At 38.0% G+C, this 508,118-nt stretch overlaps 2 protein-coding genes and 2 non-coding genes across 4 annotated transcripts; 2 read left to right on the top strand and 2 right to left on the bottom strand.

Annotated features, from left to right (window-relative positions):
* Positions 1-6,192: 6,192 nt before the first annotated feature.
* Positions 6,193-462,008, bottom strand: LOC122399111 (neurexin-1). The gene is made up of 25 exons (XM_043399529.1): positions 461,735-462,008; positions 428,490-428,543; positions 298,259-298,406; positions 283,266-283,325; positions 256,213-256,356; positions 241,840-242,000; positions 218,069-218,095; positions 195,163-195,321; positions 183,007-183,159; positions 114,404-114,511; positions 111,166-111,358; positions 102,806-102,997; positions 101,044-101,187; positions 100,423-100,640; positions 88,149-88,257; positions 72,096-72,418; positions 70,300-70,591; positions 63,767-64,060; positions 61,660-61,838; positions 58,298-58,469; positions 22,160-22,401; positions 21,601-21,718; positions 17,021-17,194; positions 11,927-12,086; positions 6,193-8,629 (listed from the first exon to the last, which is right to left on the bottom strand). The coding sequence occupies exons 1-25, from the start codon at positions 461,885-461,887 to the stop codon at positions 8,209-8,211; spliced, it is 4,398 nt and encodes a 1,465-aa protein (XP_043255464.1). The 5' UTR covers positions 461,888-462,008; the 3' UTR covers positions 6,193-8,208.
* Positions 20,731-20,836, bottom strand: LOC122399274. Its single transcript, XR_006259259.1, has one exon. It is a non-coding gene; the product is annotated as a U6atac minor spliceosomal RNA (small nuclear RNA).
* On the top strand, positions 66,648-67,750 carry LOC122399119. Its single transcript, XM_043399542.1, has 2 exons — positions 66,648-67,285; positions 67,609-67,750. Exons 1-2 carry the CDS (start codon positions 66,831-66,833, stop codon positions 67,613-67,615), a joined length of 462 nt encoding a protein of 153 aa, XP_043255477.1. The 5' UTR covers positions 66,648-66,830; the 3' UTR covers positions 67,616-67,750.
* Positions 101,720-101,801, top strand: Trnas-cga. The gene has a single exon. It is a non-coding gene; the product is annotated as a tRNA-Ser (tRNA).
* Positions 462,009-508,118: the final 46,110 nt, after the last annotated feature.

The following is a 508,118-nucleotide window of genomic DNA, read 5'->3' on the forward strand; positions in this document are numbered from 1 at the left end:
TCAATTTATCGAGAAGTCTCGCGTTTCGATCGATTATGGTCTCTCCCCTCCTCTATTTCTATCTGGGCCATTTTCGTGCCAGGAAAAATTTCACCTCGAGGAACACGTCAAGTTGGGCAAGTTCAATAAATTCGTTTAAAGTCGTACAATTTATTACACGGATGAAAATTTAATAGATTAGTGCGATAGAAATAAAGGAAGCCATTTTCGACTCAAGAAACGTACAAGAAACTTCACGTTCCAAACCGTGGAATCTTTCGTACGTTTTCTGGGTTTGAAATTAACGAATAATCGTTGCTTTGATGTTTTAAATTCGTTTTAAGGTTCCGTCTGCGTCGGAACAGCGAAGCTCGAATGATAGAAAAAACGATGAAGGTTTTTGTTCTTCAGTCGGAGTCTGGTGATCAGTCGTAAACGATTGCACGGTAAAAATCGCGATGCGAGTAGAAAAACAGCTTTACGCTGCTCCAAAGGGTTAAGCGTTCGAGTTAAGCGAGAAAAGCGCGGCGAGAGGCCACTTGCACTCGGTGGAACATTTTTCTTTTTGCTAATTTGGCTAATAGGACCAATCGTTGCAACGAGCCTCCACTAGTTCGCGAGAAAGTTTGAGTCTTAGTAATTAAATTGGACACGAAGATCGTAGACGAAGTTTACGTTACTTGAACCTTCAGACATCGTGGAGTTATCGTACGAGAAGAGAAGAGTACTTTTTGTTGCACCACAAACGATAAATCTCGATGATCTATTTAAGAAATTTTGAAGTCGTATCCAGTTTCAATGGACTTTATATGGAAATAAATTGTTCATCGAAAACAGAAAAATCCTTAATTCGTATCTTTATCACTAAATATTATTGACTCATTACGTTACTGAATATAATATTCATAATACAGTGTATTGTATTCGTTTTCGAGATATAAGTACTTACGTTTTAGGGATAAACTGCCACATAAACACACACTTGCACTTGATTTTAAACTATCCATCTGTTGGCTTTAATAATTCTACGAATACGAAATTGCATACTTTTTATGTATTTTATATGTTTAATGATATTCTAACTTTCGAAAAAAAATATCTTCTCTATGTTTTTAAATTAATCGTAAAGAATTGACTGTGACAAGTATCATATGTATCGTTTCGTTTATTACGTTCCATCGGTAAATAATCCTTGTATGGTATAAAAGCAGTGTATTAAACAGTACAGGTCCGCGAATAATAAAAAATCCGTGCAGAAATACAAGTATACAGGTCGTACAACGTTTTCTTTTATTTGAGCGGTTGCGCGCGCAGCTGTCCAGCATTTAAACAGCGCGCCAACGTTTCAACTGTTTATATCTCAAAAACGAAGCTTCGAATTGCAAAGTGACAAAGAACTTTTCGATCTCTATTGGGCGCGGGAATTCCTTAGAATTTCAGAATATCTTTTACAAGTATGCTTCAATATTTCAATAATCAACTGTAACGATAAAAGATATTTCTTCGAAAGTGTTCATCGAGATCTATCGTTCGAGGTACGATCAACTAAAGAAGCGCGTTTCTACTTTTGTTCCTCGTCTTCATAGATCCTGTTCCTCCGTTTCGTAAAAATCGATAAGCTTTGAGAATAAAACTGAACCTCATCGTTTGCACGATTTTAATTTCGCTTCGTTCCTCGTTCCTGTACAAAACGTTTGATTCCACCGAGCTTCAGGATACCAGGTTCGGGGAACGCTGTTTCTATAGAAGAGTTTCGCGAGCATTTTACAAAGTATTTTCGAAAGTCTGTAACAATCGGACGTTTTTCTTCTCGGTTTCGATAGGTCGTCGAGACGAGGACTCTCTCCGCTGAACGTCGTTCTCTCATTCTCTCTCATTCATTCACACGCGGTTCTCCGTCGTGCCAACGACGAGTTTACTCGTTTTAGGAATGCACGCCCGAGAGCTTGAAAAATCACTGGGAATTAGCGCAGGAACCGAGCATCGTTCGACCGTAAATTAAATCTAGAGTCCTTTTCGAACAACTTCCTCCTACTTCCTCGTCGCTGAAAAGCATTTTCATTATTGCTTATTTATACGAGCCCCTCCGACGAGGTATTCGCTTTCGAGAAATGTTTTCAGCCGAGTGTCGGAGTCTTTCCTCGAATGAAGCCCACCAATCAGTCGATTCGACGAATTTCCAAGATTTTATTACGGATCTTAATTACGAGAATCAACCGCGAAAAAAGTTGTACCTTAACTAATGCTACCATTTTACGAGGTCACCATGTTGTCCGCCAATTACGAGGGGGAAATCACGGAATATATTGTCAGCTATTTTAACGACTCTTGTTCATTTCGTTCGAGCAAAGGAATTGACTTGTATAATATTTTGACATGTTATTCAGGTACTGCAGCGTTAAAATTCATTGCTGATTCTATTCTAGGGACGTCGAGTAACTTAACGATAGATTTGAGATTCGAGACAAGAAAACGTAACTGACCTGACGCAGGTACACCGTAAATATGGTTGCATTAGTCTCGAAACACAAAGCTTGATACGAAAATATAGATTTTCGTATTTTGGGGGGAAGCTTCATGTGGGTGCAAGCTGGTAGAAAGCTTCCAAGGGGATTTCTAAGGTAGAAGACGACAGAGCTCGATAGAAAATGGGTGTTCGCGATATCCTGTACTCGGCGCCCGTACAATTAACCCTTTGGAGCCCTTGGAAAGTCCAATTTCTTGGTTCTTGCGAGTACGAAACTTCATTCTCGAAGAAAACTTTATTCAGATGGATCATTCATGGGGTGGGCACAAGTACATGGAGATATACAAGCCAAATGACTACGAAGTATCACAGAAACGTTCAAGAAATACCAAACGAATGTTAAATAAGATGCACGGAGGTAAAACACGTCTGAAAAAAATGTTGCCTCTCTAACTGTCGCTTTTTTGGACCTACTGGATGAACGTAACCTATCTCTCTCCTATTTTAATGTATTCGTATAAAAGTTCCTGTTGCAATTTGGAAATAAAGCTAATGAAACAAACAGTCGTTCGCGTAACTGTAACAAATATTTGCTTCGAAGTTCGAGAAAATTTTTAAAGTAGAAAGATGATTTTGAAGTGGTCATAAGAAAAAGAAACTAATTATACCGCCTTGTGATCCCTTCGAAACCATTTTTCCGTCACCACTGACATTTTTTTCCAATCTCAATCGGATTCATTGTTACAGTTGTGCGAATGATCTTGTATAATTCATGGAATTTAATATATATGTAATTTGAATTATTTTACACAAGTCAACAGGGATCTATACTCTCTTGGGGAGGCATGTTAAAATTGGAGCAGGATAGATTGCAGTTCTTCTGAAGTCACAATTATTTTATCGTGAACGTAACGATTTATCGTACAACGAGACTTTGTGACAAAGTGTAACGAGTATTTTACTTATAATGCTAAAAATGGTAGAACAAAATGGTACATAGTATCATCGATTAATTTGTTACACAATATTTAAAAAAATTCTGTTTACCAAATTCGAATTCCAGGATTAGTTCCACTTCCAATTCCACTCGTTAACAAACGTTTCACGTGTCGATGCAACGAGTTTCAATTTTTTTACATCGTTAAAAATAGTTGCGTAACTTTTCCGCACGACGAATCGTTTTCGTCCGCGACTCGAGCTCTGCGACAGTTAGAGCGTCACCACCGGTGTGGAAAGACGATTACAGAAACACCGAACAAGTAAAAAAAGACTCAACAGACCGTCGAGGCGGGTAAATCGAAAGGTGTGACGGACGTCAAAGGGTTAAACGCCGGTGAAACGTCGCTCGATTCGTTTTGGCAATAATTGCATTCACACCCTGTCAAAACACGCGCTCCGTCCGTTCGACAGTGTCCTTCGGGTGCTCAAACATTTACTTTTGCCGCTGTCGTTGTTTCACGTTCGAACAAAACAACGCGGACACTCACACTTACATACATACACGTACACGCACGTTCTTCCACGCTGTTAATAAAATCTATATAATTTAATAAACAATTTACACGCATAACATAATCGATGAATATCGTATATGTATATATATATATATATATACTTATATATATATATATTTTTCTTCTATACAACAATAAGTTCATTAATCGCTAGATAGGATCGTTCGCATTGATACTTTCGTTCGTACGCTTTAGTTCCAACACTTTCTCGCTCCCGTGTATATACTGGACTATGACAACGTTTAAACAAAAAGCGCGCGCGCGACCCTCGAGACACGGATCCTCTCGACCCTTTCGTCGATCGTTATTTTCGTCTAAAGCAACGTCTATCGAGGTCGAATTTTTTCAACGTGATCTAAAGAAGGATCATGCACGTGAATGTTATATAGTACATAATAAATCTGTCATATACAATAAGTATAATACACGTCTAACAGTACGGCAACAAGGAAGAAATTTGATTTCCAAGACTACGCGCGTTCGCGATTAAGAGTCACCACCGTTGGGGCTGCACCGTGTCTCGAGGGTTCGATCTCGAACGTGTATACTTGGTGGAACAAATACAGCGATCACGTGAAAAGGACGCCAAGACGGCAGCACTCTCGATCGAGGGGCGCCAACGATTCGGGGCCCCGATTCTGGAGGGATTTCTCTCGAACGCTAGAACTTTAAGGGTGCGTCTTTCTAGCCCAGAACGCCAGAACCAGGCGTTCCTCGTGCATTTTTTTGGACAACAGTCTCCTCGAACTTTGCACATTTATTTATACACGTTACAAGAAAATATAGATTTCCGTTGTGAAATATTATAATATTTGAACCGAAGAAGGGATTCGGCGAGAAGGAAACACGAGACTCTGGTGTCCCTGGTTTTTGAAATTCTATCGATTCAAATCGAAAATATTATTAACAACGAGGGGGGAAATATTGAACAATTTTTAACACTAAACCTACCAGTTTTTAATTTTTGGTTTAGAATTTATAATATACAATGTTATTTTAGTGTCGTTTAATTTCACGACTTTTCTTATTGTATAATGTACGCACAATGAATTTTTCAATATTCATTTTTATTTGTTTGTTTTCTGAGAAAGATATGAAGTCTTGAACGATTTATAGTTTTTTGTAAAAAATCGGATAAAATTTGGTATCAAATTCTGGTCAGCTTAAATGTATAGCAAAGATGAAAGGAGAGAATTTTTAATTTCACACGAGGAGTTTGTTACTCTGCAATTAGCAGGATATTAAAAATAGTCAAATTTTAGACGCCATATTTTTTTTTCATAATTGAACCGCTGTTAGAAGCGGTAGGACCTTTAAAATGGCTTTTGGTTCATGGCGATCCGACTTTCCGTTTTCGAGATATCGTAATTTAAATGTAAACCTAATTTTTAAAATACTAAAAACTTTGGATGCGTGCAGTTCCGAAACTACTAGTGTTTTATTAATAATTGAACCACCGTCAGAGGCGGCAAACCTTCATCTTTAAAATGGCTTTTGGTTTTTGTCGATCGGACTTTCCGTTTTCGAGATATCGTAATTTATGTAAAAGTTAATTTTTAAAATTTCGCTGTCTCTCGCTTCCCCGTGTTAGAAAAGGCTATTAACGCGTATTAAAAATACTAAAACTTTAGACACGTACAGTTCCGAAACTATTAGTGTTTTATTAATTATTGAGGTATTGTTAGAAGCGGTGAAGCTTCCCCTTTAAAATGGTTTTTGGATTTTGTCGATCGGACTTTCCGTTTTCGAGATATCGTAATTTATGTAAAAGTGTATTTTTCTTAATTTGACTATCTCTGTCTCCGTCTGACGCGTCGCGTCGTACCTCTTTGTCGCACGTGAGTCGTGACCGAGTGACCTAGTTTCGCGTAGTATTTCCAAGAATTTACTACGCACTGTTTACTATTTTCACGCGCGCGAGTTCATTGATTATCAATGAACGTAAACAAAGGCTTCGGACCGTCGTATCTCCGAAACTAGCCACCGCATCGACTTGAAATTAAAATCGCTATATCTCCGGAACTAATAAAGCTATCGGCTTGTTCGACCGCTCATTTTAAAGGGAATTTCATCCTCTATCCGATGACCATATCAACTATTACTATTTCTGTTGTCTTCTATGTTTATTTTGCAATTTACTTTGACGCTATGCACCCAAAGAAGTTTCAGCGATAAAACTGAATTATAAATCGATTATTTAATTAAAAATAAATTTTAATTTATATCCTGGATGTTTACGAAATTATTAGGCAGCATTTTTTCGTAAATAATGGTTTCCTCTGAAACTAACTAGAAAAAAGAAAGACCATTTGGCCGGTCATGGCAGGAATAGATATGTATGGATTGTCGGTAGGTTTAGTGTTAAACGACGACTCTTTAAAGAGATATAGAATTCCACTAAAGAAATTTCGATGATTTTGTAATCTTGTAAAAGGTGACTTTGAGAAAGAAGTTTTGTCGATCGTAAAGTTTGCCTTTTGGAATCAAACATTCTCCTTCCGTATCGCTTTTCTTTCGCATCTTTTTGAAGTTTCCAATACGAAGAGTCTGTTTCGACAAACGGATTGCAAAAGTTCGAGAACTCGGCGAAGTCACGGAACTTTAAACCGAGCTCTCCAAAGGCGTTTTTCTTGAAACAACATTTTTCAAAGCGACGCGTATCGATTTGTTCGAAACTTAACTTTGGCTTGAAACTATCGTATCAACTAGGATCCACATTTATGCGCTGGAAACTTCTACACCTATCGCATAATGAAAGCGTAAATTTCGCAATTTTGATTATTTTTTAAGAATCCTAGATCACACGATAGATCAATCTGAATTGTTTTTATCGGTTGACAATTGGTTACGAACTTCCTTTACAGCATATGATTCGAGAATTAACAATTATTGATACTTGGAAAAATTTATACAAGTACTCGAAGTGTATACAAAATAAGAACCGAAAGGTCTAATACTTTCCTCCAACTAATACGCAATGAAAGTCTAAATTTGTGCCGTCTATTTTGGAACCATAAAGATCGGGCGATACTTGCAATTTTCATTAGAAAAGTATTGGACATATTTACTTCAAACTTTGTATATATATTTATGTATTCCCAAGTTATAGAAATTTTCGTAAGTACAAATAATTGACTTTGTTCAAGTCCACGTTTGGCGCGATAACTTTCATTCCAGTCGTCTTAAACGTAACGGCCATAAAGATATTCATTATAAATATAGCTATCCTTCGAACTAAAACAAACAAGAGAACTCGATATTTGAAAAACGTGCACCACGTACGATAAAAAACTTCGTTTCTCCATCAAATTACGTTGCTTCTCCAACCCGGCGATAAAAAGCATTTCCAGATATCGAGTTCGTTTCAGTTCAAACGATAGAGGGGGCATTTTGGTTTGAAAAATGCCATTTCGAGAGAAACGATTTTCAATCTTTTCCAGCGTAAACTTTTCAAGATTGAAAACCTTTAAAAGGAGACCAACGAGTATTATTTATCATCGAACCAGTCAAGGCATCCCTTAAAGTTTGTACATAGAGCATATAGAGTATTTTTTAAATATCGTCCCTTTAAGAAAATATATAAAGGAAGGAGTGAATTTTGTGTCTTCAAACTAGGTAAACCCTAACAGCAAAGCAGTACGAATCGCTGTTGCGCGCGGGGGAACCTATTTAGCGGTCCGTATCGGGCAAGAACCTATTCGTTCCACCAACCGTAAACGTTCGAGCGTCGCTCTGACGAAGTAATAACGCGGATGCTTCGACTCCGTCGGCGCTCAGAGACGTTTCCCGGATCAGCGATTATCGTTCGATCGTTCGTTTCTGCGTTCCCATCACCGTCTCGGTATCGTTTCACGCGATCAGTCTTGGCTCCGTCCGTCCTCGGATGCGCGACGACGTCTAAGAGCATCGATGGAACCTTCCTCTCGTTGTCTTCCGCTCCGTGGACGCGCGCGGCTCGAATCGCTGGGATTCACCGATCACGACGTATCGAACAGTTCGTGATCCATCGACACCGCGTTCCTCGACCACTGTGTGTGTCTCTAACCCGCGGGGGGGGAACACCGTTCTTACATCCACCGATTAGAAACCGAAAGAAACGATGCTCCGTTCAGCACCAACGAATAATCTAAAAAGAGGCTCACTCGTCCCTCGAGTTCGACTCGTATCTGGACACCTGGCACGAGAGATTCAAGCACGTGTGCAGTTTAAAGCGGACGCGTACGGGACGATCTCGAATACGTGCCGTCTCTACACGTACCACTCTTTGATGTCTATCAGTTCCCGTTTCTTGTTGATTTTGCTGCCGTTCGCGCCGTTTTTCAGTGCCCCGTTGAACGGCTGACCGGAGCCAGCCGCCCCCAGCAACGCCGCGTTCGGGTCCTGGCAGAAGGTCTTCGTCTCGTCGACCTTGTAGCTCGTCTCCGGGCGGTTCTTGAATTTTAGGATTATGAGGATGATCAGGACGATCGCGATCAACGCCGCGGCTATGATGCCGATTATCAACGCCGCGTTCTCCGCCGCCTCTGACGTTATCCTGTTCTTGTTGTTGTTCTTCGGCGGCGTCGGCATAGGCGGGTAGATCGGGGGCGGTGGTGGTCGTGGTGGGTCTGTCATCTCTGTGGTGGTGGTTTGGGTCGTCACGGTCGTCGATCTCTGCGTCACGATGCTACTGCAACGGTCAAAACACGATTGTCTTAGAATTTGTTACATTGATGCAAAGGTAAACATATGGTGGGCGAGAGAATCGAATGCAAAGCCTTCAGTTCCATATACAGGGTGTTCTGCCACCCCTGGGAAAAATTTTAAAATCAAGAATCAAGAATATCAATTTCTTGACTGAGGCATCGTTAAAAAGTTATTAAAAAATTAGATTAAAAAATTTCGAATCATTCTGTAAAAATTATTTTCAGTCGCAGGGGTCGAATACAATCATTTTTGGTGGATACACATACCCACGAAATCCTACCCACTTTCTAGAAAAAAATTCGAAAAGGTGTGAAATTTTTCGACAAAATTAAAACATTTCGAATCGTTCTAAAAAAATTATTTTCAATTGCAGGGATCGATTACAATCATTTTTGGTGAATACATATACCCCCGAAATCCTACCCACTTTCTAGAAAAAAATTCGAGAATGTGTGAAATTTTTCGACAAAATTAAAACATTTCGAATCGTTCTAAAAAAATTATTTTCAGTTGCAGGGATCGATTACAATCATTTTTAGTGAATAGACATACCCCCGAATTCCTGCGCATTTTTGAGAGAAAAATTCAATACTGGCGGAACTTTAAATTTTACTAACTTTTTAACGAAGCCTCCATGAACAAATTGGTATTCTTGATTTTCGTCCTATTTTAGCCTCTAGAATCTCCAATTAAAATTTTTCCGAGGGTTGAAACGGGGAAAATAATTTAAATGATTTTTGCTAATAAAGGTTTAGTAATAGATTAGTTTATCTAGTTTATTTTGTCGTGTTGATGCAAAGGCAAACATATGGTGGACATAATTATGATTTCAAAGGGGTTATTTTATTAAACGAAACGGGGAAAATAATCTAAATGATTTGTACGAGTAAAGGTTATTTAATAGATTAGTCTATCTAGCAATGTTTGCTTTTTTGAATCCAATGAGTGTAACAAAGTTGACAAGATGTTGTAGTGATTAATAAATAATAAAAAGAAGGTCAAATTAACAGTAGTTTAAAAAACAAATTCATAAATACGAGATACTTTTACTCCCTTAAATATTTGAATATATTAGTATACTTTACATGGTGTCCCAATGTTTTAATTACCAAATGTTGTTAGTATATTTCACAGGACTAAAAGAAAAGGAGAAAAGAATGTTATATAAACGTGGCTCGTTGAATAAAATCGACTACAAGTTATAAAAGAATAATTTTCCTACTTCGTTTGTTATTAAAATGTTTTTATTCGGAGTCATTACTTTGCATTCAATAGTCGTATTTAGTACGGCGACAATATCGAGAATATCGATCAGGTCTTTTCAAAGCTGAACGTTTGAAAAGTCACGTAGCGAAATAATATTAAAATAATAATGTTCGAAATATGAATCGTTGAAATTTGTGTTTCGTGGAATAGTTGAGAGCTTCGAGTATGTTGGGATGAAAAGCGAGAAAATTAGAAAATAATTTCCATCGAAATCCCGTAAAACGTTTAGAGAGTTTTGTTGGGAATTATCGACAACAGCGAAATAATGGAATAAAAATGTTCAAAAGGTAAATAGCCTTTCGGTTGTTTGATTAATGTTTGAAATTGTAATGTTGGATCAATTTTGCAAGTTAGTTCAGCGAATCGACTGAATCGGTTAGGACGGTTAACTAACCAAACCACTAAATCCAATTTGACTGCTTAATCACAGTTTGGTTATCCACAACCCCTTGCACAACCCCTGGACAGGTGCATAATTTATCTTCGATTTTAGTATCGATATGCGAAAATCTAAATACTTGCTATCACTTTTCAAAATATTTGTTTTCGTACAACGTATTAACTTACAACGATTCGACACAGATTTCATCGATCGAAAAGGCTGTTTGTTTAGTCTGTTTTCATTCAAAATAATGAAATATTAATAATCAGTGATCAACAGAGTTATTACCAGAAATTACGTTTGCATTTTTAGCGTTCTCGAGTAATAAATGTTGTGAAAGTGCTTTTCCATTTCATTCGAAATTCATATTTTCATTGTACTTTTTATAACTGAAGCGTAGGCTATAGAGTATCGATAAAACGCATCTAACTCTGTTAAAAACAAACTGCATCCTTGTTTTAAATGGAACTCTATAATCTTGGTTGGGCTATTCGATACAATTTTGTAATCTCTACAAGAAAATGTTAGAGTATTTATGCCCTAAACCTAATAGTTCAAGAGTTATAATTTAATGTTTTCTAAACTAGTTTGGTGTACTTTACAGTCGTATCTAGCTCTAGAATAAGTGCTTAAACGGTCTTCCATTGGATTCTAAACATTTTTGCATTCATTTCTCTACGATATTTAACACTTTTCATATGTTTATTTCTATAATTGTCGATATTTCTAAATCTTGAATGCCTTGAACACACATCTTTCGTCTTCTAAAACTGATTTTGACCCTTTTTGGTTTACAAAAGGAGCCACAGTCTAATAGAAGTACGAAGGGAATGGTTGTTTCAAACGAGGATATATTTCTTTGTACAACATTGCAGTACCACAACTATTTTGATTATATTTGATAAATAAAATAAACATATCTACTCTCTCACCATTTATGAATGAGACTAGTATTTACAAACATTTTGATGCCTAATAGTATACGAGAATGGCTCGATAAAAATGAACAGAAACACAATTCGAAGCGTCGTGACCCTTGAACTACCAGATCTAACCCATAAGAATTATCTCTTATCTCGATACTTGATCCTAGAGATTAAAAAACTGCATACCATAAAAATGATCTATTCTGTTTAAAAGAATGCAGTTACATTTGTTAAATACATTCAGTTTGCCTTAATAATCTCCATGTAATTTTGCCTCTTGATATCTTGACCCCTTGCATACGATTTAATTCCAAATAATACTTCAAAATTGAATTTCGTTCGTGTACAGAATGGCTACGAAAAAGGATCCGTATACCTCGTGGTACACAAAAATGTAAAGCTCGATTAGCCTCGCGATTCTGAAAGTTGAGATCAAGAACTCGCGAACCCGGACTCGTCATTCCACGGCAAGGGGTTGAAGATACGACTGTTTTACCTGTACATAGCCACACGGTCGAGAAACACTTTGTACAGAGACGCGAAAAACTCATGGCCCCGGGAAGACACGTTGCACGTAACGCGCGATAAAAACATGAATTGCCACTCGTTCCAACCCTCCCCGCGGTCGAGTGGTCCTCGGAACGTCAGGTCGACGACTAGTTTTGGTATCGCCGCGGGGGTGTCCGAGCGAAACTGACAAACTCACCTGGCGTGGCTGGTCTCGACGTCTGTGGTTGACACATTGTACTGGCCGGAGACGGTGACGGTGTCCCGGGTCGATGTCGACGGCGAGCCTGGAGACGTTTGCGTGCTGATGTGGCTGGTCGTGTACTCGTGGGCTGTCGTGTACGTCACCGAGCTGGAATCTGCTCGGGAAATGGAATGGAGAAGCGTCAGCCGGCTGGTGCAATTACGTGTATCCGATTGGCCCGAGAGGGATGGGGTAGTAACGTGCTACCGACAATATTTACGCGTGCGTAGGCCGGCGATATTCACGCGTGCGTGGGCAGCCACGTTGCGAGGACAACCGGAGGGAGTCGTGTTACGGTGCTCCCAGGGACGTACGTTTAATCGCCCGATGGAAATTGCCGTCTCGTTCCTCGAAGGATGATCGATTTTTTTTTTTTCGCGACTGGAATTTCGCCACCCCTCCAGGAATTTAATACGAAATAGGTTTCGAGACCAACGATTTCCCAATCGGTAATTCATTTCAACCCCTCTTAAAAAAGTACTTTTGATTGTCGTGGCTATTATACTTGTCACATTTGTATTTGGCAGTGATTTACGAATCGCCCCCCAGTTTCGGTTTTGTGGTATTTGATACGAGATGGTTTTTGAGACCAACGATTTCCCAATCGGTGATTTGTTTCAACCCCCTTGGAAAACTCTTAAAAAAATACTTTTGATTGTCGTGGCTATTATATTTGGCAGTGATTTACGAGTCGCCCCCCAGCTTCGGTTTTGTGGAATTTAATACGAGATAGTTTTCGAGACCAACGATTCCCCAATCGGTAATTTGTTTTAACCCCTTTGGAAAACTCTTAGAAAAATACTTTGAATTATCGTGGCTATTACATTTGTCACGTTTATATTTGGCAGTGATTTACGTACAAGTTGCCATAGAGAGTTGCTCGACGCGTTGAAACGATGAGAATTTATTATGAAAATTCTTGTTCGATTCATGGTCAACAGAATCGACAGAACTCTGTTGGTTCAGTTGTCGATCGCCATATTTCAATGTGTCAACGTAACACAAGGAGCGAGGAGAATAGTGCTGAATATCGTTGAGCAGATCGAAACTGGCTCTGATTCTGCCAGAACAATTAGAATTACCAACGAAGCTCATTTTTGGATTTAAGGTTTTGTTAAGATGAAGAACCTCTGTGTCTAAAACCTCTGTTTTCCGTAGACAATATGGCGCCATTATGCTTTCACTGGAGCCATCGTTTTATTGAGATCGAAGTTCAATGATCTAACTGTCGATTGAACCTTTTCTAACTTAACCACGTTAAGTTTCTTATCTGTTCCAACGAACCACGTTTATTGACGACGGTCCATACTGAAGAAACATATTTTGTAATCGAAATAGTCAAAGCAAAGGTGATTTGCTCGCTCACTGTGCATTCTTTAACAGCTGTATTATTAACCCTCCATTGCACTATGTGCTCGATTGGAAATCCGATAAAAGCAATCCATGAAAAGTTCACTGAGAACGTTCTATAAGACACGTTTCCTTATCGAGACATTTAACCTCTCGCCGTACGATTTAATTATAAGTAATATTTCAAATGTATATTATTTAATTTCATAAAGATTCAGACTTGTCATTGTACAGAAAGAAGATCTGTCAATAATCGTTTTTTTTTAAAAAAAACTTTCTTACAGAAAGTATAAAATCATTTTTTTTTAAATTGTAACATAATTTGTCAAATTAAAAATAACTATATATTCCTATTTAATATCTATCTCAATAATATTTAAATCTTTCTGAGATATCGCGTATAAATTTTCGATAGTTTCAATTGTTCAACGTTTGAAAAAGTGCTTGATTGATAATATTCCAATCGAAGAAAACGAAGGGTTGAATAAACATCGACAAATAAATCGACGAGCTCGATCAAATCAGTACACGAATTGCAAAACACAAGGTACGGGAGTTATCGCGACGAATCGCACGAGCCTCGTTTCGCGTCGTTCAAGATCGATCCTCAGTTGTTCCAGTTAAACTGTGTCGACTGGGTAAGTTCATTAGTCGCTGAGGATTTGTCGATCAAAGAACCCGGTGTCCTTAAAATACATCATCGAACCGTCTACCTTTTAAAAGTCAAACGAATTCGAAATGGAAAAACGATGTTCTTCGTATACAGGGTATTTCAGAACCACAAATCGAGACTCGACTAAATCGATAGGGCATACAAAACCAAACGAAAGTCTCAACTATAAAATAATTATTGTCGGAGATATTCTATTCTTTGGAACTTCTATTCTTCGGTTGTTTCGTTTTGTTTAACTCCAAGTACTTTCCAGTGGGCTGTGAAGTTATTATTACTCTTACTTGCAGTAATTTACTTATGGTACATATCAGACCTGGTATTAGCTCCATGCATCGAAACGAATGGCCATTAGTTTGAAACATGGCCTACTTTAAACATACCTATTACGAAGCCATCAATAATGGGGTTGATACTTTGAACTCTCGAGATATCAGTGATTCTACTTATATAATCGCATGTACGGAACATTTATCTTGCTATGTTTATACTTCAGATATTCTGTTTGTATTTTTAGTGTTCTATTTCCCAGTTAAGTCTCTATAGTTCATCCTTAAATTTTGAAACAACTAAAAAAATTTAATAAAGATCTTATGTATAAATATATAATTTTGAAAATATCTTCCCATTGGCTATACCAGAAATCACGCCATACACTTTATCGAATATACATCTTGAATCGTTATACCTTTAAAATACGTTTACAAAGAGCGATACGACCAAGAGGATTCGATTCTACGTGAAAAAGTGAATCGAAAACGTAGAATAAATCTTTTTCGTGCTGTACTCTATTTTCGAGAAAATCGTGTTTGAATCTGTTCGGTGCGCGTGCACGATTTATTAAAACTCGATTCAACGAGCACAATAATTATTTCTACATTAACTAGAAATTAGCTCGAGTAACTCGATGCACAAGAATATAAAACTAGTGAATCTCGTAGAAGGAATATATTAAATTTTGATTTATTTTTTTTACGTAGAATCGCTTTGTTTTCGGTCGTATCACTTACCTAGTGCATCTTAAATCCCACGATACGGTTATCTTTGTTGCACCCGTCCCTTTCGAACCGACAGCCAGAGGTTCGGGGGCACGCGAAAAGGCGTTCCTCAAGGTCGACCCTGCGAGGAAGGCGCAAAAGGAGATTTCGTAACCGGTCGGGGAAGCTCCTGGGGCGTCTCTATTCGTCGTGCGGCGCGGAATTACTTTAACCGCGATGAACGGAGGCCGAGCAAACGATGGGGAGGGCAACCCTATTCTGCGGTGAAGAGCGACGTACTGAAAGAAGTCGCATCCCCGTCGCGCCGATGAGGGTAGCGCTATTTTCGTGACGGTCAACTTAACCGGTGGCAGTCGGGATTGGCGGAGCTTTCGCCGCACGAAGTTGAGGGATATGCAGATGAAGAGGACGCCCACGGGCCAAGTATTTCCGTAACGAGACTCTCCTGCCTTCCTTCCATTTGCATTTCGAAGATCATCGCATAGATCGTCATTATCGAAAAAATTCCCTCCCAAGAAATCGTCTTTGAAAAAATATATTATCTGCACGCCAATTTTCCTGGAATCTTTCTCGTGATTCGAAAAGAGTTTTTTCTAAAGTTCGAAACTAATTTTTTTTTCTAGCATATGTTATTTGCAATTTCTTTGTTACCCTAAGTAAGTGAAGATTCATTTTACTTGTTAGAGACAGTAATATTGTCTCGTTCGAAACTTTTTTTTTTTTATCCTAATTTTGATATGTGTAAGTGAAGATTCATTTGACTTGTTATAGACACTAATATTGTCTCTTTCGAAACTGGTGTTTCATGGCAAATTGGTTTGGAATTTCGATAGGACGAGAGAAAATTGCATCAGCGGAATTGAATATCTTTTTTCAGCGCAGTTACACGGTTAACCGTGTCCTCGGATGTAATTGAAGTCTTACTTCAGCAGATACGGCTCATCAAAGCCCATTCACGAGATACGACTCGCCACGTATTATTAACTCCAGTATTTCAGGTTCTATATTCGTGTAAAATTCTATTAAAAAGCGTCGCGTCCGGGGATTTCATTTAGTTAGCAATTTTCATTCTCAAAATGGACACGCGCATGTCGCCCACGGTTTTTTTTATAAGCTAACCAGAGTCACTTAATTGCGTCGAAACTCCTGGAAACTCTCTGGTCGGGGCAAGTATTTTTCTATTAAATATTTCAGCTTCTATTTGGACTTCAATAAAAATTTAATAAAAATGAAATCTAAAATACTTTGAGAGGTGGTATATTAATCGCGTTTCTACCAAAGAGGATCTAGATAGATTGATAAAAACTGTAACTTTTTATATCGCATATCTAATATTTTGTTACTAAATATTTCAACTTCTATTTGGACTTCGATAAAAATTTAATCAAGAGAAATCTTAAATAGCTTGATAAGTGGTCGAACGAGAACATTTATTATAGCTTTATATCAACCGCGTTTCTACCGAAGAGGATCTAGATAGATTGATAAAAAAAATTGTCCGTAAATCACCAACCACTTAGAAAATGCAGATTAAAGTGCACCTTTTAGATCGCCGAGATACATCTAATTTTATTATTTTCACGAAACTAAGAAACACATTTTTCTGATAAATAAAACTAGCAAAGAAAATGCAATAAATCTCATTTTAATTTGCACTTTCGAGCCAAGAAAACAAGACAAGAATCCCCAGTTGAATCTCGAGTTTTCGCGGATCGATTCGACTCGATCGAGAGACGTCTTTAAAAATCTCGGATTCCTTTTCGTATTGAAAGATACTGAAATTTTTTTTTCGATTTCGTCCTTTGGTAAACGTTTCGATATTATGCAAGTCTTGGAAATACTCCACCGGCGCGAGGAGCGAGCATGCACTAGTCACTAGGAAGTGAACGAGAGGAAACCGTGCACGGAAGATCAATACCAGGGCGTCGCGTGTTCACGGGGCGAACTCGAGTGAAAATCGAGTGTCCTGAGCCAGCGGGGGGTTGAGTGAAAAATTAAAATAAAAGGAGGGAAAAACAGGAGAAAACGGACCGGTGGCCGACGTGACGAAGATCTCCTCGGTGGTGACTGGCTCCCCGGATCCTTCCTCGCAGTCCTCCTCGTCGTCGCACGAAGGACGTTCCTGGATCTTCTCCTTGTGGTGCTTCGGCCTGAACGTCGTCGGCGACCTCGTTGGCGCGACGTAAACCGGCGTTATTATGTCGTCTGCGAACAAACAGTCGGTTCCGTCATTACCAGCGAAAACTGCACGGTGGAAAGAAACGCCGACTAATGTCTATTTAATGTTGCTCTGAATCAAGATATCCAGTTAAGTACTTCTGCTATCGTTTAGCCATTTATTCTCAGAACTGGAAAGCTCGTTCCGCGAAACGTGCAACGTCATCTATTTTTTAAATACGAAACAAAATCTACTGTAAATTAATCTATGTAAATTGATGATACTCTTCTTATCGAATTTTTATAAGATCCTAGCTATGTATGATATTATAGATTTTCATAGGAAGAGAGCTTTCAAATTATTTTTGCTTGCAGCTTGCAGCTTTGTTCCAAATTTTGAAAAATTCATTAGCAAGTGGATCCATGCAATAATCCAGAAACCATTTAATTCAACATGAGATATGAATGAAATATAGTTTTGAGAAATGGCGATTGACAGAAGAAGAACTCCAGTTTCGTTAAGAAAAATGTTCGACCAAAACACTCAAGCACATCTTTAATAAATCTTTAATAAATACTCAAGCATTTCGAAAATTGTTAGACTACTCTTAAAATGGGAGGTAAAAATATCGTACTCCAATAACTTTGTCCCTTTACCCAATTAATTAATTCCCGAAAAGTGGCCAATAATTTCTTTTTTGAGAGACGGAATGAAATTCGTGTAATGTAGGTTTAAATAAATTTGAATACAGAGAGGATCGTGATTATTGAAATTGCGTTCCACAGTGTTGTATTCGAGGCTCGCATAATTTTCGCGCGATCGCCCCAGCGTTTGCGTCATCGGGGGTATGTAACGCGAAATGAAAATGCGGTTATTGCGAGAACTATCGAAAGCCCGGGGAGAAACGGTAATGGCGATAGAATGCACGTGTGATTGGGAACGTTTTGTTCGCGGGCAGCGATACCCGTTTTCCTTTGAACTCAATCTCGCCGACAATTTCGTTGATTTTCAATTTTGTTCGAATCATTTTTGGCACGTCGGTTTGTCGCTGAATCTATGTCGAATAAAACCGTTGATTTCCACGGATCGTATTGATTTTGCTATTTTTACATTGGGAATATTGCATTACTCTAGTTTCGTTGTACCGGAAGCCAATATGAATTGGAATTTTTAAATACTGCCTTTATTTGCGATCTTATGGACTTTATTTTAACTGTGGAAAGGAAATATTGTGTTATTGGATCATAAAATTTTACGTTTTTAAAATTATTTTCGCCTTTTTCGTTACTGAGACAATTACAGAATTTCAGAATTTCTTTTATTACAGGAGTTAAAAAAGGAAAAGTTTATGAATTAATAACTGATAAAATAGACTAGTATTTGCTGAAAACGTTCGATAAAAATGCTTGTAACGACTAACGAGATTACGTCATAATCTAATTTAAAGCTAAACGTACAGACTTATAAGCAATTAGCCATGTAAGTTCATTGACAGGCATTTAATATGGAACAAGGGACCAAACTAGATTAAGAATTAATCCTGTTATAAAATTGTTTACATTTTACTGCAACAGTTGCATCCGAATAATGGTTAATACTGTTCAGAAATTTAATTCCAATAGAACGTCACGTCAATTGAATTCCAATTATGAATTGCAATTATATGTTAATTAACTTTTCGATTAAACGAACGCTACGAATAAGTCACTATACATTGTATTTGTAATTCGTTGCTTGTTAACTCTAAACTAAGATTAACTGTGAAAGTTTTATGTAATTATAAAATGGTGCATTTCGTCCATAAAAAAACATTAACCATCTTCGATTTACATTTGAACGAAATGAATCTCGTTAGTCATTATTTTCTTCACACGAAAACAGAAAAACATCTATGAAAGATCTCGCGTGTAAAAATACACGATCGGTCGCGATCAACCAGAACGCCGAATGTATTACACAAGCCGTGCGTGATTTAAAACAATTAAGCCCGTTATCTGAACAGTTTCGTGACTGTATTATACATACAGCAGAACGACCAGCGTGTCGTTCTTATCTGAAATGTGTACTGGAGGGAATTAAACAATTTTTTTTCGCGTAGATATCAACACAGCTTTACGAAAATTACTTGCAAGTGATATAAACAGCGAAACAGAGATGCAAACAAATATTTCCATACGATGATAAATGCAAAATGTAAATACAGAGTTCTGCGTGCGGGAATCCCCTGGTCACGTTTATCGAGTGCGCACGTCGAACGCGCATGGGCGTTCGCCGCACGCTATGCACTGCTCGATGTCTATAGCATTCTGTGAGAGCTTTGGTCGATCGTTCATATGCTCGAGAAAATAAAAAAACATAAACGATGCAGCGAGCACAGATAACTGCAACGACTCTCGATGATAACGAACTAAATATATCGTTGAAGAAAGTTTCCTCGTGCAAAAAAAAAAATATTTTCCCGTTCGATCATCGTTCTTGACGCTTCGTCTTACGTTCGTCTCGTCGTGGGCGTGTATTTTCATCGTCGAAATGTCACGGTACTGAAATAGCCAGCTCCCCACGGGCGACAAAGTCGCTTAATCGCGCGTCTGTATATTAAAGGGATGGTATTAATTCAGTTTTTAGTCAGCCGGAGAAGATTTTCGAACCGGCCGGCAAACATCGCGAGGAGGTCGACGGGAAAGAGAAAGGTGGGGGGGTCAGGATCCTAAATATGCAAATGAATCGAAGATACAACCGAGCAAACATGAAGACGAAAAGGTAGCATGCCATGCGATATGCGAACCCGATCGTGCGTATGTTCTCCTCTGTCCTACGTCGCGCCACTCTCGACACGAAACGCTGTTAACGATAATAATCGATACGACTATCGATTAAAAATAAAAGTTCGAGCAAATCTGTATGCAACGGTGCCTTACGCAAATTAAATCGCGTAAAAATCCATCAATTTTGAACCATCGTTCTCTTTGCCCAACTACGGTCCTGAAAAAATCACCTGCAAATTCCTACCCCCCCTTTTTAAAATAAAATATTTTACAATATGCAAAAAGTATACAAAATCATTATAAACAGTGATATCTTTTACCATTGGAATGAATTAAATTGTATTTATTGTTTTTATAAAATATCTATTGAAGGTTTGTATTAATAATAAATGTTTTTTAACTATATATAAAATTGACCCGACGAAATCCAATGCCCGAATATACATTTGCCCTCGAGGTAATTATAATTCTCGTTTAATTCCAGTTTTCGTGTCACGAAAGAAAATTAACAGGTTCCCTTTTGGCCCGTAACGATTGAACAACTGGGAGATATTTAATTATTTACGCAGTCGTTATGTTATTGTTTATAATTCAAAGCATGAAATTGTTTAATTTGTCAGATTAAAAATGGGATTTTAAGGTTTGAAACGTTGTTACTGAATCTGTATACGTATTTACGTATCACATTTTGGACAATTCGCAGCATTACGTGAATTAATAATAAATTAACTTCATTTTACATTGAAAATCAATGTTTAACGCGTAACGAAATGCAAGAATAATCAAGCTCCGAATAATGGTTTTCATCGAATGAGAGAAAAAAAAATGTGGTAAGAGCCGCCAAAGGCGACAGTGCCTTACCATTTTATGTGTGTTCCATCCTTGTCTAGGGGAGTGCTAAACGTCTCTCCTTTCATACTACACAGTAACGTAGCGCGTTCCGCGCCGTTATATACGAACCGACTAGTGGTGCGACCACTTGCGAGAAAACGCTTCCTCGAAAATAACTCGAATACGATTAATCCAATCTAAACACCACCAATACATTTTTTTACTCCACATGTCATAATCTATCCCATCATATACTTTTTTTACTCGATTCGTTGGAATTAAAAATCTTTCTATATATGTATATACAGCGGTACGTTATTCTCGATGCAAACGTACAGGCAGCGATTTATCATGAACGAATAAATAAAAGACAAAGAATACAATTTTTTCGTACGAAGCTTCGTTTTTGAGAAAATCAAGTTTGAAAATGCATCAGGCACACGATCGATAGAACACGAACTTGGCTGGCGCGTCTGTTCACTTCTGAAGGTTTCTACTTCTATCGACGTCCAAGTATAATTCTATGAAACATGATTTAACCGAAACTTCTGTTATACTTTGTTTCTACTTCTGTGATCTCTGTCGTGAGCATACCCAATACATTTTTAAACTCGATTTATGAATACATTCAGAAACATTTGGCAACCGTATGGTAAACGATTCGTGTTCATTGATTTTCTTCTTTACACGAGACGTCATGCGGTAAATTCGAAACGTGAAAAATTGGCCAGACAATAACGTGCACATAAATTCTCCACGCGTGGCGGATGCTAGATGAAATGCGTATAAGAAATTCCCCCGCGAGGAAACGTGCAGAAGGAATTACTTACGCCCACGGAAACGTTACTTACACTTACCGGAACCAGACTCAAAGATTGGAGTGCATTCTTCGTCCTCGTCGTCGGCGGTGCAGCCACTTCCGGCCCCGGAAAATATGAGGTCGTCCATGACGCCTGGAAAACCGGACGCTGGTGTCTGCGAAGGAATAAAAAGAAATGAATATTTATCACGATGAAACGACGTTTCGGACGAAATTCGTGATCGTCGAAATAAAATAGAGAAAAATTGCAAAATTCAATTAACACGTTAGTTGCTACGATGTACTGAAATATTATTTACAATTAAGGAACTCTGATACTCGTAAAATTGTAAATGACGCTGTTTTACTTTTTATTCGAAAGAAAATTTCATTTCATTCGGTCTTTTTATTAGTAAAGATCTTCTTTGACACTGAAAAGCCTTTCATTCGATAATTCTTGCCCTCAGTACCGAAGAGACAATTCAATTGGAAAGTATTTTTCGCTGCGAAGAGAAAGTGTTTTCTAAAATCAGAGTATGATAGTCAACATTCAGCTCTTGTACTCATTTCTCTGCATTCTTGGTAATACCATCGAATATTTGTACAACTCGGTTCACCTGTTGCATCCTTTGCAAGGGGGCTGCACGGTCCAACAGACTCCCAGCAGGTAACAACTGGACGTCCCCTTTCGAAGTGATTCTTCCATCCTTCGAGGCGGCTAGCTCCAAAATTCGGGCACCGTTCACGACCAGGCCGGCGATTACGCCCAGAAATGGCCTCTCCACTCTCGCTTTCTCGCTGTTCCACCGACCACCGACTTCGATCGTCGACTGGCTGTTGAACACCGTTAGCTGGTGACCTGTTGACGACGATAAAAATTATTAAAAGTGTCAAAATGTCTAGAAACACTAGCATCACATCGGTTGACACCGTGTTCTTCACCGACGAATTACGATGATGATATCTATTTGTTCATCAATTGTACATTGTTATTGCAAAGTCGTGATTTAACATCCGTTATGGAATCGGGATATTGTATACATTGGCCAAAAAAGCTCCCCTCGTTCGCAGGTATAATTTCAGATATATTTTATTTAGATCCTACAACACCAACTCTTCCTTTAACATTTATTAATAATAGTATTCCTTACATCACAGAACTTTTTGACATCACAATACTTATAACTTAAGACTATTAGTTGGCTCAACAATCCAAAATAAAAAATATTGACCTAAAACTGCAAGCACATCTTCTCTGTACGTGTATAACGCAAGAAATTATAATATCCTTGATAGGAAGAAAAATTAAGTTACTAAAATACGAAGATGTTCGTGTTCATGTTCATGTTCATTTAATTTAACGATGCTTAGACTAGCTAACGTTTTTCTTTCACATCGCTTGGTTCTCAGGTTACCCTTTTCTTTATGTTATAATACACGAAGATGATCGTTTCAGCGGTTGACAAATGTTTTAGTTTGACCGCTGACCAGGCGAACAGAAGTCGGTGGGTCTGGCATGGGCAGCCAATGACCACTGTCCCAATGTATACCTTCGAGGAAGATGGGAGCGAAGGTATATAGCATCCCAAGTCTCCTACTCCTTGGGATGGGTTTGCTTCGATTCCTTTCCCTTTGTAGGGTCTAAATTTGGTTGGTTTTGAGAGCAGGCAAACATGATCCGCGTGGAACTCCGTAGGGCTCGAACTGCCCTTCGTGAGATGAAGCAGGCTCGTTGGATTACGTGCAGGCAACCGCACGCGCGATAAGGATACCTTCTTCGTCGGCTCGAAGCCCCATTGTACACAAATGTCGGATGAAAATCGATCATCTTCTTGCAAGCAGAAATAACAACATCAGAACGATTTCGAATCCTGGCTTCTTGAGTCACTCGATTAAATAAACTATTATGCACCATTTTATTATCGATGTCCGTCGTTTTCAAAAATGTGTACCAGTTCTGATGCAGTATTTTGTGTTCTTACTCGTTCGAGCGAAGAAACACTTATTTCTTCGAATCTGTTAAGGAACGAGAACACCGTTGCACGATCGATCTTTCCGGATATGTATACCTATTAACCAGGGACACCGACCAGGCCAGCATGGGCGTCCCGGAGGTCCCGTGTTCGTTAACTCGATTCAGATTGAATTATGGTTTATTAGGGTTCGTAGGCAAATAATTTCCCTCTTACAAAGGCCCTTATACATTTTAATAATTTCTATCTGCTTATTCCTCTCATTTCTCTGTATTTTCCTAATCACGATTAATTGGGAAACAACATAGTATAAATAAAAAAAAATTTATCCAAATTTTCTACTACTATTTTAATTTTGTGTCTACGTCTCTGTTTTACAGAGTTTAATTTGTAGTTCCTCACTGACCTATCCAGTCTCGAGTTATCGCGTTTCTCATACGTCCTCGCTTTTCTCTCGATAGCTCGAACCGGGCAAATCGATCGGCAGAGATCGATAATGCGGCTATTTTTTTATTAGGCGACTAGAAACCGAGGGACGGGATGCGACCGGAATCGGGTACGTTCGATCGCGGTTTCGCTCACGTGACCAGCCATGGGCGAGTTAAATATCACCTGGTAATAGGAAAGCAACAAGAACGAGGTGTCTAGCTGAAGGGATACCAGGAGGCATTGTTGCAAGTCGGGGATAATAAATAAAGAAGATGGTCAGGCAGTTAAGAAACTTGCGCTCAATTGTGTCAGTCAACAGTCAAGTTTCCTGAGAACGGGGCCTAGAAAACAGTTATACTCGACCTGGTTAAAATATGTCGGAGTAGAGACAGCTTGTAGAAAAACCAGACAGCAGAAATAATAGAAGATAACAAGAATAGAGACGTTTGGTGGGGTATAGATTGCGAAGAAGGCTGGTTAAAATGGAAAAACAGGCGTAACATATGGAGAAAATCAGGGTTGAAAGAAGATTGCGTCGTTAGCTGACTTTACGAATGAGATTGCAAGAAAAAGTAACACAACCACAATTTAATAAAACGTAAATATAATTAGAAATGGATACATCACAAAAACAGGCAAGCTGATCAAGTCAGGAAAGATCTAGGAAAATTTAGGTTAGCAAGTGACAAAATATTGATAACAGAGATTTAGATACAGACCATCAGGATAAATGAAACAGTGATATTTGTCTTGATGAGATCTGTTGGGCAATAAATTCAGATAAGAAGAAATCAGCACGAGGTTAAGATGAAATTGATTACAAAATATTATCAGAATGTCAAAGCATACTCTTGCTTAATAAGTCTTGCTTATAAACAAAGATTGAGTTGCATGAATAGGAAGGTCTGATCTTATTAGAAAACCCAGGAAGAAACCCGTTAAGGCCAATCAGTCCAGCAGTTCTTTATTTGGATGTTTAGAGTCCCACATTAGATTCTATCGCATCGATTATCCATATTACATTTTGTTCTTACGATTGCACAAATACTTCAGGATTGTTTTCATCGCATTCCGTTCCTTTTTGCTTACACTGCACCGTTCGCGTAGGGTCGGCTGGACAATAATTTTGGCGAGTCGAGAAAAAATGGGCCTGGCTGACAGGTTTATCAGGCTTACAGAAGCTACCAAGAGGACGATGGCTCGTTGCTGTTTTAGGCACCGCAGCAATGGCCTCTCCAGATCCACGAACAGCTCAGACAGATACCTCGAGACTCGGTGAAAATTCAAACGATCCTCAACATTCTTAACAGAGGTTTAATTGTTAAGATAAGTAATATATTGGATTATGAAGCAAGAAATAAGAAATCAATTATTGCGAATAGTAACGAAGTTGCAACTTATTAAATCCGTAATTGATTATCACCAACATCTGTCAACTTTCCTGTCGTTCATTTTCTTTTGGCTTTATTATCGAATCTTACATTTTACGACTCTAACCTTCCCATCTTTCATATTCCAGGGCTCACACACGTTGCTGACTATCGCCAACATGGACGCCATCTTGATAAACATACAGGAGGCTCCCTTTTTAACCTCCAGGGTTAAAATTTCACTCTTGCTATCAAACAATGACTCAAACGAGCATTATTTTATTATTATTCATTATATACTATTTATTCACTCCTTTTTTATCCACAAAAACACATTTACACGACTCATTTACAAAATCTTCTCGAGTTCCAGCAAGTTTAGTTTTTTATTTATAAGGTGCATAATTGCTAACATACAGGACTTTCGCACCACTTATCAGGTTTACAGTTTTCTCACATCGTATAACAAACTTTTTCAACATTTCTACAAGCCTTATGAAAAACATTTTTTATTGCTCAGTTTTCCTATTTCTGTCTTTTAAGTTATTTCTCCTCGCTCTCTGCTTCTATTCTTAACTCTGTATTTTGGACGATCACAATTTTAACTATATAAAAAATCACAATTATCAATACTTTCTCCGGTCAAATCTCCGGGTTGAGCGACTCATCTTTAGTTTGATTTCTCTTCTCGTTCATTTGCCCACCACATTGCTTATACTATTTTTTACAGCGTTCTCAGGTACTCCCGAGCATCGCGAGTTCCAACGACGACGCTTTTTTTCTTCGGGCACCGGCACTTGCTGACCAGGCATAGTGAATCTATCAGCGTAGCATAAAAATAAAGTTGGTCGTTCGTCGGTCCGCCGTGACGCGGAACGCCAGCAGGGACGCATGTGTTGGCGCAGCACGCGCTCCATTTTGTCGCACGTGTTGACTAGCGAGTGATTTCCCTGGTCAATTACGACGGAACCCAAACGCTAGCGAAATTGCCGACCGCCTGGCAGGTGTTCCCAGAAGATAAGCGTGTCATTCACGCCGCATTCCGATCTGAAGAAGTCCAATAAACTGTATCACTTTACTAGGAGAGCAGGAGAGCCGTGGGTGCGTCCGGGTTCCCCCGTTACAACCGAACGCCGAGAATTTAGGCAGCCACACCTCTTCGTCGAGTGCCTGATTCACAGAATCCCTCACCGAGCGATACGTTGAGTCTCGTGCTTTTTAATTGCACCTTTGTCCTCCAATCATCGAGCAACGGGACCAGTAACGAACGTAAAGATTTATTACCGTACAACTGAACGTATTTATTATATTTTTTCAGTGTTTATTGCACGTTTCTGGGTATAGTTTAACAATATAAACAATGGATTTTTATATATTTTTATTAGTATTATTGTTGAAATTATTTTGTCTTCCGTGGAAAAGTGAGTTGACATAAATTGGGATTACTTTCTAATAATATGTTAATATCAGTGAAAGTGTAATTTCTCTCCGATCGAGCGACGACTTAGTACTTGTGGATCGTAAGAATTCGATGATCGGTTCGAATCGACGTATGTAGCAGTCGAACGTGTGAAATCACGGTTGTTCGACGTTTTGTAGCAATTAGCTCTTGCACGACATAATCTAAATTAATAAGTAAACTGATAGGGGAGTATAGAGGGCACGGAGGTGGTCAACCCGAAAGTGGGTTAAGGCGTTTCGTCGCTTAGACAAGTGGCGCATTCGGCTAAAATGGATCAGGAGACAAGAATCGGAACGTGCGGACTGGGCCGCCTAATCTTTCGGCGCTGCCTTGCGTGAATTCCTGAACCGACGTTTCTCGATAAGGATCCTGTTAACCCTATCCACACAATGCCTCACGAATTAGTATCAAAGATAATATAATAAAAAACAGAAAAGCGGTACAAATTCCCACAACGAAGATCGCAGAGTTTCGACGAAACAAGATTTACCGTTCGGGAAAGAATTTATCTTCGCGAGAGAGATTAGGAAATGCTCGTTGACGCCAGTTAGCTCGATAACTGATATCGATCAACCGTCATGGAGTGTCCGAACGATAAAAAGCGACACGCGTCGCGATAACAGGATTACAAAGCACGCGAAGTGCGTTTAGGTGCCCCGTTCACGTCTCGTGCGTACAAAACGTTGCTACTCCCATCGCCTGGGAATCATCGATGTTTCCCACACCCAGCGTACGACGCCGTGGCATTCCTGGTTCCCACCGTAAAAGCGGTGTGAAACCAGACGGTTCCCAAACGTAGTCCGTGGGACCGATGCCCGCGTAGTAACCCGCGTTACGATTTCGATTATTTGCCCCCTTTCGTTTGCCATCGCGTCGCATAACAGGAACTGTCGCTTTGCTCGCCGGTAGATAAGAATCCAAACGATAAACGTGTTCTGGGAACGAGTTACGAGACGCTTATGCAAACCTCGTGCCCATTAGGGCAACTGTCTCGGTAATCGGTTAAAAAACGATAATACACTGGTACGATACTCGATGATTTTAGAGACCTTATTTATTTACAATGTGTGCTTTAACGACGGTATCGTATAACGACACTGTCTCGAATAACAAATTGTACCTATAAGCAGATAATCGATAAAGATAGCAAGCTTCGATGGCTTCAATGGCATTATGGGATCGAAGTACATACGAATTAATGTATTATTATATCGCGGATTACCACGAATTATAAATTGTGCAAGTAAATAATCGATCAAGTTGCCGATAGCTTAAACGGAACTCTCGAATTAAAAGATTAATGAATGTATTACTATACGACTTGTAAATTATGTGAGTAAATAATATATAGGTGTCGTTTATATCTGCAACGTGACTCTGCAACCTTGTAATATCGATCTAGTATTGTTTCTAAAAGATATTGGTAAATACAGGTATTATTATATATATATAGATACAAGAATATTAATATTTGCTCTATCTATTAATTGAATGATTACGTTCGAGTGCGGCTTATAACACAATTTAATATCATCATTAGTTTTGTACGATTCCTGGTATAGATTTTCTCGAAATTCTGATAGTCGATCGATTGAACAATGATAAGTATCCAATACAGGAAATATCGATGCAAAACGATGCAATTGCAATTCCACTTGATAGACGCAACGATGAACTCACGGAAAATTTAAAATCAGAAGGAAACAGATCTTGTTATGCCATTCAACTTTTTCCTGTATCATTTTTTTCTATCCTCAACGTCATAAGAAGTACGATCTATACAAATTGCACAAAGATAGATCAAAATGGCGTCATACATAAAATAAATTTACTCGTCAGAAAGGTCATTCTATATTAATGACATCGTATCATTGCATTCGTGCTAGTTTATCACCAAAGTAATCGTAGCAAGCGTCGAGCAGCGGAGTATAGGGAACGAGCAAGAGATACGATAGCATCGCTATAGCCGCAGGTCGTAGACTCGTCTGGTGGCTTCCGAATGACCTTGAGAATTGAAGGCTGTTCCTAGTGCGAGCGCGACTGGTTTAGGAGAACTACTACTTCGACGTGTTTGCCTGGTACTTCTAAACACGTCGCTTAGATCAACCCTAACCTCTCTTACGTTCTATACACGCGTACCGTGCACGTGGAACGTTGAATGGTCTCGATACCAAACTTCCGTTCAAAACTCTATTTTTTTTTCCATCCACAAAGCAAAGTTAAAACTATTAAAACGTCGATCGAAGACTATTATTTACTCTATCATAAATTGTTAAAAAATTACCGATTGTGGTCTGGGTTCGTTGGTCATTAAAAGCATTTCTAGGTGAATTACAAAATAAGAAGTTCAAAGTAACATCGCTACCTTGTTTTTTAAATTAAAATCATTGGTACTCCTCTTTCGTTTTCCATTTTAAATAGAAAGGTTAAACGTTTCGAAACGAGCAGAGTAACGATTATTTTATTATCATAGTCGAAGAGACGCGTTCGGGATCGAGGAGGTTAACAGACGATTCCCACGCCAGGGAATAGAGGGGCCATAAAATCGAAATCGGATTCAACTCGACTCCGTGGCACGGGAGATCTTCGCGGTCGGGGGATTTCAAAAACGTGAGAAGTCTACACGGCCGTGCTCGAACAGTTTGGGCATTCGATACGCATAACCGCGACTTTCCCATGGCACGCTTTCTCATGGCGGGGGCACAAAAAATAATGAGATTTCGGCGGTTCGTGGAGCCGCTGTGAGAACGAACCGTGAGAAGATGTTAAACTTGGGGCTGAATTCGGTACTTCTTGTAACAGGTTACTAGCAGAAGGACGTTAGTCGTCGAATCGGTCCTTCGAGTTCCTTAAGGGGGTAACCTGGTCTAAACATGGGAAAAACAACAACATTTTTCCGATCCTAAAAAAGGAAAACTGTTTAAGGTATCGGTTTCAACGCTTGCGTAACAGTTTCGAACGAACGTTTACGCAATCGTCGTAAATGTACCGCGACGAGGTGAAAGCGCAGAGGATTTCGACGTCGGGAAAATGGCTGGGTGTCTTGTCTGCACGCCATAAACTTTATTGCGGGCCCAATCGATCCCAGCGTCCGGCGCCATCGCGCGAAGCAAAACATCTGGCTCGCAGACGTCGACCTACGGGTCATTAGACGACTGGTTTTCTGCACTTTTCCACGTATGCATTTTACTTATACTCGATGGCCGTGCAACACAATTTTATTGAGGTCTTCAATCGTGACAATTAACACTAGGTTTACGGACACTCGTAGCACCTATTTTTATTGGTATTCGCTGTGTTGTTATAGATTTTATTTTTTCTTAATAAGTTGTATCACTACATTACCCATGGTTGTGTTTATTAAAAATCAAAAATTTGTAAGAAAAATAGGATGTAGATCGAGAAATTTTTAGGCGAAATTGAAAAGTTTCACATCGTTCTAGAAAAATTATTTTTAGTTGCAGGGGCCAATTACAATCATTTTTGGTGAATACACATACATCCGAAATCCCACTCATTTTCGAGAAAAAAATTGAAGAAGGTATCCAAATTTTTCGGCGAAAAAAAAAATTTCAAATCATTCTGGAAAAATTATTTTCGATTGCAGGGGTCGATTACAATCATTTTTGGTGAATACACATACATCCGAAATCCCACTCATTTTCGAGAAAAAAATTGAAGAAGGTATCCAAATTTTTCGGCGAAAAAAAAAATTTCAAATCATTCTGGAAAAATTATTTTCGATTGCCGGGGGCGATTACAATCATTTTTGGTGAATAGACATACCCCCGAAGTGCTAAGCACTTTCGAGAAAAAAATTCGAATAGGTGCCTAAAATTTTTGGTGAAAAAAAAAATTTCAAATCATTCTAGAAAAATTATTTTCGATTGCAGGGGTCAATTACAATTATTTTTGGTCAATAGACATACCCTCGAATTCCTACTCATTTTCGAGAAAAAAAATTCTGTTTTGAAAATATAATGTGTGAGAAGTGTTTCTCTCATAACTCTTGAACAGGTTGAAGGATTTTAGTGTTTCAAAATCCAATGAACGCGTATTTTGACGAAGAATATTTAGAAATCCTAAAAATGTTGGAAAAGTTCTTTCTTAACCCCGTAAAGTGAGAAAACCCCCATATAAATGGTCCAATTCCTCGTTTTTATCACTTCATGTAGGTATAGTTCAATTATCCGGCATATTTGATTTTCCAGCCCCGAGTATGCCGTATAATAATAATTTTACTATATATTCATATCGTTACATGAATTAAATTCAACATAAATTGCTGACAAATAATATTTATGAGTTCTGTAACATCAGATTTAGAATCTGAATGAGTCAAATTGACGCGTTACGTAAAACCTAGTGTTAAGAACAACCCGAAAGTGCGCCTCCCTCAAATTCGTTGGACCAACGGTTGATTTTCCTGTATAGAGAATCTATCACACCTGTTCGATTCTATTATTTCTAACTGAAGTAACACGTGGACGAGAGTGACGTGGTTATGAACCTGACGAACGACAAAGGCTGGTTTAAACTTTAAATCAAATTAACTTTCGCCCAATATCGCATCGAGCGTTACCTCCTTCGAGGTCCATCGAGCGAGGATGGTGGTGCACGGGGTGGATGGACACAGGTTTCAACCAGCTTTGCTCGTCTGGTCTCCTAGTGAATCTGGGAATCCGTTTCCCCCGAAGTCGCGCGGATTCTCACGATCATGGGAACGCTGCGTCTCTCCGGCGGTCGGGAACCGCTGGGAACTGGTGTCCCGTGGGAAGCTTTCGGCGACAGCTAATCGTAAGATCGCGAACGAGGAGGAGGAGCACGGGGGCAGACATCGGCTGAACTCTTTCGTCGGGCTGAACGCCTACTACCGAACCAGATCGCTCTGCTGCTTCCAGGGACGGACTGTCTCACGCCTTCGGGGCAGCCTGTGGGAACGCGTCGGGTTCCTCGGGAACTGTTCTCGAATTCGTGGGAAAATATGTGAAACGCGCGCTCGACGACGTGGAAATCGTCCTACGACATTCGCGTCACGCGTCGAGCGTGATCGTCTTGTCGCGCCGCGAGTTCTTCGGGCCGAAGGACGTTAGAAGCCAACGAAGATGGGGCGAAAAGATCCTTGGACGCTCATCCAAGTCTATATTATACCTTAAAATAGCCTGTTGTCTCGTAGTTGGTTCATCAATGCAAGATTTCTGGGATTGATACAATTGGTTGTCCTCCACTGTTAAATCGAGTATTGCTTGAATGTCTAGGTTCAGATTTGTAGGTCCAGAAATCAGAACTTGGCCTTAGTAATGAAATAATTATCAAATAGCTGCTTTAAATTGGTGATACAGATGGTCAAATGCTTTCGAATGCATTCTAGCCCTATTTTTTAAACTACAAACGCTCGTCTCTTTGCTTATCCCTACGCAAGACCCTTCACCGAATTCATGATGCAGGGTTTCCCATCGATCAGCCTCAAAATCCCCGGCCGGCGGTGTCGTCCAATTACGCGCGGAGGATTTCCTGGGCGATAAGAGCGAAACTTTACGAGCGCGTATTCGATTCCCCGAAGGGGTCGAAGACGGGCACGATGATCTTCGACACCGTAGGGGGGGTTAAACGATTCGAAATCCTCTATTAGGTGACGCGGGTCAACGTGGAAAGGGGGAGCGACGGGGGCGGACCTAAAACGAGAAGAAAACGAGCGGGCCAGATAAGGCGGTATCCTCGAACGAGGTCGCACGCCGGGCACCAGAGGATGAGCCTCGCTTCTGAAGCCAATTAAATCGTTCCCACGGGATCGGCACCGTGGGAGAGTCTGTCCAGGAACGCGAGAACCGGGGTCCCGGGACGGTCAGGACGCCATGCGACTTTAGGAAGTCGTTGTCGTCGAAGGGCGATGATCGTCGCGCGAGTGCGACGCTCTCTCCTTCGTTTTTGTTGTATTTTTTCTCCCCCGTTTTGCGTCCCGTCCCTTTTTGTACGTTGGGTTTCACGGACACGCGCTGCCACGGAGAGGGAGGCGTCAGAAGCGTAAACCGTGCTCGCGTGAGAACCCGGCGAGGACTCGTGGGAAAACGGCGGACGCGCGTGGCGCTTGGCGCATCAGGATCGCATGAGGCCGCAGGAACCTCGAAACCCCGAACGCGCCGCCGCCACTCGAGCCACCCCCGCGCGGGGTTACCTCTTCGTCGATCGACCCCTTGTCCAACAACGACGAGATCTGCCTGGGAAAATGACCGGTTGCTATCGCCACCGACTCTTGGAACTGGCTTTCCGGCTAGTCTCAGCTCGCAGCGAAGCAAAATCATGGCGGTAATCAACGGTCGTGTATATTAAACAAATTTTTGCGAGATTCGTTCGCGATGACAGGCTGCAAATTATTAAAATGTAGGAACTGTGTATGCGTTTGGACCGGGGAAACGTTATCGTTGGCATCGATGAGCGAAGTGTTTAGGTTTAGGCTGAAATTGCGTTCGAATGTCTGTTAAAGGGGTTCTGTAAAAGGGGTTCTCTTTTGTGTTAAATAGTTATAGTAATATTAAATAATATAGGTCACATAGTTACGTTTAAAGTGTCAGAATATGACCACCGCCAGTTAAACATCCCTGACATTCACACAAAAACGACCAATGTTTACCAATGTAATTAGTTAAATATTCTTTCGTCTTTTCCATCGACGAAAGCTCAGGGGCAAGGGATTGACTAGGAGTAAATAGGGCTATTGGTCAAACATCAACAGAGGTCGGTTTACGACCTGACCCCGGAGGCGAGATTTGGGGCACGTGCATTGTGTTTGCAATGCTGGTTTGCAGACTATTCAAACGTAGGCGTGGTTAGGGCATTGCCAGCAGGAAACGCCGACCATCCGGACATTAAGAACCCTGCTTTATTGTCAACCATCTTGTTTTATGGTGGACTCTGCTTCTAACGAAGCGAACAAGCACGGATTCGCCATTGTTAACCGAAGCATTTATTACTTTTACTTGTTACTAGCACTTCTACTTGTTAGTTGGCTTTCAATTTTATTGTATATTTAAATAACAGTTTACCAATGTTCTCGATGAAAAATATTTGTTTATTATTACCGTAAAAGATTTTAAAAGTAAAAGACTCCTGGACAAAATATTGGAGAACCTCCATACCACGACGTTGCGTAACATTTATTGACATCTGAAAACGAAGTTACAGTATCAATTATACAAACGGTAACAACATCGAAGGGTCAGAGTTCTGGGCAGCCATTTTCCCCAGAGATTAAAAAGGGGGAATGGAATGCACGACGAGTTTTCGAGGACGCGTAGTTCGCAGCTGACCGAAGGTGTAACATGCGTTATTCGCGGCGCGCCTTATTTCAACGGAGACGACAACGACACCGCCTCCCGAGATAATCTTTGCTTCGAAGGTCTACGAGGTGGAGAACCAAGGGGGAGGGGGGGGAAAAAAAATGTCGAACCGTTAAATCCTTGGCATCCTCCCTCGACCGGTCGGCCGTGGAAAAAATTTCACTCTTGTTAACCGTCTGCCGAGTCGAGTCACGGCGTGAGAACGTGCCTTCGAAGGGACACCAACGCTGAATATTTCCAGCAGGGTTGTATGGCCACAAAGAAGGTAATATTCTTTCTTAAGGGTTTCTAGCGTGAGAAGTTTGTGTGCCGATGTCTCTGAATATAGAGAAGGTCTTTAACGTCGAACGCTCTCGGTTGCTTTTGTCCCGGGAAGACGCCGAAGTCTTAAGAACGAAGATAAATGGTTGAGCTTCGAGTTACTAGGGTCAAAATGTTGAATAGGGTAAAAAATGGGAATAAATCCGTGTATCGAAGATTAGGTCAAGTAACTTGTCCCACATTTATAACAGAAGATCATAAACGACGAGAAATTCCTCTGTCGAAATTAGGTAAGGGTTTTGGGCATATCGCCCACTAAAGTGTCCCATAAAACTGTCTGGAGAAAGAATTGTCTGGTTCGAAGAAGAAAACATATACAGTTCATAGATTATTTTCTTTCTTTAAGAACTCTATCTAGAATCCACTATCTATATTAGCTGAACAAATTCATGAATACTTTTGGGGTGATAGCGTTGAACGTCCTACACTGTATAGAATCCAATTTCATACCTGATCGATAGCTTTTCCATTCTTGAAAATACCCTCTGTAAACAACTTTCGTAGGAGAACATGAAATCGACGAAAGTTATTCACCTAGAGAGAGAATTAATTTGAAAACTCTCATTTCACCATTAGAACGTGCGTGAAAGTTTCGTGGATTGTACCGACGTCTTGTTTCCATAGCATATTTGGGACGGGAAAAATGATCAGACGGAAAGGGTTAAGGATTGAAGACACTTGATCTCGTTTTGGATCAGGGGAACATACCATCAAGTTTCTTAAACTTTTCCGGGACATTCCGAGTCCAGGTCTATAAACGAGGGTCGTCCCTTAAGGATTTAGCGGTTTCACGGGCAATTTAGCACTCCATTCATCTTAATATCTTATGTCAACAGACGTGCCAGGCTAGTATAAAGTCTTTGACAGTAGTTGCTCGAGAAACTTGAGGTTTTAAAGTGAACAAAATGTTAAAGAATGCAATAGTTTAATTTTTTCGACTACTTTCATATGGAAATTTCATTGTACTCCTGTTGTTAGTAGAATTTCTAGTCACCTCTTCGAAGGTGTCTTTGAACATTTTATTGCTTCTTCTTACACAATGTACTCGATAGAACACAGTTTCTAAAATGTAAAAAAGTTGAATACGAAGTACCCTGTTCCCACGTCGTACGCAAGAATTCATTGCTGGTCGTTCGAAGTTATTTATTTGTATACAAGGGAGCCAACATCCTAATATGCAAAACAGGTTTCTCAATGTGAACACCTGTTCCCTTCACAATGGGACTGCACTTGCTTGGAAATGTAAACAGAAAACCGGTTTGAGTTAAACACGTTCTACCCGCTGGTGCCGGAGTTCAAGGGGTTGAGGGACATCTCGCTGCTTCGTTGGTCGCGAAGAATAGGGGATCATGTGCCTGCAGGTTGACACTAGATGTTTGGAGCACCCTTTTCAATGCCGAGGACTCTGTGCAGTAAAAGGCACTATACCCTGTGTAGCGGTCCCCTGTCCATTTAAGGAAATGAGTTTAGTAAACAGAATTCGTAGGGTAGCATGACGTATTTAGAAGTTCCTCGCTCCGAATGCGCCATTTAATACATGTTTTCACATATTCCACTTGGAAATAATCTGTTAATCCTCGAGTGACAGCAATGGAGATACTTCATCGATCTGGCCAAAATTATTCTCATTATTTAATTAGTTTACTATGCATCTACTTATGATATTTGAAGGCTTGAGGAACATTTGACTTTTTGATTTGATACGACTTAATTTTGTTAACAAAATTAGTTCTCGAGGAGGGATGTTAAAGAAAAAAAAAATGGATGACTAGGATACAAAAATGGGTTTAACGTACGAATGTTAGATTAAGTAATTTCCATTGCTTGGTCTCGCAGTCAACGTGGTAATAAGATACGAATAAGTCCAAAATGCAGGATATTTTCCCTCGAAGAAAAAAGTATAATACGAGCAGATAGATCGGAAAGACAGAGCCTCACTATTGCCAGCGTCGTCAGAATAGGAGACCATGGCGCGGAGGGTCGTTGGAAGTCGGATCACTTTACAAGGGTTTGACAAGGGTCCATTCTACCCCCGTAATTTGTGGTTTCACGCCCATTCAAGGAAATGAACTTCGTAAACAGTTGTTACAGGACGCCATAAGGAACTTGGAGGTACAATTCGAAGCAACGGTGTAAAGTGGGAAATATATACCCCGATATTTTTGTCAAACATTAAAATTAGATCCTATTTTAAAAGAATCTCCCTTCAAAACATGCTGCAACAAATAAATCAATAAATGTAATATCAAGAAGTTAGAAATTAAATACATAATATCAAAAACGCCAATGTTAATTTAATATCAAGAATTGATTTGTTAGTACCTTATAAACATATTTTAATGATAAAATATTACTCACAGTTTAGTTAAAAAATGTGAATTAATAGGGCTTACAGTAATGTGTAATATAAAATAATATTTATGTATATACATAGTTTGTTTCGGATTCTATCGTGGCAATGAGAGAAACAGAATTCGAAGTTTAATTGGTTTTCTATTTAGAGCGTCCCGTCAGCTTGAAAGGGTTAAGGAAAGCCTCACTATCCTCGGTTCTCCGAGACTAGGAGAACATGCATACATGGAACTCGGTTTAAGATGTTTAAACATCTGTCGCAGGTAGATACACACCTACCTACAGCCGACCTTCCCCTTTATGGCTTCGTCCCTGCTTGACCCTCGGGTGGAAAGAAACCAATTTGGTAAACAAGCCTGCTAGGGTACTATGAAACACTTGGAGTTGTGCTCTGGTTCGAACTGATCCTGCCACTGAAGTTAAGGATAAATATCCTCGAAGACTCCGCTTTCCAAATATACGTAACAATTACGTACAATTATTACTTGCATTAACCTGTTAAGTCTGTGAGACTTAATTTTATAGTCATCGTTGCATGTAGTCCTCGGAAAGAAGTGCCATGCCTTAAGTTATAGCAAAGTTATCGAGATCGAGCAGTCTGTTTTTCTGTTGCGCGATTTTTTTGGAGAAATAGATTTTGCATGTGGGATCGAGGCATTTTATATTTTGAATTGAGACCAAATAATGGAACTATCACGTCTAACATAGACTCTAACCAATTAGAAAGAATACCAGAATTGGTACGATATAAAACTTCCAGAATTATTAATTAGAAACAACAGTCAGTTAATTTAGCGCTAGCTTTGAGTAGGAAACTGACTGTAGGAGTCTGGTTACATGATTTCATACATGTTAGGTGCGTGTGTTATGGAAAGAGTAGCTAAGAGAATCTCACTACCTAGATACGCTTCAAGACTAGGAGATCATATGATTCAGAGTCCTAGATATCGAGCGCGTCATAGACGACACATTCCAGACAAACACACTCTATCGGGGAACGTATAAATAATAGCAATATAATATCTGAAGTTCTAGTTCAATTTCATCTATCATGAAATACAAAATAATATTTCGTATTCTACTGTAACCATTCCCCGAATAAATTACAATAATGTTCTCATTGAATTATTAACGAGAATAAAACGCATTGAAAGGTTTGACGATAATTATGTCGATTAAAACGCGCAGTGGTTGCCGCCACAATTTTTCAGAGCATTTTTCAGCGGATATCTGACGAACTCCATCGACCAGAATATCATGAGACGAAGGAACTGCATGGCTCGAGTAAACGTCGGAGGCATTTAATTAAAAATTTATCCTTCGATCTCTACTTAATTTTTTGTACGAGTTATTAAGAGATCTTCGTCATCGAGCGAACGCAATTCATTCCGACACGAGCATTCTAAATATAAATTAACAGTAGATTTCGTATCCGGGTGTTAGGAAGGATTAGGAAGCGCTGAAAATTCGACGCGGATCTCTAACCTTAAATATGTCGCTCTAAACATTCCTTTGCGCGTCACGAAATTGTCGACGCACTTTTGTAATTTCATATATAAAGCGAACAAATACAATCGCTATGTGGTGGATACATGTAATTACACTTGCTTTCCGGTGGAAGACATTTACATAGGTGTTTATAATTTGCATAAATGTACATTTTCATGTAAACACGATAACGTTGCTCACAATCTTCGCTACGGTTTCTGGCGCCATTGAAAGCCCGTAGAACGTAAAATAGGAATAAAATGCTTGTAAATTAAGATGATTGCCCATCACTAATTAGTTCCTTTTTTACCTCTATATAGATATTTTAAAATAGTTTTCCTTGTTGGAATATTCAAATATTCGTTCTCTGCCCATCATGTGTGCAGACAGACTGCAATGAAACGACTCCATTTTGACAACCGCGACTCCGTTGGCTTGCTTTCCTAATTTTTTTGACCCATCTGAGTAGAATATAACTCCTCATGTCCATATTAATCCATACTTTTTCATTATCTTCTTGTGTAGCACTCCCCCAATTATTGCCCCCTGTTTCAGTTTTCAGTGTTTGTTTGCATTCAGCTCTGTGACACCAATTGTACTTTTTTCTTACATCATTTAGTCACTTTACATCCAGTACTATTACACCACATTCTTATAAAAACCTCACATAGTCATATAAAGATTATCCATAAAATTATCAGTATCGCCCCCTGCAGCAAGACATGTTCATTACATTTAACGATGCCTACAGTAGCTAACGCTTTTCTTTCACATCGCCTGAACCTGCAAGACGGCAGTATCAGCCACAGAAAAGGTTAATTTTCGACGACTGCTTATCAGGCTCCCATGAGATCCACGAGACTTCTCGTGCCGCGAGTATCCGTCGACTTTGGTCGCTCGTCCTTCGGAAACCTCCATCCGTAACCACGCGTACCCTCTTTACATTCAACTTCGCGCGGTGCGTTGTACGAGAAAGTCACTGGCGTGCCTGCCCGTAAGCGCAAATCGACCTTCCGAGTTTCTCGATCCGCGAAAGGGTTAAACTCGTCGAGAAATCTGGTACCATTTCGATCAGGGAAATATGCGGGTCTAGGAAGTCGCTGCACTCGCAGTCGGGTTCCCGGCTCCTTACCTGGAAGGTGGGGTTACCCAGCCTGTGACAGGTTCGTTGCCCCGCCCCGCGATCCGGGTGGGATTTTGATCGAGGCTCACCTGCGGTCCTCAACTTCCTCCACCGCCAACCCCGACGATTCTTTCCGACCGACCGCGTCGAAACTCGTTCTCGAGCAGGTATACGCAGACTCCGTGGGAGTGGCAATCGTTAAATTTCGATGGTTTGTGTAACACCATGGCGGTGTCTTGGCCGAGAATTTACTTTCAACCTGCGCCATGAGGCACTGGCGGCCCAGGGCTCCATGTTCCTCCCCCACAATTCGCGCACTTTGCTTTCTTTTCTCATCTTCCGTGTTCCCTTTCATCAGAGTTGAAGCACTTTCGCACTGCTGACACCATTTTTGCAGATGGCTGTATTTTAAGCTCGCGAAACATTGCTTTACGTTGTCCGATTGCTCAAAGATAACCAATTTTTGAAAGGGGGAGGCTTTCACCTTTAAATTTTACTAAAATTAGGTCTTTAACCCTTTCTTTTAATTACTCCAATGACGCTACGTTTTGCTCTGGTACTATTTCTTCTAATTCCTCCACTTGGTCGTCCCAATCTCCTATTATCCCAATCTCTTTTGAGTTCTCCTGGGCACTGTCACCTTAAAAACTTCTTTCTTTTCGCATCTCCTATTCATTCCCAGCTCCTTCCTCGCGATTTCTCGGGTTTCCGGAATTTTTTTCATTTTCGTATGCCACTATTCTGTTTATCCTGATCTCTAGTTGCGCCAACGTGCACTGGCGTCCACCACAATTTGCACGCTTGTCTAATTTGTAGATTCTTCTAAAAAGTTTATTATAAAAATCACACATGTTAATACTTCCTCGCCTGATTCCCGCACCAGCGATGATGATCGGTGTCATCGACAGCTAAAAGTCAATATTTTATAGCGCTGGGACCAGGGAAGTAGGCGATCTCAGGAAGTTGTCGTGGGCCTTCTTCGGGGATCTCGAGGTCCCCGAAAAAGAAGGAGTTCCTGTTCCCCAGATTGTCAGTTTCAGTTTCGCCACTATACACTCTCTACTCAATGACCCGTGGTCTTTTCCGTAATTGACAAAACTTGGTGCTCTTGTACAGTTTTCATAGAAGTTAAAGCATTTAATGCATTTTTTTGACTCTGCCTTCCAGTGATTTTTAAAATGACCGCATTTCAGGCAGTTCAAATATTGTTTTAATCCTCTCACGTATGGTTAAACACCTAAACTCACACTTCCGTCGAACATACTCTTTTACTTCCAGCATTCTGAGGTCTCTGCTGGCCTCTGCTGACCACTGCTGACCACTGATGACCACTCCTCATATTTTTGACAATGTATAACGATTACTACGGGCTACTGCCAACCTCTCCCAGCCTCTACTGGCTTTTACTGGCTTCTGCTTGCCTCTGCTGACCACCGCTTATATCTCTGACAACGTATAACGATTACTACTGACTTCTGTCAGCCACCGCTGACCTCTGCTGACCACTGATGACCACTTCTGACACTTCTGACAATGTATAAGGATTAATACTTGCTACTGCTTGCCCCTGCTGGCCTCTGCTGACCACTCCTGCTACTACTGACAGTGTATAATGATTACTACTGGGCTTCTTCTTGCTTCTGCCAACCTCTGCTGGCCCCTGCTGACCACTACGGACAACAGCAGAGGATTCCTGACAACTTCTGATAACATATATATGTATTAAAGCTCTGTATCATGTAAATCTATAGCAATAAATGATATAATTTCAAAGAATTCTATGTGTTCTCATCATTTTTACCTTTCCTTTACTCTCCGAATCATTCCTTTAGTTATAAGATCCGTACAACCTCTTCCCATATCATGTCCTCTTGACAACAAAGTCTAAAATGGACCCAAAACCAGCACCACCATACTTATGGTCGATAAGGGATACTTATTCATTTATTCAGTAAACGTTAGCTCCCGTACTAACTGCCAAATTCAAAAATTAACTTTAAAATTTTTTTTTCTGTAACCGTCACTCTCGTACCTGCTGGCAAAATCGAGAATTCATTTTTTTCGTCAAAAAATTTTTGCTCGAAAGTTTCGCCGATTTCCCGATTCTGTTTTTAAATTTTTTTTTCTGTAACCGTCACTCTCGAACCTGCTGGCAAAATCGAGAATTCATTTTTTTCGTCAAAAAATTTTTGCTCGAAAATTTCGCCGATTTCCCGATTCTGTTTTTAAATTTTTTTTTCTGTAACCGTCACTCTCGTACCTGCTGGCAAAATCGAGAATTCATTTTTTTCGTCAAAAAATTTTTGCTCGAAAGTTTCGCCGATTTCCCAGTTCTGTTTTTAAATTTTTTTTTCTGTAACCGTCACTCTCGTAAATCGGCGAAATTTTCGGGCAAAAATTTTTTGACGAAAACAATGAATTTTCGATTTTGCCAGCAGGTACGAGAGTGACGGTTACAGAAAAAAAATTTTAAAGTTAATTTTTGACTTTGGCAGCAAGTACGAGAGCTGGACACTTTGGGAATCCAATTTTAACCGGAAAAACGGTCTCTTAAAAGTAAGGCAATGATTTGGAGAGGAAAAAAGAGGTAAAAATGATGAGAACACATAGAATTCTTTAAAATTATATCATTTATTGCCATAGATTTACATTATACAAAGCTTTAATACATATATATCACGTCAGCAATGGTCAGCAGTGGTCAGCAGTGGTCAGCAGGGGCCCCCAAGGGGCAGCAAAGGCTATTGGAGGCAAACTGAGGCTAGCAGAGACCAGCAGGGGCAAGCAGTAGCAAGTAGTAATCGTTATACGTTGTCAGAAGTATCAGGAGTGGTCATCAGTGGTCAGCAGAGGCCAGCAGAGACAAACAGTAGCCAGTAGTAATCGTTATACGTAGCCAGAGGTATCAGGAGTGGTCAGCAGCGGTCATCAGAAGCCAGCAGGAGCCCCCAAGGGGCAACAAAGGCCAGTGGAGGCAAACTGAGGCTTGCAGAGACCAGCAGGGGCAAGCAGTAGCAAGTAGTAATCGTTATACGTTGTCAGAAGTATCAGGAATGATCATCAGTGGTCAGCAGAGGCCAGCAGAGACAAACAGTAGCCAGTAGTAATCGTTATACGTAGCCAGAGGTATCAGGAGTGGTCAGCAGTGGTCAGGAGAGACCAGCAGGGGCCCCCAAGGGGCAGCAAAGGCCAGTGGAGGCGAACTGAGGCTTACAGAGACCAGCAGGGGCAAGCAGTAGCAAGTAGTAATCGTTATACGTTGTCAGAAGTATCAGGAGTGGTCATCAGTGGTCAGCAGAGGCCAGCAGAGACAAACAGTAGCCAGTAGTAATCGTTATACGTAGCCAGAGGTATCAGGAGTGGTCAGCAGCGGTCATCAGAAGCCAGCAGGAGCCCCCAAGGGGCAACAAAGGCCAGTGGAGGCAAACTGAGGCTTGCAGAGACCAGCAGGGGCAAGCAGTAGCAAGTAGTAATCGTTATACGTTGTCAGAAGTATCAGGAATGATCATCAGTGGTCAGCAGAGGTCAGCAGAGGCCAGCAGAGGCATGCAGCCTAACCCGGCGAAATTCAATTTTCTTGAGCGATGCTAAGTTGCGAAAAGTTGTGATGCTACCATGTGAATAAAACCGTATGAGTAAAATCAGTGAAATTTGAAAAAATCCACTTTTTAGAAAATATTTAATATTATCAAAACTAACAAGATTTTGATAACAAACCTGTAACGAGGATTTCTATGATTTCAAAGGGGGATTCTTACAAATATACAACAAAATTAAAAGCTAGTCTGTGGAAAAGGTATTGATACCTCTCCTGCACATAATGCGTTAAAGTTTATTTTGTCTATTTGTGTAATTCTCTTGAAGAAGCACTTAGTTAATTATGTAAGCGGAACATTAAGAATATTACCAATTTACTGCTACAGTTACATTCTAACGATCAATGTATTAATAAAAAGAGATATTAAATTTATCCACGGTTTTGTAAAAATTCTTTTTCCTTGCTGCTCCTAATATCTTCTCGTGCCTCGCTTTAGCTTCACAATGAGAAGCAGAGAGTTTGTACTATTTTTTGAAAAATAATATATTTTCAAGTCGATTTGGATTAAATAACATTTACTATTCGCAGTTCCAAAATACCAGTGCCTTTAATCAAGCGTCGCAGAGCGTACCTTGACATAATTCTTCCCGTTATTCGCTATGCGTTCGAAAGACGGTGAAATTGCATCGTTGCAGTTTCGAATTTCGCGTCGATCTCCTCTCTGGTCATAGTGCTCCGATGAACGTGAGAAGAACGTCGACTCGACCCGTGTATTTTCGTTCTCACGCTACCCCGGGAGCGTGACAGTCTTCGGGAATGATTTGTCCGGAGCCGACGAACGCATTCCGTCCTTTATTGGCCCCGACATTCCTGGCGTTTGTCGGACGACAAGGGAGCACGTGCCGTGCAGAAAAAAACGAACATCAAAAGATCCCGGCGGCCCGTTTCGATCGCTGCATCATGATCTTGAATTTCAGCTTACTTTCTCGCCGCGCATGGTTCTCCGATAATCGTGAGAAGGAACGCTACGTCTGTGGAATCTCGGGAACAAGCTCGCGATCCCCCTTGCATTCCTGGACACGCCATCGGCGCCATCGCGCAATTTTTTAATCGTCCCGACACCCAAGACGGAAGACATCCTTCTCTGGATAAAAATTCTCGAACGAATAAGAGACGCAAAAATAAATCGCGGATTTTCAATCAAAATTTTAATCGGTTCTGTTAGGAAGTCATTTTTAAATTATTATCGTTTAAGTGTTATTCGAAATTCTTAGCTGATTTAAATTAGTTTGTAATAATGATATGAGAAATATTCTTTTTTTAATATGAAAGTACTATTCTTCTTCTTCTTCGTTATTTTTAATATTTATCGAAGATATGCTTGATGCTTCCACTCGATGAATCCTTTCAAGATGGTAGTAGAGTCGGAAAACCAAGCACATTGCTAATCTTCGAATTACAATTAGCGAAGTTGCTGAAGAATTCATGAAGAAGACATCTAAAACATAACACAAGGCACTACCAGGAAGTTAATTCCAGGAATGTTTCGAAGCCTGGACAAACAACATAAATATGAGTAAAGACACGCTTTTTCAAACGAACGAGAATTGCATCAAATTTTCGACCAAAGCCTCGTACTTCTGGGGCATTGAAAAATTGTGGAACCGACTTTGCATTAGGTCTGCCCAATCTCTTCTCGAACGATCGATTAATCGCTGATGCATCTAGTGCATCGTCGTCCGCGAGAGGAACGCTCTTTTTTCCTTATGTTCCTCTATCGTATACGGGAAGAACGCACGGACCACGGAACCGTCGTTCTCACGGCTCGTGGGAATCGGCCACGCAGAACAGATCCACGGCTGGATCCTCCAGCAACGATCTTTTTCCACCCAGAACCCCGCCGGAATATTCATACAGATTCCTGTTCGCCACGTGTGACACGGAAAATGCTCACGTTCCTGGAGAAACGCGGCCGAACTAACGAGCGTGTTTTTCATACGGCATTTTTCATGCTCGGGCGACAAAGGGTCGCGTTTCAACGAAGATGATCGCGAGCGCGGTTCAGGTTCGGGCTCAACGGAGAGGAAACAACAGTGAAAAGCTGTGAATACCGAGAATTTCAGAGGCCACACACCGTCAAGGAATTCGTTGAGAAAAAAAGAGGAGCCAGATGTCCTTACGAAGATTACCAGCATGGAGGACCTCTACCTGAAAGACAGCCATGAGATGCAAAGAAAGACAACGACGAGCGTGAGAATCCAGGTTCGAAGGGCAGCCACGTTTTCTCAGGGATAGCAAGCGTCCAGGAAGCTAGAGGAGATATTTCGAATGCTGGTGTCCGCATTTTCCATACCATTCGATCGATCATACTCGAAAAGTTTTAAATAATAAACATACAAACGCGTTGCAAATATTTTATGAATTAATTTGGATTGGAAGAATGTCGTGTATCAAAACGGACACCTATCGACTGCTAAAACAAGCTGGGGGTCGCAAACAGACGTAGACAAGGTCTGATCAATTTTAGCTTATCAGAACAGCCTAGCTTATGTATTTGTACAGTTTGCAATCCGCCAATTTCCATGCAGTTACCACGAACGATTCTATTCGAACGACCTCCGCCACCCCCAGGTTCATCCACCCACGCGCCCGGCGTCCTTTGCTCCCGCACCACCTCGACGAAGAAGCTTCCTTCCTTCGAATGGTTCCCTAGTAACCCTGAGAAGAAACGATCTCTCCTCGGAGCCGTTTTCTCACGGGGCTCGTCCTCGAGTTCCCACGAGCCGCCCCGTGGCATCCTGACTGCTCTTTAACAAACTTCGTCTTTTCGAGAAGAACGAGTCAGTGAAAAAAAGAAGGAAACTTCGGAGAAGAGCCAACGGATAAAGGGGACACGGAGGTGTTCCTCCCGAGGACCCCGCCAGGGACTTTCCCGTCGGCTGGTCCCGGGGTTCGAAAGTCCCGTAGCAAAAATTCTGACCTGGTACCACAGAAGAAGAAATTCTAATGGTCTTCTACAATAGCGAATGTATTTCATTGAAATTTATTTATGAAGCAGAGCTCATGGATACCTACGAAAATATATTGAAAAACATTTTCGTGAAGCGTCAAACGAATTTTTAAGAAAAATCGACAGGGTAGGTGTTGAAATTTTTGGAGAAAATTAAAATGTTTCAAATCATTCTGGAAAAATTATTTTTGGTTACGGGGGTTAATTACAATCATTTTTGGTGAATAGACATACCCCCGAAATCCCACGCACTTCCGAGAAAAAAATTCAGTAAATGGACAAATTTTTCGTCGAAATTAAAAAATTTCAAATCATTGTGAAAAAATTATTTACGATTGCGGGGGATAATTACAATCATTTTTGGTCAATAGACATATTCTCGAAATCCTAATCATTTTCGAGAAAAAAATTCCTTACGGAAAATACTGTGTCTGACCAAAAACGATTCCTCTGAAATTTCGTGTGTATGATTAGAGGACTGTAATGTTTCGAAATGCAAACAATGCGTATGTACATTCCGTAAAAAACAGTAAACTTTCTGCAATTTTATTTTCTGTCTCACTTACGTTCATTTCTAAACCTGTTAGTAACGAGTGACACGAAAATGGTAATGGGGTTTCGAGACTCCATAAAAATGGGTCGAATAAAAAGAAGTTAGGTCTGCTCGTATACCTCGTCCGTGGTCGTATCACCCCCGGATGGGTTTCACAGAGCATCGTCCGCCTCGCGGTGGCGTCGGCGTCTTGCCTATCGGGAATTATCGACGAGCGGTGTCGGGACGCGAAATTCCTCGGCGGGTTCAAAAGGTCTTCGCCTATACGCGGCTCGCCGGGGAAAGATAGGCGCCGAGGACGAAAGGTTCGAACCCTCCCACGACCCCTGCGGGCCTACGGGTTTGTCCGACCAGCCGGTTCCTTCTTCGGGCCGAGCGTGAGAACGATCTTCGCCCACGGTCAAATTCAACCACCGCGGGTATTAGGGCCCTAAGCGACGCCAGGAACGAACCTGAGGATTCGGATGAAAAGACAAAATGGTTCCTGCGAACGATCGCCATTACGGCGGCCCTTGCTTCGCTCAACAGGCACCGCATTAGTAGACTCAAGCTACAAAAGATGAGGAATGGGAATTCTTTTAGTAACTATTTGTGGTGCCAAGAGTTTTGCTGGATTTAGAATCCTTGAAATTACAGGATGGACACAACAGGATCGAAGAGTTATCCTTACAATTTCTTTGTACCATCTAGAAATGCCTTTGAATTTCCTCTGGGTTAGATAGAGTGAATACATTTTCCTAAACATCCCTTAAAGAAAGTCTTCATATGAATCGTCGGAGCTTAATAACCGCAGGAGTTTATTTGTCTCGTGTCATTTCAAACTTATCGTTCGTCTCTAATTTTTCAGGGTGCAACTCCCCCAGAGTTAGGAAATGGTTGTAGAAGTTTAATAAATCGTAAGTTACGATGATTTATGTTTTCGGTAAATTTTCTATTTCATAAATCTACCCTTTCCCTTTCCACATATAAGTGCTCAAACCGGACGACGCCCCTGTCCGCCTAATCTTCCGACAATTTGATCGTTTCCCTGCAGAGCAAAAGGGCATCGGTCGCTCCATACATATTCATGAACCGCGCAGCCATTCGAGGGACTATTATTCCGGTTCTATTAGAATGCATAGAAAGTTCCCGCGGAGACGTAAGGCGCCACCCCTTTGGGCGAACAACTGAATAGAGTTCCCTAATTAGTGGCCAGGGGAGTATGGGACTCGAAGAAGCATTTTCAAATGGTGGGGCGTGGCCGGGAAATAGCCTTCTAATGTCCGACCCATTAGAATCATTTTCCCGGATAATAGTAATGGTCTCCCATAAACCGAAACCCTCCCTGGCGTCGTTAAATTTCCCGGAGTTCGAAACTGCTCGTTAAGAATGGTTCGGGACCAAGTTCGATCGTTCGCCGGACAGCATCGTAAATCAAGAGTCGTGTAAACGTCGACGCTTTCGCGTGGGCGCGACGTTTAGCACTTTGCTGTGTAGCAAGACCCTTCGAGGAAAAAAAGGGTCGTCGGAGGCGGTACGAAAGCATTGAAATTTCTAGTTCGAGTGATCTACTTTGGTAACAAGGGATTACGAACGGGGAGGAAGTAAAATGGGTCGGGGTGTCCTGGTTACCAGGACACTCGTATCTGGGCTTTACGTTGGAGATTAGGGTAGAGAAAGAGACTCTGTGAAATATTTGTAACCACAAATGTAATGGCGTTATAAGGAGCTCGTACACCCTTCATAAGCATAAATTGCAAAGACAATTATAGATCACTAAGCAGAAGCTGCATCAAGGCTCAACTAGAAAGGTTCATAAATAAAGCTCTATAAGAGTCACACGTGAAAACTCGAGGAATGGTCAGATTAGAGCCAGGACTATCGATATAAGATTCAACGAAGAAGAAGAAAATGAAAGAAATAATTTAAAATGATCTTCCAACGATCGAAAAATTAAATAAAGAAATCTGACGATCACAGCGTACCCACGTGCTGTTCGAGTTATTCCAGGACTAGAGGAACATCAAGGATAAGGGGTTGTTCTTCAGGAGTTGCGACAGGGGTGCAGCGATAGAAGAATTTTGTGAATTCTAAGCCTGGTTTATTGTTTTTAGAGATTATTTCTGCTTCTATTTCTCTCCCTGTGTTGAGATCTATTTTTACGAACCCTTCTGTTTCATTTGTTTCTCTAGTTAGAATTTTATCCCCTTCTGTTTGTTTTTTAAGAGATTTTTATGAAAAATTTCGCGCGATTCTCGACTTTTATCTTTACTTTGTTCCCAGACATTGTTGGGTTTTTTTTTATGATAATTGGAGATTACTAGGTTTGTATTTTCTAAGAATTCTGTAAATAGGGTTAGGGTACGGTCGATATGGAAAAAGGTCTCCGCTGTGACCTTTTTTATCAGAGTTTCAGCCGCCGTAGGAGGGTTTCATAGGGCACCCACGTTGATGAAAACTAAATACTTCCTACAAACGGTTTTATATACCATTCGTAACTCCTTCGTTAAATATATTCGTTATTTCTTACAAACAGAATTTTCAGTAATAAAACTGAACATTATTACTTGATGAAATCATACAAGCCTGACAAATATTTCGTCCAATTCCATAGACACTATTTTGAACAAAACATTTATCGAAGAAAGAATGTTACTCGTAGTGTAAAGACTGCTTCAAAATTCCGTTCGTTTCCAGATGTGTTTTTAAATATATTTATTAACACGTTGCACCATCACTCGTGTGCACGTTTATCGAGCTATCAAAGAATTTATTCAGTTGGATGAACTATATTCAAACATTGAATGTTCGCATCTGTTCAAACAAAAGCTACAATTTTGTTTACATTCCAGTCATGTATGTACAAGTTAAAAAAGAAGATTGTGTTAACGTCGAGGAAACTCGGAAATGTCATTCCATCAGTCAATAGCGAACCAATATGACGATTTCCTGTCAGTGCAAAAGAGAAGAAACAATTTCCAACGAATGTTATATTGCAAAATAACCATCGTCGTGTCGGATTATACGCCGAGAGCCGCAAAAATGGCGCGGAAAAAAGTCACCCGTCAGCCAGGAGCCCGAACGAGCAAACAGCATCTGGCGCGTCGGGATTACACGTGTGTAGCACGCATGAGAGAGAGTATGTGACTTGGGGACACGCAGCCTTCCACATATGAAGCAGAGAAACAGGAAGCTCGAAGAGGAAGTCTTTCTGCACGACATGGATCGTCGCCACGATGTGTGGAAAAGGGGGTGATGGCACGGGTTTCGAGTGGTAGGCACGCTTCGAGTTTACTGCGTCACGTGGGAAAAGGGCCGTGGTTTCTAAGCTTCTTCGAATTTCTAGGGAACAAGGTACCAGGATCACGAGGAACGGTCCTTCCTTTGCACGCCGCGTTTAGGGCACGATTACATTTCTCCATCGATTTTAAATATTTACTTTTAACCCACAAACGTCCAACAGGCGTATTCGACGGAAACAAAAGCTTGTACCTTTCCATCGATTGGATTAGCTCAGATAATATTTATTGAGTGTCACATACTCCTACTCTTCCTCTCTCTTTTTTTCAGCTTTTACAATCCAAATATCACATGGTTTATTGTCTCAAATTATAATGATTTGTCCTGATCCTAGAGATTAGTCTTATTCTGGCGTTATTTCTACCCTTAAATCAAACGAACCATAGTTTGCATCCAATCCTTTCAGGATCGTTCCATTTTGGAAATATAGGTCCCTCCATGGTTGGTAAACCATTTCGTCACTGACAATCTGAGAATATCACTTTTCCCCCTCCCTAATACTGTCTAAGTTTTTAGAGCTAATTGCAATTGCTTCTACAAGAGAAATTGAATATCCTTGTTCTCTACCCTATTATCTTCTTTCATTAAAACCCTATTCCACGTTATTTCGTCGTCTCTCAACCTGTTCCTTTGATTAGAAAAACATCGACAAACGAAGTTTGTCTTAAGGGGTTCAACATGATCTAGAAAGCTACCAGGGGAACAAGGTTATTCAAGAGTTCTTCGAGTCGAATCATTTATGCTGGATGGGACAAAATTGGAGCTGATGTCTGATGTCTGGGTGTCGAGAAGGGGTTAAATACGATAAATAATCGAGTTCTAGTCTATTAAGGTGCTAGAAATCCATTTCAGAAGAGTTTCTATCGGGAGGTTCTCTTATGGTTTTCATGTTACGTCATTTTAATTTACATATATAATTATACACGTAAAGATGACGTGTTTATTCGAAGCTTTTGTTCTAAAATTCTACGCTATTCGATGCATTAGATTTGTGATCAGTTTAAACGGGTTGAGATATGGTGTTTCGAAGATATCGAACTTCGAGACATTGAATAATATTTGTTAAAATTAATATCAACTTAAGCTTCTGCCGGTTCCAGGCGTTCACATTCACTTATGCGTGTGTGCTTAACGGGATTCCAGCTTGAAGCAGGTCAGAACACGAACAAAAGCTATGTGGCTTCGTGTACCAGAACACCATGAACGCGGAGGAAGGTGCATCATGGTCACCATGAAAACCTTACCACTTCCCACCGGCGTTCTAGATTCTCCCTTACTTGGTAACCTCGTCGTGTGGTACGAGGCCCACGCGCGCCATTCGAATAATTATGAACCTCGTGAAACGGTGTTAATTATCCCGGACTAAAAGGGTTAAGGGTCCACGTCGAAGGTCGTACCACTTAGGGGCAAGGGAAGCATGAGCCAACAGGAGCGGAGCCCATCTTTTTCGATGGGGGCCATCGAAATTCTTTCACCACGCCCAGGAAGCATGATTACGATTTAGTATGGCCGTTCTGGTTCCATTTTACATTTTCTCACGGAACAGCCCCTCTTCGATAGTAATCGTACCGTAAATTTGACATACTTTGTTGTCAGGATTCTTCGTAATTAATTTAAGGAAATTCTAATGAACGATTTGCAGAAAGTAAGCTTTTGCTATAAATGAAATAGATCAATTGAACGCTTGGTCACTGAGGGTTGATATTAACATACAAATATTTTTGTTATTAATTAAATATAATTAAGTTCCTGTATACGGTATATTTAAACACTGAATATTCTTTCGAAAGAATTTTCTGTTATACTTGGTAAAATTGGAGTAATAGAAAGTGTAATGATTTTGACAATTTAAATGAGATTTGTGCCTATGTAAGATTAAGTTGGCTTCTAATTTTCAAATAAAATATCATGATTCTGAAAATTCTTACAGAAAATGGTGGGAAAAGCTGATCATGGTTGAGATGTAACGAGCAGAGGACGAATACACTTTGCCGTGGTTGTCTCGTCGCTCACGAATTTACGATTGATACGAGTTGAACGAACTACGCATAATTCGATAAATTTAGCTACCAGGCTAATATGGTTGGCGTGGAGCATGCCCCTCCTTGATGCCTTTTATGCAAGCAAATTTATTCTAATTAAATCAAATTAGATGCATCCCCCCCCCCCTTTTCTGCGTCTCTTTCTCTTTTTTCTCTCCCTTCATCGTACACTATGTTTCACTTTCTCTACACCAGAACGTTGCAATGCCATTACTCGTTATTATTCATCCGTCTGCATCGAAAATTCTGAACCTGTTTTCGGTATCATGGGAAGGTCCATTTTGCGATCAACGTGCGTAGACAGTATCAAATGAAATTACTCTTATTCAAATCTAACAATAAATTCGTATACTAAAACGTTACGTTATTTCAGTAAAATATCAGCAACTTTTTGTCTGTACAACAGACCTGAAATTTATTTAAATCTTTCAAGTTTTGAAGAATTTGTTTTATAACCTTTGCTATAGCATTAGTAGAACACATATTCCACAAACGTTTGTCTTTTTATAGCAGACTATATTACAAGCTGAATTCACAACAAAATTAAATCTCGTAGAGTTTTGAGAATTTTTCTTATTATTCTTTGTTTTTATTTTATCTAGATGTTATAGTCGATGTGACTATTATTCGTTGAAAGTAGAGATCTAGCAAAAATCTGTGATAAATATTTTCGAAGAACATATACGTAATTTTCGCGGATGTGAATTTAATAATTGATTCTATTAAATTTACACGCTTTTGCGTTCGCATTTATTAGGCACGTTTCATTTATAATTTACTCGTGGGAATGGAAAAGCCGGTGCCATTACGAAAGTGTGCATTAATAATGCTAAATTATTCTGAAACAGAATAATGAAATGGGGTGTTGCACGCACCTCGGGGATTTCAATGCGCGCACCGGAAAATGCAGTTCTGTGCGTGAATGCAAAACATACACACATACAGAAAATGCTCGTGAAACCTAAAATTATTCATTGTAAATTACATTTCCTCGAAAAATATGCGCTGGTTCCATTTTCAATCAGCTCTTTCACCGATAGATCAAATTTCAAAACGAGAATTTCATCTCTAACAATTCATAAAATTTTAAATTATACGAACAACTGGAACCATTACAATGCGTACAATTTTTTAACAATTCATAAAAGGAATTACTTGAAATTGTAACGTTTTTTGTATGCAAATAAAATAATTTTATTGCTCGATAATATTTTACTTTCTACATTATGCAAGTTACCCGTTACGTTGTAAAATAAAGTCCAAACAATTTTCAGCGTATTCCATTTTCCCCTATTCCTTGCGATTCGGGACTGGCCCGAATGCCAGGCGGCTCTTATGGTGGAGAAACACCATAGACGTCACCACAAGTCCCAAGATACCATGATCGCGGAGGAAGCGTCATCGTAGTGCCCATAGGGATTGGGGGGACTTTGCGTTCAAGTATGTCCAGGGAATAATTACTTTGTTCGCCTTTTATCCGCGCACTAAGCGATTACACGATGTAACCTGTGTGTACCTAATCAAGCGGATTAACATCTTACAACGTATTAGGATATTAGAATGACGAGTAGCGAAGGAAATTTTCGTGTAGACCGCCTTCGAACGTTCTACTTTTCGGGGATGCTCCATTAGGGGACCATGACAGCCAAGAAACGGAAAAATTTCAAAGGGTATTTGCAAAGGTCAGATTCAGATTCAGATTTGCTTTCACTCTGGGTCCTTAGAACCCTACGTCAGGTACCATTACACCAATTTTCCATTCTACATGTTTTGTTAACACACCCTATTTTAACACTTGTTTATTTGATGGTTGTGGTTCCATTTTTTGATGAACTTTCATCAGGAAATTATGGAACAACGGAACAGAGGATGCACGCTAACAAAGGGGAGCCTCGTTAGAATTTATTTACTATGTTTGCTTTGTCCAAAGGGGGCTTTCGACAGGTGCCCGGACGATTATTCGAACGAAAAGTGTCCGGGAAAATTGTTCAACGACCGCTTCCGATAGAACGAGCTTTGCGTTGTTTGTCTTTCGAGCAGGGGCTCAGAATCAAGGCGAAAGTCGCCGGAGTTCAGGCTGGAAATACGGAAAATTGCGGAAAATCGGCAGACGGAAAGTCACTGACCGGGAATGTATAAACGGTGGAAAACTTCAACGATTTTCCGTCGATGCGAGTATTAATTCACCCGTTTCTGGAAACGAGGATTTTCCCCGTTCGTAACGCGAGGAAAACCTGCAATAAATTACGTCTTCGAACACTGTATTGTTCTTTGGCGTGCGTTCTGGCAAGGACCATTTTTCGTGGACATTTTCACAATGGTATACATGTATTTATTCGCATCTTGTTTATTTTTCCATCCGGGGAACATACTACGGTCGCGGTCACTGCAATTCTAAGAGGATTCTTTCAGAAATCTATCGGTTACGCTATTTGCAAGAATAGGCGAACATGGAAAGCGAGAGATCTCGTACAGCGAATTTCCCGGCGGAAAAGCGTCGGAATATTGTTCGTGAACTGTCGAGAAGAAAATTTCTAAACACTGAAGCCTAGTGCATGAGTTCATTCAATGATTAAACGCGCTCGAATGCGTTGTTGGGATTCAATTATGGATTAAAGGAAATTGTTGATTAGTGTTTTTAATCGAGACTTGATAAACCAAGATTACAATAAAAGTAGACTGGAACAGAGAATTTGGAACCTAACCTAATTCACTCGATTCATTGACGACACCAAAAATAGAAGAGAAAGAATCCTAATGATCAGTATAAAATGAACTTCTAACAGTGAACAATTTCTCATACGAATCACAGAAAATTTGAGCAAGTAATTTTTTAATCGATAAAGAAATTCGTCGAATTATCCTGATTAGTTATTGGGTTTATTGGATTGATTTCCACCGCCTTCGACAAATTTTTTAATTCTGTTGTAGGAACACGTTCTTCTAGCGAGCGATTCGTGGCGCTTAATTGCCCCTGGAAAATTTAGAACGCCCAAAGAAACGACCGAGCAGAGGATCACGGAGAAATTAAGAGGGAAATGACCGCTTAATGGGCATGCCAATTATCTCCGACTCGGCTATCGGGGCCGCAGTAAAATGCTGGAGGTGGACTTTTCCTAATAAGTCTCCACTCGTCTTCAATTAGTCAAACTTGAGTGGAGTGAAATTTCAGCTATTATGCAGAACTCATAAATAGATTTAAATTACTGTAAAATATACTGGGGGGCTCCAGCTAAAATTAAAGGCGCTGCTATCGATTACGTTATCGACAAATATGGATAATTTTTACGTGTGTTTATTCTAATCGAGCCAATTTATGCAAAAATATTGTAACGTTTATCCTGAATATGAATAATGGTCAACAGTCGTCGATGACGTTAATTAACGAACATAGTTTGGTGATTTATTTATAGGGGTGTGCATGTTCAATGCTCATGAAAATTTATTTATACAATTTACTGCTCTTAGAGATATAGGAATTAGAAAAATATATCATTTTTTTTTACCAGGGATTATTTTTTATACATATTGTTCTATTTTATTTTAGTTTTACTAATATTGTCGCATTAATGAAGCGAATGATCGTTCCATTCGCGTTAAAAATGAAAGGGACGTCCCGAAGTACAAGTTATTAGGATTCTATGCCGCTTCTAAGCGTCGAAGCCCTTACGTACCTACGAGATCTCGCGATAAGGTCGGTGACATTCGAGTAGACTCGTGAGAGGAAATCAGAAATGTCGGGAAGTGTCTCGATCGAAATTCGAATGGGTTAATTGGATTCTCGGGCGCGTTGGCGCGTAACCTAATTAGAATCTAATTGGATAAACGCGTCGCGAGCTTTGATACGATCGCGGGCAACGGGGAGGGAAACGAACTTAAACGCTCGAAATATCAGAGCATCAGAAGTACGAGAAATTGGAAAAAACCTTGCGTTAGAAAAAAAAAAAAGTGAAAGCCAATTAGCTGTCCTTCTAATACCAGGGAGCCAGGAAAACTGAGGAGACGGGCGACCCTATGGAAATTTTGGAACTTGAAATATGATTTCCAGCCACGTGAGAAAGCACCGTTTGAAGAACAGTCGCGAGCACAGATTCAGAAGAGAATTGAAAAGAAGTCGATCGTTAACGACGACGAATGGAATAGGCTGTTAGGAATGTTGCGTGGTAACGATCAAATCGCTGAAATTTGGCGACAGTGATTCGCGAGGGGGCGCGTGAAAAACCCACAAGTCAATTAACGCGCCCACGAGGGCCAGGGAAACAGAAAACCCTCGAAGGAACATTTCTGAAGGTACTTTGAAGGAATCATGGCCGATTCGTTTCTTCGAATGGCTGCAATCCTTGTACCAAAAAATCGACGTGCCAGATAGAGTCAATTTTTTCTCACCCTTCGAGGCACAGTGTTAAATAAATCTGTTATTCTTCGTAGGATAGGTTCTTTCCAAATAGTTGACACGTATTGTTTATCAGTTATTTGCAATTATTTCCTCAGATAAATATTTCGATAAGATTTCAAAGGTGTTGCATATATCTTTAATATTTTTATTGCATATATTGTCGTAAGTGATGAGAAGTGATTCGTATCGTCCACGTGTTTGATTCGATGACATTAGAAACACTTTTCGTGGAACAGCTTAATGAACTCTTGTATTGCGTAACTGATTTGAATAGTAATGTCGCAATTCATTAAACAGGCGTCATACGAAATCAGTCTAAGCGTAAAAGTAAACGCCCAAAATGATTTATTATCAGGAATCTAATATTACCGTTTATTATCATTTCATTTTTCGCGAAGTCGAGTGAACCGACTAAATTAAAGCATGCTAATAGTCAGTTGGCGCTTTTTTCGAGTTTTCTTTAGTAAGAACAAATGAGAATAATGACTGAACTATGTCAAACAAGACTTATAATCATTTTTCTCCTGCCTTACTTTACTACTTCCATACTTCATACTTCCCTAATTTCTTACCCTCGCGTTTATAACCTGGTGTCCACTTTTTTCTCAACTTCTATTTCTAGCTTTTCATTCCTCCTAACTCTCTGTGCCTTTCTTCTCATACCGTAATATTAAATAAATTTTTCCTACCTCCATAAATCTTTCAAGTTCGTGTACCTCTAATTCTATAAAAATATTCTCGTAGCTAACCCAGACCTAACCAAACTTTTAATAATTTTTTCAAGCTTATTGTGCATAATAAGTATTGCATTCATTGTAAAAGAAGGTATTACAAGATTGAAAAGGTCGAAATTCCACAGGGATTTCACAAGTTTGCGCGACAAAAAAGTGAAAGCCAATTATCGTGTCTTCAAGAAGCTGGGTAACAGAAATATCGTAGAGGTATTTTTCAAAAGTGTCCATGGGGCCCGTCTTTCAGGCCTAAGAATCCAGTACTTTATTGAATTCCTGTTCCTTTCAATATTGTAAAAAGATCGATGTAGTAACCTTGACGATTGATTGAAAATATTAAAAAATTCGATGTTTCAGTTTGTCTAGAAAACCTTAGTTTAAACCATCCATTTCTGAGCTAATTCGATGAATATCCGTGGGCATTGCCAGGCTCAATAATCTGGCAGCGAGTAGCAGCTTTCAATCATTCTCGTGGAATCGTAATGAATTTCCCACGAGAATGACGACCAACCAGTGTTCATGCATCCGTGAAAACGCTGCCCAACACGTGGGATTGTTCGACCAACCAATGGGGGTCCGGTTTCTCACGACTCTGGGACCCACCGTACCAGGGAACGTTATAAATGGGACCGAGGGACCGTTTTACCAGTCAGTCGCTCTCGAGCGCTTACAGCTTCGATGGTCATTTATTTCGCCATTTCGTATCGCGTATCGTAACGTCATAAGATGAGAATGTAACACGTAACAGAAAAGAGTACTTAGATTTGGGCCTGTTTCTCAGTTTCGTGTTCTAAGAACAGTGTGGCACGCGTGTGGAGACTACAAAGTGCAGAGTTTTACATATCGTACAATTTTGCCATGTCTATCAAAACAACAATAACCTATCCTTCGATATAGTTACAATTTATTGGGAATTAACATTTTATTACAAAATAAAAAACACTTACCTAAATGTAGTTTCTTTAAGATCACTTTTTTTTTTATTTTCAAGCTTTTTAATACTTTTTTTAATGCAATTGCATGCTTTCATTATTTACACACGAATGAAAGTTTGCAGTTCCATGAGAAGAGCATTAATAATCTAGAAAATTAAAAAAGAAAAAAATAATCCCAAGAGTAAAAGAATTTGTCAGATTTTTCTTTTAAAGTCACTCAAATTGAATTGTAGACTTTTTCTGTATCTCAAAGCTATTTCATATCATAACTTTAATATTTCCATTTGTATTTATAATTTCTAAGATCCCCTTTGGGGAACTTGCGTATACGTCACTGACACACCTTGCGTTCGATTGCAATTTACAAACGGTCGATACAAGATAAGCCGGTAATAATAAATTAAAAGGGGACTTACCGGCCGGATGATTGGACTGAAGATTGTAATCGTCGACTTGTAACGTGCCGTTCGCTCCTATTCTGGTGAATCTTACGACGTGGTATTGGTTGTCGTTCACTTTCACGCCAATCTCGCCAATCGGGTGGTCGTTCGTGCCCATGTTGTAAATGGCGAAAATGTTACCTTCCACCTGGAAATTACCAAATATTCCTTACAGACTCTGTGAATATTCCACGGAATACTTTTATTCCAGTGTTTCTCAAAATGTGGGCCACGAACGTGTCATTTAATAGATTAAAAACTTTTCCATCATCATCAGTTGAATCAACGAAACAGAAAAAATGGGAAATAAACAGCTTTCATTAGATATTTTGTTTGTAATAAGATATTACTAACTGAAAATCAAGTGATAAGTTTATTCGATAAAATAAATACTTAATTATTGAAGAAGACCAAAGTATTTTATTTTTGTATACTGCTTTAGTAAATAATGTATAAAAAGTTTCGAATAATAATATAGAATCGTTTAAATCCTGTTTTGTTGTATATTAAAAACATTATAATGTAATTCTACATCAGTGGTTTCGTTAAAAATGCTCTTTTAACGAGGAAATTCGAAGAAATGTGAAGTTTGAGAAACACTGTTATATTTTATACTTATTGATAGTAATATTCTAAGTGTTGCAATGTATGATTTAAATCTATAGAGGCTTTAATAGAGATTTTATCATTGGAGGGGTCCCTTAAACCTATTTGCTAAAACGCTTTAAAGGTTTTATCAACAAAGATTTTCTAAATTTCTATATAATGATAAATGTTTGTTTTCCCCCAATTGTTTTGATTTTCAGTTCAATGTATGCATTCATTAATAGTTTCTACAGCCTTTCTGAATCATCTCTTAGCAAATAGTGGTGTCTAATACTTTGCTAATTCATGTTTAATTCATGTATATATTTCATATTAGAGATACGAGCAGAAAATAAACAGGATAAATTTGTGTGTTATCACCTTCCGAATGTAAACTAAAATTTTTATGTGATTGACATCGAAGAGTTGCAGCATTTAATACTCAGCTTTCTCTAAACAATAATTCCTTATATCGTTTCTGGTGATTCAAGCCTGTAATTATTCATCAGTCTAAACATAAATATATCTTAAAATATATTGAACTATTTCCTCGTTAGATTAAACTAATATTCTTCTGTACACATGTATCGTGTTTTAGATATCCATGTTACGAGTGTTTTCTTTTAAAGTAGCAACGTAAGTGCTTTGAACACGGTTTCCAGGAACCAGAAGAATTACGATGACTTCAAGTACGATACTTTATCAACCGTGACGCGATTGTTATTTGTTATCTTCCACCGCACTCGAAACCAATGTCGTTACATTTGTTCAGATAACAATTTAAATTTTTAGACATTGTTTTCGCAGATAAATCGAACGCCATATAGTAGCGAATAATCAAGAACAGTCAAAATGCAATTTGCTTCGACAAATTGAAAACAGTATTTCTTGTTCAGTTTCTCTTGCACGCGAGACCGCATTTAACGAGCCACAATTCGAAATCAACATTACGTGGTACAATTTTCATTCGTGCAGAGCCTTTTTTTCAACCGAAATAATTCCAATTAAAAATTCGTTGAAAATAATACTACATGGGATAAAATATATTTAAATGTATTACACGTCAATATTTTATTTAATTATAGCAATTTGCGGAGAAAAATTGCCGCTCGTATAATTATTATACGACTGAACAAATTTATAATAATTACAAATTCCCTTTTTTAATCGAGCCATATTTGTTGCGATACTTTTACACGTTTCTTCAGCCATTTAGAAACAATTCGTAAAACGTGTTTTTTTCATTTTTTTCTCATTCTTTCTCATCTTAATAATTTCGCAATTTTGTTGACATTGTAATTTTCCAACCACAACAACATTATACGATTGACTCACTTTTATCTATTTCTTTATCACAGGGCTTTACTTATTTTTTCGCAAATAAAGGTCTTAGTATTATTAGTCAAACATTTCTTCGTCTTCTAGCAGTCGAAATACTGATCGAAGTAATAAGCGTGGTAAATTATACTTTTATCCAGCTGCTTATGTTTACGTTACTTCTCGTAACTTCTGCGTAATGTTTCTTTGGAATTTGAACTCCTTATACACACATTCCGGAGATGGTTTGTGATACGGGGTGTCCAAAAAGGTTGGGACTAAATTATTAGATGAAAAAAGTTCATATAAACTTACGTCCAAAAATGTTTCATTGAAAAGATATGAGAGTTCAAAGATTTACGAGCAAAATTCGACTTAAAATTCGTAATCAATAATAAACCTAACATAAACCTAACATCTAATAAACATTTTGTCAACAATGCATGTTCTCTTCAGACGAGCAGAAGATCAATTTTGGGAATGTATTTAAAATTCACTATTATTTCCAATACAGATGGAATATTCGAAAGAGTTTAACAATCATTAATTCGACGAATTCTGCATTCTTGCAGAGGGAGGAATTTTCGAAGATTTCTTATAACTATCACAATAAATCATAAATATTTATTTGACCTCAGTAACACGTAGTATAAGTTTGGTCCAAACCTTTTTGGACACCTTGTATGTATAGAGTACAAAATGATGTACATTTTCTTTCTCAAAATATACAGAATGTCTTATATTTTTGTTCAATACTGCAAATTCTGTTACAAGTATTGGACTATTACGAAATAGTAAATAACATTATCATTTCGAGTCAATCAGAATTTTTCTGTACTCTTGTTTTAATAGCCACTTTTTGCAGAGATGCTTGTAAGGTATTATTGCCAGGGTTTTTCAGCCAAAAAAATTCGTATAAGTTATCTTGTAGGATATGTTCTCTCTGACACAATTTATAATAAAGTGGATTCAAATTTGGTTGAAATTAATTACGATATATTGCTCCATAACCAATCTTAAGTTATTTTTAATCCCTAAGATGGACTTTAGATCTATTTTTGCCTTTGGAAAAAAGACAGGCTTAGAAGGTTTTATTACTTCTTCTAGCATATCTTTTTTATACCCTTTTTAACATTCCTTTCGCAGAAATGAAGACGTGTCATACTTTAATGGAACACTTCCTTCAAAATAGTCATTGTACCTGTACATGTACCATATTAATTACTTATTTATACAAGTGTACACTTGAAAGTGTCCATAGAATCTAATGTCAAATAAATAATAAATTTGTTTTCAATTTTCTCACTTTAGGGATCGTTTCTCATCGCCCCTTTTTCCCCCTGGATCTGTGCCCCAGGTTATCGAAATTTTATCGTTGTAAAAATGCAACGAATCGTTCGTTAACCAGGATTTAAACACTTGTTGCTATTACTAACAATTTCGATTTCAAGATGGTCGTCGCTATCGGCAGATTCTATTCTGAGCAGCACAGCATCGCTGACGGTGGTGACGAAGCCCAGGGCTACAGTGTCCCTCTTCATTTCCGGTCGTCGGTCTGGGGGGAAAGTGTACGTGATGAGTCCTCTTCCGGCTCCAAATTCATAAGATACCGCTTCTGTAACAAAATCGTCACACGTTTTCGATAAGATTAACAACGACAACAGTCCACAAAAAAACTCAAAACATTTTGAAACATTATACAAAAGAATTGCTTATCCATAACGCTAATCTATCTCTCGTTGGTGCTACAACGTGGTTTAAGGGGGTAAATATCACCCCTTGAGAAGAACGTAACTCTCATTTTCATTGTTGAAATTGAAATAATGAAAGAAATTTATTGCAGTAGTTGTACGCTTGGATTTTCAGTTTCAAAATGTCGAGCAATTTATATTGTTCGTTTATCGCGGTGTAAATCTTGGCGATTTGATACGCGCCAAACGATATGGGGCAAGTGCGTTAGTATTAATTGTTATAATTACGATTTTCAATCGTGCATACTGGGCAACGTTAGATGGCGGAGATTTGTTTATCGGCGATCTTGTAATTACCGTGATTATTTTCTCGTTTTCTCCATTCGAACGAAACGAAAGTTGAACGTAGCGGAATATGATATATTAATAAATTAATGCCATCTTTATCATCGTTGTCAGTAATCTATTAAATAGTACAATTAAAATTTTATATTATTTATTCGAAAACTACTATGTACCCAATTTATTTTCAGAGGTGTAATTATGTATATGTTTTGAACCCCTGTATTTACTTTGTTGAACAATTTGTACTTATACTATGCAATTTTCTTCATTTTGTTTTCATTCATAATAATCAGTAAGTTCTTATCTCAAAATTTACATTTCATATACAGTAAAATTGTATCCATTAAAAATCTAGTAATGTTTCTTAAATATATTTCTTATAGCAAAACTTAAATTTCATATCGAGTGAAATTGTTTCCGTTAAAACTCTAATAATACTGTTTCTTAAGTGTATTGCAATTTAAAAATATATTTCGACGCATGAAGGTATGTTTTTAAAGCTACAGCGTGGCCAGCACTCAACGCGAGTGCTCTAGATTCGACTAATCAGATTATAGTGCAGCTCGTAAAATAGGCAAATTTATTTCGTCTCGTCACGCGGCGTGGAACAGTAAAGTCTTGGGAAAAGTACTTCACGCTTTCGTACGGTACATAAATAAATACATACTATTTTAAAAACAAATCCTTAATGGAATAATAAAACTGTGAAATTTTCTAATGTATTAACAAACTCAATACGCTGTTAACCGACGCTCATACTTGTTTCTAAAAACGTATTACAGAAATATACTGTATTTGGCCATAATTACAATTATACAAGCGTATTTCCCTACTGTATCGATATAACAACGTCGCGCAAATACTTCTCTAAATTGGCGTAAAAATCCCATCATTGGGATAAATTGTAAATATCGTTTTTCATTGCTCTGCTCCACTGTGATAGAATGTAAATAACGGTAGACAATAATCGATAATATTTGCTCGTAATTAGCGAATGTGGAGTAGCGTTGCCCGCCCAATATGTTTGCTAGGCCTCGGTTCAATAGATTTTTAATTTGAAAATAGTCCCACAATCAGATTATTCATCAATTGCTAAATTAAGATCCTCGAAACTACATTCTACAGAATCATAACAGGCTTTAGAATACACATTTCTAGAATGTGAAAAATTTGATAATGCGACTCAGAAATTAAAATTAAAATGTCAGAAAATGCAACATTAATTAATTTGTACAGCAATAATAAGTCGACTACGATTCTACGATCTCTTCCAGAGATCTCAATCATGATAGAGAGGGTTTATTCTTTAGAGAGATACAAATCTAAGAAATTTATACCGGCCACGTTCAATTATAGAGATTCCAGGGAAGCAAGAGCGCAAGGTAATCGACCAATATTTTGTGGCCTTTCGCGTAATTGCGGTTTCAGTCTGTGGAAGCAGCCAGCAGTGATTGGGGCCACGAAATGGAAATGGTCAAACGTTCAACTATTGAATATTCATCTTTACCGTCGTTGCACGTCGGGCCAGAGAAACTGGTCATGTCGCAGTCACAGGTGTAACTGTTCCATTGTTGCACGCACGTGCCGTGATTCGAGCACAGGTCGTGCGTGCACTTTTTCCCGGAATGAAGTTTCGCGTACATGTCGCAGCCAGATTCCACCAGAGAGCTGGGAACAACCGCGTCGGAGATCAGGTTCGTGCTTTCCCCGCTGAGATCCAACGACGCGAGACACCCCTCGAACCCGTGTCTGCTGAGTATCTGCTTCGGTAGTTGGCTGTACTGCGTCTTCTCCACGCCACCTGAAACGACGGAACGCGTTATCACTATACATTCTTTTCAAATCTAATTTCCAAATTTTTATATTCGTTCGTCCATTCATATGCCATCGAAAAACTAATTCAGTTTTTCCCTCATCTACGACAATTACTTATCTGTAATTTCAAATATGGAATCTGAAATCTGAAATCCGTCGATAAATTCTAGCATAAGAGCAAATTTTTCGGGGCTAGTTTAAATGCTCGTGGTGCTTCACAGAATTTGTAACGGATTTTAGGGGACGGCGGGGGCGCGGATAGTAAGAACAAAGCGGTAAGTAACGAGGGCGGTTCAAAAATTGCCGCGTACCGATGTCGTTGGGTAAAAAATGGCACTCGTGACGCGTAGTGGATTCGAAATTCCGTCATACGAGTTCGACGAGCGTGGAGGACCGCACGTTCGACTGATCGCGTTGCTTTTCGCTGCCATAAATTCAAACCGCCCCGTTCAGCCGGGCGGCCTGTAGCGCCGGGAGGGTGAAAATTATTTCGGGCTGCCTGCATCCGCCCCCCCTCGCCGCGTTATACCGCGCGCGCGTGCAGAGACTTTAAAAACGACGCCCCCGTCGTTCGACCGAGCAATATTTCCTGACGCTGTCATTCGATCGACCAAGGTCTGGTTTTCTCCATTGGCGTCAGTTCATAGCGCCCAGCCGATATAACAATTCTTGATTCTCCAACCCTCTGTCCAATTTAACCCTTCGATGGACTACGGGGTTCATTTTTATTTCAGAGCCTCTGTTCTGCTCTTCGATAAATAGCAATGATAAAAAAAAGAATGTAGAAAATCGATACGAAGCCTTCACCAGATGTAACTTTAACATTGCTTCTCGTGGAATTTAATTGCATAATATAGTCTGTGACGTAACTGTCGAGAAGTCAGGAGGAAAGAAGCAACACGAAGTGTTGTTTTCGATTGCAATTCATAACTGATTTAATCCTGATTTGTTGAGCATACGTTCAAGAAACTTAAATAAATATACTCTTCTATCGAGAGCGGTAATCGATCTTTCTTTGAGAGATATGTTCTATTCCTTAACGACGTTACGACATCAACGGTAATTAAATTTCTTGTATTGATTCTTTTATGCTTCACCTTTTTTCGATTCCAATAAAAATATAAAGCATTGTTCGGAAGCTACAATAGGATATAAAGCGATAAAGCCATATCTGACGGAGTTGATTTTTACGAGTGAAACTTCCTTATTACATATCGTTTTTACGTTATCGACCTCGTTAAAAACAGTTCTACTCCTGAAGAGGTTCTAAAGTCTACTTCCTTGTGTGCGACGATTTCTTTGCTGAACGCTTATTTTCACGCGCAGAACTATTTTTTTATCTTTATAAAACGGCACGTCTACAACGACCGCGATAAACATTTATTTATTATCCGGTATTATACAGGGGATTCACGCTACTACTAGCTGGCTAATTAGAAAAAATGTAAGAGAAAAAAATTTTACAGTTCCTTGTGATCAATAGGGCAGTGTGATCTTCAATTTTTTAAACGGTCATCCGAATGCGTTTGTTGATACCAATTCATAGAAGATCGGGAATGAGGAAAGATTTTCACTATTTCATAACATTGTATTTATTAATGTTATTTCCTTGTATGATTAGGTTTCCTGTTATAACAATGTTTACACTTCGATAGTGCAAAGTTTATCCTTCGATAAAACTCACTGGCGAAAATAAATATTCTACGTCATCTCGTATGGGTAGTACTTGTCATAAATTTGTTATTTAAGGCGTGACCGATTACTCAGACCCGAGAGTCGGCCAGAATTACATTAATCGTCTAAGTAAATCATTCGATACGAACTTGTATTTATATTTTAACGTCTTGATACATCGCTTTAACTTATGCGTCATCGGATCCTGATTCTGATCTTGATGTATACATCACGGATCCCCTCGTTCGAGTAAATAATTTACTTCACGCGTAATATCTTGCATGGAATATGCCTCGTTTCTTCGATTTACTGCAGTTTTGGAAACATAATATTCCGAGATGCTTGAGAGGTCAGAAAACAGGGGACCTTGCATTTTTATTTCAAACGACGAACGGACGCGCGTCGCCCTTTGTCGGAATTAATCAAATCTCACGTTCCACGCTTACTGGGAATACATTGTGTGCCATGACAAGAGACCCACTATCGATCTATGGCTCCAGTGATCCGATAAACCGAATCATCTCCTTGGCTAACACTTACAGTTATGATGTTGACGTTTCCTCGGGCTTCACGCCTCTCGAAATTGTATCGAACAGGCGCCATGTTCAACGCAACGCGCGTTTTCGTACGCCGATTAAAATTTCTTTCATGCTCGTGGCATCCCCAAAATTTTAAGGTGCATTCTTTTTTCCCCCAAACAGGTGAAATGTCTAGTACTTTCCCGGCGCGCTTATCACTCGGTGATCTCTTTTATCAGTCGTTCGTCGCGGCGTCGCGTCGGTTGCGTCGTTTTAATCACCGTGAAATCAAAATGCGGAAACCGCGGGGGGGTGGGGGTCGAGGCAAGGTGATAGAACGTTGCTTATAAATCTAATCTCGTTCTCAGGAGAGTACTGTGGATAAAGGCCGGATGCGCGGTTCGAAACGGCTGTCTGAAGTCGCGGAACGGACAATCGTTCGAAGGAATCGAGCAGTCTGTTGTTTAAGATCCGTCCATCGCGGTCGCCACGTTCAGGCGGTGACCAGTACACGGTACTCGGAATTTGTGCACCGATTATCCGATCGATCTACCGCCGAGAGCCATGAGAAACGCGTCGATAACGATTCCACGTTTGCTCTGGGCCCTCGTTCTTATCGCGGGGTTCGCGGAGACGTTATCGGCAGTGGCTCGGGACAGAGGAGCGTATCCCCGATCGCCGAAATTCGAAGACGATAAACTGATCCGCGACGGTTTCCAAGTTTATATAAGGAACAGATCGTGGTTCGACGTGCTGTCGATGCTTCGAAACCGAGATATGGAGAAGGACGAGAAAAAGTTCGGCAAACTGTGCGATTACAACGAGAACAAGATGAAGGACGACGAGACGTCCGGTAACACGATCGACGAGGACGCGAAAGACTCGGAGAACGAGGCGAAGACGTTGCCGAGCGACAAGAAACCGCCGAGTCTCACCTCCAGAACCATCATCGAGGTTCCCGTTTTCCCGTGTCCCGAAGGACAAAGACTCGACAAGAACGGCGTGTGCAGAGAAATTATGTAAATCTTTTTGGTTAATCTCGATTTTTCGTTTATGAGTTCGAACAATTAAACTTTTATTATTAGAACGCTAAATAATTAAATTGCAGTTTCTTTATCGTGGGCGAACAATGAATAAATTTATAAGTTGCTTCTGATTGTTTTGATAGAACTTTCCTGTTTAATATTCTTTTCTTACAGTCGGTTGCTTATCGGTTAATTACGCACTTCTATTTACATTTAAACCGCGAAAAGCGACGATCGAAGAGCGCGAATTAATTGACTCCGTGCAAAAAACTTCTTCCGTTAAGTTTCAGCTAAAAATTTCTTCTGTTAAATTTCAGCAACTAGCAAGGAACCGGGAAATATCCACGTTCCATCAGACTGACGGAGGCGCGGGGCTTTCGTACGATCGGCGTCGCGCCTCGAGAAACATCCAATCGTTAAGTTAGTACTTCTTTTTTACAATAAACGATTTTTAAAAGATACGTAGTCTTTTTTCCACCTCCTGCGAACTCTTCCCACGCCTGTCGCCAATTTAGTTGTTTATGTAATTCGACGCGTAGCAAGGCAGTTTTCGAAAGGAATGTTATCTGGTGACATAAGCGTCGCCTCTATCACGGTTATTTACACAGCACCTTCTATCTGATGGATGATTTCATTTTTGCGTTGTTGTTTCGTAATAGACGAGTTTTGCAAATTCTAGAGCAGCTGGCGATCGAGCTGCAAAGGACAGATGTTAGGATAAAGGTCTCTTTCGGTCTAAAACTCAAAATGCACAGCCGCTCCGTGTCTCAAAAAAAATTTGTAAAACATTATAAAGGGTCTAATTTTATTGCAAAAGCATTTAAAAAATTATTTTTGAGTTTAACCCTTTGCCCTAGAAGCCTTTTTCGCTCGGGCGAACCAGCAACTCAACACTACTTAGAGGTGGAAACGTATGTATTCTGGAGTCGTCATATTATACAGGGTGTTCGGCCAACACTGGGAAAAAATTTTAATAGGAGATTCTAGAGGCCAAAATAAGACGAAAATGAAGAATATCAGTTTCTTGACTGGGGCCTCGTTAAAAAGTTATTAACAATTAAATTAAAAAATTTCAAACCGCTCTGGAAAAATTATATTCGGTTGCGGGGGCCAATTACAATAATTTTTGGTGAATACACATATCTCCGGAATCCTACCCACTTTTGAGAAAAAAATTCGAGAAGGTGTGAAATTTTTCAACGGGGAAAAAAAATTTCAAATTGTTCTGGAAAAATTATTTTCGGTTGTGGGAGTCAATCACAATCATTTTTGATGAATAGACACACTCTCGAAATCCTGCGCGTTTTCGAGAAAAAAATTCAGTACGGGCTCCACTTTAAACGATAATAACTCTTTAACAAAGCCTCATCATATTTTGAATTGATTATTTATTAAAAAATCATTGAAAATCAAATACTTATACTTTATGCTACGTGACCTACATAAAACTGTGATCAAACAATGCTTATTCTTATGTGTAAATATTGTTTGTAGAAGAGAAACTTGTTTCTATGTTTTTTATCATATTTTATAATTATGTTATTTATATGATTTGCAATAAATATTGAAATGCAATTGCCATTACTTTATTCTTTCTTTATTTCGTAATATGCTGCTTTTTGAATTTTATAAATATCATTCTTAGTTTGGTTTTTATGAGCTTTTTCTCTAACCATAACAAACTCGTCAAATTGGCTCGGTATTCTTCGCATAGGCACCCGTTTTTCGCTCGGCACTAAAAGGGTTAAATCGAACTTTTACAAATAAATGTAATTACACTCGGTTTGTTTAGTCGTTTCTTTAGTCGAGTTTTACATAAGTTTCTAACAAATAATATTGACGAGTTTTGTAACTTTAAGTATGAAGCGTTTAGAGTTTCCTTGTTTTCAGATGCTTCTGTAGATTTGCAATGTCAGGGAATTCTCGATCGGCTTATCGCGCGATGCCCTCGATTGCTCAATCGCGCGACTACATTCATATAAGAGCCGAACGAACGCATGGCGGTTGTTTCGAGTTAAACCATAGAGAGTTAGAAATCTGTATACCAATTGCTCGATCAATTTTCCACGCGACATCATGAGCTCGTTCATAAATGTTTTACTCGTTTTTATCGCGATGTTCTCTTTGTGTGCAATAATTCAAGGAGCCTATATACCCGCCAATCTTACTGAACGTCTATGTCCCGAAGGACACATACATGTCTATCCCTGGATTTGCAGAAAAGTTTACTAGACATTCGGTTAATTTCCTGGACAATTCTTTCCTATCTTGGAAAAAGGTAAGGTGGCTATATAGTGTAAATATATTTATATTTATTGTGTAATAATGACAAAAGAAATGAATATTGTTTAACATAAAAAAAAAATGAAGTTGCTATAATATCTAGTGTTCCCTTTCAGGATCACCGAAAAGAAATGAGGAACATTAAACAAAAGATCACATTGTTTTATCTTGTTAGTAAACGTGGTATTGCATCAAAGTAAGAAAATAAATCGTGATAATAGTAAAAATGAAGAGATTCGAGAAATTGTTGTGAAGAACTTTCGAGATGGTAAAAGCTATCGAGAAATTGCAAAAATTATTGTTTGAAGTATCAGCACTGTTCAATACATTATCAAACACTATAGCGAAGAAAATAGAATTACAAATAAATAAGAAATTCTCAGTCTCTATCGAGATATAATTGAACATTATAAAGAACATTATAATGGACTATTTGGACATATCCCACGTAATATTATTAAGTCCATGTACACTTGCAGAGAAATCTTCACAACAAAAAGAAGACATTCCACCGCTCGTCTAATACGAATTTCTTCCGCGAGAGCTTCGCTAATAAAAATTCACTATTTTCGATACCGGTGAGGAAGCATCGATTCAACCGATACGCAAGAATTCCGAGGGTCGATGGCATAGAAAGGGACCACGAGCGTTTAAAAACCACTGATTCGGAGTATCCATAATTTTGCTGACGCCGATCAACTGCTGAAGAAAACCATTCTACTCACCGATGTACAAGATCCCGTCGAGATCGAGATTCTCGTTGCTCCCTTGGCTATTGACAGCGGTGACATGATCGTCGACGGCGAGCGTGTGCCTTTTGGGCGCTGGTCTTCCGATGCTGACAGCGTGCCATTTGCCGTCGTTCAGGCTCGACCTCGAGGTGTCCCTGACCTTGACCGGTCCGTCACCCAGGTCGAACACGTAGTGGATGTGCCCCTTCACCAGCTCCACGGCGATGAAGTCGCGTTCCCGGCCGGCGTTGAACAGTATCAAACCGTTCTCCTCCCGCGTTTTGAACTGCAAAACGAGATACGATGTTTCAGCGGGAAAAAAGGAAACATGTAATTCATCGGTAAAAAAATTATTCCAACTCTACAGCGTCCAACTAGAAAAATATCCCGATCTGTACGATTTGTAAAACGAGTGTCGCTCTTTTGCTAATATCACGACAACACCTTGTACGTTTCTTCTTAAAAAGAATAAAACAATATGTCTTTCAAGTATCGGTAAAAATTTATAAACCACGTAACATCGAAACAACTTTACCGTAATTATTTGTTTTAATTTGGTCAGAATCTGTGTAGACTATTGCATTATGAAATTATTAATCCTTTGTCACCTCTGAAGGGTCCAGCAGAGATATTATTGTTTTAAAGTGATTATACAGAGTGAGAATGTAGAAACAAGATATGTTTACTTGGGTATTTGCTATCTATTTCGTAAGAAAGCGTGTTTTAGTAGTAGGTGGTCGAAAAAAGTCTCCGAGTGGAAAGGGTTAAATAATTTAATGTGGAAACTAGCAAATTGGGAGGGACGCGATTGCACGACCACTGAAAATTATTTGGACAAAATATCACCGACGACCCCGATTCCTGCCGTCTACTTCCGGCGTCGCGGTCGCGTTTTAATCATCCTGATTTTCGCATCGCCGATTTCATCATCTCTCCTTCGCGCTGACCGCAGGGAACGTTTACACAAGGGTGCACAATGAACCACCGCGCGATAGCCCGTAACGAGTACGTTTGATTACGAAAACCGATCGTGTTTTCCCGCTGTATCAAAGGGCGCGTGCCCCCCCCCCGTCCGGAACCCTTGATGAAAGACAGCGGAAAAAGCAGAGAGACCCGTCAATTACGGGTCGGGCGTAATTACGAAGGTGATGACCAAGAGGAGCTTGTCTGTCACTCGCCACGGAAGAACGAGGCATGATTGGGTTTTTACGTGGAACACCGTGACACGTGCCACGATTAATCCGGAGTTTCCGCATCGAATCGAGGACTGGTCGACGGTACGGGGGGTCTAATTGGGGTAACCTTTTGCGGGGACGCGTCACCGTTGACATTCCATTTCTTTTGCGGCGGCCCCGAATTTTCGAATAACGTCCAACGCGAATCTACCGAGGAAGATCTCTCTAGGTAATTTTCTGGCTGCTTCGAAATTCCGGGGGAGGGATTCGATCCGCCATTTTAACAGTTAAAGTTACTTCTATCGAGCAAGAATTTATTCGAGTTCTTTTTGGGACACGACATTTAAACTCTACTCGATAGTCGAAAGTATAGGCTCTAAAGAAATTGGTGAAGATGATATAGGCACTGAATAAAATTAGTTTGGAAGACGCGTCGAGCAGTAATGAGACTGTTTTGTTAAAAATAGGAAATAAATGAAGAATGTAGTAGCTTTTCTAAGGCTTTTCAGAATTTCCTTTCCAACGTCGACTGATCTCAACGCAAGTTTCGTTAAAATACAAAATTACAATTCGATACGTCGAAAATGAAGATCGATCATCGAAGGAACACGTTACCTGGAAGTATATGTTCGTTTCCACGTATGCTTTCAGCACAGGTAACCCGACGAACGTTTGTTTCGAGGTGAAGGTCACCGGATAGTGAACCGGATGGTTCCTTTTTCCAAATTTCCCCGTGATCCTGATGATCGGTATGACGCCTTGATGGGAAGCCTGATGATTTCCGGAGCTCCTCGCTATTTCTAAGTAGGGGTAACCGTTGAACCAGATTTGCTGCAGCTGGCCCACAAAGTGTGGTATTTCCTCCCCCGCGTGCAGGTAGCCGCCCACGTGCAACGTGCGGAATTCCAGGATGCCTTGCTTACCGAGCTGCGTTTCCACTGTCGAACAAAAGGCGAACTTAACGTTAATGAGAAAAATTGCACCTTGAATCTTTTTAAAAACGTCAGTAAAACATTTTTAGTAATTCAATGCACACCAAGAAATAAGTTTGATGTTTCGCTATTCGATAAATCAAAGAATTGAGATATTGAGTTTCAGCGTCGTTGACGAACTTCATAATTTATTTTACCGACAATATTAATTCTTGAATACATAAACAGTAAGTAATTCTCGACGTTTAGAAAACAATTCTCAAGCAACGATTGTTTTAAAAACTGTACAAAATACAAAATCTGCGATCTCGTTTCCTTTCGTCACAGAAACAGAAAGCGTGCAATAAAGCAAAGAATAATTCTAAATACACAGCCACGTGGCCACCAGCGGGAATAAAAGTTTCGCGGCAGCTGTCACGCTAAAATGTTCGTCTCGTTAAATATTTTCCGCCGTTTTCCGTGCGTGCACCGTGCCCGGGGAACATTATCCGATCGTTTCGTAAAATTCCCGCCGCGCGAAACTTTCCGATTTGCAATTCATTATTTTTACTCGCCTCCCCCGCGAAGCTTCTATAGACTCGGGACTCGACTACGTCGACGCAACGGCGCTCTAAATAAGAATAAAACGAGATTAAGACAAAGTCATTAATAAGAATTGTCCCGCGGCGGGCGCGGACGAGTGTACTTACGAAACTCGAACGAAGCCCGGCCGGAAGTTACACGGAAACTATTTTAATTATTAGCCAGACCCGGGATTGTCCCTTACCCGCTGCCGCGGGGACAATGAGGACTCGATATCGGCGCATTGTTCCTCGCGAGAATCTTAACGGACGCGATGCTTTTAAGCTTAATTGTGCCCCCTCCTCCCGCACAATGAGCCAAACTTTGTAAATTAGTAGCGCGATGTAAATATCGACAGGCTAATATAATACCGAGTTATCTCTAAAAGGGATTTTAACGCGCCTGGATTTCTTATTAAAAATTCTAAAACATAAAATAACGTGGTATATCTCTAGCCTGCAACTTGGATCATTGTCTTCCTATTTGTTAACCCAAATAACGAGGCTTAGACGCAATTATGGAAGTATCCAATCAAACGAGGGGCCCTGTTTGCATGGTATACCTTCGCCAAAGAACTGGTTTCTCGAACAAACATCGACAATTCGATAAAAAGTCCTATTTACACAGGATATTTGCACCGTTCGCTACCCAACTTTGCTACCTGTTGTTCGACCATTCGATTACTCTCGTTGTTAAGTGCACACCCGTTTGTCAACCTGCTGCGGTAAGAACATAAGGACGCCGTGCACTCAGCCGTACGGTAATTATAGCGAGATCGATGCCACTGAGAACCATGGAACCGAAGACCCGGAGCTTGTGGCGATGCTAAGGCGGTCAAGCAATTTAGGGTATTGCCGCGTAACTCAATATTGCTGGTACTCGCCATCGATTAATAGGCTGATCCTAGGACTGGGCCAGTGGGTTGTAGGTGTCTCAATTTATCGAGGGGACACGATGCTTTGCCCTGAACCTGCCTCTGCTTGACAATACGTGGTCGTTTCACCCTTCAGTCGCTGAGAGAGCATTACCGCGTTGTAATTTCTTTAGATATTTTTGGTCACTCGACGTTTCTCGACTCTCCGTTCCCAACTTTTGTTTTCACAAATTATAACCAACCTCGACCAAAATTCAGCTACTTAAATTCCGCCAAATTCATCAAAATTCGTTCCCCAAACTTGCTCGATTCAGCGCGTTTCACGGAACGTAATTCCCCCACTCGAGAACTTTTCTCATACGGTCGAAGAAAAGTGCTCGAAAACCGACTAATATCCGCGCTGTCGGGCAAATTTTCCGAACCGTCAAAATTCAAACGATCGATTCGCCGATAATCTAAACACGAATCCACTCACGCGATAACTATTGCAAACGTCTCGATCATCGATCGTCGAGTCTTGATCTGCTCGTCGTTAACAGTATTTTAAAATATAAAAAATTGAATTTGTGACCACATACCAATCGCTATTCAGTATACACAGTCGTCCATGTTGAGTTTAATAATCTTTCAGTATAGAAGTGAGTCATATTGAAAATTTTGTAATCAGACTTTTAATTTTCGACCCCGGAAACGCTTATATATCAATTTTAAAGCAATAATTTTTTGTTATAAAAATTGAAGATTAGGAGGCTGGTTTCCGTGGTACCAGAAACCCTTACACGACGCTTATCACGCGAATGAACATTCCTGAAAATTCTTTCGAGTTTTGGCCGGGGTTTTGGTATTCCGTCCCAGCGCGGGATGCACACGAAATGCAATTACGGGTGGGCGTGCCATACACCGACGCACGGCGTCGGTTATCGGTTATAGGCAGCGATACACCGCTGTCCTAGATATACTCCGATGCATTATGGCCAGGTTTACAAGAGATTGGATACAACGCAACGCATTGAAACTTTATGCCTACCCTGTACGGGTCGATTGGATTTTCCGAGCCGGCAAACTATGACCGATAAACAGTAGCAGGCTGTCCAGACGATAATTCCGAGTCACTTTTAATTATTATATCGATTAAGCAGCATTACCGACGGTTACATCGTTTCATTTTACTTTTCCTATAGTTTCGACTCGTTGTACGAATATTGCTTTTACGTTGCGGTTTAATTTACAATATCGCCTCGATGCAAATATTTCTGAAACATTCTGGCAAGTTTAAAGTTGCTGTACAGGCGTTCCGTTTGAATTTTTTAATCCTCTGGCTCATATTTTTCGATATCGTTGGTCTTTGTTTGCAACATCCTTTAATGCTTCCCGAAGGAAACAATCGAGCGGTTTTAAGTTCACCAAACAAGCTGACTACGAAACTGGCCCCCCGTGTCCTATCCAACGATTCGGAAAAACGTCATCGAGGGATTTCTTACGCCCTTCCGCCATGTTTGAGCAAGTTTTTAAATTAAATTTTAAGCGTATCATTTATCAAACTTTCAGATTTAATATCGAGGGTGTGCGTTTCGTCGATAAATTGGGGCTCGATCATTATTTTATACGATAGTGTGTCACACATTTATGGACCATCGTTGCGACGACTGGAGTTTCACGATTGATGCACAAATTTACATTTCCAGTATCGACGAACAATATTGTTGGAGAAAATATATGATTAGACTGTTTTTGTCGTTGGGGCCATTGACGAAATTCCATACGATATTTGTAATTTATTATTAAGTTATTCTTATATTTCTACTTTTTTATGTCGACCTAAAGGTGGTTTCAATGAGACGTGTAATCATTAACAAAATAAATTTAAATCTTCATTCGATCGAAAATAAATATGATTAGAGTTGTTAGTTCCGAAGTTATATTCGTTTTGACTAGATCGAAATGCAGCGAGGATTGTTTTTCAAAAATTTAAGCGATCATTCATTCGATTAAGGCAATTACAAAATAGCTGTTCCTCTATTTCTGTTTCAAGCGGAAAATCGATATCGCTGATTTTTTAAAATCATTTTCTCCGCGCGACGTTTCGATTTCATAGCGTGTTGATAATTTTTAAACGCGTCACGCTACCTGCACCATATTTCGACGCGAAATATCAAAACCCGCCAGAATTTCGAGCCGAATTTTACCGAATAATCAAATTCAACAGAAAACTTGTTCAGCTTTTTATTTCGACGCGAGTAATAGTAATTTGCGCGTGGATTTTATCGACGACGCGTTCGTTTAACGCAATACGCGAAACTTCATTGATGCAATTTCGCTTGTTTCCCGTGCGATTGGTTTCCAGCACTTCCCGAATCGGTCTGAAAACATTTTTTAAACAAAACATACTATTCTCCGGATACAAATCGAACGAACTTTTTAAACAATTTCTCATGTAAATCACTCATCAATTTATTTAGAGATAATACGAAGCATTCTAAAGTTTTTTACAATTGTTAAAATTTTCAAAACTGTGACTTTTCGAGCATTCGTTGAAAGAAACAGGGTGTCCAAGGGTGTAAAATATCACACATTTCGCTTTGTTTTAACGCTTTAATAGATCGTCATGGAGCTAAGAAACTGAATTTCGACGAGATTAAACAAATAAGTGGGAGTAATTTTTCGATATCACATATTTCGCTTTTTTTAAACCCTTTGATAGATCATCAAGGAACTAAGAAACTGAATTTCGACGAGATTAAACAAATAAGTGGGAGTAATTTTTCAATATCACACATTTCACTTTTTTTAACCCTTTAATAGATCGTCAAGGAGCTAAGAAACTGAATTTCGACGAGATTAAACAAATAAGTGGGAGTAATTTTTCGATATCACACATTTCGCTTTTTTTTAACCCTTTAATAGATCGCCAAGGAACTAAGAAACTGAATTTCGACGAGATTAAACAAATAAGTGGGAGTAATTTTTCGATGTCACACATTTCGCTTTTTTTTAACCCTTTAATAGTTGAAGGAGCTAAGAAACTGAATTTCGATAAGATTAAACAAATAAGTGGGAGTAGTTTTTCGATATCACACATTTCGCTTTTTTTTTAACCCTTTAATAGTTGAAGGAGCTAAGAAACTGAATTTCGATAAGATTAAACAAATAAGTGGGAGTAATTTGTCGATCGTCTGGAAAAATTTTATAGGCAAAGTAAGGCTCGAAGCGGACGTTTCCTTCGACGAAGGCGAGGGAATCCCGTCGAAGAAAATATACTCCCGTGGAATCTGAATAATTCCGAGTATTCTTCGCGAATGCCGTATTCAGGAGACGTCAGGTTCCCCGGGAAAAAGAGGGGCGCGCTTCCTGTCGCGGTGCTTCCGGGCCGATTATTTATGAAAAAGGACACGCCGCTGCACTTCTCCGCCGAGGCAGAAGGCACACGGACGAACCGAGCGTTGGGGAACGACAAATGGCGCGAGCGAAATAAAAATGGCACGGGGAGGTTTCGACGACGTTAGGAATTCTCGGTGCATCGCCGGTGCATGACTCTTCTTCCGTCGATCGATCCCGCGATTTCGAATGCGCCTTTTTCGAGCGGACGCTCGCAAACGACAGCCCCAGAATGCATTCCGTGGAATCGACCGCGATAAAGAGACGCATTTACGCGCTCGACGATTTGTAATTCGGCCGTGGACCGCGCCGGGGGAATTTTACTTTCCCATCAAAATATTATAAAACGAGTTTTTAACGTTGAAATGAAAATGTAATAGGAACCATTTTCGCGTAATTAATTATCGGAGAATTTATTATTTTATGAATGGTCGATGAAGGTTTGAAACAATCGATTTGGATCTCTTATTTTTGAGAGCGTCGTTCGTTTCACGGTGTCGACAACTATAATGGTTGCTAAGCAACAAGTATGATTTGAAAATTCCCTGCAATAATCGAGGTTCCACTGTATTTCTGCTACTGCAATACGCTACTTCCACAAAGTATTCTGTCCGAGGCCAATAAAACACTCGACGAAGCTCTCTAGACTAAACTATGCCATGAAAATTGCTCTTACAACCGTTAACCCTGTTTGCAGCGACGTAAGCATAAAAAGATAAAATTATAAGAAATATCGAACCGTTAATACTGATTTAGTTCCTCAAATTTAGATTTATATTCTACACGTTTTGTTCTTTTTTTATTTAACTGGAACCATGTTAATTTTCTGTGTCTTCATGGTCCAAGGTTTCTCTTTGACTTTTTCAATATATTTCATACTTTAGATTTATATTCTACATGTATATAAACTCGTGGATCTAAATCAGTATTAACAGTTCGATATTTAAGGTGCACCATAAATTCCGAAACATACATGAAAACATAAAAAATTAACATGGTTCTAGTTAAATAAAACAAAAGTTTTTCATATATATATTTCATACTTCAGATTTATACTCTACACGTTTTGTTTTTTTCTGTGTAGAATATAAATTTGAGGAACTAAATCAGTATTAACAGTTCGATATTTAAGGTGCACCATAAATTCCGAAACATACATGAAAACATAAAAAATTAACATGGTTCTAGTTAAATAAAACAACAAATTTTCCATATATATATTTCATACTTCAGATTTATACTCTACACGTTTTGTTTTTTTCTGTGTAGAATATAAATTTGAGGAACTAAATCAGTATTAACAGTTCGATATTTAAGGTACACCATAAATTCCGAAACATACATGAAAACATAAAAAATTAACATGGTTCTAGTTAAATAAAACAACAAATTTTCCATATATATATTTCATACTTCAGATTTATACTCTACACGTTTTGTTTTTTTCTGTGTAGAATATAAATTTGAGGAACTAAATCAGTATTAACAGTTCGATATTTAAGGTACACCATAAATTCCGAAACACACACGAAAACACGAAAAATTGATCCCAGTTAAATATAAAAAATAAAAGCAAAACGTGTGCAATATAAATCTAAGTTCGTGGACCTGAATCAGTACTACTGACACACTTTTTTTATCGACGTTTCCGGTTAATCGACGTAACTTCTTACCCGCGAGAGAAGTATTCTTCGCGTGTCTCTCGCGGGAAGCATAAGAATAGGGCGCTGATCCGACCAACTCTCTTCGCGACTCGAGCTCAAAAACTTATAGGGAGTTTCACGCCCCACCCCCCTCCCCCCACCGTAGTAGCTCACCTTCCGCAATTTTCTTCGGTCGCGGAGAGTCTGAACGCGCCCGGGTTAAATTACAAATTTCCCCGGCACGGTCGCGGGATGAAATCACAAATTCCAAATGCACCCATCGCGACGGGGGGGCGAGGGGGAGGGGGGGGGGCCAGCCCAGTGACGCGGCTGTTTGCATTCAGGCGACGATCCTTTGAATCGGGACGCTCTTATGAATGCTAATTGAAGATTTTCCAGGACAACTCGTTGCTCCGGGGCTTTGGTTGCTCGTCGATGCGCCAACAACCCTGTCGGATACGTCGAAAAGTTCCGGTATCGTCGTCCGAGAATTCTATCGTGACGCGTGGCGCGCGGAAATAATGAGAAAAATTCGTGTAAAAGCGTGCCTATCTTCCCCAATCGCCATTTTTTAACTCCCAGAATACGCGATTGCTTGTTTTCATTAGCATTGGAGATCTCTTGGATAATTTTCCTAGGATTTTTTGAAAATTTAAGCAAGATACCAGTGTCTCCTAAAGTTTGTTTTCGTGGAACAAACTCGTAATTCTTAAAGTTTTTAATGTCAATATATACCTAAAACAATCATCCGTTGATCTCTAAGCGAATCTAGAGTGAATTTGCTCCCCTCCGATGATTTTGCCTCCGTTTCGGGATCGTAACCGTAAACCCATGTTTCGTCGCTGTTAATATGCAATTTATGAAGTTTGGGTCGTTTACAGCTCTTTGTGCAAGAGCTGTATAAACTTCTCGACGATAGCTCTTTCGTTCGTTAGCAAGCAATTTCGGCATGAATTAAGCTGACAATCTTTCTTGTGCCCGGAGTAGTTAAAATTGACTGACACGACCCGTGTGCAATTATTTGTTGCAATTCAGAAATAAAATGCAGGATATACAATGGATGCAGAAGATTGCGAGAAGACGTTACTCAATAGGGAATTAAAGATCGCGTGCATTCTGCATTTTATGGCTATTATTTCCATCTTACGTAACAACGTAAGTACTGCTTCCTCTCGATACAACATCGTGTTCTTTACTGCATCGACGAGTATAATTCTTTTATATCGTGTGTCAGAGTGTCCATAACTATAGGTGTTCTGTTAGTTTCTGCTATTAAAAAAAATCTATCTCCGACACGATGAAAAGCTCGTGAAATATAAATTATTATCGTGCACGTAAACCATATTATCCGTAAATATGTTACGGTAACGCGAAACAAACGAGGATATTTTGGTTATTTAATTGGTTTGTTGTCTGCTGATACCTGTTACAGTGATACGGGCTGACCCAATTTTATGATATATCTTGTACAGGCAAATTTACATGCAGCGTGAACAATTGATGGAACAGGCGAATGGTAACGTATATCGCGCCAAATCAAGTTTCAAATTTGTTTTTCAATCCATTTCGAGGGTCGAATACGGTAACTCAATTTCCGAAAAATTCGACCGCTGTCTCTATGCGTCATTTTTGAATACACGAATCGTTTTCGGTAATGGTGACTGAGCAATTTCAATTTTTACAGTTACTTGTTTCTTCTGTAAAGAACATCCTTCTCTACATGTTATTACAAAGTCAAATTTTAAGAGCGAAGAGTCGATACTTTCTTACAATTAGACTACGAATTATTATATTTAGGGATCGAAACAACCCTCTACAAAGCTCCGTAATCCACTTATAATATAAAATTTGTTTTAAGGTTAACACTAATACCAAGACGACACCAGCTATCAAAAAGTGACGAACAGAGGGAATAATTTTTTTACCCGACAAAAATGATTTTCCAGGTCTCCGTGGCACCTTGATATTTCATCGGAAATTAATTCGAATGCGACTCGCTAATGCACATCGAACACCGGGTAACGAAAAGTGACCGCGAAGTTACTTTACCGCGAGCCTGTCGATAATTCACAAGCGTCGAGCTTAATACTTCCAACGCTGTCAAACTGTAAATTATTATCGAAAATATCGGCCATCCGGAGCCGTTTTCGTTGTACTTTCCACGCGAATTTTCCGCCAAGCTTAGGGAGTATTTGAATAATTAAGGTAAGCCGTTGCGAAAGTTTTGCAAGTTCGACGACGACGCTCGGCCCGGGAGGGCTCGAAATTAAAAATTTCTCGCGGCAATTTTTCACGCAACTTTTCGCGCCCGCCATTGTCCCCGTAGCTGCAATATGTAAATTGATGCGGGACAAACTGCCTCGTGGAACGTTGCCTTTTTTAAACGTCGCTTCTTTCTCTCGAGTAATTCAACAAGTTGTTGGAACAGGAACGAAATTATTATTATCGAATAATATATTTTACCGGGCCCTGATTATTCTTTGGTAAATGTTAGGGATTATATTTCACGCAAACAAAGAGGTCACGAGCCATCTGCATCCAGCAGTGACGTTGATACTAAACAGTTGACCAATAAAACGCAGAAATTTGATATATTATATTGTTTATTAAATAAATAGTATTACTATATTACTCATGGGTGTGTTTATTAAAAATCAGAAACAAATTTTTAAGAAAAATTAATGGAAGGTAGCTGTCGATTCTTCGGCGAAAAAAAAAATTTCATATCGTTCTGGAAAAATTATTTTTAGCTGCAGGGGTCCATTACAATCAGTTTTGGTCATTAGACATTCTCCCGAATTCCTACGCACTTTTGAGAAAATAATTTGAGAAGGTGTGAAATTTTTCGACAAAATTAAAACATTTCAAATCGTTCTGGAAAAATTATTTTTAGCTGCATGGGACCATTACAATCATTTTTGGTTATCAGATATACTCCCGAATTCCTACGCACTTTCGAGAAAAAAATTCAAATAGGTGCCTACATTTTTCGACGAAAATGAAAAATTTCAAATCGATCTGGAAAAATTATTCCTAGTTGCAGGGGCCCATTACAATCATTTTTGGTCATTAGACATACTCCCGAATTCCTACGCACTTTCGAGAAAAAAATTCGAATATGTGCCTAAATTTTTCGGCGAAAATGAAAAATTTCAAATCGTTCTAAAAAAATTATTTTCGGTTGCGAGGGTCAATTGCAATCATTTTTGGTGAATACACTTACCCCCAAATTCCTACTCATTCTCGAGAAAAAAATTCCTTACTGAAAATACAATGACCAAACCCGATTCCTCTGCGCATGTGTATCTTTAAAACATAATTTCTGCACGGATTGAAGGATTCTAATGTTTCAAAATGCAAACAACGCGTATTATAGTGAGGAATATGTAGAAATTCCAAAAATATTCGGAAAGTAGATCCTTAACCCCGTAAAGTGAGATAAACCCCGTAAAAGTGGTCCAATTTTCAAACGGCCATAGCTCCTACAATAGTGAATCAATTTCATAGTATCTCTTGATATTTTTAGAGATAAAACCGAAATTTAATACGAATTACGCGAACGTTGTAGCGTTAAAATAATTGATCGAATTTGTTTTGTTTAAATTTTAATTTCGTAACATGGAAGACGGGGGCGCGTACCCCTCTGTCCCTGCTTCGTGACGGTTCTTTTCGCTGATATTCCGCGTCACTTCCGTCCCACATGCGAGTCTCGCGTTTTTATAAAACGCCCTTCCTGTTATACACGTCACTGAATCTCCAACGCGGGAATATTAGAGGTTTTCTAATTGTTTAACGCGTCACGCGGCAACGACGTCATTATAATCGCACGAAACATCCGTCCTTACGACACGTTTGTTCCCGTATTTCTCGGAGAAAACGCTGGATTTCGAGAGGACAAACATTTGCGGAGGAAATTATTCCGTCCCATGGAGGCTCAATGGCGTCGCCTCATTAAGTTGATATTTATTAAAGACAAGTACTCGAAAATGAAAAGGAGAGCAATATTCGACGTTGAAAATATATTGAATAGTTTTAATGAAAGAATGTTAATGCTCGTGGAAAATGTGAGCGTTTCCTTACGACTGTGTCAGCTTTGCCTCGTCACACGGTAGACTAGGTTTCTCCGATCCTAATGGCGCGATATGCATAAATAAAATCAGAAATGTCACTATCGTTGCACGCGAGGATTTCTTTAAATACGTGCTCGTTCGTTTAACACTGTTTCTAACGTGGTTTTACGCGCGCCTCTTAACACCTTTGCATTTGAAATAACTCTCGAAATAATTTTTAATGTGATTCAAACGTTTATGGGGTTTCTAAACCGAATCACACATTTTTAGAATTCCTGTCCATTTGTTTCTCTATTCGTTTCGTTACGAGTACACCAGGGAACAGAATATATTTTTTACTCGATAGGAATAAACAAAAAATCTAGTTTTCTAATCGCAAACGATCCATATCCAAACGCATAAGAAAAACGAAAATATTTTAACGTTCGAAAGTTTTATTCGCACGGTTCGTCGATGGAGAACTGATCATCCCAGAAACGCTTGATTTAAGCGGCCCCTCGCACAGGCAACCCGCGGTGCTTCATAATAGAAATGGAAACGTCGATAATTTCCAGGAAATATGATACACTCGCGGTGATATAAGAGAAGAGGAAAATTATTTTCCAGACGAGGGCGGTCCCTGTTACTAAACGAAAGTCCCGTGCGCCGTTACAAGCTCTACATAAATCTTGTCGGGCGGAGTGATTCGCGGCGGCGTGCACCGCTGATAAATCTCGACGTGGAAATTGATTATCGAAGGCGAATTTTCCATGGTATTTATACGCCCGTGAGAAATTCGATCGAACGCTTGGAGCTTTCCCTTCGTCGTTTCCGGCTCGTTTCTCCGTATCTCGCGTTTTTTTTTGTCAACCCTTATTAATCGAATCGCGTCAGTTCGCGGGACAGCGCGATGCCCGGCGAGATATTATAGCCGGGTCGAATTTAATTGGTCGTTCAAGGCCACTTCCGCCGACTGTAAATCATTCCAAAGTACCGTCGAACAACAGGTTAGTCGAATGTGTAAGGCAGTTCAGGATGAACGCAGTCGATAAAGCATTAGACGGTTGTAAATTATGGGTTCAAACAACGTCGTTGATAACGAGAATCGAGCGTGAATATGAGAAACTGCTGGTAAAATAAGATTATTGGACGACGTCGATATATTAGATCTTACTATTGAGTCATATGGTTACCCTTCAAGGTATACTATACATCTCATTCTTTAATTTTGTCTCAGTCTTCCACTTAATATTATTCTTCTTATTAACCCTTTCTAAACTGGACTGTAAGATTAACGTTTACTATAAAATAATAGATATTTTAAAATGTTAATCTTTTAAAATCTTCCACGACAATTAGTCCGTCATAATTACAAATTGGAAGGAATGACAACATTTGCCTCAGTATCGTTTAAACGTAACGTTCTCTTAAAAATTCATAAAATTCCTTTCCTTTTCGCTCGAACGGCGAAATATTGTTTTCTCTTTTTGGCTTACTTCCGTTCCCCATTTAGTATTCCTTCTCTTATTTCGTGCTCTTAGATTTACTTTCGAGTTTTTATTCTTTCCAGTTTCCTTTACTTCTCCGCTCCTTCGTATTTCTTCCTCCGCCAGCGTATTGTCCTTCCATCCCTCCGGAAGCTCGAACGAGGAATTCCTGCCGGAATTGCGGCCCTCGCCTCGGCTGTTGCCCGGATATTTATGCTAAATAGGGATTTTGAAATACGATATTGTACCAAAGCCTGGCACTGCGGAGGAGCTGCGCCCCGGGCACGATCGAAAGCGATGTTCAGGGGTTGAATTTGCAGCACGTTAAAAAGGAAATAACGGGTCGGTGAAATTAGCATCGCTGATACTCTCGTTCCGCGTACTTATTCAACATTAAACGAAAGTTCATTCGATCTTTATCAGACGCGGGGTTAAATATTTTTACAACTCGTTTCAGTCCGGCTGCAATTTCAACCCTTCGCGTAAAAAATATCTAAAATAATTTGCATCATTCCAGGCTATTAAATGCGAGGCTTTTTAAGCAAATTTAAACACATTTTAAACACAGGAAATATTTAAAATTTCACGTCCTTTGTACCTGTTATTTATGTTTCGTAATTAATATCATTACTGTAGATATTTTTCCACCGCAAGGGGGACCGAAATTTCTGCCAAATACTTTATTAAGTGGATACTAAAACGAGTTTTATATCCTGGGACAAAATGGCGTTGAAGAAAAGTTTTCTTCTTCATGGAAATTATCTGTGACACCTTATTCGTTGGAACTAAACTTCAGCGACGATAATTAAGTAGCGTAGCCTGCATAAGCAGACGTGGCGTGTTTGTACAAAGAAACGTGACTCTCTCCCTCATCCCTTAATCATTTTGTTAATTCAATTGTTTTCGCCGCGCAGGGGCTAATCAAAACTGATTACCTGCAAAATGCAAAGTCGAGCGGTAAAATGATACATCGCGGATGGAAACGCGAGGCTTCGGTGTTCCGTGTCTGTTTTAATTAACATCAATTAGAATTAATATCGTGTGTACGCAATTAAATGCGGAATTTCAGGCAAGTCGACGGCAACAACTGTACCCGCCGACAGGAATTCATTAAATCGCGTTTCGCGTCGACCGATCGTCGTCGTTCGACCAGAAACTCTTCTCCTCCTTTCGAGATTGACTTCTATCGGACGACCATTCGAGACGATTCGGGCGTAAAAGAAAGGCACGAGGATTGGTGAGGGGAAACGGAATCTATTCTCGATTTTGATCGATCGATCTCCGCGTCCCCTTCGAGGTTTCAACGCACGATTTTTCGAGGCTTGGATTCCAAGAATAAACGAAATCAAGATGTCCTCGAAAAGCAATATCACCGTGCAAGTGCACGCTCCTGCATTGTTTATACGTTACGTAGCTTTCGTGCGGAGTTACGAAACGATCTTGATACAGTAATTCCCGGTTTTACGCGGAAGTTGTACGTTTCTCGTTATATTGACGAACGCGACGCTTCGACAAGTTTTGTTTTCCTGTTTAATGGGAAAAACCTGGCGGCGAAAAGTCCCGATAAAACGGGGATACGCGAGGCCGGGGGGCCCCGGTCGTAAATTTCCAGGATTTCGTTACAAAGTGTACACGATGCAGACGGAACGAGAAGCGTTTGGAAACAAGAGGGCAGGTAAGGAGCCCGGTAGAATTCTAGGAGTAAATTGTGTGTCGGTAGCAGACGTAAAACAGTTGATTGCTTTCGAAACGTTGCGTCGACGACGATCGCGTAGGGTAAATAGCAGCGGCGTTGTAGTTGCATTTCGAGTCGAGTGTCTATTACAAGCAATGAGAGGCAATCCGATTAGTTTCGAGGCGATGAGGAACGTTCGATAGATTGAAACAGAGGCTCCGCTGTTACAAGGCACTCGCTTCTTATTTCGCTCTCGAACGAAACGTTTTCACGAACGCGAACGAGGAAGAGCAATTTCGCAACTCGAGCAATTGCATTTCTTTCGTTTCAACTAAAACATTCGACAATTCAGCCGTCTGCTTTGTTTAATTCATTCCCAATAATTTCCTGGAATTTATTACGAGTCACGTAGTAAACGGTAACCCCGATAATAAATTGTTTAGAAACAAACGGATATCGAGGACAGCAGAATGTTGCTCAGTTTCCGTTATTTCCAAACAAAAATCTATTTCAAAACTGTTGTTTAGTCCCAGCAGGAACTCCTGTGTTACAGTCGGCAAATAAAAAAGAAAAAACAACGCCCAGTCGAAAATAGCTCCGAAAAACGGAAAAAGTTGGCTGGAAAACGTTCACGAAATAACTTCCACCCGTCGACGAAAAATCACCACGATTTTTTAACAGGGTCCCAACGTTCGAGGTCGCCCCGTTTCCGAACTTCAAGAATATGTCGCTCGCGAGGGAAATTGTACGCTCCGACGCAGCTGCGAAACAGTTGATTGGTTTCGGACTGTCGGCGTCAGAACTGGCGACGCACGAATTTCTGATTGCTTTTGTTCGTGCAATTTTGCTTAGGTCGCGATCCTCCTCGAATTCTCTTTCCCTGCCGTATTCCTTCGAATTAAACTAAAAATCCAAGTTCCACACGGCATATGCCACTGCCAGCAGTTTTTAAATTATTTTACATTACTTTTCGTAGAGCTTGTGGCCTTTAAAACTTAATTCGTATTTGCGTAACTTTGTTTTATACGAATTTTATATTAAGTATTTCTCGATTGTTTTAAAAGAAAATCTTTGCAGAAGTTCATTTATTTACGGGGAAAAACCCTTTAGTACAGAAGATGTAATATGTAAGGAACAACAAATGTGGATTATACACAGTAGATATAATTATTTTAGCAAAATAATTAATTTAATTTGCCCGATAGTCTACGAGTTAAGTGGACGTTGCCCATTTCAATATGGCCGCCGTGTCGGTAAGGTATCGACACGCATGCGCGATTATCGAGATTCGAAAACGACGTTGTGGTCGTACAGGTTCGAAAAACTCTTTAGTACAAAAGATGTACTATGTAAGAAACAATAAATATAGATTACACATAGTAGATATTATCGTTTATAAAGTTTTAGCAAAATAATTAATTTAATTTGCTAGATACTCGACGAGTTAAGTGGACGTTGGTCATTTCAATATGGCCGCCGCGTCGGTGATGTATCGACACGCATGCGCGATTATCGAGATTCGAAAACGACGTTGCGGTCGAACGGGTTCGAATTCGAGCGCGAACGAGCCTCTTTTTGTATTCGTACCTCGTGTCGTAGAACTAAAAGCGCGAACGAGATCAACGACGCGTGACTCGATGACTCGAAAGAACGAACTGTGGAATGGCGTCGATGGACAGGAGGAAGCCTGACGGGAATTGTCGACGGTTACGTTCCGTTGCGACGTGGACTATTGAATATTTATGGCACCAATTTCACAAAATCTACGATTGGAAGACTACGGTCTATTTTTACTAAATTTAATCGTGAAAAGAGTATTCTAAGTTTATCTTCATGTTTTTCAATGTTAAAAATTTACAAGTTTTATATAATCGATGTCCTTTAATGGAATTCTTTTTATAAACTTCAGCATGCAAATGCAGAGCTAATACGTTCTTTGCCTTTTACGCTGCAATATCGATTAAAATTTACTGCCCGTACATCCAGAAAATATGTTTCCTCTGCTTTACATTTTAAGTCGATATTTTCTATGATTCTACAAAAATTGTTTATTTCTTTTGTCGAGCATTTACCTTTTACGGGGGCCTCGTCGTCGATCCGGAATTTGATAGCATTCGCTTTTCTGGAAAATCTCAGCGTATGCCACATATCATCGTTCAGACCTTGTCCAGCCACCAAGATCTGAAACAAGAAATTAAATATAACGATTAAATCGCATAATTCTTACAATCTTTAACACATTTTGACCAATGATCTTTAAAAAAAGTGTAACTCAGGTATTGTTCGAGGTTCTTTGCAACCACTTATAACAGCCTAAGCCTACGTTATGACGGTTCCCAAGCAGGTGTTGCTGCGCGTTCGAAGGGACGAATGCCAAAATTACGTCAAAATCAACGTTAATGCCGTGTACAACGTTAATTGCAGAGCATTGGGGGGATCAATCGAACCGAAACGCCGTGTTAAACGCGTTAGGATCATCGATGTTCCGTCTAATATCGCGCAACCGTAGAAATCTCCGGGCGTTGAATTTCGGGGGAACGCGATGGAACGTCGGGACAGAATTTCTGGTTCGGTTTTACGCTCAACGGCCGCCTCGAAATGAGATTGATTGCGTATTGCAGGATGCAACCGGCTCGCCGTCGACTCAAACGCCGAGGAAATTTGCGCCGCGGCGCAATGAAAACGCCTCGGGCGGAAACGCGCCGATTGAATTACGTCGCGCGGATGCAATAATGGATACTTGAGCGCGAGCAATTAGCGCAAAGCGACCGCTGCCAGTGCTTGCCATTAGGGAAACACAACGAGGCCAGTTTCGAGACCAAGCTTTAATGAAGACAGGCCCTGTCAGCGAACCGAAGTTACAAGAGGACCTGCTCGATCGCACGCGAATTACAGACTATTCAAAGAAAATCGACCATTTTCTAGTAGAGTGTCGCAAATGTTAGCGTTCCACGCAGCTTATGGGACAGATTACAAATTTTATTTGTAAACACAGGAAGCTTCATTAACACCAGAAGTGGTCAAAATCACCCATTCGTAATTTCTAATAAAAATTCTAAAAAATAAACATTTATTTCCAGTACATTATACATTTCTTCGAGCATCGTTTTAATTTCTTTGGTACAAATAAATACACCATAGCTATTGGTAGTTCTAGTGTTAAGCTAGATCCTTGTATCTCGTATGTTGCATCTTTACATTTAGAATAATTTGTCAATAATTTGTCAGAAATTAAACGTGACTCGATCACAGTAAAATAAATATATCATTTTTTTCCTTAAAAAAGAAATATTTTTCCTCGAGTGAATCGCTGATTTTATCGAAGTTTGTAAACACGAAACAGGTAGAAACAGTTGATATAAATATTCAAACATTTACAACGATGCCCTTTCGGATAAAAAGTTACAGTGCAGTTAAAATTGTTTTACATCGAACCGCGTAGGAAGCAACGCGCGTTAATTCGAGTTCGAGTTTAAATATTCGTTACTAAATACCCATTAGTGGTAATCCACTTTTTGACTCGCGCGTTCTCATAACGTCGAAAGCCCGAAATATATGCACCAGTTCTGAGTAACGGCACTCGCGTGGCGGTATCGATGCATCTAGGCGCACCTATAGTTAACCATTCCGGGAGTATAGCGCCGTCGATAAACTAACAACACACGGTGCTTCTCGTTTGGTTAAACCACCATAAATCCGGGCAACTCGTCACTATCTCCTAACTGGTTTGGTCCACGCTGCCATGCGTGATATTCATCTATCACGTGGCATCTGACACACGTTTGTCACCTGACGTCACCTTTGCACCACCAACATCGCTCGCGTTCCCCCCTCCGCGAAACGTAAGTGTTATTTCCGACCGTTTGCATCACGAGTGTTCAATCACCGTCGAAAACTCCCCGTCGAGAAAGTTATTTTTCACAACTTTCCAATAAAATCGTACAACAGCGGTCCAACTCGTCGCCCCGTATTCACCCTATCGTAGGATTTGCGGGATACAACTTTCCACTTTTTGTATGAATATATTTCCAACGCTCTTCTTGCAACGTTCCTTCTACAATCGCTGTTCGACTTGAACTAAACTCTCGCCCAAAGGACCGTGCACGCTAATCCACTCTAAAACACGAACCATTCACGCGGAACGACGCCCTAGGCTTCATTTTGACCCAAACACGTGTCATTCACACCCTAGTACAGTTCACTCTTGTTACTTAACACACGCTTATTATATAACAATATCTTACACTATCTGCATTCAAAATAAATACTAGAAAATCTAATGAAATTGTATAGAATCATCATAATGATAATATTGCATAAAAGTTAGGTAAATATTAGTAACTACGAGTCATAAATCCATTTCGTTGTGTTGAAACATTTACAATCAAATAGACATTAGATGATTCCCTTTGCAATATTTTTCCATCTCTCACCAAACTCGAGATTCAGTAATGATTCTTAAAATGAACGCTTCAGGGTCAGCCTGTTCACTTTACGTACAGCGGAGGTGAAATTCGACACCAGTTTTCGCGCTTCACTGGTTCCGAGGGGGGCAGAAACGTTCAACTTACGAATCACGCGTTCATTTAACGAATCATTTCCGGTATGACGTATTATTCTATAAAATGTCTAAATTGGGTTTCTGAGGTCAGTAACGCAATTCCCGGGGACGTCGAAGCCCCGAGTCCGCTGAAAGGAGAACTCATAGGTTTTCCCTGTCGTCGATTTTTATCAAACAGGAAGGAGATCGAGCGCGAGACCTCGTCGGCTCGCCTGGCTCGCTTTGAATACCAGAAGACTTCGCGTGGAAATCCGATGTGGAGCCAACCCAGGTGGGTGGGGGAGGGTGAGAAAACGTTCGCGGGGGCGAGCCAGGTGACGCGAGAAAGCACTCTTACCGCGGGTGAAGTGAAATTACATAGAAAGTCTATCAGTAGACGGATATTACGGTCCCCCGGGGTAACTTTATCGCCGACTCACGCTCGGATAATCGCGCGTCTCTGTCCGCCGCCTACAAATCAATCTGGCAATTAAGGGACGTTTTGTCGCGGTGCTCGAGCTCGATCGAGCTTTATCGAATTCATCGGGGGCGCAGCGAGGCGTCGCCGCGCAGGAAATCGCAGCTGCATAAAGCGTTCAATCGTAGCGTGGCGTGTGATAGCATTATCGATTGTCAGACGGCGCGCGTCTTTTTGCTGCGTTCGTGCGATAAGCTGCTCGCTGGCGCGACGCGTTTATCGATGATATCGTTGCAAATTTGCGCGGAAGTCGCCTCGATGGCGATGACCAAACGCTATTGCGCTTCTTCTATACGATATTAACATAACCGTTGTTTCGATATTAGGGTCGCTATAATTTTTTTTGGGATGCATCGTAATTTATCGTGCAATGTTTTACACTAGATCTACCGCAACTGGTCAAACGATCGTTTTTAAAATATTATTTTAGCGCTATTTAACTTCACAGCTTAATATACCAAGAATGAATTTTACAATATTCACATCTATTTGTTTGTTTTCTGAGAAAAATATGTAATCTGTCTTGCCTATCACGACTGGTCTGCTCGGTTGCATGATTTATATTTTTTTGTAAAAAACTGGACATGAAATTCTGGTTAGCTTTCGATGTAAATAGGAAATATATGTATAGCATAGACGAAAGGAGTGGATCTTCAGTTTCCACTGTCTTAGAACAGTCTAACAACGCGTATTAAAAATACTGAAACTTTAGACGCGTGTAATTCCGAAACTACTAGTGCTTTATCCAAAATTAAGCGACTGTTAGAAGCGGTGAAGCTTCCCCTTTAAAACGGTTTTTGGTTTTTGTCGATCGGACTTTCCGTTTCGGAGATATCGCGATTTATGTAAAAGCTAATTTTTCTTAATTCGACTATTCCTGTCTTCGTCTGACGCGTCGCGTCGGACCTCTTTCTCGCACGTTGACCCACTGACCGAGTGACCGAGTGACGTCACGTTTACTATTTACTACGGTCACGTGCGGTCAACGGCCTTGACAAGGCCGTAGTAAACAAACGCTTCGGACCCTCATATCTCCGAAACTAGTCACCGCATCGACTTGAAACTAAAATCGCTATATCTCCGGAACTAATAAAGCTATCCACTTGTACAAACGCTCATTTTAAAGGGCATTTCATCCCCTATCCGATGACTGTATCAACTATTCTAATTTATGCTGTTTTCCATGTTTATTTTGAAGTTTACTTTGACTCCATGCACCCAATGAAGTTTCAACAATTCTTATTGATTCTACGACCTGTTTTAATAAAATTTATTTAATTGAAAATTCATTTAAATTTAAATACAGAATGCTTGCATAATCACTAGTCAGTACCTTTTCTTAAATGATTCATTTTTCTATAACTAACTATGGTACCGACTTGGAATAAAAACCAATACTTTTAAATGAAAATAGGATAAAAGATAATTGTCCATCGTGATATATTTCGAGTTGGAACTAACCCAACGAACATTCAATTTCGAGTTTCTTGCGAAACAAAATTAATTTTACATTTTCGATGCGGTTATTACGTGGAGGATCTTTTATTAAATTTTGAAATTTACAACTTTACCTATGGGCGTGCATTACGAGCTGTAGAGAAACGGATCGTCGAGATTGAATTAAATTTTTACTGCAAGTTAAACAATACGTGGTTTATATTCGGATTCGCGTATATCGCGTCGGTCGATTTTGAATAAATTCAATTAGTCGGATAGCGATTCTGCTTGCATCAATGCATAATTTGATAGAGACGAAAGCTTTAGTTTTCTCGGAAATATCCGGCAATTGATTTATGGCGTTTTAATTAATTAAATATAGCGATACCGTTCGCGTATACAATACGATTTGATCGATACCGTTGCAATTAATCAATAAAGCAGTTTGCGAAAGTGAACTTAATACGATTATTTAACGTGTGCCCGGCTAACGGAGTTAATTAAATGTTCTTCGATCAAAATTAACGTTTAACATCGTGCGATTCGTCAAAAACGTACAATACGATTCGCGTTTAATTTGTTTATACGGCGGTGTGTAACGCTGTTAAACGAAAAAATAGACAAATATTTTGATCTACAACACTGACTTTACGCTGCCCACGTTTTACTGGGCATTCTGTTGTTATTCGCCCTATAATTACCCCTTTTATCTTTTAAAATGGTTTTTAGAAGCATTTACGTTATCCAAATAAAATAAAGTTCGATTTAATATAACTTCACATTGAATTTATTTTTGCATCGTTATAAATTTTTACTTTAAAAAAGTTCGACATAAATACATCGCTATGAAATAAATTGCTTTAAAAGAATACTCAAACTATCATCAATAAATTATGTTATCTGTTTTAATTTAACGTAACTCGATTCAGCAAGTAATTCTTTTTATCCTGAATTGAAATTTAAATAACAGTTTATGAATTGTACTCCCTTAAATGGTTGGAAAAAAATTGGAGATTATAATTACTGTAATTGCGAAAATGTAATTACTATAAATGTTCGCCAGTCGTGTTGGAAATTCTTAATCAGTTACGTTTCAATTAGAGCCTACTGGTTATACGATACACTCGATTCAATTAGAACGTAGCGTTAATTACTGTAATATTATAAGGTAACGAATTCTATTAATTATTAGGTGCGCTGTTTTTTATTTGGGGAACGAAAATCCACTGCAAAAGGAAATGAATTTTGATTATTGAATCGTAACAACGATATTGAATGTCAATCAGAACGACAGTGATCTGTTTATTATCTAGATAATAGGGTCACGTAATTAACTTGTACGACTCCATATACATATATCATTTCTGATTCGTGTACACACGTGCACGCGTATGTAATTGGGATAATGGAAGATCAGTTCGTGATTCGATCTGTTTACACCACTAACTTGTTCATATTGTTTCAAACTGCGTTCAATATTCAGTGCTATCTCAATCCATGCTGTTTAGAACACATGAATGTGCATTGCATGCAAATTCACACTAACCCCGTACACAGAAATTTTATTAAACGTTAATTGGCAATGTTGTCTGGCGGCTGTGAATAATTATACGACAAGGGAGCAATTTACCTTAAATTAGTTTCATTCTAACATCGAATCGATGTAACAGGAGCTACTAAAACCTTTGTGTTTTCGAGGTTTAAATAATAGAACTGGCTAAAAACTAGGGCTGGAATAATTCATCGAATTGCTTCACTGGTTTAAATATTTTGGTATTCGCAGCACGAGCTTCGAACTGATCTGATCAATTTTTCGTAAAATTGGAAATGTATGCCATGTTTAAAAAATCATAGCCCCCCCAAATCCAAACAATAGGTCTTACTAGGTGTTCGACATTGCAAAGTATCTGAGAATATAAAAAGTTTTCTTAAAAAGTGAGATCAATATTTCATCCAATTTCCAAGTTTTTACTTCTTCAAATGTGACTAATAATTCAATCATAACTTTATTATCTTATTCCATAAATAAATTCAATTTTTCCATTCTTTATTGTTTATAATCGCTACTGTTATCCCATTCGAATGGACGAGATCGATGTCTTCTGTGATTTTTCAGAATCATCGCGACAATTTTGCCCGATTTCAGGTGTCTCCCTGTCTAATTCGATCCAACCAAAGCATTCCAATTTCCCTCCGAAAATCTTGAACCCCACCTCCCGATGCTCGCCTCTTCCCAGTAATCCCGAGGACCACGATAGAGCATTTCAATTAAAATTTGCTCCGACTCGTCAAATATTTACGATTCTCCGATCAATTTCAGATTGACCGGTCCCTGCGCCTCCGTCCCTGTGTACACGCTATTTGCATTTCTCCTGTCATCGCGAAGATCCCACGAGCCCCGCGTTCCCCCTCGAAATCAACATCCCGTACAGAGCGATAAACAAAACCCCCAAAAATATAGGAAACCACACGGGGGGGGAGAAAAGCGAAAAAATCATTGGTCTTCGCGGTACAAATTACCGCGGTTCGCCGAAACCCACCCCTTCCGCCCTCCTGGAAAACTGATTTCCCGTGGAAATTTCTTTGTGACCGGGGCGAATATTTAAATAGCGAATTTTAATTAAAGTTTGCCCCGGCTCGTCAAATATTTACGATCCTCCGATCAATTTCCGGACTCGCTTCTTCCTCCCTCGCGCTCGCCCCCGCCACCCAAACAGCTCTCGAACCTTCTTTTTTTTTCTGTCCCCCCTTCTCACTCGTTCGTCGCGCGACATCGTCCCTATACATTTATTTTTCCTTCGCGGCGTGGAGCTCGACGTTTCATCCGCGAGGAACAAACGGAGCGGCAGTAACGTCCCGAGAACCGCCGGAAATAATTCTCACCGCGAGAAAAACGGTCGCGTTTGTTTCATCCCCTCCCCCAACCACCCGTTCGTTTCTCTTTTTTCCACCCTCCTCGAGGATCGTTCCCGTTACCCCGTCGAATTTCTTCTGGATCGACGCGACTCGAAGCAATTCGAGAATGAACGCGATAAGGCTCGCGAACGTTTAGGTCGTTCGATCGTGAAAGGCGACGGGAACGAACGATCGCTTCGAAAGGCGACGATTTTCATCGACACAGCGCGGAATACCAGTTTTATGAAGTATTGGGGAGCGTCGAGGGACTTTATCGTTAAACACGGGGCACAGGATTTTATTCCCCATCGACCGGGGTTGGGCTGTTAGGAGAGATACTGTCATCGAAACGAAGATAAAGAAAAACTGATCCGACGAATCCGATCGGGATTTTCTAGCTGACGTTACGTTTACGAGCTTCCGGGAAAGCGGTTGAAAGCTTGGATAGTTTAATTAGTGTTCGAGAAATTTCGTTTATTTATTTACGGGAAGAAAGTAATTCGATTTTGGGCGTCTCATTGAAAACACCGAAGATGATTTGATATGGTGAAACTCCTGTATGAAAGTACTTTATGTGCTATGGTGTACAGTTTATCTAATTCGAAGTAGATTGAAACTAAATCAATTTTTTAATTATTTTCTCACGCTTCTTCTGATGTAAACAGATTTTCAAGAGAAACTCGTCCTACTGAAAATTATTATTATCCCTTTCTACGAAATTTCGATCGAACGTTTTATCGTTGAATTAACGTGTCCTTAAAGCTTGGAAAATTTTGGAAATTCAGTTTGGGGGAACTTTCTGTAGGGAAGAAATTTAGGTAGCAACAGTTTTTCTATTTTGTCTATTTATGTGCTATGGTGCACAGTTTATTTAATTCTAAATAGATTGAAACATCGAAATTTTGGAAGAATTAATTTTTTAAACCTCTGAGTGCTACCATTTTTATATTCTCATACTTTTTCTGATGTAAACAGATTTTCAAGAGAAACTTATCCTACCAAAAATTATTATTATCCCTTTTTACGAAATTTCGATCGATCGTTTTATCGTTGAATCAACGCGTCCTTAAAGCTTGGAAAATTTTAGAAATTCAGTTTTGAGTGAACTTGCTGTATAGGTGGAAGAATAGATTTAGGTGTCAACAGTTTTTGGACCCATGAAAATCGCATAGTTGGTCCTCGTGGTGTCCTGCATCGATCGTTCTCCCTGGGGCCAAATGAATTTCTGAACGCACCCTCTAAGCCCTCCCTCTTCGTTTACCCTCGACCATTCCGAGTATTTCACCCGAATGTAGCGGGCAGGTATGTATGTGTAACCAATTTTGCAATCACGATGCTTCCAGTCGACCGCCCAATAAATCGCTGAGCGATTTCGAGAGTGGATCGGCGATTCGTTCATTAGTCGGTGCATAATGCAAATTCGTTAATTCTCGCCCACGCCTTTCAGCGCTCTCCCTTACCTTTCCCCACCTCCTCCTCGTCCTTTAATTACAGCTGTTCCTGTACGTTGCTCGTCAAATACGAACGACCAGTATTTATCGTTATTATAGTCACTTTGAGAACGTCGCGATAAAATTAATAATTCGTCGAATAGGAAATAATATATTCCTCTGGAGAAGAATTTTATTTTTAAGGTTTCACCAATTTCTCTGCAATTTCATTTTAGAAATCAAACTAAATATATTTGAATACCTTCAATGTTTAAAATAACAGAAAGGCCATTTTTAAATAGTTACTTTGTGTATAGAAGAGATTTAAAGAATATTAATGAATGAATTTTACAAACTATTGTCAAATTATACTTCTCTCCTGTCCAGAATAAATTTTGTAAACGACACGTTTTACCATGCTGTTTAAAATAATAAAAATATTGAGGTGGCGCGTTTCTATCGGGCCACTCTGTATGTAGCAGATGTCTGTAGGTAATTTCGCTGGCCGTTAATTAATTCGACCCATTTAATTGGCACATGACGTTCTCTTACTGACCCAATTTTCGTTTCCACGAGTTTACCAAACGGACAGTTTCAAATTTATTTGTACATACACCGACACCGCTCGTATCTAATTTGATTTATTCAAACGATAAGATTTATTACGAAACTATCTGTTCAATTTACATCGTTATTAATGTATTCGTATCTTCAATTAATATTTACATAAGAACTTCTTCATGTTTATCTATAGCTTAATTTGATAATATAATTTTCGCTATAATTTTCTTCCACTTTTTACTCGTTAAGTTCACTGAAGTTCTACTGTACACACTGTTAATTTTTAATAAATTATAGTTTGTTCTCACAGTATTTTACGATGACTCTAAAACCTTGACACGTCAAAAATAATATAAGTTTACTGTTAAAACAAATATTGTCTCTTCTTGAAGCGGGCTGTGCGATAACAGCACAAATTCAGTCCAGCGAGCATTGGGCTTCGATATGCAAATGATAAACCACCATTTTAGGGCAGGATGTCAACAGCAGACATAACTAATTCCTGGATTATAATTATATCGTACGAATTTGTGTCAGTGACAGAATAATCGTGAATTTGACAAAATCTTTCACAGAAGTAGCAATTTTTCGTCAAACATAATATCTGTTGTTAAATAGCTCTTTAATATACAATGGAGAAGGTCGTTCGATTTTCCATGAACTAATTGATAGATTCATTACCATATCAATTATACCGTTTAATTATGGAGACCGTGTAGAAGCCACGATTGAAACATAAACGTAAATTACAGCCTCCTCTAATCGTCGTTGTAGTCCAGAGTTCCACGTTTCTACCTAAAATGGGTGTGTGCTTGCAACTGTATTCTAGAGCTTGGCTGTCACGAATCAATTAACTCAGATTAACTATTAAATATCCCCTTAAAAAAATCTTCTACAAACTCTACATTTATTTTGGGACAATTTTATAATTCAGATCGTAGTTGAAAATGAATAAATAACGAGTTATCCATTTTCTATTAGCTATTCGACATTTTTACCTAGATGAGAAATTTTCATCTCTAATCCTCAGAGGAGAACGAGTGAGATGCAGCTAGGTGGGTGGGGGATAACTCCACAACAATTAACGAAGCAGAAACCGCGACAATTAGCGAGACAACGCTGCATTGTAAACAGAAGATTGGATCCAGCCATTCGAACTAATAATAACAAATCTGTCTCTTGTTTCTCACCTTGCAATTTTAGAGTTTTTGTAAAATGCAACAAATTCAAAATTAACGCAAGAATCCAGTTGACTTTGACCTTGACAGCTTCTTTGATTAATTTTCTTCTAATCGAAGACGATTTAACTCGCGGAGTATTATAATGTTGGACGTGTAATAGAGAAATGTTCGTGTAACGAAAATGTACCGTACAATAACAGTAGTAGAAGGGTGCAGAGACGGGGATACAAACAGAAGGAATAACGATGGGACGACTGTCATAACGAGGAGAATTGTGAAATGTTATTTTAGACATGCAGTGCTTCTCAAATTTCTCAACGTTAAAAATCAGTCGAAACTTTTTATGAAATGTTTCCATTAATATTCGGTATATAAAAATATTTCTATAAGTTCGCGAATCCTTAAAAAATTTTGATCGATGAATCTAGTATTCGGAAAATATTGTTCCATAAGTGTATCAATTTTGATGTATCCAACAATGTTCAAGATTGAACGCGCTGGTTTCCTAATCAAATTAAGCTGCAGGCGCAATTTGCTTATTGTGTCGACTTCGTACCGAGAAACGCGTGTCGTTCGCTGTTACAATTAGAACATTCAAATATTGAGGGACACTGTGATAGGAAATAACTTCTGCAACTCGCGGGGAACGTTCTACGGTGCATAGTGTTGTTCCAGCATACATAACCTGTTCTTATTCGTGGCTGCAGTTTGCACAAGGCTTAACCGTACATCGAAACGGAGCATTGGATCTTGTCAAAATGAAGCGTGCAGGCAGCCGTATCGATCAAATAACGAACGTTTCTGGATTTTTAAAAACCAATATCTCGATTCTACATCGACAGTAATTTATTCACAAATTTTTCAATCGACGAAACACAGGTTTCGAGTTTGAAAAAAAATTTTATATAAAAACCAAGAAAATAGCAAGCGTAAAATTCGACGTTCTATGCATGTTTCAAAGAAATTCGGTAAAATGATTTTACTCGAAATTTTTGCGCGGACTGTATCGTATTTCAATTTCACCGAAATTCCTGACATCGAGCGCAAAAAGTAATCGATTTCGCGTGAAATAAACCATGGCTAAAAATAAAATGAGACCCGTATATGCCTCGCTAAAAAAAACTATTAACTTTTTATTTGCAAGTTTTGAGGCGCGCAAATAAATATTTATTCGTTATGTAAACGATAACTGTTATTTCAAAGCTTATTTGGAGTATCCACTATCTCAAATAAAATTGATACTTCGGTTATTTCCGAATAAAGTTACGGGAAATAAACGTTTTTTAAATCAGTTATTTCTTCCTTTTTTTTCAAACGGAAAGCCAGTCTTCCCGCGCATAAAATAGGATGTCGATGACATAATACAAATATTTGCATACCGGATTGTACGCTACAGAAATGGAAATTTACGTCGAAATAAAAGTATCCCGGGTGAAGTCTGTTTATACGGGAAACGATCGGGGTGATCAGATTTTATGGTTCACCCCCGTGTACATCGAGACAATGTTTCGCGTGCTTTCCATGGGAATTTTCCGTCAAAGAACTTGAATCTCGAGGTCCGCCATGAATTATGAATACGCGAGGCTCCATCGACGCCGTCTATTTTCGTTCGATTTGAATTTTTACAGGCAATTTATTCTGCCGCGGAAGAACGAACCGAACGTATCGATGAATTATGATGGCGTCAGGGATGCCCAAGGTCGCTCGAATTTTCACGGAAACCGGCATCAACATTCTTAAATTAAATCTTGCAAACGTTGCTTGCTTTTTAAAATTGAGAGTTGTTCCTGTGTCCACGAAATTTAATGAAAATCGAAGACTCACCTTTTCTTTGTCCCCGATGTGGATCAGACTTTTCGCTTTGCCTTCGTCGAGGTAGATCTGCAGTCGATCTGGACTATTTTCTAGACTCGTTGATAAGAGAAGTCCACGTGGCCTCGTCGTCTTGAAACGCACTATCACCTCCTCAGTTTGCGTTTTCGAGTCCTCTGGCATGAGCGCTGTCATCTGTTGCGTTCCATTCAGGTGCAACGTTGACGCGTCTGAGAAGAAAAAAACACCAAATTTTAAATCATACAAGTCTTATGTAAATCATTTCAATTGCAATTACAAATTCGTAACCACGTAAATTGATATTACAAAAAAATTTTGATTCTTTCGATACGATTGACCATACTATTAGTAATCCATATTAAATTATTGCACGTTTCTATTACAATATTAACATTATCACCGGTAATTGGGTTATTTTAATACCATAATAATACATATGTTGCTCTGCGTTCGAAGTTAATTATTCGTTAAATATTGAAACGCGTTGGTAAATAAATTTAACGTCAAACCCTAAAACGGAATGCCGCGATACGATGCGGGAAATTCTGTGAAATGTACAGGTCTTCTATAATATTCCGTAAAATATATATTATTAGGAAAATTCCGTCTCACCTTTACCGCAGGTAGGGCCAGTGAAGGGTGTTCCGGTACAATCGCAGTGAAACCTATTCCACCCCTCGAGACAATGGCCGCCGTGCATGCAAGGCCGTGAAGGACAGTGGGATGGTTGGGAATGACAAGCTGGCCTCACAGCGCCTGCAAAATTGTCCAGGGGAACAAAATTACGTAGACAGTGACAAGTGTTTGCAGTTCTAGGACCGAATTCTTGTTTTCTTTACGAAACATTCCTGACCCTAAAGACCAGAAGAGGGATTAAAGGCTACCGGAATAATTAAATTATCGTTAATTCTCGTTTATTCGACGATCTTCATAATGAGACGACAAATCATATTTAAACAGGTGTAATTAATGTAAATGATTTGGGTCGGAATAATTTTTCTGCTGTTTCATTCTAAAATAATTGTTTAAAAATATTTTTCTACCATTAATTTAATTAGAAGATAAAATAATTAATTATATTTAAATGACCTGAGTTTCAATATGTTAAAAATAATATTTTCAGCGAAGATTAAAAAGTCGTTGAAAACTAAAGAGATTTGTTTTTTCTTGTAATTATTTATGGAACGAGATGATTAACGATACATTTTATTGATTTAAAAAATAATAATGTTATGAAAAAGTAGCGTAGGTTGGTTGAAGTACTTGTTAGAGTAACGTTCTCCCACAAGCTGTGGTGTCCGAGTGGTTAAGGAGTCAGACTCGAAATCTGATGGGCTATGCCCGCACAGGTTCGAATCCTGTCCGCAGCGAAATACTTTTTTTTCGTCGAAAACGATTTTTTTCGCATTAATATTTAATCCTCGTGTTATTTAAATATATTCTATATTAAAAAATAATTTTTCGTTCAAAAATTAATGAATAAACATTAACATTATCGTGGTTGCTATATACGTGTATGTATGATAAGGTAAAGTTTCACGTCACCTGCACATTTTTCCTAATCCATAATTTTCATTTTATTTTTCATTCGTGCAACACATTGAAAATGCATTTGTTTATACAAATCGAACAAAAGAGTCGCGTGCACAGGTAACGAAGTATTCTTCGCGTGCCAATTAATGGTCGGTGAATGATAGTATGAAAATTGACATAATAAATTAACTAAGCTATTGTACCGTGACTAGTAAACATGGCATGTATCTCGAATGACGTAGATTGGAAGAATATAGTAAATATGCTGCTCGTATCATATAGAACTATGTACGATGGATCAATATTTCGTAGATAGATCGTATAACATAGTGCATCGCATGATTATCAACGTGCCACTGTCGTACGTATAAGAAAATTACATAGCTCGCGAGTATGAAGAAAAATGTATCTTGTAAATATAATTTTACACGGCATAATTAAATTTGATGTTGACGGGAGGAACGTTCGAGATTAAATTTTTTAATTAAACTACTTCCTAATTAAAAAATTTTCACATCGATTCTCACGAATAGCACTCGTACGCGAGATTATAATTTTTACAGCCTGAACTAAAAATGAAAGAATACGAATACGAAATTTTGTCGACACAAAAGTAATATATGTTGTAAATAAATTAAAATTTCGATGATATAAATTTACAAAGATCAAGAAGAATCACGTTGTTTTAACGCAAGATAATACATAATCTACAAAATTTGAAACTGGATAATCACAGTATGGTTACGGTAATGAAATTAATTTTTAAAGTTTAATAGAATAGAATCAGTTTTTGAAGGGTAATGTAAATTTTAATGATGTGGAATGTTGAATATTCGCTTACCAGAGTCCTGTTGCTGTGCATATCCAGCTATGTCAATCGGTTGACTGTTTATGACAAGATCTCTCAAACAGCCGACGTAACCTTGCCTCAAGGCACCTGTCCACAATACTGGAGGCACTGTTAGGGGTGCAAATGGTGCTCCTACGCCGCCAATATATAATAATCCATCCAAATCTAATTGCGAGGAATCACCTGGAAAATAAAATTCATTTCTCCGTTAATCGCAACGTCAACAAAAATATATTTTACTACAGAAATCTGAATTTTCGAGAAAAACGTAACTTTAATCATTTTTGGGCAACTTGAGGGGGCTCGTGGTGAAACAAAGGACAACCCATGACGTACCCCCAATTGTAATATTTATTAGAGGTTACTGTATCATAGCTATTATGACTTCACTGTTAAAAAACTATTCTCCACGCGTTGAAATTAAACGAGACGTTGCACATTCTCAGAATCAACTCACGTTTCGTATCTAGAGTACGAATCGCATAAAGGGACGCACCTTTGCTTCTCGTTCACGGGGGAACCTTTTTCAAGCGCCATTTAAAGAATTAAACGAACATGATGTTGCATTTCGAGGCTGGAAGTGTTAATAAATTGCTGCCTGTGGCGTCGAATCGACACAAGCGTATCAAGAACTAACTTTCGAGCCACTTTTATGGAAAACCACTCTCGACAATAAAAATTTCAACGCTGCGTCCAAATACCAGGAACGTATTTACGAATTTACATTCGAGATGCAAAATACTTGATTTTATATTTCGATAAATATTTTTATCTTGCGACCAGGGTTGAAACGTATTCAGATTCGAATCTTTTAATTTATATTTATATTCTTCTCAGACCACCCATCCCGTCCGCGCGCGCTCCATTTTATTTCGTTGCATATTTGGACGCCGGAAGTGCGCCCGGTCCGTGAAATAAGTGCTCAAACTATCGCTAATTATTCGGCCTGACGCTCAGAGACCGTTGATGAGGCCCGTAATTCAACGTTAATTAAAAAGTCGCGGGAGTCGCTTAAAGTCTATTATCCTGTGCAATTTTTTTCGTTCTTTTTTTTCGGTACAAAACTAAATTTCCCTCTCGTGAAACGAGGATGCGTGGAGTGGCGGAAGAGGACGAGGGGGAAGTTCAGTGGCGGCGCTCGAATTGCCCTCGTGCGTTCCGGGATGACGTGCCTGATGAAAATAATAGTCCCTCTTGGGGAGACCCTTTCCCGCTGGCGTGCCTAATTGTCCAGTAATCTTTTTGCGAGTACCTGCGTTATTTCAAAGGTAAGAGATATTACGATGGTTACGGTGGCGCGCGTGGCGAGCCACGGGAAACGTTGAAACACGATTGTTCGGCGTTGTTTCGACGATCCTCGAGAAAAAGGCCATCGAAAACTTCTTCTTAAAACACGATTTACAGACTCCAACAAGTAGAAATTAACCTCAGAAAATTCGACTGTTCTCCAATTTCAAACTAGGGCAGCTTTCGTGGAAATAAATTTGTTAAGTACAAAACGAATTGGATTGTTAGGTGTTTATATAGTTTCTTCGACTCCGTTTCCATCGAGCAGCGAATTCAATAGTTTACAAACAGGTCATTTTCGAGTTACGCGGAACCGTATTCTTCTCGAAGAATAAGATTTGCACGAGGGAATTCTATTTTACAAGATGGACAGAGGGATGAATGGAAGATACCACGAATGAACAGGAATACTGAGGGACGTGGAACTCGGGAAGAAAAGAGATTATAGACGATGAAGGAGACCCAGGGCTCCCACTCTGAAAATTGTTACCGCCGACAAGCGTATAAAAGCTCGGCGAAATGCTTGATTTCCTGGGAGCGTCGGGGTCGGTAACCATAATTTTCCAGATAAAATTTACGCCTGGAAACTTTATTCAACGCGGTATCGTGGCTAGTAATCGTTGCATTAGCGTCGATCTTCGTTAATTAGATGTCTGACCCCGGGGGTACGAAATACGTTACGCTTCCCACAAAATTCTGGTCTTTACATTGCACGAACGCGCAATCCAAGGATGAACTTTCAGAAAATCTCTAACTAACGATTTTTTGCGAATTTTAAAGTCCTCTCGTTGTTTCAGCAAATAGGATTCTCATTAATATCCGTCCATATTTATGCAAATTCATAAATAACCAACAACCCTCGACAATACCAATTTACAATTTGGATTAAACTCTCACATATTTTTTTAAACATTAATAAATACATTTTGATTATTTTGTTTTTACCTCCTATCAATGTTTACGCACAATCAAATTATATTCTATGTTTATGATAAACATATCTGTACACACTCGGTAAAAAATTCTTTTGTAAAATTGTTATTTCTGTAAAATTCGATCGTTTCGTTGTTATGTAATCGTGCAAAATTCAGTGTAGCGACGTGATCAGCAATTATTAAAGCAATTATTCCGGAAAATGGGCCTTTACTTCGAAATTTGCTGATCCAGCCAGGAGCATTTCCGACGAAGCGCGAACGCAGTGCTCCCGGTGCATCGCGGTGCATCGTTTCCCTGCACCTGACGCTTATTTACATGGATTTGCAGTATTATAATGCGCACGAGTCCGCGACAGTTTGACAGTTGAACATTTCCGTCTAGATTCGACACATTAATAACACGCATATTCCTTTAACAGTTCGACGACGTTGCGTCTGTAAAATAATTACGAATGCAACGTACTCGACGTTGTATAAAACAATCGTTATATATATATATATATTCTCCAATTAAAAATACATTAAATTTCAGCAATTCTGTCCAGCGATATATTTTTAAAACATCGCGAAAGTATTTCAGTTATTAATAGCTCAAATGCTTTCCCCAACGACCGAAAATTTGTCCTCGATTGGGCAAACTATGAAACACGAAATTCCAGTTATTTTATAACCACGTGACATATTCGGATGATTAAATCTTGCATGAAAGGAAATTTGTACAATAACGTGGAAGGGAGGCTCTCTTGTGTAGCAGAAATAACTCTGATAATAACATTAATTCCAATAATTATTTCATTTGCGAATGTCATCGCGTCGAAAATTAATTTTAAAAACGAGAAATAACTCCTTTTACGCGTGGACTTAATCAAAGAACAAAAATCCGATCGTTATATTCTATTTAATTTCTTTGTGGTGGTTATTCGGAAATTATTTTAAAAACATTCGCTAAATTTATAAAGTAATTACCTGTTCGGTAATTTAATATTCCGTTCATGAATAGAATAATTACTTAAATTTCCTAATTAATTTATCAATTCCTGAATTATTATGCATAATGTACTATTTCCAGTATGAATACATTTATCGCACAAATAGTCATAAACGATTTCCTCGTAATTCATGTAAATGATTTCTGCTATCAAGTTATTTTATGTGGATTATTTTCAAAATTTTTACTTGATCATCAAAAACAACTTACAGTCTTTTTACGCAAACAGGAATTATTTGAGCACGTATACGATGATGACTCTTAAAACGAACACGTGATTCGTAAGTTGAACATTTTTATCTTTCCTTGGAACCAGCGAAGCGTGCAAACTGGTGTCGAATTTCGCTATCGGTGTACGTAAAATGAACAGGCCAACCGCGGAGCGTTCATCTTAAGAATCATTACACTTTTTGGCCGCGTGTATACACGTTCTTTGGGGCGAAAGGGTTAACGTTATTCTACCTAAAACAGAAGTACGGTACTTTGGGATTAATATCACGAAACGTCCCGTAGCAAAGCGAAGGAACCGGCAACGCGCCGACCGACGAACGTAAACCAAATGGGTTCGTATAATTGCTTCAGATTTATCCTAAAATCCGCTGATCTAGCTTGAAACAGACCGCCGTTGCGGTGTGCTTTGGCGCGTAATTCGCTTCGCGGCGAAATATCGTGAACCGTGTACAAATTTACGCGGGGATCGCGCGCGCGGCGGTTTCGATCGATCGTCGGTATAATGCCGCTGTAATAATGTTTGCTCGCAGTCCCGTTGACTGACCGTATCTTTTTCGGGACTGAAAAAATTAGCCGGGCCAATTAATCATCGGATCGCCGCGGGCCACGGAAATTGCACGAACGTCGACAACGAGATCGTCAAACATTTCGCGACTTTCCAGCAGTGGTTCACGAAACAACAAAAAAATTAATTTCTATCTCGATGGAAGTCGATTACCATCGAATCTCGAAGAAATAAGTTACCAAGAATGTTTGCTTTAAATTATTTTATTAGAGATTAATTTAATTCTGGTTTGAATCAACGATCACGCGGTCGCCAGAATCTTATTTTCGGCCATAATTGGGTAGAGAAAGGAGAAAGAAACGGCTAATTTGTTGGCAAATGGAATGAAATTTTCGTGGAACCGAGCCACCGCGGCGGCCATATCCTTTCGTACGTTTCACATTTTAATTTTCAGTCTGCGTGCATTTTCATAGCGAGCTCGGAAAGGCAGCGAAATTACGTTCCCAGGGAACCTCAACCTGGTTTTACAAATTCGAGACAAAGTTTTTAGTTCTCAAAAAATGTGCCTTTATACGCAGCACTTTCTGGCACAAACGATTATAACATATAGTTATTTATAATTACGATCGATATTCAGCAATAGGAGTTTAAATTAAAATTTGAGGGGGGCCAGTTTTAATTTAATTGTTTACGGTATAATTTTAACGTTTTCGAAATAGAACGAACGAGAACTGATTGCAGAGTCTTGGATCAGGCTAGGATCAAACTTTTTTTGCGTGTTACTGGCGCAGTTGGCTCGCAGGAAACGTTCACACTCCAAGAATTTGCGCAAACTCGTCCCACTGAGGTGGCGAAGCACAGTTTTCAGGCTAAAATTGTTCAAGGGTCAGATTTCAAAGGCGAGTTTCGCAGCCAAATTAACTGGCCGTGTAATGCGGGCGACCACGAAGGGATACGTGAAAGTTTTGACAGAAGGGTGTGTAAGCACACAATTTGAACGTAGTTGTAAACTTTTTCTGGGCAATGACGACAGAGACGCATTTATAACAACAAAAATTATTAATACTTTTTTGCAAGTATCCATGAGCTCTATTTCCAGACTAAATTTCATTGAAATATATTCACTATTGTAGGAGTTATGGTCGTTTGAAATTTCGACCACTTTTATGGGGTTTTTGTAATTTTACAGGGTTAAGCAACAACTTACAGAATATTGTTAGAATCTCTACATATTCTTCACTAAAATACGCGTTGTTTGCATTTTGAAACATTAAAATCCTCCAATCCGTTCAGGAGTTATGATGTTTTGAAGATACGCATGAAATATTAATAGAACATTCCTTCCTTGTCAGACATTATATTCTCGGTTAAGAATTTTTTTCTCGAAAATGCGTGGGAATTCAGGGGTATATGTATTAACCAAAAATGATTGTAATGGACCCCTGCAACCAAAAATAATTTTTTCAGAACGATTTGAAATTTTTTTTTTCACCGAAAATTTAAGCATTTACAGGAATTTTTTTCTCGAAAGTGCTTAGGATTTCGTGGGTATGTGTAATGATAAAAAATGATTGTAATTGACCCCTGCAACCGAAAGTAATTTTGTTAGAACGATTTGAAATTTTTTTTGATCGTCGAAAAATTTAGACACCTACCCCCTGTCGATTTTTCTTAAAAATTCGTTTTTCATTTATAATAAATTTGTTTGATGCTGTACGGAAATGTTGTCTAGTACTTTTTTGTAGGTATCCATGAGCTTTATTTCCAGACCAAATTTTATTGAAATCCATTTACTATTATAGGAGTTATGGTTCTTTGAAAATTAAACCACTTTTATGGGGCTTTTGTCACTTTCACAGGGTCAAGGAACAACTTTTTTAATATTGTTAGAATTTCTACATATTCTTCATTAAAATACGCATTATTTGCATTTTGAAACATTAAAATCCTTCAATCCGTTCAGAAGTTATGACGTTTTAAAGATACGCATGAAATTTCAGTGAAACATATCAATGGTATGGTCAGACATTATATTTTCGGTAATGAATTTTTTTCTCGAAAATGTGTAGGAATTCGGGGATATGTCTATTCACCAAAAGTGATTGTAATTGTCCCCCGCAACCGAAAATAATTTTTCCAGAATGATTCGAAATTTTCAGCACCTATCCCCAGTCGATTTTTCTTAAAAATTTATTTATAACAAATTGCTTCAAAGGCAAAGAAAAATCATGGAATTAAAAATATTTATAATATTAAAGATTAGAGTATTTATCATATCACCGATGTAACAACAGCATAATAAAGTCTGCGCACAAAATGACACGACCATAAATCACGAGATACGTCCCCTGCACAGTGGCGTATGAAAGTTTCCGGCTAGTTGCTCTCCCAACTTTCCTTTTGAGAGGGAAAACAATGACGAATGTTGAATAACACGGAATTAAAGTATAACGAGCTACAAGATACAAGTACCATGTAACCGGAACATTTATCTCGTTTTCAAGGCAAAACTTCTCCGCAAAAATCCTAGAAAAATAATTATCTGCACAATTTTGCACGCCGTTGTATATAAGTTTGAATAAAAATAATAATCCACCAGTCTCTAGCGTTTCTCTTTTATATTTGAAACTTAAAAATGCCCGCTTCGTAAACTCGAGGAATTTTCGAAACTCGATAAAATCTTTTTGCCGCGAGCAAATGCACCCTAAACCGTGGCGGCACGGTTACGTCGATGTCCATTGGTTTTCTGATAAAATAAGGTGTTAAACATGTAACATTCGCGATACGAGTATTTCCTGGACTATCGTAAATCGAAGTATCGTAAATGGCCGGCGGATAAAAGGCGACGCCGGAAATCGTTTGACGTTAGAATTTAATGCCGCGAGATTTGCACGCTGGCCACGTACCGGAAGTAGGACGGAATCCGAAAAGAGGACACGGGAAGAGAAAATGCGATTTCTTCCGCGCACTCGACCGCCATTATTTGATCTGGACGACGAGGAAGTGTATAAAACGATTTCTGTTTATTTATCCCTTTTAATAGAGCCATAATCTATTATCTCAAGTGACTGGGTTATTTTAATACTGTAAGTTGATCACGTTCGAAGTTAATTTAAGATAGAATACGATTTCTTTAATGTACTCGAGCGCCATTATTTAATCTGGACGACGAGGAAGTATATAAAACGGTTTCTGTTTATTTATCCGTTTTAATAAAGGCATAATCTATACCCGACGCCGCCCTTTCCGTTCTCCGCCGAGCATCGATTTCAAAAACTCGCGAATAAGTTCGAGATTGCCTGCGTAGAGTTCTGATTGACTTCGTAGATCCTCGTGGAGATCGCGAATATCTTTCAAATGGCGAGAGTCGAGTGTGCATTATCGTTCCGGAAAGTTCTCGACACGCGTGTCGACGAGAAGTTCTGGAAGTTCGATATCGAACGGTGAAGTTGCCCGGAAAGGTAATACAGAAGGCAACGAGGAAATAAATTTCGCGTTTAAATTTAATTTTCGGGGGGTGTCGAGGCATTATCGTAGGTCGTTCGGGGGAAAAACGACCACGGGGGCACAAAGAACTCTTTGCGACTAATTCGTGCTTTGATACCATTCGGACCGTTTATGAAACGTTTCTTTTTATCGCCGGCAACTGAAAAAGAGATTTAAGCGGCTCCTTTTCAGCGAAACTCTATGCGCATTCGAAGAGTTAATTCACGAATTGCTTTATACGCAGTTTTTCACCGGTTGTTAATATTCTCGAACGTTGAATGTTAAATGTATCGTCCCCGGCTGTAAATAACGCGGGGGAGAATTGTTATGGTTGTTTCGACAAAAAGCCAATGGCGAGCACGGTATTAAACGCGCTTTTATCGCGTCGAGCGTGAAAGGGACGGGGTAACGAAGAGTCCAAGTGGTAATAAAACTACAGGAATGTATTAAAAATAGAGGAGAGGAAGATTTATTACGTCCCACGCACGAAACGGTTAGCTGCACCTGCAGATAAGTGTCCTCGAGTGTGTAACTGTGAATTATGAGTGGCTTGCTCTCCTCGACCCGGTGCAATTTTTCCTCCTTCATCGTTTACGACGCCCAGCAAAACGGGATTCAGAACTATGCTCGCGCGATTTAATGGCCGGACACGACACGCGATTACAAGAAAATCGATGTAAAATCGAAAGAAGTTGCACCCTATATAAAGTTTTATATAGGTTTTATAAGGATTTATATATATAGTATATTCTTTGGTGAACACTTTAGTGCACCCAAATATGGAGACTGCTTAAGCAATTATGAAAAAGAACTTTAAATTTCTTGGTGATACAAGGAAAGTAATATACTGATTTGAAAATATATACCTATCTACAAGTGACTGCTTGTTTCAATTTAATTAACACTTGTTATTACGTACCTGGTGTACGAAATTCGACAGTCCAGCCATCGACAGTGACGCGTCCCTCTCTTTCGACGCGTCGAAGGGCCACGTCGTGCCACGTGCCATCGTCGACCCTCTTCTTCGAGGACTTCACCTTCTCGTGGCCGCTCCCGAGGTCGGCGTGAAGATACAGATGGCCGCGAAAAATTTCGAACGCGAACAGATCTTGCTGCAAGAAGAAAAAATAGCCAACGTCAGCGTCTGCATTATTGCAACGCGTTGCTCGTCTGTGGGCAGAACTTGGAGATTGGAGTATTATTCTTACGAATATAAGAATCTTGTAAAGAATCGTAGGATTTGGAACAAACAACTTTCGACTTTTGATACAAATATATTCCAACTACTTTCTTCACAAAAATCCTAAATATTCTAAGGAATTTTTTTCTCGAAAATGCGTAGGAATTCGGGGATATGTCTATTAACCAAAAATGATTGTAATTGACCCTGGCAACTAAAGATAATTTTTGAAAATATTTAATGAATTTTCACTGAACGTAAATTGACGGGTAGAGCGAATCGAAATAATTTCTGCAATATCTCGCGAATAATAGTTACGCGGCGCGGTGTGTATTTATAAAACGGGCAACAGATACGAACACGAGCCTGGGAAGTATTTCTTGGGCGGAATACGGTGATTCCGCTAATGAGCAATCCGCACGAACTCTCGGTATCCGCGTTGCAACAAGTCCAGGGCTTTCACGAGGGGAGCCCGGTTTTCGCAACTTTCCGATTTATTTCGCGCCGTTTCGTGCCACGCGGTCGTGATTATTCGCGATTTTAACGCTCCCTTGCTTTATACGTTGAAATATAATTGTGGGAATTACGCGGCGGTATTGTTAAATCGAGATAACTGCACGCTGGAAACGAAAAGCGACTCGAGTGGTGAAAATGCATTCTCTCGTCTCCCGTGTTCCAGAAACTGTTCAGATCGATCCCCGAAAGCATCAACTTTAGTATGTTCCTACCGTCCAGCGTAACGAATAACTAAGGTTTTAATGGAAGCATTTTGTTACCATTAAAACTTCGTGTGTATCTATAATCCAGTTATATTAAATTGTATGATATAAATCTATACAATTTATAATCCAGTTTTATCCCACACTAGTCATATAATCGATAGAAATAGATAAAACATTTTTGGGTGCATGGAGTAAAAGTAAATATGAAAATAAACATAGAAGTCAGCATAAATTATAATAGTTGATACAGTCATCGGATAGAGGATGAAATGACCTTTAAAATGAGCGTTTGTACAAGTCCATAGCTTTATTAGTTCCGGAGATATGAGGATTTTAGTTTCAAGTCGATGCGGTGGCTAGTTCCGGAGATACGAGGCTTCGAAGTTTTGTTTACGTTTCATTCGGATCAATGAACTCGCGCGCGCGACAATAGTAAACAGTGCGTAGTAAATTCTTGGAAATACTACGACTTCCGCGTCACGCGACTGTCTCGACTCACGTGCGACAAAGAGGTACAACGCGACGCGCCAGACGAAGACAGTGATAGTCCAAATTAAAAAAATACACTTTTCTTTACACGACGATATCTCGAAAACGGGTAGTCGGATCGTCAAAAACCAAAAGCCATTTTACAGGGGAAGCTTCACCGCTTCTAACAGTCGCTTAATTTTGGATAAAGCACTAGTAGTTTCGGAACTGTACGCGTCTAAAGTTTTAGTATTTTTAATACACATTAATGGGCTTTTCTGTTCTATGATACTGGAAATTGAAGATTCTATTATTTTCTATTAACATCGACTAATTCAAATCAGAGCCTCTTGATAAATTTCATTTATCACAGGTGAAACAAACCTGAAACTGGATTTTTATATAAAGTGTCATTTGCCTGCATAACACTTTGCTTATTTAAAACTTCAATAAATTACATAAATAAAATTTCATCTGGTCTCGACAAAACTAGTAAGAATTTCTTTATAATTCTAGAAAGGTTATTGCAAATAATAAAAAATAATTATAAATTTATTTCTCTTTAGTACATAACACAGTAAAATATTGTGTATGCTTTGTCATACCAGTAAAATACTCATTTAAAGCACAAAAATCCAATAATATAGTAAATGTAGATTACGAAACAATAGACAATTAAAACACACACACACACCACGTGAATGATAATGGAACAAACACAATGACTCAAATAATCATGTTACATTTCGACTCCAAAACTAAAAAACTACAAGAGGCGAAACCAAAGCAAGAGGACTGTTTAAAAAAATTGCTCGCCACAGTGTTAAACTATAACTTTCCACTAAAAACGCTTCTCTCCGTTCGCTGGCATCCACCGCGTTGCTCGACATTTTGTTTCGAGTATCGCGACGCTCTTTTCCAACACGCTATTTCTCCGGTCTTCGATTGATCGGTTTTTCTCCTTTTTCCCGAAGTTCCACGGGCACTCCGCGTTCCCCCTGTTTCTCCGTCAAACGGTTTTCCACTTTTCCTTATACCCCCATCCGCCGTGCAATCTCCTTCTGATTATTCGACTCGATCGATCCCACCGTGGGAGGTGGCTTTTAATGGAAATAACGCGAAAACGTTTCTCGGCGACTAATCGAAACGATCGCGTCGACGCGGAACACTTCGAAAAACGAACAACCAACGAATCACGAAATTTTCAAGAGAGCAATTAATGAAGTTCATTATCCTTCTATTGCTTAATATTCGTCGAACAATTTTTTGTATCCTCGATATTCTTCATTTCATTCGTGTTCATTGTGCTCAAAAATTAAAAAGAAAATCATTTGATAACTGATATAGATCACGAAAACATTTCACAATCTATATAATAAAAGTTCTATAGAATTTATATTTTAATGAAAAAGAAATAAAGGAAAAACATTACACAGATGCTAAGTTATGATTTTCTTCAGAAACACCCATATACTCGAAATGATCGCCACGATACTTTAGGCACTTCCTCTAAATCAAAGAATTTTTCCAACAAAAGTTACACAGCAATCACTTGACAAGAAATTAGCAAAACAATTTTTATTTAAGAAAAAATCAAGGTCACTTCGATTTCTTTAACAAGTTTTTGTGCATCAATTGACGCATCTTTGTATTCTCTTTAAAAAAGTGTAAGAGATCTTAGGTCGAAAATTGACTAGTTTAGAAGCTATTTCCATTTACGCGGCACACTGTGCGTTGGTGACAATTTCTTACCAAGTTTAAAGTACGATTGTATGGAAAATACGTACCCTGGAGTGGGCTCCGCTGCGACTGTACATGATCAGTCCGTTGGGCTCGTTGGTACGAATTTTGAAGGATATGGTCCCGGACTTGGCCGCCTTCCAGGGTGGCAGGACCTGAAACAAACGAGACAGTCCACTCTTAATACGTCGCTCCATGGCCGCTGCCGTTACTTCTGAACAGAAAGAAAAAGAGAAACGGAAGGAAGAACGAAATCCCTCGACGTCCACCCGGAGAAGAATGGCGGCGGCGGACAGCGTCGGGGCGACCCGTCGTGTTCGGAATCCAAAATTTCCCTGCTGCCCGTCGGTGAGCAGTCCATTCATCATGCACGATGGCTTAAATAATCACGTGTCCCGTGTTCGTGGAATTTTTACTTCAATTTCGAGGCGGAACCGGGCGCTCCTGCAACGGACGCGGCTGAGTGATTTACGTACGCCGTTTCGGGATCGAGAAATTCCGGGGTGCTCGATGTTAATCCTATCGCGGCGAATTCCCGTTTCCCGCTCGAAGGGAGAAGAAAGCAAAGAGAGAAAAAAAATAAAAAAAGAAACGGAAGAAGTAGAAGCCCGCGACTCCGCGAAGGAAAGTAGGCGGTGGATGGCGAGACGAGAACGTTGACAAAATGTATTTGCGTGTGTCGAGTCCCCGCCGTTGGGGATTTCGGAAGTTTTTGCCATTGCCTCTCTTTCGTACTCTCTCTCTCTCTCTCTCTCTTTTTCTCGTGTCACACCGAAAATGGAGATGCTTCGTCGGGGGAGAGGGCCTCGAGTGCTGCTCGAATTCGCGAGACCGGTGGAAATGTTTAACGGAGGATGTCTGGGCAAGATACACGCAAACTCGTGTGAAATGTGGGTGAGGATCGGGTGGACTCGTTGAGAGAATCGTGAGAACTTTCGATGCGTGTGATAACTGTGACCAACCCCAAAATTTTCAATTTTATATATACAGCAAGTATACCTAGCAATTCAGTTGATTTTCATTAATGAATCTTGAAATGTGAGGTAAATGGCGTTTGGAAATTTAGAATTTATACATAATGTAATGGGCAAATGGATTTATGTGAATATAGACACATGGAAACTCGTGTGAAATATGAGTGAGGATCGGGTGGATTATAGAATCAAAAATCTAATACGAAGTAAGAAAAATCGACTAATTGAAGTTCTTGAGAATAACGAAGGTCCTGCACGTTGCTAAATTATTGTTATAACTTAATTCAACTGTATTCTTAGCACATGAAACAAGAATAAATCAGCTTTCTGTAATTCTTCCCTTTTTTATACAATCTATCCTTCTTTAGCAAAATATCGTTTCCTAACACAATTTACACTTTGTTTTTCGTTATTTTAACAGCGACACATAAATGTTTAAGTCATTATTTAGCAAACGATACAACCAGAATTCATAAATAAAGAAACACATCTCTAGAATAAAAAGTACTATAGTTTATCCTCTCAAGTGGGCATCGAACGTTATTCTCGATAGCAAAACTCTCCAATGTGCATTACTTTCGATAGCAAACTCCCCAGCGAACATCGAACATCGAACATCGAACATCGAACATCGAACATTAAGAATGGCGACCTACTAAAACCGCGTCCCTACGGTCAACTAAGTCGCGTTTCCAGGCTGGCGCTTTTAAATAAAAAGGATTTTGCACCCTCCGTTTAACATCTCGACGAAATTATCGGACATCTGTTCCATCGACGAGAGCGACGCGAACGCGCGACACGTTTTTACAGTGGCATTCGCGGAGCCACGAGAAAGAGAAACGAATAATGCCGGGGGAAGGAAACCGAGCGACCGCCATTGGACCCATTTTGTTTGATGCGGATTCATAACGGCCAGACGCGAGCTGCATTATTCAAGAAGCACCCCTGACCTTATAACGTACCTAGACTTTAATAATAGCCACGCTACTTTCGACTATCGGGGCTCTAATACTCTGGACGAGTTGTCTTTGGAATATTGAACGTCCCCTCTGCAACTGTTGCTGCTGCCCAGCGACGTGTCTAGACACTTTGGCACCCTGGACCAACCGGGACCCACGAGAGGAATTTTACAAAATTTAATTTGGGGGTTGTTTACTCGATAAAATGTGAATGCAGGTCTTTGTACAATATGGACAGGGAATTTTCACGGAAAAATATGTCAAAAAGGAAACTTCGTTTACAAGAAAATCAACCAATTTTTAGGTTCATTTATCTCGAGTATTTTATTTGTTAATTACAGCAAGAGTTTGCTATTTTAAATAATTGTCAAACTCGAAAACATAAAAGTTCATTATTAGAAAGAGAAGAATCACAAATTTGAACCGTAATAAACTGAGATTTCACGGATATTTCAATCCATCCGTGATCCTTTTTTAATACCGTCGCAATCTCGATTTAAAACCGAAATTACACTTTCCATTCCAGTAAACTTCACCCGCCATTATCCGGTTTGCTCGGGAGCAACGTAACAAGAACGATAAATGAGCCTTAATGTATTCCAAGGGGAGCACTAAATGCTAAGGCGCGAAACTTGCAGTTTGCATTTCGACTTTTTCATACCGCGGCTTGTTCATTACGCTCGCGGACGACACCATGGGAGAAACTTTACATAGAACAATATTGTCTCAAGGAACGTAAACAGCTATTTCTTGTTACGCTTTCGTGCGTTAGAGGGACTTCCACCGTAGTACAGCATAGATTGCATCGCGTGACTATTCTATTTATCACTAAAAACTGTAGCCAAAATAAAAATGGAGAAATAGATACCACAATTTCGTGTCTTTATTCCTTGGAACGGACACGGACACGGACACGGACACGGACACGGACGTCGCGGGTTCTTTGTCCAGCGGACGCCATAAGCATTCAAAATTTCCTGCCGGAAAACAGACTCTTTTGTTTCTGTGAACCGATTGTCCCTCGAAGCAGAAGGACCTGTAATTTCGGATTCAAAGCGGTTCGGCGGGGAACCGTGGCCCGTGGTACGCGAAGTGTAATTGCGGTTCCATGACAGTCGGGCCAATTTTCGTGATGAAGAGCCAGGTCGAAAACTCACGGTAACGAGGCTCATTATTTATACTTCCTGCCTTTGTTTCCCTTAAATTTGCCAACCCTGCCCCGGCTACGGCATCAACTTGGCGCCTTCGTTCCTGTTCGTCGAAACATCGTTTCCAGCATCGCACTGATACGCGTTCTGATCGCAATTAGTCGCGAAATTTTCGAACTCGCGTCGCATGTTTTGAATTTCTCGCTCAGAGTTGCGAAGCCTCGCTGGTAATTAGTTTCCTCACAACTACGGTATCGTTCGAAACGACAATAGTAACCTGATTCGGTGGCTAAACTTCTTTTTTTCTCATCAAAATTGATAATTTCGTGGTCATAACACTTCGTTCGTTCGATTTGATTAAATTTTTTTTTAATCGAGTAATTGAGTCCTTTTAGATTGTATTGTATTTTTAACTAGTTTTATGCTTTGAAAATATGAATAAAATTTACGAATCGTAAATTATAATTATAATAAAAAAATATTAAAACTGAATAGTGTTAGTGGAATTATTAATATCCTTTTCATCATTTTTATATCTACAAATAATTTGACTAATAATAAAGGGATATAATTTATCATTTATTCAACTATGACAATAACTATTATTCATACCTAGACAATTGTGATTATACACCCACCAATTAAAAAATTCAAATGCAATTACTTGAAGTTATAAAATAATCTAAAATTCCCATAAATGTAAAATTTCAAAACAGAAACTGAATTTCGTGAATACACGTGGCCAATAATCAATAATTTTCATTAACAATCCGATGGTTAAACATTAAAAACACAATTTAATTTGCCTAGTTTGAGTGTTGTAAATGTACTCAGCAAAATTATTATTTTATTCAACGTTCGAAACGTTTTGTTAATTTTCATGACTTTGCCCAACATTATGCTAATATTCTTAACTGTCGCGCAGTTGCGAGTAGGTACTGAAAATAGCTTGTTCATCTTCTTGTTGCTCCTCCATTACTTTGTTCAATCTCTGTGCATACAAAATCATCCCCAGCGTAGAAACTCAAAGGTTTATGTAAGAAAATTGCTCCGATAATTCGATCTACCGAGAAAAGTTAACGAGATGAAGCGACTAAGAGCATATTAGACGCTGGCAACGTAAGTTTCTATATGCAGACCACCGTGTATTGATTTTTCGAATAGCAACAGTCTTAAAGCAGTCCTCCCTGGAAAGGGAAAATATTTTTCAACAAAGATTCACGTAAAACCTTGATTTGCATCTTTTGTATATTGGAAGAATATTAAAGTTCTTTTTCTGTTTCAAAACTCGATAAATTATTCAAAACGATTTTTATTTTTTAATTCACTCGATAAAAGAGTATCTCTAATATCGAATTATTGGATCCAATTTTTAGTTACGAGTTTATCTCATTGAAAGAAAGAATTTACCGTGTTTTTTTGGGAAAATTATTCTCTCCTCGATAAATTATACAAATCGATTCTTATTTTTCGATAAAAGAGCCTCTCTAATATCGAATTATTGGTTACAAGTTTATCTCATTGAAAGAAAGAATTTTCCGTGTTTCTTTGGGAAAATAATTTTCTCTAGTTTCAAACCTCGATAAATTATACAAAACAATTCCTATTTTTCGATAAAAGAACCTCTGTAATATCGAATTATTAGATCCAATTTTTAGTTACGAGTTTATCTCATTGAAAGAAAGAATTTACCATGTTTCTTTGGGAAAATTATTCTCTCCTCGATAAATTATACAAAACTATTCTTATTTTTCGATAAAAGAGCTTCTCTAATATCGAATTATTAGATCCAATTTTTAGTTACGAGTTTATCTCATTGAAAGAAAGAATTTACCGTGTTTCTTTGGGAAAATTATTCTCTTCTCGATAAATTATAGAAAACAATTCTTATTTTTCGATAAAAGAGTCTCTCTAATATCGAATTATTAGATCCAATTTTTAATTACGAGTTTATCTCATTGAAAGAAAGAATTTACCGTGTTTCTTTGGGAAAATTATTCTCTTCTCGATAAATTATAGAAAACAATTCTTATTTTTCGATAAAAGAACCTCTCTAATATCGAATTATTAGATCCAATTTTTAATTACGAGTTTATCTCATTGAAAGAAAGAATTTACCGTGTTTCTTTGAGAAAATTAATCGCGACACTCGTTTCTAAACTGTATCATGGATCATGACTGTTTGCCTATTGCAAAACGATCTCTCGACGTTTAATTCCCTTCCGTTTTCGAAAGGGCTCGAGGAACAAAATTCCCGCGATAACCAACAGAGAAGAAGAAATCGACGCGGACGATTAAACCGCGTGGATATCGGAGCGATTAAAAAGACGGGAAACGGTGAAGGTAAACGCGATCGAAAGTGAAAAAGAGACCCCGACGAACAAAATATTCCAAGCGTCGAGTACAGCGGTTGCTGGATCGTCCATTAACCGGCGAACGAAATCGATCGTTTACCGCCGTTTTCGAGCGTTATCCCGAAACAGGGGCGAATGGACAATCGCACCGAGGCGGAAATGGAAATCGAAGATCACCGAACGAGAATGCATCCGAATCCCAGCGTCTGCGTTGCTCTCGCGGGAAAAACTGCGGTTAACGATTTCGTGAATTCGTAACATCGAGGTCCACGAGGCGCGACGACAGAGTTTCGAGTTAATCGACGCTTGGGAAGTTCGTTCGTTCGACGACCGATTCGGTACTTGTCCGACGCGTCCGCCCAATGCTCGACGTTTCTACTTAATTTTAGGCGAGAGCATCAATTGTTCTTGCTGTACTATTCGTTTCGAAAATCAAATATAGTATACATTAATTGTGGTATTTAATTCCATAAACTCGTTCCAAACAAGACACGTAAACATTTTTTAGTTATTCTGACAGGTGTAGAAAGACTCGTTTCAATAATTAAATATAATATACATTAATTATAATTTAATTCTCTAAACTCTTTCCAAGGAAGATTTGTTTCAAAAATTAAATATAATATACATCAGTTGTAACTTAATTCCCTAAACTCTTTTCAAACAAGATATGAAAATATTTTAATAATTTTGGCAGGTGTAGAAAGGTTTTGTCCACTAAAGTGGTGAAGTGAATAAACTGTTGGACGAAGAATACGAATGGCTTGAAAATTTTGCAGACCCACCGAGATTACGTTTGTTCTCGTTCGACGTCAGTCGCGGTCTCATAAACATGCCAAAGTTCCCTCAGAAACCGAAGCAAACGCGATCGAGTCTGTCCCCCGATAAAATCAATCTGGCAGAGTTTTTGATGCGAGTGGTTCGCAAAGAAACGCGGCTGATCCGGGAAACCGAGAGAGGAAAGGAGATACGGGGAGACAAAGCGAATTGTTCTTCCATTTCCCGTGCCGGGGAAATTCTAGGATGAAGGATCGAGGCTCGGTGTGTCGCTGGAAGGGCCGTGGATAAGAAAAGGAGGACGAGGAAGCGTGAAACTCGAGAACGAGTCCCTATCGTTAACGCGAATACTCCCCTCGCTTTGGTAATGAGCTCGTTATCTCCCTCGAAACGCTTATTAATTGCTTACCTTGTTAATTAGGAGAAAAATGTTCCACCAAAGAGGCTTTTCCCTACTTTGCCTTTGTTCCTATTTAACAGCCGTCACGGTCAACCCGTTGAAACCTATTTCCCGTGACGACTGACGGGTCGCGCGGCCGAAAACTTCGCGCGTTTGTAATTAAAATCAACGTCAACGATTATGACGAGTGCAGATATCGATGTTCTCGTTACTTACGACTATCGTCATGAACTTTATTTTCTCGCGTCGAAGACGAATCGAGCACGGATTAAATTTCATTTCGTAAACGTGTGAACGATACCGTAAAAATATGTAGCAATTTTATTGTTACCTTTCGAGCGATGGTTTCATTTTTCAATTACACAGAAAGGAAAGAAAAATCTATAGCTTATTCTGTCGATAAAATAATGTCTCTTTCCAGGTTAAAATAAAAAGACTAAATATAAAATTGAACGTGGCCGGGAGCTTCCCTTAAAGCAAACATTTCCGATACTCGGTTCTAAAAATACAAATTCAGAATAGAAATAGAAATGTCCGAGAATAAAATTGCACGTGACAAGTCTCACTTACGTCTCAACACCGGAACTACCAACACAGTCAAAATGACACATTCGTAATTTTTAATAAAATTTGTAAAACTCGACTGAATTCTCGAAAATTTACAGTAATTTTCTATAAGAGAGTAAATAAATTCTGTAAATAAATGCAGTATAATTGTTGGTAATTTCAGCGTTAATGCACGTCCTAATTATAAATAGAAATACGTTCTCTGAGAATAAAATTGCACATGACAAGTCTCACTTACATCTTAACCAACACAGTCAAAATGACACATTCGTAATTTTTAATAAAGCTTGTAAAAAATTTACTCGACTGAATTCTCGAAAATTTGCAGTAAGTTTCTTTGAAGAAAGTAAATAAATATGGTACAATTGTTGGTAATTCCAGCGTTAATGTACGTCCGAATTATGAATAAAAATTCGTTCTCTGAGAATAAAATTGCACATGACAAGTCTCACTTACATCTTAACCAACACAGTCAAAATGACTCATTCGTAATTTTTAATAAAATTTGTAAAAAATTTACTCGACTGAATTCTTGAAAATTTACAGTAAGCTTCTTTGAACAGAGTCAATAAATACAGTATAATTCTTGGTAGTTCCTAATTATAAATAAAAATAGTTGTAGAAGAAAATTGATCGCGAGTTTGAGGGAACGTGTGATTAAAAATGGATTAAACGCCGGGAGTAAGAAGTATATCAGAGAAGGGGAACGTTTACATCATCGTTGGAAAGCAAATCCCATCGGGCCGGACGCGAAACCATTTTTGCGAGTCCTCGAGGACCGCCGCGATGAATCATAGAACTCGTTCCAGGGTGAAGTCTCTCGAATTAGCTGGGAATGAGAAATCTCGTTTAGACGAGGTAGCTATTCTCTTCCTCTGTTCCCGGCCCCTCCCCGCCCGACAATTCCTGCCCTCCGCACTCGACCCGCCCTTCTCCGTTTTCCCCGCAGAAATTCGTCTGGAAAGTCTGATCCGCAAAGTGGTGCTTCGTCGTGGCACGGGAGGAGGATATTTCATACCGAAACTCGGTCTTTCGCCCCCGCGCCCTTCGACGTTTCAGCCTCTAACCCTTCCTCTTTTCGACCCTTCGACACCACTTCGGGAGAACCGTCTCCCATTCCCCGTCGAAATTGCCAACGGAAACGGAAACGGAAGCCGCCCGGAGACGATCAATTAGAAAAGTTAAATTACTTGGCGAAATAAATTATTTACTAATCCGTGGACTCGACCCGTCTAATCCTCCACGACGTGTACCAAACCACGAAATTCGACGTACCCCTTGCACCACGGTCGCGACAAGTCAACACTGTGGAAAATGTATGGAAAATTTGGAGAAACAATGCCTCAGCGACGAATTTTCCAACTGTAGTAGCTGTTTCCTGCGTTGGTCAAAATTGGAATTTAGTTTGAAATTAATAGATTGCAAAATGGGGTACAGTTTTCTTGAGTTGCACCACTTCGTTGAAAAAACAAATGCCAGAACATCGAATAAAAAATTTAATCTCTGAGAGTCAGTTTTTGTACTAATGAATAATGAATTTTTAACGATCACATCTAAAATAGTATGAATTTAATACACACACATGTTGATATGTATGTTGACTGGTTCTGAAGTTTGACAAATGGTCATTTCACAATTTGTCTACTTTACGTAGACGGTTCATAAGAATTACTTACTATTAAACTGGGGATCTTGCAAATTCATATTTTTGTTAATAGAATTAATGATATGGAAGCTTTGTAAATCCCTAAATATAATAATTCGTATTTTTAAGTATTTCTTATATTTTTGCATATTAAGTACATTCTATAGTTTAATAAAATATATGATTCATTTGAGTTACAATATATCGAGTCATGGATTTGTCGAGGATTATAAAACATTAATGTCGACGGTGCACTCCGACGTTCAGAGGAATCAAAAGGCAAGAAACATTTGTCAAGAGGATGTTAAACATCGATAAACAATGCGACATCCACGGTAAATATTTTCAGGCGTGCACAAACCCCGGCATTATCTTTCGACCTCTTTCGCGAACGAGTTCGAAAGCTGCAATTTCTGCGGAGATTCCGGCTAATTAAAGTTGCAAAAGCGCGACTCGCGGCAACGACTGTTAACGTTTGGGTACTTCAGAGAATTTTCAGAAAATTGCAGCTTGAAATGCTCCGAATGGTCCACGTAAATTATAAAACTGGAACGTTCCCGACCGGGCAATCCCGAACAAGAAACCCCGCAAAATTCACGCTCCCGTCGTTTCGAATTCGCAGACGCGCGACCAAAATAGCGGGGCATGCGGTTTGGAACGAAAACGTTTCGAACGTCTTTTACGGTTGGCGGAAACAAGAACGGCACCCGTTGCGGGAATATGTAAATCGCTGTTTGTCCGAGAGAGGCTTATCAACCGGTAACCGGGCACAGAAAATTCCGCGGTATTTACATTAAAATGTGCATTAAAATTTCCACGTTTCGAGATATGCAAATTAAACGGTGACCCGCGAATTCCGTGGCACAATGGGCGCCCTTATCGGCGCATCATCGGCCAAAAGTTTCGGCGCAATCGGCGCAAAAATCGCAAAATTGTACGCCCGCTGGAAACCGGTGGGAAAATTAGGCGACCGTCTGTGCCCCGTGCGCTGCACTGAGTTATGCAATTGGGGCGTGTCGTATCTTCCTTGGTCGAAGATAAATGAAAGCAGCCCAGGAAACAGCCGAATGATATAAAACGAGGTTTGTCTTCCACGGGATCTCATTAACGCTTATCTTGTAATTGCGACTCTTAACGCGCGAGACCGTATCTTATCGCGTGAAAACGTTTGATCTTTCCTCTTGTTCTCTCTCTACCAATTTACCACTCTGTACCCTTTGTTTTGATATCTAATTTACTTTTTTTAGTCCTATTATATTATTTACTTTTACTTTATTTTTTATCTTGAACGATAAAAATTTGCAAACGTCCACGCGGTCGTTGAAACGCGAAACGAACGGACGTGTCGAAATTGGTGAACTTCCTCTGGATAAACTACTCTAATTAGTGTAGAAGACCGAACACGCCGAACGTAATCAGACCCTTTTAATCACCGCGAGGTCCGAGTCGCCACGGACGTGTTTGATGTTCAATTTCTTCAGAGACCGAAACCGAGGATGGTTATGGGACTTCTTTGCTAATGGCTTCGCCACAGGATTCGTGGAAAACCGCAAGGACCTCTGACTGGTGGACACGCTTAATCCGTGAAAGGGATGTTGGGAGACACATCGAAAAATTCGTTTAACCTGGGACTGGGTAAAATTACTTCGAAGTAATGTGTATGTTCGACTCTGGGGGACCTGGGGTTTGGTATTTGGTCGATGCAATAATATTTTCTGGTCGTCAGATTAACGTTAATATAAATTATACTTCGTGTAAGATGGATCCACAACATCTTCCTAATTCTATTATAAATAAGTAAATTCATATTAATACAATTTATAATTTGTGTGTTGTAGGATACATTATTACGTTTTAAAATCATCCTGTAATAATATTTTCTATTCATCAGATTAATTTTGATATGAATTATTCATTCTTTCAAGATGGATCTATAACATCTTCCTAATTCTATTATAAATGAGTAAATTTATATACCTAATGACACAATTTATAATTTGTGTATCGTAGAATACATTATTAAGTTTTAAAATCATTCTGTAATAATATTTTCTATTCGTCAGATTAATTTTGATATAAATTATACTTCTTTCAAGATGGATCTATGACATTTTCCTAACCTTAATTCTATTATGAATAAGTGAATTTCTATTAATACAATTTATAATTTGTGTATTGTAGGATACATTACTAAGCTTTAAAATCATCCCCTAATAATATTTTATATTCCTCAAATTAATTTTGATATAAATTATACTTCTTCCAAGATGGTTCTATGACATTTTCCCAACCCTAATTCCATTACGAATAAGTGAATTTATATACCTACTAATACAATTTAAAATCATTTGTAATTATTTAAATTTCATATATTATACAAAATCACAATATTGTAAAGTCTCGACAAACCCAAAAGTTTATCAAAATTGATGAGATCGAACAACAGTAAAGTATAAATTAATTCCCTGCATCGAAAGTCACAGTTAACGGAACGAAATAATTTCCGCGATGACTTAATAACAGTTAGGGGTCTCTGTTCGCGAATTACCCCGGTTCTCGAGGAAACGTTAAAACGACCACGACAAATAAACAAACGCGAAAACATCGTCGAAGTCCGCGCAGCAAAAGTCGCGGGAACACCGTCCCCTGTTTACGAAGTTAAGTACTGTTATAAACAGTCTCGTTAAAACAGGGCGGCGCGCGTCGGAGGGCCGCGAAACTTTTAAAACACCGTTTTCTCCGTATTATACTTAAACGAATATTTCGCGATTCGCCGGCGGACTAATTGTTTGCGACGTCGTTTGTTTCACGGAATTTTAATAGCTCGCGAGACGAAGCTCGTTCGTAGTTCCCCTCACGTTTGACGCCGCTCCACTCGTTGTTGCTATTTATTAGCGTCCCCTCCCCTCTCCCTCCTTCGGCGATCCAAATTTTCCGTCGTAATTCCGTATATTATATCGACCGAGCACTCGTTAAATATTCATGTAACGTTTCCGTTGAATATCCATCGAGCCATCTATACGGTGATCCCCGGGACGTTCACCTGGCGAATATCCGCGCGACATTATAGCAAGAACATGTCCCATGCTGCGTGGGATTTCACGTAGAACGTATTGACGGGGATTACAGACGCTACCGACATTATTGCGCGAGTGGATGTCTTCGGCCTGGGGCGTTCCATCTTCCAGGGAAATTTAATGGAAGTAATTCGAGCGAAGTCGATTCTTCACGCGCACGTGGAGGCTTCGATTGTGTACGATTATTAGATATTTCATGTTTGTTCGTCTCATTAGAGAGTAGTGTCTCGATCCTCTAAGAGAGCATTTTTTATTTACAATCAAGGGTTGATTTTTCGAATATAAATAGAAAATATTACGTTCTTGAGATTGTATTCGAACATTTGTCGTACATTGATATTATTTGTAAAAAGAATTTTATATGAAAAGAAGAACTCCCTCTGCGAGTTTAAACTAATAATTGTTAAATACATGTCAACATAACTATTTGAAAATTTATGTAATCCTCCATTAGTTCATTATTTTTCAAATGTTTTAAAGGAAAGTTGATTTCCAATTACCAATTTGGTAAAAATCAAAGTTAAATAAAATAATTTAGTTGAGATTGAGACTTCTCTTAAGGGTTGATGTCACTAATGTGAATCCTTTTAGAATCCAAAAATCTTTGAGGGAAAATAATTTGTGAAAGTGACCATAGTCAAGAAACACGACTGTAAGAAAGCGATTTTTCGAAGAATCGAAGAAAACCAATACTGCTCACTCAAGGTTCTAATTAAGGAAATTTTCTAAACAAACGATTCGAAGTAATTGTTAGAACTATCACTGAAAAGAGGGTTGCATGATGGGTTTGAAATTGAATTATTTCTTTTAAAGAATCGTGTGTACCAACATCGAGAAAGAACCCAACGACCAAGTTTGCAGTATCAATTAATATAATCTCAGTGTGGCGGTGGCTGAATTTCTATACGAGATCAGTTTCATTTCGTAGGACGTGGGCGAGTAGTTGCGCAACTCGTGGGAGATTCAAGCTATGCTGCCGCGGGTCGTAAGTTAGTTATGTTGCGAGGTAAGGGAACGCAAGGGACTGTACGTGTTAGGAGCCAAGGTTAGGTAGGACATCCTGCTCCTTGGAGGATCCGTTCTACCGAGGATTCAAGCCGAAACCGCATTCCCCGCGATCCCTTGGCGAATCGGTTACTGTCAGACCCCAACGTCCTCCGCAAGCAAAGAAATTAATCTCCATTTAAAGTTTCCTGTCTGGAAACGTCGGTTTTCCTCTCCTGCGCGCCCTTCCGGTTCGATCAGTTCCCATAATTCGATAATTCAGAGACGGGAACTCGGTTAACCGCCTCGAGGAACAACCCATCGTATTTTGAAAGAATTAAAAACAGAATGCTGAGAAAGAACGAGTCAAATTGGAATAATATAAAAACAATAAAGAGGGACTGTTTTTACCTATTATTGTTTTTCAACAGTAGAAACATTTGGATTTATCATTTCTAGAAAATATTAATAGCTTCCAAAACAGTAGACACTCCTAAAGGGAAAACGGAATTTCATTTCCACCGTTCTCCGCCGTTAATATAAAATAATATCAGAGAGAAGCATTGGAGTCCCGATTAAATTAAAAACAATATTAAACAAACTACGTTTCACCAAATACATTATCCAATATCTAATAAGCACTCTAAAATTAAAATTTTCAAAATGCACGAGGGAAGGTAATAAAATTACCCGTGATCGATCATTTTCAATTTCCTGTACAGCCCCCGGATTCGGAATAAACTCCGTATCGGATTCTCGCGCGACGTTCCGAGGCAGAAATAAAATCCTTTTAGCGTCTTTTTTTAACTTCGACACCTCGAGACGTTATTTTCGAAACCGATGGAATCTTTTCCGAGCTGGCGTGAAAAATTTACATCGCCCCGAGGGGAACCGGGTCTTGTGTAGATCGCGATCGCGGGGGATTATGTGCCCGCAAGTTAAATTACGTTACTCGAGCCACGAGAGTATCTGCTGAATAGAGACGTGTCAGAATGTCGTTAGTATCAGGGGGCTGACGGCTGCCATGAGCGATCTGCTTCTTGGAGAACTACGGAATTAAGGTCGACGGGATGTATATGTATATCGGATGACTATTAGTTTCACCGAAAGGTGTCCGTATAAATTAGCGAACGCGAATTTACAGATAAATCGAAACCAATTGCTGATCGAGCGATCCGATGTCTCGCTGATGCAGGGCTTCTAATAGAAGCAAATTGATCAGCCGAACGATTGAAAATCTGCGGTCACTAATCATGCCACGGGCATTGGTAACGTGAAATAGATACTAATCACAAAACATAAATTAACGTACGTGCCATTTGATTCCCTCACAGCGTTGCTACGTCCACGAAATGTTGACATATTTCTTCAAGTATATTCTTTAAGAATACACCGTGTAAAAAAATTTTAAATTATTCCCGTCCACGTTTCGATCTTACTTTTAATAAAAATTCTGTATTTAAAAACAACGAACTAGCTTTCAATATTTTGAATTTTTTCATAAGAATATTCTATGGATAGAGTCGATATTTATGACTTTATATATTGAATTTTAATTTACCGACGAGAAAAATAATTTTGTTGATGGGTGGATCATGGTTGTAATGGCGACCCTAAACGTCTAAAGGACAAATCCTCTTCTTAACTCTCGCACGATGCACCTTTGTGCGGCTATCAACGTGCTTGCCTGTACCTGCATTTGCCTAGAGCTGTCGAAGCAAAGTTCCCCCGAGTTGCAGAACCGCAAGTTGCCTCGTGCAAATTGCAAGTTTCGTGCTTGATGTGCAATGTTATAGGTCGATGCATAACCGCAAGGAACTATGTCACGACCCATAACGTGGTCTTTTGTCAAAAGTAGCCAGGCCGTGGCGCACGAAACTTATCTTCGCTTAACGGTTTCTCGAAGGAACAGTGAAATCTCGCGTTCGAGTGATAATTTTCCAAAACGAGACAATTTTTTAGAAGCCTCAATTTATTTACGATGCCATTAAAATTGGAAATACTGATCAGAGTGGTAAAGTTATTTCTGGTGAAAAATGGACTCTGATAAATTTCATTGAACGAATATTTGGACTAAATAAAATGGAATTCTAATTATAGTCATAGGAAGCAATTAAAATTTGTTTTTTTCGTAAGATTATGATTTAATATTTTATATAGCACGAGCCATGATATAGTGAAATGGGTTCGTATACCATTGAGAGTCACTTTTATTATCTTCCATAACTCTGGCAGTTAACGTCTTAATAACGTAATAATAGCTGTAACGAACATAAAATGAGTACTCACCTGGTGCTGTCAATATCTTATCGCTATATTACTTTTGCATAGCTGCTATCTTCGAAATCGAGAATATTTAGATGGACATTGAAAGAATAATACTTTCCAACTATTAATATACACACTGAATTGCTATTCTATGTGGCAAGTAACATAATTTTCACCAAAGTTTTAGCCCAACTCCAAGTAAAACTTTCAACTAAATTTTACAGAAAATTTGCAGAAAACAAATGTTCAAGTCTTGTTACAATTAACGGATCAATTTCTTTACTTTAGAATTTAAACAACCCTAACAAGGAAGTGTTCAAAATTATTTCTGTATACTTTCAAACTTGAACTAATAATAATGCTCATATTATAAAACTACTATTTCACCGTTAGTAAAAAGAAACACAGTCAAGAACTAAATCACTTTAACCTCCAAAAAATTTGATAATATTGGTCCCAACTTTTATTGTAATATATCAAAAATAAACTTGGATTCCTTTCCTTGTAAACACAAGTCGTCCCACGAGTAATGCAGCTTCATTCAATAATTAAATTGACGATGAAAGATTAAATCAATGGAAATAATTGACATGCAAAGAAAAAAGAAAGTAAAAACTAAAATTCTATCGTACATTGTCTTTGTTAGAAAAGACAGGTATTTGTGACTCCTCACGAGTAATGCAGCTTCTTCAGTATGAATTCAATGATTAAATTGATGCTGAACAAATACTAAATCAATGAAAATAATTTACATGCAAAAAAAAAGAAAATACAGCTTCATTAACATGAACTCAATTAAATCAATGAAAATAATTAATGTGCCAACAAAATAAATAGAAACTAAAATTCTATCGTATATTATCTCCCTTAGAAAAGATAGATATCTGTGAATGCTTTACATTGGACCAAGTTTGACAGAGTTTGAACCGGTTTGAGTGAAAGCTGCCTAGCAGGACGACCCCGACTGTGTTTCAGCGACCTACGTCGTCGAGTTCTCTGAATCTTAATTGTAGCAAACTGCCCGGAGCAAAAGAAATTTCCACCCATCCTACTGTCACTCTCTAGCAAGATGTTTCCCCCGCGTGCCAACTACCACCGACTACGGGGCACTGTCGGGTTCGTTGCACCGGGAACTTGGCACGCTGGTAGCCGAGTAATCGAGAAATATATATTCAAAGTTATTTCGTGTTTTCTTACCCAGAGCCCCACCGTGCTGCAGCTGCGCAAGAGTTACGATATTGGTGTCGTGGTTACGCGAAGGCATTGGGTACACACTCGTACAACCTCGAGCCCCGTAGACGAGAATTTAGAGAGAGCTTATTCCGCCAGGTGAGAGAAACAAAAAGGGGGTAGGGAGGTGGGGCGTACGTCTCTGTGTTACGTGTGACTCGTGTATGTATATAGGGTATTGGGGGGTACGTGTGTGTTCTTTCTGTGTAACGTGAAACGATCGTGAGACGAGCTGAACTGATCCTGTTAGCGGAACGTTGGGCCGGAAGTCCAAATTTCTTTGATGGTCTAGCGCTGGTCGCCGATGGACGGATAACCTTATGCACTCCTCCCTTTTGCCACGGAAAACGATGGTGATCCAGCGACGTTTTAGCCTCCCGCGATCTTGGCAAATCGGTTATTCTCGGTGCAACGGAACTCGACGTTAAAAAAATCTTTCGTCGAATGAAAACCGAGAACTTTCAACTCTGGTCAACTTGTTTCATTTCGTTTCTAAAATTATTGTTTACGAACTATTTGCTACAAACGAATTTATAGTAAAATTTAGGAGAACTTTTAATCACTGAATTTCAACCCTTCGTGGATGGGAAACTCGATCGAGTTGAGAAATATTCTTCTAAACATTCTAAGTTTTCTAGTCATTTTAAAATTTTAATGAGAGATTGTACAGGTCAACATAGGAAATCAAGAATACCAATTTGTTGAAAAAATTATTAACAAAATTATTGTTACAAGTTATTAATAAAATTTGTCCACCTACACGAATTTTTTCCTCGAAAGTGCGTAGGAATTCGGTGGTATGTGTATTCACCAAAAATTATTGTAATGGACCTCTGCAACCAAAAATAATTTTTTCAGAACGATTTGAAATTTTTTTTTTCACCGAAAATTTAATCATTTCCAGGAATTTTTTTCTCGAAAGTGCATAGGATTTCGGGGGTATGTCTATTGACCAAAAATGATTGAAATGGACCCCTGCAACTGAAAATAATTTTTTTAGAACGATTTGAAAGTTTTTAATTTTGTAGACAAATTTCAGTGAAACATGTCAACGCATGGTCAGACATTTTCGGTAAAGAATTTTTATCTCGAAAGCGCGTAGGATTTCGGTGGTATGTGTATTCACCAAAAATGATTGTAATTGATCCCCGCAACCGAAAATAATTTTTCCAGAATGATTTGAAATTTTTTATTTAATTTTTTAATAACTTTTTAACGAAGTTTCAATCAACGAGTTGGTATTCTTGATTTTCGTTTTATTTTGGCCTCTAGAATCTCCCATTAAAATTTTTCCCAGAGCTGGTCGAACTTAGCTAGTTTCGAGTGTAAAATATTTTTCTGATTTTCGAAATTTTCGATACTGTCAACGTCCCTGTTTCAGCATTGTTTTCACGAGCAAACCGATCGTCGTAATGAAGGCAGCCGTCACGGTGACGGGCATGGTTAGTCCGTTTTCGTCCTGAAAGAACAATTATACGTAGATTTTGTTGCGACAACATGCAGGCGGTGCGATTCGTTCCGTTCCTCTTTCCTCATGCATATCAGTGCTCGAGCTAAAGGCAATTATCAGACGTTCATTAGTCGCTCATTCCACGAGGCAACAGAAGATGATTCGATGACATGAATATCTATTATTGAGAACACGCGATCGCGACTTTACACGCGTCGTCAACGAGCAATCGAACAAAAATTTAATTTCACTCGTCGAGCAACGATGTTCACACGATCGAGAGTGACAACTCTTTCGAGGCGAATTCATTTTTACGCGATGATCGATCGACAAAGTTGCAACGATTCTGCGGGTTCGTGAAACTTCGCGTTCGTTAAAGTTCGACGTGTTAAAAGACAAATGATCCACGATGCGTACAGAGATGAATGAATCGTGACGAGATGAGTGACAGTGATGACAATACCGAGAGGAGCGAAGATTATTGCGTGCATGTGCAGTGACCAGTGGTGTACCTATAGAGGCTAGCTTTAAGATCGTGATCAAGATCCCCACGCGTGAACTATATACAAATCGTGACAGACTTCCTACCCATTCACAAGAAAGCTTGCGGGGGGAAACGATGAGAAATCGGCACGACTGTTCCACGGAAACTCGAGTCTTTCGTTTTTATTCAATTTTTATTCCCGATAAAATATTATATATCTCGTCCCGTGTACGGTTTTATTACGATCCGCGGATGGAGAACCGGTAATCGTCGGGTTACGCCGGGAAAAGAGAATTCTGATGGTATTATTAAAATATAGAGAGTCGAAAAAATTCGATCAAAACTTCTCCAGTGGAGAAATTCCCATCGGTTCCGGGTTACCCGGCGTTAACGCAAACCCCGGTTGCTCTTGCTTGATCATTCAAACCATCGAGGAGCACGGTGGATCGCGGACCGTAATCGAAAAACTGGATGGCAGTTCGAGAACTCGTCTCGAAACTTTTCATCGTCGTGCCGATTTCCCCCCGTTCCCGGTCCGCGTCGCGCGTTTCTTTCGACAAAGATAAAGAAAAGAAACGAACAGAAAGGTGGAGAGTAGAGCAGGGTACGTGAGTGGTTCGAGAAGAAAAGTTGGTGCTCTGGTGATCGCTCCTCGCTAAAAAGCTAAGTTTCGCGTGAGAGTTAGCCAATTTCTATATATATACAGGTCGTTTAACTACAGGTGGGCCTGTCTTTCGGGGACGATGCCAAAATACGACGACAATCGACCGTAGAAATTCTATTTTATTCTCAAAACATTCAGAATGAACGAATGATACATAAATTCGCGATAAATTAAACGTTATATTAAGCAAAATTGATTTCAAAATTATACTAAATTCCAAGAGAATAATATACTCGACCATGTTTTAAGCTCTCGAACGATAAAAAATAATTTAATTCTTATTTAAAAGAATTTCAAAAATAAATCTACATATAGAGAAGAATTTAAAAATTCTGTGATAAATTGAACGTAATATTAAGCAAATCTGATTTCAATAATGAGAATAGATAAATAGACATTATTTAATCTTGTAATGCACCATCAAAAATGAAACGAGTGACTATATTTAAAATCATTAAAAATTTCAAGAGAATAATATACTCGACCATGTTTTAAACCTCGAACGATAAAAAATAATTTAATTCTGATTTAAAAGAATCTCAAAAATAATTCTATATATAGAGAAGAATCGAATAAAAATTCTGCGATAAATTGAACATAATATTAAGTAAATCTGATTTAAATAATGAAAATAGATAAATATACATTATTTAGCCTTGTAATGCACCCTCAAAAATGAAACGTGTGACTATATTTAAAATCATCAAAAATTCCAAGACTATGTTTTAAGCCCTCGAACGATGAAAAATAATTTAATTGTGCTTTAAAAAAATCTCAAAAATTCTATAGAGAGGAATGAAAATTCCTTTAATTTCCAGAGAACATGATCAAATCCCCGAACGTAATTCTCGATTTTCGCCGTATCTTGGCAAGAGATTTCCCATCGGTAGATGAACACCCTGTATAAGTAGAGTAATTATATAGGTGCGTATCAAGTGGCCGGGCCAATCAGCGAGAAAGAGAGCGCGCTTACAGACACGAGCTCTCTGTTGCGCTTCATTCGCTTGTAATTCTTTTTTTGCTCATTTTTTGATAAATTTTTTTTTTTGATTGTTTTGAAAGCGTTGGATACTGAGGCTTACCAAGTGGGACTCTGGGCTGGTGAAGGTGACCACGGCGCCGTGAAGTCGCCTTGCACTTATCGTCGCCGCAGCCTTCTTAACACCCGGTCGTATAGGTCCAATTTGCGTGTGTGTCGCAGCCCGATTTTCGACCACGACGGCGCGCAATAGACAGTAACATTGAGAACTGATTTTAGAAATTTTGTCCACGGCTACGGTCCGCGCGAGTCAACGACTCCATCGGTCTTTGGAACGCTCTACCGATCCTCTGAGCCCGATTATTGCGATTACGATTCGTATTCTTAAGCTCGATCTGACGTTTTGGCTCGGCTGTTAGTTCGCTCGGAACGAGAGGGAGGGACACTGGAACGGATTTCGACAAAACGTCGCGCGAAAGTGATTGAGAATTGCGAGGGAACACGCGTAGGGGGTTCGCGTTCATTCGCTATACTCTCGTGATATCTGAACGGTGTCCTGAAAATGAAGGTTGATTAGTCGACGCTGTATCTGCTGATGTCCTCAGGTTGCTGCTTTCTGGAGGCCTGTTGAAATTACGTGATCGTTACGTTAATTTTTACGACTTAATTTTGGCTGGGTATCTGAAAATAGGACAAAGGGATTCTCTGAGCGCCGCGAAAGGGAGTCGATAATTTACTATCGAATTAGGAAAATAGAAATTCAGTTGCAACATGTATTATATACTGAGAACTATAGGTATGGATATTCATTCGAGTTCGTTTTTTTTCTGGAGGAATTGATTATCTATGAATTAAGTAAAAATCTCAGTAAATTCATTCTTCTGAAATTTATTTCTATCAGTTTCTATTATTCTATCTATTTCCATCAGTCTTCATTTTTATTTGCTAACTTCTGAGTTATCTATGAATTTACATATACTAAATTTTGTGAGTTTAAGCTTCTTCTGAGATGTAAAGCAAACTAGAGGCCAAAATATGAAACATGTAAACCATTTTTGACCCTGTTAATGATTCTAAACTTTCGACCAACGGTGCAAATATTTCCTCGAATCTAAACTACTACCTTTGTAAAAATTTACAGAGTGAAACTCCACGGTCTTATTTCCCCCGTGCTAACGGATATAAAAATCTAGAATGAAGTTTCACCGGATCGTGTATTTAAACGTAATCAAATACGACGCGGAAGGAAGCGGGAGTGCTGAAATTGTCTTTCCGAATAACCGATAAAAATTTTATATTCAATCGTAAACCAACTTCATCTCTTGGTTCGCGCTCGTCTGGATATCGGTTTAAAGTATCCGTTATCGCGTTCTAATTCATAAACAAATTTACGAGCGAGACGTAAATGCAATCTAATTAACGAATTAATCTAAAATTTTTGCTTCTTCGTAAACGAAACAACAATGTATGATAAAGAATACTCTAAACACTCATTTACAACAATTTTGGCCACCGTTTAAAATCAGAAAAAATTGAGAAAAAAATACAATAAAAACCAAAGATCTCTCACAAGCTTCTCAAGCATAATTGCGTGATGCCTATCGATTTGTTCGAGAATAAAGTTTGTTCAACTCTGGAAAGAAGCCAACGCAGCGAACTACAACACAGTCAGTGGCGAAACTCAGAAAATATTCGTTGTCTCGCAACATTCTTCATTATCGTGCAATAAAGTCAACGAAATCTTCGTTCTGGATAATCGATCGTTCTCCGTATCGATGCACATCGTTCGATCCTGGTCCACGCGCGACGGAAGCACGAAACAATGGCAGTTAATGCCGCGAGACTGTCACTCTTGCAATTACGGGCGGGTCGCGGGATCGAGAAGAGGGAAATTCGCGAATTCCATGATGTCTCGAATTTATTGGACCGATTATTTCCAAGCACCGGCGCGAACTCGCGTCTGATTATCGGTCGACATTTACGCTGTTCTAAGCGGCTTACAATATCCGACATATGTAGGCACGTCGAACGACGAATAAATTCTCGCGACTTTATGGCGGCGAAACGATCGCCGCGTCCTCGAATACAGTTTCATTGAATTCGCGGGCGTTAATTCTTAATTAACAACGTGCCCCAGATTTATCGTCCCTGTGTTTAATATTCCGTAAACTTTTATTCCGGAACCTGTTTCTGTCGTGGCCCGCCAATTTACAGTAATATTGAAAAACGATACATCATGACTGGTTTATGGATTTATTATTTCAGAATTGGAAAATTGTAAGAAGGTTGATTTTCATTCATATTTATACTGTTCTAAAGTCTCATGGCTATTTGTGTCAAATTTTATTCAGACTTCCATTAAAAATAGTTGGTTAATTCCAATTTTATAAGAACGAGAATAAGATATTTAAAAATATATTAACAATGGTAAAAATTAATTTTACGTCCTGGATATTTAATTCTTGATTCATGGATTTATTATTTGAGAATTGGAAAATCGCAAAAAGGTTGATTTTCATTTATATTTTCACTGTCTTAAAGAGTCTCATGGCTATTTGCATCAAATTTTATTCAGATTTTGATGAAAAATAGTTGGTTAATTTCAACTTTGTAACAACGAGAATAAGATATTTAAAAATATATCAACAATGGTAAAAATTAATATTACGTCGTGGATATTTAATTCTTGATTCATGGATTTATTATTTGAGAATTGAAAAATCGCAAGAGAATTGATTTTCATTCATATTTACACTGTCTTAAAGAGTCTCATAACTATTTGCATGAAACCTTATTCAGACTTCCATTAAAAATAGTTGGTTAATTCCAATTTTATAAGAATGAAAATAATATATTTAAAAATATATTAACAATGATAAAAATTAATTTTACGTCCTGGATATTTAATTCTTGATTCATGGATTTATTATTTGAGAATTGGAAAATCGCAAAAAGGTTGATTTTCATTTATATTTTCACTGTCTTAAAGAGTCTCATGGCTATTTGCATCAAATTTTATTCAGATTTCGATTTAAAATAGTTGGTTAAATTCAATTTTATAAGAACGAGAACAAGATATTTAAAAATATATCAGCAATGGTAAAAATGAATGTTACATTTAATTCTTTATTCAGAACGAATATAATTTCGTAGCTTTAAACGAAATAAAACGTAATAAAGCAGGTAATCAATGGTTAACACGCGTTAGAGCGGCGAAGTTTATTCGCCGAGACGGAGGTTGGGTTTTATATATCAACGAATTTAAAAAAAAAATTCCGAAGCTGATTAAAAGCGAATTATACAGCCATTATGTCGCGGTCCGCGCGGCTGGCTTTAATATTATCATGTTAATGCAACGTCCGAGGATTTTAATACTTATTGTGCCCCGGCTATGCATAATGTCACATTGAACTAACCACCGTGCAAACTTTCGACATGGAAAACATTGGCTGATAATGTTTTTCTACGGCGCTGCGGTCGCGCGATAATGCGAAATGCAAAATACACCTCGATAAATGGCACGGAAGAGTTTTCGCGCAATTATCACTGACGGAAGAAAAATTACGCGAGTTTTGGTGAATGAACGAAAATTGTAAATAATCTCTGACGGATACGCGGGAACGTGTAATTGCAGTTCGCGATATATTAAATTGGATTTCGGTAACCGATATGCTGCTCGAATATAACGCGATCGCGGAACGCTGGAATTTATCGTAAATCTTTTAAGTCCTGGAATAAAAGTTCGATATGATATTTTTATGCGAAATATTTATAATGCTGTTTAAAACATTACTGTGCTAAATCTATCGTTTTCTAGTTTATTACGGGATAAATTCACCGAATTTAGGTTAAATATCAACTGTTAGAAAGAATGAAAGAAGCTGTAATTTTAAAATTTATACGATCGAGGTGAACGAATTCAATCGAAAGGATAATGAAACTTACCAGTCATTCAAAGAAAATTCTTAGCAAATATTCGTCTATAATTAGCAAAATATCGCGACGATAAAAATGAAAATAATGATATACTTTCCCAACTCGAATAACATAATTTCTCGATTACCGATATAAATACTCGGATAAAATTAAACAGTCTGCTTAGTAAGTGCGATTAGGGGCGCATATCGCGTGCTACGTATCGCGCGGCGCGCTCTATCGTCGCAGGGGAGAAAAAAAGAGGAAATTCTCGGGGAATATGAAATTGTTTTTCCACCGGTAAAAACTCCAGGCATAAATCAAGTAGCAGGGAATAACGGGGACGAAGATGAATGCTCGTCGATCATCGACGCCCCCGACGATAAATCAAACGCCGACGACGCATTAAAACGCGAGGAATTACGAATACGCGCGTGGGCAGCGGCGCGTGGCATTATACGCGCCGGTCGAAATCGAATTACCGCGCAAAATAATACACACACGCAGCTACGAATCATCGTGATCGATATTAATACGCGAGTGTCCGGCGCGACGCGGGAGACGGTCGGGAGACCGTTTGACAATGGAATCGAATCATAAACCCGGTCCCGTTCCCGGCATTAAAGTGAATTAATGTTTCGACGAGATTGCCCTATAATGCCCCGACGCTCGTGTGTCGTCTATAGGAATTTAATAGCGGATCAAAAAATAATAGTGACAGGACCCGGGGTGCATGCACGTCGGTGGAAAATGGAACGACTCACGGCAACGCCGTGGAATGATAGTTAATTCGAAACGACATGGAAGGCTGTTCCGCCGCCGACGTTGATTGAATAAACCATTTTCTCGTAATGGCCGAACCCCGAATGGAAAATATCAGATTTCACGGGGCATTTTTACCTCTTTTTATTATCAGACGTATCAGCCGTGTTCCAAAAGTTCAGCGCTTTCGTTATTTGTATGGAAGAACGTGTCTGGTTTGTCGGGGAAGATTGTAATTAAAACTGAGATCGACGATGTTGGAAAAAATTAGTAGTTAGTTATTTAAACATTTTCTATAATTGTAATTTTGTTTTATGGATATTGGGGAAAAATATAAGAAAGTGTGTTTATGAATAATACATGTTTTAGAAGTGCAGATCGAAAATTCAAGGTCAGTTTGAAAATTATAAAACATATTTGTCAACACATAATATTTATCGAAATCAATTGTTATCTACTGGTCTCAAATATTTAACGTGTTATCTCTATTGCTCAATTACTATTACTATTAATATTACTATTTCACGAGAATTGTTAGCTCTTTTGATTTCATTATTTATATGAAAGATCGTGTCTGTTTTGTCGCGCTAAAATTACTATAGAAAGTACGTATTTCGTCCAGACAGATTATAATTAAAACTGAAATTGACGATGTTGGGAAAAATCAAAAGCTAGACATTTGAATATTTTCTATAATTGTAATTTTGTTCACTTTCATGAATATTGGGGAAAAATATAAGAAAGTGTGTTTATAAATAATACATGTTTTGAAAGTGAAGATTGAAAATTCAAGGTCAGCTTGAAAATTATAAAACATATTTACTAAAAGATAATATTTATCGAAATCAATTGTTCTGGTCTCGTACCAAAAATTTAGCGTGTTATCCCTATTGCTCAATCAATATTACTATTTCTATGCAAAGTACTATTATTATTACTATTAATATTACTATTTCACGAGAATTCTTAGCTCTTTTGATTTCGTTATTTATATGAAAGAACGTGTCTGTTTGTCGCGCTAAAATTACTATAGAAAGTACGTATTTCGTTCAGAAAGATTATAATTAAAACTGAAATTGACGATGTTGGGAAAAATCATAAGCTAGACATTTGAATATTTTCTATAATTGTAATTTTGTTCACTTTCATGAGTATTGGGGGGAAAATATAAGAAAGTGTATTTATAAATAATACATGTTTTGAAAGTGAAGATTGAAAATTCAAGGTCAGCTTGGAAATTATAAAACATATTTGTCAACAGATAATATTTATCGAAATCAATTGTTGCCGACTCGTCTCAAATATTTAACGTGTTATCGCTATAGCATAATTAATATTACTACAGCCGGAATATTATCCCCATATTGTTGACTAGATATTCAATGCCTAATATTGGAAGGAACAACAAAGCTATACTATTGCATCAACTTGATCAAATTTACCTTTGAACGCGGTATTGCGTAATTCGGAAGCCAAATGGCGATGTTAGATAACGCGAAACGAGCAATGGCGACGAATCGCTGTTTTATAAGAAAAATTTCATCCATGTTTGGGTTTTAGAACCCCTACAGTACAATTTCACTCTCATAATAAATGTAAAACGATGATAAATAGAGTTAAAAACCTTTTAAAAAGCAATTTCTGTATAGAACGTAGCTTGAAGGAATATTAATAAACGAAGTACTCGATAGAAGCAAATGGAAGTGCAAAAATGTTTTTCGAAACTTTAGTTAGCTAACTCGACGGGGAAATATGCTAATTTCTGTCTTTTTATGATTCTTTATTCGAGAAGATCATGTTTTTGGTGGAAGGAACTGTCCAGTAGAATTACAGAAACTCATTTTAACCAGGAAAGTATGGCATTCAGAGTTTAGAGGAACGATCGATAGTTTTGCTGTCAAGGGATCGTTTAACACGGCCATTAATTGCTACGTAATGGCTCCAAATATTTACCGTCCGAAGGAATTTAATTGGCGGTCGCATATAGGAATGCGTTTCATTATTATCGCTTTGTATAATTAACGATTAGTTAATAACATTTAAGCAATTAAATCTTCGTGCGTCGATCGCGTTCATTGACACAGGGGCTGCTTGCAAACGCGAAATAATTTAGTAGAATTCCTCAACGTGTACGATTAATCTTTCTATCCCAGCTATTTAAACAGCGATTTTAATTCAAAATACATTGAAACGTTCCTACATTCATATTACAAAAGAAAATTATTACAACTTTGAATTAAAAATAATTTCATGCATTGAAAATTTACTCTGACAACGTATTTACCTTTCTCGAAACTTTTCACTGTTTTACAATAACTTTTTGAAGTTTCTTTGTTAACCTCTTCATAATTCATTACTGGCTGTAATTCACAACAATCTTTAACGTATATTTCACACTCAAATGTTGAAACAGATTGCACAAATAATACAAGTGTCCACAATTTCTCAAATGTGAGAATAAAAAGGTAATATATTAATTTAGTTTATAAATGTAGTAAACTCGAGTGTTTTTAATAAAATTATTCTCCTTTTTATATAGATTAAATTCAAGAAAGTAAAAAGACTAATAGAATAAAATGTTAATGCTGTATATAAGCAATTGTATAATATTCTGTATTCATTCCTGAAGAGATTAATGATATAATCAGCGAATCTCGAAAGGGGCCAGATAATCACCTATTTTGCAATTCAAAGTTCCAGAATATTTCCGGCCGAAATTATTCACCGAATCCAGCTATTTCTGGATTCGGTCGAAATCAAGTGATCCATTTTGTGCGTTCCGTTTGCATCGGAATTCTATTCCGCCGTAGCATTTTCCGGAAAGACTCCGCTGTTTGAGAGAGATAGATAGAGAGGCAGACGAAGTCCTGTAACGAATTGCTGTTGATTCTATAGTGCTTCTTGAGCAATAAGGTCCCATTGCGAATGAATTAGCGTCATCAAGATAGTAAAGTCTCTTTAGAGTGAATTCAGGCTAGCAATTTAGCGAGCTACATTGTCGAGCACGTCCCCGACGAATAAATCCCCCGAGATCCTCCGTAGGATAACTTTCACTTCGTCTTTTATAAGATTTTATAGGATACTTTTGTAAGATAAATTTAAAGAGATAAGTAACAGAAACGATCCTCCTCTATTTCACAAAAGAGATAACCGGAAACTTATGATTCAAAATTAGACTGGCTAGGATAACTAATTAGGCGATACTAAATTTCTAGTGTACGTCGAGCACCTCTTAAATATCTTCGTTTATATAATTTCCAAATTCTTTGCACACAGTTTCTGGATCCATTAGCGTGGAATATTGATCTATGAACATATAATCCCCGTCAAGAATGAAAAACCAAAGTATTTTTCTACTCTCATTCATTTAATTACAAAATAGTAAAATTTTAATCACAGTTATTTCGTCGAGTTGGTCGCTAGTTTACAGCAAGCATATTGGTAAATCCGATGAATAAATATTTCCTGTGTTTCGCGGACCATGTTAAAATTAAATTCCGAGGCAAACTTCGTGTTTGTTTAACGAAGAGCGCTCTAAATTCCAATAGACGGGATCATCCATTGATAACGAAATTGCGTTGTTCGTGAAAGTGCAAGTTTTTTACTATTGTAATTCCATTTGTAGTACATGCTTTCTGGAAACTAGGAATAGTATCGAATCATTGCTCGAAATAAAAAAAAAAAATGAAAACATCTGTGTTCAACTATGTTACGTTACGAACAACCATTCTCTACATTTGTGTTTTCATAAAAATCTCTCGTTGTTTCCCACATTGTTTTCAAAATGAATAATTATGCATCAAACGTAATAAAACTGAACTGTTAAAAATATTGTTGAGTGAGGGATGTACGAATTTTCGCTAACGAATTGAATTATAGTCGAACGTTAAAAATTGATTTCCGTTCGGCAGCTCGTGCCAGAGACGGGGAAAATTTCTATCTAAATAAAAAATTTCATGCAACAAATAAACGATATCGTATATTTACTCTATTACTCGTGAAATAAAACCGAAAACTTAAATTATGGAATGAAATATTTCGAGATCAACGAATGTAGATTAGTTAAATTTACGATTAAATAAACGCCACGACAGCCTATATTTTTTTTATTATTTACACGTATCGTACAAATAAAATTTACTGTCTGTGGTTCGTGTAAATAAAAAATCGTTTCAATAAAAAATCCTACAAGTCATGTTAGGTATTTCGTAACATACTGTATGTTCACTGAACGAAATAAAATTTTATGGAAATGTTATTGAAAAAAGAATATGTTTTAAAAAATATAAGTTTGTTTAATAATGTCGAGTGACTGAGGTAAAATTTTTTCAGTTGTTTCTTTTGCAAAAAATGAAAACTCGGAGCTTCTGTCACGTGTTTACGTGTTCTCCATTTGACGAAAATTCGTAAGTTCGACAAAGGGGGTGGAAGCTGTAGAAGTATCGAGATCGACGGTGTCGAGAATCTTAGAAGCATCGTGTCTGCGCATCTTCTCGGAGTATTAAGGACCGTGTCATAAATATGAAAGTGCACGCATGGAGCTTGAACATTCGTGAAACTTTGATCCGACACCTGTGTATCTTCGTTACTTCCAATCCCATCAATCTTTGTCAACTGGTTTAACGAATCCCATCTACGTGCATAGTACAATTCGAGAAGAAATTTGAAATTGCCTCACCTTTGCTTTTAATATCGTGGATCTACGAAAAAATGTCTCAGAAAATGATCTCAAGATATTCTTTCAAAGGAAGAACGTAAATACTAATAAAATTTAAAAAGTACTGAGTGTTCGATCTTTAAATTTTTTTATTTTCAAATTATTCAAAAAAGGTACCCAAAATCCCTGAAAAACAGAGACAAAATTATATCGATGGTAAAATAAAATAACGGAATAAAACGCAGAAATATTTGATTAAATTATTTGCCCCGAATCTACGAAAAACAATTTTTATTGGATGCTACACGAACGCCACCGATGAAAATATTTCCGTATGTATTATGTACCAATGTGTTTGGAATACCGATTTTTTCATTAACGAATTCCAACGTTTCAGTATTTTGTTTGTTATTCCATTTTCGATGGTTAATACCCGAAAAGCAATTTGTATTTGGATGAAAGTTGTCCCGTTGAAAGGTGTATTTTTAGTTCACTTAAATTGTATAATAATGTAATAAATAATAATCATGTAACTCGAATAAAATATAATTGAATTATTACACTCGTTCGCAAGCTTGAGATAATAAATATAAATTTCTATAAGCGACGAAGTAAACTGAGTTATCGTATCAGTCGAGTCCGTGCAAATACTCGAACCTCCTACTATCTCGTTCCGCGAGATACTCTACGATCTCTCAGCTACGTGATTGTAATATTTCACGTAAAATTTATCAAGTTGTGTGTACACTTCTTTCTCTCTGGAATCATAATATTTTACTTTTTACGTCGGTGGAGGAAAATTTTATTTATTTATTCAAATTTCATTGAACGAGTATTATATCTATCCCTACGAATTTACGAGCCGGGAACGAAGGGTCAGATAAAATAAATGATTACGACTTTATTGCTCTTCCGTTTCGTGAATCGAATATCGCAAGAAGGAAATGAATATTGGATCCCTTTTATCCATTGTAATTTACAGTGTCAAATTATTGAATGATTTCGAATAATGCGTCATTGTAGAGTCAGATTGTCGATAAATTCGAACGATTTCATATTTAATTAGCAATGCTTTGATCAATTTTGGTATTACGTGTAAATCATCATTAACGAATGAATATACTTTTGTTACATTTTTCATTCTAATAATTACTATAATAAATAATTTAATAATGGTCGAAAACGTTTTGATGGTTAAACAAATATAAAAAATAGGAAAAGTACTAAGTTTAGATTTTAAATTACATTTCACAACCATATTCCAGAAATCACGTGAGACTTGCTTCTTAGGATAACTCGAAGCTTCCTTGATTTCGTGACTGATAGTGACGGGATTATGCGAAACGCGTGCATAGAAATATGAGCAGATATACTATACATATATGCATATTGCATGCGCCGACTTCACCTTTTATGGGAATTTAATTGCGCTAAACTTTATCCATAGGAAGCAAAATTTCATTTTAAAAGGCGAGAACACCTCCAGTATATAAATACCATAATTCGTAACGAATAACGAACAAGAGTAGATCGTAATAAAAGAGTAAACAATAATTTTGTTATTTCAATTCTGAGTGTTTGGTTCCCCATTGCGTGTTTTTTTTTGCTACTCCGTACGGATATCCAATTATTATTTCGTATTCGGTTTCGTGTTTTCGCGAATCCGTCGATTTCCACAAAAAGCGAAAAAGGAAACGAAAGCCCGCGAAAACAAATTTTAATGCGCATTTCCGATTTATGAATTTCGAGAATGAAATCCGATTAATTATGAAATTAACGAATATGTCGAGTGCGCGATCTCGAATCTGATATTTATAAAATTCGACCCAGCATGTTCGTACATTTCGCGTAGAATTTCTACATCTGCTTTACAGTGTCGAAACTTTTCCCCGAAAGCAAACGAACATTGATTTTAATTAATATCGCTTCATTCCAACAAAATGAAACATATTTTTCGCGCACTGGCGCGCACAAAGTGCCCCTCGACGAGCAGCGGAAATGATATTTCAATGGAACGGAATAAAATACATTTTTCTAATTGTATCGTCTCGAACAGAAAGAATGTTGTTTCGCGATTCGATTTATGCACTTTTTGCGCACGCAATCACTTCATTCGCGGCGATATCACTTATCCGCGGGACACATTGTATAGCAAACTCGATTCCACGACCGTTTCCCAACCATTCGCCCGAAATTCTCACCACGACTTGAAGTTCACAATTACGAGTTCGAATCGAGGCACAGTTGGGATCTGAAGAGAATGGTCCCGAGGGGCAACCGTGAGTTAAATGGAATGCTACTCGACTCCGTCTGTAGACTACGTTTCCTTATGGTTTGGTAGTCGTGTGTTGGGTAAGGCGTTCTAATCTTAAACTTAGACCGATCGATGACAGTTCAAAAACAGTGACACAAATTGTGCGAATTTTTCATCATTTAGAATTACAAAAATGGCAAAAATGGTCTGTAACAAAAAGTCTACTACAATATTGCTTCTTTTCATAAATATAACACTCATCTATAAAAATATTGAACTTAGAGAAAACATTGACAAGAATAAAACTTAACCTCTTAAGGGACGATTTTTTTTTTTATTTGTCTATTTATTATTAACAGTAACTATAATTATAAAAAAACTAAACGTCCACATATGAGACCAAGGGCGTGAAGAAGTTAAAGAACTATTTTATTTTCACGAAAGTATCTGTTGATATTAATTACAAAATATCTGTCACCAACCGTGTTGAGATTTCGTTGCGTGTATCCGTGACGCAGATCGACGCAATAAGCGAGGGAATAGCGTACCGTGCTAAATCGCTGGGCCATAATCATTTATCAAAAGCGTTCCCGTCGGAACAGCACTCTTTAAATTCCCATTTTATCAATTAGACGAGGAGTGACGCGGCCCGTAAAACGGTTGAACAAGATCGAATGGTGTGCCGCTATCGTTTATACAATATTTCGCGGCACGTAAGTAAGTACGTCACGAGCTCGGGCCACGGACTCGTTCGTTACGTAACAGCTGCAGCCTGATAATGAATGTGAAATACAGACGCGCTGAGTTACGAGCCTGTTATTGCATGCCCGCAAAATGGTGGCCGGACTTGGAGGGTGTTCGGCGAAACACTTCACGCGAACTGCGGGAAAGATGGCCGCAAGCTCGGCGAAACGACTCGAAATAACGTATCGTCGAACGATATGATCGATGTCCTACTTAACACCAACGGAAACACGAATTACCGCTTTCTCGCGTTACGACAATCTCGGACGATTATCAATTCCGACGCACGAAACATTTTTTTAATTTGTCTTTTTGCTGGTCTCGCGAAAAACATCGATCTTATGTCAGGTTCCGTGTTTGATATTATTTGTTAGCGATTTTGGGGTATTTAAATATTGCTACGATCTTAATGAAATTGACAATATAGCGGGGTTCGATAAAAATACGATTTTGTCGTTGTTTATACCTTGGAGCTTAAGTTAAAATAATCCTACTATACATTTTCCCAAGTTAAAATAATCTTGCTATACATCTTCCCAACTTATGGATTTGCTATTAAATTGAAGTGTTTGGTGTTTGGAGAATTTGATTCGATAGAATAGATCTCCCTTTTTCGTATATGTTTTCTAAACATTTATAATAAACATATAATTACAGTTACATCTTCGTTATGTTCCTCAAGTGATAGCAAACAGAATGTGAAGGAGGATTTGCATGTTTAATATTATTTGTTACCAATTTAGGTTGAATTTAAATATTATTACGATCCTAATTGAAAGAAAAACCCACTGCCCACCCTTTAGAGCTCAACTTAAAATAATCTTGCTATACATTTCCTCAACTTATGAATTTTAAATTGTTCCAAAGTGTCTAATGTTTGAAGAAGTTGTCTCGATAGAATAGACCTCCCCGATAATTTTAGTACAAATTTTGTCCTACATGTTTTCCAAACATTCACAGTTACATCTTCGTTTCTTGGGCGATTGCAAACAGAATGCGAGGGGGGACCACGAAACCCTTGTGTCTGTTAATTAGAATGCCCAATCTATTTACGAACTCTGATATATCGTAGTATTCGCGAGTCTCGAGACGGTCGCTAGAAAAGAGAACAATAGCCCACTTTGGAGTCATCCCTAACCATACCTCCAGGCACTTCTCTGGGCATGAATTCCTTATCACACTTACGGCCTACAGCCATTCCAGAATCTACAATCCACATCCTATAATCTTCCATCTACAGATAAATTACTTTAAACAGAATCTCTGCTCGACATCTCATCGTTAATGCTAGTTTCTTCGAACCTCTATCGTAGTTATTATTTTATTAAATCGAAAGATAACTTCAGTCGATCTCTGATTGTATTCCACGCAGCCAAGAGTGAAAGAAAGCCAGAAATATTCCCCCCTCCCCTCCCCCTGGAATGAATACGCTTCGTAACTCGAAACTTTAATGCCGTACGTACTCTCACGGTTAGCTTTACAGGGTTAACGCCTGTCAGACGTCGGTTCTCCATAAAATACGTTTCAGGTGGAAATCACGAACGGGGATCAGCGTTGTACATCGCTGGAACGACGGACGCGGCCGTTACTCAACGAGGTTAACCCTTAACAGCCACCCTTATATTTCTTTCCGAGCGTCTCACGCTTCCGTCCCTTTCCGCGATGTTCTTGGGCGGTCAAGAAGAAATCTCAGCCAGCCGGCAGATATACGGCCCCGCTGAATAAAATACCACCGTCGAGCTATGAACAGTATCTCCAGAATGAATCTGCAGACACGAGACAACAGGGCTGTTCCGTGCGAGTGTCGGTGAACAATAGCGGAAACAACGCTCCGTTCCCGAGGTGTACAGCCCTTTTTTTGGATGTTGCTATCCACCCCCCCTTCCCATTCTGTAAACAGACTTCTCTTTACGGTATACGCAATTAACAGACCCGACTTTTGTTGCGATATCAAACGCGAATCGTCGAAACTACGAGAAATTGCTAATTCAAACCACCCCCATTTTAAGGCTAACCTTTTAAAGGAAAATTTGGTCTACGAAGAATTTTTATCTTTGCAATTTTCAAAATTATTTTTGTTTCCCCTTCAGACTGAATTTTAGTCGTTCGTGGTACAATTTTTCTTTGCAATTAAGAAAAATACGAACCCATTCGATGTTGTTCGTTTCTTTTACACGAATTCGTGACCACATTTATGACAAAATCTGAGGGTTAATTTTATTTTTTTAACACTTTTTCATTAAAATATTTCCTTTGGAACGATTTAATTGATATAACTTATTAAGTACGCGATCGAGAAACGCCACGGATGCTTTCCACGTTAAACGAACGTTCGAAAAGATGTGGAGCAGTGAAGGAAGAACGGGAAACTGAGGAATTGCAAAGTAGATCTTTCCGCTTCGTTTTCCTAGCTCGTTGGAACGAGGCAACGCCTTTTAAGAAAACTGAGGTCAGTCATTTGGCACTCGAGCAGTGTTCCTTTCGTTTCGCAGAACCGGCAATCGAGATTCGTCATAAGACCCAAACGTGTCCGTGCTCTTAATTAACGCTACCGACTTCTTTATTCCTTCGCGTTGTTCCTTTAATTAACTCGCGTACCGACCATTTCAGATGCAAGCTTAATTGCGCGGAATAAAATTATAAAATATAATTCACCTTCGAGTTTATGCACGTCGCGCGTTTTCCCGCTCTTTTTCATCTAACCCCGGACAACATGTTTAATTGATCGTGGACAAACATTTATTCGTTGCGGACTTTCTGAAAAAATCATTCTACGATTGAAAATTATTTCAACAAACAGATCATTGATAAAATTTTATCGAATCTTTCGAAGAGTCGCGTTGAATTTCATTCGACGGAGTACAACTGCACGCACAAACGTTGTTACATCGTTATGGCTGCAAACGTCAAACTTTGACAGTGGTAAATAGCGACAAAGTTATTGAATTACAGCCTCCAGTCCGTTGTGTCGCAAATGTTGAATTCTCGTTAGCGAGTTCAATAATTTTTAAAACATACGATAGACAGCGATTTCAAACTGAATTTTCTGGGTCTTTTTTATGAAAGAGAATAACGTAACTGAAATAGTCGCGATCGACCATACATTAAATTCAATCTTTATTTGAAATTCATTCTTTAGTTAATAATTAATGGTATTACGAGAAACTGATTTAACCAAACACTACTCTTATGGATGGTTAATATACCGCCTCCCAATTACAATATTCTGAAATTTCACAAACTAAACAAGCACAATCCAATCGGAACAGTTAATATCCACGACTTACGCAGGTATTATTCCCTGTAAACTGTTTGTCGAAAGAGAGGAAATACAATCGAGTATTGACAATATTGTTCCGCGTGCATAATATTGCCTATTTTGTAAATGTGCATAAACGGGTATCCAAATATGTCGTTTTATCGCGAGTCGTAAACGTGTTTGTTTTAAGAATATCATATTAATACGCGTTCTGGGAATATTGCTCCACCGGTAGAATAATAAAATAATTCTCTAACCATATTTGCTCCAAATAATTTTAATCTTCTCTGTTCCAAAGACGACTAAAAATCTCTGTTTATTCGCTAGACTGGCTGTGAGATTTCCTCTTCATGCAACGACAGAAACGGAGATCGAAAATAGAAAGAAGAAAAAAGAAAGAAATCACATTGATAATACTAATTTAATTTCCTGTACGGTTCATCGGTTTCGTAGCAAATAAATTAAATTACTTTCTGTCGTTCGATTCTACTTTGAATCCCGTTAAATATAGTTTCCCCGCGAGTTGTCCGCCCATCCGTGGAATTATGTATTTCACGAAATCTCGTTCTGGAAAACGATACGGCGGGGAAGAACTCGACCAGCGACTTGATTTCGAGACCGCGTGTATAATACAGCTAACGTCATTACCTGAGCGTAAATTTCGTGGGTACGAGCTACTGACGGAGGCAACGATACACGGAAATATGTTGCGTGAAATAGACGCCGGCACGCGAACTATGCCATTCGACGTACGCCGCGTTTAAACCGATTTAATTTTGAGTTCCACGAACGGCGCACGGAGCAACGAAGCATCCGAGGATTTCGGTATTTCGCGTGGAAACACTGGAGAATTGTCGCCGTGGTATTTCCTCCGTGTTTCAGCTTCATAAGGGCGTAAATACTAGCAGCCTGATAGGCAAGACAAGAGGAGGCGCAAGTGAAGCGCAGACACTGTATACCAAGAGTTGAAGACACCATTTTGTTCCTCTCAATGTTCAATTTGATCCCACTACTCTTTCCAACGTTTCATTGACAAATTGGGTCTTATCTACAACATCTGACTTTTATCATTTTTATCAATTTCAATTTGCAATATTTTTCCCCCCATTTCAACATATTTTCAAATTAAAAACATCAGATTTCTATTTATAGTAATTTAGACTCTATTGTGTTAAGTTTGTTAATATTAACAAATTAGAATTCTCATCACAAGTGTTCGTGGATGTGTATTTTTGCTTCACAATTAATATACTTTTAAACTGTAAGTCTCAGTTTTCAGATTGGGTCTTACCTGTAACACCTGTGACAGCAGTCATTTTTATCAATTTCAATTTGCAGTATTTTTCTTCTATTTCAACATATTTTTGAATTGAAAGCATCTAATTTCTATTTATAATAATTTAGACTCTGTTGTGCTAAGCTTGTTAATATTAATAAATTAGAATTCTCATCCCAAGTGTTCGTGGATATGTATTTTTGCTTCACAATTACCATACTTCTAAACTATAAGTCTCAGTTGTCCAATCATAATAATAATCTTTATTGTACCGAACTTTTCATTTTATTTTTTTTTTTGGAAAATTTAGAGCTTTCATACTGGTCTAACATTTTCGATATTATATATTGTATTTCCACTGTTTGTATTATTATTACGAGCGTCGTAAAGCTGTTAGTTATCAATTAAATGGGTTCAGATTGGATTCATGTTAGACTTGCTCTAGATTTGGTTTACGTTTATGTATGTACGTAGAATTGATGCATTATATTAACTAGTTATAACATAAACCAACGCAAATCAAACTGAAATCCATTTAATCGTTTCCTGAAGATTAAATCTAACTCAAACTTATCCAAAACCTCCAAAATACAATATCTTTAGAACTATAGTCGAGTGATTATGTGCACGGGTGAGTAATTCCAAAGTTTGTGCACACATGGTGTTGCCTGTTGCAAGAGAACGTAGTATCTTTTTTCACGAACGAGGACCTGGGGTCAAAAAACTCATAAGGTTAATCTCTATGTGCTCTGTTCTTTTAGTCATAAAAGCCTCGTTCAAAACTCAGACATCGCTTTGACAACGCCTCCTTGTGAATATGCAAAGAAACAGACTAAAGGAAGAGCAAACAGGGGTAGACAGCTAGAAGGAAGTAGAATGGCGGATCCAAGGAGACGGGAGAGGCGACGGGTAGCGGAAACAAAGGGACACGTAGGAATAGCAAACGTTTGCTATACCGACGCTTCGCGAATTACCGTAATCCTGACTCGCGAGAGCCCGGGTTGTGGATTGCGGGGACCCAGGCCAAGAAATATATGTACATACTATCCTGTTTACGAACCGCGCTATTTCGCTGCACCGTCCTATTAAAAACCGTGCGTGTTAATTGAAAGCGCGATATAATTACGCATTAACTGCTGGGAAAATTAACGTAACCTTCTCCTCTATGGGAGAAGCGGGAAAAGTGCGGAACGGAAGGGAGAATTGAAAGCGCGCGTAGGAACGTTTAAAAATGTTCCATTTATGGAATTTTTTAATTTGCTACGCGAGAAAAGTTAAAGAGAAAGAACACGCGGTGATTGTAATTAAATTGAACATGTCGTGGTCGTAATATTTTAATTAACAGTCTGATAACACGTATTGAAGATACTGAAACTTCACATGCGTGCAGTTCCGGTAGATGCTCGTATTTTTTTTATAATTGAGTCACTGTTGGAAGCGAAAAAGCTTCCTTTTTAACATGGGATTTGGTTTATGTGGATACGACTTTTCGTTTTCGAGATATCGTAATTTAAATGAAAGGGTGATTTTTAAAATTCCACTCTCCGTCTTAGAAAAGTCTATTAAAAATACTGAAACTTTAGACGCGTGTAATTCCGAAACTATCAGTGCTTTATCCCAAATTAAGCGACTGTTAGAAGCGGTGAAGCCTCCCCTGTAAAATGGCTTTTGAATTTTGATGATCAGACTTCCCGTTTCGGAGATATCGTAATTTATGTAAAAGGTAATTTTTCTTAATTCGACTATCGCTCTCTTCGTCTGACGCGTCGCGCTGGACCTCTCTCTCTGTCACGTGACTCGTGACCGAGTGGCTGAGTGACCTAGTTTCTCCAAGCACGTGCAGTCAATGACCTCGTTACGTCATCAATGAAACGTAAACAAACGATACGGACCCTCGTATCTCCGAAACTAGCCACCGCATCGACTTGAAATTAAAGTTGCCATATCTCTGGAACTAATAAAGCTATCGACTCGTTCGAACGCTCATTTTAAAGGGCATTTCATCCTCTACCTAATGACCATATCACCTACTATAATTTTGGCTATCTTCTATGTTTATTTTGCAATTTACTTTGACTCTATGCACCAAAAGAAGTTTTATGAAAACTGGATTACTTTGTTTAATTGAAAATCTAAATTTCTATACAGTTTATGTAATTACTAGCCAGAACTAATCACGCTATCGATTTGAAACAAATTTCACGTTAAGCTAGTTTTATTTCCATTTCATATCGAGCAGATTACGAGCCCAAACAATTAAATCCGGCGTGAATAAAATTGAAAATATTAAAATAAACTATAAATCCCTTTATCGTTGGAATTTGATTTTATATTCGATCTGAATATTATTTTGCGTAGTTTCGGTTCGTTTCAACGGTCGTGTGAAATCTGTAAGTACCGCGTGTTATGAAATACGCTCCGCAGAGGAAATTATACAGTCTTACAGGCTGGGGTTTCGCGTTGCGACGCGAAATAAATGCTTCCTACCAGAAAAGAGGAGGCTGCATCAATCCACCGGCGATCGATAATTTCCATTAGAGGGCGCAACGGCGATGTAGCCTCGCGAATTTAAAAAATCGTTAGTTCTGCCGGCGGCGGGTGATCCTTTCCGGTGATTTATAATAATTAAGCGTGCCACGTTTGTATTTATAGCCGCGTTTCACTGCACGCGCCGTCGTTTCGACGGTTTCTGCGGGATTAGCGGCTGGACATATTCAGAAATTAATCGAGATATACGGCGGCCCCTTTTGCGATACGACTTTCTCGGTTTGGGTCGTTTCGCGTCGATTATACCTGTGGCATTGACTCGTCGTTAAACGAATCTCTTCTACTCTAAACCAATAATTCTCAAGCTATGAAAATCGTTGAGTGGGCCACTCCGGGGTCACTATTTCAATTTTTTCGTTTCTCGAAAAATATTATGGGGATAAAAAACGGATGTAGACCATCGTGTCGATCGTAAAAGAATGCGAAAATTTTCCTCTTTCAACTCTAATTCTCTCTCGCGAGAGAGGCATTAGCTAATAATAGCGTGACCACGCTGTTCACCCAAGATGCGTGCCGGACGCTTTAAGTATATTTTAAGCACAGCCATTAGTTCCATTAGAAGGCGAAACGTACATTCAGAGCATAATAATTAAGTTCTAAAACCGTGGTCGTAAAACAGTAAGGGTGCGCTTGTAACCATAAAACGAAATAAAATTTTATTCCTCACGCCCGGAAATAAAAAAAACACCCACGTAATAGGCAAATTATTCCGTGGAAGTACCCATAGCGAAAATAACCGATCATTTGGCTCCGTGTCGTAGCATTTGCTTGTAAAATACAGTACGTGCGACCAGATTTTCAAACAATAATTTACAGATGATTACCATTGTTAAGAAAATGCTATTTGCTTGCAAAGTACGATTAATAAGCTTTTTCTTGGACACGAGTTTCCACGTTTCACCGATTGCAAGGCAATAACTGTTAATCGTCGAGCTTTCACGCCCATTATAGCGTTTGTTCGATAGATTATAATCTCCGATACACGCATTAATCGCGTCCCAATTTTCCATATAATCAGTGTTTCTGCATATTCTTTGGAATTCTTCTTCGAATCCTCCCTGCGTCGAAACAAAGCTCCTCGATCGATTCCCCGGCGAAATTATAATACTATTAACACCTAAGAACACGTTTCCTCGATCGACGGTTCACGTAGCGCCTCCGTAAATAAAATACGGCAATTTCCGATAATCCAATTAGGCAGAGACGCGGGAATTACCGCAAAACCCCTTCCTCGAATCAACTCTTGTTCGAGGCGCCTTAACTCCTCCGCCCCCGTCGCGACGAGCTCGTTCGTTTCCTCAAATCCTGTTTCCGTCCTTTCCGCTGTCGTTCCCCATCTACCCTTCCATCTTCCTGGAAACTCGAAAGAGAAACATTCGAGTCGATCTTTCCTATCGCGTGCCCATAACGAAACGTCCCACGGGTAATAAAGTTTCAATAAAAACGAAAAACGATCGATCGTTTGGGCAAAGAAACGCGAGACAATTATTTCTCTATGGTTCGAGATGTGGTCATTTCATAATTTATGTGTTGATGAGGTCGGGACTCGGAATAATAAACTCTGACACACTTGACGAACAAATAGAAATTTATCAAATTGCTTGACCATAACGCAACTGTCCTACGGGTAATAAAATTTCAATAAAAACGAAAAACGATCGATCGTTTGGGCAAAGAAACCGTCAGAAACACAATTATTTTTCTATGGTTCGAGCTATGATTGATTTTATAATTTATGTGTTGATGAGGTCAGGATACGAAATAATAAACTCTGACACACTTAACGAACAAATTAGAAATTTATCAAATATGCTGTATACAGAAACGATACGTTACACATGCAATGACATAATGGACGACGATCGTGGCGATGTAATTGAACAATATGACGAGCTCAAAATCATGGTGTTTGTCTCAACAGGCTATGATCTTTTGGACAGTGCCTCAAAATATATCGACTGAACGAAATTAATTAATTTAGAAGTCTCACAGTCATGTGATTTTGCAGAAACTGAATGGAGTTTTAGAAACGATTTCAAAGAATCAATGAGACCGACAGAGTATCCGATTGCACCTAAATTCTCGAACGGGACTCGCTCTTGCGAAATGCAACGCGATTATAGTTCTGGTCAGAAGGTATACCGTTATCGTTTCGTGATTACGGCAATAATGCTGGAATTTCGCTCGACGGCTAGGAATTTGTACGGCAAAATTGCACCGCCGATTTGCGGTTTAATTCTACGGAAAAGTGGGAGGTCTAACGAGGCCTTTGATTATCGTCGAGGAAGGCTGCCGCCGATTTCGGATTGTCGTTAGGCCGCGTCTTAATTGAAGCCTAATCGTAACGATTCGAAAGAACACGGGACACGTTGATCGTTGCAATCATGGTTTCGTAAACTCGAGAAAAATTTTGGCGAACTTCAAACTCCCCATTGGGGAGGTATAAATCTCCCAACGTTATCGATTTCGAACTCCTTCGTCAAATTAGAATAGAATACGTATCAAATAAAATTGATATTGTGCATTACGAATTAAGAATTACTGAATTCTCTGTTACATATTAATTTTGCAATCTCTGTGTTCATTTCTGCAGCTTCTGTTTCGAATAAAACTATGCAAGCTTCTTTCCCAAGTTTAATATAGAATCGGTATTAAGAGAAATTGATATCGTGCATTGGGTATTAAAAATTACTGAATTCTCTGTTACATATTAATTTTGCAATTTCTGTGTCTTCTGTTTCCAATAAAATTATACAAGCTTCTTTCTAATAGTAAATTTAAAATAGAATACTTATTAAATAAAATTGATATTGTGCATTGCAAATCCTCTACTACGTATTAATTTTGCAATTTCCGTATTTATTTTTGCAGCTTCTGTTTCTAATAAAATTAAGTTTCTTTCGCAAATTAACCCTTATCTATTAATAGTAATAAAATCGGTATTAGGAGAAATTGATATCGTGCATTGCTAATGAAAAATGACTAAATCCTCTACTACATATTAATTTTGCAATTTCTGTATTTTTTTCTGCTTCTACTGTTTCTAATAATGATTAACAATCATCTATTTTCGTCTCAGAGTTTCTGGAACCACCCAAAAGAGGAAAAAGGTACGTGACGACGTGGAAACAGCCGAGTTTAATACGTTGACGAATATTATTTGTATATCGTAAACTAGATGGGCAGCCAGAATCGAAATAAAGAGAAAAAGCGCATTACGCTCGTGGTAAAGTTCACGAGTGGCCAGCAACACTGCGTCTGGTCGCAAACTTTCGTTCGCAACACTTTTTGCGAGTAATTATAACGTACCGGGGTCGGGAGTAAGTAGTTGGTTGCCCCTGAAATTTGAACTGTCGGGGACGAGGTAATAACGCGGCAACTAGTTCCCCGCTTGTTTCTGGCTAGTTTTCTACTTTAAATGAAATTAACTGGCGCTCCGCGGTACTTCGACTGTCGTGCGCGCCTGCGGGGGCTAAAAGGCGATAAGTACGAATGAAAAACGCGAAATTCTGGCGTATTCAATTCGAACGAACGCGCTGTGTTACCTTTCCAACGTATTAGTGTTTGTCGCGTGGAAATTTCGACTGAAATTCGCCCCCGTAACGTTAATGAATTTACGCTGTAGTTATTGTACTTCATTTAGCCAAAATGAAACGAAATTGTCGTCGCTTGGAATCATTTTGCATTTTCTATTTTATAAATCTCTTGCTAAACCCTTAAGGAAGCAGAGAAAAATGTATAATTTTTACGATATACAGGGTGTTCGACCAACCCTCGGAAAAATTTTAATGGAAGATTCTAGAGGTCGAAATAAGACGAAAATGAAGGATACTAATTTGTTGATTGAGGCTTCGTTAAAAAGTTATTAACATTTAAATTTCCGCCAATACTGAATTTTTTTCTAGAAAGTGGGTAGGATTTCGGAGGTATGTGTGTTCACCAAAATTGATTGTAATTGTCCCTCGCAATCGAAAATAATTTTTCCAGAACTATTTCAAATTCTTTTTTTCGTGGAAAAATTTCATTTTTAATAAATTTGTTTGACGTCCTGTGGAAATTTTGTTTAGTACTTTTTTGTAGGTATCCATGAGTTTTACTTCCATACTAAATTTCGTTGAAATACGTTCACTATTGTAGAAGTTATGGCCGTTTGAAAATTGGACACCTTTTATGGGGTTTTTGTCACTTTACGGGGCCAAGGGACAACTTTTCAAATTTTTTTAAAATTTCTACATATTCTTGACTAAAATACGCGTAGTTTGCCGCTTGAAACATTAAAATCCTCCAATCCGTTCAGAAGTTATGATATTTTAAACATACGCATGAAATTTCAGTGAAACATATCAACGGTATGGTCAGCCATTATTGTATTTTCGGTAAAGAATTTTTATCTCGAAAGCGCGTAGGATTTCGGTGGTATGTGTATTCACCAAAAATGATTGTAATTGATCCCCGCAGCCGAAAATAATTTTTCCAGAATGATTTGAAATTTTTTATTTAATTTTTTAATAACTTTTTAACAAAGCCTCAATCAATAAATTGATATACCTGATTTTCGTCTTATCTTGGCCTCTAGAATCTACCATTAAAATTTCTCCCAGGGGAACGCCCTGTATATCCAATATTATTCAGACGTTTCTGTTTTAAGTGTCCCTTTTTGTTCAAATTATAATAGTCAAACTATTCTTGGAGTATAGCTAACGCGCTGATCGTTTTAATACATATTGGAGTATCTGGAACGGTTTTGTCTCGTCGACAGTGTTCGCGAGACACGTTCGATCCACAAAAGTATAACAGTACACAGTCGCCGTGAAAATTCGGATGTATGAAATAAGTGAAAGGGCAAGACAAACAATTGTCACGGGCCCCGGGTGTGACGGGAAATATTTACTCGAGCATTGATTCGCTGTAAACACGCCTATGTTTTTTAACCTAGTAGTCAACCAGCCCGTGACGAATTCGAAACATTCGGGGGAAAAAAACTCTGCCCCTCGCGACCGATGTTCGATCGTGACGAACACACGAATCCGGGCAGAAATTTAATACAAACTCGAGTATAATCGGAACGGCTGCGTTCCGTAGATACGAGCACCGTTGATTTACGAATAGACGGCGCGGACAAAATTCCGTGGACAAACATAACAGGGCCAAAAAGTCGTGACGTAGGTGATCTCGTCGAACCGTTCGCCAGACCGTGAAATTAGCGAGGTTCCGGAATCTATCGCGCTTAAATCATCAGATTTCCTATAAAAAATTGCCCGATACAGCTTCCGCGATTCTTCTCGATCGCCGTTGGAGCCCAACGCGAAAGAACATATGACAAATCACGCGTTTCGTACTGCAAAGTTTTTCCAAATAAGAACGAGACACTAATTACATTATTTATTGGCTCCCTTTAAGGAAATGTAATTATCAAGAGTAACAAGACAAAATCGTAAATCTCATTTGTTGTGATAGAGTAGAGCAGGTAATCGATCGCTATCTACTGAATCACTTATCGATCATAGATCTGACAGTAATGTAACACGCTTCGTACAGCTAATTGTCTTCTCATTACTTGTAAAACCTCAATCTTTAAAAATAATTGTACACAGAATTATGAAATAATGAAAATTTGTGATCTGAGAGGAAAATTCTAAATAGTTTATAGAACTTATCAGCGCATTATCGTTGAAACGTGAAGACGTTAATTAACAGGGGAACCAAAACACGATTTCGCGAGACTAATGGAGTTCTCGAATTTCGACTCAATAAGCTCGAAAATAAAATTACAAACTCGGTCATCGATCGGCGGCGCCATACGAAACGCAGATAGACTCCGACTTCCGATTTCCTTCTGCTCGGCTGACGTTCGTTAGTCAGATAATAAACACGTGAGACAACGAGCGTTGCCGCACGTCAGTGTACGAAACGAGCGTACACGGAAAATCCGGTAGATAAATCAGCAGACTACCGAGAGGAAGTGGACAGGGGACATCGTAAAAAATCAGCTGCGCCAGTTTTTCGGTTCGCGTTTGTTTCTGGCGATTTTTTAGAGACCCGCGGTCGGCTCGAATTTCAATTTACGTTACGAACAATTTTCAACCAGAAACTCGTGCTCGTTATCTCGTAAATTCTCGATCGATTCGGTCGGTTCTTTTTACACAAAAAGGTGGATCGATGTTGCATAATTTTGGATGAGTTTTAAATCTCGAGTTCCTCCAGACCTTGACAACTTTGCAAATTTTTGGTAATATCTGGAATGAATAAAATAAAATTATTTATTATTTATTTATTTTTTTTTTCTTATAATCTGTAGTGAAAATTTTGGTCTATTTACTATTGACAGTAACTATAATTATAAAAAACTAAACATCCACCAAGGGCGTGAAGAGGATAAAGTCCCAATCAGTTTTCACTAGTTTTCCTAATTTTTGCACGAATATCAGAGCATAAACGACGCGAAAGTCGAAGTTACATTTTTGTGTTAAATTTCTCCAAAGTTTAAAATAATGACGACGCACATCGTCGTTGGTATTAATGCATCAGCCGTCTATTAAATCCGCAATTATTTGACGAATCCGCTATTTATCGTCGCGCGTAATATTTGCGCGACGGCCGCCCGTGTAAATCTCCGTCTGCGAATCGAATTATCATCTGATTACCTAGACCATTTATTGTAATTCGAACGGAATGGAAGCGTAAATTTGTCCACGCGTGCGCGTATTTATACGGGCAAAGTCGACTACGAAATTATGCGCTTCAATTTTACTATTGAATTATTTATCACTGGAACCGGAAACCACGGGAGAGAAGACGTCGCTCGAACTTTCCCTCGACCTGAAACCACTGATAATCGAACGCGTTTTGCATTTTCTATAAAATTTTAAATCCACTTTCGCGATTTTCGACGCCCGGGATATTCAAACACCGAATACGATTTGGAAGCTCAAAATATTGAAAAATTCGTTTCGTTTCGTCTTACATCGAAAAATGAATTGTATCGCAATAGCAGATGGCGCTGCATACTCAGAAAATGGCGCTGAGCATTCCCCAAAAAGAACAGTTTTTCAATCACACGTTTCGTTATGCCTTTTTCAAGTTTTATAAATAAGCTTACTCTATGTGTTTAAATCATTCAGTTTTACCATCTTAACCCAAAAAGTTGTATTAACCTTCTTCATTTCTATCGATACTTTGAACAACAAAATATAATTCCCAACGTAAAGCATGAAGTATGAGGTTCGATCGAGCAATTTTCCGTGTAAAATCACACGTTTTGGGGGCACGGTGTGTGAAATTAGGCACATGTCTCTCGATCGGAGAGGAAGGAGCTCGTGTAGGAGCTAACGAGCCGAAACGAGCGGGAATTTTCGAAAATTAAGATAAACGCTTAAAGCCGAGCGCGATCGGACGACAATGGGATTTGTTCGAAGGGTAAAAAGGTTAGTCCGGCAAATGAACGGAACGCGAACATTAAATCGGTAATGCGATAATGGGAATCCGGTGCAATGGGAGCAATTCGGAATATAACGAGTTTCAATTAGGCCGTTTCGGAACGCAAATGACAACGAGCTGACCCGCGCTTACGAATATGCAAATACGGAGGGGTTCTGCGCGGCTACGAAAATATTCCGTGGCCCCGAAATTGTTTAACCAGCGATATTAATAACGGCCTGTACGATAATACGCGTAATTGATCGTAACGCGTGAATTATGGACGGTCACAAGGAGACCCGTAGGCGAATTAATTTTATAAAATCGCCGTACTCTTCTCGAAAAGCACCACCCTTTTATTAATATTGCAGCTTTGTCGCGTGCAATTCGATTTTCCTTCGGTTCTCGAGCGAGCTTCTTTGTCCGTAAACTCTTTTCTCCGGAATTGACGCGGTAATCGTGTAACGTGATTTGTGCAGAGAGAATTTATTATCCTTCGAGTATAGAATTTGGAAACTGAAATTTGTAATTTTTTTTATACTTTTTGTAGAACTAGTATGTACAATGAGGATTAAATAAAGTTACGATTTTAGTTTTGAATTCTGTTTCATGTTGAAAGAAATTTTATTGTACCGAGTAAAAATTTTAATTTGTATTTCCTCAAAATGTTAAATTGTATTTTTGAATTAAATGATCCAGGGGAGCTAATTTTATAGTTCGAAACAAAAGAAATCGGGCGGAAAAATGGCGAACAATGTGAAAAATATTATAATAGAGCTATTTTGTAAAACGTTTCAAATAATTACCTCTAAACAATTTAATTATTTTTTTGGGGACAAATATTTTCGTCAATAGTGGCTGCAAAACAATATAAAATAATCATTTCTGGAAACTTTATATAAGGAATTACAAGTAGCATAAAAGTTCAAGAAAACAATTGCAAACATCTCCTTAAAATTTAAATTTGACTCGTTTTTAAAAATATTCATATAGATTTAAATAGTGCAAATATTATAACATTACATAGTTCTTGAACGAGTTTTATCATTTCAATGTAAACTCAGAGATAACATTTATCAATGAATTTCCGAATCAAGGAAAGTATAATAGAAAGCAGTTAATAAAATGAGCAGGGTCAGTTGCCCCGATATGGAACACGTTTCTAATTTGGACCACTGCAATATTAAAGCAATTATTGCAATATTGCTATTGGCGTTGAATGCAATCGACTACGATTGGCTTGCATATGCCCGAATTTCAAAGCAACATGTGTTCGTGAAAGAATATCGAAGAAAATATCGCAGCCTGAGTTTTTCCAGGTGATCTTCGACCTAATATTATAAATAATAAAATAAGTGCATCAGCTTTGTGTTAGCTTGATTACTTCTTTAAATATAAATATAAATATAGTATTCCATATTACAAGCACTGCATTTCCTAATATGGAAAATCAGGACCTTAGTAAGAAAAGTAAATATTTCCTAAACCGTTTTTATATTTTAAATTTGACTCTTACCAGTCGAAAAAGGATAAAATTTCCTATAAATTCATAATATTTAAGTATTTGAAAAACTATTCCATATCGAGGCAACACTGGCCCTAATCTACGAATACGAATTAAAATACGAATTAAACTCGTCGAGAGTAATCAACCGAGCCCGATCGCGCCGGAAAAACGCAGACGGGAAAACGAAGATTATTTTAATCGGCGCTCTTCGGGCCAGCAATTACCGAAGTATCGTTCGCGAAAATCTCATTGTAGTTTCATTCAAATTTCGCCGGCAGCAGTCGCGATAGCCGGGGTCGAAGAATAAGCCGTTTACAGCGAGTTCGCTGGTGAAAATGTCCACGTTGCCCCATTATTTCCACGATCGTGTTTTCGGATTGCATTGTAGTTTCCGGAATTCATCCGGAACGAGGCTGGGGAGGGGGTGGGAAAAAAACCCGTCGATATTCGAGCCCGCGACTACTCGCGAATAACGAAATGGACACGCGGAAGGTCTCCGCGTACAGTGGGGGGTGGAGGGGGGGGGGGGGCGATAATTAGTTTTTGCGCGATCGCGAAATTCCCCGAAGGACCTTTCGACCCGCTGGCCAATTCTCCCTGCTGCGGTAAATACTCGATATTGCGCGTCGGCCAAAGGGTGTCGCGGTTTAATTGAACCCGTCTCTCGCGCGTCGAAAGAGCTCGCGAGGCTACAGGCTGTTTCACATCGCGCGCTTTCCGCCTCAGTCGCGAAAGAAACACCGTAAATTTTACAGCGAAACCTCTGAGAAATGCTCACGTGCACGTCAGAGGGTAAATATATCCGACAAATATAATAGAATCGTTTTTAACAGGTTGACTGTCAGACTAAACCACTCAAATTGTCCACGAAAATGGAACTTTGTTCTTAGACAATTCGGAAACTAGCATAGACGTAATTTGTAATTTGTCATAGAGCTAATTTTTAAAATCTTGTTAAAATTCGAGAGTCATATTTAGATCTATTTTCCTTAACATTTAAACCCTTGACGAATGATTTAATTTCAAATAATTTGTCGAACGTATACTATTCAATTTTGTTTAAATTTGTTGGTACAAGGAATGGTCACGAAAAAAAAATAGATTTGTTTTATGAATACCCTGTAAGTGTGAAAATGTGTTGATTGTTATGTGTAAGACTTGATGACGAGTGAGTAGCCTCATCATTGTAAAACTTGTAACGAGTTAGACTCGTTATTGTATGCCAAGGGGTTAATCTTGAGAATTCAATTTTTTAGTTTTTTAGGGAATAATAATGTGTTGAACAGTTTACGTTTACGAATAGAAAGAGAAACAACGGAATGTGTCACGATATGGCAACGTCGCGGCCAGTTCTGCGTCGCGATTGGGTCCCCACTTTCGTCGCTGTCCAGTGCCCGCCTCCCAGAGCTCGACTTAAAATAATCCTACTATACATCTTCCCAACTTCATGGATTTTTTACTAGAAAACTTGAAGTGTTCAATGTTAGAAAAAATTGATTCGATAGAATTGCATTCTAACTACATTCATCCTCATTTAAGGGAAAATATCAATTTTGGAGAGACACTTTTAATAATATTAAAATAATCCTATCATACATCTTCCCAACTTCATGGATTCTTTATTAGAAAACTTGAAGTGTTCGATGTTAGAAAAAATTGATTCCATAGACCTACATTCTAACTACATTCATCCTCATTTAAGGAATAATATCAATTTTGGAGAAACACTTCCCATTCCGATCGCCTGTCAACGATCAATCAAAATATCGAATATCTGTTAAAGCTCCGATCGAAATCGAAGACTCTTAATTAGAAGGTTTCGGGCGCGTTTCCGTAATTACATGGTTTTTAACGACCGGCTAATTAGTAAGGGCGCGTTAATTACGCTCATACTCAAAAATTTCCAACGACTACAATAATTATCATTGCTAGACCGCCGGTTCGTGTTAATTAAAATTCGGCTTGTTCGCGTTGATTGTTCAACCGCGGCAGGCCGTCTAGGAAATATCGAGGTCCGTCGAAAATAACCCTCGTGGGCGGAGGTGTCTCGGTGCTCGAGGAAATCTCGACTCGAGCGCGACGTTTTCGAGCGGATTAACCGTTCGCGAAATTTTCACGTCGTTTTGTCCCACCCACGGTCGATCTTCTTCCTCCTCGTCTACGGAACGCGTAGCTGCGCGCTCCTTTTTCCGCCTTATTTCTTTTTAACGCGGTCCAATTAGTTGCGTTTACCGGCGAATACTCCGTAACCTGAGCGAATAGTAATTACTATCGTTGCAACTTCCACCGATAACGACAGCAATTTTTGCTCGCTTCTCCAACGCCATTTTGTTCGTCAAGTGCGAACTCGACGGTGTAATTATCGACCTTAACGACGTACCGTAACGATCGCATTATTCAATTAATTAATCGTACCCCCTCAACCGTTGAAAAGGATGGAAATTCCTTCGAACTTAATATCGACGTTTCATTTGCGATGGCTCTGTACGGAAATGCTATTAGCTATTAGAAAGTACAGTTTTCGAGCGACAGAATCGAGTTACAAATTTACCAAAAATGAAAACAAATAATGTTCTTTCCTCGACTCGAATTATTTGCTTTGAGGAAAACGCAAGCGACTGTTGTTGAAACATTTTGTTCCGTTCGTGACAAGCAAACCTGATCGTTATTCGATAACGGAAGCTTCCCAAATATTAGCAACAATATTGTTTTTTTCGAATCGAGTACCGAGATATCCTTTCCCCGAGAAAATAAGCTCCCGGAAATCACGAATAGATTACAGAATCGAGTTACAATGAAAATATCGCGCTGCAATTATTGATCGAGCCAGAAACATCGAACGAAGGCTATTGTACCAAGAGCAACAAAGCGGCAAACGTTTTCTCGACAAATCCAATTTATTTCAATGTTATTCCTCCCCGCGACGCGGTTATTTGCTCGTTCCGCCAATTTCGTTGCTGTTACACCGAAATATCGACGCTAACGCGACGGACCGCTTTCGATCGGACAATTGGGTTGATTAATCGGAGGATCGATGGCTATCAAAAATGTCAACGAGCACTCTTCCCGTTGCTCGTCCCAATAATATCGTTTTAGGAATTTCGTTGCATTTGTATCAAGGTGATGAATAAATTCGAAGGTGCACAGTGTTCGAAAAATTATATTTTGGTGCATAAATCCTTAAGAACAAGATTTTATTTAACAATTTTTGTATTATTTTGTGTCAAATGAAAATTATTTAATTGAAGAAAAAAACGAATTGTGTTTATTATGAGAACATTAAGAAAGCAGCTAATCTGATAACTGCTATTCCAAAAACTTACGATAACTGCATACTAAAATTGGTTTCTTTTTGATTACCTGTATTTACAATCATAATTCCTGTGCTACATAGAGTAGAAAATAAAATGATTGTAATATTATTATTTATTTTCAAGAAGAACAGGATCGTCGAGTTTCTGAGTAAAAATTAACCCAATTAAACAATTTCTAGGGATAAACAATGTTTCAAAGGAAGATCCTCAAGGATTTAGAAACTTACTAAAGCAAAGTGATTGGAGATGGTAAAAAATTGGACTATTTCGCGTCTAAATCGACGTTTTCGAACACTGTGCACCGCGGCCATTAGGGTTGCAGTGGAGGATAACTCGACTAGGAATGGCAAGGATGGTGCCTAGCTAGGTTAATCAGGACTAGAACGACGCCATAAGTCTTGGCAGGGGATGTTGGCAAGGTGAGTATTACGTACTCCCTTCCGAATTCAAAGATTGTCAAGGTGCTTAGTCCCCCAGTCCCCTGAGCTAGTCGATGAGGCTGAATCATAGTGGTGGTAATGGCTGCCCCATATCACAGGTTAGAACTTTGGCTTGCTGAGTGAGTTGCAGTTAATCAACTCTAGTATGGCTCGTGCAGGGACAGTCGAGATTTAGAAAGGCTTCGCACCGACCAGTATGGATATAGTACTAGAAGTTCATACTATAAATATAGATGCACTGATTGGATATATTCCAACCTTCATACCCAAGAGGGTTGCTACCCGATAGGTTTAAAAGCCTCTTTAACAGTGCAACTACCAAAGCAGTCAAAATGATCCATTAGTAATTTTTAATAAATCTTGCGTTTACTCGACTGAATTTTTGAAAATTTATAAATGAGAAAATGAATAGACGTCTGTCTCCATTGCATTATACATTTTCTCACGTATCTATCGTTCTAATTTCTTTGGCTAAGTACACACTGAACGTGCAAAATCAAAAAGTTGACTTTCGAGAGAAAATTAGAATTGGGTTAGATCAATGACCAATGATGAATCATCTTTTTAAATCTAATTATACGTTCGTACGATTTTTCTAGAATTACATTTGCAGGATTTTTAAATCCCCTGATGGATAAACGCGAAGTCACATTTTAATTTTCATAAAAGTACCCGGAGTGGATCGGAGCAAAATAAAAGAAATTTTTTATATTTTCATAAAAATCAGTATTCAGGGTACTCACATCACAGACTCATATTGAAAAATCTATACTGATTATTAATTTAAAATCTGTAAATTCTGAAAAATACGTTTATCATTTCAGATAAATGGCTTCCTTTGGAATCAATCATACGTATTCGCGATATCGAAATACACCAGCCATTATTTTTCTCCGCGGATCGACCGACTTTATCTTTCTTGAGGAAGCCTCGCTAGGTCGACGCCGCTCTATAGACTCCCGTTTTGAAAGGAGATCATACTAAAGAACCAAGGTTCCATCTCCAGTCACAATTGACTTTAAACTTTCAGTTTGCTAGCTTTTACAGAGCTTTAAAAACTCCTCGGCGTAGTTGACTCGTTGCAAGTTTTAACAGGAGAAAGAATTTCAAGGATATAAAATATTTCCTTCGTCGCTCGAATACGTACATAAGATACTCTGAAAGAACCAACGTTCCCTTTTTAAAAAATGACTCGACGTTTCATTTCCTATCCTCGAGAGTGTTCATCCTCGTTCGAGTACACGATTTCACATCAATTACAATAACGAGTTTCCCTCTCGATTGGTTTAGTTCTATCGCGGTCTATTTATTCGCTATTATAATATCGTTTCGAAACACATCCACCACTCGAAGGGAATAACGATTCCTTTCCGAGAGGGTCACCAGAGTCCATCCTTAAGTTTCATCTGATCGTTCCTTATTTATAACCCGGCGGGGGACCGCCATAAAAGCGTCGTGGCGGACCGGAAGTATGATGCAATTACGGAGATGTCATGCAGCCGGGGCCTGAAAATACGGCGTTTACCCTGTTCAATTCGGTGGTCGAAACTCGGTTTATAGATATTTTATGAGCCGTGCAGGGACTGCCTCGTGATTTCATTGGCGCGTACATCACCGCGCCGAAATTACGTCGATCGTACGGGTTTCCACCCCCGAAATCGCTCGAAAATTCATTCCGGCCATAACGATTTCCCTTCCGGGGCCAAAAAAACATTGTTGTTACGAAGCAATGGTTGACAAAAATTCTGTGCACCTATAGGCAATTAACTTTCTTGTATGTGAGAAAGTTAACAGTTATTGTAATTTGTAATTGGACCTACGAGACTGTAGAAAACTATTAAAGTCAAAATAATAACAATTATTTGGTATTACAGTAATGGACAAGTCACGAATTTGTCTATTATTTATTTGGAATTCGATAAACTCGATCAAAAAGGAATTTCTACGTTCACTTTGAATTTATAATTGGACCTACGGGACTGTAGAAAGCTATTAACGTCAAAATAATAATAATTATATAGACGAGTCACGAATTTGTGTATTATTTATTTGCATCAGCTAAAAGGAATTTGTAAAAAACTATTAACGTCAAAATAATAAAAATTATTTGGTATTACAGTAATCGACAAGTCACGAATTTGTCTATTATTTATTTCTAATTCGATAAACTCGAACAAAGAGGGATTTGTACGTTCCCGTTCGGTTTAATCTAAGATCGAGACGAGAAATAACGAATCGAGCACTTCCACGGAGTTCCCGGAACAAAAATCGATCGATGAAACTTCAATCGAATCGTTCTTCCCATCGACGAGCCCGAAAACACCGAGCCAGACGCGAGCCAGGATGCGTTTTAATTATCGGTAACTACTTGCCGTCCGATCGGGGACAAAGAACGACGGGGAACAAGAAAAATACTTGAACTTTCCTAGCTGGACGAGGTTTGGACAACGCTCGGAGACTTTCAAGACGAGGGGACGTTTCCTTTTCGCTGATTATTTCGTTGATTGTGTCGCTCTTATGCCCGGCGAGAAACTTTAATTCCGACAAAGAATATCCACGAAGCGTGTGAACGAGCAAACTCCTAGAAAATTTAAAAAATTTATTACAAGAAAAATCTCCCCTCGTTTAATAATTCTCATGACTCTCGTGATATTTACTTCTGTTTTTTAAAATTTATACCAGAGGCTTTTCTAACGCGTTTCGCGCGAAGCAGATGCTAAAGTGCGCCAACGAAAAATTTTTCCAGGCCCGTCGAAGTATTCGCGCGGGAGTTTTCAATTAAGTTGGATGTTCGGAAATGCTGTCGAAAGTTCCCGCGCACGACCGGATCGTACAAAGGGTTGCACGGCGGTCGAATTATCGGATTCTGAACACGCGCGAAAATCGAGCCGCCGCGAACATTCCCGAGCTTTCTAAATGCTAGCCGCTGCGAGCAACACGCTTAAACATTCCAGTCGTTTAATCTCGCGGCAACCGCGAAAAGTAACAGACGAAAAAGAGCCGTTGCTCGTCTGGGAATGAACCATTCGACGAGTAAACAGGAATCAACTCGAACGCCGGAACGTAACGCGTTCGTAAAATCGATGCGATCGGCGAGGGTGGCGAGCTTTTAACCCTGCAACACTCGATCTCGTCTCCTACGCTCCGTGTCGATTTTAATTTGTTCAAACTATTTTTCGTCTGTTTACACGCGCATCGAGGGAACAAATTTTTGTTTAATAGTCGGAGCTGTTCGAAAACGAGTCGCGGTTGAGCACCATTTTCTATGTTGTATTGGTCGGAATTGGATGATGTATCGTTGGGGGTGTTTCTATTATTTATTTATTAGTAGAGAAAGAGATACAAGTGTAGAAGATAGTTACCTAACAAAGATAAACAGAAAGACAAAGTAAAATGTTAGGAAGTGTGAGACCGACTGTGAATAGTTACAAGGAGATGTCAAGTAAAGGACATTTAAATGATAGAATTGAATGGTTAAAAACATCGATCAAACCATGTGCAGTATCCACAAATAATTCATAACGACGTAGGATTCTGGAAGAAACATTAAATTAAAGATCAAAATTTATACCTGTAAAATAGATATTTGTTTGGTTTTTGATTAAGAGCATATTGATATGAGAATTACGATTCTAAGGATAAATAGTTAGCCCTAGTGCAACGTTTAGATTTTACTAAATAACAATAATAATAGTACACGAACTTGTAAAAATAAACGGTGATAAATGAATATTTACCAGAAAACCAAGTCGTAGATTACCTGATCGAGCAAGCGTGGTGCAAATTAGGATCGATGGACTTCTTCCAGAGCCACTAGATCTATTCTCAGGCAACCGATTCTCCCACCATCAGGATCCTCACTACGTTAAGCGCTCGACGAGCCTTGGTCCCAGCTCAGCTCTCTCCGCGCAAACGCACAGAGGGGGAAGAGTTTCTGCGCTTGCGCGGACGGGAGAGCAGTGGAGGCGGCCATATTTGCTTCGCGAGCCGTCAGGCGATCAACTCTGATGTAAATCGTAATTTTACTTTTTTCTTTTCAGGACAACAGGCATATGTATTTGCAAACGATCATGAAAGTTAATTTGGAAAATTGACCAAATCGTTGATCAATGTTATATTAACACTACGGCTGTTTTTGAAATTTCGTTTAGAATTTCTAACACACAATATTATTTTAGCGCCATTTAACTTCGCTTCTCTTATAGTATTCGTACAATGAATTTTACATTATTCACATCTATTCTTATTGTTTGTTTTCTGAGAAAAATATGTAGTCTTGCCTATCACGACCGGTCTGATTTATATTTTTGTGTAAAAAACTCGACAAAATTTGACTAAACGTCTTTATTTAGAGGTATATTCGTTATATTCTGTACTAAATTTTCATATCTGTGTTTATAATTTTACATATGCATTCTCGAGACTCCTATGTATCTTTACTTACAGTCTTATTTTGGAAACCTAACGTACATTCTATTCGTTAACGATGTAGATTGGAAACGATCGAATGCTTTCGTGAGGTACTGTGTGTGTATTTTGAAATTTTGAAGGAAAGAAACCAGGGAACGAAACAATCTTTAATTTATGGAGGACCAGATCGTTAATCGTACGGGAGCCCGGTGAAATGGTTTCTCTAAATTCTTCGACCGCCGTGAAGTGACTGCGACGGAGTATATCGAGCTTAGTTTCCTGAAGGAAATTACCCGAGGTCGTGGATGCGGTTTACCGAAAATTACGCGACAGCTCATCACGCGTTATGGCTGTCCTGCTCGTTCCACGGAGCGAAGGCTCGCGGAAATGACCGCCAAGACGCTTCGGTATCTTCGTCGCGTAAACACGAAACGCGCGAATTAGAAACCTTCGTTTTAGTATACGTTTGGCAGGTTACCTTGCTGATCGTTCAACTTCTCAAAGGAAACGGAAACGAACAGAAGCATCGTGTATCAGAGCAGTGGTCTTTAATCTTTCGACAGCCCAACGAAGCTCGATCCTTTTCCAGAATAAGAATATTTGCTATTTTCGTTCGAATTTTATTAATTAGCATCATTTCGTTCCCGATATGCCAATCAACAGTGACGTCGACATTCTCTGTTCTCACCTAAATTATATTTTAAATGCACGTGTTCTCAGTCACACACTTTTACCTCGTCCCATTCTGATCGATTCTCGCTAAAATTAATTTTCCTGTATTTCCTTTTTCGCCAAAAGGTTCGTATAAATAAAACAAATTAAATTAAACAATGATCTATGATCTTCAGCCGTCGTTCTGAAAGCAATTCTTCCGAAATAACGGTACTTTGAATGCAAACGCTCCCATGCATCCACGTTTAATCAATAATTAAATAATTAATAATTATTCCTCGATATCCTCCGCGCAACAATGCCATTGTGACGAACGATTTCAATTTTATTTATACGCTCATCGTGAATCAACAATAATCTTCGATCTTAAGCATCATATTTTTAATGGATCTTCATTTTATTTTTTTATTAATTAATATTCCAATTTTATCTGAATACTTTTCAACGTTTTATCTAGCGAAGAAATTTCTTTACTCTTTTTTATGAAGAAAATTTAGCAATTGTCTATCGATGAATATTAAATTACAATTTATATTGTAATTTTATAATAAAAAAAAATATTACTATTTAATATTTATTATATTTTTTATATTACTATGTAATCGATCTGCTGTAACGACTGTAATAACTGTAATATGTAACTAATATATTACGATTGTTATCGATTAACTATTCAACGCACGAAACACGGTTGACAAACTTTTCCATAGAGCTCGAAAATACTGTCGCTGGAACTAGCTGCTGACAAAACTTCTTAAGTTCCGCGGACGAGTTGGAAGTAAGGAGAGTTCGGTAGCCGGAGTCAACTTTATAATTCATGACATAATTTTTTGCAGCTTGTTAAAGTTACGCCACCGGAACGCGGGCCCCGTAGCCGAGAGTTCAATTATGAAAGTCATAACTTTACATCGCTTATCACGGACGTGAATATAATTCCGCGATACATAAAACGCGTTATGCGTCTCTGTTATTAATGGACACGATTTTCGGTGCGAATTCGGTGCACTGAAATAAGGAAAAAATTCGGAACTATGAAAAGGAGCAACTGATGAGGCTGATCTTGATTTCTTCAAATTATAAAAGATACAAATATTCGACGAAGTTAATCATAGCCGTTCGATGCATAATCGAATATTTTTTTTATTTTTCCTTATTAATATAACTCATTTAATAATATGAAAGCTCTAGGAGAGTGAAGGGTTAAAAATTTTACCCGAGAGACGTTCGTTCTTGATAAAGTATCGAAACCCTCCCTCCAACCGGACATTCTACTTAATTCACGAGTTTTAGAAATTAATTCGATGGTTTCTCTGTCCGAGAAAATTGAAATGCAATTTTTAACTCTTTGCTCTCAGTCTTTATTAATATAATTAATTTATTAATATTGAAATGGAATTTTTAACCCTTTGCTCTCCCGAGAGTCTTTATTAATATAATTAATTTATTAATATAAAGACTCCGGGAGAGTGAAGGGCTGAAAATTGCATTTCAATTTTCTCGAACAGAGAAACCATCGAGTTAATTTCGATTATTGAGATACGTAATAAACTCGCGAAATAAGTGGAATGTCCAGCTGGAGGGAGGGTTTCGATACTTTATCGAGAACGAGGTTCTTTCAGGGTACCTTCGATTTCGATACAAAGCTCAAACGTTCGCGTAGGAAGCAGCCAGCAGCTTGGAGAGCAATTGCGCGAAGAAAGGTACGGGAAACGAGGTGGAATCCAATTGGAAACAGCATTATCCTTGACGAATGAGGCGACGCGTGATGATTTTCCGAAATGACCGCCGTTCCGAGCGGTTAAATTTCCGTGCAGGTGCACGCCGCATAGCGCTCGATAATGGTGGCGCATCGCAAATTTACAAAACAAGCCCGGCTAAATGACAAACGCTAATGCGAAACGATGCCTCAATTAAATGGCCCTATGCAAATCGCATTTTCCTACCGCGGACGTTGCGTGTCCCGTACTTATGCGTACGTTCCACCGGAACAACGTATGAATTCACGTCCGCGATCGCCAACGAATGGATATGCAGATTTCCTTAATTAATCGAATGACGAACCTTCGAATTCTGTTCCTCGCACGAATCGAACCGTTTTCTAATGACAGCTGCCATTTCTGGCTTCTTCGACTCTGCAAACACGAGCTCATCCATTTTTTAGATTTCTTACCCCGAAATCTCTAAACACACGTATATTTCAACTAAATGTTTACCTTAGGAAAAGATTAATATCAACAGTAAGAAATGTAATTTAATGAAAATTAAGTTTGATTTATTCTGGATTCACGATGTAAAAAAAAATATTTATTTATTATTAAACACACGTATTCTGAAACTAAATGTTAGTTACCTTAGAGAACGATTAATATCAACAATAGGAAACGTAATTTAATGAAAATTGAGTTTGATTTATTCTGGGTCCGTTTCAACCCACACACAATTCTTTTATTAGCTTCAACGACCTAATGAAAAAGTATTTATACATAAATCTCACACAGAATGAATAGTTAGCGTATTTGATATCGTACGCGGCAAAAATCCGGCACAAAAGGGCAGAAATAAACAGGAGAATGATTTTCAAAGCACTTTCTATGACGGTGAAAAGTTACTCTTGTCGTCGTATTATGTAATTTATGTAAACTCGTTCTTGACAAGATTCCCTTGAAAAGTAACACAGATATTCAGGTACTCCCTTTTGACCGCTTCCACCAGCGAAATTCTCTCCCAGGAATAGTTTTATCTCGGTGAAACGAAACGCGGCAAACTAGATTCGCGTTTAAAGCAATTCTCGTGTACAAAGTATTTCCCCGGTTTCATTTTCAAAGACATCTTTTTTGCACGGTACATTCTCGCAGCATTGCGAGAGAACAGTTAAGTGATATTACCCAAAGATCCTCTAAGGTAAAGAGCAACGTGTTTATTTTCACTTTAATAATCTCAAGTTTTGTTTAAATAATATACGTTGGCTATTCGTCTCGTTCGATAAGTGTAACGACAATTTTAATAGTGTTTATGTACAATTACTAACGATGAAATTGAAGTTAATATAAAATATATAGCTATGAATTTACCAAATGATAAAATTTTCTCGATTTAGGGTGCATTTTAATTTTACAGTCGGCTGGCAATGCCAGGAAAACCATGTATCGTTTTTCTTTTCACTCGTGGATTTTCGTTCCAGTGATTTCAATTTCGATATTGGGGGATGCTGGATTAGTTTTTCGGATCGTCTGTGTAATCCCTTTAAAACTCCCGATCGTTTCACACCATTAATAGTCCATTAATTGATATAATCCTTTCAGGGAAAGAGATTGGAGAGTTCAAGTACATGACACATATTCCACCAGAAATATTAATTTTTATATTTTCTGGAATATTAATACTCAGAATTGTTACATAATATAATTTGATGTTAATTCTAGTATTTTTTTTTGAGTTACACGTTCAAAATATTATTTTCCATCGCAGTATACATATAAATAAAGAAATAAAGAATTACATTAAAAAATAACAATAAAGTAGAAGCTTTTAAATTCAAGAACAAGAATTGTAATAATTTACTATATCCTATACTTGGACTCAAGAATATCAATTTATCATTTCGACCACAATTAAATAATTTATTTATATCACGTATAAATTGTAGAATTTTTTAAAATAACAATGTTAAATAGTTCTAAAAATATCTCAACTCCGAAAAAAAGGTTTTGTAGCAAGTTCTATTACTACACTGTATCTGTAAGGTCACTAATTGACTATTCCGTTTTTGGTGGACCATCGTCATGCTGTTTCCATCCTATCAGCATGCTTTCAGACAAAGAGAAATCCAACAATTACAAGCGAAAATTCCTTTCACGATCCAGAAATAACTTCGATGCCCCAACCTACTCCGGAGGACGACAAAGGTTACGAAAGCTTTCACTTTGTTTCCCTTCAAAACATTCACACCGTGTTAATTGATAGCAGAAGTGCGTTCAACCCTCGTTGCAGCCTCGAACCAAGGGTGTCGACGTTCGCAGGAATTCTCGATATTATGAGAAGGGCTTCCGAAGCATGAAGCTCAGATGTATAGTTCCAAGGACTACTATAAGGGTTCAATGACTTTAGCTATGTCTTAATATATTTAAGAAAGCCTCAAAAATATATTACACTAGCTGATCTTTCATAAAATATCAATGATCGTCGAAATTCTTATAATTCACAAATGGTGATGTGTTTAAAAAAAAAACAATTTTTCATATTCACCATTGATAACAGATTAATTTCAATCATATAATACTTTATTCTACATAGAAGAAATAGCAGTTCCAAGTAGGTTAAGAATGAAAACAATTTTGTGCCATGGAGCAATATTAAAGAATTGCTGAGAGGAATATTTTCTGAAATTAGTAACCTTCCACCATCGATACAAGATTAAATTTGACTCACATGATATTTTATTCTACATAGAAGAAGTGGCAGTTTCAAATAGGACGAAAATGAAAACAATTTTTCTACGGAGCAATATTCAAAAATTGCTGATGGGAATATTTTCTGAAATCAGTGACCCTTCACCATCGATACAAGATTAATTTCAGCCACAAAAATATATTATACTAGATAATTAATCTCTCATAAAATATGTCTTAAAAAAAAACAATTTCATGTTATTATAGAGAAATGTTAAAAAATTGCTTTCTAAAGAATATTTTCCTAAATCACACAAGATTAATTTCACTCGTATAATACTCTATTCTACATATAAGAAATAGACGTTCCAAGTAGGATAAAAATGAAAACAATTTTGTTAGATATATACCAATATTATTATAGCAATATACCAATATTAGACATAGAGCAATATCAAGGCATCATTGATGGGAATATTTTCTGAAATTAATAGCCCTTGACCATCGATACAAGATTCATTTTACTCGTGTAACACTTCATTCCACACAGAAGAAGTGGCAGTTCCAAGTAGGATAAAAATGAAAACAATTTTATATCATGGAGCAATATTAACACTAGAACTACCAATAATTATGCTGTATTTATTTGTACCAAAGGGATTAAAACGATAGACACTTAACGAAATGTATAATACAATTATTCATTCTCTTATGGAAACCTACGTTACATGTTCAAAAATCGAGTCGAGTAAATATTTTACAATTCTTATTAAAAGTCACGAATGGGTCATTTTGGCCCAGTTTGGTAGTTCTACTGTCAAAGAATCGCTCATGAAATATTTGTTAAAATCAATAACCCTTCACAACACTATTCATCACAGAAGTAGCTCCGAAATAGCAGTTCAATGAGAATGAAAACAATTTTGTGTAAGAAGAAAAACATCAAAGGACCGCCGATGCGAATGGTTTTCGACGTCTTCCAGCGAGGCGAGTCACTTATTTCCGACGTCACGAATCGTATTTTCCGTCGTATCAATCGTGGCATATGTGCGTCAACGAGCACACGCGAGACGCGTGATCCGCTTAGAGAGATGACGCCGCGTTTTCGCGTCACGCAGGATTTGCAGGTTACGCGAACCGTTCGGACGAATAACGTATGCGTTGTCGCCTAGGTGCACACGTGCAACGACACGGAACCACGGCCTCAGGATGCGCCGGACTTTTGGCACTTTACCGAATGTATTCAGGCCGTCGCGAAATTCAATTTGCGCGTCTCGACCTTTTCACGGAATATTTTATTACCCGTCTTATACCGAAACTCAGCGCGAAAGGGTCATAGCGGACGCTCTGAACGAAGTCTGGACCGTTATCGCGGATGAGAATGGCATTGTTGGCAATTATTTTCTCCCTACTGGACTCTTTTCCCTTATTATCCATTGTCGAAAGAATTGCGGGACTCTGAGTCGATTTCAATCATAAGAAATAGTTTTACTGGGGAAAATTGTATACTATTGTGTCACTATCAATTGTTCACATCCCTTAAAAGTATGTAAACTTATTTAAAATTTTTTTTAGTTTAACGTGAAAAATAGTATTAAATGTCTCTTGACAAATGATTTTATCTGTTTCTTATTTCTTTACGTTTCTTGTTTCTTTTACAACGTAGAGTTAAGCATTCACTGCTCGTTCGAAGATTTCAAAGAAAATTCAGTTTCTTATATCGTATAAGATAGCGAAAGAATTTTGTTTCACTGCGGGGGAGTTTCATTGAAATCGTAGAACATTTTCTAAATACTATTTTCATTCCCTAAAGTTTCGTGTATGCGGTTCAGCAGTCACTATAAAGTAATTGAATAACGAGAATGGCATCGATACAGAGGAACCAACACTCCGCAATTAAGTTAACTGAAATTCATTTACTCGTATCAGTATTCACGCTGAATTTATATTCAAATTAATTCGTACGTTGTGTACACCTCTAAAACAAAAAATTTAAATACATTGGACATTTCGATCACCGCGACCGTTAATCGGTTCCGAATTATTACTGAAACGTAAACAATTCCCATCAAATGTTCTCGCAATTTCGAGAAATCGAATCTTTGATGTAGAAGGTCTTTATGATTTCTGTTATTGTTCTAAATCATAAATAGAATAATTTCAATAGCGGTTTAAAGAGCTTCTTATTTATTTATGTTTAGAAAACATAATGCGTTTTATTACAACAGTATTTCATGTATGGAAAGCTTGTGCAGAAATAGAGTGCATTCGACTCTTAATGGACCAAGCAGGAAAATAAATGTTGGTCTTAACGTAGTATCCAAATGGCTTTATTAATAAATTATAGTAAAACTCGGACGAAGTGCTGGCTTCGAAATCTCGAGTAATCTTCAAACGAAACTGCTAATCGTAATAATGTTCTTGTTGAAAGAAATTATTTCTTGTAATATTTTAGAAGTGTGAGACATATTTATACGTTTAACTTAAGGGTTTACTTTAAGGGTTTAACCCTTGACGTACGATTTAATATAATTTTTCAAAACGTATACTATTTAATTTTGTTTAAATTTGCTGCTGCAAGGAATGGCTACGAAATAGAATAGATTGTTTTACGTATACTTAGAGATTGTACAAATGTGAGATTTTAATATACAGGGTGTTTGGCCAACCCTGGGAAAAATTTTAATGGGAGATTCTAGAGGTCAAAATAAAACGAAAATCAAGAATACCAATTTGCTGATTGAGGCTTCATTAAAAAGTTATTAACGTTTAAAGTTCCATATCGACCGGAAAATTTTTCATCGAAATTAAAAAATTTCAAATCATTCTGAAAAAATTATTATTGGCTGCGGAGGTCAATTACAATAACTTTCGGTGAATAGACATACCCTCGAAATCCTGCGCACTTTCGAGAAAAAAATTCATTACCGAAAATATAATGTCTGACCATACCATTGATATGTTTCACTGAAATTTCATGCGTACCTTTAAAACATCATAACTTCCGAACGGATTGAAGGATTTTAATATTTCAAAATTCAAATAACGCGTATTTTAGTGAAGGATATGTAGAAATTCTAACAATATTGAAAAAGTTGTTCCTTGACCCCGTAAAGTCAGAAAAACCCCATAAAAATGGTCCAATTTTCAAACAGTCATAACCCCTGTAATAGTGAATATATTTAAATGAAACTTTTTTCTGAAGTAAAGCTCATTGGTACCTACAAAAAAGTATTGGACAACTTTTCTATAGGCCATCAAACAAAATTACTAAAAATAAAAACGAATTTTTAAGAAAAATCGACAAGGGGGAAAAATTCTTTGACGAAAAAGAAAATTTCAAATCGTTACGGAAAAATTATTTTCGGTTGCAGGGGTCCATTACAATCACTTTTGGTGAATAGACATACACCCGAAATCCCACGCAGTTCTGAGAAAAAAATTCGTGTAGGTGGACAAATTTTATTAATAACTTTTTAACGAAGCCTCAATCAACAAATTGGCATTCTTAATTTTCATCTTATTTTGGCCTCTAGAATCTCTGAAATTTTTCGCAGGGATGGTCGAACACCCTGTATGAGGTTTGATAACGACCGAGTAGCTTCATCATTGTGAAACTTCATATCAAGAACTTTTTAAGAATCAGTGACAATAATTGTATGCCAAAGGCTTAATAGATGGACAATTTCGATCGCTAGATAATAAATGGACATTTTTTAACGATTCAACCTATACAAACTGCACTTTCTTCGATAGTTAAACACCGAAGATTTGAGAACCGTTCTGTTCATCGTTTCGCCACTGACTATCGGAGGCATTAGGTGGGATCATCATCGAGCAATGACGCTGTAGCCAAGTCGATATTGGACGCACCATTCGGCAACCCGTTGGCCGTATAAAGTGTACCGATGGTGACCATAATCCAGGAACGGTCACGCTCGTAAACAAGGGCCGACAAGAGGACTGCGAAATGTGCTTTGAGGGAACATATATCCGGCCCGCCTGGCAACCCTAGCCCCATTCTAGTTCGCACTCTGCGCCCTTTTGACCTGACCGTGTCCACCTTTGCGTCAGGATAGACAGGGTAACAAGGATTTGCAATGGTAACGACGACGTTTCGGCGGCCCCTAAAAGCGCGGTTCGCCGATAGTCGCGCGGACCGTTTCAGTGTTTCTCAAATATTTTCATTGAAATCCTCCGTACACCAAAGTGGACGACCACGAAAGTTGACGTCCATAATTTTGAACGAGATGGACTTTCATCCATCTTAAAGTTTCAGACTCGAGACGAGAAAAATACAGTTCTGGTCTGTGAGATTTATTATTCGTCGACTTTATTTTTTGAAATAGTATTTCAAACTTTAAACGATCTTTGGGAAATTGTGATTAAAAATAAATTTATTTTTATGTCTCTTCTTTTGATATGCTTTCGTTCCTTTTATCGTTCTATTATTAACGAATTTAATTCCGCGAAGGGCCCGAAGCAACGTTGACAAATTGCTCTTGTTACAAAACAATGAAAAACCTTTGAACAATTATTATTATGCGTGTACTAATATATGAAATATATTTTACGTACATTTTTCGTAATAATGAGTAACGAACGGATAGAATTCGCAGCCCGGTAATAAGCAACGAACATGGGAATGAATTTTGTTTTCGCTAATGAAAATTAAAACTTTGTCATATCTGTTTGCTTTCGTAACTAACGAACGCGTCGCATATCTTTATTAATATAGATCTAAAGCCAGTGACAAACAAGTAAATTGAATTAAAATTGTTGTTTTTGAAATAAGGATACGGCCATTTTAAACTGACAATTATTCAACAGGCGGATGTAGAATTTCATTCTCAATTATAAAATTGTTTCAAAATAGACCGAGAACTTTATGTATATTAGTATATTAAAAATATCAAATTAATCGCAAAGTTCGTTGGTTGTAAAGGCAATACAAATTATGGTAATTCGTCCTGAATTCACTGGGGAACTCATTAATAAGCCTTTCCTACAGTCGTCCCCATAATTAGAAACAGTAGAAGAGGAGCCTTTGAATCCTCTATTTAGCATAATACAATATTTTGATAAATTTCAAGTGCCAAAGTTTCCGAACCTTAAACCTCTTCCGAAAGTTCCACGTTTCTTAAAATGTTGGCGCCTATATCGAACGCGGGAATTAAACAACGTTTAAATATCAAACGTCTCGAAGCATGGAACTCTGAAATATCCAAATATTCTAAGAAGTTTTCTCGAACATTAGAATTTCATGGAGGAAACGGTATATTATGTATTTAAAAAACATTTAAATGCTAAGTATCCGAAACTTTGGAACTCCGAATGCTGTGGCGGAGGTATTTCATTAAAATATTTGAGGAACACTATGATAATCCATACAAAGTTGGACCAAACATTGAACTGGAGCTGTTCAAATATCAAAATTAAATTGAATCTAAAATTTGAATATTTATTAAAAGTATTACTATATGTGACTCTGTACAAATTATTTTAACACACAAAGTAAATACTAGAATATCCTCGATGTGATATTGTTCGAAATTACTGTTCTTCGTAACGAAAGTTTAAAATAAAAAGTCTTATTAAATTTTTGATGCATTCCGTTGGTCGGTTGTTTACTAATTTTTTTACCAACTCTATAAATAACGAGTAATATATTATTGAACTGAACTTCGATTTTTGTAACTATCAATTTTAAAATAATAAGTAATTTACAGATTTATATATAGTGTAAATGAATAATATTTAAATTTTCACAGAAGAAGCTAGTAAACTCTGAATGTACTTTTTAAGCAATTCCTCAGCATCCAACTATTATGATGGGCCATATTCAAAGAAATAATATAAAAAAAAATAAGTAATTATAAATAGTGTTTGTCCATTTGTGAATCGAAGTCTAGCTATGGTAAACAATTGAATAATACTTAAATTTTCATCAAAAAAGCTAGTAAACTGAATGTACATTTTAAGCAATTGCCTCCAACTATTATGACCTGCCATATTCAAAGAAATAATTAAACAAAAAGTAAGTAACTTATAAATAGTGTTTGTCCATTTGTGAATCGAAGTCTAGCTATGGTAAACACTTGAATAGTACTTAAATTTTCACCAAAACAGCTAGTAAACTGAATGTACATTTTAAGCAATTGCCTCCAACTATTATGACCTGCCATATTCAAAGAAATAATTAAACAAAAAGTAAGTAACTTATAAATAGTGTTTGTCCATTTGTGAATCGAAGTCTAGCTATGGTAAACAATTGAATAATACTTAAATTTTCACCAAAAAAGCTGGTAAACTGAATGTACATTTTAAGCAATTGCCTCCAACTATTATGACCTGCCATATTCAAAGAAATAATTTAAAAAAAAATAAGTAACTTATAAATAGTGTTTGTCCATTTGTGAATCGAAGTCTAGCTATGGTAAACAATTGAATAATACTTAAATTTTCACCAAAAAAGCTAGTAAACTGAATGTACATTTTAAGCAATTGCCTCCAACTATTATGACCTGCCATATTCAAAGAAATAATTTAAAAAAAAATAAGTAACTTATAAATAGTGTTTGTCCATTTGTGAATCGAAGTCTAGCTATGGTAAACAATTGAATAATACTTGAATTTTCACCAAAAAAGCTAGTAAACTGAATGTACATTTTAAGCAATTGCCTCCAACTATTATGACCTGCCATATTCAAAGAAATAATTTAAAAAAAAATAAGTAACTTATAAATAGTGTTTGTCCATTTGTGAATCGAAGTCTAGCTATGGTAAACACTTGAATAATACTTAAATTTTCACCAAAACAGCTAGTAAACTGAATGTACATTTTAAGCAATTGTCTCCAACTATTATGACCTGCCATATTCAAAGAAATACACTAATCCTTCGAGGTTCAAAGAACTACAGTAGTCTTTGTAGTAAAAATAGTCTAGCACAAAGGGTGGAAACGTGTCTGATTTATCAATATCGTGGAAGGGGAGAGGAGGGAAGTAATATCCTGAAGGTTCGTCGCGATCAAACGGATGTCAAGTTCAGCGGCGGCTACAGGCTATTCGCGGCGTTCGTGGCGGGTTTCCTATTTTTCATAATGGAATAATATAGCGAGTATACTCACGAGATGAGAGTCCCTTGTGGTGAAAGTGATTGGGTCCGAGGCTCTTGGCTCCGGACAGTGGAAATCTATTTTGCCCCAAGCGGCCGCCCCGGCGGCTCCGCTTCTGGTCGCCTCGATCAGATCCATTTTCACCCCCTCCGCCACGAATTCGACCTGAAAAAAGGGGACGGAAAAAAACATTTTCATTACTTCTTCGATCCACGCCCGCCGCGTATCTCGATCCCGTCGAAACGATACGCGGCCCGATTTACTCCGTTAAACATCACAGCGAGGAAAACGGAAACCGATATTAACGCATTTTCCCGACGTTAATGCATCGCTGGAATTTTCTGTGCGTGTGCAATTACTTTTAAAAGGCCGTGATTACTTTTTCAAATTAATGTACATTTAAACGAGATTCTCTTTTATTTGGATCTCCGAGCAAGTAGCTTTATTGAAATTGATGATATTCAAACGCAAAAGAATTCCTTTGCGAGTATAAATTAAAATTTGAGCAAATATTTTTATACGAATAATAGATTTGCGATTATTTCGTTGATTCGAGGAAAAATTTTAGGGTATTAATAATTTGCGGATTTGCAACTGGCTTAAGGCGAATCGAATGTGCGTTAGGTATTAATTCGACGTGGGTCTTGGTTGGTGGTTGGATCTGAATTGGATATTAATTAGGTCTGAGTTAGATCTGGGTTACGATGAATTACGCGTTAATTAAGTGTGGATTAAATCTCGTTAAATACGAATACGTCAAGATAAAGTAATTAAATCATTGGTAAATATAATTACGTTAATTAGTGGGATGGAATCATTAATGATCGAATCAAACTGTTTAATTGGTTGATCGCTGCAAGCCAAGTATACATATTATCGCAGCTAAAGGTGATTATTCTTTTCTTGTTGATATTTTCGATATTCTTTGTAATAAATGATGAAACATTGATACTAGAGTTAGTATAATATTTTAATTCATTTTTAAGAGAAATTAATCCCTGAATTCAAATTTTGAGGACCATGTATATTCTTTTTTTTATTATTCCAACTATATACTATAAAAGTAAAATAGTAAATATATATAATTTCACCTTTTGATAACAGAACAATACAAATGTATAATTTATAATTGCTTGCCACCATGGTTTAAGAAAATTAAACAAAATACATAAGCAAATTTTAATAATTAATGGAAGATATATGTACAAAAATCTCGAAGGAGTTTACAAAAAGCTTACTTACGAAGTTTTTAAACTAAATATTTGATGTTGAATATGATTATTTTAATGAATAAAGCCCAATTTGTATCAATATCGAAACAACGTAGAAAAACTCGACAGTTCAGTAGAAATAAAATTGTTCAGCCGTAAACATTCCGCAACAACCGTAACTTCAGCTGCAAAAGTATTACAAATAATGAGAGTAATGATAATAACAACGGCAGCGACGTAATAATTAAGTATAAACGCGAAACGATTCGATGGCTTCGCGGATTTTTATTTATATTTAAATCGCACGGCCGGCGAACAGGAGCAATTGAAAGATAAATCCAGAAACACGATTATTAACGCGCGCATTAACATAGTAATTACATATTAGCAAAGATTTATATCTTTTATCGATCCCAGGCAATCGCGATTTACCCCACACGGGGGAGGCGGGCATTATTTATCCAGGCCGTTAAAATCGCGACCGGTTAAAATTCGGGAGTATTTTTCAAGGTGATTTACGATCGTTCGTTTTTACCGCCTCGCATAAATAGTATAACGAACTCAATTAACCGATCGATTACTTATTAGCCGGACATAAATATACCAGCGGGCGTTGCTAATTATTCGTAATTGTTATCGATCGTGCAGCAAACACGTTGTAAAATATTTATCAGAATTAAGTACTTCTAGTTTGATAAATAATTCAGTTTTCATATTTTTAAATAATTCCACGTTAAATTTGTTTTTAGACGATGCTCGAAGTCACATTAGCTGTCAGTAGCAACTATACAAATATGGAAGAATTAATTTAAAAAATGTTTTATTAGCAATTATGAGACTCCTATTCGTCCGTTTAATTTTACGTAATATTTCGAAACTTCGAGCAGGTTACGAATATTCTGCAAGGAACTTTGTGTTCATTTTATAAAATTCAATACTGTAGCGCACTAAATTATGGAGAATGGGCAAATAAAAAATAACTGCAGTCCAGCTACATTGTTAACAAGGAAACTTTGGCTCTCACGACGCTAAGGAACTTTTTAATAATTTTACAGCGAGCTGGATCGTAGGAGATGTATATTCATTGCATGACATTTTCAAGGGACAGATTAAACGACGTTATCGTTTTTTAAATGTAACATACACGATCATCTTGTTTCTCTAATTAAAATGAAAATCAATTCTTGATGAAAAGATTTTAACAATGCGATCCATGTTCTTTAACAGTCATTTATCATTCTTTTCTTTCAAGGAGAACCAAACTCAAGGACTAAAAATTTGGAATGAAATATTAACAGATAGAGTTTAATATTAATATAGAATCGTTTCGAGGGGTTGTTTAGGACAACCTATGTTATCTCACTATAATTCTCATGTTTATTCGATACACCTTCAATTGGACACACACACACACATACAGAGTTAAGTTAAATGTAAAAATTTTTGATAAATTACCGTAATTTTCTGTAAGGCATTTTTTCAAGTTTCTATGATATTAATATTTCTGGTAGTAATAAATGCACTATAATTGCCCGTAGTTTTAGTGTTAAATACTAAAAAAAGAAGCTTGAAATATAACCTGAATCCTCTGGTACCTTAAAATTCAAAAAATTCTTGAAATTACCACAATTCTAACGCGGGAGTTTCAAGTTATTTTTTCCTGATTCGAATTAGGTAAAGTATAATTTAATTTCGCCATTTTCATCCTCATCGTGTTTGGAACTGCTATTTCTTCCGTGTATGTAGAGTGTTATACGAGTCAAATTGAAGGGTTACTGATTTCAGAAAATATTCTTCAACACTAGGACTACCAAACTGGTCAAAATTCGTAATTTCTAATAAAAATTATTACAAATCTACTAGACTGGATTTCCACAAATTTACCACGATAAAAGAATGAAGTACCATTTATTTCGTTTTAATTTCTTTGGTACAAATAAACACACATTGTTGGTAGTTCTAGTGTCCAATATCCAAAGTTTAATATCCAGGTTTCTCCAACGATCCAGGAACAAGAAAGAAAGCAACCAACGACCCCGTGCGCCGTTTTGACTCGAACTCGAAATGAATAAACAGTTCCCCGTCAGTCATGGCTTTCCGATTCCGCGGATTCAAGCAGAATCCAATAAACTCTCCTCAGCCGTTCGCAAGAGGAGCGTTACTACCGGGGCAAATCCTCTTTACGGGAACAATACGAGCCAGGTCTGAGAAACGGAGGCTGAAAAACCGTCGGAAGCAACGCGACCTAATAAATCAACTGCTCCTTAGCTGCCGTATAATACCGGAGCTATTTACACGATCGAAGCAGACGGTATTATTTGTCGGATGAGACCCTCCGCTGAACGTCCTATTGGACTTTCGACGATTGCACAAAGTGGACGTTTTCGAGCAGGGACGCGTCGCCATAATGGTTCGCGGCGATCAAAGCGGCCCCCTAAGTCTTCATTAAGATTTCCGGGGAGGGGCCAACCTCCCATCCACCGTCGACTGTTCATACACGAAGTTTGGCGAGCATTACCAAACGGGAGGCTGGAACGATATCGAGCGGAACTGGTCCCCGACGCCCGGAAGCTACGGCTGGATCCATCAAAACCTCGGAAACCGCGGGAGACAGTGTTGTTTCAGTGCCGGGCTGGGTCTTGTTTAAATTCCGGGACGGAACGTTGTAACCGACCGCGGATTCCAGTGTAATCGACGACGTTCGGGACCGAAATTCAGCAGTCGGGAACTCCGTTCTTGCGGGATTTGTCGCGCGCGGGACGCCAACTTCCCGCGAACCAACGGAATACGGGGGTCTTCGATTATTTACGTAACCGGAAGTTTCGTAATATTTGCCCTCGAATTGCTTCGAATGGCGGAAGGGAGACGTATTTAACAATTTTAACGAACCCTTCTACCGCGATACGATATTCCAGTTTTCCAGATATGGACGAATGTGTGCAAATATGAATGGTAGAACGGAGATTCATGTATCAAGTTTATGGAATGATTTTGTATTTGAACTTTCGAACCATGAGTTCGTTTTATATTATATAGGAGTAATTGTAATACTGGACTGTAATAATATTAGAGTAATATTAGATTATAATGCTGGAAAATTGAATCTATTACGATAGGAAGACCTGATTTTACAGGAAGAAATTAACGAAATTGTTTGATTTTATTGTATTAAGGAATAATTATGATTTCTTATGGAAGATTCGTTCATATTGAAAATGTTGTTTTATAGAATTTATGTAAAATTTACCTTGGAATTGCTTCGAATGGTAGAAGGAAACCATATTTAACAATTTTAACGAACCTTCTATTGTGATACGATATTCCAGTTTTCAGATATGGATAAATGTATGCAAATATGAATGGTAGAACGGAGATTCATGTATCAAGTTTATGAAATGATTTTGTATTTGATCTTTCGAACCATGAGTTCGTTTTATATTATATAGGAGTAACTGTAATACTGGACTGTAATAATATTAGAGTAATATTAGATTGTAATGCTGGAAAATTGAATCTATTACGATAGGAAGACCTGATTTTACAGGAAGAAATTAACGAAATTGTTTGATTTTATTGTTTTAAGGAATAATTATGATTTCTTATGGAAGATTCGTTCATATTGAAAATGTTGTTTTATAGAATTTATGTAAAATTTGCCCTGGAATTGCTTCGAATGGTAGAAGGAAACCATATTTAGCAATTATAACGAACCTTCTATTGTGATACGATATTCCAGTTTTCCAGATATGGATGAATGTATGCAAATATGAATGGTAGAACGGAGATTCATGTATCAAGTTTATGAAATGATTTTGTATTTGATCTTTCGAACCATGAGTTCGTTTTATATTATATAGGAGTAATTGTAATACTGGAGTGTAATAATATTAGAGTAATATTAGATTATAATGCTGGAAAATTGAATCTATTACGATAGGAAGACCTGATTTTATAGGAAGAAATTAACGATATTGTTTGATTTTATTGTTTTAAGGAATAATTCTGATTTCTTATGGAAGATTCGTTTATATTGAAAATGTTGTTTTCTAGAATTTATGTAATATTTGCCCTGGAATTGCTTCGAATGGTAGAAGGAAACCATATTTAGCAATTATAACGAACCTTGTATTGTGATACGATATTCCAGTTTTCCAGATATGGATGAATGTATGCAAATATGAATGGTAGAACGGAGATTCATGTATCAAGTTTATGAAATGATTTTGTATTTGATCTTTCGAACCATGAGTTCGTTTTATATTATATAGGAGTAACTGTAATACTGGACTGTAATAATATTAGAGTAATATTAGATTATAATGCTGGAAAATTGAATCTATTACGATAGGAAGACCTGATTTTATAGGAAGAAATTAACGATATTGTTTGATTTTATTGTTTTAAGGAATAATTCTGATTTCTTATGGAAGATTCGTTTATATTGAAAATGTTGTTTTCTAGAATTTATGTAATATTTGCCCTGGAATTGCTTCGAATGGTAGAAGGAAACCATATTTAACAATTATAACGAACCTTCTATTGTGATACGATATTCCAGTTTTCCAGATATGGATGAATGTATGCAAATATGAATGGTAGAACGGAGATTCATGTATCAAGTTTATGAAATGATTTTGTATTTGATCTTTCGAACCATGAGTTCGTTTTATATTATATAGGAGTAATTGTAATACTGGAGTGTAATAATATTAGAGTAATATTAGATTATAATGCTGGAAAATTGAATCTATTACGATAGGAAGACCTGATTTTATAGGAAGAAATTAACGATATTGTTTGATTTTATTGTTTTAAGGAATAATTCTGATTTCTTATGGAAGATTCGTTTATATTGAAAATGTTGTTTTCTAGAATTTATGTAATATTTGCCCTGGAATTGCTTCGAATGGTAGAAGGAAACCATATTTAGCAATTATAACGAACCTTGTATTGTGATACGATATTCCAGTTTTCCAGATATGGATGAATGTATGCAAATATGAATGGTAGAACGGAGATTCATGTATCAAGTTTATGAAATGATTTTGTATTTGATCTTTCGAACCATGAGTTCGTTTTATATTATATAGGAGTAACTGTAATACTGGACTGTAATAATATTAGAGTAATATTAGATTATAATGCTGGAAAATTGAATCTATTACGATAGGAAGACCTGATTTTATAGGAAGAAATTAACGATATTGTTTGATTTTATTGTTTTAAGGAATAATTCTGATTTCTTATGGAAGATTCGTTTATATTGAAAATGTTGTTTTCTAGAATTTATGTAATATTTGCCCTGGAATTGCTTCGAATGGTAGAAGGAAACCATATTTAACAATTATAACGAACCTTCTATTGTGATACGATATTCCAGTTTTCCAGATGTGGATGAATGTACGTAAATATGAATGGTCGTTTACGAAATGCTTGAAGAATGTTTGGTTTGAATTTTTGAATCATGAATTCGTTTTATATTAGACTGACCAAGCTGTAAAATTGAATCTATTATAATAGGAAGACCTGGGCTCCAAAAATTATTTGATTTCATTCTTTCGAGGAATAATTATGATTTTTTATGGAAGACTCATTTATATTGAAAACGTTGTTGTATATCTATATAATATTTGACCTGGAATTGCTTCGAATGGTAGAAGGAACACGTATTTAACAATTTTAACGAAGCTTCTACTGTGATACGATCTTTAAATATGAATGGTAAATGTGAATGCTTGTTTATGAAAACGAAATGCTTGGAGAACGTTTGGTCCGAATTTTTGAACCATGAATTCGTTCTACATTAAACTGTAATGCTGGAAAATTGAATCTATTATGATAGGAAGACCTGACCTCGCAGGAAAAAATTAATCAAGAGTAAATAATAGCGAAATTATTTGATTTTATCGTTTTAAGGAATAGTTATTTTCGTTCATATTGAAAATGTTGTTTTATAGTATTTGTGTACGAATAGAGCCCTTACGTGGATAAATTCGTACCAATAACATCTGATGTTTGTATCGACGAAGTCCAATTGTTCAGAGATCCGACGAAGAGTATAGATTACCCGATGTCTCTATGGTTAAACAAATATTCTACGGAAAGAATGACAGAAGCCGAATTTCCCTCGAGGTTTGGCAATAGGTCGAAAATCTGGCGGTACTCGCGCAAAATGAAACTTTCGCCATTGTTCGAAAAAACCGCGTACACTGTCGCCTAAAAGTTCGAGGCATCCTTCGATCTTTCAAACGAACATTTTACAAAAACTAACGTCAATTATAAATTAGATAAGATGGAAATTATAATTCGTGGACGAAAAATTCAGAGTCTCGAATCAAAATTTATTACGAAAATTATAATATACATTCGAGTAGTATTAGTCATTTACCAAACAGTATCGAATAATTTGAATAATAATTGATTTCTGGAAGAATTTCGAAAGTTTTGGAATTTTTCCAAAAGAATATTTACAACCCTCTAAAGCTTCTAATATTCATTGGTAAAATTGTCAACGGTACAAACGAGTATAAAAAATGAAGATCGAGGCTCGAAAGTTTTGAGTGTCAGTGTACGCTGTTTTCTTCGGGACCAGTATCGAACCAATTCTTTATTTCGCGGGGGGGGGGGAGGAAAGGTTGCGGGGAGAAAGAGGGTATGCCATTTAAATTTTCTTGACAAATGCACGCGCGTATTTTAATATTTCACTTTTTCCCTCGCGATATTTTTCATTATCATGCTCCGGTACTTTTGAATCCACGTTAACTGGGACTCGAAATACACAGAAACGTGCATTTCAATATTTCACCTCGAGAATCTCGACGTAATACACTGTCGAAAACATTAGAAATAACGTACCTATCTTATTATCGTTTATTACAGTTTATTTTGGAAACAGCTTCTAACTGCACTTTGTTTTCTTCACACGCTTCTACACTTTATTCCTTTCTCCACATATTTTTACATTATTTTCACTGTGCATTAAAAACGACACCTAGAAAATATTCATTCGATCGTATATAATTTAATTTTTTTGATATTCTATTTATCTTTCGGTATGATTCGTACAATATTTTTCTTTTGTAATTTCAACTTGTAAAAGTGTCGCTAGAGACAGTTGACAACATCTCTTGTGTATACAATACACGAAGGAATCTGTTGACTATTGAATTACTTATTTATTAAATATTGAATAAACTATTTTTTGATCATTTTCTGGGGTTATGTTTATCTTTCACCGAACGAAAACTAATTTCTAGTAAAAAAGTGTCGCTAGAGACAGTTGCCAACATCTCGCGCGTCTACAATACACAAAATGGTTTTGGTAGTTTTCATTTATAAATCTGAGGTTACCTAAACTATTTTTTTATAATTTTCTTGGATTTTATTTATTTTTCATCGAACAAAAACAAATTTCTAACACGACAGTGTGTTGGAGCCAGTTGTCAACACCTCGTACGTCCACACTACATGAAAAAATCAAGTAATTATCATTCATCGACCCAGTATCCTATCATCTGGGGTTACCCAAACTATTGTTTGCCCAAATTGATAATTTTCTCAAATTCTATTTATCTTTAACGTTACAAAAGCAAATTTCTAGCACGAAAGTGTGTCTAGAGCCAGTTGTCAACACCTCGTGTGCCCACACTACATGAAAAAATCAAGTAATTATCATTCATCGACCTAGTATCCTATCAGCTGAGGCTACCCAAACTATTGTTTGCCCAAATTGATAATTTTCTCAAATTCTATTTATCTTTCACCTTACAAAGACAAATTTCTAGCACTATAGTGTGTCTAGAAACAGTTGTCAACACCTCGTGCGTCCACACTACACGAAAAAATCCGGTAATTTCCATTCATCGAACCAGTATCCTATAATCTGAGGCTACCCAAACTATTATTTGCCTAAATTGATAATTTGCTCAGTTTTTGGAGGCTGGTCTACGAGAAGTCGCGACGGTTCCAGAGTGGGACTCATAATAATGCAGTTCCCGCAATCTCCGACAAAACTCGCGGCAAGTAATCGGTGTGAAAGGAAGCCCGCGGCGATTTCTATTTGCATATTACGCGAGTCCACGTCGGTACGCCCTTAAAGCTACTTAAGGGGCGATATCCAGAGGAACTATGGCCGCCGTTAACCCCTCGCATCGGACTTTTACTTTACGCGTCGTTATTGCGACCAGTTTATTGCATCGTTCGTTTCTTTGTTACGAGTTCCCGACGGCGGCGATGCTACCCCTCGCTCTCCCGTCGCTTTTTCGCGGCGAGACTTCGCGAAGAAAGTTGCCCCCATGAATATTTCATCGCGTCGCAATGACCGCCGCCGCGCCCGTTACGCTCGGAACTTCCGCTTGGATATTTTCATTTTTAACGAAACTGGCCAACCCCTCCCGGAACTGGATGCAGAGTCAGACGAACGCACGACGGTGGCAAATTTATTAAGGGAACCGGGACAACGGGCTTCCTACGGTGATCGTTGAATGATTAAACCCGATAAAACTATTTTACAAACTGAGATTCTGTTAACAATACTTTTCGTGTAAATATTCTATAGGCAGGGAGAGAATAAACATCTCGAAATAATCGCCCTACGTCTTGGAATGTTTAATCGTAGCATTTAAAATTTATTTACTGTGTATTTAAACAGATATTCCACTTTGGGTACTGTTTTTCATTAAATATGTTAAGAGGGAGGATTCTATGTTAAAAAATAGTGGAATGTACATTTTTTATATGGTGTTTTAATTAAATTTGAAAATTTTTTCGATACGCGAGCGTTTCAGTACGATTTGCTTGCCACGTCTGACTATTTCTCGATATTTCTACTTGCAAAGATATTTAAATCATTTTAACTCGCATGCATTTGGTTAATTTTTATAAAAATCATTAATTTGTCGATCACTGAATCACTGAAAGTGACGTTGCTTAGATTATATAAATTCTACGGTATGTTTTAGGTCCCGTCTGACCATATTCGCTATATTTCTACTTGAAATCGTTACTTGCACTACAAAAATACCAAGAAATTTTAATATCTTACTAGCTGTATGCCTCAGAAAATATTATTTTATGATTACTGACTCACAAAAAAATACAGTCTAAATGTATTAACAATAATAATTAGAATAAAAAGAAATTAATTCATGTCGTTTTATTTACTCGACCACGATTCAAACTAATTTCTTTATTCAATTAAAGCAAACACTGAGCAACTGGGAGCATTTATGTCCCGTTTGCGTAGGGTATTTGGCTCCAGAAGGACAAGAACGTGTTATCTTTTAATGAAACGAGGCGTCGCGAGATAAAACAACGAGCAGTAGACGCTACGATGCGACCGTGATAACGATAACAAATTAAAACCGTAGAAGCGCAATTTGCTCAACCTTGTATTCTTCTTAGTTTTCAAGTCGTTCTTTAATTAATCTTTACTGAAACATTAAACAGCGCAGTAATATTCGTTACTTTTTTAAAACCACGTCTGACCGTTTTCTCCTCTAATTAAGAGCAGAGATCTACGATGAATGAAAACGTAAACGTTTTAAGCGACAGTTTCCGTTTTCCAACGTATGGACGTTTCGCGTGCAATTGAATTTCCTTTAAATCTGTTCACGAAAGGCCGGGCGAGATTCGCTGGAAAAACGATCAGCATAATGTAAAGTAATGCTCCATCGGAACTTGTTTCCCGTTTGTTTATAACGTTGTAACGTTGGAAGATCCCAGAGAAAAGATAATTTAATTAGTTTTCGTGTTACGTTATCCTTCGAGGAGCCCCGTGGAAACTTATAATACTTCGGTTTTAATTTAAAATTAAGCAAAAGTTCCATCCTCTCCGGTTTCTTATATACCTTCTCCCATTTGCTTTTTAAATGCGCGAGACGTTAAAATAAATTTCGCAGAACTCCCGGCGAAGATTTTACGGCGAAACGAATTATTCGAGGGGCACAAAAATATTGTAAATTCCTAAACGGAATTCCTAAAGCTTCCGCTGGAAACTTTGATTAAAAAATATTACGAGAACCGCGTAGCAGTCTCGCTACACGATCAGAAAATATTGGCGTACGCGAAAGGCAACGTTAAATCGAATCGAATTTTCTGTGAAAACTGTAAACTTTACAAAATTGGGAATAAAAAATAAATCACTTGATTTGTGGTTCGCCCAGGTAAACGTTATTTGTGGCTTCGTTGGGCAAAAAGTGACCAGAACGCGGACAAAATATGAAATTGATCTTTGATTATTATATTAAGGTTTCTGTGATCGCTGATTACGAATCTAATGTCAAATTAAGGTACGAATTAACCGTTCATTGATGAGAAATATTTTCAATGTGAAATAATGGATTTTTTAATTCGTTATTAGTAGTTTGAGATATTATTGCACAACATAATAACTATGTAGAACAGGTATTGTCTAATGCATAAAGTATATATAAAAGACACATTTACATATATAGATATTTTTCAATATAGTATAAAAAGTGTTCAAGAATTTACACATTAAAGGCAGACTAAATAATTTCTCATTTTCTTGCAAATCATTTGAATTAATAAAAGCTGACATGAAACTATGATTCAACTATGAAGTTTGTACTTAGGTTTCCTTGTTAATTTTTATGATTACTTGTACCTTGCAACTAATGATATAGCAATTCCATTCACAATAATCGACCCATAAAGAATAATCGTTACTTTGAAAAATGCCATTTTCTTCGCGTTTTAGACGTTTTTTGCACACTATGCGTCGTATCAACGCGATAAAATGTTTCTCAAAGGTCGATGAAAGACTTTGTTCTCTTTAAGCAAGCATCCTCGGACTCTGGAGCTATCGTGACATCAGCCAGCACGGTTCTTTAAGCACTTTGCATGGTCCGCGTCGCTAAGTCCCGATCGTCCTAACCCGGGGGCCGTTTCGAATAAGTCGCAAAGTGGATCACATCGATCCTGAAACGGATCTCACCTTTCTGAGGCATCCAACGAAGTTGTTGATCCCTTTGGCACCCTGCAGGGATCTCGCGTCGGCGCCTCCACCCACCAACAGTCGATCGCTCGCCAAATGTGTGAACGAGCCCGCAGTGTGTCCGTGTTCCGCGTAAATCCCATCGACGATGGCGGAGAGCTGCAACACAGCCCATGGGGTAGGGCAAAGTTCGTGAGGGCTTTCCGAAAAGTTACGCTTACCCCCTTCCCGTGTCCCCGACAACGGCGGCTTAAAAGCGTCGTCTGGAACCCCCGATTTCAGATTAAAGTGCAGCCAAGTCGTCCCGAGACGAAGACACGGCTCGACGCGGAGGATTAAGCCTCCTCCTCGACGGCCATCTTTACGATTCACGCGTGCTCCTTCGTTTTTGCGAACACTCGCGAAATTCGTAACCAATTCATCGCCTCGGGACACGTGGATTCCAGAATGACGCTTCTTTTCCGTATCTTTTGGCGTAGAAATTAATTCGGTGACTTTCAACAATTTTTTTTTTAAGGGAACTGTGTTTTAATGATGACTTTGATCCGTCGTTCTCTGGCGAAAGAAAGATGGCTCTTTTGATGTAACTTGAGAGGGTATAGATAATAAAGTAGAAACAGAGGAATTAATTTCTACACCCAATACATTTATAATATATATTTATAATACTATTATAAGTATGGTGGAATGTTTCGTTCGCTAATAATCAGGTCAAACTGACATTATCGTTATAATAGTGCTGCAGTAGAATCTCAAATAAATGCATATTCGAATGGAGTACTTGAGCTCGTTTTCGTCGAGAAAATTATTGCTTTATCACTGGAACTACCAAAGTAGTCAAAGTGATCTAATTTCTAATAAAACTGGTAAAAAATTTACTCTACTGGATTTTTGATGAATATGACTGACAATATGGATTTGATGTATAGACACTTATTTGCAATATTACACCTATTTACTTATTTGCACTTTGGTACAAATAAACATACTATAACTGTCCTGTTCTAGTGTAAAATAGTGACGAATCAAGAAGTCATCGATCTCGAAAGGGCCTCGATCAACGATGTATTTAGCTAATAAATTGCTACCAAACAACAAGAACTCAATATTCTGGAAAAATATGAAAAGTTGCTAATAAACGATATCTTTTCTAAATCAAGGGACCATATACCATAATAATCGTCACCATGGTGCACCGTACAATGGACCACGAGCGAATAACGCGGGCAAAAGCGCCAAGGATCGTGAATAATTACGCCGGGAATTTAATTTCCCGTTAAGGAAGGATAATCTTGTTCGCTGGACGGGGACAAACAGACTGCGAGGAAAAACGATAGCGACCGTTGTTCCGCGTCACGGTCTAGATCTTTTTCCTTGTTAATTAACGATCGCTGATAGCGGAAAAAAGGGACGACAGTTTCGGACGAGACTCCCACGGAATTTCGCTTTGTCGTAGCACGGGATGTCGAAGGGGGAGGGGGAGAAGGTTGCGTCTTTGTCGGAGGCGTGCTAAGCTAATCGGCGGAAAAACAGATTCGCGCGAAAAACGAAATTCGCCACGCCCCGGGATGATCGAGGAGGGAAAATGGGAAAAGTTGAGATCGCCGTGGGAGGCCATCTGTTTCATCCGTTTGTTCGGGCGACTTTATTGAATCGCGATGCAGCGGAAACAATCCGATGAATCTCGACGAGTCGTACTGCAGACGTCTGTCTTTCTTCCGACGTTCGATCGGATTTGCTCAGCCCGTCTGGCGTGTCCATACGGGTGCAAGAGTTTTCATAAATCTCGCAAAGTTGCTATTATTAATGCGAGACATTGCGATTTCCTTGCGATTCTTGGATGTTTGGTTCCTGTTTATGGGACAGGAAAAGGATATTTCGCTTCACTGTCGCTCATAAATCTGTATGAAACAAATTTGTCAGAGCAATTATTCTTAAACAAATTTGTCAGAGCAACTATTCTTAATTATCTTGGTTGCTAGATAAACCTTTTGTTTCGAACCATTCCCAAAAAACCTTCAAAGTTTCCTTGTCATAGCGACTATAAATTAATCTAAGTTTTATTTTTACACAATATTTAGAACTATCTAGGTTGCCACCAGTGGGAAAAATATTAATGGGAGATTCTAGAGGCCGAAATAAGACGAAAATCAAGAATATCAATTTCTTGACTGAGGCTTAATTAAAACCTTATTAAAAGATTAAATTAAAAAATTTCAAATCATTCTGGAAAAATTCTTCTCGGTTGCAGGGGTTGATCACAATCAATTTTGATGAATACACATACCCCCGAAATCCTACCCACTTTCGAGAAAAAAATTTGAGTTGGTGTTGAAATTTTTCGGCGAAAAAACAATTTTTCAAATCGTACTAAAAAAAATTATATTTAGTTAGAGAGGTCAATTACAATCATTTTTAGTCATTACACATACCCTCAAAATCCTACCCACTTTCGAGAAAAAAATTCGAGAAGGTGTTGAAATTTTTCGGCGAAAAAAAAATTTTTCAAATCGTACTAAAAAAATTATATTTAGTTAGAAGGGTCAATTACAATCATTTTTTATCATTACACATATCCCTGAATTCCTACGCATTTTCGAGAAAAAAATTCCTCACCGAAAATAATATCTGACCATATCATTGATATGTTTCACTGAAATTTCATGCGAATCTTTAAAACGTCATAACTCCTGAACGGATTGGGCGATTTTAATGTTTCAAAGTGGAAACAACGCGTATTTTAGCGGAGAATATGTAGAAATTCTAACAATATTGAAAAAGTAGTTCCTTCACCCCGTAAAATGAGAAAAACCCCATAAAAATGGTCCAATTTTCTAACGGCCATAATTCCTTCAATAGTGAATATATTTCAATGAAATTTTTTTCTGAAGTAGAGCTCATGGGTACCTATAAAAAAGTATAACACAACTTTTCTGTAGAGCGTCAAACAAAATTACTAAAAATGAAAAACTAATTTTTAAGTGAAATCGACAAGGGGTAGGAAAAAGGGTTCTGGAAAATTATATTGTATACAAGTTAATCATTTATCTCTTTCACTTTAAGTTTTCTTATAAACTGCATGTTGTATAAATAATAATTTTACAGTATATATCAATGTAATTATTTGAAATTAGTTCATAGTTTCTTAAATGTTTTAAAGGATTTACTAATTTTATAAGAATCATTATTAATTAATGTAATTCAGTTGTAACTGATTTAAGGGTTAGAGTGAAAGAATTAAATGAATAACCCTGTATATTATGTTATATTTCTCGTACCACAGCGCGTGAGACTCCTCCAAAATAAATTTCAACCCTCCCACAGTGAAATTTAAATTTATTTATCAAAAACCAGAACTGGACCATTCCGAAAGGTACAAGCAGCCCGATATAAAATGTACCCCGATTCGGTAGGGCGAGGTTTAAAGGGCTAAAATCGGCTTACGTACGAATAAACTTCCATTCGAACGCGCGCCTGACCCATCATCATCGAAATAAGATTTCCCCGTTGGGCGAGCCTAGCTTTTGAAACGTTCCCAGAGAAATCGAGCAATTCCTTTTCAACGATTTCCGGGCGGCATCGAGGAGGTTTCGTACACCCACGGATGGAAGAAATCGAACACGTGCCGGACGATGTTACGCGCAGCCCTACAACGCGATATCTTCGAGCCCGGCCGGGGAACAAAGTGCCTGGGAAAAGCCCTCCATCGAAGGCACAATATCCGGCATCGGCCGCGGGGATGGGTAAACATCGTAATGCACCTCTCTAACTTGCCAGTCGAAGTACCTTCGACTGCGAAAAGGGTCCCGCGAGCCCCTTAACGAACCGCTCCACCTTAATTTTATCACGGCGGAGTTCCCGCAGCCCTCGTCTAAGATCTGTTTGCTCGCGAAGAAACATCCGAGATAAGTCCGCGGGAATTATGAAGAGATTGCTCCGGCTGCGGTCCAAGGAAAAGCATCCTTCGCTGGAGAGCAGACTAATTACGAGAACGAAAACCACCGATGGTAGGTGGGGGGAGGGAGGGGGGAAACGGCTGGGCTGAAGACCTGGCAAAGTCCTTTCGACCCTGGGCTCCGTCGAGGAGACTTCGAACGGGGGTTCGGCCTCCCCCGGCGAAAAGGGAAGCCGAAAAAGGAACCGGGATAACCGGAAGATAACGACTATCGACGCCTTCCCGTGAACTCGTAATGGACCACTCGACGCCATTCGCCGCCGGAACAGCCCCTCCGTCTAAATGCTGAATTTTATGGGGTCGTTGCCAGTGACGGGGCCAACGATAATCTTTCGCGGTCAGTGGTAAATGATTTCGCGAATCGAGGCCGCCGTTTTCTCTCGAAACCAAGCATTCTGAGGCGGAATTTGTTCTGTGTAAGCTGTACGGTGTTTTTATATTTTTTTAAATATTGCAGGGAAGCGTGAGGTTTTTTTAAAGCCACTTGGAGAATTTTTTGTGAATAAACTGTAACACCTTTTGCAGTCAAATTTACAAGGTTTATTTGTACGTGTTTTGGGGAAATTTTGAAATTGTTTGGGCGAAAGAAAGTTGAAATTGGTGGCCCTGTGTATTTTCGAATATAATCGGTTTTAATTTTTGACGGTATAGTAGAGTCTTGCGGTATTTTTATATTTTTAAAAATATTGTAGGGAAGTGTGAGGTTTTTTTAAAGTCACTTGGAGAATTTTTTGTGAATAAATTGTAACACCTTTTGCAGTCAAATTTACAAGGTTTTTTTATATATGTTTCGGGGACATTTTAAAATTTGTTGGACTGAAGATAGTTGAAATTAGAACCACTTCCATTTTCGAACATAATTGCTTTCAATCTTCTACGATATAGTAGAGTCTTTTTGACTCATTTTTGTGTTTTTATAGCAATAAAAGTAGGCGAAAATATAGTTTAGCGGAACTATTTTCTTGTAGTTTTTGAAGACCAATAATAAGGTGTTAAATTTTAAACTAATTTACTATTTCTCGAGTAAAAAATATTCGGAAAAAGCTATAGAAATAACACAAACGTATACAAGAGTCTAAAAGAAATGTAAAAACTAAAAATTTTGGGTCGATTCTGGTACGAACTATAGTCATACGTGCACCTAAATTTCAAACCAATTGGTCAAGTAGATTTTGAGGTATCATGGACACTGCTCTGGGAAACACAGTTTCGAGAAAAATGCTTTTAAAGTTTTGTATCCCAACGTTGACAATCACCTCCATGAAACAGCCATAACTTCATTAATTTTAGAAATTCAGACATATACAACAATCATGATTCTACTCAAGTGTCATCAAAGCCTTATATATTAAAAATAACACATTTTCACACTCACATGGTATTCATAAAACAAATCTATTCTTGCACGAACAAATTTAAATAAAATTGAACAGTACACCTTTGAAAAACTATTTGGAATCAAATCGTACAAGTGGTTAAGAAAATACAAAAAGCAGTAATTCTGTAATATACAAAATTTTACCTCAAATTGATCCACTTTCAAATATCAAATATTTCAAACCAGTCACACGATCATCGATTTCAATTTTTTTGTTTGATTACTTCGTTTATACAGTCTCTAATTAATTCTATAATTGTCGTTAAATAGAAAAATTGGTACTCGACGAACAAAAGAGTAAATTCGTTTAAACGCGTCGATCGAAATACCAATTTCACTCGGTGGATTTCAATTCTCGAACATATTTGTATCTTCGATGTTTTTTTTTCTTCAAATTATATCGTAGAGAATTTCGATTTCCATCCCCGCGATTCAACGAATTCCCGGCCATTGTAACGCATTTAAACGGATCGATTGGCTTAATTAAAAACTTCCACATCGGCTTTTTTTTTACTCGAACCAGGATCGCGTGGGTTCTGGGTTGCTATCGCTCACCCACCCACGACGATTAACCTTTAATCACTTCTCTGCCCACGAAAGACAATCGCCCACGTGGCTGAAACGTATTTCTAGCGGAGATTAAACTGTACTAACGAATTCAGATTATTAACAAACTCCACAATCGACTGTATTAATTCCAAACAATTTTAAAAATTAAAATGTAGCATAACGTGACACTGGTAGCGAACAATCAAAATACAATATCTCCCAGCAACTTTTACACTGATCAGAAAAATTCTAGCAAAGAGATTCGCGTTTCAAACACCAAAAATTTAAGGGAGGAACAGCGTTAAAATTTAGAGTTTCCTTTTTTATTTTTTTCCTAAAGAATTACAAGTTCTATTGTATTAGGCTTTTTGGGGCATGAAGAGGGGCCCTTACAGTGTAGGAAAATATTTTTTTAGTCCATTTTTTATTATACTTTATTAAATAGGAATTAAGTTTTTTAATCTTATCCCAGAAATCTTTTTTTTGGAAAATTTTTTTTTATAAAAATCTTTGGTCCTTCAAAATGGTACAGATTCTTAAATTTTCCATATTGTTTGTTTAAAACCAGCTTCAAGAAAATTTTTTTCTGATCTCTATGATAGATGCTATACTGTACACCGAATTATGGTTAACATCGAGAAGACTTAACTACTATTAACTAAAATACAACATAAAATGAACTAAAAAGAATACAATCATACAGTGTAAGGATCTCCCTTCATGCTCATAAAAGTCTAACGCGATAGAACTTTTAATTTCTCGCGAAGAAAATAAAAAACCTTTAAATTTCAACTCCCTCACACGAGGATCCCCCCTTAAATGTTTCTGTTTTTACTTTCAACCGTGCTTCGTAATTCTTTCACGCTTCTTCCCCCGCCTCGCAGAAAGGACTGCTCGGTCTGAAACTTTGCAGAACGGAATTCGAGAACTCGATCCAAGAGATCCGGCTCCCCAGGCTGTTGCTCGTAACGTGATCTTACAACGCGTCGCGATAACGTTCATCCGTCGCGCGAAATTCGACAAATGGTAATTCCGCTCGCGAACGCGTTGCCCGTTGTCGCGAATTTCACGGGAACTTCCCAAGGAAAACGGAGACGGTGTCTCGTCGTGCCGAGCGGGGACTCCCCCGCGTGGATGTTAAGTAGAATGTCAAAGTTTATTCTGCAGCTCGATCGAAATTCGTTGTTCTTCGCTGTATTGCGACTCGGTTGCTCCAGGGTCGCGACTATCAAACTTCTGCACAATTAAAACTTACGCACGCCGCAATCAGGCCGGAGCGTACAGCGGCGGATCTTGTCTCGCGAAACTTCCCGAATATCGTTGTACCGGAGTGAAGATCTTCGAAGCAACGGAGTTCGAGAGATTGGCGCGATCAGCGAGTTTATTCCTCTCATAGTTACTTGTTTCGCTTACGTTTCTCGAAACTATTCGAACGAATAACGATTAAAACGAAAACTCAAAGCCATTCAAGTCGATCGAAACAAATTTTATTATTTTGGTATCCTCGTAGATTTAAATACGTTTCATCTTCCTTTAAGTTTAACCCCTTAACGCTCATATTTTTCGGGTGAACCGAGAATGATCAGTTTTCTTTATTGGATTTGTTTCTAAGCTATATAAATATGCTGTTTTTCTTGTTACAATGTCGTATCTAATATACAGATGATTTGAAGGAAAATATTGCCATTCCTCAAACCGTTAGATTGAAGAAATATCGTTTTTCAAAGCAGTCAGACTCAGGCATGAGCGTTAAGAGGTTAATGTATCTTTATCGGCAGAATCATGACTAGACTGCGGATGTTTATGCATTTATGGGAAATTTTAATCCTCAAAAAACTACAGAACGCATTTAATATGCAAAAATATAAGAAATACTTAAAGTAAGATACGAATTATTATATTTAGGGGTTGAAACAGCCCTCTGCGAAGCTTCCGTTTCATTAATTCTATTAATAAAAATGTGAATTTGCATAAAGATCCGCAGTCTAATCATGACATATGTTAACTTGCAAAAGAATTTACCTAACATAGAGAAATTCTAAAGATTGTTGGAGAAAATTCGAGCAATTTTTATTTCGCGTCTATCGAAACAAATTTTATTATTTTGGTATCCTCCTAGATTTAAATACCTCACATCTTCCTTTAAGTTAAATGTACCATTATGAACAGTATTATAAAATATGTTAACTTGTAGAAAAATTTAGCTAACATCGACTAATTACAAAGAATGTTGGAGAAATTACGAGGAATTTTTTTCGAAGAACTCATAATAATTTCCAGTTTTTCGCTGGAGGCTTTGGTGGCCGTTTTCCGGCCGAATATTCTCAAAATTCAAATAGTTGTTTTGTGTAGGGTGTTCTCAAAATTGCATACACGCGTTGCCGCGCGTAATTTCCGCGTTGTTGTTCCGTTATCTCGCGTCAAAGAGAAACGATTTATCACGCGGACGATGTACCGCGTCGTTATGTATTCCACAGCGGAATTTATATCAAGTGTCTCTCGTTGAGCGCAGCCAAACAACTGACTTTTCCAACTAAGCGCAGATTATTGTATAAATTCACCACTGCGCGTGCATGCACTCGAAATTTCATGAAATCTCCCCGTTGGAAACGGAATGGAAAGTGGGATTGCCGGCGACTCTTTGTCGTTCGTCAGATTGCGCATAATTGCTGGGGGCGATTTTTTGTTTCAGCTTACCGTGAAACGTATCGCCGAAATGCAAATGCCTAGCGATGTTAAATTAGCGAAATTACACGGGACGGGGACCGTCCAACGAAATTTCATAACAATGGCACACTAGTTGCAACGCGATTTAGGGTGTCGAGGGTATAAAATATTCTATTTTTACGTGACCCAGACATTTATATTTCGAGGACCACTTTCATAAACGAAGCTTCTGTATATAATAGACGAAATATTCTTTAAAAATTAATTTAAAATATAATTTACTATATTTTTCATAATCTTGTGAACAAAAATAAAGAAAAGACTACTAAATTCACGCTAGTTGCAATGCAATTTAGGGTGTCCAGCATTTTCTAAAATATACTATTTTTAGGCCAGCGAGAAATTTATATTTTGAGAATTATTTTTGTAAATGAAATGTAAATTCTTTAAAAAAAACAATTACTATATTCCTCATGATCTTGTAAAAAAAAAATTAAGAAAAGTCTACTAAATTCAAATGTTTCGTGATATGAGATTCTTAGCATTAAAAAAAAACTGATGAATTATTCGAACTACTGTTAGTTAATGAAATATAATCAAAGAAGTTTATAAATTAATTAAACGAAATCTATGTAGGAGTAGCTTATCAAAAATGGAAAGTATCATAAAACTAAATTAATCTTATTCCTCTTAGGTAGTTTCTAATTGTCAAAAAATAAAAATTAAAAAAAAAATGTAAGGTGTAGGACTATAATTGCACTAAAAATTCTCGTGAAAGGTGAAGTATTTTTCGTTCGTAATTTCTATAACCCATGAAGAAGAAAATGGTGATGACAGGCAAATTTATTTAATCATTTCCCCCGTATTTAAACCGATATTCCACTTTGTGTATTATTTTCTATTAAACGTGTTAAAAGGGATGATTCTATGTTGAAAAATAGTGGAATATACATTTTTTATATAGAGCTCTAATTAAATTTGAAAATTTATTCGATACTCGAGCGTTTCAATAGGATTTGCTTCACGCGTCTGACCATTGCTCGATATTTCTACTTGCAAAGATAATCAAATCGTATTTGCTTGCATATATATGGTCAATTTTGATAAAAATCATTGATTTATCGATCACTGAGTTACTGAAAGTGACGTTGCTTAGATTATATAAATTCTACGGTACGTTGCAGGTTGTGGCTGACCATATTCGCTATATTTCTACTTGAAATCGTTACTTGTATCGTACTACAAAAAATACCAAGGTGAAATTTTAATATCTTACTAGCTGTATGCCACAGAAAATATTATTCTTTGATTATTGACTTACAAAAAATACACTATAATTGTATCAACAATAATAATAAACATAAATAAATTCAACTTAAAACATTTCTACTTGCAATGGTTACTTAAATCATATCACAAAAATACCAAAGTTAAATTTTAATATCTTACTAGCTGTATGGCTCAGAAAATATTATTTTTCCAATATTGACCCACAAAAAATAAAAGTTCAAGGTCCAATTTTAATATTTTACTAGCTGCATAAAAATGAAAATACAACACACAGGACTATAATCACACAAAAAATTCTTGTTACAAGTGTTTTTTGTTCATGATGTCCATACTCGCGCGAAGAAAATGGCGACGACAGAAATCGTTGAAGGTGGATTCTTCCGAGGAGTTCACGAGTTCGAATAATTTTCTCAACTTCCGCAGAACCGATGAAAATCGCGGCCGGGACGCGCGCCAGGATCAACGACCCGAAACTGCAGTGAAAGTCCTCGAGTCCTCCGCGACCCACATTTTACGACGCCGTCAGAAAATGCGGGACACGGATCCTCGACTTTTTCAACGCGTTTTTTATCCGCAGGGCTCTCGCAGTCGCTGTCTCGATGGGGGAGGAAGTGGCTTGAGAAAATTTTTCCCGGGCTTTGCTCGCTATCCAGCTCGTTTACGAAACCTGTTCTCATGGCTGCCCGGGGCCCACGTGGCGGACCAGCCAACTAGAAAAAGCTGCACACACACACACACACGTGGCTCGATACACTATTTAATTTTCAAACCTATCCAGCCAATCAACATTCGATCGTTTAAAATGTGTCTTGGGGCTCTTTTTGTGTCTTAAAATTCACTTCCCTTAACGTTTCAACTTGGAGAATTCATTTTTGCAGTTACATAGTGGAAAGTCCTCTCATTTATGTAATGAACAAAATTAAGGATACATATTATAAAAACAAATAGTCGAAATATTTAAAATAATTTATTTAGAGTATGTAATATCTAGCAACTTGCTTTTTAATGAATAATCTTAAACGAGTCAAGTGAATTTTCTCGAAGATCGAATAAAGTTTCCTTGAAAATGAATCAATTTAACCACGAATTTTTAATTACCTCTTTCTTGTTTCCTTGCTTAGTCTACACAGTGTTTTCGTTATAGAGAATGTATTAGAAAGGAAGAATGTAACTGTCAATGGAACGAAATTTATTTAAGAGATGCTGCAACCGAAAAGTAATAGACAATTAGGAATTGGTACGTGGAATTTTTGGAGTCTGTTTAAATTATAGAGAAACGAGGATTCGTTTGAAGAGACATTTATCGCCGCTAATCTGTTTTCCTATTTTCGCGTATAAAAGAGACGTTGGTCGTTCCGTCTCCTAAAATCACTCCGCGCAAGCATCGACGTCGTTCAATTTAAATTTCACTTAGGGACCGACACGCAAGTATTTTCGGTAAACTTCGAATCCTCTTACAGTCGATGTCGAACAAGATAAGAGTCGACTGTGAGCCGTTATTGCGTGTACGTTTCAAGCTAACGTCAGCTTCCACGAGTCACGTTAACTTTCGGGAAATCTTACTCGACGTGGAAATCGCGTTAAGCAATTTTCGCCGGGGAACCGTGGCGAACGACGTTTCCCCGGCAACTTTTTACTCCGCTGGAAACACGAAAGCGCGGCCCTGTCATCGCGTGCCTGGTAATTCTATTTCGACGTACTTCCATACGGATTGTGTGCTTACGTTTCGTATTGCATCAATATTTATAGCGTTTTACGGCCGGATCCCCCTTGTGTCGTGCAATTTCGGAACGCTCGCAACAGTAATCGATATCGCAAACGTCATCTACTAGTCACAGACGAGGAATACTTCTGTCAGAATTAAATTTTTGTCGAGCTTAGTTTCGCAGTGAACGATTCGACCCATTTGCGTCCTCGCTCTAAATGTGAAGCTTGCTTTGTAAATCGGAGATGCTTGAAAAGTTTAAAAAATTAGATATTTTTCAAAATTGGAATCATTGTATGTGGTGTAAATAAATTTAAAAGAGATACTAGAGTTTTGTAATTAATGTGATAATCAACGTAAACATGGAAAGTTCGATCTTTTTTGTAGTTTTTGAATATTCCATTTTTGGTGACAAGTAACAGTTATTGCGTGGGGATTATTTTCCTCAAAATGTGAAGCTTGTTTTATAAATCAGAGATTTTTCGAAAATCTTTAAAAAATTAGACATATTTCTTAATATTTTCATTTTCTTATATAAACTTAAAATAAATACTAAAATTTTGTAATCAATGTAAACATGGAAAGCTCGATCTTTTTTATAGTTTTTGAATATTCTGCTCTAAATGTGAACCTTGTTTTATAAATCAGAGATGCTTGACTGAAAATTTTTAGAACATTACACATATTTTAAAATAGAATCATTTTATACGATGTAAATAAACTTAAAATAGATACTAAAATTTTTTAATTGGTGTGATAATCAACACAAACATGGAAAGTTCGATCTTTTTTATAGTTTTTAAATATTCCGCTCTAAATCTGAAGCTTGCTTTATAAATCAGAGATTTCTCGAAAATCTTTCAAAAATTAGACATATTTCAAAATAAAATAATTTTATATGATGAAAATAAACTTAAAATTTTGTAATCAGTGTTATAATCAACGTAAACATGGAAAGTTCGATCTTTTCTATAGTTTTTGAATATTCCACTCTAAATATGAAGCTTGCTTTATAAATCAAAGATGCTCGACTAAAAATCTTTAAAAAATTACACATATTTCAAAATAGAATTATTTTATATGATGAAAATAAACTTAAAATTTTGTAATCAGTGTTATAATCAACGTAAACATGGAAAGTTCGATCTTTTTTATAGTTTTTGAATATTCCACTCTAAATGTGAAGCTTGTTTTATAAATCAGAGATGCTCGACCGAAAATCTTTATAAAATTACACAAATATTTCAAAATAAAATCATTGTATATGATATAAATAAACTTAAAATTGATATCAAAATTTTTTAATCAGTATAATATTCAACACAAACATAAAAAGCTCGATCATTTGTATAGTTTTTGAATCTGCCATTTTTGTTAATAACAGTTATTGCGTTCTGATTATACCACTTAAATCTGCAAATGGGGTTAAATAAACCATAGTATACCGCAACAGAAAATTTAATTTCCATAAGAACACCGGTCGAGTTTTTCATTCATAATTAAATCGATGCGCCAAGCATCGTTCAATTTTCCTCCCTTTAAACGAGTCGCGATCACAAAGGACCGATATTCCCCAGAAAATGCAAGCTCCCCTCTTTCCATAATCGACACGGACACTCCGGGTTCGAGAAAAAATCCTCGACTTTTCTCTCCGTTGGTTGGCGCGAAGAAATATCGGCCACCAGTCGAGTTAATCGCGTTAAACAATTTTCCAGGACGCGGGTGGGGGGCGGTCGCCGCAGGATCCGAGGTCCGATTCCGTTTGGCGGACTCCTGAATACGAATTAGCGGCCTCCCGAATCGAAACTCCGCTGGCTCGATGGAAAGCAGACAGAAGAGGTTGCAGAGGGGAGGGGGGGGGGGGCGAAAACGTACGGGTTTGCGGACGAAGTAAATTACTGCGTGGGGGTTCCAGCAGCGGAGCAGTTTACTTGTTTCATTAATTCTGACCCTTTCCGTTCCCCGCTCACGGTCTCTGGTTTCCTTCTTATTCGTTACGTTTTCCTCTTATTACCATGTCGACTTTTTCCGAACTTTGTCTCCCCCGTTCGCCTTTAACGTTCTTTCATTTGTTCTCGCGCTACTTGCAGCGTTACTTATCCACCCATCTATTCCCGACTTCCATTTTCAATTTTCTTGCCACGTTGTTTGCTAGGGTCAAAATTATATAGGATGTTCGGCCCCTGGTAAAAATTTTAATGGGAGATTCTAGATCAATTTCTTGGCTGAGGCTTAATTAAAAACTTATTAAAAAATTAAATTACAAAAATTTCAAATCATTGTGAAAAAATTATTTTTGGCTGCGGAGATCAATTACAATAATTTTTGGAGAATGCATGTATTCTTTAAATCCTAACCATTTGCGAGAAAAAAATTGAGCAAGTGGACAAATTTTTCGACGAAATTCAAAAATTTCAAATCGTTATGAAAAAATTATTTTTGGCTACAAGGATCAATTACAATGATTTTTGGTGAATAGACATACCTCGGAATTCCTAGCCATTTTCGAGCAAAACAATCCTTTCTGAGAATATAATTTCTGGCCAGAAATGGTACCCCGAAATTTCATGCGAATCTTTAAAATGTTCTAACTTCTGAACGGATTGGAGGATTTTAATTTTTCAAAACGCAAACAACGCGTATTTTAGCGGAGAATATGTGGGAATTCTAACAATATTGAAAAAGTTGTTCCTTCACCCCGTAAAGCGAGAAAACCCCCATAAAAATGGTCCAATTTTCAAACGGCCATAATTCCTGCAATAGTGAATATATTTCAATGAAATTTTAGGAGAAAGTAGTGCTCATGGGTGCCTACAAAACAGTATTAGACAACTTTTCTGTAGAGCGTCACACAAATTAAAAAAAAAAATCGACAGGGTGCCCCCATATGTTCGAATTTTGTACTACAACTTGAAGCAATATTTTAAATATATAATGGAATTTTATGAAAAATTGTGAACCTCTTTCGACAACCCCCTTTCCTTTGACACAGCTATTACATCGTTGATACAAAACTTGTTCGACTTTTTATTAAAACGTAGTTCAAAGCTTTCCCATTAAAACGTTGACATTTTCAAAGTGTTTACTAATAAGCCCTGGAGATTGTTGCATGCCATATAAGCTTCAATTTTATTATATACCAACAAAAATAAACACGATCAAGAAAATTTCATTCACTGTAGATTCCAAACTCCCACCATTGACACAATATCAATTCGTCTCAAATTTCTCCGAATTTTTTATGTTAATTTAAAATTCCAGAAATGCCCTGCACCGACAAATTTCGTTTGTTTTCCATTAAATCAAACATTTTATGCTCGTCGATGTCGGAATATCGAACGACGAATCGTAACATAATACCATTCGTGTGCATATTTATGTAAACGCCATAACTTCGTCCCTCCGCCGAGTCGGTCGGTTTCTTCCTCGCCATTAGTCCGTTTCCCCGCTCTCGTTCGTCTTCATTTTCCATTTTATTTGCCCGTCTTCGCCACCGTTTCTCTTCCGGCTTTGATGTCCCGCGTTTCTAGTTTCCCCCGGTGTCACCGGCAGCCTCTTTCGCCCCGTACCGGTTCCCAATTTCCGTGTGTCGTCTCCTCTCTCGTTAATATGGCGAGCGTTGCGGCCACCTTCGGTAACCGCGTCGCGTTTTCGGCCGCGACCGCGATAAACGCGTCGCTGCTCGTAAAAGTGGAGCAGAAATTCGCGGTGGCTCCTGGCTGGGGAGGATGAAATCTCTCGCCTTCCTGCCTACGCTCGTTCCCGCGAACTGCCTGGATCGAGATTATTCGTTCGCGAACACGAACAATATGGCGGAATATATCGCCAAACTTCGCCTCAAATATCCCGGAACGGAAACTTTTAGCTATATCGTTTTTTTTTCGCAAAATTGAGCTGATTTACTTCTGGGAGTCAGTTTGTTGTTAAACTTTAATTTAGAGGAGCAATAATAACTTTCAGGTCACGTGCTAATACATCGACATTTTACCAAATAATTTTAGCTTTTCGAATTTTAATTGAATTATTTTACATAGTACACCATCGAACACTTTATGGCCTCTACAACCCCTATAATCGTATGCTCATTGACGCTAATACTGCACATGGTTTGATCCATGTTTTCGACCATTCGATTCTATCATTTAAATGTCTCTTACTTGGTATCTCCTTGTAATTATTGTCAGTCTCATACTTCATAAAATTCAATTTTGCTTTTCTTGTATACTTGTATCTCTGAAATATCAAAGTAAATGCCTTGAAAGTTTATATTTAAGAAAGAAATTCGACCCACAGAGGGTGACTGCGATTTCCCAGCGACGAAAAAAGTTTTCAAAATTCTCAAAAGCGTATTTATCATTGGTACCTGAATTTGCCTCCGTGCCCGCCATTTACGCGGTTTCTCCACTTACAAGATCCACGAGAGAACGGTTGAATAAATTCGAGCGACCGTGCGCGCCATTGAGCGAACGTTCTTTCTTTTCCCCCATGTTTCTCCCTCTCTTTCGATGTTTTCCCTTTTTTTTCCCCCGGAGATTTCGCCGGTTCTCCCAGACGCCCGTAACGTCGCCCGTAATTTACGATCTCGTTAAAAACGGAGAAATCATTTATTTTTCGCGCGACATGATCTACGAACGCACTCGACGTACGAGGACCGAGGGGGGGCGGACTCGGATTTTTGGGGCAGGGAAAAAGGACGAGCCGCGGGAATAGATCATTTTGCAGCCAGCGTCCGCTGGTAACTTTATTGCGTAATGAGCACCGATCGAGCGTTTTTCCGAGACCAGACTGACGTCGGAGGATCGTTAAAACCGTGAAATCCGGTTACGCCATTAATCCAGCAGCCGTCCCTGGCCGTCGTATTAATGATTTGGAAGAATTAAATGAGATGAAAATGCTCGTGCATCGTAGTCGTTCGCGCCATACGATCCACCGGGTATTTACGGTTGCAAAATTTTTAATGGTAACGCGAACCCGCTGGTAATTTGATCGGACGAGATTAAATTGATAACGAATGTATTCGGGCTCGCTCGATCCTGTAAGCTTTATTGAAATTCTGCGATCGTTCGAACGCACTGGATTCGGTAAACGTTTTCATGGATATCATCCGGACATGATAAAATTTCAGGCTGATTATCGATAGGCTTGATAAGGGGAGACTGACTGGCTGCACTGACTCGGCTTTCAGCTTATTGCGTTAACTCCAAACAAATTATTTTGGCTGTTACTGGAAAATGACAGAATTGTTTTTCGGAAACTCTACGAGACTCGTCTGACTGTGAATTCTATTTAATTTTCCAATGTCTGACCTTAAGAATTGATTTGCTCAATTCCTCTTGGGCGAGAAGTTTCAACGCCCACAAATGGTAACAATCAATGTGTGTTTTGGTCGGAGAATGAAAGCACCAGTTTCCCTTCTGCTAAGGACGTCTCTGGGATGAAGACGGTCTGCAAAACAATAGGTAAACTGTCTTATAGTTAAGACTCTAGCACATGCTGTGTGCAGCTGTTCGAGGATCTTGGATTACAATAGTCTGCGAACAATAAATCTGAACCTTGCAACGTCAGGATTTTCGAGTATTTTGTCAGCTTAATACCTGCCATAATAGCCACGAAACGTTACAATATTGAAAAAATATTCCCAAAAATCTTTCCACGTTTCAGGATCGCCAGCAAAGTATATCTATATATAATTCTTTGGTCTTGGAGCTACAGGGCGTTCGGCCCCCCCTGGGGAAAATTATAATAGGGAATTCTAGGGGCCAAAATAAGACGAAAATCAAGAATAATATTTTATTGATGGAGGCTTCGTTAAAAAGTTATTAACGTTTAAAGTTCCGCCTGTACTGAATTTTTTTCCAGAAAGTGGGTAGGATTTCAGGGGTTGGTCTATTCATCAAAAATTATTGTAATTGACCCCTGCAACCGAAAATAATTTTTCCAGAACGATTTGAAATTTTTTAATTTTGTTGAAAAATTTCTCACCTTCTTGAATTTTTTTCTCGAAAGTGGGTAGGATTTCGAGGGTATGTCTTATGGTAAAAAGTGATTGTAATTAACCCCCGCACCCGAAAATAATTTTTTTAAAACGATTTGAAATTTTTTTTTCGCCGAACAATTTCAGTGAAACATATCAATGTATGGTCAGGCACTAGGTTTTCGGTAAGGAATTTTTTACTTGAAAGTGCGTAGGATTTTGAGGGTATGTCTAATGGTAAGAAATGATTGTAATTGACCACCGCAACCGAAAATAATTTTTCCAAAACGATTTGAAATTTCTTTTTCGCCGAAAAATTTCAGGGAAACATATCAATGAATGGTCGGACACTAGATTTTCAGTATGGAATTTTTTTCTCGAAAGTGCGTAGGATTTTGAGGGTATGTCTATTCACCAAAAATGATTGTAATTGACCCCTGCAACCAATAATAATTTTTTCAGAATGATTTGAAATTTTTTAATAACTTTTTAGTGAAGCCTCAGCCAAGAAATTGATATTCTTGATTTTCGTTTTATTTTGGCTTGTAGAATTTCCCATTAAAATTTTTCCCAGGTGTGGCTGAACACCCTGTATAATTCCATTTATTTTATTTCTATCGTAACATAGGAAGGATTTCGAAACAAGTTCTGCAATAAATCGTGCATTTAAGTATTTCAACGATTTTTAAATAAGAAATATCGACGGTGTAATTAGACGCGAAACGAGAGTCATTCGCATTCGGAATAGTCCATTATCGAATAGGAAACCGTTTCACCGCGTTGAAGGTTTCCGTTGCGGAGCGCTGCGAATTCGAGATACGAAACGAAGGGGGTGGCGTTTTTATTTGCGTGTCAGAATTTTCTTTCTCGGGTCCCGGTGTACGAGAAAGCAGTCAAGTGCAGGAGAGACGCGTCAGGCTTGACTTTCTACCATTTCCTTAAGAACGACCGACGCTTTGAACGTTTCTTTTGCCTCGAAGCATCGCGACGCGGATATCAGCGGCGGCTGCTAACTGAAAATTACTCCGAAGCGCTACACGCCCCGGGGGATCGTAAGCTATTTTAAGAAAATTAATATTTAACGCGACGAACTACTCCGGTTTATTCCACTTTGACATCCGTTCGCTTCGAGCGAGACGCTGTCGCGAAAACAGTCGAATAAAGAAAATTTCTTCGAAGATGCTGGTGAAACATTTCATTTTTCTTGTATTAACCGACAACTGTGAAGTCGAGTCGATTATTAATGCCACGTTTAATTTTGAGAATCGTGCACACTCGAAATTCGACCGGCGACGTTCGGATGTTTCGTCGAAATAAAACTTTCAACGGGTTTTCAGGAATTTTCCCGACTAATTTAGTACCGCGGCTTCTACGCGAACACGAAACGAATCTCTTAGGATATATAATGTACGAGATACGTTAAGGTTTTAACTAGATCCCATTTATCCGTTAAATGACGCTATTAATTTATCTCTCGCGTAAACCACCTTAAATTGCCGACATTCTAGCGGTAACATTTTCTTTACGACGGAATCGAAGCGACTTATATTCGCGATTTTTCTCAGTCACTTCGCAAAGGAACTGCAATCCTTTCCGAACGTTGAAAATACAATGGTGATTTTCTTCGTGGCTGAAACAACAGCGATATCATATTGAGAACAAACAACAGCGACGCTCACCCCGCGATATTTCATATTTTCATCGTCCTTTTGTCCACACTTTGCTTTCTAAACCACTTCCTCTGTTTTCGACTTCTGTCCAGGCACCGGTTCAACGCGAGATCGATTTACATTTTGATTTAATTTAGTCCATTGTAAACTCGTAGCCGCTCGTTCGCGCGTGGCTGCGTCAGTTTCGCGAACGCGTCACCGGCTATTTTTCGCCGCGAAATTAAAACCGTTTACACGAACGGAACGAGTTACAGACGCGGAATAATATATTCAAGACTTCTATACGGTTTAATTATTTAAACCGGGACAGACAATTTTAATGATACGATCGAACGTTCTATTAAATAAACTTTCATTCATCTTTCGCGAAAGAATTTATTCCTGGAAACGTTGATGCAGGAAAATTATATTACTTTCTACATATTCTTCATTGAAATACGCGTCGTTTGCCTCTTGAAACATTGAAATCCTAAAATCCGTTCAAAAGTTATGATGTTTTAAAGATACGCATGAAATTTCAGTGAAACATATCAATGCTATGGTCAGACAGTATATTTTTGGTAAGGAATTTTTTTCTCGAAAGTGTGTAGGATTTCGGGGGTATGTATATTCACCAAAAATGATTGTAATTGGGCCCTGCAACTAACAATAATTTTTTTACAATGGTTTGAAGTTTTTTAATTTCGACGAAAAATTTGTCCACTTACTGAATTTTTTTCTCGAAAGTGAATAGGAATTCGAGGGTATGTCTATTCACTAAAAATGATTATATTTGACTCCTGTAACTAAATATAATTTTTCCAGAACGATTTGAAAATTTTTTTTTTCGCCGAAAAATTTAGGCACATTCTTGAATTTTTTCCCCGAAAATGCGTACGATTTTGGGGATATATCTAATCACCAAAAATGATTGTAATTGGACCCTGAAACTAAAAATAATTTGTCCAGAACGATTTGAAAATTTTCTATTATTGTTATTCGGATAACCGAGTGCCGGATAATCCGAACTGTACCAGTGTGAACCATTCTAAAAATCTCGATATTTCAATAAATACCTCAGCGAGTTCTTTTCATCGTTCGTTTCCATCCAAGTATGTTACATCGAGCCACGAATAATTACACGAAAGATTACAAACGACGGACGAAAGAAATGGCGTGTGCCTCGGCGACAAAAGGAAAACGGAATATCAAATAAGATTTTAATAGTATTTCGAAAGAACGCGGTCCCACGGCGAGGAGACAAGAGTTTAGCGTCGTTAAGCCTCCAACGAAAAATTAATAATGAAACACCCGCGGAAAGGTTCGGAGTCGAAAACCCTGAGGGAAGTTCTCGGTCGGCTGAATAAATGATCGCCATTTTTAGCCAGATTCTCTCTCTGCGATTCTGTCCCATCCTTTGCTCGTACAATTTTTTTTTTGTACGCGCCTGGCATTTCTCTTTCGCATTTTGTCCAAATGAAAACTGCTTTGAGCCAATTCGAAAAAGGAAAAGAACGAAACGCGAATGGATATGCTGGTCAACGTTGATTTTCTTACAACTTTTCACAAATTCAACTTCTTTTACAATCGTAATGTAATTCTAAACCTGTATGAACTTTTTGTTGAGTTTGCTCTTCCCTTCTCGAATACCTCGTTTCTGCAATTTTCTATTCCCGTGTAAACACTCGCGTGCAATTCGGCGTCGAAGCGAAATTAGAACTTTCAGCCCTGGAACGGCACACAGCTTTTTTCTGGACCACCGCAGGTCGCGTGATTTTTGCACGTTCTCGAGCGAGCAAAAAATTCTCCTTCAAATTCGCCGTAATATTTACAAGCATGCACATTGATCGCGTGCAAATTACAAATCCTTTTCCAGGTTAGATTCGTATGGTATTCGATATCGACGACCTTCGAAGGAGATACAAACCGATTTACAGTAAAATACGAGACCGTGGAAACAAGGACACCCGTCGTCGAAGACGCCACGGAACGAGATTCCGCCCTCGACGCGACTTATATCGGACTTTTGTCATTCTATGCCTCAAAGGAGCACCGTGGAAGACGCGAGAGTCGAAACTTTCTGGTGCCTTCGAGAAATGGCGGCCATTTTTAACAGGATTCCGGTCGTCCGTCTCCTCGTGTCCGCGACCTCTTATCCCTCTCGTCCCTTCAGGACACAACTCGAGACGCTCCTTCGATCGTTCGGTCCTCTCTTCGTTAACCTTTTATTTCCACGAAGTTCCACGTTCCGCTAACGATTATTTTCCTTCCTCTCGCGGATCGCTCGTCTCCGGGTCAAGTGCGCTCGATACGCGGAAAAGACGAGGAACTACGGTATAAATAGAAACAGATCGACTGCCATCTTCGTTCTCCTATCGAACCGGAGGAATCTTATCGCGTGATCGAGAATATATTTCCCAGTTATTGCTCGCGAGCCCGATTGTCTCCGGTTCCGCCGCGACCTTTCCCCCGCGAGGCTGCGTTTCCATCGACGACGGTTCGGCGGAAAATATGTCAAACCGATATTCCAGACGGTACGAACCTGATGCTTTTAACTCTCGATTAATTCTTACATTTATGTCAAGACACTGGGGGGATGCGATCGATCCTTTCGTTTCGTACGGCGCCATTTTCTACTCGCTGTTTCAAGAATCGAGACCCTTTTCTTTGCTGAAATATTAATCCATGGAAATGGAATTCCAACTTCTACTTGGACGAACATTTGTAGATTTATCGATGTAGATATTTTTGGCCTCTACGAAACACTGTGCTATAAATTAGTTAGTCGAAAATGTGTTTAGAATCGAACCCCCTTTCTTTACTAAAATTCATGGAAATAGAATTCTAATTTCTACTTGGTTGAACATTTGTAGATTAATCAGTGTAGATTTCTTGTCTCTTCGAAACAGTATGCTATAAACCTGTTAATTAAAGAAGTTTCAAGAATCGAGCCATCTTTCTTTACTAAAATCCATGGAAATAGAATTCTAATTTCATTTGGTCGAACACTTGTAGATTAATCAGTGTAGATTTCTCGTCTCTACGAAATAGCATGCTATAAACCTGTTAGATGAAAAATGATCAATCCTTCTTATTACATTTAATAAACAAGATGAACACATTTACTCTGTCACTCTTCCACTATTTCTGAGTATCATAATTCGTAAACATATCACCCACCTATTTTGTTTTAATCGATATTCCAAATTATAAAATTAACTATTTTATAAGTTCAATTAGGAGACACTAACTCTGAAGATTGAGTCACTCGTTGTTCAATTCGAATATCGACTGATGAAATAATTCATGCAACAAATAATTTTGATGCATCGAAGACTGTGCTTCAGAAATTTTTAACAAGAGCTCCCCATACGTATGTAATTGTGTTTGCAATATAAAATGTTCCCATTAAATATCTAGATTTTGATTCGTTATTAAGGAGCAAGAATACATTATTCATTCGAGTAACGAGTGAGCGTATCTATATATCGGTAAAACCAGACGTTCGTTTTGATGCAGAAACATCGTAGTCGAACCTTTACCTAGGAACGTAATCATTGCAGAACAATCTCCGAGCGGGTATCTGATCTCTTATTCAATATTTGTATTTCCTCGAGATACGTCCTGTGCATGGCATGTAAAAAGGACGAGAATACAGAGTAGACGGATGCATTGTTCCCCGCGTTCAAAAGCAGGCGATTCAATATCCAATATATCGGGTAGACAAGTAGCTACTCACCTTACAGAAAGTGGTGATGGAAGAGATCTGAAACAGAAGGCAGAAAGAAGCCATCAGTCGTTGGGAATACGGTAACACGGATAAATAATTAATTTACACCCTCGACTGAAGTGGTTCGATATTTGTATGTATTTCTCGTACAGTCATTATTCATTCCTTAACAAATATCGATACCCAATCACACTTCTAATCGAAATATAAAAACAATAAAATAGACGTCAGAAAAGATACGTGGAAGTCTTCAATTTTGTATATTTATCAGTTTATTTTCATTTTAGTGCGATTGAGAACTCTTACTTAAATTTTAATTAAAAAGATGCAACCGAAAATAATTTATCCAGAACGATTTGAAATTTTTTAATTTAGTCGAAAAATTTCACACCTTCTACAATTTTTTTCTCGAAAATGGGTAGGATTTCGAAGGTATGTCTAATGATAAAAAACGATTGTAATTAACCCCCACAATTGAAAATAATTTTTCCAGAACGATTTGAAATTTTTTTTCGCCGAAGAATTTCAGGGAAACATCAATAAACAGTCAGACATTAGATTTTCAGTAAAGAATTTTTTTCTCGAAAGTGCGTAGGATTTTGGGGGTATGTATATTGACCAAAAATGATTGTAATGGACCCCTGCAACCAGTGATAATTTTTTTAGAACGATTTGAAACTTTTTTTTTCGCCGAAAAATTTCAGGGAAACATATCAATGTATAGTCAGACATTACATTTTCGGTAAGGAATTTTTTTCTCGAAATTGCGTAGGATTTTGGGGGTATGTCTATTCACCAAAAATGATTGTAATTGACCCCTGCAACCAACGATAATTTTTTTAGAACGATTTGAAATTTTTTAATTTAATTTTTTAATAACTTTTTAACGAAGCCTCAGTCAAGAAATTGATATTTCTGATTTTCGTCTTATTTTGGCCTCTAGAACCTCCCATTAAAATTTTTCCCAGGAATGACCGAACACTCTGTATATCAATATTAAGAATTTTTACCTTTCAATTGCAATTGAAAACTCATACTTCAATTTGAAATATAGTAACCTGTCTTTTTATTTAAAATGGAAGTGTGAGTTTTCAATTGCAACTGAAAGGAAAATTTAATTCTTAATATTCGATTGTTAATTTGCCATTGCGATCGACGAATCGTAATTGTTGCAATTGATTTTTACGATTACAGTGGCCAATAGTGATTGTAATTAACTGCAGCTGATTTAAGTGGTAAAAATATGTATAATGGCGCTGTCTAACGCGCGTAGAGGTTATGTTCGACGCGAGAAAGGCGCGAGAATTGAAATTCAGAACGATGAAGAAGCGGTCGAAGCTGATCGCAACGTGTCCGAGCGAGAGCGCGCCGAAAAAGTTTCGGCCACGATTATCATAAGAACTTTCGCGACAGTAAAACGGGTTAACCTCGGCCTGCTTGAGAAAAACGGACGGGCATTTTACGTATTCCACGACGTTTCGAGAGCCGAAGTTCTGTGTACCGCGGCAGAATTAGATCCGAACCAAGTTGCCCCTCTGTCTGTTCTCGCCGCTTTTACATTTCGGTCGTACCTCTTGCTAACGACCTTACTTTTTTAAACTCTCAACGACCCTCTCCCCTCCCCTTTCGTTCACCTCACCCTATAGAGCACGGCGAATTTTGTTAAAAACAGAAATTCAACCGAGAAATAATTACCTTTCGCGTTGCTGTTTACAAAAGGTAACCGAATCGGTATTTATAATGGTTTTTTTTACGGTCAGAGTTCCGTGTGCCCGGGAACAATATTTAATTTCGTGAGAGAAAAAACGAAAGACCTCGGAAATTCCGAAAATTTCGAAACATTTTTGCCAAGACAAATCCATTTTTCGCGCGGAGATGGAAATTACCTTTCTAACAAAGTAGCTAGAAAGTGGCGTGAAATATCGAGGAAAATCTCTTTAATTAAAATTTCTCTGAAATTTAAAAATTAAATCGTTTTACCGTGAGCTTAAAAATTTAGTTTTTCGGTCCCATTTTCGTACGTTTTCTTGTCGAATAACGGATTAAATTTCGGTCGCATTTAACACTACGGATGTTTGATATTGGAAACGGATTGACCTTAATAAATCGGTTCTCGTCCACCCCATTTTCCAACGGTGACATTTCTTCGATAAATAAATTCTGCCTTCGACTTACTCCCGCGATCGTGACAAATTAGGCGCATTAAGGTCGGGCAAGGCTTTCGCTGCATGTAACTTTAATTTAACGAACGAAATCTGTTCGGGTCAAGGTTCAGGTCCCTCTAAATTACCAATGGAATTTCAATCCCGTTCTGGCGTTCGACGTTTCGACGGAGCAACGTGGACGTGTATATTGTAATATTAATTATATTTCGTGAAATTTGAAAGGGAATCGGAATATAAAATTAATTCCTATTTTTCAGAATTTCGTTATTACGTGAATTTTTATACCAATTATTTTTAGTAATAATATAATTACGTGGATGTAAATTTCCATTTTTACGTCGTGGAAAATTTAATTGAGAAGCGTCTTCCACGTCTTCGAGGATTCTTCGAGGAACGAGCGATTACCCTTATGAAATAATCGCACGTTCGGCTGGCTTTTAACGAACAGATTACTCGTTCGGTCGTTATCGTTAAAACTTCCAGATTTTCATCAGCCGGATGGAAAATTTAAGCATCGAACAATTTCCCTGGCTTGTGTGCCACGCAACCACTGGAACTTGACTTATCCTAACGTCACGTTAATACCCCGGCGAGGTAACTTGGCAACCCTATTGTTCACCCCTGATCGGTTATCCGCTTCACTATCCTCCGATTAAATTCGCTGATGAACTCGCGACGATAAAGTTCGGTCAAGTTCATTACGCTCCGTGGAGGATGTTCATTAAAACGTGGAAAACCAGCAGGAGCAACCGGGAAATTCTTTCCTCGGATGTTCATTATTATGCAGACTGTTCTTGCTGTTCCGTACATGCGAAAGTCTGGTTAGTTTTCTAAAGAAAAATTGAAATCAGTCTTAATAACAACTGACATAAATAATTAGAATTCTTCTGAAATATACAGGGTGTTCGATCAACCCTGGGGAAAATTTTAATGGGTGATACTAGAGGCCAAAACAAGACGAAAATAGAGAATACCAATTTGTTGATTGAGGCTTCGTTAAAAAGTTTTTTTTTAAAGAATTTCTTTCTCAAAAATGCGTAGGATCTCGGGGGTATGTCTATTCACCTAAAATGATCGTAATTGACCCTTGCAACTAAAAATAATTTTTTTAGAAGGATTTGAAATTTTTTAATTTCGCCGAAAAATGTAAGCATCTATTCAAAATTTTTTCTCGAAACTGAGTAGGATTTCGGGGGTATGTCTATTCACCAAAAATGATTGTAATTGACCCTTGCAACTAAATATAATTTTTTTAGAACGATTTGAAATTTTTTAATTTCGCCATAAAAGTCAGCACCTATTCAAATTTTTTTCTCGAAACTGAGTAGGAATTCTGGGGTATGTCTATTCACCAAAAATGATTGTAATTGACCCTTGCAACTAAATATAATTTTTTCAGATTGATTTAAAATTTTTTAATTTCGCCATAAAAGTCAGCACCTATTCAAATTTTTGTCTCGAAACTGAGTAGGATTTCGGAGGTTTGTCTATTCACCAAAAATGATTGTAATTGACTCCCGCAAGTAAACATAATTTTTTCAGATTGATTTAAAATTTTTTAATTTAATTTTGTTAATAACTTTTTAACGAATTGTCATTCAAGAAATTGATATTCTTGATTTTCGTTTCATTTTAGCTTCTAGAATCTCCCATTAAAATTTTTCCCAAGGGTGGCTGAAAAAGGGTACCCTGTATACAACTAATATTTTAATAATCGTCCCCCATTTCCACTAATATAATTTTCTATAAACGCACGATATAATTAACAGCAGCATTAAAACGATTATAATTCAGGAACGAGGTTAAACAGGGTTAATTGTAAACATGGACTTCTATATTATTCCGAGTACAAAATTTATGTGTAAAATTATCCTGAAATTTTATTTAACATCCAGTGCACGGCTAATGTAACTTCACGCGAATAAATAATTGTAAATGCTACATTCATTAGTAAATTGCAGCTAAATTTGCATGTATATCGATATCATCAGGAGTTAAACGCGACTTTCATTAAAAACTGTAATTCGATATTTCCGCAAAAATATGATGCAATTCGAGGTATATACTACCGGATGTACAAATAAATATATTTGAACGACACGATACTAGCTGCAATTAAATGCTTCAAGTAAATTTGCAAAATTGAAGTTCTATAATATATTTTAATTTCGCTTTGCAAAGTTTCACGTAACAGGATAGCACATAATATTGGACCGGGACGAGGCTGTAATTAAAAATTACCCTTTTCGTACAAAATGCAATTAGTCTTCGATTAAATATGCCGTTAATGAAAGCAATATTAATTTCGACTGGCAAGAAAGCTGCAGTTTCATGATCGAACGCCGTAGTCAAAGTAATAAACAAAAGAATGCTTCGACTAATTGTTCCAAGACACTTCTTTGAGCACAGCTAATGAGCGTGCAATGGAAAATAATGAATGAAAACAGACAGGAAGCACGAAGAATATTAATCGGTTAAATTCTTTGAGCAACGTCGATAAGAAAATTCCTTATAATTTGCACGTGAATAATGCCTGAAACATTATAATTTATCTTGTCGGAAAGTATTAACAAACACACGAGAATCTAGGTACGATTCGCCGCTATTTGCAAGCAATAACGCGAAATTCAATCAGAGCCACCGTCTCGCAAGAATTATTCAGAAATTGTTCCCCAAACGCGGCGTATCTTGCCAATGTATTCCACCCCCAAAATTCTCCCCGACCCCGAGTTACAAGTCGCAGTCGGTGGCATCACAGGAAACAGATTGCAGAGGATTTCTCGCGCGTCATTGGTCCGTTACACGTTTCTGCCAGCTCGAGTGGCAATCCTTATCTCCTCTCGCTCCCACCGCCACCCACCGTGTCCTCTTCTTTCCACCGTTTCCGCCATCTTTACGCGCGAGGGAAAGCGCGACGACCGGAAACAGCTGCTTAGAGCCGCGCTTCGGGACACATACTACGGAAAAGGATATTTTCGGAACGCGTATAACCGTCGGCCGAGCTCGGCCAACTATAAATCAGCGAGCACGAGGCGGCTTCAACTTATGCATCGATAGCAGAGTCTCCCTTCCAATCGCCTTCCTCGTCACACGCCCGCCGACACCGCTGGAAACTTGGGAATACCGTCGATTCCGTATCGAACTGTGCCATCTTTGCCCGGTTTTCCGGAGGAAAATCTATTTTCCAGCCTGGGGAAAACGAAACACCCGAGATCTCCCGTAATTTCGCGGTAACGCGACTCGGATCAAAACGCCATTTACGGGAAAAATGCTGGCTAGTGATTAGGCAAACATCTTGTATACAAATTTAAAGTCATTTTAGATTAAATACAGAATTTATAATCCAGTTTTATTACTGAAACTTCTTTGGAGTCATGGAGTCGCAATAAATTTAAAAATAAACATAGAAGACAGCATCAAAAATGATAGTTGATATATTCATCTGATGGGGGATGAAATGCCCTTTAAAATGAGCGTTTGTACGAGTCGATAGCTCAATTAGTTCCGGAGATATAAGGCTTCAAAGTTTTTGTTTACTTTTTATTGAACGTCGCGAGGTCATTGACCTCGCGCTAATAGTAAATATTACGTCACTCAAAAAATGACCTTTCACATAAATTACGATATCTCGAAAACGAAAAGTCCGATCGACAAAAACCAAAAACCATTTCAAAGAGGAAGCTTTGCCACTTCCAATGACGACTCAGTTATGGAAAAAACAATAGTAGTTTCGGAACTGCACGAGTCTAAACTTTGACTATTTTTAATGTACTACTAATTTCAGAGTAGAATTGAGTGAAATCTAGTTTAGTTTTTTTCTTTTCACTTTACCTGTAAATTTAATAATCCCTCGCGACTTTAAGAACATCAATCCCTTTTAAAAATTAGTTTCGTTGAGTATTTATGGATAACGTGTTATGATGGATAGCACGATTATTATTTAATGGCATTCTTGCACGTTTATCACTAGCCAGCGATCAATGTTCAAGTTTGGTCGCGTTAGCAGTGTCAGCTGCGCCTATAATGGATCGTATGACAACTCGGTATTATAAATTCAACGTTAAAAATGAACAGATAGAAACTCGGAGATACTGGAAGCTGTTTTTAATGATTATCTGATCCAGATAATGACCCTAATCTATATCATTAAATTGGACAATAAGTTGAAAGATTTAAAGTAGATTAAATATTCTTCAAAGGTCTATAATAATAATGCAAGTTTAAAAAAGCTGCAATTTAGCGTGTTTTAGTTTAATTTAAATTCCTCTCTGAACTCTGTACGCAGCTGGCAGTTTACGAGTAATTTGCATCTATAAATTAAAATCGAACATCTTTTATACCGATTTAGAGAGATGGGGGAATAAAAAGAAGAACAATTTTAATAGAAAATTGGAGATGTTAATGATCGTTCAACGGACGTGTTTACAGAAATTGGTATAATTTAAAATGGAGGATTTGGCATATCGATAGCATAGGATAAACTGGCATAATTAAGAGATGGAGCTTACGAGAAGGAACCAAAGAATTTTATGGCATGGAAGATAGGAATAAAGTAACAATTGCTTAAATTCGTGAAAAATTTTTTCGCTGATCCTCGTTAAATCATTGCAGAGGCTGCTGACGAAGTAAACGTCTCCTTCGGTTCCTGCTGAGCCATTCTAACTGAAGATCTTGGCACGACTTTCTTTCAATTCAGGAATTTCTCAGTGGGAAGAAAATTGCTATGGTATCCCATCCACCCAATTCTATAGATCACACCCCCTACAACATTTTCCTATTTTCTAAAATCGAAACGGGACTAAAGGGAAGACTATTCGACCACGTCGAGCATAATTAAATCTATTTTAATTCAACCATCTTCATATAATTTCTTTTCTATGAATAAGTATTTCTACCTGAAAAAAGTCAATAAACATGTTTGCAAAAGTTAACGTGAGTACGTTAAAAAATTCTCCATTTAAAAAAATATTAGCATTATTCCTTAATAATCGTGATCCAAATTTGGAATCCATCTGTCAAACAATATTCACTGACGAGAAACGGTTTAGCAATCGTAAACAATCACTGAAACTTCCACGGTGGCGTATGGAATTGATACCAGTGTACAATTTACAGTCGACACGCGAGACGTCCAAACGCTTCAAAGATGAAAGTTCACGAAACAGCGAAAGTTCAACGTCGCGTACGAACGTACGAGACTGCAAGAGTTCGGTGGCTCTTCGGTTCACAGTTCACGCAGTTCTCGGTTGGAAACTTCAATGAGTTCTGTTTCGAAAACTACTTCGTACGTTGTGTAAAAGTCCTATCTCGTTCTCCAAAACGTTTTCAGAGACATACGATAACCAATAGAGACTTCTCCGACGGTTCTTTGAATTCTTTGAATGTCTAAGAGACATACTTGCGGAGCTCAGAAAATTACTGCAGACTGGTCGATGTTTGCACCAATCGGGACAAACGAGCTACTGTTTTGGGTAGTCTGCAATGAACAATAATTTCTGGTGTGCCTCCTCTTTAACATGAATCTTTAATTTTACTGCTATCATTAGAAGAAAGTATCAAAACATGTTACAAAATTTTATTCGACGCTCTAAGATTGTTTTGAGGAGTCAGCAATGAGCAAACAAATAATTCTACAAGCAAAATTAATATTCTTATTACCAACGAATATCAATATATATTTTTGTGAAGTTCAGGTTGAAAATTACTGTGGACTGGTCGATGTTTCGCAGCAACCAGGGCAAACGATCGCAGTTATTCGCAGCGTGGAGCTCTGTAATCGGGCGTCGAACGCCTCGAAACGGCGGAAAAACGTTGAACAATCGCGCGACATCTGCATAATTCGCGACCCTCGAATTGGCCGGTCGCGGCGAGCCCAGATTAGATAATCGCGATTGAGCCGTCTCTTTGTCCCGTTCGTGACAGTTACGCGGGGAACGCGGTATCGATCGTGCCGTTTGCATGTGAAACGTCATCAAGAATTCGCGCTTCCAGCCAGTAACGAACGTTACCGCGAAGTGCCGTGCATTAACTGGAATCGTGCGTGCTGACGAAATGTCAGCAGTCGAGGCCTCTTCCGCGAAAATGCGCAATCCGTTCCCGCCCGGCCTTCTGCGAAAATCCGTTTTCGAGGCCCGCGTTGTTGACAACTTCCGCGAACGCGATTATTTCGAGCAACCCTTGTCCTCGCGGAACCTTCGAACTCTCCAAAACTAACTGGCACGGAAGAACATTTTTAAACACGGGTAACTTCGCGTGTTCGTTGCACGATACCAGGGAAATAATAATACTAATATTTGGACTGAGTGGGTATTTTATCATTTCCGATTCCTTACATTTCTGATAGGTAAATTAATATTGTCGAGTGTTCGTGTTTCGTGATAGGTCTTAAACGTGCAATAATAGAAATTTCATCGTATTTGTAGTATTTACTGTTTGATATTCAGACATTGGTCGTAGGAACGAAAATTAATTTTTCTTTGTAGAATCATGGGAATTTGTTAAGAAATTAAACACCGACTAGTTATACATAAAAAATTTACATTAAATTAAGCATGAATTACGTGATATCTCATTTTTTTCACAAATGGACTTACACCACTTTCAAAATAAACGGTCTATTTGTTTGTTGAACGCAGACTACCCAAAACAGTCAATTATTACAATTTATCCTGGTTGATGCAAATATTGACCAGTCGAAGAACAGTAATATTGAAACTAAACTTCGTCGATTATAAAATGTCTCTTCATATTCGTTGGACGCAGGAACGAATATTTTGTTTGTTTATCCCAGACTACCCAAAACAATCAATCATTTATCCTGGTTGGTGCAAATATCGATCAGTCGAAGTGCACTAATTTTCAAACTGAACTTCAACGTCGACTAAAAATGTCTCTTAATATGGTCATAGGAGCGAATATTAATTTTTCTTTGTAGAATTATTTGTTTAATCTCAGTCTCAGAGCGTCGAACAAAGTTTCATAACAGTCGAAATGCAACGTCTAACCGCAAAAAATGATCGCTGATTTCTCGATCGCGACACTTTCTTCTAATGGCAGGAAAATTAAAAATTCAGGTTAAAGAGGAGGCACACCAGAAACGATCGACCATTTGTACGTCGCTGTTGCTTGTTCCCGATTCACGCTGGGTCAGCATACGATAACGCTTCGACAAACATTCGTCACTGGTCGCCCGATCCCCCCGCCACCCCCGTCGTTGTTTTTACCTTTAACGAGCAAAGCACGCCAGGAATCCGCACACCTCATGGTGGGGGTGTCTAGACACCCAATCTCTTTCGCGTCTCTCTTCCACGCGTGACGACTTACATTAACGCGTCGCGTTCAGCCCCCGAGGCGGAAACCTGGTGCCAACCGCGGGGCACAACGCACGATCGAGGGACAAGATTCGAGAAAATGAGCACATATTTCCCCGGCGAGGGCGGTTGAATGCCGCTCGCAAAACGTCTATGCGTTCCTAAGACGTCGCCGCGGGCGTATGAAAGCGTTTTTAAAGAGAGCAATATTCTCGTTGCAAGGGGAACTGGGCGCATATCGGTGGAAAGGAAGCTGAAGGGAGTCTCGTATAAGTAGAATGACGTAATTTGGATCCACGAATCTAGAAAAACGATGGATCAAAATGTGTTTCAGCTATCGCGATTAATTTGCTTATTGATATACAAAAATCTACGTTTCGAGAAAAATTGCTATTACAGGAAGAAGTGAGCAAATTAGCAGTAGGGATGGAGAGAGTTTCGAGTCTTGGAAGTGTTAATTGTCGTGCATTGCAATCGAATAAAAATTACTTTGACCTCCAAGTATCTGTCGATAGGAAGTTTGAGTGTGATAGTGCGCGAAAATTCATGCAACAAAAGGTTAAACAAAGCCCTGGAGGTAAACACCGTCGAAGGAAATAGAAGTTGAAGGGAAGTTCGCCGTTTGTCGTTCGCGATGGAAATTGTTTGATGAATTTCTTGCTGTAGAAAATTGAGGCACGGGGAAGATGTTTGGCAGGTTTTAAGGGTGTCTGCGAGGGGATTAATAGCGTCAAGGGTGGAAGGTTTAATGCAGATTTGGGTATGTTGGCGTTTTAACTGGTGTTAGACGATGAGAGTAACGGTTGTAAAATTATCAGCAAGTAGTGACTACCAGAGTGTGGATGTTTATGCATTTGTAGAAAATTTTAATTCTCAAGAAACTATAGGATGCACAGAACCTGCAAAAATATTAGAAATAATTAAAATAAAATACGAATTATTGTAGTCAGGGCTTGAGACAACTGTAGAGCTTCTATTTCATTAATTTTATTAATAAAAATATATAAAGATCCGCAGTATAGTGATTACATATAGATGACTTAAATAATTATGTGCTCAAACGTTTCAGTCTAAACTGATATCTTCTTTGGTAAAATGTGAACGAAATTTCAATTTCAGATGATTCTAATTTACCACATTGTCCCTCTCTCATTATGCCAGAACTACGATCGTGCAATTCTGGCGAAATTAAACGTATATAGCTCTTAAGATTAATTCAATCGCTGTAACAGAAGCTCCATATTTTGAAAGCACAGGCTTTTCGAACGTGTTATTAATTATTGAGGAACCACGAATATTTCACTAACATTTTAATCCATTAACAGTCAATATTTCTCTGAAACTTTAACAAAATTCAAACTCATGCAAATGCAGTGATTCAAAAAAATCCACGTGATGGGTTTAAATAAGCGTGATCTCCAAATGGGGGCCATGGCAGCTAATCTGTCGAGGAATTCATCCCGGGATTCGGGAGACTAAGTAGTGCGGGCACGGCGATTGAAAACGAACGTAATCGATAACGGTCGAAGATAAAGGGTCCCCATTTGCGCCTCCATCCAAGATCTCCAAGCCACTTTTCCAGCTCCTTACGTGATCAATGGATACAACGAACTCGATTAAGAATTTCCCCGATAAAGGATTCTCATTCGCGGAACGAACGAAATAATTTTTCAAACGCGATATAGAATTCGCCGAAGCTAAAAATAAAATATCGTTTGCGCGATGTCACTTTCTCGCGGTCGGTTTCAGAAGGCGGCGGAGATAACTCGGCGACGTTATAACAGAAAAAGAATTACGGGGATACGACAGGATCCTCTGTACAGGGAACAACTATTCCGTTCTGAAATTTTCCAATAAACCCGGCGGCGTCCATTCAGCCGTAATTCCTCGTCTTTAAAGAATCCGTCTCTCGAGATTCCTTCCAATATCTCAAACGACGCTTTCTCCACGGCGATACTGCGTTTCACCTTTTAATCGTTCGCCGCATATACTCCGCGGGCTTTTAATCGTTTTCGGGCCATTCATCGGGCTGAAACGCGTCTCGGGAGGCTGGAAAGGACGCGGAAGGAGCCGAAAAGGCAAACGACTGGGAAATATCCACTCGAGGTCTCGTTCAAACGTCTCTGCGACGCCGACGACTTCTCGAATTCTTTCCCGCGGACGAAGCCGACCGAAAGATTCGCTCGTGCAGGCAAATACCGGATAACAAGCGACACGTTCCTCGAACTGCAATTAACGAACGTGGCCCATGTTATTGTCCCATCGATATTGTTCATTCAAAAGAAAACAGAGAATGTTTCTTTTCTAGTCCAGGAAAGTTGAGGTTGAGAAATTAATTTCGAAAGTGCAAAATTGCGTATGAAAATAATAAGAAATAAGAAGTTTTCGAAGGGACAATTTTGGTTTGAAATTGTACAGAATTTATTTCTAAATATACCAATAAAAAAATTGTGACCATACGAATTATAAAAATGTATACTATCGAACACTAAGAACAGTTTCGTATTGAAATTGTACGAAATTTATTTTTAAATATGCCAATAAAAAAATGGTAAAAAAGCATACTATCGAACATTAAGAACAGTTTAAAAAAAAAAGTTTCGTTTTAAAATTGTACGAAATTTATTTCTAAATGTGCCATTATAAAAAATGATAAAAAAGCATATTATCGAACACTAAAGGAATTTTGAAGCGAAGTATGCACGATTAAAAATTCATCGAAACAATAAATCGTTTAATCTATCAATTATTCTAGGCAAAGTATCCCGTTGTTGATTCCCTGCACAGTAAATATCGAAGAAATAAATACCCCGATAACGTGTTTCTATGCATTTTCACAACCCCCCCTCAGACCCTCCCTCGTCGAGGAATAAATAACGAACAACGCCGTTAGCCCAGTTCCCCGCGGTATTAATATCGTATCCTGAATGGAAACCATTATTTACTTAACAATGAAGACGTTGCATCACGGGTGAGATAAGTTATTATAACTCGGCGTTACGCGCGTTGCGTTACGTAATCCCGGTTATAATTATGGCAACGGGGGGGAACACAGGTTCGCGGAAATAAACCGGCGACGTCATCGTTCACGCCAAGGAAGAACCGTCGTGATATCCAATCGTTTATGCGTCGCGTTATTCGCGATATAATCGCTTGACGTCACGGCGGTTGCTTCATCAATCATGAAGGACCGACTGTGAGGCGGCGTAAAAGACGTCAAATCGATTATTGACATACCCGAACGAGAGCTATGCACGTCTCATTGATCGAAAGCTCGACTCCCAATCGACAAGCATGCAACGTATTCCACAATTTCGTCGGGGATATTCCTAACGCGGGAAATAAGGTATTCGACGCGACACGGATGAATTGCTAAAGGCAGGCCTGGGCCCAGAGCTCCTCGAACTATATTTGAAATTCCTCGATCGCAGGAAAAATGACCTTTTAATATAAAACATCAGAATATTTCCTAATAGTAATTCAGTGATTCTACGGGCCAACACAAGGTATCAAGAGTTTGCAGTCTTCTTTGGGCGTAAAATTTAAATCTCTAGGCCTGTATAAATTGCGAATACAGTGAAGTACTTCTGACAAAGTGCAATTTCAAAGTGCACTTTGACAGGCACACTTTGGAGAAAGGGACGTGTATAAGATAATAGAGGCTGTTAAAAATGGCTCCGTACAAAGTGTTTCTATCTTCGCTCGGAACAGAGTTATAGCTCGGCACGGTTACTAGAGCCACCTTGTCTCCTTGTAATACCTATAATTGTTAACGTTCTCGAAAAAAGCGGGTGTCGCGTGGAGATAAAAAGAACAGTTCCGGATTAAGCGGAATATGGTACCGTGAGTAAGTAGAACGTGGACAGAGTCGAGTAATTTTGCTTTACGAGGGCTGACTATAACGTCTGACCCAATACGAGTCGCAGCGAAGGTCTACTTTCCTCCTCGGAATAGTACGCCTTCTATTTTAGTACAATTTTAAATACGCGCTGATGCCAGTGACCCATTTATAGGACACGTAAATTTAACCGCGCATCGATCGCCTTTTTTTCAGGATTAAACGGTCAAACGTGCTCGAAAATGCAATAAAAAATATAGCATCTGATTCCTTTTACTGTTTCGTTAATTCTTATATTATATGTATAAAAAATTTACCTGATAGGTTCACTAATTACTTCGCACAATAAATTTAGAATATTCCATATTCTCTCTTTTCGAATGGTCAAAATAATTACAGGGCCAATTAATTTTATCTGGCGTAGAAATTACAATATAGACAATTTAATGGACACAAAAATATATGAATAATAAGCAAAATATAATATATTGAGACGTGTTCACGTATTGAAAATTTTCTAAAATTTTTTTCGTTTGCTCGTTCCCGATATGTGGGTTGGGAAGCAAAAATAATTATTTGACGCCAAATTGGTTCAACGAGTGTCGATGGCTCGGTCACGTCATTAACGAGCGCGATTCGTGACGTAATGGACCATTGAAAAATATCTCGAACTATTCCGTAATTGGTGCTTATTAGATAAAGCTAAAGCAAACATGCCGCGATGCACGTTAATAGCGGTACGTGGGGGCAATGAGAAAGAAACGAGCACGATTATCGCGTGAAGCACGCACACGTTCGTGGTCGTCTCTTTTTAGACGATTATATGCTGACTTCGACGTAAATACCGGTTGTTCGACCGTTCGTAGGAGCCTGAAATTATTAATAATCGGGTGCAGACACGTCCTATTACTGGACATCAATTTTTCAACGAATCACCGATCGGTAGCTAATAATTTCACGTCTCCCCGGCTTGTTCATTCGTTATAAATTCTAGTAGAAAAGCAAATACCTCGAAAACATTCAGGTCGTCGTCGATCTATATTCATTTTATATTCTCAAACGTCCATGAAATTGATTTCTAACATTTAAATTCCACACACTTAAAATTTTTAACTAATTTCATCTGGCGTAGAAAATTTAATGGGCACAAAATATAATATATTGAGAGAACTTACGAAGTTATAGAAAATAGGCATTGTATTTAGATTTATGTTGACATAAAATTTAATTTAATTAGGATTCGTCGATTCTGATCTTTTGGAAGAGCGAACGAACGATCGCAGTAGTTCTGTTTTTAATTTAAAATTGTAGATTTGACGGTATTTCGAGGTCAGGTCATATTTCTCTCGCGCCACGTATTTCACGCGTTTCGACCATTCCGAGATGCAACGTGTAGAACTCGGCAATCGGAATATTGTTGCCAGAGCCGATATTCGCGAGACACGCTTTCAACAAGGAGGAAGTGGTGAACTAGTTATCAAGGAAGGAACCGGTGAACTTGCCTGCGTACATTCAGAGGCCGGCCGGTTAGATTGAAACTGTCAAACTTTCGACGATAAGTTCCAAGTTTCTTAACGTCGCTTCCGGGCATGCTGGTCGGTCCAACAGACAGTTCGCGGTGATGTAGAAACTTCCTTTTTTATTTCCGCAATCAGCCGAGTCCCAACGAAAACGAGAGATATCATGGCGAGGATACAATTAACCGATGGAACCGATAATATCAATGAGAAATTTCCTCCTCCACGACTTCACGACGATCCAACGTTTCCAAACAAAAAAAACCGACAAATTTTCTACAAAACCATGTATTTTTACAATTGATTCTCAGAAACACGATGCACAATATAGTAGTTTGTGATTTTAATTTGTTTTCGATGGTAGAATAACTTTTGCAACAAATTGCTATCTTCCATATCCTGGCGAAGCTACGTGACGATCCAACGTTTCCAAATAAAATTTAAGACCGACAAATTTTCTAGAAAACCATGTATTTTTAAAGTCGGTTCTGATAAACGCCAGCAAAATATTCGTCGTGATGTACGATAACGATTTAAGGATTCCCCAAAACGGAAGGTTGCATAACACGATCCATCCAAAGGATCCTCCTTAACCAGGCGATTTGTTTCAGGCTTGTGTAACTTTCTAGTTGGTGGTTTTCGAGGGATTTAACCGGAGCTTCGAAAACTCGATGAACTTCGTTGCATCCTTCTGTAGAACGTAATCCTGCACGAGGATTTTGAGTTAAACCGTAATTAATTGGTCTGGACTGAGAGAAGTTATAACAAATACTGCCTGGTATCGATCGAAAGAAACCACGATTCAACGTTTCTGTATACCGAGAGCTTTGGTAAATAAAATAGTCAGTATTATTTACGAAACGATGGCTCTGTCGTTTTACCAACATCTCTGAATCAATTCATATATCTTAAAACAAATATAAGTCGACTTTCACAACGAAAGGCTCAACTGATTCTACATTCTCGATCCAGTAATTCTGAATCTAAAATTTAGGATTATTTGTGTACAAAGAAAATCTCGTGCCTGATCCTGGCTGCCAAAATCTATCTAACTAAACGCTTCTCTTGTTTCTCGAGACCTAATTGCAAGTATCGTGGAGGCTGCTTAATAAATCGAACCCCGTGAGCCGATGATTGCTTTAAATCACGTCGTCTCTGGCGAATTCGGCCCGACACCGATCCCAGCGCCGTCCATCTTGCAGAAGGAAACGGGGACATAATCGCGTTTCATTTGCCGCGTGGGATCTTAGAAGAGGCTCAGGGGCTATCTATTTCTGGCCGGCTATACGTTATCTTGTATCGGAGATAGCCGCGCGGGGAATGCATCGCGGCACGGTGCATGCTAACGATTTAAGGGCTGCGGATGTGCAAGGAGGTATCCTGCGCATGAATTAGGTCGCCAATGCCATGCAGACCTGGCTAATGTTCGCAGTAACGGCACTTCGGTTAATTTCCCCGAGCGCGCACGCCGCTCTGCTCTGCTCGATCGCCGTGTGCCCGCTTCCCTGTAATCGTCCCGATCGATTTGGCATTAAGGATGATTCGACTTGTTTCTACAAACAGACCCCGGGAATCTCCTGGCTCCGTCCTTTATTGCAAACGCGTTTGCTGCTGAGTCGCTGCACGAAAGAAACGAGTGAAATAGGTAATGGGAGGAAAGGAGTCCACTGAGCAGGTTATAAAAGGGTTACCTTACTGATGGAGTCCACTAAGCAGGCTCCAAAGAGTTATCTTACTGATAGAGTCCACTAAACAGGCTCTAAGAAGGTTACCTTACTGACAGAGTCCACTAAGCAGGCTCTAAAAGGGTTACCTTATTGATAGAGTCCACTAAACAGGCTCCAAAGAGTTATCTTACTGATAGAGTCCACTAAACAGGCTCTAAGAAGGTTACCTTACTGATAAAGTCCACTAAGCAGGCTCTAAAAGGGTTACCTTACTAATAAAGTCCACTAAGCAGGTCCTAAAAGGGTTGCCTTACTAATAGAGTCCATTAAAAGGTCCCCTCGTATACCTCGACTGTGGTTTATATACAGGGTGAGGCATTTTAAACAGGTCACCTGAATAACTCGCTTGTTTTTGAAGATAGGAGAAAATGCATTAGACCAAACTTATTTGGTATCGGGGGGCTCATAATCTGGTATTACCAATTTTTTTGTAGGTGGAGGCGTCAAGGAGATATGAAGGTCAACTTTGTTTTTTTAAATGGAACAGTATATTTTATTACTTACATTCTGATAGAGTGTTTCAAGGCGAATACAATGACCTATTATTAAGGTCATTCAAGGTCACCCAAAGTCAACTGCAATAGAAAATAAATTGTGTCAAAGCACTCTTCGAACACTTGGATACTTTGATACTGCTATTACAAGTGTTCAAAATGGCGACCTTGAACATGGATACATAGTCTAAATCGTTGCAATACTGATGACACTGCCTGGCAAATTTCATTTGTATCTATTACAGAGCAAGCTCTTCTTATACGTTCTTGCATGTCAAGTTTGGTAGTTGGTTTTTCGCGGTACACTTCTGCCTTTAATTTTCCCCACAAATAAAAATCGAGAGGTGTCAGGTCTGGGGATCGTGCCGGCCATTTGTTACTTCCTGATCGACCTACCCAAGAATCTCCAAATTTTCTATTTAGAAATTCTGTAACATTGCGTGCTGAATGAGCAGGGCATCCGTCTTGCTGGAACCACATGGATTGTCGTATGTCCAGTGAAGTGTCTTCTAACAATTCTGGCAAAACGTCTTCTAAGATTCTCAGGTACTTACTACTATTTAGCGTGCCATCAATAAAATATGGACCAATTATTTTATTATGAAGAAGACCGCACCAGACGTTTACAGACCAAGGTCTCTGTTTGTCGACTTCTCTCAACCATCGTGGATTATCTACCGACCAGTAGTGCATGTTGTGACGGTTAATTGCTCCATGGTTTGTAAATGTGGCCTCATCGGTAAATAACAATTTACTCAAGAACATTTCATCGTCTTGTAGTTTTTGTAAGCCCCATTCACAAAATTGTAAACGTTTTGTATAATCATTTTCAGTTAATTGTTGATGAAGTGATATGTGGAACGGATGAAATTTGTTAATGTGTAATATTCGTAAAATACTTCGTTGACTGATGCCACTTTCGCGTTCCAGTTGTCTTGTACTAACATGTGGATCTTGTATTACAGCTGCTACAATATTTATCGAGTTTCCATCATCAGTTGCTCGTTTGGCAAGATTACGTGTTTTGTTATCCACAGTTCCAGTTTCTTGGAACTTTTTTATAATGTTTGTAAAGACAGAAAGTGAAGGTCTATTATTACGATCGGGAAATCTTTCACTATACACACGTACCGCTTCCCTCATAATTCTATGACATTCACCATAAATAAGAACCATTTCTACTTTCTCTGCTATCGTGTAACGCATTTTAGAAAACTAAACACTTAGACTGAATAAATGTTACGAAGCTGTGCTCTAGTCGGTAGTAAAATTACCAATAATGTTTGAGGATACGGATAAGCGTACAATGTGATTGAATGTTTGTTTATCTTTTGTGACCCGTGTCACGCAATACACACACGTGATACACAAGTATTCGAAATGTACTCTGACACAATTTATTTTCTATTGCAGTTGACTTTGGGTGACCTTGAATGACCTTAATAATAGGTCATTGTATTCGCCTTGAAACACTCTATCAGAATGTAAGTAATAAAATATACTGTTCCATTTAAAAAAACAAAGTTGACCTTCATATCTCCTTGACGCCTCCACCTACAAAAAAATTGGTAATACCAGATTATGAGCCCCCCGATACCAAATAAGTTTGGTCTAATGCATTTTCTCCTATCTTCAAAAACAAGCGAGTTATTCAGGTGACCTGTTTAAAATGCCTCACCCTGTATATAATCAGGAGGGTCGCTCGAATACTTGCGAGAGAGTTAAGAGCGTAGCCCTCTGGTGGCGACTATGAAAACTACCATTCGACTCTTTCTGTTTCTTCGAACTATCGCGAGTTCTAACAAGAATGAAATCGAGTGAACTCCCAACCAAAGGCAGGCAAAATGTAAACTAATTACTTTAAAGATTTACAATTATGGTTACACCGCGATTGGGTCAATCGCTCAGTTTCTGACCACAATGGGGAAGATATTAATTGCACCGATTAACGGACGATTAACGACTGATTAAAATTCGTAACAGAGGGGACCAGCTTTCGAACAGAATTATTTCCCTGCGTCGAGAAACGGTCGCCGATCGAAAACGATCCGAACAACAGATGGATATTGGTTAAGCTCCCAAATATACGGCGAAACAATTACTGCGACTGTGATGGTTTGTGAAAGGTATCATTCACTGGTTCTCTTCTAACCCCGGGGTCAAACAATAGCAACAGTATCATATTGTCAACAAGTCAAAATGGATTCAAAACCAAACCCCTCCCTGCGTTGATTAACAAACACGCGCCCATATTTCTGCGCGACAACGCTCGACTTCGCGCATCGTGGGTCATAACGGCGATGTTGCTTTTTTGTTCGGATGCATCGGGCTATGAAATTTTGCAACTACCATGAATTCACCGGACGCTTTTTCAACGTATTATTATCTATTTCCATCGTCGATGGTCTTTCTAAAGAATAAAGCACTCCTCGATGAAAGAAAAATAACAGCAATTGGAGTTCTTTGAACTATTAATACAGTTTGAAAACTGGCGATACCAATGGTGAGAAAATTTGAATGAAACAAATCTAGTTTTCCAACGATATAGAGAGCTTTTCATTCTGATTTAAAGAAATGGCAATTTTATAATAATATTACCTAATTTATTAACTCCTTTTCGTGGCTGTTAGCTCGACGAAATCCAGGTCCAAATTGTAGGTGTTAACACGCAGTAAACAGACCAGACTGATGATAAACTGCTTTGTAACTGAGATTATAAGACTCGTGGCCGACTCTTGTGGCGTACTGATAGGAACTAAAACCCAATCACGATCGTCATTTGCTGTCCTCGAGCCTGGCTCGCGATGTTTACGTTTGGGCCGACCTTCTGTTCGCGAGTCTGGCTCGTGACATTCATGTTTGGGCCAAAATTTTCATCACGAGTCAGACTCGTTAAAGTACGGGAAGCGGTTAATAAATAACATAGGACAACTATCGATTACATCACGAATTAAATTACAATTGCATACATATTGAGTCTGATTACTCTTACTGTCAATGTGGTACGATTGATAACTGCTCCAATAGTAATATGAAGCCTTGTTGATTCCACTATGAAGCTTTACGATTTCTATTACAGTCTGTTCAAGTATTGTTCCTCTGATTATGTTTTATATGTCTCTTCTCAATTTCTCTAATAATACATTCGAACAATTATTTTGCACCAGCAAACATTAAACGAAATTCAATTTTGGTAACCTTTTCTTTTTTAAATTTCACAACCCAGAACTCTTCATCATTAAGTGAATTTTTGATGAATTATAATACCCCTGTATAAACCATACCTTTTACAAAATTTTCACAATTCTTTACTTCTCTAGTACATCGAATTGATCAACAATTTTTAATCGCTAATTATATTTGACGTTCACACCGATCGTCGAGTATAAATTCAGTTAAGTGGGTGTCAAATTTCATTCGACACGCATCGATACGTTAATGGCGTGCGTCAATAACTCTCGAGTCAATTAAAACCGTACCTCAAAACTGTTCCACTCAAAACTATCAATTTCCCGACGTCGAGAACGAACAGCACGAAAGCTCAGGATCTTCTCTGTCTCCGTGCCAACGAGTTTATCCTATTTTTACTTCGAATTCTATCCAGTACCCGATTGAAATCCTTTAACAGCCCCGTATATCGACTCGATCGGAATTTAAACGGTGGAAGTTACGAGTCTGTCGCGGTTACGCAAAAAACGAAAACAAAACCGTTTGCTTAAATTCGCGGATCGTAGACAGGATCGGTTCAAGGATCATGAACGCTGGCGTTAAATCGATGAACTGTATATGGCGGTCGTTTGGCGTGCCCTCCCCGCCTCTGCCGCGACGGGAACGCGTAAATAATTGCATTACCTATCCTATGGCGCGTAATACGCGATGAATGCCAGTGTATACCCAGGACACACTAACGATATTGCCCTCACGTCCGTTCGTCGATCTATTTGCTTCGGGACACAGGCGCTGGACACAACGGAGCTGGCCTGACTCCTGTGTGTTTGCGATTTTAACAGGGTTAATAACGAACAAGGCAACCCGTTTTCAGCCGTAGGCCCGGTGAAACTTCCCTCTTGACAGCGAACGCAAGGCACATCGAGTGGAATACACTTTGTAACGCAAAGAGTATTCCACGGTGTCACGGATAATTTATTTACTTCGATTTTTCATTGAAATTCCACCCCGTAACATTCTATGCTTAACATTTCAAATACTTCATAATTTAATTCCAGTTCCAATTATGTCTTTTTTACTACAGTTTCTCGGATTATTTATTTTAATGTATGTAAATTTTTTATTGACATTCGATCTCGTAATTTTCTGTTTCATAATTTCATTCCGGGTTTTTGTGCAGTTCAATTTACACACGTGTTATAGATTCATAGATTCACGTGAGATTCGGTAATTTCCAATGACATCGAACTATTGTCAGAAGTTGCAATTTTAGTAGAACAGGTCAATCGACACGTTTGTATCGAATGTAGCCCCTAAAGTGTATAGGTAAATACATAGAAGGGGCAGTGGTGGAAGTGATCGTTCTATGTAAGAGTATCGACGTTCAGGTTGTACGTCTAGTCAATCCCATATTGCATTCAATATAACAGACATAGTGTGCCCAACGGACGATATTAATAGTAGTGCATGTGTAGTCGGACTCGTATTGTATCTAATATGACCGAAGTAGTCTAATCGACGTATACAGACTGTATTAGTAGCAATGGACGGTCTACAGTCAGACGCAATTACATCCAGCCCGGTCGAAGTAGTATAAGCAACAGTTACACGTGGAATCAGTAGTAGTGAATGGTCTATGATCAGACATCCGTTATATCCGATACTACACCGCGTTTCTACGTAACTCCTATCATAAATTGCTCTCAGAAAATATTCTTCGGACCACTAAAACTAAAATTGTGCACATCGTGGTCTGAAATGAAATCAGTGACACGATATTCCACGATCACAAAGATAAATGTTACCGTAAACGCAGGTTCGAAAATATTGCTTCAGAATATTATGATTACAATTATAATTTTGAATCTTACTGTTAATATTGAAAATTTAATTTTATTTATTTGTCAGAATTTATATCTCGAGAAACTATGACAAGAATACTTTAATCCTTCTATTAACGTTGTGAACCATATTGAAATTTAAGAATCCTGTAGAAAGCTATATTCTAGATACGCGATTTTATGTTAGAATATTACAAAACCGTGAATCTAATCGACTAATTTATCAATACTTGACATCGTTGCGAATATTGATAACTGACGTTAAATTCCGTATCGTGGATTGTATTTTATTTTTCACTCAACGTTAAATATGGAAGAGATGGAACATATACGCGTATAAAATTGCTGTTACGATTACATTCGATGATGGTGTCTGGTTGGCAAGTATCGATAAGGTCTCTACCCAGGTACAAGTGTATTTACAATCAAATTTAACGAGCTTGTCGGCGATAAATATTGACATATTTTCAATTATCAGTGGAAATGAAACTGCGCGTAAGAAACGCGACAGCTATTGGAAAATATTTCGATTCGTGCAAGGCTAAAAACAGCCATCGAGAGAACACGTTGACATTGTTCTGCCTCTATGCACGAGCAGGGAACGACGTCCCCCAAGTAAGATCAAAGAGGGTACACGTCCAACTTACTGCATCGACGTTGCGATATTAATGTTTCATGAACAGTCCATTAATATTTCATGAGGATTACTTCGATATATTTATTGCGAAAGATTAAAATTTAATGCGTACGTATCGAGCAAATCGCAACTACGAGAAAACAGTACTCGCGAATTAATAACGATAATTCGAGTGGACCGATATGACTTGTTGTAAAAAAAAACGTAGTGAATTGTTAAATGTATACGGACGTTTCAAATTTAATTTAATCCTGCGCACGCGAACATGACCGCGAGACACGTCACGCCCGATTACGGACTTCTGTTAAACGAATTTATCTATTAATATTGTGGAAGGATTTCGAATATAACCTGTAACCAAAATTGTCTGCACATCAAATTTAAACCGGCGTTACAGTTAGCTGGATGTTTGATGAATGGACACGGTAATACGATTTAAAAGAATATATCATTCTCTGGTCTAATAATGGTTTCGATCGCCTTTTCTGGTCGTAAAGCCTCCAATTTTTGTTTGAATTGATACTCGATAGTTTTAACGAGCTTTAAACATTCTCATTTTTATTTCATAAGTTAACGTTTTACCGTTCTAATAAGAATAATTTTAGAAATACTTAGCTACATCTGGCAACATGTGTATTTTAAACTAAAAATAAAATACACTATTCTCGAGAGTATCTGCAAAGCTATTGGATATATCGCGAGCAAAAGATGGAAGAGTAAAATCTAGTGAGGGAAACTAATTTTCTGAATGAGAATTGTCAGTTTCGTTCAAAATTTATTATCGAAAGACGTCGATCGATAAGCGACGAGCAAGAGAATTACTCGCGTCGTTTCTGAATAAATCAAGCAAACGCGAGCTCGTACGTCACACGATTAAAAATTTCCATCCCCCGCCCTGTACGAGGATAAATTTAAAATCGAAGTCGACCTGTTTTCTTTAAGAGCGTCCAATTCGAACGTGTAAAATTGTAAACAGGAACGGTGCTTATTCGAAACGATCGAAAACAATCGATCCAAGTCGCGGCGGTTATTTGATTTTAATTAATCGCCGAGCGTAAAACGAAAATGGATCAAATCCGTTACCTCCTGGACCTTCCTGTGCACGACGATCTTGTGCCACTGGTTATCGTCGAACCGGACTCTCCCCGGCTTTATATGAAGATCTAATCTCCCGTTGGCCAGCGTCATCCCCACAGCGGCACCGCCGTCCCTCAGAGACACGGTCAGATAATCGTCTCTGCTCCCTGAAACGACACAAAAGGGAAAAATACCGTGTTACTTCGGGCGAAAATTAAGCTGCAACTTTGAAATCGTGTCTCTCGCTTTGGCGCGCAGTTTTATGATCGTTCTAGAACCGACTCGAAACGTTAACCGTGTCGAGATTGAATGATTAAATGCTGCAAATGAATTACTCATCATTTATTTACGAGAAATAAAATCTAAATGTCTTTATTAGAATCGAAGACAAGAGGAAATAGAGAAAAGTAGTTTCGAAGGGACGATGACTGTGATAAAACAAATATTTTCTCCGGGGGTTATATTTTTCGAAATTTCAGAGCAATCCATATATAGTCAAATTTTATTTTTTGGTTTTTGGTTCATGTCGATCCGACTTTCCAGATTGAAGATATCGTAATTTAAATGAAGGGGTAATTTTTAAAATTCAACTTTCTGTTTTCAAAAGTATATTAAAAATTCTAAAACTTTAGACTCGTACAGTTTCGAAACTACTAGTGTTTTATCAATAATTGAGTCATCGTTGGAAGGGGCAAGGCTTCCCCTTCAAAATGGTTTTTGATTTTTGTCGATCGGACTTTTCGTTTCGGAGATATCGTAATTTATGTAAAAGGTAATTTTTTAATTTGTCGAGTGACGTAATGTTTACTATTAGCGTGAGGTCAATGACCTCGCGACGCAACCCATGAAAAGTAAACAAAAACTTTGAGGCCTTATATCTCCGGAACTAATTGAGCTATAGACTTGTACAAACGCTCATTTTAAAGGGCATTTCATCCTCTATCAGATGAATATATCAACTATTACTATTTATGCTATCTTGTATGTTTATTTTACAATCTTCTTTGACTCCACGCACCCAAAGACGTTTCAACAATTCCTATCGATTATACGACTGATGTATGATAAAACTGGATTATAAATTGTTTATTTAATTGAAAATGATACTAAATTTGTATACAAGATGTTTCCCCAATCATTAGCTCGCATTTTTTCGTAAATAATTGGACTTTTGTGAAACTAACTTCGCTATTGACTCGAACATTCGTTCTCGATTGAATTTTATCTTCTATCCGACCGAAAATTAAAAAGTTTTAACATAGTTTGCATATTTTCTGTATGAAATTAAAATTCTATGTATATTTAGTGTAAAATTATCGAATATTTTTGTACAGATTTTTAAAGTGCACGTTTTAAGAAAAAATATGCGACACAAATAAACTTCAAAACACAACACTTTATACATATAATGCAAACATTAGCAGTACGTTGCCTTGAAAAAGAGAAATTGGTCATTTGATCGGTCATGGTAGGAATAGGTATGCATGAAGTGTCAAATAGTTTATAACTGCATGACTTTCAAATGACCTTGAACTGAGAAATATACAAGCAATTCTAATTTTAAAATATTCGAATACAGAAAAAAATTCAATAAGAATTTATTAATAAATCCTAAAATTATTTAGTCAGAAATTGCGTTATAGATCGATCATTATAATTTCCCCGGTTAAATCTTAATCGAGGAGCGATAATTTGCGTTTAATCTCGTGCCGTTGCAAGATGCGCGAGCCCATCGCGAACGTAATCCTTGCATAACTTGAACATAATTATACTAAACACGGCTGGCGGTCACCTTTGGCCAAAAACAATAAAAATAAACTGTCGTTTGCCGCTTCTTAATCCCCTGGCTCGTTTCGAGCTTGCCGATATACCGACATAATCCGCGGGGGCTTTTCGGTTCGGTCGCCACGATAATTATTAACGACGAGCTCAGTCGTTTTAGCGGGTTCACGGACCACATCGGAAACGAAAGGCACCGAAACTAATGGTAAGCGGATACAAAGGATTTATGGACATCGTTCCCAAGACCTAATCCCTTTTCTCGATTTCACTCGTGATCGAGGAACGTCTGATGAAATTCTTTTTTCATGAAATACGGATCGACGCGCGTGTTTATGACAAACTTTGCAACAATGTACGGGGTTCGATTCGTTCGCGAACTATGTGCACCGAGTAAAACAGCGTCGAGGTATAACAGACTGAAAGATAATATTGTTACGAATAATTAAATGTTAAATTACGGTAATGATATGCATACGATACATATTTAAATTAGACGTTCAAGGACTGTTTGAAAGTGTTTGTTATTCGCAGAAATGAATTATTAAAGTCATTAAAGAAAATAAACCTAGACAGGACACATAAATACTTTGGATTCAATGTAATATTTCAGTTACTCGACACTGATCGAACCAAGATTTCTGAGATCAAAGTCACTTGAACTGTGCCTTTCAGGAAAGTCAAATGAATATTTTTAAAATTGTTTACGTTTTAATTCGTGGTCGATTAAAAATTGATCAGCCTGAAGAATCGTGGCAACAGTTACGTACCACACTTTGTATATCGATAAATGGAATAAATCTACGTACACGTATGACGTATTCATTTGTTAAATAAATATCACGGTGGGTAAAAGCTGTTTCGAAACGAGTCGGTTAAAAATATGCGACAAAGTGAAACGTACGAGAATTCCGTGGGAATCGGTGAAATAAATATAATTTAACGGGAATAAAGGGAAAGCTTATTTTCTAGGTAAACACAAAAGGAAACTCTGTTTTATTGCCGGCCGCGTAAAAACTGCACCTGCTTGTAGGAATTATATTTCCTTTTATTATCGTAAGAACATGCTCCTCGTTTCTCACGTTAAAATTCTCGTATTTCGTACGAACGTTTACCCTTTTTTCTTTTCTTCTCGCTGGCCTCGCGCGCGAGCCGGAAAAGAACGAACGCGGGTCGGTGCATTATGACGCGGCATTAAATTTGCAACGAGCATAATTAACTTCGAACAATATGGGGTGGCATAAAACTCGTAACCGCGGGTCGCGTAAAATTATTACACGCGGCTTTCCTTTCGACCGGAAGCCACGTTCCGATCCGCGGGGGCTTTTTGCATTTTAAGCGACGCGCTGAACAAATCGAGCGACGTCGATGTAATAACAGCGACATAAAAAATTTATTTCGACGCGGGCACTATAAACTGTTAATTCGGATCCCGCGTATACAGAAAATATTGCTCGTGTAACATAACTTTATAGAGACAATGTGAACGGCGGGCGCAATATACGATACCTCGTACGTTCGATATAAATTTCGCGGAGTTCGCCGGCAAAAAACTGTTTCACGTTTCCTTTAACGAGAATTAATAACAGTGATAGATTACGACGAGTAACGAGTACATTTTTATTCGAACGATAGTTCACTGGATCGAAGCGCGACAGGTAATCCGTTTAATAAATTAACGATCTTACTCATTTTCGCGATCAATCTCGCGCAGATAATAACAAAATTTGTTTAATAATTTAAAGAACGCGTTAAAGAATATTTCGTTTGCGAGAAATTCAGCGACGTCCACGGTTCGAAACCGTTTTCGTTTCGGTGGTGTTCGCGCTCACGTTTTTTCACTTTTCAAATTTCGAGCCTTCTCTTGGGAGCCACGTGACGACGTAGAGTGAACAGAATTGAAATTCGAGGGAGATGTAAAGCTTTATCGCGGGACAACGAAAGCTGACACGTCGACGGGACGATTGGTGGTGCGCTGCCGTTAAAATTCAGCGTTTATTCATTTATGGTAATCCTCGACGCGCATCAAGCGTTCAAATGCAAGGGTCAAATAAAATGGAGAAAAAGTGTGCAACTACGAAGACACAGACACCTGTGTCCGTGAAGATAGGGTTGCATCTTTGGGCGAAATTAAGCACATTTGACATTCATCTGTACGAAAGAAATATGGAAGATTTCAAACTTTGACAACAAACTCTAACAGTGAGAATAATTGTACAAAATATAGATCGTGGAACAGAACACCTGATTTTATTGTTTTGATCAAAATACTGGAGGTGTTGGCCCTTGGAATAAAATTTGTTCATATTTGTGTTTTGAGATTATATTATTTACATGTTTCTGTACAATGTTATTCAACAAAAAGAAAACAGCTATGATCGATGAAACAAAGCTTGCTGATTGAAACACTTTTCACAACGACACAATTGTAAAATAAATAAAAAAAGTAGCAAAGATCGATGCAAATTATGGAATAAATTTTAATCCCTATAGTAAATTCAAACATTCAGACATCGTAGTTTTAGTAACTACGTCTAACAGCTAAAGTTTAAAAGAAAAAGAACACAAAATCTTACCAACAAATGTTTGTCGAGAGAACATTGAAAATTAGAAGTAATTGAAAGCAAAACACCATCGATGTTCACATGAAACATTAACAGCTACTAAGATATAAGCTTTTAGTTACCGGATGGGTTGGATTTGGATCCCTTTCCTGTTTGAACAAACAAGTTTTTGTAAATAAAGGTGCAGAGATATGTCGCTGATGAGGTATGAGTGTGCGTGAAGAACGAAATGCAAGTTAAATGCGTTATGAATTGAAGCTTGGAAGCACGTTGTGCGGGAAAAACGAAAGAAAACCGATTAAAGTTTCGATTTTAGTGCTTTCGAGTGATAGGAAGAAGCGTAAAAAAAAATATATAGGGTGTTCGGCTACTCTTGGAAAAATTTTAATGAGGTATTCTAGAGTTCAAAATAAGACGAAAATCAAGAATACAAATTAGTTGATTAAAGCTTCGATAAGAAGTTATTAACAAAATTCTTAATAAAATTAGTACACCTACACGAATTTTTTTCTCGCAAATGGTTACGATTTCGAGGGTATGTCTTTTGACCTAAAATGATTGTAATTGACCCCTGGAACTAATAATAATTTTTTCAGAATGATTTGAAAGTTTTTAATTTCGTCGAAAAATTTCACATCTTTCTGAATTTTTTTCTCGAAAATGCGTAAGATTTCGGGGGTATGTCTATTCACCAAAAATGATTGTAACTAACCCCTGAAACTGAAAATAATTTTTCCAGAACGATTTGATAAAATTTTTTTTCGCCGAACACTTTCAGTGAAACATGTCAATGTATGGTCAGCCATTACATCTTAAGGAATTTTTTTCTCGAAAGTGTGTAGGATTTCGAGGGTATGTCAATTCACCAAAAATGATCGTAATGGACCCCCGCAGCCAGAAATATTTTTTCCAGAATGTTTTGAAATTTTTTTTTCCGCCGAAAAATTTTCCGGCCGATATGGAACTATAATCGTTAATAACGTTTCAACGTAGCCTCGATCAATAAATTGGTATTCTTGATTTTCCACTTATTTTGGCCTCTAGAATCTCCCGCTCGAATTTTTCCCAGAGTTGGCCGTATATTCTTTATAGCAGCGAACCAGTCAATATCGGGAAGCAAAAACTAGTCGTTAATAATTCTAGCATCAAATAACAGGATTGGACGATACGTATCGCGATAAAGGAACGGAAATATCTAGTGCAGCCGCATCGCAGGTAAAGGTAGGGGCAAAAGGGAGAAGGAAGAGGCTGCAGAGCACCGTGAACCGAAAACCTATACACGCGTCGGTTCCGCAATGCTGTAACACACAAACACGCACACACGCCGCACGTTCTACTTTGCCACATTGCATCTCTGCTAGCTCCGCAGTACTGGCCCCTGGTCGCTCATTTGTTCTCCAGATAAGCTATACCTATGGTCACCTCGCTTAAATTATGCACATTTTTGCACGGTTCGCGTGGCCACGCTGTCGGTACGAGTTCCGCGTCGCGGATTTTTGTTCCGCCGAATCTCCGTAGCACGTGCAAAAGATAACTTCTAAACATATCGGTGGACATCGTGGATGATCGCTTTTACCGCTGGCTGGCACTATACTATAAGCAAACGAGACCTCTGCTTCCCAAAAATAGACATTTCAAGAACACGTTGCTTCGTGGAAATAATATTATTAAATTGGTGCATTTGAAAATGTATCTTTTGAAAATACTACAGCGTTTCTAGATAAAATTAGAAAGAATCCAAGGGGCCATCAAGAGTGCAGCTTCAACAGGATCAACATGGTAGTTCAAACGGAAAAACGCGTCGTTTCTTGCGGAAGAAAGTTGGACCTCGAGCGAAGCAGAACGGAACAAAAGAGAGGCATCCGTCAGGAAAGGAACAAAGATTCTTCGAAGAAAGTAATCGATGACGCTGAGTGTCTTTACCATTTGTTCTCCGAGTCCATGGAATGATGACTTAGGTGTTCACAGTGTGAAAACTTGCGTGTAAAATTACTTTTCTTATTACACTTTCTATTTGAGAAGTTTATTTCAGTGTACCTTGATAATCACCCATCTTGCGTTGCAAAGAGAACATTATAGAAACGTCAGGCGTGTTCAGAAATCTATTTCACGTGTTAGTGGTGTACACAGTGAGTCTAAAGCGTGTCAGAAATATTTACCACGATATTCTACTTCTGTGGCCTAGAAAAGGAGCCCTAATGAACATGGGCCTGCGAAACCATTTGTCTTCGAGACATTTTTATTCGACGTAGTGTTTGCACATTGAATATAATATACCGAGGAACGGCATAGAAATAGCAGTTTACTTGGAGATCCGATAAATTGATACTTCGAGTACGTATATCTATAAGCGGGAGTAGGTCAGGCAATGTTATTGATGTTTCCTTCGAATCCTTTCATTTCGCGTCAATTTAGAACTGATTCATAACATAATTAATACCACGACTCGTGGCGGCGAAATTAATGAAGTTGCTGTATTAAAATGAACAGAGAACTGTTCAAAGTTACGCGAGATATCGATAGAACGATACACTATAAACTGTTAGGTTGTTTCAGAAAATATTGAACACTTGATAACCTTTGTTTATTAAGTCACGATTGGAATAAGAAATTGTTTCGAGAATGATGATTTATGGCTCATTATTATCGTTTGGAAAGGAAGAGGTGGGTTCTTTGGACGCAAGAAACTTCCCACGTACGCGTTTGACGTCGCCATTGACGTCACCATTGTTAAACCACCACACACGCAAAATGTTCGCCAACGCGTGGAAAGAGATGATCAAACGATACGTTAAAATTTCGAAAATTTATAAAATATTGAAAACTCTCTGTTACCTTACGCCCCGTTTGTTTAATTGAATAATTTAAATGTTTAAGAAAATCTGAGTAAGGAGAGAATTCGATTTTATATAGAGAATTGGGGAAGGATAATATCCGTGCAAAGTTCTTCCAGCACTGCTCCTTCGAACAAAAGCAGAGAAGAGTTGTATCCCGTGCGAACTTCCTTTGTACTTGTATGCAAAGAGAATGCAAATTTTCTGCATTGTCACTGGTGATGGCTCATGGATTGTGAGGCGAAACTTCGCCAGCATGCAGTGGATTCGAAGTTTCATTTGGAACAATTCAAAATCAAAATTATGCTCATCGCCTTGCTCAACAAACAGGGTACGAAATCGTACAGGAATTGTGTGTATGAAAGACAAACTCTGCACAGTGTATTCATCGTCGAGGAACGAAACGTGCTCACGATATTCTCAAAAGCTGACCAAATTATTTCCAAGAGTCGAGCATGAATTAAACATGAATGTACAAATATGTTTGTTGGGGAATGAATTTTGTATGATTCCTTCGTAATTAATTTTCGAACGACCATAACTCGTAGAATAGTGAATATATTTCAATGAAATTTTTTTCTGAAGTAGTGCTCATGGACACCCACAAAAAAGTATTACACAAAATTTCCGTAGAGCGTCAAATTTAATGAAAACCAAAAAAATTGGGGGGCTGGCAGGTGTCTAAACACGACGAAAATAAAAAATTTCAAATCGTTCTAAAAAAATTATTTTTACTTACAGGGGTTAATTATAATCATTTTTGGTGAATAGATATACCCTCGAAATCCTACGCACTTTCGAGAAAAAAATTCATTACCGAAAATATACTGTCTGACCATATCGTCGATATGTTTCACTGAAATTTCATGCGTACCTTTAAAACATCATAACTTCTGAACGGATTGGGGGATTTTAATGTTTCAAGAGGCAAACGACGCGTATTTTGGTAAAGAATGTGCAGAAATTCTGAGAATGTTTGAAAAGTTAGTCCTTACCCCCGAAAACTGAGAAAAACCCCATGAAAGTGGTCCAATTTTCAAACGACCACAACTCCTATAATAGTTAATATATTTAATTGAAATTTATTTCTGAAGTAGAGCTCATGGATTCCTAAAAAAAAGTATTAAACAACATTTCCGTAAAATTTCTGTTAATTTCATTTTCTGTCTCATTTACCCTTCTTTCTAAACCCATTGATATTGTTAAGAGTGACACAAAAATGGTCGAAAAAATACATTGGATGAAAGGTCTATTCGTATATGTCGTCTATGGTATCGATAAGATATCGATAATTGAACTAATATTTCTCATTCTCACATTCTGAATCGACTTCTATTTTCCACGTGCAACGCAACAACTTGTGTTAACGAACCGCTCCATCAGGTCGTATAAATTCTTTGCGTAATGAACAACACGCCCTTTTCCGCCGCGTGCACCATCGCCCAAAGTTCCAACCGACCCACCACCTCGGTTTCCACCGCCAGCCCCCATTTTTTCACTGCTCTACTTGCATTTCTCATCCGCCTGTTACGTTTCCGGCAGTTTCGTCAGTTTCGGCTCGTGACCCCGTCGCGGCTACTCCCGCGCATTGTTTAGCGCACGTTAAATATGCCTGCGTCGAAATTGTTTCGAACGGAATTTTTAGGGTTCGTTCGTACGCTAGGGGGTAGGCTGTTCGTTCCAGAACCAACGAACATTGTGTCGAATGTAGGTAAGAACTTCGATGTACAGTTAGAACGCCTAAGAGGACTCTGTTCATCGATGTTAATTAACCAGTTGATCTTGATCTTGATCTTGACCGTTCATTTCGAAACTTCGAATACGACGCGCTTCGTTCATTTCTTTTACCAAAGATATATGTATCACTCGTCGCGAAAAATAAATTGACGCTTTTTGTAGTACAGAAATGATTAAGTTCAAAAAATTGTAAAGAATATTAGTTTGTATATGATATTTTTGTTTTAATAAACGTTCGTAGAATTGCACGATGGATCACTAAATTATTTTGGTCGTGTTTTTGGAGAAGTTGGGAAGCACTGCTTGGAAGGTCGTCAATCCCAACCGTCCGTGGCGACATATATGAATAGGAGTGTTATGCATTGTTCTCGTAAAAAAATTTGAATTCCACACTTTTTTAGGAAAAGCAGATAAAACCATTCTCGTGTTATTTACCCCTCTGCGAGTTACGAATTAGAAGAGACGAATTGGTTCTTTGATATTAACTAATAGCAACTATAAATAGTTTCATACAACTTATTTAAAACTAATACTGTTTCGTAAATGATAAATAGATACAGCGCTAAAACGATTAATTTTTTTGCTGGATAAAGTTTGTGTTAGAAGAAATTACATGACCCGTTATCGTTTATTAGTACGAGAATTACTAGGACGAAGGTGTTAGAAACATTTTACGGAGGAGATAAAAATCGACTATAAAACATACAATTAGTCTTTTTTTTTGCTTTCAAAGACTTCTAACCCTGCCTTGTCATGACCTTAATGACTAATATTGATCAATGGTGTACAAAGTGTTCGTCGTAACGGTCGCCACAATCTTGCAGATTGTTTCGATAATCTGGCAAGAAAATGTTAACGTAATATGTAAACTTAATTATTCAACGATGAAACGATTAGAACAATTTCTGTTATATATAAAAATTAATATTAATTCCTCATATAAAACCCTCTTATTTTAGAATTTATTTCTGTATATTATCGTTCTGTTAAATTTGTTTAAAGAAATAGTTCTTTACGAACCACCGTAAAACTTTTTATGGAAACGTCCATTTCTACGAACAGAATATTCGATAATGCACGAACTGTTGCACTTTACAGTAAAAATTAGTGCATCTCGTGAAATAATTTAAATTGGAAAATATAGGTCACAGCCAATGGACTCTTGAAGGATATTCACGCTGCATTTTGAAATTAATTTACGGAAGCACGACTCCGTGGGAAAAATTTTTAATTTAATTCAAATTCAATTTACAGTTTTTAATATTTTTTCTCCGTGTAACCTACTCGTAGGTTTAAAAATGCGTAGCAAAATAATTATAATAATAGTTTGTAATTTCAATATAAAAAAATATTAGAAAAATGTAAATAAAATAAAACAGTCTTGAATTCAGGGGGATTTGTCATTGTCCAATGCTTTGGTCCACGCTACGCTAACTCCACAAAGACTATCTATCAACTGCATCATTTTACAACGAGTCATGCGAGTAGTTGAATATAAGTTTGTCAATTAAAATTTTAATACAGCAAAACCACGTTGCGTGAAGGAAATCTGTCCCGAATGATCACATTTCTCACTGAATTTACCGCGACGATTACGCGGTAGTGTTCCGACCAGCCGCTAGAGGGATCAATATCAAAAATTCAATATGGCGGTTGCGATGGCGGTTAATTTAAAACGTGCAAGAAAATATCTGGAAAACTTCGAAAAAGAAATATAAATATTTATTGCAGCGTGTTTGTATTTCGAAATGATGCAAATTGCACACAAAATATTTGTAAGTGGGGTCTGAATATATAAACCGATTTGAAATCAAAAACTTTTGCTCGATCTATACATACACTTTTTTTTATACCGTGTACATTTATCCGAAATAGCTTTTAACCGCGACTGACCATCAGGATCTGTCAATTTGCATATTTATACATTCGAATATTCTCGTTACGTACGTCAATTTAAATTTTAATATGTACAAATCGTTGCATCTATCACACGTTGTCTATCAATTTAACTTTTGACATTTACAAATGTTCGTAGCTAGTAATCGAATGAAGACGCATCGAGTAACATATTTATGCCAACAGTTGCTACATTCGCCAGCAGAGGGCTACGCTCTCTCACAAGTACTCCATCGATCACACATCTATTCTATATTTATAGAAAAATATTCGACCAGCCCACCTTTATCGCGTCTTTTCAAGGTTTTTAACCTTTATAAAAAATCGAAATTCATTCCCAACGTTTGAGGTTACTGCTCGATCGCACACGACCGTGTAGTTCAACGTTATTTCCAATAATCGGAGACCCTTCTGCAACAGTAACCCGTATAAAAATGTCAGCGTACGTGCCGTGCCGGATCGCGATCTCAATTACCGTCAGCTCGATTTTTCCGTGCCTCAAACAGTCACCAGGACGCGTTTATTTCCTTCTATTTGTCGGTTGCGGCCCCGGTAATGAGCGTCGCCGGGAGATTACGCTCGAGATATTATATCCGTCGATTCGAATCCGCTCTGTCGGACGAAATTCCAGCGACGGAGACGGCGATACGTTATCGCGATGGATTCCTTTGGGATTGACATCAATAAGAAACCACGGATAGCTAGTCTCTGGCGGTAATTATTGGTTTCGTAAAGCTAGGATATTAGCTGGAGCCGGTATCCGCGACGCTGCCAGGGACACCTGGCTGTCGGTGAATCATTGATGTTGTGATTAAATCCCCATCCTCTGTACCACGGACATAAAAGGCATCGATACTGATCACGATTCTCTATAGGAATATCAGAGCTGCGAACGATAGTGATTGTTCCGACCTTGCGTGGGGATTTCGTCATCCAACAAGTGGCTTTTCACATTAGAAATGGAAACCTTGTCCGAAAATTTCCTTTACCGGACACGGAGTTCTTTAAACAGACATTTTAGATCAGAGATTGAACGTTCCGTCGTTTATTTCGTATAACCAACAGGTCTGTAGTTACGGGAACGTTCAATCTTCGGAATAACGAGCCGTCGAATTCAATGGTAATACGACGTCCCCGTTATTATCATTCTTAATAGCTGATAGAACTTCTCTTCGCGTCTCGTTATTCTCGTTATTCCGCAGAAGTTCCCCTTTAATTTTACGGTGGCAATGAATCAAATAAACATAAGGTCGCCATTAACGATTAGCTCCAAGCGTGGGAACAAAGCCCAAGTCCTTGAAGGATTTAACCACTCCGAGAGTTTCTACTCTTCTGGGGGAGTTTGATTTCACGGGAGTAAATCACAAGTTCCTACCTTTCGAAGGGACACGAGCAGACAATGGCCCCCTTAAACAATACCCCTATATTAAACGGGATTCCTTTGCGCAGTATCAATGACATAACCGAACAGAATGCTCACGGTGTTCCTTTTATTCGCGTGATTATATCCTTTGCTATTCGACGAATCAATATTTTTGGCTTTGGTAACATTTGCAGTCAACTTAATTCACAAAAAAATAATTAAAAATAATTTAAATTTAATTATAATTTTAATATAATTTAAATAATTTTTGTTATTGATAGTATGCTTTAAACAAAACTTATTTTGCTCTTTCATTCGTCGAAACATCACGAGAATATAAAATTACATTTATCTGTTTCGAACGTTTTCAACCCTTCTATTTTCATATCAATTATATCCCTTACTATTTAATAAATGAATATTTTTGGCTGTGGTATCATTTGCAGTCGATTTAATTCACAAAAAATAATTAAATTTATTTTAGTAATTGATAGTATGCTTTGGACAAAAATTATTTTGATTTTTCATTCCTTGAAACATCACGAGAATATAAGATTACACTTATGTGTTTCGAACGTTTTCAAGCCTTCTATTTTCATATTAATTATAACATTTCGTATCAATTATATCCTTTACTATTTAACAAATGAATATTTTTGATCGTGGTAACATTTGCAGTCATACGACTTAATTCACAAAAAATATTAAAATTGATATTACTCTTTAAACAAAACTTATTTTGCTCTTTCATTCGTCGAAACATCACGAGAATATAAAATTACATTTACGTGTGTTTCAAGCTTCCTATTTTCGTGTCAATTGTAACACCGCAGAAGCAAATAACTTTATTTATAAAAATATCGTTGACATTGAAATCTCGAGTCCGTGACAGTTCGCGTGATCGTTAGGAAACGGATATAAAGAATGCAAGAATTCTGCTAAATATTTAATTCATCGTGGAACGAGACGTTAGTTGTAGCTGCTCTAAAATTAAACTTTGCCTTTTGAGGTATGATTCGACGAATCTCCGAGCGGACAACCCATCTGCAGCTTTAAAGCAATCTACGAGATACCGGGACACGCTCACTTTTTAACCCCGTGCCTTTGGTCGCGCAGAGGACCGAGTGGTTGTAAGAAACGGCGACTGCAATGCGACCGACGCGAATATTTCGGTGTCCCTATGTATATTTAATTTATACGAAAGCCGCAGAAGGTTTCGGCGTGCAGCGAACAAAATTCATGGATGCAGCGCGCGCCGGAAATTTAGACGACCACATTATAGTACGGGTTTTATTTTTCGCCCGCGAAAAATTTACTTTCACGACCCTAGTTTCGATCGATACCCACGCAGCCTGCGTGCACGAATTTATATTTAACCGGGCAGATAAAATCGAACGTTCCGTTTCACCTTCGATCGTATTAACCGAACAGAAATCGAAACCGTTCGAGAAATTATTGGAACATTATCTCGCGAGAGGGTTGACTGTATTTATATTTGTGCATATTTTATTACGATTCAATTCAGTTTCGTGTGACTTTAAATATGAAGGTATAATTTAGAAGATTTATCAGAATTGCGTTTGTTATTTTCGAGAACGAGGCGATTTGTAACTCCTGTTTTCCTTAACTTGGCAACTCGTAATTATCATACCAATTAGAAAGTTCCTTACGAATCGCAGTGGTCTGCTTATTTTAACGTCTTTGGAACCGGGTAATTATGCAAAACACGATACGTGCATGCAGATAAAATTATACGGTACTGTTTTATAGTGCACCTAAATGTACTCGCACATATGTATGTCATTTGACTCGAGGTACTATGAATATTACATACCATCAGATTTTATATTTTTCGTCGATTAGAAAATTGTATTAGAGAATATAATTAAATTCAGAGACTGAAAAATAGTGTGCACTTTGCAACTGCAGCGGTCCATCTGTGAAAAACATTGTTATCCTAACACGTTTGCCTAACTTCGTTTGAAATGTGTATAAAATATAATTGTCGATGATCAGAGCGTTTCAAACATGTTCTTCCGCAAAAATAATTTTTTTAGAATTAACATCGTAATCTCAAGCTCTGTAGCAAGACGAAAGCTGTTAATGGGAATGTTTTGCGTATGAAAATGCTTTTGGAATTCGACTTGATTCTAATGCGTAAAAATATATAGATATTGTTTGATTACGAACTTACTCGTACACTCACCGGAGTAAAACAGAAGTCCATTCGGCTGTCTCGTTTTGAATTGCAACATTACGGATTCCTGAGTGCTCAGGATTGGAGTGCCCTTGCTCAAATCTATCGTGAGATACTCCGTCCCTCTGAAAGATGCCTCGGAAGACGCTTTATCTGTAACAAACAAAATTTAAATTATTTAATACAAATGTAACTCCACTGGCTTATCGTACTAATAAGAACTATAAAGATAATATTGATTAATATTATTTTTATTTAGTTTAATATATTGATAGTGGTCTTCTTTGCTAATAAAAAGTCTTCAAAATAAACATACAGAAAAGACTAAAATTCGTAGTTGAGTTTCAGTAGTTTATAAAGATAATATTGATTGCAGAATTCTTTTTCGATTAACCAAAACAATATTATTTTTATTCAGTTTAATACTTTGATAGTGGTCTTCTTTGCTAATAAAAAGTCTTCAAAATAAACATACAGAAAGGACTAATATTTGTGGTTGAGTTTCAGTAGTTTAATCAGGAAGGTATATAATAAAGATAGTTTTAAAAAACAGTTAAATTATTTTCTTCGTTTTACAGCTCTTTTTTAGAGCGATTCTTGGAACCGCACGAGTGTGGTTACACACCAAAACTTGCACGACTGCAGTTAGGGGTTAACCACCGTGCAGCGGTGCACCATAATACTGTGAAGATGGATACACTGTGTCGCGAGTGTACAGTAACAGATCCAACGAATTTTTACTCTTTTGCAGCTTTTAAAACCGTTATTATAACTCAATTATTGCTTGACATTCATTTTATCTTCAGAAAAAGAAATTACACTTAATTGGTAATCAAACTAAATAATAGGTGCTCGAACTATTTGGTATTTTAAACTTAATGTTAGAGATCTCACTTGAGAAATTTCAAAATACAATTCTACAATACTTAATTTATCAATATTATTATCAAAGCTGGGCAAATTTTATTCACGTACAACAAATAACAATTTTTAAGAGAACAAAATAACTCTGATTATTAGCTCCTGCAAAATGCCACTATCATTTAAACTACGAACTAATAATAACTTAACTCACTTGAGAAATTTCAAAAAACAATTCTACAATACACATTTACAAAATAGAGTACGTCTAATGACTCGTGAATTTATCAATATTATTATCAGAGTTGGACAAATTTTATTCACGTATAACGAATAAAAATAACTAACTTTGATTATTACCTCCTGCAAAAGGCCACTACTATTTGGACTACGAACTAATAATAATTTAACGAACTTCGCGTCTCGCTTGGCAGAGAGATTCCTTTTCGAACGTTCGCCACCCGCGTCCAAATAGAAACGTTCCCCCGCGACTCTGTCGAAAATTAATAAAGCCACGGCGAAGATGCGTCGGCTTTAACTTCGACTTAATTAAAAGCAACGAGCGGGACGCGCTAGCTTTTCCCTTTTTTTTTCTCCTCCCCCCCTCTCCTCTTTTTTTAATACACTCAAGGTTTTTAATTCAGTCTCGAGACGTCTGATCTCGCGTCCGCCGCGAGTGCACGCCGGGCGAGACCTCTCTCATTATTTTCCATCGTTCCATTGTTATCATGCGACCAAACAAAAGTGCACCGAGGCAAGGCCAGGCAAAAAGGCCATAAGACGAGCTTTAATGGCTTTGGAGTCGCGCCAAATCGCGCCACTCCGGGGGTTGAATGCACCGACTCGCCGATTGAAATGTTCATTACCACCGCAAATCATCAGCCAATCCGCGTGGGAGGGGGGGGACGGGACGTAACAGTCGCGACGGTTCTCGGAGCCACTTTCGTGGCTGGTAATTTTATTAAGGGAGATCCTTCGATCTCAACATTCGAGATCCAAACCACGTGGCTGGCAAATTAAATGCGCGGAGTATATTAAATACTCGTCAAAATGGCGAAATTAAATTATACTCTACATATGCAATTCGAATCAGTAAAAAATAACTTGAAAAATTATCGTAATTTCAAGAATTTTTTGAATTTTAAGGTACTAGAAGGCTCAGAAGGTATTAAACACTAGAGCCATCGACAATTATAGTTTCTTAGTAGCAAAAAAATTAAAATGATAGATACTTGAAAAAATGCATCATACAATGGAAATAAATGTTTATTCATTCTCTTATAGAAGATCACAGTAAATTTGCATAAATACAGTCGATTAAATTTGTAACAATTGTTAGTAAAAATTCTGAATTTTGATCAGTTCGATAGTTCTAGTTTTAAAGAGAATATTATTACTTCAAATGATATCTAACCGAATTTGTGTTGTGGCGTCGCTTTCCATGTTCGCCACTAGAGGGCTCGCGCTCTCACAAGCGCTCGACCGACCCCTCCGTTGCTATATATGTGCTATATATATGCTCTCACGATAAAAATTGTCGTAATTTCAAGAATTTTTTGAAAGCTTCGTGTTTCAGTATTAAACACTACAGTCATCGACAATTACAGTTTATTAGTAGCAAAAAAATTAAAATAGATATTTGAAGAAATGTTCAATGCAATGGAAATAAATGTAATTCGTTCTCTTACAGAAGATCGCAGTAAATTTGCAAAAATTCTGTCAAATAAATTTCTAACAATTTCTATTAGAACCTACGAATGTGTCATTTTTGTGTGTCAGCATGAATTCTTGATTTAAAAGAGAACTGTGAAGCCAGACAATAATTCGAAGACGTCAAAATTATCTATTAAATCTAAACTATTACCATCACATTAAATATTCTATTCCTCACAGTAGGACGTGTGTGTTTAATTAATTATTCCCGTACCATGTCTAACAACTTTGACCAGTTCTAGCGTCAAAGGGAGCATTATTACCCCAAAATAATATCCATCAACGCGTCTGTAAACGTTCGCGCAACTGTTCCGCGAACGATCAGAAATCACGAGGAGCGTTTTAGAATACGGCTCCCCGTTTAAACTTTCCCACTTGACAGCGTAACGTTGCTCACTTTCGATCTCCCCCTCCGTAGCACGTCGTTTCAATCCCCGCGAAAGCCGTGCACGCGTATCAAAAGGATCACCAAGCTGTTCGCTATTGTAGCGTTCGTCGCTTCGCAAAAAACGACACTTTCGCGGATGGAAAGCCCCGGCTATCCAGCAGAAGATCACTTCCACAATTCTCATCTCGTGTCTGAGAGGCGCGTAGACGCCCACCTACACGCCCGCGCTCGCTTTTTTCACCACCCCGTCGTTCAAAGGGAGGACGCACGCGTGGAGGTATCATTAGCCGCGTCCAAGGGTAAAATCCTCAGAATCCTCTTTCCGCTCTCCTAGCTTTATGCTCGTTCGTTTTTGCGCGTCTCGCGAGGGGGGCCGAATGAATCGCCCTGGAAACGATGCAACAAACGACCGAAGAAAACGACAGCAATCCTGTTAAACAAACGTAGTTTGCATCGACCGAGCACCGACGCCGTGGAAACGTTCTTTTGATCTTGACTAGATAATTTTATTCCTTTGTGGATCCATTCTTTACCCGTGGATCGTCTGTAAACGATATTCGCGCGCCTCTGTTCCGTCTACGAGTATCATTGCCCTAGGAACGGAGCTGCTCGCGACAAATAATTCGAAACTCGTTCGAGATTAAAAATATTGTCGAGAATTTGATTTTACACCGCATGAAAGGATCGATGTATTTGATATCGGGGTAAATATTCACTCGAGATAAGCGCCTCACCGATCGAATTTACGATTCGAGCCTGCATATTAATCTTTAGATTAAGAAAGTTATCTGCATCTTTTCCAGTGCGTATTTTCAATTAACTCGATTACGGGGCGGGGGAACTTCAGAATTGTAATTAGAACTTGGGGGACACGAAGTTCTCGAGCTCCCAGGCAAAGGCAAGAGCATCTTGGACAGAGAAATTAGAACCTGTACTTAGCGTTACATCAGTTTCTGAAAGCGGAGCTATTCGAACGAAGCTTTCAGCAGATTTCATTGAACTCTTGCCTCGAAAGCCGTTCGAACTTGCCACTCGAACTCTTTCCACTATTTTTAACGTACGAACTTGCACTATAATTTGAATTTCTGTTGAATTATTTTACAGATACTGTACTTAATATGTACAATTTCTTGACAGTAATTTTATTATGAATTAAACACATATTATTTTATTCATATAACATTTGTAGAATACTTTGTTCAAACATTGCACTGTAATTTGAATCTGTGTTGAATAACCACGAATCTACTGTGTCTAATATGTACAATTTTATTATGAATTAAACACCTATTATTTTCTTATATGAGATTCGAGTTCCTCATGATTAAAACATTTGTAGAATACTTTGTTCGAATGATAGTGTTTGTAACAAAAGAAGGGTCGAAACACGAGACCAGAAAAGAATAAAAATACTGGCGAAACCGTTCTAAAGCGAAGGAGGGTAGGAATAATGGAGACAAGTAGATAGTGTTATGCTTACGTTGTTCTTTAAAGTTTCAAGTATATATTTGCGGCTCGGTACGGTAAAATCAGGTTCAACAGGAACATACTGCGACAACGTTGTTATTTGAAATTTAAGACTCGTAGTAAATATACATTTTTCAGGGAATCGCGAAGCGTTACGTACTTATAAGGAATAACAAGGCGAGTTTGAAGAGTACCCCTCTCGGTACAAGAGAAATTACCGAAACTTCGAAAATGTTCGTTAAAAATGAATCTACTTCCAAGTTATAATTCCGTTCGAATAAAATATACAGCAACAGTGAGGGAGGGGGAACAAATTGTAAACGCGATCCGAAAGACGAGACAGATTTTACTGGCAATAATTTCGAAACTCGCGGATGAAATGCAAATTCGTTCGCCGGGGGGCAGAAATTTTTATAGACGATCTGCATATAAGGTTTCAGTCGAACTTTTACCGTGGCGGATTTCTCTGTTTGTGTTTCATTTGAAATTCGAAATTAAATCTTGCGTCGAGGAGATGATATATAATAGGGGGAGAATGAATAGTGGAGCATTCTAATAATTCAGCGTTAGGGCAATAGAAGTTCCATTGTACTATCGAAGCATAAGGGACGTACAGGGAGTCATGGTACGTTTCGATATCAGTTTAATGACGCCAAGTCGTTCGCAGAGACATTAAGTGAAACATTTACTTTTATAGATATTACTCGATTACAGTGTAATGACACTTAAAATAGGAAATTGTAACTTGTACTTAGAATTGGATTAGCTTCTAAAATCAGAACTGTTTGAATAGTATCGGATCTTCTAACATTTCGACAGAATTCTGTTTGGCCCTTTGAAAATAGGTTTCTTATCTCTAGATTTTCTCAAAATCAGTTCGAAAAGGAGAGAATACGTAGGAGTTGCTAGAAACAAAAATTACAAATAAATAAATGCGATATCGTTCGGATAATTTGTATAAAATTCTGCACTGTTTCGAGTCGATTAATATTAATATATATACAAAGGGTAGTTATGCAAGGGTTTATAACTTTTGGGTGGATAGAACTCGCCAATTGGGGCAGAAAAATTGCAACAAACATGGGTCGAAATTTAATATGTACGAAGTTATTAAACAGTTTTTTGTTTCCATTAAAGCGCGTGACTTGCTCGCATCAGGAACTCTTTATGCTTCAGCGATTCGCGAAGAACTTTCGATTGGACCAATGAAAAACATGTTAATACTGTCGTCAATGTTCGCAAATATTAATGTAAGTAGAATGAATAAATAAAGCAAAGATATATTAATCGAATCATCGATCCATCGCTTTAAGATATTAACAATAAACCTACCACGACCGGTCAAACGACCATTTTTAAAATTTCGTATCAAGTTCTGGTTAGCTTCTGATGTAAATAAAAAATATATAGCAAAATATTCCTCAGTTTCACTTGAGGAGTTTGTTTATTCTGAAATTAGTAGAGTATTAAAAATACTAAAACTTTAGACGGGTACAGTTCCGAAACTATTAGTGTTTTATTAATTATTGAGGCATTGTTAGAAGCGGTGAAGTTTCCCCTTCAAAATGGTTTTTGGTTTTTGTCGATCCGACTTTCCGTTTCGGAGATATCGTAATTTATGTAAAAGGTAATTTTTTTAGTTTGACTATCTCTGTCTTCGTCTGACGTGTCGGACCTCTTTCTCTTTCTCGCGCACGTGAGTCGCGACCGAGTGACCCAGTGACCGAGTGACGTAATGTTTACTATTTACTACGGTCACGTGCGGTCAATGACCTCGCGACGTTCAATGAAAAGTAAACAAGAAATTTGAAGCCTCATATCTCCGGAACTAATTGAGCTATCGACTCGTACAAACGCTCATTTTAAAGGGCATTTCATCCTCTATCAGATGAATATATGCTTTATTATTATTTACGCCGTCTTCTATGTTTAATTTGAAATTTATTTCGACTCTATGACTCCAAAGAAGTTTCACCAATTCCTATCGATTATACGACTGGTATACGATATAACTGTATCATAAAAAAGTTAAAAAATGATTCGAATGTATCCATGATGATATAATAACGTTGCAGGCGCAGGATTTTGAGGGAAGTAATGCACTCTAGTGAACAGCATGCGGAGCGACGGTGTCAGGGAGGTCGATGCGACTCAACGCGACGCCCTCGGTCGTGGGGAAGCTTATTAAATACATGCGGTTGACGCTAACACGATTCCCCATTCATTGGGCAGCAGCCGAGACACGCCACAGGCCGTAGGAAAACTTTCCCAAGCACGCGATACCTTCGCTTCTGCTGGGAAGAGCAAGCAAGTGGCGCAACTAGGACGAGACCAGGGGATCGGCGGAGGGGCTGAAACGACGTTAAAGCTTGCCTGCTTCGACTAATTGTGAAACACGCCCTCGAACCACCCGCCACGGGTTTGAATTATGAAGAAAGTTCGACACACTCGTTCCGCGTTCCCGGGCGAATTTCTTTCGACGCTCGATTGGATTTATGGGATATCGGTTCCACGGTTTCGCTAGAAACGAGCATAAACGCGCTCGAGGTAAACGTTCCGCGGTTCCACGGCGTACAAAAGGGGGCTTTTAACTCGTTCAAGACGTATGTACACGGAGGAGTTTTTTGTTTACGTATGATTGAGAAAACATCTTTTCCATTTTTTTTTGTTCAGTGGATAGTTGTGTCCTTAATTTGGCAATTAAGAAATTATCCGTGTTCTTATACGTATTCTATTAAGTTCGTGATCTAGCAATAGTAATATTTTTGTTGCACAGTGCAATATTACTGTGCTTAATCCGAATCTGTTATTGGACTCAAATCTAGCTGGCTTGTGAGGCTTATCTAGCAGATCCCACCCCAGACGTGACACTATTAATCATGTGAGCGATCTGTCCGAATTAATTATCTGCTAATAAACCACCGATTAATCGCAGACTGTTTAAACGATTAATAGGGCCACGTCCGTGGCTAGATCTGTCAGATCTGCTTTGCTCATAATCGGAATAGCAAATCCACGTGAAGGCACGGCAATGTTATTATTCGTGATGGACTATCAGTACGTCGTTTAAATAATTCTATTTTTCATTCCTTAATTTATTATTTAAATAATTAAAAAATCATCCGACCACGTATAATTAATTTTAATTCGATCAAGTTTGTCTTTTGACCTACTTTTGTGTTGAAAGCATCGTTAGATAGTAATACTCTCGTTGAGAACACTGAGAAGTATAAAAATTTTAATCTTCATTGATCGATGACTCTTGAAATAAGATTTAATTCAATTTTTTCAATGTTTTAAGTTTATGAAAGTATTCAGGTCTACTGTACGAGCGATATTTGTTCCGTATTCACCAGACATCAGAGTCGAAACCGTCCTGACCCACATGAGGGCCAGCGTCTTAATAATGACACCGTGGAAGTACGTAATGATGACGAATATAATGACGGTCTTATACCGAAATATTTTAGACGCACTAACAAGGAATATCCACGCAAGGTCCTCTCCTAATTTTGATGAATCGTTGCAGGTTTGTAAACCGGGCAAAAATAAGGGACTCGTGTTCTCTCCAATTATGGTAACTCAAGTTTAAGGGGTAAAACCACCCTCTAAAGTTTCGCTACGTAACGCTCTCTCGGAAACTGTTAGAAACGAGAAGAAACTTTTTAAAATAAATTCTTCGTGCCCCTCAACAACAGACAACGTGTACACGCCAGCAAGACGATGAAACTAAAAATATAAATAAACAATTTTCAACATTTTTTAAAAAGACTGTTTCTAAGAAAGTTTGTATCAGAATGGTTGTACCCTAATTTCCCCCGTATTTAATACTAGCAAGTTCTTTGAAATATAGAATAAAAATGTGACTTCAAAAATAAATATTGTGAGTGTTTATAATAGTAAATCTATTATTCCTTCCATATTTTTATGGGAAATATCGTGTACTTATATGAATTATCGAACGCTGTATTTATTTATTCGAGCTTTCGAAAAACTGTGTCAATGAATAAAATAAATAAATATTGTGAGTGTTTATAAGAGTAAATTTATTATTCTTTTCTTATTCTTATGTGAAATGTTGTGTATTTATATGAATTATCGAACGTTGTATTTATTAGTTTGAGCTTTGAAGAAACTATCGTTTCTGAAAAACAGCATCGCGTTTCGAAGCGACGTCGCATACACGGTACAAACATCGACGCCGGTTCGATTGTTAGGCAATTACGCCACTTGGGCGGATGTTCGCGAATTCCTCGAAAAGTTGCGACATTAATTAAACCAGCCGAGGCGCGAGGAGTACAGGCGTTACGCGTCCAGGATATTCAATTCGCACGAAAGCGGCTTAATTACTGCGGAACTGGGCACGGAAATTGCACGATACTTACGTTCGCCGCTGGAAATTAGTATCAAATCGAACGATCGAGTTAGGGAGATGCGAGATCACGAGGCAAATAACCCTCAATGGAGCAAAACCGATTGCAACGCACCAATTTACCGGATATCGTGTAATTATAACATCTGCGAAGCACGCCACATGGAAAAGCAGACATTTTACCATAGAAAGTTAATCGACAACACGTTCCTTTCTTCCACATTTCACCCAATTTTGAATTAATCAGCTGACAGCAGTGTCTTGGATGTAATAATCGACTCTGGATGATAGGTAATCCATTACAAATTCATATTTTTATTAATAGAATTAATGAAATAAGAATTTTATAAAGGGTTCTCCACTAAATATAATAATTCGTATCTTTAGGTATTTCTTATATTTTTGGATATTAAGTACATCTCTGTAAATTAAAATTTCCCATAAATTCATAAACATCCACAGTCTAATGACAAGTTAACAACACGAGTCCAATGTTTAATAATTAATATACAACTAAATTACACAAAGAGTTTTCCCAAGTTGTTCCAACACCATTGCAACTATTTACAGAATTTATAAAAATTTTCAAAAATTTAAATTTAAATATAACCACCGTAGAAAACTCGACAGTTTTTCAATATTAACGTAACACGTCTCCCATAAAACGTCTGCTAAATTAGCTTCAACCGATTATTAATCATGCTAATAATCTCCCGGAGTCCACGTCGCTTGCGTTTTATAAGCGCGTCCGTGCGACGAAAAGGCAGTCGAGCATTATGAAGCTTTATTAATTATGCTTTATTCGTCATCCTCTGATGCTCCTTCCATCGCGAGGAAGACACTGGAAATAAATGGCTCGTGTAAATAAGCCGGAGTCGCTTTCGAATAACGTTGAAAGGTGCTACGCGGAGTTATGGCCGCCGTGGAGTTATCACGACGATATCGAAAAAAAGACTTGGAAAATCTGCGCAGAGTATCGTTGAAATACGTTCTGTAATAGTCGTTCGACACACCCAGCATCGAAACGCGAACGAAGGAGCGCGAGCTTAAGCTTCTAATTTATGCCACCGGTTACTCGATAGTTCACGGCGCTTGTGCTCTTGCTTTATCGCGATCGAGAGTTACATCTTACCGGACAAATCCGTATGGACGACCTAAGGACGCGACGTCCTTTATGCAGAGCAGCGAACGATACACACCGTCGTTAATCCGTATTAATCGTTGACCATTCATTAGGAAGTCAGCGTTCGTGGTACTTCTCCGTGAGGGGTGCTCTCACGCCACGTAGTTCAGCACCTGGTGCACTCGCACGATCAATCCCAACCCACTCCCGTTTTACACTAAATCTCCCCAACCCCTCCATGGAACCGTGAAAGACAATGGCCAAGCAAGCTGGAGCCCTAACGAAGAGGCACGTACACGATTCGAGGAGATACTAATGAAAATACAGCATCTGATGCCTCCTTTTTACGCCACTTTCGCTTCGAAATACACTTCGAAACTTTTGACACTGGTAAATAAAACTTAGGGACACTAAAAGGACTGTAATATTATTTTTTAACGAGAAAGGTAACTTTTATGTATTCTATTTAGATTTTATGTATTGTATTAAAGTATTCACTAAATCTTGCAACCTGCTGGAAATCACAAACAAGGAAATATTGAATTTCATATTAACGAGAAGAGTAAGTTTGTACTACACATTTTTCTTTTTAATTTCATATGTGGGAAACACAGCTGAATTCTACGTATTCCATTTAGATTTTAAATAATATATTAAACAGAGTATTCACTCAATTTTGCAACCTGCTAAAAATCACAAACACAGAAATATTGAATTTCATATTAACGACCATTGCAAGAGTAAGTTTGTACTACACATTTTTCTTTTTAATTTCATGTGTGGGGAATGCAGCTGAATTCTATGTATTCTATTTAGATTTTATGTATTGTATTAAAGTATTCACTAAATTTTGCAACCTGCTAAAAATCACAAACAAGGAAATATTGAATTTCATATTAACGGCCGTTGCAAGAGTAGATTTGTACCAGTAAAAATTCGAAGCGTTTTCAAAATATATCGCTGCTGGAGAAATAACTTTTTTTTTTTTTGACAAACGGTGCATTTTATCTTTCCGTGAATGTTTGCAATATCTTACAGAGGTATCGATTTCGCAGTGTACCATGTGACGTGGATCCACTTGAACGCATATGCGCCGCTGAATACACGTTCCCGTTTTAAGTGGATATTACAAATGGTCCGTGAGACACGAGCTTTCGAAGTATGCCGTGTAAAATATATAGGATATTGAATGGGCGACCGAAATTCTCCGGGAAACTGTGCGACCCAGTTTTTCATCGGAATTACGCACGTCGAGACTGGTAAGAGTAAAAACGGAACGCTGACTCGGCGTCTGTCACTGACCACCATATAAGTGCCAAGCTTAGAGTGGTTCGACGAGGACGTGCAAGAGTTTCGATTGCAGCAAGAGAAGGATACTATATTTCACGTAATGCTTGACTTTTAACGACAGAACTGTTTCAAAAGATTCTTGCTACTTGGAACGTTCGATATTCCTAGATAATATTTTTGAAAAAATAATATTTTTACTATTTTACTCTTGGATCTTTAGAACAGCGATAATGACGATTTTGGAAAAGTTTCGTAAATGATACAAATTTTATTCGAAAGACTTGATACCATTTACGAAAATTATGATGACTAAATACTTAGAAAATTCAATTTTCGTTGAAGAGAATCTGAATTTTATGATTGTTATGGAGAACTATGAAGAATTAAGGCAACAGAAAATTTTGACAAAAATTTTTTGTCTGTTTATCCAGCATTAGACTTTTACTTTTGTTTTGAATAGATTTGTTACCTTGTACCCAAGTGCATAAAAAAAATGCAATTATAAAAGAAATATTGCTGTTTTTCTGAAATATTGCTCTTCTAATGGAGTGTTTACATTCTCCCTATAAATAATGTTACGATTTAGTGACAGTTATCGAATCGAAATCGACCAGTGAATATTTATTCCCCGCAATGCAATGTAAAAATATGTATACTAGCTTTCGTAATCATCGGCTCGCAATTTATTTTAAGAACAAAGTCTATTCGTTGAAAATGCTGAATAAGAACGAAGAAATGTAGCACAAGGATTCCATTGACTTTGCAATAACGGGACGAGATTTAACTGCACTTGACATCGGGCACAACATTTTTCAGGAAATCTGAAAAATCTCGCCTGGTTAATAGCCTCACAATTAACTTTGAAACTTTTTAATGAATATGGAAAAAAAAAATTGCAGATCCACAAACGATTCGTCGGGCACTCGATGAATCTGGTTATAATGAACGTTGTTCGCAAATGAAGCAAATAGAAGAAAGGGATCGAACTTTCCAAAGGAGAACGATGGAATTCTGTTTATTTTGATGGAAAACAGAGGTATTCTTTGGCGGGACGTTAACGAGGAATTAAAACAACAAAATGTCAAAATAAAGCGCGACGCAGGAACGGTGAAAACGAGTTTATACTTTATCGTTAAAACAGCTCTGTGTCTGAAATATATTTATAATATTATTTTCTTATCTTACGTTTCAAGAACTGCATTTAATTTTCAAGTTTTTGGAGAAAAAATTATTTGTCTGAAAACAGGGACGCGAATTGTTCGACTTCGATTTTGATGTAATATTTGCAAATTATCAAAACATTCAGTTTATTGTTTACTCAAACATGCAGACCGATAATAGAGTCCCCTTTGACGAATGTAAAATATTAGGTGTAGAGTAATTAATATTTGCAAATTATCAAAATATTCAGTTTATTGTGTACTCAAATTACCGAAGACAAATAAATGAAAAGGCCATCGAAACTGAATATTTTGATAATTTGCAAATATTAATTACTCTAATATTTTACGTACATTAAAAGGGACTCTATTATGGTTCTGCAAAAGCACATTAAAGTCGAATTCCTTCTATCGTAAACACAGAGATCCAGTCGACGGCGTTAAAGGGAGGAACTCGCCGCGTTCTTGATCGAATTTAAATTCAACGCGTTCCACCGGTTAAGCAAAAAAAAAAAACGAAAAAAAAAAACACTTTGCCCCTGCAGTCGAGGGTTAACATCGCTCAATTCACGGAAATCCCTCCAGTGGCGGGGGGAGGGAGTTTCAATGTAAAACCCGAGTGAAAACCTGGCTCGACTCGAATAAAAAGGTTCGCGGACTAGGAACCGTGTAATGCTATCGCCGGAGACACCGGGAGACGTCGAAAGGTTCGAGAAAAGCAAGCGTAATAAAGGGGAGTTAAGAAATCCCGCGGAGGATGTGACCGAAACAGCGAAGAAGAAGAAGAAAAAAAGGAAAAAAAAACAAAGTTTCGGTTTTATTAGGAATAATAAAGGGTTCGCGGGGTGGTGAAAAAGTCACGGGGGTGGCTTTTAATAAATTCCGACGGCTACGCGAGACGATAAAAGTGGCATTAACTGTGTCGTTCGATCTCATCTGCGACGTCCTCGTTCTCCTCGTCGTCGTCGTCCATGCGGGATTAGCCGAGTAATCTCTCGGAGAGCCTCGAGGACGGGTAGTAACGAGATCCCCGGAGAAACGAAGACCTTTTCTCATCTTGGAAGTCGTCCTACCCCTGCCTAGCGTTCCTTTTCCACCGCCCTCCATTCTCCGCCCTGCCGCTCGAGCACGTGCAAAAAAGTTTCCGCCCGAAATAAACTCTCTCCTTTTAAATACGAAGTTGCTCGGTTTTTTTCCCTTCCGGGGCGAGAAAGGGAAGCCGGGAAAAGGCATTCCTTAATGGAACTCGGACACCGGACCGAGGAAGGGGGGAGGGGGGGGGGCTTCGAGCGGTTAAACGTTCAACCTGTAAACTCGGAGCGAACAATCGCGACGTTCGATAAATATTTAGGACCGCTTTAAACTTTGATCATTTTCGACCAGGGGAGGACCCGGAAACACCCCATCGTCCGAACTTATAATCACTGGAGTCACCGAGGGTTGGCCATCCAATCTCGCGTATTTCTTTCCTCGGGGATCGGTGATATTTTTTTAAAATAATTTCACTCTACTATTCGATTCTGGAGGCGGAGTATCGTCGCTTGTTTCTATACTTCTCTGCTAATTTTGGTATTTAACACTTCCACTGGACTGGATTTACCATTGGGATACTAGAAAAATGAATTCTCAAGTCAAGACGTTGAGAGAAATAAATTTGCATAGAATTTGTGAATTTTAAGAACGGTACGAAAATAAGTAGTGAAACAAATTTTAGGTTATGTAGCTTACAATAGTATAAAATCAAAATTTTTGCAGAATATTATACTTATAATATTAATTTATAATGTGTTATTTGGACAGAAACCTTAACTCATTGGTAAAAGGTAACCCTAGCAGGCTGCCTTATCGATGGTCGGTCGAGTGCTTGTGAGAAAGATGAAGGTTCAGCGTAGCCCTCTGTTGGCGATCACGGAAAGTATCACCACGATTCTCAAGAATATGGAACGCGATTGAACTGTTAAAATTACTACAGTACTTCTTCATTTTTTCAATTGCACCCACTCAATGGGTACTTTTCGATGCGTTTAATTTGAGAAATTATTTGGACTTCTATGGATAATGGGAAGCATACACAAACTAGAATCTCTCTCAGTAGTGGATACTTCCTATAATCGAAGTACGGTAAACGTAATAAATATCAGAGCCATTCGTCGCCGCTTTATTTCGGTCGCAACACTTCCCGGGCTACTTTCCGCGAGCAATAAAATAAATTATGCCAGGCTTAAGCTGGCTGATCGTCGCGAACGAGAGTATATAGAGTCCTGTACACCTCGTTTAATAAATCTCGTTGGCTCGCCAGGATAAAAGTGTACTAAAGACGTCGTTCAATTTATTCCCCCCCTTCCTGTTGTGTCCTCCATACATTCGAGGGATTATCGAGTTAATCCTGGGTGTTCCTCGACGAAGGAAACGAAAGGAGCACGAAATTGTGAGTGGACTGACCATAAAATTGATACCCACTCTGTGTCTATCTGTTAAAATCACGATGTTCCTCGAGAAATGAAAAAAAGGTTCGTCCTGAATTCATTTCTGAATCGAATTACAAGATTCGAGAATACAGAATATGGAATTGTCAAATAAATTAACTAAATTATCAAATAATTAAGGTTTATGAAATAAAACAGACATTATATTAGACACAAAAAGTATTTTTAAACATTCTTATGAGAAATCAATACCACGATGTGTACTTGAATTTTCATTATTACTTTAGCTTTTCCTAGACAATTTTCATAAAATATTGTTCGTACCTTTTGCACTTTGAAACATGAATATATCAATATTAAATGATTTGAATCTTAAAAAAAAAAGGTGTATACTTGAATGAGAAATTATATTTTATGTATCGAATTTCTAGCAGTAGACTGTTGACGTGAAAATATATTTTTAATTTAATTTGAATTAGGAAATGAAACTTGGGAATTTATTTTTTTGTTAAAATAATACGAAAATTTATTTTATTCCACGTTCCATACCTTCATACTATAAATATAATTCTTCATAGTCGAAACGAGGACCTTTTTATTAAGGGTTTGAATATATAAATATATCGATGTATTATAATTGCGTGCTTAACGTATCGAATTAGTATCTTTTTATTCGCCACATGTATGTATAGCCTACTCGCCAGGAACGTGTCTCGACCCTAAAAGATCTACATCCGTGGCTCGGTTTCATTGGGATCTCGTTACCCGATGGAACTTTTTTAGAACTCGTTAACCAAGTCAAAACTTCCGATGAAATTTCTGAAAAATAAGATACGGTACGCCGCTTCAAAGTTATGTCCCATGAAATATTACGTATTTCCATCATTAAAAAGTTCGAATACCGTCCGCAGAGAAAGATTTCGAATTCGTTAAATCCTCCACGAATTAAATGCAAAATGAAACTTGCATACTTCACACGTATATAATACTTTCGAGCATCCAATTGCAAATCACAAATTTTTTAACAATAAATCTCTCCTCTACCTAAACCTTTATATCCAAAATAGGGACAAAATTAATATTAACTTATTAATAATATTTTAAACACGAACAAACGTCTCCACGATCGAATTCAAATTGCAGATATATGGAGATAGAATTTGTCAATTTATCGTCAGCTGTGTTCGACGATTCCACCGGATATAACCAACGCCCCCGACTTATTTCTGTCACCGTTCTGCATTTATATTCCACGGTCGGGAACGAATAATTTTCACTTCGATCGGCAGAAAAGTGATCCCCTCGAAGGATAACCAAGCTATCGTTCGGGCCCTTCGTGCGTTATCAAGCAGCGGGACACTTCGTCAAACCGTAGGAACGGGTGTGATCGAGGTCAGAATATAACCACGAGCAGTATCGTTCCCGATTTCGATATAAACGTTTACCAGCGATCGCTCTTATCTGCATTCACAGCTCCTCGTAAACAGCCTTTCGCTATCTGCCCCGGCAGCCACGAGGGTCCTTCTGCTTTTCCTGAAGAGCTATTCGCGCAGCCCCGTATCTATCCAAGCTACGTCGGAGGAACGGTCGCGTCTGCTTCCCCGCGTCTCGAAAAAAAAACCTCGCGAGCGTCAGATACGCGCCAACGAATGATATTTCGGCCGTGCTTAATGTTGCACGTCGTTCCGCGGAAACGAACCTTGAAAAAACCCGACAAGACGGCTGCTCGTTCGGCCGTTAAGAGGTCGCGTCGCCCCCGGGAAAACTCCGTTCGACGGTTTTCCCATCGAGGAAATTTCGCCACGCGATAACGCGAATCGAGCGTACCGGAAATATTCGCCAGGATGCGCGCCGTTTGCGAATAATGCGATATTAAACGACTGTCGAGAAAGTTTGGCGATAAAATTTAATTTTCACGTTTTTAGTAATTAGTGATATTATTAGCGAGTAGAAGTTCGGTCGAATATGTAGAATACAATTTTTACGTACGAGGATACGACTGGGAAATCGATGCAAGTAGAAATATCGAGCATTGGTCAGACTCGATAGATCAATCTTCAGATTGAATTATCTCGAGAACGAAGCGTCGTGCCACAAATTTTATACATATCAAATTTATAGTGAATTGGGCACTGATCAACTTTTATTTAAAACATTTTCCCGTCAGGATATCGGAAATGCCCAAAAAATCGCCCAAAGTATCTATATTTAAAATATCGATGTAAGTAGAAATATCGAGAATTGGGCAGACGCAGTAGACAAATCTTCAGATTGAATTATCTCGAGAACGAAGCGTCGGACCAGAAATTTTATACATATCAAATTTATAGTGAACTAGACACTGACCAACTTTTGTTTAAAACATTTTCTCGTCACCATGTCGAAAATGCCCCGAAACTCGTCCAAAGTATTTATATTTAAATTATCTCGAGAACGGAGCGTCGAACCAGAAATTTCTTACATTTCGAATTTATAACAAACTAGATAATGCACTCTTAAACAACAGTCGAGAACGTTTGGCAATAAAATTTAATTTCCAGGTTGTTTGATATTATTTGTCAAAATACCTAAAAAGAGCGAATAGTCAAGCTTCATCACTTTGAATAAATTAAAATTGAGTTTTCAAGAGATTAAAACGAGTTGTTCGAGTACGTACTTCCGCGAGCAATTAAGTGCAATCATGGTAATTACTTTCCAATTGTGTTACATATTAGCATACCGTTAGATTAATGCATAAGTAACGAGGGTTATTTGTGATAATTTCTTATTCGACGTTACTCCTACCTCGATTTGACGTTTTAATCGGTATAAGATAATTACAGTCATTAAGTAAGTGACTGTAATTACATCGCGCGGTTGCCATTAGCCTCGGTACGTGCTTTCATATTCGCTAATAGAATGATTTTACTATCGGGCAAAAACATTTCGTTCGTCGGAATGCCTGCGACCAAATTAGTCGACAATAAATTTAATATTGTGTATAACATTTAATCTGATCGTCGATCTGAAATTCATTTACTTTTAATGTGCAATGCTCTCGAAAACTAGCGAAAATTTGGAATATATTTTATTTGGATTAAAATGTAACGAGTTATAATTATAGGTTATCTAATTATTGTAAAAAAATCTTAAAATATTTTTAAAAATTTGAGAAATCTTCTACGTGCATTATACAATATTACACTAAGCATTTTCGATGCAATTGATGCAAATCGCTTTTTCTGGTTACGATTCAATTGTCATTCCATATTTTGCTATTTAACGCCAATCACAGGTTTCCTAATTCGAATCTGAGTTGCCCTTTCGACCCAGTTCGCCTATAATAATAGCAACAAGGGACTTCGAGGTAATACAATCGCTGTGAAATATATAGTTACTAATATCTAAATTTCTTAAATATTACAACAGCTCTTTTATTTTAAAGAATAAACTCATATTATTTCGAGTTCTTTTACTTCTAAGCTGACCTAAGAATTCTCATTCCTAACTGCATTACGTAATTCTTAGTGCTTTTGCCCAATCAATATCCTACTGGTAGTTAAGGCTAAATCGTTGAAATGACTCGACTAATTAATATTAATACCACCCTACGTTGAAAATTCGATCGATCATTTTCTTCGTGTCTGGAGGCCTGTTGGCGACTACCAATCGTCGAATGCAGAATGCAACAAACTGGGGACCGAACATGCATTTCTCGATCGACGCAAATCGGCAAAATCTCGATCGCGCCTCGATTAATCGCGTTGAGAACTAAGACAATATTCAAAATTGCATTCGACAAATCAAGGACACATAGTCTCATTTTTTGACACTTCAAACGAGTCTTTGATTTTTAATTGTTCCTCCAGAGAGACTTTCGCTTAAATTTTGGGTCAAACGAGTGATCTATATATTATATCAACGCAATGTCGTTTCTATAAAAATTGCTACATTATCCTCGAAGAAGGATAACTGATTTGCAGGACTAATTCGTGTAGTTCTCCGTGTGTTTTCCGGGAAACCAGGGATCCCTTGTCCACGGTAAACACCGAAAATCCACCTTGGCGTCGCGTATACCTCAAGGTCAGAATTCATGGCGTAAAATGAGCGGAAGCTTTCCCCGGGAACAAAGGAAGACCCTTTTCAGTTGGAGATTCCGAGTTGGTCAGAAAGTGTCCGAGCTCTGGAGCAACTGTGGCCGCAACGGACCGTGGACTAGTAAAACGGAGACCCACGACTACCCTGTTCCACCCTTAGTTTCCGGGCGAGGATGTCCTCACGTGTCGTGTCAACGTGACGCAATATACATGCTAATACGGTAGCTTTCGCTGCCCCCCACGAGCCACAGGACGTCAGGATGTATCCTTTGAAATGGTTTCGAACCATCGGGGTGAATCGTACACCTTTGAAGTTCCTACAACACCCCTCTTTACTTTCCAAACTTCATTTACTGATACTTTGTCAACCTGTGTAATCTGTTGTTTGCAACGGGGCATCTTCGTTCTCGATCGTTAACCTGCCTGTTATCTCTCGCGATATTTAATTATCCATCAAGCACTGAAAAATTTTATTCAAAGAATTCCTTACAAAGTATTCCTTAACCCCTTGACTAACGATTTAATTTCAAATAATTTTTCAAACGTATATTTAATTTTGTTTAAATTTGTTCGTACAAGGAATGGGCACGAAAAAAAATAGATTTGTTTTACGAATACCTTGTGAATGTAAAAATGTGGTGATTTTAATTTATATGTAAGGCTTGATGACGAGTGGCCTTATAATTGTAAATCTTGACATCAAGAACTTGTTGCAATCTTTGTTTAGACACAAAAAAAGAACATGGAAATTTAGTATTTGCGTCCCACGTTTACATAAATTGTTTTAACAGCTATTTAGAGAGTTCATTAGACAATAAGAATAATGGTTAAATAATTGCTCGCAATCTTGTTCCCCCAACTAGTAATTTTTTTTCGCATCGGATTTTAGGGAACAAAATAATATCCGCGACACTTTCTCCGCGTGAGTTATGCAAAAATTGCGTGTACGAAATAAGTCAACGCGAACCTGCTTGTAATTAAACGTAGCTGCTCGCAATGTTGTTTACCCATACGACGCTTCTCGTGTTTTCGCGGGCCGTAATTATAGTATCATGCGTTGCCATTTTTTTGCATGCATAATGGAAAAATCCATACGCCGGTGGCAAAGCGTCTAAAAATAACCGCGGTTACGATAATTTGAAAAATAAACCAATCGACCGGAAATCTGCGATCTTTTTTAAATGCAGCCTCCTTTCATACAGCATCCATATATGGGCGACAGAACAATTGATTCTCAAGTTTAAATGTTGAAGGAAATAAATTTGAAAATAATTGATAAGACAAATTTTAATTTATGTAGTTTACAATTGTCAGTAATCAAAGTTTCAGTCTCGTAAAAAAATTAAAAAATTTTAGTCTGGTGATCAACGTGTTGATAGACTTTAAATTTATTTCAGAAATAAACTTTGACACGTTACTTCGTTCGTCTCGAGCAAAATTTCTTAGTGCTTTACAGTTTTAATGAGTTTCTTTCCATCGACGAATGCTCCTCCCACCCATTACGAACCGATTACGGTTGTATAATTAATCAAGACGCGTCCCCTCGGAATTCATTTGCTGGCATCACGTGCTGCCCTTTAACTCATGCGCCCTATTCCTTCTCCAATTCGATAGGGCCGACAGATAGAGCTGACCTGACAGAAGGCGTTGCGCCATCAGTCACCCATGCTGGTAGGTGAACCGCGAAGCGACGACAGAATGGTCGTCATGCTTCCTGAGGGTGGGTGCTGGGAGCTATTGTCGGTTACCGGTCTCGTTCCCCTTGCCTCGTTAGGGTGCATGTCTTTTCGCAGGAATTCCGCACGCCAATAGGCGCCAGGAACGATCGCGACGCGATAGATAAGTGGTTAATCTCGCGTACAGAAACACGAAACACGCGAAACACGCACTGGACCCCTTAGCAATTGAATTTATGATTTACCAGCCCCCCTCGCGTTTGAAACAAATAACTAGAAAAGGGGGAATCCCATTAGAAACTTTGCAACGATTTATTTCTTGTTGAATTTCGTGAATCCTGAAAGCCTATATCCCCCGATTTGTCCACGAGATTGAAACTTTATTTTTAGACAATTGAAAAATATATATTTCGTGGTACTTAGTTTTATAAACTCGTCAAAGTCCAAGAGTTCTGTTTAGATTTATATCCTTCCCCAGCTTCGTTAAAAAGTTATTAAAAAATTAAATTAAAAAATTTCAAATCATTCTGGAAAAATTATTTTCAGTTTCAGGGGTCAATTACAATCGTGTTTGGTGAATAGACATACCCCCGAAATCCTACGCATTTTCGAGAAAAAAATTCAGTATGGGCGGAACTTTAAACGTAAATAACTTTTTAACGAAGCCTCCATCAACAAATTGGTATTCTTGATTTTTGTCTTATTTTGGCCTCTGGAATCTCATTAAAATTTTACCAGGGGTAGCCGAACACCCTGTATATATAATCAACGTGTTAATTAAATTGTATTTTTAATTTCAGTTTCTTAGAAATTTATCATATTCTCGTGAAAGATTTAATTTTGTTTCGAAAGTTTACACGCTTTGCAGAGGTTGGAAACAATAAATTTCTTAGAAATGTAAATTTTAGAACAAGGTACCATTTATTGTTTTACTTAAATATTCTTGTGGTTGCTCGTACGACTAGTTATTACGTATCGGTAAAAGATTAGTCGAATTCAGTTCCAAGGCATTCGTAGTACTTGACGATCTGCTATATATGATAAAATACATTATCGAGGAACATTTCGTGCGGGAACTCGGGAAAGCAAGGGTTAATCGAAGGGTGGCCGTTGGTGTAAACTAAATGTATATCGATGCGGCTATTTAGGCAAGGTTAGGCCAACCCTCGCCCTTCGTATCAATAGCAGTTCTGCGTCAACACAGTGTTTAGTCGTTAATTTGCATAGCTCCTGAGGTAGCAGTACATTTGGCCTGGCAATTGGTTACACCTGACTCGCGTTAAGTAATTCCTACGCTGTAGATCGAGTCGCCCAACGGTTTAATAATGAAGAGGCATTATGTATTCGAAATAATTAATGCAGTCGAGTAACGACAAGATCAATTTTAATTGCGCGTGCTGAATTCGGCTCGACGTCGATTGGGTTTGATAACAACCAAATATTTGTGACAACCGTTGCAAGTTTGACTAATCAAGTTTGTGATGTTTGTGGAGATTTCTCAATGCATTTATTATATGACTATTAAGTAACTTACACTGGCAACAATATTTGAATGTTATGAAGTTTGCATGCACGATATACCTCTGTTTTGCTTTATATTTTGACTGTGGTTTGTCAGAAAATCATGAAATTAGATATTTTTATACACGAGGGTGGTGATTTATATTTTTGAAAGAAATTTAGTTACTAAAAGGAGGGATTAGATTCGATATTGCTGACTTTGAAATAAAAGAACTTCTACCTCAAGTGTTCTTTTGTATTTTTGAAAAGATTCGTCCCGATTTGTTCTCAATGGCTCATTTTGTACGTTAAACATCGTATCGGTGAAGAATATCGCTGGAATCGCATTAGACTGACGACAAAAGGTGGCAGTGAATCCGTACTAACTTAGAGTGCAATATCTATGAATGCTGTTGGCCTCGTTCGTGGAATAAAAGGATCGTGGGATCGATATGTTTCTTTAAATATCGTGAATACTGCCATTCATGAATTTGTACGTCTATAGATTGGATCTTTCATAGACAACGATTACAAACAAATTACAACCGTTATTAAGGCCTGTTAGTATCAGTAAAAGATATGAAAATTAATTTTTTTGTACAAGAATTCAACTTGGAAGTCGGTGTAAGTAGAAACATCGATAATTGGTCAGACAAGCCTTTAAATTCAAGTATCTCTAAAACGGAGCATCGTATCAGAAATTTATTAAGCTTCAAATTTATAGTAAATTAGACGTTGATCAACTTTTATTCGAGACATTTTCCCCTCACGGTACCGGAAATGCCCAAAAAATCCGCCCGAAAATCTACATTTAAAAACTCAGTGCAAGTAGAAATATCGAGCATTGGTCAGACGGCGCCAGACAAACCTTCAACCTCAATTATCTCGAGAACGGTGCATCGTACTAAAAAATTCTTAAGACTCAAATTTATAGCAAATTAGACGTTCATCAACTTTTATTCGAGACATTTTCCCGTCACGATGCCAGAAATGCCCAAAACAGAAACGAAAGACCCCATAATTTCTTACGAAACGATCCCTATATTCCCGCCATGATTTGCGTCGTTTCGCGAGCATTATTCGCTACAAATAACCAGTCGTTGCATAATGCAATGCAAACGCTACGATTCTTCCCCGTTCCGGGGGAGGGGGAAGCCCGCGGAAATCCCCGGGCGAGAATAATCCGACTTTAAGGAACGGAAAGTCCCTCTTAATTTCCATAAAAATCGCGCATTTGCATAAGAGAGCGATTCTAATTATCTGCAGTTAACATCTCGGCGTGGTTCCCCGCGTACGAGAGGCAGAGCTCACGCGTTGCCGCGTAAACTCGCAGAAACAACGCCGCGTTTTCGTCGATTTTTCATCGAGTCGTCCGAAAGCCAACCCCGGCTGGACGACCCCGCGAATTTTCGCGTGAAAAATTTAATTAGCGTCTCCCCCACGCGCCTCCACCCTTCAAGACACCGTGCGTTGAGCCGTGACCGGTGTCAGACATCTGCTAACAACGCAACAAAACGACTGTTTTATAATCTACGAGCAACCATCCTGGCGTAGTCGAGTGAACCATCCAGCCGCCACCCATCGCCGCAATTTCTCCCACTCCGTTGCGCCGCCACTGCGGCATAAATCCCGACCGTAGAGAATATTACGTTCGTAGCAGCCGCGGAGGAACTTTAACCCCGCTTCTACGCCCTCCCACGCGCCCCCCGACCCGACTACCAAAGCTGCGTTTTCAACTATTTCCACGAGATCCCTCGCAAACGTACTCCGTTTTCGTTGTTTTTCTTTTACTTTTCCTTCCTTTTTTTTTTCTACCCTTTTCTCGTCCCCGCGAACGACGTTTGCGCAAGCTATTATCGCGTTCGCGAAAAACGCGGTTACGCGCGACGCTCTTCCTTCCCTTTGTACGAAGAGAAACATTGCAGACGAAGATCAAAGTGTACTCTGGATGAAGAGAGCTTATAGCTTAGAGCATCGCGGAAGGGATGCTTCAATCTCGTTTTTTCCATTTTCTGCGCTTCTCGCGGGTACTTCTTCGGTATGGAAGCTTCATTTTTAGGGGGGACGATTTAAAAATTCGGGAGAATTTGGAGGTGTCCAGTGTCTTTACGAACGCGGGGAATAATCGTGGTTTCTGTATTACTGCGTTTGAAACTCGAAATTATTAAATTATGTATTGATGAATGAAATGGAATAGTCCTTGGGTTATGAATAAAAATTAATTTTTAAATCTTCAAAATAATTCTATAAATTTTTGTAATCTGTCATTTTTCTAATCTTAGGTTATTGATAAAAATTAATTTTCAGATCTTCAAATAATTCTGTAAATTTCTGTAATCTATCATTTTTGTAATCTTGGATTATTAATCAAAATTAATTTAAAAATCTCCAAATAATTCTGTAAATTTCCGTAATCTGCCATTTTTGTAATCTTGTGTTATTAATAAAAATTAATTTCCTGAACTCCAAATAATTCTGTAAATTTCTATAATCTGTTATTTTTCTAACATCCCCAATTTTTCTATAATGAATCGACAACTATAAATCATTTTCTTGGGGGACCCTGTTTCCTACAATTTCTAATACCTTTTCACAATTTTTAAAACTACACTTGAACATGTTATCATTAAAATTTTTATCAACCCCGCATGATACTAACTCTGCATCGAAAAATTGTAATTTCCCTCTGCAAAGCTCTAAACCAAGCTTTCAGAGGAACAAAATTCAACCCAAAAGCTTACAACGTGCAAACGACGTCTATTTGATAAAAATGACAGTTACCAAAAAAATTTTATAAAAGAAATTTAATATCCACAGAAAATTAGCTAATAACTTTTCTCCCTTTCCCATTCTCCGCGAAGTTTTTGTCCATCGAAGTAGCAGCAACGTGGATTGAAAAATTTTTCCCTATCGCGAACGACGTTTGCAAAAATCGCTTTGACGGACGTCCGGTTCCCCGGGGTTGGATTTTAAATAAATTACTCGCCGTATTCTCGGCAATATGCGTTTTCGCCGTTACTATTTACAGCGAATCTGAACATAAAGGGATAAATTACGAGTGGTCGAGATTCCCGCATCGCTGTTGAATTTCGAGTGAATTCCATTTCGCGCGAACCTTTGTACTTTAAATTGTTCCACTATGCTCGTCGCTCGGCGCTATCGCGTCTCTGTATCGTGTGACTCGATAATGAATAAAGCTCTTCGTGTCACTTAACATTTACGACTCTAACGCGTTAATTTCCATGCGTTTGAGAAGCAAATGAATTCCGTTCGTTCCGGGGAAAGAACCCTCGATACGTTAAAACAATTTGTTACCCGCGTCTCAAACGAAACTCGACCTTTTATAAAAATTCTAAAACACCGAAACAAACTTTTTTTGTCTATAAAATGTAATTTAACCCATTCCAAAGAACTACAACTTCAAGACTATCTTAAACCAATTAAAATTCATATCGAGTCACCGATATTCCATTAAATTTGAAAATTCCAATAACACATTTTGAATAATTCTTTTGTACCGTCTACGATATAATTGATTTAGAGTTTGGTATATTAATAAATGGGAAACGTTGGAGTAATTACGTCGTGCATTGTGTTGCTCGAGGAGGAGCTTAGGTAGTCAAAGGGATTAATAAAACTTATTTGCTCCGAGAATTTCTTACGTTTAAGATTCATTATTGCGCTCGCGAATGGAACAACTTGTTAATCCAGGTAATTAACTCGGTATCTGTTATATCATAAAACTGAAACTGAAGGAAGTACGGTAAATTGAGCCGGAGTTAGGTATAATCCTTATCGACAAGGATTTACAGTCCACGGTGAGGATCGATTAATCACACCAACAAGGCAAGATTTACCTCAGAGTGTGCCCGTACTTCACGGTTACTAATTTGTAAGATTAGAACGAATACCCACCAGTATACAAATTAATCCCCCCGTCGTAACATTATTTACGCGTCTTGGTTCCCTCAAATCCTTAAATCACTGCACGAAATATTTATAACGGCAAGTGGCAACGGCGACACCATAGAACGAAGTTATGCGATTCTCGGAAAATTTAGAGCGGTAGTTATTACCCGGAGCGCCATAAGAAATGGTGCCCCATATATTTTTCAGCAACGCACTAATGCAACTTTGACACTTTCCATTTGTCTCTTGCATTATTTGGCATCGTTTCTCACGAAACCAAGAGCCCGGTGCATAGTAAATTCCACCGTTGCAACTTTTACAGAAAATTTCCGGTCGATCTGCTGCCCGGAAGTGCCATTAATTTAAATTTTCTTTGAATTCGATCACGTCGAATCGTGTTTATCAGTGAAAATGATTTCATCGGGAGAGCGGAATTAATTAATTATTAGTTATTAAACGATATTTGTTTAGTTTAATCGATGATGCACTCTAATTTCAGTGATTTCAGCCTGACGGGCAAATATTTTCGCACACACGTTCGGTTTAGTTTACTCGTCTTCGTTATCGAATAATCTACTGCAACAAACATTACGTAGAAGCAACTATATTGACACTTTTGTTGTACACAATCTGGCATATTAAATACAAAATACCACAAACAACTTTTACATTTTCTACTTGAAGCTTTCCCGTTTAAATATACTTACGTTTTCTTTAACTGGGGACCAATTTTGGAGAAAAATTTTTAAATCTTTTGGGGGTTAAAATTCTGGACTTAATTGTGAATAAAATGAATAATGATTGTGAATGAACTTAATGTAGTTTTAGTAACGTTTCAGACTTTAAGAACGAAAGAGTAAGAATTGATTGCGCGAGAAAAATAACGAAACAACGAAACACGAAATACGAAAGTTAATGGCGGGATCGATAAACGATTCGCCAAGAAATTAAAGCGATATTGGTCCTGGGGCGCAACGATCCCGCCACGTCGTCAGAAATGCATTAACGGGAACTACGATCTACCGATTGATAATAGCGATAGTCTACCTACGTTCGCCACATTACCGTGGACGCTTTAGCTTAGTAATTAGCGTGACTCACTGTATTCCCACGCCCAGTAATCACCAGAGCCCGCCGTAGGCAGCACCGTGCTCCATGCTTCTATGCGTAAACAGAAAGAAGGGGAAAAGGAAAATGAAGTAACTGAACCATGCTTTAACCTATCGACGAACTAAATTGTCGAAAGTCCCTTAAACCTGAACAGAAAGAATTACAATTTCAGAACCATTAAAAAAATATAATTAGGAAGATGAGAACATAGATATCGTGTAATTATGTCTCTGGGAGCATAAATTATTTTTAACGACAAAGACGAATATTTTACAATTAATAATTAATAATTGAAATTTATTGCACGTGACTTGTTTGAAGGATTTTTATTTTTAATGGATATTATGTGCTTGAAGCTGTTCGTTTTTGACATAATCTTGTTTTCAGGGCGGTAAATTGGTAATCTGGTCATCGAGTAAAATTTTTATTTTCTAGGGAGTGGAATTTAATTTGCATTAGATTTAAAACGACAGTATCTAAACAACAAGAAGTCGGGTGAGATTTAAGAGAAAGGTAATATAATTTGTAGGTGTTTGTGCAGTTTTGTACCGTTATAATAGAAACGTGTATTTTCGAGTGTCCACTGTGAAATTATACGGACTGGATAATAACTGATCAATTTCCAGCGGAAATGGTTAAATATACAAACACCGAGTAATTGCGTCCAACACTGATTTCCGTGCAAGTGTGATCGTTATTCGTCGAAACTAAGTCTTTATTATGTATTTATGGCGTATGCTAATGTGGGAGGCATACATAAAATGTACGTACGACAGATTTAATCAATTAATGCGACAGGTTTAACTCTCGAATACTACAGTGAGACATCCGGTCATTTTTGTCATCGATTTATCCGCAAATTCCTATAAAATGTATTTATACTCCGACCAGCTTGTAAAATAAGAAACTTATTAACAGAGCTTTGTTTTCTGAAAAAAATGATTGAAAATGGAATTTTAAACGATTATAAAAGAATTTTCAGTGTCTTCGGTATTTTAATGATAAAAAGTATGTAATATAATATAGTATGATTGACTGTATCCAACGCGTTGCATATGTCTCTGGAACACCTGAATCATTTAACAGACATGATGTAAGGGGTTCGCATCAAAGCACTCTAATTAGAGAAACCCAATTCCCTAATCCTAGAATCTGTTACGATCGTCCTTATATACGACCTAATGGTGTGTAGTTATTCTGATAATATGCAATTATTCGCTAGAACGAAGCAACTATCCATATAAATTGATTCCTTTGATTTTGAACATAACGTTGGTTCATCATTTCATATCAAAGTTGGACCTTTGAGTGTCTTCAAAATGAGTCAAGTTTTTTAAAATTGATATTTAATTAATAGGAAACATAGGAATTATTACTCAACTTCTGGTAGGCCCTTTAACGTATAATTTTTTTACGTATTTTTGATATTGCAAACAACTGATAAGTGTTAACTGTATTTTATATTGTATGTAATTAACTTTAATTGTTTCGAGTTTTCCTGCCCTTTCGTGTAACGCGATGACCGTGCATATCGAGCCCGGGCCTATTGGATCCTCGATAAAAGCGAAAAAAAAGAGGAGGCCATATTTCAATTTAATAAAAATTCCTGATATCGAGGACGAAAATCGATTTTCGTAGGCCAGAAGCACTCTTTTATCTCGCATAGATACGAGACTGCGCCAGGTACGAGCAAGGGGATGTGTTGGTCGCGTGTACGTGAAAGAAAATGGCCTGTCAAGCAATAAACGACGCTTTTGAGAGATATGCTTTATTGTTGGACGTACGCGTGGCCAGAACGCCGGGAACGATTCTGCTGGAATTTACATACCTTCCAGATCTCACCCTCCAATACGCAAATTAAAAAGGATTAACACTCATCGGTCGATTTTAACCAGTTTCAAATTTCATAGAAATTTAATATATTTTCAGTAATATTCAACGAGGGTAAATACAATTAACAGTTAACGAAATTAAATAGTTCTTCGTTTCATCGTCCAAAAACTTCTGAGCACAATATCTATTTAAATTTTAGCAACTGATAATCGTTATAAGTAGACTGCGGATCTTTATGCAAATTCACATTTTTATTAATAGAATTAATGAAACGCTCAACCCCTAAATATAATAATTCGTATCTTACTTTAAGTATTTCTTATATTTTTGCATATTAAATGCATTCTGTAGTTTTTTGAGGATTAAAATTTCCCATAAATGCATAAACATCCGCAGTCTAGTTATAAATAACTGTTTATAATATTTCGAAATATTATATATATATAATATAACGAAATTAAATAGCTCTTTGTTTCATCGTCCAAAAACTTCTGAGCAGAATATTTATTTAAATTTGAGCAACTGATAATCGTTATAAATAACTGTTTATAATATTTCGAAATATTATACATATATATTATAACGAAATTAAATAGCTTTTGGTTTCATCGTCCAAAAATTCCTGAGCAGAATATTTATTTAAATTTGAGCAACTGATAATCGTTATAAATAACTGTTTATAATATTTAGAAATATTATACATATAATATAACGAAATGAAATAGCTTTAGGTTTCATCGTCCAAAAACTTCTGAGCAAAACATTTATTTAAATTTGAGCAATTGATAATCGTTCCAAATAACTGTTTATAATATTTCTATTAAATCCTTCTCTACTGTCTATGAATCGAGAAAATAATTCAAGTGTGAACGACCCCGCGCGTGGAACGTTCGTGTAAACAATTCAGTTCCCGATATAGAGAATCGAACATTCTCCGATTTTTCTGCCGCGAGACAACTTATCGCGTTTTCGTGCCTCGTAAAAACCGTAATCCGTTCCCTCGTTCATACACAATCCTCTACCCCTCGAATCGATGATATACCACCCTCTACTGATTTCACGAACGCGTTACTACGCCCCTCGAGGGGCGAAATTCCGCGGAAATGTTTTCCCTTTCGATCGTGAGGGAGCGTTAACCGCCCTGTAATATGCGGGGAATTGAAACGCGTGTTGTGTTTGAAATTCTACGAGGGTGCAGACGATCATCGGGGGCTAATAAAGCCTACCCTTAACCCGCCAATATTTAAATATAACGGGAACAATTTTCCCAGAATTCTCCGCCCCTGAACGGGCGATAAATTATAATACTCGATGCTACTAAAATTTAATAACGTTTCTTATCGTTGAATATCAATAAAAATAATCATACGCTACTTAACCTTACGATTTTTCATTCTTCGGTAATTACAAATTATATTCCAATTTAAATTGAATGAATGAAAAGGAGCTTAAAGAGTTCACTGTGTAAATTATTATTTCCCCATATTGATTCCCGTTCCAACTACTCCGTTTTGTTATTTCAAGTTTAATACGCGCTTGGATTTATTATAATTATTGCATTATACGCGTCGTTCATTATTAATTTATCGACGCGTATCGTTCAGGCATTTCGTTTACGTTGGATGTACATTAGCAAATTTTAAACAAACCTGTATAATAAGCTGGATCTCCATAAATATTTGATTAATAGATTGGTACATTTAATTCGGCGCGCGGCTCGCCCGGGAAGTGAATTTTCAGGAAACAGTATCGAGTTGAAATTCAAACGATGGTGTGTTAACCTGTCAGTAAAATCCGCCAACGAAACGTGACTATTTGCCTGAATTAGCTCCACGTGTACGATCAGGAATTACAACCAGATCATGGTTGGGCCGACGGACCATCGCTAAACGATACTACTAATCAAATTATGGTCTGAAAACCTGCACTATCGAGCTTTGTTATATACGGTTCAACTATCTATTAATCATATATTCGATGACTGGCAAGTATTCTCGTTCTCGTAGAAGCACGTATACATTTTCAATTTTTACTTTGCTCATTTGCTTTTGAAGGTACGAAACAACGTGAAAACAAAATAATTCAAATTAAAGGTCGAAAGGTTCATAATTATTCTATATTCACGATGTCTCTTATTGAAATATTCCGAGTGAACTCCACATGTTTATTTTCTACGTTACTCGACGGAACCAATGAATACAACAAATATTAATGAAACATAATAATTTAATGATACATATGTTATTATGCATAGAGAAATATTTGCAATTCAGTTAACGAGACTCTCTGCATACGTCAGTTGAAAACTTACGGTATCGCGTTTTAACAATTTCAATTGGTTAATTGCAAGACAGAAAGGCAGTGTAATTACGTTTAACGTTTCGATGATCTCGCCGAGTTCGTTATACAATCCAGACAGGAAGCATGCATTCGTGGTCAGCGTAAGTTGACAGATGCATTTCCGGTGCAACTGCACGCACGTTGCAGCGCCAAGAAAAGTGGGTCAACAATCAAGTCTCTCGAGGGGATGGAAACCAGCTGCCACAAGCGGTAACAACGAAACTAATGCCTGTATTCCTGTATCCCTGTATTCCCTATCCACCACCCTCTATAGTCGTCGAACCATTTTGCGTTTGTTCGCGGCGGTGATTCGCTATCGTTCAAATTAAATCGCTTTTCGAGCTCGAAGATGATTTCATCTTCCGTCCGTAATACTCCGAAACGCATCGAAACCGATTTTATCCAACGATCGAATAATTAATTATTATACGTTCGGAGAATTTCGCGTCCAAGAACGCCGGGAACAGTGCACATTCATTGCTCGTAATGGAAATGGATTAATAGTAAATAGCCCGGAGTGCATGCAGTTAATATAGTCCGATTCGAGTATAATGGCTCTGGCGAAAATTCAATTTTCCAATAATACGTGCTCGATACGTGCCAAATGATTTATGCACTATCGCTTATGTTACATGAAATAGAATAATGCTTAATTCTTGTTAGCTCTTGCGACATTGTAAAAGTTGTAAATACATTTGGAATTTTAAAACTTCAAAATCACTGTTCACTTCGATTCTACGATCCTAGAAGTTGTGTACATTTTAATCTGGAATAATGGAATAAATAGAATAATGTTCGATTCTTGTTAGCTGTTGTGACATTCTAAAAGTCGTACTAAATACATATGCAATTTTTAAAACTTCAAAATCACTGTTCACTTCGATTCTACGATCCTAGAAGTTGTGTTCATTTTAATTAGGAATAATGGAGTAAATAGAATAATGTTCGATTCTTGTTAGCTGTCGTGACATTCTAAAAGTAGTACCAAATACATATGCAATTTTTAAAACTTCAAAATCACTGTTCACTTCGATTCTACGATCCTATAAGTTGTGTACATTTTAATAAAAAATAATGAAATAAATACAATAATGTTTGATTCTTGTTAGCTGTTTTGACATTCTAAAAATTGTACTAAATACATATGCAATTTTTAAAATTCCAAAATCACTGTTTACTTCGATTCTACGAGTCCATAAGTTGTGTACAATTTCAAGAAACTTCGATTCTTTTCATTTAAAAATGTACACAAGTACAAGATATAGTCTTAATCACAAAATTGGACAAAGAAGGGAGCTTTTCAGTAAAAAATGCATACACCTCGATGGACGGTTTAGAGCGAACGGGAGAGTAACTGAAATTACGTAATATTTCCCGGGGGATGTTTTAATAATTCGCCTGGAAGTTTCCATTTTCGCGTTGTTACATCGAAACGGTTATTGTCGAAGGTAAATTCATTGAAAGACCCGCAAAACTTCTCGGAAGTTGCGGAATATGTCTGTACAAGGCACGGCGATACCTGTACATTGTGCTACGAGCGGAAAAGTGGGTCGACAATCAACGATCTCAAGAAGGGAAATACCACCTCTGCAATTTAGCGAGCTCGATGCTCGCGTTTCTCATTTACCAACATCCGCTAATTCATCTATCTCATTTAACTATTTCATTATGCTGACAAATGTTTTGTTAATTCGCTGCATAACTTCAAGGTGCGCTAGCTCCGTTCCGGTGTACGCGTTCAGCTCGACAAAATAAACAGCGAACTATTTGTCATTCCGAATCCATTCTTCCGTTCAACTCGCGAAATACCATATTAAACACTATGCAGAATTTTAATAAACGACTGACAGAAACTTTAATCGTTCGTGTATGTTACAGATATATCCAGTAGAGAGTAAATTTTCATTAAATTATGATTAAACAATAGAATATACCAAAAAATATCAAATTTATCACATTTTGCGTTATTGAACGACTGACAGAAATTTTGATCGTGTATGTTACAGATATGTTCAATAAATAGTAAATTTTCGTAAAATTATGATTAAAAAATAGAATATAACAATTTTCGAAGTAAAAAAATAAAATTGTATTTGGCGTTATTAATTTTCATTTAAAGTGTCTGATTTAATTTATGCGAATTCTGTAAGGTTATTTCATAATTATCTCTGGCATTCGAGTCGTTGAATAATTCGATCGCGGTATTACCGATGTCGAGAGCAAGGAGTTGTGATTGTCGTTGGCCGATTTAATATAATCAAGATTAAATTATTCCGGGAATATGGTACGCCGTACCGCCATGAGTGAAGTAGGTCGACAATCAACAGTCTTGAGAAAGGGGTTAAACCACCGTCGCAATAACGAAGCCGATGCTCGAATTCCTCGTTCACCTTGTTCGCCGTTTATCGTCGACATCCCGCTCATACCATTTCCATTCCATCGAGCAAGACAATCGATCAACACCAAGATCCAATGACCCACCTATAGCGCGAAATCGTGAATGGTCTTAAATCCTCTTAATAGATTTCCAATAGAAATTTAAAAAAGAACTCCTCACATTTTCGTTACACAAGAAAATTACCAGAAATTTGGTTAAAATGCGTTGAAAGGAATTGTTTATAGAAAAAAAATATTGTACTTTTAAATTCTAATCGCTAAACAAATCATTTATATTCTTTTGATTTAGGTGAGTCAATGATAGAGCTGGTTTTAGTCTATTTAAATCCTGATAATAGATTACCAATAGAAATTTAAAAAATTTATGCTTACATTTTCGTTACACAAGAAAATTATCGGAAATTTGGCTAAAATGCATTGAAAGGAATTGTTTCTGCAAAAAAATATTGTAATTTTAAATTTCAATTGCTAAACAAATCATTTATAGTCTTTTGATTCAGGTGAAACAACGATAGAGCTGGTTTTAGTCTTTTCAGTAGAACAGGTCAATCATTAGTCAGACAAAAGTATCATACATTTTCTCACTATTGTTTGAAGCTTGTAAATCTCAAGCATATATTAATATTGAACGTTTTCGACCATTTCAATTATGGTAGTGTGTAAAATAAGTCTGTTCAGTGGAACAGGTCAACCATTGGTCAGACAGCAATCTCATACATTCTCTCACCATTGTTTAAAATTTGTAAATCTCATGCAGATACTAATATTGAACGTTTTTGACTATTTTAACAATGTTAGTGTGTAAAATAATCTAATAATGAAATAAATTTAGCTTTTGATAGAGAAACATATACAACTATGATAAAAATAAATTAATATAGAAAGATAGAAATATAAATAGCCTGATGCACTGTACAAAATTAAATATCGAAAATATAATATAAGATTTTTCAATTAGGAACTTTCTGTTTCTAGAAAATTGATTTTAAAGAGGGTCTGATCAATATTGGTTCTTTCTACTTGCAACGATGTTTATAACATACCCATAGCGATATATATCTCGTTTCCTATCGATTTCACTATTTTATAACTAGTCTGAAGCAATTAAAGTAAACGATTTCACTTTTAATATTCATAAATATAAATGCAAGTAGAAAAAACGAGATATGGTCAGGCAAGTTTTAATGTACCTTCTTTGAGGTATCTAAAATGGACTTTTTCGAAAGATTATGTTTCAATAATTTCTGTTCCACATTTTTTTATGTATTTTTACATAAGAACTAACTTCTTTTTTCAAACAAAATAACAACAATAAATACATTAAAGTTAAAGTCATGCAATGTAAATATTCGTATTATTGTACGTAGATAACAGCGTGTTATAGATCGAGCAGATGTTTAGAATTCCTCGATCCCACTGCGGAGATTAAGGGAGGGGGTAATCTAAATTATTTCCTGACCAATGACTCGCACTGTTGAACTTCTCGATTCGGAAACACTAAATGTCAGTGATGGGTAAATCAAGCACTGTATTCCTCTGTTTCCTCCCCCGTACCTAAACCAGAATTTCAAACATCGTTTCAATTAAATGGAAAAAAAAAAATTGTGATTCGGGGCAACAGAGAGCGAACATTCGTTTCATCTCTACCGACAGTTATCGATGTTTCCCAGCCTGTTAGATACGCGCGATAAATATAAGCCTAAAGTCAACCAGAATTTCGCTTTAATTTTTCAACGCTACCGTTAACAGCTTTTCCCGTGGACGCGATTGTCTTCCCCGGCGGACAGAAATGGTCGTTATACGCGACATAACGTAATTTCCCAGATTTAATGACCATGTTGAAGCTCCGCGTCAGGCTTTCACGGAACGAAAGAGAAACGGACGATGGAACGGCGCGGCCGCTGCACGGGAACACGGGAAGAAAAACGAAGTGGAGGATTTATTATGGTCAGAATAATCAGTCCGTTGGGATCTCTTACAAATACCGCAGGGGAGCGAGCGTTCCTCGGTGGAGGAGCTCAGCAGGGATTGAAGAGTAACGCGTGAAAAAGGGAACGTAACGATGTCACCGTTTTCTGCTCCAGGAAATTCGACAAACCATTAAAGCAAACCTCCGCGCAAAGGGAATGACATTACGACGGAACTCTGCTTCCCTGAACATTCTCCATTCCGATATTAAACACTGATGAACATCGAAAATTCGACTCGTCGATCAGAAAAACGAAACAATCACGATTTTAAATTTTAATCAATACCAAATGTCTCGAAATTGCGAATAGAAATCAAAATAGCAAAGCTAATTGTTCGTCATTTGATATAAACATTGCTCACACTGTGATTATTATGGACAGCAAATTGTAAATTATTTTTATACCCTGTTTCCAAGAAGTGTGTTCCTCAATTTGATAACCAAGTTTCTGGAATTTCGTTCATCGAAATAAAATTAAATTTCAATCAGAATAAAATAGTGTTTTGCTTCCAATATTTAATGTAAACATTGCACACTGTGATTATTCTAAACAGAAAATTGTAAATTATTTTCACACTCTGTTTCCAAACTATATTCCTCAATTTATTAAAAATATATTATTCACCAAACTAAAATCAGAATAAAATAGTGTCTTGCTTTCTGAATGTTTTCCTATCGTCAAAACTATAGTTACCCGACTGAACAATTATAAATCCCCCCCCAACCTGTACACTGGTGTGTCACGCGTGAATTAACGATTCGTACGGGGAGCGTGCATTACGTTAATCGCGCGATAAATTCGCGCCGCGAGCACGAGCGTGTTTTATGCAACAATGAGCCCCCGAAGGGGGGGGGGCGGAATTAATTCAGAGCATCGATACGCCTTTGAATAGTAAGGAAGCGAAACGCAGCTCGAAGAAGGGCGCACCGGGTGGATAACAAACGTTTCTCGAAAAACGAGAATTGCTCTGGAAGCGCTGGTTGGATTTAACGGCGCGAATTTTCATAACCGACCGCGTCAAAATAAAATGTCACGAAACGTGGAAACCGAGTTTCCCTGGACGTGAAAACGCGTCGTCTGCTCGTGACGTTCGATTTCTGCGTGCCGGAGAATGATTCGCAATTTCCACGTAAAGTAAGTGCACCGTTGGCTGACCGTTCGAAACATTTTCTTGCTCGACTCTATCGACCAAGTATTTCCGTATTTTTTAAGGGGGAAAAAGTACTCGAATTAATTGCTTCACGTTGGGAATAGCGCGCGCGAGCCGTGGGGGAATTGATTCGAAGGAACGAAGTTATGGTTTCATTTAAATGCGCCTCCGAATGGGCTTTAGAGCGAACCTAAGTGCAGCTTTTTCCGTTTGTAATAGACTGGATGCACGCGATCCAAAAGTTACAAGCTACTGTACGATTGCTTAATGAAAGAGAAACAGAATGCACGCTGCGAAAAGGGTCGGTGCTTAAAACCTGGAACACAGGGCAGCTTTTAAGGAGCACTTTCTAAGTGGTCTTATTTACCCGTTTAGTGCTTGGCTATATTCCTGGTCAACATCTTATTCTACATGAACATTATGAATTTCGACCTCCAAGTATTTCGACCCTGAACAATTATGGTTTCGAAACGATCGATATACGATTATTTGGAGAGAAGTTAGAAATTTATTTCGTACGTCTTATAATAAAATATAAAAATTTCTGTAATTTACTGCAATTCACAATTGGTATATATATGTTCGGTTAAAGTATTGATTAACCAAGTAGTGATATCTGAAAGATGAAATCGTGAAATTCGTGCAATGGATGAATGACAATTTAATACAATTTTTTAATGAAATATAACAATTTCTGTAATTTACTATAATTCACGATTGATATATATATATATGTGTGTGTCCGGTTAAAGTATTGATTAATCAAGGAGTGATATTTGAAAGATGAAATGAGATTCGTGCAACAGATAAATGATTCGAAATTATTGCATGAAACTTGTTATATAACAATTTAATAAAATTTTTTAATAAAATATAACAATTTCTGTAATTCACGATTGATATATATATGTTTGATTAAAGTATTGATTAAGGAAGGACTGATATCTGAAAGATGAAATGAGATTCGTGGAATGGATGAATGATTCGAAATTATTGCATGAAACTTGTTATATAACAATTTAATAAAATTTTTTAATAAAATATAACAATTTCTGTAATTCACGATTGATATATATATGTTCGGTTAAAGTATTGATTAAGGAAGGAGTGATATCTGAAAGATGAAATGAGATTCGTGCAATGGATGAATGATTCGAAATTAATGCATGAAACTTGTTGAAAGTATTATTAATGCATCGTTGAATGAGGTCTGAGACTCGTTCGCCTGAGTTTATTTTCCCAGAGATTCGATCGTGGAAATCAGAATTCCAGCAATGGTGGCCATAAAGAGGCGATGATAAAAATGCAAAATTTATTCAAATGTATTAAAATCAGGTTTATCGAAGGTGAATTTCTTCGTCGCATAACAAGCAGCCATTTTTGGGGAAACAAACGCGAAGGAGACTAGGCATTAGTATGTGCAAGTGCTCCCTGAGCGTTCGGGTGTTATCTCGCATAGTAAATCGCAATTAAACTAAATCCCGAATCGCTGCTTATCCACGGGGAAACACGGACTTTCGCTCGCGCGGTCCCCGACCTTTTAAATCTGCCCGGGCGTGATCTTGCATTCTTTACAGACTTTTGGAAGAAAAAGAGCGTAAGTGATCCACGGACCCGTATAATTGAGAGAGGACGTTCGAACCGACCGAATGGCTCTCTGTTAAGAGGCTAAACGGAAAACCGAACGCAACTATTCGCGAAAAACATTCATCGATATTAACCCATCGAATGCTATATTACAATTTTACTATTTAGATCGATAGATCAACCCTTTGTCATCTTACTGGGCTTTAACAATATTTACTTTAACCTATTATTGCCTGGAAAATATTTTTTCACGTAGAATAACTTACTTCGAGATGTATTAATGCAAGCATAAATTGTTGATAGAAAATTTGAAATGTATGACAATACAAATTTTTTCTTTATAATATAGAACACATTAAAAAACTCATTTGAGTAGTTCTCTTGCAGAGAATTAAAAAAATTTTAAATTATACTGTGAAGTTGAAAAATTACTAAGTACAATTAACAGATCTCAGAATGGTAATTACTTTTGAGCTTTCCACTGTTGAAATAATAAAACTATCCATGGATCTCCTAACCTTGATAATTATTTATTTTTTCCTGTTTTTGTTCTGTTTAATTTTTCAGGAATACGTTAAACAATTCCAAACTTGGGATTTTTTATTCCATACACAATATCTTATATATTTCCTAAAATAATAATAATATATATTTTTAAAATTAATTACGAAAAAATCCAATGCTTGTTAGAGAAAATATAAATTCTATCCTGCATTAAGAATTTTACCATAAAGATATGAATATTAACAGACCATTCGATGAACAAAGTAGGTAATGTATTAAATTAATAACGTATATTAATATCTTGTGTACGTTATAGACACGCATTCTGCGTATAATACGTACACCGAAGTTGTAATTAAATTTTTAATTACAAGCGTCGTTTAACAAAATTACAACGGCCAATATTTCGCGACACTAATTTGATAACAGTGCACTATGTACACGATTTAGAGGCAATTAACGATTAATGGCGCCGGGTGATTGTTCGAAAAATTATATTTTCAAGCAAAGTCTCGCGAACAAGGTACTACGCGACGAACCATAATGTTACAGATTCGATGGTTTCGATGGTCAATCGTCGAATAAACAAGCCCCTAATTCGTGACGTTAATTACTCCATAGAAATTGATTTCACCAAGGAATTGCTATCAGAGTGGCTCAACAATTGGGACTACATAGTGTACGAGTGACAAAACCGCGTACAAAAATTACAAAATGGATCGAACCACGTGTTTGTTGCGCCTGGTGGGGATGATTTAAATTTTCCCCGACATCGGCGAGCATGCGTTAGGGATCGACGTTGTCGCGACGCGATGATCGATATCGCTTTTAGGAAAGTTTCAGGTTGCACGGCATTAACGGATTAACAGCGCGGAAAGTGTAGCGGTGTAAAAAGCTGATTGCAAAAAGGGGATGGCGCCGGTATCGCGATTAATTGGATTGTACGTCGGGGTCCGTACCGTTCGCGAGACGTGAAATATTTGTGAAATATTGGATGTCGCGGGTACAATAATAAATCATGCTTTCCGATGGTAACTGAAAACAGTGTTATTAAAATTCGACGGTGTTATCGAACAGTACCGGTATATTAAAAATAACCGTTCGCTGGACGATCGTCGCTACAAGTTTTATTATCGTCGTTAACATCCGAACTTCTGTTATTGCATTAAGCATTGTTGCTCAAGAGTGGAAGATCGTGCTTCCGTTATTGCGTTAAATATTACCGAAGAGTGGAATTCCATGTCGCGACAGGATAAGGAACATTGAATCTCAGAGGCAGTCGCGAAAGACTGATCGTATTTTCGATATTCTGACAACCGTGTATTGAGACGAGCAACTTTTCTGTTTGTAATTTATAATTGACGATTTTAAATTATGAACGATTTTATATTGGTGATTTGTGTTCCTCAGGAATAATTGTTTTCGTTTTAAATTGTGCTTATTTCGACTTCAAAGGGGGATTCTTTATTCTTATTCGTTGAAATCTTTATAATTATCGACTACTCGACTATTTTAATTATAGACTACTCGAAGAAATTCACGAAGGGAAGTTGATCAAAATTCGTAGCTACAAAATGTCTAAATAGAAACAGAATTATAATTCTTAACTGTAATTAATTGTAAAATTGACGATTTTAAATTGATGATTTGAATTCTTGACGAATAATTGTGCTTATTTCGATTTCAAAGAGGGACCTTTTATTCTTATTCGTTAAAATTCTTTAAATTATCAAATTACTCAAAGAAATTCACGGAGGGGAGATGTTAAAAATTTGTAACTACAAAATGCCTAAATAGAAACAGAATTATAATTCTTATCTGTAATTAATTGTAAAATTGACGACTTTAAATTGGTGATTTTAGTCCCTAAAGAATAATTGTTTTCGTTTTAAATTGTGCTTATTTCGATTTCGAAGAGGTATCTTTTATTCTTACTCATTGAAATCCTTTAAATTATTGGACTATTTGAAGAAATTCACAGAGTTGTTAAAAATTCATAGCTACAAAATGTCTAAATAGAAATACAATCATAATTCTTATCTGAAATTCTAATTAAGCGATTAACTTTTATTATTGTCTGAAATTCGTCATTGAAATTGTGTCCCACATGCTACGGGACACCGAGTATAACAGGGTACAGAGCGTAACCTAACTTCCAAACTGAAACGGGCTGAAGGTACCGCTATATTTGATAGTGATCGATAATTCAGAGCATATAGTAAACCCAACTACCAGCATCAGTTGTATCCATATAGAACAGCATCCCAATTATTCTGTTCATTACCTTAATTACATTTCATTATCAAATAGATGATCAAGAGTTTGCAGATCGTCTACGCGGATATATTTTGCATACGAAGTTTGAACTCTATTTCATGCTGGAAACGTCACATGTCACGTGGATGATTCTCTGCAGTTTTGAATAAATAATAATTATTCCGAATATTGTACTTTCGAAATATAAAAATGAACTTTGATATTGTTTCGATCGAACTTGACTCGTCGATTCGTCAATATAAATTAATAATTCATTATTTTTGGAGTGTCCAATCTGATTTCAGTTTTGCAAATTCTAATATGATATGAAATTTTTGAAGCTGAAGGAACATGACTACTTTACAGAGTATTTCTTGGCATGAAATTTTTCAAAAAAAATCGCAATAAGAGAAATTAAAAAATTTACAGAGATAATCCTCGTTGAAATAAAAACGTATAATCCTTATTCACTCAACTGTTCCACATAATTTATAATAAAGTGACGTTATAATATCGCTGTAATACAGCTATTCACGCTCCGTGATTAAATAGAATTAATTACACCTAACGAGTTTCGTCGTCGGATTCGAAACCCAGTACGATTCCATCAGAAGAAGTCTAGCTTTGAAAATTATGGAGATAATATTAATACCTCGAAAGTGTGTCGACTCGGGAAGAAAATATCCACCTGTGTCTTTGTGCTCCGAGTACTTTTGTCAAGCAAATTCCGCGGTGCTATTGTTACAGGGATATTAAGGCGATAATGGTCGACCGTGTCCCCCGTGCGCTGTGGATTCGCATAAAAGCTCGATCCGCGGGGATCAAGATCGAAGCGATAAACGCGAAGGACGTACATACGTTCCAGCGTGTACGTAAACATCGGCCAACGAGATTTTCGTGCACGGGGTTGTAAACAAGAAAGCACCCCGTATGGTAAAATAACCTACCTTTCTCACAATAGGCGCCCTCGTAATCGTCGGACCGGCAATCGCAGATGGGTCCGCTATCGGTGGAAATACAGATTCCGTCGTGCTGGCAAGGATCATGAGTTTCACAGGCGTCCGTTGTATTGGCTGTCATCATGTTCCGTAAACTCTGCAACAGATAATGGAAAGTAACGTTATCGTCTCTGTTGGATATCAAAGCGTTGTGTAGATACCGTCCGGCGGGAACGCGGAAAGTGATGAAAAATCGCTATCGGCGAGTCCCGTGCATCGAAAGAGGAGAGTAATATGCGCCGGGAGCCTCGATCGTTTTCGATATTGATCGCTTTTACCGAACGCCCGGCTTCGAAAAAATTCCCGCCGTAAATATCAATTTACGTTGGACGATTCGTACCTCGCCTTATATTGCAGCCACGGTTCCATAGAGAATGGTAAATTATTGCTCTGGAGACGATGGACAAATTATAACTGACAAATGGGAACTTTGAAACGTCCAAGAAATCACGATTGAGTTTGTTAGATTCATAGAAAGATGTTTTTTTAATGATTCGTTTGGTTGGCTAATAATTTTGTGAATAAATGACGGTTTTTCTTTCAAAGTTTCTTTCAGAGAGGGGATTTATTTGTTTCTGGTTTTTAATGATCACCAGTTTGCTCTGTTGCAAATGATTTTTCACGATTTTTCAACCCCTTTCGATGATCTGATAAAAAAATGTTTCCTATCGAAGTTATTTAGTATTGCAGTTGCTTAAATTTAGAAACAAATTGATTTTCAATGGAAAATTAAGGTTACTGTTATATTTTTAAATGGAACTGGGTACTTTTAACTTCATAATATTGTAAACGAGGCCGAGACAAATTCAACGATCTGCTACACTGTGAGTTTCAGATGATATTAAAAGAAAAATTGCCTCCAATCGATTGCCACAATATTTGAAATTATTCGACGATATATAACAATAAGTTCTCGTATTTGGGCGTAAACAAATGAATGTAAACATTACGAATGCTTATGTATTCATCTTCAAAACTCAACCTACAAAATATAAAGAAAATTTCTACAAAATGTGTAGAAGTTTACAAAGAAGTTCTCTAATTGTAGCTGCACATAAAATTTTATTACAAAGAATAGAATTTTGCGTTGCAGAATATTTAATTCAACTACTAATTACATGCACCTTTTTAACATGCTTGTTTTCAGTTTGGTTTTATTTTGTGTGTTAAGTCCTGAAGTTGAATAAATGTAATGCTATTAATAAAGTAAATATTGTGGCAATTTTTCTTCCTATGAAGTTAAAAATACCCACTTCCGTTCAAAAATACAACAGTGATCTTAATTTTCTATCGAAAATCAATTTGTTGTTAAATTTAAGCAATTGTAATTTCTTGTAAATATTGATTAACTTCGATAGAAAGTATTTTTCTGTCAGATCATTGAAATGGGCTGAAAAATCGGGACTAATTCGTGCCTCATCCTGTATATTATTAGAAAATCGCGCTGTGCAATTAATATCGCAATTAAGAATTGTTCGAAAAATGGCGGGAAATAGTTAAGAGGCCACACACTACGTCCCTATCGATCAAAACTACAAAACATTGCCCGAACATTTATCAAAATTCCGTCTAAAATGAATACTCGACAAACATACATCCCGAATCGAACCGTCGCCCTTACAATATTTTTTTGTCGTCGAAACCCCTGAAATATTACATCCTTTTCGATTCGAAATAACAGAAGTATATCGAAACCCATCGTCCCAGCAAAATACTACTTTCTACATGATAGAAATATTACATCCCAATACGTTTCACGGAACCATTCATACAAGAGTTCCATGTCTGAAATCAAATTTGAATCCCAAAAATAACTGAGACGAAAATAAAACACTGCAATACATTATGCAGTATATTTACTCTGCTTTTCGTAAAATACGTAAAATCGTTTGTAAAGGATCATGAAAGTTAATTTGGAAAATTGAGCAATATTGTATTGCACTCTTTGAGAGGTAAATAGTTGATCAATGTTATATTAATAATGTGATAGTTGTGTGATTGATCCTGAGAGCACTGAAAATTATAGCCTTCCATCCTAGATCATTGTCCAGTATATTTACTCTGCTTTTCGTAAAATACGTAAAATCGTTTGTAAATAATCACGAAAGTTAATTTGGAAAATTGAGCAATGTTGTATTGCACTCTTCGAGAGATAAATCGTTGATGAATGTTACATTAATAATTGGTGTGATTGATCCTGAGAGCACTGAAAATTATAGCCTTCCATCCTAGATCATTGTCCAGTATATTTACTCTGTTTTTCGTAAAATACGTATTTGTAAACGATCATGAAAGTTAATTTGGAAAATTGAGCAATGTTGTATTGTACTCTTTGAGAGGTAAATAGTTGATCAATGTTATATTAATAATTGGTGTAACATTTGTGTGATTGATCCTGAGAGCACTGGAAACTATAGTGTTTCATCCTAGATCTCCTAGAGGACTTACAGATGAGGCTATTCGGTTGGAAACAGGCTTCCACAAGAGAAGCCACGGTTCGAACATATAATTTGCCAGAAAATGGCGGTTCTCATAGTACCGAGTTTGAACCATGGTTTCTCTTATAGAATCCTGTTTCCAACTAAGAGGCGTGTCTAAGGCCGTAATAGCTTATCGATGAGTCCCCTGGCGAACTCTCGCAATCAATAAATCCGCTCACGCGTATCTTCAATAAATAAATAAAAATTATTTCCTATCTCACGTCTATAGTTCCATGAATCATTCCTTAAAAATTTTAAGATCGCCTCTGGTGTCATTCTCATCAGGAAAATTTCACTGACCCCCTCCGACTCGGGGTTAAATCAAAGATTCGTCAAATTACAAAATTCCCTCTCTACACGTCGAGCAAAAAATTCCTGTCGATTTTTCACAGTCGTGAATTGTGCTCCGGGTACTTATAATTACTTCGTTCCGAGCAGTCAGCCACACCGCGAGCCCCGATGCATTATCGCGGGAATTCGAGACCAGTCCCGCCTCGATTCTTCGTCATCCCGAAAATGGCCAGGAGCCAACAACAGTGGAACGATCGACAGCTAGGTATAATAACGGAGTAGAACGATGCGGCTGTGACCCGGTGACCCACCTACGTGCACCCGTTGAGATCGTTCCCGGCGAACGAAGAAGCGAGAAATCACTTTTTCCGTCTTTAGAGGAACGCCTCCCCCCCCCCAGTTGGCTCTGGGGAGAAGCCCCGGATATGTAGGCCGTGTTCCGTTGCGAGAAACCAGCCCGCGGACTCATTTCAAAGATTACGGCCCCCGCGGAGGTGCTATGGGAAAACAAAGAAAAGAGCCCGGAGAGCCGGGAGTGGAAAAAAGTAGAAAAGAAGCCTGGATGCGGAGAACCAGGGGAGATTCGTTGCGGCGGTCCGCCGTATCCCGCTCGACGCGACGATATTCCAGCTAATTAAGGTGTATTTCGTTGAAAGTTTCCGCCGTGGGTTTACGCGGTCTGGTAAGGCGGTTGTCTGCCCCCGTGCTCGTACATTCGCGACTTTAATCCTCGGAAATTGTTTGGCCGCGAGACGCCGCCGCGGTTAACCCGCTCGTTTCGCCAGTCGAACAAAAGGACATCTTTTGGACGTTACGCGGGGTGGTTCTTAGTTTTCGATTATTCTTTTCTTTCGTTCAAATATTGGACCAGCAGGGACACGTTTAGATCGCAAACTTGGCGTTAGGGAACTCGTTGATATTGTTAGCAATTCATTTTGATGACACGATTGAAAGAAAAATTGCATTATTGCTAATTGGAGGGTTGAAAGACGTAGTGGTGTAAGATACATTTTCAGCTATTCTGGGTAAAATGATGTTTTGTGTTCATTGTTAGCAATTTATTTTGATGACACGATTGGAAGAAAAATTGCATTATTGCGAATTGGAGGGTTGAAAGACGTAGTGGTGCAAGTCACATTTTTAGCTATTCTGGGTAAAATGATGTTTTGTGTTCGTTGTTTGAAAAAATCTAGATACATGTTAAAGTTGTAAAAACACTTTAACAAGCTCAGAAATATATTTCTGTATAGAAAAATTGAAGGATTAAATTCTGGAGTGAAACAACCATCGAGATGGACTTATTCCACTGTTTCCACTATTCCATCATTTCGCATAAAATAATGTTTTGCAATCGTTGATTACAAAGATTCCAGATAAGTATTAGCGTTAAAAGAACATATCTAAAAGATACGTTAATGTAGAAAAGTGTTAAAAAATGTCTGTATATAAAAATAATTGAAGGATGTTTAAATTCTGGATTAAAATTTCAGAAACATATCGATTAATACAAATTTAGTAATGAACACATTTTTAATGAATAATAATTTTTAACGTACAATATAATAAAAAAATGTAATTTATTCAGGTCTAATAAACCATACAGCGAAATTGCAAAGCTAGGGAAGAAGCGATATTTTATAAAACTGTTTCGATAGTAATACACAAGTATGGGAATTCCCCGCGACCGACTGACGAATTCTACTTGGGGGTTCCCCTATGGTCGACCAGTACTCCAGCGTAAAGCGCCATCTACAGCGGCCATAAACGTGCCACATATAATATAACGTATAATATAGTATTTAATTTTTATGTAGAAGTATTAATAATAGAGCGTAAGGTGGACTTACAACATTATGGTTCGAAATGACAACTTTATTTAATGACAAAGTATGAACTTGCAAGTAAATCGATTTTGATGATAAATAGAAGACAGCTCGAAGGTTTCAAATCCAGTGTTAATTCAAATTTGAAGAATTTGGACTCACACCACTATGGCTCTCAACCCCCCCCCCAATTCTATTCAACTATTATACTAAACATCTACGCAAGTAGAATTTTAATTTAAAAATTGTCAAATTTTGACTCTATCCATAGAGTATCTTTTTAGAATTTTTGTCCGTCCAATTTGCTTCAGATTAACTCAAAATTTGCCCAATCGATTTTCATTAAACTTCCACCATTTTGCTCCGTATTTATCAAAAAATAAAATAGAATATTATAAAACTTCAAAATTGCTAGTGTAATGTAGCAAAATTTTCATTTGGGATCAGTTGTCGAAAACTATACATATGTAATTTATTAATTCTCGAATATAATAAAATTTGAATGCTTAACAAATGTTAAATAGTAAATATTGGTGCACCACAGAGAGGGAAGAAATTAATAAAAATCGTAGACAAATATAGTAGTTATAATTTCGCGAGTAATAATACCTCCAAGCTTGTTAAGGTTGGGTCAACGGTGGCTGGTTTGCAGAAAATCGTTTATTCTTCGACCTCCGCAGTGCTGGTTGCAGCAACCTCGGGGTAAATAAGTTCTCTACGCCAGATTTTGTCGTAGTTTATTAATTCAATTACACTTTTCCGTCCGCATTCCGTTACCGGATCACGTACGGCCACTTGTATCAGCTGACGGTGTAACTGTGTTCCAAGACTATTGTGGATTCAGGACGCGGGACGGGAGTCATGCGGCCCGAAGAACGATACTGGGACGCGAAATCAAATTTTAGTTTCTGCTCTGTAATGGATGTTGCGGCACTTAACCGTAATCGGCTTGTACAATTTACTGCGTCTCGGTCCTAGCGAGTCCCTAAGGTGCTTTATTCTCTTTTGGCCGCAAAAAAATGCTTGCAAATATTCGTCGTCAGCACGAACTTTCTACTTATTCGCAAAGCTATGTACCTAAAATAGATACAGAAATGTACGTAATTGTTGAGAAATTTCGTTCGACGAATTCGACTCGAAAACTCCAATAATAATTTCATCTCTGTATTAGTGCACGATTTTAATCTCAAATAATTGTTCAAACTATTTAATTTTATTTATAAATTTGTTCGTACAAGGAAGAAGAATAGATTTGTTTGACGAATACCTGGCAAATGTAAAAATATGTTGATTTTAATACATAAGACTTGATGACTAATTATGATCAATGATAATTTGATCTCTGTATTAACTCACGATTTTAATTTAAAATAACTGTTCAAACTATTTAATTTCATTTATAAATTTGTTCTTATAAGAAAGAAGAATAAATTGTTTGACGAATACCTAGCTAATTGTAAAAACAAAGACTTGATGACGAGTGTAGCCTCATAATTGTGAAACTACGTTAAGGATAAGATTGTACTAAACATAGTTAATGAGTGTAATTTGTAATTTGTCACGTAAATTGATTGCATATAGAAGCATAGTTCTAACACAGGTGGACACATTTATCTTTATGGAAAGAGAAATAGGGAAATGATGTTTTTTCCCAACATGTAAATACATTCATACAAAATATGCATGAGGATGTAAATGGGGACACACAACCTGCGTATCTACGTACTCGGCGTAACTCGAGGACGCACTGTATTACCATCCACGACGACCTACTTGCGTGAACTAGGATCTTCAGCCTTGACTAAATCGAAAACAGAGGAAGGAAACAGGCTCGACGCTGCTCCAGATATGCACGTAACAATGTTATCGTGTGTTCCACGGTGGAAACTACTTACAAACAAACTAGCATATCCATTGCATCGCGTTAAGTCCTCTCTGTTTAACGAGTTTCAAAACACAAGTATTTGCAGAGGCAACAGTTAGAAGGTGACGAGCGTCTTCGTTACGACCAGACAATGGAGAATTTTCCAGTTCGTTCGGAATTATCACTTTCAAGGCCAATTTGAGCTGTTAATAGTTTCGCGACGAAATTAATTTTGGTAAATATGGAAACCTGTGGTTTTAAACGCACGAATGCACCTTGTGTATTATTTATATTTCTGAAGAGATATTGAATCGATTTAATAAAAAAAAACATTCAAGATTCAAGGTCAATTTGAACTGTTAATAGTTTCATGACAAGTCACGGTTAACTCTAGTAAATATGGAAACCTGTGGTCTTGAACGAACGAGTAAACCTTGTGTATTTTTACTCTAAGACTATTTACACTTCTGAAAATATATTGAATTGATTTAATCAAGCTTAACATTCTGGATTATTACTTTCGAGGGCACAGGTCACCAAGGTAAATTTGAACTGTTAACAGTTTCATGACAAGTCACAATTAATTTTAGTAAATATGGAAACCTGTGGTATTGAACGAACGAACGAACCTTGTGTATTTTTATTCTCAGATTATTCACACTTCTGAAGAGATTTGATCAAACTTAAAGTAATCGATTCACTACTGTCAACAAAATTTCATTCATTTTTATATTATGTATTATGGCGTGCATTTGTAACGCTATTTCTGTCGGTTCCACGTTATCCTAAGCGTATCTGGTCGCGAAGTGAAACATGCTTCTCGCAATGGGTCGCGATCGTGTTTGAAAAGCGGTGGTTCGTAATATACACGGTACGTCGAATCGATTCACTTTCCCGTCTAGCGTGAAACACGACGCTCTATTTCCCCAGTAATTTTCTTAGCGATTCCACGGAAAAACATTATCTGGCGATGCGGTATCGGCTCCTGGTGTCCCGTATTCGGGGCACGGCGCTAGACAGTACTATGGCGGGCGTAAGAAAGGGGGACGGCAGATGCCCCGTATGCGGATACCCGGATTCTCCTCACGTCAAGACAATCAATAGCGACTGTTCCATGGAAATGTGTATACACGTGCAACGGGAGAAGTGTTCTAACGTGTATAACGTTCCCGTGCAATTGTCCCGCCCAGTTCTCGACAGATACAAATAACGTCCGCGAAGATGCACCCTCCTGGCCCCACCGTGCGCCGCGAGAAACGCAATAGAAATCTCCGCCATTCGTTCTAATCGGAACGCGTCGATAGCGGCTCGTCGTTCGATAGACAGAATTGGCGAAAAGTAATTAAAAATTGAAGTCACGATTCGCGGAATGGAATTCTTTAACGAGTAAAATACAAAACATTTTCTCTGGAATGTATCTGCAGAAGTAGGAAGACTATGTAGTGTGAATTATATTACTGTTTAGTCAGCTGTAATATTATTAGTTATTTCATAAACTTTACATGTTTAAAATCGTCGAGATAATGATTTATGTAAATAATAATCACAGTAATATTAATCATTTTATTTGTGTCGAGGTAGTGATATAAGACGAAAATCTAAAATACCAATTTGTTGATTGAGAAAATTTTTCGACAAAAAAAAATTGAAATCCGTCTGGAAAAAATATTCTTGGCTGCGGGGGTCAATTACAATCACTTTTGGTGGTTAGACGTACCCCCGAAATCCTACGCACTTTTGAGAAAAAAATTACTGAAAATATAACGTCTGACCAGGCGTACACCTATTCCCCTTAAATTTGTCGGCGAAATTGAAAAGTTTTTTAATCATTCTAAAAAAATTATTTTCGGTTGCAGGGGTACATTATAATCATTTTTGGCGAATAGATATACCCTCGAAATCCTACACACTTCCGAGAAAAAAATTCATTACTGAAAATATAATGTCTGACTATACGTACACCTCTTCTCCTTAAAGTCGGCGAAATTGAAAAGTTTCCAATCATTCTGAAAAAATTATTTTCAGTTTCAGGGGTCAATTGCAACCATTTTTGGTCATTAAACATACCCCCGAAATCCTACGCACTTTTGAGAAAAAAATTCAGTACGTACGGAACTTTAAACATTAATAACTACTTAACGAAGCTTCAATCAACAAATTGGTATTCTTGATTTTCGTCTTATTTAGGCCTCTAGAATCTCTCACTAAAATTTTTCCCTGGGTTGGTCAGGGGAACACCCTGTATAAAAATATAAATACCCTTCAAGAATTGAAAGATAAAATCGCCCTTAAATCAGTGATGATAATACGAAAGAAAATTGAAAATGCGGGTGAAAAAATTAATCTAATGTTTGTGAATTGGGTGGACACATAAGTTTTGCCCGTGGATTTGTCAGCGCGAAATAAATAAAGGTCTTATTGGATCTGAAAACGTCACGACACAAACATTGGCTGCTGACCGTAACGAAAGTTGGAAACAGACTAAAGTGGAATAAATTCAACTGTCCGATCGAGGTCGTTCAGAGCTTAACCCCACCAATCTCTCGCGTCTTCGAGCGAACCTATGACGCTGTCTGTCTCTCAAATATGGAGGCACGTAGCGACACTGTAAAGCACTTTCTGGGCCACCCACAGTTAGCGGAGTTGCCTTGAATGACCAATTCAATTTAATTTGCGTATGCAACAGCCAACCCGTGTGTATATAATAATTCTATGGTGATGAAACATCCCGCTACTGCATTGCGAAGATCGCTTCTTTGGTTCAGGATTTAGGTAAATTAATAGAGACAAACACGTAGCAATATGTACCTTTTGTCACGTAAATATTAATACTATTTTAGCCGAAGAGAATAATCGTTTATTAGTATTTGGTAATTGTCCATTGTGTAAAAAATGTTTTAATCCTTTTCAAGAACATTATTCGTGAACCAAGTTTGCTCAAAATCGAATCATATAATTCCAGGTAAAAAAGAATTTTTTTCATTTTCGTCGATTACGATACTTTCCTTCCGTGTGCGTCGAAAAGTGAAATATTTGTCTTGCAGACAGAATTTAGGCAGAGATCCAGTTGCAACTTTGATTCAATTTGTGCATAGTGAAACAATAATGTAACGCAGTATGATATGTATAATTGTTTTAACTAGTTTGGACTGAGCCCAACACTTCATTGTCAGTAATAATATTACTACGTTAAATACATATTGCGTCTTTCCAGAAATTGGAGTCAGTCTCATGAAATATTAATTATTTCAAACAGTGTATCGCGTTCAACTATTTAGTACTTCGCATAGTTTCTTGTTTATGACTTTGTGTGTAAAATATTTGGTATATTAAAAAAAGGGTTAAAGTGTACTATACATGCTAAAAAATAACAAATATGTGTTAAAAAAACTGAACTATAATTGAATTGAGTTTAGTCGAAGTCGAATTACATTTACATTGAAATCTTTGAGAAAAGGAATTTTGTTAAAAGGATATTCGATAAATATTTATCCACGTATAGACTCTGGCATGAATATGTACAATTATTAACCGACGTACGGAAACTATGCGGAGAATTATCGTAATTTGAATACATGCTAAGAAATTCCAACAAGCGGAAAGTGCATCGATTTTACCAAGTATGCGCCGCATAGTTACATAAGTATGCATTCGGTTCGATCGAATATATCCATCTTAAAATTCAAACATATCGAGATATTTACTGTTCAAGCAAATAAAACTGGAAGTACTCTACGTTATTGAAGAACACGCCAAGGATATAGTCCTAGAAACGCGGTAAACGGGACGACAAGCACATCAAAGAAAATATTTCAAAGTACAAATTGCACTCGTTCAAATTATTTACAAAATTATTTCTGTTCAGTAATTACACTGAATCTATATGGTACTCGTATTTTTATTGATAAAATTAATCAAATTGAAACTTTGTAGAGGGTTATTCACTGAATATAGTATTTCTTACATTTTTGAGAATTAAAATTCCCCATAGATGCATAAACTGTATTCCACATACTTTATACAAGAAAAAAAAGTGTTAAGTATCGGTATGAATGTTTAATTTTTTTCAATTTGGGTGACGTCTCGACAAAAATATGCAATTCTATCTGTTCGTTATTTTTTATTGTACATTTTCATTAATTTCCCATATTTTTGATTCGAAAATTTGATCCAGAGTCTGTGTTTCACGGCTGGACATTTTTTTCGTCGATATTACTACGGTTAGGAACGGATAAACACGGAACTCGATATTGGATCAAAGCTACTTCCCGTTTCGAACGACCGAAGCACTTTCAGAATGGAGATGCACCGAAACGGTTGCAGTGTTTGGCTTGGGAACCGCTGTTGAACTCGGATCCGCCAGATAGTCGTGGACCCTCCCGGCCAGTTGCGCGGTTTAAATCAAACACCGCGCGAATAACTTGTATCAAAGGCACCGAATCATTTTCACGGAGTTCGGACTGGACGCGAAACGCGACAGAACTCGTCGACGACCTTTGAAACGGATTAGAGACGACGATAACCGACTTCCGTGCGTGTCGAATTTCGAACAAAACGTCCAAATTACTTTGACTTCGGTGCTCTCCATACGGGCCACTCATAAATCTCACGAAGATTCGTCAACGATTGTCATAGTCTTTTTCTTAGGAAACGAATTTATGTAACGATGATAGGAGATTGTCAGATTTTATTGTATTCTTCTTGATTAACACGATTTGCATTAGGTGTAATTTGTTCATCTATATACTATTTTGCCCTTAATATATCTTATCGCTTTAAAACCCTTCAATTTTCTTATACCGTCGTTGACGAGACGCAATGTTGACGGTGATCGAACGTAGATTAAAGTAAACTACGAGGCTCGTTCGATGGGTCCTTAGAAAATCCAAGACTTGGCGCTCGTAGCATCGAAAATGGTTTGCTTTTAGTAAGTATCATGACTCACTAGACAGCTGTCAAAGTCTGAGTTATATCCACCACGTGGTTTTGTTTTTATTGTCGATCGAAGCAAGAAACTTCCTCTTGCATCAAGACAATGCACTTATGCAGTTTCAATGGCTAAAATCATGGAATTAAACTTCGAATTATTACAACATACACCGTATTCACCGGATTTGGCCCCCGGAGTGACATTTTTTCATTTCCAAACTTAAAAAAATGGCTCAGATGCCTATTTTGAGGACCTTCCGAAATCTTGCTTTTTTAGATGGCTTGAAAAAGTTGGAGAAACGCTATTATGTTGAAGAATAACAAAAAATCTACCTAAAATAATTTGTTTTGCTATCTTTTTCTGAGGATTTATTGAACGACTCTCGTATTTACAAGCCATGTTTGCAACGTTAACCGTTCGACAACGTTTGCGATTTAGTAACGGATAATCCGCTAAATCGTCTAATTCCGTGCAAAACCGCTTCGTTCGTGATTCAACATACAATTATCCTTTGTCTCGCGATTATTAGATCCATGGTACGGTTTCAATTATTCCCCGGGAACGAAACGACGGAGCCGCGATTCCGCGTGGAACGCGCATAGTTATCGCGACTACAAAGTGAGAGTGGAACAATTTTGGCTTTAAGTATACGTCGAGGGGGTTTTCATAAAGCATCCTCGTTAACGGCGAAGGAAGAGGAATTTTAAACGTATTCGGTTTGTTCGTTTCTCTCGAAAACGGTGCTTTCTTTGAACATCTTCTAGGGAAGAGCATTAACGTTACAGAGAAACAAGGTAATTCAATCGAGATTTCAGGTATGATATTTGACGACAAACTGAACTGGAATGTCCATATTTTCGAACTAAAAAGGAAATGTAACAATCCTCTAAACGCTCTGAAAACAGTACTAATACATAGGCAGGAGACATGGAGGTCCTATTAAACATGTACAAGGCACCATCAGAAGCAAGTTAGACTATGGATTTATTATTTATGGTGCAGGAAAGGCTTATACATTAAAACAACTGGATCCAATACATGACATCGCCATGATAATAATAACTGGACCCTTTAGAACCAGTCCCATACTAATTATAAACATTTCGAGAGAAGCAAATGAATCTCCACTCAAATTCAGAAAAACACTAACCAATACCAATGGAAGATTTTAGAGGCCAAAATAAGATGAAAATCAAGAATATCAATTTCTTGATAAATCACTCTCAAAAAATTATTTTTGGTCTCATAGGTCAATTAGGATCATTTTTGCTCATTACACATACCCCTGAAATCCTGCTCATTCTCGAGAAAAAAATTCGAAGAACTACAGAAATTTTTCGGTGAAAAAAAATTTTTCCAATCGTTCTAAAAAAATTATTTTTGATTGCGGGGGTCAATTGCGATCATTTTTGGTGAATAGACATACTCTTGAAATCCTGCGCATTTTTGAGAAAAAAATTCAGTACAGGCGAAACTTTAAACGTTAATAACTTCTTAACGAAGCTTCAGTCAACAAATTGGTATTCTTGATTTTGGTCTTATTTTGGCCTCTAGAATCTCTCATTAAAATTTCTCCCAGGTGTGGCCTTAAACCCTGTATATTATTATCAAAGAAATCCATCTCAATATACCAACATTGCGTCGTAAACACAAACTTGAATCTCAACTTAAAGAAGACTTCACCAACAAAAAGCTACACAATCTACAGGGAATTGTCAAAGAAACAAAATATAAAATAACAAAACATAAGAAAGAACCACTCATCAGGTGAAAAACTACCAAATAAAAATAAAAAACCACCAAATAAAATAAAAAAAAGACATTACCATTCTAGCGTAGCGACTTTGCAGAAAGGCGCGTTTCAAACATCGCATCCAGATAGCCGAAATACATAATAATTCGCGAAATTCGAACGTTACCCCGAAGTTTTAGTAAACCATCGAGCTTTTCGAGCCAGTTTGTTATTTTGCAACGATTGCATTCCGAATCGAAAACAAGTTGGTCGAAAGCCGATACGCCGCGTCGTTTTTCGCGAAACGCGTTCGAACGAAACGGCCAATTATCTCGCGAAACAGCGAACCCGAGGAACGGAAGGCCGTTGTCGCGCTTCATTTTACAAAGAAGCCCAACTAAATGGGAATTCGCAACAACGATATTTGCCTTTCAATTTTCACGCGGCTCGCGTTAAAATTACAAGCTGTCCACGGACGGTTGGACGATTCGCGAAACTGGATTCCGTCGCGAAGAGGATCGTCGCGGATCGTGATTGTCGATCACGACGTCGACGACGGTCCCGTGGAAACGAGGAGCTGGATGTGTACAGAAATTGGATGGTAACTCCCGCGAAGAGACGCGAGTATATATTGTAAACTCCGGTGACAAGTCCCGAAATCGGTTCGCAGTCTGCAAACTTTCGTCATATCCCGTATGCGAACTGCATGCGGAGGAAGAGAGCAAAGATTTAGAGGAACGACGTTTCCGCGACGCGACGATAACTGTGCCTAACATTCCACCCATAAATTTCGTACACTTATCTCGTTCTGGGAACAAAACGTCAGAAGTGCTGTTTTTCCTATTGCATTCGCGTTCCCTAAATTTATAGGAAAAGTTCTCGTTGCAACTGGAAATAGGATTTTTGTTCTATCATCGTCTGATGGATCAATTATTAAATTTTCTTGTACTTTTGACTTAGACCTATTGTAGACTTTCGAAGAAATTTAAGAACGATGGAAAGAAGCAAACACTGCAATTTCGAAACAAGACCTGGAATCTCGAATGTTGGTAACGTTGCAAATTTCTAGATTACTTTGACGACTGACTGTACATAACTAGAGCTTACAAACTGCTTCAAGTTAGACCTTCAAGTTTCCGCTGCATTGAAATGCAACAATGTTGCAGTTCTGAATGCTAGAAATGCCAAAATGCCCGGGTTTCATCGCTTTAACAATTTCAATGTTCCGAAACCATAAAATCTGCAACTATTATTTCGAAAAGTTTTCAACGCCGGAACAACTTTGAGTCGCTGTTGCTTGCAAGCAAAGTATAATGAATATTTATTCAACTGCTTCTAAATGAACGTTTCAATAATCAAAAATATAAAAATGGTCACTTTTAAGTACCATTTCAATACAATGAATTAAGAAAAAAATTGTTATATTTTTAATCAAATCTCGACGTGTATTATAATTCTAAAAATTCACATTTTCAGTTCTTAGTTTGATTTAGTAAAAACGACAAAAAAATGACATCGATCGAATGTTATTTATTTTTAAATGGTCTTTCAGGACACTTTGAGAAACGAAGGGTTGTTTTCCAATAATTAGTCAGTAATTTAGGTTTCTACAGATGATCTGTTCTTAAATTCAGGCGTTTGTTTAATTATTGAGCCTCAACGAGATTTCATCATGCATATTTTATCGAAAATATCTTTCTTTGGGAGTTATTGCAAGTTGATACCGAATATATCAAGTACACTAAGCACTGGAACGCGTAAAACTTCGTAACAGTTTTCCTCGAACGTGTTCAAGACACGAAACTTTGGTCATGTTCCATGCGTGAAGGATCGTGACCACGGATTTAACATAACGTACTTCGCGCGACACGTCTGGTAATAAATTCCGAATAAAGTTTAGCTCCGTAACCTCGAAGCGTATCGCTCATAAACGTGATCGCGTTTCGGAATATGTCTGGCGAACAATATTATGGTCCAAATGACATTTCTTGCGGGCCGGGAACTCTAAACACGGCCGCGCAGGAAATTCGAACCGAAAGCATAATTTAATACAACGGGACTGTTTTAATCGTTCTCTTCTAGATGTGTAAATTTACTCGCGCATAATTCAATTACAATTCAATTATCTTTGACAGTTTCGTAAGACCGTCAACCAACTCGAATTTAAATCGAACCGAATCTAACGTTATTCTAATCTTAATCTAACGTTAATTCCAAGAGGTCGTTAAAACCATTTTCAGTAATGGGTTTATTATTTTATTAGCTTGACTATTTGAATTTTGTATTAATTCACTATTTATAGTATTTTCTAACAATTTATGTACCTTTTTTTTTTTGGTTGCAGTCAATAAAAGTTTCATATTATTTTTGAAAAAATGTCTGATTATGAATATTATAAAGTAAGAAAAAATCGAATGGAAATCCATGAAAATAACAAAAGGAATGGATTATACAACTTCTCCATCCTTATTATTTCTCTAAATATTTAATAAGTATTCTCCAAGTATAAAGTATTTTCTAACAATTTACGTATCTCTTCTCTTTTGGTTGTAGTCAACAAAACTTCCATATTATTTCCGATAAAATGTCTGATCACGAATATCATAAGCCAGTGAAAAAAAAATAGAATAAAAATCCATGAGAATAACAAAACGAATTACACAACTTGTCCATCCTTATTATTTCTCTGTCGTGGATTTGTATTTTTCACAATTACAATCGAACGAAATATAAGTCCGGATGTGAACGACCGTTTTCGGTTCTAAACTTTCACAATTCGAAACCTCTTGGTCAAACATTTCTCGAAGGTCCTCGACTCGTTTAGTTTCCATTAGGAGGTCGCGACGACAAAAGTCGAGGAGACGAATCCAGGATTCTCTTTCGAGTCTCCAGCGAATCATCTCGAAACAAGGATGGGTCGAGCACGAGACGAGCGCGCCGGATGAAATTATTCGCTATTCCTCGTTTCTTCCGCTGTTTAACCGTTGCGCTTGACTTAGCCCGTTACGACCGAGGGGGAAATGCAGAAACAGCGGATGAGGAACGAGTCTCTGCGAACCACTAAGCGCACCGGCTCGAAACAACTGCGTCGAGATTTCAGGGTGAAGGACCATACGCTTAATGGGTCTGCCTTTTAAAACGTAGAATGGGCTTGATGTCGCGTTCCCGGTCTCCGTGTTTTTCTAACGTCGTTCAAGCTGAAGGACAGCTGGAAAAACTTTTCAATGAACATCGCCCCGGTCGGGCTTCCACGGTTATTTATTTTACATCCACCGTGTAACGTCGTCGATGCAAATTAAATAATTACACGTGGTTTCAGCCACAATATTATTCGTCCGTCAAAATTTTGTATATTTAATAAAGCAACTCGGTACGTATTATTCTGGCATCTTTGGTTCTCGACGAATATACTTTGCAACTGTATTTTATTTTTGTTTTATGTAATATGCGTGGCAGGAGAGTTTCTGGAATCACTGGTCACGAAAGAAAATACTGTTTTCAATAGTACGAGTCGTCCAGGTTCGTTCCAAACCTGGTATTTCAAGATTATATTACTATGGAACTGTGTTTCATTTTTGTTTTACTCGATATGTGTGGTTCGAGAGTTTTCGAGAATTTTTTTCTAGAAAGTGGGTAGGATTTCGGGGGTAGGTCTACTCACCAAAAATTATTGTAATTGACCCCTGCAACCGAAAATAATTTTTCCAGAATGATTTGAAACTTTTTAATTTCACCGACTTTAAGGGGAATAGGTGTACGTGTAGGCAGACATTCTATTTTCAGTAATTAATTTTTTTCTCGAAAGTGTGTAGGATTTCAGGGGTGTGTCTATTCACCAAAAATGCTTGTAATTGACCCCTGTAACTAAATATAATTTTTTTAGTATGATTTGAAATTTTTTAATATCGCCGACAAAAAGGGGAACAGATGTACGTGTGGTCAGACACTATATTTTCAGTAATGAATTTTTTTCTCGAAAGTGCGTAGGAATTCGAGGGTACGTCTAACCACCAAAAATGATTGTATTCAACTCCTGCAACCGAAAATAATTTTGTTAGAACGATTTGAAATATTTTAATAACTTTTTAACGAAGCCTCAGTCAAGAAATTGATATTCCTGACTTTCGTCTTATTTTTGCCTCTAGAATCTCCCATTACAATTTTTCCCAGTGGTGGCCGATCACCCTGTATAATATTTAACCAGAATAGCCGCACGACCTCCCGAGCAGAGGCACAAAGACACAAAATTCGTTAAGCATTGTTCGTTTATTTTTTCCTTTTCCGCGAATGGAACATTAAAAGCTCTCGTCCTGGCTCAACCAGTAAATCGTTCTAACGAGTTACAGTCATTTTGCGCGTCCTCAATAGCGCTTCAACTGTAGCGACTCGCAATTAGAGCGAGCCAAAAAGTTGAACAGGTTTGACACGCTTTGTAGGGGACGAGTCCGCGAGCGGTCCGCCATTCGCGAAAACGTACTCCCGCGAATTAAGGATCGGGGATTATTCTTTTGAAACGCATCGAACCTCCGCCTTCGACGTCGAACCCTCGTCGAATTATTCTTTTGAATAGCATCGAGGCTACGGCTTCGACGTTGAACTTTTTAACTCGATTTAATCGCACGGTAATTACACGACGAACCGACACGCGACCGTTCGACGATCGATATCGGTTTACGTTTTAAAAAAATCAAACACGCTCGATGGGCGAACGGACTATGAAAACGTGCGGGTTAACGAGGTTTTAAAATTGCGGTGCAGCCATGCCACCGTGGGCGGTCTTTCCCCGTTTAGCTGTTGAAATATAAATGCAGCTGCTAAGCAACATTGCGGAATTTACATACGTGCTCGATCACTAACCAATTTTTTCCCCCCCAAAACGCTTCATAATATTATTTCGAAACTCTTACAGTCGATTGAACTTTGCTGTTAATGGTGGACCAATAGAAAATTCTGTCTTTGCTATTTTGGTATTGAGGAATGAAAATATTTGATCAAACGTTCCAACAGAGAATTGTAAAATAAAATGAAAAAGTGTTACTAACGAATAGAGAATTTTGATAAATTATTTTACTTGCACCGATTTCCAAATCTAACCCAGCACAATAATTGTATTTAATAAATATTATCGTAGAGTATCGTTTATCATAAATGGTCTCTGCTTACAAGAATTGGATTAGAATTTAAAATGTTTGTCTCTTAACGGGCGATATTACATTTTTACGACGCTGATGTTTTATGGTTGCATTCTCGTGTACACAGTGTAACCGTATCGACATTTTTATGGCAAGCCAAGGAAAGTCTAAGAAAATGATATTCAAATCTTATGGGGCATAAAAATTCTTGCTGAAACGTCGAGAAAATTTCGTTACACGAAAAATGCAGTTTAGTCCTGTAAAATGAAACCCTATAATTAAACTTTGCCTTGTATAAAACAGATACCATAACTATAAATCCAATGACTCGTGACAGAGTAAAAAGTTCTAGTTTCTAGCTTTGTTCAAATGAATTATGAAAATTAATTTAAACGTTACCAAATTATACAGAGGAAGAAATTAATTTCACTCTTTAAAGAGAGAGTTTCCACGAAATTAATGCAATTAAAACCTCTTCTTTTTTTAGAATAAAATTAATTTACTTGTTTCTGTAATAATTTCTGAAACTCTTCAGATAAACATTTTAAACTAAACTGTTCCTTTAAAATGTTTACCCTGAGCTTCAGACTATCTTCTGAGAAGCTTCTTGACACAACTTTGAACTCTTACGTTTACCCACTATTTTCAATTTCGAAATCGCATGATTTCCCTGTATCGCCAGCTTAACCCCATTACCTGCACACACACACGCGGTGTACGACAGCAATATCAGCGTCGCCGATGAATTTCATCATCCGTGCATTATCGTATGCAACCTCGACCATACTCAGACAGCCGACGATAAAAAAGTTAATACCCAATCGAGATACTGGCGCACGTAAAAGGTCGTCACTTTCGTAAAGATCGATGGCCCAGAATTACCGTGCAGCCAGCGAGCCTTGTGTACAGGACATTTTCGAAATTACTGGCGCAACGTGGACGCGAAACGATCGATGAAAATTACCATCGTGGTCAATCCTTTGGATCACGAAGACCAGCGAACACACAAGGTACCATTTTTATTCTAAAAAGCAAAGTTCCATATTTCTTTCGCCTTCATCATCTCGAATATCGTGTCTTCGATATAAAAAATCAATCGTTCATATTTTTATATTCTCTAAGAATCTCTTGCTCTCAGTCATCGAAGGATTTAATTTCGAACTGCAATCTTTTCGTTTCTTTTTTTTATTATTCATTTATTCATTTATTAACAGGTATTAAACCATTTAGTACAAAGATGTAATATGTAAGGAACTACAGAGTCAAATATTATCGCTTAGTGAATGTAACAAAACAAATTAATTTACAATATGTTGCAAGGATAATCTTAGACTTTTTTCCGTGCCATTTTACGTGAAAGTTTCTCCACTGCAAAGTACATAAAAGTATTTACTATCCCGTGTAGAGAGTTATGCTCGCGACTATAAACTCCCCCACGTGTGTCTGGTAGTCTGCAAACTGATTTGTCATACAGAGAGAACATCTGTTTTCGCAGTTAATGACTTACACGCTGCAGACAATTATCTTTAGAGTTCGCGAAGTCAAACAGACTTGTGTTTGGCTCGGACTAACCGGAACTGAAATACGTTTCCGTTTCGATACTGTTCGCTGTCGATAGTTACAGCCGGATGTCTCACTTCGATACAAGAAAATTGCACGATAATGAAATAAAAATGATACCAACGAGTGGAAGTGTGTTTCGAAGTCGGTGGATCGAATTATTTGATAAATTTTTCAAATCGTATGCAACAGTCGTTTCGAGATACTTTCGAAAATCATAACGTCGCTGACGCGAACCATTTAATTACCAGTTCTCCGACATTTATCGCCTGTCGAGCGATCGTTCGCGTCGTTATTAATGGAAACGGTTAGTCGGTTTCAAATAACAGTACGAAACGTCGAAATTATTTAATTCATACGTCGCGCCATCGATATTGTAACAAATATAGTACGAAATGATCACTACTTTCCCTTTGACGTCGTAATTAACCGCAGCCTCGGTCACAGATCCGTTCACTCGTATAATCTAGCGAACGAACCGAATTCGATAGAGAAGTTTATCGCTCCGACTTCGTTATCCTGCAGAAAAAACCGTAGAAACGGCATCGAACGACCCTGGGCGTTCGTTTAATATTTAAATAAGTCCAACGTTAAAAATAATTGCAACGTACCAGTGTCCCGTGGCGGTCGCAAAACTTTTTCGTCCAACGAAACCGAGCGTTTCTCTTAAAAACGCTCGTCGCTGGTATTCAGACATCACAATTATTTTCGAGCGTTAAATCCACTTCTCGTTAAACAGAATGGAAACATAAAACTATAAAGTTCACCGACCCGTACTTGGAACAATTTCTGTCGTTTGTTTCGAATTTCTATCGTATAGTTTAAACCCCCATTCTTTCAAAGTAAAACTTTTCAAGTTTATAAAAAAAAAAATATCGTTATATTTCAGTAAGATTTCAGAAACTTATGCTTCAAAGTACTCTGTTAAACGCTTCGGTAAAGGTTCTTAACCGGTCTCGTTTTATTTCGAACGTCTATGAATCGTTGACGTCGGCGCGTTTAAAATTTCAGACACTTCCCGAACCGATAAATTTCGTTTCTCTTTCGCACGAGTTATGAATTTCATTCTCGTCAGCCGGGCGAACTTATGGGATGACCTAATATTAATGAACCGACTGTCTCGAGTTCCTTACCCGGATTCCACCAATCCTCTGACCTCATAAATATGTCCGAGATACAAAAGGAAAAAGAGTTTTGACACTTTCAAACCCAGCTGTACTTAATACTTTTGACGGGGAATAAGCGCGATAAATGTACGAAAAAATTTTTGTTTTCTTACGTTCGATAAACTTGAAATTGTTCACCTGAAGTAGGAATTTAATTGGACGTGGGCTAAGAATAGCAAAAAATAATTTTTTAAAGTTGTGAAACGCTAAACTATACGGATGTTCTCTATTTATTTGTAAAAGAGGCACAAATAATTGGAAAAAAAATTAATTTGTAGTGGAAGATTTTGGGAAATAAAATGAGATAGGACGAGTACTAAATGTGGGTAAATAAACTATACATTGTCTATTTATATCTCGTAAAAAAAGGTACAAATAATTCGAAAAAAAATTACTGTGTAATGGAAGATTCTGCAAAATAAAATGAGATAGAACGAGTAATAAATGTGAGTAAATAAACTAGACGTATATTCTCTATTTATATCTCGTAAAACAAGGCACAAATAATTCGAAAAAAAATTAATATTTAGTAGAAAATTCTGAGAAATGAAATGAAATAATAAATGTGGGTAAATAAACTATATATTCTCTATTTAAATGTAGTAAAAAAAGGCACAAATAATTTAAAAAAAAATTCATGTTTAGTGGAAAATTCTGCAAAATAAAATGAGATAATAAATGTGGGTAAATAAACTATACATTCTCTATTTATATTTACTAATAAAAGGCATAGATAATTGAAAAAAAAATTCATGTTTAGTGGAAGCATTCTGCAAAATAAAATGACATAATAAATGTGGGTAAATAAACTATACATTATCTATTTATATTTAGTAATAAAAGGCATAGATAATTTAAAAAATAATTCATGTTTAGTGGAAAATTCTGTAAAATAAAATGAGGTAATAAATGTGGGTAAATAAAGTGGCAAAAATAATAGAAAAAAAAATGAACATGTGGTGGAAGATTCTACGAAATAGAATGAGATAGAACGAGTAATAAATGTGGCTAAATAAAGTGGCAAAAATAATAGAAAAAAAATTAACATATGATGGAAAATTTTGGAAAATGAAATGAGATAGGACGAGTAATAAATGTGGGAAAAATTGTGTTGGAATTAACATATTAACAAAGTCCGTGTGACGAGGAACTGTATCCCGATGGGGTCGCAATTACGTGTGTTCGATGGCCTCCTTTTTCCCGACTAAATTTCTAATTACACCGCTTTCTCCCGAATCGTTGCATCGTTATTCAGCGATGTTACGCGAGCAGGTTCGTTCAACTTCGGCCTATGCGCGATTCGACTCGTATTAAGAGCGTGATTACGAAAGTTGTCAACTTGATTAAACGTTCCGCTTCGACAGAAGTTGGCTCAAAGGGGTAATCGTGCGAGGTGTCCGCCCGGAGGTACGCCCGAAACTTTCTTAAACTACGGCGCCAGGGAGATTGGAAGAGTCATTTTCATGAGGGGATTTCGACGATGGTGTGTTTCGTTTACAGCGGGCGCGGCATCGCGTCGACCATCCCAAAGTATAATTACAAAGCGAGCAACTTCCATACACAAACGGTCCGGAATTCTTATTTTCCTTTTGGTGTGCCTTTCTACACCGCCACCCCCGTCCACCTTGATACGAAAACTTTGTTCTTTTACCGTCTCGGGGGAAGTTCTGTCCGCGATAATCGTGCGCCGCCTAACAACGTCTGAGAAACTCTCGACGTTTCTCGATTTGCAAGTCCTCGATCGTAGATGACGAGCTCGAAACCCAAACACTTCGATATGTAGAAAGTTGAAACGATCGATTCGTCTAGAGGTATAAGACGTATGTATTTATTATTTTGTTTTTCTCGAACTTTGAACGTTTCCATAATTGACCAAGTGGTTTAAGGGACTGTCGAGGCGAACAAAGCTCGTGGAGCGAAGAATGGAGCACGCACGGACGCGAGAATAGGGAGGAAAACGCGCAAAGTCACTTTGGACGCATCTGCTACGCGAGAATTAAAGTGAGATTCGAGATACTCGCGGGATTCGCACGTACGCGCGTAAATACCTGTCGCCTGGCGCATGTAAACGTTTACGTCCCTGGAAATTGACTAAGTTTCGGTGGCAGGGAAGGTGGGGGGGACGACGAAGGTGTAGAGCCGGAGAGCGAATTGCTCGGCAATTTATAGCCACGCTATTTAATAACCACTCTCGACGTCGACGTCGTCTGAACCGACCCGCGTTACGGGCTCATTTTCCGATTTCATTTCCGCCCTTGTAAATCCCAAGTACTCGCGATCCCGTTCGTATCGGGCTCCAGACTCGCCAGATGTAACAATAGTGCATTCAATTTTTTAACATCGAGCAGAATATTTTAATCGATCGCAGACTGGCCCTCCAAATTAGTAAAAATGGAAATTCTGTATTTAATACTTTCTTGTGGGTATCCATGAGCTCTACTTCCAGACTAAATTTCATTGAAATATATTCACTATTGCAGGAGTAATGGACGTTTGAAATTTGAACCGCTTTTATGGGGTTTTTCTAACTTTACGGGGTCAAGGAACAACTTTTCTAATATTCTTAGAATTTCTATATATTCTTAACTGAAATACGCGTTGATTGCATTTTGAAACATTAAAATCCTCCAATCCGTTCAGAAGTTATGACGTTTTAAACATATACATGAAATTTTAGAGGAATAAATTAACGTCTGGTCAGGCATTATATTTTCAGTAATGAATTTTTTTCTCAAAAGTGCGTAAGATTTCGAGGGTATGCCTATTCACCAAAAATGATTATAATGGACCCTTGCAACCAGAAATAATTTTTTCAGAATGATTGGAAACTTTTCAATTTCGCCGACAAATTTAAGGGGAACAGGTGTACGCCTGGTCAGACGTTATATTTTCAGTAATTTTTTTCTCGAAAGTGTGTTGGATTTCGAGGATATACGTATTCACAAAAAATGATTGCAATGAACCCCTGCAACTGAAAATAATTTTTCCAGAACGATTTGAAACTTTTGTTTTACGTCGAAAAATTTTCCGGTCGATATGGAGCTTTAAATGTTAATAACTTTTTAACGAAGCCTCAATCAACAAATTGATATTCCTGATTTTGGTTTTAGTTTGATCTCTAGAATCTCCCAGGGGTGACCGAACACCCTGTATATAGCGCAATATTTTCGCAGTCGTCTAATATTCGGAAAGCAGACGCCCGAAGAGTTAAGCAAATATTAAACACAGGGGATTAAACGTGAAAAGTAGAAGACACTGTAAATTTAACGCCCCCAGGAGATTTTTCATCGAACATTCATTCCGCGTATTACGGCTATCAAGCCACCGACCATTATCTCGTCTCTGACCTTAATTTTAACTCGTTACTGTAACAGACATCTCGCACGAAAATTCAATTAAACCATACAAATAGCCAAACTCGGGGCGAATATGTAAAATTAGCACGTCTAACGGCGCGCTTGGCCCAGAACTATCGCTGCGCCATTTTAGATATACAAGAAACGTGTCTCTGCGGTACCATAGATGTAATATTTGCATACCGCCAACCCCTCGTTTTTAACTTACAACCTCGTCTCCTACATTCCAGTTAATTTGGAACACAACCGGAAGCGAGAGCTTTCGCGAAGGAACGCGTCACGTGTTAAAAATTTGCGTTCGAACCGCGGAAGGCAATTCGAATCCCAACCGACGGTTCTCGCTCAGTTTGATTCATCCCGACTGTTCGGGGGTGACTAAATAAATCGTTATCCGAAAATTGCTTTTCAATTTGAGCGCACGTTTCCCGGGAAGACAGCTCAATTTGCCCGCGAATTAACGAGAGAGCTGAAAGTTTTCGTCGTTTCGAGCACGACCGTGGTCCCCGGTAAAAATGTTTTCGAAGAGACGTAATGTCCTGTCCGTGGTCGAAAAATCCAACCCTGACGCGGCGTCCACAAGCAGATTACTTCATCGCCCTATTGTCTCCGCAACCCTGACTGACAACCGACGCAGACAGAGACTGTTATGCGGTTTTCTTGCCCTCTGACGCACATATTCCGTTCCCGACTGTGCCGCGACTCGACGAGGACATTAAAGACATCATCCAGCTCGTTTCGTCGGCTCTGGGAACTCAAGGGGATCTGTGTAGGCAGGGTGAAAATTCCTCCAAAGCAGCTCCAGCGACCGTAAATTCAGCTCTTGATAGAGGCACTGCAATTAGCCACGTTAAAGTGCATTAGTCGAATCGTCTTTAGCGGGATTCTCTAACCGAGTCGAACCAGCAAACGCAACAAGTATCGAGGAAAAGGTGTCGTTAGTTTTTTTAAGAAAAATTTCAGTTTTTTTTGTTGTACGTTCAGAATTACTCGATATCGAAAAGAAAACTGATCACTATTATTTGTGATGCTCGAAATAAAAATTTCAATCCATAAAATACTTCTGATTTACGCTTGTGAAATCTATGAGAATATGCAAAACTTATGAGCAAGTCTAATTGCAGTTTTACTTTAATATAATTCAAAATAAAATTCTTCGAAAAATTCAAGAATCGAAGTTTTCGTAAAAGTGATAAATAGAATAAACCTGTTTAAATAACGATTGATACAACCGTAAAAAACTTAAATACCGTTCCGCTGCTCACGTTGACGGCGCGATGGAACATCAGGAAACGGGCCAGATTGATCTTAACGTCGTCGCTGGCAAGATAATGGCGGAGGTGCGGTTTTAAGGAAAGCCTATTAACAGTTAATCGTAACGAAGTCAGTTTCGTCCAAAGTAAAGTTCCACCCTCTAAAGTCAACCATTCTATAACGTCATTTCGCTAAAAGCATTAACACTCGACGCTGAAAAAACACGAGCTTAATCTCATGGTTCTTTTTCGCCCGGAGTCGCCCCGCGAAACTCCCGTAAAAAGGAGGAGGAAGGAAGGCATAATTTTTTCCAAACTTCGAAGTTGAGAAATTAACGCTCGACTTATTACCCGGGGAGTTTGAAACCTTCCTGACCGAAACAGATTGTCCAACGAGAGTAGTTTTATACTTCAACGTTTGCTTCGAATATCATTAAAGAGCTTATCAGAATTGCTGCAAATGTGTATATATTCGAATTTTAGCGGGAATTGGAATTAGAAAGGTTTAGATTCCACGATTTAGTACTTGATGTAATAAGAGTAAATTACGAAATAAAATATGGAAATTCACACTGTAAGAATACAAATTTAATGCACGTATGGTATTTCCTTGTTTACATATCAGAGACTGGTTATTACTCTCTTATTTGTTATTATTCAAGGCAATAATATTTAAAAAAAAGGAAAATATACTGGTAGGTTATAAATCATAGTTAATACCGAACGATAAATTATCACTCTGATCTGGACATATGGGGAACTCTGTCACTGTGCCAAGAAATCATACATCGAGATAATATGAGGCTTCCCAAATAAAGCATTAAAACAATATCGACTGTTCGTGTGTTAAAAATAAAATATCGTTATGAACAAATAAAAACACAATATAATATACCATATTGCGTTTTTATTTATCCATAACGATATTTTATTTTTAGTTTCAACCGTAAGGTTTGTTCAATTTAAAATTAATTTAAGGACAAATAAAGAGTTTCTTCGATACACCTGTCTTCGATTGTACACATTCCCTGAATTCTGACAGATATAAACAGTGCTCAATTTTATTGTTATTTTATTAACAGAAGCTGAACATTTGAAATATTCGAAAACCTCTCGAGCCAAATTGTGGACAATGATTGGCGATAACGATATGCAAATCTGACGGCGCGAAAGCCAGACCGTGATCGCGGAGGCGTTACACCGACGCGTAATAATTTCCTCGAGGGTTTGCTGGTTAGATATAACCACGCGGATTGCGGGATCCGCCGACGAGTTTCCGTCGTCGTAATCCGTCTAGCTGACGACGTAGCTCGGAAGACACAGAGAGACAGCCACGATGGAAACTGACAAGTAAACCCGGGGACAGTCTGGCAAACTGTCCCCTTCGTCTCCATCCAAGTTCCTCCCCCGGAGTTTCAGTTTTATTATGCGCGAGCCTGACGTTGGGCGAAATTTCACCGCGCGTTACCCTTTGCCGAGGTGTTGGGATCGTTACGATAAAACTTATTTTATCGCCTGGATACTGTACGCCCCCACCCTGAGAAAATTAATTAGACTCTGAGCACATTCTTAAGACAGGTTTTACCACAAACTTGGATTTATATTCGTGACTGTACAAATATGAATCCTGATTTAGTTCCAAACTGTAAATACTATAAAACAAGCTATAATTTAAATGATACTTCGTCAATATTTTAATTTATTCGTATTCATGTTTTCAGAAGATTTCTCTATTATTAATTCTCTAAAGTTGGTTTTATATTCGTATCTATACAAATATGAAACAATCCAAATTTAGTTTCAACCTGAAAATATTATAAAACAGGCTATAATTTCAGCAGTTCGTCAATATTATAGATAATTTAATCGTATTCGTGTTTTCAGAAGATTACTCTATTATTAATTCTTTAAAATTGGATTTATATTCGTATCTAAACAAATATGAAGCCTTCTAGATTGATTTTCAACATGAAAATATTATAAAACAGGCAATAATTTAAATAGTTCGTCAATATCTTAGATAATTTATTCGTACTCGTGTATTCAGAAGACTTTATTATTAATTCTCTAAAATTGGATTTATATTCGTATCTATACAAATATGAAGCCATCTAGATTTAGTTTGAAAATGGAAATATTATAAAACAGACTATAATTTAAGTGATTCTTCGTCAATATTTTAATTTATTTGTATTCATGTTTTCAGAAGTTTTCTCTATTATTAATACTTTAGAATTGGATTTATATTCGTATCTAAACAAATATGAAGCCTTCCAGATTGATTTTCAACATGAAAATATTATAAAACAGGCAATAATTTGAACAGTTCGTCAATATTTCAGATAATTTATTCGTACTCGTGTTTTCAGAAGATTTCTCTATTATTAATTCCCTAAATTTGAATTTATATTCGTATCCATACAAATATGAATCCAGATTTAGTCTCAAACTGGAAAAGTATAAAACAAGCTATAATATAAATAATCCTCCGTCAATATTTTATATAATTTATTCATACCCTCACAAGATTTCTCAATTATTAATTCTCTCTGAATATTTCAAAGACTACGTATATTTATATAACAATTTCAGAACCTGTTACGTAAACAGGGAGTTTCCATTTCGATATAGCGCCCTCGAAAGCACTCCTTGGGAACGTATTGCGCTATAAACGCTGTTGTTGACGTTTACATGCCCCGATTTGGTTCCCACGTGGCAGAAAAAAAAAATATCCCAGAAAGCAGTGATTCCGCAAAATACCCCGGTCCCGGGAAGTTCTGCTGCGTTCGCACGGCCCGTAAGATTGGAAACTATAAAACGAGAGAACTAAAGAAGATCCCCGCTTTTTTGACCCTCGATCGCGACGCGCTCGCACCGGGAATTCACAGTCCGTTTTACACGATCTAGGATCTGGTAAAGCAGATTTCAAACTGTCGTCGCTCCGCCGTCGTAAAACGTTCATACCCCCCCGATATAGGTGCCGGATTTCGAGCCCTTCTACCTTGTATCCTCAACGTCCATTACTCGACGAAATCCTTCCCGGCGTTCTTTTACGGCCCAGGAAATCGTTCTTTATTTTCACACTCGTTTCGATACAATTCACCTGTCCATTTAATGAAAAATACACGTTTATCCTTAAGTGGATTGTTGGGGGCCACTCTGCAAGTTTAGACTAATAATGTATGTCAATATAATTATTTGAAAATTTATGTAATGCTTTTTAAAAGCTTTAAAGGAAAGTTTAATTCAGTTGAGATTGAGAGTCCACTTAACCCTTTCAAATTTCACAATCCTGAGGCTCCTCACTCGTCATCAAGTCTCGCATATTAAAATCAACACATTTTCACATTCAATTTAATATTCTTTTTCATGGTCATTACTTCTACAAACAAATTTAAACAGTATACGTTTAAAAAATTATTTGAAATTAAATTGTATATCAGGGGGTTAAGGGTTAAAAGTACCTCTAGCGAAAAACATAAATACAAGCAAACGTATGCATAGAAGAGAATATTTCTATTACGAATTTCCAACCCCTAGGTACCTTTGGCAAATTTTGACTTTGTTCGGATTTCTTAAATGAAAAATTTTTAGAGCATTTCTCACCGTCTACACTCGTAAAATTCCACCGTTTTGTTCGAGAATTGAAAAAAAAAATGATCGTTGGAAATGAAAGTACGGGGCTGTGACAAAACCGTCCGATCGAGTTCGAATAATCGTTGCGGCGGTTTCGATCGCAACAGGTGTCGACCTGCGTCGAATTCCTTCCTTAATAACGGCGAACCGACGCGGATCCGGCGAAATAAAGTGGATCCCTTCTGAAAAAATATACCCGCCGTTCAGCGCGAATTTATACGCTCGATGGGATCGCTAATGTCCAACGGGAGAATGTAGGTCGGCCTGCCCGCCAGATTAAATGTTGTTACCGGAGCTGTTCGTAAGGATGGCGTAACCGTATATTTCATTTTCTTATCGGCCAGGAATACCTGATAAATCGAACGGTTGCCTCCGTGCAACCGCATAATACGCCTCGTTGCAACGATATATCGGAACCTTCTCGCTCCAGGCGAAAGTATCAGTTCGCGTCACACGATATCCCCCCGTTTTCGTCTTACGAGAACGTATTTTTTCGACGAATTAAATTCTCCTCGATCGATCATCATTAGCACTTTCCACCCTGGCGAAATATTAAACGATATCGTTGAACATTAATGAATTTAATTAAACGAACGGTTGAACACTCGATCAGTTTTAAAGGTTCGGGTAACGTGATATTAATTGCTGGTGCGTTTAGTACGATTCTGATCTGCCATCGAAATTCAGAGATAAATATTTCCTTAGGCAGTTAATTAAATTTGTATGAAAGTCGACGCAGAGTCGATCATGGTAATTTTAATTTCACCAGATGGCCTGTTTTTAGAAATTTGTTCTGATTCGAAATGTAACTCGACGAATATTATATCAGAAATCGATCCCCATTACTTGTCCCGCGACATCGTAAAGGAAGAGCGACAAAAGGCGAGACATCGAACAGAGAAACGACAAAACATTCCCGGCTGACCAAATACATATTTCCATTTTGCTCCGTGCCCGGATACGACTTCCTTCGCCTCGATTTTTCCCTCGCGAAAGATTTTTCTCGTCCCCCTTTCAATACGGGGAATCGCCCCTATAACGTTTGTTGTATATCACCCTTTGTTCACGTACAACGTTTCATTATTCCTCTTACGTAATGCAAGCATACATTCTTTCTGTTTCGTTTCCTTCGCGCGATCCTCGTATCGGTTAACTACGGAATCTTTTATCCGCTCGCGTTGTTAGAAAAATCTTCCAGCACCGGTGGACATATTATTAAAAGATTGGAACGTTATCGCGTGTTCTCTGAACGTGAAAAGAAATGGAAAGAAGCATTGCAACAATGATGTAACAGCTGTGGGGAAGTATCGAAATAATATTACATCGAAACGATGGCGAATCTTTCAAATAATTCCAACACTTTTCTTTAACAATTGGATTTATATTCGTCGTACATCACCATTTTGAAACAATACTGTGCTGATTCTTCAACCCTTTGCACTCTAAGAATCTTTATTGATGTGAACAATTAGCAATACCAAATGAAATTTTGTGGTTTTTAGAAAGAGAAAATATACTTTCTGACACAACAAATTTCCATCTGTAATTTAAATTTTATTCATGGATTTTCTATATACAATTTGTGAGAAATAGAAATACTTTCTTGTGGGTATCCATGAGCTCTACTTCCAAACTAAATTTCATTTAAATATATTCACTATTGTAGGAGTAATGGACGTTCGAAATTTGGACCACTTGTATGGGGTTTTTCTCATTTTGCGGGGTCAAGGATCAACTTTTCGAATATTTTTGGAATTTCTACATATTCTCCACTAAAATACGCGTCATTTACTTTTTTAAACATTACAATCCTCCAATCCGTTCAGAAGTTACGATATTTTAAAGATACGCATGAAATTTCAGTGAAACATATCAATCATATGGTCAGACAGTATATTTTCGGTAATGAATTTTTTTCTCGAAAATGCGTCGGATTTCGAGGGTATGTCTATTGACCAAAAACGACTGTAATTGACCCCCCAACCAGAAAATAATTTTTCCAGAACGATTTGAAATTTTTCAATTTCGCCGAAAAAATCCACATTCCTGAATTTTTTTCTCGTAAAATGCGTCGGATTTCGAGGGTATGTCTATTGACCAAACATGACTCTAATTGACTCACGGAACTGAAAATAATTTTTCCAGAACGATTTGAAATTTTTCAATTTCACCGAAAAAATCCACATTCCTGAATTTTTTTCTCGAAAATGAATCGAATTTCGGGGTTATGATTATGCACCGAAAATGATTATAATTGACCCCTGCAACCAGAAGTAATTTTTTCAGAACGATTCGAAACACATGAAATTTTAGAGGAATCATCAATTCATGATCAGACATTATGTTTTCGGTAACGAATTTTTTTCTCGAATCTGAGTAGGATTTCGGGGGTATGTGTATTCACAAAAAATGATTGTAATAGACCTCTGCAACCAAAAATATTTTTTTTAGAATGATTTGAAATTTGTTAATAACTTTTTAACGAAGCCTTAGTAACGAAATTGAAATTCTTGATTTTCGTCTTATTTTAGCCTCCAGAATCTCCCATTAAAATTCTTCTCAGGGGTAGCCAAACACCCTGTATATCAGTAACCGATCTTTATATTTTAAAATTTCAAGCCACATTTGATACACAATAAATATTACGTCACACAGACAAGGAGCTGATTTGTACTTAAAAAATTGCAATTTGGCCAGCTTTTCGACCAAAATGGGCCGCTGTGCGACTCTCGAAGGTAACAAAGGCCCAGTGATCGCGATCTGCACCGCCAACTCGATTATTTCACCCTTCGACAACATTTTTTGCATTCACACGAAACATCATCCGCCACTTTTCCTCGTCTTTCCCCGAGTTTCCCGATACGCGTGTCGAATGCACGCAGGATCCTCGTGTATCAACGAACAGAGAGCGTTTCGCAGTTTGTATCCAGGGATCGCTCGTGATTACAGTACGACCGATAAAGCGACGCCTTTATTTTTCCCCAGCCGTCGTCGCGGTACGTATTCACGCGAGGGAGCCCGTCGCGCGAGAACAAAGTGCCGCCTTTACGCGCGAGACGATCGTCTCCAGACGGCTTCCCATTGTTCTTCGCGCCCTCGAAGCTTTTCCGCCCGGCAACCCCTTTTTCCCGCGCTTACGGCGTGCTTCTTGCCGCCCCATCGAGGATCAAGCGGATTCACCGTCGGTTTTACAGCGGTCTGGCGAATGGTGATTCGGTTGATCCTTCGCGAAAGGAGCAGCCAACCCCGAGAAAACGGATAGTAACTTCCGTCGGGGCTGGTGTTTCCCTCCGTACGTGGACCGCATTCCCAAGGACGGTTACGACGACGCTCGGACGACTGCTTTACGCACTTGTTTTTCGCCTCTACACGCTTTGTGGCCCCTCCGAACGGAGCGCGAAACTACTGGTTGCTAAACAGGATTAGAAAGTGGAAGTACGTTTACCTTAATGGAGTACGTGACGACTGTTGTGCGCCCGTAGGACGAGCACGACGAAGGGAAAGAAGAGTTAGGTTTCCCCCCCGTTCGAGCACCGCTTGGATTTCGTCGAGGAATTCGTGCGCGGAGTTAGGGTACTGAAAGCCACGAATTTGCGCTTTCGACTGTATAAGATGACTCTCTGTGCAGAGTGTACGGAAATATTGGAAAAATACACCTTACACGACTGTGTAATTTTTTGTCCTGCCTTAAACGAATGTTTTTTGTGACGAGAAATTTTTGCATTTGCTTAACCGAGCAACGGGATTAATTTTTATTCTTTACTGGGTACTCTAAAATTCGAGAATTCTGTAAAACTGTTGAACATGTGAAAAAATATTTAATGGAATTGTTACTTATCGAAATATTTTAATAAACAGTCTACCAATGCGTATTAAAAGTATTAAAACTTTAGACGCGTGCAGCTCCAAAACTACTAGTGTTTTATTGATTATTAAACCACTGTTGGTAGCGGTAAAGCTTCCCCTTTAAAACGGTTTTTTGTTTTTGTCGATCGGACTTTCCGTTTTCGAGATATCATCGTGTAAAGACAAGCATAATTTTTTAAATTCCACTGGCCGTCTTCCGAGAGCCTATTAACGCGTATTAAAAATACTAAAACTTTAGACGCGTGTAGCTCCAAAACTACTAGTGTTTTATTGATTATTAAACCACTGTTGGCGGCGGTGAAGCTTCCCCTTTAAAACGGTTTTTTGTTTTTGGCGATCGGACTTTTCGTTTCGGAGATATCGTAATTTATGTAAAAGGTAATTTTTCTTAATTCGACTATCGCTGTCTTCGTCTGACGCGTCGGACCTCCTTGTCGCACGTTGACCCACTGACCGAGTGCCCGAGTGACGTAATGTTTATTATTTACTACGGTCACGTGCGTTCATTGATCTCGCGACGTAAACAAACGTAAACAGACCCTTCGGACTCACGCGATCGACTTGAAACTAAAATCGTCATATCTCCGGAACTAATAAAGCTATCGACTTGTACAAGCGCTCATTTTAAAGGGCATTTCATCCTCTATTCGATGACTATACCAACTACTATTATTTATGCTATCTTCCATGTTTATTTTATCATTTACTTTGACCCTTTCCAGGATCTTCATCTTGACGATCGATTTTCGAGGCATTTACACTAATCTGACAAAAAAATGTTTCCAATAAAAGTTAACGAGTACTCTCCAGAGAACAAAGTGCAATAATAAAAATTTTTAAAAATTGCAATCAAATTGTATCCTCTTGAAATTTTCTTTGACTCTATGCACCTAAAGAAGTTTCATCAATTCCTGTCGATTATACGACTGGTGTGCGATAATACTGAATTATAAATTCTTTATTTAATTGAAAATTAAACAATTTGGGAGAAGTTCGACGCCCTCACGACGTTATCGATGAAAAGTAAATGAATGCTTCAAAAAACACGTTATAAAACAAATTTCATTCCGAAGGGCGCCTCAGTTCTAACAATTATATAATACCTTTAATACCTGGAATTGAACACATCAATTCAAAAGAGAATATACTAATTTACACCATTCTTTTAAGAATTTCTTCGAGATTTTCTCAGACAAATTAGACATTTTCTTAAACCTAACTAATGTCTCCAGAATCGATCGAGGTTGAGTGTATCCCTCTGCTGGCGAGCGCGGGAAGCGTCGCCGCGCTATAATCGTTCGTAGTTAAGAACAGTTCAACGAAACATTAAGAATCTCTTTTTAAACTTTATCAAGAGCTTGAAAATGGTAATTCCAGGTAAAAATAACATCCGCAAACACGGAAGAATTAAAAATCAGTTCTCAATCCTTTCGAGGATCGCGATCGCAGCGGCAAAGTTTCAACGATTCTTTTATGAATAAATCTTTGTTGCACTCGTGTTTCATAGGAAGTGCACCGCGAGGTAGACACGTTTTAATTAACTGCCCTCTTGTCTGCACAGTTTGTCCGTCCTCCTCTTTATCCCTCGTTCCCTTTCCATCCCTCCGCATTTTTTTTTTATCCGGCCAATTACCCCGAGCAATGCTTCACCAGGAGGTCTCCTTCGTTAACGACTCTGTTTACCACGATAAGATAAGACTGACGTTAACAACCCTCGAAACAGCATCGGGGTTAGTACTTTCCGTACTTTCATGCTACAGCGTATACGGCGGACTTTCCATTTGGAATTCAATGAACCGTTCAACTGATCCATCACAACTGAAAGGCCCGGCTCGTTCTTTAAGTAATTTTATTGCCCGGCCGGCTCTCAGGGAATTCAGCTTACGAGAGTAATAAATTGAAACAAATTTGTTGCGTCACCGGTACGAAACCTCGGCGCAGACGAAACACGCTTAACAGATTGAACCGTGGATATATGCTACGTAAGACCACGAAATATGTTACTGTTCAAAAGTCTCGAGTATCCGGTGACAGGTACTTTTTTCGCGTCCCTTTCGAAACACTGAATTAAATTCTCCCAACCTTAACATTCGCGCTATTAGTTCCCAAGAGTTTGAATCACGACGAAAATTGGAAATTTGCTAAAACAAGTTGATAGTTCGTTATATTAAAATTTATTTCTGAAATAGTTTGCATAATTCCGTGCCAGTCGAAGTAAAAAATATTAGCTGTATTTAATTTAGGAAATTATCAGATCCACAAACGAGTCCGTAGAATTGCATATTGTAAATATAATATAATGAAACCGATAAAAAGTGAAACGGACGGAATGAATCGATATTCGACGTTTATTTGATAAACTTTACAATAACCGTCGTTCCTTCGAATTATGCCATTAATATTAACGGACGAGGGAATTCAAAATTAATAACTGCTCTAAATCGCTCTTTGTGCCCGGTGCGTTTGGCAATCTGTGTATATGAGATGCAAATTAACGTTCTCCGGACGAAGGCACCGTAGTCTGACCTAAAAACGTAATGAGTGGTAAGCCGGCTATAAAAGTGGAGCTATCTTTCTTCTGAGACTTGTTCCAGAAAATTACGAAAACCCATAGTGTCAGTGGCGGCGCCGAGAAAGTTTTCCTTGAACGTCCAAGGAAATACCTTACTGAGAAATAACTCTAACAACGTTATTTACGTAGCAGTTTCCCTTCTACGGAAAAACAGCACTGTATAAAATCATATAAATTCCAGCTTTAATAATATTCTCTAAAAACCATGGCAAAAATGTCCCCTTTATATTTAGTAATAAATCGTAATAGATAGTTTTCATATTTCGTAATTTTCGAAGTTGAAATTTCTCTACAAGAAAAACATTAACTCCAAAATAGTAGAAAATGTTAAAAAAAAGAGCCACATTTTCGTATAATTTAATAATTATACGGTAATTATGCAGTTTAATGATTTACGATTACACGATAATTACTGTAACGACAAATGTGTAATAAATAGATCAAATTTAACTCGAAATTAGATTAATAAGCTCGTCTGTCAGCAAGTACGTCTGATTTTATTAGAGTTGAATAAGTTCCAGCATTCCATGTTTAAAAGTTTAAACACCGACAAGGAAAAGCTTGAGATAGCTGAATTAACGAAGTTAGAATGACGAAACTAATAATAGGATAAACCTGTTAGCCCCATTATTATGTAGAATCCTTTGATAATGTTCCTGTTTCGCTATTATAGTACACTGAAACTGCACGTCCAAAGCGTAAGTTTTGGAGGCAACAATTTTATCGTGCATCTGTTTCAGAGTCGAACGATAATTTTGCTTGATATTTTCTTACAGATTTGTCGTTCAATCTTTCAAGTGTGTGCATCTACATCAGATATTTTTTTTCTATGCATACGATGCTCTCCAACTGTTTCGTTCGACTCTCTTAAATGGCCAGTCGTGCGCCTTTCCACGCGAAAATTAAAATTGAACTCCAGCGTTACGTTGTATTGGAAAAACCAATCAGCTAATGCATCGGTCCAAGAAATGCATACAATTCAAAATGTCGCTAGGAACGTTTAAAATTTGTTCCGCATGATAAAAGCCCCACCTCGGTAATAGCGATTGGTCCAAGTCCTGTTGTTTCAGTATTCCGCGAGATTTCTTATCTCGAATGCATAAATTTAGTTAATTGTGAAATGGGAGATAATACACCTGGTGCGGTAAATGTGATCTGAATTTACTGCGCGAAATTCTTGTTTGGAAGCCATATAATTTGTATACTGTGCACTATTATTATTGCACGTTATGAAAATAAATTATAGTTTCTCATTTTGGAGAAACGAAAATGGTATTAAGAAAATTGTAAAGAAATCATTCGATTCATATTGTGAAACTCTTTTACTGTGTACTGTTAGTGTTGCAATGAAATATGTTGGAGAAACAAAAATGATATTAAGAAAATTGTAAAGAAATCATTCGATTCATATTGTGAAACTCTTTACTTCCTACAATATACTGTGTACTATTATTATTGCAATGAAATACATTGGAGAAACAAAAATGATATTAAGGAGATCATAAAGAAATCATTTGATTGACATTGTGAAACTCTTTGCTTGCACAATCATCGTATATTTTGCACAAAATATTGTTTCCAAAATAGAAAATAGTCGACTACGATCCTTTGAGGTTGGACAATCACACGCGAAATAAAAAATTCCGACGCGAGCCAGATATCGAGGCGGACGTGGCAAGATAGTTTTCTTCCAAAATATTACACAAAGTTGTAGACGTAAAATATTCATAGTCCCTTAAAAATGTATTGCAGTGGAAGCGTATGCTCAAAAAGATTGCGCTTACGGTGCATAAACACGTATTACTTACAGACTACAAAAGTGTCTTCACTCTATCCGAAAGTTGATTCTTTATTCAAGATGGCAGCTTCGTCTAAAGTGGTGTTCCGTCGAACGTTAAAACGTGCTTAAATCACTCGAATCACTCATAAAAACAAAATTGACCTATCAAGAGTGTTTATATCTCTTGTCTCTGGGGAAAAAGTTTCGCAGACTATTACCTATCTCGATAAACACAGCGATTTAAAATGTTAACCCCTTGCACTCCAAATTATATTTCAATTTTGTTACCAGCAGTTCCCAACATACAATAAAGCAATTTGAACAAGTACAGGCACAAACAAATTCAATTAAATATCTATTTTAGTTACACTATTGTAGTATTTTGTAATTTTTAAGTGTACGATAACTCTTTGGTTTGGACTTGAAAGAGGAGCTCCTGAGACAATGACTGATGACAGAGGAGTGCAAAGGGTTAAAAAATGGAATATTTTGGGGCAAATAGTCTACTGTGATCTGTGACGCGTTGCACCCAACATGGTGACTTCATTTAGAGTGGTGTTTTATTTTATGTTAAAACGTGCTTAAATAAATCACTCGAATCACAAATAAAAAGAAATTGACCTAGCAAAAGTGCTCATATCTCTTGACTCCAGAAAAACTATGGCACCTATTACCTATTACCTATTACCTATTACCTACTATTACCTATTATTACCTATCTCGATAAACACAGTGTTTTAAAATGTAAAAAATGGAATATTTGGGGCAAATAGGCTACTGTGGACCACGACAAGTTTCGCCCAGCGTCGTGACTTCATTTAGAGTGGTATTTTATTTTATGTTAAAACATGCATAAATAAATCACTCGAATGACAAATAAAAAGAAATTGACCTAGCAAAAGTGCTCATATCTCTTGACTCCAGAAAAACTATGGCACCTATTATTACCTATTTCGATAAACACAGTGTTTTAAAATGTTAAAAAATGGAATATTTGGGGCAAATAGGCTGCCGTGGTCCGCGACGCGTTTCGGCCAGCGTCGTGACGCGCTGTTATTATTTCCCAGCGACGCGGTCTCCCGAAATAGAACCCTTTCACGTGCTCTCGTGGCCGCGCGAAACTCGGTCGTCGACGTTACAGCGTTACATAACAAATCCGTGTAACCCAGATTACTTTTCTCGCTGCCGCGGCCGGCCCCGGGGCGGTCTCCGCTAGAGAGCCAGGGCACTTAGGGTATCCCCAGCAACGCGGACCTGGCCACGGTCGTCTTGGTCCAGGGAAGAAAGGGGGAAAGAAAAGCGTTCGGGGCGCGCTTTGCTCCGCGGATCCGCTTCCCTTCCGCGAGCTCCAACGAAAATACGCGGCGGCGCTCCCACGAGGATAATGAGGCAACGCGGATTACCAGGCCCTCTTGCGTTTTTTTACTTTTAGTTTTTTATTTTGGCGCGCCTCTTCTTTCCTCGCGCCAACGCGCGAACGAAAACTTGGCGCCGAACAGAACCGGGAAGAAAGAACAATGGGGATATTTGCGCCCTGGTTCGACGGGGGTCATGCAACATGGCGAATGGAAATAAAAAAAGACTGCTTTTCCGCGCGTTACGCGCTACAAACGTTACAAACTAGCATTTTTTTCACATTATGGTGGGAGATTTGTATTGGATAGTTTGTGTGCCGCGCTGTAGCTTTGTTGTATGTTAATTTATGTGCAAAAGGGTTGAAAAGGGTGACCAAAAGAACTGAAAGACAGTCGTGATTCTTATATGATATTAAATTATGTGAAAAGATTGTGTGCTTGGTGTGTTTCAAATTCGTTTCCATAATTATATCATTTGTTTCAAATACAATTCTCTTTGTTAAATCCCACGTTATTTTCAAATTAATTTTCAGAGTTATTTGAAGAGTAATTTCGAAATAACATGAACAAGGTTTTCATGTAACTGGTACTTAAGATATATATTATCAAATATTAACACTTTACCGACCGGTACCGATTGATCCTAGATTATATATCCTAGATTATATATTTACTTTTTATTGTACTTAGAGGACTGTTAAATGAAACTTTGCGACAGTGGTTACTATATTGTTCTCTTTCTGTTATTATAGGGTAATTAAATCTAGTGATATTTTTTATTTTCGTGACAACCGATTAATAAGCTACCGGACGGTAAAGTGTTAATATTCCAGTATACCAAACTGTACACAGTTGTTATAAAAAGATGCGTCAAAAAGAGAAAAAAAAATATTGAATTCTACAACAATGAATTGGAAACAATTATACTTAAAATTTGATGTAACATGTGTTAATATTCCAGTAAACCAAACTGTACACAGTTGTTATAAAAACATGCGTCAAAAAGAGAAAAAAAAACATTGAATTCTATAAGAAAGTATTGGAAACAATTATACTTAAAATTCGATGTAACATAACATAGTGTCAACCATAATTTAAGCTTTATATAATTATTATAAATAATTGTATAGCAGAAATAAACCTCACATGAGGTTTCAAATGCTTAAATTAAAAAAAAAACACACCATTGTTTCGTGAAATGTTTTATATGGAAAACGACTTAATGTATTTCGAATTTAACATTGCCACTTAACTTTAAGTTCGCGAAATAAACCGAATCGTTTGCGTTAGCGAACTATTCTGTTGTACTTAAAAACTCTCCGATTTATTCCTACTTTTAGAACCTTTCAAACCCTCGAGCTCGTTGTCAAACAAAGCAAAGTGAACTGAAATCTGCAACTAAGCGTATCTGCCATTTTTCTAAAACCTAGAGATCTAGAACAATACAAATTTCTTTAAAGAATATTTTGATCAAAAAGAATATACTTTCTTTAGTTGCCAAATAGAATTCTAATAACGCGTAAAATTTACTTTAACACTTTGACTGAAACGTCACCCATATGTGAAACTTTTAACAGTGAAACTAAAACAATTAATTCTCAAGTTGAAACGTTAAAGAAAATAAATTTTAATAGGCTTCGTAAATTTCAATGAGGTTACGAAAAACTTTTAAGTTGTGTAATTTACAATTGTCTAAAATGTAAGTTTTGGTCTCCTAAACAATTTTAGGATTCTAAACTAGCAGTCAACGTGTTAAAACGAAGCCTCATATTCCTGTAGAGCCTATAATATAAATTATTATAAAAAATTTGTTTCTCTATTCCTGACAATTCATAAGACTTCAGACGTTTCATTGCCCCATTGAGAACTATTGTTTGGTTAAAAACAACCGCGAACGGTGTCTTTAAATATTTTATTAACGCGATAAACATCTCCGCGAGCGGTCGCATTCGCGCGGGCGGCAAAAACAAAATTGTCCGCCGGAGAGAAATGAACGACGACGACAAGTAAATTTGCTTCTCGCGGACAAATGGACGCGTTCGATAACGATCGAAGGATCAGGGAACAAAATACGGGACGCGATGGGGATCCAACGCGAAGAACGCTCGACCGGTTTTCGTTCAATCGTAAATCTTTACAGGTCCTTAAAAAAAAAAATAGATTAATGCTCGTCTATCTGTGCAACGTCCCCGCGAATCTCTTACGTTTATGCATATTCTATTCGCCGTGGGCGCGATCGTAAATTTACGTCGTAAGCTGGTTCATAGCATCCTCGAGAAGAGTGTCGTGACATCGCGATTACGTCGTTATTTTTTATAATACGCATTTATCGCGATAAAAGTAGAAAGCTATGTTGGCCATTTCGCGAAACACCCCCCATTAACGATTTTACGAACATCAACACCCTCTTACTATGTATTATTTTTCGAGAAGTAACTGGTAAAATTGCAAAGAAATATTTGCAATTAAATTTTACACGTTTCTGGTTGCACGACGTGTTCATTAATATTCCAGCAGACAGGTAATTCTACTTAAGGGGTCCAAATTAGGTACACCTCCCCTTCGTACATTAACCATGACACATACATGATGCCCATTCGTAGCGGAGGCACATTATTTCATGGTTCTTACAATGGTTCCTTTCGCGGGAGAAATAAAGTTCCCTCGCAGTATTTATCGTTCTCGAGGGTTTCATTATATTCGTCGTATCTACATTCTGGAAAATATAGTTTCCATAAAATTGGGTCGATATCATAACCATCTAAAAATAATAATATTTTAAATGTGAGTTTTTTTAAATTTCCACACATCGTATATTATTTGAAAAATTTTTAGAAAATTCTTTTATCACGGAAGACCCACGAGTATTGAAACGGCAATTAATATAAATTCCCAGTATGCAATAAACGTATACGCGTTTAATGTAAAATGAACCTCGTTTGACATCCAATGCATCTGCCATTTTAATGCTTCTTGCAACAGTTTTCTTTGTACGATTATTAGTAACGAGGATACGGAAATTGGCGGAATTAAACGCGTCACGCTGCACGTGTCAACAACGAGCGCGAAATTTGCATAATTTTTCCGTGGAATTGACTTCTGTACAGGCAATAATTACAACCACGATCGCACTTGGCGCATTACGTTGAACGTGCCACTTGAAAATACTTTAACCGTGACAATTTTCGTGCGCCGTTAATTACAAACTGCATACAACGCCGTCACGGTTCGTTAATACGACTATCGTTCTCTCGACGATCGTAATACAAATGATAATGAAAATAATTGGTAATGGTTACGATAACGCATCTTGCCATCGCGGTGATAATCTACCATTTTCACGTAATTATTATTTCCTCGAACGAATATTACACATCGATTTATTAAAACAATTATTTGATCGAGAATAATTTATATTTTTTCTCATGTGTACGTATGGTCAGACATTATATGTTCAGTAATGAATTTTTTTCTCGAAAGTGGGTAGGAATTCGAGGGTACGTCTAATGACAAAAAATGATTGTAATTGACCCCTGCAGCCAATGATAATTTTTTCAGAACGATTCAAAAATTTTTAATTTTGTCGAAAAATTTCACACCTTCTTGAATTTTTTTCTCGAAAGTGGGTAGGAATTCGAGGGTACGTCTAATAACCAAAAATGATTGTAATTGAGCCCTGCAACGAATAATATTTTTTCCAGAATGATTTGAAATTTTTTAATTTAATTTTTTAATAACTTTTTAATGAAATCTCTGTTCAAATATATGACATTAAGAAACTATATAAATTACTTTTTCCAGCTTATTTATTTGAATAATTCATGAAAAATGAAATTTCAGTCTCGTTTTGTAATCTCGTAATCGTTCCTTCTTACCTCGAAATGCACTAAGCTTCTCTTTTTTAACATCGCGCCCCTAACGAGTTCAATTCGAGTTCAATCAAAACTTTAAGATTGGAAACGGCTGTCCGCGATGTAACAACAAAAGAAGAACGGAATAAAAGGAGCAAAAGCAGGTAAAGAACAATCGTTCGCTATTAACTCGCGAACAGCGAAACTCGGTAGCAGTTCCACAAACACGATAAATTTTTGACGGAAAACATAATTGGAAAAGTTTGTTTGACCCCAAGAAAAGAGTCTCGGTGACGCGTAATATGCCTGGAAATTTTCAAGTTTCGTACAATTCGAACGAGGCAAATAGAATGGAAACGAAGAGATTATAAACGAATATATACTTTCAAAGTTTAAAGCTGTTGAGCTAATGGTACACCCCTTACGCTCATTCGTGTGAAACTTCCTTAAACCTAAGTACACAAAGTTTTCTCGAACACAATAACGCAGTAAGAATTCTACATGCGATTCCAAATTTGCTTGCAACACAACTAGTAAATAAAAGATCCGGAAGTATTAGAATACGATGAAATTCGGCTTTGCAAAAGAAATGGAAACCTTGTTCAAATTTTAGAAACAATTTAATTTAAAAAAGAATATTGAATATTATTTGCTGGACGCGTTTGAGCATTATCTACATTTTCTACTTGTTCCAATCGAGTTCACTTTTCTCGAAAACAAAGCATCGTAGAAACAATTTTCTTTCTTCTAGTGGACATTAGAAGAAAGAGTTTAGAAATCACTAAGTTGATCTGCTGATCTCTGAAGCGATAAATTAATTATCTCCATCATCGTCAATACGTATTAATATGTTTCCCAAATTTTTCTTTAAATTTATATTACAGTTTATTAAAGGTACGATGTATAGTTTTCGTCGAAAATCGAATCTAATTTGGGTTATGGAGGGTGAAATGATCGCGATATTACAGACCGTTCCGTACAAGAACCAGGCTTCATCCATTCTCAAGTAATGGGGAATAAAAACCGAGGCCGGCTATTCGACTTCGTACCAATTCGCTTCTCGATATTAGAGACTTTAATATCGAGTGAACATCGATGGGAGGGGAGGGGAGGGTGCAAAAACATACGGAGTCTCCTTTCCTCCCCCGTCGGTGTACGTATTTCTCCCGCGTGGCCTTCTGTGAGAACATGTGGCCGCGTAAAAACCGTGGATAAAAATGGGTACATCCCGTGGTTGCTCGACAAGTAAACGCGATCCATTGCGGGCATCCGGTATTCGCGCGTCCCTGTGTGCGCACACTTGCTCCACATACACCTCCACACACGGTCAAACGAACGTGCACGTTGGTAAATACATTCGATTTATTGGACGACGCAATAGGGCAGTCCGAAAGAGCCATACGTTTCGTACGCTGCAATGACACCTAAAGCCTCTTTTTCCGGAGAGGCTCGTTGCTGGTATTTTGTTATTGTACTTTTCGCCATCGACTGCTACTCTCCTACGTTCCGCAAAAGCCACGAAAATGATACATATATTCCCACGAACTCTGGCTACTTGAATATCTTGATCGTTTAAGACAATACTAGAAAATGTTGCTCACAGAAATCGTAGTGTTTAAGACTGTACTGTGACTGAACACAAAAGGAAGTGAGACAGAAAATGAAATTACACAAATTCTACTGTTTTTTAACAGAATGAAAGCTATACATACGTGTTTTCCCATTTTTAAACATTAAAATCCTCCAATCCATTCAGGAGTTATGACTCTTTACATATGTATGTATATGGTATGCATAAAATTTTCAGTAAAGAATTTTTTTCTCGAAAGGACGTAGGATTTCGAGGTTATGTCTATTAACTAAAAATGATTGTAATGGACCCCTGCAACTAAAAATAATTTTTTCAGAATGATTGAAAATTTTTCAATTTCTCCGACAAATTTAAGGGAAACAACTGTACGTCTAGTCAGACCTTATATTTTCAGTAATGAATTTTTTTCTCGGAAGTGCGTAGGATTTCGAGAGAATATCTATTCACCAAAAATGATTGTAATGGACCCCTGCAACTAAAAATAATTTTTTCAGAATGATTGAAAATTTTTCAATTTCGCCGACAAATTTAAGGAGAACAGGTGCACGCATTGTCAGACGTTACATATTCAGTAATTTTTTTCTCCAAAGTGCGTAGGATTTCGAGGGTATGTCTATTCACCAAAAATGATCGTAATGGACCCCTGAAACAGAAAATAATTTTTCTAGAACCATTTGAAATTTTTTTTTCTCCGCCTAAAGACAAATTATTTCGCGTTGATTTTCGAACACGAGGCAATCTTCTAAGCGCAATACCGGTTTGTATCTCGCGGTATATTCAAAATTGAATATGATTGGGAGTTCGTTTCGCGGCAATTCTCAGCGTTACGACGTTGATAAATACGCGAGCGTACGGCCTGGAATATTCCTCGCGTTGTTTTTACGAGACTTTGCGGCACGAGCGCGCAATAAGCATTTTTCTCGTCCCGCCGTTGCTTTCGAACGTCGTCTCTTCGTTTCCTTTCCGTTCTGCTCATTTTACGCTCGCTTTTATTATCCTGCAGCCTCTTTTGTATATCTTTCCTCTCCATTTTTCCACACGTTATTCCTCCTTACAAGATTTCTACGCCCGTATTCCGCCCAGGCTGTTTGCTGCATCTTTCACTTTGCAACTTTTATCGACGAAGCACACCCCCGGCTGTAACATATTTTTCTCGTTTCTTTCGCCCGTCGCTTTGACTGCACGGCGCATTGAAAAGCCCGGCGCGAATGATTTTCCTATTTCGCGTCGCTTGCGAACGGGGCTGCCGTTCGCATAATGTTCTCGGTCCAGAAGATATCGATCGTTCCTAGATAATAAGAGGGAAAAACGGGGGGCGGAGCCGCGTCAGCGAAACGAAACCTACGATTTTTCTGATAAGGTAAGAATAACGGGGGCAAATATATGAGACGGTGAATTGTTTCTGACGGGAGGAATACGTATTGCTCGACGAGTTTCAACAGCGATATACAAAACACACGAGTAGGTATATTCGGAACGTAAACGCGAGAAATGAACCTTATTTGAATGCTTGTTCTATTTTTGATCTTATCAAAATAACGCGAGTGAACGTTGAACCGAGATTAATCGTGATTTTTACGGTTGTTTTTGTATCAACCCTTTGCACTCGACAATTGTCTCGAACATAAACGCAGAACTTTTCAGAAAATAGAATTAATTCAGAAAAAAACGTTTAATTTCTTTGCTATTACTGACCAGTGAATATTAAATATTGTTATTTTATTCCATGCTCTTAGGTGATGCTATTAGAAGCCAATAAATATATTTTTGATTGAAATGAATTATGAAAGAACTTTCCAATAATTCTGTATATTTTTGTTATGAGATTTTGCTACGTTTATATCGATCATGATTTGAAAAATTTGATGAGTTTATTGAATTGTTCGTATTTAGAAAAGATTGAAAAATTCTAGATTACTTTTATTAGCAAATTTTATATTCTTAGAAAAAGAGGTATAAACAATGGAAAGTTATTAACCTGCTACTATAAATAGCCGTATAGGAGACTGTTAGAGTAGTTGCATTCATCGACAGACGTCTCTCAGACGCTCCCAGCATATCACAAGTATGCATAATTAATCACCTTTGTTGAGAATATATTAAAATTTATAATGTCTAGACGTTAATGTGGCCCACTTTTTGCTCAAAATTTCAAATTTTGAAAGTAGGATAAAATTAATCTTAATAATAAGACCTAACCCAGACTTTAATTTTCGATTTACAATGAATAGTCTAGTTTTCATAAATCTCGTTCGATCTGACGAAGCTTTTATACTATTACTGTAATATTTACTGTTGTTCCTCTGCTTATCATTATATTTTTCATGTAATATTTACAATATTAAGCCAATGGATAAGAAACTGAGTTGAATGAACTAAGAGTTACGAAAGTTTAATGCTCTATATTCTAAAAAAAGAATTTGAAGCGAGATTAATACTAACGAAGATATCTTTATCTGATACAACTGTTGAATACGGAATGGAGCTGGAAATAATCTCCGATTCAAAGCGATTAACATAAAGACTTCAATTTGCAGTGCAAATGTTTTGATCCCGTTCCCGTCTTCCCTTTTTTCCTCGTGACCTGTTTTTCGTTGAATGGGATTAGGGTTTCATCCATTTAAACAGAATACACCGCTGCTTTTTGTCCCTCTCTAAACAGCCGTGTTGATGTATCGTGAACTTTACTAAACTAGTAACGTTGCTTTCACTTGTCGCGAGTTTCCGCTGATTTACAAAATGTTATCTCCAACGAGGAAAAATATAACATCTATCCTGAACTTCGAATCTTTCCTCGATAAATAAAAACTGTTTGCAAGGAGATGTTCTTTACAAACTAAATCTATAAAGATTTGTAATAATTTAGTAAACAATACAAGTATTTAAGTAGGTGAATTCAACCGTTTGCATTTGAAAAATAGAATATATGTTCCATTTATAATTACTTGATACGATTTAAGTTCCATCTATAACGTGAAGTATTATTAATTGCTAATTTCATTTTATATAATTTGGAATTAGATTGGAATATACATGACTGGTAATTATGGCAGTTAAAAGCAAATGAAATCCAAGATAAAGGAGCTTTCCGTTCCCCAGAAATTTGTATCCTGCTATTGACACAATTGATCCGTCACGCACTGGGATTCGAACAAAAGTTTCAATTTTCTCGACGCGAACATTTTCCGCTCTGCTCGACAACGATATCGACACTTTCTTCTAGAATTTCACGTCATCGTTCCACACAATCAGCTTACACTAATTTCGTCCATTCAAAGCGATTATTATTTCAGTTACTTTTATCTCGCGAGCCACAATTAGCCTATTTCGTTTCATCTTTCTGTGCCATTGCATCCCATCAATGCTAATTAACCGCATTTAAAAGGAGCGTACTTTAATACCCCATTAACGTTTCTAAGTCTTCTTGTTATTCATATGTATAAATATTACAGATTTCTTTTTAAGACAGAAATTAGTAAATATTATCAAAAAAATATTCTCTTTGTTATGCAACTTTTCTCCACTTTTTTCTAGGTTTCCAGCCCCCAAATTTTAGGGATTGTTTTTTAGAATCTGCAATTTTTCCCCTCTATAAATCGATAGTTCGAGGCCCTATAGAGCACTTCGTTCGATTTTTTGCGAATTTGAAAAATTATGGAAGTTTCGAAGGTTTGAAGAGCACGGCGCAAAAAAGTGTACTCGAGCCGATCGAACTTTATAAACGCGTTTTTCTCGAAACCACATTTTTCGGGACTGTGAGAGGGATATTTGGCACCCCGGTAGCTCCATTTCGAGAGATAATCGCCCTTCGTAGCGTGAAAACTAGAATAATACTTTTCACAGCTCAGTGTACAAAATATTCTATTCATGCTTCTTTCGGGAATAAAATTTTCTACGTACATTATTGAGAAAAATTGAATGGTCCAAATGATAATTCGTAAAAACACTGAAGCATCTGTGATCTAAATAAACACGAATGAAAATAATTCCCTCGAGGTGCAATTCATGCTTACCTCTTTCGAAAATAAAATTTTCTACGTACATTATTAAGAAAAATTGAATGGTCCAAATGGTAATTCGTAAAAACACTGAAGCATCTGTGATCTAAATAAACACGAATGAAAATAATTCCCTCGAGGTACAATGCATGCTTCTTTTGGAATAAAATTCTCGACTATTATTGAAAGAATTGAATCGTCCAATTCGTAAGTACGCTGAAGCATCTGTGATCTAAATAACCACGAATGAAGATAATCCCCTGGTGGTGGAACGTGTTCTTTTTTTTCTGGTTTCAATTTAGATACACGTTTCTTCCCTTTCGCGGCGGCAAGCTGCTTCTAATCGAGCAAATTAACTCGAACCTCTAGTACGGAGTACGGGGGTGGGTTTCTCCAACGGCAACCAGTTCCGGTTGCCTGATTCTCCGGCATGTTACCAGCCGGTGGCAATCGTGGTAGCAGAAGAAGTTAATTGAAAATAAGATAACGCCAGTATCGAGCATCGCGCCCTGTCGGACGGGGGCTGCTCGAACAAGGATTGGGATCGAAGAAGGGTGGAGAGAGATGGTTCGCGACTGAAATACAATTCCTTAATTAAGTCCTCCCCCGGTGACGCCGCTACGTGGAAAATAAGACGGAATTATTGTCCCGTTGATGAAAATACCCGTGGAACGAGATTCTAAATTTAGAATACGAACGGACGAAGTAAAAAGGATATCAATGTTTTCGACAGCGAACAAGGAATCGTGCTCGAATTAATCACCACTCGTGGCCTCCAAGTTTTCTAATTTGGACGTGTCCGATCCGGGGAATTTTTTAATCTCGAAAAATTTCCAAACAGCACCGAAATAAGTTTCGAAGAGCACTCTTAAAGTTCGAACACGAAGCTTCGACCGACCTCTTCCGAGTCATAATTTCAGTTTCTCGCGATTCACATGCTCCGAGGCTCCTGCGCATTGAATGATAGAAAACAGAATTTCTCTCGAAGAATTCTGAAAATAAATCTTCCTTGTTGTATTCGATTGAACCTTTCGCGACGTTTGCTCGTCACGTTCGAATCGAAATGCCCCGCATTAGACGTTTCGAACGGATTAAACATTCACGATCAGAAGTATACGGATCCCCGCGCACGTGTCATCGCGCGCAGTGTATCCGTAAAGTTTGAATCATGCCTGCCGTACACGGCGGAACGAACAAAGTAACTCGGGGGCACAGAACGAACCGACATAACACCGATCGATTGAAATATTCACGAGGGTATGTGTTATCGATCTACCTGGCAGCGTACACGCCGCCAAACGTTACGAGCATACGCGGGATGCCGCCATCAATAAAATATTAGGCGAACAATGTACGTTCGTCTCCTTCGAATCAATTTCAATCGCTACCCGGTTCCCTGCTCTTGGATCAGCCACTTTGTATTCGCATTTCGAGTCTTCCGCGGACCCACAAACGACGAGTATCTGGGACACGGATACGCTCCAAACGAAGACGAACATTACGCGGGAATATAAAGATAACTTTGATACACGGGGCAATTTTACGAGCTAAATCGTATTACGTTGCAGTTTAACGGACCACTCTCTGTTAGACGGTAACGACGTCTGATAAACGCGAAAATATTCTATGAACCGGCTCGTTATTAACATGCTGCTATTTTTCTATGCGAGGCGATTACTTTTATCCTTTTTGATTCCGTGTTTACAGACGCACGAGAGCGTTTGGGAAACTTTTTTTAAACGAAAAGTAGTGGAAACTGTTTCTTAAATAAAATGTACAAAAATTTATGGATAAGATTAAACATGGTGGCGGAGTTTCGATGACAAATTGAAAAGAAAATAATAGTGATATAAATATACAGGTGCTCGGCCACCCCTGAGAGATTCTGGAGGCCAAAATAAGACGAAAATCAAGAATATCAATTTCTTGAATGAGGCTTCGTTAAAAAGTTATTAAAAAATTAAATTAAAATATTTCAAATCATTCTGAAAAAATTATTTTTGGTTGTGGGGATCAATTACAATCATTTTTTGTCTATAGACATACTTACGAAAACCTACGCACTTTCGAGAAAAAAATTCCTTACTGAAAATGTCTGCCCATACATCGATATGTTTCCCTGAAAATTTTCGGCGAAAAAAAAGATTTTCAAATCGTTCTGGAAAAATTATTTTCGGTTGCGGGGATCAATTATAATCATTTTTGGTGAATAGACACACCCTCAAAATCCTACGCATTTTCGAGAAAAAAATTCAATACGGGCGGAACTCCAAACATTAATAACTTTTTAACGAAGCTTCCATCAACAAATTGGTATTCTTGATTATCGTTTTATTTTGGCCTCTAGAATCGCTCATGTAAATTTTTCCCTGGGGTGGCCGCACACCCTGTATGTACGTGTCACATTACAATAAGAAACTAATATTAGGTGAAATGATTATACAAAATATTTTAGCTACGTATTTGATTTTGCATAGAAGCAAAGAATTACGTTTACGATTGATTCAATTTGACGAACAGAAAATGTTAAAATTGTTTAACGCGTCGAAGTTAAATTAGTCTAACGATATAATATAAAACGAAGTAGAATATTCTAATACTTTCGAAAGGTTCGAACGGTAATTCGGTAAGAACTATAAATCTGAACTCGACTGGTGGAATTAATTTTCACCGTGCAGCTCGCGCTACAGTAATCCCCTTTATCGGCTTTGTAGCCAATGGTTATCGGATTTGAAGTTTAAGATAATTAGGGCTGATTATCATTCCCCGCGGAAAGCCATGGTGACATGCTCTCGAAATCTCGTTGCTCCTCCATGGAGGCTCCGCCATGTAAATGCTGTTTAAACAGACTTTGTGCGTCGCCTGTGAAGCACCAAACTAGAATAATCTATAACGTCGTCAGTCTTAAACAATCTATTTTTATTCACCTCTCGACGCACACGTTCTCAGTTATCTTTCAGCTAGATCAAAATGGAAAATTATTGACATTGTAGAAGCCCACGATAATATTATTAAATCAAAATTAAACTCCACAGGCACGTACGAATTCTCTCATTTCCATTGGAATACACTGGGGTCCATTTTGACCCAAACCAGTATTTTATTATTTCAAGATTTCTATTTGTTCTACTATTATCAGCAGAGCTCAACGACCCCGAAGTAAGTAATTTTTCTGGGTCGAAATAGACCCGGAATGAACGTGGTCACGTTCGAAGCAACGAGACCCAACAATGCAGCAATTCGTTTCTTTGCCACGACCCTACTTTTCGTCGGGGCACCATCCCTCCAAGCCCCGAACAGACCGGAAAAAAAGCTTGAAAGCAAAAAACCCCAACGACGACGAAGATTAAGAGAGAGAGAGGAAGAAAGGGAACGCCTTGATAGATGATCTCTGTAATTATTTGTGGGTGTTCCCTTCGTCTCTGTTTTTTACCGCCGCGGTTCCGTTCGCCATCCCGTATATAGCCGCCCGGATCGAGCCATCGTCGTTCTCTTGACACCTCTTCGCGTCCATTTAGGAACGGGATCAAGTTCAATGTATACTCTCGAATCCGAGCAAGTTCCAATACCAAAGTTTCGCTTCGTCGAGCTCGAATACCATTCATTAGGAACCAACGTTTCGTTGTACTTACAAAGTATACTGATTCCTTCGAAATCATTGTGAGATTCTGAATCGCGAGTATTTATTCCGATGACTTCTGAATAAAATAAAACAAACTCGAACGATGAAAGGAAGGATTGATCGATGATCAGCGTTGTATAATTTGCTAATTCGACGAGTGTTTCTGTCTGTGAGGCGATCGATCCCATCGCTGACTGCGTTCCTGCGTTCCTTCCCGTACGAGGCCCACTTTTTCGCGCCATTTTCTTTTATCTCCCCTTTTCCTCTGTTACCTTTGCCGACAGTGTTCCCCGACACTGGTCAGGATAGATGAGCGACCGTCCTCCCCGTAACCATCGGCCCGTGTACTCTGATAAAGAACAATAGACGACTGCTCTTCCTCATCGTCACCGCGATAGCTAACCGATCGCGGGTCAGAAAACGTTACTTTTGTCACCTAAATGGAACTGATATCGCTCGATGGATCGTTTCGTCATTAAAAAGAGAACCGAACGACAATGATACTCCCAACCGCGATTTCTCCCCAGACATTGTTATTGATTGCCCTCGACTTTCATTCGGAGCAAACCTAACTTCCCCATTTTAAATTACACTTGACCATCGCCTATAAAACGGATATCAATATTTTTTACAGAGACGTTAATATCATATTTATCGAGGAACAGCGTAACAGAATTGAATCGAGCAAAACGTTAAAGTACAGTCCCGGAAATTCTAATACCAAAATTCACCTGCAATCGAATGGAATCGAATTATGCTCGAGTGTTTTCATCTGCTTCGATTTATTACCTCTCGAAGCCGGGGTCTCTGCTATTTTAACAACTTCACGGTTTCAATATGCATCCTCCGTTAAGTCATTTTCAGACGTTTCAGACCTCGAAGGTCTGCGTCGACACACGGCTCCGCACGCGCGTTTAATATCCTCATGACTCGAATAAATGCGGAAGCTCAAAGGAAATTCGTGAAATTTTTTTTTACAGCAAGCCAATCCAATTTCCAATACAGGAAACGGACATTGATGTTTCATTCGATAAAGTCGAATAAACTGCCAATCTCTAGGCAATTTCAATTTACATGGCGTCGCGAGAATACGCTTCGACGTGCCGCGGTGAAGAGATTGCGTTCTTTCGGAATAATTTCTCGTTGAATAATGAAGCAAGGGGATGATTAAAATTTTCAAAATCCTATAACATCGCGAGACAATCCTTTCCGCTGACGTAAATGCACGTTATCGATGCGAATGCTTTTTTTAACAGTGCAAACAGACACACGAATTCGTGCAAACAATCACGGAATGGTAATTTGCACTTTTTCCGGGCGATTATCAATATGCAAGTCCGGCGCAGCGCGAACGGGGGGGAATTCGAGATGGGAATGGTTCTCCTTTTCGTGAACTCTTTCGATGGTTCACCGGGGAAATCTACGAACTGGTTATTAAAATTCCATCCGGATCGTGATCACGCAACAAGGAAAATAATCTCGGGGAGACAGATTTCCAAGCACTCGTCTCGCCTACGGCCGTTCCCGTGCATCAGAATGTCGCCTTTCAAAGAGGCTGGTTTACGACCAGCCTGCTCCACCAGCCCTATATTTTTTATTATCTGTAAAAACATCATGCGCGCGCTGTCGCGGTCTCGAAAATGATGGCTTTCGCGAACTGGCACTAACGTTTCTCTGAATGCCCCGGCGAGGCTTGAATATTTCAGATTATGCAGTATATAAACTACCTTTCAACCAGAAAATATACGAAAAATATTATTTATTTTCAATCTGTAAAGAATGATTACGTGCTCGATTACCAGTGTAAGGAATTTTAAACACAAACGAGAAAGAGTTTACGTTAACAAATGTGTCGAAAATGTAGAATTAAATTTTGAGAATTTATCTTGCGTTCATGCTCAATGTATTTTCAACTTATCATTTCCGCCAATAATAATAAAAACACTCACCCTATGTTGTCCAGTAAGAATCATTTACGCTACATGAACTAACGTGTACGTACCTGTAACAAGATTAAAAGAATAATGATTAATATGGAATAAAGTATTAATACGTTTAGAGAAAGTGTTTTATTGAAAATATAGGGACCTGACTGTTCCCAATTACATACTGGAAAGAATAAATTGTTAAGCCTACAAAACTCTTTTACAAACGTTGTTGGAACAAGTAATCTCTGTCGCTGTACGCGTGAACGAGTAACTTTTAAAAACGCCCGGGAGAGGAGTCAAAAATAAACGAGAACACGTTGTGTGTACGCACGAATCGCGACGAAGTCAACAGTGCTCGCGGAATACTTTTTTCCAAAAATTTCGCGATCGATTGATTCCGCGGCGTGGAAAGCGTCGGGGGAAAGAAGGAAGCAGAACGAATCGAATCGTCGCGTGTCGTTCTAAAAATGTTGACAGAAATCGATTTAAAAAATATATTTTATTTCGCTCGGTAGAAGTTATCGCAAGTACTTGCCACATTGTTCCGCGTAGAACGGTTCAACAGTACAAACGGAGATATGAATTTTTCAGACGGCCGATCCCCGAGCACAGAGTGTGCTTCGTCGACCCTCACGTAGCAACGAAACATCGCCCGAAAATTCAAAAAAAAAAATTTTTTAAATATTGTATGCAGACAGTGTTGCTAGCTCGCGACGCGGAACCGTTTATTGCCAGCGTGGAAATCCGGTTTGAGGGCGTGAAATCAACACTTGACAAAAACTGCAGATTTTGGGAGAAATAAAAATGGAAACAAAAATGTTCCAACAAAAGTTGAATCTTTCCATCTACAAAATTGCCTGGTAATGTCATCGTTTCAAGCATTTTCTATAATTCGAAAAATCTACAATGTTAGAATTGCAAATACTAACTGGCGTATATGAGTATGATTTAATGTTTGCAGTTCATTTTAGGCCTCCTTTGGTGTATTTCTATCAATAATATGTGAGAACTATTTGAAATAGTGTTATATTTACCTTAGAAAAATTTGGTTTACGAGTAGAATGAATATTTTGTGAATATTTGTCGATGTATTTCTATCAATAATATGTAAGAATTATTTATAATCTTGTTATATTTATCTTAGAAAAATTTGGTTTACGAGCAGAATGAATATTTTGTGAATATTTATCGGTGTTTTTTTACTAATAATATGTAAGAATTATTTATAATCTTATTATATTTACTTTAGAAAAATTTGGTTTACGAGCAGAATGAATATTTTGTAAATAATTGTCACAATTTCCTGACAAAATTAAAATATCTCCTAAACTAATGATTTTTTAACATGAATAGGTTAATACTATTTTATATAGAAAATTAAAGTGCATCAACTGATGCAATTAAAAATATATCGTTCATAAAAATGTATCCCAGTTGACATCATTCAATTTTGCGTATTAATAACGATATAAATCCAGATGGCAGTATGTGGTGACCCACCCTGTGTATGTTCGAAGATAAAAATATTTTTTGCTACATTATTTATGATCATCGACAATAACTAAAATTAGTCTAGACTAAAAGTAAAATAATTATAGATGGCAGTATGTGGTGACTCAGCCAGTGTATCTTTTAAGATAAAAATATTTTTACTACATTATTTATGATCATCGACAATAACTAAAATTAGTCTAAACAAAAACTAAAATAATTCTAGATGACAGTATTGTGACCAGTGTATCTTCGAAGATAAAAATATTTTTTGTATACGTTATTTATGATCATCGACGAATACTGTATTGCTAATAAAGACACATCTGATCCTGTCAGATGTTGGACGTTGTATCGTACGTTGTCGGTATTTTAGGCGAAAGGTGCGAGAAAATGACAGCGTTGCAGGGTGGTTAGAGGACTCATTAGCCAAATGAAAGACCGATGACGTCGCGATACGACGCCGCGCGTACAGCAGGCATGTCATGATTCCTGGCGTAGCGGAATTGGTAATGCGGAAGGACAACGAAGACCATACGAATTTCCGCGGCTACGATACGGGTGCAGCTAAACGTGACCCAGTTCGACGATTTCACCCTTCTCCGATCTCTCTTTCTGCTCCGGTCCGATACGCGAAACATTAATGAGTCTAGGAAGTTGCGGTTGCAGCCAGATATTCGTAATACGGTATCGCGCGGGAGGGTTCTTGGGACGATGTAATTATCGTAACGCGTTTATTATCGCGCGAAGAATCGGCGTAGCTGACGCGATAGACCGATCGAGATCTTCCGTAAAACGTAATATCCGTGCTGTTGGCCAGATAACGGTGAGTGCTGGTAATGGATCGCGCGCGAGATGCATTAATAACTCGCGTTCGCGTATCACTGCGATCCGTTTGCTGGCCGTGTAATACCAATAACCTGGGCTTCTTAAAAACCGGCCGATCCGTTTCAGCCCTTTGCCGGTGGCGAACGTGGCAAGGACGCGTCAAAGGGAAAAGAGTCTCGCTTTAAAGACTTTCTCGAGACTCTCCTGATTACATAGAGAATTCCGCCCGTTGAATTGCCACAGTCGTAATTAGACGGGGGGAAAAGTTGCGTGTTTGAAGGGGCCGCGTTACCGAAACGTCGAAATCGCGATGAAAAGAACACGAGGGGGCAAGATCCCGTCGAGGGAGACGCGAAAATTGCTCGGAGTCGCGTGTAATTCCGCGAAACCTCTGAATGTCGCATGAAACGAGTTCTGTGTAAATATTAGACCGTTTCGAATTTAAAATGATAGACGAGAAACGGCTACGATGTTTCACGAGCGTTACACCCTTAATCCGTTATTGAATTACACGGCGAATAAATTGTGAAATTGCACATACTTTACCGCGCGCATAGTTGCCGCAAAGTAATTATTAACTCTTTCCGGATGGATGTAAATAAGTTAATTTCGCCCAGATTTAAATTCATGCCAGCAACGTATACTTTATAAAAATTGTTTGTAATGTAGCCGGAATGTTTTCGAATTATTTTCATCCCGAGATCGCAGGAATATTAAATTATTTCAACGCAACGTACATATTCTGTGACGTTGCTTTGTGAAATTCGAAAACGTACGAATTTAAGAACAGAGAATATTCTCTTAATTTCGTTAAAACTTTTGATCCCAAAGGAGACAGCGTTTCCGGAGTACTCGCGAAAGATTAAAAAATAAAAAGTGAACGCGATCTCGAACGTTCAACCGAAACAAAGAATAGATCGAACAAAATCGCGCCCTCTTGGGTCGCGTACGACCCAGATTTCCACGCTGTTTGCCCGATTAATTTTTCGACGAACTGTTTAACTTCGTAGATACGAAAAATATTTGTCGAGTTTGCGGTGCAGGATGTTTTAACTTTCAAACTTTTCCCTAACAATGTCAAGAAATGTTTTTTATTAATGATTTGACAAATCCAGTGTTGGGGTCGTTTCACTTTTGCCTGACATTTGTGAGCTTTTTGGAAATTATGATAGAAGATAATGGATGAGAATCCAAACTATTTTATACTAAGTAAAATTTGAGATGTTGAAACTGAAAGATTTTGTTTATTAACGTAGTGGAAATCTCCATAAATATTCCCTTCTTTACGAGACGGAATTCTATTTAGTCTAACTTTATACTTGCTTGCTTGGGAAACACTTTGACATTTAAACTTGTGAAACACTTTGACATTTACATACCACGTTGTACGAGTCCTGAACTCAGATATGCGTGCTAACTTCTCCCAACGATTGATCCCTAAACTGTATTGAAAAGCAACATAAAAGTAACCTAACCTTACATATCACAAATCCCTGTTATTAAAAATACATTCGATGAATTATAAAAGCTCTTCTTAAATAAGTTTTTTAATTCCGTACGAGTAACTCAATAAATATTTACGTTTGCGAACTTGTTAAAAATTCGAGCAGATGCATAACGAGTTTGTAAAAAACGTGAAAAAATATATAAATTGTTTAGTAATAACATTCGTGTTTGTAAAAAAGATATAAAATTGATATTGTTATTAAGGTCTTGGTTTATATGAAATTGCTGAATCATATAAAATCCGATAAAAATTTATTTATGGCGAATACTGGAATTGAATTAAGTACTTTAATTTTATTCGGTGAAACATGAAATGCTAACACATTCAGCATTCTCTGACCAGCCAGTTACAAAATACATGTCCACTCTGCATTCGACGACGAAGCCGAATAAATGTATTTTGTATTTGCATAGCAACCGAAAGCCGAAGCTGGACGAGTGTTCGAATAGTGGAAACGTTTAACTCTATAATTTAACCCCTCATCTTCCAGGATTCTTAGTTGTCGCAATAAATGACTTATTAGATCATTTCATTCGTTGGAAATGTAATGTTCGAATACTCATGTGTATACAGTGATCATAGTAATGATCATACAACTCCAAAGGAAGCGAACAAACACGTCGAACATGTAAAATACAATTTGTACGTAACAATGCTTCATTTTCGAGATAATCGAATTTAAAAATTTATCGTGCACGCACGCGATTGAATACGATTTTCCAGGTACGTCTCTTCATTACTCGACGTTTCTACTTGCGCGGATATCAAAGTCCTGTTCCATCGCGTACCCAATGAATTTTTAAAATCGATTTTCCCAAAAATCCAAGCCTCGTACAGACACACGTCAATCCATATTTTCGACTTACTTTCTCACACAGTTCAAATAATGCAAGGAAAACTAATATTGTTGGCACTTGTTTTAACCAAGAATTCATCGAGTTATAGAGTTAACAATTTTGGAAGCCCACAAACTAAATTAATTTTGCAACATTTACTTTTACACTCTTTTTGAACGTTACTAAATAATATTTTCTTGGATTAAAAATTTTTACGGAGCAGAAAATTAATTTAAAAATTTGGTATTATTTCTGTACGATCATTATGTTACTTCACTGAATATACATACATAATATCTCGCGTTTAGGTTGATCGTCGACTAACTTTTGGACGCGACTGTACGTTTAGCCCCGTGATCCAAAAAACTGAGGAACATCGTTCGACGCGTATCGTGGGAACGAAAATTCTTTTTCTACGTTTCGATAGAGAGATTAAGAGGTCCGCGGGGCCGCAGAAATTCGCCTAAACGGGCCGTGGAATTCGACGCGGCGTCGGAGGTCCTTGCAATTTGTCGCGACTACCGCATGCGGCACCCGGGTACAAAATTGCGCCCCCGGCACGTTATTATGAACTTTCGCGTGCCGCGAACAGTTGCTCGAAACAAATGCTGCCGGGTAAGGAGAAATTCGCTACGTATACACGAACGTGGTAGATTGCCATACATAACACGCGGCCCGACCGCGGAACGTGATCGTTCGACCGCACCGCAGAATTCCCGTCCGCGTTTATAACTCGGCGACCGCGGTTTCCACGGTATCTCCACCGAATATACGTCACCGCGATCGCCTAACAGACTTTCTTATCGAGGGACTTCGAACGGAATTAACCGTCAACAAAGAATTTCGATGTAACGAAGACGCGGCTGGAAGGCGGGAAATTTAAAAATTTTAGACAAGTGAGGAACAAATTCTGGATATACATCATCTAACAGACTCTCTCATGGAGGATTTAGAATTAAATTAATTAGTAGCAAAGATTGTGGATGTGATAAAGACGAAGCTGAAAGGAGGGAAATTTGAAAATTTTAATCAAGTGACGAACAAAAGTTAGACAAGTAGAGGAAATAGGTATGAATTAAGAATCAAAGTATCTTTATGGTGCATGGATTATTTAGCGAATAATTGAAATTAATACTCACATTTGTGTTGAAATAAGGTTTACTTAAACGTTGGTTGATCGTCGAGGGACAAAAATAAGTAGAAGTTGAAGATGTTATTACAATGCGAAAAATGTAAACAAGCACGAAGTACCATTTTCATTCTCACACAGTAGTCTCTGATGAACTATTTGGTTGATGTGTAAGCTTTGCATAAAGCAGATTATTTGTAAAGAAACAGTAGAATGTCGTTTTAAAATAAAATTAATCGATAGTAAAGATTGTAGATATGATAAAAACGAAGCTGGAAAGCGGGAGATTTAAAAATGTTTAAAATAGATTTTACAGATGAAGATGAACTCTTAAAAAACTAATAATTTAGCACTCGATGAGAACACGAGATTTATTGATATACAATAATCCTGAAATGTTCCCTTCAAATTAAAAACATGTTCAAATTTCTATCAAAACGAATCAAAACAAAGAAGATGCATTGAACTGATTTTAACTTTGACTCTAACTAGAGAAATTACTTTAATATTAATTTACCATGGATGTCTGATTATTGATGACTTTCAAATATAATTCTCCACGATTACGTCGCGAATGTAGCGTTCGAATTGAACATGGCAGAATTATGTTGTATATACAAAGTGTTTCTTACCAGGTCCTGACAAGCACGTACGTACGTGCAGACGCGATTGCACAGCTAGCCTGCAATCCGCAACATGTTACACGGCGTTGCAGTATGTAATATTAATTTCACGACACTTAATCAAATACCACAGACGCTCTGCATCCCCTAAAATTTCCGTTATTGCAGCCATGGGTAACGTGAATTCATAACGCGGCGACCGCTCTTCATGAAAATCCCTATGATGGACATTTTAATTTGGCACAAAACCACCGGGCCGTTCCCCCATATACCGCAGTCTATTACACATTGCGCCGGACACTGAATTTTCACAGAAAATCCTCAGGTACGCCGACAATTTCAGAAACTATTACCGGCGTTTCAGGAATGGCGCTGTAACAATGTATTTAACGAGTAAAAAATTCCGTTTTTCGCATACCCCGACTTAACTGCCACGCATTCCTCAACGATCCGTGTTGTGGCCCGTGCACAAGCATAAACAGCATTAAGTACTTCGTAACGTTCTCGTTGGACACCAGATTCGGACAAACTAAAGTAAAACTAACCGTTAAAGTGAAATAATTGTGCAAATTTTAAATGCATTTCGAACCCCGTTTCAAATCTTCAATAAATGTTAAAACACTAAAATTAGATGGTGTCAGGGAGTAATTGGACGAGAAACTCTCTTTTAATAATATATTTAAACGCTCATGGCGATTTATTCGTAAAATCAAGAATGGACAAATAATATGCATATCTCTTTCTAGTGTATGAATTATTTTTTCTTTACGAAACTATCCATTGTTTATATAATTAAGCTGCCTTTTTCTCAAGCATATAATTCCTTATTCTCATAAAAAAATAACCACGTGCTCAGAATGTAATCAATAATTTAATCTAAACAATTATTAAACAATTTTATCTCAGAGAAATTACTGTAGATGTACACAGGCTCACGAAAGTATTCGAACGATGATATATTTCTAATTAAAATTGACACAAACCGTGCAGTATAGTAAATATTTTGAAATTGTATATATCGCATGTGGGGAATATGTGAGAATAACATGTGAAAATTTCATTGAAATCAAATAACACATATGCGAATTAAAATGCTTTTATTAGATTTAATAGCATATCGTAGGTCACAAAAATGTTCGAACTGTATATTTAACATTAGTTAATAGCAACAATAGTCAATAGCAATTAAGTGGACTAATCAAGCGTTTAGTATGAAGCTGATCCAAAGGATGTTACTTACTTTCAATGCAATTTTTCCGTACTATTCTCACATATTCCCCACACACAATACGACAATTTCAAAATATTTGGAGTATCGTACGATTTATGTCAATTTCCATTAGGAACATGTCTCTGTATATTACATATGAAATAGTCAATCAGAGTTAGAACTGAGATATCCATATTTCGTAACACTGATAATACTCTCTTTGACGAATTCAGCCATTCACCAGGCGAAACATGTATCCGTGACGTCGACGCGTTATTTTTGCAGAAACCACGCTACGTAACATTACTTTCGGGCGATAATGTTTACCACTCGTAAACTAAACCGTACAAGGACGCGCAGAGCAGCCCGGGCTTAAAGGATTAACATTCGTCAAGTTTCGAAATATGCCAATATCGCTTCAAACGAGCGAGTAATCCGCGATGGCACTGAAATTGCCAGCGCGTGGACCAAAATGGCTTCGCGGTCCGATCGACGGACGGACGAGCGTATTAATTCGACAGGGTCCGTAAGCATTCCCCAGTGGCGAGTTACACGCCACGCTGAAGACGTTCCACCACCTCCGTCTGCGCCACGAATCTCTCTTTTCTCGTCCGTTCTGCCATTCTCCCTCGCCGCAAGACCAGACCGCTTCCCGAGGAACACCGTGTAATCGACTTACTGTCAATTGGACCGGAACTTAATTGGTCCTATTTCCGGGGGAACCGTCGCGTCCGATTTTATCTCGACGAGAATATTATTGTCCTCAAAACTCGATCTTGAATAACAAACCCTTGCACTTCCGTGTGACTCGACCCTGAACTTGAATTCGAATTAGGTGAAATTTAACTCTACAAACCTCTCTCTATAATTTTCTTACCCCAATCATATGAAATGGAAGCAGAGTTTAAAAGGTCGCGAGAGATTATTATCAATTACTGAATGAAATAAAACGAAGTCTCGTTTCAAAATAAATACCTAAAGTTGACAGAAAGCTCTGATTTGTCTAATAAAACGCAACGACGCAAACTCCAGCCGTCGGTTATAAACGAAGGAGATCCGTGGAGAAGTTTACTCTCGGTTCGATAATTCCGAGAATACTTAAAGGTCGCTGGGACGTCGTAAAAGAAATATAAAATTCTGTGTAAACCGGGAAAGATTCTATCGCGGCCGTTCGCGGGATTAGCGCGCGAAAAGGGAGTATCGTCGTCGGCGAAATTAACGTAAAAGAAAGACAACGAAGGGAAAACGTCGAAAGTTTCCCGGAGCTCCGAGCTGGAACGATGCACGTGACCGATATTATCGGGGAATTAAATTTTTCCGAGTAATTTAGCCCTGTTTCCAGAGTGGTTCACGCTACTTTCTTAATTACTTGGCGCGTTTTTCCGATCTGGCTGCAACGGACAGACCGCGAATAATCCAACAAAAATTTTAAGTGAATCGAAGAAAGTTCTGGGAAAGGAGAACGAGGAGGGCGGAAGGTTGGGTCGGCTGGGGAACTTGATGTAGCGCTTCCATCGATGAAACGAACGGTCGAACGATCAATTAAGCACGGACGATTTAATTGCAAGGCGCGTCTTAAAAATCTTGACCCGATCCGCTCGCCCCGTACACTTCGAAATACACGGTACGTTCGATTAATAACTGTATTCCTGCTGCCGATGCCCGCTGGCATCGGTTTCCCTCGATACTTTTATGCCTCGGCGGCTATTAAAATTTCAACGAGACTGGACGACCAGCACGAAATTTATCGACGTTTTAGTGGCGGTAGTTTGACGGACTTCATCATGGGAACACGTCGGGGCAAAGAGAAAATATTAAATTTTCTTTTAAATTCGCGAAACCACCACACGAACGCTCGAAATATCGCGGCAAGTTTATACGGCGATAGCTGTATTTTGAAGTTTATTATGGGCTACCAATTCGAAGATTGGATTGTACTTTTTTAAATATGAAGATAATGTAAACATCAAACTGAAAACAAAGTTTCGATTTTGTGGACGATTTCAGTGCTCCTGGCAGTCGAAGTGTTCGAAAATGACGATTTAGAAAACAAGTTTATGAACGATTATTAATACTGTTAATATTAATTTTGCCTTAAAAAAGGCAAATTTCAAGAATTTTTTGGGCATAACTATGATACTTTTTCTGATAAATGTTTAATGTTTTCGAAAGTACATTTCTCTAACTACTTTTTGTAAAAATTTTGTATAAAAATATTGATTATTATAGCCATGATAGGAACCTGCATGAGAGGCCTTGAAAAATTTGTTAGACACGGAGGGACGTGTAATTTTTCACTGCAAGTTGCGAAACAAGAAACCATGCAATTTTCTTAAACTATAAGACAGTAGTTTTAGTTACACGTACGGATTTTTAAAACTAATTATTTATTATAAAATGGTGGAACTTTGAAGGAAAAATCTCAAAAAACTGTGACAAAATTAATCAGAGTGATCTTCCTCCTCAATAATTTTTATATTATTTTATGTTAAATGAAATGAAATGTATTTATTATGAAAATTTCACTGCTGCATGACATTTTTAATTATATAATGTATGTAAATAATAGGAATAAGATTTGCTAACTTTAAAGCTGTATTATTAAGGAAGTAACAAAACGTAGCAGCTGATTTTCAGAGAAACCAGAGAAATGAACATAAACTACGTGGAATTTTTACTAATACTAACTGCATACTAAAATTGGTTCTTTTTGACTACCTGTATTTAAACATATAATAAATTTTGATCAATTGTTTTTGTTCTCAAATAAAGTATGTACCTTCATGTGCAAGATTCATACAGTACAAAATGAAATCATTGTAATAGTATTTATTTCCAAGAAGAATAGAAACGTCGAGTTTCTGAGTAAAACTTGACCTACTTAAACAATTTCTAGGAATAAATAATGGTTCAAATGAAGATCTTCAAGGATTTAGAAACTTAATGAAAAACGATTGGAGATGGTAAAAAATTGCACTTTTTCGCGTCTAAATCGCCGTTTTTGTACACTGTGACCTCAACTTTTATATCGAAAATTAATTTGTTTTTAAATTTAACTCGAGGGAAGTACTATTATATTGTCAATCGTAATCTCTGTTAAGCTTGATCGCATTGCAAACGAAAATAAGAAACACCAAAAATGAATGAAATGAAGACCAATATCCAACGTTTGTTTACTCCACAGATTCTAAAATCGCTCACAAATAAAAATACATACTTACTTCTACAAATTGCACGATTCTCGTCTAGTAGCTCAACTTTGAAACAACAAAGACTGATTTGTTAATAACGTTACGATGCATTCACCAGCCACCATCAGTCTATTATTTTTAATACGTTCCATGCGTCATCGAGAAGGAAAAATTGTGGAGTCGTTGAAAAAGAAATATACGATCACACGAGCCCTCCATCTTGGAATTGCTGGCTAACGTCGTGCGTTTTAAAGTTGCTGACTCGTTTGTATTTCGAGTACAGGAGATCTGCCGTCCCACGGGGTACGAACAGCGTCTAATAATTCGTAGCTGCTTCTCCGGACAAATCTTTCCGTCTCGACCAGCAACGTACGAGCCAATTTCGCGATTGGTCGTGACCGTAAAAATTCGCTCGCCAGAAACGGTAAACGTCGGCTCGAATTTTCGAAGTCGCCCGATTATTTGCGCAGCTGCTGCTATTTCGAAGGGATGTTTGTACGCGTTTGTTTGGCACGTAGCGGGCCGTGCGCGCGAATATCGCATTCAGGGACGAATAAGCACGAACCTTGCGATTCCAAAATTTCGCGCACGAATCCAATATTCCGATTTGCCGCGGGGGGCGGGGGTGGGGGGGCGTGTGAGTTATTTCGCGGGCGATATCAAGCGAGGTCGTTTCGTAATTGGGAAGTCAGGAGTAATGGTAACGACTGACGATTAATTTAATCCGTAGATTAAATTGACTTAGTGTAAAAACTTGATCCGATACCGCGCGAAAGAGATAACCGCGCCGGGTAACCGGCAGAAACTAATTCACGTTTTATTTATTTCGCTTGTTTCCGGAATTATTAGTAATCTGCGTGACAATGTGGTCCTAGCGTTGGACAATGCAGTCGATAATTTCACGATTACGCGGACCGAATTGGAAATAGTAGAGTTTAATCCGTGAATAATCTAATTGCTGGTGACGTTTATTAAACTAAATTTCATTCACAGAGCTCCGTCGAAAATTAATGTAGTAACGAGATGTACAAGATCGAAGACCGATCGGATGATGGGGCTCGAGTTGAAGAGATGTTATTCATGAATGATCTTCGTTTATCTAGGAATAATGAATGGATTCTAATTTATGAATGAAACATAAATGGAAGTTTCATTGAGGTTAACCAACTATTTCTTAATGACTATTTCAAGAGCATCAATTTCGTGAGACTCGTCTTCAAGATTAATCTTCTCTGAGGAAATCTGCGAGTCAGTGAATTGTTAGGATCGATCTATGGAGAAAATTAATAATCGATAAAGGAGAAATGGGAAATCGCTCAAAATACAATGTCCTTGTTCGATATCGTCCGGCCAGAAACGAAAATAATAGTTTCTCGATTTCTAGACCCGTCCTACTTACTCCTCGAAATGTAAAACGAAAGCAGTAATGTAGAGTAGATCATCTCGTATCTCGTCGACTATAAGCCCGGCGTATCGATCCGATCATAAAGCTCAGAAGCTCTTGCAAACATAGCTTTCAGGAACGAGAAAATACGGTAACAATTCCGAATATCGCGATACTTGTCGTTCCTCAAGTATATCATCATTTTCCAAACTCCCTTACGCGATGCATAGATCACTGTCGCGTTAAATATTGTAACGTGCGTCCCAGTTTTCTGAACCGAACGTATTTATCAAATTCGTAAATCCTTGTATAACTACTCGAATTGCTCGAATATTGAAACAGAAAGTTGACTGTCGTTCTGAATACAATAAAACAACTGAGTTGTGTGTGGAAGGAAAATTGTCGAAATTCAGGATCCATTTTCTTTCAAACTAAGGGATTTCGATACGACTTCGTTTGAGTGAATTAAGATTATTTGTAGACCTGAAAAAAAAATATTCTTTTTATAATTTTATAAGAAATCACGAATCTGGAATTTCAAACAGTAAATATAGAATGAAACGATAGAAAAATAGTGTTCGAAATTTACAGATAACCAGAACAAGGTTAGACTCGAGAAAAAATTTTATTTTAATAATTTTATAAGAATTCACGAATCCTATCGATATTTATTTTCCTTGACGTATCGTGGCTCTGTGCATATTTGGAATTTCAGACAGTAAATATAGCACGAAACGATGGAAAAATATTGTTCGAAATTTACAGGTGTCCCGAACAAGGTGTATAATGATGCAATTGCCGCAAAATATAAACCCCCTATTTCTGTTTCTTCTTTCAAACACGTGTGAACGACTGCAATCACCCTTCGAAACAAGCTTCCTCTAACAAGGTGAAACCGTGAAGTTATGATATTTCCTGGCAGATAGGATTTCACGAGGGAAAAGAGCAACACCTTCGCGCCGGGTACACACGTCGTGGGTCGATACATCGATTTCTCATGAAATCATAGGAAGCTTGAAAATATCTAGATCCCGGCACAGGCGCGCGTACACCGTGAGCACGACGAAAATTCGTACCAGCAAGCCATATTTCGACGATATTTCAAACCGACCGCGTATCGTATCATAGACCATATTTTCCCCGATTCGTCCCTTTGGAATCGACAAATAAAAGAGAATTGACGCGAAACGTTGGCTTCCTTCTGGAATCGAATCGTCTCCTACGCCTACTGCGTGGAAGGATACGTTGTACAAGTAAACGGAAAAGATAACGCTGCCACGCGATCGAAACCGTTATAACCGTGTCCCCGATATCGAAATTCATACGTACAGACCACGTTACTATCGGAATTTTATTGTCCAAGCATCTACGCGGAAGTCGTGGATAAAACAGTTTTCTAGAAAAGACCAAACCAGATCAAAAAGTAATTTCTAAGACTTAAATTGGACCACGTATTAAACTGATAATATTTTCTTAACGATTTCTAGAGTCGAGCCACGCGTGAACAGTAAATTTAATTAAATTCTAACTGGTAATTATTTGAAAATGTACTGACCTCGAGATTTGACCACTTCCTTGCAATGTTTCTCTGCGACGTATTGTGTGATTCACCAGGTTTGTATATTTCTTAACACTAGCACTACCGACGATTATAGTGTATTTATTTGTACCAAAGAAAACGATAGATACCCGAAGAAATGTATAATGCAATGGAAATATCTGTCTATTCATTCTAATACAGAAAATTACAGTAGATTTTCGAAAATTCAATCGGATAAATTTATAACAATTTTTATTAGAAATTACGAATGGGTCATTTTGACTTCTTTGGTAGTTCTAGTGTTCAGAAGGACCACGATATAAATTTTTAATACCTCATTTCAATATCTTGTACCGCGACTCGCTATAAGAATTAATAAAACAACTTTTCTATACGAATTGACAATGAGTTTGTATACTTTTTCGCGACCATATATCTTCTTTCGTTTAACGCTACATAACGCGTGTGTTTTGTCGTAGTACACGATTTCGTCCATCTTGAATTCCCACCGCAGGAGTAAACACGAGCGCGAGGTTCGAGCGTAATCACGACACTGACGAGCGAAAATTAAGAAACCAGGCGACCCCCACCACCGAAATATTGCCACGAACGAACGAAAAACGCGTACGGTAGTTGGAGAGCAGGTAAACGTTCTCCGAATTCGCTGAACGCGCTACCACGAATTTTCTGAAACCTTCTAGCGGTCGCGTAAACAACACCACGCCTAGCTTCTACTAGTTTTTGTCAACATTGAAAGTTCCCAGATTTCGTTGTCTCTAAGATATTCTTAACTTCAAAATAAAATCGTAATCGTTTCGTACAATTAAAACTGAAACGTTTGAAAGAAAATTTCATTTACGGATAAAATAATACCACAAAATGTTATTTGAAGTTTCGAAAAATTGTAGAATCCAGAATCGACAATCGTAACGTTGTGTTTAACAAGACGGGGCGAATTAATACGAACAGAGGGAAGTTTCTCTAAGAGTTAATACTGTTTAAGAATGAAACAATTGGGAGACGTACATTTTTCCGCGGGAAAGGTAGAGTTAATTCTACATTTTACGGGACGTGCAGAACGCCAGAGAGAAAACGCAAGACACACGTCGGAGATGGAACAATGTAATCCTATTTCGGGCTTCTTTCCCTCCACGTGGCAGGAGTTACTAATGAGAAGAACGGGGAAAAACCGCGGAGCGAGAATATGCAATTCCCTTCGTCATTGCCGCTTAATTGCCATGGTGCCTGCGAAGAGTGCAAGTGTCTTGAATTTTTATTCCCTGACGCGGCCTGACGCCTCGTACACGCGTTTCATCCAGTCGCAACATGGTGCTGGCTGAAGAAAACGATGCAAATTTCATCCCCGACTGTTGTAATTCTTAAACACTATTGTCATCAAGATCATCTTTGCAACGAGCATTCTGCGTGTCAGTACTCAGACGTTTTTAACTTGTTTCGTTTTTAATGATTGGAAATAAATCTGTCTTCTTTCAAAAAGATATGTTTCACTTTGTAAATATGCAGGCCAAGATCATTATATAGAATGCGATTTTTTCATTCCTATGGGGCAAACAGCTTTTCACTAAATTTATAGCAAATATATCCTGTACTATTCTGTAGATTAGAAGATTATTTTTATCGTGCGATTTCTTGCTGACGATGTGCCAAACGAAACGATTAAACTTTGACATATGAAATTTAAAACACGTTTAAGCTGGATACAGTAGGAGGCGTTAATTCGTCTTTTTGAGGGCCGAGTCGGGTGAATTTTATTCCCATATATCGAATAAAAATTGTAGATTAACCCCTTGAGGTACGATTTAACTTCAAATAATATGTCAAATTAATTCACTTTTGTTCAAATTTATTCATAAGAGGAATGACCAGAAAAAAGAACAGACTCAAACACATTCAAATATATTTTTTCAGTCGCTATAAAATGGAATAAAAATAAATATAAGCTTCTTTGATCAAAAATATCAGGACAAAAAAATGGTTCCTTCGATACCATTTAAATTATCCCATAAATATTTGCACCTGGTATACACGACATTCAAGCATCAATTACATAAAATATTTCACAAAAATTACATTTAACGAACGTGTTAAAAATTTATTCCGATTGGTTTGTCACAGTAAACATTCGACGTGAAATCGAGTTGTAAATTCGTGGGGCCTGGAACGGAGGAAAAAACGACTGACTTTGCGATCGCTGTTTAAATTAGAGAGGTCGGGCTGTCGTAAAAGGGGTACGTCGAATTACAGATGTAAAAGTGGAAGTAAGAGGCGAGCCGTGAAATTCTCCGATGGCGGATTTATGGGGGCATAAACCGCGTGTCCAAAGTCGATGCAGCTATGATTGTGAAAAATACGTGGACGAATTGGCCATTCATTACGATCGTTCCGTAACAGAATGTAAAGGGAGCGAAAGAGTAATTCCGTTTCTCTCGAGCAGACATCGAAAGGCCCCAGCTTCCAATTTATCCCGACGGTCGCGAAGCTACGCCACGTAGACGCGCGCAGTCATGCATAATGTATCCTAGGATACAAGTGCATGCAGTCTTATGGCGAAATGGGGTCGAATATATGCAACCTACTTGCCAAAATATTTGTACGTATTCACTTTTAAGATGACGCACGTACGGTACGCTCTGTTTGTTGTAGCTTGGTTCAGGCGGTTTTTTAAACAGTTCGCCAAAATTTAATCGCTGGTTTCTTTCTACCATTCAATATCATCGTAAAAGAATCATTATACACCCACTGAAATCTGTACCTCTTTATTTATTGAACTCAGTTTACTTTTGTATGTACTGATTCAAGTGGTTTTTTAAAGAGTTTGCCAAAATTTAATCGCTGGTTTCTTTCTACCATTCAATATCATCGTAAAAGAATCATTATACACCCACTGAAATCTGTACCTCTTTATTTATTGAACTCAGTTTACTTTTGTACGTACTGATTCAGGCGGTTTTTTAAAGAATTTGCCAAAATTTAATCGCTGGTTTCTTTCTACCATTCAATATCATCGTAAAAGAATCATGATACACCCTCTGAGATCTGTACCTCTTTGTTTATTGAATTCAGTTTACTTTTGTACGTACTGGTACCATGTTAAAAAACTAGAATCAATGACAATTTTAAAAACAATCCATAAAGAGTAATTTCATGAATTTTCAAAACGAGTAACGTTTACAAATATACTGACGAAATTAATAGGGGTGTACGTTCGCTGATCTTCCACTTTTACGGTAACGTATTTATCGGTGACAAGATGGAGGAGTTCTGGAAGCGTGTGAGATACAGTTACCATGGTTCGAGAAGTTCCTGAAAGCGGCGGGGATAACTTTGCGGCTACTGGACGAAGAGAAATAGTGACAACCTGACAAAGAGTACTGTAAATAACTTCGCGTTGAATTATCTCGAACATGTGTTACACAGGACGTTCGTAACTAAGTGTAAACTCCCCGCCTCTATTGGGTCACGTTAAGAATGTACGTTATTACGTGGTCAGAAGCGTAACTTATAAACAGACACATATATATGTATCTTTTAAAAGCTAATATGCTTCATGTTAAATAGCTTCATATATCAAATTGAATTTTTGTTCATCTCGTTAAGAATGTACGTTATTACGTGGTCAGAAGCGTATCTGATAAACAGAAACATATATATTTATCTTTTAGAAGCTAATTTGTTTCATGTTAAATAGCTTAAACAGAATAATTCGTCCCTGAAGAGATCAAGCAAAATAAAGTCCTACGTCTTTTAAAAAATAAATCGTCGTTGATTGTAGACCCTGTAAAATGCTTTGTAGAAAGCGAAATAAAATTTTAAATAATATTTAATCATAACTATGAACCTTGTAACGATATTTTCGATATTTAATTATATTTGTAGCAGATGCCTCCACATTATAATATTTAATAAAATCAAAAATTTTAATTGTAATTTGTCGTTCTGTCGTTGTATTTATGGGAAGAATAAGTTAAACTTTGTTGCAATTATTTGTAACCAAATGACTGTAGTCTACTCTAGTTCCTGTAGTTTGTCGATTAATGCAAGCCTCGTAAATTGCACTAAATACGGTAAAATAAACATTTCTGGTGCAGAAGGAAATGGCTACTGTTACGTTGAAAATGATCCATGGATTAACGCAAACAAGATCGTGCAACAACGCGAATGTAGTTCTGACTAAGACATTCAGATAATTCCATCCTGCGGTTTGTGGACGGCAGAGCGTGCTCGTGACGCTAATTATAACGAATGCCTTCGAGTGGGTCACGTTTACAGTGGAACTGATATCGCAATGCAAAACGTGTACGCATATAGTGTTATTAAACATTGTTTAGAGACAGTGCCTGGTCATACATTTCGCGGGTACGGTGTTATGATGTTGCATATCGACTAAGCCGCGATGATTTAATTGCGTTTGCCCCCGGAACGCGAAACTGCTGTTGACATAATTTTTGCGGCTCAGCCGCAACGGCGAAACGATGGTATGAATTCCCTCCCTTCGAATTATACGAACTAAAAAACATGTATCTCGTAATTATGTTCGAATCTAAAATAAAACTTATCTTCCAAAAATGACTTTGGAGAAACGATCCAAGAAAAATGTACTGCCTTTGCAAAAACATAATCACTTTCTTAAGTAAATTTGAAAAATGTTAATCACCTTGGCTCGAATTCACTTACGACGACTGTGTCTATCAGCTCAGAATTTACATTTACGGTCTGTAAATATTAACAAAATGCCTTTGTTCGAAGTAACAACGTCAAGTTCACTGAAAATATAATTAAAACCAAAAGAGGTACGCGAATGGTCTTCTTTGTTCTCGGAGAGCAGACAAAGTCAAAGGGAACGGACTTTTTCGAGTGTCTGAAATTAAATTGTTCGAATCCGCTCTTTCGCGAGGGGATAAAAAAAGACGTTTTTAATAAACTCCGTGCAATTTTTATTAGGTTCGTGTTAATTTTACGAATTTCCGTTTCACTCGTCTTCGTCGGGGAACGATAAGGAACCCGTGGACGAGCCTGTAGGTCTGAAGATAACGGATCAGGAGGTCGATAATTTATAGCTGCGAACGGGACTCGGTCGACGATGCATCGTATTCATACCGGCAGCAATACTCAGCAATGCAAATGGCCGTTACCGCCGGTGCGCCATCGATGCATCAGGACAGTGCAGTCGAACGAGAACGTATACCTGAGTCTGACAGCCAGAAACGCGGAGGCTGCGTCGCAACGTATCGCGGCGATTGTTTTGTGTCGTTTGACAGATGAACCGGTGTCCCCCAAAGAGTGGATTAAACGAAACTATCGCTAATAATCCTGAACACGGACGTCGACGTCCGACTATCATAAAGGAATAATCACGTGGTTAATTCAGTTTGTCGTCCCTTTGAGAATGATAGACCAGCATACACGCTGATACGCATCGATACAAATCGTACTCGTGCTCCCCCGAACGCAGAATCGGGAATTGCTCGGATTTTCTGCTGAAACTTTTGACGTTTCATTTGACTCGGACGCGAGCAAACTTTGTGAGAATTTAATATTCAAAATTAAATTTACCACTTATCGCTAACATTTTTATCGGGATATTTTCAGAGCGGATAGTTGAGTTCTCAATTTATCTTTTTACTTCAGCGAGACGACCGGGAACTAAAATTCAAATTTAAATATTAAATTTAATATCAATTCGTTTTCGCTGTTCATCGTCCATCGAATAGAAAATCCAACTCTTTCTGAACTTTTTGAACAATAATAGTTTTCTTACAAATTGGATAGGAAGAAAGCCTCGAACGCGAGTCTTGACCCCTTGAAAAATGGGAACACAGAGTGCATTGAATGGAGAATTAGAAAACTTGCAATGCTGTTCGATTCTAATATGTTCATTACTCAAGGATAATCCGCGTCCTCGTCTCTTCAATTAGATTGGCTACACGCGGTTAGATTACAGGTACAGGTACACGACTTCAATTACCAGAAATTCATCGATCAGGCGATTACTTCTCTAGGATAATATGCAAATCCAATTTGAGATTAAATTCAATTGGCGTGGTGTCTATCAATGGCCACGTTCTAATTCGTGCGATTCGTACGTCGAAGGGCGTTCGAGCATGCAGCCCTGCGTCAATTAAGAATCCCGAACGAACCGAAGAATCGTATTAACCGTGACCTTCGTATCCGAATTATTCCATTATACAACCAGATGTGATAGAAAAGGATAATGAGCGGGGAAATGGTTCGTGTCATGCTAACTGTGCCGGCCTTAACCTGTTTTTCAATCGATAAGCGACTGACACGTTCTAGTCACGTCTCTATCGAGTTTAACAGAGCTATTCTTCCGCTTCGCCAGAGCGATTCGTTTCTGCGGGGAAACTGTATAAACGTCTCTTTTAAGCGAGGCACGGATTTACTACTTGAACATTCAGCGCCAGGCGTTTACATAATAATATAAAATAAATGCATCGGAGTCTAGTTCATACGGTAATAAAATAATCTCTTAAATTCTCTTATTCTTTTAACGTTTCAATACTTTTTCAATTATGATGATAAGTAAGGACTCCTGGAGTCTATAGGGCCAACACAGGGTTAAAGTTAGTAAAATAATCACTGTGTCTCAAACTCAGTTTGCTATTTTAATTCCTTGTTTCAAACGTTCCAGACTCGTGATGCTTCCAGAATAAGTTATTCTTTCAAAGTTTCAGTACTTTTAAAATTATGACAATAAATAAAGCTGAAGTCTATAGGGTTAAAGTTAGTAAAATAATCGCTGTGTCTTAAACTCAGTTTGCTATTTTAATTCCTTGTTTCAAACGTTCCAAGCATGTGATGCTTTCAAAATAAGTTATTCTTCTAATGTTCGAGTACTTTTCGACCTATGACAATAAATAAGAACTGCTGGAGTCTATAAGGCCAACAAAGGGTTGAAGTTCATCCCTTCGATTTGGTGTTTCTTTCGTTCTCAGTGCGGAATTGTTCCCTTCCGCGACGTATATATAAAGTTCAGAGCGCGAAATACCTTAACGCGATCGTTCGTTTTTCCCAGGTTGTTATTTGCCTGCTGGTGGACGAACTCGATTATCTGTGCTTAGGTAGTCGTCGAGGGGGGACCTTTAAGGGGCATAAAATGGTATTACTTTCCGGAAAATCTGCGACGGGGCGAGCGAAACGATGCAGTAAGAGGGACAGCTTGGATGGAGGGAATCCAAGTGCGGGGTGAACGCGATAGGGGGACAGAAAAGGGTTAGGGGGGGATGGAAGTAATTTCCGGACTGAAAGGAGCCGACTTCACGGTAAAAACATAATCAGAGGGATGGTCCTAAGTTTCTTCGCGGCGACAAGGAGAGGCAAGATGAAAAACAAAGGAACGACGAAGACGATGGCTCCGTTGACGAAGAAACGCGCTGAGCGATGGGTACGGAGGGGACGGGAGGCGGAAGGGGGGCAGCTTATCGGCTCGAGAGTTTTATCGAAGCATGAGAAGATTTGCTCCGGTAGCCGGATTTACAGAATACGAAAAGTTTAAGTCTCCGCCGTCTTATGTTCTCGCTACCCTGAAACAGAATCGCGCCCCGGTGTCTGCCCGTCGAGTTGTAAAATCCCTTTTTACGCCCACGGTCGTTTTCGTTCGTTTAACTAAATTGGATTTCATTTACGGAGCCGGTCGAGCAAAAACTTACGTTCAATTCAGGCGTTGGGAAACGCTCGGATAATCGAGAGATAAATCTTGCTGGGGGGAATGTATATCGAGTCCAAACAATAACACGTCCCCGTTGGCTTCGACTTCGAGCAGAACGTCTCCGTGTCTACGGAGTCTCGATTCCCCGGGATCCTTCGAGGGAACGGTGTTTATTCTGAGGTAAAGTTCCTTTATACCGTCGCAAATCAAACAATTGTTCCCTCGTCAGCGCTAATACGAGCATAAAGGAGGAGACAGTGCGCGCGGAAGTAGGACGAGTCCTGCGTTCGCGTGGATTCCTTGATTGATGGGTAGCAATTTCGAGAATCATTAAGCACGTCGCGTCAGCAAATTGCCCGTGATTCTTGCACAATAACCGAGGCAGCGATAGAAACGCCGTGTGTCAGAAACTGTTTCCAGGAATCCTCCCCCGTGTCTTTTGAAAAATACAAGAGCTCCCGGGGAAAATCCTGCGGGGCTGCGGACGATTCTCGCGCGAGATAACGTCCCTCGTTTGTCCGCGACAAGCTTCTCGTAACGTCCTCCATACAGGAATGCTTTCACAGCAGCGTCTTTCACGTCGACGGCAACGTAACGGGACGGGAAGGCGGGTAGGGACACATCCTCGGACCTCCTTTACCGTTATCTCATTGTCTCCAGAACCCCGTAGACAAAGCGCGTCCGATTATTTTCGCGTTCTGTCAAGGCAGTTCGCCTTTTGTTCGCCTTGAATACCACCCTGAACTCGATTCATCCTTTCAACTTGGCTTGATGCGATGTCCTTGCCCGGAAGACGCGGCAAGAAGGTGTCACAGGTCATCGAGTGGATCCCCGTACGACAATGTTTAACGACGCGATGGGGAACATTTCTGATAAAAACAACGCGATTTATTCTGGAAATATTAGTAGAGAACGATTATAGTGAAACGATCTGTGCAAACTTGCCATAGCGTTTAAGAAAAGATCTGATTGGTCTGAGAAAATTTCGAGCAGGTTTGGTGTAAACTACGTTTTTTTTAAATTGGTGTAAAATTAAAAATTGAGTTTCTCTATAGTTGTCGTAGAGAGTTTATAGTCGTCTATGAGAGGAAAATGAGACGCCCTTTACGATGAAATTTGTTTCAATAGCGTGTTTACTTCCGGAGATATAACGCTTCGAAGCATTTATTTACTTTTCATTGATGACATCGTGAATATTATTAAATAAATAATTTATAATCCAGTCGAAACTACTTTGGGTATGTAGCGTCAAAGTAAATGTGAAAATAGACATAGAAGACAGCATAAATAATAATAGTTGATATGTTCATAGGATAGGGGATGAAATGCCCTTTAAAATGAGCGCTTGTACGAGTCGATAGCTTCATTAGTTCCGGAGATATAGCGATTTTAGTTTCGCGTCGATGCGGTGGCTAGTTTCGGAGATAGGGTTTGTTTACGTTTCGTTGTGCGCTCGCGAGTTCATTGATAACAGTGCGTAGTAAATTCTTGGAAATACTACGCCACAACTGGGTCACGACAGTCACGTACGCGAGGTAGGTCAGCACCACGCACGTGCGACAAGGAGGTCCGACGCGTCAGACGAAGACAGAGATAAAAAAATTACCATTTACATAAATTACGATATCTCCGAAACGGGAAGTCCGATCGACAAAAACCAAAAGCCATTTTAAAGAGGAAGCTTCACCGCTTCTAACAGTGGTTCAATAATTAATAAAACACTAGTAGTTTCGGAACAACACGCGTCTAAAGTTTTAGTATTTTTAATACGCGTTAATAGGCTCTCGTAAGACGGCGAGTGGAATTTTAAAAATTATGCTTGTCTTTACACCATGGTATCTCGAAAACGGGAAGTCCGATCGACAAAAACCAAAAGCCATTTTAAAGGGGAAGCTTCACCGCTTCTAACAGTGGTTTATTTATTGATTTAGTGCTAATAGTTTCGGAACTGTACGTGTGTAAAGTTTAACTATTTTTAATACGCGTTGTTAAACTGTTCTAAGACTTTCATCACTGTTATATATATTTTTGTTTAAAATTTAATACAAAAGTCCGGTTTTTTACGAAAAAAGTTAAATCGTTCAACCGGTCATTTGACTACTCGTGGTAGATTTAGTGTTAAATAAAGTCTATCTATTTTAATAATATAATTTCTCATTTTGATGAAAAGTGCAACATCAACTCGCTCTTGTTTATCAAAAATATATGTTTAAATTTTAAATAAATCGATTTTCTGATATTCTAAGTCGAAAAATGAAAAAAATTACGCTTTCATTTAAATGACAATATCTCCAAAAATAGAAGTCGGATCGACAGAAACCAAAAGCCATTTTAAAGGGGAGGCCTTACCCCTTCTAGGAATTATTCAATTATGAAGAAAACACGTGTGGCTTTCGAAGTATATATTGACAGAATTTTATAAATAATTCGACAGCCAAAGTACCAAACGAAACTTACATTTTGCTACAACACGAATACAGTTTAGAGCCAGCAAACCATGTTCTGGACTCCAACGTAAAATTACATGGACAGTATTTCCAGATGGAAGAGCGTCGCATGAAACCCCCATCGTCCTTTATCGTCAGACGCGTATGCACGCAGAACAATGCAGTGGTTACCAGAATACTGAGCAATGGAAGAGCAGAACCTTGGAATAGAAAGCGAGCTTAATACGTTTACCGGTATCTTCGCATCGGGGACAGAGCAAAACGCTGGACGTTCCACAATGAGCGTCCAGATCCACCGTTCCAATCCTCTTTCGAACGAATGAATCTCCGAGCATTTTGTGTATAAAACTGCTGACGCGAAGAGGATAGGGGAAGAAACGCCGGTCCGACGGACAATTATTAATTGAACCTCGCCGGGAGAAAATATCGTTTTGAAAAGAGAAAGGGGGCACTGAGGATGAATGCCCCGGAATCGATAAAGGGAGCATCGGTTCGCCGCTGATCAAAGGAATCGAAAGGTTCTCGTGATCGAAAGGATCCGTTCCCAAGGTCCGAACGAGCCAGTATCATTTTCACGAGCCCCGGCTCATCCTGCGCGAGGAATGTCAAAGCACGTGGGGAAGCCAACGAAAGAAGAAGGAAAAGCACAGGGAAGGGGAAGATCGAAAGCCCCAACGAAAACGGAAGATCGAACCCGTTGGATCACCGACGTATATTTCATCCTGATCGACCAACTTTTTACTTTTCTCTTTCTTTCCCATTCTGCGTACCCGCGCCATTTATCTCGAAAGTCCGCTTCTTGCGCCATTATACAAACGGAGCAACAAGTTATTTCAACATTTAACTTTGTGGAAAAAGACTGGTAGATATCAAACGAAACACACGTTGTTTCGAGCGGTGCCATGAAAAATGTGTTTTTAGAGGAGACATAGAGATTTTTACGTCTTAATTAATACTCAGTTTTTATGTGGAAAAAGACTATTAAGCGTTACTCTTTTATTTGGTGGGCTTGTTATACTACCCTAGTTTAATAAGAGAGATTCAAAATTAAATATATTGGGATATTATACAAACAAAGCTGCAAGTTATTTCAACATTTAACTTCGAGCAAAAAGACTGGTAGATATTAAACGAAATCCACGTATTGGTATTTTTAGAGACTCAATACTCAGTTTTTATATAGAAAAAGATTACTACGCGTTACTCTTTTATTTAGTGGTTATACTACCCTAGTTTAATGAGACAGCTACAAAACTGTGTACGTAACATCTGATAAATATTCGATTTTTCAATTTGCTGTGATCGCGAGGAAGGTGTTTCTTTTTTATGATTTAATGAGACACGGAGCAGAGGTGCTGCGTTTTTCTAAAAATAAGAAACAAATGGAACGTACGGATATCGACAATAGTCTTTTTAAACAAAGTAGATAGCATGTGTCCTAAGATCAAAGATACCGTACGAGAAATAGCCTGCTCCTTGAAGAGAAAGGGATTTGATACATTTGCCGTCCAGGATTTCAGAGAAGAAAGTTCTTCGAGTGCTATTCGCCCGTTCTTCCTCTTCGTTTCCTCGTGCTATTCTTCATCGAAATCTAGATCCTCGTGTCAGCGGAGGAAAGTCGAACACCGAGTTCTTGATCTCTTTACTTCCCAGTTCCTTTGTCGGAAAGATGAAGGGTCTCCTGCCACATAATTCTACGTATTCTCGTTCCTGGTCCGCGCTCGCGAAAATGAACATCGCGCGAACTTCAGCGAAAAAGTTATCAGATCGCCTAAATATACGATGCACGCAAATTGTATTATGAATTCGGTTTCGTCCTTTAGGAGCGACGATTAGCATGAAAGCTCTTGGGGGAGGATTCCGTTAAAACCTTAAAATTACGATTGGATATCTTCGAAGAGGTAAAAATAAGAATCATCTGCTCGACGTTGCAATATTTGAAATGCTTCATGACAGTAAACACCAGTCTCATGACCAATGAAGAAGAAACTATAATGTCCAGATTAAGAAGTGGCTATAATAACACATGACCACATCATGGACAAAAAAAATACATCAAACTACAACTCCTGTGGAAATACAGCACTAACAACAAACCACATTCTGTACGAATGCAGAGAATTCGATCAGCAAAGACAGGTTTATGGCATCAGGTTAAATAGGGCCCTAACATCCAAGGACCATATTAAGGATACTTAAATTTGTGGCACCAAATTTAACGATACAAATGTGAGAAGCAGCACCGTTAATCGTCGCTAATTCATTAAATTACTTAAAATATGTTTGATTTTATAAAAATGATAGATTTGATGAATTAATCTTAATCCATTCAATAATAAAATAGCTATCATATTATATTTATCATTTTTATAACATGTACTAATTATCATTAAACAGAAAATATAAATAATCATTCGCGAAAATGATCTATTATTAAATAAAAAGTTATTGTAATATATAATATAATTAAAAATTCTATTCAAATTAAAATTATTAAGAATGAATCTTTTAAAAATTAAAATTACAACTAATAAAACATAATAATCAAACAAAATATTACCCAATAAATTATATTCCACGATTAAATTTTAAGTTCTATAGTTTATTTAAAAAAATTAATTTTGTAAATTAAAAGTAATTGATACATTTAAAACAAAATTAATTGCCCAAAAAAAGGTATTTATCTTTAATTTCCAAAATGAATATTTTAAAAAAATAAACTATTTTTTGATCAAAGAAACCAAGAAGATGAAGAAGAAGGAAACGTGTGCTAGTAAAAAGAAATCGTGGAAATTTGTCGTGGCGTAAAAATGTATTTTGACTCGAAGTATGATCATTGTCCGCGAGACTCGAATCGACCGAATAACGCGCGACCGTAAAACAAAGCCGTGGAGAAATATTTGCATAGAGCAGTTCTCCCCGCGTAATAACGCCGGGCGTTAAAACGCTTCGGAACGTTTGCTTGAAATCTCGCGCGCCATTAGGGGTCGCATTCCACGGTCGCGCGCGTGGCAACGGGAACACGATCCGGCGTCGTTACTTCCGACGAGCGTCGACGCGCGTCGCGGCGCGTGGAACCGTACGTAGAAGGAGGATGCACGGAAACGTCGATAACATACGATAGCTCGAATTTTTGCTTCTCGAAATGGCTCTCGTAGTCGAGGGTCGGCGGGCGAAAGGAGGATATTCACGGTCGATCGAGCAAATGTAAACGCGAAGGGCCAGGAATATCGTATTCTCCTCGACGGGAGAGGATGAAAGAGAGAAAGTAGGGACGAGCGTAAGCAGAAACGGAAGAAAGAGAGACAGATATGCGCGTATATACGCCAGGGTTACGGACGGAGGCGGCGTTTCAAGACGCGAGGAGACGAGGTCGAAGCCAGTCGATAAGGTGGTTTGATAAAGCGAGGCGAAACGGTACGCTGATGAAAAAAAAAAAAATCCACCCCCCCCTGAAGGAAGTAAATCTATGAACCCACGGAGAACGAAAATAAAAAAATTTTACGTTATATCCGCGTCTGTTATTAATAGATAGTGTTTCGATAAGATATAGCTTTGCGTATCTGAAATCTTTATTTCGTTAAATGTTAAATTATTTTTATATTATTTAAATAGACACTCGGGGCTTTTCTGGATTCTACGTTACGAATAATGTCTTTGATGGACACTTATAGAGCACTTTTTACTTAATATTTCTGAAGAAAGAAGATCTATTTTGTTAGATCGTACAATCTCTGAGACTAATTGTGTCGACTGTTGGAACTAAATGTTCTCCAGATCCATATCGCTTCATTCTGACTAGAATAAATCCGTTATCGTGCGTCGGTACGAGCGTAAATAGAAACAAAAAAGAAGGATATGCTTCTGATAAATGAATAAAAAATAAACATCGTCGATTGTTGAAACAATCTTAGGGTCTTCTATAAGTTGCAATTTCGATAACTGTATAGTCGCTGTATATGCGTTTACGAACGAATAACCGCGAAAAGGAGTTTTTAACACACCAGATGATAAATAAATCACCGGATGACGTTCGTTTATCAGGCGAATTATTCATCGTGCTTTATCAGACGTGTCGTGACGGAATTTTTCACCCTTACCGACAGTTTTTATATTAGTGCATTGCTATCAGTTTCTCGAACTCGATTAAATTGATCTGGAGATATTAAAATAAATAAAAAGGAAGAAATTAAAATACTTAAGAAAGAAGGAAAACACATATATGTGTATGTGCAACAACAATAGTAGCATAATATCCTATTAGAAAACCAAGTTATGTGAATTTATCATAATCTATCTGTACGTGTACTGTTGTATAAACTAGGTCGTTTGGTTGTTGCGTATGTGTGTCTATATACACTAAACTTCAGAACCACTGGATTTAGATAAAACTTTGACTGCTACATAGATAGCTTATACTTCCAATTTGAACATAGTCGACGTAGCATTATTCTACCATAACCAGAGGCGAAGCAGTAAACGAAAATGCAAACGAAGTCTGTGGTTTTCCTTCTTATTTCAAACTATAAGAGCTGGACTAAAACAATGCATGGAAAGTTAAAGGAACTTTTTCTAAACAAAAGTCAGTCAACGGTGCATTTCTAAAATTAATACTTTACCTGCAATAATGTCCTTTTTATTTGTTATATAGAAATTTTTACAAAAATACTTTTATGAAAATTTTATTCAAATCCGTAGTTTTGAGGATAGCAATGAATTAACAACCAAAGAGACTAATTTAAATAATTCTACAAATATACAAAAATAGAAGACTATATTTGGACTAACAATTTGCAAAGAAAATAACGTTCACGTAGAAACGCAAAGCTAGTACGAAGTACAAGAGTAAAGAAACATGGTTTCGAAAAAATATGTAAAATCATGCATACTTGCATAATTTTATCTCCAAGAATATGCTTCCAAATTTTTACAAAAATGAAACAAAATAATCCAGGCGAGTAAAAATTATACAATTTTATAGTTAATACCAAAAGCAACTAGGTTACTTTGTAACGATAATATAATTTTTCTCCTCGCAAAATTGTCTCTCTTGAGAGGACCTAGAACCACTTTTGCTCCAAGGACTATAAACTTCACACTCGTTTCATGCCGAGTTGGGTAAACTTTATTCAAGAATAACGAATATGAATTCGTTTGTAAACTAATTTACATTTCACGCGTAAAATTTAAAATCAATGCAAAACAGTAGCTAGTCGCATAAGTTTTGCTTTCTAAAGTATAACATCCTTTCGTATTTCTGTTCGTTTATAGTCATTCTGCGCTCGTTACAAAATAACAGAGAAAACATAAAAGACCAACAACCGATAAAAACCTAACTTTGCATAAAAATCACACTGCGTTTACTCTTTGGTATTGTACATCTGTCATTCGTGACAGGTTCGTGATCGCGATGGCGCAATTATTGGAGCACCGCAGTTTCGAAAAAGGCATCGTTTTCAACTCCGAAACGCGTGGTTCGAGAAAACTGTTACCGCGTCGGAAAACAATGCACACGATGATGCAGTTGTCTCATTAAGAAATGCACCGTTCTGATTGGCTTGAGTGCTGGGAGACGAGAGCATGCAAAGCAGGATTTGTAGCTGGGACGATTCCGCATTGTTTGGTTGAGTGCGCCAGTACTGCAGCAGCACTCGAACGTATAGACACAATGCAACCACCTAACCGATAACTCGTTTGATACTTATCGTTATCGACAACCGGAGGCCTCCAATCATTCTAAAATAAGCTACGAAACGATTACGATTATATTACGCTGCATCGATGGAAAAATTAATTAACATACAGTTAAGCCCCAGTAATGCAGAATAATGCATAAAAATACTATAATAACGATTATATGAAAATGCATAAATTGATAGATGTAAGAAACTGTTTGTTTGATGTTGGTAATTTAAAATAAAATTATTTCAAAATATCGAAGCTCATATTTTTACTTTTGTCGCTTCAACGAAGATCGTTGCCTTTGAAAGATTCTAGATTTAATTTAACTCTTCGGTCGAGCTTATCGCGAACAGGCTACAACGAAGCGCCAGCGAAGATCGATGTCTCGTCCACCAATTTCGTGCAAACCTAAATGTTAAATGGCCACGTGGACGATAAAAAATTACGGCGATACAAGGCGCCATTAATTAAACAGAAAGCCTCGATACGTCCATCTTCCTTCATCGATTATCCGCCATCGACCCCGCGTCGAAACGGGCCAGGTTTAATCAAATTTTTACAGTAATCGGATCGACACGTGCACCGTTGGTGAAAATCAGTCAACGTTTCAAATCGATTGTTATTCGCCAGGGCCCTTGGTTCTTATTTCTTTTGCGGCTGACAATAGCAGATCCAGGGGAGTTCGAAAAAGAAAAGAGAAACGAGAATTCTCACCGTTGATTCAATATTAATTTAAAATAACGAGCATGTATTAATAAACAAGAAAAGTCTGCACGCGATATTTTTCATTTCGCGATAATGTGCATTTTTAAATATTTATTATCGTGCCGACTCTCTGGATAATTCCAATATGTCATTTAATCTAAATGGAACCGAAGACACAAGTTTTATCGTTATTTCCGATGAAATTTTCGACCATCTTTCACAGAAAACTCTCTTCGATTCCTCTTTGTTGGGAACGGCACTTGTGCGAACTCGCCTCTCGAGTTCGTTTCAGAGATGTTCGATGACGTTAAGGTCTGAGAATTGCGGCGACGAATGGAATTGGTTTGTTACATTGTATAACAATCACTCTATCACAAAACCAGAAGTGAATTTCAGGCGATTGTCTCCTTGAAAGTCGCGATCCGACGACAAACTCGAGCCCACAACATTAGCTGCAATTTTTATTTTCGATGGATCTACAACTTCAAAATATTCACAGATATTTGAATAGGTCGTTTGGTCGTGCTTGCACGGAACGAATATTTTCTGTACATCCTGTCAACTACATCCACATCGATTCCTTTTTTGTTGCAGAATAGTCTACGGTTTTTGTTTATTTTACTGTTTTGCTACAACTGTCGGGTGCGTGGAAGTAATAACTAGTAGACTTTTATTTCGTTTCGCTCCGTGTACAGTCAATGTTTATTCAAATCTGTTTCAAAAACGGAACAAAAATTGTCCGTTTCCTTCTGTTTTCACAGATGGTTATCGTTTCCACCAACTGCTTCCGATGGTCTCGACTAAACAAATTTTATGTTTCTGCAACGTTATATTCAGAATACACGTATCGTGGACGTTGACAATATTTAAGAAATTCCTTTCTGCTTTTGTCAGATTCTAAATAAAAAATGACGATGCTCTCAATCTTTCACGTGTTAAAAATTTAACAAATTAAAACACAATAAAAACAAATAACGTGTCAGACATGTTACAATTCACGATGTCCAGTTTCATAATTATGAGGCTATCCACTGGTCATCAAGTCTTATATATTAAAATCAACACATTTTTCTTCATTCTCTTTTGTGACCATTGTATGATCAAAATTTAAACAAAATTGAATAGTACATGTTTGCAAAATTATTGGGAATTAAATCGTACGAGGTTAATTTTAACTATAGAATAATATTACAGTATCATCAACTCTGATGGATTTTATGGATTTTACTAATAATATTGCAGTATCATCAACGATTTCTCTGACGGATTTTACAGTGTTTGAATAAATATTACAAAAAGCCTACACAAGCATCCCCAAGTGGCGCCACTTACGACCTCCTGATCCATAGATCACGAACATTATTTCCCCTGGCGATACCACCTCCATCGAAACGACCAAAACAAGTATCCCGAGGGCTCTTCTCGATCCAAGAAAACTCGATCGTCATGATTTTCTGTCCGAATGGAATCTATAGAAATACGTACGTATTGTTCGCATAATTCTCGGTCAAGGATGAGGCCGGGTCGAGGGCTCTCGCCATTTTTGAAGAGCGAAACGAGGCCCTCGCCTCTTCCGGAATCGTCGCGTGTCGATAATTCATCCGCGTTGTCTCGTCTGGGTGGTTCGTACGAGAGGATCGGGGGCTTGTCGATCCACGGTGGAAACGTATTGATTCGGAAAAATGTTGCTCGCAGGGGGGGAGGAAACGTAACACGCGGATGTCCGGTTGTAAGCTCCAAGTGTCCAGCCGGGCGGCAGACGTTTATCGTCACGCGTGATCGTCCACGTTCTGAACGCGCGTGTCGCTACGAGGGAGGAAACGATCGAGTTCAACCCGGTTTTTCTTCGTCGGTAGGGGAGAGAGAGAGAAAAAAGCTCAAGGTCACAGTGGCGCGATAGACCCTCGGTGGACAAAGCATACCTGTGCCTCGTACCGACAGGTAACCCTCCCCCCACCCTCACCGCCGCCTCAAACCACCGTTCGTGCCTTTGCCACACCCTCCCCTGCCGCCATATTGATCGGTCTGCCCCCTCCACCTACGCCCCGCGACGCCAGCGTCGTTTTGCAGCCGGTACGGCGACGTTGCCGCGTCTTTTCGCGACTCCTTTCTCCCCGACGCCTTTGAGCGACTGAAAGTTTTTCATCCCCGCTGCCCTCGCGGATAAATCGCACGCGTCGCTTGGGAATTTATTGTTCGTTCAACCCCCTTGTATCTTCTCAGCGATTTATTCATTAAACGGGGACCTCGTACGGCCACCTTTCCACGAGCGTCGAAGTTCGACGGTCACATTTTTTACCCCTTTGGTTATTAATAAACACGAAGGGAATCTGTCGAAAATTTGACCCACTTTCGAAATTCGGCTTGAACACGAGTTGTCAAATTTTACGAAGCACCGTTCATCAAAAATCGATCGTTCGCGGTTGAATATTTTAAACAGTTACGTTAGTTTACAATTTTATAATTTTTTAACTCTCCGTATTCCTGGGGGCAAAATTAAGCCTCTAAATAGAAAAATGGGGCCCCCGCGTGTACACAAATTTCAAAAGCTGGAAATTAACTGCCCGTCTTTTTCCACCCCCCGGGGTGACCTAAAAACCTTTGGTTAGGAGTTTCGACTGTTCGAAGCGAGAAAATTTGATACGCTCTAAACTAATACAAGTTCCGCAATAACGTTGCCAGCTTTTTGGTCTCGCGTCAACTAAAAATACTGTCGCTAACTGTACTTTCTATTAATCGTGAAATTAGCACACGGGGTGAATTTCTTTTGGCGTAGGGGGGTGTGTTTCACGTGTGGCGGAGACATTACAGGCGAAAGGGTAGAAAGCGTTAGCACGAATTTCAGTAATGGTTGAGCGCGTTTGTTCGAGAATGCCAAGGTCAAAGTTCAAACAGCATGATTTATGCGACCTTGGCTCGGTTAAACTTTGCTTTATAATTAATCACCTTTAGTCCGTTTCCGCGTATTCCTGCTTCGAAATGCGAAACGCTCATTTTTCTTCCCCTTCAATTTGCAGGTCTATTAAACGCCCTTTATTATTATTCGTTCCCTTCTTCCTCGAGTTCTTTTTTTTACGAGACGGTTCTAACGTCTTCTTGGACGCTGCGTTTAGCAATTTATAACCCTTCTCCCTTCGCTGAAAATTCCTGGCAGTTGTCCGTTGTAAAAATCAAGTCCCGTGAAATTTAAAGAATCCTCGTTCTTGGACACCAACCCCTCCGTTCTTATAATCTTTTTTCTTATCAGCCACGCTGCGTACCACCCTTTTCTAACCTTTTCGTCCCCCTTCTTATATGATTTTAAAGAGAACTTTTACTTAATCAAATTAAAATGTATATTCTCGCATAAGCGCTTTACCAACTTTCTAAAGCTTACAACAGTCGTCTGCAGCTTTAATGCCAGATATTAAACTTTTCACTTTACGAGAGCCTAACGTGTATTAAAATTTTCAGCCCCTTTAATTAATCATTTTCTTTGCCCCATAGCCCCTGCACGAAGCGTCTAACTTTTCCAAACATTTTCACGGAATTTGGTAATTCTTTAATCGCTTTATTAATTCGATGTGCCTCGGGGCGATTAAATCGTTTGATATACATCGTGACGAACGTATTAGTATTTTATCAGGAATCGTTAGAGAAATTTCTTCAAACATGTCTCAATAAACCCCTATTAAATAATAACTGTTTGTATAAAATTATGAAATTACATAGTACAGAAAAATGTTGTATCTATCTGAAAGCAATACTTGACAGTTACATTTTTTAATAATAATTGAGCACAATTGGAGTAACCTCAATATTAATTCTTTCAACGTTCACGTCTTTATCATGGCAGATATATGCTAAGAAAAATTGTCAAATCACATTTAGAAAGAGGCAATCATGATAACATTAACATGGAAATAATCGTTAGTATTGACCAGACGACTGAAAATAGAACTCGTTACCTAATCGGAAAGAGTACGATACGAAGGTAAAATAAGAAATACCGGTCTATCGAAGCATCCGTTGTAGGAAATATATTTTATGGTCCCGAGTTTCCAGTTCCAAAGAAAAGTGTAACTTAAATCGCGCACAGGATTCGCTGAATTCCCGCGAATACGACTCAGACGCAATGTAGGCAAAGTAACGAGAAACTTTTACGACATCCGAGCGTAGAATGCGACCAGCGAACGAGACAACTCGGATGGAGCATAGCCAATGGGCCTCGCTTTTCGTGATTTTATGAAAAATACAAGGGGGTCGCTTTAAAACACTCCCGTTGCAAACGTCATCCTCGGGATATATCACGCCAGACGCTGGCTTTGCGAAGGACTTATTACTCGCTTCGACCTCTTTTTCGTGCACGCAAAACACCCGGTGACTCGAGTGCGAATAAAAATTGAAATTCCACACCGTCCGGACACACGGTTGAATCTTCAACAATATTAGAATATCACAACGACAAATACGGCGCAACATAGTTTGTACACGGCGATATTCCACGGTAGATATTTCAATTTCAGTACGGCGCGATATATCAACATTATTTTATTTTTATTTCAATTCTCACTACCTTCCCTTTCGTATCATATTTTATTTGCCTCGAGAAGAATTCCCGAACGAAAAGAGTAAAATTCACAAATGTGAGTTTTATGTTCAAGACTCTGTGTCCAAGAAATAATTATTATACGGTACTTCCAAATTTATCCCTCCACGAACTCATTATTTAAATATAATTTGAGATGGTAATTATAAATGTACTTGTATTTAGATATTATATCTGAACATTGATACGATATTTGGCGTATATTTTCGGATTAACCGACCATTCGTCTTTCTGGTCAGAGATCCGATCCCGTAGGGACAGATTAAGAGAAAGTCTACTGTACACAGTGTGTAAGCACATACCTCTAGGATTATTGTATGTATTAAACTGTACGGGTTAGTAATTCATTTCATGCAGTAGGTTACACAAATTCCATAGGGACCAATCATAAATCAGTCTATTACTCGATCAGTCGTGCTGGCGCCAACTTTTTAAACAACACGTGGTTTCTAAGCCATTGTGTGGATTTTATTATTAAAAACAGAATATCGATGTACTATGTTGAAAGAGTGAGTACGAGAAAGGTTGAAAGTGAATTTCTTGACGAGATTCTAAATTTTGGGCTCAAAATATTTTAATTTTCTACTATATATTCGACTGCTAATTAAATTTTTCACGGTTTCTCGTGCAGTGATCTTCGAGTTTATTTTAGAAGTATCTCATTGGAAGACAAAGTGCTATGTTTCTTCGGTTAAGCAAACCTCCAGGTTATTTCTCGTCCTCGTTCTATGTTATTAACGTTCGATGCGATCAATTCTACTTCGATTCCTGCCGGATGTAACGGGTCGATGCATCCTGTGCTTGCATAATCTCTGTTCACGACTGTGAATCTACATATGTACGAGGAAGAAGCTGTACAGGAACGTACAGCTTCAGTGCATCGCACCGAGTCAATTAATCGATGTAGTTAGATTGTCGATGGTACACGGACGACAATTTAGCGACACAGGGAAACACGAGCAGCCGTAAACACCAGAAGTTTGCTACGATATATCTGCGACAACAGGAAACTTTAATAGCTTACGATAAGACGTCGTCTATTTGGTTAACCAACGAAACGCGTACAAACTTTGGACGATAAAAACAACTTGATACGATTTACGCTATAAGAAATTATTTAAATTGCATACTTGTGCTTGTCGACAGGAAACAAAACTATGTTTATTATACTGAATACTCTCCCACCCTTGGAAAACATTTTAATACAAGATTCTAGAGGCCAAAATAAGACGAAAATCAAGGATACTAATTTGTTGATTGAGGCTTCGTTAAAAAGTTATAGAAACATTTCCGGTCATATAGTATATTTTCGGTAAAGAATTTTTTTCTCAAAAGTGCGTAGGATTTCGAGTGTATGTCTATTCACCAAAAATGATTGTAATCGACCCCTGCAATCAAAAATAATTTTTTTAGAACGATTTGAAAAATTTTTTTTTCGTCGAAAAATTTGTCCGCCTTCTTGAATTTTTTTCTCGAAAGTACGAAGGATTTCAGAGGTATGTGTATTCACCAAAAATGATTGTAATGGACCCCCGCAACCGAAAATAATTTTTCCGTGAATGATTTGGAATTTTTTAATTTAACTTTTTAATGAAGCCTCAGTCAAGAAATTGATATTCTTGATTTTCGTCTTATTTTGGCCTCTAGAATCTTCCATTAAAATTTTCCCCAGGGCTGATCGAACACCCTGTATGCTTAGTTTTAATTTTGACACTAATGGTAACTTCTATTGAGAAACAGATATTACATAATGGTAAGAATGTTTGTCAATTAACGACGTAAGCTGTATAAGGGAATACTGACGTTTGCAAAGATTCCAGAAAACAGGAAACGCGAAAGCGTGCTTAATTCTTCAGAATAGATTGCTAATGACGTGTACGAAGCGCCGTGGAAACGTAATCATAAATTTAGGGCCGCTGTAAAATACAAGATATCGAGAAGCTGTGAAGTTTGTTAGACGAAAAATTCGGGAAGGAAAGGCTTTTTAATTAAATACTGCGCTGTAATACTGGAAAATAAATGGCTAATGATGTGGGTCGGGCAAAGTGGGTCACTGGTAAATGAAGATATAAATCATGTCCCGTATACGGATTAAACAGAAGCAGGTGGAAAAATGCACCTCTAAACTTTCCCTGCTCGCAATTAATCACGCGTATACGACAACGAACTCGCGTCGCGTCAAAAAGAAGCTACAGTTATTATACTGTGAATGACACCGCCGAGTTTATGACCTAACAATCTCTGCGTAACGTAACTGTGGAATATCGAAACGTTCCTTTGTAATTGCAATTATAAATCTGACGAAAAACGAACTTGTATAATAATAATATAATGTGTCTGAATTATACTTAAAGGTTTCGACGAACTTTGCTACGTTTTAAAAGCATTAAACGAAATTTAAATTCTTTCTATGTGAATTTTTTGTCAAGCAAATTTATTTCGAATAATTTAATAATAATTTAATTTTTCGTATAAATAATTGAAGATACTGGACCTTAAATTCTGAGGAGTTTTAATAATTTTATTTCGTTACATATATTACGTAGGAGGCCAAACATTTTTACCAATTATTCGTGGATCGATATTGTATGTTTTCGATCAATTTTAATGTACGTTTCTAAAATTATTAAATGTTACCATGCATGCTCGTACAAAAATGAATCAAAAACGTGGAATAAAATTATTTTGTAGCAATTTGAACAATTCGGGGAGCATTTCTACTCGAGTTTACGATCGTCAATATTAATAACAGTACGATATTATCTGTTTTAACTAGTTCTAAACGAACCTAACTTGGTTTTCAAAATCGACTTTCTCGAAAACGAAGCCCTTGTATGAACATATTTTGTTGCATATTTTCGACGTAGCTTTCGATAAAAAGTTTGTTGTACACCATACAGCACAGCAAGGAATTGAATATTGTAATATATAAAATTTTCTCCTTTAAATACAAAATAGTCTCATACTCTCTTGTTCCTCAAGTCTTTCTCTTCGATAAAATTGTTCTCGCGACCAAAAGAGAACAAAACACAATTTTAAATAAATTCACAAAATCGAATACGATTGTAGATTAAATAGCTAATGAAAATGTAAAGCGATCGTCGAAGCTTAAATAAATCGAATCTAAAAAATCGTGTCAGCATTATCGACAATAATTTCGATAAAGTTATCGGGGTAAACAGTAGCGATTCGCTTGGATCGAAAGAAACCTAATATTTTCTCGCTTTTCTCGGCAAAGTCCACACACACACACACACATAGTCCGGATGCTGAATTATTTGGCGCGTCAGTTTGCATTATGTACGGTTCCGGGGTAGCGCCGAAATTATTCGCTGACCTCAAAAGCGGCCAGAGGGAAAAGAAACGCTTCTTTTCACGCGCAATTCCCACGTTACATCGTCTTACTGAAATTTCCGGGCCACGAAGCTTTTTACGCGAAAACCCGGGGCGACCTTTTGAGCGACGGTCACGCGGCGTACAGACACCGCCGAACGGATATAAGGAAGCACCGGATGTGTCCTTTGAAAAATCGTCCGCGCAGGTCTCGCTCCGCGTTCGTTCCCCGAGTAATTCCTCTGACGAATGTACTACCGCGGCTTCAACAATGGCCGCCCCCCCTCGAAGAGGTACGGGGACAGTTACGTGTACGCTCCTCTAAAACTTAAATCACTGGCTCTGCCTGCAATTCCCGCTGAACGTTTCGTTTCCTTTTTCTTTTACGTAATTATTACGGCTGCACGAGAAACTTGATGCACGACGAGCTACCACCCCTCCCTGGGATAAAACCAGCGAATATTCTGGTTCCGTCGGGGTGAAAAATGTGTATTTTACTAACCAGGCGTCGGTGTTCAGCGGATCTTTTGGCCAACGTCGGTGGGCTCTTTGTTTCCTATCGTTTCGTTCTTCGTTGTTTAAATTCACATTTTTTCCTTCCTGCTAAATTTCTTCCCTTATAAACCATGATATACAAGTACTACATACACACATAGTGTTTGTATATCATGGTTTCTATATACGATTAAAGAGAAAAGTAAGTGGACGGACGATGAAAAGGAATATCAATGAATTACTGTCGCATCATAATTATAGATTTAAGCTTCATTTAACATTTATCTTTATAGTATATAGATTTGTTGGTTGTTACTTTCTTTTCAGAGGTGCGAATTGTTGGTTATAAATACAATGTATAATGAATACTGCTCTGTATTTAGATGTTGTCTGTACAAAGGTAAGGATTCGACTGACTCATGCGGTGTGTGATGACCTGCCACGGTATACTAATTATGTAGAAAGAATTGGTGCTTCCTTTCCCCAATAAGATTGCTTAAACAGCATTTAAAATAAGTATCAACAATCTCTAAAATGGAATTTTGTAATAATTTAAAGTCAGCATTTCTTGTAAAGAGTATGTCGCGATGACTAGCGGCCCTAATTGCGACAAAGGAGGGCAATACTAAATATTAATTAGTAGTTTTTGATACTACACACTTCTGTCTCTCTGTAATTGTTTTTTGTTTAAATCTAGTTTGGGTATACACCGATCGTTAATATTTATTTTAATCGTTAATCAAAGAATCTATACAGTTTCGGCCACCCCTGAGAAAAATTTTAATGGTAGATTCTAAAGGCCAAAATAAGACGAAAATTAAGATTATCAATTTCTTGATTGAGGCTTCGTTAAAAAGTTATTAAAAAGTTAAATTAAAAAATCTCAAATCATTCTGAAAAAATTATTTTTAGTTGCAGGGGTCAATTATAAGCATTTTTGGTGAATGGATATACCCCCGAAATCCTATGGACTTTCGAGAAAAAAATTCATTACTGAAAATATGTCTGACCATACGTGTATCTATTCTCCTTAAATTTTTCGGCAAAAGAAAAATTTCGAATCGTTCTGGAAAAATTATGTTCGGTTGCAGGGGTCAATTAGAATCATTTTTGGTGAATAGAAATACCCCCGAAATCCTACGCATTTTCGAGACAAAAATTCAGTACTGGCAGAACTTTAAACGTTAATAAGTTTTTAACGAAGCCTCGATCAAAAAATTGGTATTCTTGAGTTTCGTCTTATTTTGGTCTCTAGAATCTCCCATTAAAATTGTTCCCAGGGTTAATTACAATGCTATACTGATTTTTTAATATCCTTTATCATGTCCACTTACTTTCGTCCCCGACTGTACAAGGAAAGAATCGTTTCATGCCACGTTAAGGGTGTGAAATAATTTTACACGACACACGGAAGTAGCTAATGCTCGCGTCTACACTGTAAACGTTCCTTACATTCCATAAATCGGTTATTTACGCGCGGCTGAAAGAACGTTAGCTGGTCTAGTTCGAATCGCGGGGCAAAGCAGAATTGAACGTTCCTGGCGCGCCAAGAAAAGGGCATCTTGGAAGGAAACGACATAGCGATCGTTCCTGCGGACGAACGTTTCTCGACGTCAAAAGGTTTTTCCCTTCCGCGACCCTGTCACGCAGTTCTCCCGTCACGAACGACGCCGCGCAAAAAAGGAATGGCATTAAAAACGTCGCCGACGGGTCGAAAGAAAGGGACGGAAGAAAAGAATATTTCGTTTCTTCCCCGTCCCGGGAAACATCGCGAGTGGATGGCACTCGATTCGTTTTTCCTCGAACCTTAAGCGAGATCGAAGACGGAGATCGCCTGATTAAATTGTTCGGTTCCTTTCTTAGCTGCTGGGGGAAAAGGAGTTCCTTTGTTTTCGACCTCCGCCACCCTATCGACTTAAACTCTTTCTCCTATTCCTTTTTATCTTCCCCCGGCCTCCCCTCGCCCCGCTGTTCCCCTTTCTTGCTCGTGGGTGCTCCCTTCCCTCGACTTTATGGCCGCAAAACGCGGTTTCGGTTTTCAACTTCGGACAGCGTCGTTTGTTTCGCGTCACGAGCCATCGTGCATCGTCGAACGCTTTATTTGTTCCGCCTTGTATTAAAACTTTTGGCGCGACGGAAAAACGGTGGTATATTTTTTTTAAAAAACCAAACGATCATCGTAAAATTCTCTTTATCCTGGATAGAATATTATTTAGAGAAACATTTGAAACGCAAGAAAAACGATCGGTCATCGAGATCCACTCGCGTTCTAATTTCGAGTTCGAAAGGATTAATTTCCGTAATTGACTACGGCGTAATTTCTCATTCGAGACACCGCCTCGTTATGAACGAGGGTATCAAGTTCTATTCGTAACAAAGATATAATTCTTCGTCTTGGTAAGAATAATCCTTTGCCTCACCTTGAAAAGAACCCCGCTGATGAAAGGAAACGCCTCAAAGGGGAAAGGGCCTTTCAGCCGGGTCTCGGATAATTATACAAATTACCATTACCGTAATAGCGTTTTTCTTATCTACGAAACGACCGAGTAATAAATTAGATACCCCCGTTCCGCGAAGATCGACGCGAAAATTATATTCGCGGCCGAGCCCGGGGCCGCTTTAATTCGCCAACCCTTTCGCCGGACAGTTCGGATTTTTTACGCGACGCCAGTCGGTAAATTTGTAATTTATATACGGCGACGTTGCGCGCAGAAATTTGTAATTCATGGGCGGAAATACCACGAGGTGAGCGTAGTCAATTACCCAGGACCCGGTGTACCCTTACCTTTACCGGTGACCTTTAGGTACCTGAAACACTTGCCGCATCGATCGCGGTATCCTTCGACCGTGCAAATAAAACGAGTTTGTTCGAGCAAGATAATAATCAAGTGTGTCAGAGTGCAGCACGTTGGTTCGTCGAAACAATTACTTCCACGCGATTCACGGTAAATAATTAACGATGCATTTCGTGGCTGTCCACCGTTTTCTTATTCTTTGACCGCCAGCAAAGAGCAATATTTCCTTCCTCGTTCGATTTTCAAAACATCGAGAAATGCATCCGACATTATCATTCAAAATTTTTTATATAATACAAAATATGTAAAGAAAATGTTATAGTGTATAGTACTTCGAGTAACAGTTTATTTTGACCTCAAAGATATCCCTCGTATACTTTATAATGGACGAACATTTTACGTATTCAATTACTGAGAAATGCATCCAACATTATTATTCAAAATTTTTTATGTAATTCAAAATTATTTACAAGAAAATTATTTTGCCTCTAAATGTTACAGTGTATAGTACTTGAAGTAACTAACAGTTTATTTTGACCTCAAAGATATCCCTCGTATACTTTATAATGGACGAACATTTTACGTATTCGATTACTGAGAAATGCATCCATCATTATCTAAATTTTGTATGTAACATAAAATATGTAAAGAAAATTATTTTGCCTCTGAATGTTACAGTGTATAGTATTTCGAGTAACAGTTTATTTTAACCTCAAAGATATCCGTCTTTGGACGAACGGTTTCTGCAGCCTCGGTTATAATGTATAAATAATAGCTAGCTAGTAACGAAGTAAGAATAATTGCTATTTAATATTGAATTGCTAATGAATATCCTTGGCTGAAAGACACTTTAACCGTAAAGTATTGTATTATTTTAAATATGTATGAATAAGTAATCGAGGACTCTCATTACCAGGAGCAGACCGTCTGATCAATAAGCGACTTTTCTACTTAGAAACGAGTGTCACGACACGAACGCGTTTCGCTGAATCTTTAATCGGACTTCTAGTGAAAGATTCGTGTTGAAGACGGTGTCCCGGATCGTCGTATGGCGTACGAGCCTTCGTTTTCGAGAAAGTCTAGTTTGAACACACGTTTCGATGCTCAAATAGAATAAATAATAGCGAAAATAAATGAAATATTCGTGGAAAGTTGTACAAATTTTAAGCGTTTTTCGAGCAATTTTTATTCGAATCCCAGATGTCCGCTGGAAGTTTGAGCACTATTTCTCAAACTGTAATTATCTCATCGCGTACCGGCGGATTTGTTATCGCGTTGAAGTTTCGCCGAGGCAATTTCTAAAAACGACAGACGATGAAAACAATTTCCCGGCCACGGCAAATCCCAGCAGTTGTCACCTTTAGAACTGTCCTCAACAATTTCCAAGGAGAAAGCCAACAAATACACGGAAGAACCACGAAACAATTCCATTTCGTTGCGACCGCGAATAGTGCAAAGGCTACTATTGCTTATCTCTGTTCCTCGGCAGAAACGACGTGGCCGGGCAAAAACATTTTCTATGGAAGGGAATCGATATTTTTGGTATCTCGGTTTCCCTTGATGTTTCTGCTTTTACGCTCCTCTACTCGGCTATTCCGGGTCTCGATATCAGGTTTCAGTTACACTCTAAGCATCCGCGGTACGCGACTGGCATTACGTCTCGGGTTTTATTAAAATTGTAGACCGTTATATACAGAAAAACGCAACACGGAACACCTTCTGCCGATCGGGTTTCTATCCACACTGTTTCGCGATTAAATTCCTCAAATCTCTACTATTTTTATATTTCATTTCCTCTTTCAAGAGTAAATTCATGAAAGGGTCAATTTTAATAACGTATGGTGGTTTTTCTCTTAGTGTATTCTAAGACCGCTGCTGATGATTCGACTCGATTGTTCGAAATCCAGAATAGTAGCTGAGACTAAATCAAGCCTTGCACCACCAAAATGGAATGGAATTTATTATTATATTTGATCAGAGACACGGTTTTGCTTTCAGAGTGAACACTCTGGGGCGATAGTGACGCGTTTGGTTAATTATGATGCTTCTATCACACGCTGTAATTTTTTATTTATTCGTTGAAGGAGCAATCTTTTCTGATATTTTCGATTCGCTGGTGAATGTAAACAAGATATAGTCGAGCCAACGTTATTGCAAATTGTCACCTTTTAAAAAGAAAGTAATAAATAGTGTTGAGGACAATTTCGTTGCTAGAGTCAGGTGCAAAAATATTTTTATTAACAGAATTAATGATATGGGAGCTTCGTAGAGGGTTGTCTCGGCCCTTAAATATAATAATTCATATCTTACTGTAATTCTTATATTTTTGTATAGTGAGTGTATTTTATAGTTTTTTGAGAATTAAAATTTCCCAGAAATGCACAGTTACATTCGCGGTTTAGTTATTGTCATGCAAGATTAAATACAAATATCATCGTATATATAATTTACAGTTTTTAAAAAAGAGGAAGAAAATGATAAATATTATCAAGAACGATTTGGTATTCAAAGCCAGATGCAAAAATGTTTTCATTGATAGAATTAATGAAAGTTTTGTAGAGGGTTGTTTCAACCCCTAAATATACTAATTATAAATAACCTCACTATAAGCATTTCTTATAATTTTGCATATCAAGTGCATTCTATAGCTTTTTAAGAATTTAAATTTCTCATAAATGCATAGTTACATCCGTGGTCTAGTTGTCATCCAAGATTAAATATAAGTATCATCGTATATAATTTAGAGTTTTAAAAAAAGAGAAAGAAAATGATAAATGGTGTCGGGGACGATTCGGTTTCCAGAGTGACGCGGAAAGATTGTTGTTTGAAAGGGGGAATTACTATGCAAGGCTGAAGTCAAAGACGGCAACGCGAAACGAGAGAAATCGAGCACAAAGCAAGACGAGAAAAAGAGAATAGGAACCGATGAAAGTGCTTCCACGTATAAAAGCAGTCGATAGCACTCGGTTCGCATGACCTTTACCTTTGCCGCGTATCCGGTGCTATCGAGCCTGTTTCTCCGCCATCGCTCCCAACGGTCCGTGTCTCTGTCTCTGTCTCGAGGGATCGTTGGGCTGGTTCGTTTGCGCGATGTAAATGTAGGTTAGAACCTTAAAATCGACCCATATTCCGCGGCAACCTTCGGGCTGGCCCGAGTCTCCTTTGTGGAGAAAAGCGACGAGAAATAGGGGTTTGGGGTAGCTGAATACACGCGTGGAAGGTCAGACGGAACCGGCGAAAGGAGAGGGGTAGTTACAGAAATACGTGCGGCCGCGTTCCATCGTTTTTCTGGCCGAATGCACAAAATGCTAAAGCACGCGGGGATAGAAAGGCCTCTCGTGACATGCCGGGGCGACTGGTGATTAAAGCAGGCCACCGTGTATATCATTTTCAGGGTACACGGGCCGCGTAATGTCGATTCTTTCGAAAACTGGGACAGCTGTGCCTGGCGGTGCTCCGCGTTGCATCCAACAGACGACGATGGTCAATCGTATGAGAGGATTCAAACTCGTTATAAACAATTTTTTTTTAAGCAATGTCCAATTATATAACCTTATATTAATATTCACGAGACAAGCAATGCCCAATATTCGAAAAATTTTCTTTATTTCTGAAGAAGAATCCCCGAAAGTAGCAACGCGTCGATCACACCGCGTTTCCTTTAGAAATTTAACTGGAAACAGGGAAGCTTTATCGAGCGTCAACTATGTTGAAATATTCAACACGCGTTTTGATATTGTATTATACAATAAACGACGATTTTATATTCCAGATGCAATTTGCATTTCAAGCGTTTTGTTTGTTCCAAACGTTCACCGTCGATATCCCGTTGTTTCGTCGCGAGCTAAATGGAGAGGTTTTTATTACCGTTCGATTAAAATGCGATTCGAGCGAATCTTATCAGCCCCGTGTGTCGTCCCGGAATCCTTGGAAATCGAAAAAATATGAATAACGAAATTCCCTTTGATGGCTGCCTGCGAGTACCATAGAAAAGAATTTTTAGGATTTAATCGAACCGCCATTATTCGAGACGATCGAGTACACAGGATCGTTAAACGAATCCGTCGACGTTTTACGCGGCGAACGCGACGCGCCAAAAAATCCGACGCGTCCTCGGAAGCGCAGTTTCATCTCGCGAGAAGGAAAAAGCGTTGCTCGATTCCCGACACAATGCCGCATCAACGAATCTGCCGCAAAATAGCACCCACTTTTCGGAACAGAGTGTAAGTCTGATTGCGATCGACGCGAGCGTCGAATCGAACCACCCGACGCTTCGAATTTTTCAATAAAATTGCGGATATGAGTGCGGAAAAACCTGAATGCCTCGTCAAACTCTGAATAATTTCTTCTCTGTAAATCAATGTACCGAACACAAAGCTTTCTGTACGCGATCGTTCGAGCCTATTGTTTCCCGCGGTCGGGTTACATATTTGCATGAAGATAATTTTAAATAAAATTCCACCCCTCGACGTACCATTTAATTTCAAATAATTTTCCAAACGTGTGCTGTTCAATTTTGTTTAAATTCGTTCGTACAAGAAATGGCCACTAGAAGGAATAAATTTGTTTTACGAATAGCTTCGTGAATGTAAAAATGTGTTGATTTTAATAGATAAGACTTGATGTCATCAAGAACTTCGAGTCAGACTCGTCATTGGGTTAATACGAAGAATATATTTGTTTTTGGAGATTTAATGTTTAATGAAATTTATTTCTTATGTGTCTTTAAAAAAGTACATTCTAGAACTTCTGTTAGATGTAACCAAATAATAAATGCTTCGTCTAACAAATTATTTCGCATGAAATGGTGGGTTCTGTTTCGGAGTACTGTGACTTTGTGGTATTTCTTTGCGACTGGCGTGTATAAATCAAACTGCTAAGTAATACAGGACATTAAACCATGGAACCGTCCTAGGGATGACATTGGGGGTCGAGAAGGATCGTTAGATGTAACCGCAGCAGCACGAGGGACAACCGATCCTGTAGGAATCCCGGGATAACCACCGGCTTTCCAACTATGCCGATTAGTTTCTCGTGGACACAGTCTGGGGTATCGATCGTTGAACTGTGATGACCACTCGTGGCTGCAGTTTCTTAGTGAACTAGCTAACTGTGCAAATAGAATATTTCGAATCACTGCATTGGATACTCCGCCTCGATTCACAGTCGCGCGGTCAGCGCAAATAATCAATCGAGAAATCAAAAACTGGCAAACGAATTAATATAGATTTCGATTTAACAGGCGTATTATAAAGATGGTGAGAAATCTGGTATCCATTAATTTAATAACACTATCTACACAAGCTGAAGATTTGACTGAAAAGTTGACGTTTACAAGGAAGAAAAAAGAATTGTATATTTTTATATTTTGAATCGGGACACAAAAGACAGAGTGTATAATTAATTACAAGAACCCCTCCAAGGTTAACAAAAATTCTTAATCTAAAAGCTTCTATTAGAACAGGAATTTTATTTTCTTCGTTAAAAAATTATAGAAACATTTCTGGCCAGAAATTATATTTTCGGTAAAGAATTTTTTTCTCGAAAGAACGTAGGATTTCGGGGGTATGTGTATTCACGAAAAATGATTGTAATTGATCCCCGCAACCAAAAATAATTTTTTCAGAACGATTTGAAATTTTTTATTTTTGTCGAAAAATGACACACATTCTCGAATTTCTTTCTCGAAATTGGGTAGGATTTCGATGGTATGTCTAATGATAAAAAATGATTGTAATTGATCCCCGCAACCAAAAATAATTTTTTCAGAACGATTTGAAATTTTTTAATTTTGCCGAAAAATTTAAGGGGAACAGGTGTACGCCTGGCCAGACATCATATTTTCAGTAATGAATTTTTATCTTGAAAGTGCGTAGGATTTCGGGGGTATGTCTATTCACCAAAAATGATTGTAATTGACCCCCGCAACCAAAAATAATTTTTTCAGAATGATTGGAAACTTTTCAATTCCGCCGACAAAAGACCAATATTTTCCCAAGTAAATTATTTAAAATTCTAATTTAAAACCAGAAACAGAGACATTTCATGGTAAATACCTTTTAAATATTTAACAAAGAAGTAACAAGGAATTGTCTCGTTATATTACATTATTTCCAATCGACAGCTTCGAATGCAACTAATATAGAATATTACAAAACAATGAACCTCAACATTTCGCGTGCTTTCATCCCCGAAAATGCCTTTTGTTCGGAATTTTCCGAACCTTTACAAACGCTGAAGGGTGCACTAGTGCATCACGAGGGGCAAAAAGCCATTTCAATTTCTAACCCGGAGGGAAACCATTTTCTCGCGAAAACGGCCCCGAACAAAACCATGATGTAATGCTTGGAATATTTATACACGGCGTTTGTCGAAACACCTAAACAGCCCCTGTCGCGTAATCCTATCCGTCAGCTTATAATTCCGTGTCGTCGGCGATGCACCCACCCGGTATTGCTTTCACCGAAGCTATCCTTTAACAACACCCTCCCTGGCTTTTCCAGATTACCCTCCGTGCATGGATAGCTTCAAAGTGTACCACGTCCCTTCACCGTGATCCAACGGGTCGGCTTTGATACCCGCTGAGTGTGAACGCGACGATTAACCCCGCATCGCCCTCTTATCAACCAAACCCGTATCCATGCTTCTTCTACCTCGGCTCGTCCACCAGCAATCCCATTTGGTAACCGATTGTTCATTCTCTTTTCCTCCTTTCTCTTCCCTGTTTCACTCTACCCCGCAATTATTACCTTTATAATGCGGGAATATTCATAAATATCACCCGTTGCGTTCGACGTCAAAATTATATGATTCGCTTCGTCAATGTGAATATTATTTCCTGCCTCGTGCCACAGGAATTTCCTTTAACCCTACAATGTTACGCCTGTACGGTCTCTTTGTGGGTATTTCTATTTGAAATCCTTGTCTCTTGTAGGAGATTCTTACGATAAACATTGTTAAACATGGTCATGTTTCAGGATAATGTAATTTGTATAGTGTCTTCGCGAGAAGCTGGCAAACGAAAGGAATGTGGGTCTGATTGGCGCCTAGATCCCCACTCTATCGACCGTGTAACGAAAGTGGGGGATGGGCGGAGCAAGAGAAATGCCCTCCCACTAGTCAACTTCTCGCAGATTCACACTATGTAATTTTGTAAAGAAAAGAAAACATACTCAGAAATTAATTAAAACGGTCGTGTTTATCACTGATTTTTCGATGGGTTGAAATAAAGAGAATTAGTATCCTATTACAGTATCCATTATTACAATTATTGCCAGTATATCCGTTAAGGTCTCTCGAAATTAAGTCTGACCTGAATTCGCCTAACATCGGAGACTGTTCAAACGATTAATCGCGTCTAAAGCAGGATTCACTGGACGGGTCTTAAGGATAAGTTCCAATAGCAGACACGAAATGTATTATCGTTGCTTTCTGTCCCATAATATTATTCCCATAATGCGTTTTGGATATGCCATTTGCGACTCGTCGATAGGGATTGCCTAGCGAATCCTGTCTAATCAGACTAGTATGAAAATTTAGGTTAATTTAATTTTGAGAAAAAGGAGGAACTGCACAATGATATTATGGTAAAATGTAATAACCCTGTTGCTACACCGTGAAATCAGAACTCAGTTGTCTATGGTATTAAATCACCACATTTTTTTATATCTGTCTGGAATCGATTGTTTTCGCCTACAGTACACGGTATCGAAGATCGAAGGGCTTCGTGGCAGCCGGAAGGGTAACACACGGGTCTTGGCACAGTCGTCGTCTAGCCGTGTAATCATTTTTGGCAGTGTGGTGCATTGAACGTAAAAAGCAGCTGGAATTTCGCCAAAATTACACAGGCAACTGTATTACCTCACCTGTTACTGGCTTTGTCTACGATATAGAGCCAGAAGAAAAGGCACCGTTGTTCATCGTACTTTTGTGAACCAGAAATGAACTCAGCGTATAATTACGGGTAGACAAAAATTTTAATTCGAAGAAACAAAGAACCCCGTACAAGAAACGCGCGCAATACGCGTTAATTTATCCGTGGAAATTGGCCAAGCAAAAAATAACTTTTCCACCTTACTTGTCGAGCTCTTAATAGAGTTTAAAGAGGAATTTTTGTAGGGCAGTTCTACGCTTTAAAATTATATTTTGAAAAATAGATAAACTTCGATATAAACACAATTTTATAGCAGTGTTCAGTGTTCAATTAATCGACTCTCCGGTTTATCGATCTTTTGATGAACGTAAAGGCATGTAAAATTATTTTCTTCTTCCTCAAAGGATCCAAACTACAAATTTAAGAATTTCTTGACTCGTATGTATCAAAGGAAAGAGTGGAAAATTGTCAGTTGACGTTCCTAGTCGGATCGATGTACCCCCGTCCAAGTCGGTTAAGACAAAAGGATGAACGGGCATCGTCTCGGGAAAGGAATCCTCGACGGGATCTCTGACTCGGTTGGCAACCTCTTACGAAGCTCTAAGGACTACCAGAGTGACCCCAGGTGTGTATGTATGTACGTGGTAGTCGTTCTTTCCGGTAGTGGCGCATACTCGAAATGTTTGTGCTACGTGTTAAGAAACGGTCGAAAACCTTCCTCCATGGAATCGTGGCACTACACGTAACGAGGACACAGCTCGCTGAAGCATCCCCTTTCCTAGTTTCCTCTCGCACCCTCGTACAATCTAGGCAGCAACTTTACTTCTGTATTTCGAGGCACTCTCCGCCAATCCTGGCCGCCTGTGTCGAGCACTTGACACTTTCGTGCATTCTAAATAACTCTGGTCTAGGACACGCCGCTTTCTCGACTGCTCCACCGCCGCGATAATAAAATCTCTGCTGAAAACTATTAGAAATACGGCTCCAAGTCTTTAGAGGCTTCTACTGCCCACGAGGGAATATAAAAATGCAAACGTTCGAGAGACTTCTCGCGGTACGTTCGATCTATGCAGAAGAATTGATTTAATTATTGCAAATATCGATAAAGATTGATGTTTTATCCGTGGTTATTGGGAACGGTTGGACGAGAATTATTGTACTTTCCAATGAATTATTTACTCGAAGTCTCGGATTATGCACGAGCTTCAGCATGATGGAGCTCTACCACATTTTCCAATTAATGCGAGACAACGCTTAAAACAAACGCCGAGAGATGGATAGGACGCGGAGGTCCAATAAAGTGGCCTCCTCGCTCGCCTGACTTAAAAAACTTCGGTCTATTCATCGAAGATAAATAATGGACTCGTGGCAACGAGTGGGAAAAGGAACACTTGAAAATGCACGTCAATCTTGTGTCTTTTTAAATTCCATCATTTATTTAGAAGAATACCAGAAACGTCACTATCGTAAAAAGCATAGAAAAAGTATCGATAAAAGAAGACTAAATCCAAAAAGACCTGTGAATCAACGATGGATTGAAAATAATATTACGTATACACTTTTTCAACAGCAAAAAAAGCCTCTGGTCTCTTTCGTTTCGTATTCGTAACTTTGTAATTTCCTAATCGAGTCAGTGTTTCGAAAATAAAGAATTATAAATTGAAGACGTATGTATTTTGTAAAGACACATTTTTTCCTGAATTTGGTGAACGAAGCTCGTTCAATTTTCTTGTTTCTGGCGAACAATCACGCACTGGCTGCGGATATAAATAAACTGGTAACGTCGAGATTTTCCGGTGTTTCGAGTGTACTCCGATGCGAATACATATAATGTAGTAGGGCAGATCACTATTCCCCGTCGAGGTTGTCGACAGTTAGGGCAACACGTAGCTGCATAATCGTATGCAGATGCACGACTGGCCGTACACTCATCCGCCAAACTCCATTCGTACTCCACATGCAAATCGTACACTTGCAGCGGACCCGCCGGCAGTAGTTAATACTGTATGATCGAACGACTGGCCCGTTTCTCTATTGACGTACCAGTTATGACTCGTGCATTAATGTAAGCCGCCATTCGAATCTTGGCGATCGCTTCGTTGGAACGATCATCGAATATTTACGCGCTGGTGGGCACCGGTGACCGGCGAAATGCACTTCGACAAACACTATTTTATTAAGAGGAAAGTTGAAGAAATCGAGTTTGATTGGTGGAAATTAAAAAATCCTGTCATGGACTTTGCAGGAACGAATTTTCTTAAAAAACGGAAACTCTCGACGAAATAAAATTTCTCCGTTGATCGAACCTTTTCGTATGTTCCCTTTGTACGTTCATTGAAAGCAATTTAATCAATCATATTTATTGTGCACTGTATCTAGACCACGGGTCAAACCGATACTCTTGAGAAATGCAATGGGAGTCTGGCGATTAATCTTAACCTTCGACAACTTCTCTATTAGGATCAGAAGGTTCAGCAAATTAAAGACTTAACTAGGAATAGAGTCTAATCTCTCGGTTCTTAATGATATTAGGTGCATAAATGGTTCGTTATTAGACGTCGAAATCAACTTGAGAAGTACTCGTGATAAGTAAAAAACTTTGTCCTTTGTCATTGTAATAGTATCTCTAAGATTCAGAAACGATTAATGATAATAATCGAAGCTCATAGAAGTTGAATTTACAACAATGCTGCTGCAAAATGTACATTTGACAAGAGTATGAATCTACAAATGAACTTTTAAGAAATTATTTTACTATAAAAACCCATGAACCTTCAACAGTGAATTTCTGTTTTTCTTGTTCACTTAGCAAGTGTTGTTCCAAACATTTTCATACCTCAAAAACTAAACTATATAGTACATACTTTCGATAAAACTTTGAAGAATTAAAAGGTTGTATCCTTAAATTTCAACCACTTTCGTTATCCAATAATTATAAAATTCAATCATCAGTCGTAGAACAGACATTACGCAACTTGGTGGATCAGTTGTACGATAATTCGTCGTAAAACAGAACAAAGTTCGTCGATTATTCTCGTCGATTATGCCGCCCCACGGAAAAAATGTTTCAACGATGGTCACTCAACGACATTAACCACGAATATTCTATTCTGTCACGTAGCTATATTACGCACTGTTTTCGCGTTTCGCGGTACAGAATGTAAATATGAATGAGCACGAGAGTCGACGTTGTAGGAGGTTCTTCACTCTTTATGCAGATGCACGGTATGAAGTTTTAATTAAAGGAATTTATGGGCCGCGGCGCGACGTTTAACGATATCACGGAAGTTCCCTCTCGTTTGCCTTCCGTGCTTTGTTCCTCCTTTCCAGTCTCGCCTCCCTCGTGCAGCGTTTCTTTCGCTTTTAGTGTACACAATCGGGTAAATACACTTCCAGGATCGTGCACACCGTCCTAAACAGGACTCTTTCCCGCAGGACGACTCGAACGTGAGCGATTTTTTCGAAAACTGATTTAATTTTGTCCAATCAAACTGTAAATGTATGGTGAAATATACGTACCTAATATAGTGTACCTAACACATATTAATTTTTTTTTTGTTCTAATTGCACGAGTCAAATCGTCAACTGGACGGTCAATGGAGACTTGTCGAAACAAAATCGAAACACATCTACGACGTTTCTTTGTACCGTGTCCTCCCACACTTTCAGACTTTTCTTCCCGCCACGTGGCCACAGAGAGGGGTAGCGATTATTCACGCTCCATCCGCCTCAACCACAAAATCCTTCCTTTCTACATCAAAGTCTGTTTCACGCCCAGTTTCCTTCGCGTCTGCATCCGTTCCCCTCTCTTGTTGCGGCTCATAGACAGCTGTACACGCCCGCAAAATGACACATAAACGCCGGGTAGAACGCATGATACATTTGTACGGTACTAAGGGTGCCTACACGAATTGAATTTATACAGAAAAATCATTGCTTAGCTTCAGTCGCGATCTCGAGGAACGAGAAAAGAATTCGTGAATGGAGAGAAGTTGTAAACAATTAACAGCTTGCTCCAAAATAAGACACTTCCTTATCGTTTATATATTTCAGAAACAAGCGTTATTATTACCGTGAGTTCTCTCAACAAGCTAATTTTTTACCATAGAATTGTTAATTGTACCTCTATATTCGGTTCGCGAGTACTTTGAATTTTCGTTGGCTCTTTTACAAGGAATCTTTTAAAAACTCCGAAGTGTCAAGAAAGAGTAATAAATGCAGTTATTAACGTGCACCTTTCGCCCGAGTGCCCGGTAATGCGTTAAACATTATTACGTATGAAATTTAATTAAACAGCGGTATTCCACGAGAACGCAATTAATCACCGAAAGCTGACAGCCAGAAATTCGAGACACGGAAATTTTATGAATATGAATAATCGCGAGATGGAAATTAGTTTTTTCTGTTTGAGCTAGACGGCGATCGCGTGCCTGGCCACAGTATGGCAAACAGCAACACCCACCGCGAGACACACAATTACAACCGACGAACCGATGTACTTCGAGGCGCACCCGCGTCAAGCAACTGTCCGACGATTTTCATAGCTGTCTAATAAAACGGTGAAGAAGGCAACGATACGGACAACGATCTGAGAAAGGAGAAACAGGTACGCACAACACGACTCCGGGAAAATAAAAAGGCAAAGATTGAAACCACGAAGCGACGTAAAACGAAAATAACGATCTCAAGTGTTATTTTGTAGAATTAATATCGTCAACCTGATTTGAAAGAAGAAGTAATTAATAGCTTAATACTTCTGTATTAATAATAAGAGATTATTCGAATTAATTTCGAATTTTAAAGCATCAAATAAATTAATGTAATTAAAGCGAGCACAGAATTTATCTACCATCATCTCCCTGCAGATATCTCACTTACATTATCTTATTTTCTTTGTTTCCTTTTCCAAGTTCCAACGTCATCCATTTATAGAATTTAATTCTCCAACTCTTTTTCTCCCCCAAGGTTTAATTTAAGTAAGTACATTTAAATAATCCCAACGCTTCGACAAATTAGATTTTCATCAGCGTGCGGAAACTTTCGCGAAATTTTAGGACACGAGTAGTACGAAGGAACGCTAACTCGTGCAATGTCATGGAAAGTTTTAACGGATCAATATAAGCAAGACTCCCAGAAGCCCCCCCAAGAACAGAATGTCCTTTTCCCGTATATTTTGTCCTCTCTTTTTTTTACAGACTGTATTACGAGAGCAATCTAAGTTTAGAGACTTTCGAATTTCGTTCGAATTAGTATTGAAAATGAGCGAGGATTCATATAGAAGCTGAATTGGGAGGAACGACAAAGGTGCACGAAACGGGGGGGATGAGGCGGGGGCGCACAAAAGGACGTAGAAAAGGGCCGGGCACGAATACAACCAACTTCCGCGATTACTCCGAGAAACTTATTCCATAAAGATTCTTGTCAGAACTTCCTTATTGCCGGAGAAAAAGTCAAAACTGCGTGGGGGGGCCGGGGAAAGAAGAATTCTAGCGTGGGATGCGCGACGGCTAATATAGGCGAACAAGCTTTGATTCGACGGATACCAATATCCTCGGCAGTCTATGCATACGACAATATCGATATTGCATTCTGTCGACGATATATTTCGTCGATGTACGGATAATCTGAATGCCTTTCGTCGGCCAACCATAGACGACGGAAAACGTATTAACGTTATTACCTCGCCTTTCTTTCGCCGGTGCAACTTTGCTCGAATATTCCATGTATCGCCAACGAGTGTATTTAATTTTACAAAATTTTATTTTCCATCGATCGAGCGACAAAAAAATATTACAAAACTTTTCCTCTTTTCGTCCTCCTTTCTTAATTTCTTCCTCGTCGTCAAGAAACCGGAATTGCAATCGAACGTGCGATTCCAACCGCGTTCGACCGTGGCTTTCGCCACTTTAAAGTTGCAAATCCTTCGCGGACTTTCGCGGACCGAAGGAGAAATAGCGAGCCCGGGGGTCGAAGTTCGACTTTCGCGCAAGCTGGACGACGAGCGCGATAAAAAAGTACCGGGCCGGCGGTCTCGTTGGCGGATTGTCTGACGGGATATTGGAAATTGAAATTGCCGGGGCACGGAAATTGCGAGAGTTCGACGTAATGCCCGTACAAAAGGAAATCGACGAATTGAAAATTAATGTAAGGTAAATAATCGAAGTTCGACGTCATCCGCGATGGGAATTTCAAATTTTTTATTTCCAACCCCGTTTCCCTCTTACGTGAAAATTAATGAAAAAACGAAAACGCGAATTAACGGAACGATTTGAAAAATACACCCTCCGTTCCCCGACGGTGGAAATTATTCATCGGTCGGTGCGATTGAAGTTTCCAAAATGTATGCAATCGAGCTCAACAGCTGCGCGCTGACCTCAAGCTTCGCATCGCGGATCATCCGTAATGAGAGGAAGGAAATCGAAGGCGGAACACGGCAACCCTTTGTAAATTCGAAATGTGTCGTTCGACGGAACCGAAAAGTGCGCACAATAGGAAGCACCGCGTGTACGTTCGCGAACTTTCCCCGACGAGAGCGGAAAATGGAACGGAAAAATGCAATTAACAAGTTTCTCGATGAAGGGAAACTTCAAAATAGAACGACGACTGCCAAGGATATTTACGAAGGTAATTATTTCTATTAGACATCGATTGACAATTTCTATCATTTTGAAAAATTCGGTTTTACGTTTCCACATTTTAAATATATTTTGTCGTAATAATTTAGTTCACGAATATCTATGAATCCTTACGTATCTAAACGTGTATTCTTTTTAAATAACTTTAAGAAAAATAAAAGTTGAATCAAAAGTTTCCACATTTTAATAATATTTTGTCGCAATAATTTAGTTCACGAATATTTATGAATCCTCACGTATCTAAACATGTATTATTTTTGGGTAGATTGAGAGAGAAAAAATGTTCCTCGTAACTTTGAAAAGAATCTAATTAGAACTTCTTTGAAGGGGTTGTAAGTTGCGTACAATTCGTTTGACGGTTCCGTTGGAAAAATGTGAGAAATCTGGGGTATCCGAAGGCTTGAACATTCAATTTCGAGGGATGCAAGCGATACGATTAAGAGGTAATATAAATTCATTTTCGAGTTCGCTCCGGGGAGCTCAAATTGGAAAACATCAATATCCTCGAGTCCGTGGGGCTGTCCGTGGCACACGAGGCAAATGGAAATTTCCAGTTACGATTCCGGAATATAATGTAACGACAGCGTCGGAAGACTCGAACGGGCGGCTCTAGAATTATAGAATGATTTAATCCGGAAAGGTGGCGGTGCTAGCTGCGGAACCGGTGTGACCAATGGCGTTATTGGATCAGGGTGTTTAATTCAACTACCTATCTTCGCGCTCTGCAGCGATAACGATTTACGTGCAAGTGATAAATACGGAACTAGATCGGCGAAACGTTGTATTTAGAAACACAGGTAAGTAGTGGGAAATTTTGAAATTAATCTACCAGAGTGCATCTTCAATAATAGACCAATGGAAATAGCTGCGTTCCATTACTCCTATTATGCTAGCAGCAATTTCGGAATTATGCTATGAAATTCAGGTTAATCATAATTACCTCGTGGACCGTAAAACAATTCCTGACGACCACAGTTTGCCAAGCCTTGTTTCATAAATCCTATTTAATTTTATACTTCCAAATATTTGGAAACTTGATCAAAAACAGAAAATATCGTTTTACGAATGATTAGTAAAACTTACAAGAATTTACTCTATATTTAATTTTACGCAAAGAATGATCTGCATAATGAGTTCATCTTTGTTCGTTTGTAATCGAAGAAAATTGAATTATAGAAGAACGTCAGCGAAACGGAATCTGGTAATGCGATCGAGAAGTTGCGCAAGTTGTTTGAAACGTAAGTGATTTCTCGCGAATTCCCTCGATATTTCAGAATTTGTCGATAGTGTCGCCATGGGAAGAGAATGTAACGCGTAAACGATTCGGATAAGCGATAGGTCTAGGTTAAATGGCATAACTGCATATACCACCCACCGACAGAAGCCGGAAACCAATTATTTTCGTGCTCCAAATCCTATTCCCAATTACCTCCTGCCCGCACGTCGAATCTCGTGTCGAGGATCCGCCGACGTTCGCCAAAAACTTCCAGGTCGCTTCCACGCTGCAACGGGCCGCCAATAAATAAACAAGTTTTCAATTAATATCATCGACACCGGGGCGCGGTTCGCACGGTTACACGATCGCCGGGCCCGTTTGTTCACGTCAAAGTTTCCCTCGTATAAATTAATGCGAACAACCCCCTCTCTACGCCCCTCCTTTTCCCGCCAACGTGGCGCCCGTTCTTTTCTTTCTCGCGCTATCGCGTACGGCTTTTTGTATCGGACGCCAGCCAATTTCGCGGTCGTCAAACAACGCCAACGAGCAGAATTTTTCGCCAATTGCCGCCAAAGTATTAACCTGAGAAATCCAACGACGATTCAAACATTCTAAATTTCTACTTTCCAATCTATGCGAGATGTACAATTTCAGTCAACTCGATTACATTTTGTCTATATTTTTCTTACTTGATCCTTCGAACTTTCCATTACTCTAAAACTCTATATTTTAGTACTCGGTGTAAGATACTTCAGCTTGAAACTCAATCAATTTCAGAAACTTGCTAGTAAAATTTTAACTGGATGTTATTAAAGGTACACACAGGTTCGAAAAAGTGAACTTCGTTTGTTATATAAATTCTTCTTAATAGATTGAATGAAACGAACATTTTGAGAAGTTCGAGCAGGAGAAAATGATAGTTAAAATACAGTTGTCGGTAATCGTACGTACATACTCGATCCTTTGGGAACGCGAACATAAAAGGTTCGATTCGAAGTAGAGAGGTATCGATATGTACTGACACGCTACGTGAGCGTAACTGAAAGTTTCAGGACGTAATGGCGTACGCTGGCGACCCGTTGTTCACTACCAGTTTCCCTTCTTCGACGAACTTGACGAAACACGTGGCCAAAAGGAAGGAGGAAAGGGTGTAACTGGTTGAATGAAGCTCACCATACCGAAGTGGCCGGTGAAATGGTGGATGTTCTTGTTGAACCAGTAAAACGAAGCCCTTTTATGGCCTGAAACGGGTACACTGGGGTCTTTGAAGCACGAAAAACGACGCGGTGCGGGGGAAAATACGGTGGAACATTCGTTTCACGATCAAAATGAGCAACGTTTCACCACATCCTTTGATAACGACTTCGCTAATCGTTACGTTGACGTTTATGGAATTAAGTACTGAGCACGTCTTTCGTTCGTTTAGCGAGATTGAAGCGAAAAATTTTTTTTTAATGCTTCTATTGTATATGTACGAATGAACAAAAAAAATTATTTGGAATTCTCAATTCATTTTAAAAAGTATTACTATGGAACGATTCGTGACGAATGGATTTCTAACCGAATAGTAAAAACAAACGTGTTGAAACTGTATTTTGAATACAATAACGTCCAACCTATAATTAGTATAATCTTGTAAACGTATGTCATTAGAACATATTTATCTTATCTTATCCAGGTTTCGTGCCAACATGCATTTAGTTCTTTCACCGATATATACCCAGTATTTTAATATTTTAGTACCCAACTACACAATGATAATAATATATTTATATTCAATAAAGTGTCAGTATACAAAAGGCTGTTCATAATTTATGATTCCTCGTAACATGTCTTTTTAAACATTCAGTACAGGTTTTTCCTCGTATGTAACATATTATTTTTCCTTCATATAGCACTTTGTAATTAGAACATGTTGCGGAACCAATTTATCTGAGAAATTATATCAAAGGTGTTAAGGCCAATCACCTTGATTAAGCGGTCGCAGGATCGAAGTGATAATACGCGAAAAGTATGGCGATATATAAATGCACCGATATCCCTTTAATATGCTGCGGTTATCAAGGCGGCGCGATGGGCCACATCAAAGGAAACTCTTTAACGTGGTATAATTAATGTCGTCTTTGTAATCGACGCGTAAAAAGGAAATGAGCGGTTACGGGAAATAGTACTTTTTACGACGCCCAGTCGGGAGCACTTAGCTTTAGGGTAGATAAGTAAATCGTAGCTCTTTCAACACTGCACGACGAAATGCTACTCCGAGCTTGCTCCGTCTTTCGCGACGTTTGTCCACACCTTAGTTAGATAAGACTGTACACGGACCAACGATTCACACTTTCTGTAGATGCCATTTAGCCGTGGGCGTTATTTAGACTGCGCTAGAGGTCTAAATTCTGGGTCTCTTTTTCTGGGAGAACTATAATACAGGAACTCGTAGTCGTAACTTTCCTTCCTGTTTTAGACTCGACTGAAATTTGAATTGCTAACAAACAATATACGAGATCTGGACCTTAAGAGACCTTAAGGACCTCTCAAGAGGCTCTAATTTTTCACGAAACCTTGAAATATAAAATTATTAAATATGGCTTTGAGATCTCATCAATCTTGCAGTAGTACTGCTTTGGTGAATGCTCTTTACGATTATAGAAAGATGCTGAATAGTATCAGGAAAAGCATGGATTCAATATCTAGTGGTAAGTATAATCTCAAGTTACATGGATGTGTTACTGTGTCGATTATCCGGAATGTCCATTTATTCTTCTATTTCCTAGTTTCGATCGAAATACAAGTTTAATTTCTATACCATGCGTGTCTTATGAGATACTCTCCTTCAAAGTGGAACAAAATATTGGAAAGGTCATGCATCGAATTAAAAGGGAATCCTTGAAAGGAGGTTGTAATCTTCTATTTTATGATGGTTTTAATGGACCATTGGTTGTTCGATGGTCAACAGTGGTTACCCTATGGTCATCGATGGTCAACAATGAGGTTGACAACGAGACCAGAGGACCAGGAAGGATCCAGGAATGGTCGAAACATAGGGTCAAACGAATCCAAGTCTTAATTGTTAACTTCGACGTTGGCATTGGTTCTCCCCACTCTTCCATCATCGTAGAGAGTGGTGTAACTAGGTCAACTGCGGACGCAGTCTTCAGTCGCGTCGCGAATTCGGGGGCCTACACATGGCCATACGCGTACCGCGGGGGGTTGCTGGCCGCTGCTGACCACTGGTGGCCTCTGCTGACCTCTGGTGACCAGAACTGACCACTGCTGACCACTACTGACCAGAACTGACCCGAACTGACCACTACTGACCAATGCTGACCAGAACTGACCACTACTGGAATGCCACTTGTAACTATGTATCAGCAAGTAGTAAGTCCATTCCACCCATTTATACCATTATTACAACATTTATTTGTTTCTTTTATTCGATTGTTCGGTGTGAATTGAACTTTGTCCGTATATTCGGATTTATCTCATTATTATTAATGTTTCTTTACTCTATTTTTACTTTCACATTATTTCTCAAATTGGTATATTGTTCCCATACCATTTTATGAATTATGATGATACTAAGTACAATAGGATATTTATTTTTCGTTATTCTCGGAATATTTTGATGGGATTCTTGAAGTATTTCGTTCAATTCGTTGGTCTGCTCGTTTACTCAATTTTCGTTTCTGTTTGTCTCTGAAATTCGTATGCTCCTTTAATTGGGTGATGGACAATTTTCATAATTGTTTACTATTTGGGCTCCACATTATTTTGCAAATTATTATCTCTGGTTGCACGGCTATCGGTAGAATATTTCGTTCGAACTCTTCTATATTCACGGCGTTTCAGAAATTCTTGCAACATTTTCGTTGAGTCTAATTTTAGGTGATTTATAATATGATGTTTAATTTAATACTGTTTGATATAATTTTATTCGTCTCTGTTTCTAGATTAGGTTGATTTAAAATGCGATGTTTAATTTAATACTGTTTGATATAATTTTCTTCTTCTCTGTTTCTAAATTAGGTTTCAGTTTAAGTGCGAGCTTACTTTCGAATTCATCGAGGAACCATCCACTGGGCAACGTCGTCGACTTTAGACTATGTTAGAATTAAGTCTTAAATGAACGCGTCCTGCCAAGCAATTATTATAAAAATAGCTTCTTCGTGACTCGCTCTCTCGTTTCTTGCTACGATCATCACTGTTTCGCCGAACGAAACATATGATCGGCCGTCCAGTTCGTCCGAAAGATCTGATCACCTGCCAATGATAGGTCGATTTCTAGAAATAGAAATCAAACTACCAAGGGCAGTGTCGATTCGATCCGAAGATCTGCTGCGCGGTTCAGCATCGCGTCACTCATAATTTAGCTTCACCCCTTTTTAAACAAACTAATTGCTTGGTACAATTAAACTAGAATTAAGCTTCGACGACCATTGTACGCGTCTACGTATGTGTCAAGTAAATGTCCACCAAATAGCTTCTTGTTCTCCCGTTCCCTCGTTTCCTGCTTCGATCACCGCTGTTTCATCGAACGAAACATGTGATCGGCCATGTAGTTGGCCCCAAAGATCTAATCACCTTCCCGTGGTAACTCGATTGAGGGAAAATGGTACTTCGCTGGAAGGTGTGCAGTATCCGTTTTCTGCGGAAACGCACACCTTCCAGCGGAAGTCGTCCTAGACTCAGGTACTCTCTCTTTGTCAGACAACCTAAGCCGGGTCCTTCGGGTTCTCGGCGGGTTGCGTTGGAGCAATGGAGACCACGATTCAGGGATGCAGCCGTCCGTTTTCCTATAGAGATCGAGTTAGCAAGGGCAGCCGGTTCGATCCAAAGATCAAATGCATGATTCAGCATCGCGTCGCGTCGCGTCTCTCATAATTTAGCTTCATCCCTCGTTTGAACCAAATAATTACTTGGCACAACTAAACTAGAAGATCGAGGGAACTTTGACTCTTTCTATCTTCTTAGTTTAGTCATTCAGATTGTAAAATTACGAAAGGGAGATCGATGAAACTTGGATTCCATCTATCTCCCTTTGGGTCTCCACTCGCAGCAACCTCCTCGTGGGGAGACCTGGTAATCGATGTTACCCACGATAGAAAATCTCTTCTTCGTGGGTAATACCGAGCTAATAGCTGCGAATTTGAAATTGTTTCTCTAAATAAAATTGTCGATAATACCCTGTACATCATGTAACTTTACCGATTTCGGAGATCAATGGTCTTTTTATATCATGTCGTACGTGAGTGGAAGAACTGTTTTTACAAATATAAAATCACATCAAAGCTATAATCGAGCTCTTTAGGAACTACAACTAGCAGCAAACTAATAATCGACTTTGTTGGTACGTCGATTATGGAAATACACCGTGAAACAAATTAATATAATTTTTAATTTCGAAATATGCACGAATAAACGGAAATGTTAAGCTGAAACTTAGTTTCGAAACAGCACTTGTTGTTTCGATAAAAATACGACCTTTTTTACCATAACTCGTACGAGTGGGAATCATCGAACGCCAATGTCGTATCCAACAAAATTACATGGTACGAAAAATTGTTCAACGACCAAAAATGTTGAAAATTCGCGGAAATGTTCGTACGAAACATCGTTACGTGTATAGTCTTCGTGAGTCCACTTTTGGAATATCTTTCTGCCGTCTCTCGTTTTTGTAACCGATAAAAAATTACGGTCGACTAAAAGCCTGCGGGGAAAAAGATTCTCTGATAAAAGTGCAGCTCTTAAAGGGAACACATACACGTGTCCCCTTCACGGCGTGGAACATTTTCTTGCTCCTTCAAAGTTTCCACGGTACACGACAGGATACAAAGTTCCACTATGTGCGGAACCGTTCCTAGCGACGCTGCAGACCTAAGACTTTGTTGTTAAGATCTCTTAGAAATTATCGGAGTGTCGAAACCACTGGTTCGCGGTAACGGCTGCAGGGTGTACCACATTTTCCACGGAGCCGCGGAAAAAAGTTTGTGGAAAACTGGGAGAATGTATCATGTTCTGAATAAGCGTATGTGCGGAGCACACTTTATCGATACTCGAAGGAAGTAACTAAAGTAAAAGAATAAATTAACTGGGCAAAGTTACGATATCAAGTATTGAAATAACGTCACGTTATATTTTTGTAGAAAATTGCGACACGACTTTTCTAGACGTTATATTTATCTTTAGCTCTCCAATCCGGTCAACTTATCAAATTAATATGAATATGTTTAATAGAATTGAGCAGTCTGTCTCTACGGAAATGTTCTATCTTTAACACCAGATTTACGGAAGCCGTCAATTTGACGGATGTCAGATTCCATATTTAAAATTTGCAGAACGCGTAAATATTATTTTTTAACAACTTATGTTGAATTAGTTTGATGCAATGGCATGAATACATAGTCTAATCAAAAGAAAAATCGTATTTTAAGGTAATTGTCAACATGAAAGGTATCAATAAATATACGTGTGATCAATGCCCGTAAATCTAGTGTTAAGGATGAATTTCGTACTCGGTATTATTAATAACTTGAAATGTATAATGATAATTTGAAATGTGTACTCTTGCATGTTTGTATAGTAACGACCTAGTTTGAACTTCTACTTGGATTCGTCCGGGTTATTGATAAAAGCCTCATTAATTGCCTACGAATCAATAAACTAACATGGCACACTTTTATTCGTAGCAAAATCATAAATAATAAACAGTAGCTAGTATTGGAGTAAAAATTTAGATATAGAGTTCCTTTTGGAAAACAATTTCAGCATTAAATTTTATTTGCACCATGATGATGAGACTTCTCCAAGTGGTAAATATAGATACTATAGAGCATACCAACAATATTAATATCCCAATGACGGACTTTAGAGAAATATTGAAACTGTCTTTTAAATTCCACAAAGCTCATTAAAGAACAAGGGAAGGAGAAAGGAAAAGAATATTTTGAATTCTTTTACAGAAATGTTAACAATTAATCGTTATAGATCCAACCACTACAATGCTTTCTTGTGTCTCGTGTGGGCCTAATTAGTTGTGCAAGATTTAATTGTAACATCGAGAAACAGAATCTGAACCATATTGTTTTTCAATGTCCTTTGTACGAAACTCAGAGAGTCGAACTTACAGAAAGGCTTAATAAAGATAAACTGTATCTCTCTCTGGACACAAGATCCCTTCTTGCAGAACCTAATATTGTTAATTTAAATTTAAATTATTCACATCATTTGTAATCACGAGAGTTCCTCAAAGCTAAATAATAGCAAAAAAAGTAGTAATCATAATGACAAAAGTCGAAATCTGCATTCGACTTCCCTTCGATCCCATCATTCTTCGTCACCATATTGATTCATTGTCGGAACACAAGAGTAGACGTTACCTGTTATGTTCGTTCCCTAGCAAAAGGACCTGGTACGGTCAAAGCAAACCCTATCGCATTAAATTTTCTCTGTAATTCTGACACACCCTTTGACTGGTCGCAGAGTACGAGACCGCGAAAACAAACGCGCGTCGCGGGCCCTTAACAAAATATACCAAACGAGTTTCTGAGGTAAACAAATACACTTGATTTAAAAAACGTAGCCACAATTTAATGAGGCGAGACCGCGAGCTGGAGTCGAAAGTGAAACGTAGGAAACACGGGAATAAGTATCCGTGGGAACACGATATGCTTGCGAGTGGCTTAAAAGGTAGCTCGGCCAAGAGGGAAAAGAGCAGACGGGGAATCAAAGAAGGTTTGTTTTATATCATCCGGCGTTTCCTCGCGCCATTGTCTTCGTCGTTGGCTCCGGGGAAACGTACCGGAGAGGTTTCCCGAACACGCCCCGATACAGTCGTTTCTCCGACGGCCTCCCACGCCCCCCGTTCCAGAAATCCAGAACGGGAACGGGATCGAGAGGTCCCAGAGACGGAGGCTGAAGGAGGTCGCGGGTCGCGCGAAGACGGAGGGACGCGTGGGCGTCGGTGGTTCATTATCGGTCGGATTGAATTCTGAAAAAGGATACCTGCTTGCACCGATAGAAAGAGAGCTGTCTATCCCGTCGTTGTGGAAGGATATGAGTCACTGACCCGTGCATAAATGAACGTTATGAATCCGCCGGGGGAATATTCATCCGTGAGTCTACCCGTGGGCTCTTTCCGTCGGAATCGAAGCGTTCGAAGCGTATAGAGGAAATCGAGGATGAGTCGAACGCCGGGGAGCGAAAGAGAAGAAGTAAAGTGGAAACGGCAGAGGTCTGAAACCTTTGCCGCCCCCAGGACGCCGGGGGGTTGGAGAGAAGGAGGAAAGGGGGCCGCGACGGCATTTCTATCTTGGCGCGAGATCGAGAGGAAATCTTCAGATCGTCGAAGACGCAGAAGATTGCCACCGTCTCGACAGGAAAGGATGACGATGGGGGAGGTGGGCAGCGAGGGGGCGACGGAGTTAGGAGGAATCGCCCACCCTTCTACATCCTCGATGAAACTCGCGCGATTTACTTCACCGCCGGCGTTGCCACGTATCTGTGAAATAATGGATAACGCTTTGAATCCTTTTCATATTCCCTCCGTCCGCCTGCCGACCCGGCGAACCTACGGTTCGGGAAATGATCCCGGATGCTCGGTATGGAATTCGATAATAAATACCGGCGCGGTGCTGTTGAAAAGCTCGGTTTCGCGTCTTGTTGCGCGAGGAATTCCCCCCTGGAGTTACGGGTCTCGAACAAGCCGGAAAATAATTCAAGTGACAGATCAATTTTCGCATGATACAATGCTTTTGCGTCTCGAGAATGTTGTGCAAAAATTTCAACGTGAAATTCTTAGTCGTTCGGAAAAACTGAGCAGATGCTCTTCCTTTTCACCCAAACGTACGCAAACACTTATCGTCTATTTGTGGAGATCGATCCAGAAGAGAAATGTTTAAGTGACCATATGCAAAACTCAAACGAAAGTACTTTGTAGCGATTAGCTCCGAAAAATTGTGTCGGAATAAAAATAATCCAAATTGCCGCATATATACCTCCTGGGATGTTTAAAGAAGGTTATTATTAGACTACGGATGTTTAAGCAAATGCATATGTTACTAGAAAATAGATAAAACAGTGAAATCTAAATAGAAGTTTGTTTCAACACTAGAGGTCCTTAAAAATATATTTTTCATTTTGCATGTTTTACATATCTCTTGTAAAAACATATGAAAAATTATTTTCGGTTGCGGGGATCGATTACGATCATTTTTGGTGAATAGACGTACCCCCAAAATATTACGCACTTTCCAGAAAAAAATTCATTACTGAAAATATAATGTCTGACCATACATTGACATGTTTCCCTGAAATTTTTCGGCGAAAAAAAAATTTCGAATCGTTCTAAAAAAATTAACATTGGTTGCAGGTGTCAATTACAATCATTTTTGGTGAATAGATATACCCCCGAAATCCTACACACTTTGGAGAAAAAAATTCATTACTGAAAATATAATATCTGACCATACGTATACCAATTCTCCTTAAATTTTTCGACGAAATTAAAACTAGCAAACAATCTTAATATTACTTTGTCTTGCACGAGTTACGAAAACAAAAAAGAGGCCAGGAATGAATTGCATTCTCTAATAAAAAAATGCGAGTGAAATTAAATAGAATTTCTTGGTAATTCGTGCAGAACGATAGTATAATGTATTTATGTGCTCGATCGACATTTTTCTCTAAATAATAGAGTATTGCTCGACGAAACTTAGGAATATAGAGAGTGTCATAAAAAGAAAAATCAATCTTTCTCCTATTCTCATGCTTGTTAGTTAGAACCACTTTCGCGCGGAGCCTTCAATTAATGTCACCGTGAAAGGATTCTACTTTCGAGTATCTCACGAGAGAAGTCTGCAAGTATAATCTAACGCGAGGAACTTCCGTCCAATCTGAGAGTGAAGTCTCCCTTAACGGAGACTAGAAGGATTCTCCAAAAGTACAGAGACAGAATTACGAGAACAAGAGAAGGCACAAGAGAGAAGAGTCGAGTGGCCATTCCACTCGGCGGGTTAAGGACACTGAAACGGAGATGTAAGGACTAAGGAAACGGACTTGCGACAATAGAACAGTCAACCAATTGTTCGACTACTTCGGGGGAGTAGGGGGGCCTCCGCCGCGATAGTTCGACAAGATCGGTAGGCACCGATGCACGTTCGTTGAAAGGAAATTTCATTCGAGGAACATTCCACCTAGAGTACCATTGCGGCGCCATCGAAATAGCGACGATGCTTCGAGTTCGCTGCGGTGTAATCAATTATCGGTACGCTTGAAATTCACGGGACCGTCCAAAAATGAATTTAAACGTCATTTGACCGTCGCTCGAGTCTCGAAACCTCGAAACTTTCGCCGGTTCTTGAAACGATCCTCGACAATTTTCGAAACTTTGAAAAGCAAACTTCGATGGAACCTTCTACAAATTATAAACGAATATTCTGTTTAGATCTGTCGAAAGAAAAACTCATTAAAATTACTTTAAATTCTGATTAAACGCAAAAGTAGATTCCCTTGTAAAGCGAGGGAATTTCTTTATTTACTAAATATAGAAGCTAGTTTCAAAAATCCAAGCACTACATTTATATAACAATTTATTGATTAATATGATTCCTACATTTGTGAAACTTTGACAAGCTATTATAAGATGCTCCAGAGCTTGAAAAAATTATTTTCCAGCTATAGAGTGCTCGAGAAGTCCTTATCAACCGTTCGAACGAGCAATGGAAAAGTATTGGCCGCGATTAACCGCGTTTAGCGGAATGTTCACATTCCGTAGCTCCAGTTTGAGTTGTTCGTTCGCACGTTAACGCGGAAACGTCTCACGCAGCTTCAGAGGACTGTTTAGTTCATTATCTCCCGGCTGCTCGGTGACTGCGCCGCGTGCATGAAAGGCAGACAGGAATTTACGTATCAATCAATTCCTGACGGAGTTAAATTCCGTGGCAGACAATCGGCGAGCAATCAGACATCCCCATCAACGAGTACTTTCCCCGTCCCGTCACGGCGTGTAGCAACCGTCCCGATAAGACTACATTACACCCTGAAATTATGCATTCGCCTCGATAAGATCCATCGCGCGAAATTTCAGCGATTGTGGAACCGAGTGTACCCCTTGCCCCTCGCTACCCCGGGCCTCCCGACTATCCTTGTTTCTCAGTTTCTCTTTCCTCATTCATCCTGTAATAAGCTAACTGTCTCTCTGTTCCACCATCGGGAGAACTGACGGCACAAATCAGCTTTATGCAAATCACCGAATCTTCGCATAATGTGCCTCGTAAGCCTGTCTACGGTTGTCTTAGCTCTTATGGAAAATGGAGGCCATCGTATAATTTCGACGCTTCGTGCGCCCCCTCAGACTTCGTTCTTCGAAAGTACACACGAGACGTAAGAATAATTTCGTTTATTCCGTTACGTATCCCCGTGGATGCAATTATCCGCGCGTAAACGTTACTTGATATTAGTTGGTACACAGAATCAACTTTGGCTGGAATTATTTCCATGTTATTACGAAAGGAATGAACTTTGTTATATTGCAAAAAGGCTTCTTCTCGTTAGTTCGATAAATTGAGACTGTGAAGAGATTGTCAAGATCTGAACAGATTCTTTTATACAGTGTACTAAAATTTTGGTACATACATTCTAGAAAAATGAATAAAACGCTTGTAATTTTTAAAACGTCACGCTTGTAAAAGAAATAAAAGTCGACGAACAGGGGCGCTAATGATGATATTAACGCGAGAGTTTTCGTAAAATCGCAAAATTGAATGTAGGTTACAAATTCGTGCGTTGTCCTATTAAAGCGCACAAAAGGCCGGTATTTTCTTTCGGTGCGCGGACTTAAAACGCAAATTAATTGGTCGGAAGGAGACGCCTTCGAGCGCGTTAAAAAAGGCGGCTTACCGCTCTGAATTTCCACTGAATGAAACCCTGCCGGACAATAGGCGTTCTGTAGCAGTCTGGAATTCCTTTTGCGACCAGTATTATTCTTCTGTTCGCGTGGTTTTTTGTCGTTGCACCCGCGACACTTTCATTAAAAAAATAAAAAAAAAAAAACACGACGCGTAAACGAGGAGAAACAAAAGTCGGAAGTAACGCCGCGGATTTGGCGGCGCTACATTATGTCGGAAACAGAAACGGAACTAGCGCCGGCATAACGCGGTACCCCATGAAATATAGAGCACAATTTTGTATACCCTGGCAACGTGAAATCGTACAGTTACTTTTCAATTGTTTACGTTTCCTTATTTTCTCATAATGTTGACGGAATGAAATTCGTACCACTGTCTTACCAAAAGTCTGATAATATTTGCTGGCTTCGTTACTGTGTTTCAGAATGCATAAAAAAGGTGTCTATATATCTGTTATCTATTAATCAAATTATAACAATGGTAATTAATTCTTGCATAAAAATTCAGTGTACAAGGTTTCTATTTGTTAACTTTTAGTTTTCTTTCGGAAATCTCAACCATTAATTTTGACGATTTTCAGTAAAAAAAAATGAATTTAATTGACAAAGTTCAAACAATATTACATTAATTTACAAATTAGAAAATAAAGTATATCGCAACATGTTTTATACCAATGTATTATGATGCTCGAATAAGATGCATACGTCAGAGAATTCTGTGAATAGGAACGGCGAGTTATATTTTTTGATTGCAATTGATTGAGTGTTACCCGTGGAGCGATGAATTTTCCAGCGATATGGATTGAATTCTTGCTTCATTATTCATCGCGAACGAAAGTATGGTTCCATTAAAAAGAGATTAAAATCTAAATGTAGAACGAAATCCTTTGACACAGATCCTAATGTGATACGTTGAATTTCCAGGTTACTCGTTACCTCATATTTTATACTTACGTTAACTGGGAACACTTTTAAACGAAACGTGTCAATTATTATTACAGAATTTTTTCTCAAAAATGCTTTCATTTACTTTCAGATCGTCTGCTAAATTTTTATCCAAATTAAAAAGAGAAAACTTAAACCTGTAAATTTTTGAGACGGAAATAAAGCAAAATAAAATTCATAACTTTCAATATACGAATAAAGGTATGAATAGCGTTTAATTAAAAATTTTTTCCATTCAAAATGAATGTTGCATTTACGATATTATAAAAGAAGGGTTTGAGAGATGAAGAATTCAATTCGACGCGATTAAATAATGCAAAAATCTTGTACGACTGTTTCACTCGTATGCTTTACTAATTGTTCCGTGGAAGTACTCGATAATGTCGCGTAATTCAGCCCGTAATCATAATTCCGCTCTCTTTATTCGGTTTCTTTTCTCTGGGATCGATAATATCCTGTTGATTAAATCGCTATTGTGTGCACCGTTGCAATAAAGATGTCCGACAGTCGGTAGATACAAAAGGCAGCCACGGTAGTCTTCGTCTACTTTGTATAAACGACCGATATTACGCGATAGGTCGATGGATTAAAACTACGTCCCTCTTTAAATCCGACGGAAATTACGTGTCCACTTTGGATCGTGATGCCGTTTTAAAATCCGTCAGCTTGCTGGCTGCAAATTCAATTTTAAAGTTGTTCTGCCGCATCGATTAACTGACAATGCCGATGCCAGCGACAAGCGATACTACAGAGTCTGTTATTGCGTGTAAAAACCGGGACATGTTTTGAGATAAAATGTGAACAGAATAAGCTATCGCCTGGAGATTGCAAATTTTCTGCTGTACAACAGTAAAACGAACAAAGAGTAAAAATATTTCACGAGACTTTGAATTCTATCTGAACTACTTTAAAAATTTTTAAGTTCATGTCTATTTTGTAAGATTTGAGTTGTAATAATTGTTGATTTTTTATATGTAACTAAAGAAAACTATTATAGAAACTATCTCTGTACAAAATGGAAAATATTAATTTCGATACTTTATATTTTGAAGTATTATAACTGCAAAAATATGGTGTACTGTTTCTGTGAGCTGGAATAAATAGTCTAACAGAATACAAAGTAACGAATTTAGTACGTCGAGTTTGTAAGTACGTAAAGCATGGAAGTTTAAGAATAATAGTATTTAAATATTATAGTAACTGTGTTTGAGAACTAGTTATACAGTTATTTGCCTGTTTAAGAAGAAATTTATGCAGTTTAATATTGTTCATTCAAAGGAGAACGAATGGCTTCCCATAACCAGGTACAATCTGCTTTCCAGTATTTCTGCTGCTGTTAATTGCTACTCTTACATCATGTTTTAAGGCGATTATGTACATAAGTCTCGTTGGACCTTAATCCAGCGTTGCCCTGTATTCCTTCGAACCGAGATAAAAGAATGTTGCATTTCTGTTGGTTAAATCAACTATACACGAATAGACAATTTCCTCTTCAATACCAAATTATTTATAATATAAAGCAACTATTCATTTTTATACTGTCATAAACGTATTCCAAGTTCGAGAGAGCAAAATTTGTAATTCTAGAATACTCTTTAAGTACAAAATAAATTACAAAAATTTAATACTAGCCAAACTTTCTTTAAATCCACGAACGACAATTGTAATCTTCGATAAATTATCATGATTTACAAATTCAAAATTATTGTACACAAAATAAAGAATAAACATTGGCCAATTGGATTAAATTTAAAAAGAGGACCGTCTCGAAAAAGCTTCCACGTCCACCACATTTTTTCTTTCAACTGGACCAGTGTAATTTTAAAATTCCGAAAGTAAAGGAAACGGGAATCAATATGGCGGAAACTCTGCAGATGTTTCGATCTCTCTCAACATCACAAGATCTCGATACGCGTATCGAAACCCTCTTCAGGTTCTAGGGTATGAGTTGAAGAAGCCTTGAATTGTCAAGATTCTTTTCCCAGTTTCGCTAACTGTTCTCGACATCGTCGAGGAGATTATGTCGTCAAGTACGTTAAAGCAGTATCAAATATCGAGTGGCTCAATCTTTGTAGTTAACTGATTCCAGATAGGATTTACCGATATAATAGGAAACCCTTCTGGTTAATTTGTGCATCCAGGTTACTGCACCTTCAAAGACATTATTTCTTCCAAGTACGAATATACGCGTATGCAAGAAACTCGCTCGAAAAACGTTAATTTGAAATTAATTTGAACGGCAATCCATTTGGCAGAACACTTGGACGTTTTGTCCGGATTTATTAAAGAGTGTCACACGAATGTTCGTACGTGTCTTTTTCCTGGTCCACGATACAATTCCCTGAAATAGCCTTTTTTAACAAGAACTTGACGACGTTATTTTATTGAAAGATTCGAAGAAATAAACACCATGAATAGTCTGGTTTCTATTTTAAGTGTCATGCATTGTATGCAAAAATATATTTCGTACACTTGTAAGATTGTTAGAGAGATTTATTTAATATTCACTTTCTAAACTCCACATTCTATTGCCACTGGTTACTTCCTGTGTAATTCCCTTTTCATTTCTAAATTTAGACCATTATAATATGCTTGCCAAAAAAGTAATAGTAAGTGGTCCATGAAAGGCAACGTCACGTAACGCAGCGATACAATGTTTGAATAATTTAACGCGCGACAGGCTTTTACGAGAAAAACGTAAAAGGGCATTCGACGGGGCTGGAAGTCTCTTAGCGACCGGTCGACGCGTACAGTTCGCGAAGAATTTAGAATCTTGGCACTGAAAGGGTTAAAAGCGTACTTAAACCCGGATGACATAACGTTGTAAAACGCGTCGCTGAACTATTGACGTACGAAACTGTTACGCGGCTCGCGGGGAAGCGTATCGCTCGATATGCCCTGAACTTGTTTACAATGCATCAGTTTTACGATCGGGGGTTGCATTACCGCCGCGGACCATTTCCCTTAATGAACGTTGCGCACTTTTATCATACGCCATTTGTCAAATCACACCGCGCTACCCCCGCGGCTTCGGCTCTCGGAAGCCGCCCGCCCAGGCAATTTGTTTTCATTTCTACTAACGATTCCCTCGTTCCCCTCCCCCGCGGCCCACTTTTCCATGCAGCCCCCGATGTGTACCGAATCTTACGAAAGAGTACCTCCTGGCGCACTCCTTTCTCAACGATCGATCTTGCTAACGTTCGCGTCTTCCTGCGGAGGGCATTTAGAACGTTTCACGCGGGGATTTATGACGCGTACCGTCAGCTTCTCACTGTTTTTAATGGATACTGATAGGCAACTTATTTCGATTGCAAAACCATTCCAGAAACAATCTCACTCTTCTATTTCAGAACGATAATAGGCCTCGATAAATGAGAAGCTCAAACAGTGTAAATTATATAAAATGGTGCCAGGTGTGTCCAGAGAGGAACGTTTCATCGAGGATCATATATAAAGAGGTGGTCGATCGAGTACTAGTGAGAAAGATAAAGGTTAAGTGTATCTCACTTTTCTATTACAGAACGATAATAGACCTCGATAAATGATAACATCAAACGGTGTAAATTGTGACGAATTGTGTGTGTGACGAGAGAGAAACGTTTCATCGAAATTGGTGGTCGAGTACTAGTGAGAAAGATAAAGGTTCAGCGTAGCCCTCTGGTCGCGACTGTGGGAAACTCTTGTTTGGACTTAATTACAAAATAAAGACGACTGTATTAGCGATAGAAGAAGGTATAAGTACGAAGAATTATAAAAAATTATAATATATACAATATCAAATACTGCTCGACTCAAAGTAAAACATACATATACAGGGTGCTCAGCCACCTCTAGAAAAAATTTTAATAGAAGATTCTAGAGGCCAAAATGAGACGAAAATCAAGGATACTAATTTGTTGATTGAGGTTTCGTTAAAAAAGTTATAGAAACATTTCCGGCCACACAGTATATTTTCGGTAAAGAATTTTTTTCTCGAAAATACTTAGGAATTCGGGGGTATGTGTATTCACCAGAAATTATTGTAATTGACTCCCGCAACCAAAAATAATTTTTTTAGAATGATTTGAAATTTTTTTTTTCGCCGAAAAATGTACGCACCTATTCGAATTTTTTTCTCGAAAATGTGTAGGATTTCGGGGTATGTCTATTCACCAAAAATGCTTGTAATTGGTCCTTGTAACTAAATATAATTTTTTTAGTATGATTTGAAATTTTTTAATTTCGTCTACAAACAGTACCTACTCGAATTTTTTTCTCGAAAGTGGGTAGAAATTCAGGGTATGTGTATTCACCAAAAATGATTATAATTGAGCCCCGCACCCAAAAATAATTTTTTCAGAATGATTTGAAATTTTTTAATAACTTTTTAATGAAGCGTCATTCAAGAAATTTGATATTCTTGATTTTCGTCTTATTTTGGCCTCTAAAATCTCCCATTGAAATTTTTCCCAGGGGTGGCCGAACACCCTACATCTTTTCCAAGTAGAATGATATTTTCTGTCACAGCTATATCCTGATACCACATAATCCATTAAAAAATTGTCCCCTCAAGTTTGTCTAAGAATCGTAAAAAAGATAAAGTTTGAGCCGTGAAAGGCAAGTGAAATTTTTGTTTTGTTATAGGAAGAAGAGACTCGAATAATTCTAGCATCTAACAGCAGTGTCAGGCGGAAAATATACTGTAGAACGTGTAATATTATTACTCCCGAAGCAAATCACGACGCGATGCTAGGCGACGAACGATGTATCGTTATTCCGCTCCTAATGCACCGAGCATACGATGCATCTGACGCAATGCAGTCGTATGTAGGTACCTTATATGTACATAGATACGTGCAGCACATTGTTTTCTAGAGTCCCTCCTTCCGGACTATTTTCGACTCTACTACGTCTTATCCGTTTCGAAGTTTACTGCACGCTCGGTTCCTTTTTCTGTCTCCGATTTCCACGCGACACTTTACTTTACGTGTTTGCACCCTGATATTATTCCTGCGCAACCATTGACACCAGTTGAATACACGTTTTGCCTATACTCGTCGAGAGCTCTTTGGAACACACGTATACTAATACTTAAAAGTCTTGGCAGAGTTACTACGTATCAGGAGAAATGTGCAAGTCTAAAAAAATTTTAATTGTCAAATGTATTCTCAAAATCAGAATATGTAGTAACATACTGGGGGAAAAAGTGTTAATATTGTGTGAAATTATCAATATTCTATTAATTACATTTATGAATTAATGGTTTTTACGAAAAAGGGAAATTCTACTCGTCTGTTTCTTGTTTCAGTATTTTATTGAATTTCATTCGATATTCACTGGCGCTTGTAATCTGCAAGAGAGACTTCCTATGCGCCTAATTGCCATTTCTCCAAAGTGGATATTGTTATTTCACCGATAATTGGTCTTTCCATTATGGCTGTTCTACGTGTTATATAGACTGTGTCTGAATTACAAGTACAAACGAAACTAGTACGTGGAAACGAATAAAAGAAATTTTAATGAGCGCTTGCTCCACGGCTAATCGTTTCACTGATATTCAATTTTTTAATTTCGGAAAACGATTAAGCGAACAGAACATGTGTAGAAATAGTAAAAAATTTGAAATAGCGAAAACTGATATCATACTATAATAATAGTGACAAACGATGGAGAAAATGGATATTAAAAGACTATCGATAATGAGAAGACATGCTAATTTTCAACCGCATCATTATTCGTTGGACAGTCAATAGAGACATCTGACGGCCGAAGTTCGGTAATAGGCCCCGTAAGACGAACACAGCAGGATCGTGTGTGCATTCACAGCATTGACTGGCCAGCGTTACATTCAATCTAGTACGTTCCGAATTGCTATACGCAAACAACGCGAGGTTTCTGCATACATGCACCGAATGTGCGTTTAATTACGATCGTCTGTATACAAGCGACCGAATGAAATCGTGGAGAAGCTCCGGGCTCGACAGTGTCGTCCCGTCATCGAGGCTCCATTAATTGGATTCGAATAATGTGATTAGTTAAGACAGACGCCGGAATACCCGCAAATTCATCCAACCAAGCTTCTTTAACGGAAACAAAGGAGCCAATCCCACCAGAGATCTTTTTAAACTACGTTGATTGGAAGTAGAAAATTTATTGCACGAATTGGTGTATATAGACACGAGTTCGGTGTCCTCCATTTTGAATAACGAACTCAGAGTTACGAATAGTTTTGCGAAAGATCTTAACTAGTCTTCGACAACAATTTAATTTACAATTAATTCATTCGAAACTTCGAAAACTATATTGCTGGTTCAGGCATGCGACAGCATATTAATCTTTTATAGCACATGCAACATAATGTCATATTATGAGACTTACCCTTGGCGACTTGTGTTTGACATTCTCGACGCACGGAAATCCACCACACTGAAACTGTAACAATGAGAAGATATTAATATCTCGAGTATTACTATACTGAGCATTAAAAATAAAGAGTCATAAATTTTGTCTTCGTACCTTAGTAAAAAATGAATAGAGGTTGGCAATATTAACACGTCCAAACGTTCGTAACAGTGAAATTGAAAAAGCATTGGCGCTATGATTCTAACAATTCATATTTTACGAAAGTAACAATTACTAGAATCTATTAAGGGATTACTTAACACTTGCAGGGGGACTAATGGGAATTATTAAAGTTAAATTCAACAAAACTGTGCACTTAATTATAACAGTAATAAAATATTTCACAGGACACAATCTCAATCTTCCAAGATACGAACGAGAACTTTTACGCGGCAGAACTTGCGCAATCGTTATGCGCAGTAGACAATATGGCGCGTCTTTAGAATATGTAAGAGCGTGCTTACATGGAAGCCACTGATTGGCGCCCAAATCTCCACAGCACGTGTCGCCACCTACCGGCACGAGTCGCCAAGCGGCCGAACTAAACGAATCGGCCTTATGGTTCGCCATCGTGTTTATTACATACTTTTGCTTTAAACATGTACTGACACGTTCCTTGCCTAATCACTCGTGTATTTTGTAGTGTTTTATAGTAAAGTGTCCTCGTTCAGTGTACTTTTGTGGTTTTTCTACCGCTCTGCCCATCGCCCTAATATTTTTTGCAGGAATGCAGTATAAACAACCATGAGTAAGTATTTTCAATGCACTTCTCACATTACTTTCAAATTAACAAACTCTCATAGCGTTAAAAGATTCGAACAAAAAAACACCAAGAATATATTTCGAAATTATTGTGCTGATTACGTTTGATAGATATTAACCTAATGCAAACAAACTAATATTAATTCGCGAGAAGATTACCAAAAATATCATCCTAAATTATTAAGGAAAACATTTTTAGAATAACCAACTTGAAGTATAATTATAAAATCGTTTCGAATCTTTTATGAACATCTAACCTGTTCGCATTTAAAATGTATTATATTATCTCTTATTATAAACACTGTTCCTTTTTATACTCATTTTTATAATTTTTCATGTATTCGATCTGTTCTGATAATTTATTTAGCACAAAAAAGTTTTAAATATATCTTTCGGTATATTTACAGAATTTCTCGCGTAAATGTTAGAACATTTTACATTTTGCTTGTGCACTTATCCCTCAACGATATACGACCCCATGAAAAAAGATTCTCGACGATCTCTCACGCTTCGCGTCTTGAGTCAGAAAGAGGGATATCTTCAAAGAGCTTACAATGCGATTTTGGCGAATCCTTTTTCACCCCAACCATTTTCGTTCCTCCGCGTTATCGTCGTATACGTGCCCGCCATGTCATATTTCGTGGTGCTCGCGATAAGATAACTTTCTACTTTTTCACGCTGAATCATCGCATCGCGAAAATCTTATTACGCCACGGCGTGTCTGATGATCCTACTAATTAATTATAACTCGATTTCATACAAATTACCTTCGCATTGCAGGTTATGTAACAGCAATATTTTATTTCTTTATTAGCAAAAATGGCAACGTGTGCAAATATTGGTAATGCGTTACTGCTTCGAAAACAAATATTCGTTATAATTTTTTTAGAGAAATTGACGATTGTAATATACAGGTAGCCCTCCTACAACACGGTTTCGCTCTAATACTGGATAACATGATGTTTGCTTAACATATTTAAAAACTAAATTACCTTAAAATAATGAAGCGAAGGAATAATGAACTATAGTGGCTTTACATCAAAATATATAAACAAATTATAATTTATTAAATTAAAGTTGCGTTAAATTAAAATAATATTTTTTGTTTTGTGTTAGACATACATCTATATTTTTCATAAAAATTAAGTTGTTTATGTAGAATTAAAAAAAAATATTTTTTATTTCTTTGGATCTCATATAACACGATTTCATACAACACGGCATTTTCTAGGAACCCATCTATCGTGTTATAGGAGGGTTACCTGTATTAGTATTTGAATCATTATACTTTTTCGAATAGCGAGAAATAAATTTTTAAGCAATGTTTTATTTACGACACACTTAATTTTTCTTTTGAAACGGAAGATTATTATACACCTTCGCTTTAGTATTTAGATTGCTTTTATACGAGGTCAGAGAAAACTCGAATTCTAATTAGAACTTTAATGTTCCTTCCTACGTACTTGCAGTAACGCATTCGGGAAATGGGCTAGGAAATGACTGCGTTCTGTCGTTTCAGTAACATTATAGTTTATTCACTTTGTAACGTTCGCTTCGAAACGTTCCCTCTTTAATATTGGAAGCACATAACTATTATCGTATCGAAAACAGAGAAGTTAACTGGAAGGATTTTAACAACTTCTTTCAATGCGATTAGTTCTTTTTTTTCGAATCATTTTATATGGGTCTATTTTCTCCCTTTTAACGACAACTTGTTAATGCCTGAAGAGGATTCTGTAAAAGTAGATCGATTTGATAAACGATCCCCCGAGTAGTTGCAATTTTTATTTTCGAGAGCAGTCGTAATTACCAACTTTAATTCTTTAACGAATTTCCGTCCCTGCAGGAGTAATATATGAAAAAAAAATTCCTTTGCACCCGAGAAACAGACTTCTGATGGGAAATGGAACACGCGGATCAGAGCTACTAGAGTCTGGGTTCGAAACGCGGTCGGTGGCGGTTAATTAGAGCAAAAAATACCGGACGCAGCTGAAAAGGGAAAGGACGACGTTGAAACAGGGAAACAGGGGCGTGTACAACGATAAACAAAAGGGAATTTGCGGGGGTGTGAGTAGGAATCGTGTAAACACCGACACATTCGTTCTCCGGGAGTAGATAAGGTCGTTGGTCCAGATCGAAAAAAGCTTCCAGGAAAGTTGTTCCCGCCCAGCTCTGTTATTACTTTCGGAACGTTATCCGCGTTTATTGCATTTAATTGTATAGCTGGAAGGGATGCTCTTGATAACTTTTAATTCCGTGCACTCTCATCTCGTTGATACCATCTTCATTGAAATAATTTTCTTCCACCGTGTTCTCCAACATCGCGTTTCCAGATCGTCAGAGAATTAGGTGTGACGATTATTTATGTTGCACGAATTGGTTTGTTTTAATTTAACCATCGATACTTGGTAGATAACTTAAGAAAAGAGATTGATTTCTGATTCTATTAAAAATAGAAATATTTTCTCGAAAAGAAGATATTTTCTTTCGTTAAAAAAATATGCGTAAAAAAGCAAACGGGTCAGGTGGTGTTATTAGAATATATTTTTACGTTTATCGAAGAATCGTATCACAAACGAACGATACTTTACGAGTCGCGATTACGATGGTACACTCGTTGTGACCTGCTCTGGAATATGTACGCATTCGACGCAGTTAACGAAACGCTCGACGATACGACCTCTTAAAAAGTTCACTTGACGCACGGCCGTCCTCGTTTTTGCGACAATAAAGATAAGCCGTAAATATCCAATCGCGCGTGGCCGATATTACCGCGTTTGCTGGCGAATCCTCTTCATTTTAATCCACTTTGTGCCAGAAACTGTTCTTTGATAGCTTAACACTTTGATGGCCGCGCGTTTCACGCAAAAACTGTTGCTACCAGACAGCTTTCACGAGGGTGACAAATTAACGATGGGCAATAAACTATCCGGTCAAATTAAAGATTAGAATATTACCCTCTGTACCATTAAATAAATTTTTAAAAAATAACAATAATTGTTGGCTACCACAAGATTCGTGGATCCGAGTTATTTAGTAAATAGATAAGTCTAATAACTATTTACAAACACTTTAAATTTATTAAAAAATATATATACACGTGTTAACAATTATACATATATACCCCCCGCAAACGAAAATAATTTTTTCAGAACGATTTTCAATTTTTTAATTTTGTCGAAAAATTTCACACCTTCTCGAATTTTTTTCTCGAAAGTGGGTAGGATTTCGAGGGTACGTCTAATCATAAAAAATGACTGTAATTTACCCCCGCAACCGAAAATAATTTTTCCAAAATGATTCGAATATTTCTTTTTCGCCGTAAAATTTAAGGAGAATAGGTATACGCCTGGTCAGACATTACATTTTCAGTAATGATTTTTTTTCTCGAAAGTGGGTAGGATTTCGAGGGTATGTATAATGACCAAAAATGATTGTAATCGACCCCTCCAACTGAAAATAATTTTTTTAGAATGATTTGAAAAATTTTTTTTTTTGTCTAAAAATATCTGTAGATAGTCGAATTTTTTTCTCGAAAGTGGGTAGGATTTCGGGGGTATGTGTAATGACCAGAAATGATTATAATCGACCCTCGCAACCAAAAATAATTTTTTCAGAATGATTTGAAATTTTTCAATAACTGTTTAACAAAGCCCCAGTCAAGAATTTGATAGTCTTGATTTTCGTTTCATTTTGGCCTCTAGAATCTCCCATTGAGATTTTTTCCAGGGGTGCCCGAACACCCTGTATACTGATTTCAAAAATAGGAGATTCTAGTAACAAATGCGAAGTTTGCTCATCCGTCGTGGACCAGTCCTCCCGACACTCGAAATCCCTCCCACTGAGGGTTGTACGGGGTGTGTGTTTACAGTCCCAAGGGGCTGGTAAATGGGCCTAAAGTACGGTGAAACTAATTAAGTATAGCTTAATGACTTTAGGGTATCTAAATTCCTTTTGTAAAATAAGGTACATTATCAGATGACCAAATCAAGTAATATTGAACTAAATGATGTGTCCTATAATATAAATAGTTGAAATTCCCAACAATAATAATAGCTGCGATCTTTCTCAGAATCGTCAAAATAAAAGGATGTTTTCGTCCTTAGAAATTACCTTCGTCGAAATGAAATGCTCGCGATTGTTGTGCCGGTACAGCGCGCCAATTAATATCGCCTAAAGCTTACGAAAATTGCGACGGTAAAGTTTTACCAGCAATATTTAGCGTGGACCGAGCTGGAAGAGTTGAAATGCAATTAACGTCAGTTAGCGAGTTTAATGTTGCTGCATAAACGCGGCCCATTAATATTCATTTTTGTCGATTAGGCACCGAACTTTTGGCGCATTTCTACGCGCGTGATTTATCGATCCGGGCTTAATCTAGCGTCCGGCTCGATCGGTGGAAGTCTGCCAAACTTCGATGAATTTTCAAAACCGGGCGAACACAAAATAAAAATTGGGGGCATCTGCTCTAAGAGGATTTTCGAAATCCGTCCCATAAAAGGGGAATCGGAGTCAGACATTTTTACGATACATACCGAATCGCCCGAATAAAGATGAAAGTTTTTGATAACCGCGCGACACGGCGCTATTGCTACGAATAATCCTTTCGCGGGGCAAGTCCAAAAAATTTCCCCCGACGCGGATTACATTTTCAGGGATCCTGTTACTCCTGGTCCCCTCCCGTCTTGTCCGCCATCATTCATGCAACACTTTCCTCGCTGCTTTCCACGGCGAGCCTTTTCAACGCGAATATGATTTTACGCCGCGAGGACGTACTATAGAATTTTTGATAGGCTTATCGTTATATAGGTTTACAGCGGGGCCATTGTAACGCTCGTCTTTGTAACGTGCCCGCCCGACACGGCTTTTGTGCCGTCGCATTATTACGTGTAACTATTTTCGTAATGGGGAATATAATAAAAAATAGAAAAAAGGAACCGTAGCAAATATAGGTACTTTGTTCGACGGGCTGTTCAAAAACTCGTACATCGGCGCCATTGAGAAAGAAAATTGTCAATTTTGTTACGGCGGAATGGAATCGAAACGAGCGTGACACAGTTGACGCGCAATTTATTACGACGCGTATTTTTCATTTGCGTTCAGTTCACTTACAAATTGCTGTTCCCCATGGCTTCGACGTTCTCATTTTCAAATAACTTTTTCATTATGACCGCGTTCCGTGCCCATTCATCCTGCAATAATTTTCTCAAATATTTTTACAATCTTTAGTAAGTCTTTTGGTCCTGATTGCCTCGGAGTAAATTTCAAATAAATGAGTCGAAGAACGCGAAATATTTGGATTTGTACGATTACTTTAAAGATAGTCTCCTCGAATTTTGAAGCCATCGAGGGCTGAACAATGTAGAATCAAGTGTCGATGATTTAATAATAAAAAGAATTGTTTTTATTTCAACTCTTGGGGACTATTAGAATAAAATAATAAGAAAATGAAGTTAATTCGAAGCTGGTAAATCACTAACAATGCATTTTGGGTTTTTGGTAGATGGCCTCTTCTATTTTAAGAAACACGACGTTGGCTAGGAGTAAATTGATGAAGATGCCACATTCTCCTACAGAATGTGGTTCACGTTATTGTACCTGAACCTTTGATTGGTGCAGCTCCCCAAATTAGGTCAATTCATTTTATAGTGTTGTCGAATACGCTATTGAGACAGTACGACGGGGATGCCAAACATCTGAAACGTGAGTCCCTTTAGTGGGTCACAAGTACCAGGCTATTGATACGAAAATCCCTCCAAGAGGTATACTAGATTAGATTGTATACACTCAACAGTAGTGACACACCAAACGACTATTCAATCCAAGATACTAATCAATAAAACAAAAGTGGTAACCGGGATAGAGGTATATTCGGTCTTCGAGCAATTATCATAACGAGGGTAGAAAATATCTGTTTTAATAGAGAACATCTCCACACATCTTATTTGTTTCTATTCCATCCATTTATACTTGGGAAAAATTTTAATGGGAGATTCTAGAGGCCAAAATAAGACGAAAATCGAGAATATGAATTTCTTAACTGAGGCTTCATTAAAAAGTTATTAAAAAATTACAAATTGTTCTGAAAAAATTGTTTTTGGTTGCGGGGCTCAATTAAAATAATTTTTGATGAATACACATAACCCCGAAATCCTACCCACTTTCTAGAAAAAAATTCGAGAAAGTGACATTTTTCGTCAAAATTTAAAAATTTAAAATCGTTCTGGAAAAATTATTTTCAGTTGCGGTGGTCAATTACAATAATTTTTAGTGAATATACATACCCCCGAAATCCTACCCACTTTCTAGAAAAAAATTCGAGAAAGTGACATTTTTCGTCAAAAATTTAAAAATTTAAAATCGTTCTGGAAAAATTATTTTCAGTTGCGGTGGTCAATTACAATAATTTTTAGTGAATATACATACCCCCGAAATCCTACCCACTTTCAAGAAAAAAATTCGAAAAAGTGAAATTTTTCGTCAAAATTAAAAAATTTTAAATCGTTCTGGAAAAATTATTTTCAGTTGCGGGGGTCAATTACAATAATTTTTCGTGAATAGACATACCCCCGAAATCCTACCCACTTTCAAGAAAAAAATTCGAAAAAGTGAAATTTTTCGTCAAAATTAAAAAATTTAAAATCGTTCTGGAAAAATTATTTTCAGTTGCGGGGATCAATTACAATAATTTTTGGTGAATATACATACCCCCGAAATCCTACCCACTTTCTAGAAAAAAATTCAGTACGGATTGAACTTTAACCGTTAATAACTTTTTAACGAACTCTCCATCAACAAATTAGTATTCTTGATTTTCGTCTTATTTTTGCCTCTAGAATCTCCCATTAAAATTTTTCGAAGGGCTGGTCGAACACCCTGTATATTTACACAGTTAATATACAGAAATTGATTAAAATAATATACAGGAAAATCAAAGAAGAAACACTGTATCTAGGGGAGAAATGTTTTAATAAATTTTCGGGTTTAATAGCTGAAAAGTGAAACGACGGAACGTTGGGACTGTAGAACCGAAGAAAGCTCGGGTGAGAAGTGGTTATGAAACGAAGCAACCACGATACTTCGGCTGAGCCGTGTATTTGGAATGGCTAGAGATTCGTGGTTTCTAAGGGTGTTTAATATTTGTGGTTTACGCCAGTCATTGAATATGACGCTCAAAATTGCGACGCTTTGAAACGCCCTGCGATCTAAGTATTATTAAGTCTACGTTTCGGTGGACGAACAGACTATTTGCGACGATTTTTATATTATATTCTGTTTCTCGTGGAAATGTAGACCAGCTACCAAGAAATTTCCTTACTGAGAATCGTTTAGTTATCGTTGAAAGCGAAGAAGAAAACTTGATCTTTAATTAGAAGGGAATATAAGATCGTAAACATAGATACACTTAATTTATTTAGATAGTATCGACATGAGCCACTGCGCGAATGTTCCTCGGAATCGATTATTCGTTCAATTATATAACTTTCTCCCCGGTACATTGCTCTAGTTCGCGAGAACGTTTCGTGTAACGTTACATGAATCATGTTGCCGGTTCTAAAACCCTGCGGGGACGAAGAACCGTTGCGTTCTTCTCGAATCATGAATATCTCGAAGGCCAGCATCGCGTGGAAATTTATAGCTCGTGTGGGTACTTGATATTTATAGTTTGTTGTTATCGTGCCCCGTGGTCGGAGGAAAATTATTCAGATCGAAAAACGCTGGTAAATATTCTCAAAAACCCGACGGCTAATTAAATATCGGACGAATTATGATACAGCGTTTTTCGAAACTTCGCGCGATTCGAATCTTCCTCTCGTGCTGAGAAGCAACGGTGTCGGGGGAAACAGAGTTCTAAGAAAACGTATTTTTACGAGCTCGAATTCCCGGGGTTCGGTAAACCGCTTAAAACCAACGAACAAACAAGAGATCGAAAGAGGCGTGGGTGGAGGGGGGGGCAGGTGACTCGATAAACTGAATCGCGCGGAAAGGTATAAAGGACAAGGGCGAAAGAAAGAAATAGCATCCTCGACTGCTCCTGGAGGCGATAGTCGACGAAGACGTATCGATTATCTCGCTCGACTTTGCGCAAACGAGACCGCAGCGGCGCGAAAGTACGATCGAAGATAAAGCCACGTTTCTCCCTTCCTTCGTCGCGGCTGGACGGGACGGAGAAGGACTAAAGTGCCACGAGGGGTAGGGTGGGAGAGTGGTTAAAGTCTTCCCAACGGAGCGTCTTTCTACCCTTCGAGGATAAAACTCGTGGGACGACTTAATCATCGATGGCCAGGGCCTCCTACTCGGATCCAACGAACGAATAAAGAACTGGCTCGCCGCCTAACGATCGTGAATCTTTCGTTAAGAAAAAAACCAGGCTAACGGGAGACCTACAGAGAGCATCGCCCAAAGAATTTCTCAGCGCGGTTGGAAACAAATCAGCCGTTTCATGGCAGGAAACTCGAATAAACCTCGATTTCCGCTGGATGTTGGCGCATTTTTATCCACCGACTTCCGTAATTAGACTCAAAGCCAGGCGACATTATTTGTTTCGTAGGGTGTCCGCGATATTTACGTATAGTAAACTGTTACTGTACAATTCGATTCTTTTTTAATCTCGGGCATTTGTTTTTAATTTTGTTGTGTATTGCATATCAATGAATTCTGTTTTTTGTTTCTTCTATACAAGGATGCTTTCGTGTGTAATTTTTGTCGATATGTGTTGTTATGTTAGAATTATTTTTTCGTACTGCAGGAGTACTTCGCAAGCTTTAATCTAGAGTAAGGAACCAATCAGACTTGTTCCAATTCAACTTCTCGCGTACGCACTGTACTGCATATACAGGGTGTTCAGGCCAATCCTGGGAAAAACTTTAATGGGAGATTCTAGATGTCAAAATAAGACAAAAATCAAGAATATAAAGTTTTTCTTTGAGACTTCTTTAAAAAGTTATTAACAATTCAATTAAAAAATTTCAAATCGTCCTGGAAAAATTATTTTTGGTTGCGGGGCTCAATTACAATAATTTTTGGTGAATAGACATACCCCCGAAATCCCGCGCATTTTCGAGAAAAAAATTCAGGAAGGTGGACAAATTTTTCGACAAAATTAAAAAATTTCAAATCGTTCTATAGAAATTATTTTTGGTTGCGAGGGTCAATTACAATAATTTTTGGTGAATAGACATACCCCCGAAATCCTACGCACTTTCGAGAAAAAAATTCATTACCGAAAATATGTCTGACCATACGTACACCTATTCCCCTTAAATTTTTCGGTGAAATTAAAAAATTTCAAATCGTTCTAAAAAAATTATTTTTGGTTGCAAGGGTCAATTACAATAATTTTTGGTGAATATACATACCCTTAAAATCCCACGCATTTTCGAGAAAAAAAATTCGAGTAGGTGCCTAAATTTTTCAACAAAATTAAAAAATTTTAAATCATTCTGGAAAAATTATTTTCGGTTGCGGGGGTCAATTACAATCATTTTTGATGAATAGACATACCCCCAAAATCCTACGTACTTCCGAGAAAAAAAATTCTTTAGCGAAAATATAATTTCTGGCTAGAAATGTAACTTTTTAACGAAGCCTCAATCAACGAATTGGTATTCATGATTTTCGTCTTATTTTGGACTCTAGAATCTTCCATTATAATTTTTCCCAGGGGTGGCCGAACACCCTGTATACTTAATCTCACTAATATATTAATTATATATTCACTTCGACGACTCACGAAAAACCTAATACTTTGCGTACATATTACAATTCCACAATTAATTTTCGCCCATTTTTGACGAGATTCATAACATCAAAGCTGGCAGAATTAATAGAAAGAAAACACCTTCCTTCGTAAGATTAAAAAATAATTATTCAAAAACGTACGAAATTCTAGGCAATTATCGAAAATGCCGTTTAGTAAATACGCTATGGAATCGTTTTACGCCTAGTTTGAGGTGTGTATAAGTTGCTTTCGGAAATCGAATTCGCGTATGTAGCCCAGAGGGGGTAGAAGTTACGCAGCCACCTCAGCATTTCGTGTGTGTCTACGAGTTTGAACTCGGCGTTAGCAGCGAGTCAAGTTAATTTTAACTTTAATTAAGCATCATTAGATGAAATTCACCGTGTCCGCGGGGCGACGTGCCGCGAGCATAGAGTAAATACTTCGGCGCGACCCGAGCTTCAGCTCTCTCGACCCGCTGGCCGCCTTCAAAATAACAAGGAATCTCAGACACGCGCTACGTCTTCAAAATTAAAGCGCGCGATATACGATGCTGCGACGCGTTCGGCTGGTATAGTTCGCAATTTACAGCCGTAATACCGTGTGCCCTCGCTTTTATACATATCCCCCGTAGCCAGGGAATGTCGATATCAGCATCGCTCCTCATTTTTCCTCCCCCGTCGCGTTTCTCACGTCGAATTACGCGTTCGAGCACCGAGGTAGGGGAGGGGAGGAAGCTCCGGGCACCGAATTTATCGAATTTCTCCAGGGACCCCGCCGCCAAAGCCGCTTCAACGCTCGAGATTCTCGACGGGCGCTGCAACATCGTCGCGGCACGACGTCCGATGCCAAGAGCAACACGAAACGCTGGAAAGCTTAGCGCGTAAGCGAAACACATAAAAGTGCAACGAGCCACCGCGGTGTCCCCAAGAAATAAACGAGACGTTTCGCGTCTGGTAACTTTCCCCCGGGTGGACAGGGCACGTAAGAACCACTGGAAGGATCATACGAGCGCGCCACTTGTTTAAATTCTAAGTTATGGCTGGATTTTCTGGCCTTGGGAACCCTTAAACCGGTACAACAAATTCAGTGTCACGTCTTAAACAAATCGTCATGGAACACTGTGCAACAACATGTACGAATGGTTGAAGATTATTAGAAACATTCACGTTCTGTTCGAGATGGTATTCGTGTGTTTCGCCGAAATTTTTGGTTCAGGTAATCGACCTTCTGAGAGAACAATTCGTCGAATTGTGGATGAATTTAAAGAGATTGGCTCACAGTTTGTTAACACGTGGTACGTATCAACGTGGAGCTAAAAAACAATTATATAGTAGTGTAATAGAAAATTGAGGCGACCATTTGAATGATATTGTGTTCCACGATTAATGTTATGAAGTGGGCTTTATATTAAAATAAAGAAACCTGAAATATCTCAAATAGTTTGTGTCTTATTTCAATTTAAAGATCTGACACTCAATTTGATTATTTCAGAGATTGCAGGATTTAAGTACATAGTATGATATAAATGGTATTCTTGCAAATCCAATTTTTGTCGCTTTGAGATATCATTGAGATTTGATGAGATTTGAGATTTCATGACCCTCGAATCCCCAATATTTTAATATGAACTCTTGTTTAAGAGTGTAGAATGCATGATGATGTCATCCCGTACAATCGAACGAATTTACCAAGTTCGATGGTAATCGTATAAACGGCTCTTCCGAAAAGATTAAATCGTAGTAACCCTCGCTCCGGTGTCAGAGTCGTGATGGCCCAGGGTGGGGATTTAATTTTGTTCGTTCAATTGTATAATTGCATTTCGCGTCTCCTTTCCAAGTTCAAATCGTAGTAGCCCCTGCTACAGTCGCCATCGGAGCGAAGTGAGGGGCACTACGATTTAATTTTGTTCGTTCAGTTATATAATTGTATTTCACGCCTCCTTCCTAAGTTCAAATCGTAGTACCAGTCACGATGACGAGGTGGGGGTACTACGATTTGATCTCGAAGAGGCTCGAAATACAATTATATAATTTCAGGAACTTACCAAGCGAAGTTCGATTATAATTATATAAGCGCCTCCTCTTCGGGATCAAATCATCAGTCCCCCTCACCTTCGTGCTATGGCGACTCTGACATGGAGTAGAGGGTACTACCATTCGATTTCAAGAAGGTGTGAAATACGATTTCGTTCTAGGAATCGATTCAGTTCATTTTTGTTGAGACAGCACTTCGAAATTAATCTGTTCGTCGAGAGATGCAGTGGATAAGTATTCGAATCAAGGAACGAGAATCACGTCTAATAACGTCAAAGCAGAATAGCTATAACTACGAAAACAATCATTAACCTCTTCAGGGACGAATTTTTTTTGTCTATTTATTATTGACAGTAACTATAATTATAAAAAAAAAAACTAAACGTCCACATATGTGGCCAAGGGCGTAAAGAGGTTAATAAATCATCAGTCCCCCTTACTTCGTGCTATGGCGACTCTGACATGGAGTAGAGAGTACTACCATTCGATTTCAAGAATGTGTGAAATACGATTTCGTTCTAGGAATCGATTCAGTTCATTTTTGTTGAGACAGCACTTCGAAATTAATCTGTTCGTCGAGAGATGCAGTGGATAAGTATTCGAATCAAGGAACGAGAGCTCTAACTACGAAAACAATCATTAATAAATTAGAAAGTACTGTGACCATTAGCAGTGATGTATGTGTCTCTTCGAAACATTCGCGCCATTAGACAAAGCGGTCGAGTATGCGAAAAAAAGTTGCATGATTTCAGATAGCGAAAAATTCTGCTTCAATGTGGATTGTTTCGCGAGCCCATCCGTCTTGTACCACGTTTAGAAATATAATTTCATTCTAACGTTTGTTATCTGTCACATTATTTCGAGTTTAACACCGTTGAGTCGAAGAAAATCCATATGCTTCTCAAGTTACCAATAACGATTCGGTCTAAATATACGGGAATAATTGGCTATAATTGGATTTGACCCCTCACTTCTTAATGAGAGATAATTATGTCTCTTATATCGACTTTCTGAACAGTTAAATTAACCAAATTTAATCAGGTTGCTTGCTTCTTGGGATAATTTAAAAACGATTGTTTATTCAACAGTTTTCAGAAATCTATTGCACTTTGAAGGTAGCAAGATCGGTCGCGATAGGTGTTTATGTTTACTTTTTCCAGTTTTTATTTTCCCTGCCCACAGTTAAATTAACAAAATTTAAACCAGTTGCTTGCTTCTTGGGATAATTGTTTATCCAACAGTTTTGAGAGATCTATTCTATTTTGAAGATAGCCATTTCGACCATTTTTCATAATTACGAAGCAAGATCGGTCGCGATAGGTGTTTATGTTTACTTTTTTCACTGTTTTCATTTTCTCTGCCCACTGTCGTAGCGTGTGGCCGATGTTACGATAGGAGGCTGGGTAAATCGATGGTTTATAAATAATCGCAGGCGTTGCTGGTGTCGGAATCCCACCCCGTCCCGCGTCCCTTCCATTTTGCCCGCGAAGCTACGGTATTAAATTCCTATTATGTCGGTGCTGAGTGGAAGGCAGCTTGCCGCGGGCAAGAAGAAGGTGGGAAAGAGACTCGAGTTAAGGGTGTAAGAAACGAAAGGCCCGAAGCCAGGGGTCTAAGGTATCGTTTGAAAGGAAACTCGATGGCAGTCGAGGCCAGACTTCCACTTCTAGACGTTTTCTTCGACCTCCTTCATACATACTGCTGCGACTCGGCGCATCGTAGTTTTGCTTCCGCCTTTTCTTTTCTGTTCGAAAAGAATGCCGACTTCAGGTGGATAGCCCACTGCTCGACCTCGTAGAAGTCGCCTCGAAATCTAACCGGATACTGTAGCCCCTCGCACTTTGCTGGAAACTCTTTTTATTCGATCGTATAAGAGAAGAGGGCGAAGCAAAAATAAACAAACAGAGAAAGGGTGTCGAATTCGGAGCACTCGGTTCCTCTGAGAACGAAATATTTTTAAGAAAGGAGAGAAAAGAGTTCGAGCAATATTGTTAGATGCGTTTCCATTAATATTATATGGCTCGTAGATCAGCCCAGAAATTGCAAACTATCGCCCAAGGAACAAGAAAATAGTATTTTCGATCCCCAGAACCAGTAGAAGTTGTGTATAGGAAAGTTTTTCGAGAAGATCCCGGAAAATCTCGTTGCATACGCGACGTTCCTGGAACGATAACAGTGATGTGCGACCGAGGGTGCTCCGAGCCGCTCTTATTCGATAAAAACTGCACTCGATATATAGTTTGCCAGTCATAAATATTCCGAAACCAGCTCAGACTAGCGTGAAAGCTTGCCCAAGTCGCGTACCTCCCCCCTCCCGCCCCGCGTTTTTCACCTTTTCATCGTTCGGTTCACACTTTGCGCTCGCTTCTCAAGATCTGCCAAGACCGCCTTAACAGTCTGCGGACTTCGACGCGAGTTCGCTCACACTGGATAGAGTTCAGCTCCGTAAACAGCATTGAATTATTCATAGATTCGGGAAACATAATTCATAAAAAAACACGTGGCATGTTGTCAACCAGCATTCTCTTTCTACGACGGAAACGTGTGCAAGGTACGTTGACTTCTCGCGGAAACTTCGAGGAAACGTTTGGCGACAACAGAGCTAGGCAAACTTTATTTCCAAAATAACGATTTTAGATTCGTTCGTGAACTTCGATTTATGTTTTTTTGGTGAATTAAAATAATTTTTTAATCCATTATTCTGTGAATAAATAATCTTTGATCTGCACGATTTGCTTAATTTAAGTATTTATGAAATATTTCAAACGAATTTTCGTTTCCCAGAAAATCCATTTTAAATGTATTAACCCCAAATGCAGAAGATAAAAACAAGCTATGGCATACAGGGAAAAACCTAAAACGAGAAATAGCAATACTAATCAACAGATATGGATCTGAGCATTGCAATCTTGCTTCTTCATAGGCAGAAATAAGTTCCTTTGTTCGACAAATAGGTTGCATCGACATGGTCAAGGTCTTGCTTTTCGTATTTGCACGAATAGGCATAATAAGATCTTGATCACATGCTGTTTGTTGAGCAAAGGAAAAAACTTTATCAGGGCTATCAAAATCTGCAATATTTCTGGAAACTGTTCATCGTTTAGATTACGTACCCGTGCGACGGTTCTGTGCATGGAGTTGGAATTTTTCGACTTCAAAGAGTTGCAAAACTGGGACACTGGTCGAAATTAAGAAAGAGATTTAACTTCTGCGATTAGTATCGCCGTAGCACGCAATGAGAATTGTAATCTCACGAAATATCTGGCAAACCAGCCTAATTTGTGCAGACATAACGCGAACTATTTTTGGAATGCATAGCTATGCAACCTTTAACATACTTGAATTCACTATAATCGTTAATGTATTTTCTAGATCAATACGTTCCACGACAATGTAAGACATTTCTAGGAACTATTGCAACGCAGACAGATTTTTGTGCAGCTCTAAACAGAATAATTTAGCTATAATAATTCCTGTAACAAAAAGTGCAGTCACTGTTTCTAAATATTATTTCAGCGATCTTAAAATTAAAAATGATAATTTAAAGGAAGACAAATATTTGTAAAATATCCAAATTCATTTTAAATCTATAAAATATAGAAAAGTGTATAAAAATAATAATTTTATGTACGTTATAAAATTGTAGAAACTATACACAAAGGTTAGAGTGCAAAATTTATCAAAACTGTTCGCGAAAACCACGAGTTACGAAAGTTTATATAATTGATGCTTTCTTTAACTTTGGCATTCAAATACTAGAATGTTATTATTGCCCGCGCTCGAGTAGTTAAAAGGTTAAGTATACAAGGAGAATTTAAATTCATTCTCGCTTCATTTAGAGAAGATAGTTACAGTTTACTTAACTCCTTTATGTAAAATTTAATTTTTTTTTAAGATTTATTTAAACGATTTTTTACCATTCACGACCATATAGAATATTTATCTAGAAACACACAATTTTCAAAATAAAGATTTCATTAAATTCAAGTAAAATTAAATTCCTTCAAACATTTAACATATTTTTATAAATTCAAGTCAAATTAAATTCCTTCAAAGATTTAACATATCTTCTCAAAATTTAGAAAATAACGAATACATATCGAAACAAATGCAATTACATTAACATTAAATTCAATTCATTAAATTCAAGTAAAATTAAATTCCTTCAAAGATATAACATATTTTCTCAAAATTTGAAAAATACCAAATGCATATCAAAACAAATACAATTACATTAATACAAGTGTACTTGAATTAAAAAACAAAATTAGTTTTCTATAATCAAAAATTGGTTTCACAAATTTGTCAGGCTCGAGAGAAAAGAAACGTGGGTCGGTCGATTCGTAGAAAATAAAAGCATCGTCCATCGATGAAAGTTTTTACCCGCGATAGATTTCAACAACCGGGCGCAGTTGTTTTAGAATAATTAGTCGCGAGATTTAAGATGTCTGCTGGAATCATCGTAAAAGTTTCGCTGAAACGGCCACCATTAACCGAAACTTTCAAGAGCCGGAATACTTCCGGGCCAGGGGTTAAGAGGTAAGGGCGCGAGAAAGCAGTAGATAAGTGTAACGTGCTTCGACGAAAGAGAAAAAGCATTCCCCTTTTCGCCCTGCAACAATCGCGGTCGCGGAATCAATATCCAAAGCGCATCCGCAACCGCAACCGTAGGGTTTCCATGTATATTTCAACGCAAACATTTGCCGTCTGTTTTATCGATGGCAAAATGTTTTTCCCTCCGCGTTCTCGCTGCGTTTCATCCATAAAATTGCTATCCCAAGTACGAAATCAGGAACGCAGTAAAAAAAAAAAAAAACATTTCTGTTTCCTCGGTCCTCGCGTTTATAATTGCACGAAACGTGTCTCAATTTCATCCTCGAAAAATAGATCCACGATCTTATTTACCTTAGTTATCAAAACTCAAGTCGACGAGAGCTCGACTACTTTTTATAATTTAAAGCCTGTAAGAAAGTAGGAAGTATCTCGAAATAATGTTTACGCGCGGGCATCGATTTCAAACGCAAATGTATCGATGGCGTCGAAACGCGTATGGATCCCATCGCTAATCGAGCAAATGGCTAGATCGAACTGAATAGCGAGCGTACGTGTTTGTTCGGTGTGTTCGAATGTGTGACAATGAGGAAGATGGTCTCAAAGCCTCCAGTGGTACGGATTACAGTTCTCCCCTCGTGTTTTATTGAGATTGCGTTGTACGTTTCGCACAAAAGGGAGCAGGGCCAGTCATCGTGGAATGGGCGGGTTCGGATCATTTCTCGAAGCCAGCAAAAGGGAGGAAACGAGAGTGGGAGAGAGAGAGGGAGAGTTACAGAGATCCGGAAGTGCCACGCTCTGGGAATATGGCGGGAATTTCGCCGGAAGCGGAAAGCATTCCCACTCTTCCGCGTCGCAACCGCGGTCTGGTCTGTTCGGAGAACCGCCGACAAAACCGAGCATCGTTCCTCCATGCTCGTAATTCGTCTGCCAACGGAGCAGCGTATCCGGCTGTTTGAAGTTCCCGCTTTTTTCGATCCACGGAAACGCTTAATAGGGACAGTCCCGCCAGCGGCTTCACGAGAGAGACTTTACAGCGAAACGTAGTTCGATTGGTCGTCGGTTAGCGCGTTTTGTTTGCTAATTCATTATCAATCACTGCTGTTCGCCGAAAACCGTTTACGGAGTGATTGGATCGCGTCGATTTGAATTTTCAAATTCACGAACAACCAACAAATTGAAAAGAAATTTCTTCTGCGGAGGGTGTCTGCCTGAGCTTTTTATACGAATCATAGTTCTATTATATCTTTGTGTACTTATTAGAAACTTATAATTTCACTTGTTTGTACCGACGTACAATTTGTTGGATATTATAGAATTGTATTATTGCAATTATGTTAATATTAATGAAATGATGCAGCTGGTCTTTGGCAGACTGTATACAGTCATGTAAGTAACAAAACTAATAAGATTGCCGCGGTCAAAAATTAAAAACAGAAATTTAAGTAGAAATATCGAGAATTGGTCGGACACGTCTGACTAGTTGTATGGACTTATCACTAGAAAACGTTTTCGATGAATTCTCAAAATCTTTCGTATACAAAAATTGATTCCAAATTTTCGTTTTATGTTTTGCACGAAGAATTGCACCTTTTCCAATTGCATTAAAAATTTTCTAAAATATTAAAATAATACTTTATAGAGAAGTAACTTCAAACAGCCATCCACGTTTGACCTAAGTATAACCAAATGAAAATTAATTCTTTTAAAAGCGTTCTACATTCTGTCTTATTTTCAAACCCGGAATCATGTCATGTTTTTCAATATTTAATTTAAAAGTAAAATATTGAAGATCGTATTGCAACTTCGATGGGGTCGTTATTGAAATTGTTTTTTAATAAAACTTTAGCTTCGAAATTGAATTACAAAATTAATTTTTTTACAAGCAATTTAAGCATCGATTCATTATTTTCTTCGACGTTTGATAAATAGACCGATGTCGTGGCTGCATTAAAAATATTACGATTTCGCGAAAGAAAATTAATACGCGACTGTGTTTTGATATTTCGATAGTATTAATATCGTTTCATTAGTTTGGTACAAAATTTGTAATAGTTCGTAACTCGAAAATTCCAGTGAAACGTTGAAGGTTATAATAAAATATGTGAGCGAGCGTTCCAATGAAAATTCTTGTAACACATTTATAGCTCGAAAAAATTTCTTAAAGCAATACTGTCAAGAATTCACGAAGAATAATCCTTCGTAATCATTTTACGTATCAATATGACGCAAACACTGTGTATTTTCCAAAGACATTTTAAGCTTCATAAAGTGAAACGTATAATTTTAAGTGAAATATTACAAAAAGAAGTTTTTCGCTTGACATAATTGCTTTCGAGAGAGAGAAGATTTCTGGGGCTACACAAAATTTCTTCAATCGACTTGCCAGAGTTTATCGACAGAATGGCAATAATATCGTGAACGTTAATCATCGAGATCTATTATATTGCTTGGGTTTTTATCAAACGGTGAATATATGAAGCTATAAAATAACCAACGGTTTCGTGGAACTGCGCGCCATTATCTCGCCCCCAAACAATTGTAAGGTGCGTGAAATATCTATTGATGATGTAACAGCCGCCTTTTCCAGGAGAATATCGCGAGGAAAATGGATTTTATCGGGATTGTACGTGGAACGACGAACTGTAGAAATATTGAAATAGCTCAAGGGACCATTTTTTCATCGATTTTATGCTTTTATACCGAGATTACGAGTTAAAGGAATCTTATTCAAAATCGACGAAATCTTCCCTCATGCACGTTCGTCAATTTTCTCCAAAAAACAGGGGATGTAAATAGTTATAAAACTAAAAATAAACACACAAATTTGGACAAATTAAAAATAATTGCCACTTTAAAAAATATAGCGAAAATCCACTGACTTTAAACGACGCACAGTTTCGATGGTTATTAATATTTTTAACCATTTCCTCGATCTACTTCGAAACAAAAAATTCATACCAGTCGATTTTGATGAAAACCTATTTGAATTATAGTTTGTTCAATGGTCTCTCGAATGGTGTACGCCTTGGGGCTATTTATGGTTTACGAGGCATACCGTTTAATTCATACCGCGTTTTATGCTCGCAGTAACGAACTTGACGCGAGTACGTGCCGCGGCATAAAAATAATCCTGCAATCATTCTTAACACGTTTCGTACGGTATTTGTAAGATTCATTAAACAGGAAATTGTACAAATATATTTGAAAGATCCAGAAATACATTACCTCTAATCTTACTTAAAAACATTTTCATTCGACGCGAAAGGTCTAAACATTTTATAAATAAATGTCTATTAATATAACGTATAAATTAATATACCAAATATGAACTAGTACTCGAGTGCAAATTGTGGATTTATTCGGTAACAAATTTCCAAAAATAAAATTAGGTACAATTACGAGATGAACTCGAAATAATTTTACACGATTCGTGTACCGTTTTTAAAATATCGTATAAATAAAGTAATATTATACATTTCAATTTTAACGACTGGTATGAATGTTTGCGGTAGAATAAATCCAAAAATGTAAATATAAATCGTTAAAAAAAAATGACAAACCGTAGAAACCGAGTTACAATAAATGATCTTGTATCTTTAGAATGTTACGGATTTATTTTGATTTTTATTGAACGATATTTGCACTCTTAAATATTAACTGATCGATATCTGTAAAGTAACAACTTAAACACAGTTAGCATTTTATTAATTCGTGAAAAAAATAGACGATGGACAGTAGATTGATTATTTCGTTAATTTATTACCACAGATACGCGATTCTTATTCAACCAGTTGATCCTTTCAACGAAATAACGTAATTGTATTCCGAAGAGAAAGTTAATCGTACAATAAAGTAAAACATGATACACGGGTTAGATACTGGTCAGAATGGAGTACTTATCGTTCGATTTTACACACGAACGAGACACGCAACGCAAGTCGTATACCCCCGAGCTCCAAGCTTTGCTAATGCTTCCATCTACTTATATCCCGTTTTCGTTCACTTGAGCGAAAGCTTTTAAACACGCTTGAAAGTGGGCGATTAATCAGACGTCGAAGAAAAAGGGAACGTTTCTCTCCTCTCGATTAACGCATATTTGCAACTTCTCGGTCGTAATGGATCCGCAATTACACAAGGAACACGCGCTGGCACTCTGTTAACAAAACGTTCGTTACAACGATTTAATACAGCGCGTGCTGTTCGAAGGAACGAATTTAAAACGATTCAAAGCGTTACTGATCGTTACACTGCGTGCAATTACTTCGAAAATGCGTACGTGAGCGTGTTAAATTATCAGAGTCGAGTAAAATTTTCAGCAAGTTCTTAAACGTCAGTCAACCTATGGAACTCCTGGTCCACTCTTGCATCTCAGTCGACCAACGTTAAATTCCTAGTTATCTGCTGTATCCTCAGTCAAATCCTGTCAAATTCTCAGCCAGCCCTCGTAGCCTGCGTCAGACTCGAGGTCAGCTCTTGTATATCAGTCAACGTCAGTCGCCTCAACATCTTTACAAGTTAGGCTACTCGTGGTAGCGTCTGTACGTTGCTCTAAATAGACTGAAAGTGTCTATCATCTTATCTCCTGCTCCATCCTGATATACTTAACTCGCACGATGTTAAAGCTTTGTTAATTTCTCCTCGAGTGTAAGTATCGTATAGGCATCAATTTGTACGAAAGACTTTATGGTACGACAAATAATGACTCACTTTATGTCACATTTTCAGTATACGTTTTTCGTTTTACTAATTCACACATAAAATATTTTATGTTATACAGGGTCACCCCTGGGAAAAAATTATTTTCAGTTGCAGGGGTCAATTACAATCATTTTCGGTCATTAGACATACCCCCGAAATCCTATGCATTTTCGAGAAAAAAATTCGAGCAGGTGGACGAATTTTTCGACAAAATTAAAAAATTTCAAATCCCTCTGAAAAAATTATTTTTGGTTGCAGGGGTCAATTCCAATCATTTTTGGTCATTAGACATACCCCCGAAATCCTACGCACTTTCGAGAAAAAAATTCATTACTGAAAATATGATGTCTGACCATACGTGTATCTATTCTCCTTAAATTTTTCGGCGAAATTGAAAAGTTTCAACTCATTCTGAAAAAATTATTTTCAGTTGCAGAGGTCAATTACAATCATTTTTGGTCATTAGACATACCCCCGAAATCCTACGCACTTTCGAGAAAAAAATTCGAGAAGGTGTGAAATTTTTCGACAAAATTAAAAAATTTCAAATCGTTCTGAAAAAATTATTTTTGGTTGCAGGGGTCAATTACAATCATTTTTGGTGAATACACATACCCCCGAAATTCTACGTGCTTTCGAGAAAAAAATTCTTTACCGAAAATATACTGTGTGGAAATTTTTCTATAACTTTTTAACGAAACCACAATCAACAAATTAGTATCCTTGACTTTCGTCTTATTTTGGCCTCTAGAATTAAAATTTTTCCCAGGGGTGGCCGAACACCCTGTATAACGAATTAGTAATACGCGTTGCACGTAACTGGCCCAGATGTATGCGCGTAAGAAATGGAAACACATTTATCAATCGTTTCAAAAGTAAATTTTGCACATCTCGCGGCACAGGGACCGGTGCACGCGCGCTATTGATCGACACATAATCTACAAATCCATCCATCATGGTCTACTCGTTGATAGATCATGGATGCATTATCCGTTAGAATGACAGCGATAGTACAAACCTATTACCGATTCAACTTCTAATGCAGACATTACCATTAGTCCGGGAAAATTATTTTCCAATGTGTTCGTCCAATTTCTTTTGACTCGAGATTCCTCGATAAGTCGAAAAATGTTTTAGAGCCTGTCAAAGTATGCAAACGAAATGTGTGAAACATGAAAATATAATACAGGCACGTACGTGAATATGTGTGTCTCTTATAAATATATTAAAAATATACAATAGTGGAAAAATTATTAACATATTATAGTTAGCCGTAATACATTGTCTTAATTACAAATTTTGAATTTCGAATTTATATTAAACTTGTTAAGGGACGTGAAAATTCTGTAGAATTCAGTAAATTTTACGTTGATTAGAAATTAATTTGCAATGACCGTTCGGGGCCCCTCGGTTTCCAATAACACGAAAGACGCGATGTTTGTATCGCATTAATTGCATCAACGGACGAAGGAAATTAATCACAGCTCACCGTGCAAGCTCGCTGAATAATTACATCGGGCGGCGCTAATTGCTGCATCGAAGAATGAAATAAGTTCCGCGAGTATTGGTGGCGATTAACCAGCAACAATCAATCAACGTCGAAGCGAATACTTATCTTTCCAGCAACGATATCCTTTCCTCGTCTATTAATCACGCTTATCGTCTTTTTCTTTTCTTTCGATCCGCGGGCACGCTGCGCGAAACGAAACAGCAGGCGCTCAATATCGCCCGGAGTGAAACTCAAGAAAACACTGTTCAAACATACATAATTGATAGGCTGCCACTTGTGCGCGCTGCATACATTAACTTATCTACTTTGCAGCTTATCGCGTCGCATTGTGACCACGTGACAAACGATCATTGGGCGAAATAATAAACCCGGTTGCTCGAAAGATCGAAGGTCGTAATAATTCTTCTTTAAAATTCTACCAAGAAAATTTTCAGGGGAAGAACGGACCGCTTTCGAGACGGTTCATGAATATTCGCGCGGGTTATTAGACATTACGATCGAAGATCGAGTGTGATCGGCTTGCCAAATCGACCTCCCCGCTATTAAGACGTTTTAATCCCCGGATATTAAGTCGGATAAGCGATAGCTTAAGATTTTTATCGGCGCGCGCAATTTATTACCCGGACAGTCGCCTAAGAGGTTGTATTGCACGAAAGGGCGATACATCACACGCTTTCCGCGTGTATTTTCTTCTTTGACCCTCGTTCGTTGCAAATTTATTAAACGACACCGGCACGTGCCGTTAAACGTAACTGTAACAATACACCTGACGCGAGTTTGAATACTGCGAAGCATCGATCGTTGTTCAATCCTTCGAATCCATCGTTTTAGAACTCGCAGTACTGTTCGAACTTATAGTGTACGTGCAATGAATTTTTAATATTTACTTCTATATTCAATCTTAATTGAGCTCTAAATAGGTTTAAAGTTCAATCAAGTTTAAATTATTAGGTTCAATTAGGTTTGAATAACTAATCAAATGACTGTTTTTTAAATTTTGTTTAGAATTTCTAACGTACGATTTTATTTTAGCACCACTTAACGACTTTTCTTGTAGTATACGTGTTATGTGAATTCATCAATATTCTCTAGTCTGTCTTGCCTAACGCGATTGGTTGAACGATTTATATTTTTTTATATTTTCTATCCGTCTTAGAACACTGTGACAGCTCGTATTAAAGTATTTCCAAGAATTTAGTACGCACTGTTTACTATTCATGCGCGCGGTCATTGACCTCGCGCCGATGTCAACAATGAAACGTAAACAAACCTTGTATCTCCATAACCAGCTGTCCTATCGATTTGAAACAAAAATCGTTGTATCTCTGGAACTAATTACGCTATCGACTTGTATAGACACTCATTTTAAAGGACATTTTATCCCCTATGCAGTGACTGTATCAACTATTATAATTTATACTTTTCTTTATGTTTATTTTGAAATTAACTTTGACTCTGTGGATCCAAAGAAGTTTCAGCAATAGAACAGGATTATAAAATGTTTATTTAATTGAAAATGAATTTAAATTTGTATACAAGATGTTTCTGTAATTACGAGCATTTTTTCGAAAATAATTAAATTTATAACGTATAAAAGAACGTTTTATTCCTGTGGCTCTCACTTTATGGCCAGCAACGAGGAAGTAAACGTCTTTATTTGGCGGTAAGGTTTCGTTATACTCTGTACTAAATTCTCATATCTGACGTGGCGAGAAAAATAGCAACGCGGACTTGTTTTTAGCAACACTCTATAAATTTCGATAAAGATAGTAAAAAATTACGGAGATATCCTCTTAGCATGGAACGAAGGTTCAGTGAAGTATGGCACGCACGGAACGATGTACGATAGGGTGTACACAAGTATGTTCCATACTGCAGCGAACGCGTTAAGAACCCGGGCACAACAAAGTCGGAATAACGGCTAACAAGGGGAGGACACACCTAACTACCCATCGATTTTACTGGCCTTTTCACGTGGTAAATTTACGTCGACAAATAAATGAACTCGATCTAACTGAACATTTTAAATTCACCGATTGGAATGATAATCTCGAGGTCTGTTTTTCTCGTAACAATTTTTCTTAATTTAACGTGACAAATTCATCGAAGATTTTTAACGACACGTTTGGCAATTTCATTGTCCCACTCTGTAATAAGATACACTATTAATTCCTTAAGATTGGATAAAATCGATCAAGCTCGTTTGATCGTAATTTACTTTTTTTCTAAAGGAAGCTCGTTCGTCCGTGATAAAGGAATTCCTTACGCATTCAGAATTTTCATCGAATTCATGTAACGAACCTATTTATATTCACTGTTATCGCGTCTATCTATTTACCCAATCTATTTAAGCGAACGTATCCTTACGTGCCCGTTAAGCGCGATGCAGTTCGCATTAAAGCTCCGATGGCTGCGAAATAGTAGCCTAGCTACGTGTAATTGCTCTTTCCACGGCTCGTATAAATACTTGCCGCGGAATCACGTTCAGTCCCTAGGACATATATAACATGATAATCGGTTTGCGTACGTCTACGTTAACTGCGAAGCAATAATATAAACGTGCAACAATCCACCGTGAACGTTATTGCATTCTATAATACCAGCAATGGAGTCGTTCGAGTTCCAAACTATCGGAGTTCTATTTCTGTTCGATAATTTAAGCTCCTCCCGTTGTACAGCCTGACGAACTAATTTACCATGTTTGCTCATCGTTTCTGGAAAATAAAGCTCGGATACGTTACAATTTTAGTATTCGGTTGTTCAGGATCGTTTCTAGCCTGAAAGTAAAGATATTTTTTAAAAACTGATAATTTATTAACCGATGTTTATTTCTATAAAGAACTACATTCGCTTCATGGACGTTTATCGACGTTAATATTTAGAACTCAACGAGCATTCGAGGACAGAATATCGTTAATCGCACAAAAGAATCTATCGATCGGTCGATCGATAACTCCCACGCATAACTAAAATTTCAATATTCTGTCATTAACAGACGTTTCCGACTATCGAGTGACGAACTTGAAACGTGGTTAATCAAAACATCGATGATGATATTAAAGTGGTCACTTCACATCGTCCGTCATAGCGTTACAGTGTTTATTTATAACGATATCGTAGAAATCTCCTCGAACATCTACGTCCATATTAAAGTTGTCTCGTCAAAAACATCTACGATATTATCGAAACGATCTGTTCCAGACGTTATTAAGCAACTCGTAAACATTATGCTCAAATTTCGTCTAACGATCGAAAACTTTTGTGACATTAATTTTTTTTATTAATATTACACGAGAGCTAATATTCTAAAACGAGAATACCGTAAGCTGCACGCTCGCCATCCCCGTGGAATATCGTATAATTCGCCGGGGGTCGTTGCAACGGGAGTACGTTAACGACGAAACCGGATAACGAAAGCGCAAAAAGAAGTTCCGCGAAAGGAAATCGGCCATTGTCCCTGGCAGCTCCATATTTCTCCCGGTGGCCGGCTGCCAAGTATGCATCCGCGCTTGTTCGTTATTACACCGAACCATTCGAATTTTAAGGGCGTTGCTCGTTTGCCAGCCGCGGTGCATAACAGACGTATCTGCGAACGATTAGATAAGAAGACAAATCGAGAATATCCGTCAGTAGGTACGCCCTTGTTCGGACAACGTAACTCGCGCGGCGGTATAATTCGGCGGACGTTATCGTTCTTCCTAGATCGCCGCGCTCTGTGCAACAACGTCGCCACAATGCACGCGGATGACTCGGATTTATCGACGTGCCAGAAATTGCATTTCCTTCCCCCGTTTCGTCCGTTGGATACCTTCGGAGATGTTTCTTGCGTTCTGGGACCGTTCGAGATTACATTCAGTCTGCGTTCTTCCCTCGCATGGGGAAACACTTTGACATTGCGACCAGTTATGATCTTCCACCCTTGACAACAGGGGGAGGACGAGATCGGTCTTAAAGTAGACGACAAGACGAATTAAATCTCGGAATATGAGAATCTAGTCGCGATGGAGTTCTTAAATGAGTGCAAAGAAACAACCCTTTTGAGCTCGTCGATGATTCAAATGATATTTTGTGGGGCAATCTAAAATATACGACACGACCAATTAAATCTCAGAATATGAGAATTCATGCACGATGGATTTCTGAAACGAATCCAAAGAAACAACCCTTTATACGACACGACCAATTAAATCTCAGAATCTGAGAATCTATACACGATGGAGTTCTTAAACGAGTCCAAAGAAACAACCCTTTTGAGCTCGTCGATGATTCAAATGATATTTCATGGGTCAATCTAATGTTGTATTCCAATAGAATTGACAACACTTTGTTTTCTTAAGAAACTCGTACAACTTGCATTAGGTCGTCTAACTACTAGACTCTTTCTGACGATTCTTTAATATTGCAAGCTTTTTTATACCATTGCTGGAGATAGTTAGAGGTAGAAACGATGGTCAAGTTGCAGTGTGACTCAGAAAGACTGCGAGGTTCAGGATGAGTAAGGATTAGAAATCATGATTAGAATGTTTGCATAAGTAATGTTTGTGATGTGACTGAGTGTTTACATGTTTGTATGGTCGTGTTGGTCATCATCCAACACTAAAATATACGACACGATCGATTAAATCTCAGAATATGAAAATCCATGCACGATGGATTTCTGAAACGAGTCCAAAGAAACAATCCTTTTGAGTTCATTGATGATTCAGATGTTTCATGGGTCAAGCTTCGATCTCTCTTGTTCGATTACTATTGCAATTTTGACAAAACGATCAAGAACTGGTGGAATCGCGAGAACTATACTTCCAATACATTATGGATTTGTTCCATGTTTCGTAACATCGAATGAAAGTTTCGTCCAAGAAGTGCTAGCGAAGTCGTTGGTAATACTGACTCAGCACATCTTGTCTTACAAGGGACAACGTCCGAGTGTTACAAGCCAATTTTGACGAAACTCGACGAGGAATACCTAAAAATATTACACACATGTTTCTTTCGGTAGCAAAGTTCGTGTCTGCGGGGTTAAATTATCCTTTGTCGTTGGGGGTTGCAATTTAGTCGAATGAAGTTAGAAACGACTACAGTTCAAACGAGATTGTAGAAAAATTGCATGGTTTTTTAAATGAAAATAATTTTTTTTTAATATTTCTTGTATAATACTTTTCTAGAAACCCATTACTTGTCTCATTTCCTAATAATTTTCCAAAATAGATTTCGTTTCATATTCACTCATACATTTTCAGAAGAACTACATAAAACATTGCATAAAAGTATTACGTTATATAATTCCTCATAAAGAATTATGTAACTTCCATGTATATTATTTTCTGTCTACTATATTGATTTACCACCCCCATCTTTGGAGGGTAATTCATCGCCATAAATGGGAATTTCTACCACTAAAAAACACGATTGTAATATTATTAGATATTCCATGATACTTGAGTTTCATTGGTGTACAACACTTACTATTAATTTAATTTCTAATAAAATACATACATAAATTACACACCAAAGTATTAAACAAACAATTGTGTTTAGATCAACCCTGCGTTCAGATTTCAAATTATTAATAATTGCTTTATTTATATTAAAAGTTAGTGTACAATGCTTTCGATTAACTCTGAGCTTACATTTTTTGCAACAAATTATTAGCAGCGAGCTGAAAGTCTCAACAATGGCCACCCGATATAGGAACCAGAACGTTGAACCGCGCTCGCGACTGGTTTATTTGTTCTAATTTAATTCGCAAGAAACAATCGCCGGGGGCAAAATTGGAAAACACAGGGAAAGATTGAGCTGTTTGAATCCGCGTCTATTAACTGCAGCCCCGTGTAACGAGCAACTTGTGGACCGGTGCATTATTGTGCAGAAACAGAGCATCGAGAGCTAATTGACTTCCTCTGTTTTAAACAATATTTGCATGTAATCGTTCCGCTGTTTGTGCATAATAAAATTCTTACCCCGAGCAACGGTGATCGGTATTATTGTCATTATTGATGAACGTTTATTGTGTAGTATCGTACAAACTCCATTGGATATTGATTGCACGAAAGAATTTCTCCAACGTATGAAATATTATCATTTCAAAATATTTTTGTTTCGAAGAGTCTGATATAGATTATTCTTAGGTAATTCGGAACAACTTTATGATTTTTAGTTTCTTATGCTCTCGTATTAATAACTCGTTCTAGTTAACTGAGACTACGAATTAATTCCAGTAATTAATATTGCTTTATCTCTTCGCAGAAAAGAAATGGTCTTTAGAATCAAGTTACATTTCGTCCTACTTAAAGTATCGCCTTTCTTTCGTATGGAATTTCATGAATTACTTTCTGCAACCCTTATTTTGGATCGCACGAACTGCACTTAAATAATTACATAGAATCAGTCAGACACACATATATATACAGTCAACGACAAGTTTAATTTATTTTCAGTCCAATAAATTTAAACAACGAATCGCAAAGGTATAAATTGCCAGACACTGTCGTTTCAGAGAAACAGTATTTCCAATCGTAACGATCTCCAATGAAACGATATTTCCACTAATGTAACTTTAAATTCTCGTCCAATGTCCCCGCTTTTACAATAATGATTAAAAGAGCCGCTCGCGTGCATGTGTTTACACGCTAAGCGTTTGAAAAATCGAGCGGACCCTTTGAACCGTACGCCATCGCGTCCAAGTAATAGCGGGGCAAGTAAGTGAACCTGCGAAATCCAGTTGAACGTTAAATTACTTTTGTTTATCGCCGGAATTTATCGACGATTTACACGGCCGACCGCGCTCGAAAGAGTAACGCGAGGAACAATTCACCCCTTTTTGATTAATGCAGGAGAGAAACAAACGCGCGGGGCATTCACGGCGCCGTTGTATTATTTAACAAAAACCCTGTTGCCAAAGGAGAAAGAAGGGTGGATGGGAATTTTCAACCGTGGTTCAAAAGAACAAAACGCTTTTTGAAACGAGCCCCCGCGTTATAAAATGCCGAAACGGTGTCAGCGGGCGTGCGTAACAATACGTCTATGCGACGACTGGCCCAGATTCGAGCGAACGCAAGGAATGCCTATGCGAGGGCGTCGAGATATCGCTTTTGGTAAGTTATGAAATTCTTCTCGCGAGTCGCGCCTCCGCATGGATGCTAAATTTAATTTTTATCACTTTCCCCCACCCTCGGGTTGCGCGTAGGGGTGCATCGCGACAGCTTAACTCATTCGCGCTGCAAATTTTTACGGAGTTAACGGGTGTCGATGTTCCTGAAATTTCACCTTCGATGGACTGTCTAAACTGGAATTATATTTTAACTCTTTAACAAACGTAATAAGTTTGATGAAATCTGGTGACAGTGGCCAACGTCAGCTAGCTCGCGAAGTCACATTTACGTGACAGCGGCCGTCAAAGTGTTAATCAGTAGCTGAAGAGAATTATGACTAATAATCGTGGAATATTGGGCGTGAAAACCTGATGAAATTGCTTTTCGAGACTTGGGGAGAAAGCTCGTTAATTCTTTTCCTTCTCTTTATTGTGTCCATATAAGGGATCAATAGATTTTTATATGTAATTTTTGTAATTTTATGTTAGCAAATAATACTTCTAGAGACTGAAAAAGTAGTCGATAAACATTAAATTAAGGGTACTCGTTGTACCTTATTGCATGTAAAAATTAGTTGAAAAGAATACACTGTTACTCGTTAGCGTACTCTCGAGATATTATCGTTTTTCTTTACATCTACCATTTTTTTCTTTTTCATCTTGACAAACCGAAAGAAAAGACAGTAACAATTTAATTTGACATTTTCACTAGTCTTGCATGAAATATTCCTGATTCTCGGGAGCGTACGACAGAAAATAATTCTGCACCCTTCCTGCTAAAAAAGATATGGATACGTAAAGCGACGGAAGAATACCCCAGGCGTTTATCTTCTAAAAGAGGGTGAAATACCGGATATTGTCACCCTACTAGCTCGGTCAAGACAATCCACCCTACTGGAATTCTTCCCGATACTCCATGAATCGCGCGTACGATCGAAGCCATTCGGGCGAAAAACTTTTTCCCTCCCCGAAATTACAAGTACGTACAGGGACGCTAAAAATAAACTGACCGTTTAGGGGAGTCACTGCACCATTTTATCGTCTCCCTTTATCGATCCTTCGTTACCCATTATTTTTCGACGTAATATTCCAAGCATCGAGCCGCCTATTAAATAATCACGCGAGATCGCGACACGCCAAACGCGATGCTCCATTTTACTTACGATGCAAAATAATTAGTTTGTTTTACGAAACTATATCTCTGGATAAAATTGAAACGAGTTGAGGAATGTCAACGACTTCGTTTAACTTATAAACTATGAAAGATAATATTCTTTTACTCAACTCCCATAGTATAATTAAATTTGGTCGTTTGGAGTGTTTATTTGCTGTATTATTTATCTACTATACGTTTGATTTATAATTTTTTCAATTACCAAATTTTACTGTTATGAACCTTGGAAAATACTATAACTAGAAACTTATATTACTTCTGCAAAGGCTATGTTTGTGAAAAGACTAGAAATTAATCACATTATATTTGCAGAGAAATGAAACTTTTCCTTGCAAAGACTTTAAATATCATCAAAGTAAAAACAATCAAGATTACATTATCATAATAAAATTCTTTACAATAATATAATTTGCAGTTTTATAAATATTTGTTTCTTTAAAAAGATTTTCTCGTTGCAATTCTTTAACTGTAATTCAATTTGTTTTTATTTTTTTTACATCGTACTACTTGATATAGATTATAATTATACAATTAGCTACGTTTTGATCGATTACAAATTCCCCTTCTTCCAGGTACACAAATTTTAATAATAATAATAGGTCTTTGAAGATTAAAGCGTTAGAATTGAGCTAGTAGAAAAAATAATAAAATACAAAATACTATTATTAATCTAACCTTCACTTTATTATGTTCGAACGAGTTAAATTGTGATATATCTTGTACTCACTTTTTTCAATTTTAAATTCTCAATTTTATTTATTGTTTAATGTTCATTCCTCAACACTGCAGTACTTTACAACTGTTCTAAGGTTATAGTACATAAAAAATGACCTACCAAGTTTATCTTTCACGAGCAAACCAGAAAAAAATATCGAAAAATGAAAACATCTACATCCACCTCACTCTTCGTACATTCTAATCGATTATGTATCGATCAGGTCTGCCAAGTTTATCTTCTACGAGCAAACTAGACAGAAATATTGAAAACTGACAACATCTACATCCACCTCACTCTTCCTACATTCTAATCGATTATGTATCGATTATGTATCGATCAGAATATACGAAGAGTGAATGGATGTGGATGTTTTCAGTTTTCAATATTGTTGTCTTGTTTACTCATAGAAGACAAACTTGGCAAGCCTTTTTTTATTTACTATACGTCCTCAATTATGCATCGATTATGTATCGATTAGAATTTATGGAAAGTAAGATGGATGTAGATGTTTTCAGTTTTCGATATTCTTTTCTGGTTTACTCGTACAAGACAAACTTGGCAGGCCTATTTTTATTTACTATACGTCTTCAATTATGCACCGATTATGTATCGATTAGAATTTATGGAAAGTAAGATGGATGTAGATGTTTTCAGTTTTCGATATTTTTTTCTAGTTTGCTTGTAGAAGACAAACTGGACAGACCTTTTTCTATGTACTACAACCTCGATACAGTTGTAAAGTAATACAGTGTTGAAGAACAAACATTAAATAATAAATAAAATTGAGAACTTACGAAAAAATTGATGAAAAGTGAGTCCAAGGTTCATTATAGTTGTAAAGTATAATAATATAGCATTGAAGAATGTAGATTAGATAGTAAATAAAGTTCCACGCATCCAAATTGCCATTTGGGATGAATCCCAATGCAACTCTTTAAATCATGCCAGAAAGTTCACCTACCTTGGCGTCCCGACTCTTCATTTCCTGTCTCCTGGGTACCGTGCTCTCCCCATCGGCGTACACAAGGTTCCTAATGAATCCGTTGAACCTTGGCTCGAAGATCACGCTCGGCAGCGCCAGCAGCGTGAGCTTGCTATTGTACCAGCTGGGCATGCCGCCCACGTAGACGTCCGAGTTCCCGGCCAGCTTGCCGAACTCGAACTCCTTGCCGCGGGACGTCGAAACAGCACTGACACCGTCCACGGTCAGCGTGGTGTTCTCGTTCCACCTGGTGATCTGGACTTTGTGCCAGTGACCGTCACCCAGATCGTGGCCGACGGTGACGATTTGCGCGCCGCCACCGAGATTGTATCTCAGCCTCAGCGCGCTCTCGACGAGCTTCACCTCGAAGAAGTCGTACGTGCCGCCGTCGTCCGTGTAAAGCAGCAAACCGTTGCCCTGCTCGGTCTTGAACTCGAACTCCAATGTGCCGTTCAGGCCCGCGTTCCACTTACGGAACTGAGCGTAGCTGGTCGCGGAGCCCTCCAGCACGAACGACATGGCCACCTGGCTCAGCAACACCACCAGAAACGGCAGCAGCGCGGCCACGCTGCTGTTCGCGATCGAGGAATGCATGGTTCGTTCACGTAATCGCAATCGTCGCTAGATACTGAGCATCTGATTGCTCGCAAACACTGTTTCTCGCCTTTACGGCGACGAAAGAACGCCTCGTCCTCAACGGTCGCCCGCGGTTCCTCGTGTTGTCATTACAACGATAGTCCTCGGCTAGTTTGCATTTGTTTACCCGGTTAGGCTGGCGTCGGTGGTCGGCCAGGTGCTATTCTATCGTTGTTGGGTCGGTTCGTTGTGTGTACTCCTTCTCCTAGCCACGTTGTGCCGGTTGCCTTCGCACGTGAGCACGCGTGCGCGGACGGTCCTGCGTGCGTAACCGATGGATATGGAAAGAGAGAGTGACTAGAAGAACATCCGCGCGGAATCGTGGACAAATCCCTTCGCGGTGGTGTGCGCTCTGCGACTTGGGTAAGCCTCTCTTTCTATTTACCAGCCGGGCAACTAGAGTGATAGAAACGAACAGAGGATTCGAGAGTTTAGCACGAAGTCAAGGTTGCTCGTAGGTATGTCCCTCGCTTTGGTGATCGTCACATTCTTGAACGTGGGCCCGACGACACGTGACACGCTGGGACCATAACGCGCGTATGTACACTCGGGTTTTACCTTATTCCTCGCGGGAGAGTATCACTTCACAATCACGTTACGCACAATTTGGCTCTGACGAATCTTGCACTGGATTGCGGTCTGATGAACTCACTTTCCAATAATCAGATCGACCGTACGTTGTTTGCGAGATTACGGTCAGCCGGATCGACGTGCAGCCGGAATTTTCTCATCGAGATCATATTCGGTGCACAGGAATCGCTGATCCGTTGCCTCTGTTTGCCCTTACGTTCTCCCCCGAGCAAACATCGATAAACAAATGTTCCTCGATTCGACGCCTTTCGATTCGACGATAACGCGAGGGAAGGCTTGTTATCGCAGGGACTCTAGCAACGACCTAACCTAAGGCACCTCGAGGTGCCTCGTACCACGTCGGTGACACACTTTCTCCCGTCTATCCTCTCGACGTCGTCTCCTCGATTCCCAGCGTCACCCTTTTTCCTTCGAATTCACCGATCACGGTTCAGCCTAATTTCGTTAGGGCCGCGCGATGTCCCGCCGAAATGAGACGATCGGAAATTGGAATATATATATATCTCGATGACACGACCTCGACCTCCTAATACACGGTGACACGAGCACTTTCACCACGCACCCTACGCGATCGACCGATCGTTCGAAAACTATCACCGACGCGAAACGCGAAACCGACCGTCGACCGGCTCTGTTCGATGACCAGGTCAGAGCGACGACGTTTACGTTCACGCGTAAAATCGTACGCGTAACTGTCCGGCCACCCCACTATGGCGCGTGTACTTGACGAAACTTGTATTCGGTCCTCCGCTGGCCGAACGAAATACGCTGGAAAGAGGTTACTCCGCGTCGTCCATCCAGCGTACGTTTATTTCACGATCGATCCGGCACTCGTGGCACGGCGTACGCCCCATTTTTTCCATCCAACCCCGGTGAGTTCCACTGGCAGCCACTGGCACCTGAACGTCGATCAGCAGCCGCCACGAACACCCGCGCACGGTAGGGACGGTCCCAACGCAGAGGGTGTCCGGCGTTCGTTACCTTTGGTCGAAATACGTCGTAGGAGCGTAGCGTGAGCCACCGATTGCGGAGGTGGATCAACCCTCTCGACGGCTCCCGGCTTGATACTGGCCTGGCGGAGAGGAGAACGTTCGGTTGAGACGGTCGGTCGGTTGGCCGACGACGTTGGTGCGACGCCCCCGGCACGACGCCGACGCCTCGCGCCGTTTCGACGCGCAAGCGCCCGCTTAGACGCGGAACGGACAAACACGCGAGAGGAGGAAAAGGGACCGCGGCGGTTGAACGATCGCGGGTCGGAGGAAGACGGACGACCTGGAAGACAAGGTGGAGGAGGATTCCTCGTCGTGTAGTCTGTCTGTTCCGTTGGGTACGCCGCGTACACCGAGGGCCTGTGGTGGTGTACGGTAGCGAGATTGTTCACGGCTACCTTACAGCGTTGGAGAAATACCCTGCCGGCGGGATGCTGGACGCTTGAAAAATTGCTGCCGGAAACCAATGATCGGGAAGCGTTTCGTTCGGTGGTTCGATTCGCGCGACGTGGTCCGGTCGATGACTATTTCGAATCAGGTGTTCGCGCGGAACGCTGAATTTGTGATGATTCTTTAAATGAACGCCCGTGATTCGTTGATTGAACAGTCTTTGAATGCCCAGTTGGCGGTTTCTGAAAGGGATCTACCGAGTTGGGAGGGACTGAAACGTTCAATTTACGAATCATGGTGTTGTGACTCTTCCAACTTGAGGGAATATTTTTTCAGAGTTAGTAAACTGTGGTCTTTAAATCCCCAATTGACGTTTTCACCAAGTTCTAAGAACGATCCCCCAAGTTGGGAGAGAAATTTCAATTTACGAATCGCGGTGGTCTGTTCCTCTCAACTTGGGGGAATATCTTTCCAGAGTTAATAAACCGTGGTCTTTAAACCCCCAGTTGACGTTCTTTCCCTACTCTAAGAGGGATTCACCAAATTGAGAGAGACAGAAGCATTCAATTTACGAGTCACGATGTCTTGACCCTCCCAACTTGGACGAATATCTTTCCAGAGTTAATAAACTATGGTCTTCAAACCCCCAGTTGCTATTTTCACCAAGCTCCAAGAGGGATCTACTAAGTTGGGAAGAATAGAAACGTTCAATTTACGAATCACGGTGGTCTGTATCCCTTCCAACTAGGGGGATTCCCCTTATAGCCCCATAAAAACGCCAACTGGGGATTCAAAGACCACAGTTCATTATCTCTAAAAAGATATTCTCCAAACTATGCTACTCACCGCGTTAAATTATTTAATAATTCAATAATGTAATAGTGCATGATGAATATATAGCATTGCATTCTAATCAGATGTAATGAACCGTAAATTGAGTGGCACTGAAATTGTAAAACACGATGCTTTGTGGAAACATCGTTGTGCTTTATTACATAAATGTTTAAAAGAAAAGAACGACAAAACAATGTTTTATTTAGAGGATTAATTTCGATGGCGAATAACGCAAGCTAGAGTTAGTAATTTTTTGGAATTTTTTATTTCATTCTGTGAAAATTAAATTTTTACTGGGTCGTTAAATCAGAATAAAAAAGTAATTACCAGGTTCAAAGATAAATTGCGATGATGACCTTAGTGTTCGTCCCAGAGCCTTGGTATTCTTCCTTGAGGGATACAGTAATTTCAGCTTTCGAGCGACAGTTTTTACATTGGATTCGAGCGACGGAGTCATTCCCCACTGATTATGTTTAATCAGCACGACCCGTCGACTTGCGCGGACGTTTTTAGACGAAAACGACGGGGAAAAACGAGCGTGATGAAATTTCATTCTAAAAATGAAAATACATCGTACAAAGTATTCGAAATACATGGATGTTTTTTATGAAAATAAGTTCAAACGCCATGCTGCTCAGAATTTTTAATTATAAATAGTTGGAGGCAAACAAATCTAACAACGTAAAATTAAAAATGTTGTAAATATTTTCATACATGATGTAATAAAAACATTTCTAGTGTACATTGTCAGTGTGATTTAAGTACACAACAAATGAGATTTTATTTAATTTTTTCGTTATTAAAAATACAATTATCATTAAAATTTATTTCAAATATTCTGTAAAACATTTACAATTTTTTTCAAAATCTAATCAGGTCTTGAGTTTAAAATATATATTATTCGTTTACAGAAATACTATTGCATTACTTATTTGATTAGATAGAATATCAAAAATGATTTCCTCAAAATTCTAATATTTAAAAAAAAAATTACTGCAAAAATTATAGTATTGTGGCAATTCCAAATATAGAATATTAACAGATAAATGAATTAAAAGCTTAATATCTATTCGAAGATTATACAATATCGAATTACCAATTATATTATATTACAAACTTCATACCTGTAACTTGAACCTTAAAGATGAAGTTCTATGGTATTAATTAATTTCAAATTTAATCAAACAATAGTCATACCTGCAACTGAGAGAAATTTGCGTATATCAATTACAAAATTAATTGAGACATGTAACAGATACATTTATGGTTCCAGTAATTAATTACAGTTAGGTAATTAATATGAACCTTGTAAATTTAACAGAGCAAAATTACAATTTAATAAAGTACTTCCCGTTTAATATTAATATTGTTAATATGCATAGAAGTTTTTTTTCTACTCTAATGTAATTGACAACATTTTCATTCTCCTCGAACTATAATTTAATAATAATTAAATTGAATAACTATTTCCGTAGTTTTAAAGGATAAAACCTAATATTAATATATTTTTCTTGCAATTTGTATAAAAATTATGTTGTAGATGATTCTCTTTTATTATTCTAAACATTTAAAATGAAATTTGGAGAGATTACAATGAAAATGGAATACTGTCCAAGCACACATTTATTATAATTATTTTTATACCCAAATATTCGTTTAAACATAAGAAAATATTTTACGATAAATTGACTCGAAAGTTCATATTACCTCGCTTAATCGTTGAGGGCTAGTATTTATTAACATTCCTTTATAATTCAACACATTTCGAAAATAACAGGTTTCAGATTTCAATATTTTAAACCCATGAATGATAAAATTCAAATATTGAAACGCACATTTCGTAATGGAAGTACAAATTAAACTGCACCGTTTGAAATATAATTACACCTTCAATGAAGCCGTTCTTTGTGTATTGCCAATCGAGTAAACATTTTCATGTGTTTGCACATTCAAATAGAAAAATTTCCAGATAGAAGTGTTCTTTCTTCTTACATGATATCCACTTAATTACAAACTTCCTTTTTTAAACAAAAGAATATGATTTTGTGTATAAATGTATATCTAATTTAAATTTTGCGCCAACCAGGTCAACACATACACAATATAACATATATACATACATACATAACATGCATACACAATATGCACAAAATACCTATTTAATTATTGGTGTTCTGAAAATCCTATTATTCTAACTTTGCATAAATAATTTTCTGACAAAAAAAAGGTACAAACTAAAGTGTTGTGGGAGTTCGATAAAAATAAAAAGGAAACACTCTGCGTACGAATTCCTCAAGAAACGAAGCAGAAAGGATCACTAATAGAAAATTCAATTTCCCGGAAGCAATTCAACTTGCTGCGAGACTAAACGCCAGTTTCATTAATTCCCAAGGTGGACCGCCGAATGAGCGATGACGAGTCCGGTGGAAATCCTTGATCAACCGGTGAAAAAGACCGAACCGAAACGTACGAGCCTGAAACGAGGTGGAAAAGCAGCGGTGCGCGGGTGGGTGGCGTCAGGAGGAAAAGGCGCGGAAGATGGAAAAGGTGGAAAAGAGTGGGGGGAGGAGGTGGTGGGCTAGGGCGAGCTACACGGAACCAAGTGTCCGAATAAGAGGAGCTAGACGGAGAAGGAGAAGGCCACAGAAGTACCGCACAAAGGTGGTTCCCGGGATGGTCGAGGCGAGTAGAAGGATGGTAGGTGTCTGCCAGAAGGTGGAAACCGACGGCACTACCACGAACGTCGGTGCAATGCTGAGAAAGCATGGCACAAGCCCGTGAAAAGCACCGATCCGCGAGAACGATACAACACGAACGGCCAAGATGGCTAACGTCGTTCCTACCCCTTTTGCTTTCCGTCCTCCTCCCCCACTTTTCTCTCTTCAGTCTTTTATGGACGACTAGTGGCTTCATGCTGCTAGGAGGATCGAGTGTCAAGCAAAGAGTCTGCGAGCCGAGGTATCGTTGACGCTGGTCGTCAAGGATCGAGTGTCAATTAGAGGACATCGACGCAAGCGCTAATTAATCGAGCGGAACGCAGCTAGGGTAGATTGACCCTTGCGGGAATAATGGTATCACAATCGACGGTGGGTAAATATTCTCTACAGGCTGGATGGGGATACGAAAAATCGATTTTTAATTCTTGGAGCAAAAGGAAAGTGTATGTCGTTTTTTAGAAGTTTGTAACTCACCCAGAAACTTAGAAAATGAAACATTATTTAGTTACATTTCAAATTCTCTTTTGTGCAGGGTGAATTTTGTTTGCGAATCACAAATCTGAAGTTTTTCCAGATTGTTCCTTCTAGAGTACCACCCTGTGTTAATTAACCTGTCTACGTGTTACTAGTTATTTCTACGCGACTACCGCTTGGATAACGCGTCTGTCTATTACTCACTTTTTCTACTTGATGAAAGCTTTGCTAATGCGTCTGACCATCGGTCGTTATTTCTACTTAACTGCATCCAGGCTAACGTGTCTGACCATTATCTGTCATTTCTACTTCGGCTGGCGTAACCGTTGACGGTATAATGTAATCTCCATTAATTTTGCCTAATTAGGTAAAAGGTCATTACATCGATGGAAACCGGATAATGCTATATCTATGTTAACTATTACAAATACCAGCGTAAACAGAAATAAATGAGTGATATATCTCTCACAGTTGGCAGCCAAATTACACCATAATTTTCAATTTAAAAAACGTAAATTTAGATTTCATACTATACATCGTTATCCTTTACACTTTATTGCTCGCTAAAACAATTTTTTTTTATTTAAATTTGAAAAATCACGGCTTGTACGCTTACGTGAAAAATGCTAGTTGCATGGACAAAAACAGTGGCACATTATTGGAGCGACGAGTGCGTGAATATCTGTGAGTTTTGCATGGATAAATCAGATTTTCGTCCGAAACCAGTGTACATTTGTTATGTTGGAACGCGTTCCGGGGAAAGAGGTTTGCCGGTGGATGCATGGGTCCCGTAAGAAAATAACGTTACACGGTATCAAACGACGAGATGGAACGGAGGAAAAGTAATCCCTTAGGGCGGGGTCTTGACAAAAGAGGACATAAAGAGAAAGACGAGGCGCGGCGAAAGAGTAGAAAGTGACAGGGGAAAACGACGAGTGCTATTCAATCTTGGTGAATGAATCTGCTTTTCACGTTCGTGTCTGATTTACATTCGAATGCCCAGCCGTGCTAGGAAATAACTAAACTGGGTCCGCTGTAATTGCAACCGCGTCGTACGCGTACGCCCGAGCACGTTAATTTATTAAAACTTGAAACGCTTGTCATTCGGTGGACCGAAAATATTACCTAGGAGGGAACACGACGAAGTATCGATCACAGATTTTTATGAAATCTGTCACAATGGCGAGAGCACCCAAAAATCTCTGACCCATTTTTTGGGTTATTTGCCCATCGTCCACGTTGAAGGGGTGAAATCCATTCCACGAAGTAGGGACAGTAAAACTATTAGACACCTAGGAAAAAGTATGATGGAATGAATTTCGTATTTTTTTAGAACGTCGATAAACTGTTTGCGTTGTATAATAAAAGGGCGCGAATCGTTATTTATCCGTGCTCAAAGTTCCCACCATTTCTGTTTAACGGAAAATTTGTTCGCAAGTAGTTCGAGAACTCGCGGGTTAATGGCTTTTAAGTTCTATTAAGTGCGGTCGGACGACGAGTGTGTTAACGGGACAAGTTGAGGCGTCTTCAAAACAACGTAAGAAAGGCGGCGTTCCCACGGGAGTTCGATTCGGGGAAGTTCAATCCGTGGATGACGCACGATGAACATGTCGAAGTGACCTCGAATGGGGGAAAAGAGTAGTTTCGAATTTCCAAGTTTTCCACCTTCGATGTTACTGATTTATATAGCTCGGTATATTTGTGAAACTCAAATTTAGATTTTCTGCGAAACTGTGTCGCCAAACAATTCCAAACCGAAAAACGTACTCTTAAATTGAAAAGTCATTATCCTTTGGGTAAAATGAATTTAAAATAAACAGAACACTCGAACTTTATATATCTCCTAATTCTTTCTTAGACTTTTCTGGAAATAGAAACGTCGATACTCGCAGGTTATTTTCTTTTCGTCGTCCCAGAGAACGTTAAACTTTCACGATATTAACAGATTATTATTTCTGCATATATAGAAAAATATCTCGAGGCGTACACGTGAACTTGTATCGATTCTTCGTTGCTCGTAAATTTCACTAGTCACGCCTCTAAATTCTTGCACCCTTCATTTATGTCACCCTCTATATTGTCCTACATAACCAATCGTTCGTTTCCAATAATCAATATGCCGAAAAATGGGTCCACGGGGTTGGGGCGGATGTAAAGGAAGGAAAAAATTCTTCTTCGATTAGATATTAGCCTTATTATCAATCGAGGCATTTCCATCGATCGTTATCAGAAACCCCGGGACGTTACGTAACGATTTTTGTTCGCGCGAACCTCGGAGAAATTTAAGAAGAGAAAGAAACGAGAAACGGTAGCTCTCGACGAAACGTTCCACGGAGGCGAAATCAGAGCAGAATTAATTAACTGAAACGGCGAAGTGGCAGCATCGATACTCGTGACATTTCCGTAGTCACGGACGCTGCTCCGCAGCAATAATTATAAAGTCCACCAGGGCCCTATGTTGGCGTGTAATTAACCTACAACCGACAATGCCATTTCCTTGAAATGGAAGAAATTTAAATACCAATAACCAAGCCCGGAGGGTGTCTTAGCAAGCGAGCAGAGTGTTCAGCACTCCAGAATCCTGGAGCAATCTAACGAGAGAACCAGATGCTCCGGAAAGCTTTATCAAGCCACGCTACGGAGATCATACTAGGAAGCAGCCATTTTATTTTACTTTATTATATGCATCCCTTTCCCCGACAGAATTCCGTAGGAATTCGCCTTTATCGGGTGATACACTGTTTCCACCGTTTTTGATAGATTTTTCTTATTGGCGAAAATCACGTGGAAAAAGGGAAACGGAAGGGAAGAAAAATTCGAATAGAATGCTTCTGCACGTAACAAGGAATAACATTTTTTCTGAATAGCTGAGTGGTTAAATTTCAATAATAGTTATTGTCAACAAATTCGTTTTCTATAGTTTTATCTTCGTTTTTATGCTGGAGAAAATTTGAAAGAAATATAGTAGAAGCAAGAACGATTTTATTAAGGTTACTGTAAACCAAACTGTACAAGATTAAATTTTATTTATATAGTTCACATTACACAAAAGAATGTCTATAAAAAAAATATTTTTCAACCAACGTGATCGATTAGTTGCCAAAGTGATTAACGTGGAAACGAATTAGTAAGTTTCTGTAATATTTTTACCGAGTCTCTTTCAATTCAAACAGCAAACTAATTCGATTGTGCGGGACAAAGAATAAATTCCGAGTGTGGGTCAAAAGCTTCGACATTTACTGTTTGCTAATCGATTCAATTTACTTTCGACCATGGAATATTTCGAGTGTTTCCATCAAATCCCGATTGAAATGGAAAGCATCGAGCGGGGGGGGGGTGAGGGGGCGAAAGCCCGTCGATTTTCGTCCTTTGATATTTTTAAGTGGACTGGGGGACGAGAATCGAGGGAAACGTAAGTACGTAGTTATAAAAAGCAACGAGGTCAAGATGAGGCTGTGAAACTGATATAACTTCTGCGTTTAAAGAGAAACTATGCCCTCTCGTGCAAAGCGCGGGTCGCTGGAAGGAAGTCTTTCTCGAATTTGAAGTCACAGTAGAATATATACAACACAATTTAAACGGTTGAGAAGAATATTATCTCGCGCCTTTGAAGTCGTATCTTCACACTTAGCGTGGTCGTAAAAGCTTTCTTATCTTGGTAGCGTCGAGGAATTTTATTTTAGTAAACGCTCAAAACGGTGCGCGTAAAATAAATTATTTTCATTATTTTTGTCCCCCCCACCATGTAGTTTTGGATTATTCGTTCTCAAGATTTCATTATTTCCAAACGAAGAATAGTTTTATCCGACCATCTGCCATCGAAAACACGTGAGACGTTTGTAACGAAGTTATGAATCAATTAGTATGAGATTTTTAGAATGAATTTAATTATACGACGAAAACAGTTACTTCTTTTCTACGGTGAACTCGTTCGAAGCTTCTGTACTTATTCTTAATCTTCAATTTTTAGGTATTATATATGTGACGTTATATCTGACTTATGAATTACTCATACTATTGATGAGATAAATTCAGTGACACAACCTTAGTTTGATGAACCTTGACACAATTGATTATCAATATTTTATTGACGTTACTTTGTACTTTAAGGGATTGTAAATTATAAATAATCACAGTTACAACTTTTATGACTTTCCAAATTTCCAGTTTTCGATTCTTAGAACGTCTGTGATCCTGTGAAAGAATATTTCACTATAAACTAATCCCCAGAAACAAGAAACGACAACATCCACGATATCCTGGAACTTGTAACACGAAAATGAAGTTCAGAAACAAAGTTTCGTCCCGATCAAGCGCGGTTTATTAATTTGTAAATAAGATGGTTCCTCGAGAGGTAAATTAGCCGGTCCATTAGATCCTAATTTTCAGAAAATCCGAACGAATAAATTCGACCGCGGGCAGCGAACATGTTGAAAGCGTTATTAAGGGCACGGTATATCTATCGTACCTTATCAGCCGAAAGTATCGACGAGCGGAGAAACGAGCCAGTCTCCCATTAAACGCAATTACTATCTCCGGCCAGTGACTTCTCCGATCGACGACTTAACTCGGTGTCCTACATCCTTCCTTCTTAATTTTCGCGAAATCGCTTCCGGATCCCGCGGGTTCGCGTCTATCCTTTGCTGGGACTGGACACGGGGGATGTTCGAATATCGAGAAATAAATGGAAGCAGAATCGCGCGATGATCAAGTCGCGATGCAGATGAGAAGATGGAGGCGCCCGGAGGAAGCTGGAAAATAGTTCCTGTCGGAACCACGCGACAGGAACGCATATCATTGACCCGTCCTTTCAATTTCTCATTTTCTCCCGACCGTGAGAAGAATCGACGATCGCGAATAATACGCCCTTCTGCTTCTTTAACCGTGCGGTCGAGATCTGCTAAGCGTAGACAGCCATTTCCACGGTGTCGACAGTGAATTTTTTCTTGCCCGTTCTGAGTAATAATCTATGTTGTAAAATGATAGCGACGAGATATTATAACATAGAATTTTTTCGTTCGAGTATTCTACCAGCCAAACAGTGAATATAAAATTATACGTATAAAGGATTTGTCAAAGAAAAGAATTCTAAGAAAACTTTTTAAATAGATATTGGTTGTTACGAACAGTTCATTTAATATTTTCGATAATTTTGTCAGATAAAGATACTATTGATACATTTTGGTACGTGCTCTATACGATAAAATTGTATAGTAATCGTATACAAGGTGTTCGGCCACCACTGGGAAAAATTTTAATAGACGATTCTAGAGGCCAAAATAAGACGAAAATCAAGAATACTAATTTGTTGATTGGGGCTTCGTTAAAAAGTTATAGAAACATTTCCACAAGGTATATTTTCGGTAAAGAATTTTTTTCTCGAAAGCACTTAGGATTTCGGGGGTATGTGTATTCACCAAAAATGTTTGTAATTAACCCCTGCAACTGAAAATAATTTTTTCTGAATGAGTGGAAACTTTTCAATTTCGCCGAAAAATTTAAGGAGAATAGATACACGTCTGGTCAGACATCATATTTTCAGTAATGAATTTTTTTCTCGAAAGTGCGTAGGATTTCGGGGGTTTGTCTATTGACCAAAAATGATTCTAATTGACCCTTGCAACCGACAATAATTCTTTCAGAATGATTTGAAACTTTTCAATTTTCAGGATAACAGACAGTTATAGTCAGATATTATATTTTCAGTAATGAATTTTTTTCTCGAAATTGGTTAGGATTTCGAGGGTATGTGTATTCACCAAAAATGATTGTAATTGCCCCCTGCAATCGACAATAATTTTTTTAGAACAATTTGAAATTTTTTAATTTAATTTTTTTAATAACTTTTTAGCGAAGATCAATAAATTGGTATTCTTGATTTTCGTTTTATTTTAAAATTTTTCCCAGGAGTGGCCGAACACCCTGCATAAAGAGCATCAATTCCGAGTAATTATTTATATTGTAAAATAATAGCATCAACGATAGATTATAACACATGTTCGAAAATAAATAAAATGACACAGAATTTTCTTTGTACGTATAAAGAATTCACCATGAAAAGAATACGATTGATGTAAATTGAATTCTATGAAAAATTTTGAAATAAAGAATCTTACTTTTTTACCGTTAATTAAATATTTTCGATATTGATGTCGGATATAGTTCGTCCAGTTGTATTGATACATTTTGGTGCACGCTGTATGCGATAAAATTGTATAATAACCGTACATAAGGAGCACATAATATGTCGTAAAATTGCTCATCGTCGTTTCGGTATAAATAGCCCACGAGTTGGATTTAATTAATACCGATGACGTGATGTGTAATATCTATCGCGGTCGGGGGATGGGGGAAGTGTTGTGGCCACCGCATCGATTCAAATTAATTCTGTTAATGGCAGCCCGTAATGTTACGAATCCTTGGGTATTGATTTTCAAGGGTCCAGCGGACGATTCCTTATCGTGTGGTTCTACGTCGACATCAAAATTACATTCCTGCCTGGTCACGTATATTCGCGAGACAAACATTTGCATTTCAAACATTTCATCCTTGGGAGCTTAAAATATGTGCAGACTTTCATTTTAAACTGTCTCTTCGTGTCTCCTTTTTTATCAAATCCAACCACTATAAATATCAATAATTTCGGTAGGAAATTAATTTCTCTGCATAATATTTATATTATTGTTCTATAATTTTTCAAAAATACAAGAAAGCATATAATTTATATTTCATATAAATAATCTGGTCCAGTTTAAATTGTTTCTTCGTGTTTCCTTTTTCATCAAATCCAACCACTATAAATATCAATAATTTCGGTAGGAAATTAATTTTTCTATATAATATTTATATTATTGTCCTATACTACAAGTACAAGAAAGCATATAATTTATATTCCATATAAATAATATTTTCTATTTAGCAGACGCAAAGATTTTTTAAACGATAGGAAAATTGTAAGTCTTGCCATAAAAAAAAAATATGGAACGGTTAATGTAAACCATAATGAACGAAAAGGGCACGACCGCGATCAAAGAAAACATTTCGTCGACTAGCACTCGACGTCACGATGAAACCAGAAAATATTTTACGTTCCCAAGAAACTCAATAATTACGCCCCGATGGCGATGAAAATTCGTCGGAATTCGCGTTCGATCGATCGTGCATTTATTAGTTTTCAATAACGTAAAGCGGTAAAAAACAAAAGACGGTGGAAATAGAAACGAACAGAGCCGTAATAATATTGCGCCCGATCGTACATCCAAGAAATGCAGCCTAAGAAATTCCACGGTCTGTCGAACTGCGAAATGAACCGGGACGCTTCGTTTCCCTTTTTCCCTTTCGCGGATCGTGAAACGAAAAAGTTAAGGGATCGATACGCTGTCCAAGGCACCCGCGAGTTTTATCAATAAAAATATCCCGCTATCAGGGAATTGATCCTGCGCATACGTTCGTCCTATTTCCCCCTTAATATCATTTCCATTCGACGAATTTGCCTTTAATCGACTTTTGTTGCCCGCTTCTCAAAGCGTTCTACCCCATCGAGCAGCACGCTTCTATTGAAAATCCAGTCTTAACAAGCATTTTTAATAAAATGTTTCGATCCTCTTCCGCGTATGATACAATAATAATGAATTTAATACGAAACGTGTTGGTTGAGAAATGCATACGAAAAGAATTAATTTTTAAACAAGTGTGGTTAATCATATTGAAGATTATTTGTAACTTGAGAATAAATGTTGACATCATTTTTAAATTTAACCTCTTCACGCCCTTGGCCACATATGTGGACGTTTAGTTTTTTATGATTATAGTTACTGACAATAATAAATAGACCAAAATTTTCACTACAGAGTATAAAAAATAAAAAATTGTCCCTGAAGAGGTTAAAGTTAATATAATTTAGTTTGAAATGGCAGAGTATTATGAACGAATAAAAATAAATGTGTACGTTTCTGTGAAAAGTAAGTATTAAATGTAACTATCATCGACTGGAAGATACTGTAGAGTAAAATTAACATAAAGAAAAATTATTGCAAAGAACAACTCGCAGAAAAACATACGCGACGCATATTAAACAATATGGTGTACGAGATTGGAAGACGATATAATAGCATACTACACGCGAAATTGTGATAAATTCCGAGGTTTAACGAGTCGTTAACCAGAATCGGGCAAACCGTAATCAAAATAACAATTACTTATTACGACCACCGAGTAATTGACGATTACGACTACATAAATGCCAGAAATAATCAGTGTGACTTTAATCGACGAATATAATTAAATTAATTTATGAACGGAATTAAACACCAAAGGTTACAAAACATAACGCGATCTGCTTTAACAACCATCAGCCGTCGATTATCAAATGTTAAAAAATCTATGACTAATATAGTATCATTCTATTGTAAATTCATCCAACTGTGAGAAGTTCAGAGAAATCGTTTTAACGTTTCGCCAGCCAATATGTATCGATACGTGTCTCGATTTTACTTTATAAATTTACTTGAAACGTTATTGGTTCTATCAAACGAAAAGTAATTTATTTTCTTTATAAATCGCCTCAAAACGTATTTTATTAATATTTTTCAACGTCGATAAAGAAAGATGAAGTAACTTTCAGCTAATTACAACGAAGATATCTACTTCCTATAAACTCGCATGTTCGATAAATCGAACAAAGAGCTTGCAAATTCCACGTCTCTTCGCTCATATTTTCGCGATAGAATGCATTGTATACACGCGAGATAAATTGTTCGGTAATTAAGGTGTTCGCCTCGTAATTTGTAGTTTTACAGTTTGTCTGGAAATCTAATTTCAGATAACGTAGAAATTTCCTGGCAGCAGTAAAGGATTGCTTAAGTGCGACGTTGAATGACGCGGGCGTGGAAAGACGTAAAACACATTTCATTTGGTAGAATTAACAACGAAACGCGACAATGGAGGATTGCGCGTACAACTACTTAGAATAGACGGTAATCCGTTCTCGTTAAATGCGAAATGCGCGATACGTTATTGAACAAAGAGTTCCATATATCCGGATTCCACTCCCCCGTAATGTTCTACTTCGCGGTATTTGCGAATTAATATCTTCGCGGGCATATCTCCTTTACGATTATCGACTGGAGAAACATTATCGAAATTGTACCGATATATATGTATTCGTAACGAGCGAACGGAACACCGAAAGAAATCAAATTCCAGGCTGGAAAATCGAGTTCGATGGCTCGTCGTAATCCACGAGGTATAATTTATGTTTACGGTTTCGGGATTAATTTCTCCAAATGCAAGTGTAAAAATTGAGAGAGGCTGATACCTTTATTTTGAAGTTGGAAAAGAAATTTCTGCGTCACTGATGTTAATTTTATTCGACAGAGAATACTTGTGAATAATCTCTGCGTGAAACGAGAAATCTAATTGTGATCAATAGACAATACGAAAAATGTTTCATACTCAATTTGAATGCTTCCAACAAATATCAATGCGTGATAAAATTTTGCCAGAGTTTTCACAGTCACTCACGATTTTTTTTATTTTGTATATATGTTACCGTGAATGACCGAAATTGGAGAATGTCAACTTTCACCGGTGAATGTCAACAGATACCAAATACGTCGGTGAAAAATCGAATATTTCATTACATTGTTGTACATTCGGCCCCTCTCCGGTGTGTGTCGACAATCACAGATATGCTCTGGTGGAGGTCCAAAACAGAAGAGTCAAAAAACAAGCGACTGGCTCTCTCCTGCCAAATCCTTTGTTCTGCTCGGAGTCAATCAGCTTTGTCAGTCTTATGCAAGCTTTGATAACGCGAGCAACGTTTTCTTAATTTTTTTCCCGATAACCTAATTTATACTAAATGGATACTGCAGTAAATCGTGATCTTTTTCTAACCCAGTCCTAACCCAGACCTAACCCAGACTTAATTCAGACTTATTCCAGACCTAACCCAGACCTAACCCAGATCTAATCCAGACCTAACCCAGACCTAACTCAAATCTAATCCAGACCTAACCCAGACCTAACCCAGACCTAACCCAGACCTAACTCAGATCTAATCCAGACCTAATCCAGACCTAACTCAGATCTAATCCAGACCTAACCCAAATCTAGGGTCTGGGTCAGGTCTGGGTTAGGTCTGGATTAGATTTCGGTTAGGTCTGGGTTAGGTCTGGATTAGATTTCGGTTAGGTCTGGGTTAGGTCTCGGTTAGGTCTGGGTTAGGTTTGGGTTAGATCTGGATTAGATCTCGGTTAGATCTGGGTTAGATCTGGGTTAGGTCTGGGTTAGGTCTGGGTTAGATCCTTTCAGAAAGAGAGGCGAAAAAGTTACGTCACCCTTGTGACGTTTTATAGCGACTGAATTACGGAGAAGAAAATATAAATCTCCAACATGTTCAACACTCACCATTAGTGCATGGTGAATGTCAACATTTACCGGTGTAAGTCAGAAATAAGGGTGTTTAGCAAATATTTCGGACATACACTAAGCGACTATGTGAATGTTGACATTCACCGGTGAAAGTCGACATTCTCCAGATTTCGGTGTTTCACTGTAACATATATTTCGAATAGGACTCTGTATATCGACGTGGAAATGTCGAAAGTTTGGATATCCAAAGAACTCACTAAACAAACTATTGGTCCCGATAAAAGTTTAATCACGAGCCTTGTATAACGCACAACCATTTTAGCAGTTACCATGAGTAATATCAGGGCTCAATATTTGCTAAAAATTTTTGTTTTCGAGTGTTTGTTCGCAGGGTAGCAAATTACGAAAATACTACAAGCGTTCGTGAAACATTTTCCGTTGATTTTCTGGGCATGTTTCTTTTACTTTTTCCGACCCAAACAGTAATGGAGAAATTACCTACAATCGTACACGTTGAATCAATGCGGTTGTCCTTAACGAATTCAGCACCAAAGCAATTCAATCAGCTCGTCGACAGAGAGAGAGAGAGAGAGAGAGAGAGAGAGAGAGAGAGAGAGAGAGAGAGAGAGAGAGAGAGAGAGAGAGAGAGAGAGAGAGGGAGAGAGAGAGAGAAAGAGGGAGGATTCGAATTCCTTTCTAATTCTAATCCAACGTTCGTCCGAATCAATTCCAAATAAACCTCGGTAAATTGAATCCCCGTACCTCGTAAAATTTAACTCGATGGGCTGCTCGGGATTTACATTCCGTGTCTTTTTCATCCCCCGCGTATTCTTATTCCTGAGGGCGAGCGCGATAACGAGTTCGTAGCCACGAGACCTCCCAGCCTCGCGACTTCTTTTCTCGAATCGAGCCACGAATCTTGACCCAGTTCCGACGGTTACAAAAGGCCGACACGGAATGTATCCTCGTTTGATTTCGGTCCACGGCGCGGAACGTCCGAGTGTGTGTCGTATGCCGGACCCGTGGAACCGGAAGAATCGAATCGACGAAAGTTTATAGAGGTTGGCTCCATAAACGACCACGGGACGGCCGTATTGCAGTTTAGGGTGAGACGTCTCTTTCGTGGGGAGGGATGCTTCGCCGTACAATAAACGGGGATGAACCACGGCGAGCCCACGATACCCGTTCTTCCTCCATTCCTCATCGCGTACAGGATGCTTCGATAAGTGACACGAGTCAACGATAGTGTCTTTTTTATTTCATCGCGAGATTCGGCCACAAACTTGAACAGACTCATATTTAAAGTAAAACTGTACTCAGATTATTTTTAAATAATTTTATAAATACTCTTCGATGGTAAATTGGTGGTAAATACTTTAGGGGATGATTCTTGAACAGACTCAAATTTAAGACAAAACTGTACTCTAATTATTTTTAAATAATTTTATAAATACTCTTCGATGGTAAATTGGTGGTAAATATTTTAGGGGATGATTCTTGAACAGACTCAAATTTAAGGTGAAACTATACACTATTTATTTTTAAATAATTATGTACATTCTCTTTGATAAGAAACTGGTAGTACAAGGGTAGACAGTATTAGTGTATAAAACTATACTGTTTATTTTTAAATAATTTTGTACATTCTCCTTGATAAGAAACTGGTAGTACAAGGGTAGAAAGTATTACTATATAAAATTGTACTCAGTTTATTTTTAAATAATTTTGTAAATACTCTTCGATAACAAATTGGTGGTAAATATGTTAGGGGATGATTCTGCAGATATTAATAATATACAGAGTGTTCGACGACCCCTGGGAAAAATTTTAATGGGAGATTCTAAAGGCCAAAATAAGGCGAAAATCAAGAATATCAATATGTTGATTGAGGCTCCGTGAAAAAGTTATTAAAAAATTAATCATTCTCAGAAAAAATTATTTTCGGTTGTGGGAGTCAATAACAATCATTTTTGGTGAATACACATACCCCACAAATTTTACCCATTTTCGAGAAAAAAATTCATTTCTGAAAATATGATGTCTGACCATATGTGTATCTATTCTCCTTAAATTTTTCGACGAAATTGAAAAGTTTCCACTCATTCTGAAAAAATTATTTTCAGTTGCAAGGGTCAATTACAATCATTTTTGGTGAATAGACATACCCCCGAAATCCTACGCACTTTCGAGAAAAAAATTCTTTACCGAGAATATACTCTGTAGCCGGAAATGTTTTTATAACTTTTTAACGAAGCCTCAATTAACAAATTAGTATCCTTGATTTTCGTCTTATTTTGGCCTCTAGAATCTTTCATTAACATTTTTCCCAAGAGTGGCCGAGGTATGTTATCGTTTGCTTGAATTTCTGGGCAATTTAAATTCTACAGTAAACGGAGCGAAGAAAAAAATAGGATGAAAGAAAGTAAAACGAAAAGGGCAGAAAATACACATATAACAGAATGGTAGTACCACGGACGAATGGGGCGAGGTTCAACGACGGACCCTTTTACAACCCAACCCAAATTGAATACACGAAGCAGCCAATGCAATCAGTTTAATAAAATTTTATTTCAACGAAATAAAATGATTGTTTAATACCCTTTTTCTATTACCGGTTTAATCTACTACGAAACAACGTATTCGGAACTGCTATATTATTTTCTAAAATAATACATTGAATAATCGGTTACGTAAACGATTCGCCATTACTTTTATTTTCAGTATTAATGGAACGATTTATTTAAAGAAGATTCCCCGCACACATTCCGGGCACAAGTTTCTTGTAAAGTATTCCTCTACCTTCGGTAGTTTTTGTAACGAAAGAAGTTCGTAGCTGCAGAGGGAAAATCTTTGCACGCTCTGTAAACTTTCGTAACTGACTACACCCGACGAGAACTTATTTCAGCTCGATGCGTCTTTTAGCGAACATAATAGTTTTAATTAACTATAAAAATTTCCCGTATCATCGTGTTTTAATCGAACATTACTTTCGTGTAAAACCGATGGCTCTAAAACCTTCGTTTTATGCAAAGCGGCGCTTTAACGGGGACAACATTCACGAATAAAGACAACTTGAGGGATCGCGACCCAATTATAGCATAAGTGGGACATGCCAATTTCGCGTCATCTGTTAAAGACAGCTCGTCTGATATCGACAAGTCTCACCGTTGTCTAAAGGAGACAATTTCTTCCAAGGTTGATCGAATTTGATTAGAAGCATTCATCTTTTCGCGTAATAATAGAAATTCGCAACTTTATTCGAGCAGTCCCTATTTTTATACGTTCAAGATCAAGCAATTTAACTGTAGACCTTCGGGACGAAACGGAGCTCCATTTTAATTTTTAAATCGATTCTCGAGACCCTCGATACTTTTTTTAAATGAAAATACGAACTAATTTTAGCAATTACCAAGAGTAATATACAAAATATCAAGGCTTAATATTTGCTAAAAATTTCTAATTTCCAGAAAAGAAATTTATAAGACAAGCTTTTTAAAATCTTCGTTTTCCGTGTTTAATGCGCTATTTTCATAATTTTGAGTTTCGTTAAATTTTGTTGCATTAGTTTATGTACTCCATGGTTCTTTGACAAGATTTTGCAATAAAAAATTTGTATCGTATACATTTAAAGCTACCAAAAACGTAAAAATACGTGTAAAAGAGAAATTATTTATACCTAACCGTTTTTATTTAATAAACCCTCACAAAAATTCTCAATCTGACTGTCCCCTCTAAGGAACCGAAAAAAATAATTCCAAAGCCGAGACACGACCATAAATCTTGACCCCGCGATTTTCGACGAGTATACGAGAACAAGTGCCGCGACAAATGGCGGATGAAGCGATTTTTGGATCGTCTGAAAAACAAAACGACGACGCGAAAAGTTTCGCGCGTTCGATCCGAGGCTAGGCGCGTTAAACGGCCCGGGGGCTGTATTCTTGGCGCCGATCGTTTTCACCGTGCACGTCCAGTATCGTTAAAATTGTCTGCCTCCGTGCACGCACTCGCGCGTCGAATTTCAAAAAGAAATAGATACACGCCGCCGGAAGGTGGACGAGATTACGAACAAAGGGAGGAAAGTTGCGCATTTGCCGGCGAATTGCCGGAAACGCGTTCGCGGAGGGACGAACGGGAGAGAGCGATGGAGCTGGGCGCGATGGCAATTCGACGCATTCACGGTCAGATCCATCGCCGGTTAAGCGACGTAACATCGGTATCGGGGAATACGTTGTTAAGCCCGGTGCTTCGCTCCGGCACGCTCGAAACCAGCGTGAAACTTTTTGCGTAGTCTCTCGTCGACCTGTAGCGCAACCCGATACTACGTAATTCGATTGAAACCGCGGCTCGATCGACCGACCGTTGCCTTGTTATCAGACGGGGAAAAAAAGGAGCAATCGGTTGCGGAAAGGAAAAATTGGTGTGCTCCGTGGCCACCAAGAGACGATTCCAGTCGCGTGTTTGTCGATACGTGTAATTGCTGATTGTATCTTTCGTAGACATCGAAATCGTGGCTCTCTGTTCGGGAATCGGCTGAAACGGAACCGATTCGGGGTCATTTTTGACCCCAAATTGAATCGAATGAGAAAACTCGACTGTATTTAAAATGTAGCAATTTTTATTTTGTTTAAAATTATTGTTACGCTTAATATTGTGGTTCTCTTCTGTAGATCCGATTGTATCTTTCGTAGATACTGAAATTGTGGTTCTCTGTTCGGGAATCCACTAAAACGGAACCGATTCGGGGTCATTTTTTACCACAGAGTGAATCAAATGAGAAAACTCGACTCTATTTAAAATTTAGCAATTTTCATGAATTTTTTTAGAGCGACTGCTACGTTTAGACACCAAAATTGTGGCTCCCTGTCCGGGAATTGGCTGAAATGGAACCGATTCTGGGTCACCTTCGACCCCCACATTGAATCAACTCTATTTAAAATCTAACAATTTTCATGAATTTTTTTTAACCGATTGCTACGTTTAATGTTGTGATTCCCTTTTGTAGATTATTTAACCACATTGCAGCCGTGCATTTTCATTTTTCGTGCGATTTAAAGTAATTGCTTTTCATCGTTATCTCGCTTGCAATAAGCACGTATGTATGTATTTAAAAATCACGACTCGCTGGGCGTACATGATTCCCAACGAAAAAATTGAAAAGACTCTTAATTGGTGCGTTCATCGTCATCGTCCAGGTTAAAATAAGTAATTTACGTTGCAATTTTTTAACAAAAAATACTACGATATGCTCAACGTAAAAATATAATTCTAGTCTTCATCGTATAATCTACTTCTAACCAAACACGAGTATCAAAGTTACATTAACTTCGCAACTTAATTGTGCAATTTACATTTAAACGAGAAAATATTTTGAAATTGCGTGCGCTTTCGCCGCTCGTATCTTCGTGGCAATAATTTTATTCCCGAATAACGAATAAAAAAATTTTACGCTCGAATCGTAAACTAACTTCTGCCCGGTGTTTGACTCGCCCGGACGTCGGTTCGAAAAAGCCTTTAACGGATCAAAATTCACGAATTAAATTGGGAATAAAATACGAAGTTGGCGTACGTGCGAGTTTGAAGTTTTTATTCGATACCCGCGAATAAAATTTTCTCGTCTTCCCACCGATGTGGAATAAACGTGTGTTGTGTGAGTCGTGACGTTGCAGTGACGTCGTTACTGTTACAGTAAGCGCTCACATCGACAAACGGAATGACCTAAATAGAGCTTATGAGCGCTTAAAGCGCATAAGCGTTCAACCGAAACACGCCCATAATAACCAAAGAGTAGCTACACTAATATTCTCTGTTTAGAAAAAGACGAAATGACACACCAGTTTCAGTATCCATTTGACAATGATCAGCAAACATAGAGGCATTCAGCAAATTTGAAATATTTCTTTCTAAATTAATTTTATAAAAAAAAAAAGAAATATGGTAGAAAAGGATGAAATAACATTCCAGTTTAAGTATCCATTTGACAATGATCAGCAAACTTAAATTTGAAATATTTCTTTCGAAATTAATTTTATAAATAAAAGAAGTATGGTAGATTTATTTATCAGAATCGATCTGCATCGAAATTAAAAACGTTCTATTCAATATAATATTAACAATTAAGATACATGTGATATTAACATCGAACTTGTACTTTAATTTCAGATGAAAACGTCTCCATTGAAGTTTCTAATCCCGAGCGTCCAGCAGAAAGAATCCGCATTGCAGGTGACATATAAAAGGTAGGAATTTGTCGATGCTACATAATTTTGAGTTTAATTACCGAAAACAATCCATCTGATCGTAAATAAAAGCGAGACAAGGATATTAGATTCGCTGTACATCCAATTTAAAGGGACAGGGTCAAGTGAGTGCTCGAAAGACGCCTCTCGACGTGGTATCTCTTGGTACATCCACTTTTTGATAGTAAGTATGGCCCCCGAGGTGCCATCTGCCGCAAACGCGAGCAGTTCTCATACTCGCGAATACGATTCACTCTTGCGACACTCGCGGAAGAATAATATTTGTGCAAACAAGCGAAGTCTCGTTTCAGAGAAGGTTCGAAGTACCAATGAATTTCAGCGAAGATTACGCTTGTCAAAATAGATCCTAAGCGTCAGTGTAAATATAATATTACCTTTTGTAAGGAAGAAGAAAATGTAATATAAAAATTCTATTCAAGAACAATAGTCAGCAAGAAAATGTATGGAAAAATGAGAGAAAGGAAAAGAGAAGAAAGGAGCCTTTTAGAAAGTAAGACAAGTGAGCCTTGTCAAGAGATTTCCAGTACTCCAAGGATAACTGACAAAACAAAATGGCAGCAGATTTTTTTCCTTCTTTATGAAAGGCTCCTTCGTTGTCCTTCTGAATAGAATTATCAAATATTTAATTATGGTCCATTATCCTTACTATACACTTAGAAAGCAACAAGTTCTATTGGTGATTCAAAATGAATGAAATGAACACTTCTAACGCGATGATCGAACATTGTCTACCGTCCAATAGCTGACGGTTTTTGAATTGAATTATTTTGTCGACCATTTTCCTCTATTTTGTTCGTTTCGATGGAATAAAATTATAGTAATATTTTTCACAATAACAGTAATGGTAAAAATTGTACGAAATAAAAATTTCCTAACTACTTGTAAAATGTAAATCCTCGGTTTGCGTTTCAAGTGGTGCTCGAGCTCGCAGGATTCCACGTTTCGCTCGGGCTTACAGAGGGGTACGAGTGTACGAGAAAACTGAGATTGCGGATCATCTGCGTTTTGAATATTTCAAGCGGATAAATAATTCGAGTCGTAGTCTTACTCATACCGTAGTCACGTTCGCTCGAAACTTTGTAACTCGCTGGGAACGATAGGAGGATCAGGCGATTTGAATCGGTCGTCCTCGATATCAGAAGGACGAGAATGCAAAATTTATCCGTATCCGTTTGGCGGAAAGTCCGCGTCGAGCGCTAAAATATCTGATCCATTTAAGTTTTTCCGAGATCGATTCGGGGAAAACTGGGGATAAGACGCGAAATTCCGGGCCCGTGAGATCCATCGGGACGGTTAATGGGCACGTCAATCGACTCTTGAATCGGTACGGGGGACACTCGAATCAATCATTTCGATTACGTCTACGTCGATGACGTTACGTGGCCGAAAACTAGCTCGCGTCTCGTTCGAATGTCCTTCTTATCGCGGATCTGGAACGATTCCCGCGATTTAAATGCCCCGTGCCGTTTTTCCCAATACGATCCATAGAGATAAACTCTGCTTTCGTTAACTGTACGCCGTCTGAGATCGAATACAATGTTAACGGATCGATGAGAGTCAATTTTCACGACTCGTTGAGAAATCTATTTACTAGAATATTAATCAGTTTCATAGGCATTGATAGCTCGAAAACATAGTTCAAACATACCTAAAAATTGAACTTAAGAATTGGACTGCAAGTGTTGGAAACTGTAGATGATAAGAGCTGCCTTGTAAATGTGTTTAATATTTCGAACAATCCATTTTCCTGCATTTTATTTACACGGATAGATAGCTATTATCTGGGAGTATTTCTCCGAGAGCGTAGGGGAATAGTGCAGCTTACGATTACATCGTATTATCAGGGAGATGCGAATAAAGATAGCCAAGGAATTCGATGGGAGGTTCGAAGTATCTATTTTATTATATCCGGAATCTGAACATCGCCAAACCATCTCGAACTCTCGCATCGCAAATTCTCCATCGAACTAGCCATTACGGAGGTCCCGCGGAAACGATTGCTTTACGCTGCTCCCACGATGTCTTGCTTTATTAATCGTTTATATTGCGCCGGCGATGGACTAGCAGTGTTCAAAGTGTTCGGCGTTATTAGTGTTACTAAAGTCTGCCGTTGCTATTTTTCTCGTCACGTCGGGTACGAGAATTTAGTACGGAGTATAACGAAACCGTACCTCCAAATAAAGGCGTTTACTTCCTCGTTGTTAGCCATAAAACGAGAGCCATAGGAATAAAACGTTCTTTTATAGGTTATAAATTTAATTATTTACGAGAAAATGCTGGCTGGTAATTACAGAAACGTCTTGTATACAAATTTAAATTCATTTTCAATTGAATGAACAATTTATTATCGAGTTTTATCGCTGGAACTTCTCTGCGTGCATAGAGTCAAAGTTAATTTCAAAATAAACATATAAGACAGCATAAATAATAATAGTTGATATGTTCATCGGATAGGGGATGAAATGCCCTTTAAAATGAGCGTTCGTACCAGTCGATAGCGTTATTAGTTCCGGAGATATGAGGATTTCAGTTTCAAGTCGATCGCATCAAAATAAATTTCAAAATAAACATAGAAGAAAAAATAAATTCTAAAAGTAGTTACGTTTATTCGATAGGGGATGAAATGCCCTTTAAAATGAGCGTTCGTACCAGTCGATAGCGTTATTAGTTCCGGAGATATGAGGATTTTAGTTTCAAGTCGATGCGGTGGCTAGTTTCGGAGATACGAGGGTCCGAAGCGTTTGTTTACGTTTCATTCAGTTCAATGAACTCGCGCGCGCGACAGTAGTAAACAGTGCGTAGTAAATTCTTGGAAATACTACGACTTCCTGGTCACGTGACTGTCTCGACTCACGCGCGAGAGAGAGGTCCAACGCGACGCGTTAGACGGAGACAGAGATAGTCAAATTAAGAAAAATACCCTTTTACATAAATTACGATATCTCGAAAACGGAAAGTCCGATCGACAAAAACCAAAAACCATTTTAAAGGCGAAGCTTGACCACTGCCAACGGTGGTTTAATAATCAATAAAACGCTAGTAGTTTTGAAACTACACGCGTCCAAAGTTTTAGTATTTTTAATGCGCGTTAATAGCCTTTTCTAGGGCAGAGAGCGGAATTTTAAAAATTGTCTTTTACATAAATTACGATATCTCCAAAACGGAAAGTCGGATCGACAAAAACCAAAAACCATTTTAAAGGGGAGACTTTGCCATTTCTATCAGTGACCCAATTTTCAATAAAACTATAGTAATTTCGAACCTACACAGGTGTAAAGTTTGACTATTTTTAATACGCATTTTCACACTGTTCTACGACGGATAGAAAATATAGAAAAATATAAATCGTCATATAAATCAGGAAACACGTAAAGAATATTGATAAATGACACGTATACTATAAGCAAAGAAAAGTCAACAACCAGCGTGGCGTGAATGACAAGGTATTTGCTTGCAAGTTCCGAGCTTCTTCTGCTCTGCAGTTTCAAACCCTGCCAAAACAAATCCTATAAGAAAAGTCGTGAAGTTAAATGGCGCTGAAATAACATCGTATGATAGAAATTATAAACGAAATTTTAAAACAGTCATTTTTAGAGTTCAATTAAGTTTGACTTAAATTAAAAATAGATAACATTGAACTTAATTTCGTTCGAGGAGGAAATGTGAGAAAAATGTATTTGCTGCCTAAAGTGTAATTTTGCATATCAATTTGAATTCAGCAAATAGTGACGGGCAAATAACAGGAAATATTCGAAAGTGTTGCTGTTCTGAATATTTTTATTTTCTTCTGAAAGCAAAGGTTGAGAGAAAAATGGCCACTTTCGTTCGAGCCTCGCGCGGAATCGTGATAATCGCGACGCGTCGCCTCCTTCGCTGAATTCTGCTACATCTCGGGATAACTGAAAACGCCGGAGGAAAGGGTGGATAACATTGAAAGGGTCCGTACGAGCTCAAGTTTCGAAAAGCGACGTAATATTGCGCGCACAAACGCGTACACGTATTTCATTATTCGTCTACCTCTTCTCGCGGCACACAGAAATAAATAACACACGTGTGTGCGTGTGTACGTGGATACGTACCTGTATATACAGGGTGTCCCGCCTGACTCGAGGACTTAAAACGCTTTGTTCGATTTTTACGACAGGGAAAAATGTCGAAAGGAACAAATATTGATCAAACAATTTTTCTCCAATCTTTCTTCTATTTTTCTTTTTTATAGAACTACATATTTTGTTCTACTCTCAAGAGATAAATTCAAGACAAGTGTAATACACTTTTGAACATCAAAAAACTCGCGTAAATTGATATGTTTCGATGCAAATACGAACCTATTTTATATCAGATATTTAATATAATTATCGGTGAAATACGTAATTTTACAAGTGACTTGTAATGTTCAAAGTCAACTTATTATTGTGTATGAAAGTGAGATAATTTATTTGTGTATCGTACTTATCTCTTACGAGCAAATGATGTTTGTACTTCGGTATATTTTTATATTTTATAAAACGAATGAGACGTATTTAGTTAGGACACCCTGTATATACGGCGGGTGTGCTACTTTCAAAGCGAACAGACACGGTGGGTATTGCACGAACGCCTATATAATCCGCAATATTCGACGTGTGCCGTCGTCGAAACAGTGACCATCCACTTACACACACACACATACACACACGTCATGTACTTCCATCTATCTCTATGTGAGTCGTCAATATTTAATAGACCACGTGTACAGGTTACAGACCATAAAATTATTTAAACTATTCACCTATTTGCATACACATGGTGTAATTTTCTTGTATATTTGTTTAAAAGCACACATTACGTTAGGTTTCATCCCATAGATCTTTATTTTAATCTTTTCCACGATTTCAATTGCCAAAATTCAAACAAGAGTATAACTATTGAAAATCAATCGAAATTTATTTTTCTTCTCAATAGAAAATTTCGAAAAGTGGTTCACATCCTGAATAAAAATACATGGAAAACATATCTCAAACTTCGAAAGTTAATCGATTAATTTTCGAGGGAGCCGTATTTAACGATCTAACCGCGATTATTCCATAGATAACTACTTTCAGTACGATTTTACATATTCGTTGGAGGACCATATTTTTAATCCTCTGTTATATTAAAAAGGTTTTTTTTTGTCGCGACCTGATTTCAGGGCGAATATTTCTTGCCTTCTTTGGGGCGGTCGAGTGACGTCTCCCCGTAATCTCCGATGATTATACTTCGTAAAATTTTTTGCTTCTGGTAAATCCCGATACTTACGCAATCTTTAATATCGAGCAGCAATCTTCGATAAAAATTACTGTGCCCGTGCAGGGAGCTATTTCTATAGATTTTAAGCCATAATATAAGTACTTGGGTACAATATGCCAAACAGTAGCACTCAATCTTTCGTTATTATTCTGTGTGTGCCTTTCCATGCACCGTTACAACACATCTTCCTATCAATTTTCGTAAATCGACGGTAAAACATTTTGCACAGCTTCGAAATTGTATTTAATAATTTAAAAAATTAACTGGTACACATACCCACGCCTCCGTATTAATTTTCCATGTATGAGTATTTTTATTCACACTTTTCTTTGAAAAATGAAGCACGTTCAATGCATTGATTATATACACTGAACTACTGGGATCTGATCTTATCAACGACATGAGATAAATATACTTACAGACCCTACATATACTTAAGAAACAAGTTGAGAATCGTGTCAACTTCTAGAAAAATATTAAAGCCCATTACCCTTAAAATCGAGATAAATAAAGATTTTGCAAACTAGTTACAGAAAAATAGCAATGCTATTAATAATGAAAAGCACAATTTTTATTATAAGATGACACACAAATGAACTTAACTGGAAGAGAAACGAAAGAAAAATATTAATGTTTTTTCTAAGGAAAGCAAATTAAATGAAAGAAATGTTACACTTTAAAATGTAAAAGTATTGTTATACTTTTGCAAAGTACGTAAATATATGTGTATCAATTGGAGTACACTGGTGAGGAACAAAATGTGCGAGAAAGGAGTGTGTTAATCGCGAGATTCGCGAAATCTTGAAGATCTACGAAGGCAAGTTGTAGCGGCGACAGAGTCCAGAAACTTCCCTCGACCTTTCTCGTTCGCTGGCCGAAAGTGGATCGCGAAAATTGGATTAACGAAGCGGTTAGCCGCACGCCGGGATCGTCCGATTATTTCGAATGACAAATGACCCGCAGAGGCCTGACGGCGTGGAAATGCAGGTGGGCACATTTGCCGCTGATAGCGCGACCGCGACACCATTCCTGGATGCTGAGCCGTCCAGGTGCGGATACGAACGAAGACGATGAGCTCTGCCCAGACATGATTCGTCCTGGACCGCAAATTCCACGAGGCAAATCGTAAACCCTGCGAACACCGATCCGCGTCGTCATGCAAACGACCAAGACGGAGGAAAGGACGTTCACCATTTTTAGATTTTTCATTTCTTCCTTTTTACTGACCTCGAGTTTCTGCAATCGTTCATAAGGAATTGTGTGTAAATTCAATGGACAGCTTGGTAGAGTTATTTAGTAGTGTAAAAATTCAAGATGGAGGAAATGAGGTGCGCCATTTTTATGTTTTTCATTTCTTCCTTTTTACTGACCACGAGTTTCTGCAATCGTTCGTAAGGAATTGTGTGTAAATTCGATGGACAGCTTGGTAGGGTTATTTAGTATAAAAATTCAAGATGAAGGAAATGAGGTGCGCCATTTTTATGTTTCTCAATTTTTTTCTTTTTATTGACTTCATGTTTCTATAACTGTTCATAAGTTATAGTAAATTGTAACGTAATTGTAAATAAATTCGATGGAAACCTAGGGTAACTTATTGTTAGTCGTGTAGAAGACCAAGATGGAGGAATAGAAGTCCACTATTTTTGTGTTTTATTACCATTCTAATAACATTCTAACAGAAATGGGAGTGTGAATGATTTTCACGTGGATTATTATGACAAGGAAAATTGCAAGCATAACAATAACTACACGATCCTAAATGCAACAATGTGCCAGCAGGTTTTGTTTTGTTGTAAGTGAATTCGATTCACAGCTTGTTAGGGTTATTTAATAGTGTAAAAGATCAATTTTTATATTTTTCAATGCTTCCTTTTTATTGACGTCAAATTTCTGCAATTATTCATAAAGAATTCTAAGCAAATTCGATGGACAGCTTAGGGTAAGTTAGTCTTGTGAAAAACCAAGTTGAAGAAAATGAGGTCCACCATTTTTATATTCATCATTTCTTCCTTTTTATTGACCTCGAGTTTCTGCAATCGTTCATAAGGAATTGTGTGTAAATTCAATGGACAGCTTGGTAGAGTTATTTAGTAGTGTAAAAATTCAAGATGGAGGAAATGAGGTGCGCCATTTTTATGTTTTTCATTTCTTCCTTTTTACTGACCACGAGTTTCTGCAATCGTTCGTAAGGAATTGTGTGTAAATTCGATGGACAGCTTGGTAGGGTTATTTAGTATAAAAATTCAAGATGAAGGAAATGAGGTGCGCCATTTTTATGTTTCTCAATTTTTTTCTTTTTATTGACTTCATGTTTCTATAACTGTTCATAAGTTATAGTAAATTGTAACGTAATTGTAAATAAATTCGATGGAAACCTAGGGTAACTTATTGTTAGTCGTGTAGAAGACCAAGATGGAGGAATAGAAGTCCACTATTTTTGTGTTTTATTACCATTCTAATAACATTCTAACAGAAATGGGAGTGTGAATGATTTTCACGTGGATTATTATGACAAGGAAAATTGCAAGCATAACAATAACTACACGATCCTAAATGCAACAATGTGCCAGCAGGTTTTGTTTTGTTGTAAGTGAATTCGATTCACAGCTTGTTAGGGTTATTTAATAGTGTAAAAGATCAATTTTTATATTTTTCAATGCTTCCTTTTTATTGACGTCAAATTTCTGCAATCATTCATAAAGAATTATACGTAAATTCGATAGACAACCTAGGGTAACTTATTCTTAGTCGTCTAAAAGACCAAGATGGAGGAATAGAGGTCCACGATTTTTATGTTTTTCAATTTCTTCCTTCTTATTGACTTCAAGTTTCTATAATTGTTCATAAGGAATTGTAAGTAAATTCGATTCACAGCTTGTTAGGGTTATTTAATAGTGTAAAAGGTCAATTTTTATATTTTTCAATGCTTCATTTTTATTGACATCAAGTTTCTGCAATTATTCATAAAGAATTCTAAGCAAATTCGATGGACAGCTTAGGGTAAGTTAGTCTTGTGAAAAACCAAGTTGAAGAAAATGAGGTCCACCATTTTTATATTCATCATTTCTTCCTTTTTATTGACCTCGAGTTTCTGCAATCGTTCATAAGGAATTGTGTGTAAATTCAATGGACAGCTTGGTAGAGTTATTTAGTAGTGTAAAAATTCAAGATGGAGGAAATGAGGTGCGCCATTTTTATGTTTTTCATTTCTTCCTTTTTACTGACCACGAGTTTCTGCAATCGTTCGTAAGGAATTGTGTGTAAATTCGATGGACAGCTTGGTAGGGTTATTTAGTATAAAAATTCAAGATGAAGGAAATGAGGTGCGCCATTTTTATGTTTCTCAATTTTTTTCTTTTTATTGACTTCATGTTTCTATAACTGTTCATAAGTTATAGTAAATTGTAACGTAATTGTAAATAAATTCGATGGAAACCTAGGGTAACTTATTGTTAGTCGTGTAGAAGACCAAGATGGAGGAATAGAAGTCCACTATTTTTGTGTTTTATTACCATTCTAATAACATTCTAACAGAAATGGAAGTGTGAATGATTTTCACGTGGATTATTATGACAAGGAAAATTGCAAGCATAACAATAACTACACGATCCTAAATGCAACAATGTGCCAGCAGGTTTTGTTTTGTTGTAAGTGAATTCGATTCACAGCTTGTTAGGGTTATTTAATAGTGTAAAAGATCAATTTTTATATTTTTCAATGCTTCCTTTTTATTGACGTCAAATTTCTGCAATCATTCATAAAGAATTATACGTAAATTCGATAGACAACCTAGGGTAACTTATTCTTAGTCGTCTAAAAGACCAAGATGGAGGAATAGAGGTCCACGATTTTTATGTTTTTCAATTTCTTCCTTCTTATTGACTTCAAGTTTCTATAATTGTTCATAAGGAATTGTAAGTAAATTCGATTCACAGCTTGTTAGGGTTATTTAATAGTGTAAAAGATCAATTTTTATATTTTTCAATGCTTCATTTTTATTGACATCAAGTTTATGCAATTATTCATAAAGAATTCTAAGCAAATTCGATGGACAGCTTAGGGTAAGTTAGTCTTGTGAAAAACCAAGTTGAAGAAAATGAGGTCCACCATTTTTATATTCATCATTTCTTCCTTTTTATTGACCTCGAGTTTCTGCAATCGTTCATAAGGAATTGTGTGTAAATTCAATGGACAGCTTGGTAGAGTTATTTAGTAGTGTAAAAATTCAAGATGGAGGAAACGAGGTGCGCCATTTTTATGTTTTTCATTTCTTCCTTTTTACTGACCACGAGTTTCTGCAATCGTTCGTAAGGAATTGTGTGTAAATTCGATGGACAGCTTGGTAGGGTTATTTAGTATAAAAATTCAAGATGAAGGAAATGAGGTGCGCCATTTTTATGTTTCTCAATTTTTTTCTTTTTATTGACTTCATGTTTCTATAACTGTTCATAAGTTATAGTAAATTGTAACGTAATTGTAAATAAATTCGATGGAAACCTAGGGTAACTTATTGTTAGTCGTGTAGAAGACCAAGATGGAGGAATAGAAGTCCACTATTTTTGTGTTTTATTACCATTCTAATAACATTCTAACAGAAATGGGAGTGTGAATGATTTTCACGTGGATTATTATGACAAGGAAAATTGCAAGCATAACAATAACTACACGATCCTAAATGCAACAATGTGCCAGCAGGTTTTGTTTTGTTGTAAGTGAATTCGATTCACAGCTTGTTAGGGTTATTTAATAGTGTAAAAGATCAATTTTTATATTTTTCAATGCTTCCTTTTTATTGACGTCAAATTTCTGCAATCATTCATAAAGAATTATACGTAAATTCGATAGACAACCTAGGGTAACTTATTCTTAGTCGTCTAAAAGACCAAGATGGAGGAATAGAGGTCCACGATTTTTATGTTTTTCAATTTCTTCCTTCTTATTGACTTCAAGTTTCTATAATTGTTCATAAGGAATTGTAAGTAAATTCGATTCACAGCTTGTTAGGGTTATTTAATAGTGTAAAAGATCAATTTTTATATTTTTCAATGCTTCATTTTTATTGACATCAAGTTTCTGCAATTATTCATAAAGAATTCTAAGCAAATTCGATGGACAGCTTAGGGTAAGTTAGTCTTGTGAAAAACCAAGTTGAAGAAAATGAGGTCCACCATTTTTATATTCATCATTTCTTCCTTTTTATTGACCTCGAGTTTCTGCAATCGTTCATAAGGAATTGTGTGTAAATTCGATGGACAGCTTGGTAGGGTTATTTAGTGTAAAAATTCAAGATGGAGGAAATGAGGTGTGCCATTTTTATATTTTTCAATTTTTTCCTTCTTATTGACTTCAAGTTTCTATTGTTCATAAGGAATTGTAAGTAAATTCGATGGAAACCTAGGGTAACTTATTGTTAGTCGTGTAAAAGACCAAGATGGAGGAATAGAGGTCTACTATTTTTATGTTTTTCAATTTCTTCCTTCTTATTGACTTCAAGTTTCTATAATTGTTCATAAGGAATTGTAAGTAAATTCGATTCACAGCTTGTTAGGTTTATTTAATAGTGTAAAAGATCAATTTTTATATTTTTCAATGCTTCATTTTTATTGACATCAAGTTTCTGCAATTATTCATAAAGAATTCTAAGCAAATTCGATGGACAGCTTAGGGTAAGTTAGTCTTGTGAAAAACCAAGTTGAAGAAAATGAGGTCCACCATTTTTATATTCATCATTTCTTCCTTTTTATTGACCTCGAGTTTCTGCAATCGTTCATAAGGAATTGTGTGTAAATTCGATGGACAGCTTGGTAGGGTTATTTAGTGTAAAAATTCAAGATGGAGGAAATGAGGTGTGCCATTTTTATATTTTTCAATTTTTTCCTTCTTATTGACTTCAAGTTTCTATTGTTCATAAGGAATTGTAAGTAAATTCGATGGAAACCTAGGATAACTTATTGTTAGTCATGTAAAAGACCAAGATGGAGGAATAGAGGTCTACTATTTTAATTTTTTTTAATTTCTTCCTTTTTATTGACTTCGAGTTTCTGCAATCATTTATAAGGAATTGTGAGTATATAAAATTTGGAAAGGAAAATTGTATATAAAACTAATAATATTGTAACACAAATGGCAGCGTGAATGATTTTAGTTATAGTTAAATTATTAGGTCAAGTTTCTGCAATCGTTCACAGGAAATTGTAAATAAATTCAGTGATCAGTATTGTACAGTAACCTCTTCAGGACCAAATTATTTTGTTCCTCATACACAAAAATGCAAATTGACCTTCACCCACGACGTCCATCAATTTTCTGACAGTGTGAAATCATTGGAAAATTTAACTATAAACATTCATAACTCTAGTGGTTACTATTAAGCTATAATATTCAAAATAACTTAAATACTAAACGTACACATGTGAGTCAGTATCCTTAAAGAAACCAAACTATTTTACAAACTTTCTCAGCTCACATAAATAACGAAAAATACAAACTCAAGTTTAGTTCTTCATCGAACAGTTAAGAATACAAGAATAACAAAAGGAATTTCATATGTTTCTTATAACTTCTCAACAAACCTTTAACCCTCGAATGGACTCTCGATCTCAACTGAATTATTTTCCTTATTGTAATTTTTACCAAATTGGTGAATGTAAATCAATTTTTCTTTCAAGAATTTAAAATATAATGACCTGATGGAGGATTACATAAATTTTCAAATAATTACATTGACATATATTCAATAATTCTTAGTGTAAACTTACATAGGGCTCCACTTATAAGTTAAACATTATACAACATTCTTATCTTATTTAGTCCTATAGGATACATTTCAACATTAGTTCCTTCAACCAACTTGCAACTCTTTATAATCCATTTAAGGGTCAAACGACATCATATAACATTCCTATCTTAGTCCTATTGGATAACTTGCAACTCTTTATAAGTACCATTTTATTTCCCCGAAATTTCAGTGGGGGTAAAAGTGTTATTTTATCGCCATAATGGTTGTTGTGTACCGGTTGCCTACCGCCCGGGCTCAAACTATTTGTCTTTGCCCGGGAATTAAAGAGGGAGAAATATCGTTCGCGGAAGAATTGAATGGATGGCACACGAGTAGCTTCCACGGTACGCGTCGCAGGAAAAGAAAACACGTTCGCTATTCTTCCTTCGTCGGTGTTTACCTTGCTCGCGAATATATCGTCGACGAACGCGAATTTATCTAGCGGAATAATACCGATCGTTCCGCGGATGGTTGGAGTCACGGGCGCCGGGTAGTTCTTAACCCCGCGCCGGTTTCGTAATTCGCAAAACTATCGCGCACACCGTTCGAGGAACCAACCGCGTCACGGGAGATTCTATTTCCTCGGCTGTCGGTTACCCCGAAATGATTTTCGTCCTGCGTTAACCGCCCCTGGGAAGTCTGCTTCCATTCCGTCTGCCTTCCAGTTCCGACTAATTCGTCTCGTCCTTCGTTAAAGTTGCTGGTCGAAAGCGACGACGCGATTAGGCGACACCATCCGAGTGGTTCTTGGCTGACTATGCAATTTTTCGTGTCTAGTCCCAGGGTAAAAAGACTTGGAAAAAACTCGAGACAGTAATGATTCTTAAAACGAACGTGATTCGTAAATTGAACGTCCCAATTGAAACGTGAATGCTTTGTGGAAAAGCATATGATTTTTAGATAGCACAGACTTGGAAGAAAACGCGGGACAGTAATGATTCTTAAAACGAACGTGATTCGTAAATTGAACGTCCCAGTGAAACGTGAATGCTTTGTGGAAAAGCATTTGATATTTAGAGAGCACAGGTTGTTAGCTTTTGAGAAATATTTTTGAAAATATAAATAAACAATTTTTAAAGGCACTTGTTTACTGTATGAAAAATTTCTTAACAACGTAACGTAATAATTCTCGAGTTTAGCAAAGTTTCTTGTTTCTATTTTAATTTTACATTCTTTCGAGAATTGTTCGACCATTCATCTAGCTTTCAAATTCTATTAGTTTCGATTTAAAATTTATGAGTTCAGCGATCGTGGACTTTCCAACCATGGTTGAATTAGAAACTTCATTTTCTTCTATTACTCGCAATATAAACGAAACGTCTGATTTTAATTATGTATTTATGTTTAATATTTTTGTATTATGTATAGTGGTACGTTCCACATGTATCTTCATAAATATAAATACGTACATTTTCTAGCATAACATCACATACATGCTTGAGTCATATTCATCATGCATAGTTTGAGAATTTCCCCTTCATAAATTTTAATATGCTCTGTAATATAATATAATTTAAAAATTTTCCTGAAGAGTACCAACAACGAACGTCTTCCAAACTACTCAATCTTATTTTTTACCAAAATCGGAGCTCATTTTACACGAGATAAACACTCCTTTACTATTCAATTAAAAACATACACATTTCCAACCCCATTCTGCATACCATTTGTAACAGTGTTGTATATTATTCTATTACTCGAACAAAAGGAGAACGTCAAGCACGTTTGCGTCGACGAACGAAATAATTAATTAGTTTTATTCGTTCGTTGTTATTAAATAAACGGGGGCAACGATTCGATTTTCTGGCGTAGGGCGATACGTTGGGCAGTAACGCGGAATCGAGCGCGGGAAATTCATAATCGGCTTCCTTTTTTTTCCGAGCACCGTGACGCAGTTGCACGGAAACAACAAATAGAAAAGAGGAACGTAACAACGCGCGGAGTTAGCGATAACGCAACACTACGTCAAAGCAAATTTAAAAAGTCAGACACGTATTGTTCACTGGCTGGCAGTCATCGGGCGAGAACGCATTTACAAACAAGCGAGCGTAGACGCGCGCAAACAGCCGCAGTCTGCCCGTAGTTTTCTACTTGGAAAAGCGAAACCGACAAAAACATCGCGACCGAGCACAATGGAGAGCCACGATGCACGCGACGTACGTTTATAAAAATTCGGATTTTCGTAGGTTTCCGATTAAATAGAAACAGTACTTAAAAAGGTCCAAATTCAGTTCCTAATAACGAGTAGAGAAGAATTTTTATTCTAATTCGTACGGTTGAATTTTAGAAAAATAGAATTAAATTTCATTGACACGAGAAATATTGTACATTTGAGTAGTTAATTTTTCTTTTTCTTCGTACATCAAAATAATGTACGAATAAAATTAAACTTTGTTAAAAAGTTATTAACAATTAAATTCAAAAATTTAAAATCGTTCTGGAAAAATTATTTTCGGTTTTGGGGGTCACTTACAGTAATTTTTGGTGAATAGACATATCCCCGAAATCCTACCCATTTACTATAAAAAAATTCGAGAAGGTAGAAATTTTTCGACGGAAAAAAAAAATTTCAAATCATTTTGGAAAAATTATTTTCAGTTGCGAGGATCAATTACATTCATTTTTGGTGAATAGACATATCCCCGAAATCCTACCCATTTACTATAAAAAAATTCGAGAAGGTAGAAATTTTTCGACGGAAATAAAAAATTTCAAATCGTTTTGGAAAAATTATTTTCGGTTGTGGGGGTCAATCACAGTCATTTTTGGTGAATAGACATACCCCCGAATTCCTATCCACTTTCGAGAAAAAAAATTCCTTACCGAAAATCTAATCAGGTGCCTAAATTTTTCGACGTAAAAAAAAAAAATTTCAGATCGTTTTGGAAAAATTATTTTCGGTTGCAGGGGTCAATTATAATCATTTTTGGTGAATAAATTCGACGAACAGCTGGGTAGGGTTATTTAATAGTGTAAAAAGATCAAAATAGAGGTCCATCATTTTTGTATTTTTATATTTTTCATTTCTTCCTTTTTAGTGACGTCAAGTTTCTATAATCCTTCATGAAGAATTGTAAGTAAATTCGATGAGCATATAGAGTTATTTAGTAGTGTAAAAAATTAAGATGAAGGAAATGAGGTCCACCATTTTTATGTTTTATTACAATTCTAATAACATTCTAACACAAATGGGAGCGTGAATGATTTTCACGTGGATTATTATGACAAGGAAAATTGCGAGCATAACAATAACTACACGATCCTAAACGCAACAATGCCAGCAGGTTTTTTGATAACAATTTAGAGTTTAAAAGCGGGGATACAATAATTGGGAAACGTTCACTTTTTATTTGATTGAAACGTGGTTGAAGTTAAACGAAAGTTTTTACACAGAGCCGCAGGTTGCAGCTGACGTTCAACGACTAATTAAAAATGTTTGTTCGGGGCGCTTGCATTCGAACGCGTTGTTCGCGAACCCGGGCGTCGGTGGAAGCAATTAAAAAAAAATAAATAAATAAATAAATAATTGGAATGTGCCGGGCGTGTAAAAGTAACACGTGCGTGGCGCGGAATTCATTGCGTTCAACTTTCTGCTTTTAATGAACGACGGTAATGGAAGAATGTTTAATTGGAATGAGGAAAATTAAAAGTCATGAACAGGCCGGGCGAGAAGAAAAAAATGCCGCCGACAGGCTGCATGGTAATTTAATTATAATCGTGAATTACGTAACTTAATATTAATATTGGGTAAACAAAATCAACGATCGTACGATTCGTAAATTAACCGTGGTATTATCGCGTTCGTTTTTCGTTCTTGACGCTTGTTGACAGAAAATAAAATAATATTTGTCTGTTTCTTTATCGTAACAATAAATTGACTATACGTGAATACTACTGACGTGTTTGGAGAAAAAAAACTGATCAATCTTTCGTATCAATATTTTACTATTCTAAACAATATGTATCATTCTCGTGACACGCCTAGGTTTTCCAATTCTAGAAAAGCTTTCAGTTTAATCGTCTGGGGTATATTTGTTGAGTCAAAACTGCCCTGACCCACATATGGGTCAGTGGATAGTGAACATATTGACCTAACCATGATATTCCCTATGCTTCCACAGTGTCTTTATTTTTATGAAGCACTTCCTGCACTGCACAATAACACTTTAGAATCCTTTTTTCTATGCAGTAATGAATAAATTTTTATTCTAAGTCATACTTTAGTTATTTTAATGTTTAATAAATAACATAATACTTGGATATTTATACACTGAAACAAGCTGTATCTCCATTTTGAAACGAAAAGTTTCGAATAGTTTTCCCTGTTTAAAATTTGTCGAAGTTAGGCTACGGACGATGTGTATACGAGTGGACCTTACATTCAATGTAATTTTTCGACCCATTTTGCTGGGCCTCTAGAGTCCCACTATCATTTTCGTGTTACAACATTACCAACTGGTTACAGAAATGGGCACAAGAGGAAGTGAAACAGAAAATGAAATTACACAAATTCTATTGTTTTTTAACACAGTGAAAACTGTTCATATGAGTTATGATTCTTTACATATATGAATGAAATTTTCAGAAAAGAATTTTTTTTCTCGAAAGTGCGCAGGAATTCGAGAGTATCAGTATTCACCAAAAATGGTTGTAATGGACCCCCGCATTCGCAAATAATTTTTCAGAATGATTTGAAACTTTTTAATTTCATCGAAAAATTTAGGCACCTGTTCGAATTTTTTTCTCGAAAATGTGCAAGATTTCGGGGGTATGTCTATTCACCAAAAATGATTGTAATTGACCCCTGCAACCAAACATAATTTTTTCAGAATGATTTGAAATTTTTTAATTTCATCGAAAAATTTAGGCACCTGTTCGAATTTTTTTCTCGAAAATGCGCAAGATTTCGGGGGTATGTCTATTCACGAAAAATGATTGTAATTGACCCCTGCAACTAAATATAATTTTTTTAGAACGATTTGAAACTTTTCATTTTCACCGAATAATTTGGGCATCTACCCTGTCGATTTTTCAGAAAAATTCGTTTTCCATTTTTGATCATTTTGTTTGACGCCCTATGGAAAAGTTGTTTAGCACTTTTTTGTAGGTATCCAAGAGCTCTACTTCAGAAAAAAGTTTCATTCATATATATTCACTATTGTAGGAGTTATGGTCGTTTGAAAATTAAACCATTTTTATGGGGTTTTTCTTATTTTACGGGGTTAAAGACCAACTTTTCAAACATTTTTAGAATTTCTACATATTCTACATCAAAATACGCGTTGTTTGCATTTTGAAAAATTACAATCCTCCAATCCGTTCAAGAATTATGATATTTTAAACATTCACATTGACATTTCTGGTCATACCTTATGGTCCCAGTAAAGAATTTTTTTCTCGAAAATGGGTAGGATTTCGAGGATATTTCTATTGACCAGAAATGATTGTAATTGTCCCCCACAACTAAAAATAATTTTTTTAGAACAATTTGAAAATTTTTTTGCCGAAAAATTTTAGCACCCCTTTCAATTTTTCTTAAAAATTCATTTTTTATTTTTAATAAATTTCCATAAGGTGTCCAGTCGTATACCTCGTCCGTGGTTAGGCATTTCGGATTACTCTGTCGCGTCCACGGGACGCTACTATCGGGCTTCGGTCGCAAGAAATTACGAAGGACGTTCGAGCAGGGAAGGTAACGAATTAAGGGCGGGAAAATGGGATAAGAAGCGGAGGAAATCAGTATCGTCTTTTAGCGGGACTTCATCAGAGACGGATGATTTCCCTGGTTGTTGGGATCGTAGCGCCGGGCGAGATCCAGAAACGATAGTCATCTAGCGTGGAGTAAGAGACGGCAAGTTCGCCCCGAAACGACGCTGGATAATTAGAAAGTTTATCTGAGGAGAGATCCCGTCTCTCGTAATCTTATTCGCATTAATTATTTTCCCTCCACGGCCGACTGGGATCTGATTAAGACGCCGACCTTTGCCCTTTGCCCCTTGCCCTTCCCGTGAAAAATGCCGAGAGAGAGAGAGAAAAGGGTAGATTAGGAACCCACGGGAGGAACGGACAGGGAAGAGGTGGCGGCAACAAAGGGAAGTAGAGAAATGAAAAATGAACGCGGGAAGCAAAAAATCCGGCGAAGACGCGGACTGGGGAAAGAAATTTCTGGTGAAAAAAAGGCCTGCGTGAAAGTTACTCGACGACAACAGAATTCCTGGGGGATGAAGCAAGGTGAGAGAAAAGCGGGGGAAAATCTTACTCGCTCGACTGGACGACTCTCGACGAACGAATACAGTGATCTTTATTTCTTGGTGTAGGGCAAAAAGTGTGTATATAATTAATAAAATAATATTAATTGGTACGTGAGTGTACGTTTCGTTTTGAAATTATTTTAAGTGCAAGAATTTATTATTTTATGGGCATTGATCGCACGTATATTTATTGATACCTTTCATGTTGACGATTACGTTAAAATACGATTTTTCTTTTAATTAGAATATGTATTCATGCCATTGCATCAATCGAATTGAACATAAGTTGTTAAAAAATAATATTTACGCGTTCTGCAATTTTAAAAAGTGTTAATACCGTGAATTAAATACTCGTAATTAGAATTCAGAACAATATAACAGAGCAATTGCCTTGTTAATTCGAATATTTGAGAGATCCACGAAATTGAATAATTTTATAAATATGAGCTCAGAATTCTGTTTGATACAATAAATATGCATTTGAGAATCGAGTACACGTTCGAATCGACTTTGAGACGTCGAATTGCTGTAATCAACCGAAGGGGTAATTTCGAGCGGAACGGAATTCATACAAACGTTGAAGGGAAAAATTGAATAAATAAGATTGTCGAGGCGAAATCAAAGGTAAGCTGTGACAAGAATGGAAAAGAACGATTCAGGAAAATAGCGGGACGAGGGAAGGAAATTGATAAAAGCAGCCTGTAGTAACAATGGAAAAAGAAGTCGGGAAAGCGACGGAAGGAACGGCGGAAGAGAGGAAGGAAACTTGTTCCCAACTTTTCACTTTCAGTTCTCACCTCGTCGACGGGGAACTGACGTCGTTTCGTTTATTAATCGTCTCGATTCTACAACAGTCGAGCGTAAAACTTGCAGTTACGCGATTCGTCACCGTGGCGAAGTTTCATTAAAATTGACGAAGCGTCGAAGGAGCCCACTTTTCAAATCGCGGCAGTTTCGCGAGAAAGTTTAGACACAACACGACCGAAACGAAGCATACAAAAAGCTGTTGTATATCAATTGTTAAATTTGTTGGGGAGTCATTAAAAATTTTAGGATTTCAATATTAAATTATTGAAATGGTCAAGTACAAAGTCTGGATTTGAATCTAATCGAAAACTTGTGGGGCGTACTGAATTCAAACATGCGATTAGAAAAACGACAGAACAAGAACAATTGCTTTAAATATTTATAATTGGCGTTTAAAAATATTCATAAAAATAAAAATTATATTGAAAATATGATAAAATTCCTCGAATTTTAAAAGCAATTATTGCAGCAAAGGTTGGTCATACTAAATATTGATTTTATAGTTTTATATATTTTATTACCTATCTATTTAGTTCTGTAAATGTAAATATTAATTTCAATTATATGTTAAATAATCTAACTTAATTGCACAATACTTATACTAATTTGGTTAAATTAAATTTCTACTACTTACCTGTCCACTGCTGATCTAGAAAATGATCACTTACTGATCTGAAAAATAAGTTTCGACGAATGATAAATTGACTCCCGTTAACTTACTAGTCCACGAAGGTAATTTTTCTTGAATATCGATAATTGATGGACTAACTATTTCCCGCGATTTATAATTGATATCCGCAGCTACCCTTTTTGCCACACAGTTTCATTTCTCTCTGTTTTTCCACGGTGTTTGGAACGTTAACACGATTTCGAGACACGTTTATCGGAAGAAATGATCGATTGTCTCGCGAATAGAACTCCTCGAAAATATCTTCCAAGCTTTAATGCCTCACGATCGATCAGGATTATCCATGCACTTCCCCGACGCGTCGAAGCGTACTCTGCGTTAAAAATTTTTTAGAAATCTGCACACGACAATATTTATAAATTTAATCGAAGCAGAGAGCGGGAGAAAATTACTGTTAAAAATAGACTTGCAATATTACTCGTGATTTAAAAATAAAATGTACCAATGTTTTAAGAATTTTTAAATTGACTTTATCCACAATGTTACACAATTTGCACAATTTTAATAGATGCTGAGAATAAATAAATCTCGAACACTTCTTCGTTGAAGAATTAGGGCCACTTAGGCGTACTCTGTGTTAAAAATTTTTTAGAAATCTGCACTCGACAATATTTAAAAATATTTAAAATATTTAAAATTACTGTTAAAAATAGACTTGCAATATTACTCGTGAATTAAAAAATACAAAGTACCAATGTTCTAAGAATTCTTGAATTGACTTCATCCACAATGTGTTTGCACAATTTTAATAGACCTTGAGAATAAATAAATCTCGAACTCTTCTTCGTTGAAGAATTAGGTCCAATTAGGACCACTTAGGCATACTTTGAATTAAAAATTGTTTAGAATTCTGCAAACGACAATATTTAAAAATTTAATCGAAGCAGAGAACGTAAGAAAATTGCTGTTGAAAATAGACTTGCAATATTACTCGTGATTTAAACAATGAAAAGCACCAAAGTTCCAATAATTCTTGAATTGACTTCATCCACAATGTGTTTGCACAATTTTAATAGACGTTGAGAATAAATAAATCTCGAACTCTTCTTCGTTGAAGAATTAGGTCCAATTAGGACCACTTAGGCGTACTTTGCGTTAAAAATTGTTTAGAATTCTGCAAATGACAATATTTAAAAATTTAATCGAAGCAGAGAACGTAAGAAAATTGCTGTTGAAAATAGACTTGCAATATTACTCGTGATTTAAACAATGAAAAGCACCAAAGTTCCAATAATTCTTGAATTGACTTCATCCACAATGTGTTTGCACAATTTTAATAGACCTTGAGAATAAATAAATCTCGAACTCTTCTTCGTTGAAGAATTAGGTCCAATTAGGACCACTTAGGCATACTTTGAATTAAAAATTGTTTAGAATTCTGCAAACGACAATATTTAAAAATTTAATCGAAGCAGAGAACGTAAGAAAATTGCTGTTGAAAATAGACTTGCAATATTACTCGTGATTTAAACAATGAAAAGCACCAAAGTTCCAATAATTCTTAAATTGACTTCATCCACAATGTGTTTGCACAATTTTAATAGACCTTGAGAATAAATAAATCTCGAACTCTTCTTCGTTGAAGAATTAGGTCCAATTAGGACCACTTAGGCATACTTTGAATTAAAAATTGTTTAGAATTCTGCAAACGACAATATTTAAAAATTTAATCGAAGCAGAGAACGTAAGAAAATTGCTGTTGAAAATAGACTTGCAATATTACTCGTGATTTAAACAATGAAAAGCACCAAAGTTCCAATAATTCTTGAATTGACTTCATCCACAATGTGTTTGCACAATTTTAATAGACGTTGAGAATAAATAAATCTCGAACTCTTCTTCGTTGAAGAATTAGGTTCAGTTAGGACCACTTAAACGTCCGGCTCGTAAACCCCAAAACGCTCAGGGATCGTAAAAAACAAAACCGCCGATAAACGCGTCCTCCCCAGTCAGCTTCCAGGGAAGAAACTTCGCGTAGGACGGGTAGAAATTAAAAAGCTTCTCGTGTTTCGCTTTGTTTCCAGTAGGCCTGCACAGTTCTCTGTGAAACGGGTTGGAAATCGCGGATATTACGAGGAATACGATGCTACTAGCTCGCGTCCTTGGTCCATGGCCGTGTCTCTGGGGCTTAGGGAACCTTGAAACGAGAAACGTATTCCAGCTTGCATGAGGACGAACGTTAAAGCCACTGGTAGCTTAAGTGCAGCGAATTCGCCGTACAGAGGATGCTTTAAAAATTCGAACGCGTGACGCGATCCGACACGGAGACCCTGAAACTCTTTGTCCTTTGTACCTTTTCTCTTTCGAGCAATTTGTCGCGCTCCTCTTGGTCCTTTCGGGCCCATAAATATGGGTCGTTGATCCATTAACTCCAGAGATTTTTGTAAAATAAACTTTGATTGTTCTTCGATGGATTCGATCAAAATACGATAATATTAGAACGACTTGGCAAAGCAAAAGTTAATACTCGTATCAGTGATAGTCAACATGAAATTTTGCTAAATTTGCATCAAAGGTCTAGTTTCGAGGAGATATAAAATAGAAATTGATTCCAAGGCTTTTTCTTTTTTTTTTTTCATTCGACTCGATATCGATGTTCGGGAATAAAATAGTGGAGATGCAACGCGCTTTTTCGGACCGTCCCGACAGGCGAAAAACCCAAAATCTGAATCGGGTCTTTGTCTTTTTTTGCAGTGGAAAAACCTTTCAGCGGGCGGGTTCAAATTACTGGTAGCGATTTTATTACTCGAAAAGTAATGTCGAGGAGAGAAAACGAGGTGAAAACCGTGTACGAACTGACTTGCATAAGAAAGAGAAGCATCGTGATCGAGAAAAATTTTTAATCATAAATTACCGATTAAAAAAATATTAGACCAACTTAGATCGGAATATGTACACTTTTCCTATTTTGTTAGTATAAATGAGACTCTGAGAAAAGTCGGAGTCGTAACGCTTTCTGCGTACGATTTTCTTTCGCCTCGTTGCCACGCAATTTTTCATCCATATTATATTAATTTCAGAATTACATAGAGAGAGACAGGAGGTTTATCGAAGTTTGAAGATTTTATGCAAATTCGTAAACTTCGTTTAAAGTACTTCAGTTGCGCTCCAGACGATTCTGCCAGAAGAAATTTAAAAGTTTCTTTTCTGCGTAGTTCGATACTTAAGGGTTCTCTTCAGTTTGATGATAAAAAAAAATTGATTCTTCCATTGTTGCCTATCCTCGAAGTTTGAAGACTCGAAAATACTTTTTGAAGACTTACGTAAAGTTCAGAGAAAATAAGACGCTTCTTGTGAGAGAGTTCGCGGATG

This window comes from Colletes gigas, unplaced genomic scaffold, assembly GCF_013123115.1.
Source record: "Colletes gigas isolate AHSC1104 unplaced genomic scaffold, ASM1312311v1 Colletes_gigas_Sc00012, whole genome shotgun sequence".
Taxonomy (NCBI): domain Eukaryota; kingdom Metazoa; phylum Arthropoda; class Insecta; order Hymenoptera; family Colletidae; genus Colletes; species Colletes gigas.

Excerpts from the sequence above, each read along its gene's own strand:
- LOC122399111 (XM_043399529.1), bottom strand. The coding sequence starts at position 461,887 with ATGCCCAGCTGGTACAATAGCAAGCTCACGCTGCTGGCGCTGCCGAGC. Across the intron at positions 428,544-461,734 it reads TGAAGAGTCGGGACGCCAAG|TTTCAGTGTGGTGGATTTCC; the intron begins GTAGGTGAACTT and ends TCATTGTTACAG. Across the intron at positions 242,001-256,212 it reads TGGACTTCTGTTTTACTCCG|GGAGCAGAGACGATTATCTG; the intron begins GTGAGTGTACGA and ends GTGTCGTTTCAG.
- LOC122399119 (XM_043399542.1), top strand. The coding sequence starts at position 66,831 with ATGAGAAACGCGTCGATAACGATTCCACGTTTGCTCTGGGCCCTCGTT.